This window comes from Caloenas nicobarica, chromosome Z, assembly GCF_036013445.1.
Source record: "Caloenas nicobarica isolate bCalNic1 chromosome Z, bCalNic1.hap1, whole genome shotgun sequence".
Taxonomy (NCBI): domain Eukaryota; kingdom Metazoa; phylum Chordata; class Aves; order Columbiformes; family Columbidae; genus Caloenas; species Caloenas nicobarica.
Genome location: NC_088284.1, coordinates 56,827,655 through 57,363,012, shown reverse-complemented (window position 1 = coordinate 57,363,012; position 535,358 = coordinate 56,827,655). Strand labels below are relative to the sequence as shown.

Below are 535,358 nucleotides of genomic sequence, written 5' to 3'. Positions count from 1 at the left end.
GTCACTTCCAGGGTAGCACTGGCAGCGCGGGCTGCCCCTGTAGGCAAAGGACCCTCCGGCACCGGTGGGACCCGTCTTAGAAGGGATGGGAAAGTGTGGCGTTGGTTTGGGAAGGGACATGTAGGTGTGCTCCTACGTGCCGCTTTGAAACGACCAACCGATCTCACTTCATGAAACAGCAAGCCATAAACTACGGTTCCGTTCTGCCGTTTGCTTGATGTGCTTGGACAGCAAGCCGTTCCCTCGAGAGAAAAGTGCCCTCATCCTTCTGTGCTCCCCCACCTCATAAAAGCCAGATGTGACTATCCTCCACCCTGCCTTGACTTCACTTCGCCTTAAAATTAACATCGGTGTCAGCAAGTCGTGACAAACAGAAGAACTAGGTAGCAGGAGACATGGACGGAAGGAAAAAAAAATTAAAAAAGAAAATAAGAGAGACAGAGGTGGATGAAGAGGAAATGCTTCTCTCTTCTGGCAATATCCTGTCCTATAGCAACAGCAGAACCGATCCTCTGCTGAAACCGGTGGACCTTGAGCTAAAGGCTGCAAGAGGAGGCGAAACACCAAAGAGGGAGGAGAGCTCGGCCCTATCAATCCATGCTTTGAGGTTGGCCGTCCACCGAAGACGGTTCAGCTCTGTTTCCCTCTATGATGCAGCTCTTGCCAATTTAACCCCGTGTCACCAAAGCCTTCTCTGAGGGCTAAACCAGGCAGATCGCAGCAAAACAAGAAGGAAGCTATGTCTAATGCAGCGCCAATGCTGCAAAGGTTGGAAGTCACCCTGCTCCAGGGAAGCCACGGCCATCTTCCTAGGGAGATTCTTGCCTGTGAATTAAAGGCAACCGGGGTGTTTGAGGAGAAGTAACTTCCCGATGGCAGTAGAACTTCGTAGTGACTTCTCCGATTGACAAAAGCCTGAAAAACTATGTTGGGACGTGGGGAGAAATGCAGCGACGACTGGAGTAACCCAGGGTGGCTGCCAGCAGCATATCATTTGTAAATCGTTACCCACTGAAATCTGAACTGGCCTGGTTGAAGACAGAGCGATCACTTGAGGTGTTTTTCTATGAGTAATTGTCTCAGAGGCTTCAAGAAACAGGGCTCGCTTTCACAAACACCTGACTAGACCACAGCCCTGCGGTGATGCTGCCGAATAAACGCGCGTACTGACTAGCAACTAGCCTGTGCATGCGAGTACTTTTCCGATAGCTTGGGAAGGGCTCTCGCTAATGTGGGCTCATTTCGACACCCTCTTGCCTAAGCAGAAGTCCCACCTCGGGAGCCGAGGGGAGCGCAGGGAACGGGGCTGGAGGCACCGACGCCCCGGGTTTCCCGCAGCCGTGCCCGCCGCACGATGGTGCCCAGAAAGCGGCGTGACCGCTCCGACCGGCGCTCGTCCGGGCTCCGCTCCCAGCCTCTCCCACGTCCTCCCGAGGAACAGCCAGTTACTGCTGCCTCTGAGAGAGGTCGCTTTTGGGAAGGGATCAGAGAAGGACAAATGCAAATAGCGCTTTTCGAGTCTCGCCGGACCCTTGGACTGGATCGCTTCTCGCGCGCAAAATAAAATCCGTCTGCAACGGAGATGAAGTGGGTTGATCTGCGAAAGGGACAGGCTAAACCCGCACCTGTGCCCTGCGGGGAAAAACGCCGAGTTACTAACTGGTGAGGTGAGACAGACAATGACTTTCAGATACAGGACTTAGAATTTGAGGGTATAAGCAGGGCTTTTAATCGGTTAAGGCAGTAGAAATCAGTAAAACACGAATAAAATATTTTTTGGGAAAAATGCACAGACACACCAGGAAAACTCCCGAATGTCGGCTCTCGCCGTTATGGCAATACGGGGAAAAGCTCCTCAAGATGCACGATGTAGATGTTGCTGTCACCATAAATGTCTTCTAGTTTCTCAGAAGCAAAGTAAATGCTTTGGACAGTAACCTGAAACTTTTTAAAGCACGCCCTTCCTCGGCAAACTTGGCTTTCCAAAATTTTGGCTCATCATTCTGTTTCTTCACCTTTGGTTACGCTCTTGACTTGACTGCCCTTGGTCAGCTATAGTAGTGTTAAATACACTAGAGAGGAAGGCATTTAAATCAGCTTTTTCTTTCATCCCCTTGGCAGAGATCAAAGGTAGACATTGAAAACGTTTTTCTTCCCATTCCCCATCCGCTGCTTCTGCTTGCAACGCCTGACTCTTAGAGAGTCAACTAGCTTTGATTGCCCAAATCACATACACCTCGACGGCGGGAGCGGAGCGCGATCGGCACGGCAGGTCGGATCCTGCTCGCACCCCAGCCCCAGCGCGTCTACCCCCGCCGGAACCCCGGCGGGAACAGGCACCCGCGGTGGCTGACCCACGCCACTAGCGTGGACGGCTGGGCTGAAAAGACCTCCTCTTGTTATTATTATTTTTATAATAAGGCTCTTTCAACTTATTTATTTAGCTAATAAAAGTCCGACTAATCATTTCAATGCTGAGACCTCCTGTAGCATCTCGCTAATTGAGCTCTGGTAGCTGCTTACGTTGGGCAGGATTTCTTCTAACTCTAGCGGCAGCAAAGAGAGCAGGCTTGCCTGTTTCTTGCTCAAATCTACAGTCTGCCCGCTATAGTACAGTACGTTTGGAGGATAGATATGAATTGTTGCACTGTTCATTGATTCCTACTAATGAGCCGGTCTAAATCAACACTGGCGCTAAGTAGCTAGTCTCGAAGCGCACAGAGGATGCTTTGGCTGGCTCTCTCACTGTTTTCTACGAGCCTCATGGCGGCCAGTAACAAGAGTTGACCGTAACGATTTGGAGATAAGACTGTAGAATTTTTTGCATCTCTCTTGTTTTTGTGCTAGGCTTTGAGTGGCTCTTTAAACTTAATGTAAGGGGTGTAAAGAAATTACTCCAAAGGCCCCTATTTCCTGCTTGATGATACCCGGGGCTAGGTCGACGCCCGTTTCCCTGGGATGCTTGGCACGACTCGCCTCTGGGAGGAGGAAAGCCCTCGCCCGTTTTCCACCTCCTAGTGGTGCGGTGGCCTCGGAGGCCCTTTGCGCTTGCTGCTGGGAGCCAGGCTGTGCGGGACCGAGGAGCGAAGGGGGTAGAAAGTGGATACGAGGGCTGAGAAAGGGCTAGGGGGTAGAGAGGATAGGAGGGAGCTTCCCTGCTGGAGCTGCTGTTCCCTGCCTAGTGTTTTGAAACCGGATCTCCCTCTCACATGGCGTTGCCTCAGCCCCCCCTGAATCCACCTTGCCCTGCTGAGGAGGCGTGAGTGAGAGGGGTGTCGGGGAGACGTTTCTCGCTCCTTTTCCACGACTCGCCAAGTCCCCAAGCCGCTGTCATGTGATAGCAAAAGAGCAGGAGCTGCGGGGGTCTCCCGACTCGGGCATCATTACAAAACCGCGCTGGAGCGCGCAGCCCCGCCACAGCCAAGGCGGCCGCCGCGCCGCTCGCCTTCTCTCCCCGCCGGCTCCCGGCTCTCGCCTCTGCCGTCCGCTGCAAACTTTTGAGGGGACATCGGACTGAGCGGTGAGAGGGACGTTTTTATTTCCTTCCTGCCCGTCTCTGCAGAGGTCGGGGGTAATTTCATGCTCCCGAGCCCTTGGTGCATGCGGAGTATCAGCTCCAGCAGCGTGTTCCAGGCGGCAGCGGGGAAGCCCGGGAGACTCGGCAGCCTCCAGGAAGCAAGCAGGGACACCAGCGAGAGACAGGACCTGCCTCCCCGTGCCTCCCGCGGTCCCACAGCCTCGGCGCCAGCTGACTCTCCGGCAAGCAGCGGGGTGGCGAGGCAAGCACAGCCCGCGGGGCGAGGCTACCCCAGGGAGCCTTGTGTGGAGTCCGCCGGCGGGACGCGGGGCAGTCCCTCCTGAGCCGGGCGGGTGGAGGCCAGGATGTAGGGACGGTAGCGGGGCAGGGCAGCGCCCTTTCCGGCATCCCGAGCCCTCCGTGCGCGGGACAAAGCAGAGCCCGGTGCAGCGCGGCGGGGTCGTGCGGCCGCGGGAGGGCTGCGGCGGGGCAGCGATGCCCAGGCCGGGGAAGAGCTCTTACAGCGACCAGAAGCCGCCCTACTCCTACATCTCCCTGACGGCCATGGCCATCCAGCACTCGGCCGAGAAGATGCTGCCCCTGAGCGACATCTACAAGTTCATTATGGAGCGGTTCCCCTACTACCGGGAACATACTCAGCGCTGGCAGAACTCCCTCCGCCACAACCTCTCCTTCAACGACTGCTTCATCAAGATCCCGCGCCGCCCCGACCAGCCGGGCAAGGGCAGCTTCTGGGCGCTGCACCCGGATTGCGGGGACATGTTTGAAAACGGGAGCTTCCTCCGCCGCCGCAAGCGCTTCAAGGTCCTGCGCCCCGAGCATCACCTGCCCGGCGGCGGCGGGGCGGGTGGCGGCGGCCCCGGCAAGTCCCCGGCTCCCGCCCCGCACATGGTACACTACTTTCACCCGCAGCCGCCGCCACCGCCGCCACCTCCCCCGGGCAAGGTGCCGGCGCTGGCGGGCTCCGAGGCGGCCGTGGCCGCTGCCGCGGCGGCGGCCGCCGTGGGGAGGCTGCCGCAGTTCTCGCCCTACGGGAGCAGCCAGCCCTCGGGCTTCAAGCATCCCTTCGCCATCGAGAACATCATCGGTAGAGATTACAAGGGCGTGCTGCAGGCCAGCGGGCTGCCTCTGGCCTCGGTGATGCACCACCTGGGCTACACGGTGCCCAGCCAGCTCAGCAGCGTGGTGAGCTCCATGTGGCCGCACGTGGGGGTGATGGACTCCGTGTCCGGCGTGCCCGTGTCCCCCGACTACGGACCCTTCGGAGTGCCCGTGAAGGCGCTCTGCCACCCGCCGGCACAGACCATGCCCGCCGTCCCGGTGCCCATCAAGCCGGCGCCGGCCATGCCCGCCGCCTCGGCCATCCCCACTCTGACGGTCGCCGCCTCACAGATCTGCCCCGCCGCCTCCCCGGCCGCTGCTTCGCTGCTGGAACAGACCGCGAGTAACACCCCCGAGGGCAAGGGCTCCCTCCACTCCGTCCTGGTGCACTCCTAAAGGGCAAGGGGTCGGGGAAATAAAGGGCCCCAGGCTCCCGGAGGAGAGCATGCGGGGGGCCAGGCCATGCGTGCGGCACGGAAACCCGATCGATCTCATGACTATTCCCCTGCTGGTGTCTGTGTTTATGTTGTGTACAATCAGATTATTTGAGAGCCAGGTTGCAGGTAAGAGCTTTTATCGTCGTTAAATATCGTTAGTAGCGGAGAGGTGATGTGAAAAGTCACAGCCGGGGCCAAAAGGGCTGGCTCGGAAGACAGGGCCGGCAGGGAAGGTCTCCCTGCCACCCCGACTGCCTGCGGCCGTGCAGCCCGGGTTTTCCGCCGAGCGTCCCTCCCGGGGCGGCCGACAGGCAGGTTTCTACTCGGGGCCCGGTGGAAGAGGGCTGCAGCCTGCCGGGAATCTGGGGAATCAGAAGGGTAAAACCCCTACTGGGCGCTGCTTTTCCTTCTCTCCCGAGAGACAGGAAACCTTTGCCCCGCCGTCCTGCAGATCTTGCTCCGAAAGACGTGGCCAAAGCGATTACTTTGGACCCTGGCGAGCTGTGGGACATCAGGATGTGTAATGCTGGCTGTTTAAAGAGTAAGCTTTAAACAGATAGATTAATTAGTGGGAATTTAAATGACAACGACACTGACGTCGAAGGGCTCCTTTAACTAACGATCACTTGTCCTTCCCCCTCGTATTTTACAGTCCATCGCAATATTTCATGTCGGAGGGCAGTACCGTAGGAGGGACTGAAGCGTGACCTGGCCTCTCAAGCTGTGTGTGGATGTCCGAATTCCCTAGTTTCTCATTAAAACAACACGGCCATTTGTAGATTGTGATTTTCACATCACCTTTCACCGCTCACGGATACCGCTATTTTGTATGTGTTGCTTGACGTTTCTTCCACGTGAGTGTGAACACTAAAATCGCGGGGGGGGGGGGAGGCGGGGGGAGGGAAATGTGATGGAGAAAGCCAACAAAAAATGGATAAAAAATTATTCGGGAAAAGCACTTTACTGAAAATAACCTTCCAACAGACGAGAGGTCTGTGTGAAGCAGAGGGATCAGAAGTCAGAGAGCGATGCACTGGCCGTGAGTCCCGGCTGGTTTGTGAGTGATTGCTGCCGTACCCTGTCTGCCCTGCTGTACATCAATGCTCATTAAAGCCCATCTATTCATTTGCTTCTGCTGGTGCTCCTGTTTAAAATACTCGCCTTTTATACAGGTTAAGAAATGCGTGCTCGTAGCGTAGGTTCGCCTCCCCTTACTCCCCAGTCCCCGTCCCCTCACTCTCCCCAGACGGACGTACACAAAAGTTTTCTTGCCGGCGAAGCAAGGGGAGTTACAGGGATAGAAGCCTCTTAGAGGTAAATCGCCTGCTGCTGCAGAGGTGCTTTGACTCGCTGCCACCCGCAGCTCAAGGGCGAAGCCGTCGGGTCTGAGGAGGGGGCACTGGCTCGGATCCAGATCCCACTGAAGATAACTGGAGTTTTGCCACTGGTTTCAGTGGGTGCTGGATCCCAGGCGCTGTCAGGGCTTTCCCCGCTTCAGGCTGGCCGACCTGCCAAGCCCCGAGAGGCCAGGTCGCAGTTCCAGCCCCGCGGAAAGGGTACCCTGTGTCAGGCTTGTCTTTCTTGGTGGACTTGCAGCCAGAAAAACTATCGTTAGGAAAAGCGAACCTGCTTGGCTTCGCGTGCCGGCTGCCCGAAGTTTTCACCACTCACCGTTTGACCGCTTGAAATTCAACTGGAACTGTTGAATTTCCAGTTGTTCCCTCTGCTCGAGAGCGGGGTTAGATCTTAATTTCCAAAATTAGAGCACTCCCAGCGCTGAAAAATTCTGCTAATAGTGTTGTGCTGATGAGGCACGAATCGGTATCACGGCTTGGAAATCGGACTGGAAGGGGAAGTTGCCTCGAAAGTTTTGCAGCCAGATAAATCGAGCAGGTATTCGACATCCAGAAGAAATTATATTTAGAAAAAAAAAAAGTGCTTCACATTTTATTTACTCTGCTGTCTTCCTTTTCAGGCAGGGAGGCAAGTCGATATTTCTGCTGCTAAAAACTAGTTGCTTCTAAAGAAAGGATAAATCCCGAATACCACTAGTTTTATATAGCTCGAGGTACCTAAATATCTTCCACCACTCTCAATGTGGCTGCTGTCCAGGGCTCGAAAGCATCTTTAGGAAGATGGGTTTTCCCCACACGTTGGTCCAAGGGGCAAGAGGAAGGGGAAATGTGGAGCAGGAGAACAGATAATCCTCCTGGGAATTATTCAGAGGATTCTGGAGACTTTTAAGACTCTGGATAACCTTCTGAATTTAATCACGGGAAAACTCTAGCTAGTGCCAGGAGGCCGGTCCGGGAAGCACCGCGGCGCTGGCTGCGCAGCGGGGCGTGGGCAGCGGGGCTGCCGCCGTTCGGCCCCCGGCCCTGGGCAGGGAGCGGGCGGCAGACGGGGCGGGTGTCGCGACAGAGCCCGGCTGCCAGAGCAGTGGTGTCGCAGCCGAGGTGGGGCTGAGAGTCGGAGCTTCAGCTCACAACTCGAGTAAGGCGCTCCGGGGACGATCGCTCAGGCAGCGGTTTGCGGGGTAAATACGCGCTGTTTGCAATAGGCTTTTCTCATCAGAGGCAGTTTTACAGGAGCGGGGAGCTTAGGGCCCGGGTCACTCGCCCGGAGGGTTTAGTGTAACTCCCAAGGCAGTTGCCTAGACTTCGTGTGGCCAAAGGACGGTGCTCTTTTTCGTAGCTGGTACAGTAAAAATGTATTAGGGGGCCAGAACCTGACATTTCACACTGTTAGAGGGAAAGGGAAAATTAACCAATCGAAAAATATTTTCTAAGTAGTTTATACATTTTTTCCTTATTTTTAAGAACTCCATCTCTAAACATTGCCTTTGCAATGTTACACAAATTTTGTATCAACAGCCAGTAATCCCAATACATAAACAAAACCAATCCCAATGCTGCTTAAAACAGACCATGGTATAAGATTTATAGAAATGAAATAGTACCCTTTCCTCCGAGCAGAGAAGCAGGTGTAAACTGGTGAAGGGTAAGATTTTCACTTGACAAACCAAACAGAAAAACATTCTTGTGCTAACTACAAGATTTTGTTGTCTGCTGTACCAGAATGGCTCATGCAGAAACCACTTGACTTCAGATTAAGGCACATACGTGTTCTGCACAGAAAAGGCAGCTGAGCTTTTATTGAATGGGTGCAGGCAGGATGGTTTGAAACAGAGGCACGCAGGACAAGCAAGTTTAATCTTCAAATCATTAGACCGCCAAAAGCAGCGAAGTAAACGTTTGTGTTAGAAGAATGGAGGCCTGAGAAAAGGCACTGATCCCACCCCAGTGTGCTTCTGATCTATTGTGGCTAGCTAACGTGGTGATCATTATTGCTACCTGTGGGAAACTATTCCCAACCAAGGCACTGCTTTGGGTGTTTTGAGTCCATAGGGCATGCAAGTCAAGAAAGATAAGCACATGCAGTAAGTCGTCTAGAATGAATGTGTTTTATGGTTTGAAATATGATAGCAGTGTTTCAGTGAATATATTTCGATCTCAATGACACCTACTACAATGTAACTACTGAAATTCTGGGCTCCATTGAGTCTATGCTGAAGTTTCTCTGGCCAGAAATTGATCTGGCAAATCTGCTTGGAATTTTGCTGCTGCTGTGGAATCAGATTTTCCCTTTTATTGTAAGGTTTTATTTTAAATCACTATCCATAAAGCATATTTTAAGACACAGTCATCTCTGTGAGTGCTTGGAATTCGTAGTAGTTTCAGTTTAGAAAAATAAAATTTCACCTCTGCTTCTGGAGTTTGGCTGAACACATGGTTAGATTAACAGCTTTAGTTAGATAAATTTTAGACATCTATATGCTAAATACAAACCTTGCTGCCTACAGGTCCCTATCCTGGACACATTTAACTATGTCACTAATTTGTTTAAAGAATAAGTGGTCCTCCTTCTTTGCTCATATTATGTGATCGCTGGCACTGCCCATGTAGAAAAGCCTAATGGTCAGAGCACTTGGAACCTCTGAGGGAAATCTGAGTTCAAGATCAGTTCAGCTCAAAATGATTCAAATTCGCATCTGCGTACCAAAACCAGCCAACTACAAAATGGCAGACAGAGAAAAGTCATGCTTTTTGGTGAAGTCATGCCATTACATAGCAACAGTAAATATAAGTTTCATGAAATGTGAAATAAGCCACAGGGCCCAGGTGCTTTTCTGTGAAGGCAGAGTCCAGCAGCCATGGAGAAAACACATAATGGATGAAGAGAAGGAGAGGAATAAATGGCAAATTTTCACATCACAATGTCATATGGACTGGTGTTGAGTGTCCCAGAAATTCATAATTGTGATATGTAAAAGGTGAGTTATGGACAGGGGAGTGACAAATGTTTACTAGTATTAAGACATTCAGACTAATAAAAGGGAATAGCTGACAAATTTGGAGTTGCTGAAAGACATTCACACTGAGTTATAGGATAATAAAATGGAAGCTTAAATTCATTTTTGGTATATGCAAACTGATATGCATGGGGAAAATAATCCTGATTTTATATACATAAGAACAGGTCCTGAATTTAGGATTGTTACAAAGTTATACTGGATAGCTCTATGAAAATGTTGGCTCAATCATCATTAGCTATGAAAAAAAAGCAAAATTACTAGGAGAGGACTAGAGAACACAAGAGAAAATATCATGTCCCTGTTTAAACCCTAAGTAAGCTTGCATACAACACAAAGTTCTGTGAGTGGGATACAGAGGGAATCAGATGGAATAATCAAAAATACATCTTCTGTACAAGTAGCAATTCAATAGACAAAGACTCTTCAGGAAAGCAAGGATATACAGGGCCGTATGACACACGTTTATAAAATCATGAGAGACCTGGAGAAGGCACGCTTGCTTATTCTTTCTCTTAATACCTGAACTTGGATTCATCAAAAGGATTCAAAGCAAACAGAAAGAGGGGATACTTCACACAGCTCATAATTAAATACTGCAATTTATTGTTGCAGGATGTTGAGGGTGTTAAAATTTTACATGCACTTGAAGAACAACTGGAAAATTAATGTAATATAAATCTACTGGGGATTGTTCCATAAAAAGTTGCTACCTCTTGCTCGGATTTGCTATGCTAGTAACATATTTCTGAAAGTATCATCGCATGCTTTTTCTGTCCTACTCTTTCTAGGGCACCCATAGTTTGCTTACTGTTGGAGACAGGACACTGGGCTAGATGAACATTTGGAGTGACCTACAACAATTGCTCTTAATCAGAGAGGGGATCAGGGTCTTCCGTTCCTAGCCAAGTGTCCTAAATTGAAGCAATTCTTTAAAATTATTTCAGTGTATGATACGTGAGAGAAGACATCATGGATGCATGCAGAGATGCAGAGGCAAAGAATCCAAACTCCTAATTGTGCTATTTGTGTATATTTTACATGAAAAATACTTTAAATGGTCCAGGAATATCCAAGTTCCTCTTTTCAAGGCAAGTGCCTCCCTGACTGGATTTATTTGCTAATTTTCTGGTGAATTAAATTTTAACAATTAGAAAGTTTCAGCATGAGAGACTGAGAGCCCTTTTTATATTATGCCAGCATATCTGATAGAGTAGACTGAACACAGATATAGATTTGAACCCCCTCTAAGATGGAGGAGTAACTCCAAACATCTGTGTCCTGGCACTATAATATTGGGCATGTCTATGCCATGCATGTCTGAGGCATCCATGCTGCTCCAGGCATTGACAGACATGTCAGTGTATTACTTTTGTCTCTGTCTCCTTCTCTGGTTACAGAACCAGTGAAGAGAAACTGTTTGCCTTTTGGAGGAGAAAATAATCAAGTTCTGACACACACAAAAAACTCCAGCTCTAATGCTGATCTTCACAGAGCTATAAATATATGTTTTAATGTAATTGACATCCATAATATACCACAAAATCTTGTAATATTTCTCTAAACGTCATATGGATGCTCAATCTACACTGGGAGAGGTACTCATTTTCAATGAGATAGAGAAATTTGTTTTTAAGGTGAACGACCTAGGAGAAAGGTGTAAGCCCACACTGCATGGACTGCTTTTATTATATATCACTGCTTAAAACAGTAATTGGACAATAGACATTAACAGCCCTTTGAATGAAGGGGGCCAAGGATAGTCCACTTTTTAAGTCAGAGAGTTGTCTTAAAGCAGTCATTCAAAAACGTAAGAACAATTTGGTATTCTTTATCAACTAATCACTGCCCCTTACTGTCAGAAGGTAGGTTTTTGGCTGAACAGAGTGTTACAGTGAATAAATTATTAGGGAAATGGTTCTTTTACTGGCAAAACCTGCTAATATTTATTTATTATCAATCTTCACTCTAACAAAAAAGGCTTTTAAATCTACATACTACACAACAAACTCCCAGTGTGGATCAGGTCTTCCTTTCACGATAAACTGAATAATATGAAGCTCATCAATGATTAATTCTGGATAAAAGCACAGAAAGAAAGGAGAAAAATGTGGCTTTATGTACTGTTTGCACCATAGAACTGCTACTCTAAAATCATCATTTGCTAGGAAAAATGTAATAGAACTTAGTAATGTGATTGTAGTAGCCATTTGTGTTTTATTAACTTACTGCTTTATGTAGGATATGTGATTTGGATTTATCTCCTCTTGATGCTTGAAATTAGAGTTTTCTTAATTGCCATGTGGTATGTTAACTGTGGTTGGTATGAATTTGAACCATAACAGATAATTAAATATGCAAATGATTGTGATACTTCATATACTTAATAAAATGTGTAGCTGTAACTAATAGGTGCTTACATCTTGTTTAACTGATTGTTACTGAACGCTTGTGAAAATCTTTCCTGGTACATCTGAGGTTGGAAGAAAATGCAATATAACACGGTACATTGCTGGCTGATTATCACACTACACAATTTTTAAAGTTAATAGGACTGTTGGGATGAAACCTAGAAAGGAAACCAATTTATTGCTTCTTCTTCAAGTATTTGCAACAGACATAAAGACAAAACTATAAAAGGATTAATATGATGCATCTTCAAAATTAAGTTACACCAGTGACACTGATAACAAGTGAAATCATACCCTCACTGAGCCTCTGGTATCTTTACATTAGATCTGTTCACAAGCTTTTAAAAAAACTGCAAATAGCTTAATTTACTCAACAGTGCTGAAAAAAAACCCCAAAGAAGCAAACAAATTAGTAGATTGAAAATACAGGCTTAAATTGTGGGTCAAAATGCATATTGCTCCAGATTTTACATTTCAACATATTCTCTGCTTTGAAAATGCATCTCTGTGTCATCAACACATTTCATCTGCAAAACTCCAGGCAGAAATTAAGGGAAAATATATGGAAAAACATTAGCCTATTAGGCTGATTTTATTTTGAAGGACATGGAATTGTGAAGGAAAGAACAATAAATATAAAATGCAACTTGTATGTGTCAAATGCAAGCTATGGCAGAATAGCTTGATGCTTTTTTCTTGTAACCGATTTTTAGTGAAAATAAAAGTAGTGCAATAGACTGAATGTTTAACAGCACTTTAGTAGAGTTTGATATAATGGAAAATGATCAGTGCAAGTAGAAGAGGATTAGAACCTCACACAAAGCCTGACTGTACACTGAAACAATGTGAAATTAAGTAACATGACATGTAAATTTATGCATTTGAGGTCTTATAACAAAGGTATCTGAGGAGGCTTGCCAAATACAAGCAACTCAGAGGATACTTTTTTATTTTTTTTCCAACAAATAAACAGAAAACTCACTGAATATTCAGGAATATGAATGAAGGTCAAGAAAGAAACTGAAAGTTCTCATGACGTCCTATTACCTTTAGCATACATACAGGAGTCTTTTTGTCATCCCCATTTCTTCCTTCCTTGCGTAGTACTTTATAATCTACTACTCTGAGTTTTACGAGTTTCTGATTGTGTCTCCAGCTCCATGGTACTGAACTGAAAAGTGTCTACCCTACTGTCCATATTCTCACAGTCTGACAGTGCGTTTCTCCTGAGCTTTCCTGGAGTATGCAATTTTGTGATCAATTCTCTATTCATTGTGAAGAAATACTACCTTAGCAGATGTTCTGATGTTATGTCATTTTGTCAGCTACTGACCATCTACAATTTCTTCAGTTAGGAGAATTTTTATACAGAATTTAAGCCTGCTGCCAACAGATCTAGTTTTCCTAATAATGCCTGAGAATCATCAAAAACACATATTCCTCCCAGCCAGGAGTCAGAAAACTGCTGAACTCAACCACATTCCTTTGATTAGCTGAAAATTAAAGCTGTCACCTGGAACTTCTCCCTGTTTAGATGACCATGAAGAAGAGTGGGACCACACTAGTGGCAGTGATTTGCTGCCGTCAGAGAGGTATCTTATGACTACCAGCAGTTTTCTGGAAGCCCCAGAAGTGGGGAGTGGGATTTTGTTGGAATTCATGGCAGGAGAAGGCAGGAAGGGATCTGTCACTGCTGGGTGATAATAGCTTATCTATCTAGCACAAAAATTTTGGTGTAGAGGCTAGGTGCAAGACGTGCACCAAGGTTTCACTGTCTTCTGCTGGGGTAGTTTGTCTTCTGAACACCAGGAAAGCTTTCACATACCCTTTCAGGCTGAATTTTTTCATCCTGGTGTCAACAATCCCAGCCTTGGGATTGTTGTGTGCCTTTTCTTTAATTCATAGCATTACAGCATCGTTTACTGTCACACAATTCAGTCAAGGAAAACAAAATCTCTGGCACTTTTTCATCACCTATGAAGGAAATACTAAAGTCAAGAAACCTGTACCAATGCAGCCTGAAATAAACAATTTTCATCCTACAGATGGGAACATACTAGTTGCCTATGATATAAATTTTCTTACTGATAAGCATTACCAAAAATATTACAAGGTTGGTAAACAGAATTTGGTTTAAATGATTTCACTCTTGCTTCACTTACACTTTTTTTTCCCCCCAACAATGCTATCAATGCTGTTGAAAGAAAATCACCAGCTTTAAAACACAAAAAATTACACTGAGAATCTTATGCAAGAATATAGAAAGTTTATAGTGAAAGTTCCCAAGACTGCCAATGCTTGGTGAAATGTAATACTTCAATCTCAAAATTTTGGAAGGTCATTTTGAAAGTTCTACATAATACTTACAGATGTCATGTCAAAGGAATTAGAATTGTGCATGAATCAGCTTATTAACAAAGAAAAATTCACAAGAAGTACAGACGTAAATTTTTGGCTCTTAAATACGAAAGGGATTTTCCATGGCTTTTACTCAATCAAAATTAATGAGGACACATTGAAGATGATTCTCAAAATTAGTCTTTGTTGGTGGTGATGAAGATATTTTTATTTTCCATATTTCTTTGATTTTAAAATTTCGTATTAAATATTTAGCAGGATCTTGACATCCAGATGATAATTCCTGCAGTAGTCACAGAAGGCTGAGAGGAAGGGTAGGTCCACATGGTTTCTATTCAAATCTGTCTGGTTGATATAATGAAAGGAAAGGATTCAATTTTTTTGACCCACTATGGCCAGGATGTTCCGAAACTTCTCTATGTGTTCCCAAACTCTTCAGTACCGTTCCGGTACTTACAGGAACACTTTACTTTCTAACCCACTAGGCCAAATGATGAAAACACTACAGGATCTGCTTAGTGAAAGGCACTGCCATAGCAAAAGAGTAGGTAAACAAAAATCAAAGCCATAATGTTTTCATTCACTGGGAACTTGCAAATCAGATGAGAAGTAAATATTTTCAGTCTACTCACTCAGGAAATTAGGGATCCAGTCAAGATCAAGTTTTTGTCATTCTAGATGTTTAACAGAGATAGATGTAGAAGAAAAAAAAGGCACTACTGTCTTATTCTACAGGTGAAGAACAGAAAGAAAACGTAACTTTGCTTAGGTAGCTGGTAGCAGAGTCAGAAGCTGTATCTAAGTCTCACAAATATTGGTTCAAGCCCAACTTGCAAGCTCCTCTCATATTCTCTTCCATGGGAAGAGCCTTCCATTTTGATAGTTCCCTTTTAATTCCATTCCCAGAAACACACAGATGAAAAAAAACTAAAGTCTTATGAAATAAAACATTGCATTGGTAAAACTCTGGGGTAGTTGCTGCTACCTGTCCTGCTTGGAAGAAAGCAGTAAAATCCACTTGTGCTCTCATAAAAATAAGCTTTGGGTCCCAGCACTGCCTCAGAGACAGGCTGAATTTAGACAAATTTCCTGTTTCCTTTGAGCCCTATGTGAGTCAAATATTTTCATTTTCTGACTGAGCTAAGCTTGCTAATCAGGTTTCCCTTTGAGCTTTGTGGTTTCTAATTAACATTATCCCTTTTCCAAGGGCCATAGAGTTTTGGCTTCCTGGAAGAACGGTGTCACTGTGCCTTGAAGTACTGATGCTGGCAGATGGCAGCGTCCAGCCCCACGTATGGATAGATGGGTGGATGTCAGCTTTTTGTTGTTGTGCACTTAACCAATTAGGCAACTGCTTTCAGCTCTAGCATGAATACTACCTAATTCTTTTTGGTTATGCAGGTCTCTATTTATTGTCATTTATTTTACTTATCAAACCTTTCCTGCTCCTGTATCTAGCAGAGACAAAATACTGGAAGGTGGGAGGATGAAAGCTGCCTAGAAGCAGTAAAGGATGCTGAGAGCTTGTTAAATATTCTTGCAGGCCCTTCTCCCAAGAATTTCCATGAATTGTGTTGTCATCAAAATGCTTAGGGGGACCCTAATGACCACAAAGGATTCAGCTGGACCACCCAGAACTGCAAATGCTAAAAGCGTCAAGGGCCTCTCTCAGGATTAAAGTTGCCCCCCCTTTAAATCTTGAAAATATTCTACGAGGGCCTTCCCACCATCATCAAGTAATGAAAACTTTTCTTTCTACTTACCCAATCACTTTAGCATCACTGTGCTGCCTGAAAGCTAGACCAGAAGAAAATATCCACATGTGAGACTGACTTGCCATACGTGTTATGTCACAGCAGTAATACCGTTGGAAAACTCATATTCTAATGGTTTATGTATCCTGATGAAATCTAATTAATACACTACCTGCCTATAGAATAAGCACTGATTAGTGTACCCTTCATCACGAAGAAACATTCAAAATTACCCCGTCTGTCAGGTACTAATCTAACAAAGATGCTACTGATGGCTCTTCCATGAATCTTGCACTAATAAACCTTTCAATTCAAGAGAGTATCCATTCTAAACCTTTTGCAAATGAAAAGGGCAGGATGCATTTAATGACTTAAACTCAGTAGGAGAAAGGAGAAATGACCTCACAAGTAATAGATATAGCTAGGCAGGGAGTTTGGGAATTGGCAGTTAGAAATTATGTGTACCTGGATACAACTATAAAAGCAATCAATTTAACTGCTTTATAGCTATTGAAATATGTAGCTACATGGATCATACATATAAAACCAGTATAAAATCATGTTGTTGAATAATGGTATTCAATTTACTATCGTAATTCAAATTGAATGAAACGTATTTGTTCCAATATTTCTATAAAAACATAGCTATTTGTCTGGAAGCATGTTCATAAGATAAATAAACAGTAGTAAAGCTCAGATACATTATTTTAAAGTAACTGCAAATACATCTCTGAGAGATCTTCTCCCAACACTGGAGACAAATTTAATTGAGGATATGGGAAATATCAGACATATGCTATATTAATACCATACTTTTCCCATGGGTTGTTGCATCTGATTGTCTATAGTTATGACCTGAAAGACTGCTATCTTTATATCTCCTCTGTCAGTGAATGTGCATCACAGGCTGAAAATGCAGGGCAAAGAGAGGACCATATAGCAAGATCATAGATAGTACAAATGGCAAACATTCCCACTTGTATCTGATGTTCATAAAATCTTACAGCAATTGGCCTGCATTTTAAGCTGGACAGAAGCACTTTCTTTAGCCTGTTGAGAGACTATCCAAGCCCATGATTGTCATTTCACTGTTTTAAGAGCAAGAACCTTTAAGGGCATGTGTTTTGGAGAAGCTCATGTTAGACAAAAGTCTTCTTTATGAAGCGCTGAAGCTGTTCGTCTTTACAAGGTGAAAATTAGCATTGGTCTCAGACAATTTTTGGAGACCCAGGGCAGATCATTTCAGCACATGAGAGAATATATGAATGTAAGAAGACTCCCTCATTGAAAGGAACAAGTTTCAAGGTATTAAAAGCCCATCATTTTGCCTTACATTCTAAATCCTTTTGTAATCTGTAGGCAACATATCAGACACAACAGAGATGGAACGTAACATGCACAGAAACTAACAAGGTATGATCACAGTGTACTCTTAGATTACATTGTGGTTTAGCATTTCCTGTTTCTTCCTCATGTATCATGATGTAGATTTCCCTGTAAGTAGGTGAAACAGGTTGAACTCTCATTAAAGGCCAATCAAGTCACATGTATAACAGCATTCTTCAGTTAAAAGAAAGACTACAAATTAATCAACAGAACAAAGCTTCTAAAGCCTACATAAAATCTTTTAGCACATTTAGGAAGATTACGGCTTAATGTACAACCCTTCGGCTTCTCTGAGATACCCTCCGTGCCTTGCTGAAACCTTCCCCCCCTGCACCTGGACCCTAGCTCATTGTGTTATAAGGACGGTTGTTTTGGCTTGGAGAGAAGAGGACTTTCATGACTTCAAACATGGACATTACATCAAGTTTTTATCTTCTCACATAATCCTGTCTTTGATGTCACCAGACTGATGCCTCTCAGAATAGAAAGAGAAAGCTGTGAAAAGAGGCCCAGTTAATTTATACATTTAAGTGCTGCTGTTCTAATTCGCCAGTGTAGCATCGTCATTGTTTTCTGCTTTGCATCCTAAAGGCAGGCTTACACTAGGCAATTACAAAAGGCTCCTCTGAAAAAATAACTGAAATTCACTAGTTGTGGGATATGGTTTAACAATGTCAGGATTGGAAGTGCGAGGTGAAATGTATTCCCAGTGGCACTACTGAAGTTACAGGCCACCCTTTTCACTTGCCTTGAAGGATGAGTATTTGTAATACACTCTCATTAACAGCAACTAATCAGGTAAGCTGCATGAGACCAATAGCAAACATTAACATATTTTGCATTTGTCTTCAAGCCAAAACAACAGTTTTGTAGTTAAAATAACAAACCTTCAGAAGGTGATACGGAAGACTTCTTTGCAGCATGGAGACTATTTGGTTAGAATTAAACAGGTAAAGATAAACAACATTTGCAAAATCCTCCTCTTGCAACTGCAGCAAGGACACAGCTATAAAAAAAGTGATCGACTCTATGTACAAATACTTCTGCTGAAAAATTCCACTAAGCTAATGGTGGAGCAACAGTTCTGTGATGAATTATCTTTCATTTAATGTAGCAATTGAAAAAAAAAGAAGAGTTGTTGAAACACCAAACTGAAGGATTACAAGACATAATTTCTGCATATTTTACCCTGCAAAGCCAATTATTTAGTATTTCACAAAACAACTAACCCCAAATTATCCACCGCCAAATTATCCATATTATTTTCTAGTGAATCTGTGATGTAAGAATTTTGTGCCAAAGTCCATTGAAACAGACTTTTGTGTTCCTCATACACGAAGCAAAACTCTGTGTGTGTGTGCACATGGAGAATGGAGGTTTTCTGCAGAAACACAAAACATGACATAAAATAACTTGCCAGGGTGAAGGTTAAATAGATAGGTCTTTTTGTCTCGGAATGGATTCACTGAAAGAAAATGAGCATACCCAAAAGTAAAACGTAAACACCTTCCCAGTTCAAGGATCTTTATGCTTAAGAGATCATTGTCATGAACCAAAATGAGAGCAGTTTACTCTTCCACTTTCATAAAAACACAGTATACAGGATAAACTTTCCATTTTGTTGGTTGCCTTACCAGTGCACAAAATATACTTGGTCCAAGGCAAAGTGCAATCTGATATGCATTATATTTTTAATCTTATTAACTTGAGAGAAGACTTCAAAAACTACACATTATTGAGACTTCTATAGTTTGCTCCTACTACCACCCCTCATAATTCCAGTACCAAAACTCTGTTCTTATCACATCTAAATATTATGGAGACTAAGTCTCCACACTGACAGCTAATGATTCTAAAGTAGAAAATCTAATTTTTTCATTTAAAATTTTTCTCTCCAGTGCTTGACATCTATTTTATATTACCAACACAAATAAAATTTATCCATAGGCTCTTTCAATTACACATTATTTTCCCTTTTACAGTCTTTTTTATGGCTATTAGAGTTTATTTCAAGAGACACTTTCTCTGTGTTTTTTCTGCTTTCCAGTGCAAGGTTAACATGAGTTACACCCTAATTTATGTTTATTAGTGTGTTATGGTTCTGACTGCATCCCCATGAGAAACATTACTGGCTTCTACGACTACCTTCCTGATGATCATAAAACAAATATTGAACAATGAAGGAAGCTTAAAAAAAATCTGTCTAAAATTGAGGAAAGGCTGCTTAAATACAACACAGATTCTTTGCTGTGTCACTATCTGCAGACTTATCACCACTGTGTCTTTTAGATGTAAGAAAGCTTAGATTGGAGCACTGGCCCATCTGTGCCAGTCTACACCATTGATTCCACGTCTTTTGGAACAGAAGTCTAAAAAAATTCTGTACAATAATCAAATTAAATAAAGGTCAAGGCAAGGAAATGTCATAGCTCTGCTTTGTTCCTACTGACATCAAAAGCAAAAGTACCACTGACTTTACCAAGAACTAGATCAGTCTCTTGTTTTGGTGAAAAACTGTAGATCTGACAGTTCTACATGCAAAATTACTGGTAAGTTCTGCATTTCTGGCACATAGTCACAATTGCCTATGGATCAAGCATATTAAAGGAGATTATCCGCTCAGAATAAGGAGCAGAGCTACCCCTTCTCAGTAGGTATGGGGAAACATTAACTTCAGCATTATACTAGTTCATTAGACTATCCAGCATTCTGATCTGAAAAAAAATAAATTGTTTATATAGGTAGAGTATATTTAATTGTCATTTATAGTATATGTGATTTAATGAGCAAATTTGGTCAAACAGTAAAACCAAAAATTGTGCAGGTACTGTCACCACAATACCTGTACTGCCAGTGGCTAGGGATCACTTCAAAGTAGATTAGAAGCTGATCTCTGTCACACATGAGGTGGCAGCCCAGGGAATGGGAGAGGGGATGGCAGAAAGCTATCCACCTGCTGATTTTTCTTCTGAGCAGAGCAGCATAACTAGGAACTACTAGTGCCTCCACAGGACCACCTCCTTTTCTACTTAATGAGTGAACCTATAACTTTTTTCTTGGTCTCAACCAGGTCTGACCTCTGCTGCTAAGAGACATTGTTAACAACATGACAGTTTGGGAATCTTTTGCCTAGTGGGGAAAGGAATTTGACCTCCAGTCTCTATGCACATAATGAAAAAGGAGCTAAGTCTGTAAAGATTGCAATAGCTAGGACTGAGCACTTTGTCCCTGCATCTGGCTGGTCTAATTCCTACCCAACAGAATTTTAGCCACCCAAAGAACATCTTACTGTCGAGTGTGGCATGGAACAGCTACCTAACAGCATGCTCCAGGAAAATGGGAAATTTCACTTGCCTTGCACCAAAGCCGAACCAGGTCTTATGCAGCCTGGGTGAATGCTATAACATAGAGCTCCTGGAAACCAGGACACACACCATCTCCAGTCACAGAATGAAGGAACAGAACTTAACATTCAGTCATCACTGGCTATGTTAGCTGCCTCATTGAAAGGACTTTGAGGTATCCCATTTTGAAGCAAACATTTTTTTGGGGGATGCTGGACACCTTAATCCAGGGCTCTCGATTCTGCTACCTTGTCCAGACATATACATTCTTCTGTGAAACTATTCCTACCTAGGTGTACTTAAATAATACTGAAACACTTTTACTTTCTTCTACTCAATTCTCTGCTCTTTTTCTTTCAGTTTACACAGAAACCAATAAGGAGATTCTAAAACAAGAGCAACCCAGAGATAAGTGATAATCCCAGTAAATACTGAGCAGGCAAACAGGGGTCCTATTTGAGTGAGGACTGAAAAATTAGGCTGCAGTTATCCAGCCATGTTTATCATTCTCACTTTGTGCTATTTATTTATGAGATGAAAAACCACCTATGTGAAGCATACAGGAATTGTCACTTCCAATAGTTCTGCCAATACAGTAACTCCTGCCCCTGCAGCTGTAGCTGTGGAACCTTTGTTTAGACTCTGTTATCTTTGTTCTTCTATCCAGTTACACAGAAAGAGACTTGAGAACGAAAACAGCCAATATAAGCAGATCAGTATTAGATCACTGAGAGTATTATCATAGACAGACTTTTTAGGGTGTTGATCCTTGACCTTTTAAAGCTATTTATTCTAGGACAAAATATGGTAAAAACGGTCATCAATGAAAGTGAATGCAGAATTGTGCTTAGGTCCTGGGTCAGGCTTATCTTGCACAAATATAAGTGGCTATAGTAAATGTCAGCAAGGGAGAATCTGATCCCAGGAAATTATTTCTTTCTAACTTGCAATCATCTTTAGGCCTGTACATTTTTTAAACTGTCCATGACTAACATTAGAGATGGACTTCTCTTATACAAACTGTTTTGTGCTAGAAATCTTACATTTTTTTGGTTTATCTTTTGAAAATGCCGTTTAGCATAACGTTTTTCATACTTCCATAAAAGCAGAGTGGTGATGGTGTGATTAGATAGCTCAATTACTTTGTTGTTAAAATGATTCCAGCAATAGGGTGAATAATGTCAACTGAATACCCGAAACAGCCTTGATCTGAAGAGCCTATTATCTACAGACAGAGATCAGAAGGGGAATAGTAACAGACAAATTACAAATCTTTTACACGAATAAAATAATATCTACATAATTGTTAAAAATGTAAAATAAAATTTATTCAATATCAATATAAACCAAATAGCCAAAGCGAGTTTTAGAAGTAAGCTGAATGTGGATAAGGTAAGATTCTCATGGGTTGTAACAGGGAGCTTGAATCCTGCATACAGACAGATGAATTTGTGATTAAGAAGAATTGTTATATCAAAATCTGATGAATACAAGTGCTTGTGAGCACTGAAGGAATGAAAGCAAATGGGAGTAATACATAAAAACAGTAAGCAAAGAGGTTTGGGATTTGATATACTGAATGGAAAGCAAGCATAAAGAACTTAAGATGAAGTTTTACACCTCTTCTTTAAGCAGAAGCTAGCGACAATGTTGTGCAGAAACTAAAGAAAGATAAAGTAGAAGGATAATCTTGTGATGATCGATATGAATGAGAAGAAAGAAAAAGAGACAGCTGTAGAAAGAGAGCATCTCAGAAATACCAAGGGAGAGTGACAAGACTTAGATATGACCTGGAGGTGAGTTACAAAGTCACCAATATAGCAGAGAAATCATTGCTCAAACCCGTGGTGTCCCCATGGAATTCACTGCTGTGACAGTCACAAGAGTACAATCAAACCTTCAGTAGACTTAGATTAGTACCCACTTTAAGTAAGACAACATCATAAATATGATAGAAGGTGCTTTTCAAAAGGGCAGACTCATGAAGTCAGTAGTGGAGACTGCTGAAAGACATAACTTTTAAGTACATCACATGGTCTTAAACATATGACCCCAAATACCTATGAGAAATCATAATTAAAATGTGGTCTTTCAAATCTTTCACTCACACAGACTATTTATTTTTGTTTCACAGACTTATACACTGATGAGGTACACTTGTCTGTGGTTATACTAGGGATTTGAAGTGAAAGAGATGGTCTTCAAATGGTCAGAAAAATTTAAATTCTTCATTTTTGTGGAAAAAAGTCACAAGAAAGAATGATTTGCTGGATTTCACAATATTTTGGGCTCTTCCCCTCACCCACACCCCACAAATACAGTTGGTTCAAGTTGAACTGAACTCACGATATTTTGGTATTGAAGAATAAATTATAAAAAACCATGAAGAACAGTGCAAATGGTTGTGACTGAAAAAGATTATCCTGATGTAAATGTAGGTAAGCTAGTTTTCAGTTAGATAAATTAAGTTCCTTTTCTCAAATACTGACATCAAAGGTCATTCTGATTAAGAGAATGTTGGGATAGTATGCATTTATTACTTGAATTTTGGTAACAATTTCAGAATGATAAGAAATTACAGGAAAATGAAGTTTCAGATCTCACTTCCCCTTGCAGTTAGAGTCTAGCTTCTTCATGGGGTCTACAAGACTGTATTTTATATCCAAGTTACCATTGGCTTAGGTTAATATGAATGAGAATAAGATGAAGAAATGTTATTTTCTCTCATATGTTCTCAGCTGACTCAAATTTCAACAAACTTTTCCCTAAGTATCTCAAATGTAAGGAACCCTTAGTGAATGGCCATCATTGTAGATGCTGGCTTAGTGATCTTGTCCAGTGTCCTCTCAGAGGCTCCGGAAAAGAGAACAGAATGGAACTTAGTCCTCTGCCTTGGAAGTCTCCTTTCCTCACTGTGCTGGTTTGACTGAAAAATGAGTTAGTTTTCTTCATGTAGTTAGAAACCTTTCTTTTTAATAGCTAGCACGGTCATTGTTTGGACTTAGTTTGAGAACAAGAGATAACACCCCAGAACAGAGTTAATGTTGTTATTGCTCTGGTCAGAGAGCCAAGAACATTCTGAGCTCTGCTCACAGGTGTGAGGCATTGAGGAAGGAGCGGCATAGGTGGGACAGAGCTTGACTGACATCCAGACTGATCCAGAAGAGTATTCCATCCCATTAGCATCATGTTTCATATTTAAGGAGGGTCGGGATCTTCTGGTCTCTCTCGCTTCTTGGTTTCCATCACCCTTTTTGTCAGAGCCGAGGCAGTTCTGTTCAGGATGTTCAGTTCAGCCTTTTGCCATTTTGCAGTGGCCCCTGGGCCTTTCTGCCTTTTCTTCCTTTTTTCTCTCTTAGGGATTAGCAGTTTGGGACCAGGGTGCTGCTTCCTGGGACTGGCTGCTTAGTGTGGACAGAGTCTGTGAGGAATTGTCTTGACTACCTTTTATTTTATATTCTATTTCTATTTTATATATGTATATTTACTAGTAGTGTATTAGTATTTTGTTGTTTTATTAAACTGTGTTTATCTCAATTCAAGTTTCTCCTTTCCCTTTTGATTCTCTCCCCTACTTGGGGGGTAGGGAGGGGGGTGAGTGAGCAGCTATCATGGTTGTGTTGCTAGCTTGGGTTAAACCACAACACTCACCAACCATTTCTTCTCCTTCTGAAGATATGCCTATCTCCTGTCTACCTTCTGCAGCTAATGAGAATGAGGTTTAACAAGGGCAAGCTGTTGCCGTGTAATCCTGATTCATTTATGGGAGCTATTACTAGTGCAGTGGATGAAAATAAATTATTATTTTTAAGTGTATTTTCATGTGACAACATTGACATTTTCAGAAACTTTAACCAAGAATCAACTCTGCTCCAACAAATGTTATATGAAGTCCTTAACAGAGATAAAACATCATATTTTGCCCTGGTTCCTTTCTTAACAATGGCAAAATAATTTATTTTGAAACTCTGTAAGACAAAACAAAGTTTTGCATGAGCACTGGAAACACTAAATCAGGGGCACTATAGATTTGTATCATATATTCCCTAAAGCCTGTCACTCCCATATCTTTGCTCAGCTTTTCATTCAGCAACTAGTGTTCATGAATGTTGAAGAAATTTCATACTTTTCAAACCTTTAATTGTCTAGAAAGGTGGAGACCTCCTCAAAAAAAGAGAGAAGAATTACAAATGGAGAGTCTGACCACGTAATTTTTTCAGTTATTTCATTAAGAAAACAAGAGAATAAAATATTAATGTAACTAGTACAATACAGCCAAAGACAGTGTGTGGACTATTTCAGACTGAACTATAAGTGTAGACAAGACTTAACCGATTCAATATAGGGTAAAATACTGAGAATTATTGGCCATTGATGACTGACAGGCCCTTAGAAACACAAACTGTTCAAAACATACTCCCCATACATCAATTCACGGACACATGCACACCCCCTCCCCCACTCCCCGCCATACAACTAACAGACTAAAGTTTGATTACAGCTGAAGAACAATTTGCACTGCTGCTTATGAGAGCTTTGGCTAAATAAAGTCAGTTTAAATTACACAGTCTAGTGAGTCTTACTTACAATAAATCTTAGAAACTACGATAGTCATTGTCCTTATTTAAATTGTTGTAAAATAGTTGTAACTGTTTTTGAAAAGGGGTAATAAAGCTGTTGAGATATTTCATCTTGAACATAGGATGCTGCTTCTAAGAAGAACAAGATGTTGAATAATATACCACGAATAAATGTGTTTTATTTTTTTAAACTATTGTAAGATTGACTTTAGTTCTTGTAAAAACTGATAAATATGAATGTGAAGATGAATAAAATATAAGGTCATCAGCAACTCACCCTATTTTATGAACTTTGATCATGTAATAGGGTTTGCATTTGTTTCTCAGATATGAATGGAGATGGAATTCAAGATAAGATATTAATCATAATTAAACTGACTATGACAGGTCTATGCTGACAAATTCTTAACGACCACAAAGAATGCTTAGCCATAATGAACTGCTTCATTCATTAATTTTCTCATTAAGAGGGCCTCCACTTAATAAGTTCAGTAAAAAGTTGATATAATATTGTATTTGTATTCTCCTTTTTATCAATTTCCACTTCAGCGGTATATTATTTGGAAAATGAAATAAATCATTTAAAACATATAATTGCTTGTATATATTCATATAGTAATTCCCTAAGCGATGCTGTGTTTATAAGTTGTCAGTGTGCATATTAATTTGTCATACCCACCAAGCTCATGTTCATTTATTTACTACTAGCCATTGAGAAGCAGATTAAAAAGCACATGCTGCCCCTTCTTTGAAAGTTTTATTAAGGTCAAGTAGGCCAAACGGTATATTCCAGTTGAATCCTGCTGGTTGCCAGGACTTGAAAATTACTAATTACAGTTCTAAGTGACTTAATATGTTTGTATGCATGATTATTTATGAATATGTGTTAAGTGCTGCATAAAATAACACTTTCTCAATTCAATATTAAAATGTGTTAATTGTTTGGTATGTACAGGTTCATATGAACTTGTTAAATACCGTTAATTTACTGAAATGTGTGTCATATTGATAAAAACTGGTAAAGGCCTTGAGGAAAATAAAAAAAAAAATGAACAAAAAATACATCTTTTTCCTTCTTCTTCTCCTCTTGTCTTCTTCTCACTACCAAACCAGACCCGCATAAATACCTATATCATTACTACCCAGAGAAGTTAGTAGATAAGCTTCTGTTTTTCAAAACAATAGCAGTGCACAAACTCACCGCACAAAAGTAAGGCGTATTTTTTCTGCCTTTCCCAGAAACTACTTAGAATCACAGAATCATTGAGGCAGGAAAGGACTTCTTGAGATCAGCTCATGCAACCCTGTGGTCAAGTAGGGTCACCTAGAGCAGATTGCCTAGGACTGTGTTCAGTTGCATTTTGAGTATCTCCCAGAGCAACCTCTGCCAGTGTTTGGCCACCCCCAGTGTATAAAAGTGTTTTCTTGTTCCCAGGTGAAATTTCATGGTTTTTAATTTGTATCCATTCATTGCCTCTTGACAAGTCCGTTGGCACCATGAAGAAGAGTTTGGCTCCCTCTTCATCCCCTCCCATCCGGCATTTACACACATGGATAAGATGTCCCTGAACATTCTCTTCTCCAGGCTGGACAGTTCCAGCTCTCTCAGCCTCTCCTCATACGGAAGATGTTCCAGTTCCTTCACCATCTTTGTGGTCCTGCACTGGACTCACTCCAGTACATCCATATCTTTCCTCTACTGGGGAGCCCAGCACTGCACCCAGCACACTAGGTGTATCTCACAAGTGTTGAATAGAGAGGGTTACCTCACTCATTCTTCTGGCAGCACTCTGCTTATTGCAACTCCAAAGGCTGTTGGCTCATATTCAACCTGGTGTCCACCAGCACCCTCAGGTCCTTTTCTGCAAAGTTGCTTTCTAGCCGAACAGCCCCCAGCATGTACTGGTGCCTGGGGCTGTGCCTCCCAAAGGGCAAATGTTTGCATTACCTGTTTTTGAAATTAATGAGATTATTTCCAGCTCATTTCTCCAGAATGTCAAGATCCCTTTGGTGTATCTGCCATTCTTGCCAGTTTTGTGTCATCTACAAACTTGCTGAGGATGTACTCTGTCTCAATGTCCAGGTCATGGATGACGTGTTAAACAGTACTGACCCCAGTATAATCCCCTGAGGCAAACGACTAGTGACCACAACCCTCTGTGCCTGGCTATTCATCCATCTCCCCGTCCACTTAATTAACCTGTACTTTGTCAGCTTGTGTATGAAGATGTCACTAGAGGCAGTGTCAAATGTCTTACCAAAGTTGAGGTAAAACAACATTAACTTCTCTCCCCTTGTCCACCAAGGTAGTCACTCATTGCAGAATATTCTCAGGTTTCATTAAAAGTTGAAAGGGTATCAAAGAAATCAGGTAACCCTTTGCTGCTTTTTGCACTAACAGCGGTAAAATACACAATAGCAAAAAACAGTGGTATTGTGATCCTTGCATGTGTCCTTTGTTTACAGTTCCTGTGTCTGAGCCTAGGGAAGAAGAATCCAAGATTAAATTGTGAAACTGCATAAATTAAGTGATACTGTTAAAATATATGTCTTGCAACAAATTTTCTCCATAAATGTAAAAATCCCAGAGCTAGTCCTGTATGTTCATAGAAATGTGACTGTAGCATGCAGCAAAACTTGAATAAAATTTATCTCCTGCATGTATCCAACACCTTCAAGACTAGCTCTCTTGCTGATGAACCATTAACTAGTAAAAGGCCTAACTGTTTGTGTTTGTTTGTTTGTTTTATGTTTGTTTGTTTGGGGGTTTTTTTTGCCTGTTTTTGTCTTATTCTTTTTTTTTTTTTTTCCCCCAAGAGTCTCGCGGCAGAGATGAAGCTTTCCTGGGAACTGAAGAGGAGTTCTTTGGTAAGGAATGTGGTGTACACCTAGGAGCTGTGGAGTGAGAGTGAGAAATGGAAAATGCTATAAAGCAGTGGATGTTAAGTAGCTTATGGAGTTAAAAGGAAAATATACGGAATGGATGTTTGAATATGAATGCCTTTCTGAGTATTGCTTACACTCTATGAAGACTGAAGTAAAGGAGCTTCTGTCCCAGCACAACCTCTGATGAATGAATCTTAGTGTAACTGGTGACACTAATACTTTTCAACACTCAAGCATAGCAACACCTGTTGGTTCTGTAAGAAATTCCTTATGATCTGTCTTAAGCAAACCTTTACAACTTCCTGTATTTCTTTATCAGAACAGTAACAGTGTTCATACAGTAAGGTTTTTCTATTAAACAAGAGGAGTAAGCCTCAAAAAACAACCTTTGCAGAGGTTACTGGGTTCATTGCCCTGAAGATAAACGGCCAGTCTTAACTTCTTGTCCAAGAATAGATTTGACTATGATTCCTACTCAAAATCTCTTTTAATTACTTTTACATACCTGAAAAAAGAATTTAGCAAACTGATTCTGCATCTTCAACAGACCGCCACTCACAGCTGCTCTGGATAAGTAAGAACATTGTCCTGCAGTTACAAATAAAACCACACAGATAATAAATGTTTCAGGTATTTTCTCTAAACTGGAGGTCACTGCAAAAAGTTGTTATGATAATAAATCTACCGTATAAACATATTCTCCTGGCACTCAGCAGGGGCCCACTTGGGATCATTTATCTCTAGTTCATTATCTTGTCTTCATTATTCAGCAGCCTGGTTCATGCTCAATGGGCTTCAAACAACTTTTAACAGCTGAAGGCTTCTGCAGTTTTGACTTTCTTACTTTGTAATAAAAAGTTGAAAGTTGCCAAATTGCTGTGGCGAATTATTGTCATTAATGTCAAATTTCAGTGTTTCTTGTTTATATGATACTGTGAATGTTTGGCTTGGAGTTAGCTAATATATATGGCAAGATTCCATTTAAGCATCATTAAATTCACTTTCATATATTGATTACAATTGTTAATTCAAAAGACAGGTGATTATATATATACTTGTAAAATTATAATTACTGTCTTAAATAAGTTAGAACATATATAATATTTTATTTTAGAAAGATTTATTTTGTGTACAAAGATGAACAAAACAGAATCACAGGATAGAATCATGGAATCATTTTGGTTGGAAGAAACTGTTGTGGTTTAACCTGAGCTAGCAATATAACCACGACAGCTGCTCATTCACTCCCCCACTCCCTTCCCCCCCAAATAGGGGAGAGAATTAAAAGGGAAGGGAGAAACTTGGATTGAGATAAATATAGTCAAATAAAATAACAAAATATTAAGACACTACTAGTAAATATATATATAATAGAAATAGAATATAAAATAAAAGATACTCAATGCAATTCCTCATGAACTCCATCTGCACTGAACAGCTGCTCCCAGAGAGAGGAAAGAATAAAAAGGCAGAAAGGCTGAGAGGCCTCTGCAAAACAGTAGGATGGCAAAAGGCCAAACTTACGAAAGTCCAGGACAGAACACATCCAAACAGGTCTCTGTCTCAGCTCTGAAAAACAGAATGAGAGTGAAGATGAGAGGGAAGAAAGCCAAGAAGTGAAGGAGTGAGACCAGAAGATCCCGACTCCCCTTGAATATGAAGCACGATGCTAATGGCATGGAATACTCTTCTTGATTAGTCTGGATGTCAGTCAAGTTCTGTCCTATCTATGCCCTCCTTACCAGCTGCCTTGCAACTTGTGGGCAGCATGCTCAGGGTGTCCTTGGCTCTCTGACCAGAGCAATTAAAAACACTAACTCTGTCCCAGGGTGTTACCTTCTTGTTCTCAAACAGAATTCAAACCATGACTGTGCTAGCTACGAAAAAGAAAGGTTTCTAACTGCATGAAGAAAATTAACTCATGTTCAGTCAAACCATCACAGAGACCCTTAAGATCATCAAGTCCAACCATAACCTAAATCTAGCACTAAACCATGTCTCTAAGAACCTCATCTATACGTCTTTAAAACACCTCCAGGATTGGTGACTCCACCACTTCCCTGGGCAGCCTGTTCCACTGCTTCACAAACCTTTTCATCAAGAAATGTTTCCTAATATCCAATCTGAACCTCCCCTGGTGCAACTTGAGGCCATTTCCTCTGTTCCTATCACTTGGGAGAAGAGACCAACACCCTGCAACCTTCTTTCAGGTAGTTGTAGAGGGCTAGTCAGTCTCCCCTCAGCCTCCTTTTCTCCAGCTAAACAGCCCCAGTTCCCTCAACTGCTCCTCCTAAGACTTGTGCTCCAGACCCTTCACCAGCTTCATTGCCCTTCTTTGAACTCTCTCCAGCACCTCAGTGTCTTTCCTGTAATGAGGAGCCCAAAACTGAATACAGGATTCAAGGAGAGGCCTCACCAGTGCCGATTACAGTGGGAACAGAAAACTTGATCATTTCATGATTGTTATGCCCGAGGCAATCTCCAACCAGCATATTATCCATGGGTCCTTCTCTGTTCACAAACAACAGGTCCAGTGGGGCTCCTTCCCTAGTAGGCTTACTGACTATCGGTGTCAGTAAATTGTCTTCCATACACTCCAGGAGCCTCCTAGACTGTTTAGTCTCTGCTGTGTTGTACTTCCAGCAGACATCTGGTAAGTCCCCTACAAGAACAAGGGCCAGTGATCATGAGACTTCTCCCAGCTGCTTGCAGAATATTTCATCTGTCCCTTCATCCTGGTTGGGTGGTCTGTAACAGACTCCCACCAGGTTGTCTGCCTTGTTGGGCTTCCCCTTGATTCTTTCCCATTAGCATAATTTGTCTCATGCTGTCATTCAGTAGTTTGACCACACCATGGTCCTCCTATGAAATTAGGAGTTGCACCTTCCACATCTGTTTCCTTTCTAAAAAAACATGTAAATGAACAAAATAAAATAGTCAAAATAATTTTGCTTTGTAAAACTAGAAGATTAATACTATTGTTTTTAACTGTCTCACACCTGTCTGAAGATCAGTTCCTGCAATTTGTAAGCTGTGTGCTGATATTGTATCTACCTCCCCAGAAGGAGATACCCACACTGAAGCTGCAGATAAATGAACAGACTTGCAGAGAACTCCACTCATGTTTTTGAACCCTTGAATATTTAGTAGCACACCAAGAAGAAACAGTTTCATCAAGATAAGAGAAGACAGCTGAAGAAGAGATAAAAGAGAGTGGAGCAAAAAAGCAGAAATATTGCGGATCTTGGGCAGCCTGAGGAAGGAAGGCCGTGTGTGAGGACACAAATTTTGGCACAGTAATTGTCTGCTGACTTATGACAAAGATTTGTTGAGATGTGGGCAATGGAAATGTCTTTAAAATGAAAAATATGTGTTCTCAAAGGCCTGACTAAAATAAGGCCAGGCTTTGAAACATGTTTGACCTGCAGACCTGAGATTTCCTCCTGCACTTTGAATGCTGGGAAAAACCAGAAGTTAAAAAATATGAGTGTATGTATAACAGTTCTGTTTCTTAAAGTCTACGTTCTTGCTGAGACAAATTCGGTATCAAAAAAATACAGAAGAGTTTTAATATCGGCCGAAGGGGCTCTCTAATTTTTTGACACTTTAGGCTATGTGAAGACACAAAGCTTTTATGGTCTTTTCTAATAGTGCCACTAGAGACGATCAATTTATTTCAATGGAACATCAACATCTTAAAACATTTTAAAAATTTATTTTCAAAAACATAGTTTTCTTTGAATAACAGATTAATTCAGAGCTCTGGTGCTTTGGTTTATATCATAATCCCCCTACCAATTAAGCGATTCAGCAAGAAATTGTGGTATTACAAGAATGAATCACTCTCAAGAGTTTACATTCCACTGTGTACTAAGAAATTAATTTCAATGGGATTCAGAAAGACTATATAAAAGAGTCCTAATGGTAGTGATAGATAAGGTAAACTAAAGACAGAAGAGATAAAAACTATGATATACTACTACACATGAGAATTCATCACTCATACAGTCAAGAAACCAATCCAGACGTTTTCACGCTTCACTGATTTGCACTTATTATGTGATCATTTTTTTTTCTGTTAGAGGCAATATGCCTTCAAAATCAAGGTCTAATTTTTACTTTTTAATTTATACAATTTTTCAGAGTTGCTCATTCTCAGAAACAAATACCACAGCACTAGTGTAGCTGTGCCAGAAGTTGAATAACACATATTCTTCTGTCAAAGGTTGGTAAAGAGGGAGACTATATCAGCTGTAAAGAGACAAATGCAATCACATGAAGAGTTATTAGCCTTATGAAATGAGGAGTCTTGACACTACTTGACATTCATTCTCAATTACCAATCTCTGGTTTCTGCCATTGATCGAACACCACTACGAAATACGTCAAGTAAATGAGCAGATTTTGTGAAATCATCATGGCGTAAGTAGCATGCTTTACTCTTCAAATACATTGAGGTAGCCAACGAGCACTAAATGCTAATTTATATTTGACAGTAGCCACAGGCTTTTGAAAATGTAGCTTTCTACTCTTACAGATGTTTAGTTTTGAAGAAAGCACTAACTGTTTTGCTGCAACAATGAGGACTATTGTAATTAATTTTGAAAAAAATGATATTTAACTTATGGCTATCTGCAGTAGCAAGTGACTAAAAATGTTAATTGTCCACTTTCACATTACTTCCAGTTATGACTCCACATAGACTTGTTTGGAGGTTAAGTTACACTATGTATAAAATGTTATTGAAAAACAACATGTTGTCAGACCTGCATATTCATTTGGGGTAATGGATTTATTTTAGAATCATTGTTATATCCTATTTACATTATGAAAACAGTGAAGTTTCTCATGGAATTCACCCTTTTACTCGATGAACCAGAGAATCAGTTGATTAAACCTATCAACTGACCTAGCAGATTTTTTAAAAAAAATAATTATTTTCTAAATTCTGATTTCTTTCTAACTTGCCTCTAAACCAGAAAGGTGATTAGAATCTTGTGGGATCAATTAAAAATCCTGTGGGACTTCCTGAACTAAATTTAGTTTTGGAAATAAATAATATCCAGTTTTCAGTAGTATTCAAAGACTGTTAGACAGGTAGGTATAACGATTCATTTTCTTTGCTGTTAAATCTTACAGTATTAATGGGTGATACTTTCATCTAAGACACTTAGACATTTGCAGTTTTCAAAGCACTAATTTTGTATTCTGTTCTTCTACTAGCTGGATGGCATTCAGATCCTTGAACAATATTCTCATGAACCATCCCCCAATCACCGCAATACAGAATATTGCTTACACAAAACAATCCAACAAAATTGATCTTTTTTCTTTCGATTCCTGGAAGACACGGCCACTTACTTCACCTTGGAGTTCACAAGTTTTGTCCTTTTTTGTTTTTTTTTTTTTTTTTCACTACTGTTCCTGCTGGACAGAAGGAAAAAAATAAAAAGCTTCACAGCTGTTCTATGCAGAAGGTAGTGAAGTGGATCCATGAATATGCTGTTGCAACACAAAAAAATATGATTATCAGTTCAACTGTTGTATTTTTCTGTCATTTCTTTCCCTCACTGTACAACTATTGGACTATCAGTAGCTACAGATAAGCAAGTCAAATGTCACAATTTAGTAGGAAAAGAATACAAGACATGATAATTATTTCACTGAATAAACATCAATACATTACTGTACAGAATTGATGGCTCACCTGGATCTTGAACAGACAAACTGGAAAAATGATATCAAGACAACAAGGGTAACAAAAGTTATGGGATGGTTTATCTGAGGAGAAACTAAATAAATTAAGATCCTTCAGGCTTATAAAGGTCCAAATGAACCAAAATATGCAGAAAGGTTTTAAAATAATGAGTGGCTTCCATGTCACTTTCGATGATACTTAAACCTTACGTCAAAATAACTATGCTACAATTCTTTAAATTTAAACTCTTTGAAAGATGCTGGTATCACAAATCTATTATTTAGTGATGCGTGAGGTTCATTATACTTCTCCCAGCTCCTTTCTGATTCACTGTAATTTATATTATGTAGGAAACCCTTTTCCTCTCTTTAACTTCAGCAAGATCTGTTGAACTATCTACTCAAAGCTACCTTTCCTGTGTGGCCCAGTATATGATATCCAGAAAGGATTTTAAATTATTCTAATCAGTTGCTATGGGCAAGTGTGTTATTCTAATAAAAATATGCAGAGTATTGACTGCATTTACCCCCACCTTTCCATAAATTGACATTATGTACCACACTCAGAATCCAGAAACACAGCATTAAACCTTCTGCACCTTTACTTGCTGGTTCACGGCTCAGGTCTCAAGCTGGGTTCCCATCCACCTGCCGAACTAGAAATAGGCTGATACATTGAATTACGCCTCAGTTTTAGATGTTCCCACTAACCTCCATGGAAACACTACCCTTATTCGGAACTGCCCTGGAAACAATGTATAAGGTATCTCCTGTTCCCGTTAACACTTTCAACTGTTGATACGCTTATTCGGAACTATCATCTGTCTTCCACACATGTGCTCCGAGAGCTTCAGAAATGACAGTATGCAGAAAAAACATCATTATACATGTTTTGTAGCATCATGGAAAGTATTAGACAGATCATTGCATTGTTTGTTTGGCATATGCACACTGTCAGCCTCTCACAGCATTAATCTTTTCAAATGGATAAATCTGTTTGAAATGGATTAGCCCACCTACTTCCCTGTGCAAGAATAATGGTACTGTTGCAAATGTAAATCAGCTCTTTCCTGTTACACTTCGCATTCAAAGCAAATGCTTGCATTACAAAGGGTATCTATTTGCTCTGAAGGTGTGAAGTGGTTTAGTGGTACAAAATTCTAGTCAACACTTGCTGCCATCTTCTGGTTTTATAAAAATCCACAAATGCATTTTAAAAATACTGCCCTTCAAACCAAAATACTCCTTTGTGACAGATGCAAAATGAAATACCATCCTTTAAAAGAATCTACTACCAAATTTCATAGCAATGTTCATCTCACCGATGCAAGTCTACAAAAAGCATTCAGGAAATACTGAGTCTTTACAACATTAAGAAAAGTAATTAGGGCAAAATATTCATAATGCAATTATGTTTTATGGATAGCAAAAATACAAGATTTTTATTACTGGTAAGTTACCAATGACAGACATTATGTTTTATTATATAATGTCCCATATGATACATATTCGTATTCTTACTGATGCATTATGTGCTGTATTTGTATGCTGTATAGAAATTTTACATTTAAACAAAAACCACGTGGTTAAAAAAAAATCCAGAATACTTAAATAGATTTTAGGCTTAAGCCCTTTTGACACTGAGACCACATTACCTTTTTGGACACTGAAAGACAACTTTAAGGCAGTACTACGAGAAGTGGGAGGGAAGACAGAATTCTAAAGCAATTTGCGAGGCACAAATCAACAAGAATTCAGCAGAGGTATGAAACAGGAGACAATGCCCTAAATTCTGAGGTTCGAAACAGCAAAAGACTTATCAGTACAAAACAGTGTCACAAGGGCCTGAAAGCTAACTCCCAATAAGCTAGCTCTGGAAGTGGACTTGGACCTTCATTTCTAGGAAAAGAGGTTAATTAGCCTAGACATATGACCAAGCTAATGCTTTGGTAATCCAAAATGCATGCATGATGCCACATTGCAATTTATGAACATAGAGTTTTCTTTAGCATGGTGATCACTTCAGATAGGTCCTGTTCAGTTTGAAAATGTCTGAGCTTGTTGCTCAGAGACTGTTGCTTAACCTCCTTTACATTTGTAAAAATCCAGGAAATGCCACCAAAATTCACCAAATTACTGTTATTCAGTTGTCTAAGCCTTTAAAACTCTATGATTTCACTGATGAGATGCAAGAAACTCTCTGAGGTAGGAGTGGTTTAGATGCACATCACTGGTAAGACTCTAAAACATGTGAAGCAGCCTGCCTTGCTTGCTGCGTAGAGCAAGCTACCTACCTATGGCCAAGATGCTTAAATGGCAAAACCTCACTGTGGATTTCATGCCCTGGTACTTCAGTTCAATTCCTATGCATCCCTTCCTTAATTGCTACACTTCCTCCAATGATGTATGGCTAGCTTGTGGACACGTCTTGAGAAGGAGGATTTCAACAGGCATCAAGGCACACAGATTAAGACTTACAAAGTGAAGCTGGACGACTTCAGGTACCTAAGACAAGCTAAATATTAGGCATTTTTAAAGAACTATTCTTCTAGCTACAGAGGATTGCCCAGTGGAAGTAAAACTGAGAAGTGAGACGATTTGACAAGCAGATGACAGCTTTTTAGAGTTCTGCTCCTCGTAACACACATTTTTTCCTCACTGAAAAAATTCCTTGCGTTTAGGGTTCTGTAGTATGCTGCTTTGACTGAAAACAACTTGATTTTCTTCATGCAGCCAGAAACCTTTATTGTATTTAGGTAGCTGGCACAGTCATTATTTGGATTTGGTTTGAGAACAAGAGAGAACACCCCAGGGCAGAGTTAATGTTTTTATTTGCTCTGGTTTGAGAGCCAAGGATGTTCGGAGCACTCTGCCCACAGGTGTGAGGCATCGAGGAAGGGGGCCATGAATGGGACAGACCTTGACTGCCATCCAGACTGATCAAAGAGAGCATTCCATGTCATTAGTATCATGCTTTGCGTTTAAGGAGAGTCAGGATCTTCCAGCTAGCTCTTTTTTGGAGCCAGGATGGAGACCTGTTTGGGGGAGTTGTGTTCAGGACTTTCTTTAGTTCAGCCTTTTGCCATCCTGCTGTTTTGCAGAGGCTTCCGGGCCTTTCTGCCTGTTTCTCTCTCCTCTCCCTGGGGTCGGCTGTTCAGGACCGGGTTGCTGTTTCCCGGGACTGGCAGCTTGGTGCAGACAGAGTTCATGAGGAATTGCATTGAGTATCTTTTATTTTAGATTCTATTTCCATTTTATATATAGTAGTAGTAGTAGTATATCAGTGTTACTTCGTTATTTTATTGAAACAGCGTTTATCTCAATCCACAAGTTTCTCCCTTCCCTTTCAATTCTCTCTCCTATTTGGGGGTGGCAGAAGGGGAGTGAGTGAGCGGTTGTCATTGTTATATTGCTAGCTTGGGTTAAACCACGACATGTAGATAACTAAGTTCATCTCAGTACAAGGGAAAATAAATGAAGAAATTGCTAGACAGAATTCTACGTCATAGTATCAGGGAGAAACCAAGAAGCAGCCTAGAAATGTTTGGTATGAATCATTAGTCTGTTCTTTGAACAGTTTAAACACATCTATTTGAAAACTTAAACCACAGAATAAATAGATAATAGGGTATTCCACTATTCAGACAGTCTGAATTATCTTTCAAGAGAATACTTAGGTCCCTATTTGACCATGTGATGAAATACTGTTGCAATATTAGAAAAGAGACTAAGAGATGTAAAACAGTAAAAGTAATAATTGTTCAATACATGAAAAGTTTAAAGAAGAGGTGACTCAAAGAGGTACACAGGTGTTGACGAATCTACTACTGACCAAATAAATGAAATACTACACTTACATTTGTCACAAAATCATGTGCTACAGTCAAGACTACAGAGTATTAAGACAAATTAAGACAAACTAAGAGGATCATCAACTTTTTATTCATCATAAGAAAAAGAAAATTCATCATTCTGAGTTTTCATTTTGATACCTAAAATATTCAATGGCACAAATCAAGAGGAAAAATCCTGCTAACAGTACTTAATGACTACAACGATATAGAAAATCCACTGTACATAAAGTAAACAACAGCCACCTTAAACTGGCTAACACCGATTTAGGCATTGCTTTGTGAGGGGCAAGTGGTTTCAGCTACTGTATCAAGCAAGAGGCAAATTTCAAATAATATGTACATGAAAAAATTATGCTTTGAAGGTGTGTGGGTATCTGCATTTCCCATATGGCCCAGCTATTTCTCATCAGTGGTGACTTCAGGCCTCCTCAACAGTTACCAGTCACAAGTTATCAGCTGCTTTTGCATAAGTTTGCACTCTACTCTAGTGCTTCTCTCATATAAAGATAACAGTAACTATGGCATTTAATCAGACTGCTTGGGTTAGATGCTTTGAAATTATTGAGCTCTAGTGTTATGTGGGTTTTAGCTACAGTGGTCCATGACTCCTCTAACTGGAGTACAACTGCCCATACAACTTTTTCCTATGAAAAGCTCATACAGGGGAATTGCTGGATTCAGATTTCCATTTGAGCCATGGAGTCCAAATATCTTCATTTACAACTGCAGAGAGAGTAACAGTGCAGAAAGACCAGGCAGTGAGACATCAGCAATGATGGCTGCAGCCCCTCTGGACTCAGCAGGGATGGGCAAATTGACACCCCATCACAGCAGGGATAGTCACAGTACACATCCAAATGCTCCCTTAAGGAGCTGTTTTGCCAGGGCCTTCTACAGATTACAATAACAAAGAATTTTTTAGAGGGGAGACAAATGTAGCATTCATCTCTAGGACATTTCTAAGTGATTTTTAGCATCTATATGGGTTTCTTTAACCTGTGGGCAGAGATAAAACCTGCAAGAATGTCTTTGGCAATGAACTCTATTTTAACTTCTTGGCTTTTTACCTATAGTATCTAAGGATATTAACAATATGGGAAGATCACAGTCTTGCTCTACCTAGTTCCATATAGAATTCATCCACTCAGTACTAGATGGCTGCTGTGCTGCCAAGGGTGGTTTCCCAAAGCCAATTCCACCTGAAATGCAACTATCTTTTTGTTGTGAGAATTTACATTTGCCATCTGCACTTAATTTAAAAAGGGATATAAAATAATTTTAAAATGTTCACGTTCATCATAATTAATTGTTGAATATAAACTATCAGAAGATGCATGAGCCCATCAGTCCAATACTATGTTGACAAATCTACGTATACCCACCAGATGGTACTGTCTCCATCAGGCTCTCCAACTGTAACTCTAGATGTCCTTAACATCACTAGCTGAATTGCTCATACACTCTGATTCTTGCAGTCATGTGAGGAAAAACACCAAGCGTCAACTTCAGTATCCAGAGGTTCCATTATAGTTAAGGTTTCTCACGAGAATGTGAGCTTTGCCACTCCCTCTCTCTTCCCTCCCTGCCCCCGTAATCCTGCCTTTTAAGGTACTATCATTATTAATTAATTAATTGATTTAAATACATTCCTATCAGTTGACTTGTGACACAGGAGAATTTTAAAAATACTGATACTGCAAAACAGTCGCAGAATTGCACACTTCATAAGAAGGAGTCATGTTTCTGGTTTGGCCAGCTGAGATGAAAAAATATTTAGCCACACACTGACCTTCAGATCTGATACCACATACTTGCTTTATCTCGTCTCCTTCCTTGCTTCTTCCCACAACAAAAAAAATCCTTGAGACAGACATTTAGCAGACCAAAGAGTCTTACAGCTTAAATCTAGTGTACAAACTAACGTTTGACTACTACTATTACTAACGTTCAGCGTTGCATCACTGCAGCTGCCAATAGCACAACATAATAATGTGACTGAGGTTCAGCAGCACAACAGAAGTGTGAATGCAGCATAGGAAGTGCAGGCTCCATTGAAGACTGGTGCTTAGTGTCTAATTAAAACACAAATCATCTGTTCAGCAGTTACACAGCACATATAAAGAGTAGTGAAATGCCACATGGGCAAGATACACAGCATACTGGAGGTGTTTGTCTCTGCAGCACAGTGGGAATGTCCACTGTGGCTGAAGAAATGGAGCTGTGCGTCACCAGCAGAGGCTAGGAGTAAAGAAAAATATGAGGATGGCCTATAAGTTCTGTGAAGTGATTTGTTAAAATTAACGAAGTTCTATTTAGATGTCATTTGTGTCTGGGTTATACAAAATAGCAAGTAGTGTACCCTGAGCAGTTCTGTCAATGGCATCTGTATCCTATGGCTAATTTTATTAACATTCATTCCTCTTGCAGAAATTTGTCATGTCAAATACAGATTACTTGTATTTCCAGCATTCAGAATTGCCCTACTGGGGACCTGATTCCATTTCTACCAGACTCAGCGGTAACACTTGTGTTTACTTAGGTGGTAGGAGGATCAGTTACATTGACCCTTACGCTGCTCTTCCAAAAACAGATGGTAAAAATAAATGCTACTCCAAAACTTGGCTGTTTGGGAAGCCAACTCAAGAGTGTATGTGCTGCGTGCAAATGACACTTTTTCCACCCCCCCCAGTTGGAACCATTTAGGATAATCCTTTCCTCATTTTTATATACACTGGAAAAGTAAGGGCCAGGCTAAAGCTCCAAAATTCTGTGAGTCATAGCAGAAATACAGTAGGGATAGTTTTGAAATGGGCCCTGTGAGTCAAAGGATGAAATGTCTCAATGTTCTAAGTGCTTTAATAGTGGAGCAATTGTCATTCTATGTGTGTTCAAGCTGAGTAGTCCATTCACTCCTTCCTTTTCCTCTGTCAACTCAAAATTTTAGTTCATCTGATAACATTTATCAGATAAAACGTATCAGTAACTGTACATTTCTACGGAACATTCGGCTTCTGTGAAGCTGTGTACTTGAAAGGGGCAAAAAAATGTTTTGATTTGCCCCAGCAATCAAATACCTAGAAAAGTACTAAAGCAAGAACTAAAGGTAGAGAAACAATTTCCCAAACAGTTTGAAATGAAGAAGGGATATTTTATCTGGGAACATTTTGGATGGATTAATGGTCTTTCATTATATATATTTTTAAACTGCAAATCCTTTAAACCTGTTTGTTGGAGAGAATTTTTATTGTTATTAAAAATGTGTCAAAGGTTTTTGTCTGTCTGAAATTGTAATCCATAGGTTTGGAAGTGTATATCAGTATGGTTTTTGGGGTTTTTTTAGATATATTGCTATGGGTCCTCTCCATATTGTCTCAGTCTCCTTTCAGATCTTTTTCTCTAGGCCTGCTTTCAGTCCAGCAACTTTCCATAGATTCTTAATCTACAACAAATTCTATACCACTCCCTCAAGGCAAACATTTCTCCTTCCATCACTTATGAAACCTGGCTACATGTCTGCTTTGAGAAGCACAGATAAACTACAAAAGCCATGAATACTGCTTGAACTGGACGTATTTTTTTGGGATAGTAGGGCAGGTACTACATTTAAATGAAAATATTTAAAGATTAAATAGAAGCCATTTCAACATAATAATAAAACTCATCTCAAGTGAAGAAAGGTTTTTAACTTTCTCAACATAGTAAGCATTAAGAATCAGAGAAATAAAAAACATTTTAATTTCAACAAATCCATATTGATTTTAAAAACAACACGAAGTGCCATAATGCAGGATATAAGTAATCATTAACAATCTAGCTAAGCATATAACACGTCTTCAACTGCATGTTTATCTACTTTTCATGACACTATTAATACCAATGACATGCTAGAATCATAGAATGTCCTGAGTTGGAAGGGACTCACAAGGATCATCAAGTCCAACTCCAGTCCCTGCATAGGACAACCCCAAAATTCACACCACGTGTCTGAGGGCGTTGTCCAATTGCTTCTTGAATACTGTCAGCTATACTACAAGCGTATACCTTATAAGAACCCCTGTAATTGCAGAAAATTTATGTGGGTTTAATCCTAATACTCATGTATAAAATAAAGCAGACCCTGGCCTACTAGAAATGCCAGTGATCTACTTTATTTAGTATTCTGCTCAAAGGGAAGATGGTGCTGTTTTACTAAGATTAAATTTTTCCATCAACAATAATTTCTCAGATAAGTCTATTGGTTTTTATTGAAACCAGGGCTTTATTTGTGATGCACCGTGTCACCTGACAAGGCCTTTAACGAGTCAATAAAAATACAAGGACATATAACAAAGTATGCTCAGTGTCAGATTTAAATTTATCCTGCCAGCAGTGACACATCAGTATTTCCAGATGGTAAAACAAATGCGTATTACTTTGTACATGCAAACATAGTGTTTCCAATTCCATTTTCCTTTCTATATAATGTTCCTTTTCACTGCTTATGAGTGATTTACTAAATTTAACATGAAATGCAAATTCTGAAATCTGGTGTAAATTATATTTATATATATGAAGTGTAAAGAAAGTACATGTTAAATATAGTCCTTCATCAGTTCTTTCCATCAAATATATTGGAAAAACCTATTTTGTATACTGCTATGTTAGACTACAATTATATTTAGCTTATTTTCTGCTGACTATACATTATGTGCTGGGTTTTTTTATTCATGTGATCTGCCTTAAGTATCCAAATAGATATAAAAATTAGAATGTTTAAATAGTCATTGTTTCTCCTGATTTTTCATAACCGTTTCTCTTGTTTTCCTTAGATAATTTCAAAACAGGTTCCTATCAACCCAAATAAGACTTCAAATATTTATGTTGATTAAAATAAATTATGAAAACACTGCAATAAGCCCATCTGGTGAAAATCAAAGAATTTCAACTAACAAAGATGATAGTTTGCAAGAAAGGAACTCCAAATTGCTGAGAAATGTTTTGACTCTAGAAAAGATTCCCAGATCATTATTCCTCCAAAACTATCAAGACCAATGAATGCTATAAGAACCTAGCCAATATATCTAACCTCTACAGAAATATTGTGTTCATTAAAAAAAAGAGAAATTCAAAGTCTCACTTGATTCTGAAACAAAAAGTACAATCAATAATAACAATAATGGTAACAATATTGTTCAATTATCAAACTACAAAAAATAAAAACAGAAATATGGAAAACATCAGCCTCAATGGCAAAGTTCATATTGAATCATATGGATGAAGTGCACAGCAATTGTCAAAACATGGTATTTTTTAATTCCTGGGTCATCTGCATACAGGGAAGGAATCTTTATTCCACATATACTTTACAATTACAATTACAAAACTGAAACTTCAAAGCCAATATGTATGAAACCTATTTTAAACAACCATTTGCAGACACTACCATTAAGTTAATGTGAAACATATAACAAGTAAAATACATGCTTACAAGAAAGTACTGGCCATTATGACAGAAAAGGGTCGCACAGTTCTCCCTTTATGATGAAGTCAGCTTCAAGATCCTCACTATTTCCATTTATTAGTCCCAACACGTTTCTGAGTAGTACTTCCAAAACAACCACCAAGACTTTGTGATGCAATTCTGTGCCTTCTATAGAAAATACTTGTCTTCAGACAACAATCTTGAGTATCTGATAAAATATACAGGTTCATGCCCTATCTTGCTTTCTGCTCCTGCATTATTCCTCAATTTCACTCAGTGTAATAAAGTCCTGCAAAAATAAAATACAGTGCAGCTTGACAAAAGAGGCCTGCTGAGGCTACCTACTGTGTATAATTCAGGTAATGCAAACCTTAGGATGCCATAGCTCAACCATAGTTGAGAATGTTTATGGTAAGTCATTTAAAGAAAAAAAAACAAACGTGAACTGTCATGTCCCTAGTCCCAGGGAGATTCCGAAAGTAGTCAAGTGCAGTTATTAAAACCAGCAAATTTATTGGTTTCAATTAGGATTTCTTTTTTTATGAGACAATGAAAAGTGATCTAAAATTTCTAACAAAGGAACAACCATGAAAATCAACACAATCTTAGGTACAAATAGTTGTGCTTCTCTTGGAATTAATTAAGTCTCAGTATTTTAACTGATGCATCTACTATAGCTTTTTTCTGACTGTGAAATTAGAAGACAAGGACTGCAAGTTAGCTGTAATAGAGTAATGCTGTCAGTTAGAGGAAATAATGAGTGAGAAACTTATGGACTTCAGATGTTATATTTAAAAATAACATTTGAAACAGAAATAATTACATCCCTGTATTATCAGTTCAAATACTGTACTTATATATCTGATTTAGAAATATGTTTTCATGCTGTATAAAATGTAAAAATATACATCCAGGTTTTGTTCTCAAATGTCTATGAGATTCATTCCTGATCTTAGAGGAAACAGCTGTAGGTGAAACAGAAAGCATGAGCTACTAGCTTTCTAGTACAAGTATAGAGGATCCACCCGGACAAATGCTTGTTATTACTCTTCCAGTTGGGGTGACTCTCCACCTAAAATCCTCTGCACAGGTACTCTCTTATTGTTTATGCACTTGCAGTAAAAGAAACTAAGTGTGGATGCAATATACTTTTGCTTAATTAACATCCTTGGTATCACAAAGTTATTTATTTCCCTGCTTTTGCCATATGGCACCTCTTCAATTGAAGCAGGAACCATCTACTTTGTGGTCTGTTTCTGTTTAGCATTCACATATAGGGCCAGACTTCTGTAGTTACTGAGGCAGTGAAAAATACATACTGGATGGTGTTGATGTGAGCAACTGATAATTCCTGCCAGCAGAGACCAGCAAGAGAGAGCAGTTCACATCTAGAAAGGGAAAAGCCACAGTTACACTGCTAGGGATCTGCTGAAAAAGACTCTGAGTCATCTCAGAGAATGTGTTCAGAAGCCTACTGTACTTTTAAAGTTTCTGTTTTGCCATACTGCAGAATACATTTATTTGGTGATGGCAGGAATTACTCTCTAATTACTCTCTAATTTGTTCCTAGAACTGTAAGAACTGGATTTAAAATTAAGCAAAAATGTTTCATTGGTAAACAGACCTTGGAGTTTTTATTGCATACCATGATCAGATGGAAAATTCAGGAGTGGTTTTGCCTCTGAGTTTCAAAGAGTTTAAGCAGTTTAGGCTCAGTACTACAGGCTTGCTGAGTAAGATTACTACACTTTTCAGCAATTACTGTATTGCTGCATGTATAACTGAAGTAGTTTAGAATTGACACATACTTCACCTTGTCCTGAGGAAAAGGTTGTGTAAGTAGAGCAAATGTTGTTGCACCATGATTCAGCCAATTCTGAAGGAGATTCAAAACCATGGCTCTGAAAGATTTAGAAATAAGGCATTATTGCGATGTGTGGTTTCACTGCAGTTATGAGTGCATTCTAAAATAGTTCATTAATTTTGACATCCCTGTAAGACTGATAGAATTCTGGTTTTGAGGACACATTAAGTGAGCTTCATAGTCCATCCTGTTTTATTCATCACCCTTTGTACTTCTTTGATCTAAAGCCATTCTGAAAGCATTATCTGCAACTTGGAAGAAACAAGCATAAGGAGTTTCATTTTTATAAATATGAAAATACATGGAATCATGGCAGTATACCTGATGCTATATGAATTCATTAGACCCTGGAAATTAGAAGATTTGGAGAAGCATAAAAAACTCAGAAACAACTTCTATGTTTTTTTCTATGAGCAAATTTGCTTGCCTGAGCTCTGATATGTGACTGAGATGGCTTCCAGTAGTTGTCCTGTAGCAGAGAACAGCATTGTACCCTGAAGATGACCTGCCATCCTGGCAGACCTTTGAGATGTTGAGTCACTTCAGTAGAAATTTGAGCAGTGTCAGCACAGAGGTCAGCAGTAAACTGACCCAGGATCACCCTTTGGCACAGAGAAGACTGTGGCATCCAAGCTCAGCTTGAAGAAATTGTATGAGCAGGGAGCCCAGAAATCTGGCTGGTAATACTTAGCCAGATGTTAAACAGTTTTGTTACAGATGTGAAGTGCCATAAAGGTATCAACGCCTTTGATTATAAAATTGGGAAAAGCATAGAGATTATTAATGGATCTCTATGTGGACCACAAGAACAAACAGAACACAAGTTCAAGTGGAAAAACGGCTATCCAGGTGCCTGTGGCTGCATCCTGTACATAGACAAAATTCTCAACGTTTGTGGAAATCCCAGGTTCATGTGACTGGCAGAAGCGAATCCTGGGGATGCATGCTGCCAAAGCCCGACTTCGGAAGAGTTAAGTAGACAGGAGTAGTTGTAAATGGATTTAACAACTTGCTTTTCAACAACCAGATAGGAAGATATGTCATTTAGCCAGAAAATAGGAAAAGCCCTGTGTTCATGTTTTTATCTAGAGACAGCTTATAAGAAATAAATTTGGCTTCGTATAATAAATTTATAGAAAGCCTGCTACATAAATGTTCTCATCTATGTGTAGCAGTGCTTGGCCACAGTTACATTTGATATGCATAAGTTGCTGACTGCATTTTAGTTTTTATTGGTCTAGATTATCTAATGCTGTGTTTATTTTTATGTTACCGCTGTCTCTCAAGAGGAAAAGGTGCTAAACCCAAGAGCTGCAAAAACAGAGATCACAGTTTCTTCAAACAATACACAACAACCTTCAGAGGAACTTAAGTATCAATAAGACAGTACAGGGTTTTTTGTTGCCTGTTATCCTTCTTCAGACTCTCTCTCACCGCTTCCTTGTTTTAATAAACAGAGAACAACAATGATGTCCTTGATAAAAGTGTACTTCCTACAACCCAGCTACTTCTTTGTAAATGATTAAATTCTGCACGTTAGGGGAAGGAGAGGCATTGTTGATGCGGCAGACTCTGCGTAAGTAGGCAAATACATGCCACAGTGAAAGGAAAGGTCAGGAGAAGCAGTAGGTAGCTTTCTTTTACTAGGACAGAAAGGAAGGAAACTGTATAATCTCTGCCTATTCCTGTCCCCCCAGTCAATAAGACAGTCTAATTAAAATGGTTTCATTTAGTGTCTTAGATACAAAGGTTCAGTGACAATGACAGAAGGGAATACAGCCTGCTCCTGCGTGGGCTCTGCATCAGCCGCTGCTTCCTTTGGGCATCCACCTGTGCTCTTGTGGGGTCTTCCATGAGCTGCAGGTGGGCCTCTGCTCCCCCAGGGACCTCCATGGGCTGCAGGGGACAGCCGGCCTCACCATGGTCTGCACCACGGGCTGCAGGGGAAGCTCTGCTCCAGCGCCTGGAGCACCTCCTGCCCTCCTTCTGCACTGAGCTCGGTGTCTGCGGAGCTGTTTCTCTCGCACGTTCTCACTCCTCTCTCACAGCCGCTGTTGCGCAGCAGTTTTTACCCTTTCACAAACACATTATCACGGAGGTGCCGCGAGTGTTGCTGAGGGGCCCAGCTGCGCCAGCGGGGTCTGCGCCGGAGCCAGCTGGATCTGGCAGCTGGAACTGGCAGCTGGAACTGGCTGTGCCCAGCACCGGGCAGCCCCTGGTCCCTCCTCAGAGCGGCATCCCCGTCCCCACAAGCTTGCCACGCAAACCTAATACTGCACGCTGTAAAACCTCAGGGGGGGTTGCTCAGCAATGAAATATTTAAACTAAATTTCAAGCCTAACTGTTGCAGTTCCAGGACCAGGCCGGAGGATAGTCACGTTCCTCCTGCCACCTGCGGCGGCCCGGCAGAACCGGGAGGCCCCGCGCTCGCGGCAGACGTGGCCCAGATTTTTCGGCTGGATTCGGCAGATCCCCAAGCCAGCAAACAGCACGAGAGTCAAGCTCTTCGGTGAGGCGTCTTAAATTCAACTTGCTTTACTCATGATGCTAATAATAGTTCGGCCACTTTCAAATAGCTGAGAGATGTAGTAATTCCTACGCTTGCCTACCCCGGGGAGAAAAATTCTTCAAGAAATCGTGATGGCTACCATATTTAAACGCCTAGGACGAGCTACTCGATATCTTAAAAAGAAACAAAATGGCTAGCCAGCGCGAAACCCTCCGCCTTCCCTCGGAAATAGTTCGAAGCGGCCCCGGGAGCGAGCTCAGGCACCCGCTGCGGCGCGGCCCCCGCCGGCTGCCGTACCCCGGCCAACCGCGCCCCGCCCTCCCCGCGCCCGCAGCCGGCACGGAGCTACCGCGCCTGCGCGCCTGCGCAAGCAGCGCCGCGCTTCGGCGGGCGGTGGGCGGGGCGGGGCGGGGCGGGGCGGGGCGGGGCCCGCCCCCTCGGGCCGCGGGGCGGGGCGGCGCAGCGCGCGTGGCGGGGGCGGGGCCGCGGCCGGGCTGGGCTGCGAGCGGCGGCGCTGCAGCTGCCGGGGCGGCAGGATGGTGTTCGAGTCGCTGGTCGTGGACGTCCTGAACCGGTTCCTCGGCGACTACGTGGTGAACCTGGACAGCTCGCAGCTGAAGCTGGGCATCTGGGGAGGTACGGGGCTGCCGCGCCGCGGGGGGACGCGCCGCCCGGCGCGGCCCGGCCACGCCACGGAGCCGCCCGCCCGCCCGCCGCCGCCGCCCTGGGCACTGCCGCGGCCCCTGCCTCGGTCCGGCCGGGCTCGGGGCCGTCCTGCCGCCCGCGCAAGGGAGGAGGCCGGGGCGGTGTCCCTGGGGCGTCCGGGCCGGGCGGTGCCGCGCCCGTCGCCGCGCTGCGCTGGGCTGCGCTGGGCTGGGCTGCCTGCCCGGCAGCTCTTTCGCCGCTCCACCTGCCCGGCAGCTTAAAAATAGTCGTGGGGGCGGGCGAGCGAGCTGGGGAGGAGGTGTCGGTGCGGGGCGCGGAGCAGCTGGTGGCGGTTGCGGCAGCGGGGGACGGGAGGAGCCGCAAAACCAGGGGAAAAACCGGGCGAAAACGCTTGAGGTGTACGAGCGTCCGCTTGGGCTTTATTCTTCCATGTCGAGCTGCACTTGCTGTCTCCTGGCTGGGGACGTACCTTGGCTGGGGAGCTGGCGGGTTTCGGGGTCTTCCGGCCCTTGCGGCGTCCGCGGGAAGTTTGGGGCGCAGCTGGAGCCGCCGCCCGCAGCCCGGCCCGGCCGCGGGTCCGTGCGACACCGAGCCGAGTGACTGAGACGTTCCCTGCCCCGGAATAAGAAACTGAAAATAAACACCGGGTGCTTTGATTGCGTTTTGTGTCAGTGGAATGCCAGTGGAAGTCAGTGGCCTCTCTGCAAACGGGGGTGACGTGCCATTTTTTTTTAGTGCTGTCATTTGTAGGTCTAGAATAGTTGTCACGTTTCATTTTTTTTTTAACGTTAGAGAATTAGGAACAGAGACTGGCTGAGGTGCTTGCAAAAGCTGTGACCAGCTGTGCTAGGCAGGTTAAGCAATAGTCTGTAGAAATAAATTAGCATGTCAGCTCTGACGGGAGGAAAGTATTCTCTTAGTGCTGTGTTGAGGTCCCTTTAGCAATGTATGTACAAGAAAACAGCAACAAAGGTCTGTCTTTCCAGTATGTCTGGGCAAAATAGGGTAGCATATGAAAAGACAAGTACAATTAGCAGATGCATATGCAGTGACCACTTCTAGATTGGCTTTGGATGTTCATTCCAGATGTCTGCAGCATCGGCAAAAGCAAACACACAGGTGCAGGGTTTTTTTATGTGTGTGTTTACATGTCTTTAGGTGTGAAGCATCCTTGAGGTATTCCCTACATACAATTCCATTCTTAGGTGCTGATATATATGAATCATCAGATTTTAGAGGCTTTTCTTGGAGGTTTTTGCATCCTAAACGCTTTTGTTTCGTGCTTCTGTTTTTGAGATGGCATCCTTATTGGGTTTAATCTCTGCAGTGATTTTCATTCTGGTAGTCAAGTCATTTGTAGCGTCTTTGCAAAATTCAGTCTCAATATGGAGTCTTAAGACTGCAACAGTACCTGTAACTGCTGGAGAGAAACTATAAACTACGTTAATTGGAAAGGCCAAGTCTCAGAAAATAATATAACAGAGAAGAAAATCACGCTTCTTAAGAACTCCATTAGTATGAAGCCGAATAAAAAGTTACTGTGTTAGGCAGCCATTGAGGAAGGTTATTGGATGGATGATGCTGGGAAGGACAGTTTTAAACATCTTCTTGTTTTGGTCTTCACTGAAAAATATAGTTTTAATAAGCTGCATTAACAGATGTATAAGTACTTGGCTTAGAAAAACAGTTTAGAGAAGTATTTAGACAAGTTTTTTGCGTGGTCTAGGCCTAATAAAGTTATACTTAAATACCTGAAGAAATGAAGTGATGTGAGATGTTGAGAGTTATCTTTGAGAAGAAGTGAAGTGTGGTTGAGATTTCCAGGCACTATGAGAGACCCAACAATTGTTCCACCAAGCTCCATGTTGCCACTCTTTTCTTTTGACTAGATCTGAAGAACCGTTCATTCACTGTCTTGTTTAGACCCTCTGAATGGCCTTTAAAATACTCAATTCTCTGTTGAGCTGGCGTGTGTACTTAATGTCTCAACCATGTCTTACTTAACACAACTTGTTATTTGAATAGCTAGGGTCTCTTACTGGGGCAGCTACATTAGTAGGATGATACAGGAAGATAATTGACACAAACTTGTGAGTGCACAGGCAGTTTTTACCTGCTTTTTTCTGGCTACAACTGTTATTCTAATAAAAGACTTCTTCTTTTACACACCTTTCCTTGTCTGGGTATAGCAGGTGCAATCCTCCCCTTACATACTAGTCATTTGAATTGACTGAGGAATGCAGAATATCTAGTAGTTTCTGCTGCCTTTCATGACCTATTTTACAAGAGGTGTCAATAGAGGGAGTATTTGGCAGACACTCAAATCCTCAAAGACTTACAGCTTGTCTCCAGAAGGTATGCTTAAACAGGAATAATTAGCAACACAAACACAAGTGAGAAATGACTGGCAAAGTTAGCAGTTTTTGTAAAGTGATCAAAGCTTCACAAGCTGACAATGCTGTTGCTAAAAAGCAGAAATTCTGTTAAAGTGTGCGAGCAGAAGTGTTGGATACTGGTCAGATACCAGCTGAGGTATTTTCAATTTCTGATGCCTATCATCTTTCATCTCTCTTTCTCTCATCTGTCTTCCCTGCCTCCGCCTTCTCCCTACCCCCCACTCTCGTTCTTATTTACAAGACAGCAGAGATGTGATGAACACATAGGTTAAATCTGCAGGATTTTTATGTGGATTAATATTCTTCCCCGTCTTTAACTTCTGTTGACATCCATAACAAAATTTCAGTTAGGCCTCTTTGATGAGATAGTTTACTGAGTGTTATCTTATTTTCTATATCTCTTTTTGCAAGCTAAGTCCTTGGTAGTAGATGTCGGTTCATGCACTCAAATTCCTTAAGTTGTTTTGAGTATATAAAATTAAAACTATAAACCTATTTATTCCAGAATTTTGACCAATGTTTGGTTTTGTTGAATTATTGACAATGTCCAGGGATCAGTAAAGCTAAGAATTTGCTTTATAATGTAGCCTAAATAAATCCTAGACTGTGCTATAGGTATTTATAAATGTTCTGGCTTTTATTATTGTTTTGGCTGTTAGCCTGTGTGTTTAACCCTAGATATTTATACAACTCCATCTACTTGTATATACAGTTTTCAAGGTTCCTTCACTGGGCAATTTTCAGCCCATCAAATGGGGTTTAGTCTGGATGCGTTTCTGTCATCAAAACAAAGACACATCCAGTTGCCCCCAAAGGGGAAAACAAACAAACAAAACCAAAATCAAAACCTCAACAAAACCGAACAGCCAAACCTTGACATATTTTGAAATTCTTGCCATTAAAATTCATTGGCAGTGCTCCAAGAAAGTAAAATTCGGTAGCTGTGTTATGTCTTTGTGAGGGCTTCCCTACCCCCAGTCAGGATTCAGTGCTGTTGCACTTGGAGATGCTTTCCATGGCAAGTGAAACAGCCGAGTGTGATGGAGACTAAATTTTGGCAATGAAGGAGAATACTGACGTGTCTGTGAGTGTTAAAAGTGGTTGCCAGGTGGGGTATGGTAGCTTTGGAAGTAGTTCACGTTTACTTGCAGGAATGTTTAGTTAATATCTTTCTTGCACTCAAGTGTGGGGAAAAGAAATATTGCGTAAATGTACAAAACGCAGAGCTTCAGTAGTAGCCTTTTGTGTGCTTTGGTAGTCCATTCACTGTCATCAGACCCTCAGTCAAGGTTTTTGTAAGTAAACCGTGATGTTTTAGTGAATGTATTTCAATAATTTTATACTAAAATGATTGAAGTTTTACTAATTTCTGTTTCTTCTAGGGATTTTAACTAAAACCTTTAAACTTATTAATTGTAAAAACTTAAGTATAGGAAAAATGGTGAAGAATTATTTACTGTACTTCCCAATGCCAGCATTTCACATAAAATCGTCAAAGCCATCTTGTTTGAAACAGTATTGACACCTTGTTTATTCTCTGCCGTTATGATGTGCTCAGGTAAAATGAGCTATAGTTCTCCCTCACAAAACATTGTAAGTTGTTGAGATAATAATCCTTGTTCTCTTTGCAGTACCTTGTTTTTGGAAGCATTAGGGCTGCCAAATTACTGCAGCTAAAGTTACTGTGCCTCAGCTTAAATGTGGCATGTGCCAAACTCTTGATAAAGGAGAGGTAATGTTTACTTAGCCGACAGTGAAAGTGAAAGAAAAGAAATCCAGTTAAACTACTTCATGTGTCACATGGTCTTAGAGTTTGTGAACGTTTTTACCGTGGCTCAATTGACATGCAAAAATTGCATGTCATGCATGGTAACTTGGTTACAAACATGAATCTTTGCTCTGGATAACATTAGAATTACTTGTGAATACAATTACAGTTAGTGATGTCGTCTTAGAGAAGCAAATGCCTTTTTCTAGAAAAAATTCTAATGTTGCTGTCAATGTGTGTGCGTTGTAAGGCTTAAAAGCAGAACCACCACCTCTTAAAAAACATCCTTCTGCATGTAGTATGTCTCTGGAGAAGCTGATGGTGGCACATATCAGATGTATAGAATTCAACAGGAAAGTGATAGTAGATTGTTGCAATGAATAAATTAAACAGTTAAAAACTTTACAGTATTTTGTGAGTACTACAATATGGGTGGATTAGTTTACCTGATCAGCTCTTCCACAGAAGTTCAACAACTTGAGCCAGCTGTTCTAATGAATGCATTTTTGAGATTAGGGTCCAGTTTCCCAAACTTGGTGGTGCTTTGAACAGTAGTCTAATGCCATCAGCACTATATAACTGCAAGAATATTTATTGCAGTTGGAGCTCCTGTCTCCCCATATGTTTGGCCATTTCTAACTTGCATCCCCAGAAGGAAAGCCTTATGGCATCAATCAAATCTTCATTTGCAGTCTCAAGCTGTATTTCTTTCCAGGCCTATAATCTGCTTCTGGTCTCCTGAATCTCATTTATGCACCTGCTCAGCCGTATCAGGTGTCTGTTCCATGTGCATGTGTTAACGCTAATTCAAAGATAACAATTGCAAGTGTTCCACCCTTCTTGTAGAATTTGCAGAAGACATTGTTCCACGTGCATGTTGAGTTATGGGTTTTCTAGTCCCTTCCAATATTCCTTTGTTATGACAAGTGTCTAATGTCGAGTATGTTTTAAAAACTGACCTTGCAATTAAATTTTTCTGTGCTTATAGGATACTGAATTTATTGTTATGTTAAAACATTTAAAAATTAGATTTACTGAAATACTTCCTGTGAACTTTTATACGCCTATAAATATAACTTGCAAATGTAAGATCTTTTGAGCACTAAAAATTCACTCTAAATTTAATGTTGCTAGATTACCACAAGCATAGGAAGCAGATGGTCGAGGAAAAAAGAAAGAAACTTACTTTCAAAATGGGTCCTTAGAAAATGTGACAGTATTTCCAACATTTTTACTTTGAGGAATCTCAGGTTCTTTTCAAGCTCCGTGGGAAAATCTCAGATATTATTTTGTGACATGAATGAACTATTTGTTCTTCATCATGTTTCATGGGTATTTGGAGTGTAGGTTGTGGATATCTTCCACAGCAAAGAGTTGAAGAACCACAGGTCAGGCACCACTGACTCAGACTTTGGGATGTTTGACATGCACCACTACTACTTTGCTTGTTGTAATTTTACTTATTGGCTTCTTTGCTTTTAGGAGCCGTAGCACTGAAGAATCTTGAAATAAAGGAAAATGCACTGGTAAGTTAGTGAAAATAAAACTGTTACAAAAACGATTCTTGAAAAATGTTTTGAGTTGTATGTGCTTTTTTCAGTTCTTATTTTTGGATATGCGTTCTTTTAAGTGAAAGCTTACTGATTTGTTTTCCCTGCATTTGTGCGAATTGTCTAATTAATTTGCAATTAAATTTAAAGGTGACGGTGTATGCTGGCATCATTTAGCTTTTTTATTTTTTGGTATTTGCAAAAACAAAATTCAGCAACTGCTAAAATAATGTGTTTTTGTCAAAAGAAGTACTAAAAGACCTTTTTTTCCTCTAGCTCATCAAGTTAGAAACTTGCTCTTGAGAATGTTTTTAGCCTAGCGTGGTTTAACAGTCTAAATCAGTAACTTTCAGTGGTTGAAAGGTAAATTTGTTGTTAAGGTTATCATTGTCTTTTTTCCTATACGGGAACATTTCCCAAGTTCCTGAAATAAGCTTGAATGTTTTAAACCACTTTCTTTCAGAGTCAGCTGGATGTGCCATTTAAAGTTAAAGCAGGACATATTGGTAAGTTACATTTTATCATACACCCATGCAGGAGTTACTAAACATACTACTTTTCCTTGCACATGGCTCTAGGCATCCTAAGAAAGTAATTTTCTTAGTTTCCTTGATTTGCATGCTTTGTACACTCTGAAGTTTGTCTCTTCTGAAAAAAAAAAACCTGCTTGAGGAAGCTACTTTTCTTGAGCTGAGGTGGTCAAGTTAAAATATACTGGAGTCTTGCCTAATCGCTTCAATAGTAATGTGAAAAGAACCCAACACAGCAAAGATGAGCAACTGAGCAGGACTAGATCTCATCCCTTGTCTTAGCAAGACTCCACAGCTGATCGTGCCTTCCCTTTCTATCCTTCTTCCCTGTTTTTGCAAATATTAAAAGTTTTCTCAGTGCAAGTTGATTATCATGTAAAAGTCAGTGGTTTCTTAAAGCGAACTAAATCTAAAGCCATTATATTTCCTGTAAATCTACCCTGGAAGTATATATTTTCCTGTGACTGATTTCATAGTTTATTAAAATTGGCACTTGTGTGAGCAGTGAGAGCCACTGTAATCTCAGAGTCCCCGTGTTCTTAAAACACGCACACTACTTTAAGGTTCTTTTCCACAGAAAAAGAAAGAAAAATATGTTTTTTTAAAAATTCTGTTTTGGGCAGTGTTTGACTGATTGCATGTGAGCTGCCCATGCTTTTCTCGTGTATGAGTGCTGCAGTGGATTTGCAAGGAGGGAGATGTTGCTGTTAGGAAGAAGGAATATAATTCGAAGGAGTAAGAAGAGAACCTGTAGACTTGTTAGTTCTGCTCACGGCAAAACTTGCCTCATGTTTATTTGTGTGCTGTGTAAAACAAACAACCCAAAGGACGTGTGCCTCAGGTGCACTGTTTTTTTTCTTTCCAGTGTAATAATTGTTCAGAGACTTCATTGTTGATGTTGATTAGATTTCTGACTACTTTTTTCCCATTCAGCTATTTAACTGTATGCCTCAACCTGTTTATTTTGTGTTTGTAGGTCAACTTAACCTACAGATTCCATGGCAAAACCTTTATACTCAACCCGTTGAGGCAGTTCTTGATGGAGTTTATTTGCTTATTGTGCCCACAGCCAGTAAGTTAATGTAGAGAAAAAAGTGAATATAGATTGGTGGGATTTGAGAGGTATCTGGAATAGGTTGGTATTTTTTTAATGACCTTTATTCCTAGTAGATACTCCTACCAAATACAACTAGATAAAGGGAATGGGGTGTCTTCCAGTAGTTTACATTTAGTCACCTAATTTTTTGCTGTTATGTAACTATTAACAAAATGTGAAAATGATTGCTTTTGAAAAAGCATCTTCCAAAAACGTGTAAAGTTTTTTGTATCATACCTTTTTACATTGTGTATTTAGGCATAAAATATGATGCTGAAAAAGAAGCAAGGCAGCTCTTGGAAGCAAGGCAGAGGGAGTTGCAGAGGATAGAGGAAGCAAAGCAGAAAATAGCTGACCAAGGTAAGAGTGGGAAAAGATAATGAAAGTGATGCTATTTATTTTATTTATTTTAATCCAGAAATACGCTGGATTTGTCACTTACAGTGTTTTACCTTCTTGTTTTCCTCTTGATATTTAAAAACCTATTACTTAAGTATTTTTAGATATAGCTGCCTGAAAATTAAAAAAGTTTGAACATTGATGTGATCAGATACAAATAGGGCTTTTGAAATATTCCTTGTTTATGTCCTGTATTGCCTGATGATTTCTTTCCTCTCATTTTGTAAGAGACAATGTAACATTGTTTCCAGTAGCAAAGACCTTTTATGGTTACACCTCTGTAAAGATTCTGCTTAATTTGTTCTTTGATACATGTTAAGTCTTATCATCTTAAGTTGAACTTTTGGTACTTTCAAGAAATATGTGTTGGCCATCTTGAGTATCAATGGGTACAAGTCATACTTTTGAACAACCTGATTCTTCGTGCAGCAGGTAATAAAACTGAAACTGTTTTGCCTGAGGATGTTAATGTTATAGATTGTAATCACAGGACATATTTTTGTACAACTAGAGTACAACATAATAGAAAATTTAAATGTCTGTCATATAAACATTGTCATGTTATTTTTTTCTCTAGTATAGTTTTAAAAATACTTTAATGGAAACAAAATATTAAATTATTTTCCTTTAACTTAGATAAAGTAAAAGAAGAGAAACAAGACACTTTTGTAGAAAAACTAGTCACTCAGGTCATCAAAAATCTTCAAGTGAAAATTTCCAACATCCATATTCGCTATGAAGATGATGTAAGTACTTTTGTATATCTCAGCATAAGGCATTGTGCACTGTAACAAGAAACTCGCTGATTTCTTTTCTACCTTTTCTACCATAGTCTTAAAAAAAACCCAAACAAAAACAAAACCACAAACAAACAAACACCAAACAAACAAAAACCACAATGAAACAAGATAAACAAACAAAAAACACAAAACAAAAAACCACACTACCAAAAAAAAAAAACCCAACAAAAACCATTAAAAGTGAAAACTGATAAAAAGCATAAAGATATTTATAAGCCTATAGTTGGGTACAAAGAAGATATGGTTGTCAGATCTTTATAATATGTATGTGATTTTTTTGTTTTGTTTTGTTGTTGGCTATTTACTTCCAAATCTAGAGCATAAGATAATACTTTTTTTTTTTTTTTTTTTTTGCTATTTCCCCCCACTCTATTAGATCACAAATCGGAATAACCCCTTGTCATTTGGGATTTCACTTCAGAATCTAAGTTTGCAGGTAATTTTATGTTTCATTGAAAAAGCATGTTAATATATACTGATAGGTTAAGTTACATTTTTGTGTATTATTGTGCTGTCTGGTAACATACTGTCTAATGAAATTATACCTATAATTATGAGCAATGCACTATGGTAACTACTTGGTTTATCAAGCCAGCGTAAATATTGTCATGGGAGCGCTATTAAAGGTAAAATGCTGACATTAAAACAGATCTTGGGGAGAAATTCGTATTATACTGCCTGCTGCACTTTGTGGTTGCCAAGTACCAGAATTTGGATTTGGGCTATTCAGAATCTATGAATATTTTACCGAAACAGCCATGAGCCCCAGGAAAGTTACCACTTGGTATTGAGAAGGGAAAAAAAGAGGATGGTATCTTATTTCAAACTGAAGCTCAGTTCTTTGCTCTGCAAGCTCCACTTTAAACTGCTAATAGTAGTCATCATAGACTGTATACCTATTTTTTCTGAAGGACTACCTAATAACAGCAATATGCTGATTCTGCTGAATTGCTCTGATTCAGTAGCTTTTGCTGTGTAACTGATAATCTTAAAGAAAGTGTATCTAAGTAAATGTTACTTTCTTGAATTAAATAGTTGTCTTAAGATCACTTGTTCCTAGCATGTTGAAAGCTTTTTGCTAGCTGCTCCACCTAAACAGTTTTGCATAATGAACAAAAACTTTGGTATTCTTAGTACTTCACTCTTGAAATGCATATTAGCCTTGAAGAAGTATAATAGCATATAGTGTTTCTGTTGGGCTCAAATCAAAATGCTACTTCCAGAATTATAAAAGAATTCTAGTCCCTTGCTGATCTCATCCCAAAGAGCATGCCTAAAAAGAATATTGGTGTAAAGGAAAACAGTTTGCAATAGTGAAAACAGAATTTTGATGAATCTTTTGGCTCTTGTGTGCAGCTTACCAGACATTGCATGTACATGCATGTATTTTTGGGGGCGGAAGTAACCTTATCAAGTTTGCACTTGAAACAATAGTTTAATAATCTTAAATCAGAAAATGGTGTCCCATTATTTTCAGTGGAGTTTAATTATGATGATGTTTCTCTCTCCTTTTTTCTGGTTTGTTTCAGTGATGATAAAACGTTGGTGTGTTCTAGATATTGGAATAACTTTAATTCTTATTTCAGACCTCAGATAAGAATTGGAATCCATGTTTACATGATGAAACTGCCAAGTTATTTTACAAGGTATGGTATAAACTGTATGATAAAGAAAGAATTGTTGATAAAACAAGCTAAATTAGAGTTCTTCAAGAGAAAGTAAGATCAAGAAAACACGTAACTATATAGGTAAAATTAAAAGATATGTAGTCTGCAAGGAACATTCTGAATATTTTTATTCATCTAGGATTAATGAAATCCAAATCATTAATCTAAAATTTTTAGGTATTAATACATATGTTTTGTGGTATTGTCAGCTTGTACGACTGGATAACCTTTTTGCATACTGGAATGTGAAATCAGAGATGTTCTACCATGGTGGTTGTGAGGAATCATTGGTAAGTAAAACATGAGATAATGCATCTAGTATTCTAGTTCGTGTTCTGAAGTACAGAGCATCCTTAACATTCAGTTCTGCTTCCATTTATGTCAATGTCCCAGAGAATTGTCTTGTAACTTATAACTTTTTTAGGAAAAAATGGTAAATGTTAAGGTTTTTATGTGATGGAGGTGGAACACTGATCTGAGAAAGTTAAAAAAAAAGTCCTTTGCCACTTACAAAATTGTATACAATATATGGTCATCTGTTCAGTGACTTTTATTAGCTAAACATTGAAAACTTATTCTGTTTAAAACATAGATTAATATTTTGAGTTGTACTGGGTATCACGGATTACAATGCAGACATTTGACATTTTAAAACCTTATCATGAAATAAAAACACAACATATTTTTAATTTCATTGTGTATGTAGGTTAACTTAAAACAGGGAGTTGCCAGCCACAATGTGATTCCAGAAGGTTATGATTTTGGTAAGTGGTATTTTATTTGTATTTGTAATATGCATGCATACCTTACTTAATTTTTAATGCATCTCAGAGACTGCTACTTTGGTTGTTACTCAAGTGTCTTAGGAGTGCAGTTCAGTTCTTTTGTAGGAATAACTGTCTCTCTGATGGTGAATGCTGCACCAGATATGTAGCCTTAAAAAGGCTTTGATTAAAATATGAGTCTTGAATCTTCTGTCATTCTAATGAAATGTCATACATAAATTCACATCCATTGATGTAAACAATGTGAAATTCCTTATTTTAAGAAGTTTAGCAAGAACATGCACATCGTGTAAGCTTTGTGAATCAGATTGTTTTGAATAACAGATTAATGTTTCCGAGGTCGCCTGCCTCTTATGTGAAATGTGTATTTTTCCACTAGAGGTCGAAACAGTAATCACACAACTATGAAACATCAGCATTTTTGTTTTATTTTGTTTAGTGTTGCCATATGGCAAGCTGTATTGCTTTGAGTCTTGCTTACTTTAGTCTGAAAGTTGTGTTGAGTCCACTCAAACATGGTGATTGCTTGCTTTCCATTGCGTGGAAGATACGTGGTTTTTATTTCTCATGCGCATCTGTGTGATTGTTTAGTAACTGTTGAGAAGACAGAATGGCCTTTGAAGTGGCTTGTTCTCTACCACTCACAGTTCACTCTAACTAGGGTTAATAAGGGCACTGTTATTTTTATGTTTTTTTTTTCTTTTTGCCTTTGCCTGAAAGAGGAAGCCTTTTGTGTGTCTTGATTTGACTGCCAGAGAACTATTTAGTAATTTCTTCTGATGTCTTATCTTTTTTAGTAGCTAGTTTTGACTCTTTTTACGAGAAAATAAGTTCAAACATCATCTTCTGACTGTTTACTTAGGAGTTCAAAATAGTTGTATGCAAAGTTGCAGAATTCAGAATTTACACTCTAAAAATTCAGCAGTGCCGTCAGAGATGCAGATTTTTAAAGAATGACATCATGCTGATATTCTGTGGTAAATGGCAACTCTTGCTCTTTTAGAGCAACTCTTTAGATTGAGACATTGCTAGAAAGGTAATAAGCACAAAGTCTGCTTCTATCATTTGATCTAAATGCAAACATAATACTCGCACACAGTCTATCAGTATTTCTGTTGAAATCAAAGGAATTTTATTTGTTAAAAATACAGTTTACACAAATTCAAGTAATATACAAATTCTTATTGTTGGATCAATTCCTGAAACAGATGGGAAAATGGAACTAAACACAAGGCTATATTTAATGGCTGATATTGCCAAATTGTGGAGCAGATAAAACATTTCTGCTCTGGATATTTTTCATGTGATGTGCTTCACTTTACATAGGATCCATATTGATATTTTTTTTTCCATGCTTGCTTGGGCTTGGATTTAGAAATATGTAATTTTTTGTTTTATCCACTGTTGTCAGTATAATTTATCAAACAGTGTAAAACATCAGCAACATTTTAAAAATATCCTTATGGAATAAGACTTATTATAGTGGAATAAGTGCAGTGTTTGACACTATCTTGTACTAAAATAGTTTAAATCATAGCCAAAAAACCTTAGATTTGTTGCAAATATAAACTATTAATTGAAACATCTGCCATTCAATACTGCATAGAGGAAATCTTGTGAGAAAGTTCCACAAATATTTGTTCCACTAACGTTGCCAGAATGAAACTGGAAATTGAGTATACTTTGTATTATATTTTAAGCCGTGTTGATTAATTCTTTATGTTTTGAACTCTAGCATTTTAAAATGAATAATCTGGTATAATTTGAGCTGATAGGTATTATGTATCGTTTATGGCAGTCTTAAATAATTAATTGCGCTTTTTGTATCAACTTCTGTTTTTTAGTTTTCCGCCCAATTTCAGCGAGAGCCAAACTCCTCATGAATCCTCGATCTGATGTTGACTTTTCATCACCGAAAATGGATTTAGATGTAAATTTACAGGATATAACTGTTGAATTCAATAAGCCACAGGTATAAGCTGTTTTCCTGAAGTTATATGTAATGGTGTAAAAAAGTTAGTTTGCAAGAATAATAAGAAATAATAAGAAAAGCAGTCTAAAATTTTATAATAAACATACAGAATCAATTCACTTCTTGGTCTTGTTTTTCTTTGTAAGTGATATTCTGTTTAAAGAGAAGCTTGATTTGCATTCTCAGAAAGACAATAACTTTCATTTTCTCTTTTCTTTTTTTTAGTACTTCAGTGTTATGGAGCTTCTTGAGTCTATTGATATGATGACTCGAAATCTGCCATATCGGAAGTACAGACCTGATGTTCCAGTGCACAACAATGCCAAGACATGGTATGCCACCTCAGCATTTGAAAATCATTTGTTAGTTATTCATTTGAAATAATTACTGTGGGATTGTTTCTTATTTAAGTAGGTTAGAACTCATTTCCTTCTGAAACAGTCTTCTCTTTTGATTTTGTTTGTTTTTCTTAAGCTAGGAGTATTAAAAAAAATTAAATGGTGAGGACCTTGAACCAAAGGCGAGGACACAGTGTTTGAAAGCCTGCATTTGCTGTCTTGAAGAGCATTATCAGAAACTTAAGTCTGATAGTGTTTTAATATCCTAACTCTGTTTTGATGGAGACCCCATTATATGTCTTTCACACACACTTATTTCTGGGCACTTTTTATACATGGTTACTTTTTAATTTTAGGAAATAACGATCTGTAAACCTTGTGTGGAAAAAAATAAAATCTTTAGGTTCCCCTACTGATCAGAAGTGTGATATTAGATAAGAGATTTCACTCTTTCAGAACTTGAAGCTGTATTTAGTAGGAGTCTGCATAGCCCTAGGTGTCATCAGTATACCAAAAGGAATGTAAACTGTACTTAATTTGTCTTTGCTTTTAGGTGGAAATATATTATTTATGGCATCCTTGAAGTAAATGTTCAACCTAAGCTCCAAATGTGGTCATGGGAACATATTTGGCACCATAGGAAACAAGTGAAGAACTATAAAGATATGTATAAAACAAAGATAACGTCAAAAAAACCTAATGAAGAAATCTTAAAATTGTTGGAGGTTAGCCATTTTCCATTAAAATCTTAAATATAGTTCGTCTTGCTATTTTCTTAAACTTCAATGTTTACATGTTCCTAATAAAAAATAAAATTTTCAGTGGCTGGACTTGCAGCTTCATCAGTACCTTTCTCTGTGAGTAGTATTAATAAACATATTAGATAATTTTTTATATTAGTAACTACAGTGAGGAAAAACTTAAACTCATGTTCTTTTTTTTTTTCCAGGTTTAAGTTTTCAGCTTGAGCAATTTAGCTTAGTTTGCATTGAAAGAATTGTTTACTGTCATTTCCTGTAAAACTGAGCTGTGAAATCTAACCAAATGAAATTGTAAAAAAAAATTTCTCACATCTTTTTTAGGAATTTGAAAAGGACTTGGATATTTTTAACATCACTCTAGCAAGACAACAAGCAGAAGTTGAGGTAAAATTTCATCATTTAAGTGAGTCTAGGAATAAATGCAACATGAGGTTGTGGAGATTTTAGGCAGATGAATTTTAGTTCTAGTGTTTGAATTGTGCATCATACAGTCTTTCTATTGTATTTCACATTTATTATAAGGTGTAGTTAGTTTCAGCTTGTAATTAAGCAAAAATTAAATAGCTTTATGTACTGATTCTACAGAATAACAGATCTGGGATAAATTTTTTTCCACTTTTGCTAAGGAAAACCTACTGTGGAAAACATGGTGAAAAGGGTGATGGGATGAGTCAAGTTGGAAGTGATTATATCCAAAGCTTCAGACTGTGCTTTCCCCATCTCCCCACTTCCCCTCAGCAGTCTAGACTATTTACTCCTTTTCTTCCTGATATCCTATTATGCAGGCTGAACACCTGTATATGTAGTATCTGGACCTTTAGTTACTAATTGCAAATGTTATTTGGGATACAGCAAATGGAGAATACATTTAAATAGTTGATCACAATTAGACAAGATAATGCTACTTGAGTAGTTATGCTTAATTTGTTAACTTTGTTTTTACTAGGTTAGTGTCCTGCTTAGTTTTCAATGTAGTGTCTGAGCATCATTCCAGGAGACTGATGTGAGACCTGTTTAGGTTTTCTAACATCTGTGAAGGGATGTTTCTCTATTAGTCATCACTGTGACTGAAAGTAGGCAGAATATGAATTTTAGAATCTGAAATAATGTATTGAATAATTACTCTTCAGGAACATCAATCATTTTTTATGGCAGTGCTTGAGGGACTTTTTTTTTTTTTTTTCTGTATTAAGTGTAGTATGAATACAGGGATAGATACAATGCTTCTAAACCAAAACTCTAAACAGGAATCCATAACAGATTTTTTCCTTCCAGTTGTCTGTGTATACACCCACATTCGGATGCTTGTATGATCATTATTCAGGCTTTTACAGAACCGGAAGACACACTTGCATTCCTCTCCTTCAGTTGTTTGGCTGAATTGGAGTGCTTTTCACAAGAAGGCTTTTTGTTTTAATTCTTATTTGACTTTGGCATGTTTTAATCTTGTACTGTATAGGGTTTTTTGTTTTATTTTTTTTCCTCCTCATTTCTGCAAGGTGAGGAAGACCCCAAATAATTTCCTGTTCACTTCTATTCTTCTTTTCTCCAGTATGACCATACTGCTTACCAAAGGTTATGTCCTGTTACATTCCAGACCTCTTTCCAGTCCTGAGTTTTAACACAGGTTTCTGTAGTGCTTAGAAGGAGGTTGCAAGCAAGTGGATTTTCATTTGTTTGCGCTTTAAGCTCTGCATTTGAAAAGTGTTAGAAAATAATCTTGAAAGATCTGCTAGCTAACTCTGAATTTATTTCCAAGTATTGAAAATACGTCACAGTGATTCTGAACTGTCTCCTATGTCCATCTATCTGTCAGAACCCATCTGTCTTCCTGTTATCAGGTCATACTTCTGAAAAAGTCTCAAAGGACTTGAAAGAGGCAAATCTACTTCTAGCTTGGTATCCTACAAGTTAGCCTTAAGTCTAGTAGGAATTTAAAGGAGCGCAAATCTACTTCTAGCTTGGTATCCTACAAGTTAGCCTTAAGTCTAGTAGGAATTTAAAGGAGCACCCTTTAGATGTGGGCTGAGTAAAGCCAGATGAAGAACCCTACTGTTTAAGCTTTTTTTTTTTCATAAATACCTTAGACTTGAATTGCAAGGGCTTTCTTTTCTCTAGACCTTGAAATCAAGCTCCCCAGGACTCACATTTGTGAACACAGTACCATCTGATTCTCTCGGAACTTTGTAGCAAGAGCTTTATATTCCAAACCTTCGGCCACTTTTTAGTCTTTATCACTAGTGCCTTGAATGTAAAACACCAGCTTCAGATAGCCGTATGTAATTTTGTGCTTGAGAAATTTTGTGCTTTCAATCCAGAAAAGGCTTGGTTCTCCTTTTCTTCTAGTAAAACAGTTTACCTTGCTGGGTAATCTTTCTACAGACTTGCTGGGTAATCTTTCTACAGACTATGGCTGTATTCATTACTAATCCATTGTAAATGGAGGACAGAGAAAGCTCAACAGGATTTCTTCAGGAAATTTCTTTAGTTCCTGTACTACACAAGTGTTTTCTTCATCCTTGCAGAAGTACATTTTCCCTCCCTTCTGTCTGTAGCCTTTCTTACCTTGGACTCTGGTGCCAGCTGCTGCCTCAGGCATGTTAATAATCATAGCTTTAGGCATCACTTCTTTTCGTCTATGTCAGTTATCCTTCAACACCAGCTCACTGGTGTCCTAGAAACATGGACAGCCCTTTTTTCTAGGGCTCTATCCGTTCTTTCCTTGGACTGTAACTTTGCCTTGATGACTTGGTAGCCTTTATAAAGAAGACTTTAGTGGATTTTGTGCAAACTTTTTGAGGCCTTGTGTTGTTCAGCTGACATTTTGCATCATCTGTCTGTGGTAAATCAATAGTATCAGTTTAGAAGCCTTTATGTTTTTGCGATGAGTCCTGCCTTCCATTGGCCTGTAGATGTATAGATGTGACAAGTCCCTAAAAATTTTTTTTTATAGCCAGCTGTTTTCCCTAATTGCGTTTCAGAGAGATCTTGGTTCTTTTGAATGCTTAGAAGGGATCCCCGTCTCTCTGAATTTGGGTGTCGCGTTCCCTAGAATATCTCTAAATTCAGGGCTTATCTTGAAGTCTTTATGTTGTTCCGGATCTTATTAATCATGAAGAAAAATTAGTTTGTGCAGTCCACTACAGTTTTGAGAAGTCCTCTGTTTCTTAGGTTACTTGATGGTCATTTGCTATCCCTTATTCCAAGCTTTCAGTGGTAAAGTCTGGCTATGGTTTGCCCTTTCTGTGAGGACCCAGTATTGGAATCATTACTGGCACCAGACAGGACATCCCCTAGTTGCTAAAATAATGAGTGTGGGAGAAGGAAGGGCTTCCTTACTGTTATAGTTACACGTGTCAGATCCTGGTGTAGTTTTCTATACTCCTCATAGTAAGTATTCTATTACAAGAGTAAGGTTTTTTTGCTTTTTTCTTTTTTGTTGCTTTGGACATATATCTTGAAATGAAAAGTATAAGGATTGTTCAAAATTTGGCCTGTGCTGGCTATTTCGTTGCTTACACACATTTTTTGTGACTCCTTATAATTGCATTGTTGAAACGTGGAGCGCTATATAATGTTGTGGATATTTTTTTTTGTGGTGGTAAGAGCCAGAGAGAAAATCTGCTGCATAAGAAACGTTTATTTACCTAAATTCAGCTACCTTTTGCTTGCTTTTTTGTTCATAAAGGTGGTTGATTTTTATACAAGCGAGAATTGGTCTGATGGTGCACTGCGTGCTTCAGAAAGGTACTAAAACTACTAATGTGTTGCCTTTTCAGTGGTCATGTAATGATGTTTTGATGTGTTAAAGCATACCTTGGTCTACTTTTTATAAGAAAACAAAGAAGCAAGAAGAAAAAGAATTGTTTGGGTTTTCTAAATTTCAGGCAACTAAGGCTGGATTAAAAATCTACAGACCAGGAGTAAAACAAGATGATGAGAATTCTGGTGGCTGGTTTAGCTGGATATGGAGCTGGTCAAGTGAAAAAAAGGATGAACAAAAACAAGAAGTAAAGGGTTCAAGTATGTTCATTTATTTGTATTTTTTTCTATTATTAAAAATTACTTCTGAGAATGATAGGTCCCTAACACTAGAACTTTGGATTTGTTTAATATTTGGGCTGCGGGGTTATTGACATCTACATTTTCTCTTAGCCCTTTTATGCTGATGAATTAATTGTATGTTACAGAGATATCATACAATTCCTTCTGTAGGTCTTTCTGAACTCTTTGATTTCTGTGTTCTCCAGGCACAGTTTTTGCATTTGTCTATGTGGTGTATTACCTATGGGGATTTGAAGACAGTTCTAGAGCACAGCAGCAGTTAATGGAATGTAAACAATTTTACTTTCATTCCTTTTATAATTTGGCTATTACATACAGTGTATTAGAATTTGATTAGCTTAAGTACAAGGCACCTAGTAAAGGTTGTGGAACACAGAAAGTGAATCAAAAAGGTTGCTTCTATTGTTAGCAAGCTAGGAAATACAGTAGGTTGGAATAAAAGTATAACTGCATTTTAAAGTATGCTTTAGGAGACTCAAGACTTTGCTTTAAACCTCAGAGGTTTTACTTTTACTAATTCAGGACAATGTTGACAGTGTCTACTCTATGTAATAAAGCTACCAAGCACTGGAAAGTATATAACAGTATTTGCATTTTTTGAATACCTATATTGAGTTTAACCTCTTGCAATGTGACAGGTCTTGAAGAGCTGATGACACCTGAAGAGAAGGCTAAACTTTATGCAGCAATTGGATATAGTGAAACAGCTGTGGATCCAACACTTCCAAAATCAGTAAGCCATAAATGACTGTGATACCACACAATTTGTAGCTTTATCTACAAATAAAAGTCCAAAGATGATAGGAAGTAACTTTTAAAATTACTTGTAGCTCTGTCTGTATATTTGAATACTGCTTTGACACTTTTTAATTAAGTTACTGCATGCTGGCTTCATGCGGAACAGAGCATTCTTAGATGTAGTTTCAGGAGAGTGGTTATGGAGTTTACTTTGGATATTCTGAAAAAGTTCAGAATGGAATTTTGCTTACTGAAGCTAGAATAAAGCCATGTAAGTAGTATATTGTTGTTTAAGTTATGAAATGCTTCATGTATCCTCTTACAATATTCAGAAACTTTTTTTAAAAGTGCATTAGGTGATTCACTGGAAGCTTAAATATGAGTGATAGTAGATGAGCTAGAGTAGGTGAGTATATAAGGAAAGAAGTGTTTGAAGGACTGTGGTAGGGAAGGGAAACATTTTTGAACCATTCAGAAATAGTCTGAATTCATCTTTACGTGAGATACCATGCGCAGTACAATGGACTGCTTTCCAGCTCTGTGTCACAGGCCCTTTATCACAAAATGAGGTGCGGAGACATCAAAGACGTGTTTGTAAGCGCAGTCTACTCTTACTCCAACTCTGTCTCTTTGTAATAATTATTTGGTAATTTAATTGTACGCCAGCTATGCTACAAGGTATTTATAGCACTAGAAAAATATTATCAAACTGTTATTTTTGGTTTTCATCTCTTCATGAACTGTATCAAAATGTATATTAACATATTTTATAATTCACTGTTGTTGTTTTTCCTGCATATCTAGTATGAAGCCATGAAATTCTCTGTGAAGTTATTAAGCATGTCTATATCAATAAGAGAAAACAAGCAAACTCCTAAGCTTGTAGAATTTGCATTAACTGGCTTGAGTACGGTATTTACCCAACGACCAGGTGCACAAGCAATAAGGTGAACTTTTTCTATCAAACTGTTTTTGCTCTTCATGAAATGTTGATGATGGCTAATAGGCATTTTAAGGCTCTATTGTGATGTTTAACTTCCATCTTTCAGTGTCATTTCTTGTGCAGTTTGGGCACAGAATCATCCTGCAACTGATGGACAAAGTGAATGCTCATAGTTTCCATCTTTCTCCATCTTCAGAACTTTTTGTGCCAATACAGATTTTCTCCTTTTTATTCAGTTTATTGTTGTTACATACAAGCAATCCAGTTACTAACTTTTTTCCTGCTTTGAAAAGTGACTGTTACTCCTTTTGAAATTTAACCTGAGCAAGGTGATCTCGTAATCACTTGCTTGTAAGCATTTAATATGACTGAAACTGAATATGAATATGAACTGAGTTTTCAGTTGGGCTTTTAAATTTGCAGAAGAAGGCTGTAATTGGTGATTTTGGCTTGTTTTTGTGCTCTCACAATAGACAATGAAAAACAGTGATATGTGAAATATTTTATTTTTATTCCAAATGTAATGACTTAAAAATTCTGGGGAAGGGTAGTCTTCCTGTTTTAAACCTTGTCCCTTCTACTTTGGGGTTGTATTAGTATAATCTATGTATGATAATAAGATACTGTTAGTCTTGCTGAGTTTTTTGCATAGGTGTTTGGGTTTTTTTTAAAGTTTTGCTTTCAGCTTTTCTTTTTTATTCCCCCGTGCATATAAATAACGCTAATAATGCTGTTATACTGAGAAAAGGGAAGAAAATGTTACATTTTTACAGTGAAACATTTTCCTTTGAGTGTTGGGAGATAAAGATCTTCAAGTTAGAGCTGTTAAAAAGGTGGACAGGGTATTTAAAATAAAATAAATCCAACAGCTAAGAAATACTTCTTCAGAGTAATGAGGTTATTTATCTTGTGCTCCTCTCATGGTGCTTCTTTTATTTCTCTGCACTGGAACTCTTCCCTCTTTGCTCTATCTCTGTTCACCTATATAAACTGTGCCATCTAATTCCTGCGCTTATACTACAGAATTCCCATTTGCATGTCTCTTCCCTGCCCTGACACCTGTCATCATGAAAAGTGTATGAAGTGAATAACTTGGGTGCCCTTTACGTATTTCTCAGGGGTGGCCAATTGACACAAAAGATAATTAAATGGAAAATAGTTAACATATGGATATATCTGTTATAACCTTAGACTAAGCTATTTATATTTGAGGTAGGGCAGAGATATGTTGTTGTTCTTGGTTTTCATTTTTGTTTGTTCGTTTGTTTCTTTTATTCTTTCAGCTCATTCTGTATACTTTTACCACCATATTGTACTTAGCCAGATCAATATTACATCTGAACATGCTGTTTACCTTTCTTTACAGATTTGAAACAGAAATTACCTCACTTGAAGTTACGGGCATGTCTCGAGAAAAGTGCACCCCCTGTCTCCTATCTTCTCGAACAGTCTACTCGGACAAGAGTACTTCACTGTTAAGTATAATGTTTGAGACTAATCCTTTGGATGAGAAAGCAGATCAGAGGCTTAGAATAGAATCACAACCACTGGAAATAGTGTATGATGCGGTAAGTATTTGAATTAGTTGTAAACTCTGAAAAAAACTTAATTAGTATATTTGCCATGTATTATTTTTTACTTTATTTTAACAGATGACAATAAATAGCTTAGTGGCTTTCTTCAGGCCTCCGAAAGATGTACATTTAGAGCAGCTGACATCAGCCACTCTGATGAAGCTCGAAGAGTTCCGTGAAAAAACATCCACAGGCAAGTGCTGCTTGCTCTTCTGATTGCACACTCAGGCAAATTTTAGATTCTAGGAGTATGAAAATATGATATCATTCCATATGGAGATGTGTAGATCCAAGTCATAGCTTTCTAACACAACATCTAAATAAGCTGAGTTCTTTGATCTCATTACAAAGCATTCGTTCTAGGTGTTGAATAATTTTAAGTCTGTATCTTTTTAAACTTCAACTTTCTTTGTAAAATAATCTCCATATCCTGAGGTAGTATTTCAGTTTATTGCTTCTAACTTTTCTGGTTTGTTCATCTGAGTATCTAGATGGCCTTAATTGTTTCATACTCTTTAAAAACTGGTACTGAGATATTGGTCCTCTCATGAAACCCCTTAATCCTTTCCAGAATCGTTGCTTTTCAGGACACTATCTACCTTTGTATTGGTGTTTTCCACTTTTCTTTATTCCTTGATGAATGTTGACTTTGATCTGGATTGACTCAGATCAAATAATATAAACTGTATTTATCTGTCTTCCAGTTACTCGGCATTAAAGCCATTCCTCTAGTTTTAATTTCATCCTAGCTTTTTATCTCTAGACATCTTAGATTTTGACACATAGATGAAAATAGTGAAGACTTTTAAGACTTAACATTGAGATTTGTGGAATTAATTTCTTCCAGTAAGGGTGTCTGAGGCTTTCTAGATCAGAGAGGTGTATCCAGCACAGTGTCCTGTCTCTGGCTGTGGCTGGGAGAGGATGCTAAGGGGAGACTTCATATATAAATTAATTTTAAAAGAAAACAAAAAAATTGATGAATTTTTTTTACTTCATTTAAATTGTAACCTCTTAATATTGAAATTGTACATTTAAAAAAATCTAAATACTCAATAAGTGAAAGAAATTACAGAAACCTCAAGCATAACGTATATTTGTTTGCTTTTATCAAGCTAGTATTAGGAATGAAATCAGGCATCAATTATATTTCTATTCATTATTTCTTCTAATGTCAGATTAATGAGTCAAAGTTAGGTGGATCAACTTCCTTGTCTTTTCTATCAGAAACTTCTCCAGCAATATTGAATAGATTGATACCACAGTTCATTCCTGAGAGTATTTCATGAAAACTTGCTTAGATTCAATATGCGTAGTTCTCTGCTCATTACCACTGAATACTCTGGTTTTGATCATGAATCATTTTTTCGTGGAAACATGAAATCATGCTATGTATCTATTATAATTTAAGCATATAATTACTGTAGGGGTATATTCAATGTCTCTTACCTTCACAAGAATACTGAGTTGCCCATAGTAATCTAACAGCTTGTTCCAGTCACAAATGAGAAGCTTGGTGGAAATTTCTAAAAATATGCTGTGCATTGCTTGTAAAATCTTGACTGAGACTTACAAAATTACCTGGGCAAGAAAATTAGATCTGCAGAATGTTCTGTTGCAGGGAACTTCACTCATCTCGGAGGCAGAATAAAAATAATGGAATCCTATCAATATAATTATTATAGTATGTTCAGACTTGCAATCCTTCTCAGGAGAGAATACTTAATACTTGTCTTTGAAGCAGTACAAGTTATTTGGAAGATATTGGGGAACTGTGAACTGCGGAAGTGAAGGAACTCACTACACTAAAATATTTATGATTTTCAGCATCACTAAAACATATTACAAAAGCTTAGTTTCTCAGAGTTCAATTTATGGACTCAGTGATGTTTTCTGCCAAACTAAGGAAAAAGGGAAGTATTTTATTGAACTTTGTACATCACTCAAATACAGTTAGGCATTGAAAACTGAAAAAATATGAATATTTTTTATTAATCTAAGTTATTATATCTTGGAAATCCTGAGATGTGGTTGCTATCCAGGTCTTCATTGACTGATCTAGCTCTCCTGTGGCACAACAAGCTTTGATAATGTTGGAACAGTTTTAATTGCTCTCTTGCCAATGTCGGTGTGCTACAGTGTTATGTTGTTCTTTTCAGAATTTATCTCTACTTCTGTAATTATCAGCTTGTTGCACCTGATAAACACTTAATGGGTTATGGCTGCATCCTAAGGCAGTTTTCAGTGCTATCTTGAAGCAAGGCCATTCATTCTTCTTCAGAGGAGAAAAGAAAAACCCAAACACAACCAACAACAAAAGCCAAAAACAAACAGAATTTTATCTCAAATGTTCTGACAGTCTGAATTTCCCAACTAATTGCATGATTTTTAAACAGAATATTTGTAAGACCTTATATTTACTAGTCTTCAAGATGGAAATGTTTGTCAGCAGAATCTGTGTAAGCTTCAGTATCTCAGTAGTAAAAACATTAGCACTTTGACCAGTGCAGTTGAGTACTCCCAATAATAAGAACTTCTAGAACAATTATAATTTCTGCGTCTGTTGAGCACAATGGGTTGACTCAGCAATTACCAAATTGCAGTACACATTCCACTTCTTCTCATTTCATCTCTGTTCAGGATTAAACTTTTTTGCGTTTACATGTGTCACATTGCTGTCTCTATATGCCCATTAGCATTGTTTGCCATAGTTTCATCTACTTGGTGCTTCTTTAAAGACTGCCTATAATCGTTGTTTTAGAAGAAACCTGAAGAGCATCAGTACCTGCAATTAAACTTAGTTATCTAGCCTTTCCAGCTCATTTAAAATTGGGTTTGAATTTCTTTTTATTGCTTCTTATAATTCCATAGCTTCTGTATGGATTAATTTGTTTATATTTACTAATGAAATTATTTTTCAGGTTTGCTCTATGTTATTGAAACCCAAAAAGTTCTTGACCTCAAAATTAACCTCATGGCTTCATACATCATTGTTCCACAAAAAGGGTTCTATGACCATACATCCAATTTACTACTTCTGGACCTTGGTAGTCTTAAGGTGTGTATTTACCTAATGAAGTAAATTACTGAAAATCATAGTTCAGCTTTTATGTGACTTCCAGTTTCTTAATTTGTATTTTGTGGTACTGGTCAAGTAAAAATTCCTCTTTTAGTTTCTTTATTAGGTAGTTATTTTAAAATGCTTTCCAGTCAAGGCAGAAATTATTGAACTCTTCTCAGTATATTATTTCAACTGAAAAGAATTGTTAGAAAATAATTCCCCCCTGGAATGAAATCACTGTTGATGCTTTGAACTGTTATGTTGGAAAACTTTTAAATTGCATTATTAAATTGTCGTCTTATTTTAAATATTACTATTGGTCTTGTTGTCAATTATCTTTTGGTCATTCAGTTTACTTTAAAATGAGACAAGTAAACATTGGCAATTTATAAAATAACTTGGATAAAATTAGAGATATGTTTGAGATATTTCATGCAGGGGAAAAGTAAAAAAGGTAGTTTGGTGTATTTAAAATGATAATTTAGCACTATAAAATCATAGAAGAGACAGTTCCTACGTGTTATTACTTGTTGCTGAACTTGTATTCTTTCGGGACAAATGATCTTACATGTATACAGGCAATTTAATTTTTGTTTTAATTGTACTCTGAGTAAGAATGATTCTGCTACTTACTATCTCTTTAGTTTGCCTTATCTGTTTTTTTTAAATAAGAATTTGTTTCCAAGTTTAAAATCTAGCTCAAGTAAAGTAAGTTTCCTATGTCTCTGCTACAGACTGACGTTCTGAGCATGTGGGTTTCAGTTAGAATACATGAAGTGCTTCAGAAAGTGGAATTAGTAGAAAACATTGCTGTGTAGATATTAAAAATAATTTGGATTTACAACCAGATCACTTAGTGACTAATAGTTTTACCAGCTCTTCTGAATGCTGATCCTTAGTAGGAACTTTCTAGAGTTCAGTAATCAATCCGTATATTGGTTGGGTGCTTGAGACAGCCTCCTAGATCTGACAGAGGGTGGGCAATAGAACAGTTCACCTCCAACACTCATAGGAAATTGCTCTCAGAATAATACACAGAAGAACACATTTCGACATCAGACCCCAGTAAATGTGTCTGTGAGGGTGGGTTTTGGTGGTGGTTTTTTGTTTTGTTTGGTTTTGTTTGGTTTTTGTTTTTGTTTTTTGTTTTTTTTGTTTTGGGTTTTGTTTTTTGGGTTTTGTTTTTTTCCTGAAATGGATGAGTAATTTTCATAGTGAATGTGACTTTTGGATTAGATCCCATCCTTTAAGAAAAATCAGAAAAAAAGATGAAGGAATTGGGCAAAACCAAAAGAGAAAAGTTACATACCTCTCAGGATATGATTAGTAATTCTGTATTCACTTTGAGTGACATATTCTTAAGTGAGATGTAAGTCATTTATTGAATGAGTATGTTTAATACAAAACAAATAATCTCTTTTCCTCAGTTTGGTGCTTGTTAAGTTCAAGACCCAAGTGGGAAAATGGCACATAAAATTAAAACTGTATCTCAATGCAGATATGTAAGTGGACTAATTAAGGTTGCACAGGCAATATTAATTTGGTAATTCTGAATTTTCAATCTGCAAGTTATTTTTAATGAAAAAGTAGTCATAGTTCAGTAGTGCTGCAAAAAGAAATGCTGTGTCTTGGATGCTAGAACTTGTTTTACAGTTATGAACCTTTTCTTGACTGTTATCTGGGTCTGAATAAAACAGATATGGATCTAAAATTATTAAACATTTAAGGGTGGGGACAGCCACCTTTTATCAGAGGTGAATAGCAGAAGGAGAACATACAAATGTGGAATACTAAAGAAATATGGGCATTCCAAAGCAGAGTCAAAGGGATATTGATTGATGTTAAAGGAAAGAAACTGAGCATTGGTGATGAACAGTCCAAGTCCCTTTCTCCCCTTTACTCTGACCAATATGTAACATGGTACTGCCACAACTAGATTCAACAGGATTCAAAAATAGATTTCATGTCCATGAAGCGATTAGTGCAGTAATATTTTTATGTATTAAAAACCAAAATAGTTATTGTACTGATTACAGAGGGTTTGAGACTTTATAATTTTGGGTACTATAATAATTTCCTCATAAAAGGAAACTATTCTATGCAAAATATATTAATAGATTTTAAATAATTTTTTATTTTGTTTCTTTCCTTGAAGAGATGGAGTTGAATACTCTCAGGTTTTATATTTGATGTAGGCTACTAATTTTAGGTATCTCCTCTGCTGTGATATTTGTAAGACTCTGACCACTTATAATGAGGAATTTAAATTTAGTCTTTTAATGGTAGGATCAAGTATATTTGGAACTAGTGCTCCGAATATTTTTGAAATTGATTTATGCTTTTTTTTGTGACTGTTTTTAAGATGAAAAGCAAAAGTCGTTCTGATTTGTCAGAACTCAAAGTAGGACAAAGCACGATTGAAGATATAATGTCAAGAGCTTACGACAGTTTTGATATCCAGCTTAGCAGTATACAGTTACTGTACAGCAAAAATGGTAAGTATTAATGAAAGTAATTTCTCTCTAGATGAGTAAATATAATATGGTGGTTGATGTACCATTATATTTTTAACTGAAGCAGTTCAGACCCTTTGAAACATACTTCTTTAAACTGATGGTCTGAACTCAGTCCTGTGAACATGTAACGAATTTCCAAAACATTAGGCCTTAGATTCCAACCTTAGCTTTTGCTAAATAAATGAACTTACAATAAACCCCTCATTTTTGAAGACATGTCATTTGATTTGTTACATGGTAAATGCAAGAGTGTAATTAATTTATTTATGGTATTTTCCTCCACTGCCTTTTCCTGGCCTCTCTTCAAATTTAAATCAGAATTCACAAGTTTGTTCATTGATTGTTTTGTGAGGGTAAAGAAAGGATCAGAATCTCTTACTGAAAGAAGCTTTTACTAGTAGTTTGGGAATCAACAATGTAGAAACAGTCAGAACTAGGGAATTTTAAGTATTTCATTCTTAACCCTCTGGTTCCAGAAGGGAATCCAGAGCCTAAACTCCCAGTACCATGCCTGTTAAGAACTGGGCCTTCAGAAGTCTGTGGCATGGATGGGTAAGCTCTTTAGATGTGAATGGTAGAAATTAAGTTTTCTTGTATGTCTGAAGTTTGTGTCTTGTATAATATACCTGTATTGATAGAGCTGTGAATGAGATTGTGCGGCCTGAATTTTTAGCAATATATACTAACTAATATCAGATACTTTAATTCTGTGATACGTGTAGTGAGAAGGAATCTCCTTCAATGTTTAAAGCTTAGGTTTTCTTGCTCTTCCAGATGAGAACTGGCAAGAGGCTCGGAAGCTGAAATATTCGTCTCAACATATCTTGCAGCCTTTGGACGTGAAAGTGGAATTTAGCAGGGCTATGGTTGTTACAGATGCAAGAATGCCCAAGTACGTGGTTTGTCCTCTTTTGAAATTTTGTGGTAAATGATTTTTTTTGTAGGGAGAAAAAAAAAGAAAATAAAAGATCTAATTATACTTGCTCCGTTTTACTTTGACCGTGTGTGAATCTTGCAAGTAAAATACCTTTATCAAAACAAATAGAGAATAAATCCAAGAAGCTGACAGATACTGAAGAGGTGATAGAATGTTATATTGTTATACAATAGATACAGTATATTTAATGATTTTTAGTAGAGATATTAATACCTGTTCTAGTTAGGTTTTTCTGATAGCAACATTTCAGTTCTCTTTGGAAATACCGAGTAGCAAAAATTCTGCATTTACAAATTCTCTTTTATAAACATCACACAAGTATTCTGAAAAGTAATGTGCTGTCCATATTCTCTCTCTTTCACTTGGGTTATTCATCTTGTTTGTTTACCTACCAGAGATCACTTCTCTGGGAAACAGCTCTTAAAGCATTGGGTTTGAATTTAGGCTTATTTAGGAAAAAAAAATTGATTATGGAAATTGTACTCAATCAGAATAAAATGTATGTTACTATTAATGATGAAACTTTGACATTAAAGGTCACTGAGTTAAAGTGGCAAAGATTAACTTTGCATGTATTTTGGAAAGCGCATCTGCGCTACTGTCTGATAAGGACACTACTACTTGAAAAAATGCAGTTTTAAATTACATGCAAACCAGCACATTAATGCATTAAGAGGTAATTTGATTTATTAAGTCATTAATAAGAATGATATTCTTAGGCTAAAACAAGCTAGTGTATGCTTACTTCATTCTTAAGACTGTTGGAAATTCAGGTTTTAGCTTGCCATTTCAGAAAATTAATGACATAAAAATAGACCTAGGCTGTTGCAGAAAATTTAGTACAATCAGCAAAATCAAGAGGCAGTTTATGAAATAAAATAATTAGAAAGAATCTGGGATTTGCTTTGTCAGAAGAAAGCCCTAAAAATAATGTATCTCACCAGTGCTATATATTGTGAAGGCAGATCAATGATTGCATGACATAATGGTGCCACCTTCTGGGAAGCTGGGATGCTAGATGCTGAATTCTGATGCTTTACTTTACAAATTGTTGTATTCTTTCCCTCCTTACTTTTTCTCTGTTTGATGAAGAATGGGAGATAATGAGGGAAATACAATTCACAGGAATCTGGTTTTTTATGTCAGAAAGTCGAGGAAGGGGAAGTGACATTTCCTTTCTATGGTGATCTAACAAAATGTTCTAATGTAGGTTTGTAATCAGCATCTCTCCAAGTTATGCTAGTATAACCTGGATTAAGGATTGTCTGCTCTTGATGAAAACACCCATTGCAGTATTGTAGTATTACCTCTCTGTCTTGGCTACCAGGAGCTTCTTCTTTTGGCAGTTTGTGTCTAAACTGATTATCAGAAATTTTTCCTAGTGAATATCATTTCTGTATTCCACATTCTTATACAGTTGCTTACTTGACAGTAAGTAGTTTCTGCCTGTGTCTAGAAACTGACAATTTTTTTCTTCTATTGAGACACCTGATCTCCAAGAAATATTGCTGCTGCTTTTTTGGAGTGCCTACACACTCTATAACTGTTAGGAATGCCACAGGCAGCAGTTTGGTGCTAGATACACACATACTACAGTGAGTTACTAATAATAACTAATACTTTAACATTCACCAAGAGCAAGTAACCACATCAAATCTAAAATGTTGATACTGCGACTCAACAACAACTGAACTTGTCCATTTTCTACCTGATTCAGTCTCCAAATGCTTCTAGGATGTATTCTGCAGATTGTATTATAATACTTTATAGAGTTACATACTAATCTCGAAAGACTGGTACAACAGCTTTTTACTTGATGGTGGAGATTTGACCTTTTCTTTAAGGGCTTGCTGCTCATCCTTCTTGCTTTGAGCTCTTTAAAAGTCTGAAAATCGTGAACTTCTGTTATCATATGATAAATTTTTACATTTGGTTATATGTTATCCAAATCAGTTAAAAATACAAATGTTCTATTTTCTGTTGGTCTCTAGCTTTCACTATTCAAACCTATCGACAGTATCAGTATCAATGTAGCTTCAAATACGAACTCTCTTATTGTCACTGCATAATCTCTTTTTGTTTTCAAGAATTGTCAGTTAATGAGTATTTATGTACAAATATTTAGGCCCATATGATCTTTAGATGACATGGTGCAAATAAGATAAATATTAACTGGTGTCTTTTTTGTCAGAAAAATCCCCTAAACTGTAAATTTTAGTAATTATAGTTGAATAGAGTATGATGCACCACTGTTGTTCACATCAGCTACAAATATATGAATGTATTTTTAGTATACATGTAGCTATTTCTTTATATTCCAATTTTTGTAAATGTACTTCACTTGGAACTGTCCTGTAGAACAGCATAGTTCTGTTGAGCAAAGTGAGTAGAAAAATGTTTGTTCTACAGCAAAAACCAGTAACAAAATTACTTTGTTTGCTGTAGTAGAACTTTATGAATGAGTCTCTTAGTTCTGAGGATACCTATTTTACTCCAAGATATCTGAAAAGCAGGTAATTGAGTGTCTGCTTTTTGATTCTTTGATGTTTGTACTTCCTTGGGTGACCATTGGATCCAGTTGAATTCCCTGAGGTTTTGTTGTTAAAAATCAATAATGAGATCACCAGGACTATAGTTTTCTAACCCGTGGGGTTTTTTTGGTTTTTTTGTTGTTTTTTGGGGGTTTTTTTGAATGTTCATTTTATCCTGTGGTATGGTTCCCCCATTTTCTCAAGGAGGTTTCTAGGAGTCTGTCATAAGTTTCTTGAAGGTGTGTGAAGCCAGTATGAGGATACTAATAGTAAAGGCATCCTTCCATATAATTGTATTAGTTAAAAAAATATATATATCCAGTTTGAAGGAATGTGCTCATATGCAGCTTTTAGAATGGCATCCTTAGCATTTCCTTCTATCTAAATATAACCAGTCTGAACTTGGAAGAAGTTTCTGCACAGATTTCCTTATCAGTTGAAGTAGCTCCTCCATGCTTCAGTCTCTACAAATTGGGAATAATTTTATTCCACTTGCAGATGTTTTCTGAACATTAAAAGCTTTTGTTAAAAGAATAGTGTAGTGAGCCTGGGATTATTTTCAGTTATCTGCCTTGTATCTGCCAAGTACCTGCCTTGTAAGTGCATGGGCTGTCTGCTGCACAAAAATTCATCAAAAATGTCTTAACAATATACACATACAACTTTGTGCTTGGCTTGCACAGGTATAAGGAACTTTTTTCCAGTTACTCTTGTAGTCTCAAAGTTAGCTGTGAGTCATTGAAAATGTTGGGATTTTTGTCCTCATATTTTCTCCAGTGTATTATATGTTATGTTCCTTTGAAGACTGAGCTGTGAGTTAGCACAGCAAAACTGGGAGGAAACAGCAAGTCCCATTTCTTAAACCCCATGTTAAGCATCTGCTGCTGCCCATTGCTGGAGACACTTGGTTTATTGCACAGAACTCTTTATTTGTTTTAGCTGGATGTTGTAATAAAAGCATAATAATGTTCTTGGAGCCAGTCTTCTGCTTACTTCTATTCTACTCACTCTATGAGAAACTGGGATGAGTTTTAAGTCTTTAAAAAGTCAGTGTCTACATTTGACGTGATTCTACTCTTTTTTTTGGCCAAAGCCTATTCAAACAGGCTTAAAATATGCTTTACTACTTTCATTTTTAAAGACTGTTATTTTATCTCCTTTATTAACTGTGCCATTTATTCCTTTGTTAAATACCTAGACTACTGCTGGAGTCAGTTTAAATATATGCAACTTCTAGGAAAGTTATGGTTATGTTATGGTTAGATGAGTGATTTTCTGATCAGGAGGGCTTGTGTCTTTTTCAGAATAAAATTAATGTGAAATTTGAATGAAATAGTTTTAAGACACCTTTTATCGTTTACAAAACAGGTTCAAATTGTCTGGACAGCTGCCTTTACTTTCTATCCAAATATCAGACCAGAAGCTGACAAGTATCTTGGAGCTAATTGATAGCATTCCTAAACCAGAAAGTGCTCCTGCTACCAGTTCTCCAAAAATAACTGAGGTAAGGTTTTTAAAAAATGTTTCATTAATAATTATCAGAAAAACACTTTATTGCTATTAGCATTGCAGTTATGAAAGGAGCGGAAGAAAATGGAGAGCAAGCATTTACTTAGTGCCTCTTGAAAAACTTGCCTAATTCTCTAAAACTACAGAAATTTTGCCTGTTAGTTAGTTTATTATGATATTTAGCCACTAATTATGAAATAGCTGACCAGTGGTTGAATTTAAAATAAAAAAACCTCCGAACTTTTACTACTTTGGAAATTACTTTGTAGTTCATATTAATCTGGGTTAACAAACATATTCGCTTTAGCTGAGGATAAGTTTAATTGTACCTTCAAATTTACACATGTATCAAAGGGCTGTAGAGCTGGGTCCAGCTATTTAGTATAGTGAAGAGAAGGTTGAAATCTTGACTTTTTTAAAGTTGGAAGTGTTATGTGAATCTTAGACAGGAGTTTAACTTTCAAAAACAAAACAAAAAATGTCCATTGTCTGTGGCTAATGTTGGCTAAACAGTGCCTGCCTAGCAAAAGTGGCAGCTACATTTCATCTGACTTCAAAGTTCTTCCCAGCTTTTCTTGATTGAGTTATACACCCTGTCTATGTTGGCAGCAGTTTTATTTTGCATTTCAAAGGTTTAGGAGTGTGGAGTCAGTTCTCTCCCTATCTCCCAGTCCCCTTTCCTTAGGTAAAATTATTTGGGTCAGTGTTTTATGCTTTCTTTAGGACAGAGGATTGCCATTTTCTTGTTATTATTCCTGGAAAGTATGTTTTACCTTTTGATATGAGCTGTTTTTAACAAAACTAGGTAGTGAAATCCTAATTCTTAATTTTTAACATTACTGTAGGGTGCATGATCTGGCTATGCTTTATGTATCTTTAAAGCAATCCATATTTGAACATACGCGAAATGTCAAGGTCAAAGACAAACATTTTCCTCTCATTTGTAAATATTTCTAATTATCTGTCATTTAATCTTTTGTGTACTTGATTCTAAAGGAATAATGGTCATCTTTGGCGTGGTGTTGTTGGTGTTTGTTTGTTTTTAAGATTACTTAATAATTATCTTTCCATCTTTATACAAAGTATTCTGCCTTGTTCCTGATGTCTGTTGCTGCAGTTTTGGTGGTGTTTTCTGTGTGTTTTGTTAGCATAATATTGAATAAATATAAATGCACACAACTAGATATGCATACCTATTGAAAGTCTATATAGAGTGAAGATTGCTAACTTTCAACATGTAGTTCCTGCCATTTCGTTAGTGGTGGTTAAAATTCTAGCTAGTTCTGACCTTCTCTTTCACTGTTCATATACTAATAGTATCACCAGCCAAAGACTGCCCTAGTCTCTCTTGTTTGTGCAATTAATTACAGAAAAACTTTCTTCAAGAATAAGTGATGGGAATTTAGGTTTATGTAAATAAAACATGCATATATAAGATGATTATCTGGTACTTTTTAACATTGCCTATACTTTAATTTTAGAATGCAACTAAAATATTTTAAGTGACTTTGTGCTTAGTATTACCTGTACATTACTTGCGATGTACAAGATGAGGTGAGAAGTGTTGAGCCAGTGTGAATGTATTTGCATTATATGCAGCATTGATATTAAAACTTAAGGTTAATCTGTCTGCTCAAGCTTCTGTCTACTGTAGAGCATGACAGACTCTAGCTGCTGGTATTAAATTCAGTTAATTTGAGTCAATTTGCTGCTTTCATAGTGGCAGATATACTCCCACACCTTCACGCTTGTAGCTGAAATTCTTCCAGGCTTTGTTGCCATTACATCACTGGTGAACCAAAAAGTACGTGAAATCCTTTTTCAGAGCTCCACATGTGAACTTTGTTCTTTACATTTTGAGTTAGTGGAGGAATTTTTCTTGGGCTGCAAAAACAGAAGACTCTTCAGAACAAATCCTTCTAGGTTTTTTGCACACTGCGTTTTCTTGTACTTTAGTCCACTTCACTGTGGAGAGCTTTATTTCTCATGGTTTGGTACTGTGAAGTCAAGTAGCACAGTTTCTTCTCCTTGTCTTCTTAGCATGTGAAAGTGTTACAGATGAGATGTTTTCACAGTTAAGACTCTTTAGGAGACTTGGTGTATCTGTTACTCATAGACATGGATATATTCAGTAAGGTCAAATTGTGTAGGCTGGAGACTGAGAAGAGAGACTATTGAAATGCGAAGAGCAAGATGAAGAATGGAGTCCTGGAAAAATGATCAAAGAGAATGTTTCTTTCTTGCCATAATACTTAGATTTCTGTAAGATACTGTGAGTTATTGTCTAATTGTTTAAGACTGTCTTTGAAAGTAGCAGTAATGGGGAAAAGCAAAACAAAACAACAACAAATAAACGACTATTGTGTCTGTGCAGTCCGCAGCCAAAGGCACTCAAGAAGCATGGGCACACAGACACCGCACACCTCTTCGTACTTGAGTATTCAGTGCAAGGCACATAATATATATGCACATGGAACATGCAGATGAGAATTATTTACAAACTCAGACCACTGAGAGTACTTTCTGAGGCTTAATAGGAAATCTAGCTTTGGTGAATAAACCGTTGGGTTACCTTCACTAAGAGGATTTGATTCTGTCGTATATCAGCCCACATGGTGCAAGGATTTTTGTGTCTACTCTAGTGGCAAAATGGTGACATTTCACTCACAGTTGTCACTTCTCTGGGTTGTGCATAACTACATCTCACAATTAAAGACTCTACTAGCATCTCTTTTTCTAGATACATGAAGAAATGAGGTTCAACAAAGTCAAGTCCTGGGTCCTGCACTTGGGTCACAACAACCCCAGGCAGCGTTACAGGCTCAAGGAAGAGTGGCTGGAAAGCTGCCTGGCAGAGAGGGATCTGAGGGTATTGATTGACAGCTGGCTGAACATGAGCCAGCAGTGTGCCCAGGTGGCCAAAAAGGCCAACAGCATCCTGGCTTGTATCAGGAATAGTGTGGCCAGCAGGACCGGGGCAGTGATCATCCCTCTGTACTCTGTGTTGCTGAGGCCCCACCTCAAATCCTGTGTTCAGTTTTGGGCCCCTCACTACAAGAAAGAAATTGAGGTGCTGGAGAGAGTGCAGAGAAGGGCAACAAAGCTGGTGAGGGGCCTGGAGCACAAGTCTGATGAGGAGCAGCTGAGGGAACTGGGGCTGTTTAGCCTGGAGAAAAGGGGGCTGAGGGGAGACCTTATCGCTGTCTACAACTACCTGAAAGGAGGTTGTATTAGAGGTGGGTGTCAATCTCTTTTCACAGGTAAAAAGTGATAAGACAAGAGGAAACAGCCTCAAGTTGCACCAGGGAAGGGTTAGACTGGATATTAGGAAAAAAATATCCACCAGAAGACTTGTGAAGCATTGGAACAGGCTGCCCAGGGAAGTGGTGGAGTCATCATCCCTGGAGCAGTTTAAAAGCCATGTGGATATGGCACTTCAGGACATAGTTTAGTGGTGGACTTCATAGTGTTAAATTAATGGTTGGACTTCATCTTAAGGATCCTTTCCAACCTAAAGGATTCTGTGATTCTGTGACATTTAGAAACAATTCTACCTGCTGTAATGTTTTCTCCAGATATTTTTTTTCATTTTTCCCCACCTGCCACCAGTATCATGTGATTTTTATAAACACCAGCTAATCTGTTTCTGTTCTCTGAAGTTACCATACTGTATTTCTGTGAGGGATTAGGTATTGTCTTTCCTGAGTTGTCATATGATATCCTGTTTCTGTCCATCTTCTGCTCTGTGAAGCTGGGTGTTTGGACCTCATTGCTGTCTACTGCTGTATTCTCTCTGTGGCTAGATGAATGTGCAGTACCTGCTGCTTTTATCTGATTTAGACCCCATTTCTCTCCATGCTTTTAATTTTAGTAACGTGTTTAATTGTAATGATTTGTTCTTAAAATAAGACCAATTTCTTTAAATTGTAAGACTTTTGTGCAGCATATCTGCATGTAGTAGCATGACCAATGAATTCAAGCAAAACTGTTATGGTATCTCCTGTTTCAGGCTGCAATATCCCCTGTACTGTCAGCACCACATTTATCACAAGGTGTATTTCCTGTTTTGGATCTTCATTCATTTGCTGAGTCAGGTAATACAATCTGTTTTAAAGCCTGGTTTAATGAACAGGTCAAATCAAGTTTGACTTCATTGAATTAATTTGTTTCTCTTGGAGTAAGTGACAATTTATGGCTTCGTTTCAAGTTCCTGATGGTAAGTAGTGTTATATTCTGTGAAGCTTATTATAATATCGCTCTACAAAATACTTGTGTGTTTTCTCATAGCAATAAAATTCTGTATGCTTGTTCTTGCCATTGTGTTTCTGAAGGCAAAAATGTTTGCTTGGTAGGATAGCTTTGCTTATTTTTATCTTTGCATATGTTACTACAAATCTATGTTCAGAACATCTGAAGTAGTATGTATGTCATTTTTTGCTTCAGTATGTACTTCTTCTCATCAGGGGTTTCTTCTCCTACTTAGCTGGATTTATTTGAATTACAAAATACTGAAACAATGACTATTAGAAACTACTGTGTTATAAAGAAACATAATTTTGACTTCCACAGGATCAAACAGAAGATTGGCTGTGGAGGAACCAGTCATGTTTAATACTGAGTTGCTGTTCAAACAACTTAGCTAGATTGTAATATTCTATCTAGTAGTTACACTTGACAAATAATCAAATATATCAGTTTTATTTTAGTGTCAATCACCTTTGTCGTGCCAAAACACTTAACTGGAGAAATAGAGAGCAATACTTTTTCTCCTGTGTCAAGTTAATGATACATATGGTTTGTGAACACTAATAAAATTATCAGCAAAGTGAATTTTTACGTCTACTTTATAATTCTAAATTCAGTGTATATACAGTATGTATAGAAATATGTACCTGTGCATCATCTTCTATTTTTTGTGTGAGTTCCTTCAAGTGCCCAAAGGTAGAGAGAAAGTGTCTTTCAATTCTTAAAAATTAGGGTGATATGAAAGCAAATACTGGCAACAATTAATTTGAGAAAGTAATAACTAGATTTAGATTGAATCAAGTCTGTTTTTTAATTTATACTGTACATACAGTTGTGCAATTATTTTAAATACTTTAAATGATTCATGTTACTTTTCTATCCTAGATCCCTCAGATTCAAGGGTGCTTTCAAGCCTTAGAATTTACCTCTTAATGCCATTTGTTCAGTCTTGTCAAAAGAGTGATGCTTCTTCCAAAGTTACCTTTAACTTCACTGTTTATGGTTTTTAGGTGAAGGAAAACAGCCTTAGACAGTGCAATCTGTTTGTATTGGTTATACTTCTGTAATAATGCCCAGTGCATTAAAAGCTTGGTAGTCCTTAGGGGTCTCTCCTGAAATGGGAGATCTGTAGGGCAAGATACAAAGTTGTGCCAATGATAGTGAGGCAAAGACTTGTGTACGGTCAGCAGCAGCTGGAGCAGCAGAACAGTTATTAAGCCATTAGTACACGCTGAAGGCACGATGAGGTGTGGTTTTTGCTGTCTTTTGCACAGCTAACAGTGAGAGGACGCTGCTGAAGGAGTTAGTTGATGAGAACTGGTTTATCATGATGTGATAGAGGGAGCTGTAGGTCGGTGAAAAGCTGTGGAGCCAGGAGTGGAGATAATAATAGAAACAGACTTTGGTCGCTAATTATCAGCTAGGTAATCTTCCTGTACTTGTATATTTAAGTTTTTATAGATGTAGGCATAAAAAATTATAGGTCGCAGTACTGCAACATATTGGCTGTCTAAAATGTATATATAATGTTGTGAATTAATCCCTAGAATCAGAAGAGGAATTTTACGATGCTCTAAGCAGTCCTGTGGAAGACATGCCATTTTTTGAAGCCCCATCTGGTTCCCTCAAGCGAGCTAGCAGTATAAGGCGAAAAAAACTGTGCAAACAAGAATCTCTGAAAAATATGACAGAATTCCAGCTAAGATTTGAAGTAGCTGAGGTGAGGTTTGTTGTTTTGGTTTTTTTTAAAATTATTTTTCTGAACCACATCTGAACTGTATTTTCCCTGTTTGTCGTGTTCATCAATGCATGCCTGCGGAAGTACTGATTCCCCATTTCATGTTGAAACTATTCTGTAGAGTTTAGAGTTTTTTTTCCAAGTGACAATTGTGCTTTTGCATCCTTGCTGCCACTGAAATGCTTTGATATATCCACTTTATTTCCAAACACATTTTATCACTGAATTTCCTCTGACTATCACTCAAAAATCACACTATTTATTTGTTTTGGCTTAAGATGTAGCTTTTTACTTCTTTATTTCCAAATACTGCTGCAGTCACTGAGAAAAATTCATTGATCATCTTGTATGTTAAACATTTTGTAACAAGCACCGTATTTTTCTGCACCAGTTTTTCCCAGACACTGTTGACATCACACCTAAATTTGTAACTGGTTCACTGTGAGTTGTTTTTATGTGTTACTCTTGAAGTTTCAGACTTGGGGAAAAAAAGAGTATTTTTCCCAAAGGCAAGACACTATTTCTAACCGCTTTGGCTGGTCTAGTAAAAGAGGTGGCCTCTTACCAGCATCATTACTTTTATCATTAGACTGTCATGGCTGTGACAGTATTATTGCTGCTACTCATTGTATTGCTTTACAAATAAACCATACAAATTGAGTTAACTTCACAAATTCTCTTTTAGGGTAGGGCTTACATGATGGCTCAACACATCATAACTAGGTTGCAACATATATTGTTATCTACTACACATTACAGAAAATAGATAAATAAAATTGCAGTGTACTGTTTTTTTGTGTGATAAGACTGTTTGTTTATGAACTACTTGTCTAAAGATAGATGCTGTATTTTACATGATTCTCTAGTGGAAACTATCTTAAAATCTCTAAGAAAAAAGTACAGTCGAGAATCTCTTATCACCTTCTCTCTTATTTTTGGCTTTATAGTTTAAAATAACCAGCCACATTTGGTTTTCATTTTCCCTATTTGTAGAGAGCATTTAGTGGAAAGGAAGAGCACATATCTTGGTTTTGCATTGGTTGTGAAAGACAGATAAAAACAACTCAGCTAGGTGTATATTTAACAATGTCTTAGTCATGCATAGGTGAAAAAGTAGGAAATCCTCTCACCTGATATTTAGTCTGGGAATCTAACTCTTACTAGGAGAGTTCAAAGAAATTCTAGTGAAAGGAGCAAATTCTTTATGCTGACTGAAAATCCAATTTTAACTGGGTTGGACATTACTAAATCTTTTACAGAGTTGTTTGTTTTTTGGTTTTTTTTTTTAACAAATCAGTTTAAGTGTAGCTTTGGTATTACATGGGTGAATGTTTAAAGTTTTTGTTAAAATAGCAAATAGCAGCAACCAGTACTCTAGCAATTTTGCTTGTTAAACTGTTTATTTTTTCTAGGGCATTTGCTGTATAAAGTTAAATGATCAATACACATGAAACAGTAAAAATATATGTAAATATAGGATCCTATATAATAAACTAAACCTACCTATTTTTTTTCTTTCTTTCTTCATTTCTTTCTTTTCTGTTTGTTTTGGGTTTTTTTAGGTGTTAATTAAGTTATGCCGTCTTACTGGTAATACTGAGACACCTGTGCTGCAGCTTGATATTGTAGGGTTGGGCACTGAACTTAAGTTAAGAACATTTGACATGACTGCAAATGCTTTCCTTCGTGAAGTTTGTCTGCTGTGCCCAGAGTATATGGGTAGGTATTTATAGTCTGTTCAAAAAATTATTCACAAATAGCACTGTGAATTTGTCTTCAAAAAGCCTGTAGGGCTTGCTTTTGTCAGCTGAGTAAGATTTGCTTTGTACATTAAACATCGGGCTGAGTGGGAAGGGAAAAGTAATTCAGGAGCTCATTCTCTTAGTAATGCTTTGGTAAATATGTTCTGGTCCTGATGATTTTAGTAGAGACATCTAACTATTTTAGGTCTGCAGAAGAGGTTTTGTGATTAAATAGTAATGACAGCTAGTAGCCTAGTTCGTAGTCTGTAAAGGATGAAGAGAGTTGTAGAAAACTTGTCAATTTTTTTCTTAAAAAAAAGTATTTTTTATTTTGTGTTTTTTTTAAAGATGATAATGACAAGCCAGTTTACATCATTACTACTTTGGATAATGTAGAAGATGATCTTCTCACTCTAGAGTACGTAAAGGTGAGAAAAGAGCAGACTTTGCTTTTGAATTGTAAGCCAGTCATGAAAAGTACAGTATTATCGAGCAATCGTTGAAGGTTTTTTCCTTACTTATTTGTTCTTTAACATATTGAGTGTCATGTGCAAAGTCTGTGTGCTCCCTAAACAGATTAACTTGTACATCTTAAGTTATAGTGATTTTTCTAAAAAAATTATTTCTAATGAAATTTGCAAACTTTTCCTGATTTGTTGTTTGTTTTATGTGCACTTTTGGTGGAATAGGCTGATATTAATGGACCGGAACTGAAGACTGCCTATCAGAATATTATACAGAAAATAAAGGTATAATATCTGCCTTTTTAACATAATTTTCTCATTGTGGGAAGACAAGCATATTGGATAAACATAATCTGTTCTTTTAGGTGAACTTTTCATCTCTAGATGTTCATTTGCATACTGAAGCTCTGCTGAATGCTATGAACTATCTGAATAATCTTCTACCCAAACAAGAAACTAAAGTTACAGAGGAACAGGTCCATGAAAAAATAGAGGAGAAGAAGGATGTTCTTAAGAAATTAAGTAAGTTTCTTTATTCATTGGTTTTGGTTTTATTTTTTTCCTCTTTTCATTCCTCTCTAATTATTTAAGCAAGGAATAAAACAGATGCATTTTCTATTTTTGTAAGCCTGTCAATGACTTTTCAAATGAGACATTTTGTTTAGGTTATATTTATTTATCCACTTCACAACCTTTTTTAATTTCAGTGATAATGTTAGCCATAAGAGTACTATGAGTAGCAAGGATATACTCTTGTTCCCTGGCTGGAACTGTGTAGGAGTAGCTGTATAATTAATAATGCATGGTAGATGCTGCAGCTGTTGACATTTCGTGAGGCAGAAATACTAAACATGTTATGTGTTCAGGTTCACATAGTTCTGATAATCTGCACTGTATGATAGCTTACTGGCAGTGATTATGTTCCTAATGGTGTTCTCGCGTATAATGAGAAGTATTTTTGCATTACAGCATTTGTGCAGAAAAGGTGTGTGTAAAAAGTAAAGGAAATAAAAAACTTCATGGGTTAGAAAATTTAGCATGCAGGTGAAAACCTGTGGTAAGTGTATTAAATATATCCTAGGCACTTTTGTGCTTTCCAAATAATAGCATAATTACCATTTTTCTCCAGCTCTTCAGTGGAATGACTTGGCACACTATCTTCCCATCATTAACTAATTTTGTTAGTTTAACCTTGCAACCTGCAGACAGGTACTCCGTAGGCAATTTATTGATGTGTAGAGACTGACTGTAGAGATTAGGACAAAATACACACTACTGCATTTCATAAGCTCCAGGACAGTTTTGGTTACTAGTGATCTATTGATTTGCTGAATGTCTAAATTTTTGTAGGAATAATTTGTTGGGATTGCTGCTTTAGGTTTATGGACTGGCATGTGAATTTGGATTTACCTTGAAGTGTAATAAAGAGGAAGTCCTTGCATGCTGGAAGATGACTTGAGAATTTTTAATCTTTTGTTAACAAGAAGCTGGTAATAGTATTCATTAATTTAAATTATTGTGTTTTAGGGACACATAAGTAGAATATGAATTCCTGCAATTTGAGAGAAATCTGGTGACCCTGCTCATGTTTATCAAAGGTACCTGGTACTCTGCAGGTGTCTGGCTTCTATGTGTGAATTCAGGATTTCTAGCTTTCCTTAGCCTGCAAAAGCATTAGCACTGTTGCATCCTGAAAGGGATGCAGGCCAGTCAGTTATCCAATAATTTGATCTGAAGGAATTATGCTGCTTGTATAAGGTTAATCTCATCTCTTTCCATGTGCAGTTTTCTGACATATTAGTCAAGACATACCTTTGCTGTGTATTCAAGGCACCGAGTGTATGAAAAAAAAAATTGCAAATGGTCTTTTTTTTTTTTTTTTCCCCCTGGAATGAACCGAGACTTTTGATTGCCTTACAGTTATCTCATTACCTTATATTTGAGGCATATCAGTCTCTGGTGAATAACTTGCCTGCTATGCAGTTTCATCATTGTCCGATCAAGAATTCAGCAGGTCTAATTTGTTGATAATACAGTGCAAGAGTAAACAATCACCTCCATTTTTCATCTTTTGTCTGGGAGCTACTTTGAAATGAATTATTTTATTAAATATTCAACGTTATGCCAATGAAATTCATTTCTACTCTGAGATCTTTGCAATCATTACTTGCTGTTAATTGTAAAAGACTGTGGGTCAAGCTAGCTATTAAAACACAAAAGAAAACACACACAAACTATAGTAGAGAATAATTCTCAAGGTGGTTCTAGTTGAAGTATTGTAATACTTGCTCTGCTTTACTGGTTTCAGTAGTTACCTCGTATGACTGACCTACCAACTCACTGGTACACTGATAAGATCTGAGGCTGCCTGCATTCACTGATGTTAGTTCTTACAAGCATTTCAAGTTAAACATCCATACTAGTTTGTTTTCTTTAAACCCCAAGTATCATATTTGCAACATATAGTGAGATTTTTTTGAGAATGTTAATTTTTGCTGCCTTTACAAGCGTATTTCTGTTTGGCAAAACAGAAATATATTAATATGTTTGTAAGTCTAGTGTATACTCATGCAGTGATTAATTCACAGTGTTGCTGAGGGTTGATGATTTTAGTATGGGAGGCTGGTGAACTAGTAGCCTGATTGTGCTTTTTGAACAAGAATTTGAGACGGAAATGGTACCTGTATGAGGAAAAAAAAAATCAAGCTTTTGGGTGCACAGTTCTTCTTGGGATTTGAGTATTTGTTTCCCATATGTACTTAAATGAAATCAGTTGTTTTAATTTTTAAGCATTGTGAAAGGAAAGGTTATTATTATGTCTGGAACCAAACAGGTTATTGACAAAATGAAAGAAAATAAAGTTTGTAGCCTCTTTTTTTTCAGGGAAGATGGAGGAAGATGAAAGAGAATATTTGCCCTAGGTCAAGTAGGATGAGATGTGGGAAGAGTATTAGTATGTCACAGAACCATTGTCTTTCATCTGATGATTTTTTAAATTATTCTATCAGATTGATAACAAGTTTAGTTGCTCATCTTATTCTTTGAAAGTATTTTTTAGGTCTCCATTGCATAATAGAACTGAAAAGTAAAAGGTGGAATAATTGCTCTGGGAAATAATTCTTCCATTTAACTGTATTGTTTTAAATTATATTTTCTGCGTGGGATTGTTTTCATTACAGTGTCACAGAATCACAGAATAGTTGGGGTTGGAATGAACCTCTGGAGATCATCTAGTTCAACCCACCTGCTAAAGCAGGTGCACCTAGAGTAGATTGCACAGGAATGTGCCCAGGCAGGTCTTGAATGTCTCCACGTTCAGATGGAACCTCCTGTGCTTCGGTCTGTGCCCATTGCCTTCCATCCTTTTGTTGGGCACCACTGAAAGGAGTTTGGTCCCATCTTCTTGACATCCACCCTTGAGATATTTATAAACATTGGTGAGATGCCCTCTCAGCCTTCTCTTCTCCAGGCTGAACAGACTCAGCTCTCTCAGTCTCTCCTCATAAGAGAGGTGCTCCAGGCCCCTGATCATCTTTGTATCTCTCTGCTGCACTCCCTCCAGTAGTTCCTTGTCCTTCGTAGACTGGGGAGCCCAGAACTGGATGCAGTACCCCAGATGCAGCCTCACCAGGGCAGAGTTGAGGGGGAGGAACAACCTCCCTCGACCCGCTGGTCACACTTAATACACCCCGGGATACCATTGGCCTTCTTGACCACAAGGGCACATTGTTGGCTCATGGTCAACCTGTTGTCCACCAGAACTCCCAGGTTCTTCTCTGCAGTGCTGCTTCCCAGCAGATTCGCCCCTAACCTGTGCTGGTGCCCGGGGTTATTCCTCCCCAGGTGCAGGACCCTACACTTGCCCTTGTTGAACTTCAACAGGTTCTTCCCTGCCCAGTCCTCCAGCCTGTCCAGGTCTTGCTGAATGGCAGTACAGCCTTCTGGTGTGTCAGCCCTTCCTCCCAGTTTGGTATCATCAGGAAACTTGCTGAGGGTGCACTCAGTCTCTTCATCCAGGTCATTGGTGCACAGGTTGAACAGGTCTGGACCCAGTACTGACTCCTGGGGAACCCCACTAACTACAGGCCTCCAACCAGACTTTGCACTGTTGATCACAACTCTCTGAGCTCTGCCATCCAGCCAGTTCATGATCCATCTTACCATGCATTCCTCCATTCTCACCCCTATCCATTCATGGTGGTTGTTTGATTTCAGTTATACAGGGACATGCTTTGACACTAGATGAAATACCATTTGTGTACCTATGATTGTGAACTTAGAGTTCTGTTCTGTGGCTTACAGAGAGTTGTGGACATGATTCAGCACTTCTCTAGTTTTGAACCATTTTGCTATGGAGGCAAACACTGAAGTGTTTGGTATCTTAGCATTCTTGGAAGCAAAGGATTAAATTAGTTTCTTATGTATTAACATGTGACAATTTAGACTTCACACAGCTGAAAAGCTTTCATAGGTGATTCTCGTCCCTTCTTCTCCCCCACTCCTATGCAACTGTGCAAACTAAACTTTTGACTGAGGATAATTATTGGTTAATGTACCATGGCGTGTCTTCTGTTAGCAATATACAATAAAACTGTGTGACTGAAGCTGATGTATTTATGGAACCATAGCTTGATTATGAGGGCTGAGAAAGCTTTAACATAAACACAATACTTAAAGGTAATATCTCATCTGAAAAGCTAAACTATGAAAAAATGGTTTGACTGTTTATTACTTTTAATCTTGCTGCTTTTAGCTTTGTATATAGATTACCTATAAGAATTTACCACTTAGGACTCAAAGACCCTGAATACAAGATATAATACTTCCCTTTGTCATTTGAAGTAGTGTATAGCATTACTTAAGATTTGACTTTCAGAAAAAATTGACTAAGTTACTGGTTGAGTCCCTTATCTGGTGACTTCTGTATTTAGCACTGTCCTTATGTGGCATCAGTCATGTCTACTCTAAATAAACAGAAGTTGTTTCTGTTAACATGAATACTATTTTATTCAGTTTTAGGAAAACCAAAAATAGACTAAATATTTGGACACCTCTGTTCTGAAGGGCACTCTATTTGTGCTTATATCTTTTCTGAGTCTTAAGGTGGTTGCCCATACTTATTTTGAATTGTCACGTCTCTTCAGCATCTAGTTATATGAATGGTATTTTCACATTTAAAACATAGATTTAGAAAATATAGGTTATGGAGATTTGTTAAAAAGTCACCTGCCATATGTAAACAAGACTATCGATTGTAGATGACTAACCAATAGACCAGATGTGGTGTGTTAATGAAGCTGTCACGTTACCAGTATTTGAGGTAAACTGCTTAGTCCTGAATATGGTATCTCTAATTTTGCATTGTGCTGCGTAGATGTCTATTAAATGTATTTCTTGCAGTTAATTAAATACCGATGTTGATTACCACAGTTTATGAAGCACACGAGGATTCTTATATATACGATCCTGTATATACAATTCCTTTGTGTCATACTCGCTAGTATGTGTGCAGTGCATTTTCAGTGCTGCAGGCTTGACACAAACTAGACTTTGGGGAAGGGATACTAAAATATTACATCTCCTCCTTGAAGAACTCTAATTTTTATTATCTTGTATCTCTGACAGCATCAAAAAAATCAAAGTATGAAGATGTTATCGATCTCAATATCTGTGCGGATTTGTCCGGTTTACGTATCTTTATTAGAGAGAAAAAACACAGAATAGCTGAAATTCACATTGAAGGTAGGAACAAAACTTTAATCACAAATGCACAAACTTTGCAACCAGAACAGTCTCTAGATTTTTGTATTTTTTTTTAAAGGTCTGGATAGCCAAGTGATTATGAAGAAAGCAGCAACAGAAGTGACTGCAAAATTAAAGAACATCATTATTGTGGATTCTGATGAGATGGCCTTGTATAAAAAGGTGTGCATTTGCATGTATAATTGATTTCCGAATGGAATATAGATGCTAGATTGAACTTTCTTTGTGGACTTAACTCTTTAACTGTGATTTTTATTTTTTTAATAACATTTTCTGTATTTGCTGGGAGCATTATTCTCTATAGGCAGACTGATTTTGCCCTCACAACTGGTCGTTGGTAGGCTGACATTGATTTTGTGCAACTGTGACGCCCAGCTGCTCATTACACTCCTTATTTTGTCCTTTGATGGACAGAATTATTCAACCTGAGATTCCACTGAATATTTTCTGATATTTCAAAGATTTTGTTTGTTTGTTTGTTTATCGTTGAAATATTTGAAGTAAAAATGTCTTAAAAGTGTGAGGTATTCCATTTTATTTTGGAATTCAGTTTCTCCAGCATAAGTTTTTACACTAGAGATACTATATATTTTTTTTTTCCTTCTTCTTAAGGCTCTTTACATCACAGGAAAAGAAGTCTTCAACTTCAGAATGATATCATATGTGAATGCTACAGATGGCATTGCATATACAAATATGGATGTTGTTGACAATCGTATTTACCTAACTGTTGGGTGTATTCAAGTAGTTTTTGTCAACAAGTTTGTTTCATCTATTCTGGTAAGTCAAATTTCCCAGATATTGTTCCTTAGCATTCAAATAACACTGTTACAATGAGAAAAGGATAAAGCATCCCATATGTGGTGGTGCTCGCTTGTGTAAGAAGTCTTATATCTTATTGTAAAAACTTCACTGAGATTGGTGGTTGGGCTATTTACTTTTCCTCTCTATATTTGCTATTGTGGAGTGGGTGGCTAAGCAACAATATTTGCTATTGTTGTTAGTAATTTTTTTCTTTAACCTATGGCAGCTTTCAGATATACACACTGTTTATAACATGGCAATGTAAGTAATAAACCATGAAAATGAATGCCTCTTTGGTAAGTTCTGCTGAGTAAAGTTATGTTTTACTCTCCATATGAGTCAATAAAATGTAATACATACAAGTCACGTTACAAGTTCATTGCTGTTACCATCTGATTTGCCAAATATTTAGTATGGAAATTTGTTATTATACAAATACTTACTATATATGTGCTTACTGTGTCATATTTTGGGGGGAGATTATCCTATTAAAGAATTCAGAAAAAGTGAGTAGCAAAAATAGTATCTCAAGATGGTTTGCTATTTAAAAAGCTATGATTTGTAATGCGTTTGAAGTATTGTCATTCTTAATTTTTTTCCTAGGCCTTCATAAATAACTTTCAAGCTGCCAAGGAAGCTCTTACTGAGGCAACTGTTCAAGCAGCAGAGAAAGCAGCTACAGGTGTAAAAGAGCTGGCGGAGCGTAGTTCCCGTTTGGCTCTAGATATCAATATTAAAGCACCTGTCGTGATAGTTCCACAGTCAGCAATGTCTGCAAATGTCCTGGTGGCTGATCTTGGTCTAATCACCGTGAAGAACCAATTCTTTATCGCTAAAACAAAAACACGGTATAATCTCCCACCTGTTGTTGACTCTATGACAGTGAAATTGAGTGAACTGAAGTTATACAGGTAATGTAGCGTCAAGATTTTGTTAAATTAATGTAATCTTTTTGGTATACTTCAGTTGGAGAACTTTGAGATGTTGTTATCGAAATAATTAGTTGATGTTTGGTGGTCGATGGATAGACTATCTTGAAATACAACAGCAAATGGATAAAGATTTTGTAAAATCAATTAAAATGTGTGGCTTAGGAGTAATAGCAATTTGCACATCTTTTAATAGAAGCAAATGTCTGTCTAAGGAATATTTTGTAGAATAATGGACACACATGATAGTGATACTTTGGGACAGGTTATACTGATTGTAAATGGCTGTTTTGATGGGCTTTTCAAACTATACATGACAGAAAAGATATTAAGACAGCCATAAAGAAGTGCTTGAAAATGGGCAGAGAATTGAGAGAGGGAAGGGAAGGGGATATTCAAACACAGTTGAAGAGGACTGAAGAAAGAAGGAATTGCTCTCAGTGGAGAGCAGGTAAGAGGTCTTAACTTCCAAGAAGTTAGAATGTTACATGCCTGGTATGTACCCGATGTGTCTCATCCCTGTGAAAAAAAGATGTCTAGTTGGTGGAGTAAGGCTTTAACAAGAGTAGTATGAAAACTTTTTTAGATTACTATTCCAAAGGGTGAGGAAAATACAGAAATATGTTAGAATGTGCAAGTGAAGTATGTCAAGCTGGTAGTATTTTGTTTCTGTTCACAGATCGTGCTATGAGCAGGGTTCATTGCAAACTGAAGTACAGTTGCTGCAGCCAGTCAATCTGGAAGTAGCTGTTGAACGGAATTTAGCTGCTGCATGGTATAATGAAGTTCCTGATATTGAAATATCTGGCCGACTCAAGCCCATGAATGTAAGCACTAATTTCTTAAAGCAGCTGTTAAAGTACCAGTGGAAAACTGATTCATTTTTCTGTCCATAAAAGTCCAATTTCCTTAGTTAGGGTGTTGTTTGTTTCAAGAAGTATAGGTAGAGTTGATTTTGTTTCATAGGGGAAAAGGAAGTGAGTAACTTTCTGTTCTAGTTTAAGCTCTTTATTTCATCTGTGATTCTGCAGGCAGACTTTGTACTATATATCACTGTGGCTGGTTAGAAATGTGCATGCCATTTTAGCCACCTTTTACCTGTTGGTTAGTATCTTTCAAAGAAAGATTGGAAAAATTGGGTTTTATTGGTCTGTTCATTCATTAGTAGTGCAATCACCTGCTGAATTCCTACCCCTGACAAGCTTGAGTGTTAGTGCACATGCTCATTTAAATTTAATATTAAAAAATATAAAGCTTGTCAGCTGTATGAGAGAAACTAATTTGCTAAATTTTGAAATAGAACTAGTAACCATTGATGTAAAGTACCTCGTGACTAAATGTGGATAACAATTTTGTGTGACTGTAAGTCAAACTATATGTGTATGTCTTTGAATACTCAGTTTCTAAATTGTAGCTTTGTAAAGAAAGTTTGTAGACAAAACCAAAATAATGTGTGAATGACTTCTGATTTCTAGAAGTTACTGTAAGGAGTTGTGTGGATTTGAGAAAAATACTTCGTTCTTTAGTCTCCTAAGCAGAGTCACAGGTGCGATTTATTTGGTTTATTTTTTTAGTTGTATACTTAGATTTTAGCTGCTGAAAGGTTCACGAACTGAGTTGTCCTGAGCTTAATAAAAAATCTTTTTTTAAAGCTAATTCTCAGTCAGGAAGACATTACCACAATATTGAGGACACTAAATGAAAATATAGGTGAAAGCTCTGGCTCATCAACATCTTTGCCAGAACCAAAAGATACGACTAGCCATTGTAGTGATATGCACAGCACTTCACAGCACTCTGCAGGTAATGTTTTCTAAAATTATGTGTGGTCTGCCATTTGTAGGTATTACTGTCAGTTTATTTCTGTTGGAATGACCTTTATGAAAGGATGCCAGATTCAGTTGTTTTTAACAGTATGCTTCTAATATCTTGACATTTGAGCTATACCCAATGATAATGAGAATGAATAGGAGCAACTGGGCCAATGTGGTGAGTTTTCTAGTATGATGTGTTTTAAAGTGAGGACCATCTTGTTCTTCTGGCAAAAACGCAGAGAGCACCTAAAAGTCCGTCAGCTGTATTTGGCAACATCCCAACTTTGGAAAGTCGCTATGTTAGTGTTTTGCCTGTGTATGCTGGTTCTGTTGCTGTTCAGTTTTAGAACTGTCTTGTCATAATGATGGCATCCCTAAAAGTTGTTCCTATTCAGTAGGCATCATTGCCCCTTAAGCCGTTCAGCACACACACAAAAAAAGCAAGTAAGATTAAGAAAATAATCTTTTGTTGAACTTTTCTGTTAAATGTGAAAAGTAGCAAAAATGTAGCAAGATGAACAAATGTAGATGAAAGTAAACTTGTATTCTTCTCAACATTCTTGCATACAGTACCATATAACATCAAGGGAAGTTGTACGTTTATGTCTTAAAGATGGTAAAAATTGCACACAGAATATATAAGCAGAGTATTTTATTTTCTTGAGTATCGTGTGATTTTTGCCAAAAGTAATTACAGAGAGCATGACAGACATATCTTAAGTGTAAATGGATTTAGGGAGATAGGAAAAGGGGAGTTATTGTCTTTATAGTTGTTAGTGAGGATGTTGATTTTCGATTGTGGTGTTGGTTTGTTTGGGAGGGGGAGAGGTATGGTTGATTTGGGGTTTTTTTTTTGTTTGTTTGGTCTTGTATTTATTTTCTTATTTGTAGTCAGGTAATTTTCTTTAATACCATGCTTTCCTAATTTCTGAAAGGTGTAACTGTTGTGACATCAGCTGTGGTGGAATTGCATTCACCTGTGAAAATAAAAACAACCCTAAAACTGGACTTCAGATTCGACTCTCTGACTTTAGTGTTGTATAGTCCGAATTCAAAAGAGGTAAATATAATTTGGTTACAAAGAGAAAGAAGCAACTTTAAGGTTGCCTACAGTCCTAGAAATTCTGAACAGGAATGGTTTAATTTATGAGCAGAGAAAGTGATTTCTATCAATATTAACAAACATCATGATGAACAGCTATTTTAATTAATCACGTGACAGATATTACAGAAAGGAGAATAACCAGTGGTAGCCCATAACACATGGCATCTTCTGTGGTCTGACTAAAAATTAGCTGAAAACTTATTTCAGTTTAAAATAGTTTGTGAAGAAAAAAATGCAGAGGGGTGCAATGTGTTCTTTAGTTACATATGCACGTGTGGACACACACATATATAAACAAAATTGTAGAAAGATTTTTAATTTGTATTACAGTATGAATGTGTTTTTATTCTTCTTGGGTTATACTTAGAAAACTTGTCAGCAAATTTCTGACTAAAAGTTTGGTAATGTTTTATTTTTATGTATAGTCTGTTGTTTTATATTTTGAACTATTTTCCAGTATCTGGTTAAACATTACATAGCCATAAGAGATAAAACTTAATTTCTTATTTGTCATCTTTGCATATACTATGTGTTTTTAAAGAGCAAACAAACCAAAGTTGCATATGGCAGTTCTGCTTTCTTTGAAATATTGTCTCACTCTCAGTAATGCAAGCTTGCTTTAGCAAGCTGGTAGAAGGGCAAAGCTTTGCCTTTTTTCAGTTTTCTCTCTATGTTATTGAGTTTTGATATATTATTATTTAGAAATCTTACCAGTTAGAATAAAGCTGTATATCACACCTGTGTATTGTTTTCATTACCTGCAAACAAATCTACAAACATTTTTTTTCATTTGATTTAAATAGGTTACAAATTTGGATCAGAGAGATGACCTTTTGAAGCTTGCAGAATTTAAGTTAGTTTTGATGTCAGCTGCTGTCAAAATGTTATCAGATGGTTCAATGAATGCTTCAGTCAAGCTAGCAAACTGTACATTAGATGATAAAAGACAGTCAATCCAGAAGGCTACACCAAGGTCTGTATTTTGACATAAATTACTGTTTATTGGAGTTTGACAAAGAGTTCCAAATGTTTCCATTTTAATTTTCTGTTAAAACTGCAATTGTTTTGCTGTCAGTGGTTCTTAAAGTTCATGTTTCTGTAGGCTTATATACTGTATATTACTTTAGGCTTTTTTTTCACATGTTGTTTATGAGACCAGTATACGTGCTAGAAACAAACTTTACATATTTAAGGTCTGTTATATTTCATATTGAATTAATAAATGCAAATAGAAACAAATGCAAATAGAAACACTTTCAGCTTTAGGAAGCTGTTGGCTAAGTAAGACTGAGATTTTTTTTTTTTTTCTTGAAGAGTAACAAACTTCAGTAAAGCATAATACTTTTGATATGTCAACAAAGAATTGTGATGGTTTGACTTGTTAAAATTATGAACACCTTTTGATGCCAATGTATGAGAATTCAGTTTGTTTTGAAGTTTTATAGAATGTTAATGTTTTTATCAATCATGTTTTAAAATTTTTGGTGTTAATTTTAAATTCACTCTTCTTAGTGTATTGCAGCTGGAGTGAGAATCTTGAGTGTTTTTCAGTATTTGTGGCTGCTTTTTAATTATTTCATTAAATGCTGTCTGAATGGTCTTTCAGGATGGTGGACATGAAACATGGATTTGAAAAGAAAGTTATGATGGATATAAGCTATAAGCAGGGGAGAGATGGCACTATTCTTGATGTGATTGTTCAGGAGATATACCTTTGTGCAAGCATGGAGTTTCTACTTACTGTTGCAGATATATTCCTAAAGGCTAATGCAGAAAGTGCTGCTGCACAGAGAAGTCTCAAACAGTCTTTACCTTTGAAGGACCAAGGTATATACTGGAAATATTTTAAAATTTATATTTAAATATCCATTTCATTTTGGTATTATACTACTCTTTTTAAAATGATATTACTCCTTTAATGAGATTTTTTGTGTTTGTATATGGAACAACTTCTTTTAACCATTGATGTTTCTTTCTTTGCATCAGGAAAATTGGTTTATTTCACTTGGTCTTTATTTCCAAATGAAGCTTTGTCTTACCAGACAAAGCAAGTTCCTAAAAATGTATTTCTAGAAACAAAAAAACAATTAAAATGGGAAAGGGCAACTACAGCTTGCACTCTCTGTGTTTATTTGGCTATCTTTGCAGTCTCAACAAAGTTTATAATGACAATTACCACAATCATCATTTCGTTCTTCCTGAGAATGGTGGAGCTATTCTATTCTATTCTATTCTATTCTATTCTAATTCTATTTCTAATTCTAATTCTTATTCTTATTCTAATTCTTATTCTAATTCTATTCTATTCTAATTCTATTCTATTCTATTCTATTCTATTCATTATAGTATTAATTCAGCCTGCGAGATATTGCTGCCTAGAAATGTTGATATTTCACTTGTCAGAAGTTAGACCATCAAAGCAGGAAATGGGCTGTTTATGCTTCTAGGCCTGAGGTAGTTCACATCAGGTCTGCAAAGCAAGTCCCATTTTTGTGTGTGGTGTTTGTTTGTTTGTTCTGTTTTCCTAAGTATCTTAGTTGCATCCACCTCAGCTAGGCCTGCTGTGATTATTCAGTAGATGATCAAAATCTAAACAAATTAGGAAGTCTTACATAAAATTATATTGGTACTGCAAATGGTTACATCAAGCACTAGTAAATGCTGCATTATTGTCCTGTGGAAAAATGTGTGTTTTGCTGCTCCAGAGAGCAGAAAAAGTATACAGCATTTTCATAAGACCCTGTTGTAGCTGGCGCATATTTAGTGAGGCTGATACATTTGCTACTGTCAGAGGTAATAACAGTGGTGATATTGTTATCCTTTTAATTTTGACAGAAGAGCTTTGTGTTGTATGTAAAAGTAATTAGAGCCTTAATGGTTTTGTACCTCCAGTGAAGTGCCTAGAAATAAATCAGTTGCAGGGATCTACAGGTTTTCTGACACCAGTTATGCCAGATCTTATAATTAAATCTTTAAAACGCCTCTGTAAGATACATGTAAATAATGACAATTTAATCTTTGAACAATTTATCTAACTTAATTTCTATTTTTGAAGCGCCTGTGCAGCCTGTATCTACAATGGAAATGAACATTGTTGTTAAAAATCCAGAGGTTGTGTTTGTGGCCGATTTAACAAGAAGTGATGCTCCTGCATTGGTGGTTACAACACAGTGTGAGGTCTTCATTAAAAGTAGCCCTGAAAGATATAGCATGACAGCTGCTGTTAAAGAGATACAAATGAAAGCATGTCCATTTCTTCCAGAAAAAAGGAAAGGGAACGTTACTACGGTAAGTTTGCAGACATCCAATTTGTATTTAAAAGGTGCAGTGTAACTTAAACTACTAGAATGCAAATTATTTCTGAAGCTTTCATCATTATAAAGCACATTATAGATGGATGAGTAAAATTTTGTGGCTAACTTATTTTGTTAATTTTAATCTGTTTTGTCTGATATACCAAAAAGCATCACCTTGATGTGTGGCTTTGATGTTTGCTTTGTATGACAAACTAAAATTAAGACTCTAGGGGAGTAAAATTTTAATCTCTTCCATCCCGTGTAAACCAAATAAATAGAATTTTGAGTGTACAGTGTCTCAAATGCAATGTAGTAAATTTGCAATACTTTCAGTCTGCAACTTTGCTTTAGATAGCTATGTAAGTGAATAACAAAGGATCACAGAATGGGAAGTGTGTGTTATGAAATAGATTACCTGTGGTATGCTGTTCATAAATTCCTTTTTGTTTAAGGTTCATAGATCCATTATATTAAAACTGTTTGTTTATATTTTGGCAAGAGAATCAGCCTTGTCAGTTACTGGTCAGGTGGCAATTCACTGACTCCTGGAGCTTCTTACAGCTTTTCTTCCTCTACAGCAGACTATGCCTCAGTTAATTCTGTAATTATGTTGTTGTATCAGACAAAACATTCGATTTGACAGTATATCCAACTGTTGTATGTGGTCTGAGGACACCGATGAGTTTTGAAGAATGAGTCTTTTCAGCTCTGTGTTAATGCCTGCTTACTTCATGAAGCTACATAGGACCAACCAAAGCAATAAGCACAAAGAACTTGGACTTCCACTTCACCTCGTGATCAGATGCTTTCATAGCAGCTCAGTTTACTTGTTGGGTTGACAGAGTCTTTGACTGCATTAATCAGTTAACAGTCTGGTCATTAAGGAAGTGATGCACTTGCACTAACAACCGCAACACAATGAAAAGTTGCTTGACTTCCATTTTCATAGCTGGCAAATGTGTCACAAATGTGGCTAGCTTTGTAGAAAGCAATTAAAAGGCTTCACGCCAAGCTTTCCATCTTACAGGAATATCTTTTGCTAGAATCTCTTATCTCAGACTGTAGAAACGGAGAAAAAGACCTGTATGTGATAGGATACTTGTGCTCTAAAGAGGGAAAAAAACTTCCGAGGACCTTAGTTTTGATACTTAAAACAGTACTTTATTTGAAAGATTCAGAAAGTTCTCAAGAGAGTAATAGAGATCAAAAAATAAGACATTCTCTGCTACCTGCAGAAAACATGTATTTAAGGAAATCTCTGAACCCAAGCTTTCTGTAAGCAATATGATTTCAGTCCAGGAACATAACCAGAGAAATAGAGATTCAGATGACATTCCATGGCTCCCTTTAGTCAAGAAAGAAAATGTATGATATGAGGTTATATGAAGATCACAAGATTTCTGAAGGCTGATATCGATATGAAGATTTTATATGGCCCAACCATTGTACACACTACTGATGGAGGAATTAATTCTCCTGATGAATAGGTTTCCCCGGATAGCCAGGTAACTAACCTCTGGATTTAGAGTAGCACAACTGATGAGTTTCTTTCTGTACGTTTCTCACATGTACCTTGGTCTGCAGAGGAATATGTTATTTTTCCTTCCTGGCTGTAACTCAGAAGAAGAAAAAAAAATATAGAGCAGCAGAGAATAAATAATAATAATATGGACAAAAAATAAGGTTAGATCAAACTCACTTGGGAAGAGTGTGGTAAAACTGATTCATGGTGTTTCTATACTCCCAGCATCTGATTCAGATATGGACAGAGGTGTCAGCAAAGACTGCAAAATCAATATTGTTTGACATTACCATTTTTGAAAGACTTATCTTCTCGGCTAGGGACTAGAGAGCAAATTTTCATGTCAGCACAGTGTCAGTAGAGTCTAGCTACATCTGAGTGATTTATTAATCACATATCGCTATGATTTTGTTTATAGCGTACCTTAGAGTTGGTTTTAGTAAACCTTGGCAAATGGGAGTATGCAGGAACTGATTGTAAAATAAAGCTGGAACTAAGTGATTGTGATTCAAACAGTGATGTAATTATTCAGGCAAATTGTAACTGTTGTGGCTGTGTTGCCCTTAACAGAAAAGTCTAGTTCTCCTCAAAAGTGAAAGGCTTGATGATGTGGTGTATTTGAAGGCATCTGCAGACTTTACCTAAAGAGTGGATTTACTGAAGTACAATGTATTTTAGTGTGTCTGACATTTGAATCTTTAATGATTGAGAATGGCTGACGTGATGCTTCTGATACTTTTATCTTTATGTTTGAACACGTTATTAGTGTTCAGATTACTCTTAATTTTGAAGAACCAAGTAATGGTAATTTTTTCCTTGTGATACTTTTGTTGTGTAATATTCAAAAGTATGATTTTTTTAAAAAATATTTTTTCTCTATTTAACATGTGGTTTTGCTCTTTTGTATAGGTATTACAGCCTTGTGACTTGTTCTTTGAAATGAAACAGTCAGGGACTAATCCACAGACAGCTGACCTAACGATTAAATCTCTAACAATAAAAGTAGGTAGATTTTTATTGTGTTTTTAGTTCTCTACTACTTCCTGATGAGAAGGCTTTGAAGTTGCTTGTGGGATATATGTCTTAAGATAAAAATTAGGAGTGACTGAAGTGGGGAATTGTTTCTGTTCTTCATCAGGTCACCTACCTGTTTAGCATGTGAAAACGAACAAAATGGAAAATTAACAATTGTGTCACAATGCTCTGGTTTTGGAAACTGGGTTTTATAAAATGGCCTGATGTGCAGCGATAAGTTTTCAAGTGTTCAGGTAGAGTATTGGGTGGTGTAGTTTAGAAAGAAATCTGGAAGAAATGGGCTGAAATGCAGCGTGTGGAAAGGAACAAGTTTTCAAATATAAGAGTCCTGGAGAGAATAGAAGCGTTTTGTTAGTGTAACATATTCATTAAAATTTTGTGTCTGAAAGTCACTGACCATTTCCTCTATTAGCTTCTCATTTCCAATTATTTCAACATCTTATTTGTAGGTTTCGCCAATAATCATAAACACAGTAATTACTATTACATCAGCCCTTTATCAAACTGCAGAAACAACAGAAGAAGAGACTAGTCAAATTCCTCCAGACTTGTGGAATAAGAAAGATATAAAAAATCTAAAGATGTGGTTTCTTGAAGAGTCAAACGAAAATGGAGATACAAATCCAGCCGCTGAACTGGTTCCCACAGGAGAGTCATTGAAGATGAATATAGAATCTGTGTTTCTAACGCTTGAAGCTGGGGTTGGGCATCGAACCGTACCCATGCTTTTAGCCAAGTCCTCATTTCTTGGAGAAGTCAAAAACTGGAGTAGCCTAATCAACCTACGTTCTCGTCTTGAGCTGGAGGTGAGGAATCCTACATAAGAAAGAAAAGTTTTCTTAAAATATTAATCCTGTTACACTGTTTAGACAATAAAAGAAAACTAATCCATGTATTTGATGACTAAACTCCTGCAGATACATGTTGTGGGAGCAGGGCAGCAATGAAGTGTTCTGATAGTTAAAATGAAAATCCAGTATGTTAGATGTAATGTATTAATGGGAGTAATTGGTGTTATACAATTTCACATTTATACTCTATACAGGTTCTGGCCTGTTGCATCAATATTAAATTTTGGAATAGCAACTGACTAAAACTCAATCTGAATTTAAGATTATAGTAGAATATATTCATGTGTCATTTCTATAAAATACTATGTGGTACCAGTATTGTACCTAAAATGTCCGAACTGGCTTGCATTTGGAAATCAGTGGCATAAAATTCCGTGGTTGTTGTAAGTAGTCTTCCTAATCTATAGTGCTTTAGCCTTCTAGTTCCTACGGTTTAAGCCAAAATTATATTTTAAGTGACACATGTTATACTGTTTAGTTGGAGGTGGGTCTTTGCAGTAGAGACTAACCTGCCTCATGTATTCCTCTAATGCATTTGCTTCACCTTATGGTGGGAGCTGAAAGTGCAATCTTATAATAAGTCTTTTATGTTGTGGAAGTAATTAATATACTTGTAAATCAGAATTTTGAGTCTTTTAAAATTTGTAGAGCTGTCATTGATTTAACAGTTGTATGTAGTTTCCTAATTGATTTCTGCATTTTAATAGGTACACTATTTTAATGAGATGTTTGGGGTGTGGGAACCTTTGCTCGAACCACTAGAAGTTGAGAAGACTGATTTATTCAAACCATGGATTCTTGAAATCAAGGTATATTTTCCAATACTGAACTAAACTCTTCCATTTCAATATGTTACAAAAAACAAATGATCTTCTTCTTTCATTGCTGAGACTAATTTAACAATTTTGTTCCTTCTGGTTGGTTACTGAGACTTTTTTTGCTTATTAGTCAATGAAACCATCTCTTGCACCAGTGAAAATCCAGTGTCACAGATCTTTTAAGTCATGTTGTCTTTCAGGTGGCAAGAAGATTTATTCGATTGCACTAGATAAGCTTAATGGCTTTATATCAGCTTCTCTAAAGTTAGGTTATATGCTAATGATGCATTCAGTGACTTTGGAAAGATAGAAGACCACTATCTCCTTCCACAGTAGTATCTGTAGCAGAAACTTATTAGAAAAACTGATACCTGTTATTGACTAACACAAAGTGTACTGTGGGAATAGTGCTCTTCTCGGTTCAGTTCCATCTTTCATACCGAAATAGTCTAGATTCTAGTCTCAAAGTAGATAAGCATTTGTCTGAGGAAGAGATGTACATTTTTTATTTCTTCCTTCTGTCTTAACTCTTTTATTGCATTGTTTTCTGTTTTTTCAAAACTTTTCAAGTATCTTTAGCCTGAGAGGATGCTCAGAATGGAAAACCTTCGCTTTCCTAGGGAGAAGATAGTAAGCCAAACCTCGTATCTTCTTGCACAGATCTGAAATATAACATTTGGAAATACATAATTTCCAGAAATGTTGAAGACCAGGAATATGTATTCCATTTGATTTTCATTTTTTTCTTTCAAACAGATGAAGACATACAAAATAAGTATTTGATTTGGAAACGTATTAAGACAAAATTTGACGTTACTGTTTTGAGAGTAGCAAATCAATTATGTGTAATAGTTTTTACACAGTGTTATTAGATATGTTAAGATAAATGTTTTCAGACAGCATTTATGTGTTAGTTTATAAGTGTATGTTCTTTGGTTTTGAATAATGATAAATTGAGCTACTGTTATTGGAATTTCATTGAATTCTGAAGTATCTTTTGCCTCTTGTCTTTTTGATTTTCTCTCTCTTTGTTTTTATTTGAGAATAAAAACATGAACAAAAGAGCAAAACTATGGCAGAACATAGAAGTAGGGAAAGGAGAAAAAGAAAGTCTTGAGGTGAAACTTGCTTCTACAAAAGGAGTGATGGGTTAAGAATTCTTTAAAAATCTCCTTTCAGATGAAGAAGAAGGCTAAAAAAACATTGGTTGAATCAGATGCTGAAGAAGAAAACTACAAAGTTCCAGAATATAAAACAGTAATAAATGTTTCCTCAAAAGACCAGCTCAACATTACACTATCCAAATGTGGGCTACAAATGTTGAGTAACTTGGGCACGGTAAGAAAGATTACTTAGCTATGCAGTGTGATAATTGTTAAATGAATGTTTGCACAGATTATCTTGATGAAGTTTTATTCGGTATATTTGTGGTTTGTATCTATACTTTGTTTTCTAGGCATTTGCTGAAGCAGCTAGTCAAACTTCAGACATCTTCAAAAAAGACCGAGCACCATTTGTGATAATAAATTCTTTAGGACTTCCCATCACTGTCTCACCTAGTGATTCCTTTAGTGTCCTAAATGTTGAATTTGGAGCAAAAATACTTCATTTAAGAGATGGAGAGAGTTTAAATATGGAATTTGTCAGAACTAAAAATGAGAGTGACCAGTTCACAGCAATGACAACTCTGAGTAGCAAGAAGTTTTACATTCAGATCTGTAAGTTCCAAAGTTCATACATCTTCGTTTTTGTAGATATTGCATGATGCATAATATTGTATCTTGTACAGGTCAGTAAGTATTGGAGGACTATGTAATGTGAAAGGAGTTTTCAGTTGGATTCTAGATGCATGGCAGTATTTGAAATCCTGTTTTAGTCTTCACAGCTAAAAGTTACGTGTATCATGCTTGTTAATTTTTGTAGCATTAATTTTCTACTATAATAATTTAGGTAACTAATCTTTATTTCACAGTTTTACTGTCATCAAATATTTTTGATTGTATTCATACACTAATGCAACATTAAGCTACCCATTTTTTTTAAAAAATTCTGAGACCTGTGTGCATGTGTGTTCCTAGAAGAAGTTTTTAAGTAAAGATTGTTTTAAATAATTTAAAATAAAACACAAGTAGAGCTAAGAATAAAATTTAGCTATTTTTAATAGTGTATGTGCTAACAATTTAGGTTGATTTATTTTAATAATTGACAGTTTTTCCAAACTGATTTTTCAAACTGGTCTTGACTATATGATTTATTAATTTAATTGTTTTCAATGTGTAAGGTCTGTACCTTGTTAATAAGGCATTACATCTTCTAAACACTTCTCTTCAGACACTCTGTTTGCAGTGGCAAAACTACTTAAATATTTGACTGATGGACTCATTTGCTCTTTTTCCTGTGGTGAAAAAAGAATCTTTACTGGTTTTTCAGTAACACTGCAAGCCTGGCATAATAAAACCTAGTGATTGTACTTTTTCATCTCTAATTTTTTTTAATAGATTATGTGATGCAGAAAATGTTCTTGGATGCACATTTCTGTCTTTCAAATGGTTCTTTATGCTTCTTTTGAGTCTTTCATTTCTCATCTTGTAAACTCTAGGTCCACATAATCATTCCACTGTGGAAAAGATTCCATTGACAAAAGTGAGGCGATGTATTTACAGAGTGAGACACGAGGAATCAGGTGTTGAAAGGTCCATTGTCTGCCAAATTGATACCGTTGAAGGAAGCAAGATGATAACTATACGTTCTCCTATTCAAGTAATTATATTGGCATACTTTATGATTTCGTTATTATTTTAATTTTTTAATGAATGAAAATGATCCTGTGATCTTTAAACATTTAGGAAACATATTTCAAACGCTTATCTGAACAATTCATGTAACTTTGCTGTTCTGTATTATTAAGGTAGTTTAGAAGATCTTTTCAGGAGTGAAAAGTTTGTTCAAAGTGACAAAGGCTGGAGTGGGGTGAGGTGGAAAGAGACCACATTTTAGATTGGGATAATTCATTGGTAAGGTTTTCTAATACTAGCTCTAATTTCAGTCTTCTTCAACTATTTGATTTGTGTGAAGTGATCAAACCTCTCTTAACCTTACCTTGGTTCTGCAAGATATCCTTCTATCAGTTTGTTTGTTTTCATCCTGTACCATTGATACATGAATTTCAAATTCAGTACCAAGTCAGCTGAAGAGTGAGCCCTTTGAGCGTATATCTTTTTTGATTGACATTGTATAGTTTACAAGTACAGAGATGGTCCAGATATTAGACTTCTATAGCAATTGTGTCCCTGTTACATTTCACTTGCTGCTTTTGCCCAGAGCGGTTTATGATTTAGTTATTAACCAGATTTACTTTATTCCTCCCTAAATTAGATTTTATTTTTTTTCCCAGAGCTAATAACGCCATTAAATTAACGCTGAAATTAAAAAACAAAGAACAAGAGAATTTTTGCAAAGAACAAGAGAATATGCCCCCGCAAATTATAAAGGGTGTTGGTAGTTTTAACCTTAAATAAATATTTTACTTCCCTTATATTTTCTGCCATATGGATTTTGAAACACACACACCTTTGTCTGTAATATATTTAAGGGAAAGTCCTTTGGAAACTTATTATGTAGTTCAGATTTATTTGTCTTTGGTTTTACAGGGCTTTATGTTGTCCTTGAAAATAATTTTACAGTAAATGTGTTTCATAATATTATTAATTTCATAATTAAAATATAGCATTAAATTGCACAACTAAATCATTTAAGGATATTTACTGGTATTACTGACAGTTCTTATGAAATACCTGACCTTGAATGGTAAATGGTTAAGATGAACAATGAGAGAGTTCACATTCTGTGCTCTCTTAGGCTCAAAACACTTTATCTTTTCAGTTTTCCCTAATGCATGTTTTGGATTTTTATTTCACGTAGATAAGGAATCATTTTTCAATCCCTTTAAATATTTTTGAGGAAGGAAGATGTTTAGGGACTGCTTCACCAGAGAATGAATTCAACATACCATTGTCCTCTTACAGGTACCTAATTTCATTGTTCTTCTCTTATGGAATGTGTTTGTGTGTTGTTGATTATTGTACCTATACAATACATTGAGAAAAAGCTGTTTCTTTCTGCTACCTAATAGTGTAATTAATGCTGTACTATCATTGCTGGGTAGGATCTTCTCAGAACATCTAGTTTGAGTTAAACAGAATACTATATAGTTCTTGAATTGGAAGTATTTTGAAATCCATTTTACCAAACAACTTTAATTAGCTAAGTTACTTTAAGAATCTGAGCCCACATTCTTTTGGATCACAGTGATTGTCATCAACACTGTACAAACTTTTTATCTTAGCAGGATGATGTCTAGTGATGTAGTGCAGGGTTATTTTAATTTAAAAAGAAAAAAAGTCATGTTTTGATTTTTGTGACTCCAAAGTAAAAAATTGGAACTAATACATTCCAACTCTATCACAGATGTAGAAAAAGACTCATCAACCTTAGAAAGACTTGGCTTCCAGCATAGTTATGCTATTAGCACCTTCAAGCTAACACCCACTTAAAATGGCAACGAGTTTGAAAATCTATCTGAACTTCACCAATTTTTAGGCAGAAAAGTTTGCTTTGATTGTTTTTTATGGTTACAGAGACTTTTTCCTTCTATTTTGCCCCAAACATTCTCCCTATTTTATTTAAGAGGACAACTGTGTGTCTTTTTCGTTATTTAATAAGTTACACTTTACTGTATATAATGTAAGTTCATTAGTATTTCTAACTATCTGTATTTTATTTAATAAGGCTTAGTGACATTCTGATTCATTGCACAGGTTCATGAGTGAGTTCCACTAGGCAGTCAGGAAATAACAAAAATCTTCAGTCAAGAAGCAGCTGACTTACAAAAGCAGATGCCTTACAAAAGCCACGTGTGTAAATAATCCATAAACTTGGTGCTTTATGTGACTGAAAAGAAGGGCACTTTCTGCAGATCTGTTACAGGAGTGAATTGTTTATCCAGACCTTTTGCTTGGAGCAGGAATATAGCAGCACCTGTGAGGGAATTCAGTAACCTCTTCATAAGAATTGCCAACAGTCCCTTCTTTCCAAGGGAAATATGTGGAGGTATGGAACAAAAAACCCCAACTCTTACAATTCCATGAACTTCTGGGGTCCAGACCACCTTTTTCTTCCTCCTTTAAGCAAGATGAAGGCAGGCAATGAATTACTGTCAGAAATATTTTAGAGGTCAAATAATACTAGAATGTCAGTGTTGCATAGCAAGTGTTCAAAAAATGTTTTCGTTTACAGATCCATACTGAGTTTGCAACCACTAACCAATGAAAATGGAGTGGACGGAGAGTATGATATGTGTGAAGGAATTACATTTGATGAAATTGTGAAAAATGTTGACAGTTTATTACAGCGGAAATGCCAGTCTGTGAGGTCAACTAACCACTCGCTTATCATCAATATTGTTGCTGTAAAAGACACGTTGACATCTTCATTATGTGCAGAAGATCAATGGGATTTTCCCTATGTTGTTCATTTATGGCCTTCTGTTCTTCTCCGCAATCTTCTTCCTTATCACATAACTTATTCTGTGGAGGTAATTATTTCATGTTTAAATTTCTTGTAATGTTTCCCGCCTATGATATTAAAGCTGATCAGCTGGTAGAAATATGTTTATAAATGAATATTGAAAGAATGGGCTTCTGTGAGAGCATTTGTGAGACAAGTTTACATGTAAGGGTGAGTCTGTATCTACAGAAATGGTACGAAGATGCGAAAAGTGGTGTTTTTAATCATTAGTACTAAGTCATATGTTAGATACATATGCAAACTAAAACACTGTACAAGTTTAGCCCTGTGAAGGAATCACTTTCTGTTGCTCAAGTGCAGATTGAGCCTAATTAAGCAGTGTAGTTTTTGCTGTAATTAAGAGTGCCTCAGGTGATGTATGTGGTCAGCCTGCAGCAGCGTTCTATGTGCTGTCACTGTCACTGACTTTTAGCAGTAGTATGTTTTCACAGGCCTGCCTTTTTGCCAGGTATGGCTTGAATTGCAGCTCGGTGCCGGTCTGTATATTCTTTTCAGATGAAATTAAACTATAAGGTGCACTTTGACTGTTAATAAGCGTTCATTCTAGGGCCAGATGAGAGCCGTTCTTAAGTAAAATGCCTGAAACATGTACAGTGTGGACACTGGTTCCTCAGCACTAGTTGTCTCATTCTGTGGATCTGCTGTGTATGTGTCCTGCTGCTTACTGATGCAGACTTAGGATAATAGAAATACAGATGGGAGACACTAAATTTTTTTCAGGTGGTCTTAATATTTAGTATTTGGACTCAAATAGTAGAATTTAATCATAACATATTGTCACAAATGCACAATTACTGGAGATAGGGACTATGGCCTCTACCAACTGTGTGGAAGTATCAGGATTTTTTCTGTTTGTCTCTTACAAATTTAATTATAGTGAAAGAAATACTGAGTTCAGGAAATCTATCATTTAATCATGCTTTTATATTTGAATTTGTTGACAGATTTGTGTGTGTGTGTTCATGACCATGCATAGTGGGTTTTTTTTACTATAAAATGTATTAAGATAGACTTTTAAGAATGTAACATAGTTAAATAGAATAGTAAACATTTTAAAATTTGGCCTAAATAACTTGTATCTTAATTTTCCAAGCTAACTAGAAAATAAAAGTTGATATGAGTTTTTAGTGTGACTCAAGTAAATGTACACTTTTTGGTTTTTTTTAAAGGGAGATGGGAACAAATATGACACTTTAGAAGAAGGATGTTCTGTGCAGATTCATAATGCAGTCTTGGATCAAACAAAACTAGATCTGCAGTTGCTTAACTATCTTGATCAAAATTGGAAAAGCGAGTACCATATAAAAAGCAATCTACCGGATATAACCTTCACGACATTTTACTGCATCACGGAGTTGGATAAGACCGAGCTGGATATTGCGGTCCATGTGACTTACACAACTGGGCAGATGGTTATAGCAGTTCACAGTCCATACTGGATGGTAAATAAAACCGGTCGAATGTTGCAATACAAAGCTGATGGTATTCACCGCAAGCATCCTCCGGATTACAAAAAGCCGCTCCTTTTTTCTTTCCAGCCCAAAAACTTCTTCCAAAACAACAAGGTATTATATTTTGTAAAACACGACAGCTCTGTACTCGTGTGTGTTGTTGTGTGGAAGCATTTTTACACTATGAAAGTATCTGCACTATGCTGTACTCTGTAAAGGGCGTACTATATCCCTGTCTGAAGATAAATATTTTAAGTAAGTGTTTTGTCAGATATGCTTGAGATGGGAAATTTACATTGTCAAATGTAATATTAAGAAAGAGATTCTTGTAAATAAAATTTACTGAGAAGTGTTTCATAAATAAAATAATTTCCTTCATTCCTAGTAAACCGCATCTGTAAAGGTCCTTATTCTAAAACAGACATTGAAGTTGTGTAGGAAATGTAAAGCTGTGGTACTTGAAAAATGAATACTTGCAGTGGTGGTAGGCAGATTGCGTCTGAATTGGTAGTAAGCTAATGTTAAGATGCAGTTTACCTTTTGAGCCTGCTGTGTGAGTTTTCAATGCTGAGTATCACTAACGGATGAATCATATGAGAGAGATTACAAGACTATGTCGTTTTACCTTTGATATTTTAATTCTGACAAGTTTTGGAAAGGATTCTTATGTGGTTGCTTCCTCTGGAGTATCTTACACTTAAAATACTTAGTCTACATAGCTTATAACTAAGGATGGTAGAAAATACCTTTCTGAGATGATACTGGCAATTGTTATGTCTTGACTTTTTAATAGATACGCCAGTATTTTCAGTATACACTTACATTTATGTTTATGCATACTTTATATATGATTTTAAATGTTGTCAATGTCTGTAAACTGGAAATTAATTCGGGTTGCTTCTTCACAGGTGCAGCTTATGGTAACTGACAGTGAACTGTCTGATCAGTTTTCACTGGACACTGTTGGAAGTCATGGTTCTGTGAAATGCAAGAGTCAAAAAAAGGAATATCAAGTGAGTTAAATTTATTTTTCAAATTCATTACTTTCAGGAGATATAAGTCAGGTAAGAAAACAACTGTACTTCTAACTATATCTTTCTATTCACAGGTCGGTGTCACCATACACAACAGCAGTTTTAATATTACTAGGATTGTAACTTTCACTCCATTTTTTATGATCTCAAATAGAAGCAAATACACTTTGGAAGTAGCTGAAGAAGGCCAGGAAAAATGGATTCCTATTGTTTTGCAACAGGTAAACTTATAAAGGAAGCTATTCCACATTGTTTCTCTAAGGAAAAAAAAGATGATCTGAACATTCACAGGTGGAAAATATAAGCCATGTTTTCAGTGTTCAGTGACAGTGTCTGAACACATTGTGTTTTTTCAATGAATTATCTGCGTCCCGTTACCTTTTCTCAATTTTGCTTCAGGACATATTGTAAAGCTGGTTTACTTTGTAAGTGGAATGTTTTCTCTGTTACCTGCATCATAAATAGTGTGAGAAAAACACCTGTACTGTTACTATATTATCTCTCTCTGCAATGGCACTAGAGGTCCTGTTCAGTTTTTGCAGTGGTTTGGCTGACCAGGTATGTGTCATGCCACTATCACACAGGAAGAAATCTCATGTAGATCAGTTCAGATAGCTCCAAACTGTTCTTCTGAGACTAGTCTCACTGCTGGTTTTTAGTGCTTACTGCATCCTTTCTAGAGAGGGATCACTGGTCCCTGGGCCGTGTGGTGTGGAAATCGCTTTTGGGCTTTTGACTGCTGCAGAGGTCTAGGCTGTTGCAGACTGGGCGTACAGTTTGGTTCTTTGCACTGCAGTATCCCATTAATTACATTTTGCATGTGCTTTGAGGCCATCATGCCTTCCTTGAGGACATGGAGGAAAAGCAACGCCTGTTTGGGGTAGTGGTGGAGGTCTGTGAAAGCTGAAAGTGATCCATATTGCCTTCTGGGAAGAGTGAAATCTCTCTCCACTCCTTCCAACAAGTCATGAAAAGACTATATCCAAAACAGAGACAGAGTTTAGTGTAACATATAGTATGGTTGGAGGCCCGCTCACTTTTCTTTAGCATTGTAGATACTCCAAATGGTTACCAAAAATGCTTGCAAACTTAAATACAAACATTAAAAGAATACTTTAAATCAGATTCATAACCATACCTTTTTGTTACATTAGTTACCTTAAACACGTGTCCCTTAAGCGTGCATTTTATCTTTAATGATCCTGGAAAAGAAATACCATTTAAATACCGTTGTTTCAATTTATGAAATCGATACTACTTTGCTTGCTTCTTCTTGCCATTGTTCTGTTGTGATTTTTGTTAAGCTGTACACAATGATGTTTGGATCTTCAAGTGTTTAAATCGGTTCAGATTCTTATCATGCTTATCATTATTTTCAAAAAGGTTTCTTTGCTTCTACTCAATAATATACTGTTTACCGTAAGATGACATACTTGTTCTGTTTCCTACTATTATCATCACAGAACCACAGAACAGTTGGGGTTGGAATAAACCTCTGGAGATCATCTAGTCCAACCCCTCTGCTAAAGCAGGTTCACCCAGAGATGGTTGCACAGGAACACATCCAGGCACGTTTTGAATGTCTCCAGAGAAGGAGACTCCACAACCTCTCTGGGCAGCCTGTTCCAGTGTTCTGTCACCCTCAAAGCAAAAAAGCTTCTCCTCATATTGAGAAGAAACTTCCCGTGTTGCAGTTTGTGCCCACTGCCCCTCATCCTGTCCTTGGACACCACTGAAAGGAGTCTGATCCCATCCTCTTGACACCCTCTTAAGATATTTGTAAGCATAGATAAAATCCCCTCTCAGTCTTCTCCTCTTTGGGCTGAACAGACCTAGCTCTCTCAGCCTTTCCTTGGAAAAAAGATGCTCCTGTCCGCTAATCATCTTTGGAGCTCTTAGAACTGTCGTAAGACTCTGACTCTACATAGTTTTTTGGGTTCTGAACGTGCATGATTCCTCATGTAGTTTGTTGATAAAGCTCTGAAATGACAATGGTTTATGTGTAGTGGCATGGGCCATTTCATATCTAACTTCATATTCTGAGAAAATACAGTTAGATTTTATTACTTCTTGGTGTTTTGTGGTTTATATTTGATATAGATTTATTAGGATAAATTGAATTACTTTACAGGAACTTTTGAAATTTTCTGCAAGAAGTATTCCAATGTAGTAGTTTTGAAAGTTCAAATACATTGCTACATTTATTATCTGCAGTTTTCCTGTGTTGACTGTTTCATTGATATGCTTACAGAATTTTCTAGCATGTCCCACAAATGTCATTGTTTCTCAGGTGTTCCATAGTTGTATTAATTGATCTCCTTTTCAGTTATCAAGTATCAAAGGAAGACTTGTAGATTTTAGAATCGCTCCTAATATCTTTTGAAAGATTAGATATGTCACTTTATCGAATGGAGTAATAGGGGTCAACAGAGGAATCCGTATCCCCTCCTAAATTGTTCCAAACTTCACTCTAAAAATTGTTTGCCTTTCCACATTCTGTTGATACTTTCTCTTTTGATAAGCAGTATCTAAAAATCTGAGTTGTGACAGTTAAGTCTGCCAAGGTTATTCATTTGTAACCCAGTTGCTCAATACAGTATGTTTCTTATCTCTTCTAAATCTAGGTAGAGTCCAGACACTATTGATCTATCTTTGGGCATCCAGGATAGATTTCCAGGAACAAGTTTCCATCTGATCCTGTTCTTGAGATATAGAACTCTGCTATCCAGTTTACCTAGATTTTTTTTTGTTTTTTGATTAATGCCTGTAATATTTTGGGTAGTTCTCACTTTGGTCATTTACATTAGGTAGCTCTTAAAAAATACAACAAGCTTTTTGAAATGTTAATTCATATCTCAACTTGCTCTCCTCTCTCCCATACTACTTTTGTCATTTTAACTTAAGCAGAGTCCTTCCTGCTGCTTTTTTATCTGCTCTTCTTTCTTAGTGACAGCCTGTCTTCTTGGGGGGAAAAAAGCAATCTTTGTGTGGAACCTGTCTCCTCTTGGACATGTTCTCTGTCTGGAAAACAGTCAATCTATCAGAAACATTAATTTCTGTTTTTAGAAAAAGCCATTGTTCTTCAAAGGTTGTAATGGAAATTGTTGGACAGTGTATGTATGAAATGTATGAAATGGCTTGCCAAGGACAATCCTTCAAAGTAGGTACAGCACAAGACAGTTAACCAACATATATCCTTAGAGAAAGGAAGGAAGACAACATTGCTAAAGGGTGTGCAGGAGACCACTTCTAAATATAAATTAAAGATCCTATTATGGAACAGAGATTGTTATATAAATATAATAGCTAGTGACACACTTTGCAAGTCTGTGACAAAACATCGGGAAACACCTTCATTTTTGTGACACATTCTGTGGCTAAAGACTATTGCAGAAATTTATTTTTCAGTTCTCTATTGTTGAGTCTGTTACTTCTTGTTTAGCCAATCTTTTAAAATTATTTTGGCTTTGATTTCAGACTTTCATTTACTGTTTACTGTTTCTCCTTGAATTTCCATTGAGCTCTCTTAATTTCCATGTTGAGACTTACTGTATTTTATGCTGGTTTACAACACAATTTAAATTTTCTTTGTCTGTAGGATATATGTTGATAACATCTTCAGTCTTGCTGTTTAACTATATTTTTTTCCTTTGTCTTCCTGCTTCCTGTGGTGTGAGAAACAATGGGAAAGGGAACTTAGTGGTATGGTAAGTTGGTGAACTAGTCTTTCACCATTGAAGATATTAATTCTAGGATTCAGATGCAACTAAATATAAACATCTCGTTTCTTAACCTATGTTGGAGAAAGATGCTCCTAATGTTTTGCATGTTGCAGGTGAACAGTTTTGAATACAGGAAAACTAGTCTATCTAGACAGACTTTGGCTCTTGCTGGTTAAGAATTATTGTCTATCATAGGTTTTTCCTGTGGCAGAACTATTTTAATTAGTTGGAAACTTTTCGTTAGTTACAATTAAAACTTTTGTCTTCCCTGCCTCTTGTCTTGTCTATATGGTGTGTATGCTATTGAGAGAGATTGTCTGTGGGATTTTTAAACCCAGAACGGCTATGATTTCGATTGTGGATGTGAATAGTGGAACATGCTCTCTGATTTAGTTCCCTAATGCTTCATATATTATTTATACATGTTATATACCTACAGATACGTGTGGTTATATGTATATGTGTGTGTGTATATATATATATATATCTCTAATGTATTTCAAAAGAACAACTAGTAAGCCGATGTCCTGTATACTCAAGTTACTATGGGATGTATTTATGCTGATATCCCTTTTTGTCATTGGTAGTCTCTGTCAGATTGATTTGTAATTTATACTTATTTGACAAGACGTCTGTTAATGGAAGAATGGTTTTGTCAATTTTTTCCTTCCTTTTCCCAGTCCTTCCTTTTCCCTCTCCTTTCTTTTTCTTTTGTAACAAGCTTGGCCATTTTGGTGTTGTAGCCATGCTCAGCTTTACATTCTGGATTTCTTTTACATTATCCATTTTATAGCTATTTATTTGTGTGCATATGAAGTCTTAAGGTTTTCACTTTTAGCTCCTTAACTCCTCAGTTTTCTCACTGTAGTCTGAATAATTTCTGACTTCCTTGTCATTTATTGTGGTCAGGTAAGTCATTACTTTTAGGTTTCTTAATACAGTTTCTGATCTAACTCACTATGCCTTTTGGTAGAATTTGAGTATATGAACTTTGGGCTAAAGCAAATACCATTTAACATATAGCTTGTCATCTAACTTTAAAATATCTGATTTTTTTTTCTAGTGCATTCCCTTTTGGCCTGAAAGTGATGCCAACAAACTTCTTGTTAGAGTTGAAAATTCTAATCTCCCACCAAAGAAAATAAATTTTGATAAGCAGGAAAACTGTCTGCTACTGCATTTGGACAACAAGGTAAATGGTTGCCTTCAGAAAATAGGTAGAAAAAAATAAATAACTTTGATTTCCATTCTCAAAACTTCCATCTTCCCATACAATCAAGTATTGAAAAACCTTAGCTGAGGAAAAAGATTACATATATCCAAGTGTATTATTCTCATTCTCGTTGTACACACAGAGATAAGTAGGTGTTTTAAGCGCTTCTCTGCAAAGCAGATCTATAGAAGATAAAACACAGTTCGTTTTGCTAGTGTTCTCTAGCTGAGACTGAGAAGTATTTACATTAGTTCTAAAGTAACACTAAGTTACTTTGAAAAGTAACTTTGACTCTACTACATTTACTTCTATGTTGCATATAGTCTCATCTAGCAGTAGTTTTTAAATATGAGTATTTTAATACTGGAATGTTTTGGAGGGCATTAATGAGTATGAATGTTTCAAGGAAGATTACTCTACTACCATTCTAAATTTTCACAGTACAGAACTCCATAGTTTTGATTACTAAGTGCAATGCCTGTTACCTAGTAGCTAGATCAGGAAAGTATTTTAAAATTATTTTAAAACAGGTTGCTTGTTTGACTGTTTGATGGTTTTGTCTTATGAGAGTAAAGGTTTTCCAAAATACTTAAATTACATTTTTTTTACTAGAAATTTATTCCACTGCTATTTACTTTATATTTTTTTATATTTGATAGCTTGGAGGAATTACAGTGGATGTAAACCTGACTGAACATTCTACAGTGATTACCTTTTCCAATTACCATGATGGTGCAGCTCCATTTCTGTTGATAAACCATACTAAAGAGGAAATTATTGAGTATGGACAAAGGTATGTAAGAGGAGTTTTAGTGTGAATGTCTGCATGGACACAAGTGAACTCTTATTTCATGTATTGTAAGCATGCCTATTTTGAAAAGAAGGCTATTTTTAAAGAAATGGCTCTCAAAAATCTGTTTTGTAAATTGAAGGAATTAATTGTTAACAGAACAGTTTTAGGTGATGATAGATGCCTGTTTCTACAAGTAAAAAAGCTGTTTTGTGGTCTCTCTTTATATGAATTTTGTGGACTTGCCCTCTACATTCCTTTATATTTGTGGTGGGGCAAAGGATGTGCTTGGCTTTTCTGGAACAGTACAAGTGCTGACTGTGCAGAATATTTAACAAATGACTTGTAATCAGATTTGAGACTTCTACTGTTTTATCATATTTAGTTGAGATTCAGTCAAAAGAATAGGATAAAAAGTTACATGAGAGATGAGGGAATGGACAGAAAAATGGGTAGGTAGTTACATAAATTTTTTGAAGCCAGACCAAAACTAAGATTATTTTAACAAATACAAATTATTTGCAATCAGTGAAAATTTTGTTCTGCATCTGCACGCAACTACACTGGTTCTGTTCCAAAGCCCGAGTGTCTTTGTAAGGCTTTGCTACTGTATCCAGATACTGTGCAGTGCTGAGAAGTGTAAACATAGCTACAGCATTCTTGACCTGTTTCTTTTTGAAAGCATAACAGACTTTACCATTTTTTCCTTTTAGTCAATCAGAGCAGTGTTGTTTAAAGATTTTCACTTGAAAAGTGAAAGAGCTGCTAGGCAAACTAAGCTTGCAGCTGTATGTTTGTGTTTGTCTGAAGAATGCAGTCTGTTGTTTGCTTTGGTTTTTATTTGTAAAGATTAGTGATATTTATCTTTTTAGCTGGCTTTTGGGCATGCCTAGTGTAAATTTAAGAAGTATGTATGTAACTTGTAATGAACAATGGAGAACAGAATAGAATGGAATATTTCACTTAGAAGGGACCTACAATGATCACCTAGTCCCAACTGCCTGACCAATTCAGCACTGACCAAAGTTAAAGCATTGTCCAAATGCTTTTAAACAGTGACAGGTCTCCGGCTTCACTTGTCTCTCTAGGAAGCCTGTTTCAGTGTTTGACCACCCTCTCCATAAAAAAAACCTGCCTTCTGTTGTCCTGCCTAAACCTCCCCTGGCGCAGCTTTAAACCTTTCCCATGTGTCCTGTCACTGATCACAGGGAAAAGAGATCAGAACCTCGTTTCCTACTTCCCCTCCTGAGGTAGCTCCATTCAGAGAGCTGAAGAAGACAATTATGACAGACCGTGTGTGAAGGGGTGAGACGGAATGGAGTTTAAAATCTGTTTCTCTGAAAATATCCAGTGTATCCAGATACTGCTTTTTTTCCCTTCGGGAAATCACATAGGGGAAACCTTTTCTAAACAATGGATTTTGAGCACACTTTTCTTCTCTTGGAATATTAATGTTAGGCAGCAAAATCCTGAATTTTCCTTTCAGCTTGTAAGCTCCAGTGTGGTTGTTTTTTTTTTTTCTACATAATGTTTCCATGTTAATCACAAGTGGAGAAGAAAATGAGTATTTAAAAATCTACTGTATATACTTTATTTCTCAAGTATATATATATATGTATTTTGAAGTATAAATACTGTTTTTGTTATTGTTTTGAGAATGGTTTTGTGCATGTTTTTTCATGCACAATATTGCTTTAAGCTTTCCTTTTCATTATTTGAAAAAGTTATTGAAATATTCTTGTTGAAATGCTAGAATGCAAAAGCCATTGACATAAAATATTCATTGATATATTAATTTAATGTTACTTTGTTCTAGCTCCCTCAGTGAACTGGAAGACTGTCTTCAGCCAAATAAGGCAGTACTGTATACTTGGGCAGACCCAGCAGGATCTAGAAAGTTGAAATGGAAATGTGGAAGTAGAACTGAGGAAATTACACCAAAAGAGGTATGGTTATTATCTAAATCTTCTTTTAATGATGTCTAATTTATTATCCTGATCATCAGTGTACATATGAAATTCTGTATGTAGTGAGTATGATCTGCAATCTTGTTTGAGGTTCAAACACAGAACAGTAACCACACTGTTTGCTAGAGCTTGGCTTGTGCCAATAAGCATTGTCTTCAGTTGAAAAGTGTGTGTGTGAGAGCTGCTGTAAAACTTGGTCATTAACATTTTTATTGTTTTCCTGGACCTATAAGAATGCTTTCTATTGTTGTTCATGCTGCTAAGACTTCCACATTTTCTTGTGGGGTAGAATGATGAATAGAGTTGTAACAACTTTTCCTCTCTTGTTCATAGGACAAAATGGAAATACTCAGCCTGGATTGTAGAAAAGTGGTCTATTTAGTGTCATTTTTTGAAGGTTTGCAGCGTATTGTCCTAATCACTGAAGATGAGAATGTGTTTAAATTGACATATGAAAGTGTAAAAGCAGAACTAGCAGAACAAGAAATTGTTCTATCTTTGCAAGATGTTGGAATTTCGTTGGTTAATAATTACACAAAGCAGGAGGTGTCCTACATTGGAATTACGAGGTAACATATTTTGTGTGCCAACAGTCTATAATGTTTTACCTCAGTTGTTTTCACTAACTGAATTTCATTTTGGGGTGCAATGGAAGAAGGTCGTCTTCGCCTGAGAAACTGAGCTCTGATAACTATCTAGACAGTGGAAACACTGTATTGAAAGTGGCAGCTAATTGCCTAGACTCAAAGTAGTGTTGAGATTTCACCAAATCAGTGTTTTTTGGAAGCAGTTATCCGTAGTCAGTAGTCTAACAATGCTTATAGTTGGTGTTGTTTTCTTGTTAAAATCCTGGGCGGATTTCAAACTCATGAGAGCTCTTTCTGAGAGTATGAGATGATTCCTTGGGTACAGTGAAAAAACCCCTGTTATTCAGAGTGTTCTCATTTGTGAATGCCTTGTTATAAAAAGAACAGAAAAGGCCGTTTGTATCTTACTTGATGCAGAAACAAGTTTCATCATACCAGTTCTGAGATGACAGCACAGTGGGGGAGAAAAGGCGGGGGGGTGGGGCATGGAAGGAAAGAAGGAAAGGAAAACTCACAATAACTTCAAGGTGGTACTCTATTTTATAGCAGTTGTTTTGCTCTTTAGCTTGCCTTTTTTTGGTGGTTCTGCAATTGGTGTATCTGAACACAGATGCAGGTGTATTGGATGAGGGGGCTGTGTCTGAAAAGCTATGTATTCGTGGCCTATAGAGTAACTTGTGGAAATACCCTCCCCCTGTCTGATAGTTTTGGTTTGTGCCCTATGGCATGCCTTCTGTTTGACTGTAAGGTGAAATCAGACATGTAAGCTTCTCATAGAAGTGGTGGAATTAAGCAGAAAAGAGTCTGGTGCCCGTTAAGGACGATTGATTATTTTGTTGTTTGATTAATAATAAAAATAAGAGATGAAAGAAAATAACTTATTTTGGGATACCATTAAAAAAAACATCCCCACATACACACACAAAATCCCCAAACAAAATAAACAAAACCACAAAAACCAAAAAACCACCACCAAAAACAAACCACCCCCCCCCCCAAATAAACCCCCACCATAAAATCAGTAGAGGAAACATGTAAACCAAAAATCACCATATATTGGTTTAGAAAGAAAGAGTGAAGAAACTAGCTATCAAAAGTACAGGTAATTCAGGAGGCATTTCATACTGACTTGAAGAAGTTCTCAATTTTGAGCAAATTCAGATATGCCGAAATACATGCAGGTGTATATGCAGAAAACTACATGGCGATTGTAGAATAATGGATGACAGTGCTGTTGCAGCTGAGCTTTCTGATTAAATATCATTACATACCATCTTCATCCAAGTGGGGAGTTATATAGATTTGCTGTTCACTTCTCTTTTTTGCATTATATTGAAGAGACTAGCTTTCTACTTAGTACCAAGATGGCAGTAGGTGATGTGGGCCACTCTTATTTACTACAGTGGTGCTTTATGATGTGGTTTCTCATTCTGTGAGAGCCATACTACAGTAGGAGAAACTTTTTTTGAAACAGCTAATCCTTCTTTCTTGCTCCTTTGTTTTGTTTTCAAAGTTCTGATGTGGTTTGGGAGACGAAACCCAAGAAGAAATCAAGATGGAGACCAATGAGTGTTAAGCAGACTGATAAATTAGAGCAAGAATTCAAAGAGTACAGTGAGCTAAGTCCTTCAGAAAATAAGATTGTTGAGTTGGAATCAAATGTTTTGGTAATACTGATAGTTCTCTAGTTTTGTTGTTTACATGTATATACAGAAAAAAAAATACTTTATCAATTTTGCTATCTTTGAAGAAACTTCCAGTGAAAATTTGAGATGATTGATTTGCCTAATCCATTTGAAAACACTAGCTAGAAAAGCAATCTTTGGGAAAAAAATCCATAAACGTTTGAAAGCTCGCTACAGAGTTCTTGTTATTAGCCTCTAACGTTGAAATTGAGTGTAATATTTTTTCAGGTAATGAGACTAAATGTGCATAAAACTACAGTAAAGAATCTTTGTATTTGGTTCATTTGTTATACCAGGGAGGTGGTCAGGATGTTAGTTTGGGATTTGTTTGTTTTAGTACAAAATCCTGTATTTGTCATGTGCCTTATTGTGGGATAATTCAACTGTGTCATTCAACTACATACATATGAAAAAATCTTTCTAGAAATTATTCTGAAATGTAGAAGCCTATTATGATCCAAATGCTGCTACCCTTGCTACTCATGGGAAATGTGTTGTAGATAAATGAATATGTTATAGGTAAATGAGCTTTTTTTTTTTTCTCAGTCATAGACTCTAGAAAGCCATATATTAAACACTAGTAATCTCCCAAATAATTTGTATTTTGTAGTTTTACTTCTATTGAAATTTATGACAAAAGCTGCAAAACTTTTACTGCTAAGCTATCTTTAAAATGTTAATGAACAGTGTAAATTGTATATTATAAAAAACAATCTTTTGAAACACATAGCACACCAAATTTTCTTTGATAATACAATAGGTATGTCTAACTCCTAATGGAATGAATATGAAAATTCAACAACCAAATGAGATTCCTATCAGAAGGAATTATCTGCCAGCTCTAAAAGTGGAATACAGTTCATCTGCACATCAGAAGTCTTTCAGAATTCAAATTTACAGGATACAGGTGAGTCTTGTCAAAAAAACCCCAGTGAGTTATTTGTTGAGAAAAAGTGAATTTTATGGAAACTTGGATTTATTTTTACAATTATTTGGATTTGTCATGTTTTGCATTTAAGTATACTCATTGCCTTTTTCCTCAGTGTTTCTCAGTCTCTGGAAATACTACTTAAATGCTGCTGGGGGAAAAAAAAAAGGCAAAACCAACAACAAAAAACCCAAACAAAATAAAGCATGAGACAACTATGACACGAGACAACATTTACCATTCATCTTCCATGCTTTCGCTTTTGGCTTTTCTTTACAACCAACCAAAAAAATAAGTACAATTTGTTGTCTTGCATATGTTCAAATTTTTCAAAACGAATCCTTTGCAAAAATTCTGCATAGCATTGATCACCACTAACTTAGAGCAGTTTTTATAGACTACTCAGGTTGGATTATTTCATTATGAAAATTGAGATATTTTGAACCACAACAGCAAATTTTTTTTCTGCTTTTGAATTGTTGGAATGCTACAGGTAATGTTGATAATTCCTGTGTGTGTATCCTGATTTTAAAATACTTCACTATTGAAAAGCTAATGTTCTGTGCCTTGTCCTGTCCTTACCACTACTAGATACAAAACCAGATTCCTGGAGCCATATTTCCCTTTGTGTTCTATCCCATTAAACCTCCAAAGTCCATCACCTTGGATTCAGGTTTGTTGTTCCAGTTTAACATAATCCTTACTTCTAAAATGCAAGATAACTTGTTTGTACTGAAGTTAACCATGTTACTTTCACCAGATGAAGTCTGTATAAGCTTACTGACTACTGAGAACACAAATACTAATGTTAGAGATAAGGAAGCAGTTTTCTCTACACAGAAGATAAACAGAAAGTCATTTAAACAGCTAACAGTTAGAAGAAAATATAATTTCTTTCATCCATTGATATCATACCTTTTAAGCACATCTTTTTGGCACACTAATTCAGTGCTCTTGGAGAGCATAATGTGGAAGTTACATATGGATCAAGCTTATAAAAGGCTTTTGGCTGTTGCATTCAGACGGCAACTGAAACTTAATGCTAACTAATACAGGAGAAGGATTGCCTGGTGAAAATAAGAAAAGATCAAATTGTTTCTTATCTCGATGGTAATAAATCTGTTGCACCATTTCTGTATTGCTTGCATTTGCAATTCTGGGGCAGTGAGGATTCACTTTTCATCTTTAGTCATCCTATTTTTGCCCTAGTGCCCCAAATAAATTGTTTATCTTAATCATGTTGTTTATTTTTTCTTTGCTTGCATGCAATAGATGACCTAGTGACCTATCTGAAATAATCTCAACTAATAAGGAAAGGAATGTGTGCCAAAGCTAGTCTAAACTCAAAATTGCTATGTGAGGCACCATTTATAAGCTCTGTAAATGGCAAATTATATTTTGCCTGCTTTGTATGTAGCCTTTCAACTTCTCTGTTGTTAGGAGCATAGAGCTCAATGTCAATTTACTATGTGATGAATTGCAGTATTCAATTAACTCATACTGGGAAAAGTCACTTGGAAGACCAGAGTAATCTCACCAGGGATTTTGGATTGAGACAAAAACTACTGGTTGTAATTTTGTACAGAAGCTACTATGATGTGAGGTGTTCATTCTAAATATGATGAATTTAAGGCTAGAGTGCATAAATCTGTGGAATTATTTTTTTGCTTATGTTTTCCTATCTGCTGTTAGAAAATCTTGTTTCATGACTAGGGAAATTATTAAAGTCTAATATTATATCAATATTAGTTTGCTTTTAAAAGAAAATGTTATATTTTCAGTGAAATAGAATTTTGATGTTCTATTTCATCATTGTTTTCCTGTTCCTTTCTGTTCCTGTTTTTTTCCCTGACTTGGTTGTTTGGCAGTCATATCCATTACGTAATCCTGCTTTACAGGATTGAGAAAATCCTGAACTTATATGACATTTTCATATTTAAAAAATAAGGGTATGTATGTCTTATAAAAATCTGTGCTAATCTCTTTTTATTTACAACTTCATAGCACCAAAACCATTTACTGATGTCAGCATTGTCATGAGAACTGCAGGACACTCACAAATATCTCATATTAAGTAAGTATTTTTGACATGTTCCTTCTCTTTAGCTATTGATTATGTTTAAGCAAGCCTTAAAGTTATTGAAGGGGCAAACATAATGCAGGATAATTTTACACCAGCTGATTCTTGGAAAGGTCAGAGCACTTAAAGACAGATGAAAGCTCAGCCCCCTTTATTATCCACATAATTGCAGAGTACAGCAAGGATTTTTAATTGTCTTTTTAATGCAGATTCTTAGTCTTTTGTAATTGTAAAAAAACTCTATGTATTTAACAGTGCTATATACAGTGTTAAATACTGCTACTTGATTAAAATAGGTCTTGTTAAAGAAAACATGTTTATCTCAGCCACCTTTTCACCAGTAATGGTGAATCGCTCAAAAAAAAAAAAGTGTTTGAAGTCAATACATAAGCAGACCAACCTAGATTAAATTTTATGTGTTACACATTTTCATAAAATACCTTAATAATTGTGTTTCTTATGCAGGTATTTTAAGGTCCTGATTCAAGAGATGGATCTCAGATTAGATCTTGGATTTCTGTATGCACTGGTTGAATTCTTTACACAGACTGATGTGCCAAGTGACCAAGAGGTAGAAACTTTTTGTTGTTTAAAGATTAATAGATTTTAAGTTGTAATTATTAATCTTGTATTTTTAAAAAAAGAAAAAACAAACAAACAAAACCAACAACAACAAACCACAACAATCTGGACTTCTGTGTCCATAACACTGGTTAACTGCTGTGTCTGTGACTAATCTGAAGCTGGGAGGGTTTTAAGAGTTACCGTTGCCTGAGGCAAACAGTAAACTCTTTCCTTTATCCTCATCTTGCATCCTATGCAAAGAAGGCTGCAAAACCTTCTGAAAAGAGTGACACTAATGCTGTTGTAAACTCTTTGGTCTGACTAATGCCTGATGGATCAGTTAATTAAGAACCCAAGACAGGAAGGAAGTTAAAGTAATTCTATTTGCCTTAGTGCAGCTTATTTAAAAAATTAAAATAAATTTAGGAAAATCTTGGCCAGGAAATCACTGAAACTTATCTTTCCATGAGAGCAAGAGAATCCAAAAAGTATGGAGAGAGAGGTTGATTAGAAAGTGAAAGTGGTTTTGGTAATTTTGTGCAAAAGTATAAAATTTGAAGATGATGTAGTTGACATGGTGATACTAAGTGGAGAGGAAAGGGCAGTGGGATGGAATTGAATTACTGTACAGGGAGAATGAGAGGAGTTTGTGCAAAGGAACAGTAGAAATAAAATAAAATATAGTAGTATGAAGTACAAGGTGTTCCACTTGGGAAATAATAATGAAAACTTCAGATACAACCATAAAGCAACAGAGGAGACAGAGTTTCTTGGATTTGCCAAAGAAAACAAACAAACAAACAAAAGGTGATAATCTGTATAAATACGATGCAGTTCTGATGTATATTGGGTATGCTCTTCTTGTTAAGAGCATTGAAATTTGAACGTCAGTACACAACTAACTGATAAGAAATTGTTTAGATGAAAGTTTACTGGTTTTGTCCTTATCTCAAAAATGCTGCTAGTGAAAAATGAACCAGAAATATTTGCACGAAAGATTTGCCTGGATGGGCAGAGGAAAGTGTCCTTTTTGATGATGCAGTAAAAGGTATTGTCTTACTGTGGCAAGTGAAAGCTGTGCTGGAAAGGCAACTTACTTTGCTTTTATTTCCTCATATCTACACATCAGAAATTAAAGAAGTATTACTGCTCAGGGTTTATACTAAAATAAGGAGAAAATATTTTAAAGTTGCTCCATTGTAAACATAAATTGAAAATTAGAAGGAAGTGTGGAACAAGGGAATTAATTCTTGGAATAACATTTCACACAAGATAGGGATCTTGTTAGAATTTGAGTTTAGAGCAGAATAAATTAATGTAGAACTTGTCCACTATGGTTTGTAGTTCAGTAGGTATTTTCATCTAAGTAAATTTGCTACTCTTGTGTGGTATAATGTATTAAACATACCATCAGTTTCCTACTTGTATTTCTTAATCATATGGAGCTCTTTGTTTTAAATTTGAAAAAGAAGATCCTGATTTTGGTGCATTGTTTGTAGCTTGGTTTCTGGCCTGTGATAAAGGAAAACTAAATGTACTTCCCCATTCACACAACACTTAAGTGGTTACCTTGAGTTTGGGGTTGTCAGGCATGAAGAACTAGTTGGTTCTTCCTTCCTGGGTTTCTTTCTTTCCTGTTGCTGTAATTTGAAGCCTGTAGATTCTTTGCAGAGTTCTAGTGGCACCACAGTTTTGGAAAGACTCACAAAACATATTAATTGCTTGTTGACTCAGGAACTCTTGTTTCTTGGCGGTAATGTAAATTTCAAGTAAAATTTTAACTTAAAGAATGAAATCCTCTCTGAGAGTCACCTTTTTCCAAATCAAGACCTAGGCATGTATTTCTATAATATATAGTCTTTTTATATTATAAACTCTTGAAGCAAAACTTAGTAATGCAATTATTTTTAAAGGCAGGATGAGTCCAATTTTGTTAAGGATCATCAGCTTAATTAAACATCGCTAAAAATATAAATAGTAAGAATGAGTGTATTATGGTATATTAAATATAAGGAAATTTGAAGGAATCCTTAAACAAAGCAGACATTAATAATGTTACTTTAGAATTGTTTCAGAAATGTCACTGTATTTTCATATGCAGGAATATGTAGTCTAAACTAGTCATTCCCAGCAGTGTGTTAGGGCATAGAGTCTATTACATCTGTTCATGCCAGGTGTATCTGTGAATTCTAGATAATTGTGGTAGTTTGAAGAATTATGTTAATTTTCAATATATTGTTGTGTAGTGGAAAAAATACGTTCTTGTATTTTATTATCTCTTTCCCCTCCCAGTCAAAAGATGAATGATTTGAGACCAGCATTAAGAGCTGAATCCAGAGATTAGAGGAGGCCTTCTTCTATGCTTGCATTTTTAGTGGAATTGCGGGGCATGATTTTAGGATTTGACCCCTACTTGAAATTTAGTGCCTTGACTGTTTGGCTTGTTTGATTAGCAAGGTGGTAGCTGGATTTACTGTTCTGAAAGGACTTCTCAATTATTTTCAGATACAACCTCTGTTCCTTTGGTTAGGTCTTTTTTAAATAATAACAATTCTAAAGCTATAGTCAGAAATCTTAAAATGTTTTTTGTGGTTGGCCAATTCTTCAACAACTTTTGTAAAGGAATTCTCTTTTGAAGGAGAAAAGGGCTAGGTGGAAGTTTTCTCAGAGTATGTAAAAGTGTAGTTTCTATGTAACAGAAAATAGTGTTTTGTCTAGTTTTTCATATGTAAAACCTATGCGATATATTATGTGTTCGAAAGGGTATATATATGTTGTTCAGACTTTACTTGAAAATATTCGGTATTTGAACTTATATATATGTGTGTGTATATATATATATTTTTTTTTTACTATGAAATACAGGTATGGTAGATTCTTTTTATACCTACCTTTCCTCCTCTTCATAAAAAAAGAAAGGCAGTAAATAAAATCTAGTTAAAAGTCCTCTAAAATACCAAGTTTTTAATTAAAAAAATAAGATCAGGAGAGTGTAAGTAGTATTACTCAGTGTATTGCATCTCAGTGATAAATCATGATAGTTTTACATACTTTAAATTTTAAATGAATGTTTTTTTGAAAATGCATTCACAGCTAGAACTTTTCAAAAAGGATGTTGAATCTCTTCAAGAGGAACTGATGAATGTGTCATCAATGGATACGTCACAAATCAGCTTGTATGAATACTTTCATATATCTCCAATTAAGGTATACCTTTTTCACAGTACAGCTTGTGTTTGCTCTCAAAATGAAGGATTTTTGTCTCCTGCAGGATAGTGCACGCTGGAAATGAAGAAGCATAGAGGTGATCAAAAATAGAATGAAAATGTCCTGGAAAAGTGCTTTCGCTGTTACCAGTAACTTATGGGGTTCACATAAATATTTATTGAATATTTGCATTAAAAGTTCATTATTTCATTCCTATCCATGACTTCCTTCATATACAGTAATCTCCTTTTTATTATTTAAGAGATCCTTTCAACATGCTATAGTTTGTGTGCAGCCACTGTGGTGCAGATTGGGGAATGAGGTCATTTCTAAAAAACATATACAGCCAGCATTACTGTGCGATGACATTTTCTGCTTTATTGTTACTCTCTGGAAAAGCAGGTTTTGTTTTTTTGACTCCAGTATAGAGCCCTTTGAGCAATTTTCGTGGATGTTTTTCTGGTTCGAGACTGTCACCCTAATTTCTGTGAAACAAATGCTTTGGTTAACTCAGGTCTAGAGAGGCGGAGTTTTTCTTGTATACCTTTCCAGTATTTATTTAGCACCTCTGAAACTTGTGTTAATAATTATTTGTTTTCAGGCTTTTGTTTCTCATTCTTGCTTGGACACCATGCTACATTATCATTTTCAATCTGCTTTGATTTGGAGTATTAGTTATAGAAACAAAAAGTTTGGAAACAAGCTAATAACCTAAATTATAGCTAAAATATTCTGGAGACCTTGTCTGAAAACATGCAGAAGCAATTTCAAATTCATGTTTTCTCAAAGGTAGTTCCAATTATTCTGTTTGACTTTGAATGTCACTGTTTTTTTTATTGCAGTACGTGGTGTATATATGTTCTCTGTTTTGAAGTCAGTCAGGCTTCAGTCAAGATTAGAAATGTCTTAATTTTTAAATCATCTAAAAGATTATAAAGATAGAAATATAATACTTGTAATAACCAACCATGTTATTTCCAAATCTTGTTTTTATCCTTTAGTTACACTTAAGCTTTTCTCTCAGCACGGGTGGAGAAGATAGTAACAAAGAAGAAAGAAAGAGTGAATTGATACCACTTCAGTCCTTGAATCTCCTGCTGAAGAGCATAGGGGCCACCCTCACAGATGTACAAGATGTTGTCTTTAAGTAGGTTAAAAATATGATTATAAGGATAACTTCCAGAAGTTAACCCAGTATTAGATATGTTACATTTTTATCTTTTGTAGGTTGGCATTCTTTGAACTCAGCTATCACTTCTGTACTACGCAACAGCTCCAATCAGCAGTTGTAAGGCATTATTCAAAACAGGTTAGAATAAGTAAATTTCAATATTTCAGTATATTTATATTTTGAAAGCACGACTGTGTGCCTTGGCTCTGTGAAAACAAATAAAATTACTTTCAGCCTTGTATGTTTGTACAGAGGTTAAATACATAAAGACATACAAAACAGTTATTCGTTTGTTGGATTCTATTGCCTTTATTTTAGGAGCAAGTACTGTTTTCCAAATTATGACTAGAGGAAAAGTGACATGGATAACAAACCAACTTGCTGGAAGGGAGAGTGGAAGGAAACACAATGCAGCTCTGACAGAGAAGAATTGGCATCAAACTATTGATGCTTTTTCTTGGGCATTTGCAGTACCTGAATTATGTTCCCTTTTTGGCCTTTGTGTACTGTTCAGGTCATGTCATCCAGTGGAGAGAATCCAGCAGACACACTTTTGCATAAAAGAATTAGTCCTCTTCTATCCATCCATCATTAATAAGGGATTCAGTGCTCTCTCTGTCTTTAAAGGAGAGAAAAAACAAACATGGTTTTAATTGGGGAACGAGTTATCTTTTGTGCTCTGACCCTTCCTTTTCCCAGAAGGAAAACTTGAAATCTTCTATAAGACACTCAACTTTTGTTTCAAAATCAAATTACCTTTCATATAGTTGTAGTTGTAACATTTTGCAGTGACAATGAACAAAGTTTTCTCAGCATATGCAAAGAGACCAGATTTTGTCTTGTAGTATAAATGAAATGTAGGTAATGTTCTTGCTTTGTAAAATCTCAAGACCATGTCAGTTATTTGTGAAATGCTCATAAGAAGTTACGTTTATTTGGCTGACAATATGATTTACTCACTATAAGATCCCTTCTAATACAACTACTACTTTTCCTAATAATTTTGAGGTTTTTATATTAAACTCATGTTACTTTCACTACTTTTTTTTTTCTAATCTAGTTATACTACACTGTTTGCCTTTGGTTTAGTGTAATTTCTGAAATATTTTTACCAACAACTGTTTTTATTTTAGGCTATTAAACAGATGTATGTTCTTATTCTTGGCCTTGATGTCTTGGGTAATCCATTTGGATTCATAAGAGGCTTGTCTGAAGGTGTAGAGGCGTTCTTCTATGAACCTTACCAGGTAAAAATCTTTGCTATCTCCTTGTAAAATGTAGCACAGGGAGATAGATATGAATCGTGTTGAAAATGGGGATATATTAATACCTTTTTTTGGTTTTAGCTTTCCATTTAGAATTAAAAATTAAAAGTGGAAGTGCTAGGGAAGGCAACTTGAAACCTCAAGCGAGATAAAAAGGAGAGAGTAATCCATTTAATTTAATTCGCGAGAGACTATTCTTTATGGTTCTTATTTTAAAATAAATCTGGGTTTTTTTCCATTTGCCTTTAAAATAAACAGACTTCAGGGTATGAATTATTATTTTTAAATAGTCTTAATTTCTCTCACAGGTGCTCTTGTGGGCACTTTCACACTTTCTCACTCAGTTGCATACTCTTGTTCTCTTAGATACATATAAGTTCCAATAACAACTTGAGATTTAAAAATATTTGATGCGTACTATTTGAATCTTAAAAATGCCTTTTTTTTTTTAATTAGGGAGCCATCCAGGGTCCTGAAGAATTTATAGAAGGAATGGCACTAGGACTTAAAGCACTAGTAGGGGGAGCTGTTGGTAAGTTTCAGCATCATCAAGGTGGTAAAAGTAATAGTAAGCAATATAGGTGAATATTTGTAAATTGCATTGGCATTTTACTTTGTTTTATTTTCCAATAGGTGGATTAGCTGGTGCTGCATCGAGAATCACTGGTGCTATGGCAAAAGGAGTAGCTGCAATAACTATGGATGAGGATTACCAGCAGAAAAGGAGAGAAGCCATGAATAAACAGCCCACCGGTCTGAGAGAGGGTATCACTCGTGGTGGAAAAGGATTAGTTTCTGTAAGGAGGAAAAAAAATATTCTAAGATTAATGGATTTTATGCAGGCAAGAGTAACAAATATAGATGCTGCTGTAGTCACCAGAGTTGTTACTTGTTCTTTTAATTCTGGTTTTGCAAATACATGGCCACAATTGTGTGATAATTTTAAAGAAAAATACACGAGGGTAGAAGAGGAGAAAGGAACTATGAAGTCAGTGCCCTTAATTCTGTTAACTTGTAGTGAATTTCAGAATACTTCAGCACATGTACTTTGAGGCTATTCACCAATGAAATAGTAAGAAAAATGTAAAAAAATGAAAAATATAACCTGAAAGCATATTTATAACATCTTTGTTTTTCTTTGTAGGGTTTTGTCAGTGGAATAACAGGAATAGTTACAAAACCAATAAGAGGTAAGTTTAGGTCTTCTGATTAATTTGCTGTTCATATGATGGTAATTTTTTTATATTTGATGAGACATTATAAATCTCAGTTATAAAACATTCTACTGACTTTTCGTTTAAAAGTTGTTTACATGAACTTTGTGTGGACAAGAGTATGCAGTTGCATGCCAAATTAGATTTGTAATTAAATGATAATTAAGTTTCCTAAGATTGCAAGAAAAGCTCAGTGTTTTATAATGATTTGCTGTACTTAATCCCTTTAGGAGCTCAGAAAGAAGGAGCAGCTGGTTTTTTCAAAGGTGTTGGAAAAGGCTTAGTGGGAGCAGTAGCTAGACCTACTGGAGGAATCATAGACATGGCAAGCAGCACGTTTCAGGGTATTAAAAAGTAAGTAAAATCAGTATGAAGAATGACATATGGCATGAAATAGACAATAGCTGTAGCAGAAGTATGTCGTGTCTTTGTGTCACTTCTGTGTCAATGTTTCTGGATCTCTCAACTTTGTCATTAATACAGATGAGTCAGATGAAAATCTTATCCATATTATTTATATAAAAAATAGGTGTCTCCTTGAAAAATACACAGTTGATAGCATTTGAAAAACACAACATCAAATCTCGGGTATTTCTAGCATTACCAAAGAACCTAGCCTCAGTGATCAGACTTCCTTCAGTTGCTGATTTTTTCCATTTACACCAAATATACAGGAACATAGGTGTGCAGTCTCAGCAGCATGCAAAGTTACTGTTTATATTATTACTGCTATATGAGATGAATTCCAAGACGATGAGGTCATACCAGGATCTGTCCTGATTGTTCAAACAGGGAACTGTGTTAGAACTCCATATTGAATATTGTGATAGTCTCACTTTAAGAAACCCATTGCTGTATATGATCTTGCACTGTAATGTATAAAGAAGTACGATTAAAGCATTTTGAGGGGGCATTTAGCAGCTTCTTCTGAATACAGGTGTTTACTGTCCCTATTCTTTTTAGTGAGCTGGACCACTTTTTCTGCCCTAAGATTGCCAGTCTCTTCTATTTTTCTGCTTTAAGTTCTTTAGCAGAGAAATGCAAGAAAAATATCAGAGCAGGAGTCACCTATGGCACAGATGTGTTTGATTTTTAAGTTTTGAATTGCAGTACTTATACACTGAGAATTGCAGGTATGTGCTGCCCTGTGCCATCTAATTTTCTAATAGTCATTCTCTGAAACAGATTTTTGAATAAAATCTGTTAGTGTTTCATAGAACATCTACTCACTCTGTATTCATATGCAAAAGTAAATATATAGACAACACCACTTGCTGTTCCTGTACTTGAATTTAATTTGTATTTAAAATAATTTAGAGCCTTTGCTAAATATTATAGCTGAGTAGAGATATTGACACACACCTTAAATTTGCTGCTTTATTGTCAGAGTTGCGGATTCATCGGAAGATGTGATAAGTCTGCGCCCACCTCGCTTCTTTGGTGAAGATGGAGTTATTAGACCTTACAGATTAAGGGATGGAACTGGAAGTCAAATGTTACAGGTGAAGAAAAAATAATTTGACATTCATTTTATCTCATCATACATTTAAGTAAATATTTTACAGAATTTCTCATTTCTTAAATACCCTACAACCCCTTATCTAGTAACTCAGTAGTTAAGAAATTTCATTTAATTTCTTAGGTTTATGACCACTTTGGTGTTAGTTTCTGTAATAAACCTTTTGAGAGAGACCCTATAATTTATACCAGCATATCTGTAGAAATTTGTGCAAGATATAGAGCATTTTGAAATAATAAAAAGTTTTATAAGTGTAATTAGAAAGCTTTATGTTTTTAAATTTTAGTTTTTATAAACAGTGATGATAAACCCAAAGATATTTTTTTAGTAATTTTATAATACACATTTTAAACAGTGACATTTTCATCTCAATTTGATGTAAAACAACATTTCAAACTCAAAATAACTGTATTTATGTCATACATCAGCCACTGATAGAACATAAACAGTTTTGAAGTGGAATACTGTTTGCATGAAGAGCATGCTGAGCAGCAGTTTTTCTTTAATAATTCAGCTGCCATTTAAGCAAATTTGACTCAGCTACCAAAGTGGAAATAATTTCAACTGTTATGCAGCTTACAAAGTTTCTATTTTTTCTCTGTTATTAGTAAAACTGCAATTTAGAAATATTCAAACTAAGAAATAAAGTAGTAATTAGTGATTGCATGAATGAAAACAGAATTTTAAAAATACACATTGAAGGATTCACAGTGTGCCAGGGAAATGTTGGAGAAGTCATACAGAAATAACCTTTTTGGAGAAGCAGATAAGAATGAAATAGCCTTTGGAAAGGATTCTTAGTCTGTTCTAAGAATTGCCATAGCCGTTTCTTTCATGTTGAGCTCCAATCTGGTTGTTTCTGTTTCTTCTGCATTTCATGTGTGTGTCTTTGGTTTTTTGTGGTAGAAGAGAATTGTCCTGTTTGGGACATCTCAGCTATGTTTGCTGTACCATTGTCTGGTGATGTAGTTCAGCAGACTGTAAAGGTTCTTTGATTAAAAATTAGTATGCCTCTGCCTTTCTTCTAATGAGATAGCTTTAACCTGTGCTCCCCAATTTGAAGCTAGTATTTTAAAGCAGTATTAACTAGCACATAGTTAGAAGCTACTACTGATGAACAACATAAACTTACTTGCTAATACTTCTCCTTTTTCTAGTAAGAGAATTAATCCCAAAATGTCCTGTTTTCTACTTTAAGTGTACCAATAAAACAAATGCTAGCAAACCAACAGAATCAGCTGTGATGTGCAGACTTCTCTGATGACTTTGCATCACTTTTGCTTCTTAAATTCGTACATGCTTGCATTTTTTTTCCTGAGAAACCTTTATAAAATACTGCAATGTAACAGGTAGTTGTAACTTTTCTCTTTTGTGTGGTTGACTACAGTACCACCATTATGCAACTTTAAAAGCATAAAGGCTTTGCCTTGTGTAATGCCTGTCATATTTTGTGGTGGCACCCACCATTTGAAAGTAGCTAAAGTTCAAAAATTGTATGTTCCTTGTTAGTTTTCACTACTGATGATTCCAAGGCAGAACCAGTCTTGAAGAAATGTTTTGAAAGCTCCAAACAGGGTTGTAATTCTCCCTGTAGACAGTCAAATCAGAAAGTAATTAATTGTGTAAATTTTTTTTTCAGACATTATTTACCGATGCAGTATGTTTGATGTCTTAATCTTATTTACCTTCAAGTGTACTAGTGGTTTTGGTTCTCAGTGTTTCTGGTTCTAGAGATATTTCTTTGTTTTCCATGAAACTCAGTGTATTACATATCCCCTGTCTGAAGCAGTTAGAATAGCACAATTTTTTCTTATGGGGAAAAGAGATTATTTTCCCCTCTGGTATTATTTCTGTGCATACAGGTCTGGTGACTTGCCCCACTGCAGTCACTGTCATAGGATTTTCAACAGATTACTGGATTAGGTTGGAATTAAACTTCCTTTAGTGATTTAGTGATTGTATAAGCTGATTAAAGGAAATAGGATATGGGTGATTTCATGTGCTCATGCTGTGTCCTAAGCTAGGATGTCACTTCAGAATTTCTTTGTTTTCTGGGGGTATATTTTGCTTATAGTTAACAAATTGCCAGACAAACTAATACTTCTAAACTAATACTTCTGCTTTCTTCTTCCCTTACCATGCTTTCAGAAAAGACAGGCCTACAGGGAATGGACTAAGACTCACAGTAGTAGTGATGATGATGACAGTTAGCGTAATATGGACTGTAAAAGATATACGTGGCCTTTGTCACGTTTATTTGACCTTTAAGTATTAAATGTTGCTGCTGTAACTCCCACTGAGAAATTGGGGTTGTCTGATAGTAAATTTTTACTTTTAAAACTGTGCAAAAAAAAATGTGGGGATATAAACTGTGTAATGATGAGTGGTAGGCAAAGGAGCAAAGTATATTAAAAAAAATAGTCTTATAGTTAAAACTGGATATTAGTTGAAAACAGTATTGAATAATATGAACAAATAATAATACCATGACTTAGAGTTAATTTCCAAATATGTTTCTATCAAGTGTATTTAATGTTGTAAATGTGTAAACTGCATTTACAGAAGTGTTTGACAGGCTGTATTTATAATTTGCAAGATGGAATGCTTTTAAATGTCTTTAGTAAAACTTTACTGAGTTGTACAGTCATTATTGATGTTAAATGCTGTTTGACTGTTTTATTTCATATTTCAAAAGTATTTTGTCTGCTTTTCTTTTTAACAATAAACACGTCTAAAGCATATCTAAACTGGATTCATCTGTTCTGTTCCAACATCATTTCTCCATATTTCCTGGAACTAGATCATGTAAAAATACTAAATGGCCTATAAAAGTATTTTAAAGATAAAATACATATATTTTGAAAAGAACATTTAACATAAACCTTTAATTTTTCATTTACAATTTGTTTTACCATGATTTTAAGTACTTCTTTTGTATATCCATTGGAATCCTTAGATGTGTGGAATAATGGTTTATTTAGTTATTTTTTATTGTACCCATAAATTATTTGATTCTTAAATCACTATTTTATTGCTTTCATAGCAAGAAGAAAAACTAAAAAATTCCACATCAGAACTAAACACTATGTGAAATCACAGACAAATCTCCCAGATAAAAGAGCGGACTAAGTCAAGAACCTTTTTTAGCTGAAACTACTGATGCTTAAGATTGCCACAAATCATGTATTGCTACTTATTTTAGAATACTGTCATCTCAAAAGGATGTCTTGCTGAAGTAGTTGAAAGACTCTATTGCAGTGTGTTACTGACTGAAGCAACATGGGGAGGATTTTGGATATTTTGGATACAAATAGATCTCAGGTATTTCTTTGAAGAATTAAGCTATTTTCTCTTCAGTCCTGAAAAAAAAGACACATCATGCCTAAAGTTGATGAAGTTGTTAGGAGAACTTCATGGAAAGGTTACTGCTACATTCCATTAACATTACTGGGGTTTGGGAACTTTGTGTTACCTGGCATTTTCTTTATTTCTTTTGGCTTTTCAGTGCAATTTCTTTTTCATCCTAGAAAATTTTGTTTTTCTTCTGTAATGACCTGTCATACAAGACAATGCATGTCAATTTTAAAACATATTTTTCCTCATTCTTAAACAGTTTTAGAACATAATGCAATTATTTTTTTACTGAAAAAGCATTGCTGCAAAAATAATAATTTGCTTTTTAGAAATAATATGTTTTTTCTATCAAATTGACCTAAAGTTTTAGGTTTTTTAACTTGTAGTTCTACAAATCATTACAGAATGTGGAAGTAAAATTTAGAATGAATGGTAGTACTTTTGGGTCAGGTATCACTAATTCCTAATTCAACTTCCATTGCAATATAACTAAAAAGAGTTCTTTCTTTATTCAGTAGATTGAAAGGTTGTAGAATGATAACTAAAAAAAAAAAAAAGTAAAAAATTGTGAGTACGTTTGGCAAATATAACTATATACCTTTAATTTTTTCTCTCATGGAGTATAGTTCTATTTTTCGAAGTTTTTATATTAATTAAAACTGTAGTCATTTTCTATTTTATTTGTTTCTGTCTTAAGTCTATCTTCCTGTGAACATACATTGGGCAAAGAAATAATTTGGATTTAGGATAACAAAAAAAAATATATCACTTGGGATATTAGGATTTAATTTCTCTCTAAGTCATGGAGCAAAAACCTGTGAAAAGTATAATAGCTAAGTAGCTGAAACTAGTGCACCAAAAATGCAAAAAAATAATTCTGTGATTATTTTCTTTCGGTATTTTAAGTAACATATCAAAAACCCACAAACCATCTTTTCAAATGCACTTTTTTGTTGTTCTTCAGTTTAACGTATTTTAATAGTTTAACTTTTAGCTGCACTTTCTTTTGCCACACTTTTTCACTGGTGAATTCCAAGTCCAGTGCTATGGCCGAAAAGTCCAGGACTAAGTGCCATCCTTTCAGCTCAGGTTGCCAAGTTTTCTGCTGTCAGCTACAGAACAAGTTGATGATTCGTATTTTCCCAAGTTTTTAGTTTTACTTTCTTGATGACTTGTCTAATGGTAACTTCAATTTATATGCTTCCTCCTTGGTGAGGTGAACAATTGGCTGTACTCTTTGATATCCACTACTTCCCTTTTGATCACGGTTCTTTTGCCTTTTTTGTTTTCTCAAGAGCATCTGTAGGCTTAAGTCAGTGAAGAGGGATACTATGGGCAGTTTCTGGGATGACTTATTAGACTATTTATGCCTTTGTTGTTGTTAGCCATTTACAGAAGATACAGACATGCCAGAAACTGGCCCTTGCCCTGTCAGGGAGTGAACCTGAAAGAAAGGCTAGTCTCATGCTTATGAGGATAAGTCATTAATATCCGCACCATGAAATCAGTAGAGTTCACTGTGTCACAACTCAGTGCCTACCCAAAACCAAAATTAATTCCAAAACTTTTAATTTTTTTATTTGCCTTTATAGTCTTAGGAGTTTGTGAGAGCTCTTTTACAGTGTCGTGTAAGGCTGCTGCCCAACTATGCTGCAGTGGTTGTAAGCTTGTAGAGAAGACAGTCCTTCAAAGCCATGCTTCACTTCAGTTATCCTACTGTATTGGAGGTGTTCAGCCTTCAGTTCAGTGGTCCTTTTTTAGTCATGACATAAGCTTCAGATCAGGTGACAGAATGTTGGAATGTGTTGAACGGGCCCTTTTCTTAGTACTCAAACTTCAGTCTGCCTGGAAAAACATCTGAGGAGTGGGAAAAGTTGTTCCATTCCCTCACCTGCCTTGGGCTTGGGTTCAGATCAAAACATAAACATCCATATTGTGAAGTACTCTAAAACTGAGGTCTCACTTCATACAATTATAGGGAGGAATTCTTTCCAAAGTTCAAAGTAACTTCATTTTTGTTTGACATTGTCCTGACTCTTAGCAGGCATCCATTCACGCGTGCTGTCTAGTTGCCGATCCCTTCATTGAGTCACAGCTGTCATTATCCATTCTCCTTTGGAAAACCTGTTGTGCCAAGGTTAATGGAAAGAGCACGATCCTTATCACTTAAACGTGCAACATTACGATATTATTACATAGCCATTGCCCGTCCCCAAATAGAAGACTTGGATACATTTATGGGAAGCTGGCTGAGACTATGTAACACAATCATTTCAGAAGAACATGGAAGCTTGTGTTTCATTTCAGCTTGTTTCTGATTGAAGCATGCATGCTTATGTATGGTGGAAAAGCAAGTAAAAACTGAAAATGCCTGAGGCAAAGCATACACAAGCTCATTTGCTGACAGATAATACAGAAAAGAACATTGAAATATTTTTCTGTTTGCCTTGCTCATACAGTAGTCACTGCAGATGCTACAAATCAAAAAACTTCAGTTGTATTGGCAGGTAACACAAAGAACACCTAGATGTGGTCATCATAATGAAAGTGTAGATAAATATGGTTTCTCCATTCAGCTCATCAAATGAATTCTCTTAGTACTCAGATCAAAAATCGACCAGGATAATTCTGCCAGTCAGCACAGAAAAATTATATTTCTGTTGTGAAGTAGAAACTTTGTGTTCTGAAAGAAGGCTGCTCTCCTAAGTTTTACTGTCCTACATAATGTGGCCTCAGATCAAAATGTTAATCTTGACCACAAATTTCTGTTGCTTTGAACAAAACCATGTTGATTGCAGAGTTGCAGTTCAGCATGGCTGAATGGAATCTTGAATTCAGGAGCTAACTCTGCTTTTTCTAGAATGACATGGTACATTAGGATAACTGGAATGAGGGAGTGGGCAGTAAGGGATTAACGTTAGTTCTTATTCATAAAGGATGAAAAGATAATTTTGCATGGCAGAAAAAGGAATGGTTTACACTTTTTTTTTTTAACATTTCTGTCCTCTTTTTCACACACATTCAAGCTAGATCTAACAAGTGACCAAGCTACTGCTTAGAATTATTAAGTGTTTCTGTGGGGAAGATTTGATATGTAATTATACCAGGTTAGCGTGCTTAAAGCAGCAGTTCTGCAGCTTTTGAAGAAATAAGCTTACCATTGCAGTTCAAAGATAGATTCAGTGTTGGAGCTTCTAGCAACAGCAGTTACCTTCAGAACTCACAGATATGGACAGTAATCACTTCATAAGGAAATACACTGGTAATCTAAAATCCAGTTGAAAACTTCAAGTTAAACAGAACATCAAGAGAGAAGAATAGCAGACTTATAATAATTTTTAAAGTAGTAATGGTCTTTACAGTATTTTTTACAGACCATTTCAGTTGAGTTCAAGAAGGCTATAAAACATTCTGACTTTTGCATTGGCCATACTACTAGTATTTTTGAGAACTACAACCAGAAGGATCATAGATTTTAAATTTTGTCTCCACTACCTACACTCTGGCCAACAGCATCCTGGCTTGTATCAGGAATAGTGTGGCCAGCAGGACCAGGGAAGGGATCGTCCCCCCCATATTTGGCACTGGTGAGGCCCCACCTTGAATCCTGTGTTCAGTTTTGGGCCCCTCACTACAAGAAAGGCATTGAAGTGCTGGAGGGAGTTCAGAGAAGGGCAACAAAGCTGGTGAGGGGCCTGGAGCACAAGTCTGATGAGGAGCAGCTGAGGGAACTGGGGCTGTTCAGCCTGGAGAAAAGGAGGCTGAGGGGAGACCCGATCGCTGTCTACAGCTACCTGAAAGGAGGGTGTAGCGTGGAGGGGGTTGGTCTCTTCCCCCAAGTAGCAAGTGATAGGACAAGAGGAAACGGCCTCAAGTTGTGCCAGGGGAGGTTTAGATTGGATATTACGAAAAATTTCTTCACAGAAGGGGTTGTCAGGCATTGGAACAGGCTGCCCAGGGGAGTGGTGGAGTCACCATCCCTGGAGGTGTTTAAAAGACGTATAGATGAGACTCTTAATGAGTTGGTTTAGTGCCAGAGTTAGGTTATGGTTGGACTCATTGATCCTGAGAGTCTCTTCCAACCAAAATGATTCTGCAATTCTGCTCTGTTTCATTTCTATCTTTGTCAAAGTCCTCTGTGCTTGCTCCTCAATAAATTAGGAACATGTAGTGTGATTAGGAATCTTTCCAAATGCAGAGATGCCACTTTTCAGACACTCAGCATATTTGTGTATCTATCTCTCCACAAATGATCCCATCTCCTGTTAGATTATTGCAGTGACATCTAAGCATTTGTACTACAGGTAAGGATAATTTGCAAAGGAGGGGGTTTGTGCATGGATTACTTCACATTTTACAGCTGCTGGCATGTCTTTTTTTCAATAGATTAATTCAATTTCCGTGTCTAGTCAACGAACCGTAACATATACTAAAGTAATCAGGTTATTAAACCTTTTAAAATTCGAAATTCAGAAGTTGTGTTTTAAAAATGTGTATTGGTTTTATTACAGCAGTGAAACTAGTATTGAACAAACAATGATCGATCAATATTAACTTCCATAGTTTTTCATCACCAAAGAGTCGTCTAAGTTTGTCTTTCTCCAAACAGTTAATAGCTAGGTACTGTAAAATTTCAAAAACATATTTATGCATCTGTGTTGAGGGATCAATTATATATCCTTTTATGTTTAGAGTTGTATAAGGCACTTGGGTGGGCAGAGGGCAGTAGTGATCTTGCCATAAGAATTATCAGCAGTAAACTGGTAGTTTTTGTAATGTATTTCCTCATGAATAGGTGCAAGTCTAATGCTAAAAGGGGTAGAGACTATAAATGAAGAGTAGAAAAATCTAAAGGCGGAAAATTTAGTAGTAGCTGCTCAGCATTAGCATAGATACAAGTGTTACCTTTGCAAATGGAATGTGTAGCATTTTCCTGTGTTTTATTTCCTAATTAACATATGTTGCCTGCAAAACTATAGAACACAGATAACTTGAGTTTATGATCTTTGACTCATAGCTGACTATGAAGAGTAGTTAGCTCAGCACTTACAACATACTAACAATGTTTTTGTGTTGAGCAAATCACTTGGTTTTGAATCTTAGTAGAGTGAAATACTCTGCAGAATTTAGTGGACATTTAGATAGGTTTTGTTTAGGATTCTGTGTGATAGTTAGGAATCTGTGTGATAGTTGAGTACTGTACTTCCATAATAATTTTCACAGATCTCAAGTCATTATCAGTAAACTGAGTAAGTTGCAATGGGGTGACATGACTTGTTGAAAATAACCTAGGAAGCTAATGAAAAGACAGAGGTAACCCTGCCCTCTGAAGTCTCACTCCCGCCTCATCTCAGTGCTATGCAAAGCATAAGAAAGTTGCCTTCTTTGATGCAGGAGAAAAACTAGAGATCCTTTCCATCCTAATAAGGCTAAATTGCTAAATGCTCATCCCTCATAATTGCTTCTAATAGAAGAGAGATGCTGGTCATACTTTGCAATATAATATGTTTGGTCAATAAGAGAAATTGCTGTCATTGTCACAGACTCTTGCAGATTATATGCACCAATGTGTATTTGTTACCTTTACTGAACCACCCTTGCTTTTTCCACACACATTCTCTCTGTAAGTTCTTGTCAGCCTTCTCCTCCCTTTCCCCGTTTTTCTTACTGGGCCACTAGCACTGAAAATCCATCAGGACATAGAACTGGACCTGTAGCCTGTTGTCTGGGTCAGATATCCTGTCCATGCTGTCTTCTCATACAACCTTCTTGTCTTCTAACCATTCAACATGTTGTGTCCCAGAAAGTTGTAGAGGCTGCCTCAAGAGAGGATTTTTTGGTTATTTAGTTATTTAGGTCCAAGCTCCTGCTTCATATGAGAAGCAGGGAAGACTTTAATCAGGGGCATGGCAACCCCTGGGCAAAACCTGAAGAAGGGGTTTCCAAAATTTAAAAAAAAAAATCCAAACCCTTGATTCCTCATTTCTTATGCCATTCTTCATGCTCTATTCACCCTGCTCCTGACACTAGCTCTTGCAGAAGTATTATTCAAGCAGTGACTTATGTAAGTAGGCACGTGATCAATAGCTGTGATTTTGTAGCCCAACAGAGCTGTGGAGTGAGAAATAATCTGAATGTTCTGAGAGCTTTCTGGAAAGCTCTCTTGGGAACCTGGTACTCAAATGTTCTTGCAGTTTACTCACTAAGAATCAGCATATTTGAGGAAAGGTATCATTTTAAAATGTCTGTTTGGGAAAGTGGAGTTATACATGCAGCCAAATTTGAATTTGTAGGGTATGCTTAATGAAATGTCTTTATCATTTTACAGTGGTGATGAATACTCATTAAATGGTTTTGCTATTTTCACTTCATTGAAAACTAACCAAGATGTTTTTAAATATTGGCATCCATATCAGAAGGAATATGTTTGTAGTTAAGAGTTTATTGAATCATACTGGTTTATACTAATCTGGTTTTGCTTCCAATTTGTAGCAGATGGGAAATATGCTAGCGCCCACGTTGCTATTCCCAACTAAGATGCAGCAATCTTAATTCGATGACTAATCACTCATTGCTTAGAAATCCAATGATTTCCAATTCATGTTAAAGTTACAGAGCCTCTATTTTAAAATGGATTCATCTGCTGCCATCAATGTTTTGAATTTATCACCTATTAAAGAATATTCTGCTACAATATTCACAGCAATTGTAGGAAAAGATTAAGTTGAGAGGAAAACAAAAGAATATGGAGAAATGCTAAGCATTACTTCCAGTGCATTATTAATTCCCACTCTCTACGTGGTAGTGGGTTCTTGTATACAGTTGAGTATAGATTTATTCCCAGAATTGCTTACTCCAATGTTTTGGAGGTGATGTGTCGTAAATTAGGTAATTAATCCTTATTTGTTGTGTTGTCTCAGAATTCTATTAGTCAGCAGAACTTCAGCATGTACTGAAAGTATCTAGAAGACTGAGTCTCGAAATGTTTTGAGAAATTACATTTTTCCTTGCCAGTTTTGATTATGATTGATTTATATTTGCACAGCTGCATTAACAACAACTGAATAATTCTACATAATTTTAAACATTAGCTGTCACAGATCTGTTAGTCATATTCTGACTTCATGAAAGTAGCACATAGCATGTACTTTTAAACAAAAGGCTTTGTTATAATTTATACTTTTGGGGGTTAAATGCATTTTAATCAGAAAAATAGTACATTAATTTATACTAGCATATTCAAAGCTATAAAACTTTTATCTCTTTTAGAAAATTGAAAATGGAAGATTTGCAAAACTTCGATACATTGCACATGCCATGGTAAACAGTACAGATCTGTTAATGGTAACGAAAAGGTAAACAGTTTTGAATCTGAATATTAAGTACTTAGAACTATAATCCAAATGGGCATGCCTTGATAACTGTTGATTAATGACTGTGCTTTGACATGTCCGTCATTATGTATGTTGATAAAATAATGGGGAAGGTGTGCTTAGTGTGCTGCTAATAACCTTGCTCAACAGCGGCGTTGTTCAGCACGAGACTGTGTTATTTCAAGTGCCATAGTAAGTTCTTTATTTAAGGAGAGAAAAGGAATGTTTGGTTTATTATTTCTTTAGCTGAGAAAGATTTGTGATAAATCTGGTTAGGTTGAAGTCAATGGAACTGTGAGATTTATTGATATGTTAGCATAAGGAAGGAAAAAAGGGTAAGACAGGACAAGAGTCATAATGTGTAACAGTGGAGTATCTTCTCCAGCAAAAAGTCTATACAGCTTTTTGTAGAAGTACATCTGAAAGTAGTGTTATGGTTTTGCTATGAACTGCACTATTTAAAATAAGTTCGAGGAAGGTTTGAAATTCACTCTTTTGGAAAGTATGCTGTATGGTTGTTATGTATCATTAAGTGAGAAATAGTTTGGAACAATTAATGACTTAACTAGACCTAGAGTAGCTTGGTAACTTTTAAGTATTTTTTACATTAATTTTTAAATTATTAATTTTATTTTCTGGTGTCTAGTGGTGTGCTATTTGTAACAAAAGGGACATTCGGACAGCTGACATGTGAATGGCAATACACTTATGATGAATTTACCAAAGAACCATTCATTGTTGATGGCAGAAGATTACGCATTGAAGCCAAGGTATGTTAACCTCATCTTCTTTTGTTATCTTTTTGTGTTACTGTTTATAAAATTGATCTTTCAGTTCCTGATCGCTCTTGTTTGAATTCTTGATCTCTCTTCTAGTTGGGATGCACTCAGAGAAGGGAGTGACTTGGTGTTTGCAGGTCAAATTATTCTTTGAACCCTGGGAAGTTTTTCTTGGTATGCACCAGCTCATGGTGTATTCATCGTGTGGAATATGTTGATATAACAATAGCACTCAGAAAGTCGCAGAATATTTTTATTATGCACTCTGGTGCTGTGGAAATATGCCAATATGCGGAAATCAACCTTGTTGCATTACTAAAGATTCAAATATATCAGAGCAATACATTTGCATGTGCTATGCTTCAATGATTGTTTTTCCATTTACTAGTAATCAAATTCTTCAAAGGTATAAAAAGTTGTCAGTATCTTCATAGCAGCTGTAATAAGCTATGCTTGTCCATCTCCCTCTCAATGCAAGTTGAAGAATGTTGCTCTCAGTTGCAATTTTTCCTTTAAGAAATCCCCAAACTTTCTTTGCCTGGTAAACTGGCAAAGGCCATAAGGAGACAGATGATGGCTGATGCCTCTGTAATTATACTCAGTCAAAGTTCCTTAAAAAAAAGTCATTCTCAAATGCATGTTGAGGCAGTAACTGAATTTAATTTCAAACCGTTAATTTACCTGCCAGTATTTTGTTTTGTTTCTGTTTTTAACAAGCTTCATGTATGCAATTACACATCTTGCTTGTCAGGACAGTCTTGACGGTGTACAAAGTCATTCAGTTTTTCACGCAGATTATTTGTTTCTATTGCAGAGAGTATGAAAGGCAGAGCCATATTGGTTTGGAATCCTCCAAACTGGATTTCTGACCGCAAGTGAACTTTTACGGGATGAAATAATTCTTAGAATTTCTGCCATTTCAGACAATGCTGAATAGCAAATCCATCTTTACCCCTAAACAGCAGTCATTTCAGACTCCACTCATATGTCTGCTGTATGGTCTTTATTGAAATCTATGGTTGAAAACTGTATTTTGCAAAGCACTGCTTATGTTTTGTTTCTGAAGCCTAAGTTGCTGTTTTCACTACATAGGACCACTAATTGCAAGTTAGCATTGGTGGAATGTCCACCCAAGTAATGACTTGAAGAATGAAAAATTACAACCTTAGGGAGTACTGAAGTTTGTTACCCCACCTATTCCATTATCTGCCTTCCTTTCCTAAACACTTTTATAGTCCAGTCTCCAGGGACTCCGTGGTAAAAAGGGAAGCCTGTTATTCCTGGAGTGTGCCCCACTCCACTGTGCTTTCATTCAGAAAATGAAGTTTCTCCAGGTGCGTGCATGCGATGTGAACATTCTCAGATTAATGTAATGGGTACACATTGCCATGTGAACCATATAGCTGCCTTAATGGTAAATAACTTCTTAGTCATAAAGTTTGAAGAAACTAACTTTGGTTTTGAATTACTGTGTTTTTTTAGGAACGAGTTAAGTCTGTGTTCCATGCGAAAGAATTTGGAAAAATTATTAATTTTAGAAGTCCAGAGGATGCTAAGGTAAAGTTAAAACACTATTATAATTATACTGTGCTAAATTTGGCTTAAAATGTAAACCAGAAATATTCTTAACCTGAAACTACTATGTATATTTAAAATTCAGTACTTCCACACAGCCATTCCACAGATGGAAAATGGCAATGATCTATTGGATATTGACTTTCAAAAATATTCAATTCCAACACCAAACTTTTCCTTATATAAATCTTCAGAATTACAACTGTCTGTCAAACAGCTGATTTAACAGTACTGCTAACAAAAACTAAGCAATCAAGAATGTGAATTAAAATAGTATGTTTTAATAGAAAAAAACCAATATTTGTAAATTACTCCTAGTTTTATGCAGGGCGGGGATGGGGTGTCATTCCTCTGTTCCATAAAATACAGTTTTGAAGAAAGAAGAAAATCCCTATTAAAACACAAATAATTTATTTGATGTATTACTACTATTATTATACGCATATTCTATGTGATCTCATAGTTTTGACATGACTGGTTTTCACTGCAACAGAGAACTGGAGTGGTTCAGGTCTGCTACTAGCACTATCAGGTAGCTGGATTGTGAAAGTTCTGCCTTGTTTTTATTAATGTAGCTCATTATTTTCACAAACTATAAATTAGTCTGGTATATATCCACACCAATGGGGTATGGCACACTGGGATTACTCTTTGAAATAGTCTGCGAAAGTTGCATCCTCTCATCAGGTTAAGTTGCTTTTGCATGTCCTCATCAGTTTAAGTTGCTTATGTATTCATGAGGGCAGTTTCTACCCACAGCTAATACCTTTTGACTCTTACCTCAAAAAGCATTACAAATAATGTTAAGGTGTTTGGACCCCATGCTGAATTTGACTTGTCTGTATTCTTTGGAGGTACTGAGCTCCTCTTTTGTTTTCTTTTTGGCTATGGTGGGGCAGAGGTGGCGATGAGGTCCAGTAGTCTGTAGGGGAAGGGAATCCCATCTATGCTCCAGCGAAATGATGAACAAAATCAAAAATCAAATTAGTGCATCTTATTATGTATGCCTTAATTCTTAAGCAAGGAAAACTGAAAGAGTTGTGTGTACTTTTCACAAAAATGTTGGTTTGTGTGTTTTCCTAGAAAAGTCCATGAACCTCACAAAACCAACAGGAACACAGATATGAGGGGAAAGGTCCCTTTTAGACAGGCTTGGTAAGGAATGTGGCTTTATCTGTGAAAAAGAATACTTAACAGATTCATTCACAAATTGGCATCAGGGACTTTAGGGGCTATCCTACAGAAAGTAGGTCTTTGAGAGTAGCTTCTGGGTGGTTTAGCCTACAGCTCACTTCTGCAAATGTGACACTTGTATATATAGACAGCCCACATCGAGAGAAGTGTTGTAGCAAGAGCAAAACTTACACCCTTTGTAGTAAAAAGGATATGAGGTTATTTCAGTGGTACTGCTTTGTGAACATTTTTTCCCCTTGTCAGTCTAGTGGACACTACAAGGTTGTTTCGTGTGAGAAAAGTACCATATCTGATGTGAATGGTAATTTCCTGAACAGCCAATTCTTCTTTCCAACCTTCAGCATCCTGCTGAACACAAGCTCTGGTTTTCCTTGGGGAGTGAGCTTGTGATGAGGAGCAGGGGATCCTAAAGATCTATAACATAGAACCTGATCTGGTAATAGAATCTGATTTGTAATAATCCACTCATCTTCCTTGAAAGTGTTATGCAGCTTTCTCATGGCAATCCCTTTGTGTAACTTAATCTCCTACCCTATTATTTCCATGTCACTGCTCCTATTTTCCTTTTTTTTTTTTTTGTCTTGTGAAAGTAATGTCCCTTCCATGTTCAGTAAACATATGAATTTGAAATTCCTGAAAAGAACCCAAATACAGATAAAGAAAGCTTATTTCTAAATAGTTGTGTTATTGCATTGCTGCAACCTATTCTTGTCCTCTGTCTTTTGTTATCCTTGCTTCTCTATTGTCATCTGTGATTTGTCTAGAGTTGTAGACTAATGCAGAGCATTAATAATGATGTGGGTGAAATGATGGTGTGTGTATATATATATTTTTTAATATTGTTCACTGAAATATAGACCAGGAAACTGAAATATCAAGCTAGCCAGTTTAATTAGCTGTGGTATTCAATGTCAGATGTTGGTACTTATGCCTCCATTTTCATGTGAGAAAATCAGACATTTATCTACAGTAGAATTTTGAGCACTGCATTAAAACTCAGTTAGGAAGAAAGCTTGTAGTGAGGTGTCTGGCCAACACAATCTGATTTTCAGCTGCTTTGTATGGTTTTTACCAAGCAAACATTTTTCTCATTTTCCTTCACACAGTGGATCCTTTCTAAACTGGAAGAAGTGAGGGAGAATCAGCCAAAAGTATAATGAATGGAGAAGCACCAAGATACGAAGAACACTAAACAGCTACCTTTTAATTCTTCTTTAACAAGTGAAACGATTTGAGTATCAGCAACAAAAGCAAAAACAGGAGGAAAGGAAGACTTACGAAATTGTTTATTATGGTCACAACAGCTTATGGCTATGTCACAGAAATAGATGACGTTAAGTTAAAAATAATAGTGATGAAAAAATTCTGCCGAGATTTGGCTTGTTTTTTTGCTTGTTTGTTTTTAATATAAGAATTCCAGATTTCATTTTTATAAATTACTATAAAATGAATTTACTGTTACATTTGATATTGAAATTGAACTCTGGAATAACTTATGATACTATACAGAGCAAATCTTTCAGGTTTTTTTTGATTCTGAAAATCAATACTTAGTTTCTGTCTTAGTTTTCATATGACTTGATGCTGTGTTGAAATCCAAATTTTTTTGTCAAAGGAAATGTTAACTTGATATTCACTAGTTTTACAACTGAAATTCTAAGAAGGAGACTACTGACCAGGGAAGTCTAATTTAGATGATAACAGGAGTGGCTGCTTAACTAACAACATTACCTTCTTTTTGTAAATGAATGGACCAGATCAGGAGGAATTTACAATACAGTACCACTTTTAGTGTAAACGTTTTGATAGTCTACTCAAGGAAATGTTGCAGCACCTCTATCAATATTCACAGAAAATATAACCGTTTACACAAATGTATAATGGGGAGAATTAATATATCTCTGCACTAAATATATTAATCAAAGCCTATTATTTTAAATAAATGTTATTAACAGTCTTGCAGCTCAAGGAGTTTATGGGGTTATAAGTGTGCTGTTGCATACCAAAAATAAATGCCTTGGATTACACAGTATTGTGTGCTAAGCAAGTGACTAATAAAGTCAGATTTATATCAAATAATAAATATTTCACAGTTGCTTTTATCAACTTTTCTTACCCAATGAAACTTTTTTGTTTTATACCCAGACTGCAGAACTTTAATAGCGAGATCTTGAATGTGTGCAGTTCTACTTATTTCTCAGACACAGTAGTCCTAGTATTGTTGAATGGCTGTTTACTGCAGTTGATATAAAAAATACAGGAAACAGTACAATGTTGCATGAAGGTTTCCATAAACTCCTATATCAAAGTCTTCAACATATCTGGTACATACAGTAAGTACCTGCTGCCAAAATATTTTTTCCAAACAATTGTTTGGAACATTTATAGCTACAGGAGTTAATTCTGACATTGTTGGTGGTGCTTAAGATATCCAAATTGTCATATTATTGTAAAATCTAAAATTAGTAGCATGCTAACCTAAAACTGCAGTTTTTTAATTTACTCCAAGTCTTGCCTCTGGTGTTGAGTAACCACTTAGCAAGTTACAAAATACATGTAATATTGTAATTTTCCCCATAAATTGTAAATCAAATCAAAAGATTATAAGAGAATTCCAACCTATGACAATGACTTGTTATTCCACTTGTTTGTACACCAAGCACATACCAAGAGTATTAACTCAGGTTATAACCATGCCAAACTAATACAATACTTTGCCTTAGATAAGTAGTGTTGTTAGGTGCACTGAGTACCATTCTGTATCTGTAATTTGTTTTTCATCTATCACTTTTCATCATAAGCATGATAGTTCAATTGTTTCATCATGATCTTGATTGTTGATTACTGTGTTGTCTCCTCCTCTCTGTCCCCAGTATTTACTAAATATCTGCTGCAACTTTCACTTCTAGTACCTCTTGCAAGTACTTTGTACATTCCCATTTGTGTAGCTTTTCAATTTACCTTATTCTAAATATTTTCTCTTCACAGAATCTCTATTTCAATTAATGTTATCACCAATTCTTAACTTTCATACATTTATTTTGCCAACAAATACCTGATTCTCAAATCTCAGCTGGTTCTTCAGTAATATTTGAGCAATTTAACTATTAATGTTGAAGGATTTATTTTAAATGTGCGTGTCTTTGGTTAAGCTCATGTTTTGGAAAATATAACAATTTCCATAAAATTGGATTTTTCCTATAGGGTATAAAATATTTTGTTCTTCTGTGCTAACTAAAAGCTTTAACACAAGAATTAAAACACTGGAAGTGTTCAAAAGTTGACTTGGGACCTCTCACTCACCTCTCTCCTTGTCCCTAGTTGTAATGACAACATGATTTTCTATTGTTCCCTTTTTCTACTCAGCAAATTGTATCTTTTTCCTTTTTTCCATATGATCATGAATGAATTTTGCCATTTCTTGGCAGACACCAGTTCTCTCTAACTATGAATCAACCTGGGATAAGGAGAAAGGTGTTAAGGCTTACGCCATTGTGTAGTTTTCTGGATTACTGCAAGTTTTTCAAGATGTCCACTCTGTTGTGCCTCATTCCTTATTGCAATATGTGTATTTTTGTTCAAAAAGAAGGCAGAATAGATATATTAATTTTTATTAAAAATGTATATCCAATTAGACAAGGGGATCTCAATAAAAATTAAAATGTAGGCATTTCGGTCTGCCCACTGTGGTGTTTGGAATTATACTATGGCCTAGAGAATATATATACTGGAGAATATAAAATATTGGAGAATAGTTTCTCTTCTCGATGACTGTTACCTAAACTTAATACCCTTAAGAAATGTCATTTGGGTTCTCAGTAGTAGTTTGTTAAGGGTCAGAATTACCACTAAGAAATCAATGACAAACCAAACATAGAATCAAACATGCCAGCTGCACTGCTAAAACATTTTTAAGTCTGGTTGCACCTCTTTTTGTTCAGCTACGTGGCTTCGCATGGCAGGACACTTTTGGTTTCCATGCTCCTCCCTGCCCCCCAGCCTCTTCTTCACCTTGAATAAAGTGAAACTGAACTTCATTTGACTGGAATTTGATTATTATTTGTTCTCTTTATATATGGCTTTAATTAACAGGTAATACTGTTACTCAGAATTTTGTAGGCAGAAATTGACAAAGTAAGTCCAATCCCATTTCTGAGGATGCAATGTCAGGCTTCTGTTGCAGGCATCTCACTGAAAGCAGAATACAGACCTTAGTCTTTACCTTTGGTTTATTATAAAAACAAGTTTCTAATAACTGGAGTTACATGTATAAGCTCCCTTTAAAGTATTTTTTTAATTGCTGCATTGAAAAAACATAGATGATGTTGCCAGGTAACCAGGTTCTTATGAAATGCTCTTTCCCCCCGCCCCGCCCTCCAAAATCTGTATGTATGCCATTAGCTGTTTATTATCTTTAGCACTTCAGAAAATACACTCACATACCAAACAAACCACTGAGGTATTTTGTTCCCTATGAGTTATTTTTAGCCATCTATCTGCAAATAAGAAATACCACACACTGGCGAACAAAAGATTAATATTGCTATGTAATGGTAACCAAAATTTAATACCTACAGCATATTCTTGAACTACAAAGCCTAAGTTTCTTAATTATTCTGCTGATGTAAAACAGTTGCTGTAAATACATCACATACCTTAATAGGATTGCTCAGTCTTGTGGCTTGTTTGTAAATATCTCCATATGCATATGATGTTTAAACAGGTTTTTATATATTTGATTTGTATATATTTCCTGATACTGTATTAACTTCAAGAATAAGAATATTCCACAAAGCTATTCAGAAGATTTTTTTTTTGCCCCTTCTTGAGCCTTTCACTACCTGAAGACTGCATTGCTTGTAATCATGTAAGTATTGTACCAGGCAACAGCACGCAGTGTTTCTTCAGCAGATCATACAATTCCATAGTTCCTTTTTCCAGCATTAAGCTCTCCCAGTTGATCCCTCTCCATCTGCAGTTACTAGCCTTTACTAAAGGTGTAGCAAAAACTAAAGAGGCAACCAATACCAATGAAACACCTCCCAGGAACAAAGGATATAGGTGTCTAAAGTTCTTAACAGTGAGTTGTTGTGTTTTGGTGGGGGGTGGTTTGTTTGTTTCCTGGATGTGGATCAATTTATCTGCAACTTCTGCCAAGGGAGGATCTCACGTTCTATCCTTAAATGTCTTGCTAAAACCAGACAGGGCAAAGCAATCTGTCCTCGCTATTGTGTGCAGATTACTATGGAAATTGATTCAATACTGTGGAAGGTTTGGAGGTTATTTTTCCAAATTTTTTTTTGAGAAATTGAGACCATGTATTTCAAAAGAACAGGGTTATTAAATGTGGGAACTGTTGGTGAAAAATACTGGTAATGTGCACTGTGTATTTGTAATTGTCTCAGATATGGTGCAAAGTGCTTCTGACTTAAGGTTTATTTTTCATCTGTGTCACAATACTTGTTTCATTATGCAGATCAAAATTTTACAAAGCATTTCACATTTTCATACAGAAAACATTGGTGTTTATCATAATCTTCTCTTGAAATGCAAATTGTCATAGTTTGGTTATGTGATTCTTGAATGCCTTATGCTTTTCTCTGTAAAACTGAACAAATTAGAAGACAGCTGACATATTTTTTCCTGCCTTTAATTCTACTAGTCAAGATTTGCCTGTTGTTATTCTTACTGGTGGATTAATTTGGAATTTTCTGGCCAGTACAGCTAAGTGCATATATGTATCACCTAGGAGCCTGAGCTTTGTTATTTGACCTGAGAAATGCAACCATGATCTTAGTCACAGTTTTTGATTTTGTGAGTGCAAGTGGGATCTAAGGGTCTAAAATTCCACTCACAGCAGACACAGGATTTTTATGAAGAGGTTTTGATTGTTTTCAAAGCAAATCTGCAGCAGGAATTCTAAATATTCTTGTAATACTTCAAGGCAGGAGTAAATTGGCTTTTAAGTCTCCTACTACAGGACGTAAAAGAATGTCCATGCCATTAATTTTTATTAACTCATCATCAACTCCAGATCAATACATTAAAGGCTGAAACAAATGTGACTGTTGCAACATGTGTGATGTGGTGGGGCACTAGTAGGCAAAAAGGGAGAAAGACTGAATTATCTTTTTGCTGGATGTCTCTCAGCATTTTTTATCTTTGTGAGTTTTCATTCCTTGCTGCACCAAGCAGATTGAGAACTGTGTGCAGATGTTTGTCTTGGTAACTGTCCTCATGAATGTTTTCAAATGTTGGTTTTGAAGTGTGAAAGAAAAGCATTCTTGTACTGTTGCGTCCTGTGAAATGGTAACTGTCTCGCAATCTGCAAAGCCAGGCTCCCATATTCAATGGCACCAATGTGCTGTTCAGCAAATCTTGACTCGAGATACAGAACTACTAAGAGTTTAAACATACATTTTTTCAGAAGTTCCCAGGGGGCTCAAAACTGCTTCAAGCAGTCGAAGTGTTTGGGCATTTCATATGCTTACTCCATCAAATCTGCTGCCCTAGAAAAAGTGTTTGTGGTCTTCCTTTCAGGTGACTGGAAGTTCCTAAGTTAATGTAAAACTTCGATATCTACTGATTTTATGACAAGAAATGCTTTTAAATTCTTTTTGAGCAACAGTGGTTAGTTTAGGACAGCAGGTCTCAGGACTTGTCATGATGTCAGTACTTCTGAGGGAGGGTAGTGATGACATGTCAAGGACACAGATGCCACACACACAGACATGCTGTTATATTTTGTGCTTTCTGTCACTCCGCCTTGGCCTCTTCTTGTTCAGCAAGCAGCACTGTACCCTGTACCCCATCCCAGGGTGTCCTGTACTGTTCCCTTAGTGGTGGTCACTGCCATTCACTAGTATGGGCACGACGTATAGGTCAGAGTCCTTCTCTCACAGAAAAATATTAAAGTAGGGTAAGAACAGGCTTCTACTGCTTGTTCCAACACAAAAGAAAGAACAAATGAATCAAATGTTACAGGCTTTTTTCTCCTTAGCAACCAAAACCAGATCTGGACATACTTTACTTTTTCTGTACTGCTGAAACTGTGCTGTTTAATATGTGAATCAGTAAATGTTTTTTATGGGCAATGAAAGGTCAGGACGTACTTTTCACAGGACTGAAGTACAAGAGCTATCAACCTGGCTGAATACACAGAAGCGCTACTTGAGCTGAAAAATCACCAGACTGTTCTACTAAAACACTCTCCTTGCCAGTGTTGCTGGGTTAGCTGCTCAAGTGACAGTGACTTCCATGAGTTTTGCATGGGTAAAAAAGGTTTCCAATATTTCCCTAATATCTGGGCATTTTTGATATGGTGAAGGAGAATTGCCTGAGCTATTGGTGGTGCTGGCATCTTTAGTGGAGGGGTTTGTAGTTGGGCAGGGAGTGGACAAGACGGGAAAATGGCTGGAAATATTCTAGAGGAGAGGCTTTACTGCTCTCTAATCTATGTGAAACTGCCCTTGAAGCTCAATGACTGGAAAATGCAAAGTGCAAAAAACCCAAATTATGTGGTGATGCGGAGGAATTTGTGGCTTAGTTTATTGTGGGCAGCTGTGGATGATCCCCGGGCTCCTGTGGCAGGGAATGCTGAGAACATTTGCTAAATGCCTTGCCGTTTGAGAAATGTTTTTCCCCTTCAGAAAAGAGAAAATTCCATGGACTCTGTGTCTGTCATTCTTTAACTGTGAAAGGTATCTCAGCATTGCAAGGCACTTGAACAGAAAGGCAGTGATACACAAGGGTCATCAGTAATTAATCTTTTGTAATGACTCCTAGAACATTAATGGGTTTGGCCTATCAAGGCTACTGAGAGATGCTTTTGAAAAGTGGAAGAGGTTTACCCTAGTCTTTCAACTGTATTACTCAGAACAAGAATATAAAAATGTCTATCACTCTAAAATAACATGTAACTTGTAATTTTTAAGGCATCACTGTTTGAAATGTTATAAGCGATGATTGTAAATGCTAAAAAAAAATCTTAAGAAAATATAGTAATGTAGTTATGCATGTTCTTCAAAATCTACTTAATTCCCACAGCTCTCAGAAATAACTTGCAGACAAAACTAATACGAGAAATATGAACACAATATTTTAAATGTATAGTTTAAAAAATAAACTTTGAAACTCATTCTTTACAGTTCTCTTGATCCATACTTCTTCAGTAAATATAAATCCTCCTCCCATTTCTGTAAATGATATTTAAAGAAACACCTTTTTTTCATCAACACAGGCTGTGCTATGAGTAAACCACACTTGGTAGCCACGACCACGTTTTTTCTTTAAACCAGGTTGAACTCCCTCAGGTTTAATTGCAGGATTGTGTCCTTGACAGCAGCGAAGACGAAACGAATATTTTCCGTGTCTGTGGCACAAGTGAAGTGGGAATAGATTACTTTCTCCTTGTCTGGATTCTGATCCTGATACAGCTTCAAAATGAAGTCTCTGGCAGCTCTGACATCTTGTTTAGGTCCTAGTCAAAAGCACAATTAGTGGTTTTGAACAGTTAAAAGCTATGGGTCAAGGAAGAAACATGTGGACAGTATGTTAATAAGCTAATTTCATACTTCAATGTGACATCACGCTAAAGACGTAGTCCAGTGTCGGCATTTTCTCATTCATATATTAATGGAGCTAAAGGTGTTACGACACTGCTTTCTAAAATGTGTGGATTATGCTTTTTTCAACAGTAAACTCTACAGGTCAAAGTAATGGGCTGCAAGAAGTCTCTTAAGATTCTGTATGCAATGCTCCAATAAAAAAAACAATGTTCCAGTAAAAATGAGTAACTTAACTTTGCATTTTAAAGGATAGAGTAGAAAAGCATAGATATCAAATATATTGCATAATTCCAATTTCCCTGTTTGATTCAATGAGGAAAATCTATCTGGTTTAAATATGACTTTTAGCTTTGTGAAGACAGCCTGGCATAAATGCTTACCTGTGTATTCTGGAAAGTAACTAATGAGATGGGAATACATTATTTTCTCTTCTAGAAGATCTTTTTTATTTAAAAACAAAATCACTGAAGAATTCAGAAACCAGGGATATGTAATTATAGTTTTAAATAAGGCCTTGCTTTCTTCCATTCGATTCTACGACAAAAATTAATATTAAGTTACACTCTCTAGACAGTAGCATATACAAATCACATCAGCTAGAGATCATAAAGGTTTTTTTGAAAGCTCTTTAAAAAATATTACTTTTATTAAGTGCAATTGCAATGCATTGCTTGATCATTACTCTACATGTTCTATATCCTTTTACTCACTGGGTTTTGGATCACTGCTATGAATGGGATGATGGCATGTAAAATCAAGGTAAACCTCAATAATAGAAATTATTTGAATTCTTGTCTGATTTAATGAGGGTGTATCAGGGTCAAATACCTGATATTAACGTACTGTAACATAGCTAAAAGACCAGAGTATACGTACTCATCTATACTAGTAATAATGCCTGTCCATTTCAAGAGAGATCTAATGAATGCCACATTCAGAGATTGCTGTTTGGAATTCCTGGGGACAAACTCCTGATAGCAGTCAGTTTGTTATTTATTTCCTAATGTCCAAAGTGAGAATAACAAAATGTTCAAGATGGTGAAAGGAAAAAGGAAATTACAGTAACCAAAGCTTTTCATGCATCAAAAGATGACAGAAAACTGAAAACTCTACCATCTCAATTACAATAGATGTTGTGGCACTCCAGCAAGTGAAGTAGGGTATGCTTTTCACAGTTCAAACAGATCTTGAGAAAGTGATTTGTAAAGCTTTGGGACTTCAGAGTTCAAATGGTACTAAGCATTTTTGAAGGACATTTGAAGGAATCCTCATACTGCAGGTTATAAAGCAACCACTACCAAAAGGAATGCAGTTCCACTACTGTGCTTCTCCTTCATTGCCTACTGTTTTCTTTTTGCATCCTTCTCTCCAACATCTGGCTGCTGCTGCTGCTGGCGCTCTAGAATAGATGGGAGAACTCATGTTTCCTAACCTTGGGGAGGAGGAGGTAAATTTTAAGTTATTTTAATCTTCCCTAATTAATGCACAGGTTGATTCTGAAACATCAGAGACCTGAAACGCAAAACCAAAAAAACCTAAATAGAGATGACTGAGGTAGTGTTACTTGCTTAGAGATATTGCTGATACTCAAATTCTCAAATATTTGACATGGTCTAAGTGTTTTAAACATTTTTAAATCACGTTTTGCATTTTAAGGTAGAGTTCACTTTTACAGGCAGGCTGCTAATTTAATACAACTTTGAGACTGCTTGATCAGCTTCTTAATGTAATTCTAGTATTTGCAAATGCTTTTCTGAAGACGTGAATGCTATCTTTCTTAAAAAGCACATATATTTTTCTGTACCTTATTTAGATACCCCCACTACTTACCTCATTGTCACATTCTGCCAAGACTTGATCATATTCACTTAGTGCAACTAAGAAAATTATGGAAGTAACACTTTCAAAACAATGGATCCACTTCCTTCTTTCTGACCTTTGGCCACCTACATCCACCATCCTGTTAAACAGAAAAACAGTCAACATATTATTCATTTTCAAAAGTATCCAAAGGCATTATAACAGATCTCCTACCTGGGATAGGCTTGAAATGTGAAAAGCATATTCTAACATTTTATGCTCTGTTTAATATTTAAATGATTCACTTGCTGTAGTGCTACAGTTTGCATTGTTCTTTAGTGTTGTGGGTTATGCCCAGTGGGCAGCTAAGATAACACAGCTGCTTGCTTACTATCCCCCGACACTGTGGGTGGACGGGGGAGAGGAAAGAAGAGTAAAAGCAAGAAAACTTGGGGCTTGAGTTTTAAAAAACGAAATAAACAGAAAGTTGAATAAGTGGAAGAAGAAATAAAGAAAACAAAACAAGCAATGCAAAGCACTCACTCACCACCCACTACAGGTAGACCAATCCAACCAGTTCCATAGAAAAAGGTGGCTTACCTTCCTAAAGCCCTCTTGTACAACCCAACCTAATCACTGGAGGGGCAGAGAAAAAGAGAAGTCTTTGGTGCTGTGCAAACACTGTTCAGCAAAAGCTGAAACACTGGTATGGTATCAGTACTGTATTGGTTACAAATCTAAAACACAGCACCATATCAGGTACTATGATGAAAATGAACTTTATCCTAGCCAGGTCCAGTAAAAGTGTGTAAGCCAGCTGAAGCACAACACAAAATACAATTCTGGGGTTTTTTTCTGTATTGGTAGAAGTTTTGGCAAAAGCAGATGTGAACATACTTTTTTTTTTTTTTTCCCCCTCCAAACACACTCCAAAATCCCCCTTGCCTGTATCTACCCAGAACTGCAGTGTAGTCATACCTCACTCCTCAGAATAATTAAGATGCTCACAAATGTCTTAGATCCACATAAAATTCCCATGGTTTTGCAGGCAGCTAAGTCAGTCCCTTGCATTTTATTCAGGTCAAAATGTTCCCTGGCAGATATCATTTTCCAGGAAAAACAAACAAAATTGAAGTAGGGCTGATTTGATCTTGTGTTACCAGAGAGGATTCTGGTTCTATGTTGTAACTGCAGGCAGGTGGTTTGTTGACGATGAATTGGGTGGTTTGGTGGAAGAGCTGCTATAATTATACTATTGTGAATTCTGCAATTTTGAAATAATAAAGTATCCTTTCCCTTAGAAAATCAGTAACCCCACCTATTGCAATGCCTTGTCTTGTAGCAGATAAGATAGTTTTAAGGTGCTTTTCAGACTTTTAACTTTGTGAGTACATCTGTTTCTCTCAACTCCACCGAACTTTGTGATGTTTTTTGTTTGATTGTTTTAATATTATATGGCATGAAGAAAAAAAGTATCTACTGTCACAACCCTTCAATCTTTTTTCTATCCTCCTTCTGTCAGTGTCTCCAACTCCGTTCCCTAACTTCAACTGAAAGTTGTAAATTCACTTGAGTGCTTTAATGTGTCTGTTAGGGCCCTTTCTTCTAAATAGTTATAGTCAGGAGGCAAAAGCTGTTGGCTGTTAATGGAATTAAACTTAATTCCCATATAAGCACTCATGTTACTGCAAGTACCTTAAACTAATAGTTCAGAACACACAGCAATCGGGCTGCTTGAATTGAAAAGCTTTTTTCATGTAATGTAAATTTCAAATGGAGTATTTTGAAATGTTACTGTATTAACTTTGGAGACTAAAAGGGCTGGAAACACTCAAACACAAAATCTTAACAGACCTAAGAAGTAAAGTTGCAGCAACTACTTTCATAATTGTATATGGAATCATTTGACAGGCAGTCTTACCTAAATATAATATTTTCTAAATCAAAAGGGTACTCGATAATTCCTGTAGTTGGCACTCGGACTCTAAGAATATCTTGTTGAGTTGGCACAAATGAAGGCATAGCAATACGATCAACGTCAGTAAGATAGCTGAAAAATTAAATATACAACAGAAACAGGATTAATGCACTGACACAAATTCATCACAAGATTCAAAACCAAATACTAACCAGCAATCGCAGAAGTGTTCCCACAAAAGCAGTGAAACAGTAATTCAGTTGTGCATGGCTTTAGCTCAGTTGCTGCTGGCATAAACAACAAAAGCCTTTACTTTAGCTGAGACCTGCATGCACATTTCCAATGGAATACTACTAGTCAAAAGAGACAGTGCCTGAGTGTTCTATAGACACTCAGTCCACATCCAAAATGATGAATTTTATTTGAATAATCTTTGCCGTTACTCCCAAATGAACACCAGAATTAAGATTTGAACACAAATACAAATATTAATCTTAGCCATAATGTTTACCAACAGTACTCTATCCCCTGGCACTTCATCCATGATGCTAATACTGCACAAATGTGAAAGGTTGCTGGACAGAATTCAGAAGAGTGATTAATAGAAAGTACTGCAAACACAAAGACTTCAAACTTACAAATTTTTAATACATAGGATGATGCATTTAGTTTCTGGTCTGCCCATGCAGTCATTCCTAACTTTACCTTCCTTAGTTTCACAAGGCTCTTGTGCTTTTCATGGCTGTGATTGAATTCTATGATGACATATCTGTTTCTCAATAAATGAGCAGTGTGTGAAGAACACAGAAAGAACCAATACCTGCTATTCCTCTCTGCAATCTGTCTTTCTGCCACTAGAAGGCAACATTAGATTATCCAAAATCCTGACAAGGCATACAAAAAGTATGAGGTGTATATCAGATTGTACAATATAGTTGTAGCATAAGCCTTCCTTTATTTAAGCACTAATTCCCCTTCCTTTTCCTTTGGTGGAAGAGACAGGGTGATGATGTATTCTGCCCTGGCTGCCCAAACATCCCTCACATTTGGGGTCCAAAATCAAAAAGATACACTCAATGTTATCACTTACTCAAAGATTTCTGATAAGAATCTGAAAATGATACTCCTCTCAAGCAACATAGCAAATTGTTACTGCGATTTCAATTGTAATTAAGAATAAAAAGAAGCCTTAATAAAATTTAAAATAAAAATGATTTTCAATTGTGGGTGATTTGTTTGAAAATGAGGGTATAGTAGACCAGTAAGTGGCATCTTTCTTCTCCAGTGTAAGATTATTTAAGAACAAGGCACACAAGCACCTGTCAAGAATGGTTATGCTTAACACATAGCAACAGATTACATATGTGTAACGATTCTGAGTTAAAGTTCACCGTAACTGCCTCATCTAAATGTTCCTTGCTGAAATTTAACCCTGTTACTTCTCAACCTTGGCATTAGCAGAAATGTACATTTTTTGTTCTCATGAAAAAAAATCATTTTTTCACAATTCTTTGAAAATTAGAGGAAAGGCTTATCTTCATTCTTATTTATATCCTAATCTTTTCACATAACTAAACTGCCTGACTTGACTGCATTTTGTCAATAGATTTTTTTACAGCTGTTTTTCATTATTTTCCCCAAAGGAAACTCAGTTATGTACCAGCTGTGTTTACCTCAGTACTGGGAGGGATGATGGTTCCAGTGTGTTCATCAGTCCAGCTTAAAAATCTTTTGTGTACCACAGGCCAAGAGAGACGCAGGGATAACTAATAAAATCAGAGTGAATGTATCTCCTTCCTTGAGGAAATGGCCTCAAGTTGTACCAGGGCAGGTTTAGTTTGGATATTAGGAGAAATGTCTTCACTGGAAAGGCTGTAAAGCAGTGGAACAGGCTGCCCAGGGAAATGGTTGAGCGACCATCCCTGGAGGTGTTTAAAAGACCTATGTGTGGTGTGGTGCGTAGGGTGATAGTCTAGTGGTGGACTTGGTAGTGTTAGGTTAACAGTTGGACTCAATGACCTTAACGGTCTTTTCTAACCTAAATTATTCTATTATTAACTTCATTAAGTCTGGCTTGTCCTTTTAATTACACAGTGTACTTACTACTTAGCAGAGTCCGAGAGCTGGTACTCTCTCCGTCTGTCATAGCATTCTTGAATTCCTGGGTCTTCCCAGAGCTTCTTGATTGCTTCAGCTTGTTTTCTTTCCAGCACTGTCACTTTATCCACTTCCACTTCTTTGATCATCTGAGCACTCTCCTAATCAATGAAATGATTACGCTATTGTGAGAAAAGATTGCCATTGGCATGCAGTACATGCTCTCCCCTTTCTTCCCTGTACTCTTCCGATCAATGACACCAAGCATCAGAAAGGAACCTAAGAGAAAATAAGCACTTTTAATCCTTGAATGCATTTAATTTTTGAAGTCAAATGGCTGCTACTGAACATTTTAACCAAGTTTGTCTGGCTTTCTGTAATCTAGATATGATTTTGGTTTTTAAAAGGGGACCTTGACAAAGGTCAGAAGCAGCTCTAAACCTACTATTTTTAAACTCACTAAATTTTAATACTAATTTATAACAATGGTAATGTTTCTAAAATTCTAGATACTTTCTTTAGTACAGGTACTTTTGGTTTGGTTTTTGGTTTGGTTTGTTTCAGGACAAACCAGAGGCTGATCTAGCAGAAACAATCATCAAGCAGGCAGCAAAATCCTACAAGCCTTCTTCTGTTTAATGGCTGGCTGAGTGAGATACAGCTAAGGTACTTTATGGAAAGAAATTATTTTTCTTTGTTCTCCTCTGTTAAGTGTAAGAGGTACTGCAAAGATAAACTTAAGTTTTGCTTTTAAGGGATAAAAAAGAATCTATCGTCCCACTGCAAGCAGTGCAGTTCATTTGCTTGAGGGAAGGGATGCCATCCAGAGGGGCCTTGACAGGCTTGAGGAGTGGTCTTGTGCGAACCTCATGAGGTTCAACAAGGCCATGTGCAAGGTCCTGCATCTGTGTCAGGGCACTCCCTAACATCAATACAGGCTGGTTGATGAAGAGACTGAGAGCAGCCCTGAGGAGAAGGACTCCAGGGTATTGGTTGATGAGAAGCTTGATGTGACCCAGCAATACACGCTTGCAGTCCAGAAAGCAAACTGCGTCCAGGGCTGCATCAAAAGCAGTGTGACCAGCAGGGTGAAGGGAGGTGACTCTCACCTTCTACTCCACTCTCATGAGACCTCATCTGCAGTACTGTGTCCAGCTCAAGTACTTCCAGTACAAGAAAGACAAAGACCTGTTGGAGCAGGTCCAGAGCAGAGCCACCAAGATGATCAGAGGGATGGAACACCCCTCCTATGAAAAAGACATGACAGAGTTGGAGTTGTTCAGCACGGAGAAGAAAAGGCTCTGGGGAGGCCCTATTGTGGCCTTTCAATACTTAAAGGGCCTTTCAATACTCTAAGAAATATGGAGAAAGACTTTTTTAACAGGGCATGTAAAGAATGAGGAGGAACAATGAATTTAAATTGAAAGTGGGTAGATTCATCTTGAACATAAAGGAGAAATTGCTTACAATGATGGTGGTGAGACACTGGAACAGGTTGCCCAGAGAAGCCGTGGATGCCTCATCCCTGGAAGTGGCGAAGGTCAGGTTGGATGGGGCTTTGAGCAACCTGACCCAATGAAAGATGTCCCTGCCTGTGGCAGAGGAGTTGAACTAGATGCTCTTTAAAAGCCCCTTCCAACCTAAACCACTCTATGATTGGAAGTGTCCTCTCCCGTAACTGTTCAACAGGTTATATACTGATATATAGTGACATTTGCATTTAACATTGAAAGAAATTCACTTACTTAGTATTTGGAATATAACAGATTGGTTACTTTACATTTAGTTTGCCAACAGCTACATTGTCAGTACATTGCTAGATATCATCTAGATTTTAACTTACATCCCTTTAAAAATGAAAGAAGTTTTCTTCCTTCCTCTTATTTAAGTTTTGGAGAGTCACAAATAGTAACTCTGCATACAGATCAGTGAATTCTTGGGTCTGAACTGGAAAAATCTGCCCTATTCATCTAGTCACTCAAAATGACATAAAGATCAGTCAGAAAACAGGGCTTTTGTACTTATGGGGGTGTTTAAAACTATGTAACATAGAGCCTAATGTCTCAAAAACCATTTCTTCTTGCTCAGTTCAAATTAATTTAAAATATTGTAAGTCTCAAAAATGTTGTGAATATACTAGTCTTCTGAGTTTTCATATTAAAGACTTGCAATGCAGTCATAATGCCTGGGAAAATTATCCATGATTGGAATTATCTTTGATACTACTGGTATTCTGTTACACAAAAGCAAATGCCAAGTCTTCTAACTGTTATTAAAACTGGAGTTTTTTTAGAATAGTAGCTAAACACTTCAAACATAACTCTTTTAATTACTGCTCCACCGTAAAATGTTAATCAATGTAAAAATTGTTTAAAATGCATCATGGTATAAACATTCCTGTTACAATTTCTTGTAGATGCTTTACAGATATAATGTGATCCATATTGGTTTTTTTAATTAATTTTACACAGCATAACTACATTAGAAAGACAATAATGTTGTCTATTGAATAAATTTTTCTGTTCTGTAATTATTACATAATATGTTCATGCTGATCTAGAACAATGTAGGAAGAGCTTTACCTGCATGTTATACTTTATTTAGGCACTACATACAAGGCAAAAGATTAGAGACCCTGTGTCGTGGCAGTAGCTTTTCTCCATATTTTCGATCTTATCTGGTGAAAAACGTGGAGAATGATGAGTAATTCTTCCTTCAATTCACTAAACTCACAGAACAGCTACCCTTTTCTAGAGAAAAGAATGGGCTCCGGCATGCAAATACCTGTCACAGTATTTTGACTGGGGTTGACCTGGGCTTCATTCCATGCTAAAACTTTGCATGTGTCCAAGAGGGCTTCATGTAACTGTAGCTGTAAAACCAGCTTTGATATCAGGTCCTTGTGAAAATAAATATTTTGTGTCTACATCTGCAAAGCTCAGTCTCCTTATGTGGCCAAGGGCCAAGTGACATCATGAAAAATCCTTTTTGGGAAAATAATTCAGATTAATCTTTCATTTCATAGTATATAGCAAATAGAGTTCAACACTGACAGCTAGTCTCATGCTCATAATTCAAAGAAAATACATCCTACAATTAAATGAAAAATTACTTATAGCACCAAGTGATTTTAGTATCATTCCACAGGTATGTCTTCCTCATCTGCAGTAAACAGGCACATTACTATTATATTGTTATATATTATTATATTAATACTAAGAACCACCTTCAGTACGAACATTTTTGAAGAGGAAAATTAAGGAAGGTGAAAAGAGCAGAGCAACTAAATGACTTAAGCATTTTGAGTTAGGAAAAGCCTTTAGAGTTAGGACAAGCATTCAGAGTTAGGGCATTATATTCTAAAGATAAATAGAATCATAGAATCGCTTTGATTGGAAAAGACCTTTAAGATAATTGAGTTCAACCATTAACCTAACAGTGTCAAGTGTGCCTCTAAACCATGTCCCTAAGAACCTCATCTATTCGTCTTTTAAACACCTCCAGGGATGATGACTCAACCACTTCCCTGGGCAGCCTGTTCCAACGCCTGAAAACCCCTTCTGATACGGAATTTTTCCTAATATCCAATCTAAACCTCCCCTGGCACAACTTGAGGCCATTTCCTCTTGTGCTATCACTTGCTGCTTAGAAGAAGAGACCAACACCCTCCATGCTACAACCTCCTTTCAGGTAGTTGCAGACAGCGATCAGGTCTCCCCTCAGCCTCCTTTTCTCCAGGCTAAACAGCCCAAGTTCCCTCAGCTGGTCCTCATCAGGCTTGTGCTCCAGGCTCCTCACCAGCTTTGTTGCCCTTCTCTGCACTGTCTCCAGCCCCTCAATGTCTTTCTTGTAGTGAGGGGCCCAAAACTGAACACAGGGTTCCAGGTTGGGTGTCACCAGTGCCAAGTGCAGGAGGATGATCACTGCCCCAGTCCTGATGGCCACACTATTCCTGATACAAGCCAGGATGCTGTTGGCCTTTTTGGCCACCTGGGCACACTGCTGGCTCATGCTCAGCCAACTGTCAATCAACACCCCCAGGTCCCTTTCCACCAGGCAGCTTTCCAGCTACTCGCCCCTGAGCCTGTAACGCTGCCTGGGGTTGTTGTGACCCAAGTGCAGGACCTCGCACTTGGCCTTGTTGAGCTTCATACAACTGGCCTCACACCATCAATCCTGCTAGTCCAGATCCCTCTGTATGGCCTTCCTACCCTCAAGCAGATCAACACTCCCACTCAGTTTGGTGTCATCTGCAAACTTACTGAGGGTGCACTCGATCCCCTCATCCAGATCACTGATAAACATTCAGCAGAACTGGCTCCCATACTGAGCCCTGGGGAACACCACTTCTGATTGGCCACCAACTGGATTTGACTCCATTCACCACAACTCTTCGGGCCCGGCCATCCAACCAGTTCTTTATCCTGCAAAGAGTACGCCTGTCCAAGCCAAGAGCTGCCAGTTTCTCCAGGAGAATGCTGTGGCAAACATGTCAAAGGCTTTACTGAAGTCTAGCTGCACAACATCTGCAGCCTTTACCTCACCTACAAGTGGGTCACCTTCTCATAGAAGGAGATCTGATTGGTCAAGCAGGACCTGCCTTTCATAAACCCATGCTGACTGGGCCTGTATGTGCTGCATGATGGCACTCAAGATGAGATCTCTGCTCCATAATTCTCCCTGGCACCAAGGTCAGACTGACAGCCCTGTAGTTCCCTATATCCTCCTTCTGGCCCTTCTTGTAGATGGGTGTCACATATGCAGTCTGTCATTATTCAGCTTTAATAGTGCATTGTTCTACAGCTATGAAAAGGTATCTGGTTGTAGCCTGGATAACTGGACAGAAACAGTAGATTGAGTTGAAGATTAATTTTTTTCAAATTAAAATAATTAATAGATACCATACTGTTTATGTACCCACCACTTACCATAACCTTTGATTGTATCTTTCTTACTGAGTATATTCTGTCTGCCACCCACAGGTTGCAGTAAATTTTTTGTCTAAGTTTCATTATTATTAGTCCCCACATCTATGATAACAGCAGGAATAGTAAACAGCACACCAGCTGACAGTAAGCAAAGCAAGACTAAGCAGTGCAACTGTAAAAATACCAGGCCAACCACCACCCAGATTCTAATTTGCAACACAAAAGTTTTGGCAAAGATGTGACTGAAAACAAGACCTTACATTCAGTTCTTATATAAAATTTAATGGACTGTCATTACAAAAAACATGAGAAGCACAAGATATTTGTTTTCTTCTTCACAAAAGGAAACAGGTTGCAGTTTATATATTTGCCTTTTGCCAAATTATGTGCGAGAGCACATCCATGTATATGTAGATGTTTGTCATCTTCTTCAAACACAAAGGAGTTGTTTCATTAGTATTACATACACGTGGACTAAAAGTAAGCATGTACACATATAAATACGCAAGTATACGTATAAATACAGAGGTACAAATACAAATACACAAGTACACATACATGTAATTTGTGGCGTCCAAACCTCATCTTCCAACATGTCTAGTCTACAGGGGGAAAGGAAAAACAAAAACAGTATAATATCCCCAGATACGATCAAGTGACATCTTGGTTCATTTTTCTACTCTATAGCAGACAGAGATCATTGTTTGGCACACTGCAAAAATATTTGGGTCACATACAATACCATACAATGCCATTTCACATGTGGGTACTGCACTAATACTACCCATTAATATTTCACATGAATATTTGAGATGTTTGCTCTATAGTCTTTACCCTCACAAACTTCTCTGACACCCCCCCACAAGACAGTCTACTTTCTGTTTTCCAATTACTGCCCTTCCAGTGATTTTGAGCAGAGATTATATCAAGAATTTGCCACTTAACTTGAAGAACAGGTTCTATTCAAGAAAATTTGTCTACTTGTCTGTGATGCCAAAATCTATAGTTTAACTCAATCACATATACTAGATATGATAAAAAGAATCTATTTCATATGCCTGTATCCTGTTTTTAATAGAGTTATTTAGAAATCACTATATCTTATTTTCCTTCAGTATTTGCCAGTGTAAGTATGGCTTCCAGAAAATCGGAAAAAAGACATTTTAAAAAGTGAACAAATTCTGACATTCCTCATTCTTATTTTCTTCTTTTTACACCAGACCTACTAAATTCCAGCAGTTACACAGATTTCAATCAGTGCTGTTTCAAATACTAATAAAAAAGAACAGCCTCGAACAACCATATATACTAAGTAATGCAGTAACATACCACAATTAAGTAAACTGCTATGATAAATTAATGACATCACTTTTCTATCTGTGTTTCCCAGCAGTGCCTAAAAAAAAAGAATTAAACTGAATTTTCATCCCCTTCAAATAATACACAAATATACATCCATAACAGAAGTTGTCTCTTTTCCTGAACAAATAATTTTGACTTTCTAATCCTGGAACACAGACTCATTTGGACTACATAACTTAATCCAGCTAATCTTGTATATAGCTTCTGTTTTACTCACAGTATATTATGAGAAAAGGCAACCAAGTTTAGTGTGAAGATGTGAATTAATCTCTATTATTGCTTCAAAGGTTAAATCAGAGGAATAGCTCTCAGCACACAAAAGCTAAAAAACTGTGACTCTGGGTTCTGCAGCAATGCAGCATTCATACTTCTTCAGCAGGCAATCACGAGCACACATGCCTTTTATATCCTCTTCTGTCCAATACTTCCTTGCCACCTCCTTTTCCTACATCAATATACCTGTGACAACATTGTCCTTTATCCAGCCACTTTTACCACAAAACCTGCCTGAACTGAATCACCACTGAGATTTCTCTCCTCTGTAACTCTGGCTGACACGTCAATGGGTTTAAAAAGTTAAAAGAGGTGCTGAACAGAAGCCGTGCACATCGTGTGATCAGAGAATACTTCTTGCTTAAGAAACCAGACTTAATACTTGTTAAATTTGTTCCAGTCTTGTAAAACAACAGAAAAGCCTTATGAATTAGTCACAATACACTAAAAAAAAAGCAGCTCCACAAAGAAAACCATAATGGTGATATTAACTTTATAGGTGTTAAAATTAGGGAGAAAGTTACTGGGGGATTTTGCTTTCAGCCTGATTTGTATACGTATTCCACCAGTGACGGTAATTGAGTTCTTTCAGATTTATAGCAACTCAGGAAAAGCATGAAGAAGTTCTCTGGAGGTACACTGTGTGTAGATTTCTCAAAGGAAGGAAGCAAATTCAGGGCAAAAAAAGTTGTGATTAGATAACATTTGTCTCAAATCAAAACAAAACACAAAAATGCAGCTGACTAAGAAGAGGAAATTCATCCATGCCTTGGTTTCCTTCCTTGGAATTAATAAGGTTCACAGATCCAAAAGCCTGTGCCCCTGTTCTGCACAGCCCTGCATGTAGAGCAAATCTTTCAAGTGGTAGGAGATGTGGGACTCCTGTTGATACAGACTGCTTTGAGATTTCCTAGGCTGAGGAAGAATCTCAATTAGTGAATTCAGGGTCATGAAAGAAAACAAATTAAACACAAGCATTAAGATGAAATAGAATGATCTTCTGGCAAAGCAAAAAATTCAATTATTAGGCCAAGAAAACATGTTTTGAGACAGAACTTGCATAAAGTTTCTTACTTCTGAAAGGCACAGAATTAAACTGTTGGAATTTTCACAGTGGGAACTGGCAGATGTAGGCCAAAAGTGACATAAATAGTTTTTTAAGTATGTGACTATTATATATATGTATCAGAGCTACTGAGGTCACAAAGAAATTCTCCAACCAACTGAACACGTGCATACACACACACACACACACACACACAAAGACAAGAATGCAGATGTCTAACCTCTGCAGTTTGGTGGAAATTCACTACATTTTCCTTCATCAAAACATGCACCTTTACACCTACTAAGATATCAGAGTTCTGAGGGAGTAAACACTGATACTGGAAGATTAATCTTCTCTCACTTATTTCTGCAGTTCTACTAGAAAATATCACAATCTATTGGAAACCTCCTGATTTTGCATTATAGACAATAAAAATGTTTCATGCAAAGGAAGTTATGCAGTGGATAAGTATAAACAACAATTCTGGATATTTACAATATGTCAAAATTGCAAGAATTGAGCAACTGGGTGTTCCTGCATTCCAGCTCCAACTTCTTATATTAGTGTATAGAGGTTCTGCCTCACAGGCAGCTGGAGACAAGATGCAGAGGATTTAGACTTTATGACAGAACCAGGAGCAACTCAAATGATGTCTTTCTTTCCCAGGACTTTCTCATAAAAAGATATATACACGAAAACCAAGAACTATTATCTCTTCACAAATAGCTCCAGACAAAGCAGGAGCTTGGTCTCTGCATCTGAAGTACCAAGACTGCTAATAAAGTTAGCCTCTCTTGAAAACAAATTGGAATGAGATTCTGTCAGTTGGTCTCTATATACAGTTTCCCATTCCCAGTGAACTTCACTTCTAACTTCATTATTTCTGATGCAACAAATCCTGACCTGAACAAAGTGACATCATATGCTACCAGCAGGCACCCTGAGTGAAATCACATATTGTATCATTCTTAAGACATATGATTATCAAACTTGAAAATAATAAGAAATATATGATGACCTTGGAGACTCGATGTTATAAGCATCTGGAGAAAATGAAATTTCTGCCCACCTTAAGTTTATGCAACATGCTACAGGAACAAAGAAGGCAAATATAGTACAGTTCCACTGATTCCTTTCAGGACAAAAGGCTGCATCTTCGTAATCACTCAGTACTTAATAATGACATACAATATTCACTCATCAGTCTCTAAAAGATGGTTCTGAGTTTTCAGTTTCCCCATCTCAGAGTCTAGCTTTCAGTATATTCAGAGACAAAAGGTCTTGATGGATTTGAGTTTTGTATTTTTTAACTTATTTTTTGAACTGATTTCTGACTAAGGGCATGTGTTGTCGTGGTTTAGTTTGCTCTCTCTCACCCCTGCCCCGCACTAGTGGGATAGGGAGGAGAACCAGGAAACAAAAGGTAAAACTCATGAGTTGGCATAAAAACAGTTTAACAGAGCAGCAAAGAAAGAGAAAAACAGCAACAACAATAATAACAATGAAAGAATATACAACGTGAGGGATACACAATGCAATCGCTCACCAACCCAGAAAACCGACATGCAGCCCACTCCAGATGCAGCGATCATGAACATCAGCCCCAAACAGATGATCCCAGAAGAGCGGAGACCCTGGACTGCACTTCACACTCGAAGACCATTGCATCTAACAGCCCATCCTCCAACAATGGAGACCTGTTCAGTAGTGATTCTCCAAGCAGCAAGCCCTCACCCGGCCAGGTCCCCCAGTTTTATACTGAGAATCACATCATATGGTATCAAGCGTCCCTTTGGCTAGTTTGGGTCAGCTGTCCTGGCTGTGTGCCTTCCCACCTTCCTGTGAAAATTAACTCTATCCCAGCCAAACCAGCACAGAACACCACATGAAATGCATTAAAATGAAGATATCATTTTTCAGTGGAAGCACCACATATTAAATACTCTCACTAATTTGGTATACAGGGGAATAAAAAATAATAGTTTAAGTAAAAGTGAAACTGTAAGAACATTTAGGCCTCAACCGGCAATTGTCTAAACATGCTAGATGATTCCACAAAATACACCTTAGTTGATGAGATTATCTTCAACATTTCAGCCTTTAGGATTAACATTTTAATTATGCTGCACTACATTCTAGGCTGGTTCTCCCGAACTTCTCCCATCTTCTTTTTTTGAAATAATAAATTTAACATAATTTTGAAGCATTGCAGAACTTCAATTTCTAAAAAATTTCAAACACAGGAAGCACCAGATATCTAACAATATCTAACAATTAGCTTTACCAGATTTCCACTCCGTATTTGTAGACATAATTAATTTAGATACTGTTAATATCTAAAGTAAAATGAACTCCAAGTCTTTTGATGTTCACCCATTACTGAAGATTGGTTTTAAGGTCAATGTCCTTCGAAGTGCACTTCAAAGTACACTGAGCCAAGCTGTTCAGCTGTCTGATTTCCTTGCTAAGTGAATTCCTTGGGTGTTATCTTATGTAGTATTGTAAATTGTTGTACAGCAGGTAAATGCTGTCAAATATAACATCCCTGCCTGGAGAGATTACATTCTAAAGACACTTCAGACACCTTGCAGCACAGCCCATGTGAGCTGTCTTCAGACTTACATCAGCAGGAAATGCCTTCTCCTTAACCACTTCAATGGGTGTAGGGCACCAGATGCCCTAGTCATTCCAGTACCCAGCAGAAAAGTAAGTGACGATGACTGCCAGATGCAAATGTTACTCTTATTTTTCTATATTCAGGAATATCTCTGTATTCTCAAACAGAGATATGGAGAATCTTACATTAGACTTCTTTTAATACAACTTCTCTCCTCGAACTCTGAAGATTTTGCATTCTTGGTTTCTGTTTCATTTAGTAAATCCTTGGTTTATATAATGAATAGATTCAACAAACTTTATTTAGGAAATTAATTCCATATTTTCATGAAAGCTATTTCCTGTTCATTTCTCTCCACTGAGTGTTTTAAAATCAATAGACATGACAGCCCAGTCTTTCCCCTCATCTGCTCAAATATGGTGAATCAGAGCACCCTGCATTTTGGTTTTGACTTTTTAAAGGCACAAGGAAAGAAATGAGATTCACTGTAATTTCCTTGTTAAGTAGTGAGACCCTTTCACTGAAGAGACTTCAGGTGATGGCACAACACCCAGCTGCACAATCGATTCCTCTCTGAGCTGTCTTTATCAGCAATGGCACTGGATAATGGAGTCTTGTGCTCACATTTAAATTCCTATCACAATCCTTTTTTTTTCTTTTTTAATAAAAAATAATCAAAGCATACAAGTTCTAGCAAACAGAAACCCACTTTCTTCACTAACACCTTGATGGTTTTGTATCTCTTCACTAGATATTACCAAACACTGCCAATTGAGCATCAAAGTTGATGTATTGCTTGAAAAATCTGGGCTGTTAAGAACAATATGACAAGACAGGAGATGCACCTTAAATGCCTGCCCAGTTTGTTAATGATTTACTTCGACAAGGGATGCTGGAAAATCCATTTTTCTCTATCCTGAAGAGCGTTGTTACTTTAAAAGAGATAAAATATGAAAGGAAGAACCAAAGAACCGATGTTTTATATCGTATGTTCTGAGGTACTGCTGTTGGCCATTTACTCCAAATGCGCTATATATTATACATTGGGACAGGAGATAGAGAGTGAACGAGTGCGTATTTCTCAACTAAATCAGCCTTACCAGGGGTCTTGCAAGTCGTTAAGTATGGGCTTTGATTTTGTTACAAATTAGCTCCGTGGGAGGAACAGAAGGTCTGTAGTCTGGTGTTGCAAATCTTACCAGCAAACTGTTCAGAAAACGTTTCACAGAGAACATACCTGACGAGTTTTCACAATTTCTGTGCTCTACCCTGAGTCTTACAGTTCACGTAGTAAACTTCACCGCTTAGCTTTACAGATTAACATGAATTAAATATTCCTTGTAATAGAGATAGGTCATTATTTACAAATCATTGCTTAAAAAACTATATTTACAAATATCGGACAGTATGAGCCTCTTTTTCTTTCTAAATAACTTGTTACGTATGTCAGCAAAAAGAGTGCCATGGAATTTTAAGTCAAGAAATTTTTTTACATTTATGAGAACAGGAGAAAAATACCATATCTTCACCATGTCAATCAATATTTTCAGTGTTTACAATTCTATTTTTTAATCTAAGAATACCTTATACCTAAAATATTTGATGTCTACAGTCCAGACTCTTTTCTCACCCTGCTTGGCTCTACTGCCTTAGATATAAAAACATGCTAGAAGTGAATATGCCTTACAAACTTCAAAAGAATTCTGCTGGACAAATAGCCGGGTTTCATAGCTCCTCATTTATTACTTACTGGCAACTCTATTTTGCTTTAAGAATGAGAAGATATCATCATAATACTTTCCAACTGGGAGCCATAGTAGTGATAAAATATAAAAATCCTTCTAATAAATAAAGCAGTACATAACCTGTCTCAGCAGAGATATCACACTGTTTCATCCAACAATATTCTTTGACCGAATCTCCTCTTTCCATTATGTGAACCCACCTCTTTCCTCTCCAGCAAAGCTCACACACTGATAGTCAGGTGATGGGATATTGGAGAGATGGACACTTTCCACATCTTTTGCTGAAATCACAGAATCTCTAGTGGAATAGTGCTTTAAAATGCAACTCATTAACAGCAAGTATTTTGTGGAGCCTAGGAATCTACATCTGCCTTTTCCAGGTGACAGTCTACAAAAGCACAGAAATAGTTTTTCAAAGTCTAAGTTATTTAAGCAGAAGCAAAAGAGGAAAAAGTGACATTCTTTCCACCTCCTAATTTGGAGGTTAGAGCACTCACTTGAAGAATGAAGACGTAAAGTTTAATCTTTGCTCTGATGTGTACTAAGCAGTTCTGGATGTTGCTGTTTTATGTCACTCTCTGCAAAGTGCCACATCACCACCAAGAGAGGCTCGATTGTTTATGATGCCTTGCTCACTATGATGTGTTTAAGTAACAAAGGCAGATAAACATCAAAACAGACGAGTGCTGAAATGCTTGATACAGGAATGCCTAAGTCTGCATTAATGATTTCAGCCCAAATGACAATTCTTTACATTAAAGAACAAGGACACACACACTCCTTCATGCACAAAAGGCCTACTGCATACAATAAAATTGGAAGAATTAATCTTATGATGGCTTTTCTTCATTGGCACCTGCTTCCATGACAGTTTTCCACAAGTACTTTTTCCTGTTAGATGCTAGAGTTCTCTAAAGCACAGAGAAAGTGGCTTTCATAAAAGGAGTCCTACTACACAAACCAAACCTCTTTAAGAAAGGCATCAAGTACACTAGGAAGCATGATATAGCTAATATAATACACTTGGATACACTTTCAGCAAAGCATTTGAATAAATGCTGTTAGAGACAGTAAATTGCTACAGACAAAGGATAGGAGAGTAATCATGTGGATTAAGAATCAGCTAAAAGACAAAAAAGGGACTTAGATGATCCACCCTCACAGAGGAGAGGGTTCAGCAGCAGATTTGATCAAGTATCTGTTACTCCATTCCACAAACAATCCACAAAAGATTACATCTTTATTGAAGTTACAGAGCCCAAAGATAAATCAAAATTATTAAGACAGCTAAAGCTGACAATGAGTATCACAGAAACACAGAATCACAGAATGTTAGGGATTGGAAGGGACCTCAAAAGATCATCTAGTCCAATCCCCCTGCCGGAGCAGGAACACCTAGATGAGGTTACACAGGAAGGCGTCCAGGTGGGTTTTGAATGTCTCCAGAGAAGGAGACTCCACAGCCTCCCTGGGCAGCCTGTTCCAGTCTTCTGTCACCCTCACCGTGAAGAAGTTTCTTGTCAAATTTAAATGGAACCTCTTGTGTTCCAGCTTGAACCCATTACCCCTTGTCTTACTGTTGGTTGTCACCGGGAAGAGCCTGGCTCCATCCTCGTGGCACTCACCCTTCACATATTTATAAACATTAATGAGGTCACCCCTCAGTCTCCTCTTCTCCAAGCTAAAGAGACCCAGCTCCCTCAGCCTTTCCTCATAAGGGAGATGCTCCACTCCCTTCATCATCTTTGCTGCCCTGCGCTGGACTCTCTCCAGCAGTTCCCTGTCCTTCTTGAACTGAGGGGCCCAGAACTGGACACAATATTCCAGATGAGGTCTCACCAGGGCAGAGTAGAGGGGTTAAATGCAGAAGAAAGTAAATGCAGAAGTGTTTCACAGTGCTGAGTGACTTCAAAAATAGGCTGACAGATCAAACAAAACAAACAAACACACAAAATCAAGAGGATTATTCATTAGTGGAACTACAAATGTCTGTATTCTGGTCTCTGTTTCATACTTCATCCAGGCACTGGAAAGAATAATTGTAAGGGATCACTATAATCACGCTTTCCAGAAATGCACACTAGTGGGCCCTAAGGCTCACTAGTAGGAATGGCTGGACGTTTCATTTTATTTGGCAGAACAGGATTTATGATCTTCAGTGGAATTCAGCTGGGTCTGTTTGATTGACCACTTAGTTTCTGTAGAAAACAAATTTCAAATTATTTCCACTAAAGCTACACAGTTATAATGGAAACTATTAGTTTATCCTCAGTGTTCTTAGGATTTTTTTGTCTCTGAAACAAAATCGTTTTGAAACATTAATATAAGCAAAGACTTTTATTTCCTAATGGCCACTCAATTCTTCATGACTCTTCAAAGTCAACTAGAGCATTCGTTCTCCAATGAAAACTAAATCATAGGGTTTTGATCTACTTTCCTAGACCACCCAGGAGTTTATCCATGAAGACAAAAACCAGAAACCTTTCAGGAGAAATCCTTGCAAACTAATAAGTGTAAACAAATTTTAGATGCATGCAGTTCCAAAATGACTTACTTTTGAAGTGGAACTCTCTTGAAAATTTTAAGTCATTCTGCACTTGATTGCAATCTAATTGACATGTATAACAGAATAGCAGTGTCACATTACCACAAATTATTGTAGGATTTTCCTCAGTTAAGAATTCTAGCTTATAAAATTCTTCTGCAAAATGAAGCCTCTCAAAAAAAGCTTGTGCTATTACAAAGGGGCTCTGGAACTCTGAACTTCTCTTTTTTTTTTCTTTTCTTTTTTTCTTTTTTTTTTTTTTAATTCTCTTCTTCATTTCTGAATAAGGAACTTTTCAGGTAGGAGAATGTAGTGAAAATGGGAATATATCCTGCTTGGTCTTCTCAGCTCAAAATTGTCTCAGTGAGTTTGGATTTACATTTTCTTGCTCAGAATTTGTAACTGGAGAGTGAAGTCCAACTCCAAGCTACATACAAAGCACAGCTGTAATCTAAAAGCCTATGTAGTTGATCAACATCATGAAGGGAACAATGCACAGGTAAGTTAAGAAGAAAAGCGTAAACCAGGCAAGTTAAAAAAAAAAATCCCTCTAATCGAAGAGATTGCACACAAACCTCATGCCCATGCTAGGACCTATTTGACAAAATATTGTAATCTTACTTTCTCATTTTCCTTTTCATTTATTCTTTATTATATTTTTATGTGATTGAAATTCATTACAAAGATTAGGAAAGCAACTGACAACACTTCTGATATCTTTTGTGGAAGCTGAATACAAAACACCTGCAGGAGGCAAATGTCCTCTATCACCATGTGTACTACACATCAAGGAGCCTGAAAACAAAAGCCAGCACATACAGTTATAGGATAAGGCAGGTTGGAAGGGATTGCTGGACACCACCAGCTCTGACCCCTGGTCAAAACAGGACTAATTCAAAATTAGATGAGGTTGGTCAGTGCCTTCTCCAAACACGTTTTGAGGTTTTCTTCTAGGATGGGAAATACTACAGTTTCTCCAGCCACAACATGCCTGTTCTTACCTACTTTCACTGTGAAGATTTGTCCCATATTTCCAATGAGTATCTACCTTACCACAGCTTGTAACTTTTGCCTCTTGTCCATTCACTCTACACCTCTCTGAAGAGCCTGTTTCCATCTTCTCTACAACCACCTGTATCCTTTTCGGGAGCTGAAGACTTGTGAGTAGATCCTCCTTCAGTTTCCAATTAACTCTGCTCCCTCAGTCTCCCCTCCTATGTCACCTGCTCCAGGTTCCTGAGCATCTTTGTTGCTCTTCACTGGACTTTCTCTGGTTTCTCAATCTCTAGCTCCTCCTAGGGAACCTATAACTGGATGCAGTACTCCAGGTTCAAAGTGCTGTTTCCACTGCTGCCAAGCCCAAACTTTCACAAATCAGATGTATCTAAAGCTGGGGCTGCATTTTAAATATCGGTTTTACAATTTGGTCTATTTTATCTGAGTTTGAGACATACTCCCAGGTTTTCAACACAGCTTGACAGCTTCACAACAAAACCGAAGATCTTGTAATAATTTGACTTCCAAATGGTAAAACTTTAAGAAAACAACAAAATATCACTAAAATCTCTTAAGTTATTAATATTTTGAATATTGCTTCCCACCATAAGTTATCTCACTGAAGACAATATATTCATGGAGAGGGAGTAGGACTATTAAATGGATGCTTTTGTTCCTTTCACAATTACTCTCTTCCTACTGTCAATACTGGGAGTAAAATATTTCTTCTATCCCTTCATCTAATATCTTCGTGATTTTGAGAGGCATGGAAGGAAGAGTGACTTCTGCTGATGGAGGCTGTCCAAACAGCAGTCCAAGGAATTCAAAACAGCCTCTGTGAAGACATCAGAGAAAACATCTCCACAACTTGTACAAGAGACAGAGGCAAAAGACCCAGCAACCAGTAATGAAGGAGCAACCCCACCCCTAAGAAATGTTTTCAGAAGTATTGAGAAATTTGAAAGGAATTTCATATCAGAAGCATAAGGCACATGTATATATTTACATGATCTCCTGCTTGTTACTTTCTTGTTATTATTTCCTCCCATTATTTAAAACAGATGTTTTGTAGGAGATATTAAAAGCAGAGATGATCACTGTCTTTAACACTCAGTAAAGCTTGACAGGATTTCCAAGCCTGACATCTGTGCTTGATTAGATTTAACATCTTCCTTGCGTTTTTTTGTTGGTGGTTTGGTTAGTTGGTGAGGGGGAAGTGGTATTTAGAGTGGTATAGCTAAGGGTGAATGAAAGGAATAACACAGATGAGCTGCTTCAAACAACAAAGCTGAGCAGTACAAAACAGCCAGCAATTCTAAAATACCCTTTTTGTACAGTGTCTCAAAAACAGGTTTTCCAATATTTATAAAATACTTCAATCTCAGTAAATGCTAACCTTAGGCATAAAGTCTGTTAAGAAATTCATTTCACTGTTAGGAGGGTCAGGTATATATTAAACAACTATGAGATATTTCTGGCATTTTATTCTTAATTTGAGTAATTGTAAACCTGTAATTTTCTTTCTCAGTTCATCACAGGAATGCTCTGTGATGGAAGGTTGCGAAAGAAAAGAAGTAGCTAATAGTCTACAGACAGTAGAATATAATCATACAGAGACACAAAAGGCATGCTAAGACTTACAAGATGTAGCTTGGTCTGTTTGTTCTTACTATTTTGAGTTGACTTCCTAGTTCTACTTATGTGCAATCAGTTCTAGACATTTTATTGATAATCACCTAAAAAATTATATAAAACATAACAATTTTTTTTCTTTGCATGTTATCTGTTTCTACGGAAAGGCCCTCCCTCTTTTTTAAACACTTGTGAATACAGAAGGATCTTCAGCATAAACTTACTATTGTATACAGTTTAATTCATGAAATTGTTTCCGGTATCAAAGTGAGAGATAGGCTGTAAAATATTGTTCCATGTAGAAGTAATGAATCAGCTTGTTTCCTAAACTAGTAATCTCTACATAAGAAGCAACGGATGTAAAAGGTGAGAAAGGTTTATGATTTTGCTTATTTTTAATAAATCATGATGTAAACTCTACCAAGATCACAAAGCTGCACTTCCCAGTGTGGATTCCAAACATATGCAACTGTAGAGTCAAAAGCCTCACAAATGTAGTGTTGTAAGCTCTTCTGCATTAGGAAGGACTAAAACCAAATCTACCGAATTACAACCATAACTTACAGATCTACAAACTTACCATGTCCTCAGAAGTCGTCTTTAGATAATTAAAGTAGCTGCAACAGCAACTACGACCATCGCAGAAAACAGACCTTTTCCCCAGCAGAGTATTTCTTGGCCTACCTATGTACAATTGCATAAGAAATAATAAGCTGTTCACTCCTGAAATAAGAGCAGCTGCTGTTAGTCAAGTTCCAGCTCTCTTCTCTGAAATAAATTCTGGGTGTCTGAATTTCTTCAGCTTAGGAATAGACTTCTGATGTGTACACCAACACTAACAACCCACATTAGAATCAGCCAGTTCTCTCTGACACTTCAACCAGTGTGATGCATTAATGATGCAGTCATTCTTTCCCAGTGAATTAGACTTGTCTTCCCTGGACTGAGGATGGAAACCGTCCAAAAGTATTAGGTCTGCTATACTTTAGTCAGTGTTCGTGTTTACATTTCTGCCAGGCTATCCTGGAGTTGAGCAGCCCATGTGGAAGGCATCACCACAAAGCAGACTCGGGGTTTTGTGTGTGTCTGCCCTAGAAACATAGTTTGTTTGCCAGCAGAAGCCAAGGTAACTACTAGCAAGGAAGTCCAGAGTAGCTGTTTTCTGAAGACATCTCACCAACCACCTGATTTACTATCTTACTGCAATGTGAACAATATCTAGCCAAGGTACACTTCTCAACTTTCTCATTCTCTTCCCTCCTTCAACAAGCTGTGCCACACAATTTCCTCCCTTAGCAGACTGCAGTGACATAATTCAAACTGACTAAAGACAAGTGAAAATTAGTGAAACAGATAAAAGTAAGGTATCTCACATTAAATAAATGAGAGGCCAACCGGTGTTTTGCCTGTGTCTAGCTCATGAATTGCCATTTCTACTCCTTGTAACTTCAGCTTGCTCCTAAGGCAGGTGATTGTTACTTCTATAAAGCATCGGGTGTCTTGTTTGCAAGCAGCCATCTTATGCAATTCAGAAGAGTTTTATTTTTCTGTTGTTACACTCAGAAAATAGCAAATGCAGGCATGTGTTCACTGTTGCTTTTGGCATAAATTTCATGTTTCTGTCCCAAGAGTATGGAGACAAGCCCAGATGAACTATCCCACTGAGTCTCATCAATGCATTTCACTTGAGTAAGGAACAGACCTGTATCCTCATAATTCAGGTTCTCTTTTAATCAACTGAAAACGTGCATTAAATATTGGCAATAATCTGACATTTCTGAATGTCATTGCCCAACGATATGCTTCAAATTTTTTCAAAATAGTACTTTCTTTCCTTTGCCTTATGTTTTTGCTTTGTCAAGTATTTTTTTCTGATTCTCCAAGCAGAGGACAAGTTCATTTGCTTTTGATTCAGCAGAATCTTTTCTGCAGGGAAACGGCATGTTTGCAGCACTCATTTAACAAAGATTACTTTGATGACTTCAGCAACTCTGCCAACAGAAGAGAAAACTGCACATTGAAGAGTTTACCAAATATTTGAACGGTTTAACAGAGATCCCAGAAGGCCAGAACACACAGTTCACTACTGCGTGCCGTCACATCTGATGCTACAATTCGCCTCAAGACAAGAAACTAGCACTATCCTGGAGTTATTTTCATCTTCTATGCCAGACACTGATACATATCAAATCTGTCCATGTTTAACAGTGACTCCCTTCTATACCCATCTTGCTCTCTCCTGTGCCCATACACCATCCTGTTCCAATCCCTTCATATTTTTCTCCCAAGAAGTCCTTTGCAAGTTTAGAAAGATCTTCATCTAAGCCTTCGGAAATCCGCTTCATTCTTTTATTTCCAATTTGTTGAGAATATATTTCTTTATCATGAAGTATGTCTAAGGAAACTTCACAAAGCTAGGATGTCAGTATGGATTTAGGGACACTGTTACTCATGCTAATCACAACTCTCTATTGTCTGTGTTACATCTTTTATCTTGCCAATTTTAAACTTCCTGGGAATCACCCACACTTCTAAACTAGCTTTCTCATAAGGCTCAGTATAACAGGATGCTGGTTCATGAACAATAATGCTGAATGCTAGCACCATTCACTATTCATGTTATTGTTAACAACCAACATCATCAACATTTGAACTTATTCTGCACCATCCAATACATAACAAGAAACTGAATAGGAGGAGATCTTATTAGTAGACAACATAAATGAATCAATACTATATAATGATGCTACCATAAACTCATTAAAATTAGATTAACCAGTGAGAATAGTCTGAGAATTTGAATGCAAAACAATCTCTGTGCAATACTAAAGGTGCACACAACTACTAGCTAAATCTCGGAAACCTGGTAAAGTATTTGTGCTAAAAACGAGGATGTAGCTTTGACATGTGTCTGAGTCAACTAATATAGGTAAGAAAGAAATATCAATTCTTGAGCAATCTTACATATCAATTGAGAACATTCCTGTGAGATCCTCATTATTCTGTTTTCTCAGCAACCTCGGGAGTCAAAAATAGAGGTATGCTACTTTAAATGTACCCAGACTGTCCAGCATCTTCTAGCCTTACAGTCATTGGGAACCAATGGTGCACAGTATCAAGCTTAAACTTATTCTCTGACAAATTTTTGTTCCCCTCTCTGAAGCTGCTATGAGTACTCCTGAAATGTGTCCTTACAGTCACGTTCAGTCAATATACTTCTGTAACTGAGAGGACTCTACAGATTTCTTTTTTGTGAGATTGCAGCATGAGACTGAACACAGTCAACATGCTATTCTTACCACCTCTGCAATGAAAAAAGCATCCTCTGCTTCACTGTTTATCAGCTAGGGTTTTTTCTGATGTTCTATAATACATTATGTAAGCAAACATCCAAACCAAAGAACAGCAACTGGTGATGCTAAAGCATGCTCTTCATCCAAAGTAAAACACTAGTCAATACATGCTTCAGGTATTCCATGAAAGCTCTATGATAACTAGGTAATAAAACTAATTCTCTTGAGAAACAAAATACTGCCCAGAACTTTCATCAATCTCTGTTCTTTATGAGGAGTTAACAACCTAAACTTGCTTTAGCACAGCAAAACTACTCCAAATTGTCTGTAGAGAATACAAGGTAAACAAAGTCCTGTGATCTTGAATCAAATGTTTGCCTATTACGGTTTGGATTAATTTTCTTCTATATTTTCTTAGATACTACAGGCAAATACCCATGCCTGTAATTATAGTGTTCAAAAAATCACTCCACAATCAGTAATGGAAACTGAAGTCATGCATAGCTTGAATGTGACAAGAATTCTTATGGAAAAATACCTGTTTATTTAATGAAGTGCTTCATTTTGCTGCAATTCATATGAGATGAAATTAGGTTTGTACGCATACTTCTACTGCAGATGTACTACAGAAGTTTCATACACTCTTTCAACAAAAATGGACAAAATTTCATACTATACATACCTTTGATGGAAAAAAATAACTCCTACAAGTCAGTATACATAGTAAATGATAGTCTTCTTAAACCACATTTTACTCTAGTTTTAATATTTATGCACAAAGAATGACCACATTTAAATAGATGATGTATTTTTCAGCATTTCTGCTTTTTTGCTTCTTTTCACAATTCCATTCTGTTTGGACAACTAATCAAGTTTACACATGATACAAAACCTAAGAAAGCAATAAAACAAACAGTATTTTACCAGCAGCAATTTAGATTATTTGTCTACGGTATGCAAGCAAACAGTGTACACTTCAGTATAAACAAATGAAAATTCAACGATCTGGGAGGTGGGGCAAAGAGACAGAACTCTATTCTAGGGAGAAACAATTCAAACAGACTTAGAAATCAGATTATGTAGACAGCTGAGTATCAGTTTCCAATGCCACACTGAAGTTAGAAAGGGTAATGTGACTCTTGGTAGTAAAATCAAAAAGCACAACAACAGCAGCAGCAGACAACTTCATCTCAATTTTTGACATTGATGCCACCACTACAGGAATTCCAAATATATTCTGGAGTTCTAAAGCAATGGAAAATGCTGGTTTCTGAAGAAATGCTGGATTCTGAAGAATCAAAGGTTCTTCTATTGTGGTCTTCAGCTGTAGCCAAATGGGACATCTAAGGAAGATGACAAGCACACGCTGTATTTCCCTCAATGTGTATCTTCCAGCAGGCAGTCACTTCCAGTTCAGTAAGGCTGTGATCTATATGTGGTTTCTACATATTTAATAACCCTCAAGAGAGTTCCTTTCCACGAACTTGACCATGACTGCTTGAACTCTCGAACCTACACAAGGAGGTTCTTATGCTGCCTGCAAACCTACAGCAAGGAATTCTAAAGCTTGACAAATTTACCGTGAAGAACCACCTCGTTTTGCTTTCAGGCTTCATTTGATGCTCTACAGTTCTTGATGTTGAAGAAACAGACTAGCTTGACCTCTTCTAACTCTCTCTGTGCTGCTCCAGCCGTCACCTGTCTCTTTTCTAGTCCTTAGCGACTTGTCTTCATGGTAACTATTTCGTACCTTGTTCATCCTTTTCCAGACCTACTATATGGTTTTAGCAACACAGAACCAGAACTGCACCCAATCATCAGTGCTTCGGCAAGCGGAGGATTACAGAGTGGCACAAGGATCTCAGTTTCTTTCTTAACTTTCTTTTTGGTTGCTACTGAGTACTGAATTGACATTGTCACTGAATGATCAAAAAGATCCCCAAATATCACTCTTGAGCAGTAACAGAATGAATCATTTCATGAGAAATTTTTGTTTCTTTTCCCTATATGCACCACGTAAACTCTCTTTACACAAAATTTCGTCTGACATTGTATTTATTATTTACTTCATGCAATTCTTTATTGTTGACCCTCATCTTTACTACCCAAACACCCAGGAGAGTTCTCACAGGAAAGCTGTGAAAAGGGTGAAAGGCATTCTTTTACCATTCAAGACAACTTGCACCTACGCAAGGGCAACTGCTGCCTAGGACACTGGGCTGACAGGAGCAGCAGAAATCACTGGCCTGCACTCCACTGTGGCTGTATTTATTTTAATGTAGAACTTCCAGCCAAAGCAGAGAGCAAGGTTTCCCAGCTGCCTTGTGCCCCTCCAAGCCAGGCATCATGTCACACTTGAGACTTGGGGAAAAGTTGGCTTAGCTACCCTGCCTCTTGTTTTTTGGCCTACACCATGAAGAACATTGGAACTGATCCTGATTAAAGGACTGGAGCCATGCCTAATATGTGCCTTCATGAGAAAGCTGGAACTGTTAAGGGATCAAAGAGAATAAGCACAAGTAACTCAGTCACTTGAAGTATAGAACAGCAAGTAACAGATGACTTTTCAAGATAACCAGCAAATATGTAACAATATTCACATGCCAAAAGTGGAAGTTTAGCACAGCACAGAACAAGGCGCCTTTTCCATCCACTCCTATGAGAGTAACCTATCATTGGAGCACTTTACCAAGACTTGAAGTGAATTTACTATTACAGTGATTTTTATTTTATTTTGAAATGGAGCATAACTTTTAGAAAAACAGCCAAGCTGGAATGCAAGAAACTCCTACAGTCTGTGCTGTACAGGAAATCAGACCAGATAATCACAATACCATCGCTCTAGTCCATTATGTTATTCTATAATGCATCTTTGTGCCAAGCACTTTTGGGCATATTTGCATGGCATAACGAAAAACAGCAGTCAGCTTTTGACATATTTTTGAGAAATTTTATCTCTTGGAATTCAGCAAAATGTGTGTTATGTTCCACGTATATAATTTAATTTGTTCCTAGCAGGAACACACTGCAGAAGCCAGTAAAGCAGGGGAATTACAAGCACATACCTAGCATCAAAAGGAAAAAGAGACACTCAGGAGTTTAACAAAGGACAACTAGGAATAAAATATTAACTTATAAAATATTAAGCTTGCTTTATTTTCAGAATTCCTACTCCTCTTTCTAATTCATTCTTCATCCCCTGTTCTCTTTGCGTTTCCTATATCTTCATCTTAAGCTTCCCCAACTGCCTCCTGATCCCTTAGCCCAACCATTTATTTCTGTACCAGAATACTTTAAAATTTCTTGTCGTCACAGGGGTTATCCTTGAAAAATCCCTTAGTTTTTGTACTTTTCTTGACATGGGACAAGAGGAAATAACAAACTCTCATCAGTCTGGTCTTTCTACTAATAATTAAATTTTTCTACTACCAAAGCGGAAACAGGTTTTTACCTTGCACAATTTTCTTTTTGTGACACTTGCAGTGTCTCTAGCCCTGTATAATTACCTTCTTGCTTCTGCTCATCAAACAATTGCTCCTTAAAGTAGAAGCAAAAGAAACAAAATAAAAAGCAAGGAGAAAAGCCTACTATTTCAGTAAATATCTTGACAAGTCTCTTTAACAAACTCAATGCTAGATATTCCTGGCTTTGCCATAGATTTAATTAACACAGGACACACAATTTTGTGCTTCATGGCTATGGAAGTCAGGTCTGCAAATAACCAAAAGGACCCCTGAGGTACCTGCTGACAAAACTCACAAAGCTGCAGATCCCCTCTGGACCTCTGTTTCACCACCTGCCTTCCAGAGTACCCCTTCCTACACGGCACCAAGAGCCATGTGTCTCCCCAGACCATCCATCACCATCCCACTGGAGTTCATGGAAACACAGAATGCCCGAGGTTGGAAGAGACCTCTAGAGGTCATCCAGAGTTAAGAAATCTTCCTCTTTTTCTGACTATTGTCTCTTTTTCCATTAGCCACCAGCTGCCCATCCCACCCAACTTTTTCCCAGACACCAGCTTTAGCTCATGGTAGCACATATGGTTTGAGCACGTAACTGAAGTGCTGAAATACCTGAGACACTGGTGTGCAAGTGCAAGTGTTTATGTGGAATTCTGCCAGGGTAGCTGACATCTAGCACCTGTGGCAGAAGGCTTGCAAGATGGTCAGAGTCTTTTCATTGCAATGATGTAGACAAGTAAGCACAATATTAGTACTGTTCCATTAATAATGCCATTAATGGCTTATGTTACTGGAGCTCCTCTCTCAGGAGATTTTTGGCAATGCACAAAGTTTTTAGGCATCCTTTCAAAAGTGGTGGCCATTAGTCATTAGTTCGTGAAATCAATTTGTTATTCTTTATCTAAGTGAACAATCCATATTACTTATACTGTCTTCTCAGTTTTCTTGGACACATACACTCAGATCTCTGTTTTAAAAGAGTACTTGCCAATTTCTAAGAAATTTCACAATATACTTTAGCCAACATTTTCAGAAACTATTGCAAATTACAAAAATTCTTTAAAATGTTAGAAATTTCTGACTTGTCTAGAAAGATAAGATTGATTGTTGTTAATGACTATGAGGTAAGAGGAAAAAAGAAGAAATACCAGCAGCACAAACACATACAACAACAGGAAACTGGAAAGAAACAAACAAGCAAAAAAGTATGCAACTGCTCTGTGTTTTCTATTGTACTGTCTACCATGCAGTCTCAGCTTCAGATAATCCTGGGTAAATTATTACTGACCTCATTTGGAATAGCACATGTGCCCATTTAGATTAATGTATGTTCTGAAATGGAGAACAAAATCTAGAGAGGGATTCAGAGGAACAGACCTGTAGATTTAAGAAGTCAAATAACCAAGTGGAAAAAGGGACAATTCTATTCCCAAATAAGAATGAATTTTCTTCCGAATTTCTCATGTAAGTTTCTGTTCTACCAAACCTGTTCAAAGGAGTGTATTAGAGAGAAGAGAATGAATCTGAAGTCAGTTCCTTAAAGCCCATAAGTAGTTGCATATGTTATCACAGATTTTTACATCCTCATTTTTCCCTCTTTAATGTGAATTGCCTATAGTCAAGTTATTCTGTTGCTGCTTTGAAATTTGTTGTACACTCTAGCTTAAGGGCTCAGTTTTTAAGTAGTAATCTATAAATACCTCAGAACACATGAGATATACTCTTCAATGTCACACTAATTTAGTTAGTGAGTAGATATGTGTATAAAATACACTACTTTTTTCTTCTAAGAAATAGGATTTTTCACTGTACAGCAAGAATTAAAAAAAAAATTCAGGATTTCTGCTCTGTGTCTTGCATCCAAATATGATGTATTCTACAGTACCACAGATTTTCAATAAAGGTGGTAAGAATCAAGTGACATAAAGAAAGCTCTTTCAAGAGGCACATCTGTTCCAGGCTTCCCTTTCCTGTGACGAGCTGCTGATCTGTGCACACCCACCTTTTTTCCCCCCACTGTTACCTCACTTTCTCTGCTTCTCAGGAAAGGTAAACTCACAGTGAGCACTACCATCACAATTTGATGAAGCAAAGTGAACAAGGTTTGCACACAAAAATCCATCTGGCCTTAATTTACTGTATTCTTCTTGCTCTCTGGATGGGTAAATAAGTACCGGTTTACATGTCAAACCCATCGAAATCTCTATTTTACACAAGCAAACAGGACCTTTCTAGACTCTGCTTGACAGCTGCTGAGCACAACACCTCTTCAGAGTTGTCTAGCCCTTGCAAATAGGTTACACCGACAAACCCACTAGACTAGGGAAGCGCCCTTGCTGTGTTGGCAGTGTGGCCTCCAGGCAGCAGCCAGCATTTCTCCATGCCTCTGAATTAATCTCCTAGTCAAACATGGAGATGTGGAAGTGGCTTGCAAGATAAAAACAACTGACAGCATGCAAAGAGACATCCGCTAACAGAATAATTTATTCTGCCCCTGAAAATGCTCTGCATCCTTCTAAGGAGGAGGGCCAGATGCACAGGTTTGCTGACCAGCATCCACATAATGGTCCTTAGAACCACTTCATACAGTGCAAGAATATATGCTAATTTCATGAAAAGAACCATACACATCGTGTTTCAATGTGCTTAAGGGAAAAAACAACAACAACAAAAAGTACAAAAATGGCACCATGGTGTTTGCTAGGAAACAGACTAACACTAAAACCACTTCTTCATTGTGGCAAATTAATTCCAAAGAATAATTTTGTCGACAGACCATAAATCCATAAAATGTGCCACAGACTTTAGCACTGAGGAAAAAGCAGGCCTAGAGGAATTTCTAACCACTTCTCTTTCTGAAGTGGATTTTTCATTTTTAACATGACAGCAGATGCTGATTTGAGTGATTTTGGCTGGGTTGCTACTAACTGGTCTTTTCCGCTGCTATTAATTTATTTGTCTTCTTGTTCATTAAGAGATTTAATTGCAGCAACACAGAAATTTGCCAGTTTTCCTTTAGAAAAATACCCATTAACCTTTCCATTAAAAAAAAAAAAACAGGTTTCCCATTGCAAGGAATTAGTTATTACAGTAAATAGTTCTATAAAATGGTATGTCTTCCTTCTAAGATTTAGAAGTTTTCAACTATGTGCATTCACTCATTTCTATCTCAATAAAAAGCAAAGTATGCAAGGAAGTCTGCACAAGAAAACTTCATGAACTGGAAAAAGTTGTCAGCAAAAACAGTCACACAGTCTTTCACACAGAGAACATGTCTTTTACACAGCCAGTTGTGTGCAGATATCAAAAGCCTCCAGCTGTGACACACATTTTCATGTATCTTCCTCTCAGGATTGATTCAACCTCTGGCTCTTCATACCAAATCTGAAAATGCAGACTTTATGCTGTTTTAAATGTTATCTTCTTAGAGCTTTTCACAAATCTATCATTAAAAAATGACAATTTATTGTTACTTTCTGACTGAGAATCATTTTTTCCTCATTGTGCTGACCAAGGTCTCTGAGAGATGAACTCTGGCTAATTTTGTTGTGGCAAATACAGATGTGAACTTACCAGACTGAACTCAGGAAAGAGAGCCAGACGCATGCACTTCCATCCTGAGTCTGATGAAGCAGCCAGTTCTGACAGAGAAGCCGAGTGAGAAAACGTATTCAGCCACAGCAGCGTTTGTACCGTGACCTTGTTCCAGCCTCTATAGCAAAGTTTTGCCACTTTTTTCTCTCTCGAACGCACAGCACAGAGAATAACTGGACTCTGCTCCATCTTCTGCACCATTAGCAGAGTTGTTTACCAAGCTTCCCTTGGCTTCAGTTGCCAATAAATAATGCTTTTGCAGCCACAAAGGCAGCCATGGAATTATTCAGTTGTTACAAAGGAGAGAGTATGGGGGGACAGAGAGGATATTTGGTCTGCAGAACATTAAAGTCTGCGCTGAAAAGCCGAAAATATCTTAACCACTTGTATATACACTTCTAGTATTTGCCCTTATATGAAATCCTTCACTTCAAAGCACAAAACAAAGTCTGGAGTCTTCACTTACGAGCTCTACATCATTAATTTTTTTTTCCCTATCACCACTGTCCTTCCTTTTTGTTATCAGATCACTTCTTATCTACATGTAACTGTAGATATGTAACTACTGACACTGTCAGTAAGATTTATAACATTGTAAAGCAAGAGGAGAAGTAGGCACAATGAATTCACTGCTGGCTGAAGGGCTTCTGCCCAATCATTCATAATGCACTAAAATCAAGCCCGATGCTTTGTGCCTGTGTACTTGTTTGCTACATTAAATGCTGCAGAGAAAGAGTAACAATGAAGTTAGAACATTTTAGATAAAAGGGCATGTCAAGAGTAAAAGCCTCAATGAATTCCATAAAATACAGATATGACATTTTCTGGAAAAAGTCTAAGTAAGTATTAACTCTGAGAAGCACCTCATTTTGGTAGATATACTAGCAGGCCTCTAGCCAAACTTTCATATTTATGAAAATATAGGCCCTATTATTGGTAAGAAAACGTAACTTTTTCTCACCATGAACCCCACTAGTATTTACTTCTCTTAAAAACAACAGAATTCGAAGTGCAGGTGCACTTCCTAGTATTTTAAGATAAATATATGTTACTTCTAAAGAACAAGTTACTTGCCTGCCTCAAAGATCACAAGACCTAAAAAATTAAAAATCACTGCTATCAAAAATGCAACTCAGTTTAGAGACTCAGGTAAATCAGTTCAGCCCAAACTTCCTTAAAAATCCAATATATGTGCTTGCTCTTCCTCCCATCCTTCACTTCTCTGCCAGAAGCCTCAAACGTATATGATTTTTAAGACATACTTTTTTTCCTTTTCTGCTCTTCTGCTTGTGATATTGCTTCACTAACAGTTTTTTACATGTTTTTTCCTAAAACATCCAAAAGGCTGTTAGAACTAGTAGAAAAAATTGGAAAGGTTAGGTCTGTTTCTGGTAAGCTAAACCAACTCTCCTAGTACAAAAGACCAAAAGCAAAACCCACCTTGAACTAAATAACAAGAAGATGAGACAAAACTTGGAACAAAATAATGAACAAGTTTGAAGGAAAACACTGTTAGATTTCTGGCAGCTCTGAGAATTTAAAAGGTAAAGAAATACATGAAGATTTCTAACCAATTGCCAATTATTTTGAAGAACAAATGCAGCAATTTCGCTAGAAAACAGGGAAGTGGGTAGCTGGAGCTTGCACACTAAGAAAAAAGCAAAGTGTGTCAATATTGATTTTGCATCTACGTCTGTCTAGAATCTATTTAGGAAGGAAGTCTGCCAGCAGCCCATGTTTCTGAATTTACCAAAGAAGAGGAAAAAACCAAAACCAACTCTAAACCTAGCCAGTCACATTTATTTATGTGCTGGTTTGACTGAAAATGAGTTAATTTTCTTTGTGCAGTTAGAAACCTTTCTTTTTCATAGCTAGAACAGTCATTATTTGGACTTAGCTTGAGAACAAGAGATAACACCCCAGAACAGAGTCCATGTTTTTAATTGCTCTGGTCTGAGAGCCAAGGACATTCTGAGCGCTCTGCCCACAGGTGTGAGGCATCGAGGAAGGGGGACATGGATGGAACAGACCTGACTGACATCCAGATTGATCAATGAGAGCATTCCATCCCACTAGTGTCACACTTCATATTTAAGGAGAATTGAGATCTTCCAGTTTCTCTCTCTCTCTCAGGTGTTCTTACTCTTGGGCATTTTTCTCTCTCATGCATGGAGCCCAGGGAGTTCTGTTTGGGATGTTTAATTTGGCTTTTTGCCATTTTGCAGAGGCCTCTGGGCTTTTCTGCCTTTTCCTCTTTTTTCTCTCTTTGGGATCAGCTGTTAGGGACCAGGGTGCTGCTTCCTGGGACTGGCTGCTTAGTGTGGATGGAATTCGTGAGGAATTGCCTTGAGAATCTTTTATTTCTATTTTATATATATATATATATATATATATATATATATATATATATATATATTTACTAGTAGTGTATTAGTATTTTGTTATTTCATTAAACTGTGTTCATATCAATCCAAGTTTCTCCCTTCCCTTTCGATTCTCTCCCTGTTTGGGGGAGAGAGGGCGCAGAAGGTGAGCAAGCGGCTATCGTGGTTGTATTGTTAGCTCGGGTTAAACCACGACAATTTAACTTCAATGGAGCAACACAAACCATGACACAAACAACCTCTCTAGTTTTGGCAGGAATAAATAAATGAAATACATCCCAGTATTAACCCCATCAACAAAATGGCATGGTAGAGAAACTCTGAAGTTTTCAAAGTAAAAGGAAGCCATGGTCCCTATATTTACAGGAGTGTACAGCACTCCTGTAGGTGTCTTAATAATAATTAGTAACTAGCATTATTGTTTATAAGCATACACTTTTGCTATGACATACCAGAATAAGAAGTCCACCATTCAAGGCAGCGGTATTACTGGAAACAGTCCCATTAGGAGATTAGGAGTCTGGTCATTTTTAAATACAATTAGGCATTCTGATGAATGTGGCTGGGAAAACAAACAAAAAACCACCACCAACACAAAACAAGCAAAGAAAAACTCCCCATACAACCTCAATAACTCCCACATATTCCAATGTCAACAAACATGCACACATTCCCAGCTGACCACATACACAACCCATGCATGGCAGGGAAGGCAGTCATCTAAGAACTGGAAAACTTCCTTTCTGACTTCCACATGGAGAGCAGTTAATTCAGTATTAACATGTTTTATATTTGATCATGTAAAGCGGCACACAACTTTAAGCCCCCCAAAGTGAGTACTTAACCTCCTTGCTCTAGAATGAAGTCATGTTCTCACTCAAAAAATAACAAGAAAAACGTATGTCCTTCCAGGGAGGAAGCAGAAGGTCTGATGTTGTGTGCCCCAGTGTCTAAGTGTATGGTGCCAGATGCTCATGCATGGGCAGTTAAATCCCATGTGGTGACTGAGTGAACCTTGAAAGGAGCCTCTCCTCGCTGACTCTTTGCTTTTACTTCAATTGGGTTATTTGCAGAAGCTTTCTCCTTTCTCTATTTTTAACTGTCTAGCATCACTAAACTCGCTGAAGACAAGAATTTTAGCTTTTTAACCTCAACCTCTTCATGGAATTCAACTGAAATCAGACAGAAGGTCCAAAGACAGATACAATTAGTCTGGTCACACAAGTCTCATTTCCTTGGAAAATCAAATTGAAACCTATGTTTAGGAGTGCTAGACCCAGTCTTTGTGCATTGGGCCACAATTAAACATGTTTGTTATGAAGAAGGATGCAATACGTTTTGGAATGTTTTGAATTAGTGTCTCTATAAAATAAGATGCTAAAAATATATATCTAGACTGCTACAAATTCTAGCCCTTTATAACCTGTATAGATGCTAGCACAATGAAAATCAGTTACCATCTTTGAAGTTAACTGTGACTGTAACAAAAAAGTACTTTTTCAAAGCATGAAGTAATGGTAGTGCCATCGGATTACTCCTAAAATAAAGCGCCTGCTATAAGCAATGGTATCTCTGCAAAGGTTTAAAAAAATTAAGAGGAGAAAGAACTGTTATGTCATTTTCCACATCTTCAAATGCAAACAAGCAATGAAACCGTTCTCTGATAACTCTTCGCTGTCTTTTCCACTTGTTCCAGCTACACGGCTTCCTTCAGTAATTCCAAAATCTCATTTTAGTGTACTTGTCTTTTTGCATTCACCTTTTCTGACATAAGTTAATTACCTGTTCCGTAAAATTCATTTGGCATTGTAGTACTTCTTTTGTTCAGAAAAACATTAGTTTTGCTGACATAGACTCATGTTGGGGCAACTTTGTAAGACAGAAGGACGTTAGATTATTACTTATTGAAAGCAAAAAATGTGTTGGAGATGCAACATGAAATCTTTTTCTGAAATGCATTTTTACACAGTATTCTGTTTTTCTCCTTAGGGAAAAAGTAATTGTTCATACTACTATAAAGATCTGTTGTTAACTGCAAACATATGCACTGTCATCATACCAGGGTATTTTAAAAAACAAACCAAGCCACAATGACAGGAATTAATTCCTATTCTATGATACTCATCCTGAACAGCTATACAAAACGTCTTCCCAGTGGGCTGGGTGCATACTTTTGTTGTTGTTGTTGTTAATGCAAGTAAATTGAAATTTCTAATGTTGCCTTAAGTGGAAAACTAATATTTCAAAATCTCTGTTGCATTTCCAGTTCAGATAGGCTTAAACAACTTGTTTCTTCTGCATATTTGTAACACAGAAAAAACTAAAGCAATCCAGCAAGATGTGACTGATTGGCACAGTCAAGCACCCAATAAATATTCTAAATCTGCCTTTTAAGATTGATGTATACTCACAAATGGAATGCTATATTTTCCATTCCTCCAACATCACCTGAATTCTTCCTCCTTCTGAGGTATTCTTTTCCTACACCTTGACTTTAAGTTGATTTAAAAAAATTTGGACAGTGAAAAAGAGGTTTCACTGCTTCTCAGCTATCAGCTGATTTTTCATTTCTCTGTGCCTCACATGTACATTCCTTCTTTCATTTACTTATCTTAATATTCACATGAACTCAATCACAATTTTGCAAAGAAGCCAAGAGACAGGCTGCCATTAACTTTCATCTTGCTTTTTGGCAGTCTATATTATCATATGGAAGGAAGAAGTATTTATACAAGTAGCTGATTCAAGCCCTCACACAAAAAGACTATCCTCAGAGATTGTGAATCATGTTGTACTGCAACTAGCTACTTAACCAACTCTCAATTTACCAATTTCCACTCTACAACACTGAAAAATGTGACATTTAGATGATAAATATTACTTCTTCCACCCTAGCCTGCAGCATACCAGCTAGTTCACCTCTAGCAGCAAATTTTTGAGAGTTGTTATGAAAGGAATAAAAGGAGAAGAATAATAAACATTCCATGTTCCAGTATTTAAAGGGTGGCTACAAAGACGATGGGAGACTCCCTTTTTCGAGGAGTCACATGGAAAAGATGAGGGGTAGTGGCTACAGGTTACTCCTGGGGAGATTCCAATTGGACACAAGAGGGAAATTTTTCACGGTGAGAACAACCAGCCATTAGAATAATCTTCCCAGGGAAGTGGTGGATTCCCCAACATTGGACAGTTTTAAGATTTGGCTGGACAGGGTACTGGACCATCTTGTCTCGACTGTGCTTTTGCCAAGAAAGGTTGGACCAGATGATCCTTGAGGTCCCTTCCAACCTGGTATTCTATGAGTATATGATATGGTTCTATGAAAATCAAACAATCCATTCCAAAACAGTGAGGTTTAGACAGTATTATAAGTCTTTGAATTATTAGGTTCCTAAACATCTGCAGGATTTATGCTTAAAATATACCCAGAACAAGCTATGGTACTTTCCAACTTCAAATTGAAGATGAGACAGAGTATCCCAAAGAATGTATCACCTGAAATTAGGATAAAAATTGCTCGCTCAGTTAAAGGTCAAGCACAACTATATGCATAAGTGCTCCATCCAAACAACTTCGAACCAATACAAAACAAAAACCACTTCCCATCTCAATGCAGCACTTATAGAAAGTCAGACCATTTAATACTTGCAGTTGACAAAAGCAATAAGAAACCTCTTTAAACACCTTCTATAAAACTTGCTTTTATTTGCAAACGATAAAAGGATTAAGAGGCCTTTTTGGGCACTCTGTCTGAGTTATGGATTTTCACACACGTTACACTTACAGCGAAGAGACATTCAGCACAGAACAATCTGTTCTGTGCTACAAAATCACTAAATGAAGATATTCAGCAGCCAGAGAATTCCACGGTCCATAGAGAGAAAACATAACCTGGTCAAAGCACAAGCTGGATACAAGAAAAACAAACTAAAACTAACAAAATTGCCAGAGGGAAACAAATTTTTCAGGGAAAAAAAGGCATGCCATGGAGGAGATGGACACGCTGAAAGGTGGAGGAGCAGGCTGGACAACTTCTGTAGAGTCACCAGACACACCTTTGCAATACAATTATGACAGCAGAATCGTAACTTCTCTGTTTATCACTGTTGTTTTCCACTGTTTTTCATTACGGACTTAAGATCCTTGAATGAAAGGCAATTACAAGACTTATAGAAATTCACGTTATATTCATCACATAAACAAAAGATTAAAATGCTTTTGTCTCCTGCAAAGTGACTGGGGCATAGTGTGGTTTTTTTCATGCTGTCTCCCAAGAGTTTCTTGGTGCATAAACAAAAATTACTTTGCTTTCTAAGTGCCACTGAAGCTGTTTGCCAAACTGTGTTCTTACCACTTAGCACTTTGTTACCTTTAATAAAGAAGCAAAAGACCAAATTCTGCCTCTCTCCAACAACTGTAAAACAGCATTATAATCTTCTGAATTTGAAGACACTGGCAGCACAGCTATCATCAAGAACACAATTTAGCCAGAATAGTGTGTTACGGGAACGTATCCAGCTCAGCTCTCAGAGCCCAGAATGAGAAAAACTTTGATTTTTATTAAGTCTTCGTATTTTGTTCTTAATGAGAAGAAAAGAAAAAAACCCACGAAACTCAGTAAGAGGCAGTGCAAATCTATTTCCAACATTTTGTATCAAAACATACACATCTGAATCAGGATGAAGTATATTCAAAATAATAATTGCTGTTTCTGTAACTGCTGCCTTCTTAAGCATCTAAAGGTGATTGACAAACAACCTATTAACCCTCAGAATATTTATCGTATGTAGGAAAGAATTACACTAATACCTCAACTCCCTGAAGTTCAATATTTGCTTCTGCTGATACCATCTGTTCTTTTATGATTTAAAAAGAAAGTGATTTCCTAGTGCTTTATTTTAAACATTTTTCTATCCCTCACCTCTATAACCTTAAGGAGAATAAATAACAAAATCAACTTAAATAATAAAAAAACCTGATCATAATTTTTTTTGTAGTGTTCATATGCAATCACATTTTCTGAATGAAAAGTAGGCTATCAACTGTATGTTCTTCATATAGTACTTCAGTTAAAAAAAACATAAATTCTACAAATTATTTCTGCCTTGATACTTCCTACACAGTACTCCCTGTCTTAACACTAAAATTTAGCCAACTGGAAATCCTTCTTACTTTAAGCAAATATCACCCAATAATTTGCTCACGTATTCTTTGTGATACTCAAGCAGCTGACGCAACAGATGGATTTAACTGAAGCAGGTTTTTTTATACATAGTTTGTCACCGTTTACTGCAGGGCGACAATAAACAGTGGCAGATGCTCTCTGTAACAAAACCAGGACACAGTTCTATAGTCCTAAGCACTGAAACCAAAAAATGCAATTGCATAACATACATTGTAACTAAAAACATGTTTTGAGAGGACATTCTGTATTTTAAAGTTATTTATGTACATAAAGGTTGGTACGAAATCCATTAAAGGACTCCAGGTGACATGTTTCAAAGCATACCAGCATCAAGTAGATCTGATGCTTTCCTGTGGTAGACCCAAAATTCCTCGTTCTGGAGCTCTGCTGACAAATCAGGCCTTATCTGCATGTTCCTGTCGTGCACAGTCTCACTCTACAACTTACATTCAAAAAAACTTTTTTTTTGGTACTTATTACTAGCTTGCAACTTTGAAAATTCTTCCTTCCTAGCCACCTCTGTCCCATCCCTACCCACCCTGACTCTGTTTCCACTAGAACTTCCCATTGTTCTGTAGAACCAGACGGTGGAGCACCCAGGTCCCCACAAGACACATGGATTGTTAAGCTTCTGCCTGTAGAAGGTTATGACTCAAATAATTTGTGTATAAACTGAAATTTCATGGGCTGAAACTAGAATTTTCTTTGTACTGGCTTACCTCATTTTCTTTGGATGTGTACTGTATCTTGAGAGTATCCATGGCTCTGATCATCGCTTGCATGGCAGTAAACACGTTTTGGTAAACCAGTTTCGTGAAGCCTTTCCTGTCTTCTTCTGAGTAACCTGATCCATGAATAATCCTCATTTGTTTAATGAACGTACTCTTGCCACTTTCTCCTGTGCCTAGCGGAGGGGAATAGAGGAGAGAGAAAAAAAGTATTGTATTTGCAAATCCTGGCAATTGAGAATATTTATAAATACACATTCATGGATGTGTACCTTATCTGAGCGTACGTAAGAGTCACCATTAGTATAATTACTATCACCTGTAGTATCATTTCTGAATTTTCCATTCTCCATAATCTATATTGTTTTAGCCGAAATATTTGCATTTCTGGGTTTCAGACAGGTTTTTAGGTAAAAGATATATCTAAGTATCTTATAATAATACATCCCACAATGCTTAATCTAAGCATCTTGTAGGTAGAAGTCAAGAACAAGCAACGTACATGACTACGAAAGAAAGAAATTTGGCTTGTGTAAGTATCAAAACCCTCAACATTAAGAACTTTGTACAAAGTTTATGTACCATTTACACCTTAAAAATAAAGCCTTCACGAATCCTGAACTTGGGAAAGAATTTAATCATTAGGCCACATTACCTAGTTTCACATTTCTACTGATTCTTATATAAATACTGACTGAAAACATGCTAACTGAAATCACAAAAAATGCATTCATTACTGTCAGCTACTCTGGGAAATATTGATTCTATTTTAAAAAAGCATAACAGACATTAAAAAGTCATTTATGAACTGAAATAATTTCTATAATATTTTGCATGTACATATCGCTTTAAGCTCATTTACAGGATATAACAATGTATTTCCTAACATTTTTCAGGATGTAAACCCTGTTCATCTGTTCATTCCTGTTAGTCTTACAACATAAAAATGTCTGCACTGACTCATACCAAGGGCCCATCCAGGCAGTGTCCTGTCTCTAACCAAGTTTGTAAATGGTGGTGAAGGGAGGAGTAAAAAGAGAGGCCAGAATATAAGATACTTCTTCCACAAAACCCTCTCTGCATCTTAAAAGTTGAGACTTAGCTTAGAAGTTTATTAGCTGAATGCTATTTGGTAGCCCTCCTGTATCTCTCAAGTACGTGGCCAGGCCTTTCTATAAAGCCATGGAAAGCTTTTGCATCCTCAACACATTTCAGTAAGAAGTTTCAGAGTTTTATCACCCATGATAAATCTGAGCCCAGATCCACCAGCTTCATTTCTGTTTCTTGTATTAAATAAATCTTTGCCCTTGCCTTCTCCACACAGTCTTCATTTTAGACACCTTTATCATATTGTATTTGGTTTATATGGCAAGGTTTTGGTAGCAGAGGGGCTGCAGGGGTGGCTTCTATGAGAAGATGCCAGAAGCTTTCCCCACATCCCTCAAAGTCAGTTTCACTAGCTCCAAGATGGACCTGTCGCCAGGCAAATCTGAGCCTATCAGTGATGATGGTAGTATCTCTGTGATAACATATTTAAGAAAGGGTAAGAAAAGCTGTGCAACAGTTTTGTGAAAGAGGAGTGAGAAAATGTGAAAGAAACAGCCCTGCAGACACAAAGGTTGGTGCAGAAGGAGGGCAGGAGGTGCTCCAGGCGCTGGAGCAGAGCTTCCCCTGCAGCCCGCGGTGCAGACCATGGTGAGGCCGGCTGTCCCCTGCAGCCCGTGGAGGTCCATGGGGGAGCAGAGACCCACCTGCAGCCCATGGAAGACCCCACAACAGCACAGGTGGGATGTGCCCTGATGGAAACTTCAGCCTGTAGACAGCCCGTGCAGAAGCAGGCTCCTGGCAGGAGCTGTAGCCTGTGAGGGAGGCACACTGGAGCAGGCTGTTCCTGAAGCACTGTACACCATGGAAGGAAACCACGCTGGAGCAGTTTTTGAAGAACTGCGGCCCATGGAAAGGACCCCTGTCGGAGAAGTTTGTGAAGGACTACCCTGTGGGAGGGACCCCAGGGTGAAGCACGGGAAGAGCAGAAGGAGTAAGGAGCAGCAGAGACCAAGTGTCACAATCTGACCACAAGACCCACGCCCCCATGTCCCTGTGCTGGCTGGGAGTACGAGGTAGAAGAGTCTGGAATGAAGTTGAGCCTGGGAAGAAACGAGGGGTGGGAGGAAGGTGATTAAATATTTGTTCTTACTTCTCACTGTCCCATTATTAACTGTCAATAAATTCAATTAATTTCCCTAAGCTGAGTCTGTTTTGCCTGTGATGGTAATAGGTAAGTGATTTCTCTGTCCTTATCTTGGCCCATGAACTTTTTCATCATTTTTTCTCTGTCCTGTTGCAAAAGCGGAGTGATAGAGCAGCTTGGTGGGTACCTGGAAGTCAGCCAAGGTCAAGGCCCCCACATATTCACCTTCAGCTGTACTTTTTCTAGGTTGAAGAGTCCTAAGCAGGTCAGTTCAGTTCTCAGGTGGAAGATACTCTGTATGGGAATGCAGCGGAACATTTGGCGAGGAGGTTAGTTAAATGTAAATACGCTCAAAGTGACTTGCACCTGTCTGTAGAAAAAGCACATACATCACACTAATTGTTTTACTGACCTTGTGTGCTTGATGAGTAGAACCTCTGTGTTAGATAACATAGGCCTGTGAGAAACTCTAGGCACCTTATCACTATGTCTGAGATTCCTGCTTTGTTGTGAGAAAGAGTGGGAGGCTGCGCCGGCCTGAAGCCTTGAAATGCAGGCGAGCTCAGCAGGCCCAGCGATCTTCCAGCAGGGCTGAACTCACCAGCGCCTGCGTCCCCCTTGTGTCACCTCTGCCTGGGAGCTCAGGTGCGACTTCGGAGATCCCCCAGTAGAGAGGTAACTAAAATAAAACTTGCTCTTTGCAAATGCATTCGTGGCCTCTGGCTCTTCTTGCGATGTGCCTGCGTATGTGTACACATACCCCATAGCTTGATCATCCGCTTCACCCTTGTTGAAGCTTTCTCAGTTCTTTAGGTCTGAGATATACCTAGAATATCAAAACTTGAAATACTAAGGTACTGTCAAAACTTAGATTTATGAAGTAGCACCATTGGGTTATCTCTACGGTAAGTAATTAGAGAGAGGAGGCATGTGCTAGGTAATTGTTCTCCATCTGCATTACTTTATACTGATCTACAATTAGCATCACCTGCCATTTCACTGCCTACTCTCACAATATCCTTCTGCATTTTTAAATCATCCTTACAAACTCAATTAACACTGCGCAGAAAAAATTATCATGTAATTGCTCAACCCCCTTCCCACCACATCTTCCATTTTCTCTATATTTCCTGTTATTCAGTATCAGTGGGATGTAACTGAACAAATCCATTCCTATCCCACAGAGCTTTTATATGAGAGGGTCATGGACAGCCTTTTCCTGTTCTTGATGGTACAGGAGCAAAAAATACAAGTTACACTTGCTTCTTAAAACCTTTACTGTTATTTTTCATAAGTTTAACAATTAACTCACTTCTGGCTGAGCTATAGGATTTGGTTCACTTCTCCACTAAGAATTTACTGCTGGTAAAATAGTCTTTCCATAAACAAACTTTCAGTAATTTGCACTTAGTACCACAAGGTGTCAAAAATATACCAGCACAAAGAGTTCCTCTGAACATTAAGTCTTCAGGTATAAGAAAGCAGGAAAACACTGCGTGTGCCCACTTCATCATACTGCATCTCAGTACCATAGCAGATGATAGTATCTCTTTAATGAAAATCATGCAACTGCAGGGTTCCAACCATTAACAGTAATAACAAGCAAAACTCAGGAAACACAGGAAAGTGTAAATGTTATCATGTATTACTTGTGTATCACAGCCATTTTTCTGAAAAATTTATAACTGCCATAAAATCTTACTCTATGAAGTTCTTTTGTACTTTGCATCATTCATTGTGGACTTCCTTTCAAAGCTGTAGCTTGTCCCTTATTCAAGCCCGTGTTGTTCAACAGTCCTCTCTAGGACACTGCTAGCTCAGGTCTGTTCTCCAGGTAACAGGACCAATGGCACTCGCCAGAAGAAGAGTGAAACAAGTTTTTAATCAAGCAATAAGAAATATTTAACATTTTTGTCTGTAAAAAGAAGATTAATATAGCTGTTCTTTCAACAAGTGTCCAGGATTTCTTTGATTTTGGCATTGTATTGGTTTACTTGAGAGAGATAGAACATAGAGAAATGCTGGAAACATATGCAAAACATATGGAAACATACGAAACAAATTCCTGGAGGAATTTGTTTTAGTAAAATGCTGATGTTACATTATATATCATAGCCCTCAGAAAGAGTCCTGGCATAACAGGTTTAAGAAGTCAACATAAATACAAAAAACCTCCACCATCAACTTTTTTCCCTGCCAGTGGAACACTCATATTTTAGAGGAAAACACTCTGATTAATCCAGGTTGAACTGCTGGCCTAAATTTTTATATAACTCAGAATAAACAGTCCTATCGCATTACAGCAGCACCCTCTATTAACATTTGAGTTGAAGAAGAAACATTGTGCAACTGTTAACTTCACTGTCACGGACATGTAATAACACTGTGAAGCTTAAAAAAAAAAAAAAAAAAAAAAAAGAAAATCAAAGCACCATGTATCTAATTTCAGCTTTCAAATAAAGATGCTTTTTTCCAAGCCCCACAAACTCCTAGATGGAGCCAGGTTTAAAAAGATCATCACCTGTAAACCAAGCTAGAGAGCTTCCCTGGCTAGAGTTCTTCCCTGTATGTATCCAATTTAATATTTTAAGAAATTTAAGGTTAATATTTTATCATCACCTGATTTGATCTTGTCTGTATCAACCTACAGAAAATGAAAATTGCCTATTTGAGTTATTTATAAAGTGGTATGAAACACAGGTAATAAAGCCATAAAAGCTTTACCCCTTGACCTCTCATAATCCCGATCACAAGTTGATTTAAAAGCTTTTTACTCCCCACCATGACCTTAAGTAGAGTGCACAGTCTTCTTTCTGTGTTCTGCCTTCCAGCAACTCCTTACATTTCTAGCTGTGCCTCTTATCATAAACCCAGAATACAGGGCCTCTGTGCAAATCCAACAATACATGCTCTTTGTTTCTCCCTTCCCATAAACTATCTAAAAAATCTTCAGGGCTCATTAGCTTAAAATGAAACAAGGCTTTTGAAGCACATCTTGACAGAGCGACATTTTACAGCACATTAAAAAGCGGCAGAGCTTTCTAGAAGAGTTTTAAAATGGAGTAGTCGTGCCAATATGCATACTTGTGAGATATCAAGCCAAAGATAACTGAATTTCAGGATGGAACTGCAGACACAATCAGATTTGGATTGAGTATCTTTTAAATTAAAATAGTTGGAAAAGAAATGTAGACAAACAAATTGGAACTTGTGTTTTAAGACATCAGGTGGTGGGGCTTAAAAAAATGGAATACAGTTTTTCCATCAATAATATTAAAAATGGAAGTGGGGTAATAAAAAGCAGATAGCATAGAAGGTGTAGATAATAGAACAATAAAATATTGACGTATTATATTCCTTGGAGGTATATATCGCATTTTAATGCCGCTCCTCCTAGAATAATTAGAGAATGGGGCCCTTTAAAACATGGCTATACACTTCCAAGGCGTTAGAATTCTGTTATTAGTATGAGCAAGTTTAAAAGGGCTACTATGGGGCGGAGCAGGGGCGAACATAAAGTGTGTTTTACTCTTCAGTGACCCTTGTGGTAAGCACATGGCCTTTATACCTTTAGTGCATTTAACTTCAGAAAACAATCTGTTGAATCATTACTGCCAAAATACAGAGTACCCTTTCTATTGACTAGGTCAACAGACAGAATATTCTCAAAAGGTGAGATGTAAATACATTAGTTAATGTCACATATTTATTCTCCTTCCAGTCACCTCAAGCATCCATATTTTTTCCTCCACTTTCAACTACTGACTGCCACATAGGTGTTACCTACCCAAATCCACTTTCTCAATTAAACAAAATGTTGGAATTTTGCCAGTTAATTCAAGGAGTAAAGCATCATGTCTGTTTTGGCCACTCTCTCTTTTGTCCTTACTTTCTCCTTTGCCTGTCAGCTTTATTTTCCAAGTCTAATATCTCAATTCTTTATGGAGAAAACAAGTTATGAAAACAATAAAACAAAAATAACAATCCCAAACCCCCAAACGACGTAACTCTATGCTTTCTTCTCCTAAGGACTTCTTGTTTGCAACTTAATTACACCGATGGGCAGACTGTGAATACAGCCACCATAAAACTAGAAGGCTGTGATTGCCAAGGACAGGGCAAAGCTAACTAACCAGTTTTGCTAACCCTACCACCATTAAGAACAACACAACAGCACATTTAGCACAGATTATAAAGCCTACTGTAAATCCTGGATCCACACTTGAGCGCTCACATGACTGAGTTCGGGGCTGCTCTTGACCATTATTAGCTCTGAAACGGCAACGATACCTTCACCTACAGTATAGACCTGTCCATGCATTCACTTCCACTTGCCATACATGAACAGACGTAGGTCAGTTAGTAAGCAAATATATCTCATCTGTTGCTGCATGAAAACAGGTTTAACTCTTGTCCTGACAGCTGTGTCTCACTCAACAGCTCTGGTGCTGGTAAGGGCCAAGTCACTGGATATTTGCATGTACAAGCCCCCTGGTCCCACAGAAGCAAGGGAAGTCTGTTATTACCTTCCAAATTGTCTCTGTTGCCTAGCATGATAAACATGATGAAGTCCCAAGTGCCACAAGTAAAACCAGAAAGGTAAGGTACAGGGTCATAAAAGTAATGTTTGATGCCATCTTTAGACTACAATCTAGTATTAAAAGCCTTCTCCAGTTACGAGTGGCCACTACAAAAGGCTCACAGACAGAATCATGTTTATAGCTATAGCTGACTTACCAGCTCTGCAAAACTCAGTAGCCTTAAGCCTTGATGGCAGACCACATTTCTGACTCTCTTTACAGAAAAATAACTTTTTATTTCATGGGCAGAAATAATTATGAGACTAAAGATACCAACATTTAGTGATTACATTATGAGATTTGCTGCTTACATTAAAAACTAAACTATATTTAAACAGCATCTGCAATATTTTCTATCGCAGTTGCTAGACTTATTCAACTGACAGACGGAAATACCTTTCTGTAACTGTAGGACTAATAGTTTGATATACAGAACTAAAGGTGCTGGTGCACAAATGTGGATGTAACAAAAATGTCTTTCAAGTAAATAAACCTAACTTAGTGAAAATATACAAGGTTAGAACAACAAAAAAATGTTTTTAAAACAACAGATGCAGAAAAATTATACAGAATGAAATTGTGGTTATTTCAAGGAGGAGACCTGAAGCCAGAGAAAGGAAATTTTTGAGGTTTATCAGAAAGGAAAATCTTTAGAGTTATTCAGCAATCTTGGAGGATCATTCTGCATATTCTGTTAAACTCTTTCATGGAGGTACCATATTAAATACTGAAATTATCTTCACAATGTAATGCTCATAGTTACATGAAAACATAATCACAAATGTTTCCGCTACTCTAAGGAAGAGACGAGACAATGTTTTCTTGATTTGGGGAAAAGCCCAAGCAGATTTCATCTCTAAAACACATACATAGTTAATTCTTGCTTTCCAATAGAAATGTAACCCAAAAATAAAATGTGTTTTCACTTCTCTTGTTTGTTTACCAATAACCATTCCTGATATCTGTGCCAGGCAATATTTTGAATTATAACCTGTTGCTTTTTTCTAACCAACAATATCAAAAAACCCCTCCATAAACATATAAAGAAACAAATTTGATGGGGTGTGAGGAACAACCAAAAAAACAACCCCAAAGAACAAGCAGCTATTTCAGGTACTCCATTCATATTCTGTAGGATTCAGAATCATCTTCCAAACCTGTTACCAGGGAAACAGCTCTCATTCATTCTAAAATCCCACATGTTAAACACACACTCTGGTGCCTTTTCGCCTGCTGATGACAGGGAACATGATTAAGAGTTTTGCAATTTCTGAACTTAAATTAACAGAGGGAGAGGCTCCAAACATATTTAATAATCACCACGAAAAGCTCTGTACAGAAAAAAAATGTACTTTAAAAAAATTTAGAAGCCCATATGGATTAGTGCTATGCATATAGCTGAATGCCTGCTTCTGCACTGGCACCACTTATTTGACACCTACATAACTCACTATTTCAATGTTATTTCTGCTACTAAATATAAAGGTGGAAGTCACAATATATCTGCAAATAAGCCATTCAATTACAGGATTCGTAGAAAAACAAAGAAAGCTTAAATACATAAATTTTTAGTGAGGAGCAATTATATAAAGCAAAAGTTCCATAGCTCATTCTAGTCTTTTGTCCTTTAAAATCGCAGGGTCAAGTTAGTCATGATTCCATTGTTCTAAGTCATTCCAAATACCTTGAAGGAAAGAGTAAAATCAGTGTTGGATCCAAAAGTTACAACATTTAGTCAAATTCTCCAAGGTTTTGCACATGGGATATGAGGCTTTGTAAAAAAGTTCATATGCTTAGAATACGAAAGCTACCATTCCCCTAAAAAAATCACCTGCTACAGTTGAAAATATTAATACTAAGAGCATTTTAAAAATAAATTTATTTAAAAAATAGAAAAGGAGATCACAGAAAATGCAGGCACACGTATGCATGCATGCACGTGTGCATGTGTGTCCTGCAAAACTGATAGTAGCACCTGGACAGGTTTCAAATAGGAAACAAAAGAACTTTTCAGGAACGACTTCCCTTGATGATTCTGTGATTCTTCCTTTCTTGCACTGGGAATCCCAGAACTGGACCCAGGACTCCAGGTGTGGCCTCACCAGTGCTCAGGGGAGGGGACAGGAAGGCTCACCTCCCTCCACCTGCAGGTAATGTTCCTCCCAGGGTAGCTGAGGTACCATTAGCCTTTGTTGCTGCAGCAGCATATTGCTGCCTGATGTTCAACCTGGTGTTCTTTCTGCAAAGCTGCCTTTTCTGCCAGTCAGCCCACAGCAACTGGTGCCTAGGGTTGTTCCTCCCCGGGTGCAGGACTTTTGTACTTCCCTTTGTTAAATTGCATGAGGTTCCTGTCAACTCATTCTTCCAGCTTGTTGAGGTCCTGGGAATCTGGCAGCAAGACTCTCTGGTTTATCAGCCACTCTTCAGAGTTTGGTGTGATCAGCAGCCTTGCTGAGGGTACACTCTGCCCCATCATCCAGATTGTTAATGAAGATGTTAAACAGGACTGGATCCACTATTGACCCCTGGGGTACACTGCTAGTTACTGGCCTCCAGCTACACTTTGTGCCACATATCACCACCCTCTGGGCCTGGCCATTCAGTCAGTTTTCAGTGCGCCTCACTGCCTGCTCATCCAGTCCATATTTTATCAGCTTCTCTGTGAGGATCTTATGGCAGACAGTGTCAAAAACCTTAATGAAGTCTAGGTAGACAATTTCCACTGTTCACCCTTTATCTACCAAGACAGTCATTTCATTATAGGAGGTTCTCACATTAGTTGAGCATGACTTCATCTTGGTTGATTTTCGTGTCCCTAACGTGCAAATGTTTTCCAGGATTAGCTGCACCATCACCTTCCCAGGGATCAAGGGGAGGCTGACTGTCCTGTAGTTCTCTGGGTCCTTGCCCTTCTTGAAGATGGGGGTGACATTTGCTTTCCTCCAGTCCTCAGGCACTTTTCCCAGTCACTATGACTGGTCAAGGATTATTCAGAGTGGCCTCACAAAAACATTATCCAGCTCTCTCAGTATTCCTGGGTGCCCCACCAGGGCCCATATGTATGCACAGTTGGATTAATTATTCTCTAACCTGATCTTCTTCCACAGAGAGGTCTTTCTTATTCCACACTTTCTGCCTGGTCTCCGAATCCTTATATTTCTGAAGACTTCTCTGATGTCTTTACTAGTAAAGAGTGAGGCAAAGAAGGCATTCAGTACCTCAGCCCCTTCCATGTCCTGTGTCACCTGGGCCCCTACTCCATTCGACAATGGGCCCACATTTTTCCTAGTCTCCCTTTTGCTACTTACGTACTTACAGAAACCCTTACTGTTCCCTTTGACATCCATCGTTAGATTTAACTCCACACAGGCTTTGGCTTTCCTAACTTTATCCATGTGTCCTTAGCCAGCATCTCTACATACCTCTCCAATTACCTGTCCCTGCTTCCACCTTATATATAGTCTCTTTTTACATTTTAGTTTTGCCAGAAGCTCCTTGTGCATCCAAGCAGGCCTTCTAGCTTGTTGCTTGTCTTCCTGCTTGTAGGAATGGACCACTCTTGGGCTTGAAGGAGGTGATCCTTGAGTATCAACTAGTTTTCTTGCATCCCTCTTCCCTTCAGGGCCTTATTCCATGTTGCTCTTTCAAGCAGATCTGTGAAGAGGTCTAAGTCTGCTCTCCTGATATCCAAGGTCGTGCCCTTGTTTTTTGCCTTGCACCTCCACTCAGGGTTCTGAGCTCTGTTCCATGGTCACTGAAGGCAAAGCTGCATTCCACCTCCACATAATGTCCTTCGTTGTTTGTGAACAGGAGGTCCAGCAAAGCACTTCTCTTCGTTGGTTCCTCTATCACTTGGGCCAGGAAGTTGTCATCAACGCTCTCCAGGAACCTCCTAGCTTGCTTATGCCATGCCATGTTGTCCCTCAGCTGATATGAGGATGCCTGAGGTTCCCTTTGAGGGCCATGGCATGCAAACATGAGGCTATTTCTATTTGTCCAGCTGTCACTTAATCATACTTTCTTTGGATAATGTTTTCATATCAGTAAGATCATTCAAGTTATGAACTTATGACAAATCAAACTTAGGGTATACGCTTACGTAAGGAGATGCTACACAAAGCATACAACTCATTTATACAGAATAAAACATAAAGGTTAAAAAAAAACCCAAACCTTTTCAGTGATAGAAAACTGAAAGCAAGACTCTAGAAAATTTCTGTAGCTGTGAAAAAGAAAAGTTACGTATCCAACAAACGCAAAGCATAGTCTAAAACCGTAACAGCTGAAACCTTCCAGCGAGACAAACATGTAAAGCTTCTTATCCTACAAGGACATAACTGAAAACCTTTCAGCTTAGTTCTTTGTCCTGCACCAATGTTATCCAATTGTAACTCACTAAAGTCAGTGGAATTAATTCTCTGAAAAATACCATCATACCAAAGCTGTATGTGCACAACTTACCTTAGTCCTAACAGATTTCTATAGGAATGAAGGTTCCTAAACATTTGCCTAGGCTAAGCTCCTTTCCAAGACAGAATAATCTGTACCTTTCCTTACTCATCATGCTGAATTTAATAACTCCATTAAGACCCAAATTCACTGGTTTGGCTAGTTCTCAAGATTCAAACTTATGCCCTGGCATAAGGTGTACAAGCCATGTCTGTTCGTCCATATCATAACCCAGCTTTTGGCAACTTCATTTATGAAGGATGAGGCAAATGTACACTGAATTTGCACCAAAAAGACACTACAGTTGAGGCAAAATTTGTCTGCAAAATATGACTGTCAGTAATCCTACTTTGTCACTTACTGTGAGTCAGCTGAGAAAGGCAATGACTAATCTATTATTCTTCAATCTTTCCCTGCATCAAAATTTCCTGTTTCAGATCAATACCTTACTTTAAAATCTTAATGTTTTAGTTCATGTACCTTTTCCAGATTGATCCATAAAACAGTAAATGCTGCAGTTAGTGAGCAGTAACATGTCATTAATAGACAAGCAGTAATTTGAGGCTGCAGCCTAGTTTGATGTTATAAAATAGGAAATAAACTATACATACGCACACAATTATACAAAGCTCTTCCATCAGGAGCAGCAGTAGCTGTTTCAGATAACATTCATATGCTCCAACCACTGACTTCAAACTGAGTGCAACATACACACAGACCAAAGACAGACTTCCCATAACACCCCTGCAGTGCTTATTGCCAAGTACTTTTTCTGTTGTGGCTACAGTTCCCGAACACATTGCAGGTAACTGATTTCAGCAAAGGCAACCTTACAACATTAATGTATGAGCCTGGGGACATGCTCATTTACAAATGGCACACACCCGGGGGCGGGGTGGGGGGGAAGTATTTGAGAGTCTTAGGTCATTAGAAAAAGATACCAAATAGGCTATTACCTCCTTAAAAATGTGCCCACTCTATGACCAAATTTAGAATTCCATTATAATTCCCAGTAAACACATTACTGGAAGCCACTACATGGACTCATTCCAAGCTGTGATGGACAACAAAACATGCTTAGGCATGAGATATTCTTTCATAACAAACCCTGGGATGTGCATGTTCCATTAGAGCAACCTCACTCCATGCAAGGCCACAAGGCCACATCCTGCCTTTGACATACATGGGTGGCTCCTACTCACTTCAAAGGGAGTTTAGTCTATCCAGTGATGGACAGGATATAGACTTAAATGTTTGTAAATATTTAAGAAAGTGGTAGCCTGAAAACTCATCTTTGACTGAGAAACACTGTCCTAAACAGGGGATATATGAGAATTTAGAGTTTGCCTGAGCCGCATCCCAGATTATTCCTGCAGATACTGGTAAACAGTTGACAGGAAGTTTCCACTTAAAGCATGCTATTAACTGGTGTGACTAGAGTATCATAAACAGATGCAAAATGGGGCAAATAATTATTAAAAAGGTAATACACACATGGTGGTGTTATATATTTATTTTATTATAATTACAATTAACGTTGAATAGGAAGGTTCCTTTATATCACATAAAGTGGCTGATACTGCAGTTAATTAACTTACCATCAGATCACCAAAAGCAAATGTAATGAAATGGCAAAACCCCCCAAAGTTCTTCTGCTTCTGAAGTTCATGTGGCAGTGATCTGAAAATAACTGATACAAGTATTCAGAGAGATTTCTTATAATGTTGACAAAGAAGCTTTGTTTTAGAACCACGTATCAAATGAAATCAAGAACCTGAAAAACTACCAGCAAGGCTCTACCATACAGTGATGTGATTTGAAAGAGAGAGATCTGTGTCTCTAAAAGTAAAGGAAAAAAGAGAAGAAAGTAAATAGCATACAGTGACTGACACAGTGCTGTTCCTGACCCCACTTTCTCCCTGCCTCCCTTTGCAGTCTCTCAGATCCTCTTTCTCTCCATCCACCCTCCATCCCTTCCCAGCCTTACCTATCTCTCACACCTTCCTGGCCTCCATCTAGCATCCTCGACACCTCTCTTCCTTTTTCCTCCATTTAGCTAGCACTTTTGGAAACACAGTCTTCACCAAAATCCAGGCAGGCAACAAATAACTAGCAAAGATCCAACGGATATATTTCCATGTTAGATTATTTCCTTCCCACTCTTCGTCTTTCTTCTTTATAGAGACCGTATAGTTTTTGGATCTGTAGGTTTACAGCTACATTTCTGTGCAATCCTTCCAACAAAGACACATTACAAGCTTCTACGAATCCCAAAATATAGAATTGTAATGTAAAAAAATACACCAAATAAAACCACTATAATGAAAACACATTGAAAATCAAGGTATGCCAATGTATGTGATGAAGGCCAACTCCTTTAACCTATCTAGATCACAACATATCTGAACATCTAACAGGACAGCCTTGATATTGCTTTGTCTTCTGACAGGTCTAGTACTCAGTAGATAATTTCCTTTGATCAGTTCTAATGTTGCAATTTGGCCAGCAGCATCAGGCAAAATTAGATTCTCATTGCTAGTAAATGTCTTGATGTATCTTGATGCAGTCCCAAAAACCCTGTTTCAACAGTGTTCTGTAGAATAAATATGAAGGGGCAGTTTCCTTTCCCATAATTTTCTAAGCAATCACCCTCTGCCTCTTCATAGTGTATTGAATTTTTTCTGGCTACCAAAAAACCCAAAAGTAATCTGGGCTCCGCTATTCTTAATGTTAGTGAAAAACTACAAATTAAAAGTTCTGGCACATGACTGAAGACCAGACACCATCTTTCAAAGCTCAGCACTCACTCTTGTGCTGATCCCCCTTCCTTTGATTCCTTCCTCCACGCTTGGGATTCTCTGCACTTCTTGCAAAGCTCAGATGTTCTCCTGCTCCACAGTGAAGGACATTGTAACACCATCTCTCATGCAAGAATGGAATCTGTGAGAATGAAACTGCCAATGTACTGAAGATGCACTGCAATAGGTTCAATATGAAAATGCTTCTAAAATATACTAGCTCTTCAGATAGGATACCGGTGTTCAGAATTAAAGCTGTCTTGTTTCAGTCTAGCTTTATCCTCTCAAATTAATCCTGTTGCGCTCACTGAGGCAGTAGAAGAACTCTGCTGAGACAGTGATCCTCAAACCTTCGAAACTTTCTCTGCCACTGGGTTAGGGCCACCCGCTTCCATTCTTTTTGGCACCAAGCGATCTCTGTGCTGAAAAGCCTAAGACATTTATCCATAGCAGGTTCAAACGTACACGCAAAAAAAGATCAGGGGACATTTCTTTTCTCATTTCTGTATGTTTATGTATCTCCTTCTCTCTCCCAGAAACTAAATGAGAAAATGGACAGAAGAAAACCACCCAGCCAAAAACATAAAGTCTCACCACTTCTGTGAGAGGCAAAAAATATGGTGGGGCTGTGGAAATAGTCTGTGTTGAGCCCCTGAACAGAACTGGAAAAACTCTCTCACTCTTTTCTGGATGGACTACAGCTGGCTGTAGTCACAAGAAAAACAAAACAAACAAAACCTGCCAAACCACTCTCCTTCGCCTGTAATGCTGGCAGTTACACTACTGCAGTATAATTTCCTATACAATGCAGAAAAGCTAGTCAAAAAGTGAAAAAACAGTAGTAAACTAAGAAGAATAGCAATGCCGACCAGGAGTTTCTAATTTTTAAATATTCTTCATATTCTTTAAAAAAATTGAAAATTACTGTGTGAACAAGAGAATCTAAGTGCCACATTACTGAATAGCTTAATGAAAATGAAAATAAAGCTGACATAGTTTAGAATTAAAAGTTTTACACAGGAAGATTGAGACAAGCAGGCAGAGGATAGGCCTGAGCAAACTGCATACAGTGGCGCAGCAACGCTCCTCTACTTGCCTATAGGCTTGCTTATTTCAAAATTATCCTTCATGATTAAATTATTATTGAATATTAAGAATCAAGAGAAATAACAGTAAGGAATTCATTTGAGCTACACTTACTGAAGCTTCTGGGATTTTTTTCTCACTTTTCCTCTTTCTTCCAAACTCATCCGATGACTGTTAACTTGCACTTTTCACCTACGAGCCAATAAAAATAATTCTTGGAAAAGCTAAATCTGCTAGTTACTTTTATCTGCAATATTCACACTAAATTGAATGTCCCTTGAAAAGTCAACAAACTCTGTCTTTTGACTGTAGCAAACTGAAGTTTATTCCTTTTAATTGTCATAACACCAACACAGACTACAAGAAATCATCTAGCATTCCTGCACTGCTATGTGGTTTCCTAATCCTGCCCCACCTTCCTCTCAGACACCCTTCTCTTTCTTCCCTTTCTTCAGGGAAGCAGGCTGCGCCAGACAGCCTGCAACCTGTGTTTTCCGTGGGTGCCGTCTGTTCCATTTCTCTCAGCTGGCAATGAAGAAGTAGCTGTGCACTAGTAAGCAAATCTCTGTGGGCTACAAGAGCTTCAGAGATAATCCAGGCTTCACATTGCATTACGCTACACTGGAACTATGTATCTGACAGAACAAATGCGTGTTTAAGGAAGAAGAACAACAGGTACACTCTAATATTTTCTTTGAATGATTTCCTTATTTCCCCGGATTTCTAAATCCTCACAACAGATAACAACCAGCTTGAAGCATGGAAATGCATTCTCTTACTTTAAACTTTATACATTCTTTCTAATTTAATTTAAAACTTCCTTTTTGTACTAAATACAAGGAAACAGTGAAACAGCTTCCTAATGGAAAATCTTTTGCTGTTGCAGGATGTCCCAGATGATGCCAGGAACAGTTTATATTCTTGGTGTTGTATGTGTAATAGGAAGTACCGTAACAAGCAGGAACAAAAATTAAACAAAAGAAAAAGCTTGTTTAAAATGGACAAAAACCCATCATATAGTAAGAACTCCAAATACATGTTCTCATCTTGCTGGATTACACTCAGTTGTTAGCGAAAGGAACTGGTCCAGTGCAAACGTAAGTGCCAAAACAAACCAGTTAAGTGCCTCATCTACCATAAACAAGCAAATGCCAGCAAGAGTCATCCTCTGAGTTTCACCTCTTCTACGATCTGTACAGAGTTAGCCTTAATAACTGCAAGAAAGACAATCATTTCTTATACTTAGTGGTGGGACAAACTTTTTCCTCACAAACATTCACCCCAACACTTTGAAACTGGTTACAAATTAATCATAAAATCCCTATAATGCTGAATAACCACACTCTCAATAACAGCAGGAAAAAAAAATCCTAACCACAGTTATTAACGTAGTTCCTGAAATCCACACCTGACTTCTAGAGGCAGAAGCCTCCAAAACCCAATAAAACCGATGCACGGCTTTGCTTAGAGAAACAGAACTCTTTCCCTGCATTGTCACAGCCGACATGTCAAAACTGAGTGCCAGTGCTCAAGGAGTCACTGACATGGGGTATGGAAAGACACGGGCAGAAGGGACAGCTCCTGTGCTGCTAATTCATATGCTTGTACTCGTTAAGGACAGCATATGACTTTTTACATTACACAGCAGCTACTTAGCAACTTCTAAATATTTTAAAAACATTTAGAACTAAGAAGTTATTAAAGCTGGCAAACACACGACTGCATTTCACAACACCACTTTTCAGTTTGCTTAACACAACGCGACATCCCCCCCACTTTTTTTTCTTCCCCAGAAAGCTGTATTCTCCACACTTCCCTTCCCCTTTCTACAGGTTCAGTGACAGCAACACCCACCTTCTTGCATTGTATTGAAATATGGCAAGTAAAGCTGACCAGCGAAACTTCGCCACTTGGCAAGGCAAGCCACCACCCCTGCGCCTGCAAGAGCCAAGAAAAACATAAGCTCCGCTGTGCCTAGTGTAGCAGTGTGGCAGTAGCTCCCTGCTCCTAGGGCATTTGGAAGCTACCACCATTAGAATGTTACGTGCATCTCTGTCCTCCCCTATCCACATCACAGAGCGATTTTGAATATGTGTTCAATCTTTCATCTCCTTGTTTCTTGCTTTACCTACTCTGCCAGACTGTTTTAAAACTAAAGACAGAGAGAAAATCCTAGAAGGAATCTAATATTATCAGGAAACAGAACCTTGCACTGAAGAATTATAAGGAACATGATAATGTGCTCTCTTTAGCTACACGTAAAGATTGCAAGAAGGCATCAATAATTTTTTCAAGATGGCAGGAGAGAAAGTTGTACTTTACACAGCCACAGCTACAGATGCCATTGATACAGAGGCAAAACAGGAGTGGCAGCATATGAGAACTATTTTCCATTTCACCTGCTGATGACAACTACACTGTTGTAAAAAAGATGCTTACAAATAAAACTGTTTTAAGAAATCCAACCAAACAAAAACCAAAACAATTTTTTTAAACAAAAACAAAACAAAGCAAAACCAACAAACAACACAAACCAAACCAAAACAAAACCACAGAATGGTTGGTGTTGGAAGGGACCTCTGGAGATCATCTAGTCCAACCCAGCTACTAAAGCAGGTTCACCTAGAGCAGGTTGCACAGGAATGTGTTCAGGCCAGGAAGTCTAGCTAGCGCCTGAAAGAAACTTTGTAGGCAGCAGCTATACACTTTGCATCCATCAGCAGGGTTAGATTTGCCAAAAGAGCTCCTCCATGTCCTTCCAGCAGTGCTGGGAGCAGATCTTTCCAAAACCCAGGCGAAAAGCAATCGAGACACTTAAATGTCATGCTCACTGCTTACATTCTCCACAATAATGAAATCAGCTATGAAGACAGGGGAGAATTTGGAAACCAGATTTGAAGTCAGAAGCCATAATGTACTTCTGCCTCACTATGTAAGGAAAGCAAAAACTTCACACAGAGCAGGCATCCTTATTCTCTTAGAATAAAAGTTTGACCAGCTCTGACTTTAAGAAGTAATTCACAGGGTCTCAGCTCTGGTACGCACACAGCTAGTGAAATATAAACTACTTCAGCGACATGAAAATGGCAACCGCAGAGCTGAACATCAGCCTTTTGCATGTGTATTTGGCAGAAAACCAAGAGAAGGGGTGGGGGTATCTGAACAAGTCCTGTGATACACAGGCCCAAACCAAAACCTCAAGTTACTCATCAGACAAAAAGCCAAAGTGGGAGATCAGCTGCACTCAACATTCACACATTGAACTTCATCAAAAGATCAGTTTGAGGCATAGTCCTAACACAAATCTATCAACACTTCCTCAGAACTACACAAAAGTTTCACCAGGTCATTGTATAAACACACATAGGTTGATACAGTAGGCACTCAGTTAAAATAGCACTTGCTTCCCACCAAAATTTAACAGTTTACCAGGATCACTGTCTTCTTTTTCCCTATGGAGGATGGAGCCTAAGTGCTTCTTAAGGATCTGAGCAATTTAGCACCCAAAGTTCTCTTGTCTAAAGTTACTTTCCAAAAAAACAAAACAAAAAAGCCCAACCAAACAAAACAAACAAAAAAAACCCCAACAAACCAACCAACGAACCAACCAACCTACCATAAATTACTCATTACTCTCCCACCCTGTATAATCCAATAATATATTGCTCAAATACAGAAAAAGAAAATTTTTTCTCTAAAATATTTTCTGATGTTATCCTTCATTAGTTGGACCTTATACTATCAATTTGTGCCACTGAACATAAGAAGGCCAGTTTGCTGTTGCCATAGTTACATTTTCTTTCACTCCCAAAAAGAGAGAACACCAATTCCAGCTGCCATCATGGGCCCATACCAGGAATGCAGGACTCCGTTTTGAACAGTTACATATAACTCTGAGAAAATATACAAATTCCTATTTCAAAAGGAGAGTACCTAAGTATTTACAAAAGCCAAAGAACTTTTATTAGATTGCTTATCAAATTGCTGATAAACAATGAATCAAATTTTATTATTCTCCTACAAATTTTTTTTATTAGTCATATCATTTAGTTACTACTTGCCAAAAAACTCAAAAAGTACTGACTTTATATCAAAAAAGATAGCAGGTAGGCATTTTGGAGTCTGCCAGTAGGATTATGGATTATCAGAAACAAACTTTGTGGCTAGTCAAAAAACAACCAAACAAAAAACAACCAACCCAAACCCCAACATATTAATCTTAACTGGCAATTATAAAGACTGTCCTCATCCTTCACTCTTTTGTTCTCCCTGAATCAGCACCTCCACAGATTTATTTTTTAAATACTATTGGGCAAGAGGTGAATGGTGAATGGGGATAAATCTGTACTCACACCACATTAACATAGACAGAAGCAAACTCTGAGGATTACCTTATGTAGCTTCAAACTTTAATATCACAGAATGACAGCCATTATTTAGAACAGTGAGCTTCGTACACCCTGACAATTTAGCACTGCAAGAACAAGCCGGCGAGCATGGTCTTTGCATTATGTACATACATTATGTAGTGTACAAAACACTACTCCACATGCACAAGTAACAGATAAATAGCCAAGCAGCAATTTAAGAGACAAGATAAATTTGGTAAACATTACTTCTGCAGTCATTTACCAGGGAGGCAGAAATGGTTTAATGGGTGGCCCATCAATAAACATCATAAAGGAGAAGCCTTCAAAAAGGCAGTCAAGCAAAATTGTTCTGAGATAAAATCATACTAATACTGAAGTCTAAGGCAGAGGTTTTCTGTAGCTTCTAAGTAACCCAAGTTACAGTTATTTCATCTAATCAAAGTAGCTTTCATAGGAGTTTCTGCAAATATTTCTACTGTTACCAAAGGTCTTCTTGACACTTAAGAACAGTTTTTGAATTAAATATTTGCAATACACGAGCATGATAAAATATCTCCACACATCTCCCTGGATTGCTTAGGTAAACACAGATAACTCTCAGACAGATGAGTTTTACGAAGCAAAGAGTGATGAAATATGTACTTTATTCCAACATATGGCCACACAATTACTCCTGGCAATGGTAAACTACTAGGCAAAACAGATACTAGCTAGGGATTGCACCCCAATTCCAAAGCATACTCACCATAGTGGGAGCCATTCAACTGCTTTAACAGATGCTAGATATAGACTCACACAGATCATACAGTTAGGATAAAATGTACTTACTGATCTCCTTGAGACTGGCCCTGATGAAAATTGTCAAATGATCAAAACCACAGCCCAATTACAGCAAATGTTACTGTGCCAAGCTCCAAAAATCCAATTAGCTCTTCCAGAAAATAAAAAATAGGCTCACACAACAGTATATGGGGTCATACACACCGCATTTTCCTGAGAAGGTAATAGATATTATGGTGTCCTAATCTGTTCCAAAGCAGCAAAATATTAGACCTCTATGATTAGACTACGCAATCTTTATGCTAGATGCTAAAATCTCCCTCTCTTATCTGGTTTCATAGCTCATAATTAAAACACATCTGAATTAAGGTTTGAAACATGCCAGTGAAATACTGTACCACCAGTCTCTTGCCAGTATCATCATACTTCTATCAATCCTCTAAACACGAGAAATACTGTCTTGTATTTCATGTACCCCTACCTCAGATACAAGCTCAGAAGTGTGAAATACTTTACATACATAATTAGGAATAAAAAATCTGCAAGTACTAAGCAGGCTACTCAGTTTAGTCTGCATGTTACAGAGCAACAGCTGTTTCTCCACATAGCCAAATAAAAACATTGAGTAACATGCAATCCCCAAAAGATCCATTGTTTATCATTCCCAGCTCTTAAACTTGGATTTTCAAACATCTAGGTACTAAAAACAATTAGCTGATAAGACTTGCAGGATTTAAAGTGTGAGGGATTAAGAAACTAAACATTGTTGAAGACTGCATTGATAAAAGGCAAGAATAAAAATCAAGACAGAATAGTGCAAAACAAAATATCTTCAAATCTAAAACTACATTTTTATATTTTTACAGACATAAGTACATCTCATGAAATTTCTGCTGCATTAAGTTTAAAAGTACTAAACATCATACTTTGTACTGAGTACAATAACAGACTATGATATGTTAAAATGAACAACAATTTTCTAAGAAATTGCTGCCTTTTAAAAACATACCTATTAAATTATTCCTTTTGTTTTAAAAAATGCACCCTGAAGTAAAAAGAGCTCTTGTGTCAGCTGAATAATATCTAAATTCCCGTAAGTTTCACTACACCTACTGGTATTACATAGAACACGTATTCATAAATCTGTTAGAACTGGCTTTAACTCACCTACCTGGAGTTTCAGTATGTGAACAATTTCAAGAAAAGAACAGAGGTTTGAAACCTCTGCCTCATGCAGTAGCAGGATAATCAGAGTGACAACCTTGAAGCACTCCCCCCATCCCAATTAAGGCAAAGAATGATGTTATGCCTTAAACATCTCGTTTTTGATACTTTGGGCAGAAAAGATAGATGGCTGTGGAGGCAGATACCTTGTCTTTTGTTTCCCAAGGTTTTGTGAAATGAAACATAGATCTTTAAGACAGAGGCAATTAACGGCACTGCTGTGAAGGCCTCATGGTCTAATTGGGATGATAAGAGATGAACCTTCTGTTGGACAACCGATTACCCGAAGAAACCATGAACTGACAGCTACTCCTGACGGGCAAAACAACTCAGTTCTGGTCAGTACTGTGAATTTTCCCTTAGTTTGAAGACCCCAGACCTATTTCCAGAAGAGTCTTCCTAATTAGCATGAAGAGCAAACAGGGGGAGGAGATGAACCGCCCTCTCATATCTCACACGTAAACAAACTGGGTTATAAAACTACCTCATGCATAACATGAGGTGGCGGTGTGTGAAGTGAAATCTTCAACACATCCACCCACCGTCAGAGGACGTCGTGGGACTGATTGACCTGTGGAACGGTGATATCTTACCCTCTCTCTCTCTCTCTTTATCTCTGATACCTTAGTTTTCCTTCTCTCTCTCTCTTTTCCTTCTTCATGAACATATAAAGGTAACATCATAACTGCTGCTAAAGTCTTGTTAAGTTTTGTGATATAATAACATACTTTTGTCAAATCACTAATCACCGTAATTTGTATTCCACTAAGTGCTTTTAGTAAAATCATAATTGAATTGGACCTCTCCAGTGATTGTCTGTCATTCACTTCGCGTTACCGTGCAGAAATACCCAGAGTTAACTCACACCTGATCTCACCTGGTGAGACATGGCACATGTCACGTTCAGAATTAACTCATCCCTAAACCCACCTGGTGGGAGGGGACAGCAGGCAGCTCTGCCCTAAATGAACCGGTAACTTGAGATTTTATAGGGCCTCAATTCTTTCACATGGGAAATTATGACCAATTTAATCTCAGAGACAGGCTGACAGTGCTCAGGTCAGCTCATAACTCTAAGCAGCACATTCACTCCCCTTCTTCTTTCTCTTAGCAATAAGAATTTGACTATTCAGGTGCCATTTTAGAGCAACCTGCTGATACATCCGTGCGGGGGGATAACTGTGCACATGCAGATGGCAAGAATGAAAAACCTATAGTACATTGACACACATGAAGAGTAAAGGTCTGGCATCTCTGCACTGTGCAACTGGGAGGAACTCCTCCCAAACATAGGTTTGCAAACTCATTGACATCCATTATACTGTCATTTAAGAATTTCAACTGGAAATGAGGACCCCTGTGTGTCTGTCAAGTAAAAGATACCAGCTCCTGCTCGGAGGTTACATAGCACGGTGTTACCGAAGGTGCTACCTCAGAAAAAATGCAGCCTGACACATGGCTTTCCAATTGTGAAGTAACAATAAAACAAAGCTAAGTATAAAAGCTTCCTGCTTGGGTAATGAATGCCAAGTTTTTATACAAAACACATTTTCATTTCAAACACAAAGCTAGCAATTGTGAAATGGATATGTCCTAAGGGCTAAAATGAATTGTTCAGCCTCTCCTGCCAAAGAAAATACATCAGGTTGGGAACTAATTTGTTTTTTAAATTATATATTCTGATTATGGATAAGCACTTGGCACAATTACCTTGGAAAGACTCAGGTCTAAAATGTATTTACTTTTAAGTTGTGGCTTCGTTTTTTGGTTTTGGTTTTGTTTTGTTACGTTTTTTAAAGGCTTGTTTTGTGACCTATATTTTTATTTATTTAGTGTTTTGCTTTTCAGTTACTGTTCCATGCAATTCCCAAACAGTGGCTAACTACAGAGATTTCCAGGATGCTCTACAGAAAGTTCTAATGCTTTTTTTTGTAAAAGATGAGGATAAGAACAAGCCCTAGGAAAAGTAATCACATATATAGGAAATTAACTACAGGAGACTGGGAACTAGCAGTGTACCCACAAAACATGACACATATATAATAAATATAGAATCTCATTCCTTCTGTTTATTTAAACATTATATTACAAAAAAAATTTCTTCCATAGAATACCTTCAGTTTGAAGACAGCAAATGAAAGTATTTCAAATAAGCTACTAATATTTCAGCTCTAGCTCAACATTGAGAAAGAAAAAGTGTCATCATTAAACTAATACTTTCATAGTAGAAGTGGTTATTTCAGTACTGATAAGCATTATTACTGAGGAGCCCAAAAGAACTTCAGTGATGAAATATCTCAATGTATTAACTCATATTTAGTATTCATGACAAGAACACTCAATTTTCTCTTAGAAAGTTGGAATATTGTTTCATAAAAAAATTCTGTAAGCTAAATCCAACTTCCTAACACAATCACATTGAAATTCCATAATGATGAGAGAAGATAATCATAAAGAACAGTAGCACTGCTGGGCGCAAAGGGTTTTGCAAAGATCTGCTTATCTGTGCCACTGTTGTAGAAAACAGCCTATAATCCTAATCGTATGGAAAGGATATTTTTCAAGAAAAAATCCTGCATTACCTGCCAAGAGCTCTGCCCGCAGAATGAGCATCAGTGCTTGAAAGCCTGAAAGTGAATATGCAATATGACAGACTGCATTATCTCCCACGTTATCGTTCACACAATTTCTGCCTCTAGTGAAATGAAAAACACAGAATGTGCTTTCACATTGGAAGAACTGATTCTTACCAAAGATGCACAACTTCATTCTTATTACAATATTTCTCATAACTACAGGCTTGGGCCAGTAAAAATGCAGGTTACATAGAAGCAGTGTAAATATATTTTGAAGAAATGAATTTGAGTTTAATTTAAAGTACACATGAAGTCACCAAAACTACCAGCAAAAGAAACTGTGTTCAGACAGCAAAGCCTATGCTTCCCAGCCACTAAGAAAAAAAGAAAAAAAGAGTCGCAATTAATTTTCAGGCACGGGTTATTTTCCTGTTTACAGTTCAGAACGCTATTAAAAGAGATGTACAAAACAGCAACTATGCAATCAATTGGAAAAGAACACCTTTTTAAAAGGAAATCTGTGAACAGCTAAATCACAGCTAATTAAGATGGTCTTTATGTTTTTATTTTTGTTTAGGGGCACGTATACTTAATTTGTGCTACTTGAGTTAGAGGCATCAAATTTAATTCTCCTAAAACAAAACCTAAAAGAAATCAGATACTAAACACATTATCGCATCTTGTTCCTTTTTCTTGGGGTGTTTTTGGACAAAACCCCATAGCTTTAACATATCTGGAACATGTGCTAAGTAGAGACTGAGAAAATACTTCATAATTATATTTTTTACCATTTAACTTTTTTTTCACACTATTTTTAATAATACATGCTTTAAGTATGTATGTTTTAAGTGGACGGTGCTCCCTCTCTGTGCTGTTTTCAACCCAGGTATCAGTGAAAAATTTTCAAAACAAAGTGAACGAAAATAATTCCAAAGTTTCGTATGCTGCAATTATCATTCTACACAGCAGTGGAAACTGGAACATCCAAGAAACTGTAACACAATTGTATGATTATGATATAAATAAACTTTTACAGCTTTTTCATAACAGGCTGCCGTATGTTGGCACATTCATCTTTTAACTGTATCTTACAGTACTTTTAGCGCTGACATTGCAAACTACATTCCCTAAGAACTGATGGAAGTCTTCATAAGACACAACAGTTGAGATAAGTAAAAGCAGATTACTGTCCCTGTTTAAGAAAGAAACAAAGAGATGCAGTCAACAGTCAAACATCAAGCAATGTATCTGAGAAGTGGAAAAGGGTAAGGGTAGAAAACCACACACTGCTAGTCATACTGAAAAGTTAGTTTACACTTTCAAGAAATACTGCAAATAAATTTATATGTACAGAATCTTCATCTAAATTTACACAAAATTTTATACATGCAACAGATGTGAGGGAAAGCATAGAATCTATAGAAAAGCATTAAGATACAAGACAGCTCAAAGGCCACTTAACACAAACTTTAAAATATATTAAAAATGTTTGTGAGTTACTGCTATTATACTATCATAATAATATCATATTATTAAATATGATAGAGAATGGAAAGAATGGAAACTTAGTGATAAATGTTATCAATGCCACATAATTTTTCACTTTTTTCTTTTTGGTAATCTGCTAAACAAAGAAACCAAAATCTTTTTTTCAGAGCCTTTTAAATCACAGGCTAGATCAATTTGCTGACTGAAAACAGGAAAGTACTTGGGTAAAATGGATTAGTAGTTACCTGTTATTTACCAGCAATTTCTTTCCTATGCATTTTATTATAATCTGATTTTAATTTTAGAATGAGATTTTATTTACTTGAATCAATTTTTAACTTTGTTTTTAGCATATTGAAAGTGGCACACTGCACAACATTACATACTGTCAGCTATGAGTGAATCCTTCTGAGCAGAAACTCAAAAGCATGTTTCAAGCAAGCCTTCTCAGTGTTCAGTTTTATTAACAATTGGGCTACCAAGAGCCTTCAGGACACATCAGCAAGTTGATCGCTTCCTCCAAAAGAAGCCTAAAAGGAACTCTTAATACCACTGAGGTAGAAAATATTCACATACATTTGTAAAGTACTATAATTAGAAATATTTGGTGTCTGATCCAAAACAGTTTAAAAAAATTTTCCAGAATTTTCTCCTTCAACAATGTGGACCCAAAATCTTAACTTTGCAAAGGCAGCTACATAGCTACATGTAACAGATTTTAAATGAGGTTCAAATGAGTTAAATTATTTTTTAAAAAATACATTAAAACTAGTTGAAGCCAGAAAAAAAGTAACATAGTCAAGGTAAACTTCCAACATGCTAGATAATACAACCTGCATTCTTCATGCAAAAAAAAGATGTATCTACATCTATTGGAAAACAAATTCCAAATGAGTTTTTATCCCTTTTTGATGTTTGCAAATGAAGCTGCATGCTTAGGTGACTATCCGAATTAAAGATATTAAATTAAACACAGTACATTTACAATGCTAGGAAGTGGTAAAGTCAACCTCAAGGGCTTTGAAGGCACATTTTAAACAAAAAGTTCTTGAGGCATCAGTTTCTATACTACTCCTCATAAAAAATCTCGCTTTAATTGGTGGAGGAAATCACTAGACCTGGAACTGATACACGGAAAGCTAAAAGTAAAAGGAAAACATAATAACTAAAGCTTGTATTTAACATTTCACTGCATAACCTAGAACTAAACTATTTCCCAGGACAATATTTTAGTTTTTATGGTTTATTCCTTCCAATAGAAGCACCCATTCAGAAGGAATTGTTTGTTCAAATTGACCATCTGCTCTTACAAATCAAAAAGCAATAAAATTAGTAGTGGCTTTATATGATTGTCATACTCAAGTGGAAACTAAGCACTAATCTGTCATGCATCAGCACTTGCTAGACATAAAATCAACATCTATTACTTGGAGAGGTTTTCTGCTTAGGTAGTGGGGTAAAAAAGTGACTTGGTGACACATGTGAGACTTCGCGAATTATTTTTCTGGAGAAAAAAGTGTGCTTAATAGTAACAATGAATCAGTAAAGATGTGGTACAGCCACCCTTAAGCTCTGAAAAGAAAGTAAAGGAGTAGCATACAGTAGTCCTTGCCTTCTTTGGGTGCTTTTCCTTGTACAAAGTTATTCTGGAGGTAAATGGGAAGCTAGCCAGCTAGATAGAATTATTAATACTATAGTAATTTTATAGTATTTATATAATATTGTAAGATCATTAAAAACCAGAAGGTCACCATTTTATCAGATCTAGTTAAACTGCATGAGTGAAACATGACTGTGATATTACAGGATGATTTATTAATATACTTGAACAGTCAAACAGGTCACTCATTTGAAAAGGGTTAATACTGAAGCCATAGCAAAGTTTGTATGAATCACAGCCAAATAAATAAAAGGAATGTATGCACTATTGGGTTTGCTTTGTGCAAACAAAACCATTTATTGCTGAGTTCCACCAGCCACTGCTGCTCAGAGAGAAATCCAACCAAGCCTTAGGTTTTAAGCTGTAGTTCCTCAGTACTTCAAAATCAAAGCTTGCAATGTATAAGCTCCCAACAGTGGTTTATGTCAGCTCAGTGCCCAGTACTTCACACACAGTGTTCCCATGTAACAGGGAAGCTGTGGAATCCTGAGCACCTTTTATAATCTAGACTTCGTATTTCGGTTTCAAAGCAGGAAGATATACTACTCGATTTACTTCTTTCCACTAATATTAGGCAAACAAAGTAACTTATACAAAGAACAACGAAGCAAATACAGCAACAGAAAGTAATCCAAAGGCAACCCTAACAAGAATCACTTAACAGTTAACAGAATATTTACTAGCATTATCATAAAAATATAATTGTTCATTTCTTCATTCTTTCTCTTTCAGAAAGGTAAAGATGATTACATTATACTACTCATTAACCTCCCTTTTAAGTAAAACAATCATTTCAGAAAATTCTAATTTGCCTTACTTATCATGCTATTAATTCGTTTGGAAACAAGGCCAGATAGGACTAAATTAAAAAAAAAAAACAAACACAATTATCTTCCTTTGTGATAGCAGTCACGGATGAAAAAAAAAAAAAAGGCTTTTTCTCCCTCTTTTCTCCCTTATTCTGTTCCATTGTTTTCTTCAGGGAACTTGAAGTATGAACATTAGCTTTCTCAGAAAACAACAGTGTACCAAAAAGCCAAAACGGTCAACTTTATAGACAAATTGCAGGGATGCCACTTTATTCCTTTCTGTGGATTACCTTTTTAGGACCTTACAGGTAGCAAAACATTCTCAACAGATCATATCCTCGTTTCTTCACTATTAATCTCTCCCCTCCCAAAGTAATGCTTCATGGGTTTTGTATACCAGATAATACAAAACTAAAGGCAACAAAGCCATGTGATCCTTTTCCTCCTCCAAACAATGTGCTTGTTTTATCTTACAACTCCTACTAGTTGCCTAGTACATGCTATCCTTTTGAACATTATAAAAAAAAAAAAAAAGTTTTGATGATACTGGCATCGACCAGAAACAACGACAGTTAAATTCTCCCACAACGAAGCACAGAGCATACTAGAGTGGGAAAATAACTGGCATTTTCAACTAATACTCAGTGAAGACCAAAAAAATGCTTTTGGCACAAAGCACTGGCATTTAATGATCATTTTGCTAAACTTCCAAACAAAGGAATATTATCTTAATACAATCCTTAAAACATTTAAAATTGCATAATGATAATGTCAAGAGAAAAATTTAAACTGTTCTATTCGAAGAGAAGAAAGGCTGTTTTAATTCAAAGGTACACGGGGAAAATTCACAAATTATCATTTGATAGCTTCAACATACCTTTCTCAGAAACTTAACCAGTTTAGCTAAAGTTACTGTCTTGACACACATACTGATGGAGTAAAAATCTGAGAAAAGTTTTGAGTTACTTGTAAATTATGATGGGTTTTGCCACTCAGCATGTTTATCGAGGGATCAGTCTACCTTCAGCCCTGCAAAATCAAGTGCTCGGTATTAAAGCACATTTTTTTCTAATTTATAAAAGGATGCTACCTTGATCCAACTATCTGTAATGTGATTCGGAAATAATTAAGAATGAAGATGTATTTGTACATTGATAGAGCTGTTCTCACACATGCTTACATTATCTCTGGACTTCGTGATGCCTGTCAGCCATGCACAATCCAAACAGTTTATAAATATTATACAACTGCCTACCATGATGAAGCCTGTAGCTACTGAAATTGATTTGTATCAACTATTTGCTTATAAAGACATGGATTATCTCATTTACTCTTAGAAACCATAGTAAACAATCAGAATCGCAACAACCAACCAGCACTTTTCATTGCATCAATTTTCTCTAGAGTCAATTTTGGGAATCCTGTGTTGGCAAATTACTAAAACAAAATGAAAAAGAATTAACCATGTTCATGTCAAAATACTATTCTTCAAACTAAGACAGCCTTCTCTGTTTGCATCTATTCAAGTTAGATCAGTTTTACACTATTTCTTCTTGGTATTAATTTCCAAACAGATAAGAAACAAAAAGAAAAAATTTACCAGGTAGACAGCAGAGGGATTCCTTTGTTTTCTATAGAATCTCTTCACAGAAGCCAACACAGATATACTAAGCATGTCTGACAAATGCAGACAGACAGCTTGGAGGAGGAAGACTGCACAAAAGCAAGGAATCACTATCAGACACCCTCATGATTCAGGATATAAGCACTCCGCTAGTGCATGTATCCCCAAAAGTTAATCCAAGAGCCATTTAACAGTGATGAGCTGAGGGACAGCAGCAGGTCACCTCACGTCTGTATTTGCAAAGCTTTATGGAGTTGCACAGGCTAAGATGCCTTGACTGTGCCCTCCAACACCCACATGGGTTCAGGTACAGTCACACTGATTAACTCGGCTCTGTCTCAGCCCTTAAGGCTTTCATCAGCCTTTCATTCACCACTGATGGATCTGGGTACTGAGAGTAATAAAAATGATGCATGAAAACCACATTCAAAATGGCAGAGTAAAACATTTCTGGCAGTTATAACCCAGCTAGAGCTACAGCAGAAAACCGACAAACCAAGATGTAAAGCTGTTAGTGCACTGAGAAAAAATCCTATTCACTCTAGAGGCTCAGTCTTGCCTCTTTGAGCTTATATTAAATCTAAAGGTATTTATTTTGGATCAATTTATACAGTCTGCTCATTTAGACTAACACAGACTTATCTAGTAAAGACTTTGGTAAGATGGACTCTACCATCACTAGACTGATATGGATATATTTCCTTTCTCCATATCTTTCTGACTTGTGCAAAACCAAATCGGTTTTGTCATAGACAGGTTTCTTACTCCTATGCCACTACTCAAAATAATAAGTTGTATTTTACCACATCCATGAATGCCAGCCTGCCCAGTGCCATCAAAAAATTAACAGTGCTGATACATCTAGAACTTTCCTGTTCTCAGAGAGATTTATTTTTGGTTCCTGGAGAAATGTAATGACTTCTTTCAAGGAAACAACAGGTCCAAAGATAAGTCTTGCTACTGCAACGAATGCCACTAAGTGCTTCATCTACCTGTATGGAAGTTCCTGGTCCAATACAATGCTTCTGTCCACACACCCAACTATAAGTGATTATGTAAAACTGGACTGTTTCACACTAGATTGTGGCTGAGTATGTTTAGAAACTCATTCTTTTTTGCAATAACTGGGAAGACAGATCACAGAACCATAGAATACCAGGTTGGAAGAGGCCACAGGGATCATTTGGTCCAAACTTTTTCGGCAAAAGCACAGTCCAGACAAGATGGTCCAGCACACTGTCCAGCTGGATCTTCAATGTGTCCAATGTTGGGGAATCTACCGCTTCCCTGGGGAGCTTATTTCAATGACTGGTTGTTCTTATCAGGAAAAAATTCCCACAGAGGGACTCCATCACATATTTCAGACCATTGTCCAATCCTCAGAATCAGATGAGCCTCCACAAGACTTCCTGATACAAACAAGCCAGTCAGAAACTGCACACTTGTGCTCACTTTCTCATCTAAATGTGTTATAGGACAAAGGCAAAAAGCAGTGCTGGTTGGTTCCTTTACTATCTTAGAAACTCTGAAGCAAATGATCGTGTCACATGGTTCGGTCTTACAGCTTCATGATTTCTTTTGTTAACCTTATGTGTTAAATGGGAAAATTATTAAGCAACTACAGTATCCTATGCATGACAGCAAAGCTTTCAGTAAAGCCTGGTTTTATTTTATGCTCCTTCTCCTTGCCAAAACATGGCCTAAAATTAGAGAGAAAGGAAAATAAAACATGGTTCATAGACAACCCACATGTGATATGATCAACGTAAACTTTTCCAGGTGCTTAAAAGAAAATGGAGGCATACAACAGCATGTCTATCAAAAGTGAACTCTTATTCCACTGAATTCTGTCGTAGTCTTGTCTGGTTGGAGATTTTCATACTTCCGATCAGGACTCAATGTACTGCCAGTCTACCATCTTCATATCATTTCTTAAAATGCATCTCTCTCCATTATACAACCCATAGGAAGAGTAGCTGTTCTGTCTTAACATGGTTTATACCAAGCAGAATTGCAACCCTGGACTTCAGCAGGGCAAACTTTGGCATTTTCAAACAGTTGCTGGGGGAAATCCCATGGGCAAGGCTGCTTGAAGGTAAAGGGGCCCAAGATAGTTGGTTGACATTCAGGGACTGCTTCTACCGAGCTCAAGATCAGAGCATCCCGACACGTAGGAAGTCAAGGAGGGGAGCCAGGAGACCTGCGTGGTTAAACAGGGAACTGCTGGGCAAGCTCAAGTGGAAGAGGAGAGTTTACAGATCATGGAAGGAGGGGCTGGCCACTTGGGAAGAATATAAGGCTGTTGTCAGAGGATGTAGGGAGGCAACTAGGAAAGCTAAGGCCTCCTTAGAGTTAAACCTGGCGAGAGGGGTCAAGGACAACAGGAAGAGGTTCTTCAAATACATGGCAGATAAAACTAACACCAGAGGCAATGCAGGCCCACTGATGAATGCGGTGGGTGCCCTGGTGACAGAAGATACAGAGAAGGCAGAGTTACTGAATGCCTTCTTTGTCTCTGTCTACTCTGCCAGAGGCTGTCCTGAGGAGCCCCGTACCCCTGAGGCCCCAGAGGAAGGCAGGACAACAGAGGAGTTTGTCTTGGTTGATGAGGACTGAGTTAGGGACCAGTTAAGCAATCTGGACATCCATAAATCCATGGGTCCAGATGGGATGCATCTGCGGGTGCTGAGGGAGGTTGCTGAAGTCATTGCTGGACCACTTTCCATCATCTTTGCTAAGTTATGGGAAATGGGAGAGGTGCCTGAGGACTGGAGGAAAGCAAATGTCACTCCAGTCTTGAAAAAGGGCAAGAAAGAGGACCCAGGTATCTATAGACCGGTCAGCCTCACCTCCATCCCAGGGAAAGTGATGGAACAACTTATCCTTGGTGCCATCTCAAGGCATATTGAGGATAGGAGGGTCATTAGGGGCAGTCAACAGGGCTTCACCAAGGGGAAGTCGTGCTTGACCAACCTCATAGCCTTTTATGAGGACATAACGAAGTGGATTGATGATGGCAGAGCGGTGGATGTGGTCTACCTTGACTTCAGTAAAGCATTTGACACAATCTCCCACAGCATCCTCACAGCTAAACTGAGGAAGCGTGGTCTGGACGATCGGGTAGTGAGGTGGACCGCAAACTGGCTGAAGGAAAGAAGCCAGAGAGTCGTGGTCAATGGGGCGGAGTCTGGTTGGAGGCCTATATCTAATGGAGTCCCTCAAGGGTCAGTTCTGGGACCAGTATTATGCAATATATTCATCAATGATTCGGATGAGGGAATAGAGTGCACTGTCAGCAAGTTTGCTGGTGACACCAAACTGGGAGGAGTGGCTGACACACCAGAGGGCTGTGCTGCCATCCAGCGAGACCTGGACAGGCTGGAGAGCTGGGCAGGGAAAAGTTTAATGAAATATAACAAGGGCAAGTGTGGAGTCTTACATCTGGGCAAGAACAACCCCAGGTTCCAGTATAGGTTGGGGAATGACCTGTTGGAGAGCAGTGTAGGGGAAAGGGACCTGGGGGTCCTGGTGGACAGCAGGATGACCATGAGCCAGCACTGTGCCCTTGCGGCCAAGAAGGCCAATGGCATCCTGGAATGCATTAGAAGGGGGGTGGTTAGTAGGTCGAGAGAGGTCCTCCTTCCCCTCTACTCTGCCCTGGTGAGACCTCATCTGGAATATTGTGTCCAGTTCTGGGCCCCTCAGTTCAAGAAGGACAGGGAACTGCTGGAGAGAGTCCAGCGCAGGGCCACAAAGATGATTAAGGGAGTGGAGCATCCCCCTTATGAGGAAAGGCTGAGGGAGCTGGGTCTCTTTAGCTTGGAGAAGAGGAGACTGAGGGGTGACCTCATTAATGTTTATAAATATATAAAGGGTGAGTGTCACGAGGATGGAGCCAGGCCCTTCTCGGTGACAACCAATGGTAAGACAAGGGGTAATGGGTTCAAACTGGAACATGAGAGGTTCAACTTAAATATGAGAAGAAGCTTCTTCTCAGTGAGGGTGCCAGAGCACTGGAACAGGCTGCCCAGGGAGGCTGTGGAGTCTCCTTCTCTGGAGACATTCAAACCTGCCTGGACACCTTCCTGTGTAACCTCACCTAGGTGTTCCTGCTCCAGCGGGGGGATTGGACTGGATGATCTTTTGAGGTCCCTTCCAATCCCTAACATTCTGTGATTCTGTGATCACTGAGAACTGAACCTGCCTGTCAAACATGACTCGCTCCACATCCAGCCATTACAATGCTGCAAGCCAGAAGAAACTCTGCTTGAGATGGCCTCATAAGGCCTTCAGCAGGACCACCTGAGCTTACCCACACAGTTCACAGTCTGATGTTAATGTGTTCATAAGAAGCATTATCTCCTCCATGCTTAGAGGTTTTACACTGAAGTTTTATTCACAATCATAATTTAAGTATTTATTTACAAACTATTATGTTTTCTAGTAAGCAATCAGGAAAAGAATACCTCTTAGCCATTAAGTTGTTTGTTTGTTTGTTCTGTTTTTAAAAAATGCCCACTTCATCCAGTAACAAATCCATTTTAATTAGGGGGTTTTCATGGGGTCTTTATTTAGGAACCCATAATGCCTGCAATGGGGTCCATTCTGCAAAACATCTCAGTATTAAGGAACAATCGGAACTCTAAGTCTGCAACCACTGTTGAGAGGGCAACCTTGATGCATTTGATGGGGTGGGAGGGAAGAGAAAAAAAGAAAAGAAAATGAAAGAAAAAAGAAAGGAGAAAAAGAAAGAAGAGGAGAGGAGAGGAGAGGAGAGGAGAGGAGAGGAGAGGAGAGGAGAGGGGAATAGGGAACACATATTCAAGGGTAACAATGAAAATCAATGTTTTAAAGAAAAAACAAAAACACGCAGTTCAAAGTATATTTTTCAAGAAGAATCAAGATTTCAAAACATGTTATACACCCCTTAGCACACTACTGCCATGCATGTGCATGGACACAGTGAAGAAAAAAAAAATCGCTTATTTGTTTTTACTTGGAAGACATATGGCTGAAGAGGGATAAAACAGGTCTGTAAAACCAGTAGAGTCATGGGGGTGAGTGAACAGGCACTGACAGTCTGCTGTCCCTTTCAAATCAAATATTAAGAGGTTTTAAATAAGAGGAATAGGCCAATCGAAAACAAAAGGACATGGTTTTTGACACAGAACACAGGTAAGCAGACCATCTCCTGCCACAAAATGCTGTGGGTGGTAGAAGGATGCTGGAAAAATGCACAGAAAAGGAATTCACTAAGACTTGCTGAAAACTCAGAATCCCCATGTGGCTCAGGCAGCTCCTGAGACAGGAGCAGCTGGAAGCTGAGAGTACAGCCTGGGAAAAGGAGAGAAGTCATGTCTATGCCACTCTTGCATCATTCCTTGAAGATCTGGTTTTTGAGGACAAAACATTGCTGGATGGATTGTAATCCAGAATAACCACCTTTTTTTCCTATCATGTGAAAGACTAAAGGAATTGCTAAATTCACCAGGAAAAGAAGAGATATTTTTACTTTCCACTGAACAGAAATACATGCTTGATATTGTACTTTCTAAAGTGTAATTGCAATATCTAGTCATACACGTCTACATCCATATTCAGTAAAACATCTTAATTACCAGCATAACCAGGTTACCCTTCTTAGAGTATTACATATACCGGTAATGTTTGACCTACGTCAGAATGAAGATTGACTGTATTTATTGGAACAGCTAGTTTCAAAAAAGGCTTGTTATTCCGCCAAGACCCATGAGGACTGCCACAGATGAGTGCTTTCGAAAGGTCTCCTCTCTGAAAGCATACTGCTTCTTCAAGAGGTTTACAGTCTTTTTGCACAAGTGATTAATATTATTGTTCCACCTGAGGTTTTCCTTGATGGTTTGGCATTTCAACAAGCCAATAAAGAGATTTTTAAAGAAAGAAAAGCTGACTACGGTGCAACAAGAACCAGCAGATGAACAAAGACACTAGTCAAACTTAGCTTTGCCCTTTAAAGTTGTAACTTTACAGTTGCTTTACAACTTTAAACTTGGCGTCAAATATTCTAATGGACTGGTTTGCCCTCAAAACAAACCAATAGCCTCATTTGACTTTATGGCTAATACAGACATGGGATTTCACTCTAATTTCTGCATCAAACCTAAGTCTCATGCTAGTCAAAAGCTTTTCTTTGAGATAGCTATGAAAAATGTTTCCATCTAAATAACTCAAGCCTCTCAGGGCTGGTCATCCGTGGACTCTCCCCACCATGACTGAACAATGTTGACCCAGCTGTTCACAGGAATGTAGCCAAGAATTACCTAACGACACCGTCCTCAGTTGAAAGTTTCATCTCATCTCTGATACAGAGATAAACACACTCAATTTCTAGATGCAGCAGCTCATGATCTGCCTACTATGTTCTATCTTTCCATTTACTTTCCTGTATCCTTTATTAAAATCACACTAAAAATCTGCTATTTCTTGTTCAAAAACCTATAAAATTATGCTTGACCACAAACCATAAATATTTGTATGTTCTGCTTTACGTTAAAACAGCCAACTTGTCCAATGATTCTTTCAAGTGTTGTGCACAACGTACAATAATCACAGCTCTACACTGCTGCATATAGCTGGAGATAGTGTGTTTTACAATTACTTCAATAAGAAAAAATACGGAGTGGTAATGTAAGTTTCTTTGTTGGGGGGCATAGTTCATCCTATGTTTTTCAAAACAAACTGCACTGTTCTTATGTTCACCTGTTTTCCTTGTAAAACCAGTAAATGAATATAGAAAAAAAACACACAGTGTTTTCAGTTAAAGCAGAGCAACATTACACAGTATGTGATACCCCAAAAGCAAACTGAAGCAAAAGTGTGAAAACAGTAAACACTGTAATATTTAAATTGCTTAAAGGTAGAGTATTATACTGAAGAAAAGTAAATTGGCATAAAAGTTCCTTTCCGGTCTTTCAAGACATTGGCAGCACAGATAAAACATTGCACTAGTGGAGTTTTTAAACAGACAATTCTTATTTCTTATAAATACTCACTGCAAAATCCAACAGACATCACTTTAGACTATTGCACCAGTCAACCACAGATTTTTACACAGGTAGCAAGTGAAGGCAATAGCAAACCATACACCTGACACTGAGTGTGAATCAGTATTTTGGGGTTTGATTTTTTTAAAATCAGTTTCATGTTAAAATAATTCTGTAATTCAGTGTTGAGAGCACCCTGTTTAAATTTGGTTTCTGATCTACAGTTTTGTTCAGTCTTCCTAAAAACTTACTGTTGGAGGCCTGGTTGGTTATTTGGTGAGGTACCTTATGCAAGCTGCTGTATCGTGACCTGTCTGCAGCAGAGAGGAAGGCAAAGCCTCTAGCAAGCGAGTGTTCACACTAGTACATGCCAGCGCTAGCTCACCGACTCAGGGCACTACAGACACAGTCTTCTCTGGCCCTGGTTACAGCAAGAGAAGCTGTTCCCACACGGGGAGCATGGACGCCTGAGAGTTTCTGCATCAAGCTGTTCCGGCACAAGCAGCTGTCACAGAAAAGTAAATCCTCCCCAGACTGAGGCTGCTTCACCTTAGTTTAAGATTTTGTATCGGATGGTTTCAAGTTTCTTGTTTTCTTTCAGCCACTTCTGTGAGCTTAAGTTTCTCTCCAGCCAGTATCAGAGCAGCAGGAACACTATCGTAGGCATGTTCGGCATGTGAGCGGAGCAGCAACCGCTAGAAAGACTTAAAGCTGTCACCTTCAGCTGCAGCAGAGCCCTCACCGCCAAGCTGAATTATAATACCACCAGTGAAGCGGCATTCATTGAAGAAGTGGTTGACGAAGGAAACGATGCCCCAGGAGCAACACCCCGAACCGAGGTACGCGGGCAGGGCCGGGCAGGCTGGTACTGCCTCTCCCGGCTCCTCACCAGGAGCCCTTCAACACGGTGCTGGGGACAGCAGTGACAAGAACCACCGTGCTGCCCCTGACGTGGGACAGGCCACACGTCAGCGTAAGGCATTTAAACACCGCTTCCTGAGCTTACAGTTATCTTTCACTGCCCACGCCTTGCCGCAGCATCACCGTACGTAACACCGCGGCCACCGCACGGTGCCTGGGCACGTTTGGGTCTGCTTTGCTTTCTCTCGAAATAACCCCCCCCCCGGGCAGCAACCCTACGCACACAGGACATGAAAATCTGCCGCTCGTCCCCAGCCCTGCCGCACACAGGCAGCGCCGGCTGAAACTTTACACGAGCCGCTGCCTGCGCCGGCAGGAGCCGTCCCGACCGGCAGCAGACCCCCGCCGGGACGAGGGGTCGGCCGGGCGGCGGCAGCCCCGCACTCACCCAGCAGCAGCAGCTTCAGCTCCCGGCGGGCGTCCCGCTTGTCCCGGCGCAGCTGCCGCTCGATCTCCGCGCTGATGCGCTGCGACTCCTTCTCCTCGGCGGAGAGGCAGCAGCCGGCCATGGCCCCCGGACCCCCACCGCGGCAACGGGCTGTCGCCTGTCCTGCTGCCGCCGGAGGGGCCGCGGGGCCGGGGCGGGCAGGTGCCGCCTCCTCCCGCCGGTTAATGATTGCAGGGGCAGCCGGGCCGCCGCTGCGGCGGGGCGGGAACGCAGCTCCTCCCGCAGCGCTGGGAGCCTGGGGGGGCGGCGAGGGACACCGCGTAGGCTGCGACGCCCCGGGGCTCTGGGGAGGGCGAGACGGGAGAGGAGACGGTTACTTGAAATAAAAACCCCCATACACACACAAAAGCCCCAAGAATATCTAAAAAAACCCAAAACTAAAAACAGAAAAAAACCAAACACTCTCCCCCCCCAAAAAAAAAAAACCCCGCAACCAACCCAAAAAACCTAATAACAAAACTAGCATATACCCAAAGTTAGGAAGGGCATGTTTGCCAAGGGGGTGTCTGCCTGCGGGGCGTCAACCCGTGGTCACTCCGTTCGCACCTTCGAGGCCGCCGGAGGGCAGAGGGGCGACCTCAGAGATTAGTATTGTCGAATGCCGTATCTAGGGCTTTCTTTCCCTCTTCCCACCTAACACCCCTGCCTCTCAACACGTTATGGACACTGGGAAAGGGAGGGGGACATGCCTGCCTTTGGTGTCGGCTGCTTTTCATTCCGGAGTTTTTTTGGACTTAGCTGTATTTCACCTAGTTGAATCTAGCATTTAACTCAGTGGCTTTTATTTTGTAAGGAAGACAAGCTTGGAAAATATCTTCCCCAGCTACATCATGCCTGCATTAGTAAAACCGCTATCTTTCAGAGCAGCTACAAAGCATGAACCCGGTGCCCTGTCGATGCCCTGGGAGCCTGCCGTGTCTCATGCAAGGCAACAGTTGCTTCACTTCTGCCTCCTACAAGTAGTTCAAGGTCTTTGGTAATACAGGTACATTGCAAGTAGCAGCAAAAGACATGTTTACTATTCCTTTATACAGAAAACACTGACTTACTACTGAACAATTATCACTGCCTGCTTTGAGGACATGGAACTGAAGCAAGCTGCTTGTCTACTGAACGCCAAAGAGACATGTATTCACTTGTGCTAACATTACAAATATTACTCTATGCTGAGGGTGCTCGAGGTGGAAACTCCTTCGGACTAGAGATCCCAGGCCTTCATGACTTTTTTTCGGTTCAGCTGCTTCTTTTCTCCGGACGGAATCATCTCCACAGCTGTTTTAGGACACACCTGCTAAGGTAACATTGCATCATACTCCACGTCCCAATGCTTGTGACTCATTTGCAAGTTTGCAAACACTGGAGAATATAATATTTATGATGTTCTAACTCTACTGAAGGTCTGCAAAATCAAGACATGATCATCAACGTTATTTCAGGTGTAAAAAGCATTTTTCCTGTTTGGTTGGGGCTTGGGAGTGGAAAGAAATGTTTGCTGCACAGGGGCTAGATCCCCAGGTTTATAACAACTCCACCTATGCATTAATTTTTTTTTCTTGGCTTTGCTTTCTCTGTGCATGTGTTCAAAGTTTCCTTAGAGTTTGATTCTTTACTTTGTCATCCTCCTGTAATTTTTTTTTCTACTGGTTTATTCTAAAGAAAACAATCCTCATAATGATACTTGAACTTTTGAACTTGCAGAGCTTTAAATGCATTTAATAACAAGCAATAAGCTTTTGACTCAAAGGTTACGCAACAGGGATAGGTGAAAACACTAGAAAATATAAAGATATGCAAATATTTATTTAAACAAACGTAAGTGATTGATTTGTTGGTTTCTTCCCCACAAGCATTTGCCTGTATTTATATTGTGAATGTAAAATATTTTTTTAAATCAAAGCTTAGTATTTCTAGGTCCATGGAAAACAATTGTCTCCACCTTTGCCAATTAAAATATATAAGAGTAAGTAATTATAAAGCAGTTGCTTCATAATTTGAAAGATGAATATTTTTGTACTTCTTAGTGCAAGTAACTTTTTCAAACACCTTCTTGGCATAAGGTAAAAATGCAGGCAGGTTTTAAAGGAGTCAGGATCCTCTGAGTTTGCTGATCCTGGAGTTTCATACAAATGTGGCTATTTTCTGAATAATGTTATTCATTGCTAGTGCAAGTAAATATTTGCCTTGTCTAATAGTATTTGAGGACCAGTACATACAGTTTGAGATAAGTGTCGGAATCAGGGTTTTTTTGTGAACTGCAGAAAGGTGTACACAGCAGCACAATTCCCACTAAGCTAATAACTTTCAAAATTCACATCATATCCCTGTTCCCACACAAGGGTTGGTTCTCCAAGGGAAAGAAGTCAAAATCCAAATTTATTCTTACTATATATCTCTTACCTTTATTAGCATTATTCAAAAGCAAAAGTAAGTTTCTACAGAAGAGTTTTCGGGATTGCACTACATGAGTTTTTCCTCCATGGCTCCACCAAAGTACATCAGTGTAGGAGGATACCAATTCCACCATCCATGCTTCTTTAACAACAACAGCATCATAATGCAGCAGCCAAAGGAAGGGAGGGGAAAAGTAAAGCTGCACAAATTCCTGTCTCTTAAGGGCAGCAGGGTTAGGCTTCTAGATGGGAGGGCTTTTTTGTGCCATAGTGCAGCCAAGTTCTAAATAACTTCTCAGTGACTGTGGAGTTCCCTACCCGTAAACTTTCTAACAGGCTGAAGAACTCTTCCCAGTGTATTACAATTTATTTCACCTATTTCTTCATCTAAGAACAAGTTAGTATAATGTGTGAAATCCTTTGAACAATTTATTCCTGGAACTAACATTTCTGATATGCTTATGCTTTTTTCCAATCACCAGTGCTATTTTTCCCAGCTCACTTTTTACTTTCTTGAATAAACTTGCACTGCTTATGGTTTGATTATCCTGTAGATAAGTAATAGAACTGTGCAGATTACAAGGCTATCGATATTTTCTGCTGAGCTCCTAAGGGCATTGTTTATCCAAAATGCTGCTACATCTCTCTTGGTGCAGCTGAAGAGAAACACAACCACCCGGAGTACCTGGCAGCCACTTTTGTCTGTAGCAGCCTCTAGGCTGGGGATGTCCATCTCATTTTCACCCAGGGCCACATCAGCTTCGTGGTTGCCTTCAAAGGGCCGAATGTAATTTTAGGACTGTATAAATGTGACTATTCTGACATTTATACAGTCCTAAAATTACATTCGGCCCTTTGAAGGCAACTGTGAGGTTGATGTGGTCCCGGGTCAAAATGAGTTGGGCGCCGCTGCTCTAGATTTTATTAAGAGTTATATTCCAAGAGGCTGTGCAGAACATTAAGACTTGGTAGTATTTTCTAGATCAGTTAATAGCACCCAGCATATTTCCCTTCAACTCCCTTGGCTGATCCACCATTAGTCAGACGTATCCACTCCCACAGATACAGGCATACGAACTCCTAACAGTTTTGAGAAGGCTACTAAAAACTGAAGGGTGTGTAAAAAGTTGGCGTCAGTACAGTTGCTCTTGAGAGCAGGTGAGATTTCAGAAGTAGGATTCAGTTCTGAGCTGGTTACGATATAAATAACCATCAGTGGTGAAAATTCTGCCCTCATCTAAACAAAGGGTATGTTTTGCTGGAGGTAGGTTTGAGATTTTTAAAAACCTGGTGTTATTTAAAAATGCATAGAACTCAAACATCCGATTATCTGACATGGGCATGTTGCTGAAAAGTAGTGGGAAAAGCTGTGCTCATGTGCAGCTGGGAAAAGTCTTAAATCACTCTTTTCTTAAGTGGGGTGGTAGTTATGTGTGACCTCATGGAGGACTGTCTGAAGTAATTTTCAGTGAATATCTTGTAACAAAATCATGAAACACCTACAGATACTTCCCTCTTTCTTCTGGTTGCACGTTGTTATTCTTTGAGAGCAAAGCTGTGCAAAATCATATACTGCTGTTTCCTGCTGATCAGGTTTTCATTGTTGTGATGCTTCCTTAAGGGTGAAGGTCATCCTCAAATCAGGAGGGTGCCAACTAAAATGATCAAGAAACGGTGCTCTGTAACAACTGGGAAGACAGTGGATATTGTGGTTTTGGGTAGAGGTGAGTACCTGGAGAACAACTAAAGCAGAAGGAACTTTTGGATGTTTCATAAGCTCATATTTTATTAAGTGCTTTACATGGAAGTATTTGGTTGAATAAAAAAGGTAACGAGTGTAGGAGTGGGACAGATCATGCTTTAGAAAAAACACAAGCAAAAATGTGTCAATGCAGGTTCAATGAGGGAAGTAACTTCAGTTTTGCTGTTTTTAAAAGTGTAGGTTTTTTCAATGGCTTTTTGGGTATTGTTGATATGGAGAGAGAACTTCAAGGCAGAATATCTGGTATCAGTACTATTTCAGTTTTACTCCTAAATTACATATACATTTCTTAACTATTTCAAGCTAAGAATCTGGTCTTATCTACTATGTCTGAGAGAAGAGGTAGAAGAGCATTGAAAATTCTGCTGTTGTTCACTCAAGAAGCACTGAAAAAAAATGAGAAATCTGGGTTTTTTTCTGGCCATTCATAGAACGTGGTAATTTTAACCTGTGAAAAATGGGTATAGGATTTTTATTTGATAGCAGTTTATATCCAGTTTTCTTAGGAGTAAACAGCTATGTAAGATACAGAGATTCAAAGATAAACAGACCCCAAATGTTACGCGTATTTCAAAACTGGGATATTAAAATAAACTCAGTTTTGCACCAACAATCATGTGTGGCTTTCTCTTTGGGCTGGGTGGTTTAGTTTCTATTTGTTTTGTTATTTTACACAGTGATAAAGTTTCACTCCAGCTGACTTGTTTATTTTCTTTGGCACTCTGTGTACTTTGTGCATGTCATTGCCCAGTAACTCACAGTAGCTGCGCTCCTTAAAAGGAATGGACTCAGAGAAACTTTCTTACTGGCCCAAACAAATCTGACAGGTTTTATGACCCCAAATACTGGTGCAGTGGAAAATATCCTAGATTCAACCACCTTCCCAGTACACGTTATTTAATATACTCTTACCCTTCAACAGAAATGCCTGGATTAAAGGATACCAATTAAAGTAACACTTAGGAAGTGAAGAATTAATTGGATAAAAATCACAAACCAGTCTAATTCTCAAAAAGCAAAACTGGTCCTTGCAGTGGGAATACTTTGAAAACAACCAGCTGCAGCAGCTCAAGTTTCTTTCTAACAGATGAGTGAGACTTATCATAGCCAAATTTTGCAAATTTAGTTGCATGGTAGGCTAATCTCATCTTTGCAATGTGAAGTTATTGACTATACTAGCACTGCAAACAAACAAAAAATGACGAGAGTAAAATAAAACTGCTGGTGTACCTTATGTCATGAGAGAAATAAAAAAGACATTTAAAAATACGATTAAATGAGGAAGCAAAGGAATTTTCAGATTATCGTTCTTGTAACTGAAAGGATAAGAGAAAGACTCCTCTTTTAAATCCAAAAGGTTTTCCCACAGAGGAAAAATTTCCTGAGTAACTCCACATGTGTGTGCTGCTGTTAAGATTTACTAATATTGTGTTTTGTAAAGGCTTATGGTGTGCATGAATAAAGGAGTTAATGCACATTTACCTATAAGTCTGCGATCCTGCTGTATGAAGAAAGATATCCCGTATTTCTCATATTAAAACCACTAATTAGAATTAATGTTACATAAATGTTTCAGTATATATGGAGGAATTAAACCTACCATCTCCTGTTACAGCAATGATTCCTAATAGTAGTCTTCAGATTCTGTCGCATTCAAGTATTTTACAGTGCTTATAAAACACATTAAATAAATGCAGGTTCAAAAAGGGACTTAGAAATATATTGGATTAAAAGATGTTTTGGAAAAAAACACAAGTTTCTATTGCTGGCAAATACAATAAGGTTTTCCAATTTTTAATTATTTTTTTATCGTGTAGTCTAAACTTCATTAAAATTAATGCATTACCTCCCACAAAAGCCTGCTTGGATGGACTGGATTTACTCCCTGTGCTCTCCACCACCCCGATCTGAAAGGTGAGCGTGTGGTGAATCCATTTCCACTGGATGACACCACGACTGCGGCAGAGCTGGAACAGGAAGCCTGACCATAACCCTTCTCATCCTGTTCTTCAGTTTATCATAGAGCATCCAGCAACATGCAGGCAAATGTTTTGAACATTTATCAGAGTGTTTACTTGTGCTGACTAATTAATTGTGCGTGTAATTAATTAAACTACAGCTGATAGTAGCACAACAGCGGCACTGTTCCAGTCTTCTGGTATTTCTCTTGGAGTTCATGATCTATTAAAATTTCACATCAAACAGAACAAGACCTCCTCAGAATTTTTGGCTGCAAGTTATCTGGGCCTGTTTTAATTCCTGCTCAGTATTATTCACAATTATCCCTAGTTGCTAATGGATTAGAAAGTATTTAATCACACTCACGTGACAGCACCTCGCTATGTTCCCTTCAGACATATACCAGATACCAGTATCTGGTGTGCCTGCTTCATAATTTCTTCATCCTCAAGTTTTACCATTTGTTAAAACCAAGTAGGACCTATAGCATTGTTAATATATTCTAATGTACTTTAAAATATCTGCCTTTTCAGTGTCACCTTATCCTTAAGAGCTGTTGGTATTTAAATTTCCTTCTAACATTTTCTGTACTCCCTAGCTTTGAATTCCTGTGGTTAATAACTAGCTTTTAAACTTTTTCTCTATGTTGCATTTCCGTTCCCTTCTCTTTGCTACTGAGTCAAGATGAACTTTTAGCCAAATCTGTCCTGTTACTGAATCTTTTATTTTCTTGTTCTAGTACATTTCTTAAAAATTGTGGTTTTTCTTTGCAATACTCGATGCTTATTTTTATCCCATATGTCACTCATCATTTTTCCTAGCTTAGGTAAATTGGCACTTTTGAAGTATCAGGTACATAACTTACTTCCAGAAATTCTCCTTTCTTGCCTGTAATAAATGCAGGGAACTGGGGCTGTTCAGCCTGGAGAAAAGGAGGCTGAGGGGAGACCACCTCACTCTCTACAACTACCTGAAAGGAGGTTGTAGCATGGAGGGGGTTGGTCTCTTCTCCCAAGTAACACATGATAGGACGAGGCCCATCATGATAGGGCTCAAGTTGCACCAGGGGAGGTTTAGATTGGATATTAGGAAAAAATTATTCACGGAAACGGTTGTTAGGCATTGGAACAGGCTGCCCAGGGAAGTGGTGGAGTCACCATCCCTGGAGGGGTTTAAAAGCCTGTAGATGTGGCACTCAAGGATGTGGTTTAGTGGTGGACTTGGCAGTGTTAGGTTAATGGTTGGACTCAATGATCTTAAAGGTCTTTTCCAACCTAAATGATTCTATGATTCTAGTCAGATTTTTATTACAAGTTTCTTTGCAGTAACTGGCTTCTGGTCTCATCTTCATTATAATTCAGTTCTTAAAAAGGCTACTTTAGATTGTATGCAAAGATTTTGTGTTTTAAAAGTTCCTGCACATAATTTTTAGAAAAAAAAATACGGTTTCTTACAGGCTAGGTTCACATTCCCCTGAACACAATCTTGTAACAAATTACTGCCAGGAGCTTTAGCAGTAATTGCTTGTATTCTTGTTTAATTCAATGATTTATAATATCCTTCCTCTCTCCCTTTCTAATTCTGCCAGCTTTGGTGTTTGTTGTTGTTTTAGTTAATGCATTGGTTTAAGATCCCCAAAGCTTTGCATTATCAGGTGCTAAAGACAGAGAAAAGGTGTGTTCAACTAAGAATGCCGAGCAGCCTGCTTTAATGCACTCTTTTAGAGCAGAGGTTGTAATCAGGTGTATCTACTCTGTTCCTGTAAACCCCTCCATCACATGTATGGCAAGCTACAAGTATCCATGTATGTAAGTTGTAAACCGTGTTAAATTAAGAGCTCTGAAAGCTACCGTTAGTATATAAAATCGGTTTTGTGGATAAGGGTAAAGAAGAGCATTTAAAAGAATCACATAGGGATAACTGAAATAAATAGAGTCTGAATTGTTGAGAGACTGAATTTTTGGCAAAATCTAAGCTGCAACTGGAGTCAAAGGAAATCCTGACATTTTATACCATAGCAGGATTTAAATTCTATCCCAATAGTATCTTCAGAGACTCAGAAGGAACATTTTAGTAACACAACAAAATAATGCCTATGCCCACTAAACAAAATCCCCATAAAATATTGGGAAAAGAATTGAAATCCTGTCTTTAGCACATGAGTTATGTGGAAATTAATAAGCACGAAAAAATATCAAGATGAAAGGAAAAGGCCTAGAGCTTATAATGTCATTCAACAGTTGTAAACAGATTTTTTGCTAAAAAGAATGCTGCCTTTTATGAATCTACAGCTTGTAAAAGACCATTGATGTATTTAAGATCAACCCTTCAATATATGAAGTTCTGCAAACCAGGCAGTAGAAATAGAGCAGATAATTGCCTACCCATTTTAGTTATCACAAGACTGCAAGCATTAATGAAGACAGGCTTATGGATTTCTTCAGCTGAAACAAGTAAAGAAAACAAATAATCTGGGAAATTAGAAACAAAGTTTCTGAAAATTTTTGAAGTAAATATTCAACAAGAATTAGACATGATACGTGAAAGAAAGTTTGACTTTAAAAAAAGTAGATAAAAGTGATGAAAATACACATTGATTATTTTGTACTATGGAAAACATTAGAACTGCTGATAATGTCAGCAGTAATGCTGAGTCCTGTCTATGTTGGTTTATTTCAGGAGAAAAAAGGATAACTTACCTCAAGTTTAAAAAAAATGTATTCAGCTGGGAGGAAAGTCGATTTTAAAAAATGGCAGCCAAAGCTGGAAAAACATATGTGCTATCAGACTAAGTGATGACTAGTAAAGAAACAGCAATGCCAAGTGATTCTAAGTTCCCTCCATAACATTTTGAAATAGCTAAATATTATGCCTAATAAGATCATAAATGAAATAAACATCAGTCATATATATGCTGTGTTCCCTCAAACGTAAATCAGATTTAAACAGCATCTACTTGTGACCAGCATAAGTTTAATAAAACAATAGAATAATATGCACAATGTTCTTGGCTCTTCCCTCACACTTTTTTACCCTGATGACAAAAAAGCCAGTGTTACAAATTACCATTTCGTGTGGGAAGTGACTCAAAGAAGATCTGGCAGTTACCAGAATACTTCTTTGAGGTTCACAGGCCAATTATGGACAGGTATTTTTGATAATCATGTATATATATTTATATGTATTGAGGGAAACAACTCTTTCTATGCATAGACTTATACTAAGCCATGTTATAGACAAAGCATAATACATTTAAAGAAATGCATAATCAAAATAAAATTAGGAGAACATGCTAGTGTCTTCTTAATGTCTTTGTGTCATTCGGCTTGGGTGTCCCTCCAGACAGAAGTTAAATGTTTTCTATATTACAAAAAGAGCTGTTCATTACAGAAAACATCAACTGCGTACTTATCAAAGATAATCTCATGTCTAGCCATGAGAATGTTCTGCCTATTTTGCCTGTGTCTCCAGCCAAGAGCTCAAAGAGCTCATTAGACTTTATCAAGTTCCCACTAATGAACTCCACAGTCCAGTTTGTAGGTCTGCTACCATGAGTATCATGAACACAGTTTTGGTCCTATCTTGGGTTTGACTAAAAGGGACCTGAGACAGCAAGACCAAGTAATGCAGAAGCATGGAGGGAAGCATGGAGGAAAGACACCTTTCTCCTATAATGCCGTATGTAAAGTATTTGAACCATGCCATTTCAGAATAATTGGTACTGGGTTTTTTTTCTCTTGAGTTGACCTTCCACTTCTGAAATTGCACCTATTCCTACTATTCAATTATCAGAGAATCATAATCATAGAATCACAGAATCATAAAATGGTTTGGGTTAGAAGGGACCTTTAAAGATCACCTAGTTCCAAACCCCTAATGTTGCAAGGGACATCTTTCACTGGACCAGGTTGCTCAAAGCCCCATCCAACCTGGCTTTTAGCGTTTCCAGGGATGAGGCACCCACAACTTGTCTGGACAACCTGTTCCTGTACCTCACCACCCTCACAATAAAGAATTTCTTCCTAATATCTGATCTAAATCTACCCTATTTCAGTTTAAAATTGTCACCTCTTGTCCTATCACTACACTCACTGATAAAGATGCCCTCCTCATCTTTCTTATAGGCCCCTTTAGGTACCAGAAGGCTGCTATAAGGTCTCCCCAGGCACTTCTCTCCTCCAGGCTGAACAAGCCCAGCTCTCTCAGCCTGTTCTCACAGCAGAGCTGTTCCAGCCCTCTCATAATTTCTGTGGCCTCCTCTAGACCCTCTCTAGCAGGTCCATGTCTTTCCTGCACTGAGGGCTCCAGAGCTGGACACAGGACTCCAGGTGGGGTCTCACCAGAGCAGAGCAGAGGGGCAGAATCACCTCGCTCAACCTGCTGGCCATGCTCCTTTTGATGCAGCCCAGGATGCTATTGGCTTTCTTAAGTTATTCATACTGTAACCTAAACAGAACTTCTAAAAATTATAGTCTTGTATCTAAAAGTGATTTTTTAATATTCTTTGGAAGGAAAACATTAAGTTGAGCTGTAATGAAGTCTGCCACTTTTTCTATTCAGAATTGTAGGCTTTGAGTTTCTGTACATTTTTAAGTCCAGTATGCCTTTCACTAACTCTCTGCCCAACAGCCATTTTAATATCTATAAAGTCAACAAATCAAACCAATGTGAATGCAGTTTGTGGCATTCTCCCAGGGTCTGTGTCCATGCTCCTGCCTCATTCTAATTCTGCAACAACTGCTTTCTGCTAGTGTCAGTAGGCAAAATATATTGACATGGTGTCATATAGAAACTTGGTATTTGTTTTCAGAGGGTTGGAAGAATCGAGACAGACAGATATTCAAAAGACATATCCAGATCTGACAGAGGACCCATTAGTGGTGGAGGAACAAGTCAAAATGAGACACAGATGTGTGTGAAGTCTGAAGTGGTAAAGCATTTTATCACAGTATTTATTACCGCTACACAAAGGCTTGGGGTATAAATCAATGTAGCACATCAGTGCTAGAACTAGGACACCACTAGCACTCTGCCCATATTTTACATAATGAACTTTCCTGTGGGACTCATTTATTCCCACACCTCTTTCCCTTATCATTTTCTGACATTTTTTACTGTAAGTGTGACTTTTCAAGTACTACAGGTAAACTAAATACACTCGTGACATCAGGTACTTCACTGAATAAAGACCTATAGTAGAGTTGTAGGTCCTGATCTATAATGGACGAGAAACCCTTCTATTAACCTGTAGAATTCACTTCCATTTCACACAAACAGTGATGATAGAACAAAAAACTTGATGCTGTTTTTCCTTATGCCTTCTGCTTGCAAACTCTAAACATTCATTTAAAAGCTCTGAATCCAAGTAGAAATCGGTACTGCATAAACCTGAAACATATACAGTTTTATTATATCAAGTTACCTAAAATGTAAAAAATGAGTTCAGTGACCTAAGTCTTGGCAAGCAATGAAATTATAGTTTGTGATGTGTTCTCCGCAAACACATGGGTAGAAAAATTTTGGTTGCAGTAATGCTTACAGGCCATGCACACATCCCACCCCACCTAATTTGCCATCTGGTTTATACAGAGGATGGCACACATATTAATGGAGGGAGGGATGAGCATGTGTGTATGTTCTTCATAACTTGATTGTCTCTGATTACTGGGAAAGTGCTGTTTTTCTTGCAGAGCAGTCACACATAGAATCACATTGAGCAACTCCAAGAAATCGCCTCTCTTATGTTGATAATAACCTGAATATATGTTTTCAGTGTCCCTCAGACTGCATGTCAACCAGAGACTCTGTTGTTGGATCCAACAGACAGAACCTCCCCAACACTGCAGCACCTGTTATATGTGAGAGGAGTGTTAGAGGTAGATGATGCACAGGTGTTAAAAATTAAGATATTTTTTAGTTGGGTTACTGATGTACTTACCTGAAGCTCTGTAGACTGTATACTCTAATTACTGTCAGAAAATGACATTAACAGCCTGGTTATTGCAATACCAATCATCAACACATTCTACTTTTGGAAATATCTTCATCTTTAAAAGTTTATTGAATTGACAGGAACAACCATAGAGACTACCTGATTGTCTTAGCCATATGCGAGGCAGAAAAAAAATGCAATGGGATTTAAAACTTTTGATGTGTGGTTATTGATGGAGTGCAAGGCTTACAGGGGAAGGAAAAAGAGAAATCCACTGAAAAATGGAGTCTTTCTTCAGGAAAGAAACTTAACATTGTGCAACTTAGAATACTACTTCTTGGCTGCCCAACGTGCCTTAGTTAGGTAATTGCTCTTTTAATGGCACCAAATGTCCTAAACTCACTGAAGTTGGGACTTCTAGAAGGGATGGTAATGAAGAAACAGGCTTAGTTGAAAAAATACGTCCATTTGCCCAGGTTGGTCTGCCTGGCAGCACCCTGTTCTGGGAGCTGAAGCCCTTCTCACTGGACAAATCAAATAGAGTGACTCATTGAGCTACCAGATGCAGAGGATGAAAAGCATAATCTTACTAAGTCAAGTGGCAGCAGCTTAGCATCATCAAGAGCATTAACTTAGGGGCGGGTGGTAAAGCAATGCTTTGTATGGCATTCACTGGCTTGTATTTGCCATGTGTCAGAATAGCGGGAATGCTGCTCTCACTTTGAATGCAGAAACATCAGACACTAAGACTTTCTGGGAAAGGTGCAAACCCTTTGCCAATGGCAAGTCATGCATAAGAATGATCCAACTTCTAGAATCTGCTAAGTGCTTGTTTTTATAGTATTCACTGTGAGTCTTTGCTGTGCGATATAAATGCTGTGAGGTTTAAATGTAACTACTTCTATGTTTATACACTCCTAAAATTACATTCGGCCCTTTGAAGGCAACTGTGAGGCCGATGTGGCCCCCAGTGAAAATGAGTTTGACAGCCCTGGACTAGATGATCTCCAGAGGTCCCTTCCAACCCTAGCCATTCTGTGATTCTGTGAGTCAGCCTGCTCAAGCCAGACTGCTGTCAGTGATGGAGGTCCATGCTTTCTTTACACTAACGCTTCAACCTCTGTTACTTATAGAACTTAAAACTAGAAAGTAAATGTTGAGAAATTTCAGGTGATCAGCTCTAACAGAAGCCTCCTCTGAGAAGGAGCTTTGTTTTTCATAGTGGAGTAAAATTTTTACTCAACAGAGCTCCATGCAGAGAAGCAAATTATTTTCCTTCGACTAAAATGTATTGGGCATAGACTTATTGAAAGCAAAGACTAAAAAAGTATGAATTGATTGCAGGAGATGAAATCTGCGGCAGCTAAACTTGCCTGCCATTTCATTAATTTCTGGTGGCAGAGACCTGTCCTTTTGCTTGGCGTGCAATAGAAAACTAAATAAAGGTCATATTCATGGCTCTCTAAGACAGCAAATCAGGACATTAAGTGCTGGAGAGTTGGGGAAAGGAATTCACCTTCTGTTTTCGTAGCCTGATGTAAGACAAATGGTCTTTCATATTACCATTAGAATGACTGAAGAGTGAAGAATTACAAAGACTATCTGCTGGGCTACTGAAGTGTCAATAATATTTCTAATTCCAAGACATGCCAAAGAATTGAATTATGCATATTGTGCAGGTCAAACAGTGAAATCAATTTCAGTTGCATGACTGGGGAGGTAAGGTTAGCCTTCCAAGCCTTGCAGCATTATGCTGTTCCCCTCTGCTGCAGTTTGGAGGTGTCATTCATCTTGAGCCCTCTGCAGTGGTATGTATCACTCAACTTCTGAACACCAGAGTAAGGCAGAGGCAACTCGTGACCTGCACTACCTTGTAATTTTTGTGACCAATGTTTAAAGAAGTCTGGTAGAGACATATTAGCCAAGTATCTCATACCCAGTTTTTATTTTCCTGTTAATCTTGAAGAAGTGAACACTCACCTAAATGATTCAAAAATAGTTTCTCTAGTATATTTAAGCTTATGAAATTATTTTATCTGCTTATGAAATTTGTTGTGCTCATTTACACTGTAACACTGTAATCTAGGTTGAGGCATATATTCACCTTCTAGAGTTATACACTGTTTTCTGGTTTTAAATCAAGAATTCCATTTCGCTGTTTTCAGTGGAGTTGCATTTGTTTCATATCAGCAGAAATCAGCATGTATGAAATGAATATATATAAAAAAACTCCTGTTTAATCCATAACCACAGAAATCTTCTTCTTGTCCCACAATTCCTAAGCTTTCCTACAAGAGATGCAAACAATTTCTGGAACATACTAAATAATACTGAAAATCAATTAAGCTGTTTTTACAAATATTAGTCATATCATTTGAACACTTCTGATGTCTGGTAAGGAATCTGAATATTATGATTAGGTATATAAGATGAGGAAAAGTGATTTATTCTGTCTTACTACCACAAAGGCCTGTTGCAATTCTAGAGGAACATCTCCATCAGCTAAACTATATTGATATTATTGATTTATGTGTTAAAAGATATTATTATGCAAGGAAAGTATTTGATTATGTTTATATCTGGCCGTTTACCTCTCAATTACACTCAGGTTCCTTAGCTTAGGCAAAGTCAGATAAAACAGTGAAGTTCTAAAGTAGTTGAAGAAAAACCTTAATAATGGATTTTATATGGCAGTCAATTTTTTGAGCTGAAATAAATCAGGTCCTATCAGTAACTGTGAAGGTTCTGCTGTGACATTCTGAGAGAAGTAGCAATCAAGATATTGATACAAATCAGCATTTAGAATAAATAAAATATTCTACAGCATGTGATAAAAGATTGATTAAACTCTAGTATACAATAATCACACTTGTGTGCACAGTTAAATGACAGTTTTTAAGAGACTCCAGATACTTCATCTTGAGATAAATTGACTTTTATTTTTAGGGAGAGAGTGATTCCTCTTTATAATAAATGTATAAAAGTGCAATATCTTAAATATTTACTGCATGCAAGTCTTTTTTTGTTAGCATCATATAAAGTAATCTTATGTAATAACTTATCTCTGCAAGAATACATTTGAACTTATTGGCCAATTAATGCATCTCCAGTTGACTGCCAGTCTGATCATTGCATTAACCACCTCATACAGGACTGTAGGAAAAAACCCAAATTTTCAGTAACATCTTGGCAAATACAGTTCTCTATTGACAATGCAAAATGACATATTAAAATGGGTATTTTGGCCCAGTTTGGCCCACGTTACCCTACTATATCCTCCAGTTGCCTGTACTACGGCTACAGTGTTATAGTTTTGTTTTCCAAAACACCTGTCCACAAGGCTAATTGGATCTGCCCCTGATGACAGGAACTTTCTGAAGCTATTCTTTTTCACAATTTGTCTTTAATTTAGCCAGTATAAGCAATTCTTGAATCATTACCAGAACTAAATCTGATACGTCAAGCAACCTTCTCTTTATGGCAAACAGGACAAAGGAAATATACAGAAAATTAATCAGAACAAGATGGCAGAAGGAACATGAAATACGACTAAGCAAAAAGTGCGGTCTTCTTCAGCTGCATTACACTTCATCAATTGTTCAGTTTTAGCAGACCAATTCACATTTAATTCACAAGGATCAGAAAGTTTTCCAGAGTGTACGCGCATAAAGCAGTGCTGTGAAAATATTCTGTTTCGATGGCAGGAAGCAATTAAGGGGTGTAATAGATGAGTATGAATGGAGAAGGAAGGACTGCCTTGGACAGGAACACAGCAGACCTTGAATGTCATGCATGGTGACAACACATTTTAAATACCTTAAGATGGATTTTTTTTTTTTTAAGCTCTTACAGGAAACGGATAATTTTTTTTTTTCGTGTGAGACAAAAGAAAGCCCAGTTATTATATTTCTTCATCCCCAACACCAAGCGTGACTTGCTGGCTTCAGTCTGACTACAGTTGGGTTTAGTCCATATATACAGACACTTGTTAAAGGGGAAGAGAAAAGAATTTTCCTTGTCCTATCATTCCCTCATTATATATTTTTTTCAGGATAAAAATGCAATCAGGACCTTTCAAAGTGAAAAGAGCAATCCTTCCAAGCCGGAATAGCTAAAAAATAGCCCATGAAGTGCATAAAATGAAGGTTTTATTAATAGATACTACATGTTTCTTAGGACTAGATTTTAAAGGGAGGGGAATGGTACTCCTTTTTTTTCCTAGCTTCTAAGGCTTTTGGCCACACAATTCTACCTCTTCCTTTCAGTCAGCTCAGCACTTGTCTCATCCATTGATTAGCCAAATTGCCCAGAACCCCTGAAAACTTGACTACTAAAGCAGCCGAGCAGAGTGTGGTTTCTCACCCAGGCTACTGGCTGGCCAAGTGGAGGGGGAGGGAAAACCACAAGTGGCTGCGAGCCAGGAACCGAGGAGGTCCGGGAGCTCTTTTCGGTAGCTGCGAGAGGGGTCAGCTGCCTCGATACCAAATGCTGGTACCAGATGCGTTCCTGAGGAGCTGGCAACTGTGTATTTTGTGGTGGTCTACAAATACGCTGCAAGTCCGAGGTGCGTGGGACAGGATCCTACAAAGTGGTTGGCAATTGGGTGATACAATCATAGTATTTGACGTAGGGTTTTATCACAACTATGCACAAATTTACCACATAGTTTCTACATCTATTTCACGTATCTAAATATCACCACTTGCACTGTATTTTTTTTGACGTTATCTTCACTGAGACATAAAAAATAAATCCTTCCCCACTGATTCTGCAACAGGAAAGAAAAATCAGGAACCATTCACTCAAATCCTTGCTTAGGCAAACTGTTTGGACTCCAAGAATCTTCCTTAAACTGTTGCAATCACACAATAGAGAACAAAATAATTTTTGCAATTGGCCTGAAATTCTGTTTCTTCAGTAATGAAGGTTTGAGATGCACTGACTGTTGACCAGATATGAGCCAGACTCCTGAAAAGCAACATGTGGGCATCTCTCTGTTATTTCTACCATCACAGACGCGAACAAAAAGATCAAAGAAAATGGTTTGCTCTTGCAGTACTACTGCAATCAGCCAAAATGCTTAAGAAATTCACCTCGCCGTCTACACATTCTGAGTTTTCTATTAGTGAGATATAGACTATTATTTATTTTCCCCCATGCTTTCGAGTTTCTGTTGTACACCAGCCAAAAAACCCCTTTAATAATACTGTCAAATGTCTGTTTCCACTGTAACAAACCTTAATGTTCTGAATGTTCTGGCTGTAATAAAGATATTCTAGAAATTTTAATATTTAGACTATGAGAAGAGAGCACATATAATTAAAAAGTAATAATGGAATGATACATCTAGCCAACATTTATCATGTTAAGAAGCATTTTGGGAGAACAATAAGCTCAAATAATATTTCAGAAAAGCTGAAGTTCAAGGAATGAAGATACTATGGTACGAAGTTATGGCCAAAAATATTGTATTTTTAACCAGCAACATTTTTGAGGGGCAGCAACTATACAATATTAGTTTTTTCTCCAAAGAACCTATTTCTGTCCCTCAAACAACACACAATACATGCATTTAAATGACACTTTAAGAACAGCAAATATGATCTTTATTTTTAAATACTGCAAATTTAAAAACGTATCTGACAACCCCCCACCGCAAAAAAAAAGGAAAGAAAAAAAAAAAAAAAAAGGAAGTTTGGTCAAAAAAGGATTTCTGCAGCATGGTAAATGAGGAATCCAGCAACAGACTTCAGCTTAGACTGTATTTTGAGAGGAAAAAACCCAAATGAACAGATTTACAGTGATGGATCTGGCTGACTGTATTTTTCACATTATCCACAAAATCTCCCTCTATTCCCTTCTTTCCTGCAGCATGGCTACTGTGAAAAAGCTTGAGTGAAGCTTACAGCAAAATCCCTTTAACTAGCTAAATAGTGACCCTCAATGTGGTGTTGACTACACGGGACTGTTTCTGGTTTGACTGATAAAACTCAAAATGTTACCGGTAACCAAAAGCCAAAAAAGAGGAAGTATTGGTAGCTCCTTTTCTCAAACTAAACGTATGGTTTTGCAAGATCTCTACTGAACTAACAAACTGGACAGGGACAGATGGTTTTACTTGTTTAATATGTACTAAATTCTAGAATTTACGGTTTATGTTAAAACAGGGGTCATATTTACAAAAGTGTTAATTTCTAAAATACTGTAGTTAATTACCTACACCAGGAGATTTTAACTTCCTAACTTAGGACAGTCTCTCCAAAACTTATTTACTTCACTGGTCTCTCAGCTAGAGGTAGGTCATTTGGAGGCCTTGTCAATATGCTCTGCATATTAACATTAGTTCACTAACATATTTAATAATCTGCAGGATAATCATGTACAGAGCTCCAAGAACAGCAGCACATATAATAAATTAATTGGGTAAATTTTATTTTTTCATGTCGGTTAACATGTCTCTGCTTTCCCCTAATATTTCATTCTTTTGTGAAGAATGTGTAACAAGGAAAGGGTTATGAGGTTGAGTAATCTGAAAGTCTTCTGCACCTTACCACCAAAGGCTGGGAGTCTAGCAATGTCTTTATATGCAGCCCTTTTCCCCCCATTTAGAGTTTTTGCAAATCATGCAGTCAATTCTGACTGATATCCAGCATAAAAAGTCTCTTCTCCACTTTCAAACTTAAAAAAGTGATTCACAATCATGTGGCAGTATGATTAAAAATTACAGTCCATACACCTTGACAATCAAGAGTCTGAATTATAAAAAGTAAACTGCCCTTATAGCTGCATCATTCTATATATGTAAGGACAGCGCCAGTTAATTGTTGAAAAAGGCGTTTAAGGTTTCCGTAAAACACGTATTACAGCTTTCTTGTGCTAGTGAACATATAGAATACACAGGTTCCCAAGACGTTCTCCTTCCCTCCTCCCCCATTTGTGACATTCAGTGAAATCGCATAATTTTGGCAAAGTTAAAAGGGTTTCTGTCTTGATGTTTTTTGCCTTCAGCATCATGTTAGAGGCACAAACTTCTGGACTCAAGCACTATAAGGCATAGTAGAAACCACTAATTAAAACAACAGCAACACCACCACCACAACGGAATATACTGCAAGTGGGAACAGCTGTGTCATTTAAAAAGGAAATGTTTTTGTAAACTGTCACACTGCAATGCTGTGTTAGGTGATTCATGTAAAGCTTGCCTTGGCATGCCGAATATTTTTTTTTTCCAGAACATGCTCAAATGATCTAAACATTGCCACAGGCTCAACTTACCTAAAATATACCAGAAGTAGCCCAGTGGCACACACTCTTGAAAACTTTTGCAATCACAATATAACTATAAAGCATGAGTAAACTTTTGTTTTGTTTTATACAAAATTCAGAACCACATTTCCTTCTCCCTCACCCGATATCCCATAACAAAACAAATTAAACAAACAAATCAACCCAAACCTTTGTTAGACACCACTGTCTTATTTTTTTCTTTTTTTTTTTTGTTTTGCTACAGTTCCATTTATAGCACTGAATCCAGTGTGGGCAATGTATTCCCAGGCTAAAAGAAGAGATATTATCAACAGTGGAACTGTGAAAACAGAAGCTCTGTTGCATTTATAGCAAGATCAGGACCTATTTTGTAATGCTGTAAGTAAGAGCCACTGCTCTGATCCCCTATTCAGAATGTCAGTGTCACTTTTTATAACCTAGATCTACCTGCTTTAGCTTTATTAAATAAAATGCTTTAACTTCTTAAAATCATTAAAAATAGTGACTTTTTGGTTGTTGTTGTTATATCTAAGGTTTCTGCAGTTTCTGAAAGACTGATTGATCTGATGTTCTGTATTTATTCATGGTACTTTCAGGGCAACAGCATGTAACCATTAGTACCTATGTACAATGGTTTGAAATATCATTAAATTTCCTTTTCTAATAAAGCCTACCAGAAAAGTAAAAGTAACGTAACATGAATCTGCCAAATATAAATTAAATTTATATTTAAAAGCTTATGTTCCAATCCTGGACATAATGGCGTAAATACTTCTAATAAGACTGGTTTCTACACCTGTTTAAAGCCCTGACAAGATTTAAGCATTATTTTGAATGTGAATGGCCTCTGCCTAGGTGTCTCCAATTTACTTCTATTCAGGAATGTGCAAATGATTTTATACAGCACAATGCTAGTACCGCTCTGTACTAATTTTTTTGTTTTGTAAATAAAAAACAACAACAAATCCCTAGTCAGAAATAAACTGACAAAATTTACATTCTTCTCTCTTAAAAAAGTAAATAAAATAACATTATTTAAAATGTGAATTAGCTATAAGACATACAATACAATTACATAGATACATATCAATACAGCACATTCAATTTGCCAAAAATTAATGATTACAAAGCCAATATGGATGCTGCCATATATATATATAGATGTATGTACAATGATTATAGCATTCAAAATTGCACTATACCTACAACCAGTTTTAAATTACAAGGTGTTTTAAGAGGGAGCAAAAAATAGTGACTGTTATTGTTTTGGAGTTGGGAGGGTTAAGGATGAAAAATATCTCATTAGTATTTATTGTTAACTTTGGTAATCAACTAATAAGTCATTATTTTTTCCACCTCCCATCTGCTGCTATGAGGCAGCAATTTCTGTGTTAAGTGCACTCTAGTGCTACTTGTCTTTGCAGATAATCAATCCAATTATGTGTCTGAACTCTGAGTTTTCTGTAGCTTGCTAGCAATCATGCACCTGGTCAAAAAACACCTTTCAACCTAAGCTGCAGAATAAAGGCTCATCAATGTGTGCTGCATTTTTGTTGTTAAAAAATTGCACATTTAAATTTCAAGAATGATTTTCTGTTTCATTTACATTAATAAATCTTTTCTTAAGAAGATTGAGAGAGGCTATTTTGCATGAAAGCCTATCAAATGTCTGTGAATCAGTTAACAAGCAACCTTATCAAGAAAGGTTCCTGAACATGGTCTCTCATCAATAGTTTCTTGTTGTACAACTAAAGGTGCCTTGATATTGTTACAGAAAACAATCTCATGCCATGTCTGACATAAGGAGAGATTTAAACTGTCTTTAGATTAGTAGACCACATGCGTGTGCATGGTGCACCTTGTAGCATATTCTCTCACACTGTTGGTTTTGACATTAGAAAATGGAACACTTTCTAAAAAAGGGAACATATGAGCTGAAACTGTTTGTTTATCATTTGGCAGTTGACTCAATCAGGTCAGTTCCCAGTCCATCAGTTTGGCATTTCAATTGGTATCTTACGTTTCAAGAGCGTTGGTTTTATAAAAAGCCAGATTTGGCAATATTAATTTTATACAATAAAAATAATTTTTCTACTGTGGAAAAAGAACACTTAAAAAAGCTCTAACTTAAGAAAAAAACCCCACACAACTGAAAAAAACCCACTGTTTCAGGCTGTAGCCACTGGGGAAAATGTAGTGTCTGTGACATTTCTATTTGGCATTTGTGAATAAAAGAAGAGAGAAAAAAATGGCACACAGCAATTGAAAAGAGATTCTAACAAATTCCGTGTACATCCCAAGTTGTGTCTTAATTATTTCATTACTGTCTTCTATGCACCTTTCCGAACTGTGAAAATATGGTTAAATTTAACATCCCTAGACATCTATAATTCTATTTTGCAATCCCAATATTCTAGTCCCAAAAGTGAAGACAGAATGAAGACACTCATGTCACGAATTTAAAAATCACAGTATCAATACTTTTGATCCTTCAGAGAAAGAACATACCGTAAAATTAGAATTATTGATTATTTAAATTCTGATGATAGCGTTTTCCTGACCAAATCACTCAACAGAAAATATTTCACCCAGGAACACGACTGGAAATAAAAGGCCATTGTACCTTGTAAAAGATAAGGGGGCAAAGGAAGGAGGGAGAGAGAAACGGTCAGGGAAAGAGGAAACCAGCTTGATTTTGCTTCAATAGCAAAAAACTGCTATCTTTTGAAAATGTATGACTGAGAATTTAAAACACATTGAGTCACAAGGTTTTGCCTAAAAAATGAGGAAATGTGCTGTGAATGTACTTCAGCATCTTTTGGTTTTCCTCCATATAGTTTAAATAAAATCATAATATTAACTACAAACTCTGTGGACATTCACAGAGTCCAGGCCGGCAATAAATTAGTATTATGCAAATTGTTTTCACAGATAATACAGTCCCTCTTGTATATCTTTAATCATGCCAGGTTGGTTTTGGAGGGCCTCCTAGGCATAGTTAGACCAGGTTGTACTCCTTCAGGTTTAACTGTAGGATTGTGTCCTTGACAGCAGCAAAGACGAAGCGGATATTCTCTGTGTCTGTAGCGCACGTGAAGTGGGAGTAGATAATTTTGTCACTGTCTGGATTCAGGTCTACAAACATCTTCAGGATGAACTCTCGTGCTGCTTGTGCATCCCGTTGTGGTCCTGATAATTAAGAAGATAAAGTCAGTTTTCTTAGAGTTGATTCAATATTTGAACTTCTTCAACAGAAAACAAGAGTCAGTCCGTGCTCCTCATGTAAGAGAAGACAGAGAACTTTTTACTAATCAGTAGTACCATATAGTGGCTACTTTCTTCCTGGTATGAACTATGAAAAATAAAGATAGAAGGAAATTTCAGAAGTTCATAAAATCAGAGCTATCATGTCAAAGCTGCTCCTTTCCTGTTGACTATACTCTTTCTTCAGTAAGATAGTGTGTATAACAGGTGATTTATAACCGCAAGGAATGAAAAATGAAGAACTAGCAATAATAATAGATCTTTAAAAATGTTAATAGCATTGGTGAATGTTCAGTCTACACTTACTATACCTAAATTATACTTAAGTTCTTTAAGCACTGCAACACTTACTAGTTTTAGGAGAATTTTAATAGGTAGCATAGTGAAGTTATATCCTGAGCTGGTCTGACACAGTCACCGATAGAACTTTATTTACTGTAGCGATAATAAAATACACATGCTCTGCAGCTGAAGCTGTTTGATTGCAAAAGGCTCATGTTCTAACAAATCTCTTATTATCTAAATTACGTTTGATAATGATCCTCTCAGATCTGAATTAAGGTTGCAGAGTCTACGTAACCAAACCACGTGTTCAGCTTTACGGAAGACAGAAGGTAAAGTAATGACTTCCAGCCTGGAACAGTGAGGATTAATTCACGTTCACAGCCAAAAGAGCAGTGCAGGAGCAAGAACATTAGCAACAAGCTGCTGAATTCCATTCCACTATTCCACTGCCACTTCCAAAAGCCATTATTGCCTTGTTCTCCACTTTCTGGAATGTGGGTTTCTACAGAACACGCATGTTTTCTGTGCTGCCTCATTCTTTTAGTCCTGGTGCTGTTACATGGCAATATAAATACCAGCGTCAAGCTGTTACATGCAGCTCTGTCCCTCAGCAGTTATGAAATCTGTACTTTGGAGGACATCCCATGCCCATATATTTTTCAACAATCGGATAATAAACCTCATTTTTTAATACTTCAAGCTTACTATTGCTAACATTTCCAATTTGGATTACTCCATAAAACTTTACGTAGGGAATGCATGGAGGAGAAATCACATACTTTCTGGTGTGCTGCAAATCCATGTGGAAGGGGACTAAGAGTCTGCAATATACGGATGTATGCACATGAACATATATGTACATACATACGCATACACAGATTACACATTTCCTGAGATTTAGATATGTAAACAGATCATAAGCACTCTGAAGCAGGACAGAGGACTGTTCAACACTTCCACAGCTTCTAAAACAACAGGGTCTAGCCTTTGGCCTGGTCACTGCGACTCTACACAAACAGCAGCAACAGTAAGTCTCACACTACCACAAATAAATTTCCAATATTTTTGAAGAAAACTCCGAGACTTTCAAAGACAACCATTTCTTCAAAATAAACCACTTACTGTTATAAACAACTTCCCAGAATTTTGTTAAACAGTTTCATAGTAGATAGACAGAGCACTCTCTCAAAATCTACTGCACTCTTCAAAGCCTGTATCCAAAATTGCTTATCTAACCACATGTCTACTGACCATCATGTAATTTAAATTTTCATTTGACAGAAGTTCGAGTATAGAAAACTGAGGTGAGAAAGACTGTTTATGATCTCAGAAAATTAGAAAAAAAATTGAATGAGTCAATGTAAAGTAAATTTAGACTGCAAAGTAGTTGTGATCAAAGCAATTTGGAGACTTGGAAAAGAGCTGCCACACAAACCAGCTGATTTCCTGTCTGCTGCTCCCTAATCAGCAGTTTTCGAAGACTGCGTCTACATGATACATTTAAGATCAATGTAAGAAGTACTACATTGATATTTTTCTCTTCTTTCCCTCCCAGCTATGGTCACTTTTTGTCTTTGTCCTCTCCCCCTCTCCCAGCTCTTCATTTCAGTCTGTGAGTCAGTCTTTTATTACCAGCCAGGCAAGGACGTCTTCGTGCGATGCACTGACCCCTCCGCATGCCTCAGTGCTCCTTCCAATGTTGTCACAATACACGTGTTGCAGAACTGCTTAGCTTAATTTAATCAGTCCAATTTACCATCTTGGCTATCAGGTCTCACGCCTATGCTACTTTCTTCCTTATGCAGGAAAATGGATGGGAAAAGTGATCCTAATGAAAAATACCAGATTCTGATCCCACCCTCCTCCAATCTTCCCACCTTCCACATGCCCAGTGTGCTGGGACAGAAGAGGGGACTGCATGGTGACCCCTGCAAGCCACGGACCCCACCCTGCCCCCAGAAGAAATAAAATCAAACCATAACCTTTTCTATGGAGTTAAGTCCAGCAAGATTTGCAGAATTAAGAGACAAAGACTCTTGAGGACATCCAGGTCTTGGCTCCAAGAGCCCTACCAGTCTATATAATTTTTTTTTTTTTTTTTTGCTCCCCTCACCAATGGCAAAGGATATGAGAAACAAGGTTTCTTTGAGCTGAGTGGTTGAGTTCTGTCTGCTTTTTTCTGGACAAGTGTTTAACACAGGCTTTATCGTCACTTGAGTGATGATACCAGAGCAGACTGTAGAGTCTTCTCACCTTCAGGATGTCATCTAGTCAAACTGTCACATGAAGTAAACTCAAAAGAATGAGCATATATCTGTTCAACTGCCAGTTCTCTTCTGTATAGCACTATGAAACTACACTTACACTGACTCATAAATAATGTGGTCTGATACTGCAGGCTGTTTGCTGTTTCCTTCCCTCTTAAACAGGAAACAAAATGTGAATTTTGCCTATTATTACTCTCCACACTTGTGCAAGAGAGATTTAAGCTTTTATTCAGCTTTCAAATCTGCCATTCCCTCCCTGATGGGACAAAACAGATTTTCATTTTTTTAAAAACTGGAGCATTTAGTTCTCCTGATCTCTTATTGTATGAGTTTGATTTTTCTCTGTTACCAAGGCCTCCTCTCAGTTACCTGAAAACATTTAGCTTTTTACCTCAGGAGAACTTTCTGAAAGTATAGTTTTAGTAGGAACAGCTGTACAATCCACATAATTCTTTCATGGACAAGCACATTCAACTTCACATAAACAATGTAAAATTAAAATAGAAGGAAAAAAAAAAAAGAGGTACAATAAAAGGGTGAAAGGAGTGGTACTGATTTCTCTGAGCACCACAGAGAGCTTATGAGACTTCCCCTCAGATATTCAGCCTTACACAAAACCAAAACTCAAGAAAAAAAAAGGAGACTGTGTAAAAATGAGGAATGTGTTTTTCTTTCATTTTTGCTTTTATACTTCAGCTTAAACCCTCACCCCAACTTATGAAAAAGGACAGAATGTGGTTCACTGCTAATATGACAATACTCATCTAAAAGTCAACAATTTCCCATCAAAGGTTCTGCCATTCTACCCATAATTAATGTATAAAATGAAATCCTAACAGTCTAAAAAAATCCCACAAGAGTTCAATCATATTTTAAAAATCTAGAGGATTAAAAATTACTGCAGTATAAATACAGCATGAGCTCTGATGTCATTATACTTACCATCATACTCTGGAAAATAATCAACTAGATGGGAGTACATAATTTTCTCCTCTAAGAGATCTTTTTTATTTAAGAACAGAATGACTGAAGAGTTCTGGAACCATGGATATGTGATAATTGTCCTAAAGAGTGCTTTGCTTTCTTCCATTCGATTCTGCAATTAAAAAAAGAGCAGAATTTTTGTGGTAATGAAAATATTTTTTAAAACTTTTTTGAAAGAAATTAATGCAATTTCACTTTTTTTGGCAAACAGATTCATTTCATGGTTTGCCCCTTCCTAACAATATGTAAGGTACCAGTAATTAAACTAAAAAGTAAGCAGTTAATTAAATATGCAAGCATTTTCCCTTTGCAAATTCAACCACTCAAGCGTAGCTATTCTTTAAAACACAGGTCATGAACATGGAAGCTGCAACAGGTACGTTTGTGAAGTCCAAGTACACACAGTTATGACCAGACAACAAACCCGTGGGTATTGAAATGCATGCGATTCACGGTGGAGAGAAATATACCACAACAAGACGCAATAACCAATTCAAGGTTTAAGAACATTATTTATTTTATAGGCCTTCCCTGAACTTTAAATGCAGAGTTAGATAATTCTTAGAAAGAGATCAGCTTTAAAATAGTCGCAAGCAAATTTCAAAGCTGAGAAATTTCCTCAACACCAAAGGCTTATGACATAAAATCTTAAAAATCTATAAATTGCCAGATTTGTCTCTAACATCATTGGGTCATCCTTAACTTTCATTGCTTAACTGCTCCTGAAAACCACTTTGCGTTATAGCTGAGATATAAGTGAAGCCTACAGTTCTCTTTGTAAAACCTTTTTGTCACTGTAAAATTGTTATGATTTGATACAGTTCTGAGAACTGTTAGGCTGACATAATGCCGTTACTTCAGACTCAGAACATACTGAGTTCAAAACAAGGGAATTAACTTACTCTTTTTATTATTATTATTTAAAGCTGCAGCACCCTGAAACAACATGTTTCACCATCAAATGGGGATCCAGAGAACAACAGCAAGGTGAATGCTGCAGATTCTGCTGTTCTGAGCCATGCAAGAAGCTATCAGGTAACTCAGTCTTACAACAAGTGTCTCTTTACATTTTAAAGAGATGAACATAAGCATGACGAATATGAACTTTAAAAAAACCCCAAACAAACAACAAAAAAACCCCCAAAACAAACCCTAAAAAAATTCCATTTTGTAGCAGTTGATGGTTTGGTCTCTTATGTCACCACAGAATCTTGAAGCAATTTATAAAACGTTACTGCATGCTGCAGCAGTAGGTGAACACAAATAGCCGAATCCATAGACTGAGAAACTAAGGCAGAGAAGTAAAACCTTCACTGTCTTGCGGTCAGTTCTTATGAATCACATTTCAATGGTGCCAGGATTTCATTCAGAAAGGAGAAAAACTGAAATGTCAACAGAGCTGAGCCTGAGGCCTATGTCCTTGGACAAGCTGTTAATGAGATCGTGTTTTCTTCTCAACATTCTATATACACTTGTTCTCTACACAACGCCTTACAGACTTTCACCTTCAGTGTTGATGAAATGAGAAGCAATGTCATCTTACAAACTACTGCTTAAATGACAAATATTTGCCTAAACTCATTAACACTTGGTATTTTCTAATGTGACAATCAGAAGGTGAAACAGTTCCATGACTCAATTAGCAGTCTTCTTCCACAGTACATTTATATGCTTTTGAAAACTTCTCCATAAGAAAAGTGCAGAGAAAACACAAAGAAATTACTTATGTATTGTGTGTTCCTTTTCACAAAAACCCTTCAAGAGGGCTGCAGTGTTTCCATCTATACTGTTGATTTTTTTCCCATATACATAACACAGAATTGCAAATACAAAAATCAGTAAATCAGTTTGGATAAATTTATGACCATTCCTCCAGGAAAGCACAGGAAAACTGTGTTTTGCAAACACTGCTATTAGACCCAGAGTACATTTTCATTTTCTGTTTGAAAGGGATGTCAAACAAGATGAAGCTAAAGATGAGGCTAAAGCTACATTGATATTATGCCTAAAACAATTTCTGGCATCCTATCAGCTAAGATATTAACTCTGTGAGTGCTGCATATCATAAAAACACCAGGAAACATACACAATAAAGAATATTGTGTCTTCAATGTAAGAAGAGTATGTCTTGTATTACATATTAATTATTAGTTCTGTATAATATGAATTGCATTCCACAGACTTACTTTTTCCTATTATAAATGTCTCTCAAGTCCTTTCAGATTTGATTTCAGGCATATGATTTTAAACCTCTCCTTCACAAGATATCTCCTAAGTATTCCACTCAACAGGCAGATGAGAGATGAAGCAGGTTTCCATGATTTCAGAGATAGTTCAATTAATTCAAAACCAATCTGCCAAAAAAGCACCCTACTAAGAAAGCAGTGTAAAAGAGCTGTTTGGAAAAAATGTTATATCAAAGGAAAAAATTACAGCCTTGAGAAATTTACAGAAGTGGTCAATATGTGCAGTTTAACACAACTGAAAAAAATGCTCAACTGCTTTAGAGAAAATACATAGTTCAGGACTTCAGTAACTGGTGGCAATAAAACACTACCAGATTATCCCAGCCTCGTGCACTTCAGTGTATTCATTAGTATAGTTGAAGCTTCATTTCATCCAGAAGCCACTTGCCTCCAAAAGTCATCCAGTCAGCTGTATTTCCAGGAAGAGCCATGATAAATCTGAATCTGTCTCTGATTCTGGGAGAACAGGCTTTAAAGACGCAACAGCTGTAGACTGTTGCCCTTGTTATTTTGCATTAAATTACCCCATCCTAAACAAAATTAACTGGAAGTCAGAAAATTGTGGGAAATGATAAAAAAATGCACATTATATTGCCAGAGCCCATTGAAGTAGAATTATTTCTTACAGTACAAGGATCTTGCCCTGTACCAGCTGAGGATATTGGGAAGACAAGACATTAAAGTCTTGTACACCAAATGGCAGGGCTAAGGAACAGTAACTATCTCGGTATAGGGATTATTTCAGAGTGTACATCACTACAGAATGGCCCTTACTGCACCTCCATCTGCAGAATGAAGCAAACAGCAGACAATTAAGACATCAGGGAGGCTGCAGACACATTTTCTAAGGAGTTGCCAAAGGATGACAAGCTGTCTGAATCAGTTAAGAAAAGGTCACTCTCCTGAAGATTCAAAATTGACAAGTCTATGAACTTCTGTGATGCTTCTCAAGGTAAAAAACCACACAATGTTATGTTCTGGCGTTACATCAGAAGTGTGGAAAAAAGACTTTGGATATTACTGGTTATCTTCTCTGAATGTATGTCACATTGCAATGCTCCACAGACAAATATGCCTTTACAAATTACATATGTAATAAGACAGTACTGCTAGAACTTTAAAACGACAGATCAGCCAGTTCCAGGGATTCAATGCAGGTTTCGTATCATTTTTATATTTAACAAGCATCTTGCAAAGCCTAGTAAAGATATTAATTAAGAAAATTGCTCTTCAGTTCATTGCATGACATACCTAACATTATGTTTATATTACTAAATGACTCCTATGGTCAATGCTATGTCACTGGAAGAAAATCTTAATCGTAGATGCAACAGTGTCATGAAGGAATTGTCCATGAGGTTACCTGCTTCCTCTGATCGTATCTAATAAAATTATTGCCTCTTCCTACAGATATGGCTTATTTTAGCATTTGCAGTGGGCATGGGGATTCTCTGAATGAGAAACGGCAGTCATATTTGACAGCGTAATAAATTACAGGGCTCTTATTGCACTCATATGCCACATTAACATCATAGTTTTGACATTGAAGGATCAAACCAAGGAAATCCAAAATCCACAACTGAACATTAACTGTGTGTTCTATTGGTTTTTTTCCAGTTCTTTTATAATTTTATTATGTGTAGACCTAATAATAATATCACAGTTGGAAACTCAAGAGGACCCAGAGGAGGAGAAAAAAACTACTAAATAGACAACCTAACTTCACACTCAGGTTGTGGGTTTTCACTGTTTGTTTCTGCATCTTCTGAGTGCCATGAACTGCACTTATAGTATGCACAGTACTACTGAAGTGTAAGAAAATGAAGTACTTAACATGCCCTGAAGAGAAGACGGATACTCACTGCATATTGACCATAGCTATATCTTCTCTTGGTGTGTGGTCGTAACATAATAAAACCTAAAGGGTTTATCTCTTCTGTTCCCTCCCTACAACTCCCACCTTCAGGTGAGTGGGTCATAACTGAGCCATTCCTTAGAAAGTAAATAAAAATGCTTACCATTGCCTGAATTACAGGAAGTCTCACTGGCTTCCTCCCTTTCCCTGTCCTTAAGAGGAAGGTTGACAGCTTCTCGTTAAATACATACTAAATTCTCAGCACTTTTAAAAAAACTGACCCAAAAGCCAGCACTGTAAACTTGAAATTAATATGTATCATTATGAAAAACAATTAGCATCTGGCTTCTCCTTTTGAAACTATCCCACATATTGAATCAAGCCATTTGCTTTTCATAGTTTCTGTTTTAATAGAGAAGGGTCAGAAAGTTTAAAAGAAGCCACAGGCACAACAAAAGAAGCGCAAAGATGAAATGTTATGTGGAAAGCGATGGACATTCTAGGAACACACTGCAATCTGTATTTCGAATTTAAGGACCGGTTTTGTTAAACTTGTCACCGAAGAACTCAGCATAGTTATAATGAAGAGCAAGTGCATTCGACTTTTGTGGGGGCAGCTGATAAATATCCAACAAAAGCTCTGAAGATGAACATCAAGAGAATTAATTTTTTATGTTATTAACACGTAAAGAAACTGGATTCAGCAGTTCTAACTACAAATATGCCTGCACTCCTGCAAAGCTACTCATTTGCTTATGATCGGGCTCAAGTCAAGATCTTGCTGTCAGATGCTCTGTTAGGAAAGGAGTAGGAAAGTATTATCATATGCTCTTCCATTTCCAAGTAGCTCTTCTCAAGAGGCAATCTTCTACATACTCTGCACTAAGACATTGGGATGCTTATATTTGGACAAGAAATTTGCCTTTATTTCACCAGCAACTACTCATTATAAAATTAGAAACAGTAATTTACAGTTTAGTGCCAAAATCAGACTATTCCTAATATCATAATACTGCTCCTACCCAATACACATTCTAGGTCTGGTTATCTGTATGGCTTCTGAGTAACGGCTACATCTACCAGTAGTAAAAACTACAATTAGATGACAACAGTTACTATTATAATGTAAGAGAACATACAGAGCATGATTACGCACATACAGTTTTTCTGCCACTGAAACACCACTGAAATGGCAGCCGAGTATTGACTCTTAGATGTTGGCTGGAAGGCATCTCTAGAGCTCATCTTGCTTAGTCTTTAATTCAAGTGGAGCTACTGACAACATGGGAGCAGGTCAGTCATGGCTTTGTCTTGGCAAAACCTGGAGATCTCAATACCTCTCTGCTTTCCCTGTCCCACTGCAACACTAACACCCTAGGGAAAAATACATTCCTAAAATACAACCTGAACCTCCCAAGCCATAATTCATTACGTTGGCTCTGTGGCACACTTGCAACACTTGAAATATTTGTTGGCAAGTATTAGCATCCCCTTCACTAGACTAAACAAGCTCACCCTGTCTTCAAATCTTATTCCAGCTTCAATGGAAAAGGCTGCAGAGAGAAACCTGTGAATAACTAATGTATAGAAATGTGCGGCTGGAGCTGGCTCAAGGCTCTCCCAGCAGCAATGCCGACTTCCACAGCAACCAACCCCCCACAGCCACAGCTCGTCGGGGCCTCCCTGGCTTTGCAGGCAGCTGGCACGGGCAAAACGAGCAGCGGGGTCACTGTTTTCACCATCTCCCAGGATCTGCTGGCCAGGCAAATTCCCTGCTTGGCTTATGTCTGCAGTCAGTCCCAAAATGCATAAAGGCATACTGAGATCACCAGGCATTACTCCAGTTTTTCTCCTTATGATATACAGATGCCAGCATAAAATTCTGCCATCCTCCACACAACCTGACACAGTCAGCCCTACAATGTAAAACTACCATCCTGAAACACTGTTTAAAATACACCAGACGAACTCCACAAGTGAATAGAAATTTGTTAACTATAAAAAGATCACATCATCTTGGACAAGATTATTCCAATTTCTTATTTAACATCAAGAAAAAATGCTGTACGTACTCACAAATCATGGGACTGTCCAGTTTCATGACTAGAAACATGCTTGTATGAAACATTAAAAAAAAAAAAAAAAATTCTTTCTTCCATGTACCTCTTACTATACAAAAGACTTTATGCTGACAAGTTTTTGTATGATGGTTGAATCTTCACACAAATGTAACTAGACATACAAACCATATTTACTCACATTTTTAGCTAAATGCAAACTCTTACTCCTCCCCATTTTTAAAAGATTTAGAAAGGAGTATAGTTCCTTTTTTTTTTTTAAGCCTATATTTTCAGTTTTCATATTAAAATGATGAATTGCTAGTTTGGATTTAGGTATTGAAATTCTCTTTTCTATCTGTTGCTCTGGACAAAATATGCAATTACTCCTACAACTACAGAAACAATAGAACTGGTATAATTTGTATAATTTTAAAGTATTTGACTCTAAGAATTCAAATCCTGAGAAATACCTGAAGAACACTAAAATATTAATAGCATTCAAAAGCTGTATCAGCTGGTACCCAGTGAAGAGAAAGCAGCATTTCCCAGCTAATAAACATAGTACTTTGACACTAAAAAAATCAAGTACAATATTAATCCAAAACAATACAGAAACTGTAGCGTGGAGTTTCACCCATTATTGTCTTTAAGACTTTCTAGAGTGTCATCTAGTGGGCATACTGTAACTTACATATTGAGTGAAAATGCAGTAATTAATTTTTGTCTTAAAAGTTGTTATTTAAATAGTGTCTGTTAACAAAATAATGATTTCACAAATTTTGAGAGAATGAATTTTGTTGAAACGATGAGAGAGAAATTGGTGAGGGGATAAACAAGATGCATTTTTCAGTCAACGGCTTACACTGTATATATAACTACATTTATGCCAGTAATAGATGTTTATTTGAGTTAAAGGGCATTCAGAGATAATAATTATAGAAGAGGAGGTACTGATGCAACAGTGCTTCAGAAAAAAAAGTAGTGGTTAATATTTCAGAAGTTTTTTAGTATCACAGTAACGGACTCTATTATTTTACATGACAAAATCTTCTGCATGTGAATGGTTTTTGTGTGAAAGTCTATATTAATTAGGAATGTCTTCAGTCTCCAAATAAGATTTCCAGCAATTATTTAAGTAGAACCACTGCGTGGCTGCACAGAAAGATCTACAGTGTATTCTTTGGCTAGAAATGTAATAGAGCTGCTACATCAAAGTTGGGAAATAATAGAGGAAATCAGGAAGTGGGAGCTAAGTGCAGAGTCCTCCATCACATAAAAAAGTATATACAGTACCAGAACTGTAGGCACTTCAGATTTTTGCCACCAGTATGAAGTCTAATCTTGCAGCAATACTGCTCTAAGTAGCCATCCAAGAAAAAAACTGCAATGTTTGCACAAAGGTTTTGAGGAATAACTCAAATGTAGTTAAGAAAAAACTTCAAACGCAGAGCTCAGGAACAATTCCTTTATTTTCTTCACTGGTCTTGAATCTTTCTGCAAACGAGGCTGACAAAAAAAGCTGCTGGTAGAGGACTGGGAAGACGTCTTTGTAGATGAGAACTATATTTTTAAATCACCTGGGAGAAGAACTCTCACCTCTCAAATAACTGAAATCTGCAGCACTGCACTTGCAAATATATGGCAATTTTATCTACCCACCAGAGGGACACATGAACCAAATAACAGCTGAAATCTATCAAATCAACATGCTCAACAATGATCAAAGCACAAAAATAATGTAAAAAAAAAAAAGTGGTCCAAAAAGTGGTCAAAAACCACAGTCCAAACATTGCTGCAAATATAAATAAATGCCAAAATTAAACTAATTTCGATGAACTAACATAAATACCAGAATAATCAGTTTTTCATGAATGCTGACATGTTTTTGAGAAAAATGGGTGAAAATAGTTTAGAATTATCATTGAAAAAGACCCTTCTCTGGTCAGTTTTGACACTGGTTATTGAAAACATAAGCGGCAGTTGTCTTTGCCGGCAACTGCTGCCAACAGCAATATTTCCCAGCAGCATTTCTGGCAGCATCTGCAAGCAGGTTCGCAATCATTCAACCTCCCATGTTCATTAAGAACCACCCACTTCAACAAAAGAACGAGACGCTCTGGCTCTTCCTCATGCAAATGCTTCCCAGTACTGATTCTTCACATTCGAAAGGTTCTTTATCCACAAACCAAAAAAAATACATATGCATATGTGTGAACAGGTATGAACAGATACAAAACACAGAGCAGCAAGGTCTGGCAGAGGTGGTTATTTTGTGTTATAAATGTGTTATTTTCTCTAGTTTCAAAATAATTAATGAGTTCTGGAGATTTTATTTCCCACGGAAATAATATTGTTACATAATTATGAAGACCATTTGAGGATTTTAATTCTATCTGAGAGTTCATATTATCCCTCTGCTCTATGCTCAATTGTTCTGGATTGCTGAATGTTGATGAAAAAGACAGACAACTAATATTTATTCACGATGCAGAAAAAGAGAAGTGCTCTGATCTTAACATTGTTTTCTTTCAGACTTCATGCTAAGCCATGTAGGACTAACCTGTGAATAAGGAACACAAAGTGCTGGAAGAGAAGTGGAAGCATGGCCAGATGCGAACAGTAAGATAGCTCTGATAGTTCTGAAAAAATGAAATATGCGCTTCAGATAACTGTTTCCATAAAGACTGAAAGTATTCTGAACTCTGTGGCCTCACGTTCTTTCTTATTTTTGTCCCACATAAGAAGCAAGTGCGACTGGAACACTGTACCAATTAGTCACCCATTAACAGATAACACTGATGAACACTATTCTAAGTTCCATCTAGGCTTTGGATACTTATCTATTTCACAGATGTATTTTGCCCAGATTCAAAACATGAGCATGTATGCCTGCATCTACATACCACATACACAAATAAATGAGTTCACACTAAAAATACTTATCCTAGGTTTCATCTCATTATTTTAATGCAATTTTAATATATTCAACTTTAACTGGATTCTTTTTTCAACAAACCAAACACTGTTCATCTTTTCTACTTGGGACAACCTAAGAATAATAAAATTTTCCATCAATCAAAAAACCAACATGCTTGCACAGTGCCTTTATTCTGTACCTAAAGCACAGAAAACCACCCTACGAAGTTCCTTCAGTTTCAATTTGCAGTTGTGTCTGAGGTACTGAAGCCTTAATTTTCCAAATATCCTGTTTTGCCTTCATACAAGCATTACTTCTGATAAAACGGCAAGGCTGTTCTTCAGTATAAATTAAGTACTGGGAAGGTAACTACATTAATTCAGATATCTACCACCAAACAAAGTAGGGTTCTTCAGGGTTTTAAAGAATGGCATGAGCACAAAGATGCTCTCCAAAGGAACAAACAAACAAACAAATTTATTTTCGCTTGTCAAAGTATCGTTTTTCTGCTTGGAATCACAGAAGAATTCATATTGGAAGGGACCTGCGGAAGTCATCAGGTCCAACTCCTTGCTCCCAGCAGGACTAACTTTGTCATTAGATCATGTTGCTCATAGCCGTGTCCAGCCAAGATCATCTCTCTCTAGGACGGAGATCCTACTTCTCCTCTAAGCAACCATTTCTACTTCACTCGCTCATATGTAGTCATCATCTTTCAGCCCTCGTGATCTGTGAACACCAAGTTTAACAGTTTCACTGAGAGCCACTGTATTTACAAACTATTAAGTCACTAGACACTTTTAATGATCCCCTGGTGGTAATGTTTTGGACAAATCACTTTAAAGAGCAACTTTCTTCCCAGATTCTTTAGCTCTACACTGCTTCCAAAAGGGACTCCAGCAGTCTCATGTTCCTTCTTCTCTCTTCTGTTCCACTTGTCTGAGTAACCTCTTGAATTGGTGCAAGGCTTGTGCAATGGTTTTTGGAAACACTGCTCGAGTCACTTCCAGATCTACTGGTTCTGTTCACATCTCAACATAAAAATGTTATGCATTCCTACTGCTAGCACCATGCAAACATCTGCTACTGGTAAATGAGCCTGCTATTCTACATTTCAGAAACCTAGAAGACTTGATGGGTGGATCACAGCTGCACTTTGCTCCTAAGTAACAGCCACTGCTTTAAAAGACAACGGGATGCTGAACATAAAATGAGAGAGCATCAATTTACAGCAGCAGAACTCTCAACAGTGCCGGCAGCAGTCTGCACAGTGCTGCTACACTACTGCACACTACACAGCAGCAATCAAACAGGTTGAGGCAAGTGCCTGGGGAACTCCTTCTGTCCAGAATAAGGAGAATGGTAACACATGCAAAAGTATTTGTTGGAATATTTGAAAGACGACTGGTGGAAAAAAGATTCAAACTGGTTATCCTATCAGGTTAGATGATGCAGGTCCCTATAGCGGACAAACCATATGGTTCCATGTTGTAAAGAAGTGAAAGCCAGCGGACAGATGAACACAAGGCAAAAGAAGGATGCTGGGAAAATTACCTTTATGGCATTATTTTTGTGGATGTCTGTTGAGGAATATGGCACTTGTCAAGCTCACAGAAAAGACACCCTAGGTTATGGTTTAACGTGTTAAAGGAGGACACACAGGAAGTCACGGCTTGAGGGCATGTGTTTAGGACTTCGTAAGCCAAAGTATCAGTTTTGCTATTGTTTTAAAAATTTGAAATACTTAAGCCATTCCAGCCTGCTTCATACATTACAAACATTTTCAGCAAGAACTGACATCTGGGATCAAACCTGTAAATAAATTAATTATAAGGAGGTGGTACTTTCTATAAAGCTTTAATGCACATTGCATGACAACCCTGATGATTAAAGGGAAGGGAAGGAAATATTGGTTTAAGAGAAATTCAGTTACATGTTGTTATGTTAAAACAAACAATTTTGGCTGCAGCTAAATCAAATAATTTATTGAGACATAGCACAAGCTTTTTTTTTTTAAGCTTTAAGAAACAAAGCTTAAAAAAAAGCTTTAAAACAAAAGCTTTTTTAAAAAAGAATAAGAATCTCCTTTCCTGATTAAAAAGAACCAATAAGAGTTCCTAAAAACATCTTAAAAGGGGTGCAAATTACCTGTCTGGATAGAATATAGAAGTGAATTAGACCTTAACAATAAAGTTGGTTCTATTTGCTTTGCTATTCAAGGTCAGTGAAAACCCAGCAAATAAACCACCTATGATATAGGAGTTTTTAAAGTTACATTAATGTCACTATTTTAACAAAGGAAGAGACACCTCAATGATCCTTTAATATGTGGTTTCATTCATCAATGAAAAGAAATTGCTTTACCAGTAAAATAATGAAAAAAACCCATTGTTTTCCTAAGGCATACAGATGCATATAAACGATATTTGTACATATACAGGATACACAGTATGTATTTATAATGCTGGGCATCAGTGAAATTCCTTACTCAGATGTGCAAGTGGAAGGAATATTGGTGGTAAATATTAGCCACATTTATCTCAATCCTGTTAAAACTTCAGATTTTATAATTACATTTCTCTTTTTTTTCAAAGCAAAATATATCAGCTCTGACCAAAATAATCTAAAGTGGCATCTCCCCCCGCATTTGTCTTGTGCAATGGATGTTCAGAATACATATACTGATTTACTTCTAAAAATTATATTTTATCAATGAATACTTTATGCTGTCCAATGCCTCTATAGCTTTGCAGCCTCTGGTGATGCCTCAGGAAAGACAGTATTTGCTTTTTGATAGTTTAGAAAACGTCAAAATTTCACTTAGTCTGTTAATCCAGTAATTTAGCTGAACAGAGTAAATTGTATCCTGTCTTTTCTGTTTTTTTCTCTGGGAACACAGAAAACCAAAAGACTTCTACCTATAAAAAGCCCACACTTTCATAACCACCATAGACCTATACAAGCTATATGAAATCATATACGCCTTAAAACTTTTAGTGCAATAATGCAGAGGTAAAATATGTACAAGCATCAATAAATACTGTCCTTCATTTTGGTACTTCCAAGTATTTAACAAGCTCTGCAAATACAACGAAAATCTCTTTATTATGAAACCAGATTTTACAGGTGTATTGTGATGTCTCTGGTCCTTCCATAACAACAAGTGGTTACTGGTTCTCTTACAAAGCTGGAACTTGTTTTCATATTTATTATACTGAGACCCTGACATTTTTTACGTTTAAAAGAGCTTAAATGTAGTATATCCTGGAATATGGATTAATACACTTTATCCAGAAAAAAAATCCTTTATTTAAGAAAAGAAATTGATCTTAAAACCATAAGAGTTCTAAACGGTGCTTTTTGATAGAACTGCAAATTTCTCCAGATCTACCGGTATAATTCAGAGAAAAGGCTGACCTAGAGGACTTAATACATCATAAATTAATTTACCAGAGAGATTATTCCTTTATTTTTTATCTCATCCCTGATTGTTGGATTTTCTTAAAAAGTGAAAAGGTCAAACATCTGATAATTCAACTTATAGCATGTTGTCCTTCATCACATCATATCAGACAGAGGGACAATTACTTAATTTACAGCACTATTAATGTAGTTACTATATTGGGTCCTCTGGATCAAATTTTTTCTTCATTTCCACCGATGAATCTAAACAGACTTTTATTAAGGGCAGAATATGGAACAGTTTGTTACATGTATTTAACAAGAGAAAGGCAGCTCAAAACTGAGTATCATCTGAAATTTTTGAAAGATATGTTTAAATATACTGTCCTTGCCAACTCTCATTTTGTATTTCTGCACCAAAATCACATGCTTAGTTATGTAAAAGCTAAACACATACTTCAGAAAGGAGAGACGATGTTGTTTCTAAGTATTGCCTGTTAGAGGAATCATAGCTAAAATATAGTTGGGCAGCCATGCGTGCTTTTCTTCGAGACTGAAGCCCCCAACTCTTTAGCTGCAGATCTTTGCCATGGGATTGCAATTTCATGGATGTATCATTTAAGAGTCATCCTACACAGGACTCTGAATAACACGCAGTCTGAACACTTGTCTTATTTCCTATGTATCATGTCCCCTTACAGAGCAGTTTTAATGTATTCCTCGGAACTTCTAATACTTAACTCCTCCAAGGGCATGAAGACAGAAACAGTTTCCAGCTCAATCCCATGTGCAGCCAGTGAGTAAAAGCCCTTGAGAGGCACTAGAAAGGCCTCTGAACTCAGTCTCATCTGATTTATAATCCAAATGTATTTATCTTGAATAAGCTATACAAGGGAAGAAATGGATTTACAACTGAGATTCTATCAGATACTACATTTTGAAATACAAATCGAGACTCTTACAGGGCTCTAAACCACTTTCATAATGAAGAAGGGTCATATAAACACACATACACTGACAGACAAATAATAATTCTCACAGATTTATGTTCACTCATGAAAATGACATCAATGAAATGAATGTATTAAGTGAAAAGAATGCCATGGATGATTTAAAAGTACAGTTATCTTTGTAAAAACATACAAGGAAAAAGACTTCAGGCAATAACATGCAGTGGACTAATTAGAAAAAGAAAGTAAGCCATCTAACAAAAATCATACTGTTTAATCAGGCCATGAAAGCAATTGAAAGGCAACAGCAGAGCACCGCAAATTGTCGAGTTAGATCTCTTAATTTCAGTAAGAGGCACAGAGATGAAAGAAGGATTAGATTCTATCATAGTATCACACTAGTGGCATATATATGAAGAAAGTAGGGCATTTAAACACCCTCACTTTGGTGCTAAAATTTTAGCACTGTTTCACAATTTAAAGGCAAGTGCAGAAAAGTATCTCTTGGCTGATCACCAAAGTCTCCAAGTTAAATTACTGTATTCTCTACAGAGTTTGTCACACCCCAGTAAATAATAAAAAATTTTTTTAGGGGTGGATAAATTTCTTAATTCATGCTGTCAGTTAACACATTTAAAACCTTTTCCTGTATTTATGGCATATCCGTATTCAGACAAACCACTCTGCTTTATGTGGAATAAATAAACCCGTTCTTCTCCCATGCATTCTGGGGCTGCAATGTTTAGAGATACAGGGGAGGGAAAAGGAAGAGGAGAAAGCAGTACTATGGCATACCAGCAAAACCTAGACGGACAGGTTACTGCTTGCAGAAAGCCAAAACTAAGCTGCCCAGATGGGTGCTTAGCTCTAAGACAGTCTGGATCCATCCCAGACCTAGAGTAACACAGGCCTAAGGCTGCTGGAAAGCACTACTAGGGTATGTATGTACGACTTGAAAACAAAAACTGGTTTGAATTAAAGTTATGAACATAGTTTAAACTGAAAGACAAAAAGGTTCAGAAGTTTTCCACGGTTGTTACTAAGAAACATAGTTTAGCAGTGAGGTGGAAGAACATCTGCAAGACAATGAGTTTTACAGCTTTTGCCTCCACGATGTGTTTCAAAAGTGAAAACTTGAAAAATCAAACCAGCCTTGTAAGTAAAGTGATCTCTCTCATAATAGTTGAAAAGTAATTATAGAAAAGGTATCATAACTTTGGGCATCACTTCAGTCACTGGAAAGCTCAAAACATAAAGGAAATCTTCAGTCAGATGTTCTACTCAGTTCAGAACATGTGAACTCTTTCAGCTTGCAAAAACACAGAGCAAGATTGTATGCTTCCAATGATTCAGCCTAAGTGAGATATTGCTTCATCTTCTACGGCAGGGATGGTCTAAGTCATAATCTGCACACTGAAGTTACCTGACAAATCAGAGCAAGGGTCTGAGCAAGCTACCTAAACTAGAACAGGATACACTTGATAGGGAACCAGTATGGTAAACCTCTCCCTGTGAGACAGCTCCAATCAGAACTTCTCCCTTTGAGAAAGACAGTATGAAATACAGTGACAAAGAGCTAACAGCAGGAAGTTTGGCAGTTTATTTTGGATAGTTAGAATAGTACTCGAAAATTATCATAATTTTTCTTTAAGTGAATTCCAATATATTTGGTTTTGACTTGTAAAATTAAAATGTTTAATACTTCTGTGTTTACTTTGTGGTTACAGAAGAATAAGGCAAACAGAAAAAGACAGAATCAGGCATTTCTAGCTTGGCTTAAAATAAACCAAGTCTGACTGAGTTCTCTGCTTATCTACACATGTAAGTTGGTGTAAATTAAATCATCACTTTCGTAAATTCAGCTTTGAATTATATAGCTGATTACGTAACTAATGTAACAAAATTTTTCTTTTATGGGAAGACTATAAATGTAAAAGCTTTATTAAAAAATGAATCTTGAAGAAAGTTCGCCATGAAAACATTAACATTCAGGGACACCTGTTTTACTTTGTTATGTCAACCATTCTCTTAAACAATGAAATTGACATTGTATGCTGTCATGAAGAATATTCAAGTGTTTTTCTTTTTTCACCTAACTTTTGTAAGTATGTGTTAAACGACTTGCACAGGACAGTGCCAGTGAGTAACACATAAAAGTTTGATGAATAACTTAAAATAGTCCTCAGGAAAGAGAAAGAAATCTAACCATTAAATAATCTCCCTACTCTGTCAAACTGCATTAAAAAGACTAGATACTAGTGTGCTTTACCTCCTCAGCTCATCCACTTTCTCACTTCTGTTATTTTTTGAAATAAGATACAATACAAGAATGAAGTTTACTACTTTAGGGTTTGTTCTAGCAAAGAACCTATAAATTTTGTCTTAATTTCCACCACCTATTTCTGTAGCTCTGCTGTATAACACTAACTGTACAAATAGCTACACTAAGAACATTCTTCTATATTCAACTGTATTCCACTTCAACAAAAAATAGGTGGGTTTCCTTGAATCCTCCATGGAGTGGATCAGCTTTGCCACATTTGAAGACTGATCCCCTCCTTTCTTCTTGATCCCTGTAGTGCTTCTACTCCATTGGGTGAAGTTGTGTATGACTGTTGGTAAATGCACTTGGAAAACACAGGACTGGACAAATGAAGTTATTTTTTTCTTTAAAACCAGTGCTTTTTGCTGATGCTTGCTTACCTCATTGTCTGACTCCACAAGCACTTGATCATATTCACTAAGAGCTACTAGGAACATGATAGATGTGACGTTTTCAAAGCAATGTATCCATTTTCTTCTTTCTGATCGTTGGCCTCCTACATCCACCATTCTGCAAAATTAACACCCACATCAACTCTATGAATACCTTAACAGATAAACACACAAGCACACACACAATGACAAATTTCAAGAATTCAGTTCAGCACAGTTTGGTTTGTTTGTCTTAATGACTTTTTTTCCATTGATATTTAATGGAATCTCTTCTAAGTAGATAGTAAATCATATTTGCTTTCAAGTCTGATGCGTTTTCTGTATTTAAATTATTGTAGGTCTCAAAACCCTCAGATTTCTGAGATACATGACTTGGTAATATATGGCCTGTGTATTCAGCCGAAACAGATGTGAACAGAACAGACTGGGTGGTCTGCCTTCTTCCCCCCAAATTACCAAAGTCAACATTCCCAACTTGTTAAAGCTGCCCCATCTTAAGAGGACAAATAGAATATAATATGTATCAACTAAAACTTTTAATAGCAAAAATTAAATCTCAAATTTGCTTGCAGTATATTCCCACTTCATCCTATGTCTCAGAGTAACTATACACCGGTGTCTAACTTGGAATTAAATCATTATTTTTTAAACAACTGTACTTGCACGCAAGTAGTGTGATTTCTCTCTAAAGGAGACCAATTTCTCTCTAAAAATCACAACTGGTAACTTTGTATTCCATAATTTACATGAATTACGTGGCCATATGATTGTATTTTCAGATTATTATTCATAGTGAAACTTTACTATATATGACTGAAAAGATGAATTGCAGGTTTTCTATCAGTAATAATTACCTTCACAAAAAGACCAACCTAATTATCTTTCATCCTTTCGACATCTTTAACATCAGCTCCTTATTATATGTGGGCAATTAGATGAAAATATGACCACGATCAAATTTTAAAAAGACAGAATAAGTGCCTTTTATGCAATCTTAACCAATATCTTATACATGGTACCACTAATGTAAAAGGAAAAGAAAAGAAATAAAACAAGAGGGTGTTAAAACTTTCTTCTACCTGAAAATGACACTTTGTAAGTCGAATGGATATTCAATGATCCCCGTGGTTGGGACTCGAACTCTGAGCACATCTTGCTGAGTTGGCAGATAGGTGGAATCTGCTATGCGGTCCAAGTCGTTAAGATAGCTACAGACAGGGAGAAACAACAGGAATGCAAGACAGTGACACCATCACCCCACTGAGGAAAAGAGAAAGGAAGACTTGGGAACGGGAATGGGCTGTGGGGTAAGAAGAAGTACAACAGAAAAAAGAGCATTATCGGCACAAAAGCGGGGACAAGGTATAAAAGTGTACTTCATCCTCCCTTCCTGTACAGTTTCATGACTTCAAGTAAATTCTAAAGAAGGTTTTGTTTGTTCATTTTGGGTTTTTTGTTGTTTTGGTTTTGTGTTTGTTTAAGTTCGGTTTTTGTTCCTACAAGTTTGCTTGGCTCTCACATGTAAATTCACCAAAGATTGAAAGTTTTCAATTACGTAATTCTAGGCAACTTACAGACAAGTAATATTTTAAAATGTGTGAGAAATACAAAACTGCACATTTTTATTCCAACATGTAATATACTTCTTGACACTCATTCTGCAGTGTCTACACATATACATGGATAGAGAAACATGAATCTCCCAAGGAACAGTGAACTGCTATAGAATACATCATTCCCAGTTATAAAATGATAGGAGGATAAATGTACTGTTTGCAGATTAAAAAAAAAAAAAAAAAAGGAAAAACCCACCCACTGACTACTTAAAAAACCTATCCAGATCTTGTTATCAGAAGGCATCACTCATTGTTTAGTGGGATATCTGGCACCCTAAAATCCTGCATTCCCACTGAAACTTCTAATTAATTTAACAAGCCTACAGTACATGAAATATATCCCAGAAATCACTATGAAATTGCTTGTAAGGTTTCATTAACTACAACACAAAACTCTTCTGCTACTGCTTGATGGTGGGTTTTAACCACAAAGCGCCAGTGTAGTGGAGATTTAATTCTCATAAAAGAGATGCTTCAAAAAATAAGTGTACCAATGCATGTGTGACAGCCTGTTTGGGCCCAGGAGCTGAATATCTCATGAAATCCGTTCACCAGGCAGCTTGGACTCTCCCCATGGCAGACATCTGGGAGAAAAACAGCTGCAGAAAATGAAGGTCTTAGGCATATGGTTACTTCCCATCAAATGAATGACCTACAGTTAGCTGCTGAGAAGAGAAATTAACCTACAGATGCCCATATTCACTCTAGAGGTGAAGAGCAATGGTCTTATAATTTATCGAACGATGATGAAGTACCATTAAGCTCTGAACATGTCCTTTTCCTTGTAGTCATTAGTGAATGTAGTCTTTTAAAATAAGCCCACGCAAGAAGTAGACTTCTTATAGATGCTCTGAATTTCTTAATGAAATAGTGAGAGCAAGTTATCCCAAACAAGGACAGAAACAAAGCACTTTGACTTCTGCCTTAGAGCAAAAATAGAGAAGAAAGAATTTGTTAGGTCTGGGAGGGAGCCAAAAACATCACCAAATCTCTCTCACTATGATTTTATTAATGAATGATTATTCCAATAGTAAACACTGAATACAAGAATGTTACACAGTTAGAAAGATGTATTGAACCATATATCTCAGATAATTCAGAAGCTACTACTCTGCAAATACTTTCTGAAAACACTGATTAGTTTCTGCCAATAAGAAAAAGGCCTGAGGATCTGAGCACTCATCTGCCTTCAGGTGTTTTACATGAAAAGTAGAATGGAGAAGCACATCATAAATCCATAAACATCGCAATAAGAAACTACCGGTGACCCTGAACTAGCTTCTTTTCCCTCTCCCATCCACTCAAAAAATTGGTTTTGTTTTTGTTTTGTGACTGAACTTTGGAAGGGTACAAAAAAGCATTACATGGTACAGTGGTATTCACAAGAGCAGGAGAATTTTAACTGAATAATTTGGTAGGTGACCCATTTACACAATCATCCTGTTGAATTCCTTTGGCAAGCTTCAGCTGTGGTCTCCAACATGAGCCTGGTTACCACATCTCTGCACCATCAGCACAGTGCACGTTTCTGTAAAGATGCGCTGTAATGCACATCTGGCTGATTTTAGAAAGGCAATATCACAAAGGGATATCATCAAACAGTTAAACAGGCAGATTAGTACTTTTCTTTTCCCCTAGCACAAATCACTGATGTAATTAAGTTCCAGAAGCATTAATTTATCCTTAAAAATACTTATCTTTTCCTCTTCCTCATTCAGTTCTGCTCAATTTCTGCTCAGTTACTAAACAGCAACCTTCTCACTCATTTCACCTGTAGCACCTTACAGAGCCTAAGCAGTCCAGAGAAGAGTCCTTATGCATCCTTACGGAGTAATACTGATTTCCCTAGACTTCTTCACTTAGCAGATCAGAGTTGGGGTTCTCTGAGAAGTGTCCTATTTATATATTCAAACCCAGAATCAAGGACGCAGTGTCAAAACCAGTGAGAGTACCTCACAGAACAAAACAAAACAAAAAAATCATATAGCATGCACAAAATCCTTTAAAAAGAAAACCTTTGTGATACTGAGAAATCATAACCAGAGTTTACAGTCCAAGAAAAGCAATTTAGAATACATCCTGTATTTTTGATTTTCAAATAATGACATTGAGCCCCTACCACTTCTCCTTCTAACTTCATAAGAAAGCATATTATTGTATCCATTTATTAAAATGAAAATGTCCTAGTTCTTTGTTGCATCACCTTAATTCTATATCTTTTATTATTGCCGTTTTCATGTTGTGAGCATATAGCAGATAGTCAATAAAATTATTTTTAAGTAGAAAAAAAATATTTTCCATTTAAGTTTTGGGTTTTTTTAACAGAAACATTTCTGCTGAAGAATTACTTGCGCTGGAATTCAGACTTTAACAAAGTTTGTGTATTGTTAATCTGAGGTAAAGGAGTAAATACTCTCTGCTACTGACTCTTAACAGTTCTGCAGATCAGTTACACTTACTGTTGCTATATGAGTATATGTAACTTTACATTCTGCTATCAGCTTCAAGGGGATTAAACATGTTTCTGCAAAATTAGGCTGAAAGCTTTACCTGCAGCAGCAACATAAAGTTCCCTTCTCTAAAATAACTAAAAGTCTCTGTTAAAATATATGTAACCTCTAAAACAAAGTAACAATTGATTTTAAAAAATCCATTCTTTGGGTAAGAACATGTATCATTAGGATTGACACCAGCATCCTTTTCCATTGTACCCACTGCTTTGTATCACATCTGAAGACTTTTGATATATTGCAGAAATGAACAGTCCCTCTTCAGCCAGGTGCAATCTTCTTAACACGCCAGTGTGAGCATAATGCTATACTTCTATGTCCATAGTACCAAACAGACAAAAATCAAGGCATATTCTTTTTTCAAAGCACAAGAACAGATTTTTGCATTGCATTGGGAAGGGTGGGGTGATAAGTCTAATTTTTCTGAACAACTGCTTTGTTGCGTTGAGTCACTATTTCAAAATGCTGAGAGGGATTATGCACGTGAATACACAGGACTATTTACATTTAAAACAAACAAACAAACAAACAACTGGAATACTATTAATATTTAAAGACATACTAACAGCATACACAATTTTCTCATATTACTATTACAACTGTTCCCATAACATTGAAAATTTAGAATGTCATTTATTTGGTTTATCATAGTCAAATTCACTGCCACAAGAAATATTTACATTTTCAAATCTTCCCCATACCAAAAGGGTTGGAAATTTAACTTTTTTTCCCCCATAAGAAAGCTGGGGTTTAAAGAAATTCTCTGACCATCAGGGGAATGCAGCACTGCATACACAGGCTCTAAGCATCCAATATACTATTAAACTAACAATTTATTTATTTTCAAATTAATTTAGCAACCAGCAACTTTAAATAAAAACATCAAGACATGCCAGCTAATGTCAATTCTTTTCCACCGTGCTGGCTCAAGGCCCTCTCTAGCTGCACCTCTGCCTGCCCCCAGTTGCCAGCTCTTTTGCTTGTGCAATGGCTTGATAACACATTTCTGTCAAAATTACTCGTAATAGTGAAGAAACACTATTGAAGTTGTTCAAATTAAGCTAGTTTATTTGATGGAAACAGCCTGGAGTGTGGGAAGTCCTTATGCTCCAGCAGGAAAGCAGGGTGGAGTGACTTCCTCCACTGGCTTATCTGCAACCAGAAAAGGACTTATGAAGCCAGGGCTGTGGCTCAAGTCTCTGAATTCAGATGAGCCAGAAGTTAATGAACATTTTAATTGACTTTTTTTGTATATTGGCTTATTAAAAAAAAGATTCACCATGGCTTTAAAACACTTCTCTGATGCAGCCCTGAATAAAGTACTGACAAATATATTGCTCACTTGGGCAAACAAATGCTGTGCATGTACAAAAACATTAAGCACATAAGAGGTAAGCACAGGGTATTTTAGAATAAGTGCCTAACTCAAAATGTATGCACAAATACTGCAATCGGTCTTTACAACGTAACTAACTCTTCAGCATAACCCAGAAAGGGGTAGCCCTTACTAATAAATATAATACACATGCACTCTTGCGAACAAAACGTAAAACTTGTCATAGACATGAACTTCCACAAAAAGAATGTTGCCAACAATTGCCCAAATCAGATGTTTCCTCAGTTTATTAACTTCAAAATTTTAAATCATAATAACTATATGGGTATTGGAAATACTCTGGCAGCTGTCCTGAGGGCTAGTCCAAAAGTGAGTAACCACCAGCATCACCGCAGAGAATTCAGTTGCATGGGTAGCAGCAACCGTGCAAGCCATCTAGGTCTCAACTACATGGCACTCTGAGTTTATTTTTACCACCTGCTAAGAAATGTCTCGCTTTGATGAGACACTTACTAGCTATATATATCTACAGTATCTACTCAGTATCTACTCAGCTAGGCATTATACAAAGGAATAAAAAAAGGAAAATTGCATGAAATGACTTAAAAGGAAAAAAAAGGCCAAACCACATAGCTCTGAGTAAACTTATAGTACAGACCAAGTTTATAAAGTTAATTATACATGTAATTAGTTTTGTAAAAACTAATTCTAGTGGCTGTGGAGGTAATTTTCCAGGAGGTTGCTACAGTGACAGGCAGAAGGTACATTACCAAGGCGATGCGTGTATAATGAGCTGTTGGCAGTGGCTCTCCCTTGACATCAGGACAAACGGCCACCGTCTTGCAGCACACTTGTGATCTGCACGCTGACCAGACATGGAGGAAGCCTTTTGTCTCCCAGCCAGTGCTGAGAGAGTACTTGTTTTTAATGCACTTTACACCACCTATGACAAGGTCCAAGCCTGCCACCAGCTTCATGGAAGCTGTCAGGCTATGGAGGTGCTAACAGTGCCCTTGAAAGAGACCACGTTTCAGAGGTCTGTTTGTCCATATTTCAAAACAAACAGGAGTGAGATCACAGGGGCAGAGCAACTGGCTTTGTATTTTCCTACATGCCCTTCCCATATAGAAATCAGGCAAAGAAGTGAGACTCCTACCCTTAATAAAAAGACCGGATTCATTTTAACCAATAAACTTCTTCAAGAACTTACTAATAAATATAATACACATCACCATGAAGAGGTAGCTCAACATTCAGCCTTAATTAGTTTCACAGAATCACAGAATGTTAGGGATGGGAAAGGACCTCAAAAGATCATCTAGTAGGGCTACAGAGCCTAGTGAAGACAGACAAACAAAATTTGAGTTTATCTTTGGTGAACGAGGTTTTGAAGCACCTTCAACATGAAAAACATGGGGCTGACACTTCAAACAAACACCCTCCTTCAGTCATGAGCTACTATTTTCCAGCATCTTTGAGGCCAGACTTTCGTTGCAAGTAATCGGGTGCTAAAGTAGCATTTTCTCAGGAGTAATTCCATAAGATGAATTTCTGTAACTTTAATTTAAGCTTACTGTATAGCCTAATTAATCAAAAGAAGGCATTAAGGCATAGTTAGACAAAGGCAGAAAAGCTACATGCTGCATTCACCTATGACACTTGTTTCCTTTTCCAAGGTTAAAAATAAGATTAATCTATTCATCTGCCTAATGACTCTGCCCAAATTCAGCAGTCAAAACTGATGTAGCAAGATACAATCATAGAATCATAGAATCATTTTGGTTGGAAGAGACCCTCAAGATCATTGAGTTCAACCAGAACCTAACTCTGGCACTAAACCATATCCCTAAGAACTTAATCTATGCATCTTTTAAACACCTCCAGGGACGGCCGCTCCACCACTTCCCTGGGCAGCCTGTTCCAATGCCTGACAACCCTTTCCGTGAAAGAATTTTCCTAATATCCAATCTAAACCGGCCCTGGCACAACATGAGGCCACTTCCCCTTGTCCTATCACTTGCTACTTGGGAGAAGAGACCAACACCCTCCATGCTACAACCTCCTTTCAGGTAGCTGTAGACAGCGATCAGGTCTCCCCTCAGCCTCCTTTTCTCCAGGCTGAACAGCCCCAGTTCCCTCAGCTGCTCCTCATCAGACTTGTGCTCCAGGGCCCTCACCAGCTTTGTTGCCCTTCTCTGCACTGTCTCCAGCCCCTCAATGTTCTTCTTGTCGTGAGGGGCCCAAAACTGAACACAGGATTCAAGGTGGGGCCTCACCAGTGCCAAGTATGGGGGGATGATCACTGCCCAGTCCTGCTGGCCACACTATTCCTGATACAAGCTACAGGATACAGGATGTCAATCAACACCTCCAGGCACTTTCCAGCCACTCTTCCCCAAGCCTGTAGCGCTGCCTGGGGCCCTCCATCCCCCACCTCCACTGCTGAATTAATATCCACTAGCACCCTAATAAACCCTGTGCTTAAAAGGAGTCTATCTGCGAGACCTTGTGAGCAAAGGAGAAGTCTGGGGAGCAGCGTGCCTCTGAATGCACTGCTGTGGGGAAGGGATCGGCCTGGCACTGCACTAGAAACACTCCAAGAGAAATCTCTAAAACAAAACCAAACACTTTGAGATTGAGGTAATTACTGGCACTGATAAAAAGGTCAGTATAAAACCAGTGAAACTTACTTGTTACCACCTAGCCAGCAAAAAAAGTGATTGTTTCTTAACCTATATCAGAGTACAGGGCAAGAGGGAAAGGACAAACCCCAGTAAATGGTTTGTTAATAGAAACTTTGTCAGGTGATTTCAGTGTAACCACAGCTATAAAAGCAAGGCTCACCATCAATATCTCATATGCAAATGCTTTCACTGTGTTCAACCACATCTAAGACACATACCACATGGCTTTTTCCAGGTATGACAGCACCCACAAATATTTCCATCTTTTCAACCCTAAAGATCTCAGGTTTCACACAGAAAGAGTTTTCCTTGCAGTTAGGATAGCTCATAAGTATGACCCTCTACAAAATGCACTCTCTCATACATGTATAGTGGTGGTGGAAGTGAAAATAAAACTCTAACTGAAGTCTATGACTAAGGCTAATTAGGCAATCTATTTAATAAGTTTTGATATATCTCTGTCTTTTGTAGCCTGGATACTCTGGGATTGGGTAGAGCTGCTCTCCATACTACTACTGGGGTTTGGTGTGGTTTTGGGGGGGTTGGAGGATTGTTGGTTTGTATTGCAAAACTCTGAACTGGCTGATAAGACAATCCCAAACTAGCACTAATTTTGACCATGGGCTGGAAAACAAGCTTTGAAAGGGAGGAGCCTTTTTCTGCTCTTTTGAGGAACACACAACTTGCTTGTCTTTCAAATCCACAAACACAAAACGTTAGAGTAGCTGTAGGAGGACTTTTCCTACCTCACAAAGCTTCCAGAATGACACAAGTGTCCTCTTTGCTAACATGCAGCACCACAGTAAATGGAATTAATTTCCAGTGTACAGACACGCGCTGTGAACACAACTAAGTGTAAATAAGTATTGTCATTTCTGAGCCTCTACACCACCAGTGAAAAGTTAAAGTACGTTTACAAGTTTCTAGAACTATTTAATCTTAATGTAAACACAGTAAACCTAATATCTTTGCAGTGAGTTAGGAAGAAGTCTGCACTGTGTTCTTTTTATCCTTATCCCACCCAAATCCTACCTAGCTGTCTCTCTCGATTTCCTGCATGGCTAAAAGCCAATCTTAGCAAAGGCTAAAAAAAGCAAGCGATCGAATAAAAAAAAATGCTTGTGCTAACTTTTCTTAATAGGAAATGTGGTTTAAATATTAAACAGAGATTAAAAACATGTTCAGTACTGCATGAAAAAAGGATCTTGAAAGAAATACGTGATGTATACTGCTTTATATAACCCCATTTCCCCTTCTGAATTTCCCTATCTGTTGCATAATCTTCAGTTTTTCTATAGGATGCAGTGCCTTGGTACGCAGCAGATTTCACGTCCCATCTTTCCTCAGACCTTCCTTTTATATTTGGTTAGCATGGTGCTGCTGCTAGTACTTGATCTTAATCTTCAAGACTTTCATTTTCATGTGGTGTTTTATCTTACTTGCAAACCCTACACAAATAAGGCTGTGCAAATTGTAAATACACAAAAGCAGAATCTACCATTCTGCAACACAAATTGTTCCCATATATAGCTTTAGAACCTTCACATACGTTTTTATAAATGAAGGGAAGAAAGAACCAACGAACAGTTTTAAAACATTTTTAAATTAGGATGTGCTTATGTATCTTATAAATTATGAGTATACAGTTTCCTCACCACCAACAAATGAAATGTTACAAAGATGTCACAGAGACAGTTGCTCATAATTTGCTATGCCAGTGTCAGCCACATAGCAGGTCTCAATTTAGGACAGTATTATCCTTCTGAAAGGCTCACAAAGACCCATGATGCCCTAAGAATTCCGTACAACTTCATGAAAAAAAAAATGAATGTTCTGATTGCTAGAGACAATACCAACCAATGGAGTAAACTGCTGTAGTAAAACTTAGATTCATACACTGATCTTTCTCCTTGTGTGCACCTAAGCACATCCTATGTAGCGCACAGCAATTCCACTGAAATGCACGTGTTTCAGAAATGGAATGTGGAAGCAAAATGTTATTTTTAATGGACAGGTATGAAGGAATTAATTGTTCAGTTGCTGAAGTTACAAAAAGCTTCAAACTCAGATGGAATACTGTCATTCAAAAATTACTAGTCAAAGCACTACAATTCATGCAATAGTCTCCCTAAAGGTGAAACATGAGTTTTAATGAATAGACATCATTAGGATTCATTTGGGCTGCCACATTGTGGCAAGATATCACTGCCCGGCTAGAGAACCTGACTGTAAAAGTACGTCATGTAGATGCTCACGTACCCAAGAGAAGAGCCACTGAGGAACATCAAAACAACCAGCAGGTGGATCAGGCTACCAAGATTGAAGTGGCCCAGGCGCCTTTAGACTGGCAGGATAAAGGTGAATTATTTCTAGCTTGGTGGGCCCATGATACCTCAGGCCACCAAGGAAGAGATGCAACACATGGATGGGCCCACAACTGAAAGGTGGACTTAACTATAGACACTATCACACAGGTGATTAATCAATGTGAGACATGCACTGCAGTCAAGCAAGCCAAGTGGTTAATGCCTCTGTGGTAGGGAGGACAACGGCTAAAATATAAATAGGGAGAGGCCTGGCAGATGGAGTATATTGGAACACACTCTCACAAAGCTGACAAGCCAAGTGTCATGTGCCTACAATAGCGGAAGCAACCACTGCATAGCAGGAAACATATCCTGTGCCCCATGCCACCACCTGGAATACTGTCCTGAGCCTTGAAAAGCAAGTCCTATGGCAACACTCAGAGAGAACTGAGTCGGACAATGGGACTCATTTCCGAAACAAACTCCTAAACACTTGGGCCAAAGAGCATGGCATTGAGCGGGTGTATCACATCCCCTATCATGCACCAGCCTCCAGGAAAATCGAACAGTACAATGGACTGTTAAAAACTACACTGAGAGCAATTCGTTTTGGAAACTTCAGCAATTGGGATTCACATTTAGCAAAGGCCACTGGTTAGTTAACACTTGGGGATCTATCAATTGAGCTGGCCCTGCCCAATTGAAGCTTCTATGCGCTGTAGAAGGGGATAAAGTCCCCATAGTGAATACGAAGAATACGTTAGGGAAGGCAGTCTGGGTTACTCCTGCCTCAGGCAAAGACAAACCCATCCATGGGGTTGCTTTTGCTCAAGGACCTAGGTGCACTTTGTGGGTAACGCTGGAGGATAGAAAAGTCCGATGTGTACCTCAGGGGGACTTGAATCTGTTTAAGAAGACTCCATGATTTGAACTGTACGATGTTAATTGCTACTGGTAATTGCCACATAATACTGTATGTCATTCTAACAGTACTCAGTAAGTACCTTTCAGACGAAGAGTGAACTTTGATACAATCAAACCAAGTTCAGTGGTGATGGAACCAGGGCTGGCTTCAACAACTGGCATCCAGCAACTTCCTCGAGGTTGACATCTTTAATCTACAGACTGTGGGCACGAACTGCACCAGATAAACCAGCTACGTGTTCCGGATCCAGCATGCAACAATCCAACACTACATACCACCTTCACTGCCCTGAGAGACTGTTAAGACAGATGGAACCCAAATTCATGGACTAAATGAATAGCATAAACATTTGAGAGGGATTAAATGATACCATGGACTAAGGGAATAATATCTGTGTGTGTATATATATACACACACACACACATACATATATATGAAAAGTAGTAGTAATTAATTGGAATGTATTGGTAAGTATGAGACCTAAGCATGACATAAATGCTATGGAACAAGTGGTGGAATATCCTGGTTCAGCTGAGATAGCGTTAAGTTTCACAGGAAGCTGCTAATGTCCTGGGTTTGGCTGAGACAGAGTTAATTTTCACAGGAAGCTGGGAGGGGACACAGCCAGGACAGCTGACCCAAACTAGCCAAAGGGATATTCAATACCGTATAACTTCATGCTCAGTATAAAGTGAGGCAGCTGACCAGGGAAGGCTCACTGCACCGGGAGCTTCTGGGATGCAGAGTGCTCTTTATTTCCCTCGGGACAAGTGGTTTGGCATGATCATGTTTTGACCGCAAAGTGGGGTCCTGAGTTTTGCTCTTCCAGGATGAGTGGTACAGGACCAGTGTTTGCGATCGCTGCCATGGGGGTGGCTGCTCAGGAGGAGGCTGTACATTGGTGTTGCCATGTGGTGAGCAGTTGAATTGTGTATCTCCTGCTTTGTGTATTGTTTCATTGTTACTTTTGTTATTTACGTCTCCCTTTTGCTATTCTGTTAAACTGCTTTTACCCCAACACACTAGTTTTGCCTTTTGTTTCCTGATTCTCTTCCCCATCTCACTGGGGGCAGGGAGGGATAAGCAGCAGCATGTGGTTCAAGTTGCCGGCTGGGGTTAAACTATAAGGACGGTGGGGCATTAAATACCCACTGGCACAGCTAACACAGTGGAGTAGGAACTTGAGTGAAAATTATATATAATTATCTGAAGTGTTACAAAACACAACCATGGAAAGTAAACAGATATCCTCAGTGCTTTTGTAGCAACTAGAAAGCCCTTGGTTGGAGGTACACAATACTTCCAATTCATGGGGTCAGAGAAAGATGAAGTTTTTCAGCAAGGCTCTGGAACACTTTCCAATTCACAGAATCACAGAATGTCAGGGATTGGAAGGGACCTCGGAAGATCATCTAGTCCAATCCCCATGCCAGAGCAGGAACACCCAGATGAGGTTACACAGGAAGGCGTCCAGGCAGGTTTGAATGTCTCCAGAGCAGGAGACTCCACAACCTCCCTGGGCAGCCTGTTCCAGTGCTCTGTCACCCTCACTGAGAAGAAGTTTCTTCTCAAATTTAAGTGGAACCTCTTGTGTTCCAGTTTGCACCCACTGCCCCTTGTCCTATCATTGGTTGTCACTGAGAAGTGCCCGGCTCCATCCTCGTGCTGGGCACAGTGGCACAGCAAGGGCGCAGTGCTGGGTCATGGTCATCTTGCTGTCCACCAGGAACCCCAGGTCCCTTTCCCCTACACTGCTCTCCAACAGGTCATTTCCCAACTTATACTGGAACTTGGGGTTGTTCTTGCCCAGATGCAAGACTCTACACCCGCCCTTGTTATATTTCATTAAATTTTTCCCCGCCCAACTCTCCAGCCTGTCCAGGTCTCGCTGGATGGCAGCACAGCCTTCTGGCGTGTCAGTCACTCCTCCCAGCTTGGTGTCTGTCATCAGCAAACTTGCTGACAGTGCACTCTATTCCCTTATCCAAGTCGTTGATGAATATATTGAATAGTACTTAACATTTCCTACTTTTTCTTCATGAAGGGAAAGCCTTTAGTGTCATACTGAGGCAAAATGGTGATGAATCTCCACAAATTCTAGTTGCAACCCAAATTCTGCAAGTTGTCACATAAATGTGAAATGAAACTTACGACAGCTCTCTCTCTTACTGACAACAGTTAACACTGCTGCCTCTCCTTTCTTCACGGTTTGAAAAGCCATGGTAGAATCAGACTTTTGACTGGTAACCTGTTTATATTTGGTTTAAGGTCTTGACATCCTGTAGAGTACATATTGAATGTTTGTATCTCACACAGCTATTACTTAAGGCAATCCACAGTGTGGTGTTGGTTTGTATCTGTCTCACACTATGAGGAGTATCTTAAAGGGAAGTGGTTTAGTGGTAAGCAAGTGGCTAAGTCACCCTATAATGTATATGTGAAGTGACTAACCTCTATTTACCTGATGTGCTCTTGACTTTACCACAAAGAAGTCTAGAAATTGATTTTAAAAACAACATGAACTCCCAGCCTCTGGAGCATCCAGTGGCAAGAGAAGAGAATGGAATGTATTTGCTGAGCCTCCAAGAGGTTCAAATCAACTCTCAGGATGCAGGAAATTTTCCTTCTTAGATCCTACCTTCGCCTCTTCTGGTAAACAAACATCTGACGTATTCTTCCAGGGTACAGCAGTGTAAAACATAAAAAAACATAAGAAGTGTAGCTAACAATGACAAAGCAGGTCAAAAGATGATAGAAAGTTAAGGTATAGAAACAAACAGGATATATTAGAAACTACAAACAGAATTTAGAAACAATAAAAGAAACAGAAAATACAGAAGAAAAGCAACCTCTGAGGAAAAAGGAGAAAACCTGGGAAAACAAGAGCTCTGGGGCATTATAACTCTTACGAACTGCAGGGAGGTCTATCTACCATATGATTGCACCTCACAGTATTTACTACTGTCATACTATAAGAAAGTATTTTTGTCCAGCTTGCATTTGGGACTGTATGTCAAAGGAGATTATGGGCTTGAACAGGTATAAGAAAACGAAAACATCAGTGATTAACCACCCCTAGTTAGAATCTTTAAGACTTCAGATTATTACCAACTGTCATTCTGCGAAACAAATATAGATATAATCCTAAACTAGATGTACTCCGCTCCTTAAAGCATCCTCTGAATTCAATTTACTAAGTGTATAATCAAGCATGTTTGTGCTGCATACGCATACAAACATGTAGACACACGTACAGTAGAAGAAGCTAAAAAGTAAAAATTACTTTGCTAGTAACAGAAAATGATACATAGTTGTTTGTAGCCGTCATGTACTTACTATTTAGTTGAATCTGATAACTGATATTCCCGTCGTCTATCATAGCACTCCTGAATTCCAGGGTCATTCCATAAGCTTCTTATTGCATCTACATATGGGTTCTCAAAAGTTGACACCTTCTCTACATCGACTTCTCGAACTAACTGTGCATGAGCCTAATTCAAAACAAACAAAACAGTAAAATTTACTCCATGTTCTATGCTTGCAGATAGCTCATATACCATGAACATGATAAACAGGAATAATTTTTCATATTGGCCATATCGTCAACATGCCTGTGCAATTTGAAAAATCAAGTACCATGAAGAAGGTTATGAAGATGGAAAACCGGAGACAACTGTTAGAGGGAGTTCCAGAAATGAGGAAGAACAGAAAAAAACTTCACATTTTTATTGATAGCATAAAGATCTCAACACAGACTAGCATATAATTTATCTTTCATGCTAAAATAGACAGTTAAACAGAATACCTACCATCCATTCTACCAACCAAACCACTCATTAGCAACTGAACTCAAGACACTTGGACAACGCATAGAAGAGACAGTAAAACCCCGAAATATTCAGAGTTGGATATTTTACCCGAATGTATATTCATGTGAACAAACTCAGTGATGGTGCAGGAAGGAAACAGTACTGCTGTTTTACTGGGGAAGACCTTAAAGTAAAGTGTGAATGAATGAACATAAATAAGAGTACTGAATAAATTACAAATGTGTGATGATGTGGTGTGTTCAAATAAAGACAAATAGTGCTAAATACGATATTAGACAGAAAGTGAATTAATAAACATACATATGGGCCCTTATTTCAGACTATGCTTACTCCAATCCAGTATTATTTAGAGGAAATGAAGTATTCACACTAAAATTTGTATTTAATTAAGTCCCTTTAAAAGAAAGATTTCATTTTATATTTTTCAAGTAGGATCTTAGAGTATATAAAAATGGTTTTTAAATGATGGCTAGTGAACCAGCTTGACAGATTTAGACCCTGATGGTGGCTGGGAAAATGGAAATTAGGAAATTTGCCTTTCAGAGATTGATAAAAGAAGTTCTTAAGGTTACAACAAATGTAACAGAAGTTACTACCAAAAAAGAAAAGCAGGAGTATTAGAAATTGTCTTTAGTTTCCATTTGTACTTTAAATTACAGGGATTCTTAAAAAGTAGTATCTAAAATTGGGAGCTGCTAATAAGAAATAATCCTACTCATCACCCTACTAAATACTTAAAATTTAGTTAAAGCCTGTGGAGTCACAGTTACCAAAGAAATATAGTAGAAAGATTTCTAATTCGTCCTGGAAGTATTATGTACACATTTTCGTAAAAAATACATGAATGTATGTACCTGTGTAGAGATATATACACATGCAAACATACACACACACAGAGAAGAAAACAGATGAAAACTCAGTCAAGCAAAAAGCCTGAGAGATTCAACTCTCATATCTAATTTGCATTTGAGGTGAGGACACAAACCTCTTTCCACTTTAAAATTAGGTAAAGGTATACTGAACGGAGTTTTCTTGTTATGTTTTAATAAATTTATCCTCTGTATACACACATACAATCCCCACTCCCCTTTTTAGACAGTCCTGGAGAATGATGCTACTGCTCATTACTTAACAAAATATTATACCTGCAACTGTTGTTTGCTCAAGAGGAAATGAAAACCTCCATGTTTAATGTGAAAAATGTGTGTCTTAAGAGACAGGGAGAACATATGTTCTCTGTTATCTGAACCTGAATCTCCAAAACTCTAACAAAGGGTCTTTTCTTCCAGATCATGCCCACACATCCCAAAATGTCTGGACAAATCGTGAAGGGACACTACCTTCTCACAGCTAGTAACAAGAAACGGAACTCGACATAAGCTGACGTTCTTGTGTAACAGGGTAATTTTTTAAAAACTATCTTATATTTTGTCAGGCTCGGTTTTGTATTCTATTGCCCTTACGTACTTCCAAAATAATGACACCCTGAATATTTTCTTATAGCTTGTGACAAACTAATAAAAGTGTATATTCAGATACTAATTTTCTTTTTTTTTTGTACATGAGCTCTGAATTTGTGGCCGACTGACGTCAAAATGGTAGAAGAGCTAAAAGACGGACTTCCTATTCAAAAGCTTTCATTTGAAAACCATCATAACTGAACTACTTCTGCAACAGTTCCCAAAACATTCTCTAACAGGTGCTCAAGTATTCTACATTGGTAGAAGATATAATCTTAAAAGGTAATTACTTTATTCAGTTACCTACCTAGACTTATTACTACGAAATTGTCCTAGATCTTGCATTATTTTATTTATTGGCTCTGTATGTTCTGCCATACAACTAATATGATGCTGCACCATGTGACAAAACTTACAATAAACTATTATATATGCCAAGAAGTTGCATCCATCGAAAAGTTGATTCAACTTTTGAAAAAGAAACAGCATTTCCTCAGTGAACATTAGGCCCGCTTGTACTTTTGTGGAGACAATTTTTCTTTCTTTAAGAGTCTATGTCAGGTAACACCTTATGCTGGCTTCTAATTTCTGGTGGCAGAGCCAGAGATGAAAATACAGGATCTCATCTATTGGCCTGATTTTTCTCATATTTGCTCTGGTACAAGTAAAAAGTAATTTTAGTGAAACCTTGTGAGATGGAGAAGCATAAATTTAATGCCAGGAATCAAATACACATCATGTGTGACGTCACTACTGCTCAAGTACTGGTTTTAGTCTCCTTCTACTAACATAAATACCAAATCTGGAACATAACTTTTGATGTTAGTACTCAAACATGAAAAACTCTAAGGATTCATCATTAGTCCAGTTTATACCACTATAAATCTTATCGAGGACCTCTTACTCTTTCCTAAACCTTTCACTTTACCCAAAAATCAACATTATGGGGGGGGACAAAACAGAAAAGGTCAAGCTTTTTGCCCTGAGAAAATTGTAGCTTCTAAGAGTTCTCTCTTGTGGGACACTAGTAACTGTTACCAAAGCATCAAAACAAACAAAAAATCCCTAACAGCAGACAAAACCGAGGGTTCTGCAAGTACCACCAAATTCAACCTGGTCACTAAGGTGTAACTACTACTCCAGCTGTAATGTTCCACAAACAAAATCTAGATGGTGTAGGTGACTTTTCAGTCCAAACAACTTTTGACACCAGCAGTCAACATTTTTCATGGCCTTCTGGGAATATAAGAATACTTTGTAACCATTTCCACATTATTTGCCAGAAATCTTACAAATAGTCATTTAATTCTTTTTGGCAAATTACATTTCTCCTACACTTAAGTGCTTCTTCACTGATTTCTACAAGTATTTTAAAAATTACCCCAGAATAAAAAAAACTTGAATTTTTGGGAATAGTATTGGATTCTGAAACCAGGAAAGCTGAGCCTGAGGACATACCAAAATAGCTATAGTTTCTCCTTCATTCTCCTCAGAAAACTATTGACAGTGCTAAAAACTAATTTTGAACTTGAATAGCATTATAATTTTATGCTGGTCTTTCTGGCAATACTCTTTTGGCCACAATCCAGTAATAGTAAGCATATTTTTTTTTAATCTCTAGGCTTCATCTGTCCATTTTCTAGTTATCATCTTTGTAATTTTTTGAAAGCGCTGATGCTTCTTAGGGACTAATTGGGCCAGTCAATGGATCTGGTCTCATATTCTCTCTGTATGCACATCAACTCAGTGGGCTTGATAATCTTATAGGTCTTTTCCAATCAAAATGATTCTATGATTCTAACCATTTGGAGCCTTACAAGAGTGGCTACAATCAATGTAGCAGGCATGGAAAAAGGTCCATATTTTTATATTCCTTTTGATATATTCTCTGTAATTTTCCCAAATTAGCACTCTAACCTACCAGAATGATATATATGAGGGAGATCAGGCAGAAAAGCCTTGTCTGTTCCAAAAGAAATACCTCTGGGATTTTAAATCCACAGGAGAAAGCAATATGCTTGAGGAGCAGCACAGTTGCTTTGTATCAGTGGTCTCTGTAGACTAGGTGATTTTAAGTTGCCAATTCAAAGAATTCTCTTAACATGTGAGCGAACATCTTCTGTTTTGTAAAAGAACTTCCCAAAACAATCAGAAAAAGCCTATGGCTGTAGTGCTTGGATATCAGTAACTAAAGGATCAAGCACACCGGTATTAGTTAAGTCTGGATAATATAATTTACACTGATTGCAAAACTGAGAGCAGTGGCGTGTGATCAGATCCTGGCAGTCCAGGAGCTGAACAGAATTCAGATTCAGACCACAGTGACTTGTAATCTATGAGCGTGGCTCACACAAACACTTTGCTTTACAGGGCTGTATGGCAAGATATGCTGCTTTGGAGACTCCTGCAAACCTGCAGATATTTGAAGCAAGTATAACATTCAAGGAGAGTAATACTAGTCTATTTCACTGTCTTGTAAACTAGACAGTTGGGGTTTGTGTTCCTTAACAAGTCTGAAAGCAGCAACTTCTGACTGATAATCAGTCCAAGGTAAGAAAGCATTACATAGCAGCCCACAAAAAGTAGTTTGTAAGAGAGCCGGAAGGAGGATGTTGCTTGCTTTGAGCAACTTAGAGCATAGAATGAACTAGGGTAAACAGGGAGGAGGTTTCATGGTCTGCTACAGCAAATAGCTGTATTTAAATTAATAAAGTGTGCTACAAATTGCTGAAACAAGGCTTGGTGCAGTGCTAATCATCCTTCAGTTGCTGACAGAGGTTAATAGGGTATCAAACTACATAAATCAGATGTCACGTTTTCCTGTTTCACATTCTAACCTTCATACAGAAAAAACAGCATAAGCTATTTGAAACGCTATTCCACAGACACATAAGAAAATCTAAAAAACCAAGTTTGTATAAAGAAATTTCTTTTTGTTACTGCTCATTGTCTTTACTGTAAAAAGCCTAGGATAATGGGCCCTAATCTATGGCTTATAGACCGTACAATGAAATGATATAGATTCAAACAAGTAATTTTGTGACTTATGCTGGAAATTTAATCAATTTAAAATGCATCATTAAATGCTAGTTGTAATACTTTTACACATTTAAATACTGGAATAACAAATGTCTACACACATGAGGTTTGGTTTTTCCATTTATTTTAGTAGAGCTCAGAGAAATCTTAGGAATTAGCTGAAAAAAAAACCCAAAAAACTTTATTTGTACACTGCAATCAGAGCCCTGAATTTTATTGCTGTCTTATTTAGATTTAAGCTGCACCAGATATGGAAGACAAACACCAAGTCACCACTACTGTGCTGCAACCAAAACACTCAAGCAAGCTTTTATCGAAGGTTATATTAATATCAAAATTTCTATACAGATAATAGAAAAGGCTTCTGAAACTTACATTTCAAAGGCTGTATTATCTCTCTAGTCCTTCTTGAAAAAAACCTGGTTTAATAACCCAGCAAGAGAAACATGATGAAACAACTTCTTGTCACACTAGCAGATTCTTTTGCAAGTGGTAGAGACAGTGAGTGTTACAGACACATGAGTAATGCCAAAGGAGATGACACAGGAGGTTAGGTGTACAATTTAAATATAGAATCCAGACCTTCATATATGTACTTTGTTACAGTTATCCTACTATTCTATTCTCAAGTTTCTGATCCTCTTTTTATAAACATAAGGTTTTGATAGCAGTAAAATAAGATTCTTCTGATGTCACGCAGAAGAGTAAAAATTTATCTTCCTCTGTGATAACTAATTCATCCAGTGTGAACAACTGTTAGAAAGTTAGCTGAGCTAGAAAATTCAGTATATAAAAATACAGCTTTCCTTCATGAAACATGAGATGTCCTCCTATGAGATGGATATACACATTATTTATTTAGGGAAAGGAAAGCTATGTGATGGTGCAATTAACAGCAGCACAGTGTAGATACTGTTTAGAAATAAATAGATCTAAAGAGCCCAAAGCTAACACAGACTCGTTCTGCTATGGCAAATCATAGTATGGGGCAACAAAAGAGTGTAATCATTTTTCTCCTTACTGTCCAACCCTCCCATTTTCCATATATAAACTTCAGGTTGCCTGGCTATCGCTGTCAAGCTGTTGCCTAACAAATAAAAGTAACATAAATATATAAATATTAACATTACTGTTACTTTGATATAATACCTAATTCCATGTAATGCCCTGAATTACCACTTTTATTCACCGTTCACCTATTTTAACACTTCCATCAACTGAAACAACTTATGCAGCAAACGCTTCTAGCAGTCAACCTCTACAGAACAAACCAAGTTTTCAAAACAAAGGAGAAAATACAAAAACACTGAGCAAAAGAGAAATTAATCATCCATAAGCCGTTCTTTCTCTACCAAAACGACAAAGAGGAAGAGGAAGTAAAGTGTATCAGCCTTGCAGTGATCTTAGATAACTTTGGATGTTGAAGTCTTCACCATCTTGTCCTCTGTGAACACGGCTAGGTTTATGGCATTCATCCTAATTTAGTTTGGAGTAATTCTAAGCAAAGCAATTTACAAGAAAACTCTGGTAGAACAGTTGACAACTTTACATCTAATATGATAAAAATCTTCCTGAATTCATATATCTAAAAAACAAATATTGATGTTGGGATTTTTGGAGTATGTAACATAGTATTTTAATCTAAAGATCTCAAAACACACAAAGTTCCTAAGTACTACCAAGTGCTGTTCATAAAATTGTCACAACACACAGATCGATCATTTCCAATGGAGAAAGTGTGATCATATTATTGTTCAATTAACAGCAAGTACCGCTAGATTATCATCACATTTCAAACTAAGATTCAGTCCTGTACGAGAAAGTAATTGTTACCTTCAAATGGTGACACCACGTCTGTAAGTCTTTCTAACGAGGTTACTGACAGGGTACAGAATCTGATGTGTCTACATCACAAGTCACAGGAGCGTTAGGTGGCGTAACATATGATGTTACCCAGACGCCCATACACAAAACCACACTCACACGTCTTACACATCCCTGAGTAAAAAAGTACCCTTTGTCTAAACTATTACTTCAATTCAGTGAAATAACTCTATCACAGTTTGAATAAATTTTTCCTTCAAGTAACAGGTTTCACAGATATAGCATAGCTTTCTACCGTGAAATTCTGAAGGAAAAGTAAAAATTTATTTTGTTTCAAGAGCCAAGAAGTTCTCCCTGTGAAACTAAAGACATTACTTTTGATCTTGCTAATACTATTTTTTTTCCCTTCTGTCTGTTTGTCGGTTTTGGTTCTTCTCTGCTCTAAGGAGCTTTTTAACTTGGCTATAATGTGCTATTCAAGTATACTATTTGTAAGAGAATTGTTTTAGAACAGTATGTCTCCAGAATGGGAAACAGAGTAATTCTGAGACAGAATCATATATTCTTATCACTCCCTTTAAGTGGAACACAGTAGACTTAGATATCTTCCAGCAGATAAGGTGAAGATATGACATTGATCCCACTAAACACACCATATATGAAAAATGTGGATTGCCATATGTTTCTAAAACCTACACTGGTCACATGAGAAAACTCAACGAAGCCACATGACTTTCACATCCAGTATTTCCAGGGTAAGGAAGGAATGGATTTAAGACTTAAGGAAAAGTATTTCTTCAAATTATTTTTGCAGTAATAGAAAAATGCTGATATCTGGTCCTACACAATCTGCTTCAAGAGGGAAACATAATGGCTGAAAAAGTTCTTGTAATTAAGCACTATAATTAAGAAAAAGGTTCACACTTTCAAGACTGCTCTCTGGCACTTTAGGACTACACTGATGGTAGTTTGGATTTGCACTGGAGTTCCTTTCTGTCAGTAAGTTGACGTTACAGTAGTAAAAAGTACTCGCTTTCCTTAGCTATTTTTTACATTTAAAACAAGCTGGATTTTACTAACTTACTGAAAGTAATATTTTACTGAATTACCACAGTGGTTAACTATGGGAACAACAGCAGTTAGCCAAATAAACTCAAGATAAAAAAACCTCACTTGATGCCAAATATCTATTTCATCTTTCCAGTTACATGAGGAACTAAATCAGTTATCTTTTTTCTCAAAATAAAGGAGCATCAGTCTTCAGAATGAAACATTAGCCAGATCTCTGAGGAGAAGCGTCATCAACCAAAAAGGCATAAAATAGTAATGTTGCTTTCTATCTTCTGTAAACCTTTGCACTGAGCAAGAATGCCCACAGAGCATCCCAAAATCTTGCAAGTCAGAAGACTGGCCTGTCATCTTCTGGACAATTCATGACCCCATAGAAAATGGAAAGATAAAACAGTCAAAAAGTATAGCTTGTTTTTCAATTGCCTGATCCATGACAAACATGGGGAGCAAGGGAAGCCACTCCCAACTGTGGATACATAAGGATGTTACAGGAAAAGACACAGATCGTCTTTCCTCTTTGTTTCGTTAGCTTATTTATTTACATGTTCCTCTCCTGTTAAGAGCAGGTACCAAGTACGGAATGGAGTAGAGGGGATTAACACCCCGAAAGTTTCATGTTGCCACAGGCTACTCTTGTCCCACTACTCAAATGAATTACAAGTCAGAACTGCTATCAAGTCTGGAATTCCTCTCATAAAAACTCTGCAACAGCATTTCAGACCCAGCTGACAGTCAGATAATGAAAAACCAGATTAAACAGCAGAAACTTTTTGAAATAAGTAATCTGCTTGCTGCCAAATGCCTGCCAACAGTGGCTCTTTCCATGAAGCCTCAGAAAGACGGAACTCATTTTAATGGAGCGATGGATAATGAAGGCTAAGTACATTGAAGTACTACCTTATTGTTCTGTTACACTGTTATTTACTTTTATTACTAAAAAAACCACCGCCTAGCTGTTTGATATCAGGTAACAAGACAAAGTAGGAAAAAGAGAACTCTATCAACACACTAAGAATGGAAAAAGATACTAAAATAGATCTAATAATAACCCTTTCCTTAAGCAACGTCTTTAGCTTCTGGATCATACCATATGAACGAAAAGTATGAGTGAAAGCTAAATTTTCAATCTCATGCATGAAATAGGTTCAATTTTTCCATAACAGCTATTTTTAAAAGCTGGGACCTACATAGCCAGCATATTTAATAAGTTCATTTCCAAGAATGTACACACAAACATCCAGAATTATAACATCCAAAAAATTATGGAAAATCTCAGAACAGAGATTTGAAGTGGTCCCTGATCAAAATGTTTATAATTTAACGGATAGCTAAATGGCTCCCTGCCCATTCTACCATGCAATTTTCTTGCATTTATATTAAAATGCAAATGCAACTACAAGTGTTCATAAACAGAAGCCTTTTATGTTTCTGCCTGAAAATTATACCACAATTTACATTCATCATCTCTAACTCAGAATGTTTTACATTTTATTAAAACATACTAAGACATTTATTTAACATACATACTCAGAAGTCTCAACTACAGAAGGACAAAGCCACAGCAAGTATCAATAATCCTAATGGTTTCTGGGAGGTTGAACTTACATGCATAAACTGAAGATGTGTATTGTAACACTTAAAGAGCGAGAATGCTGTAGCTATAAGTCAGTATGTGCTATAGTCATCTACACAAAAGGCAGCCAGAGCCTCACAAAACCTGTTAGAGCAGCACATTCCTCACAACGGCTTCTCTTCCAATCTGAAGATATACACAACTATGCAGGCACAAAGGGAGAAATAAGGGTGTACAACACCTTCTTCATTCTCTCACAGTGAGAGGGTGAAATCTCAGTTGAGTGAACTGAAATCCATTAGAATTTCAGACTCATTTACACAGAGCCATTTCCCTGCAAATACGCATGCACACAGTTCTAGTCCATCATATGACGAGATACCATTAATATGGTGCCAATATACTGTATGCTATCAGTAAGTTTTACTATACTCTCGACATAATATATTCCAACAATCTTGGCATCTCGCTGTCCAAATGGGATACTTGTGGACTCTGTAACCACCTCAGCAATGCTCTCACGGGGCTGATTAAACATATGTAACACAACACAAACCCTCCAGTTAAAACACTGCAAACATGTTACAGACTACGATTATATTAGACAATTTTCACTGACTTCTTATCACTAAACTGTCCTTTAACGATTCACAACAAATCTGTTAAGAAGCAATAAATCACCAAGAACTGAGATACAGAATAAGCAAAAGGTAGCTCTGCAGGCAAACCTTTCCATGAAGATGGGAAATTGCACACAATTTCTGAGGAACCACTCAAAATTCTTAAGAGCTCTACGTTGCCTAGAATGGGACACTTGATCCTAGCATGCTGAAGCATTTGTTCTCTGTCACAAAAGTCTTAATTACCAAAGCATCTCCTACACATCACCCAAGTCTGGTATATCAGGCAATTTACGAGGCAGGTAGTGCCATTTCAGACAGAGCAGCATTTCTGAGACTTCGGACTTGATGAAAATTTCAGGTATAAATTTGTTTTTCAAAAGCAAAATGAAATTGAAATATGTCCTAATCTTTGAAATTATTTGATTATATTTAACTACAAACATTACAGTGATTTCTAAGCATCTTTTATTCTCTGTGCTCCTGGTCAGAGAAGGAAGAACAGCCAAATCCTAAAATGTCTGTCATTGGAAGGGACAGAAGGAACTTCTCACTCCCTCTCTTGGCTACCCAAGATCTTAGCTCCATGGGAGATAACTCCGTGTCTTCTCCATCACCTTACGTTGTCTCTGATGACAAAGGTAAAAGAGAGAAACAGAAATTTCCACTTTGGATTTTAGTTATTCAGTCTCGCCTTATCTTTTCCACTAGATCTAGTTGCTTCATTTTTAGATACAAAATAAAATATGCTCTATGTAATGTCAGATCTGCTAAACAAACAAACAGGCTCTTTTATCCCTTTTAAATAAGCTTCATACCCCTAACTCTTCAGGGAGATTCTCAAGACTTCTAGGGGACTTTCGGCTGCTTTCTTTGCTTTCTTTCTTAGGTGACACTTTTCTGAAGTAAAATAAAGCATTACCACTTTGCTTGTTAATGACTGCATAGGTTGTTATACTCTTCAAATATTACCATAGCTATGAAAATTGAGCTCGAAGATGACATTGATGTCCAAAAACTGAACTGCAGGTTGTGAAGACCTATTCCAAAACTCATCACACTTAATATTCACTTGAGCGTGTGGCATGTTACGTTTGCAAGAGATTACAAATTAGTCACTTTCACATTGCTGGTAATAAATGTAGCACCCTAGCAGGAATTTTTACATACTAGTCCTGAAATTGCGTAGCTAGTGAATACTTTATGACACGTACTGTAAAAATCTCATTTTTGCTGTTGAGGATCCCAGAAACAGAAACTGCTTTACTCTCTTGGACAACACTTGTATTTCGCAGAGTGGGGCAAATTCCGCTGCTGACTTTCAGAAACCTCTTGATGGATCAGCCAACCACCATGTCCTTTCCAACTGCTTTAGCAAGTCACCTCCAAGTAATTGTTTTTGCCTTGTTGGAAGGCCCTGAAATTGTTCAAGATAATCTGCCTGAACACCCTACTTGACTACATTCACTTCTGCCAAAATACTTTTTAAAAAATGTACATGCAATTATATCTTAATTGCGAACAACAGCTTCCACTTCTTTATTACATAATTCATTTGTATACATTTAACTGTTTGATTAGGACTGTATTAAATTAATTCAGCACGTTCAGTTTGTTTTCCAGGTTTTGCCTAACTTTGCTTTGAAGAAAACGGAGCAACAAGTAAAATATAGACCATGTAAGTTAAGAGAGATCCAGAGAATTAGACTGCAAAGTTGCCTTACTACTAGGTTTAAAAAGGATATAGTACCAGAACGTCATGTTTAGACTTTATTTCCAAATGTTACTTTTACTGACAAATTTTCAAAGGTTTTCAGTGGTTGTCAAAATTCTGGGATTCACACCTTGGATTCCCAAGGAAGTAGTGGAAGATATCTACTGCAGTTTTGAAATAGTTCAAATACATAGTTCAAAACAAATGGTAGCATTTGAATTCTAACATAAAACTAAATCCAAACTTTGTTAGACTTAGTCGCTAGCAACAACTTACACCCTTATGAAGTTCTCACAATTAATAATTGATGAGCCCAAGTGGGTAAAATATTTTCTAGTGATAAAACCTATTTTCAAATTTAACTCAAACCTGCAATGAGAGAAACTAACATTTCAGATTTGAACCAGCATATGCAAGAATTGGCAACAACATTTCCCCTCACAACAGTTTTTGTAGCTAACATGAATGATCCGAATTATTGCTCTATATGAAGACAGTATTATCCACAAGTGTTTTAAAAACTATATTCAAGCATGTATATACAATCACGTTTTCAGAACAATATCCATATCATAGCTCTTTTTTTTTTTCCGAGGACCACTTTTAATTTGAGATCTTCAAATATTGTGTACTACTCCTACGAATAATTATTGTACACACATAAGAAAATACACCATTGTTTCATGAGCTAGCTAAACCAGTTCACATACACACATACAGTAAAAATGCAAACTACTGGACTGTTTCTTAGTGTTACTCCGGTTCAAACTCCAGGTAAATGTTATCAAAACTACAGCATCGAGCTTACATGCAGTAAATACAAAGGCAGGAGGGAGTGTACTTGCATCTGGGAAACTCAAAGACCACTCTCTCTATACGCAGCTGGTATTAACTGGGGCAGACTTAGACCTGTCTTTAACAGCTATGAGCCTCTAGAGAACACTGCCAACCCCAGAGTTAGGGATGCATTTTCCACTTCACCACAGCTCCTCATCATTCATATGGTTCAATCGCATGTGCCTGACAAGCTTGTCATCAGGAAACAGTATTCAGGGTATTGGACCACATGGCAACAAAGAAAACTGACTCCTCACGATCATTCCTGAAAAGCACCTTCCACCTGCTTTGCCTACAGAAGAATATTTTTTTTTAAACGACAGGGAAACCAGAAAGGGTTAAAAAAATCCCAGAAGAAAATTCAACCACCCATCTCTCTACAGTGACTTCCCAATAAGCCAGGATAAATCACTGACATTTTTAACTACTCTTTCTCCTACTTCACATTCACCACAGGCTTGAAGAGCTTTATAGCAGGTTTTATGTCCTAGCACCTGTTCTTGAAGAATGGTGCTCAATAATGGTATTGCAAATGATAGCAAATTTTCCCACAATAATATTTTTCTGCAGGTACAGTTGAATTTATAGAAGAGAATGTTATGTAAACATGGACATGCTAAAACCGTCATTCGATTTTCAAGCAAAATAACTGGCTGTACTTCACAGTCCCACAAGAATCCACTACTTCAGTCAACAACTGCAATACAACACTAAGTGCACTAAAAGAAAGAAAATGAAAGGACAATGTTTCAGTACATTAATTCTGACTTAAGAAGTATACAGATGCACAGAACTCCTGCTGAGCCTCAGTCCTGTACAGAGCGTGAATGAGTCTTGCACTGCAGATGTTTCTAAGGACCAGAGAATAGCAGATTTGGATTAAAATAGCTAGAATTAAAAAGCCTCGTCACAGAGGAGAGGTTACGGCCAGCTGATTCAGGCAGTTCAGAAATTTTGCCACCTCATCCACTTGCCTACACATGGAACTACAAGAGTTTCACTGCATTTAAGAGTCGGAGAACCACCTATGGTGAACGCAGGATGGGCACAGGGAAACAAACAGCAGAGTCTTTTTAAAGGAATCATGTCATCATATCTCCATTTCAGTTTAGAAGCAGAAGTATTACATTAACTATAATCCTGTACAGAATTCTGTCATATCAAGTTTTACATTTTTTCTTTAAGCACTGAAAAACTTCTCACCGGTATTTTTAAGCTACACTTTCTCCTATTTTCAAAGGAGAAGACTGCCCTCTGCTGACTAACACAGAACAGCAGAGGCAGTTACTTCAAACCGCTATTTCTAGAAGTATCAGAGGACTGGGAGGGTCTCTTTCAAAATAATGAAATGATTCCAGCAGGAATTTTCCTCTGCAAAAATTGCAACTAACTTAAATGGCTGCATTTGTGTGTTGTCCAATCAAGAAAATTGTCCTTCTAAACAATTGCCTCATTTCTTGGAAATAAACTCTGAAAATGAGCTTCAGACCTACCCCAGGCGTGCAAAGTTTTGTGATACCCTATCATCTACTTCTTTCGGGTGCTTTTGCTAATCCCTTTATATCTAGAGTAATAATTGGGAGGACTGAAGTAAGGGGGTAAAATGGTATCTCAGATGAAAAGCTGTTGTTTAGAATGGGGTCACACAAGAATGAATTTAGCCCCAAGATGTTAAAGATAGCAACCCAACATTATTTTCTCTAGAGAAACCACAGACATATTATACCACGGTGATGAGTAACTATTTGAAACATGCCTTGAGGGAGAATTAAAAAAAAGTTTTATGCCATGTGTGACCTAAAAATGTGCCAGGTTCTTTATAGATTAGGTACAATCTTCTCATTCCTAGAAATGTACTGTATTTCTGCTGGCTCAAAAGAGATGCCAAGAAGAACTTATTTAAAGCAGGACAGCAAAGTACTGCTGATTCCTCTTTCAAGGCTTCAGGCAAAATACCAGCCTCCTGAAATACGCTGCCAACTTCTGTCATTAGGAAGGAGGAAGAACAACCAATAAAACACAACATCTCCCCTATACGGGAATCATAGAATCAAGTTCTACACAAATAAGAGCTTAAAAAGCTTCGTCCTTTGCTGCCTGGTGTGTGTAGAATTGATTCATAGTCTCACAATCTAATTAATATGTATCTTTAAATTATTAACTTTGTTTACTAACTATTCAGTATTTACAAGGAGAGATCACAGTAGGCTTTTTTCACAACCATTTGGGAAGCCTTATTTATATGCCAAAACACAAATGGATTATTCTCCCAAAACATTAGCCAAAATAAGACATGATCCTTATAAGTGTACCATTAGTCATCAAATGTGAGGAAACAGGTTTTTGGAGGGTTTTGCCTGTTTACTTGCTTGTAGTATGTTTTTAGTGATCTAAATGGTTTATAAAAGACTAGGTTTTCAGTAAGAGTAACATCTATGTAAAAGAAAACAAAACTGAGGGCTTTTTGCATTAATTTTGATTAAATTGTGTCTGGAAGAAGCTTCTGGGAACTCAATAACAGAGGTAGGAAAGTGACAACACTGTCTATTGAGAAGAACTGTGGAACCTCATTGTTAGTATAGCAACTCATTCTCAATATGAAAATGATCCTAATTCCTCTTTGTATAGGGTAGATAAGTATTTTAATTCAGACTTCTGGCCTAAAATGAACCACAAAATGAACTACATGTGACTAATATTTAGCTTCACTGGATAATTATAGTACTTTGATTTCATGTAGTCACCCCACCTACGGAACACAGACCAGGAACACTTCTGCATGTTTGTAGGTAGGCCAGGACATTATTAATCAAGTTAAAGAGAGCACAGCTGGAGGCGAAGAATTAGAAGAAGTTATAGCATATATATATATATATATACACACACACACACACACATACATACACACACACACTTCTCTCATGTAACAAGCGACAGGGCAAGAGAAAATGGACTCAAGTTGTGTCAGGGGAGGTTTAGATTGGTTATTAGGAAAAAGTTCTTCACTGAGAAGGTTGTGAAGCATTGGAACAGGCTGCCCAGGGAAGCAGTTGAGTAACCATCCCTGGAGGGGTTTAAAAGACACATAGATGAAGTTCTTAGGGACTTGGTTTAGAGGTGGACTTCGCAGGGTTAGGTTAACAGTTGGACTTGTTCTTAAAAGTCTTTTCCAACCTAAATGGTTCTATGATTCTATCAATACCTATTTTCAAATGACTGATTTAAATGACAGATTTAGTTAAGAAGTTCAACTCTGAGCAGATAAAGGGGACCCTTAATGATATATGCTAACTATGTAGTTATGGGATTTAGCATGGAATATCCCTTATAATGAAGCGTGAATTATATGATCAAAATATTATCATATATTGGTACAAACACAAACATAACAATGTTGGAGCCCCTCCTATTCTACAGAAGTACTCTCAGTTGCAAACTCTGAGATTCTGTCAAAATGGTTGTTCAGTATATTATAACTGATTTACAGAAGCTGAATAATTCCCTGCACTGGTGGCACACTCATGAATTGCTTTTATTTGCATGAAAAAATAATAAAAATCACTTAATGGAAAGCTAGGAAATTCACAGTACAGTTCAAAGAAAATACTAAACTTTCTCTGTGGCACAGGCCAAAGGAACCTCAGAACCCAGGATTACCAGAAGATTTTGGTGCTGTTTCCCCTGTATCTTCTTCCTTTCTGTAATTTCCTTTCATAAGACACTAGTTGCTGTAACTGTTAAACTGCTCCATACTGAACTGTTTTAAATTCTAGAATATGACTTTAACTAAAAAAAAAAAAAAAAAAAAAAAAAAAAAAAAAAAAAAAGTAAATAGGATATCAAATCCTGCTATAAGATTTTTCCCTGAAGTAACCAGTTCTTTTCTTCTTTGATCACAAATTGCAAATAGTCTTCCTCATTATTTTTCAAAATTCAGCTTTTCACAATACAGAAAATTCTTCCTTAGTTACGGGCTCTATGACAGAGAAAGCTACCAGCACATCCAGAGGCCCCAGTAATTCACCACCACCACAAGTATTTATATAAAGGCAAATTTGGATTAGCAATCACATTTACATTTCACAAACCGCTAATCACAGACCAGTAAAATAATGTCATTCTATAAGGGAAGAAAGTAAGATACCAGTTTGAGGTCAACAAGTCTTTTGCTCTTTGTAGGTCACTCTCTTTTCAATTTGAGCAGCAAAAAGCCAGAAATGTTTGCAGTGTTTCCCCCTGAGAGTCAGCACATGACTCAAATATAATGGAGGAAAAAAACCCCACAAAGAATTAAACAGTCTGGATACGATCATGAAGCTCTGCCTGCGTACAGTTATGCGGCTGCTGCTCTGCAGACGCCACCTCACCCTCCTGCACCAGGGTCATTGTTTGTTCTTCTCCCATATAATTTATTATTTTAATAGGAATACACAAATTCTGTCTGTAAGTTTTGATACATCATACACACTGTATCTCCCTGCAACTCCACTGCTGTAATTGTAAGCAAAGTCTGCGACCAAGGAGAAAATAAAAAAAAAAGTGATGGTAACAAGGAGGAGATGGGAAAGAAAATGACATCTTTGAGGACAATATACTGCGGACAGCACCATGTTATACTGTCCCAGGATTACAATTATAAAAGCAAGGCTGTATACGCTGAAGCCAAAGGAAGTAGAAATATTCCTAGAACACTAATTTTAAAGCATATTTAAATTGATGTTGCTATACTGGTCTCCCCACTTTTATCCAGAGATTCAGTAGGTGAAGCAAAGAATTCATTGGGGAAGAGTGGCTGGAAAGCTGCCTGGCAGAAAAGGACCTGGGGGTGTTGACTGACAGCTGGCTGAACATGAGCCAGCAGTGTGCCCAGGTGGCCAAAAAGGCCAACAGCATCCTGGCTTGTATCAGGAATAGTGTGGCCAGCAGGACTGGGGCAGTGATCATCCCCCTGTACTCGGTGCTGCTGAGGCCCCACCTGAAACCCTGTTTTCAGTTTTGGGCCCCTCACGACAAGAAGGACATTGAGGGGCTGGAGACAGTGCAGAGAAGGGCAACAAAGCTGGTGAGGGGCCTGGAGCACAAGTCTGATGAGGAGCGGCTGAGGGAACTGGGGCTGTTTAGCCCAGAGAGAAGGAGCCTGAGGGGAGACCTTATTGCTGTCTACAGCTACCTGAAAGGAGGTTGTAGCGTGGAGGGGGTTGGTCTCTTCTCCCAAGTAGCAAGTGGTAGGACAAGAGGAAACGGCCTCAAGTGGTGGCTGGGGAGGTTTAAATTGGATATTAGGAAAAAATTCTTAACGGAAAAGGTTGTGAAGCACTGGAACAGGCTGCCCAGGGAAGTGGTTGTGTCACTATCCCTGGATGTATTTAAAAGTTGCTTAGATGGGGTTCTTAGAAACATGGTTTAGTGCCAGAGTTAGGTTCTGGTTGGACTCAATGATCTTAAGGGTCTCTTCCAACTAAAATGATTCTATGATTATTTAATAAAAATAACTGAGAAACACAGCTCTAACCATATGGTTATAAATTTTTTATTATTACTTTTCATAGTAAAGGCACCACCATATTAACTGTTTTCATGTACAATCCTCCCAGCACCACATTACAGCTAAGTCCAGTTTCAGTATTAAATATTCAAGTGATATACCAACAGTACCCATACCAACACGGAAACTTGACTGCTGAACCTTAAAGACTGCTAGGGGTTCATACCCCCGAAAAAAATGAAAACAGATGGTGTAAGCAGCCCTTTTATCTTCATCAAGAGGCCTTGCTCAGATTAATGCTGTCTTCCAACATGAGTAAATAAAGACATTGGAACAAGCAACAAGCAGAACAAGTACTCTAGCAGAAACCAAATTACTCATCCAAGTGTCATAGTGGCAGCTTGCCATGAGGTTGTCAGCCACACACAAATGGCATCAAATGAAGCAGGAGACAGCTGCCCCTCATAATCTGCATGACGGAGGAGATGCTTACCAGTTTCTAGACAACAGAAGCTGGGCATGCCTATACATTCTACACTTTTGTAATTAGATTGTGAATTGCTTTTGCAGAATACAGGGGACTGACTTTGACTATCCACTATATTTGGTAATCCCTGAAGTATGTCGTCTGAGTCAGGCTGCAAAAAAATAATGCTGGAACTGAAGAACCTGGTGAGGTTAACAACCTAGGAAAAGAAATCAGGAAGCAGGCTGACAGATGAAAAGATAATCTTCCTTTTCCCATTCCTGCTTTCATTGCTTTTAGATCACCTTTCTAACAAGGCTGAAACCAACTCTAAACCAAAACCAACATCACCATTACAGTTCCCATCTTAACACTTACTTAGAACTTTGACAACGATACGGCACCCATTAGATCTTTACTTTTTATACTAAACAAACAGGTTTCCTTTGTTCTAAATAAAAACCACATAGCTGCTTGCCCAAGAGATTATAAATATCCTGTTGAGCTGATCCTCAAGACATAAGCACCACCAGTTTGCTTACACAGTCATGTGTTCACGTCACACAGTGAAATACAAATAAGTGAGAAACAAGTACCTCAGTATGACCTAGAAGTCATTTCAGAAACATTTAAAATAAAATTACTATAGCAATATATTTTACTGAAATGTAATTCAGATTGACACCAATTTTAACAAGTCACTGTGTTAGGTATACTACAGGTAACAAAACAGTTCAAGCTACACTATTGTGGATTGTTCTCAAAATTTAAAAACAGGCTGATTTTTCTGCATTTGTACAAATCTTAATTTTTCATTTTCAGAAGTCACACATCATGAGTATCACTTGCTCTAGACATTATTTATCTGAATAAGGCTCACGAGTTTTTTTGGATCATCAGCTAAGTCAATACTGCACCAGTGACTCTGGAAGAGAAAACAAGCCTTCAGGAAGTGCTGAACATAGAGGAAAAGCAGAAGAGCAAGAAGACGCAACCCTGAGAATAAATGCTAGATACAGATGTGCTTCAATACTTTAAAATGGTGTAGCTGGAAGTACCTCACAACTCTTAGTGCAAATGAAAACACGGAGCTATGTTAGAAAACATCCAGTAGAGGAAATGATGTGGAAAAGGACCTAAGACACTTAAAAAGTATTATACATCACATTTCAACACGTGCACTAGAGTATCTCCAAAAGACCAAAAGGAAGAGACAAAGCAGCTCCAGTGACTTGAAGAAGGGCCTTAAAGTAAACTCTATTTATTCATTGATCAGAAATAATCACTTTTATGGTCTAAACAGGTCAAATAGAAAAAATAATGAAAGATAAAAAAAGAGCAAAGCAAAAACCTTTGCAATAAAAATTGTTTTCCTTAATATCATGCGAAATGGGTGAAAGACCATTCTCCATCTTGTAACTAGAGTCTATGATTCCACTAGTCTATACAGAAAAAAAAATCATGTCTTTAACTGAAATTTGAAATTAGTGATCATGCATTCAGAATAGATCACCTTGCCTGTACTACAGTTACTCTGGAGATTAATGTCTAAGCTATCATTAATACTACTCAGCTGGCAAAAAGACGACTTGGCCATGAAAAATTACCAAGAAAACATACGTAGTTCTGTTAATGCACTGGTAGGCTGCTGGAGGAAGAGCCTCCTTGCTACTTTAGAACCAGACAGAAATCTTCTGACATCAGAACTATTAAATACATAAACCACCAAAACCAAAAGTTGTAGAGAAAACAACAGCAACAACCATGAACTCATAATTCATGTACCTTTCACCACTGAATTCTTATTGGTACTGTTCATATATTTTACCCACATCATGCTCCTATTATTTTTTTCCTCAGGACACCCTTCTACTAGCCATTACTTCTTTATTTTTATTCCACATTAAGCACTTAAAACTTATCAAAATATACAGAAGTAATTGTATACAGATAGCTCTGATTAACATTGTAATTAACTGTTTTGTCTGCTGAAGGCTTTATTGCTAGTTTGATAAACACGCCCCTCTTTCAGAAAAAGCAAAACCAAAAAAAGCCGCAAAACCTAAACCAACCAAACAAAACCAACAAATAAACAAAAAACCTTCACTTATTACTGCACTGAAAAATTAACACACTTTCACTTTCTCTTGGAACAGAGTTTAAGAACCAGACATTTCGACCTTCCTTCCCTTTCAAGATGTTGAGCTGTTCTGGATTCTTTCAGAAAGCCTGGAAGTCAGCTTTTATGGCCCTGAACGTAGGTTTATCACATTAAAAAGAGAAAATAATTTTAAAAAGAGACTTATATGGGAATAGCCACTTTCTTTTCTGGGTATAAGAAACAGAGATTTGAACTGAGCTCATTCTTTGGCAGTATGAGAGCTTTTACTGACTCACAAGCTTTGCTGGATTCCAAAGCCGCAAGCATTTATCATGCAGTTCTTGAGGAACTGGGTTTGAGATAATTGCTTTTGACTTTGTCTCTGATACATTACACAGGCTGTTTTATACCACAGCTATAGCTTCAGTTAAGTGCTATGCTTTTCACAATTATAGTTACTGATTATTTTAATACGAATTTAGGCTACTGCTTATGGAACTTATTTTAGTTTTCTATTTTTTTTTTTTTTTTTTTTTTTTTAATTTCTGTACATGCTTTTGTGAACAGTGAGAAGTACCATACTGGACCAAAATTTTTAATAAACCTATAAATTCAAAGTGGTTCCTATGGGGTTTTTTCCCACTTAAAAAAAAAAAGTCTCTTTCAGTAATAGAGCACATTGTAGGTGCCCCCCACTACCAAAGCCAATGGCTTCTCCTTATGTAAACACCTAAACATTCAGAAAAACTAACTGAAGTGTAGACATACTCACTGAGTAAATAGTTCTCCATTCAGATCAGCCTAATCCCTCTGGAAACTAGGTCTGCTCTTAAAAGTTAATCCCCCCCAAAAAGGCTATGGGGGGAAAAAAAAAAAAAAGTCAGTATTAGAATGGAGACTTGGCTTCTATCTGGACCTCCTGTTCCAGAGCTCATCTGTGAGCTTTGCCCTAGTCTGAACCCTAACTGTGGGGCATTTGAGATGTTCTCAGATTACATATGTTAATGGCAACTGGTATTATAGTCATCGTTTTCTGAATTGCTTGGCCCCGGAATGAGGGATTGGAAAAGCCTTCCGGGTGATTTTTGGCCCCTTGAGAGTAAGGCAGACTACTGCAATTTTGAAGGTGCTAGATTTATTTCTCTGGAGAAGCACATTACAACAAATCACAGAATCACAGAATGTTAGGGATTGGAAGGGACCTCAAAAGATCATCTAGTCCAATCCCCATGCCAGAGCAGGAACACCTAGGTGAGGTTACACAGGAAGGTGTCCAGGCAGGTTTTGAATGTCTCCAGAGAAGGAGACTCCACAACCTCCCTGGGCAGCCTGTTCCAGTGTTCTGTTACCCTCACTGAGAAGAAGTTTCTTCTCAAATTCAAGTGGAACCTCTTGTGTTCCAGCTTGAACCCATTACCCCTTGTCTTACTGTTGGTTGTCACCGAGAAGAGCCTGGCTCCATCCTCGTGACACCCACCCTTTATATATTTATAAACATTGATGAGGTCACCCCTCAGTCTCCTCTTCTCCAAGCTAAAGAGACCCAGCTCCCTCAGCCTTTCCTCATAAGGGAGATGCTCCACTCCCTTCATCATCTTTGTGGCCCTGCGCTGGACTCTCTCCAGCAGTTCCCTGTCCTTCTTGAACTGAGGGGCCCAGAACTGGACACAATATTCCAGATGAGGTCTCACCAGGGTAGAGTAGAGGGGAAGGAGAACCTCTCTCGACCTACTAACCACCCCCCTTCTAATACACCCCAGGATGCCATTGGCCTTCTTGGCCACAAGGGCACAGTGCTGGCTCATGGTCATCCTGCTGTCCACCAGGGCACCCAGGTCCCTTTCCCCTACACTGCTCTCTAACAGGTCATTCCCCAACCTGTACTGGAACCTGGGGTTGTTCCTGCCCAGATGTAAGACTTTACACTTTACTTTGTTATATTTCATTAATTTTTTCCCCGCCCAACTCTCTAGCCTGTCCAGGTCTCCCTGGATGGCAGCACAGCCCTCTGGCGTGTCAGCCACTCCTCCCAGTTTGGTGTCATCAGCAAACTTGCTGACAGTGCACTCTGTTCCCTCATCCAAGTCGTTGATGAATATATTGAATAGTATTGGTCCCAGAACTGACCCAAGGCACTCCACTAGATACAGGCCTCCAACCAGACTCCGTCCCATTGACCACGACTCTCTGGCTTCTCTCTCGAGCTTGGTAGAAGCAGTCCCTGAATGTTAACCAACTATCTTGGGCCTCTTTACCTTCAAGCAGCCTTGCCCACAGGATTTCGTCCAGCAATTGTTTGAACAGGCCAAAGTTGGCCCTGCTGAAGTCCAGGGTTGCAATTCTGCTCGGTATTCTGCTCCCACCACAGGAGATCCTGAACTCCGCCATCTCATGGTCGCTGCAACCAAGGCAGCCCTCCACCTTTACTGCTTCATGAGTTCATGAGTTTGTAGCTAAATTAGGTCATTTAGATTTATCACTCACAGGACTATACATACCGCTGAGTTGGATTCTCTGCAAGGAGAATCAACCAGACAGAAGGCCACAGGTAGACTGTTTGCAAGTAGAGGGGGCCAATAGCACAAAGCAAACTCTGTGGAAAGTCTTGGGAGGAGCAGGTAATCAGGAATATTCGCTGTACTCTGAGTCCCCACGGCCACCTCCACTGCAGCAATCCTTGCCCACCCAATGACAGAGAAAGAAAGATGCAAAAAGTGACTGTAGGAACATTACTGAGCCAAACACTAAGAAACTTCTGTGGTGTCCATCTCCTGTATTTGGTTTTGCTCATGAGGTATCTACTAGAAATGCTGCCTTTAAATAGCAATAGAAAAAATCCACAGATTACTTCTAGAAATTGGGCTGCTTACATTGTAAAATATTTTACGGTATTTTAGTACAGACTGAAATGTAGCCAAATTTCATTGGTGTTCTGATTTCCAATATCTAAACTACACTGATGTCTGAATGAAAAGATTTACCACACATCTGTTTTTGTCTAAATCTGATCAAGGCTGAAGACCTACTGTGTAAATCAGTCTCAGCTATTGTGCTTGCGATTTTTAAAGTAAGATCCGTTGTTATGCCAATATTGTTCCTACTTCACTAAACAAAGAATAACAATTATATATTTATTCCACTAATAAAATCTGACCTTTTTTGAAAAACTGAAATATTTAAGTGGAGATTTATTGTGTTTGTTGTATTAGAAGATTACAGTTCAACAGAATGATTTTGATTAGAAGCAAAATATAATTATTTAAAACAAACTTTCTTTTTTTTTTTTTTTTAATCACTATGAGTCTTAAGAATTCTACACCTCTCTTCCAGACATTATTTATTGAAGGAAATAAGGCAGAGGTGTTCATAGTGGTTAGCGGGATTTCTAAAAAAATTCAACAACTGAAATAGATCCTGCCCCTACATATGCCACGAACATCTCTTACGGTACATCATACAATAGAGAAAGAGGGAGAGTAAGTGACTTGTGGCTTTCTGCAACCATCCAGAAGTCTTTAGATTTGACCACATTTGTGTATCTTACTGAAATACAGTTGCAAAACATCTCCAAAATGTAGACACTGCTGGATGAATTGAGGATTCTCTCTCACCCTAGTCTCATTTTTCTGACACTGTTTCTTTCCTTATCCGATAGTTCCATTTTGTGATTTCTGGATCCATTGTGGGGTTTTAAAATTATTATTGCTAATAATAATAATGATGATAAATGTTATTAATATTTTCAAGACAAGGCATACTAGCCCCATAATAAAACCGCAAAATAGAAATTTAAAATTAACTCCGGAACTACCCTCCTAGAAAGCAAGCCTTTGGTGTCAACAGTGATTTCTTTCATCACATTACATGAGGCACTTAAGTCGCTGATGCCTAGTCTGCCTTGAAGAAATAGTGCTACCCTGTTTAAATGCATTACAATGCCTGTTATGTAGGAAACATCATTCGTGCAACAGATATCTTGACAATGAAAGTAAAATGCTAAGTATTATAGAAAAATACACTTTAAAATGAAAAGGTTTATTTTCATCGAGAAGTCACAATTCTATTTAAATTTATTCGGGTAATTACAGAAAAATATTCTAACTTGTGTTGAAGTACAGTATTTTAGGAAATAAAAAACACACCTCATTCCTTCCAAAATTTGCTAAAGTACCAAGTTATCTTACGAACAGTAACCTGTAATTGTTGAACGCACAGTCCAACCAATATGAATCAGTGCAGATCCACTGAAACTAGTCTCACATTCACCTCCCCCTGGCTGAGGGAGCTGGGGGGTGGCAACCTCAGTTAATAGGCAGGGTCCTCAGACAAGGAGGTGCCCAGGCTCAGAGATGCTTCTGGACCATATTGTAATGCCCACAGCCAGATCTGACCAGGCTATAAAACGGGGTCCCTGCCAAAGCCCCCTTTGGAGTGGTCTTCTTGGAGCAGTGGGTCTGTGAACTAGAGCCCTCCCCTTAGGCTGGGACACCATCTAAGGAGACTTCCTGGGATTGAGAGTACCTCAACTCTTCCTGTGGTGAGTGGTTTTTTCTCTGCTGGATATATCCCTGAATGAGTCCTCACCTAACCCCAGCAAGTGATTATTTCTTCTGGGCACCCTTCAGTAAAAGAGGCCCATTGTTTTTGTGAGTGTGTAAATGCAGTGGATCCTCTTTATTCTTATGTGGTCATATGGTAACACCTCCAACTGCAGATTACTAAACACTGCTGGAGTGCCAACTGATTTTGGTTCCACCTCCCCACTTGCATTGGTTTCAGTTTCGGTTCTGAATTAAAGTTGCTTTAGGCTTATTATTTGCTTAGAGTCGCTTTGGAGTGCCTCCGTGACAACTGCAATCCACAAAATGGATTCTGGAGAACTGTAACTTTACATCTCACCCTAATTTAATTATTTCATATAGTGGAAAACAAATTTTCAGCCTCGTCTTGGATGGAATACTAAGAAAAACAAACACTACGAAAATACAAAAAGGGTGTATTCTTTCAACATAACATCGGCACAATAATGCATCACAGAGGCAAAACAATTTAAGTATGTAAAAAGGATTTTTTTTCCCTGTGGAAAACACGAAATATACAGAAAAGATTAAAATATATTAAACTAATTTATTGTTAAAACAGTTGTATTAACTTCTTAAAGAGTAACAAAAGTGTTAGTAAACAGATAAAAACATATCTGCTTTGTTATAAAATATGGCATTTATTTTTAGAGCTAGAAGACAATAAGCATAGTGTCATGTGAGTTTTGCTTTTCACCATATATCTAAAGCAAGAGAAAATAAAAATGTTGACAACAGAAATCACGACTACTGTTGGATCCACAAATTAAAAAGACAACAGCCACTAGGCTCAGAAATAGCAAATCAGCAGAGATCAAATGTTATACGCAAATAAGGAGAAAATCATATTGCTAGGAAAAAATCTGGGAAACAAACATGCCATGTCCATATGTTGACTGCTATGCACTTAGTAAAGCTATGAGGACTAGATGTAAATTTAGCTTCCAGCTTACTGGAACTGTAAGTGCTGAACACTGTTTCAAAACAAAGTAAATTCGTTCAAAATACTCATCAGTTAGATTTTGCAGGACTGCGATATGGCAGTAAGAATTTAAAAATCACTAAAGAAAAAAAACTATGGCATCATCCTAAGAGAATTCTGATATGTTTTTAACATATTTCAAGGTCTCCCATATAGATTTTCTTTAAACATCATTTGTCGGCAAGTTTGTGGACAAGAGTTATTTCTACAACCTCACATATTTAGCTATACGCAGTTTTAAATCATTGGTAGAGGACATATTCAGTACTCTGAGATAATTATATCTAAGCTTCAGTTTTCAGTATCATTAACAGCTGAATTTAAATTAAAATAATGAATTAAGTGATCTATTCGTTTTACTACATATTTTAAGTTATTTGACTAAGAGAAGAATAAGAAGCAGCATGCATAAGGAGTTTTCTTCATTCTGGTCTGTTTCAATTATATTTTTTCCCCTCAAAAAAAGGCAGATGTCCAAAGGCTAATAACTCCCAGAGCTACACATAATTTTCTGGTTTAATGGAAACTGAAAATGAAATAACTTGGAATAATTGTACAGTCACTAGTACAGTAAACCTTTACAATACTCTTTATCAGTGCATTTAGAGAAATATTAAATATAGGCAGAAAGAAAGAAACAGGAAGGTGCTTCACTACTTCAGAAGACAAAAGTGCAACTGGATAATGAAAAATGTACAGAACAAAGTTTTCAAATAGCCACAACTTCTTCATACATAGTAAGCAAGGACACATATTCTCAGAGGGACACTAAAGGAAATAACATGAATTTGGAGTTCCTTATATAACTCCTTGCACACTTCACAGTTTATTCTACCACTAGTTTTGTGCTCCTCCATAACCCATCTGCACACTTAGAAGAACTCTTTACAAAGTAGATGCAATTAAAATGAGAAATGTAAAGAAAGCAAAGCAGTTTTGCTGTCCTAGGCTACTTACAACATCACGGAGAAGCTCCATTAAAAAGTCCCATTCAAGGTGCTGAACTCCTCCCTACTTCTCTGCAACCCAATAAGAAAAATGCTCCCCATCAACTATTTTCTGATTCCAAACTAGATAATCAGTAAGATTGTCAGTGGAGAAAAAGAATTTTTAGAAACAAGGTGTATTTCATCTTCTGAGTTCGACTGTTCTTGCACGTATGTCAAGCCTCGACTTTACACTGATAACACTTTAACACGAGGACAAAACAAGTTTGACAGAAGGCTTATGTTTTAAGGAAAGAGAAATCAAAGGGGAAACGAAGGCAGGAAAGAGATGGCTTGAGAAGAGCTGCTTGAGAATATGAAGCACAAAAAGGTGCCAGTTCAGGCTAGCATTACATATAATTAGGTGCATCTCCATCTGAGTTCCTTCTAGATTAATCTGTGACCGACAAAGGTTTTTACCCCCACCTGCCCTCCAAACATATTTACAATTAACACGAAATAAACTTGCCAGCCTGGACAAGAGGCAAAAAACCCCCCCTCAAACCACAAAACCCAACCAAAACTACCAGGAAAGGTGCGTAATAGAATTAAATAAAGAACCAGCCAAAGGCAGTAATTTCATTATAATTAAGACTGAAACAAGCTTTCCACCAGCTTCATCAAAACATATGAAAAGTCACACAAAATTTCGTTTTAAATTTTTTTTTCATTGTCATCTGATAGATGGTTCTTTGGGAAATACTGAAGGCTTCAGAAAAAATAATCTAATTTTATCAACATTTCTTGTAAACATGCAGTAAACAGTTGATACTACTTAAAGAATTAATGAGTCGTCTTTTGTTCTCCTTTGTTAAAAACGTACTCAGCTAGTTTATGCAGCAAAAATATAAAACTTCATATGAAAGACAGGAAAACAAATAACTAAAATTTCCTAGGATTCTCATGGGTTGCCTTTTTGCTTTTGCTCACTGAGAAAAACAAAACCATGTCAACTCCTCCATTCCCTCCTGTCTAAAAGAGTTAAGGACAATCCATTCAGGAATGCACACCCCAAGAACTTCCACGCATAAAACTCAAATGCATTGCATAAGATTAGGAACAGAATATTTATTTTTCTAAAATAAAGAGTTCACATATAAATTATGATTCTCATAATGTTCTCAGCGGGGTACGGAGGGTCCTATAGCCGGCATTATATTGCCTGAACAGCCCCATAGAGGACCCTCTGAATTCCACCCAGGCCCAGCAGGAAGGCTCTGATGGACAAATTGCAATCACATGTGAACAGAAAAAAAGGGAAAACAAAGCAAAGTATAACCATGAAGCAGTAGAGAGCTTCAGGAATGTAGGCAACCAGGAAGACACTTGGGGCAGGAGGGTAAATGGGGCTGTTCTGAGAATTACCAGATGAGAGTCTTAAATTGGCCTCATGATCCACAGGGCTTATTAAAGAATATTTCCTAATAAATTAGGAGAGAGAGGCTTTGCAGCATGCAGAGGCATGGAGATTTTTAAAAATCTGATTTTTTTCCAATAGCTGTGAATTATCTAAAGGAAGAAATACCTAGGATGTAAGTTATATTTCCTGAACAACAGAGAACTTGTGAATTCAAATCTGTTCTTCTATTTGTTAAAAACATACCTTTTAAAAGAATCGTTGAAAATATGCTCCAGAAATAGAATGATAATGAAATATGACACAGTGGTACCACTGCCCCAAGTAAAGGCAGCGAACACAAAGCTATCTTTATCCCATCAAGATTCTGAGATTAAACAGATGACCTGAGCAAAATTAAGTTTGTTAATGGTCTGTAACACATTAACATTACATCAAAGTAATCTAATCCTACAGCAAATCACTCCGAACAGACCACCCAACCAGGAAAAACAAGGGTATCTAAACGTTTTCACCAAGCAGTTATCAAAACAGCCAACAGACCCATTTCCCCCAAACCTACGAAGCTGCAGAAGTATTGCTCACCCACTGCACATGTTCAAAACCAGAAGTAACTAGAACTAAAAGTACTTGAGAACATGTACGGTACAATTATAAAAACATGTTCAGCATAATGTTGTCATTTAATAGGTACTGCTACAGAATTAGCTCACTTGCAGGAAAAATGGTGTAAATTTTAAACTATGCTAGTGATGTTAACTTGTTCAAATGGAAGGGGAAAAAAGGTCCATCATGTAATATCCTGGCCAATAGTTCTGCTTAATGACAAAGTAACAACAAAACCAGCATGCAGTTTCTCTATTTACAGCTTTTCCTTGAAGTACATAAAACTTAAAGCTCTGCAAAAGAAATGTGTGTGCATATGTACAGAAGTCATACAAATGGGATAGGATTCACTGGCACAAATATTGCTACTTCTGGTTTCCTGCATTACATTCCTTGGCTGAACATGCTTTGTTTTTGAAACTGGAAGTGCTTGTTGTTTCTTTACTATTGAATTTAGATTACCCAGAAGAGATAAAAAGTTTTTGTTTCTTCTCCAAGAAATGACCATTTAAAGCAATGTTTTATTTCAAATCCTCTTCATAAGATGTGATTCAAACACTTCTCTGTTTTCAGATTCATAATAAAAATTGCAGCATTTTGCACTTGGCAATACATAGCCATTATTAAGGAGTAACTGAAATTAAGTTAAATTTAAATTAAGTGAAAAAAACAGAGGATGCATAACAGAATATCACTCCTCTCACGTTTGTTGCATTATATCACAATTTCAGAAACCAGAAAAAAATGCTGTGCATCTTAGTTGCTAAACGTTAGTAACAAATATATTAGTCTTTCTGTACAGTAAGCATTTAGGCAAATCTCCCGATTGGACAAATAAAACTATGAAGAAATTTTTTTACAGTTCCAGTTCTTTATTACTTGTTAATCCTACTGAAGGCAGAACCTGCACAGCTAAATATAATAACATAAATGTAATCTTATTTAGCATATTAGGTATGATCTAAGCAACTTCTGAATACAACATTAAAAAACTGCAACAGTTTTACAATTCTAAATTAAATTGTCTGAAATGCTGTGGGTCTTCTTCCTGAGATGTAATTTTCTGAAACATCAGTGGAAGAATAAAACCACGTATAAATTCCTCATTAGAATGAAATCCCTCATGGAAAGGCGGAAGGGATAGACTGAACCCATGGTTTTGACGGGGAGAAGGAGTTGGGGGTAGGGAAATTAAAAAAAAGAAAAAAAGAAAACCTAAAGCAATTCTTACGTGACTTTTGGTAATTCAGCAGATGGAATAGCACAGAGGAACCTGTTAGAACAACGCAGTTTGTCATCAACTAATTCTGTAGGCAGGTGTAAAATTATTTTCTGAGCAGAATCTTTCCTTACTATGAAAAGGTATCTCCTGGTAGCATGAGAAAAATGAGAGAAGTGTTCTGATTCCTAAGCTATGTGCAGGCTAACTGTTGTTACTTTAAAGTCTCCAGAGACACATGAAGTCTGCTGTCGACAAAAAAGAAACAAGCAATTGCAACGCCTTGACAGGTGGAAAACAGATAAATAAGGTCATGCAGAAAAACCAGGAGACCCTGAATGTTAAATTTAAAAAAAAAAAAAAAAAAAAAAGACTGAAATAAAACTGAGAACTATATCCTGTATCTTATAATATTTCATTGTTTTTTTATTATCCTTTTGAGAACACTATTAGGAATAAAGGGCAATCAAACTCTACAACAACTCTGCAACTGATGTAAATGAACGCTACATAAATAGTGATGAAGCTAGAGTGATCACCTTTTAAATCTATTTACAAAAAGATCCCACTTCTAATACAAAAGTGGTTTTAAAATCAGTGAAGAAAAAAACCTAAGTAGCGCTATATACTGGATCACATGCTGATGTAACACAAATTGCAATTATCGTATTTTTGCAACCTTTACTTTTCCCCTCTATCTTCCCTTTATATTGTTTCACATATTTTTCATTGCTCCAAGTATTTAGTGTTGCATTCTCACTCTGCTTCTGTAGCCTCCCAGGTTCTTGTAAGGTATTGCTCAAACTTGTTGAACAGTTTGTTAGTCCCCATACTGCCTATAAACACCTGAGCTTTCAAAGGTGTGTGCAGCTTAAGAACAGGGAAAATGGAAATCTGCATGGTAAATGCATGTGTAACTGTACTACTACAGCATAAAACCTTACCCTTTATTTATCACCAAAGTTGAAAGAGAAAATTAGGAAGCATACAGAATTTATCTACATCTGTGTTGAAGACTGTTGTTTGTATTATGTTTTCCAACTTTTCATACATTTGAACCTTAGAAATGAGGGCCTCCCAGCACTTCCCTGGGAGATTATAATCTCCTCAAACAAAGCCTAATAAAAACATGTATTTCAAAGCCATGAAAAAAAAAATCATTATGATCTTCACATATATGCTAAGCCATCTATAGTCCAATTTTATCTAAAATTTGAGTATATACTTTACCAGAAAAAGCCTACATAGTTGGAACTATGTCTTTTTGTTTCAGGAGGTTTATTAAGGTAGTTTATGCACTCAGCAAGATCCTGTTTAGGCAGGCTGACTGTAAATGTGAGGTTTTATGAATACATTAAATACCTTTCTTATAGTTACCAAATCCAAGTTATCTGAGGGTAATTCTGAATATATTGGAGATTAATGAAATATAGTTCAATAAATCTGTGGTTTAAATCTGCTGAGTGGTTATTAATGTTTGGTACCAGGGTAAGGCCAAGGTACAGGAACATGAAGCTTCTTTTCCTTTCAGAGCAGCAGATCACCCACAGAAGCTTCAAATCTCAGCAGACCAGGAGATGACAACAGAGCCCCAGGCTCCGGCAGCGACATTTCTGAGTGGGACAGAGCACTGAATGTGTTTGTTGTTACTGGTTTTATAAAATGATTTAGTGAAAAGGTGCAAGGACAACACCTGATGCATTTTTCCAAGAGTTCTTCCCCAGACAAGCAGGAAGCATACTTCCACCTGATTAAACACAAGACCAACAATAAAGTCAAATGGAAACATCGTAAATGTTGTTAAGCTGTATGTTTTCTTTGACCTGTATACATAGTTTGGATCAGTTTACACTATGTTATTTAAATAACAACTGAAGTCCATTTGTAAAAAAAAAAAAGTTTGTTTTTCCCCTTTCTCACTCCTACTCCTCTTATTTTTGGTATTATGGATAATCACCGATAAAATTCATTTTTGCTTTAAGTATATAGACTCCGCTGTTTGGCTGCAAATCAGTGTGAGGATAAGATCATCCCTACTAACCATGCACATACTGAACAACATGAGCAAAAGGACATGATGAATAGATTACTCTGTGTATTTCTACTCCACTATGGGGCAGGGATCAGGGACACATGACATGGGGATGTTACGACTGCACAAAGTTACAGTATTGTACAGTACAAGCCCACAAACTCCTATGAGACTTCTAATTATACTCTTCACCCTCTTTTTTCCTCTTTTTGATTAGCATTTCAAAACATGCAATAATACATACTACACTTATTTTCACAAGGATCTGAACTAAAGGAGTTTAGTGCGTGTGGCTGCTGAATTGTGTAAAAGTTAAAGAAATTTGAAATTTTATGTCTTACTTCACATGAACTAATTATTTTTTTCTCCTACTTCCTGAACATTTACTCAAAAATACTCCAAGCACTACTACAAACCATGCATGCTTTAATATTTGGAGATTTCAGTACAAAATTTTCCTGAGTAGCCCAACATACAGTTTTTTACATGAACTGGAATTTGGTCCTAACTTTATTCTCATTATTGTCTTTCTCACACAGCAAATGGTGCTGAAAGTTTTATCTATGCTTTTAACCAATACCATCCAAGATGTTGATTTTATTGTAATAGTGACACATTTAGAAACAAGTTAACATAAAATTATTTTAGCACAGATAATTTAGGTTTGGCATGGTTTTATCCAGTCTGCTCCAAAATTACTTTAATGACAAATATTTAAAGTAGCGTGGGGGAAAAAAAAATAGAAAAAAATCCCATAAAAATGTTTATATGGAGATTCACAATCATCGATATATACTTTCAAAGAGCTTTTCAAAATAGCTTTTACCTTTTTATGCAAGAACTGCAAACACTGCAGTACCACAACATCTTTTCAAAATGCATATGAATGTCTGTACTCATAAAGCCAAACATTATAAAACTTCCCAAGATCACTATTAATCAGTGTTAGCAAAACAGGATAATCAAGGAACAGTGTAGTCCTCCAGATCCACTGACACAGACCTTACCCTAATAGGTGACCATTATAATCCACCTCAGTCATGAAAACAACTATGTCATTATAGCCTAATGACCGCTTGGCCACCTGTGTGGGGTTTTCTGACCCCTGCCTAACTGTTGGCAATGGTTTACTACACTGTTATTGCCAAGCCAAGAAATAAAAAAAAAATCACGGACCTCTGCAGTGAAGCCCTTCAGAGCTGCACCACACCTAATGCTCACACAGCTCGCTGCCTTCTCCTACGCATTGCTGCCTCTGATCAGCATCAACAATGTCAGAGCCCAGATTCAAAACACGCTGCTTCCCATGTCTGTAGGGCTCCTCACTCCTCACTGAAATGAGGAGAGCCTAGCATCTAAAGGCTTCTTTAAGTCTAAACCAGAGTGCAAGCAGAGCTCATAGTTCACAAACACTATCTGCCTTTTTAAGGACGTAATTGATGAAGGATCTTCTGCCTACTGCATTTACAGTGAGCAGAAAGAAGAGCACCAGTTTCATTGACGCTAGCAATATATTAGGCAGGGACAGTTGCACTGATTTGTTCTATTCTAAAAGCAATCGAATCAGAGGAACAATGAAAAGCCCCCCACCCCCAACCCCTGCATGACTGTATGTCACAATTTATGTAAGTGCTCATGTATCATGGTGAAAACCTGCTTCATTTATAACAAGGATAGGCCACTTGAGCTTCTGGTTTTGGTTCCATTTTCAAGGCTATTTCATTAATAACTTGAGCTTCAAGTGAAGTACTATCACTTTGCTTGCCTTCTCCTTTTGTATTTACAAAGATAACAAGCATGAATCACATGCCTATTAAAACAGTGCTGTATGCCTGAATTAATGGTCAGAAAGCTGAATTGCTTGAGCTGCTGTTCATAGCTCTGTCAAACACCAACAGAAGGAATTAACAAGTTTATGATCAGCATCACCATTATTTTTTTCAGCAGCAGTCATGCAATCAAAACACCGTGGTAACTGTGTTCTGCTGCTAATGCTTAAGGGAAGTTATGAAATGCAGAACTGTTGTTCTTCTAGACTTGAGTTCTTAAGGAGGAGGAAAACCTAAAACACAGCCTGAGACAGCCACCAAGAGACACATACACTCAGAGGCTTTCTGAAATAAATGCTCATTCTTCTCTTCATACACTGAGCAGGACTGAAGAGAACCTCATTTAACAATCGGCTTAACATAAAGGGGAGTCCCAGAAATTCCAGTCTAGCACCTTGAGGATATGTAACAAATAACTAAGAGAATACCACCTTTCCTTCTCCAGAAGCTACTCACTGGGTGTTGCCAAGACTTTAAGACAAAAAGTATTGCTCATTGTCAATTTTTTTCCCCCCTCATATTACTTTTGTTTAATTCTGGCTCATTAGGCTTAGTCTCCCTGCTAAGTGGAATAAAGAGTCTCCAAAGCCGAGAGTCAAAATCAAATGGTAGACTAATGACTGTGACATGGAAGTTATATCAACCGCCAGGAAGTGCATGACTTTGCCAGGTAACTAAAAAAATCCATCCCACTTCAGCTACTGGCTTGCACGGATTAACCATGTATTTTGAGCCTCAGGAGCAACAACAGAAACAACAACAAAAATATATCAATGTATCAAAATTAGATGATTTACTTATTGTTATAAGATTTAATTCAATCAAGGTCTACCGTAAGTTTTCATTTCACAGTTAGGAGATGGAAAAGCAATGAATGAAATAATAGCAATAGAACACAATTGCATAGACAGTGACTCATCAACAACACAACTACTCATTAAGTAGCATTACTTATTCCTAGTTTGCTTGCTATTAAGTATCCAAATCTAAACCCAAGGATATGAGTATTGTTCTTGATGCAATGTTTCTGGTGAAGGATCTCCATAAAGAGTTGCTGTCTATATAGACCTTTAAAAAAATTATCGTAGTAAACAACTACTTTATTTTTTTTTTTTTTACACCTTAATTAAAAGGAAAATAGTATTTCAGCATCTACATCCTTGGAAGAAGGCTAAAATTAAGCAGTTCAGGCAACATGATTTGGGATGCTAATGTTTTTTCCTCTCCCTCACAGGTAACAGAAACAAGGGAAAAGAGGGAGTAAGGCAGTACAAGCATAAGGACCATGCCATGGATTTATATGATTAACGAATAAAAGCATTAAATATACTAAATAAAACAAAGGCCACAGAATATTCCACTGTCAAAGGTAACACTAACTGAACTTCAGTTACTTACTGTTGGTAGTCTCTCTGAATATTGGTTTCCCCCACATTTTTCATTTCAGTAAGACACCCAATAATATTAACACTTCTTGTTCCTCACAGGCTTAACAAAGAAAAGCCTCAGAAAATCTGCAAACTGTGTCTTACAAAAACTGTCTTCATGCGGCTCAAAAAATTATTTGCTGAAGCACAGTCTGAGACCTAATTTTAATTGGCGTTTATATAATCAACACAAACTATAAACAAATCCACAGGGGTATTTTGTTTGGTTGGTTGGTTTTTTATGGAGAGCACTCTGCATATCATGGATTGAGACTCAGCCTTAACATCAAGCATAGGAAAGATGCATTAGTCCCCTAAGGAGGGCTTTAATCAGTCCAGTGCTTTGGGAGAGGAAGACAATGAGCTAGAGAGCCACCTTTTAAACATTTGAAATATCCTAAGTCCAACTATGCAACCTTTGTTCATGATCATGAAATCTTATATGAATAATTCCGTATTAGTTTGAACAAGTGCTTATAACATGACTACAAGGACAACCATTGGATTCATCATAATTAATAATGACTCATAAGTGCCCTTAGGGTAGAAATAGAAAAATAATTATGGGCCAGATCTAGTTCAATTTATACTACAAAGTTCGAAGATTTCTTCAAATACATGTTTAATGTAGTTTTTCCAAAAATGTTTTAATATGAGGACTTCCACTAGACTTGTAAAGCATGTTTGGAAACATGCTTGATGTGAAGAGGGAGATGTCTGTGGAGTGAATAAATGGAAAGAGCACTTACATTTTTGGTTACAGTTTCAACTACATCTTTCATCTTTATTACTTTGTTGAGGAAAATCAGAAGGAAAGCCTTTTAGCATTTGTGTCTAATCTGAAATGCAGGTACTGCGGGTCTTGGATGAGTAGCTAAATACTGTCTAACTGCCACAAATAACTCCTACCGCAGATAATCTGTATAGCATCAAAGGCAAAGGGGGTTCCACGAGAGAAAGAGTTCTGGGGTAAACCACCCGTTCTTGTTAACTGCGTGCAAATCACACAGCAGCTGAACCACAGGCTTCTGTTCTGGGGTGGCAGCAGGGTGTTGATTAAAAAGACTCATGAATGACGAGTAGGTAACTGCAGACTAAAGATGTAAAAAAAAATGGATGTTTCTTGAGCAACGCTTTTTGCCGGCTAGAAGCAGCTTAGTCTGCTTGCCTCGTGCACCCCACTCTGTCAGTTCACCCAACTTAGCTGGCCTATAGACTTCAGATGAGGTTTGTGCGAGTGTGCTATCTGTATGGAAGTCACATGCCCCAAGAATACATACTGCTTACCAACATAGGTGACCTGAGCCAGACTGTTTCTGCAGCTAGGCTGGCAGTGCAATTAAAAAGAAGTATCTTCCCAGAATTTTCATTGAGCTTTCACTGTCCACCTACCAGGCACAAATCCACTTGTGTTAACAGCATTCAATTAGAGGAGCTGGAATATGAGGCAAATAAGCTTTGCCTTCTTAATTGTTATGTCTGACTTCTATTCAGTTGCAAAACCCTATCCTTCTGCTTCCTTATAATTGAAACAGTGGTAGTGGAAGGTTAAAAACCAAGTAAATGCATTAAAATGAGGAGAAGAGGTGGTAAAGCAGGAAAAAATAGGACAATGATGGAAAGTATTAGCATGTATTTATTATAAATTGACTATGCACAATCCTGCAAATTCCAGAATTAGCACTCATTTGTTACAACTTCTCATGGAATACAGATTTGTAACACTAAGGAAAAAAAAGAGGAAAAGAGTCACTGAAAGCAGAATTAGCATCTCAGTTTTGTGTCGTCTTGTTGAATCCAGATTTAGGAATAAAAACATTGACACCAAAAGCCCTTCTCTGTGTCTATAAACTGCTAGTACAATTATCAACAGATAAAAAAAGAAAAAAGCCTTTAAAATGCCATTAGACATGTTTTAGCAAAGAGCAGAGATTTTCCTTTTAAATATTTAAAAGAACTGATGCCAGAAGAGGAAGCATTAATTTCACCAGATTAGAGGAAATTTACTGTATCTTGTCTTTTGATTCTTCAGAGAAAAACTGTATTTGTTGAAGCTAGCAACTCTTTTTCTGCTTTTTATATAGCCGATATTAAATTAAAAGTATTTTTGAAGCAAAGGTCTTTATAAATTACCTTACTTACAAGTTGAATTGTAGTTAAATCACTGCTGTTTCATATCCAGATTAAGGAGTTTCACTTCTTAAAAGTAACTTTGCCAACATAAATAAACAAAAAACCCCACACCAACAACCCCCCCACCCCGATAACGTGTGAAATTCCTATTCACTGTCTAGTGAACATGGAAAATTTCTGGACAGGCACCAGTTTATACCTTCAATCCCATAACAAAGATTAAAACGTACATGACTTTTTACCAGGGCGGGGGAAGGAAGGGTTTTTCTGTCTTTCTGTCCTGGTTTTGGTGATAAATGAGCAATATCTACCTCTATATATTAAAAAGAAAAGAAGACTTCAACAAACAAATAAGGTCTTAAAGAAATGAAACCTGGTAGCAAAACTTCAGTTGCTTACTTTAGCTTCAGGTAGATCACTTTCTGATTTAGCTTAGGGAAATAGTTTGTTCTTTTTTTTAAACCAGTGGAAGGCATATCTAATTACCTACAATATCCGAAAAACCAGTGAATAAATGTACATTAAAAATTACCCCTAAAAAGGGCCTGGCATTGACTGGCTGACATTTTCTAGAAAGTTTTATTGTTGTATGTGAGGTCTGAGGTCAAACTCAAGAAAGCTAGCCAAGCAATATATGCGCAACACACCTAATAAAGCAAGCTGTGGGGGGAGTGAGGCGGGAGAAGAAAAGAAAGAGTTAAGCATAAGGTAGTGATATATCATCTTCATATGCTCCTGACTGTTGAAGCTTTTAGCTTTGGGCACTACTCCAAGCTAGAACATCCTCTGGGCTGACCTGAGTCTCAGCTGCTAATGGATCTGGCAGGAACCAGTCTGCTTTCCCTCCTCCATCAAAGCCCGTGGCGGTCTGATCACATCTCTGTACACTCACAATACTGTACAGGACTGGAGGCAACTGGGGAGAACCTGAGGTTGGGCATGGGTAGCATACATCCAAAAACCCCACAGATGGTTATCTGAACCAGCTCCCGCATACGCAGAGCACGTCTCTGTTTGGCTGCACAGCGGCACAAGGCACCGAGCCACAAACACATGATTCCGGTACTCGCTTCTGCAGTCACACAGGTTTTGAAGCAGCTCCAAACGGCTATGATTAACACTCTGGTACAGTGATGTCATAAAGGGTGGAAACAGTTTTGTTTCGTACAGAGGTCAAAAAGAGGAAAAAGAGACAATCGCCACACTCAAATTAGTTTGCTTCAAGTTTTCTATCTTTAAATACCATTAATGTTAATTTAAATGCTGTGGGACCCTATCCAAGATCCATATTTAGGTTCTTAGATGTGCTGCTCCAATATACTTATTGGCAGCTATGCTAGCTACTAAAATTAAGTAAATTAAGCAAGTAAAACAAATTAGAGCATTACTATAGGATGCCTAGATGAAATAACCTAGATTTAGGAAATGTATTCAACACTTCTGGTTAAAACTGACTTTCCAGCGGCTGCATGAGCCAGTGGAAGCGAGCAGGACAGAAGACGGGATCCTTTAGCCCACGCAGCCGGGCGGGAGAGCCCAGCGCACAGACCGCGTGGGTCCATGCACAGCGGCACAAGCTGGGCTCGCTGGCTTGCTCCCACCTCCGCGCTGCAGCGCTCCCCTCTGTTCTAAGGTCTGGTTATTAATATTTCAGACCCACTCATTGGTCTCTAACAGCACAGGTGTCTGCATAGCAAGATGCTCTAAGAAGACGAAAAGACAGTACAAGCTAACACTCAGAGTGGCAGGATTCGCTCGAAACAGAAGAAGCGCTCTAAAGGGCGCAAGCCATTCCCTTCTTCTGTAATTGGTTGTGCTGAGGAAAAAAAATCTCCACAAATGCAGAGGAAAATGCTTTGCTCAGTTACTGATTTTATAAATAAACTGTAACAGTGCTGGCACCCTTAACTTATCATAACAGTGAAGATTTATCGTTGCTACTTTCATTACATTCATCTGCTGATTCAGTAAGGCACAATTAGGAGATGGAGATGAATACAGATGTCTGGATTTTGGGTGCGGTAGGGTTCTGGTGAAGCACATTTTTATTCAGCCTTTCAAAGTATCTATGAACTCTGGTTTCTAAGACAAAATGACTTAATAGTTAAAGCATGCATTACATTTTTGCTTATTGTAAGGAAGAGATAGTTACTGTCCTTTCTTTTCATGTAGCTTATAGAAGAGATGTTTTGTATTCTGTGCAAAGCCGCCAATTGCAGACCCAAAATTATGGCATTGTTTTCTGTTCAATTCCTCAGTCACTTAGAATTACTTACTTTTAACAAGTGCTACAGTAAAATTCCCTGGAACTCTGCACCTGATATAACCCTGCCTCTGCAAATTGGGTGCTGGAAAATGCAATTAACTCAGGAAGTCTGTACTCCATAGCCATATCAAGCTACGTCAGGTAGTGATCCCATCAAAAAGTCTAGAAGTCCAGAAGGAATCTGAGAACCACATAAAAAAACCAGCAGTGTAACAGTTCTTGTTTATTATCCTCTGACACTCTTCAGCAGAATACAATTGCACAAGATCTGATAGGGAGAATACCCAAGGTGAAAAAACACCAAACAAAGAAAACCCAACCAACCGAAAAACACCCACCACAAAAACAAAACAGAAACACAATCCTTAACACAAGGAAAGAGATCTAATTGCCAAATCCAGAATGAGAGAAAAAATGGTGTTGAGGGAAAAAGCTTATTTAGTACCTTGCTGAGAAGTAACTATGTCATGTTCAAAGAACAATGACTTAATGAGACCATTTGAACACCACAGAAGCATTACTAAAGAAAACTATCTTCAGGGATTAACTCTAATTTAAAATAGGTTCTTGATAACTCAGTCTTCATATCAGCTATATCACCCTATATCACTCCCTTCACGTAAGTTTATACCAAGCCCCTTCCAAGGCATATTTATTTAAATTTCCTCTCACTGTGGTAGCTTCATATGAGAAATCTAATTTTAATTCCTTTCCCAAGAGAAAAGAATTTATAGAATCTAATTCTCATGTAGTTTGGACCAATAATGCAGGGCACAACGAAAAATTGCATTAAAACAGCCAGATTTTGATTGCATTTTATGTTGGCAAGGTTTCTGTAGATGGTGTCTGTTTCGGTACACTTAGACGGTTATAATATCCGCTTAGGATGCACTCATAAAACATTGCTTTCTACTGCATATCCTAGTCAGTAGACAACAAATTGAAAAAGACCTACCAAATCACAGAAATGCATCCCAATGTGAATTAACAACCTAACTCTATGAATAGTACTGACTTCAACGAAGAAAAATTAAAAATATTCTTGTTGCAGTTTTCTTATTTGTCGGATGGGCAAAACACCACCCACATTGCTGATTCATATGTTATCATCAGACAGCAGCGCACAGGAAGCTCTACAGGAAGACCACAAAAGAGGATAAGTGTCTAAAAAGGGACAGATAGGCAGAAACATACCAGTAAAAGCATACAAACACCGCTGGAATCGGGAAACAACAGAGCTAGCAAGCAAGCAAGTCATAGCTTCTCTCAGTCATTAATACTAGATCCTCAAAAATCTACCTCTTTGAAACATACATCTATTTTCTGAAACAGAGATGAGGAAAAGCTATGTCATTTTTCATAGAAGGGAGTTGCTGTTTAAAACATTTTGCAATGCAGTAAATGAGTACTCCGACTCCACTACAGAAAGGGCGGCCAGTGCAAGTCATTGTTTATCACACAAGGAGGACGTGAGCTACAAGGCTGCACTGCCATGCCTCTCTCTGATTAGGATGGTTTTATTTATAAATTTGCTGTGCAGAAGAACTTTTTGTTTGAAATGAAGTCTTTCACAACGAGTCTAACAATGAAGTCGCACAATCTGTTTTCCTGGCCAGGGGCGCTAAAACTACCCGCAGGTAGAAATTTAAAAAAGAAATACCAAGACTCAGCTTGAAAAAATGTCAACAGGTGTTTAGATTCATTCACCTCTAAGAGCAGGAAGACTTGGCTTGCAAGCAGCAAATGAACTATATACAACACATTCATTACATGAATACTAAAAGAACATGCTTCTACAAAATAACATGCCTACACAAATAAGCATAACCCCTCTAGATTGCGAAAGGGTCCTTAGAAACTGCCTGACTTTAGAAACCACCTGCACGGCCTATGTTCTCCCTTGCAGAAATACCTCACTCATTCCCAGTATGCAGGCTCCTTTGCAGCCTCTGAGAAGATCTGTCCATCCATGCATTCCTCAATTTCCTGATACATATCCTCAAACATCTTCCCTTATGAGCAAGTCTGAATCAGGCAACTCCAGCTTTCTTTAATAAAAATCTATTTTAAACTGCATACACCTCAGTACATCTCTGCACTAGTCAAACATTCTTCATGTCTCTTAGTGATGTCTCAGTCCGACACTGATGGCTTCTCCATCAAAGAACCAGTTAACTTCTTTTACCGCAGAAGAGTTTTCAACAGCTGCTTACAAAGTGGCAAGTGGTTGAAAAAACTCCAGGTTTTTTTCAAAAAAGAGAATAAATATTGAACTTATTTCTTCCCCAAATTGTTGCTGCGTATCTAAATTTAAAAAATCCATAAAATATTTTTGAAAAATGTCACCACATTTCATTCTGTCCTGTGCCCTTCCTTTTATTTGCAGACTGCTGGCTACAAGAGAATTCATAATATCTGGTATGTTTCTGCACTGTTTTGAATGGCTTTATTTTCAATCCTTCGTTTTTACTCTTTCAACTCTTCAAAGGTCAAGGCAGTATGTAAAAGTTCGAGTGACAAGAAAGTAAAAGAAATAAAAGAAGGAAAACTAACTAAAGGAAACCCAAGAGGTCTTATGTTTATGAGAAAAAGTAATTAAAGCTTTACTGAAAAGGATTTCAGCTTTCAAGAAGTCCTTTTTCAGTCGAGTTTGAATGAAAGCAGCTTTAAAAAAAAAAGGCATAGGGTCAAAAGAATCATATAAAAACACACAGTAGAAGTTTTTAAAAAATCTTCTCTCCCAGAAATCATAGGTTTTTGTGATTACATGCGTTTATGAGTGAGGGGAGAAAAACAAAAAAAAGAGAGAGAGAAAAAAGGCAAAGCCTACCCTCCAAGAGCTTAGAATTGCACAAGATTCTTCCCATTTGACTGTGATGCGTGCCTTTAAGAAGTTTAGCTTTCAGATGCTGGTACAATGAATTAGTCAGGCATTAGTTTTATTCTCAAAAGTTATTTGTACATATGCTGTTATGGCTTAAGACACAGAAATGTACTTTTTCATGGAATACAATCTTGATTGGTGCCTTTAATAAAAATAAACAAGCAGTTAAAAAGCAACAAAACACCCCTCTTCCAATCCGAACTATACATTATAATATTCTGTTACTGAAAAAGTGAACTGCTAACTGACACTACCTTTCATCTACAGTCAGCTGAGAAGCAGTATTTTTGTAAACTGCAGAAAATTGCTATTATACCAGAAGAACTCTCAAAATTCTTACATGGGGCACAAATCCTGTTTCTGGACAAGAACAAATCGCCAGTGGAGTCTGAGAGGATACTTAATGAATCCTATAAGTATAAAAATAACTGCATGTCTGTTTCATACTCAGCAGATTTTTCATTTAGTGAACCATGAGCAATAGGTACTACCATTTTTCTCCACTTCCAAGCAACAAGTTGAACAGAACCAGCAGTAAAGAAGAAACCACTGGGCTACCTCAAAAATAATCATAATTGACTAAACAGGTACTAATACAAGGGCATACATAAAAATCCAATTCCGCTTCATTCTAAAGCTCTTCACAAATGCAATATGACATAGGGTGGCCCTACAAATGGTACAGTTAGAAAACAAGTCTGCAGACAGACTTTCCAAAGCCAAGATGAAGCTTTTCTTCTACAACATACAGCGTAAAATCCCTGTAGATTATAAACAGACACAGACAGGATAATGAGTCAACATTAAATCCCATTCCTGTGTTTTTCTCTTCTTTGGATAAACAGAAACAAACATCAAAATAGCCATGTAGTGGTGCAATCAACCCCAAACACCATGATAAGATTTATGAAGCTTACATGATGACTGTGGCAATAGCTCTTCCTCTGCGGCACATCCCCACTGCTCCTCCACCTGGGACATGGCAGCGCTGGAGTCCCAGCAAGGAGGACGGTGTGCCCAAGGCTTCCTTATGACCTAGTGACAGGCAGTTACCTTTTCATCGAACCTGTATAACTGGCACCATTTTGTTCATGGCTGAAGGAAGTAGCTGGTTAAAGACTGGAGACCAGACGCAAAGAATGTCTTCACATGTCAAGGGCACTCATCTACCTGCTTGTACAGCCAACAATACATACAGAGAGCTTAAGTTCTCAAACTAGCAGTCACAGTTTACCAAACAAAAAGATACCTAAAAAGAGAGAGCATCTCCAAATACACGACTCAGGACACAATTTTCATTTTGGAAATTTTCAAGTAACACTCCAAACTAGCAAAACATGTACATGCAACCCATTACTACACCATATCTACAAACTGGGTTGGAAGGTTAACAACTAAACAATAAGCCAAATTTTACCTCTGGCTGATAGGTCACATTAAGAAAAAAGGAAAGTCATCATCAAGAAACAACCTTAATTAACAAGTAACAGCTTTTCTGCAGTATCACTTGTCCCAGCCACATGCCCACAAACTCTTATATAAGATAGGGACATGAGAGTTAGAGAAACGCTAGGAAGGATTAAAAGTAACTTTTTGTAGTTACTACCCCTCCAACACAATATTAAGCACTCTTTTATCATGCTTGAGACTGTTCACAGAAGTGACTTGTTCATAACAAATGGTTTTCCTACCTATCCACTGTCTTAGGTACACCATAACATTAAACAATCTATAGTCAAGATCTGTACACTTTTTGCCGAAGCTGAAGCATGCAACCGAAGCCTTGTGTTTGATTGTTATGAAGGCTATTAGAAAAAAATTAGAACATGACACAACTAACGTCATGCTTAGATTTCCCTTTGCCAGCCTCCTCTTCCAGAAGCAAAGGACTGACCTCTTGCCTCTCACCTCTATACAATCACCCGAAGTGATGACAAAGTCTAAGAGTGCAGCTACATGGACCCATAGTCTGAAAATAGGCAGAGGCAGGCATGTGGTTGGGCTGATGAAGCACGAATATGTGATCAGTTCTTCATGTGCATATACCTACTTTAACTGGAGAGAAAAAAAAAAAAATAAAATAATCTTTCAGAAAAAGTAGAGAATCAAAGGAATTATGTGAATACCTCTACTGGGCAATATATTCCACAATACAAAATAAATTATATTTCAGGAAAAAAACAGGGGGGGACGGTGTTTTGTTTTCGTTTTAAAACAACCTCTTTGCTTAACATTAGTCTATTTTCTACACCAAAGCTGAATTTTATTGTAAGACAAAGCCTTCTTGCATCTCAGACATTGTAACTTCTACCATATAGGAAGTGCAAACTGCACAACAGACTGACAAAGCCTTCAGAAAAGTATGGTCCATTTTAGCTGAAGATTCCTTAATCCATCGAAGTTAACCTTATTTCAAGAAACGTTTGTGTTTTACTAGAAGTGAATAACGAAGACATGAGATTTCAAGAATTTTTAGTCATTCTACGTAACTTAACCAGAACATAACTGGATCCAACTTCTCCAGAAAAGTTTACAGCAGGAAGGAAATAATTTCATAATGTTTCAGAGGAAAATATGACAAAAACATTTCAATATGAAATTACTTCAGAAATAAAAGCTGGATAACCTTAGCATGTCTTCTGTACAAATGAACAAAATAATCAGGAAGCTGTTTCTTGAAAATACTTATACATGGTTCTGTTTATATGTTTTCTGTTTAAAATTTTATTATATCAATACTTATATTTACACAACTGTTGCTAATTATGAAGAAAGTCAGAACCATCCCAAGAGTATAAAAGCTCATTCGCTTAAAATAAACACCAAACTCCTATCACACAGAAAAGTGGCCCTGAGCATATTTCACATTTTAATTTTTATCACTTATTCATTCTCCACACTAGCAGAAAGAGCAAAATGGTGAAATTGGAAAGAATAAGCACAGACATCACATGCCACATGAGTGTTTTTCTACATGACTTATCACTTCTCATTAGCAAAAGGCAGTTAATCACTTAAAATGTTGTATTTAAAAAAGAGCTTTACTTAAAATGAAATATAAAAGGAGGAAGGAAGAAATCTTATTGCTCTGCAAAAAGAGTAGCTAAAATTTAGTTTTCAAATTTACGTTGAACTGCAGGCACAGACAGTTCCTCATTTTGTATCAGTGAAATTATTTTACTGAGGAAAGTGTTTGTTTATCTGTATGGGATTTTTTTAAAGAAATATATTCTCAGATCTTCATGGGAATGTTCAATCCTGCTTGGAAAAACATCTAAAACTCACACTTCTGCTGGCACAAAGTACGAAACACTTAGAATATAACAGAGGAAACAACCAACTGATAAATGCATTGGAGCAATACAGACAAATGCCAAGAGACCTCTGCTCTAAACAGAGAGCAAGCAAATGAGTGAACTGGCAGAAAGAGGATAGAGTGCAAGTTACTATACGTATAGGGTTTTCAAAAAATGTAGGAAAAAATAAATGAGAAAGAAAACAGCAGAGAGTAGAATAAAATGGTAAAGCCACAGGTATGTAGCTAAAGACCTGCTGAGGTCAAATGTATGTAAGACTGGAGAGGTGCCAGAGAAAAAGGCAGGGCATGAGAGGAGTAAATGACTGACAGAAGGAGGCTGATAAAAAGCTGAGAAAGACAGCTGGGAGAGGCTGGGATCTAGTCAGGATTGTCAAAGTCCTCATGAAGGACTCTCTACAAATTGCTGAAGAGGAAATGGTTCATGGTTTTACTGGAGCTCCTAAAGCTCCCTGAATCAATGTCTGCACGGAGGAAAATGCTATTAGGGAGATGAGTTTTACCTCGCATTATGGTTCCTGGGGGGAAAAAAAAAAGCTGTCTTCAGTTCTTGTATCTGAACTCAGGCTGTTAAAGGACCATGATACTTTAAATGTAACTATACTCTCTTCCATGTTGGCCAGTGCTGCAGCAACCTATTTCTTGCCAAAATAATGCATCTGAAGCTTCCCAGTGTTAGAAACATTTAACTCTTCCACAAGGCTCCTATTTATCACGTAACTTTTCTTCGGTTTTGAGTGCCTGGAGAAGAACACCCGAGAATACTTAAATAGTGAGCACTATGACACATTAAATACTAACTAACACTATTAGTATCAATCTCCTTTTCATGCAACCTGCGTTAAGCCTTCTGCTCCAGGTTCAAGATGCTGCAGAATACTGTTTGTGTGGAGGGCGCCATTCAGGCTTCTCCATCTGCTTGAAGAGCCACTTGATTATCTCTCTTCCAAACCAATTTCATTTCAGCATCCCAAGAATATCATTCTTGCTTTTAACAAACAACTAAAACCCACAAAACATCCCCCACACCCATAAAAGGTGACAAATCCCACATCATCTGACAGTCAAAAACCTTCCCAGTGTTTGCACAGTCCTGCTCTGGATTCAGTCCCTCACACTCTTTGCGTATCAAGTGAGGTGTCTGCAGGAGGACCTTTCCTCCAGCCTAGGGTTGTTCAGCATCAAATTTCACCCAAGACATCTAGAACACTTAACACTCCCACTGTTTACCAGAGATAAAAATTTATGCAGTCTGACTCCATGGCCACTCCTGTTGTCCTACTTCTGTCTGTATTTTTATTTGTTTGCTCCAGTGGATTTGTCTTAGAAGAAATGAGTTAACAAGGTAAATGTGGACTTGAAAATAATGCCAGTAAGATTTTGGACTTTGAAAGCATTTCCCTTATCTGTTTACTTTTACTGTAAAACTTTCCTCAAACTGAACAGGGAAAAATACATAAAGCTTCACCAGAAAACACTATTAGAAACTTAACAGCAAATGTCTATGCGTACAATAAAAGTTATGTTTTCAGCTTATTTACAAACTTTCTTGTAGCCTGTTCTGTTACTGTTACTCACATCAGTTACCTTGTTATGAATATTTACAAAGTCTCACAGGAAATTATGGGCATGGGATTTGAGTAAGATTTCCTGCCTGTTAATCACCACAGAGTGACACCTTCCTGATACTGTCTGCTAGAGCAGAGACACAACTAGTCTTTTGGAATTTACATTGAAAGGGAATAGTATGGGGTAACAGTGGTAGTTGGTGTTCAGTACAGCAATACATTTGTTTAGTATAGTAATAGACTTGGTAGAACTTCTTAATGACGAGGAAAAAAAAAAGCCACCCATGTATACTGCCTACCTTCAGCAATATTAGACAGGTTAAAAAAAAAAAAAAGACAAGGAGAAACAGACAAAGGAAAGGCTTCTAAGCCATTACGAAGAATAATGAAGACATAAGAATTTAGAAGATTAATATGAATGGACTTATTTCAGTATTGGGAAGGAACTACAGAAGCATTGAAACATGGTTCGGCTTTCTAAAAAGACAAATTGTAAAAAAATAAACCTGTATTTTAGTTTTTAAAATGTGCATTTGAATACCTGCAATTGCATGAGTTAGTCCTGCACACTCACAACATTTTGTAAAGACAGGCAATTTTGAGTATTGTCTAGGAACATTTCTATAAAAATACTAAGGTTTTCCCATATTTCATAAAATACTCTAAAATTCAAGAGCCACATGAGAACTGCACAACTCCCAGTTAAAAAATAAGTAACGGAAGAACAATAACACCCAAAAGGAAACTAAAAACCACCCCATAAGCCACCATTTCCTATGACAGACAAATTCCTAAGAGATCACCCTCACCCACCATCTTAAACCTCAGTAGAGCTCATATTCTGAAGTTTAACACAAAAAAGAAATGTCTTTCATGTTATAAGGTTGTACAATCAGTTCTGAGATATTACACTCTAAATACTAATAGTTATATTTATCAATTGACTTTCACTACTCTGATGACAAACCTTTAAACACAGCCTAGATTATTATAAAACAGGAGATTTCACTCTCTGCCTCTTTAGCTATATTGGTGACTATGAAGCCAACATAACTCCACAAGAACTAACTTGCTAAACTTAAAACTTGCCTCTTGTTACATCTATTATATTAAAGTAATCCAACCTAAATGATGTTGTGATGTTGTGTACCACACAAAAATTGCAACTGCCTACTTAACTAACTGTCTGATACAGGAGCATTTCACATTTCAGCAGCATTCAAAGATTAAAAAAACTCCATTTTTAATAATTCCCATTTAAAGGTAAGAAAATTGGTACAGGAAGAGAAAAGCATTTCTACTCTAGTCCCAAAGTCTACTGCAGAATATGAAGAAATTGACAAAAAAGGGTCCTTTTCTTTAGGCCTAAACATATCAATATCAGCTTGAACTGCAGTTTGCTAAACTATTGTGCAGAACAACTACTGTGCTAAAAATATGTTGTTACTCAAACTTTGAGATATTCTCTCCAGAGATAGGACTTCCTGATAGGAGATTCAAATTAATGGGGAGCGCTCTTCCTGTGTTTTCCAGACTGCTAGGCTAATGAGTTTGTTTTCAATGGCCTTGAAAAAAAAAAAAGGCAGATTAACCAACTGATTGGCTTTCAGAGCTCTAAAGTGAAGTGACCTTGTATACCAAGCCTCAAATGCAGCAGACTGCAATCTTCTCTACTCTGGCACAATGCTGTAGCAAGTTTGGTTTCCCCTGTATTTCCAAAAGAATTCGTACAGGAATTACCTTGAGACCCTGTCAGTTGGTGACTTCTATTTTACTCGGCATGTAGCCGTATTAGAAACTGATGGGAATGCTTGTGAAGGACCTGAGCACAAAGATAGATTTCGACTTTTGGGGAAGTTGTTTTTATACAGAGCAAGTGAAGAGCTCTGGACATGTGTATACAGCTATGCCAAACCAAACCAACTCACTCCAATGATATAAAAACACTGTAAATTCAGCACTCTTAACTTAAACAATAACTACAGAAAATACACTCTGTAGTATAATACAAGGAAAAAAAAAATCCTGATTTACAATTAGGACTTCCAGATGCTATGGCAAAGTGACAATCAATATCAACTTTGATGAAAAAATTATTGCGCTTTACAACCAACTAACTTTTCAGGCCAGTATGCTGCATGCTTTGTGCACAGCACAAACATGGAGTGAAAAGGCTGGATGACACATACAAACGCAGTTTCCTTTTTAATACTAATTACACACATTTGATTTTGATTTGTGAGGGATGAGGAGAAACTAGAAAGCTCCAGCATGCAGTTAGATTAGAAGTCCAGCAGTTTCTTTTACCAACTAGGACCAATTTTTCAAACTTTTTCACATGCACAAAAAACCCCACCCAACAGTCAAGAAGGTTAACAATACGGATTTTGACAGACAGGATCCTTTTGACTTCCCACTGCACAAAGCCAGGCTCCTGCAAGACTCTGGTTATTGCAACATCACGCCACCAACAAAGTGATGACCATCTGCAATGACTTTGGCAGAAGCAAATGGAGAAACAAAGCTTCTCTAACCTAGTAATAAGCTTTACCTTTCCTACTTCTCAATTAGATACCTTAAGACATACACAGGAGTTCATAATTAAACTTCATATATGTAGACACAAAAGATTTTCATCTTAAAAGAAGTTTATTTCATCCTGTCTTCCCCTTCTTAACTTACTTCTTTATTGTTAATGTCCCTGCTCTTTGATAGTTTCTGATATTTAAAAAATTATTAGAATAAAAGAACTTTGGAGTAATTCATCACAGGAATTATTATTTCAATCCAGGATTGCTAAATTATAATACTCCTTCAAAAGACTGAAAGAAAGGTGAACCCTCCACTTGTGTGACATCTTAAATTCTCCACCTGACAAAGCTGATGATAATGGCTCAACACAGTAAAAATCAGGAGAAGTTCTCAAGATCTGTTATCAAATTTGTACTGCTTCTGTGAACAAGAAGTGGGAGATATAGCCATGTAATCCTGTGCCTTACCATGTATTCAAATAAACATTATGCATTTCACTCTCCTTCATAGAATAGTTTGGGTTGGAAGGGACCTTCAAAGGTCATCTAGTCCAACCCCCCTGCAATGAGCAGCAACATCTTTCACTAGATGAGGAAAGAAGTCAGACTGGTCAGAGATGAACCATCCAAATATTTCAAATCTATTTTGTTGTTTTAAATTTCAGTAACGGCAATCTCAAAAGAATCTGATTATTTTAAGGTCTTGTGTTGAAAATTTTATTTCACAATATGTTCACACACAAACAGAAATCCTCACCTACTTTTCTAATAATTCAATTTTTTTTCAACTTGTAATGCTAATGGCAAACCTTAAGCAGTAAAGTTCTGCTACAGATCAGAAGAATGGTTTAACTGTGCTCTGGCCAGAGCATGGCTTGCCTGGGAGGAAAAGACAAGGGGTAACTGAAGTCACAGTCAAAGAGCAGCCTGCCATTAAACAACCTCTGTCCTGTGACAAACCCCCCAGGCATCTTAAGACCAGCTCTTGTTAAAAGTAGCACCTTTGTGTTGCCAAAACAGCAAAAAGAGCAGAGAACTGAAGGCAGGACTGGAATATGTCCTTTTTTTTCTGAACTTTTAGTATAGTTTGTGTGATATAATTTTTTGAGACCTTCAGTATATTTCCCAAAATAAAAAGAGGAAAAGCTTCAACTACAGAAATAAACAAAAGTCTCACCTTGTTATGTTCGTACTTGTATGGGATTTTGAGGGTGTCCATGGCTCTGATCATGGCCTGCATTGCTGTAAATATATTCTGGTACACCAGTTTTGTAAAACCCCGTTTGTCTTCATCAGAGTAACCTGATCCATGAATGATTCTCATCTGCTTGATAAATGTGCTTTTGCCACTCTCTCCTGTGCCTGCAAGACAAGTAAGAAAGATATGCTTTAGCCACTGGACACAAACATAACTTTTTCTGCATTATGCTGACAGCTTGATTAGTGCAGGGCTGAACAGTGTTAAGTGGTGCGTGCAAGGTAACTACAAGGACCAGTTCAGTGTCAAACAGCAGCATCAGTAGCAACTGAAGTACCACTGGATTTAAACTTGCATTTAACAACTAAACTAATGAGTAAAACAAAACTCCAAAATGTACATGTCATATATGACTGCATATTTTTAAATCTTCCATTCTTGAAGACATAACTGTCTGAAATATCTAACTTTAGGTAATTACTATGCAACATTTTATCTCAAAATTTCAGGAAATAAGAAAAAAAAATTATCTTCCTTGGACAACTTTCAGGACATTATGGTAGGCAGTGTGTAACCGATAGATGCTTTAGAAAGAAAAACAAGCAAGTAGTGTAATAATTACAGCCCTGCAAACTTTAACCTCAGAAACATGTGGTATCAGTATTAATTAAAATTTGGCTCATATTCATTAATGGGCAGTCATTCCTTCCTCCAAATTTCTTTGCATCTCTGTACTTTGTATTAAAAGTAGTTTGTTAATGAACATTTCTGACTATTTGTCAATTTAAAGTTAAGATCTGCTTGTTGGAAATTTCACACAGCACACAACACACATTTCTCCTTTGGTCCAATTCAATGAGCTCATCCTCTGTGACTAGAAGAGCTTATCTATATTATTCCTGTGTTTGCTTAAAAGGAGTTGTTGAAATTTAGAATGAGCAGTTGCACAGCCACATAAATCCTGCGGTGCACCCAGCTACTCAGCCCTGCAGGAAACAAAATGCATGCAGCAGCGTGCATTGCTCAGTGCGGTGCTCTTCAGCCTTTCAGCCTGGGTTTTATTTTAGTAATTTCTGTAAAGCTTTCATGCCTCATACCAATAATACTTGTGCCCCAGGACAAAGGCAGCCTTATGTCCCTTACATAATGCTTTAGGTGTCTTGTCAGAGAAGTGTGTTTCACAGCAGTGCAGTGCAAGGTTGAAGGAAAATGCTTAAGCATTTCTGAGATGGCGCACTCTGCAAAAACCTAAGCTGGAAGCCTCTAAAAGCTTTTGCCTTTACCATGACCATCATTTTGAAACCTTCAGTCCCATTTCCCACACACAGAGTACTAACACGTCTTTCTTACACACACACATTCCCAGAAAATCAAGCACGATGCTCCATATCGACCAATTTTATCTTCTCTGGGGAAAAAGCGGTTATTCACAGAATCACAGAATGTTAGGGATTGGAAAGGACCTCAAAAGATCACCTAGTCCAATCCCCCTGCCGGAGCAGGAACACCCAGATGAGGTTACACAGGAAGGCGTCCAGGCGGGTTTTGAATGTCTCCAGAAAAGGAGACTCCACAACCTCCCTGGGCAGCCTGTTCCAGTGCTCTGGCACCTTCACCGTGAAGAAGTTTCTTCTCAAATTTAAATGACACCTCCTGTGTTCCAGATGATACTCATTGCCCCTTGTCTTATCATTGGTTGTCACAGAGCCCGGCTCCATCATCCTGACACTCACTCTTTACATACTTAAAAATATTAATGAGGTCATCCCTCAGTCTCCTCTTCTCCAAGCTAAAGAGACCCAGCTCCCTCAGCCTTTCCTCATAAGGGAGATGCTCCACTCCCTTCTTCATCTTTGTTGCCCTGCACTGGACTCTCTCCAGCAGTTCCCTGTCCTTCTGGAACTGAGGGGTGCAGAACTGGACACAATATTCCAGATGAGGTCTCAACAGGGCAGAGTAGAGGAGGAGGAGAACCTCTCTCGACCTACTAACCACCCCCCTTCTAATACACTCCAGGTACCATTGGCCTTCTTGGCCACAAGGGCACAGTGCTGGCTCATGGTCATCCTGCTGTCCACCATTATCGTAATGAAGTAGAATGTGCTCTGACGCTGAAAAGTGAGACCAAGCCTACCCCACCCTCGGCCTTCACGGGGACCCTGGGTCTGCACTAGGGCGAGGAGGGCAGCATGATGTGCACAGGGCACTGCCCAGCTGCCAGGCGGCACCGGCCCCTGCGGGACAGCCGCCCTGGGTCAGTGACACCTGCCCGTCTTCCAGTTCTGAGTCAGAGGCGCGATCTTTACGCTTCGGCCACCTATGGGTGGAGAGAAAACACCACTTTCCTTATGATTGTACAAAATTACAGACCTAGACACTACAGAACTATTAGATAGTAAAAAACACCTTGGGCTACCCTTAAGACCACCACAGCTTTTCTCTTTTTCTGAAACGTATGAAACAGAGTCAACTCCTTACACGTAAAATGAAATAAAATGCCATAGCACATTTTTTAGAATTCTGTAACACTGTCCAGCTTTTCTGCAAGATATGTCACACATTTAGTACAAAAAATTGTTCAACATGAACCTATAAAGCACAGAATTAGATGCCTTTTTGATATGATTAACTCTTCTACTAAAGACTCTGCTTTAACTAATGCATAAAGAAATAATTTCCAGGAAACACCTCTGAATCAGTGGAATACAAAGTGGCTTTCAGTTTTGTGCCTGATGCTGCCCCACATAGGAATCCAGATTCTTTCAAAATCCCCAAACACAAATTTAGCACAGAGATATGAAGAACATGCTTGTGTTATTTACTCTGTTTTAAAACCTGAAGCTTCTAATTCTTTTAATTCTTTACGGGGAGCATAGGTAGCAATTGATATCACACGTGATAATCACACTCAAGAAAACACAGTGGTAGAGCAATTTGCATCATCTTAGAGAAGACAGTATTTCACACTATTTACACCAGAAAGGGAGTCTACAAAATCTGCAATATGTAGTAAAAACAAACTGAAATCCAAAGAAGAATCTAAAACTAAAGTCTGCATCTTACTGAGCTTTGTGGTTTTGTAATTGGGTGTCACTGTACTAAGACTTCATCAGCCAAAGACCAGTAACAAATTATACTCAGAGATCTAAAGATATATAGATAGACACACTATATATATATATATATATATATATATATATATATATATATATATATATATGTATGTATGTATGTATTTATATAATTTTCTTCGTATACATGAGTACCTGAAAATATATATCGTATACACATGTAAAATACGTATAACTACTCTTTTTGAAGGCCCTCTCAAAGTTTCCTGAAGTCTGTCCCTCCTCAGGTCAATGCTTAAAACCACTTTCTTGTGCCTGCTCACAGACTCATCTTCTGGTTAAGCCAGCAGCAAAGATGAGAACATTTCTAGTTCTCCTTGACTGCATGTAGTGTCACATGCACAGGGGCAGTGTGAAAAGCGTCCTGGTGAAAATGGAAATCATGGAAAGTTTCCAGTACAGAATGCATGAAAATAGGGTAAAAGAATATGAATGACAGATATTAATAAAATTCACAGGACTCCCCCAAAATTACTAAGAAGTGAAAATGTTTGGTTTCAGCACAATATACAGGAACTCACAAAAACTGCACATTGATAGTTCCTCTTAGATTGTTATGACCAAGGGCAGAAAGTAAATATTTTTTATATTGCTGCTGAAAAGAAAAGCATACAAAGAGAATTTCAAGTATGGCCTTTTTTAAAAAATAAACCCCAAAACAGTGGGATCAAATCTTTCTGTAAAAAAAAAAAAAAGTCCTGTTTACGTGAAAACTGCTTAAGAGTGATGGAACACCATTTAAAAGCATGTCACTAGAGATCTGCTTAGATACTTCTCCCCCAACTAAAACAATTGGAAAGAAAACAAGCAATATTATTTACTATCAGATAAACAGGGAAAAGTCTGGCACAATGAATTACCAGTGTTAGTTAAGCAGGGCTGCAATCATTACAGCATTTTTCCTGGTGGGGAGTGGAATTTTAAACTACCACTGTTAAAGCACTGAGTCAAACCTAGATTCGATTTTTTGAATATATTTTCTGGCTTTTAAAATCCCATGACTGGCAATATAGGACCATTAAGACTCTGACTGATACAACACCAACTGTGCTCTCTACAGCCTTATCCATTACAGAGCAAGTTAAGAAATGCAACTTGTCAATATGTGCCTAAAATCTTACCTATCACAATAATAAACAAAACCAACACTGGATAACAACCTGAACGGGACTCTTGAGTGGGCCCGTTTCACCTGGTGTAAAGTAGAAAACTTGAAAGTAGATAAAAAATACCTACATGTCCTGAGAGGATCTGAATACGCTACAGCTTCTGCTAACTGCAGCTTCTATTACCACCATCCCAGGAATATCTCTAGCTGATACAAGGAGAGAAGAAAGGCGAAATGGCAATGAAGCAGATCAGCAGAATGGACCAGGGTGGGGTAAAACTACACTGAGATCAGTTTTCTGCTGGCTGTTGTTGTACATTTAAATTAGTCAAGACTTGGATCAGTTCTCTGAAGCCAGGTGAGTAATATCTTCTTGTCAGTAAGAAGACAGTTGAAGGCCACAAAACATACCAGATTCTCAATGAATAATAATATCACCACTCTCCCTCCCCATCTTTTAAAAAGAGTGACTTTCCAAAAAACCCATGATCCTAATATAACCCTTGGGTGGTACTGTGAAGAGAAGTTGATGGTGTGACTGAAAAAAACCCACCCAAACCAAAACAAAACCAAAACCCAAACTTCCTGATTCAAGCACACAGCATGGTTGGTCATTTGACTTCTAAAAAAATTTCTTTCCAGATAAAAAAAACAACCCAACTGATGAATGAAAATAATTAACTGTCTTCTAAAAGCAGTAAAGAAATGCCTCAAATAGTGATGAATGGCATAGAGGATTATCAAAATTTGTAAGAGTTTAGCACAGCCTGGCAAATCTCTGAAGACCTCCCCAAATTTCTTTTTCTTCAAATGGTAATAGCAAAAAAATATTACTGTATCATCAAGAATATTACAACTAGAGATCCGAAAGTCCCCCCCAGCAGTATTACCTCCAAAAAGAAACCAGAAATCAGGTTGCTTAAATTCAGAAGTAATCCCTTACGTGTGTGCTTACACACACATACATAGATACCATGCACTATTTTTTGTATTATTACTATCACTCCTGGAGCACATCCTGCAAAAAAGAAACTACAAAATGTTGATATACAACTTTCTTTGCCCTGTGAAACTTACGGAAAAACTTAAAACATGGTTAATTTTAAATAGGTGACAATGCAGCTATTGGCAGAGTGGCTCTGAAGCTCATGTGGTGGCTGACAAGGAAGACGTAGGAGACTAATTTAAAAGTAATTCAGGACTAGAAGCCTATGCTGACAATCTTCTCTTTCATATGGGTGCACAGCATATACCTGTACTTGTTCTCTCTCCATTGTAACTTCAGTAAATCTGAAGTATAAGGTAGAGTGATCAATTACAAGGCTGAAGACTCTTTTTAAACAAAAAATATGCCATTATCTAAGCAAAATCCACACTGGCAGCTGATAAGAAAAGATGTGCTGCTAAACTATGCGTGACTCTGTTTATTCCTAAGTTTGACCTATGAAAAGGTTAAGAAAAAAAAAAGGCTGTATTTTATTGTTTGAAATTCCATATTTAAGTTAGATAGAAAAGGACCTTCTCAATATGTAAGATATAAAAAAAAGCCATTCGAATCCACTACCCTGTTAGCCACTATCTACATACGTTGATAAAGAACCATTAAATCAACTGGGTGTATATTCACAAATGACTGGCTTTTAGCTTGGGACTTGGCGGCAGAAAGAGGCCCAGAGCTACCAGGAAAGTGAAGATTCATCGGTCAGAGTGGAGTCAACATCCCACACAGAGTAGGTACAGCTTGACACTTCTATCTGCTGACCATTTTTCTGCTTGCATTATTATTATACCTATACTCTTTCATCAAACTTTACCCAGAAAACAGCCGTCAGTTGTGCACTGCCTCATTGATTTAAAGAAAAGTGCAGAAATCAACCTCATCAGGTATTAAGTAGTAGAGTAATTCCTATGAGGAGTAAGAGCTACACCAGTAATAGAGAGAAGAAAAATATTTGATTTCAACTATAAAGTTGTATTTCACTTGGAAGCAAGTTTTATGTCCCCTCTGCTACCACTAATTCAGCTACAGAGAAAACAAAAAATATGGTTTATTTTGTTGCTATTCCAGCGGTGGAATGCAGCAGGATCACATTTCTGCTGAAACTGAGTATGGCCCTATATGAAAACACAAAAACTGTGCAGAATTCAGGCCTTGGACTGGCCTGGCTTTGTAGGTGCCAAAAAATCCAAAATGCATTACAGAATGCATGAGATCATCCCGGGAGCTGAAGCAAAGGAGCCAGTCTGTCCCACCACTTGGAAGAGCAGCTTTTGGGCTCATTGCTGAAGGCCACCATCCAGAGGGATGTCAGGCTGGTGGCGCCTGCAGTGAAACTCCCAGAGGTCAAGGCAAAGCTCCCCAGGTCACCTTCTAATACCTCTGTGCAAGTTCTGGAGCAGAACTAGAGTATCTCTTCTCCATCAAAAAAAGTTGTTGAGGCTAGTGAAACAACTATGTTCCTAAACAAATAGCTCTGTCCATCTGATGTGGCCAAGCACCTACACAGACATCCTGATGCCTTATGAATGGATCCTTATCTCTACAGCCTTGGCCATCACCTCTGTCAACAGCTGGCACTACTAGAGTTGTCCATCAGCTTCAAGCTGGTAGAGATATCACCTAGCACTCCTTTCTGAGGACTCTTAGTACTCTATGCAACTTTTTCTCCATTGCTTAAACATACTATCTCCATCTCTGTACCACACCTCTTGAAAGATACTTAAGTACCAATCTATACCTCCAACCATTTTATACAATTATAAATTAATTTTTGGAATTGCTCGTTTTCATCTTGGTCATAAAAACTAAGGTCTGACACCGAAGTATTTAAATGACAACTCATCCAGAGACATGAGCAGAGTTTCTATGAGGAAATATTATGAGCCTCCATAGTGAATACAGTAGGCATATTTATATTTTCCATAAAATGAACAGTAGTACTGTACTATCCTCCTTCTCTGATTATCAAACTCCTTAATTAACATTAACAGATTACACCTCATGCTTGATCCACCTGATGATAGGAAACATTTTTGATGGCGTTTCAGTCAGACTAATGGAAAATACTATGGGACAGGAAAACATTGAAGTTTCAAGCAAAGCAACAAAACAAACCAGATAGAGAGCTAAAGTCTCCTGACGTGTGTTCCCACACCAACAGCACATGGTTTTGTATTTATTTTAAAAACTGAATGGAATAACTACAAAAAGCTAAGTTAGGAGAGAACTCAAGTGCTGGCTTTTGAGATTTAACAAAGCACGGGTTTAAAACAAGAGCCATTAACAAAAAAATCTGGGAGATATGTACATACTGTTCTATTGCCAAGTGTTTGCTCCACTGACAGAATCTCTTTAATTTAAAATTACTACATAATCTTCTTCTTAATTATTTTGTTCACAATCCACATCTGCACATTCCACTTGCTTTCAAAAAAGGAAGCATAAAATAATTTTGCCATTCACTAAATTACCTCCCCTGTATCATTTTAGTAATTTATAAACATTTAGTTAAGATGACTATCAATATTCTATGAAAGAAAACAAAATACCATTTCATGAATGACTCAGGTAACAACAAAAAATGAGTCTGGCAAAATAAGTAAAGATTCCTTCCAAAGAAAGGATGGGTAGATTTTTATGAATATAGGTCAGGAAATGGAGAATTACATCAAATAAGTAACGTAAAACATCTACATCAGTGAATTGTTTCAAGTCTCATATGTCTGAAATGTTTATGAAAAACTAAGCAAACATTATCCATTGTAAAATATTACTAAAGCTGCTGCATCTTTTCCTTACCTAAACAAAGGCTATAAAAACTGTGTCTACCATCTTTATCTAAGTTTTTTTTTCCTCTCATTGATTATTATATGCATAAATATCACATTGTACTAATAAACTTCTCCACAGGAGACTATGGGAGCTAAATTCTCTCACCTCCTTAAAAAAGGGAAAGAAATAGTCCCATTCTGTAGACAGTATAAATGCTTTCTAAAGCAGAGAAATCCTCTTACAAATTTAATCTGGTTGTGTTCGAGCAGATAATAAACTTTGTCACTCTCGTGCAGCAACTAAACTCGAAGAAAGAAAACGAATATTATCCTCATTGTACCAGTGACAAAATCAGAAGTCTAAGTGACTACTACAAAAGCCTAAGACACTGAAATGATAACTGATTCAAAAAAACCAAAAAACCAAAAAACAAAAACCCCCAAAAAACTAACAAAAACCACAAAAACCCCAAACACACAACAAAAAACCACCAAACCACACTCTACAAACAACCCTCCTCCCAAAAACCCCGCACACAACGAAGTAGAAGAACCTCCTTATCTTGTCAAGCTATAACCAGATAATTTTCACGATTCTAGAGCTATCTCCTTATGGTTTGGGTATTATTCAGAGGCAAGAAAGCAAGAGAACAGAAACTGTCTGCCTTCACAGAGGAAAAGCAACTACTCAAGATTTCACAGAGCTTTGTCATGGGTTCAGAGGAGGACAGGACCACACCCTGCATGACCTCCTCCTCCTCCTCTTGAAAGGATCCTTCTGAAAAACTAGGTACTCTCTGAAGACAAGCAACTCTTCACAGTGTGTGCATAGCTTTCTATTCTGTATGGTTTGGAGCAACCTCAACAAATTCTGCCTTAAGAGCTCATCCGTGCAGAAAAAGTGCTACAAGTGAAGTTTCACCCTCAAAAATATTTTCTTTGTGCTACTCACAACTCTAACTGACAGCAAACGGTTGAAAAATCAGACCACTGCATGCTGTTCTTCCATGGAAAAACTATGAACAAAACCAGAAGCAAACATTAACATTAGTGAAAGACTGTATAATGCAAATTCTTACCTTCCTTTCACAGGGGAAATGCCAAATCTGTCTTTCAAAACTTGTGTGTAATGAATTTCAAATGAGTTTTTATGCTTACATCTGAGGGTAGGATAAGAATATAGCATTGGAAAGTAGACTGACTTGTAGACTCAAAGACACAAATATGTCGAAGTTGATCACTCTTTCCAAGGGTGCTTCATTTTCACCCAAGTTACAAGTTTGACATAAAAATCCAGGTAAATAAACCAATAACCTCTTCACACAATCTTTTATTTTCTCTTATTCTTTTAATATATATATCTTGTTTGAGGAGATCAGTATCATATACAACTACCTATAAGACAACATGTACGGTTTTTTAAGCTGTTTATTAATAGAAAATGGTAGTAACATGCTGACCATCATCTGATTTCCTCTTACAACTATTTCACTACTGTTTGGAGAAAGACTGGGACTGGAGTTAAACCTCTTAACTTTATTTTATATTCCACCTCTGGTCCTTCACCTGCACACAGAAATTGGACTGAAAATGCTGGGAGCTGCAATGGACCACGTAACTCTACATGTCCGGCAGGCCTCCAGGAGCCGAATTTCAGTATGAGACCTTAGTTTCCTCACATTGCAGGATAAGGCTTGAGTTAGTTCTAGGCTTTATTAAGGATGACAATTATATAAAACGTAGGCAAAAAGGAAATACTCTTGCCATTAAGTAAGTCTATCTAATAAAATAATAAAAGGTTTTACAACAAAATTAGAAAAAAATTCAACCATGTTTAAGAAAAAAGTTTACAAATTCATTAATACTCAATATCTCAAAACGTTCTTACGGGGGGGCAGAGAAAGAAATGGCCATGTGATTAAGGCTTACTATAAAGTAGTGTTATCAAAAGCAGTAAGATGGTTTGACAGTAAATAATTTACATATTATCAATACATTATAAAAATTTGTAATAACGTATTGTATTACATTTTATATTGTCACATACATTTGTAAAATGAAATAATAGCATCTGCTCTTCAAATTGATCTTCCAGAAGGCTCTGAGTACTTCACATGAAGTTCATTGTTTAAACTCCTTTCAAGTCTCTTCCATTTCTGTTACTCAGTGGGATTATGAACGGACTGACATAATTCCTATTCCTAGCAACTCTGAGAGACACCATTTCAGGGACACTATAAACCACTATTCTGTGATTAATCAAAAGCAAGGACAAATACTGTTAGCATTCAAAATCACAATATTTTCCCTTTATTTTTACCATGGGAGAGAATAAGATAGCTTTACTACTTTAAAAAAACACCTACACCTTTAGAGAAAATGATCTTCATGTCTAAGATACAGAAACAGAGTTTACTGTTGGGTTTTCCCCAACCCCTTCTACAGGCTAACACTCTTCTACCCAAATAAGACTGCCACCATTATAACTGGAAAAGGGGAATCTGGATCTCTTGACATGTTCTATTATCAAACACAACTACCATGTACAAGAACATATGTACAAAACAACAGCTGTATTTACCTTGCACACAAAGCCTTATACTTCGCATGTTCTGCTTTCATGAGGAGTAGTTAGGATTTCTGCAGTCAATTTTCTAATTTATGTTTTAAAGAAGTACTGTAATACCCAGAGAGTGTACCTGATGTGCACTTGGGTCCATCAGAAATGCTGATAAAAAACAGTATGTTATGCAATTTGTTAATGTTTAACAATGTTAACAACTAAATGCAAAAGCATGAAAACTCACTTTCCAATTTTTAAAAAATAGTATTTAGTGTATTTTATGTTTTTAGCTCTATATTGAGAGACCAACATGAAACTCTCGACCTACCACTCATACAAAAGGGCTCCATCCAGGAGCTGAAAGGACACAGCAGAGCATTTTGTTTCTTAGAATATGAAAATACTTCAAAATTAATTGTTTTGCTACACCAAAACTAGTATAAATGTATCTTTACTGAAAACAAAAACGTCAGGAATAGTAGCAATAATGATGCAATAATTATGTCAAGCAGCATTTCTGATATTACTGAATATCACTATCTTACATTAAAGACTAAGAACAGCAAGTGCTTCTTAGCATTTTGGTCATTTTTTTCCTCAAAAATGCTTGGCCGCTGCTTCTAGAAAAGATATTTATTCAAATACTGGGCTTCAGTCTAGATATCATGGAACGTTCCCTCCATGGGGGGAAAAACAAACAAACACACCACCACACAACATGAACAAACAAAAAACCCCTTTGGTTTTCAACCTTTCTATATGTCTTTCATATATATGTCTTTCATTCATGCCAAAGAAGAACATTTTCAAACGGATTTTGATGATTAAAAAATAAAGAAAAGAATAAAAAAACCCCCAGATTGTGCTGGTTCTTCTAACAGATGAAGAGTTAAGAATTCTTTTTCCACAAAGCTATTTGAGGTCTCATTGTTTTAGGTTATGTACTCTCAAGAAGACACTCAAGCTGTCCCCCTGGCCTCTCGTGTTTTTTTGTTGGTCATGTTTCTGAGCACTCTATGTCCTCTGTACCAGTAAGATAACATAGCTGTTTCTGAACACGTAATTAGACAAGAGTGGACTTGCTGGTATCATTATCAAGCTTACATTAGAGACATAAAGGATCAAGTGTAGGTATGCAGATACCTGTCGGACAGTTTCCCTGGTCCATTCACCCGGCCAGCACTAGACCAGGGACAGAAGGATGCTTTCACATCTCAAATATACCCTTAGCACTAAAATGATAAGGTAATTTTTGCTTCAGTCCAACTTCAAACAAATAAGCCCAACCCAAGTACAGGGTCTTGAAAGCAGAGCCTTGCGCTGACCGCAGTGAGGAACCTGCCAGGCAAATAATACACATTAAAATGTTTACTACACATTGTGTATCTTCCCTGGTGTCCAAAGAAAACCCATCTTGAGAAAACCATAAAGGCAATACTGCCTTAATGGTGTAAGCTAAACACGAAGACTTATGGTAAGCATTTTTGCCTCATATTTAACCCTTTTCCCTCACGCCAGTGTGAAGGGGATGGATGCTTCCACACTCCTCCTCCTTCCCTGGGGAGACTGAACAGGTGGTGGCAATCCAAACCCACATCCACCTGGTTTCAGTCCCACTCATACCCACTCCTTGAAGGAGCATCCATCTCACTCCTATCACCACCCCGGCCACTCCCTCTGGGGCTGGTCTCCATGTCACCGCAGCTGATCACAGCGCCGAACATGGGGCGAGGAGGGAGGTGAGGGTGCTTCAGGCGTTTTACAAGGAACAAAGAAATTACATCCTTCCAGCAAAATGAACGGGAGGGTGGGAGCTTCAGTGGACATAACTACTGCTGGGAGGGCAAAACCGGGGTGATTTGGGGGTGGGAGGGCAAGGCCAAGGCAGATTGCACTTTCCATTTCCCACCCAGCAGCCATGAGAAGGCCTGGGATGGGCTTTCCCCATCCCGCACAGGGGCTGAGCCCCTCCTGCCCAGCCTTTGACCCACAGCCATGCAGGGCTGTGCCAAGCCCAGGGCTGTTCTCCCCACAGCCGCCTTCAACAGGAAGGTTTCTCAGAGGACAGTAAGCAACATAGAGAGGCTCTGACCCTGAAAGACCTGCCCCTTAGAACAAGCTGTGTGTCTTTAACCCTCCTCCCGCAGGACACAGGAAGAGCCCAGCAGAGCTGACAGCCCGTGATAAGGAGCCCTGGCATGGCAGCAATACAACAAAAACGCATTCCTCCATTTGTGGTTTCATCCCTCAAATACTCTGAAAGGTTTGAGTATCGGATCTGTGCTCCCCTTGTTCCTGCGTTCACAGCCGTACGCGTGTCTCCGTGCACACAGGGCCATGGGTGTGTGCACGCACACAGGCTGAAACCCAGGCTGGCTCCAAGGCCGATCGGTCATAAATCCACCCCGAGGGAAGCACAGTTCCAGATATTGTGGCACATTTCCTGCAGCTTATGGCAGATCGTCCTTAACTCCAGAGAGTGCTTTTTAACTGCTACTTCCCCTGGAGAGAGTCACTAGCTATTTATTTTTTGTCATCCTCTTGCACTTTATGTCTTCTCAGCCATCACAAGAGCCGTACGCTAATTAAGCAGCTTCCACAAAATTAAGCTAGCCCTTCTGCACACCTCTTTCCCATGCAAGGACAGGGGTCAAGAGCTGGCCAGCTCATTAGCTGGACAGGAGCAACACAACTGCTATATTATCATACCTCAGGAAAAACAGCCCATGTCTAATTTCAACCATTACAAACCTAACAAGAGTTGGATAGTATCAACAAAAGAAAGACTGAACAAATTCAGGTTTTTATCATGTTCTTTGCTTATTTTAATGTAATTATACATGCACATGCATGCACAGAGTGATGAAGACTCTATAGACACAAATACACCACTGGCACTCTCTGAGTTTAAGAAACCAGGTCAAGGGTAGCATTATCAAAGAACAACTTTATAATTAAAAAAATTATAATTAGATCCTCCACCAAAAAAAAAAAAAATCCCTGTTTTTTATTAAGAAAAAATAGAAAGTAAATTGAATAGCTAAGTTCTGAGAGGTCATCCTTGCTAGACTTACACACTACACCCTATAGGTATTTTCATGCTAAGTACATGATTACAAGAATGCAACTTTCTTTTCAGATGGAGCATTTGCTCATGAAAACATCTGAAAAGCTGAAAAAATTTACACTTGGGGTAAGTGAAGGCTGAAAGCTACTGGTAGGTGACTAAGAACCCGACATGAGGAGATATCTGGGCCAAGCGGGCAGATTTTACTGGTCAAAACATCCAGTCCCACTATTTTGCATCAGCATTTATAACAGCACAGTGTACCAGCACGCTGGAAAGAGTCACATTTCCAGGCTCTGCCTCTCTGGCAGTGCAGCTGTGGACAGAGAAGCACCCGGAGCCCGGCCCCGCTCACCCGCACAGCTCAGTCGCTTCAGCAGCTCGGGTGAAAATGAGTTTCCAGCCGCACCTCGGACAAGATGAAACTGAGGGAGGGCTCCAGGACTTTCGCCTTCTCTTCAAGAGAAATTGCTGATCCTCTGTATAATTAACTTGTTGTATGCTGAAGGTACACATTGATTTAGACCTGATTTTGTAACCTCGTATATACCAGATTATTACCTCCACACACAAACTACCAACCAAGAATGGCTAGACTAACAGATAAGTGCTTTATATTTATGAAGGTAATAAAAACCATAAAATAGTATCAATTGGAATACAGTGGGAATTGTGGATAAGCAATGTGCCTTGCTGCCTTTCAGAACAAACATCCATCTGCCAGATACTTTTACAGTATTAGAAGAAATCTTAAGAAATGCATGAACTAGATGCGTTTTGAGTTAACAGCTACTGTTCTACCCAAACATCAACTCTAGCCAAAACCACATACTACTGAGGTGCGGCTATGTACCTTAGTAAAAGCCACCTGCTTTCTCTCCTGAAGTCTCTTCACAGCTCTGTCCTCTCCTGAAATGACATGTGGCTTCCTGTTTAATGGAAGTCCACATGCTGTTCATTGGCATGTAAGTTATTTGCCTTATAAATCCTGGTTTACCTCTGCATCTGAGAGAAAGTTCTAAATTCACTTAAGTCCCTCAGTAATTAAGTTTGCTGTGGTACTGGGGTTTTGGTTTAGGGCTTTCACATAATTCCGCTTTTCACTAGTTATATTTGTGTCTAGTTTCACAGAGATTACTCTGAATATATTTCTAACCATTTTCAATGCTATGAGCAAGACACTCAAGAACATGCTTATGCTGAGATTCTGTTCCTGTTCTGATTTTGTACACCAAATTAACTAGAAAATTAACTGTCAGGGCAAAGAACCATAATGCAATTGCAGCTCACATGGGGGCAAGGTGGTAGGGGGAAGGACTTCTAGCTTCTGTTAGCCATTTTTTTGTTGTTCTAGAGGAAACTTTTACTTCCAGGACGTAAACATTTATTTTACATGTCATTCCTTTCCACAATAGTCAAATCAAAAGTGTTCCAGTCCAAATTGTTAGTTTATGTTTTAGGCTATTAAAATGCTATCTACACAAGTCAACATTCTTTATAATTTTTTTTGTATTATAATTTCAGTTCAGCTAAAAAAAACCCAAAACAAAACAAAAAACAAAACGAAACAACCAAGCGCGCATCCAGCTGTCAGCAGAAACCACAGAGTTAAACCATCCAAAGCTAAACAAGGATTTACTTCCAACAACCACAATGGCACAATGTTGAAAGGTGATTCTATTCTGCACCTCCGTATTTACTTCTACTTCTGCATTCCTCTTTTTATACCTTTGCAGTAAAAACACAGTACCAAACTAAAAACGTAGCTTATTTAGAGTTATACCAGGCCTTCAACTCTAAGGAGGCCCCTGTGCGCGAACATGTGGAGGAAACATCTGATCCGAAACTCCACCAATTTTCAAGTTAAAAATAAAAGACTTCTGTCTTTATAAACTGTAGTCTCTAATTCCCTTTTATATAGGATGGGACTGTCTGAAAACGTATAATGAAAAACCTTGGAAAATGCAACAGAAGTTATTAAAAATGTTTTCTTCATTCTCAGGCTTGCTCTAGGACAAAGGAAGGAAGAAAAAAAATTATAGATAATAGGTTACAATGACTGAAAATAAAACCTAGACCTTTTAGATGTATAAAAGACCAGCATAATGCTACTATTGCCCTAAACGCCTTCAATTTTGTATAACAACAGCTCACTTTATGGAGAGTACAAATGTTGAAAATGCTAACACTTTCAACGCAAGGAGAAGTATTGAGGCAAACGCTGTTTACTCCACTAACTTCACCAGTTCTGACCAACAGACCCCTCCGTGTGGCTTCTGATTTTCTGCAGAATTTGCAAAACCACCACCAAAGACAGACGTGTTGCTGTCAGTGACTGCACCCACCCTTTGGACAGGACTTTGCTCGTGAGCCCAGCAGTAGCTGTCCACCCTCCCTCTGCAGGTCTCGACACCATGCAAGCCCGGAGAAGAGAGCTGCACGTGGACGAAACCACCTCTGTCCGCGACAGCCCAGTGCGAGCAGCCAGTCAGCTACCCATGTCGCAGGCACAGCTTGGCCCTTGGCCAGGGGGTACGAGGAAGGAGCCCCTCTTCCAGAAACAGACCAGAAGCAGGCAAGGCAGTTCCCTAGGAAAATCATGGTGCGGAATTAATTTCTGGAGCCTTCAACCACAAGCAACACAGAGCCGTTTGGCTGCCATCACGCTGGTGACTGAGAGGTGTCTGGAAAGGGATGAGGATGCCGCTCTCATCAGCAGTGGTGGCCAACCCTATTCCATACTTAGCAACATTTTTGTTTTCAAGAGGGATGGGGAGCAGAAGATGATGCGATAGTCAGGTAGTTCTGAAATATCCTCTTCCTTCCTCTGGTCAGCTGCCAAATTTTGGGACACTTTGCTGACTCCATCTGTCTCATCTGTCATACAAGAACTGGAAGAAAAAGCCCAGCTGTGCCAACACTACTGCCTTACAGACCCAAACAGCACTGGAAGCCTTTGCACAGCAGTAAAAAATTAACCACTGCACCCTCTGAGGTAAGTACACAGAAGCTGCTGAATCATTCATGCACAATCAACACTTCACGCTAATTAGCAGTTACCTCAAAAATGTTTGCCATGAAGAAACTACAGTTCATTTTTAACATTTACAAAAACGTGTAAGCTTTCTGACATTTACAGACAAAAGACAAAAGATGGTCCTCTAATGTGCATGGGAACAGTCCCATAAAATACAACTGAAGTTTGGTCTTCAGTTTGGAGCTGTTCAGGAAAAATGTTACCTAGCAAACAACAGTAGGTTTGTCAACTTTGGTAAAGCAACTTAGTTGACCAAAATATGCAGTTAAAGACTACTTTCTCACTGTGGAAGACAAACAATAAAACTACAGAAGTGTGTTAAGACAACAGATGACTGAATCCCAGATGCCCTGTGTTATCCCCTGATACAAAACTTAAGATCGATGTTTCTATTCAAATAAATATCAATCCTTTTTGACTGTCATCTGAGATCAGCTTTTAAATCTGATAATAAAGTCTTCTTGTGCCATCTCCACAGCTTTCTATACTTCACAGTTTCACTCGTTTTCTACAGATGAAGAAAAAACACATTTTAAAGGCTTCTGCACAAGTTTTCAGAGACTAACACTTCTATCAGGTATCATATAGCTTTACTTCATCCTGCCCGTTACTTCCCTCCTGCCAACAAGATAACTTAGAAAGTAAAAAAATGACAGTTGGTTTCCTACACTCTAGTAAGTGTCGCGGTTTAACCCCAGCTAATAACAAAAACCATGATAGCCACTCGCTCACTCCCACCTCTAAATAGGGGAGAGAATTGAAAGCGAAAGGAGAAACTCATAGATTGAGATAAAAAACAGTTTAATAAAACAACAATATAATAGAAATATACTACTAGTAATAATATATATTAAAAATGGAAAATAGAATCTAGAACCAAAGAAACTCAATGCAATTCCTCACAAACTCTATCTGACCCGAACTGCCAGTTCCAGGAAGAGACAGAGCACCCTGGTCCCAAACAGCTGATCCCAAGGACAGAGAGAGAGGAGACCAAAAAGACAGAAAGGCCCAGAGGCCTCTGCAAAAAGGCAGAAAGGCAAAAAGCCGAACTAAAGGAACTCCTGAATAGAACTCAGCCGAAATGGAGCTGAACCATAACGGGTCTCCTCAGCTGGAAAACACGACTCTCACTAAATACGAAGCATGACGCTCATGTCATGGAATATTCTCATTGATCAGCCTGGATGTCAGTCAAGGTCTGTCCCATCCATGCCCCCCATTCCGAGCTGCCTCGCACCTGCAGACATAGAGCCCAGAAAGACCTTGGCTCCTGGACAGCAACTAAGGTATAATTAAGTTCTTACATTCTCTTCATTCAAACTCAAAACCACTGGAAAGTTACTTGAAGAAAAATATTAATTCTGTTTCAAGGTGTTACCTTCTGGTTCTCAAACTAAATCTAGCAACAACCATGCTGGCTACCAAAAAAAAGTTTCTAACTGCATGAAGAAAATTACCTCAATTTCACTCAAACCAGCACAATAAGATACTTCCAAAACGTGAACATTCAGAAAAGATAAATTTCTGAGTCTTGAGTGCAAAATTATTTCTGCAATCTGAGTTTGCAAGAGAAAACTCACACCGTATTTACATCAAAATATGGATTTTTACACTATGCAGCTTAGAGTCACAATACTAAAGTTCCACTACCAGAACTACAAGAAATTACAAACCCTGTTGCAGCTAAGCAAACCAAGGTATGTTCAGACTTTTTTTTTTTTTTTTGGGGGGGGGGAGGGAGGGGTGCATGGAAAATTAAAAAAACTCCCCACAGGTTTGTAACTGTTAGCTCCTCTTATACAGATTCCACTGATACCAGTAGTAAGGAAAAGATACAATTACACTTAAAAAAAAAATTAAGTTACAGAACAGCTTGGAAAAAGAAATTAAAGAAAGTGATAATGACCTCAGGAAAGGTTAATCATAAAACCTTTTTTTTTTCTGTGATCCTTATTAAGGATTTTATTCTGCCATCCTTACTCTTTAAGTAGTCCCAACAGATTAGTACAAAGTATGGCCTTATTAATATGCATGAGGGCAAAAACCTGAGAGTAGACATAAAGACTGCAATGTGTATTTTAATCATTTTAGAGCCATTCTTGAAAAATAAGGAATACGGAACATTAGATGCTTTCAAAAATTCTCTGCTACTCACTTAGTAACCTAAGTACGTAAATAGTTTTTAACATGGGAGAGAGGAGTCTAAAAACAGAGTTACCATGGTGTGAGCAGTTACCACACATGAGCTGCTCTGCAGTGTTGGGGTTTTTTTTGCCTGGGTAGCTTCAGTTACGTGTAAATGTCAAGCTTTATAAAACTAATTTATTAGTCCTCTTATTTCAGGCAATCTTGCTGGACTCCATAGTTAATGAGAAGATTAAACATGTTAAAACACTGTACTAATAAATAACTTCATCTATGTTATAGCATACTAACAATTGAAGATACATTTAAAGAGCCCACTCTATAATTTTCTACTAACCACTGTATTTTTAAACAAAACTATCAAATGAAAGCAGCAGAACACTTAATTTTCTGCTAATTACCTACATTTACTCTAGTGCAACTCTATTGTTACAAGTTTATTGTTAACCTGTTCTAATGCTTTTAAACTTCTATTTGAGAAACAATTCTCTGCAAGGTGTTTTATTACATCACAAAACTAGGTGTACAGGTCATGATCCCATTCCTTCTTAACACAGAGGTGAAACATACATTTGCCTGAACAAGAACACATTTGAGCCCAGTGTGGTTACACCTGTTCTATGTGGTTTACCAGTCCTCAGAACAGTTCCTCACAAAGCTGTTTATGTTATTGTTGTTAATTTTCATTACAGAAAACTGTTTGCTTATTTTTAAACAATCAAAAAGAACAGGTATCAATGACATTTTCCTGCATTACTTTTAAGGCTATTGGTACTTAACCAACTAGTACCAATTTTTTTCTACAAATCTCAGCTGCATGCTAGATTTTACTGAGATTAAAGAAAAAAATTAACTCCACACAACATTTTTCTACATGAGCTATCTGTTTCAAATCAGAGTTAATAAGATGTTACCTACATTGTTGCTTTGCATATCCATGATTTTTTAAAAATAGAAGCCAGTATCAAGAATAGTCTCCAGGTGGACAAGCTACTTCATCCAAACTACATCTTCACACAGTGACATTTGGACTTATGTAGAACTGTGCCTACTGGTGCTCCACAACCATACAGACTCCCTTTTGATCACATACCCTCCACTGGAAGGTGCATTAGCTGTCTCTGGTAAAATACAGATGCTTTGGTAACAATCTGGAGAAAAAAAAAAGTGGAGATGTAGTGATTTGTACTCTGTACTGTATGCCAGCTTCCAGTTACTCAAAACATGTTGCCTCTTAAACAACAGATAACTGCAGGAAATCCAGTATTTGATTAACTCTGGAAAGTATGTGAAATTTGCAAAAAGTCCTACATTTTTATAGCTCCTACTTAGCCTGAGCTAAGTGTCTTAGATTCTTCTCTTCCCTTGCACAGTTATTTCCTGAATTAGCAAGACTGAAATGCAACCATCCCTATTTCTGCAGATGAACAGAAAACAAACTTCATGTTGGAAGGCCATCTAATATCTCTTGGCACACGGTTGCCAGCCTTGACGTTTCCCTGCTGCAGGGAAGGACCTATGGCAAATAAGCAGTAAAAGCAGAAGTTTCCAGAGGCTGTCATTTACCGGGTCTGCATACAGCCCACACGCCTGACACATTAATGGAATCAATGAGCTTCTTCCACAGACACCACAGAACTGCACTGCTGGCATGTGTGTGGTGAGCCTGGTGCTCGCAGAAAGCACTGGCTTTACTAAGCGTGTGCACAGTGACTGCAGTATGTGTATACACTACTTTTACTCTGAGCATGTGAGTGGGCTTTCTAAGAACATTCACAGGCTGCAGCCACTTGCACAGCAAGTAAGTGGCGCACTGATTATTCCTGAGCTGCCTTTGCAAGAGTCCAGACTAATATGCCCTAGCATGTTTAAGTACCTACACTTTGAAAAGGACAAAATTATATTCAGCACACTCTGAACTGTCCTAAGGTATGTTTGCTGTGGGCTATTTCAGGCAGAACTAGTATGAATTACCAATGAGAAAATACGAGGTTTCTTTGTGGTGCTGGCCTTCACTCAAGGGCCTTTTACAGACATAATCCTGGGCTGAATCACACCACTGCTGAAATGTGCTCGTATTCTGAAGAAGCAGACCAGACGAGTACAAACACCAGCCACTACTGAAGCTCTTCAGGTTAAAGCAAGCAGAAGGGACAGTGGCTTCCTAAGTTTTTGCTCGTGGACAACTCACACAGTAACGTGTCTCTCCGGCTGTGAAATATCATCTAGATCAAAAGCATGTAGGGAAGGAGATGCCCTGGAGCTTTGCTGTAGCCATGGATTGTGCAGATAGGATGAAGCACCATGCCTGCAATTCACTAACTAGCCATAAATTATTTTCTTTGATTTGTGAACCACAAAGGCTTACTGGAAAAGGAACTGTACAGGGATCCAGGTAATATGCTCTACTTCTGGCACCTTTTTTACTTCATAAGTAGGTTTTCACAAATATAATCTTTGTTTCCATTTCCTGCCGTTACTTATTGTGCTATTTTATGCAATAAACAACTTTGTGTAAAGTATTTGAAATCATACTAACCCACTGCTCTGCAGAAGAGCAAATGGTTTAACCATTCCAGCTGGGATCTCATTAGAACATCAGTATCAATGAATCTAACACACCGATACACTGTAAAGAGCTGATTTTTGTGTCAAATCACAGGAATCGTCTCTGAAGCACACATAGTAAGGGATATTTTCATACTGCAACAGCAGTTCATTACTGACAGCTACTAAGTCACCAACATGACCTCTTTGGGCAAAGAAAGAATTCCTTTATGTCAACTACAGGTGTGGGGCAGTTGGTTTACATCCATCCTACCAGCAACGCTGTACACATAATTTGACTTCAAACTGTACAGTCACAAACCAAACTGTTATTAACAAAAACGTTGTCTTGGTTTTTGCAAGGAAGGATTGCTAACATAATGCTACATGGATATGTCTTTTTATGTTATTTACCAGCAATCTTAGTTAGAAGCTAATGAATCATATAATTACACTATTATTTGTTCACTTGAACTGATCATCTTTCTAATCAAATTTATGAGATATTTATTAATTTTCTGCAAGGCCATGAGAGACAGTCTGTAATTCTCTTTGCCTGTGAAGCTGGACAATGAAGTTATTTTTCATATTTCCATGTCCTGTGAATTCAGCTAGCAGGCTATTTAGCTCCAAAGCCAACCCCACCTCAAGAGTTTTTACATGTTTTACTTCCTCATCTTCATATTACTTAATAAACAACTCTTTTTCTTCTTACCAAGAATAATACAAGATCCATGGAGGTGAGCTATAGCATAGATAAGGTTAGGAGCTTTTTACTTTCAGTATCACATAAGATCACAATTAGGAGAGTATTTCACCCCTGTAAACATTAAAGTGTAATATAAGAGCTCACTCCCTTACAAACTCAACTGATGGACTAAGATTCCTTCTAGTTAGTGTAGGATAGTTTCTAAAACATGCTTCTCCAACACTTTAAATGTACTCTATCAACCACCTGATCAAAAGCTTCCCATCTCTCTCTTGAATTAAAATTTTCTTTTCCACTTTTATTGGTGGCCAAAAGCCTTCTGAGAAACATGCAAAAACGGTAATTGCACATCAAGTTAAAGGCAACCTGCTCACTTTAAGCATGAAAAAATTCAAATCAGGGTCATTTTACTAGACAAAAAACTGCCATGGGAAAGCCAACATCAAACCTCTCATCCTAACAACACTGTTTTGCAGCTACCCATACGGCATAGGTTAAAGTTATTTTAAAGGCTACATGAATGTACTTGCACATGCAGAGACAGGCAGAAGGAGAGCTATCTTTCATTTCTTCCTGACAAAAGGACAGTCTGAAAGTTTGTTTGTGTTTTTCCCAGCTCAATTCCTTATATTTAAGATCAGAAATATTTACTATGATTATCTTGTTTTTCTCATGCTTCTGTTGAAGAATATTGCTTTGAATTGACAGTAGCTATAACCCATTCACTGAAGGGAAAGGACAAACAATTTAGAAGTTATTTAATTGGTAATTTAGATGCTAACAAAGACAAATAATAACCAAAGAGTTCTGACAATGCCTGATCAAAGAATAAAAACTCCTCTAATCAATTAATTATATTGTAATATAAACTTTCTGTCGGGTCCAACATGGAAAGTACTGGACAAGTGAAATATCATTAATGGTTCAGAAAATTTAAAAAAATATATATACCTTGAAGAGCCTGATATGTTCAAAGTTTTTTCATGTAACGGACTAATGACTTTAAACTACTACTGGCACTGATATACAGAAAGAGAGTAAGTAGCTCATGTTCTTCATGAAAATTGGACATAATTAGAAGATGTTTCTAAACCTAAATCGACCTATTTCAAATTATTAATATTTCACTATCTCTCAGTACTAACAGGGAGGGAAAATTCCTGAGGTGGAAATGTCAATTCCACCACTCTTTGGAAAGCAGTTGTGAAGCAACAAGGCCAAGTTTTTGTTCCATGTATATAAAATGCTGTTTGGAGATGTCTGCAAACATATGCCTTTTTCCAGTTTAGCTGTGCTTTGCAGCTCTGAAAATAATACAATCATCTAGGCTGGAAAAGGCCTTTAAGATCATCAAGTCCAATAATTAAGCTGACACTGTCAAGTCTACCACTAAACCATGTCCCTAAGTGCCACATCTACACGTCTTTTAAACACCTCCAGGGATGGTGACTCCACCACTTCCCTGGGCAGCCTGTTCCGGTGCTTCACAACCCCTTCAGTGAGGAAATTTTTCCTGATATCCAATCTAAATATCTTCTGGTGCAACTTGAGGCCATTTCCTCTTGTCCTATCACTTGTTTCTTGGGAGAAGAGACCAACCCCCTCCACGCTACAACCTCATTTCAGGTAGTTGTGGAGAGTGATAAGGTCTCCCTCAGCCTCCTTTTCTCCAACTAAACAACTAACCTGTAGGCATGGCAAAACTCCCACCTGAAACCACTGGGGTAGACATACACTAGTCTTTAAGATAGGTTGAGGTGAACATTTTCAAAACAAACTCTCTCATCTTCCTTGTTCACTGTGCTCTCCTTCATTATCATCAAAATGTCTCCAAGTGAGAAGCTGGATTCCTTTAGAATAAAACTAGTAAAAATGTAGGTGAAGGACCACACCTAAAGCATTCTAGCCACAACCAGCCAATCAGTCCCTGGGATCAGACTAGACTTGGTTCAAAGCAAAGCAAAACAAACCAACCAAAACCAAATCAAACAAAACCAAACAAACCAAAACCTGGAACACAGACATCAGGTTCTCAGCACCTACTGTTTTGCCCCAGAGACCCACTCTCCAGTTCACACTATTTGCTAACTTAGCCTTCGTCTCCACTCCCCCACCTACGATCACAGGGATAATAATAATTAACTACTTCCTCCCTCACAAAGGCAACAGAGTGACTGATTAGCTAGTGGGTGTGATACAAAACGGTCATACAAAACTACTCCCTCTTATTACAAATACTCTCGCGCTGCTATCAACCAAAAAGAGCAGCACGGAAACAAGAATCAATCCAGAACATCCTTAGGTTTCTCTACAGTAAAACTGCTCCAGTTGATCAAGTCACTCTGATCATAGCAGGTTTATTTCACAAAAGCTAATAACAATCTGACAAATTAACTGAACCCTCAATGTCATTGCTATACATAATAGAAGGAACAAGTACCTGCCACTGTTTTTGTGCATGTCCTATTTATTTACTTTTGCTTAATGGAATCAAAGATAATGTAAGGAATGTACAGATATTTACTTTTGAGACAGCAATGCTGTTAATTATTATCTTTAATGAATCTTTTTGGCATTGTATTTAAGGTTCCAGAGTTCCTTACCTGTCAGGCTTGGCAGTACAGCAATAGTCTATTGTGAATTTGAATTTGTGGACTCCTGAAGCTGACACAGAAGATGACAGGGCAAGGCACATGCTATTACAAAAGCACATTGGTTAGGCATGTGATGAGAACATACTTCCTACCTGGAAACTACAGCTCTGAACTACTGCTTTGACTCAGGCTACCGACAGGTACTCCACTGCTCTTTGTGGGAATTTCACTGATTGTCCTCAGCAGGGCTTTTGTGGATGGCTGTGAGACAAGTTACCCTCACATCAACAAGAGAAGAAAGAATGACTTGGAATTTAGGTCCAACTCCACGATTGCAAAGATTTTTACATCTGTGCTCTGCTGCTCTATATTTCCACTTAGCAAAATCTATACTTCCCCAGTTTTTGACATTTAAGTTCCCCAGCTGTTTAGGATTTTGCCTCTGACTTACTCAAAAGCACCCTGCTGTTGGCAAAACCAAGGAGTGGTTGCCATGCTAAGTGCCAAGAGAGTCTGTAAACTAAACATCTCCCTGCTTCCAAGACAGGCTCATCTGACAAGGTGAGCAAAGCAAGCCTGGCATGAAGTGTGAGGACATTTTGTCTGCTTCAAAACACAACCACAGGAAGAAATAACCCCTTCTACTTAAAAGAGCTTACTGTTTAGCAAAGTCATGCAGGACATGGAAGAACTTTAATTAATTTCTCTTGTTTGACCAATTCAGTTCAAACTTGCAACTTCAGCCTCTCAAGAAAGATAACTCACTGTCAGCCTACGCTGTCATCTATCTTCCATCCTTGAGCTAAAAAGCAGGAACAAAAATGATTATATTCTCACCCTCAATCAAAAGGGAGTCTCTCTCAGCATCCAATCCTGCCAGTTCTGCCTATTCGCACATGTGCTTACTCACTCACGCCATTCTTCCTGGGCTTCTAAATCAGGTCAATGGGCAAGTAAGTTAGGCACTGAAGTGCTTGCTGGCAGAGGACCCAGTTCTCTCTGGGAATCCTGCAATCTCTCCAAACAGATTCTTCACCTACACGGTGTGTCAGGATGATAAACGCATGCAGCAAGGTGTGCAAGCCCACTGAGAGCTGCAGTGTGAGAAGCCAAAAACTGAAGAACCTAGATGTACTGCAAATCTAACATTAGTCCAAAAATATTAGTCCAAATTACTTCCCAATACCAGTGTGACTGCATAGTTTAGACCAAATAAAACAGCACATTCAAATACATCTCACAATAAGGTTTTTCAGAACAAATGAACTATTGGTGCCACCAAGAACACCAGTACCTGACTGTACGTGATAGAAATGAGAATGAAATTCTACAAATAGTCGCTTTCTATGGAACTGTAACAAGAAGATGTTCCCAAGATATTTAAATGTGAAGCTTAGTTCACATATCTAGTGAAGCATTGGATAAGACATGAAAGTCTTACTACTCCTAGGGAAGCATTCCAAGTCCAAACTAAAATCTGCCTCTTTTGTAGTTTTGGCTCCTCAGCCTCTTTTCTATCTGAGCCTATAAACTGGGTGACATGCAAGGGGAGAAACAGCGTCATCTGTGAGAGCAACATCTCCTGCCTCTACTCCTTCCTCTACTTGAAAATTTTGTTTCAGTGTGACACTTTTCCAAATAGAAAAGCTATTGTGTGAAGGTGAGATAATGATCCACAAAGTCCACAGTTGACAGCAAACTCCTTATCATTTAGAAACAAAATCATGCAGCAGGATCCAAACTGCAATGATTATTTTAAGTGGATCACAGAAAAACAGCAAAGTTGCCAAGATGCAGTCACTCCCTCGTAATTCATGGCATCAAAAGCACTACAAAGCAAATGAAAAAACCAAACAAACAAAAAAAAGCAACCAACCAAAATCTAGATCAGTCTGAATCAGCATTGTTTGAGAAATTATGGTGAGTGTGGCTTCATTAATTGATCCAGGAATAAAGCCTGGTGCCACTTTGAGCATTCCTCTGAAATGTAACTCATAGAACTGTAATTACAATGACACTACTGGTAAGAAAAGGTGGCTCATGATACTCATTGTTTCGGAGATACCATTAGCTTAGGAAAAAGAGGAAATACTCCTAGGTGACATTTATTTCACAATATAGAATTGCAATAATTTGCACTATCACAAAAACAATCCACCTTGCTTGCTAATGGACTTAAATGTGCTGCCTGAAATTCAGAACAAGATTATTGTGAAGGCAATAAACTTTGTAATTTGCATTATCAATTGGTCAAGAAGGAGGTTTGCTTCAAAAAGACTTGGGCAGAAAATAATTTTCTCCCTTCATGAAAAAGGATTCCTTAGTAAGACAACTGCATGAGAACAGAGAATGGCAGGAAGGTAAAAGCTTCATTTACAACTGAAAAGCTAAATATAAAAAATACATTGCTAGACATCCTCATTACAGTCTCCTCAGTTATGGAAACCTGAGATATTCCAAGGTACTTAATCACGGAGCAAGATACACTGGAAAACTAACAAGGTCACCATACTTGGCCACACAAAAAGTGCACACCAAAATCTCTAAGGCTTTTTCCACTTCTATTCCATAACATGGAAGAAGGTTTGTTTGTTTTGTTTTCTGGGGTTTGGTTGTTTTTTGTTGTGGTTTTTTGTTTGGTTGGGGTTTTGATTTTTAAACATACCTTATTCTGCAGGCAGCGGGCTAAGACCGAAAAACAAGTCTTTGTAGGAAGCAAATGCCTTAGCGTATTTAAAGCAGGCTAAGAAAGGACAGACAAGAAGATAATCCAGTGTTCAAATGACTTTTGCCTTCCATTCGTTTACTCATTTTCACAAAAAAAGGAAAGAAAATAGTATAACCCCAAACAGGTAACTCGACTAATAGCCATTACTGGAATAATCATCTAAGGAGAGCTTGGGAAACAACTTCCCATCATTTGCTTATTCAGGTCAAGATGCAAAGAAATTCTACAGGTTGAGGGCTCTGACAACCACTTTGAACAAACAAACATACACAGACAAACAAAAAACCCACAACACAAGACACAAAACCCCCCACACAGGGTTATGACAAAAGGATAAACACAAGTCTATTTTTGGAAAATAAGAGCTACAAGCCAAGCGCAACTCCCTAATGGCTCTCACTTGTGGAGGGGTGCTACCCTCTTCAAGGATTTCACTGCCTACTTACCACAGCAGCACTGAGCGGCTGTTTTACGTTAAAGGACAGACCTATTCATGGGCCAAGGTTGCAAATCCAGCACAGCCTGACAAATGCCCCACCTCTCCCAAACTACATGAGATGTTATACCATCAGACACCACCAATACCTTCATTCTTCCCCGCAGCAGACAGAGCTAATCTGTGTGTCAAGGCCTCACACTTCACTCTTCCAGACATCAGAGCCACCTGTAGACACCAAGGCAGCAGATGCTTTAGTGTACTGAAGATGTGACACTGGAGACATGGTGTACCACACTAGTCAGCTATAGGGTACAGGCTTCCCTTCAAACACTAGCTAGGAGCGGGGGTTCCTAAAGAAAGCAATAAAACACTGGGAGTTGCTTTGGAAGTGGGTGCCTGTCTGCACCTGAGCCTGGGTCCTTCTTCACCATTCCCACCAAGCGCCCTAAGAGAAGCCACCAGTTCCTCTAGCAGGCACCTGCTTCCTCCAGAGCAGCGTCCTGCCAGCTTTGGTCTCTCCCAGAAGCCAAGGCAGGAGCTGGCTGCTCTGCCACTCCAGCCCCGCCATGCTCTGCCAAGGGCTACAGAGCAGCGCCCTGCACACTTCTTCCTCACTTGCCACTGTTTTCACCTGACCTCAGAGTAACCTTGACTAGACAGATCATCAGTTTCAAAAAGTTAGTTGTATTCGTTTTAGAATACAGGCATATCAGTCTTTTACATCTCTTTTTTTTTCCATGGATGTACACACTGAGTATCAACCCTTATCTTTGCAAATAATCTCCTGACTTTGCAGCACACCTCTGTTAGTCATGACTGCTGATACGAGAAAAGAAGAGGGCAATTTTTCCTTCTGTTACTTTTCATCTATAAATAATTTGTCTCGTGCAGAAGGAATTCACTGGCACTAGACATGGCATCTCTGAGCACTGGGCAAAAAACTGAATTTGTGACCACACCCAAGTGTCACTTACCAGCACGTTTTGGTACCGGTCTGGGTTTACATGCAGAGCCAGCATCACACACACACTTCACGCATGGTGTTAGGGCACTGACAGAGCATGTGTACCCTAGTTGGAGGGTTTCAGTCCTCCTGTGTCTACTCCATCTGCCAACCCCCTGAAACTACAACTCCCCTAGGCTGCATAATAATGCTGACATGGCTGGGGGTGCTGACGCTGGATCAGGTGTGGAGAACCCTTAGCTTGCAGTCAACTGCTTGAAGCTACAGCCTGCCTCAGTCCTGTACATGTTCAGGGACCAGCTGGAAGACTGTCCTGTACTACCCACCACAGCCCAGAACCCAGGGTAACAAGTTACCCTGCTGTTTTCCCCACCAGACAGACTAAGCAGCAGAGCTGGCTACTCCCCAAGAAGCATGCTGGCATACTGCTACTGGAAGACTTCTGAACAGCAGAACTACGGTTTTCACTGATTTCCCCTCAGGTACCTGGCCACAGTGGCCCAGGAGTGCCTACAAAACAATTCTTTGTATACCTGTAAAGGACTGGTAAGTGAGTGGCAGCATAGTGAAACGTGAATCCCATGGGATTCCCCCCATGCTAATTAAAGGCCTGAGTAAACTGGAGACACAGCAAATCTGGATCTGCAAGATGCTGCTGCAGCACAATCGCTGTATTTTACAGAATCACAGACTGGCTGAGGTTCTAAGGGATCCCTGGAGGTCATCTGCTCCAACCCCCTGCAATAAGCTGCCCAGGACTTAATATCTATTACGGAGGGAGATTCCACAACCCCGCTGGGCAACCTGTACCAGTGCTCAGCCACTGTCACAGTGAAAGCGTTTCCTGATGTTCAGAGGGAACCTCCTGTGTTTCAGTTTGTGCCCATTGCCTCTCACCCTGCCACTGGACACCACTGGAAACACCCTGGCACTGTCCTCTTCACACTCTCCTTTCAGGTACATTTATACATCAATAAGGTCCTCCCTGAACCTTCTTTTCTCCAGGCTGAACAGTCCCAGCTCTCTTGGTCTCTCCTACTATGAGAGATGCTCGAGTCCCTTCATCACCTCTGGACTCTCTGCAGAAGCTCCGTGCTTCCCTCTCTTGTACGGGAAGCCTAACCTCAAACTCCTTGTGCACCAGGCAGAATGAGAAGAGGTATAAATGCAGTAAAAGATGAAGAAACTTTTTTTTCCCAAAGCATACAGGAACTCAGGCTGCATTTGTGTCAGTGCAGTGTTAAGTACCAACCATGCTTCAGCTGCATGTCTGAAAACTAAGCAAAAACATGCCGGGCTGCACAGTTAGAGAAGACAATGCAGTCCCATAAGTAAGAAGCAGTCCCAGGGGCCTCAGATCCTCATCCTGCTAAGATTCAGTCTATCCACAAAAGTCTGAAAGCTGGATGATGGTAAGTGGGAGAAGTCATCCTGTAAGCATCCCCGACTCTTCCAACTGCAGTTAAGTCCTGGAACATCCACTTCCTCCTTGATAACAAGGAGCACTCAGCTTGTAGAGATAGACCCAGTTCCTCTGCACTAGACGCAGCACTCCTTACAGCAGGCCACTAAAGCCTAGAGGTGGACTCCTGGACAGGTAAAGAGCATATGACAGAGAGCTTTGCTCTGGGGACTAGTCACTGGATTTCTGTGGAAGGCAGAGTTGCAGAGTTTATAGAGTCTTCATTGTCAGAGAAGTTGGAAAAACATTCAGAAAGGCAGACTGGCCAAAGAGATCAGAGTGTCTTTGCACTACTGAAAGTGAAAGGGGAGAGGGTGCACTCATTTAGCAGAAAAAAAATCAAAGGAAGATTAAAATTAAATTAGTAATCACTTTTAATGGATAAATTAAGCTCTTTGTACAAACGTTCTAGATGCCTAGGTGATAAACCCAAAGAATTGCTAATATACAGATGTAGACTTAAAAAGGGACATACAACTGAAGCAAAGACTCACACAAGTGAAAGTTCAGCGATTAGCTGCTTCTTTTACACTTCAGAATTGCCTTGCAGCCAGGGATCTTTAATATTTCTGGTTTAAGTTTTAACAGAGAAAAATCGACACAAAGGCTGGTGCTGTGGCAGATGACTATGTCACAGCTAATGTGAGAGACAACTCAGCGGGCTCCTTAAATACATTTATGAAAAGGGATGAAGAGATCATCTCCCAGTGCCATGTAACTGACATTAGAGGCCTCGAGTAAATTACCTTTGTATTTCTCTAAGTTCACAAATAGTAATTTCTAAAACAGAAAAGCACCACACAGAAATACTTCTTAAGAAAAAGAACATGTGGCAAAACTACAGCCAGAAGTAACTGCAGAAGCATGTGATTACGACTCAATCCTGTTTGCTATGTGTAAACAAGTCTAGCACCAATAGTAGAGGTATGTTGCAGGTATACTGTGTTTCATGAGAGCTACTTTAGCAAAAGCTGACAGAATTATCAGTGTAAATAACCGGATTTAGATTTAACAGAAGAGCAACTGGGAGTAATTTCAGAACATTTTATCAAATAGCCTAGACAGCCTCGATTCTAGGAAACAAGAAAAAAAGAAAATATCAAAATCAGCCTGGATAGGAGGGGAGGTAAAAGGCAGAAATCAGAATAGGCAAGTCAAAATTTGGGGAAATTTCACAATTTATTAATAGAAAGAGTCAAATGAAGGGCTCTATGTGAGACTTTTTTTTTTTTTAAATCACAAAACTCTTAAAACCACAATGGTCCTTCACTAAACTGCTGTAGTAGAACACTTAATATTTATCAGCATGGGAAAACCATACATAATTTGCAAACATTTTTGTTTTGTTTTTAGGGAAACACAGACCACGTTTGCAATGACAGAGTTTCCACTGTCGTGCTCACTGAAGATAAATGCTAGGGAGGATTTACTAGTTAGATCATTGTCACTCAGCAGGACCAGGCATCCCTTTTCAAAGAGTTTTAGAAGGACTAGCTAGGAAGTCATCTTGCCTTGTAACTCCTGAAATGTCACTCCAAAAAATCCAAAGGATGGGAAAGGAGTAGAGGAAAGAGAGTGCATACCAAGAGGTTTGCTGTACAAAGTCAGTGGTTTTGAGGAACTAGGCATCTGCTAAGCAACAGATCTAGTGTCATACAACAAACCAACTTAGCATGCATTAAATAACAGTTGTTTAAACAGTAAGTATTCAATTACACAGGCAGAAGTCCTCAACAGACAGCTGTCTTCCAAACAGGATCCTAGTGATATTAAGATTGTGGTAAGAAACTTAAATATCTTCACATATGAGATAGAATAAAAAAATAAAATTATTACTGACTACTTATAGGTGACACAAAAGCTGTGGACTGGTAAGTTAGGAAGAGGATAGGATGCTGAAAAGTGGTTAAAATAACCTGTAAACCAGAAACAGGCAAAAACTGTGCATCTGAATCCTGTTAAATGTAAGCTTGTCAAACAATGAATGAAACAATCCTGAAAAGCAGTTATTTAGAAGAGTATTTTAGTTACAGCAGATAGTTGTCTAGACATGAATAGTTTAATGTCATGGCTGCTGCGCTGCTTCAACACACCTCAACAGTGGTATCCCAACGAGCAGGAGAGAAATTTTACTCCTGTACTTGTACTATAATGTAATAAAATCAGTGTTCAATTCTCACATCTGTACTTCAGAAATAATGTTGAAGACTTAGAAAGGAGTCAAAAGACAGCTACAAGAATGATTAAAGGCTTAGAAAATCCACCTTACAGTTACAGTTAGGACTGAACTACAAACCATCCAGACTGAGCCACGAACAGGGGATACTGGAATATTTTCTTTTTGTCCTTGAAGGCGTTAATAAATGTGATGTTCAAGAGGATGGTGAATTTAAACCATACATAGTAGAGGGGGTTTATTTCTTATACTTCATCTAATGTCAGAAAATAAATTCCACGATAAATTAACAGGTTATCAGACAGGTTGCTGGTGTTTTGTGGAACACCCATGTATTTTGGTTCAAAAAACACCTTGACAAAACAAACAAAACCACTAAACCACACCAAACACAATACCACCGCACACAAAACCAATACCAAAAAACCCAACCAACCAAAACCACACAAGCACAGGGATATATACAATTAATGTCACTACACCCAACCTACAGTCAAGATTGTTAGGTTGAAATATGGTGTTGAAGAAAACAGATTTACTAAATCAACAAATACATATTTGTCTTGCTTATGGCTCTGTTCTGACAACTCCCAAGAGTTCTGGCTCTCTGTGCACATTAAAAAATCTTGCAAATAAATTGGAAGGTATTAGAGAAATGCACGTCACAATACTGAAGTAGCTTGGTATCACGTACACAAGACAGATAAAACACACAGGCATGTAAGGTGATGACCTGTTTCAGCAGCTAAGGATTATTCCAGAAAATATCATCACTCCTTGGAGATACGACCAACTGAAATACAGAGATAAGTTATTTCAAAGCACTGTCACGGTGGTATTTTTTCCTTTTTTGAAGCTATTCTAACATAAGAATGTCCTCTCAAGGCTTGACAAGTCATATATACAGTAATGCTGCAAAACTGCTAATAAAAGAAACACCTCCTTTTGTGTTTCGAAACAACAAAAGCCATGTATCTCCTCTTGTTTCACAGGTTTTATATTACTTAATGGGAAAACTCCAAAGACAAAAAAACGCAGTATAAAAATTTAAATACTATGCTCTTTACTTTAGTACATGAAATTGTAGACCAAAAAAGTCTGTAAACCAAAAAGATTCGGCCAAATTATTTTCTGAGAATAACCAAATGAAAACTCCACTAACAAAACTAACATGGTTGTAAATTTAAAAAAACCCAAACAAACAGCACAAGAATACCATTACCCACAGAATGCTTGTGTCGGAAATTTCTTCAAGGCAAACAGCTTAAAGCCATACATATTAACTGCACTGTTCAGTGTCACAGGTTTGCATGTCATTGGGAGTACAGCCACAATCAAGCTATTAGCAAATTTAGTTCATGTTGTTTATCTGGTTTTGGTTCAAAGGCTAAAATCTTTAGAGATTATCATGAGTCTAGTTCAGAAGCCTAACTAGATGTAATAATTAATAGTAGCGTATTACTCTGTTGTACAGCCAAAAACAGAACAAAACCACAGTGAATCAGAATTCATTATTATCATGTCTTGCAGACAAGAACCAAGAATGAATGGAATTAAGCAAATAAACCCCAAGAGAACAAAAATTACCCTGGACAAAAAATGTTTCGAGATTCCAATGATCAAAGATGGTATTAAACCCCAAGCTTAAATGATCACAAGCCAAGCCACCTTTAAAAGTAAAATATTACTGATGTTAACATCAGAATTAGATAAAAAAATGCTATTAGTCGATTTACTAAAATTCAGTAACTCAAATGAACCTCTTTGTCCTGTTCAGAGAAAATACTCAATTTTAGATTTTGACGAAAGCAAATTTACTCTTGAATAGTCTGTTCTGCCTTTCTATGAAATCAGCTGCTAAATCAGGACAGTCATCTAAGCAAAATCCACCTTTTCATGGATCAGAGTAAATGTTTATTATCTCCTTCAGTTTATTTACCATTTCACTGCTGAGCTAAACAGAGACCATGAGGAAACTGAACACAGCACAAAAAAAATCTCACACTATTTCTTCTCAGCATTCTCTTCTCATCAAGAAAAAAGAAAGTTATGTTTAGATGCATTTTCAGAGAAAAATGAATAAATAAATAAATTAAAATAAAGCATTGTTCCATCCAGCAATCAGGTTGGGAAGAAGTATAACATCTTTAATTCCAGGAAATTACTTATTAACAAAGCACTCTAATCACAGAATCGTTTGCGTTGGAAGGGATCTTCAAAGACCATCTAGTCCAACCCCCCTGGCATGGGCAGAGACATCTTTCACTACATCAGGTTGCTCAGAGCCCTGTCCAACCTGGCCTTCAACACTTCCAGTGATGGGTTATCCACAGCTCCTCTGGGCAATCTGTTCCAGTGTCTCACCACTCTCATCATGAAAAAGTTCTCCCTTACACCCAATCTAAACCTACCTTCTTTTCAGTTTAAAACAGCTGCCCCTTTGTCCTGTCACTACAAGTGGTAGAAAGTCTCTTTTTTTATAAACCCTCTTTGTATATTGAAAGTCTACTCCAAGGTCTCCCTGGAGCCTTCTCTTCTCCAGGCTGAACAGCCCCAGCTCTCTCAGCCTGTCCTCACAGCAGAGCTGTTCCAGCCCTCTGATCATTTCTGTGGCCTCCTCTGGCCTGTCTCCAACAGGTCCATGTCTTTCCTGTGTTGAGGGCTCCAGAGCTGGACACAGGACTCCAGGTGGGGTCTCACCAGAGCAGAGCAGAGGGACAGAATCACCTCGCTCAACCTGCTGGCCACGCTCCTTTTGATGCAGCCCAAGATATGATTGGCCTTCTGGGCTGCAAGCGCACATTGCGAGCTCATGTGCAAATTTTCATCCATCAGTATCCTCAAGTCCTTCTCCGCAGGGCTGCTCTCAGTCCCTTCATCCCCCAGTCTGTAGTAATTTTGAGGGTTGCCCCAACCCACGGGCAATACACTCAGACCTTACACTTGGCCTTGTTGAACTTCATGAGGCTTGCATAAGCCCATTCCTCAAGTCTGTGAAGGTCCTTCTGGATGGCATCCCTTCTCTCAAGTGAATTAACTGCACCACTCAGCTTGGTGTCATCTGGAAATCTGCTGAGGGTGCAACTCAATCTCACTCTGTCATAATGAAAATATTAAACAGAACAATCCCTTGAGGGAAACCAGTCATTAATCATTTCCACTTGGATACTGAGCTACTGACCGTAACTCTTTGGATGGAGTCATCAAGCCAATTCTTTATCCATCTAACAGTCTATCTATCTATCTATCTAACAGAGTATCTATCGAACCCGTATCTCCTCAATTTAGCAGTAAGAATGCTGTGAGAGACCACATCTGAGGCCTAGACAGATGATATCCATAGCTCTTCCTTTGTCCACTGATGCAGCTACTCCATTGTAGACGGCCGCTAGATTAGTCAGGCACAACTGGTCCTTTGTGAAGCCATGCTGGCTGTCTCTAATCACCTCTCTGTCTTCCACATGTTTCAATGTATCTTCCAAGAGGATCTGTTCCATGATCTTAAGGTTAAGACTAAGTTATAGCCTGAGTTTTAGCATTGTCAAAGATGTTTCCCCATCGCAGGGAATGAAAAAAAAGTTTCACATGAGAAGTGTTTCTCATGGGAGGTTTACATTAAATCATTTTGGCGTGACATCCAACACCTATAACTTCCAAGATGAACCTTTCCCCCCACAAAAAATAAACCTTAAAAGGATACTTGATGCGTTAGGGTTATGGTAATGAAATAAAGGGACTTTGATCTTTAAATCTCTCTTTCAATAATGTGCCAGCTCAGCAGTGTTCAAAAGTCAGTCAGACAGCTGCTGGGTGGCCTGCGCTCTGAGATAAGCTACTGATCTCATCATTGTTAATGATGACCAGGTACATACACCATAAACACCCCTCATAAAAACTGGCAGCCCTAGGATAGGAGAGAATAAATTGGCATGAGGATTGTCACCCTTTTTGAAAACACTTCTAAGTGTCAGGTTCTATCGACGCACAAAATTGAAATGAAAAAGAGCAAAAAAGAACTTGACCTGACCTATTTACCTATATGTGTAAGACCCTGCATTTTATTCTTTGGGCTTTTTTTCCCCCCAGCACAACTACACAGTGTCTCAATTTCTAGGCTACCATTATATCATTTTTACAAACAAACAGAAAAGATGTAAAAGTATTGTAAGAATCCTTATTTTCTCTCCTAAAAGATCAACAGATTTAAAGCAAATTATGCTTGTAACAAAGGAGTGGTTTGGGGTTGTGTTCAATTTTTTTTTAAGTTGTTCCTTTTTGAACACCACCTTTGAAACATTTTCACTATCAACATAAATGTTGACTTCAACACCATCTACACAACACACTCCAAAAGGGCAAACATCAAATAATCCAACTACTTGGACAGCTATTTAAGAAACTGTTGAAGACGCATGAATGATGCCTTCAGTTTTCAGCATTAATTTCCATTGCCTTTACTGATATAGCTATGCGATGAAATGGTACCCACAGTGCTTAGTAAATCTAGTATCAGAGCAAAATAAATGTTCCATACCTGATCCTCAGTTTCCCAAACCTGACCAGCTCCTAAAAGCACAGGGAATAATGGCATCTTTCCCAACTGTTATGCATTTTAGGGTTTTTTTCTGGCCTTATTAGTTAGCAGTTGCTGCTACAGAAACCTTCTGTTTTACTTTCTGGTTGACTCTATTCACCAAGAAACATAAGCTGGGATAGCTTTAGGCATTCTTTTCCAACATTCTCTAATAAAAAGAAAGATAATTAACATCAACATTGAAGAGTTAAAAATTCTCCAGTGATGGGTTTATAGCACCAGGAAAGACAAGCAACTTTCCTTAACTTATAATAAGTTCTCATTCAGTAGAGCATAAACTGTCCAAGGACCAAGACGCGGTATGCTAGCAGCCAGTGAGCATATAGCTCAGATATAGTGACATAATAACGAGACTAGGCAGTAGTGTATAGTTTGTGCCATAAGAGCAAATACTGTGAAATCTAAAATATTTTTGCTTAATGGAGAATTTCAAAACATACAAGACATGTTTATTACATAATATCTCAGTTTATAAAATGAAGATCAAGAAGGGGGTTTATTTTGCTTGACTTCATGGCTATATCATAACTAAACCAGTGATTTCTAAACTTTCAATTCCTGTTTACTGAAAGAATCTGTAACAGGTTGGGTTTCCATCACATGCAATTTCACCAAATTCCCACAGAACAGTAAACCTGATCTCATCTTAGATTTAACTCCAAGGTGGCTAACTCCATCTGGAAAAACAAAACAAAACACCAAAACTTCTGATCCACATTTGGTGATACTTATCAAGATTAGAATTGTATATTCAGTTAACTTCAAAAGAGCTCAGGACCTAACTGCACTGATCTCTTCAGAAGAGAGATTTTAGGAAGACAAAAAAAAAAAAAAGAAGAAAAAAGAAAAAAAAAAAGAATATAACATATTTCAAATGCTGCCTGCCCTTGTCACAATCTCCCTTGGGGAAAAACAAATCCTCTTTCAAAAGACTTTTGATAGCTAAGGCTGAGTCCTCAAGCATTTCGACAAGGACCGCTATGGCACTGTCCTAGGTACAAAACAAAATGCACAAATTACCAATGAGGACAGGGCCTTGAGTAGACATTTTACCCATGTATCTGCTCTGAGATGAAACCAGACCCAGACCCAAGCACTAGACAAAACTGCCTGGTCCCATTCCTAACAGATGCTGCTTCTTGCAGAATCCCTCTGATGTTCTGTTGCTTTATTCAAGCTACGCACATATTGCCCACCAGCTCCTCTTCAGAGAAAGACAAACTCAACCACCATGGTGGGGCTCACCTAAACTGCACCATTCACATCGGCCGTCTGCTGGATGATTCTGCCTGAATGGACCAACTGACAAAGGAGAAATCTTGTTTGGTGGGTTTTGTTTCTGGAATAGCCACACCACCTTCTCAAATGCAGAATGAAATCAACAATAGCACTTTTCTGTTGGCAACTGCATCTGCATAGGGAGTCTAGAATAAAACTCTACAGTCCTGTTAAACACTAAGTATAGTGTGCAATTTAAGTAGTGTGACTACTCCATGTCATTTGTCCTTTGAAAAGCCACAAAAGACACAAATCTGTAGACAATCACCGTTCGGTTTAGTCTCTGTATCAATGTTACTTATTGGAGGAACAATATGCTTTCAGAACATTTAAGATTTAATCTGTAATTCAGCTTGAAAAAAAAAAAAAAAAATTTGTGCTGTTCCTGGAACTCCCCCAGTAACTTTCAAAACTCAACTACTAAAACTGTGATATCTCTTAGACTCATGCCCTCCCGTGTTACTGCATCTAACTTTTTTGCACAGAATTAGCAATACTAAGGCCAGCTGTATGCTTCCTTCTTTGATGCTAGGAACACCACATACATGGCCTCCTGGTATTTCCTACACTCTAACTCTTCCTTGGTTTTGTGCCGCTTTCCTGCTCTTTGTTCCTGCCAGTCAGAGGTTTTATAATTAGAGCAAATAAAAGGTGAACGCTGAAAAATTTCCATAATTTTATTAATAACAGCTGTTCATACATGGTAGCATTCAAGTGCAAGAACAGATTTTTCCTGAGTCTTATCCCATTCAGCAGGGCAAGAAAAAATACTCTGTGTTTAAAGTATTCTGTTACGGCAACAAAGCTAACTACCATTAATCACACATCTATCTTATAATGTTATTTCACACCTTCTTGGGATCAATTTTGCAGAGATTGTAATATTACTTCAAAAGAAATGCTTTCTGCTGTGAAATTGTGATTGCCATTATATACCAACAAGAATTATTTGAAGCAGCTAAAAAAGCAGAATTATTATTTCTTAACTTTGCAGCATACACTCAAATGTCCATTCTCAAGAGATTCTTCTGCTCAAGATAAACTTTTGCCTCCTGCACTAATTCAATATTGTTCACCAATGTAAAATAACACTTGGGGTCACTTGGCTCTTTGATGTATGAGTAAAATTAAATTAATCAGGACTCTGACTATTCAGGCCTTCAGACAGTTCCTACTGACTTCAGTGGGGGGAGATCACTTCTTAAGAAGTAAAACCAAACCAGCAACAAACCCTTTTTAATGGCTGCAAATAAAATACCTCTTCGTGATGCACTAAAAATAAATAAGTATGTTCTTAAATACGTTCTAAATATACGTTCTTCATATGTTATCACACTGGTAGTCAGATGTTGATTTTTGTTTTCCTCAAGAGAAAAATAATACACATATGTCTATCTAAGAATATGTAAAAGTGGTTTACAGGAGGAATGAAATTATATTTCCTTACAAACAGCTTCTGCTAAATGAGAGATATCTACCAGTCTAGTTACAACACATATCAAGACGTATGTTAACTATTCGTTCATTTTACAGTAGTAAATATGTACTGTGGTAACGACCTAAAACTACTGGAAAGTGTGAGTAGGACAGAATGATACAAATACAAGTTACAGGAAAAATAAGAAAGCTTGCTTGTTTCTCTAGCTGAATAAAAAGTTATATAAACCCAGAATCCTCCATTGTTGGCTTAATGGATCCACTTCCTCTTCAATTTATCTACAGAAAGTCTAAGTCTGCTAATTCACCAAGTTCTGCATGTAAATCTTTAATTCACCTGACACAGGTATAAGAAAATAAATGCATATATATTCTGTGTGCTTGCTGAATATTCACCTTATGTTCAAAAGTATCTTTCCATGTAAGACTGGTTGTCATTCAGTCTAATTCAAATGGCCTATATTCCACCTTTTTCCTTTGGTAACACATAGCGAATGAAAAGACACTCCTATCAGGCAACTCCCTTCACTGACACATTTGCTATCTCAAACATAAGAAACACCTACCACTTAAAAATAAAAAAAACAAACGTGTTTTGCACATGACACAATACCAATAAATATGCCGCAAAACATCAAACAGTGTCACACACCTCCAGTACTTCATTTGGACAAGGCTTATAGATATGTAGGTGTAGCTAGCCATCTAGCATGATACTGCCAGACTACTTCCTTAGATACTCAAGGCACTTCCCACTGAGAAAATAGTATATAACATGAATATAGAGTGTGGAGGCATGGGATGTCTAGGATTGAAGGTTTATGGCTACAGTCTATCATGTGGACACAAATGCTGCTGAGACCATGCAAAATTTCCACGCGCAACAGGCAAAATGATGTATGTAAGAACTAGAGCACATGGCTCCTACTACTTAACAACAAATATGTACATACAGGCTTAAAATACAAGCATACAGAATAACATACATTTTTGTTTGGCATATACCAACATAAAACATTGAAACACCTCTTTTTTTCCCCAATTATAAAAACAATGTGTTTTTATACTACCAGCAAACGAGGGATTTATATTAACAACTGCAAACTCTGGAGAACAATCATACAGTTTTACAAAGTGTTCAGCAGTAATGAAATCCAGAAGAATTTGAAAAATACATGAGACTAAAACCAAATCCAGTCTTCCACTGAATTTGTTCCAAAGTGCCTTAAACATTACAGCCAAGTTGTGCTAGCCATACTACTACGCCTTTGTAATATGCTTCAGTGCTTATTTCTGAATTCTGGCTTTTCAGAATTACAATAGCAAATAAATACTTTGGCCTGTTCTAATCTGCTCCAAAATTAAGCAATGATGTACAATAAAGTACCTAGAAGTGGTATTTTAATGTTTAATCACACAGAGAGTTTGTTTTTAAACGAATACTTAAAAATAATCTTAGCATGCAGTTAAGTAACATTTTAAACTCTTTGATCGTGAAAAATAAGAAGATATCATCATTAATACACAAAAAGGGTGAGCCAAGCACTGTGTGTGCATGTCACACAGTAACAGGAAGAAATTAACTCACTGCAAGGAAGCACCGTATCTTCCACAAGTTAAGAGAGAAAAACACTTCTCATCCAATTTTTTCATTCTTTAGATTTGCTACTTAAGTGCATTTGCACGTACATACGTCTAATTTTTAAACAAGTATAACAAAAACTATCTGGAACAGATACGCTTATTTGTGCTTTAAAACCCTTTGAGTTAATAATACCTTTCACTCTGCAGTTGCAACAAGTCTGAAGAACATGCATGGTCAATTAACATGGCTCATCTTAAACTGTGCTAGTACTCTCCTTATGAGCCAAAGGATATGGCTCAGTCCCATGTTCAAAATCCTTTAACCCACTTAGGCTTTATGTCCCATAAAACTTTACAAAGCGGGACTGAGAAGTTGGCACTTCTGAAAAAAAGAATAAAATAAAACCACGCTTGCCTATGTTTACATAAAATAAAATTAAACAACACTAGTTGTTTAAGATTTTGAGGGGGAAAGACATGTAATGGAACAGCAAAGGTCTATTCAATTAAAAAAAAAACAAAAACAAACTGAAAACCCACTAAAAACCAACAACAACATCATTTTTTTTTTCAGATGATTTTTGTACTACCAGTCTCACTGTTTTTAATGACTGCTTTTCTATCCTAAAATGGTTTTGTCTGTCTCAAAACCTTGTGAATGACCCACACAAACAACACAAACATAACAAATGAGCAACTGCCCATGCTGAGGAAGCAGTGAGTGACTTGAAAAAAAAAAAAGTGCTGTCAGATATCTAAAGTAAACCCACCAATAAAAAAAGTTTTCCTCAAAATCAGTTTGTAAATTCAAACCTGAATCTCTACACAATCCCATGACTCTGACTGTGGTTCACCACTATGCTGCATTTTACAAGATTGTTAATCTTTAAGTGTTAAATTTAATCCAAACAGCTACTTATGCACAGGAACTTTCAGTCAAACATACGACGGAGGTTGACAAGGCAAATGACCAAAAATGTGTTCACAGTAACAATTTCTGTACTGGTTTCATCACACAAGTATACAAATAACTCTTAAGTATGAGCAGCTGAACATTCACCTCTCTTGGTCTCTAGTACATCATGCTTATGCCTTCACAAATGTGTCAGAACTCTTGATTTTGCACTAATGCTGATGAAACGCAAAAACCTTTCACACACACAGACTTAAGAGGGTTTTCCCCAACACCTTCCACGGGTTGGCTTCTCCTCTGTTCTCCCTCAACCCACAGCATCCCGTCTGGCCCCAACTGATGCCACAACCGGACCCCAATCTATCGCCACCTACCCCTACGCTTCACATTACCAGCGGGAGGGCACTGCAAAGCAGTATGAGGTCTGCATCAGCGCCTGCAGAAGCGGATGTCTGAATGCCTTCCCTGGGCTCATTCAGTAAATTTCATATATTTTTGAAAACGTGGGAGAAGCCTCTAGCACTACTTCGAAAAGAATCACGAAAATACAGATACAATTTGTACCTGAGTATCAAGTCAAATATGTCAACTGCCTCTGCTGAAGCGAATGTATATCATCAAGTAATTAAACATCGATAAAATTAAGCAAAGGCAAGCTATCTATCCCCTATTTTATCTTCTGTTTGAATCCTGAAGCAGTCACAACATGCACTTCCGTGAACCAGAACAAGGCCAAAACGAGACAGACCGTTATAAGTGGGAGTGCTGCATCTGAATCCACCACTCCTTTCCCATGCCAGCTAAGGATCCCAACACCTTTCTCCATATCCAGAAGACAAGCTGCAGGAAACAGTACATTAACACGGAAGCCCTAAAATGTATTCTGACTTTTCCTTTCAACTCTCCTTACCTCACTGAAACGGCAGTTTTCTCCCCCAGTATAAATCACTACTTTCATATACATAATCCAAGACAAAAATCTTCAGCATAAACATCCCACGTCCACTTGGAACACCCTCACTCATGCACACACCAGACAGCGGTGCAGACATGTTCCGAGGCCTGCGAGTCCCAGGCAGACGCCGTATAACCACAGGAGCTACACAACATAGTACAGCGCACTGGATACGGACAGACGTATTTTAATTCAAAAGGCTTATTTTGACACAAGCCAAATTTCTATTAGATAAATGCTGTCTCTGCATGCTTGCGGCTCCAAAGTAACAACCTGTTTTAACCAAAGATAAATGATACAGTAGATTTTATTTCCTGACCAGTGGGTGGATTCCAAAGGTATTAAAGATCCTGTCATCCTCCTGCATACTTGAGGTTAGTCCTCGGCTTCACGTGTGCATCTGGGGCTTTACAGTTCTCTTTTCTTTCTAAAAACCAGCCTATAACATGAGCATAAGACCCTTATCCCAGTTTACCTCATTAAATAAAAATCACAACAAAAAATGCAACCGGCGAGCCCACAACCTTCCCGAGGAACAATGCAGATATTAAACCTGCCACCATCGATCTGCACAGCAACTCCCCCGGCGAGTCCCTTCGTTAACCCGCTTTCTTGCCATCGCTCTCCCACACACGCCGCCCCCGACATCTGCCCCCCCTTGCCCGCCCCGCACCCCCTCGCTCACCCGCCATCCTTCCCCTCTCCATTTTGGAAGGCCGTTCGCCCTCCGCACCGAGCCCGCCCGCAGAAGCCGCAGCCCTCGCCCCGCCGGCGGCGATGCCCGCGGGCGGGCGCACACGGCACTCCGCAGCGCGGGCACGGCCGGCGGCTCCCCGCGGGCAGCCCCGCCGGCCCCGCCGCCGCTCGCCTCGGCCCCGCCATGTAACGCGCCGGCCGGAGGGAGCCCGGGGCGGCGGCGGCGATGCCCGGGCTGCTGCCTCGGCGGCACCGGGGGCGTGCGTGCCGTTGGCGGCCCGGCCGAGCCGGGCGGCGGCAGCCCCGCACTCACCCAGCAGCAGCAGCTTCAGCTCCCGGCGGGCGTCCCGCTTGTCCCGGCGCAGCTGCCGCTCGATCTCGTCGTTGATCCGCCGGGCTTCCTTGGCTTCTTCGCTCAGGCAGCACGCCATGATGGACTCCAGAGTCATTCTTCCTAACTGGTTCAGACACAACCCCCACCCCCCCTAAAATCGCACGCACACACACACGCCGCACTCACACACACGCACCCCGCCGCCGCCGCACCGGCCCCGGGGGGCACAGGCGCTCTCAGCCCGGGAGCCCCCGCCGGGCGCCGCAGGGGAAGCGCAGGCAGCTGCCTCGATGCCACGGAGGGGCGAGGAGAAAGAGGCAGGGCCGCTGGCGGCGCGGATCCCCGCTCCCTGCCGCTAACACCCGCCGCTGCCAACTCCTCCTCTCCACTAAATCATGCACCAAACAACATGGAAACATCCACCGCGGCGGCAGCAGCGCTACCCAGCCGAGCCGCTCGCCGCCGCCGCCCCTCGCCCTCCTCGCTCCCCGTCCCTCAGCGCCGCTCGCAGCCAACGCGGCCCCCGACTGTCCCTGGCGGACGACACCCCCACCGCCCTCCGACGCGACCACCCCACCCCCTGTGGAAATGCTAATGTCCGCTAATCCCTCCCCCGCTCCGCACACACATTTCCCGGCCGCTGCCCGTGCTCTGGAGCGGAAGCCCAGCTGCTGCGGGGCGGGCGAGCCCGCCGCTGACCGGCGGGAACAGCGTCCTCCCGGCCGACCCCCTTTCCCGGCGGGGCGGCCGCTCGCCCCTCTGGCGGGAGAGCCGCTGCCGGAGAGCTGCCGCGGCCCGGCCCGGCCCGGCCCGGCCCAGCCCGCAACGACGAGAGAAGGGGCGGGCGGCGGGGACCCGCCGGGGAGGAAGAGCAGGCAAGCAAGCAGGCAGGGGCCGGGCTCGCCCGGCTTTTCAATGGCTCAGCTCCGCGGGCGTGGTGAGGCAGAAATATGGCGGACCGTGTCTCCCGCCGCCTCTCCCGCTCTCCCCCCGCGCCGTCGCACGCCGGGAGCCAGCGGCCGGGGGAGCCGGACTCCCTCGGGATGCCGCCCCCAGCCGGGCCCAGCGCCCCAAGGCCGCCCCCGCCCGCCGTGCGGCCGTGGCGAAGGGCAGGGGAGCTGCGGAGAGAGGCCGGCGCGGTTTCTCACACCAAATGGCCGCGGGGGACGCGGCCGGCTCCCGTTCGTCCTGCAGGGCAGCGCTTTCCCTAGCGCCAGGCGCTGCGTTTGCTGTCGCTTCTTTTGTTTTTAGTCGGGGACTCACATTTTTATGCCGTGCCCGTCCTAGAAGAGCTGGCTTGGGTTGGCAGGGACGGGGTGGAAAATGTGAGAGCTGACAGGAGCGAAGGGAAAGGGAGGGGGGAAGCACCTTCTCCACCTTCAGCCGGAATGGCAATGCGAGGCGGGACGCGGAGCGCACGCCACCGGGCTCGGGAAGTTTTTACGCCCGCAGCCCTGACACCCGGCCCGGGCGGCTCTGCCGTACCGGGGGACAGCAAAGGCGTTTGCCACCGGCGCGGTGGGGCACGTCCCGGCCTCACCCGAGGGAGCGGGTGCGCTCGCTGGGCTTTGTGTTCCGCCGTTGTCACCTCTGCTCGGCCATCGCCGCCAACTGCCGCCCCCCGCCCCAGCGCGGCCTCGCTCCCCAGAGCCCCTGTCCCAGCCGAGCCCTTCCCAGGTAGCCCCAGCCCGATGGGCACTCAACTGGACGGTTCACACAGCTTTTCGGTTTCTTGTGGATTCATAAACTCCTTGCGAAATTCCCACACCTGCCCTTCGTCTGCCGACCTCCATATTAAACTATTTATATCTGGGAGTGTTGCGAAATCTGCTGGGAAACTCGTACTAACCTATGAAGCAGGTAGAGGGGGCACGACGCTCTCTGTCTTCTAGTTTGGGTGTGATGTCCTTTCCAGCACCTCTTGACATCCGTTTGAGGTTCCCGTGCTCTTTCTTAAAGCTCTTCATATGTACTCACTATATGAATTAAGTAGGGTCCACCGTAAGGTGTAAGACTAGGAGGGAAATAAAAATTAGAATAATCAGGAAAATAGTACAGTCAGTCAGTTTTTAGAGCATGAAAAATTTTTCCATTACTTTAAAAAATGCATGATTTCCACATAGACCTACGTAGTGGTTTTATGTATTATGTAGAAAAAGAGTTAATAGAACTTCGAATCCTTTTTATATTTTTTTATTCCCGTGAATTAATACATGAGTTTTAGTCAAAATTGTGGAATCCTAGTTTTAGTAATAAAAAATTAAATTTTGTTCAAACTATCTTCTCTATTTTAAAACCTCTAAGTATATAGGTATTTCTGTGTATTTATCTATCTTTTGTCACAGATTAATGTATTAAATCCAATAAAGATTTCTAAGGATTGAATTACAGAGACGGTTTAGGTAAAAATGCGAATAAGTAATGAAAGGAAGGGAAAAAATTTCTTCATGAAATTAATTCTCAACATACCAGAGTTTTCTTCTAAAAGCTGTGCCCCAAAAGGGTGAAGATAGGTGAACGGTACAGGTCAGTACTCAATGCACGTGCAACTGTTTTGTGCCTAGAACACGGGTACATGGAGTTCAAGTCTGCAGCGATCATCTTCTGGCATCATGTTTAAATAAAGGGTATGAATGGGTTGATGTATTCGCGACCTTTGGGTGAACTGTATCAAAATCCTCCCCCTAATTGTGGGCACGGCGGTTCTATTGAAAACTGCATACCTCAGACAATATTCTACCATTCCCCAGTAGATGAAGTCTGGCTCAACTTTCTTAACCAAGTATTTTACATGCTTAGTGTATTATAGAAGGCAGGAACACAGTGCGTACCTCAAATGCAGAACTGTCATTTAATTTTGCATTTTCAACAAGACACCCCAGAGACCATAAATTTCATCTGTATGCGCTGCTCCCATTGACATCCTTGGATTTTAAATCTCCATTGAATAAATATCTCCAGATTTTTAATGGATGAGCCATCTAGTCTTGAATCTGGCATCAGCAGGTGACGGTTACATGCTGTTTTACCCATTGGCTTTGTGTCTTAGTGGCTAAGTCAGAAGAACCCCTATTATAGACAATTACATGATAATAAACCTACGAGGAAATTTCTTTCCAGCCCTCATCTCCATAATGGTTGGATTTTGTTTTGAAACACAAAATATCCTTTATAAGTATTTCATCCTAATAAGAACTATCAGTAAATGACAGACGCCGTTATTGCTCATACAGATAATTATTATCCATAGACACTATCCATACTGTTGCCTAATCCTGGACAGGTACTTCCTGATAAGCATCCTGTCACATTAATAATCTCGTATTCCTCTGTCCAAGTAGTCTCCAGTGCATGGCTCATAGCAACCCCATTGCCTGTGAGACATTTTACTGTCGCTTACTGCCACAGGAAATTAAAGTGAGGCTGACAGAAGGAGCGAGTGATGATATTAAACACCCTCCATCTTCAATATTCTTCCTTAGAAAGCAGCAAAGATTGGGAAACCACCAGCCTGTTAATCTTCTTTGTATTTCTTTGCACTAATCTATACCACTTTTTAATTTCTTCCTTCCATATGCCTGAAGATATTTATTGTCACTATCCTCTGTCTCTTCTGCTTGCGACACTTTTCTGTGATGTTTTGACAGATTTTGAACAGCATCTGAACTTGGTGCTCACATGACTGTGAAACAGCAGATCATGTACAGCAATATCGCAGGATTTTCATAGGTAGTCAGCATCTCACCTTAAGCAATGGAATATCTTGCAAGTGCTGTTTGCCATTGCACATTAGGAAGATGTTTTCACAGTGCCATGCACAAGCACATCTCAGTCTTGTTTGTAAGTACTCACAGTTAATGTAGAGGCCATCAATATGTCTGAGTAGAGCAAATTATTCTTCTGGTATGCTTCTCTAATCAGGTTTTTGGATTTGTTTGTGTTTGGTGTTTTGTTGGGTTTTGTTGTTGGTTTAGGGTTTTTTGTTTGTTTTGTTGTTCTTTTTTTAAAAAATTGTATCTGCTGGTTCTCTACTGTTAAATGAGTAACATCCAGTATTTGCAATTTCCTTCAACTGATATGATCAGGATGTCCCACTATGTGGTGTTTTGTCAAATCACCTTCTGAAAGTTTCCCAGCGTTATTTATTTCAATATTTATTTGAGCTGCCTGCCAAGGCCCTAAGGTACAGACTAATGCTTTGGGAAGGGTTAAAAAAACCCTATTTGTTCGTTTGATTTATGTGAAATTTAAAAAAAAATATATTTCCCTTTAACCTATTTGCATATCAAGGTTCTTATTGATCACTTTTTTTTGAAAAAGTACAAGAATGGTCTCTTGATCCTGCTAGTTTTTTCTATCAACATCAGCGGAGGGATGTTCTGCAGAGAAGTATGGTATGTGTATCATTATTGCTGTACACACCATATGTTATAGCATAATATAGCACGCTATCAAAAGCCTCAGGATTATCTCATGTTTTCCTTTGCAGTCTTAACTACCAGAAACTCCTTTTTGTGTGTGACTTTTATTAATAAAGAGTTAGTTTCAGGTGTTTGCCAAAACCTACAAAATTCCAGTGGAAACCCTTTAACTACAGCCCCTGCCGCAGACTCAGTGGGTGCTGGTACAGCATCCTAGGGGTGGGACGCAAACCGAGGCCAGCGGGAAGGCGCCGTGTGTGCGTGTGTCTGCGTGTCTGCGTGTGCGGGGCTGGGCTGGGCGCCGCTCCGCGCCTCTGTGGCTCCGGCGAGCATTCAGAAGAAGACGGGTCGGTGTCTGCGTGGGGACGCGCAGCCGGCTGCGCACGACCAGCGGGAGAGCTCCCTCCTCCAGCAGCGCCCGTCCCGCACCACAGCCCCGGCCACCGCGGCCGCCCCCAGCCCCGCCGCCCCCACCCGCCCCGCGCCGCCGCGCAGCGCCAGCGCCCCCTGCCGGCCGGGGGGGACGCGGAGGGCCGGGGGGACGCGGAGGGCCGGGGGCGAGCGGCGCTGCCCGTTTCCTGCTGTTCCGCGCTACGCAGCGGAAATGGTAACTCTTCCCTCCGTCCCTCGCTCCGAGAGCGTTTCGGCCCGCTGCTCCCCGCCGTTGCGCGGGGTTTGGCGCCTCCCGAGCTGCCCGGCCGCGCCGCCAATGGGCCGCCGCCAGAAACCCGCTTCGGGAGGAGAGAACGTTCCCCGTGGAATAACACGTCGTGGCCCGCTGCCCTCTCGGGGCGGCGGTGCTGAGGAGCGGCGGGTTGAGCTCGGGGCTGGGGGAAGTGTTGTCCGCAGCTTGTTGTTCCTGTGGCGGGAGGGCGCGGGCGGAGGCGGAGGGGAAGGGAAGGGAAGGGAAGGGAAGGGAAGGTGCCATGGCAACTGCAGGGACGGGAGAGGCGCCGTGGGGGGACGGCTCCCGTCTGCAGCGCGGTTTGTCGGTGCGGTCGCTGCTGCGGGCAGCAGGCCCTGGTGCTCGGTGCGGGCAAGGCGGACAGGAGGGGCTGAGGGAGACTCCCGCCCTCCATCACCCCGCGTTTGCCTCCCCTGCACTGCACCGTCTCACTCTCAGTCCTCTCTCCTGCCAGCCGTGGCCCCCACTGGCTGATTCAACTCCTTAACTCTGTATGGAACTGCTCTTTTTTTTTTTTTTTTTCTTTCCCTGAGTCAGTTTGCTTTTATTTTAAATAAGCATTGGCTTCCCAAAGGTTCAAACGACCCTTTGAGCCCGCTCAAGGGAAATGACCCAGACCATGCTTTCCATGGCAATAAGCTGCTGGATCGGCTGCAGTCAGCCAGCTGTTCACATGTGGTGTCCACGGGTCTGAGGGAACAGGATCATGAATTCCAGCCCTGGAAAAAAAAAAAAAACACTTGACATAGCCCTATGACACAAATTACATCATTACATTGGTAGAGAATGAGTTGATGTGACAGTACTACAGGAGCTCAGTAAAAAGAGAAGTGTTCAGTATTGGCACCTGCTGTCTTTGTGATGACTTTTGTCCTATTGTTTATCTACTGCTTTTATCATTAACCGAAGGCTAACTATGTATCCAGGCTACTATATTGTGCTCATTTGACTGAAAATGGATTAATTTTCTTCATGCAGTTATAAACCTTTCTTTTTCATAGCTAGCACGCTCATTATTTGGACGTAGTTTGAGAACAAGAAGATAACACCCCAGACACAGAGTTCGTGTTTTTAATTGCTCTGGTCTGAGAGCCAAGGACATTCTGAGCGCTCTGCCCACAGGTGTGAGGCAGCGAGGAAGCGGAGCATGGATGGGGCAGAGCTTGACTGACATCCAGACTGATCAATGACAGTATTCCATCCCATTTGCGTCGTGCTTTAGATATTTAAGGAGAGTGGGGAGCCTCCGTTCTCTCGCTCTTTTGGGAGTCCTCGCTCTTGCTTGCTCTGGGGAGCTTTCTCTCTTGAGCCAGAGAAGTTCAGTTCAGGATGTTTGGTTCAGCTTGTTGCTGTTTTGCAGGGGCCTCTGAGTCTTTCTGCCTTTTTCCTCTTTCTTCTCTCTTTGGGACCAGGTGCTGTTTCCTGGGACTGGCTGCTCTGCATGTTTGTGATGAATTGCCCTGAGTACCTTTTATTTATATTTTATATATATATTTACTGCTAGTGTATTAGTATTTTGTTATTTTATTAAACTGTTTATCTGAATCCAAGTTTCTGCTTTCCCTTTTGATTTTCTTCCCTATTTAGAGGGAAGTGTATATGCTGCCTAGTTCTGATTTCATTTGAGTTTCACAGTATTGTAACTCCCATCATCTTCAATGCAGTTACACTGTTTTTCACCATCATGTTCAGTATTATCAGACCCTGCACTCCCTTTAAGATGTTCAACATACACACTGTGATGGTGTGAATCCTCCAGTTTGTTCAGCGGATATTTCATCATACATCCTCAGCAAAAGAATAATCTAGTAGGCCATCATTCCCACTTTCTTTCTTTCTGTGTCACAAGACAAGGAGACAAAGCTACACAGAACTGAGATAGAGGTAGTTCTTCAAATATTTCATTGGAAAGTATTATTCATAATTCCTGCCATCATCCAAAGTGTGTATCAGCTGAGGTTATTTTTTTTGCAGTCCAAGGTATGTCATGACAACCATGGATAATTATCTCATTAGCCATATTTTTGTAAAGGAAGACATGCAAAATCAAAGCACATCACAATACTTTTCACAACCTTACACTAAAGTTTAGTACGCAAAGTGAAAAATTATCATCTTGCATTATAGCGTGTCCTCAGTTAAATTACCTGAGCAATGCCTACTCACAAATATGCAGTAAGATTTAGGTTTTTCAAAAATATATTTCAGTGCAAGCAAAATGTTCTAGCTGGGATCACAGAATCACGGAATGGTTAGGGTTGGAAGTGACCTCTGGAGATCATCTAGTCCAACCCACCTGCTAAAGTAGGTTCACCTAGAGTAGATGGCATAGGAACGTGTCCAAGTGGGTACGAATGTCTCTAGAGAAGGAGATTCTACAACCTCTCTAGGCAGCCTGTTCCAGTGTTCTGTTATCCCCAAAGCAAAGAATTTTTTCCTCATATTTAGATGGAACTTCCTGTGTTTCAGTCTGTGCCCATTGCCCCTCATCCTGTCGTTGGACACCACTGAAAGGAGTTTGGTCCCATTCTCTTGACACCCACCCTTGAGATATTTATAAACATTGATAAGATCTCCTCTCAGCCTTCTCTTCTCCAGGCTGAACAGACCCAGCTCTCTTGGTCTTTCCTCATAAGAAAGGTGCTCTAGGCCCTTAATCATATTTGTAGCTCTCTGCTGGACTCCCTCCAGTAATTCCTTTTCCTTCTTAAACTGCGGAGCCCAGAACTGGACACAGTACCCCAGATGCGGCCTCACCAGGGCAGAGAGAAGGGGAGGAACAACCTCCCTTGACCTGCTGGTCACACTCTTCCTAATGCACCCCAGAATACCATTGGCCTTCTCGGCCGCAAGGGCACATTGTTGACTCACGGTCAACCTGTTGTCCACCAGAATGCCCAGGTCCTTCACTGCAGTGCTGCAGTCCGCCCCTAAGCTGTACTGGTGCCTGGGGTTGTTCCGCCCTAGGTGCAGGACCCTATACTTGCCCTTGTTGAATTTCATCACATTCTTCTCTGCCCAGTCCTCCAGCCTGTCCAGGTCTTGCTGAATGGCAGCACAGCCTTCTGGTGTGTCAGCCCTTCCTCCCAGTTTGGTATCATCAGCAAACTTGCTGAGGGTGCACTCGGTCTCTTCATCCAGGTCATTGATGAACAGGACTGGACCCAGTACTGACCCCTGGAAACACCGCTAACTACAGGCCTCCAACCAGACTTTGCACTGTTGGTCACAACCCTCTGAGCTCTGCCGTCCAGCCAGTTCATGATCCATCTCACCATGCACTCACCCAGCCCACACTTCCCGAGTTTGCCTATGAGGAGGTTGTGAGAGACTGTGTCAAGAACCTTGCTGAAGTCAAGGTAGACAATGCCCACCGCTTTTCCCTCGTCTACCCAGCCATTCACACCATCATAGAAGGCTATCGGGTTGGTCAAACATGATTTCCCTTTGGTGAACTCATGCTGACTACTGCTGAGAACCACCTTTTTCTCCATATGCTTGGAGATGACGTCCAGAACGAGCTGTTCCATCACCTTTCAAGGGATGGAGGTGAGGCTGACTGGCCTGTAGTTTCTTGGGTTGTCCTTCTTGTCCTTTTTGAAGACTGGAGTGACGTTGGCTTTCTTCCAGTCCTCAGGAACCTCTCCTGTTCTCCAAGACCTTTCAAAGATGATGGAGAGTGGCTTTGCAACAACATCTACCAGCTCTCTCAGCACTCGTGGTTACATCCCATTGGGGCCCATGGATTTGTGGATGTCTAGATTGTGTAACCAATCTCTAACCTGATCTTCCTCAACCAAGGGAAACTCTTCTTTCACCAGACTTTCTCTTCTGTTTCTAGGGTCTGGGATACCTGAGATCAAGTACTTCTAGCACAGAATGCACTTTATGTAACTGTAAATATGAAGTGATCACCACTACAGCGACACCAGAAGTAAAAACTGTTTTTATATTGTTCTGCCTGCCTGAATAATTCCATAGCAGAGTAAATAATAATTGGATACTCTTGATGCAATTCCAGTAGACACCACACACTATCATTACAGATCACATATGTTTCAACATCTTCAATCAAAGAGAGTCTGCCATTTGAAAAAATTTAAAGAGACAATGCATTTTAGTTCTCTCATGTTGGTCTTAAAAGATAGCAAACATAGAAGCAAACAAATGTAAGTGGAGAAAATTCAGTGTAAAATCAATTTATCTGTGAAGGCAGACTGACAATTCACAATTAGGAAACTGTGAATACCTCTCTCCAATCACATATATAGAGCATGTAAAATCATGAGTCGATGTGATGTTTTTTCCAGTGAATATGAACAGAAAATAAATACCTCCTTTTGTGTAATAGCACTTCTTAAAATTGCCTTTTCAATATGCAATTCAGACACAGATTCACTGCATGAATTTGGAAGCTTCAATGAATCCTGTACTTTGTATATGCTTTATAACTTAATAGGGGCATCAGCATCTTTTGCACGTTACTACCAGATCTCTTAGTCAAAAACAAAAGGAAATATCTAAATGATAAGTGACATAAAGATAAAAATTATGACTTGGTCAATTGCATTTTTGGATGGGCAGTTAAATGATTTTTATTGCTACAGAGAATTTTATAAAATTATAACGGAAGTCCACCAGGACACCATTTCCAGTCTTTATAGTTATGAAGTGAGTACAGAGAAGGATCTTAAAATGACGACTAATCAACGTCTTCGTTTAAGTGGAAGTACGGTAACAATGGATGTATCTTTCTATCTTCATGTGAGAATCCATTAGAAAAGCTTTCAGTACTAAGAAAAAATGGCGCTTTTAAAGTCTTATGTAAAGCCATCACAAATACTTGAGGAAAGTAGGGTTCCTGCAAATGTATTTAAAATAGTGGAGAAAATGGAATTAGAAGGTAGCAAATAATTCGCTTTCATTTGATACTTCTGCCGGAATTGAGGCACTCAGTTACACACTGAAGGGAAAATGTGGGTTGTATTGTAAGCCTCTGCTTATAACTATAGTTATTATTTAGTTATACGACTCCAGTTATAAACATAAGATAGCCAGATACTGGGTTGCCTAGGCCAGTATGGGGTGATTTGCGAGCCTGAACTTAGGCAGAAAGGGAAAAAATTCTTATGCTTGACATGCACAGCTAATGGTAGTAGTACAGTGATTGCTATGTATTAGCCAAATTCCACTGAACTTACCACTGAGTTTAGATAAAGCTCTATTTTCTTAAGAAAGATTGGTGAATCTGTAATAATATTTGAGGGAATTGTGGAGTAATCAGTAGGAAAAATAATAACATGACTGTTTTCATTTGTCTGAAGAGACAGAGAAAAGAGACTTTTCAACATGCACAAAATGCTGCTTTGGGTGTATATAGAGAGTTGTATAGAGCACTAAGATGGTTTAGATCCATATTTGGATAGAAACCTTTTATTACCCTGGTGTGGGTCTAATAATGAAGCAGGCTGTCAGGGTCCTGTGTTTCCGTTAGCCATCTTCCTAACACAGTTATATTTTGAATTGTGGCTTTGCATTACCTTACATATAATCTAAATTAAAATTTTGTTTTTGATTTGGTGGTTATGTATTTAAAGAAATTGCAGGAAGTTAATTTTTTGCTCCAACCTAAAGAATGTTTAATCGATCTACAACTTTGAAGATACTGGTAAATTTTCAGAAGAGTCAGTGGTTAAATTTTAGGTTGGATACTGAGAAAAAATCTGGCTATATTTTGAATTACATTACATATTCAAACCTTTTGTTTTTATGAGGGAAACCTTCTTCCATTAATATCTGCTTATGCTAAGAAAGGAGGCATGATTCTGTGAGATTTATCAGGAAAAGAACGTTGAGCTCCCCCTACTGTTTCACTGCAGACAGATAAATGAAAAACCTAGATTTTGTTCTGATGAGTAAAATGTTAGTCAGGTAAAAGAAAAAAATTAACAATAAAGAAGTACCATTTGTCAGTTTCTGGTAATGTGCTACTAACAGTAGAGAGGACTAGAGTATTTAATTTGTTTTCTGAGTGTTTAGTATTCCCAAGTTTTTTTGCATTTATAGCATAATGTGCATGAGCATGTATATACTTTGCCACTTAACAGTTTACTAATTTTCCTGTGCAAAGCTATGATCTAATGTTTCTGCATGCATACAGTTAATCTTGTTCTGTTTACATGTCCATGTAGAGACTCCTAGATGCCAAATAAAAAAGGCATATCTTATGATTATTTCTTTTTGCTATAAAGAATTATTCTAAGAATTAATCACATGTTGATAATAATGGTAAATTTGGAAGCCTATGATAACATGTTTTGCAATAATAATGTGACAACATGTATGTGCACATGGATGCCTGAATGACACTGATTACTTTATAAGCCAGTAATGCTGTTCTCTCTACAGATGCTTTTTGAATTTTTGAATGTCTCCAGAGAAGGAGACTCCACAACCTCTCTAGGCAGCCTGTTCCAGTGCTCTGGCACCCTCAAAGTAAAGAAGTTTCTCCTTATTTTTAGATGCAACCTCCTATGCTTCAGTCTGTGCCCATTGCCCCTCATCCTGTCGTTGGACACCAATAAAAGGCTCTGGTCCCATCCTCTTGACATCCACCCTTGAGATATTTATAAACATTGATATCCCCTCTCAGCCTTCTCTTCTCCAGGCTGAACAGACCCAGCTCTCTTGGTCTTTCCTCATAAGAAAGGTGCTCTAGGCCCCTAATCATCTTTGTAGCTCTGCTGGACTCCCTCCAGTAATTCCTTTTCCTTCTTAAACTGCGGAGCCCAGAACTGGACACAGTACCCCAGATGCGGCCTCACCAGGGCAGAGAGAAGGGGAGGAACAACCTCCCTTGACCTGCTGGTCGCACTCTTCCTAATGCACCCCAGGATACCATTGGCCTTCTTGGCCGCGAGGGCACATTGTTGACTCACGGTCAACCTGTTGTCCACCAGAACGCCCAGGTCCTTCACTGCAGTGCTGCTTTCCAGCAGGTTTGCCCCTAAGCTGTACTGGTGCCTGGGGTTGTTCCTCCCTAGGTGCAGGACCCTATACTTGCCCTTGTTGAATTTCATCACATTCTTCTCTGCCCAGTCCTCCAGCCTGTCCAGGTCTTGCTGAATGGCAGCACAACCTTCTGGTGTGTCAGCCCTTCCTCCCAGTTTGGTATCATCAGCAAACTTGCTGAGGGTGCACTCGGTCTCTTCATCCAGGTCATTGATGAACAGGACTGGACCCAGTACTGACCCCTGGGAACACTGCTAACTACAGGCCTCCAACCAGACTTTGCACCATTGATCGCAACCCTCTGAGCTCTGCCATCCAGCCAGTTCATGATCCATCTCACCATGCACTCACCCAGCCCACACTTCCCGAGTTTGCCTATGAGGAGGTTGTGGGAATAAGCGTTGTTATTATACGCATCCTCATAAAGTTTCTGCTAGACTCTTCATAGGCAAGCTTAAGGTGGTAGTGTTGTACACACACTCTCACACAAATCTTTTATATCACCTTCCTTTTTTACCACTTTGACTTCCAAGAAGTGCTGCATAACACTAAATACCATCTGTTCTGCACTGGGCTAGGGGTGAGGTGGGAGCAAGCTGGTGTGGGGATCTTTTTGAATCTCTGTAAGAAAGGCCCAACAACAACTGACTTAATAAGATAACTGCTTCAAAAAGACAAAGGAGTACAGATAGTGAGCAACATCTTACATCCTTTCAGATGCTGGGCAGCCTGTCTTCATGCAGGCTCCAGGAGAGCCCCAGTGGATGTCACCATAGCATGCTGTGCAGAGCAGATCCTGTCCGTACAGAGAAACTCTTCTTTCAGTTATTTGAGGTAATGTATAATTTCCTGACAAGAAGACAATTCTATGCCTAAAAGATGTTCTCATGACAATTTATGCACTGTTAGATGAGGGCAAGGGCCACACAGGAGATATAATTGAGGGTGCTGAGGAGGAGCTGCCCGCAGGCTCCCCTGTCACCATGCATGGGCTGGGTCTGTCCCGTGGCTGAGGGAGGCATGTGGCACGGCACAGCACAGTATGGCATGGCCCAGCATGGCATGGTATGGCATGGCACGGCACAGCCCAGCCTGAAGGCCACACTGGCATGCCGTGCCTGCCCAGGTTAGCTGTGGTGTAGAGTGGTCTCCCAGTCAGGATCAATACATTCCACCCCTTGATCCACAGATGGTGTACCTTTCCCAAATGTGTATTAGAATTTACAGATTATATTGATAATATATGGGCTTCTCAAGTACAAGTCCCAATAGACCAGGCATGACCTGTTCAAGATCACTGACTTTTCAAGTACAGTGCCTTCTGCAGGGCTTCCAATACAGCATCTTGCGCTCTTCAAAGCAATCGTGTTGCTCATTCAGTCTTTTGTGCTACTCAATGAAAAAATAAACCAGCTAAACAGAAATGGTTTATTTTTGCTCCCACTTTGTGGTCTCATTAGAGGGAGAGCTTTCCAAGATTCATGAAGACGTTTGTTTTTAACCTCAGATCATTCATAATTTTTCTGTCCCCTATATCACGTAAAGTAAAATTTAATTGCAGTTTTAATTCCATTTTCCTGCTGCTTAAGTACACACTTAATCTTTTTGTTTTACGAATGCTATCCCTCACTCTCTTCCATTTAATTGGAAAAAACCAGCTTCACAGTCTCCAGAAAAGCTTTATCAAGTCCTTCCTTGAGGCTTACATCTGATATACTACTTAAACAGCTGACTATGCTGAGAACAGCCTGTTCTAGCAATGAGCTGAGTCCTATTTGTTATTATACTCATAACAGATATTTTATATATATACATTTATATTTTTATATATAATATAGAATATATGTATATTCTATATATAGTATTTATTATTATATATTTGTTTATATTCTGTGTTATAAACTGTAGACCCTAGTTGATACAGTTTGCTTAATCTCTGCTACATTCCATTTTTGTCTTCATTGTCCTATGTGGCCACTTTGTTCATGTTGCATCACTTCATGCATTAGTACCAGATTGGCTTAGTAAAGCATGTGGATAGACACCAGTCAACAGTTTAGGAGTGCATTTCCATTCTTCTGTAATTCTAGTTAGTGTCTAGTACATTTGGATTCCAGTCCTAATTGATAGTAGTTGCAAAAGAAATACATATGACAAGCCCTGTGTGCTAATATAGGTATTTTAATGATACAATGTCTCTCAAAAGGTACATTTTATTCTCTCTGCCATGGCAAAGCCCTCTCTATATTCATGTATACCACCTCGAGAGGAGTACAAACTGAATTCAGAGAAAACTTCATCCATGCTGCAAATAAGACCAGAGTTATTATTTTAGCAATTAGAAATGCATCACTATTACTGAAACATCACCATCAATTAGCAGCTCCCTTATTACTATGCAAATACAAATTGTTTGATTTAGGACATTGTTTCCTTGGTCAGCAGTTAGGATCTGTTTTGCTTCTGGCTGTCCATTTTTTAATTTCCTTTTAGTACATGCTGCCCTCAAAACCTCTGACAAGCTCTCTCCTTTGAAGGAGCATACTCAGTAGATGCGTTCTGTGTAATACTCTCCACGATCATTTTCTAAAAACACTTCCACAGGTTCAATTTGAGTTTGTTATTCGAGAATTACAGTAAAAATAATAGAGATGAGTTTAGTTTTACACAGACTTCTGTGGCCACATGCCACCAGATAATTTTTATGACCTTTGACTAGTCAGTATGGTACTTATATGTAAAATTCAGCAAAATTACGAAGGCATTCAAGTGTGCTGAATTACCTTCTGATAAAGCTTCTCAGAGACTCGCAGAGGTTTTGTTTCATGAGTCATGGGAAATCCAGGTTTACCTTTGCAATAAAAACATTATTTTGAAGACTGGGAAAACAGGTTGCTCAACCAACAGTGTCTTCCTATGTTAGCATGAACAGTTTAATATTTCAGAGTTTCAGAAATGTTCAGGACATGCTCCCCAGCCCCCAAAACCTGAGCCTTTAACTGATAAACCGCGTAAACTGAATGGTTTTTTTCTTCCACTAAGAGCAAAATCTAATCAATGTGTCTGTTTAGAAATCCTGACTAGCTACTCCTTAAATAGCAATAAATAATGAATAGCAGTACAAACTTATTTTTAAATATTAATATGTAAATGTGTGTGATGAGTTCACTATAAAAAAAAAGTATTTTATTGCATATGATACAGCAACATGCTGCTATTCTTAATCTCATTCCACTTTTTGTGTCTCTTCTTCATAAAAGTAAGAACTATCAGCTACAGTGTGAAAATTGCAAAGAACTTAGCTGTAGACTCCACTTGGCTCAAACACATCTACACACATGCATAGAAGTGAAATTATTTTTTAACTGTTTTGCTAAATAAGTAAAGGCTGCAAAGCTAAAAGCAGAAGCAAAAGGGCTTCTCTTGTCTTCCTAACAGTTCATCTCATGTCTAGATATTGGAGAATTGAAATACCAGACTGAGGGTCTTAAAGCTAGCTGTACTGTGAAAAAAAAAAAGTCTATGTCTAGAAAATGCCAGTTGGGTAGTTTCAAAAGCAGACAGTAAAGCTTCATCTGAAAATATCTTTCTTTCCTTAGGATAATTCTGAATATAAAGAAACAGAGATAGCAATGTAGATTTGGGTTAGTTCTTGGGATCGTAACTCACTGGATCACAACGTAGGCTCCTGTTGCTGTTGGGGATTCAGTGTAACCCCTTTCCTAAATACATGAATCTCCAATTCCTAAGAAATAATCTCCAGTGCTGGAAGCAGATTCCAGTATCTGACTGCTTGAATGTCTGGGGGCTTTGTCGTGGTTTAACCCGAGCTAGCAATACAACCATGATAGCCGCTCACTCACCCCCTCTCCCACCCCCCATAGGGGAGAGAATCAAAAGGGAAAGGAGAAACTTGGATTGAGATAAACACAGTTTAGTAAAATAACAAAATACTAATACACTAGCAGTAAATATATATATAAAATAGAAATAAAAGATACTCAGGGCAATTCATCACAAACATGCGGAGCAGCCAGTCCCAGGAAACAGCACCTGGTCCCAAAGAGAGAAGAAAGAGGAAAAAGGCAGAAAGACTCAGAAGCCTCTGCAAAACAGCAAAAGGCAGAACTAGAACTCCTGATCCAAACTCCCACAGCTGTTCCCCAGAGCAAGCAAGAGTGAGAAAGAGCAGAAGAGTGGAAGGCCCAACTCTCCTTATATCTAAAACATGATGCTAATGGGATGGAATACTGTCATTGATCAGCCTGGATATCAGTCAAGCTCTGCCCCATCCATGCCCCCTTTCCTCGATGCCTCACACCTGTGGGCAGAGTGTTCAGAATGTCCTTGGCTCTCTGACCAGAGCAATTAAAAACATTAATTCTGTGCTGCGGTGTTATCTTCTTGTTCTCAAACTAAGTCCAAATAATGAGTGTGCTAGCTATGAAAAAGAAAGGTTTCTAACTGCATGAAGAAAATTAACCTATTTTCAGTCAAACCAGCACAGGGCTTCCTTTGAGGTTCCAGACTAAATGTGTTTGTTCATGAGCTGCTTATTCACCACATAGGGAATATGGGGAGTCATTGAGACTCTCTGCTTCAGGTCCCTGTCCAGAAGCTTCTTTTAGATCCCTTTCTAAGGTACTATCCTATGACTTGTTATTTCTATTTGTTTTCTTCTAATGTATTTCTTTCAACTGAAAGATAGTTTTATGGATCAATAGAATTAGCTGTCGGATATTGGACAAATACTGGGTAAATCCCCAATTCTGCAGCTTTCCACTGTTCAGGAAAATGTGAACACAGTGAACACACTGATTTCAATAGCGTTTGCCTTCTTTTTTGGTGGTACAGGAAGGCATTCTTTTTTATAGTAAATCACACTAGCAGCATTGTAGTGAATAATAATGTTGATCAATTTAAGTCAAAAAAGGAATATCTCTCATTACCGGACCTCAAGAAAAAAAGAAGTTAAACAGTTGTTGTCACCTGTATGATAAATAAGCATCATCTGCATGTTAAAGCTGTTGATTTGCCACAAAATTAAATGCTAGTCTCTCAATTAACTAGATTAGTCAAGGCTAAAGTTAGAAAAAAAACCTAACAGTTAAGAAAGACTGAAATATGCTGGAAGACCATTATTGAGGAAATACAGCTCCAAATAGGCCTGCCTTGTTTTGGGTTTCCTCAGCAGTTTCTGAAACATTCAGTTAGAGTAGATCCTGGGTCAGTGAGCATCACAAGTGATCTTCACAAGAAGTCCTGCTGTGACCGTGGAAGAGGCCATGTTAGCTACATATTCAGGACAAGAACCATCTCACTCGAATAACTTTTCAGGTGCTTTGATTCATTTCTATTCTCTCACTCTTCTCAGAATTGCATGCTGTTTGTACAGCAGTTTCCCAGCTTTGCTTTTTTTTTTTTTTTAATGAAACCATCCCTTGAAAAACATCTATCCTCTATTTAGTACTTGGTGCAGGATATTCTCCTTGTCTAGTACTCTTCTGGGTATGCACTCACTGAGTCATTAGCAGTACTATCTCTTAGAATGAACTGTGATGGCAACTGTACATACTTTGTTGTCAAGATCATTTTATATTAAAAAAATCAGGCTGTTACTGCTATTTACCTTAAGTATTTTTAATTCATTATATTTCTAAGTTTACTTTGCTCTTCTGACCTGGCTAGAAGTACAGTGGGCAGTAGCTGCTTTCTCAATTAGCCTGTTCCTTTCAGAGAGAGAATTACATTATTATTATTACCAGCTGCTGTATATTGTCTCTGGGAACACTGTTCCTGTAGGTATCCATTTGCCTCTGTTATTCAGATAATAACAGTTATCTTTAAGAACATATAGCCAGAAAAAAAAAAAGTTCAGTTTTCAGAATAAAACATTTCAAGATTGAGAAGCACATGTGCCTTACATTGTCCTGATAATCATACATACAAATTTTCTTTTCTGTGTGCCACTTCATCTCTTGAGGCAGGGGTTCTGTTCTGGTGTATGGGGTGTCCAGGCGCTGGAGCAGAGACTCCCCTGCAGCCCGCGGTGCAGACCATGGTGAGGCCGGCTGTCCCCTGCAGCCCGTGGAGGTCCATGGGGGAGCAGAGACCCACCTGCAGCCCAGGGAGGACCCCACACCAGAGCAGGTGGATATGCCCTGAGGGCAGCGGCTGCTGCAGAGCCTGTACAGGAGCAGGCTGCTGGCAGCAGCTGTGGCCGCTGGGGGACCCACGCTGGAGCAGGCTGCTCTGACAGACTGAACCACAGAGAAGGACCCGCGCTGGAGCAGCTCCTGGAGGACTGTGTCCTGTAGGAGGGACCCCGTGCCAGAGCAGGGGAACAGCACCTGGAGGGAGCCGCATCAGAGGAGCTGTGATGGACTGACCACAACCCCCATTCCTCAACCTCCTGCACCGCTTGGGGTAGAGGAGTTAGAAGAGTGGGGAGTGAAGGAGTGAAGTTGAGCCTAGGAAGAAAGGGGAACGGTAGGAAAGTGGTTTTAGTTTTTGCCTTTGATTCTCACCATCATATTATCATTTTAATTGCAGCCAATTAATCTTCCCCAACTTGAGTCTTGTTTTGACCATGCTGGTAATTGGTGAGTGATCACTCTGTCTCAACCTATGAGCTTTTCCTTCTTGCTTTGTCTCCCCTGTCCCTGTTCAGGAGAGAAAAGAGCTGGGTGGGTGTCTGGCAGCCAGCCGAGGTCAACCCACCACATACAGTGTAATGAATTAGGCCACATGCCACAGTAAAACATACTGGACTTTTCAGGTTATAATGCAAAATGAGCAGGCACTATATACAACTAAATAATTAAAATGACAGCTAAGAATTCCTGCATCACTACATCATTATACCTTCAAACTGGATCAGAAACAGTGTCAGCACGGTTTATATGTACAGTGTTCCTTGTGGGTAGGAAGTCTGAATTTGCAGGCTACTGGTTGCTGCTCAATAACATAAAGAAAGTGATCTGTTAATCAAGTAACATAAAAGACCCTAAAGGTATATATTTGTATAGTGATTTTATATTTAGCAGTTAACGTATGACCATGAGCCAGCACTGTGCCCTTGCGGCCAAGAAGGCCAATGGCATCCTGGGGTGTATCAGAAGTGGGGTGGTTAGTAGGTCAAGAGAGGTTCTCCTTCCCCTCTACTCTGCCCTGGTGAGACCTCATCTGGAATATTGTGTCCAGTTCTGGGCCCCTCAGTTCAAGAAGGACAGGGAACTGCTGGAGAGAGTCCAGCGCAGGGCCACAAAGATGATGAAGGGAGTGGAGCATCTCCCTTATGAGGAAAGGCTGAGGGAGCTGGGTCTCTTTAGCTTGGAGAAGAGGAGACTGAGGGGTGACCTCATTAATGTTTATAAATATATAAAAGGTGAGTGTCACGAGGATGGAGCCAGGCTCTTCTCGGTGACAACCAACAGTAAGACAAGGGGTAATGGGTTCAAGCTGGAACACAAGAGGTTCCACTTAAATTTGAGAAGAAACTTCTTCTCAGTGAGGGTGACGGAGCACTGGAACAGGCTGCCCAGGGGGGTTGTGGAGTCTCCTTCTCTGGAGACATTCAAAACCCGCCTGGACGCCTTCCTGTGTAACCTCATCTAGGTGTTCCTGCTCTGGCAGGGGGATTGGACTAGATGATCTTTTGAGGTCCCTTCAAATCTCTAACATTCTGTGATTCTGTGATCCTGTGTATGTGGGAGAACACACAGAAGCACCATTCCTGTTAGATTCTTTCCTCTGCCAGTACAGTGATTTATTTATGACTTCTATAGAGAAAATTGAAATAAGGCATTGGAGCTGCAAGCAGGAGTAAAAGGTCATGCAATGGTGTTCAGGAGAACAGTGAAAAAATCTGTGACAAAAGAACAATCTGCTTCTAGACTTAGACATTACTGGCAGTGAAACCCAGGGAAAAGATTATTTACTTGTTGATAAAAATATTTATATAAGCAGTTCTTAGGTACCATCAACTAAATACCATCTCAGAACTGGGACAGCATATTCTACACTCCTACTCCTATACTTCTCTACTCCTAGACTCATGTTTCTATACTCTCACTCCTTCATTCCACCCCTCTCCAGCTTCCACATGCACTGGTTGCGATGCTGGATTTTGTACTGTAACATTTTTCAAACAATGAGCCTAAGATTGACTGTCTGCCAGACTACTTTTTTTTTTCTTTCCCCTGAGCCAAGCAAATGTTACTGTGTCTTTATATGTCACTGTTGTGAAAATGTCTTTGTCCTTGTCTACAATTCTTAAAAATATTACTGTTTGAGGAAAATGGGATGTTTCTCTTAGTGTTTTCTAAGTGCCATCAACCATATATACAGTGCAGTTAATTGCTGAAGTCCCAGTCTTCCAATTTCCTATACAACTATCATTTTGAGAAAGTTCAAGCTGGATTGCAGGACTCTTTATTGAGTCATGTGAGTTTTCTTACTGTAAACAGATGAAGGCTCTTTATCTATTTTGTGTTCAGTTTTTCAATTTGGATTGTATTAAATACATGTAAAGTACTAATTATACCAGCTTTTGTTTCTGAAAAGTCACTCCTCTGAGGCTCTTGAACAATAACAATATTAAAATTCTTCCTTAATTTTCTACTTCATCCTAACTGCTTCATCTAGCCAAGAGAATCCAAAACTGTGTTGTTTCAGGCTCTTTTAAATAGTTACACATATTGGATGGATGTCCTAAGTAGTGCTGCCTGACCTCTGAGGCAGCTTCCACCTTAATGTCAAGGATTCAGGGTAAATAACAAGAAGGTAAATCTCTCCTGGAGGAGAAGTAAATAACAGGAAAAATAATTTTTATATGAAGAAAACTGATTCTACATTATATTAAGCTTTTCTGCTATTATTTTTTTCCTTCTGCAAAACCAGTAGGGCTGAACTCGAATGGCTCTCCACAAAGTAAGCCAAGGATGCAGACCACCACAGAAAAGGTATTTCCTATTCTGTGCTCTGCTTTAAAAGTAGTACTCATGGGCTTTTATTTTTGACTCACGAAGCAGGGGAAATTCAGTACTGAAAATATGATTCTAGTCAGAATTAGAGATACATTAAGCATGCAATTAAAGGCTTTCGTAATGCTTAACTCAAACTTACAGGTCAGGAGGGAGTTCTGGGAGTCACCACTGACACCTCTTTGAAATCATTTGCCCAGTGCGCATTTGCAGCTGAAAATACAGCAGTGTGTTGGCAATCACCAAAAGGGTTGTGAAAACAGGTCAGAGGTATCTCCTTGTGGTCAAAACCTTGGTGAGCCTGTGGGTTGTGGGTACCGTGTCCAGTTCTGTTTTCTGCATCTAAGAAGGATGCAGAGGAGTTAAGAGGAAGCTCAGAGAAGGGCAACTGTAACACTGATGTTGTGGAACAGCTTCTTTGCAAGAAAAAATTAGAAGGACCAGGACTTCAGTTTGGAGAAGATAAGCCTCATCGGAGATGTGATTACAGTTTAAAAAATCCTGATGGTGGTTGCCCAAGTGCATGCAGAACTATTATGTACTAAATACCACATCTGCAGAACTTTCTTTCCTCAAAATACTCTCTTGCACAGTACAATCACTCTTGAGGTCTACTTTTCTCAAAGACAGGTGCTAAAAAATTGTTCCTCCTGTGGTATCTTTCTCTCATGAAGTGAAATTAATTTTTCATTCTGAAGAACAGAGCATTCTCTGAGAAACGTATTTGGAAGTAATACTGTCCTTGTCATTATAATATAGTCTGTAATTTATTAAGTTTGGGTTAAAAGTAGGCAAGTTCATTCTTTTATTGCTTGTATGTCTTATAAAAGTTGAACTACTTTTATATTGATAAATAAAACTGGCTTTGTAAAACCCAAAAGATTCTTTGGTATACTTAATTTTTTCTTTTTGGTGTTATAAAATTATCAAACTTTCCTTTTCTTTTTATATTTTTATAACTTTTAGGAAGTTAGCAGTTTCTTTTTTGCATTTTAGTAAACTCAGTGCCTGATTCATTGCATTGGGAAAGATATTTATGAGGTTGAATGAATTTCTGTGGTTTCGGTACTTAGTCCTTGTGTATTCTGGGAGCCATTAATGTGTATAATGAACTAGCAAAGCATTTTTCTCAGATGACAGGTGCAAAAGGTGTTTTAGGAAGACCCTGAAAAGAATATTCAAATGTGTAATTTAGAAGCCTAGTAAAACCAGTGCAAGTAGATATCTTTAATTTAAAAGAGTAATTTACTTTGAGAATTTACTTTCTTGTAGAAGTTGGTAAGCTTCACCTGAAAGAACAGTTTAAAAGAAATTTCTAACTTAGGGCAATTTTAATGCTTTTGAGAAAGAGTAGAATTTGATTTAAACAAGAAAAACGTGTTCCTTCCCTTTCACTGAATTTTATAAAAAATTTTCAAAAAATGACCTCCAATGCAGCTGAATTATTTAAGACAATATAAATTGTAGTGTAATGGGATTATGTGATGGAATACTGTTGTGAAAATAGATCATAACCCAGATTTTGTAGTGTGTTGTCTCCCCAAAAGATCCCGATCTAAAGCTTTACATACACATTTCTCTGAACTTGAACATTTAGATGCAAATCTAGACTGGTATCTAGAAAACCATGAAAAAAAACTTACTAAGATTAAATTTTAGTTCATCCTTGGGAAATTATAAATTATCTAGCAAAATATGTAGATAATATTACCTCGGTACAAAATAATAAAGACTTTCTAATTGTTTTCATGAAGTTGCAGAACACTAGGCAATATTGCCAAATAGGTTCTGAATTTCTATGGTTTTTGTTACAAACTTTTAATAAAGGCCTTCTACATTCTAATAAAATACACATTCAAACTTTACTTCAGGTGAAAAACAAGGTTGATCTTTTAGTTCTCTCATTTTAAAAAGAACTTGTATCTAGAAATACAAAATGGTCTGCGAAATACCCTGATAGAAAATCTCTCAAAGACACAATAACAACTATACAGATATGCAAAAATTCTGAGTCTGAGCAAGCTTCATTTAATGTCACATGAGGACTCACCATTAACAGAAAATAAGAAGTCGTTATAGATTGAGTAAAATGTCAGGAGTGATTAAACTACTAATGATGGAAAGATGAACAGAAGAAATACATCTATTATCGCTGATTATGCACTACATATTTGATGAATTAATCTGATTTCATTGACTTTCAATCCAAGATTTAGGTCTCTTTCAGAGGCAGTGGAAGCAGGGACAGATGTCCTGGGAAGAGTAGTGACACTGCCCAGTTGTGCAGAGTTGGGGTCAAGAAGGCCAAGGTGCAGCCAGAGCTGAAGTTGGCAAGGGATACAAAAAATAACAGGAAGGGCCTCTACAGGCATGTCAACCAGAAAAGGAAGGTCAAAGGAAGTGTGCCCCCCTGATGAGCAAGAGTGGCAAACTGGTAACAACGGACAAGAAGGCTGAGGTACTCAACAACCTCTTTGCCTCAGTCTTCACTGGCAAGCTCTCCTCCCACACCTCTCAAGTGGATGAACTGCAAGGGACTGGGGGATCAAAGTCCCACCCACTGTGAGGATCTAGTTCGTGACCACTCAAGGAGCCTGAATAGGTCTATGGGACCTGATGAAGTGCATCCCAGAGTCCTGAGGGAACTGGCTGATGTCTTTGCCAAGCCACTCTCCATGATATTTCACAAGTCATGTCAGTCAGGTGATGTCCTTGGTGACTGGAAAAAGGGAAACATTGCACCCATTTTTAAAAAGGGTAGAAAGGAGGACCTCGGGAACTAGCAGCCTGTGAGCCTCACCTCTGTGCCTCGGAAGATCCTCCTAGAAGCTCTGCCAAGGCACATGGAGGAAAGAGAGGTGATTCGAAACAGCCAGCATGGCTTCACCAAGGGCAAGTCCTGCCTGACCAACCTAGTGGCCTTCTGTGATGGAGTAATTACATCAGTGGACAAAGGAAGGGCTATGAACATCATCTATCTGGACTTCTGTAAAGACTTTGACATGGTCCCCCACAACATCCTTCTCTCTAAATTGGAGAAATATGGGTTTGATTGCTGCATGTGTTCAGTGGATGAGGAACTGGCTGGATGGTCACACCCAGAGGGTAGTGGTCAATGGCACAATGTCTGGATGGACACCAGTGAAAAGTGGTGTCCCTCAGGGGTCTGTATTGGGACTGGTACTGTTTAGTATCTCACTAATTACACAGACATGGGATTGAGTGTGCTCTCAGCAATCTGCGGATGACACTAAGCTGAGTGGTGCAGTTGACATGCCTGAGGGACAGGATGCTATCCAGAGGGACCTGAACAAGCTTCAGAAGCGGCTCATGTGAACCTCATGACATTGAACAAGGCCAAGTGCAAGGTCATGCACCCGGATCAGGATAACCCATGGTATCAATACAGGCTGGGGGACGAAGGGATTGAGAGCAGCCCTGCAGAGGAGGACTTGGGGATACTGGTGGATTAAAGATTGGACATGAGCCAGCAATGTGCGCTTGCAGCCCAGAAGGCCAGTCATGTCTTGGGCTGCATCAAAAGGAGTGTGGCCAGCAGGTTGAGCGAGGTGATTCTGTCCCTCTGCTCTGCTCTGGTGAGACCCCACCTGGAGTCCTGTGTCCATCTCTGGAGCCCTCAGTGCAGGAAAGACATGGACCTGCTAGAGAGGGTCTAGAGGAGGCCACAGAAATGATCAGAGGGCTGGAACAGCTCTGCTGTGAGGACAGGATGAGAGAGTTGGGCTTGTTCAGCCTGGAGGAGAGAAGGCTCCGGGGTGACCTTCTTGCAGCCTTTCAGTAATTAAAAGGGGCCTATAAGAAAGATGGGGACAGACTTTTTAGCAGGGCCTGTTGTGATAGGACAAGGGGTGATGGTTTTAAACTAAAGGAGGGGAGATTCAGGCTAGACATGGGGAAGAATTTTTTTACGATGAGGGTGGTAAGACGCTGGCACAGGTTGCCCAGAGAGATGGTAGATGCCCCATCCCTGGAGACATTCAAGGCCAGGCTGGACAGGGCTCTGAGCAACCTGATCTAGTTGAAGATGTCCCTGCTCATTGCAGGGGGGTTGGACTAGCTGAACTTTGAAGGTCCCTTCCAACCCAAACTATTCTATGATTCTGTGATTCTCTTACCCTGTATAGCTAAGCACAGGTTTGGAAATGAAAGCTGTGTAAGGACCATATTCTGCTTCATCCTGTGCAGCAGCTGCCATTGCCTCCTCTTCCTCAGGCCAAGGTGCACTGGCATTCAGCAGGAATACCTGGCTGCTCAGCAGCTGTGCCAAGTACAGTAGCCACCTGGCGATCCTGGTTCCTATCTATGCCTGTTGGGAGATGCTCTATCTGGAAAATTCTGTGTTGTTAAGGCATTAGGATACCCTTGCAATACCATCCTGTGCATTAATATTCCAAAGCTGGCCTGCAGACAGTCAATATTCCTCCTTTCAACCATTTAATTCTGTGATGAGTCTGCTGTAATGCATATGATTCATCAGCAGATAGAAAGCATATCTGAAAGATACCCTAATGAAGAACCACGTTTCCTGTCTTTCTTCAGCATTGGTATTCAGAATTAATATGTATTTCAAAATTAGCACATAGTAATTACTACAGTTACTATAACTTACTCTGGCAGCTCAGGCTGTGCAGGTCTGTGGAGTGCATCAAAACAGTTGTGACTAACTCTGTGCAATGAGGCCTAGGAAGCAGTTCCCAAGCTAGGAGAGAAATTAAGGTCGAGGACAATTAGCTAAAGGTGCATTTTTTTTCTTATGTATTCATTTAAATCATAAATTTTACATATTTAATTATCTGTTTCAGCAGAAAAAAAAGATGCTATTACACTTATTTTATATATTTAATTTATAATCTTATATGTACAATTGTATATAATTCTACATATACATGTTATATATTTTATCCCATATAGAATATGATGTATGTAATATATATATATTTCTATCTTATTTAGTATATCATATGTATCAACACACAGTAAATGATGTTGCTATTTTTGTTCATACTTTCTATAACCTCCACACTCATTATTTAGTCATTTCCTAACTTTGGGGCATTTAATTTTCTGGGTGATTTTTTTCATTATGGCTTTCTGTTAAATTTATAACAATCCATGACTTTCAGAATTGATCTTAGATAGTTTTCAGTACAACTTTGGGGGGAATAAGGATTTATTTTCTAAAACTCATGTACCTAGATGGTTGGTTTTGTTAAACAGCATTTTTGAAAACTAGAAAATTTTTTTAAAAAAGGGAGATGAGGAGAGACAAAAATACAGAAATGGTTTTCTGTACATATCTGACAGTGAGGCTGAAAGAAATAACAAAATTATACTGCAGGCTAGAAACCTAGCTTTGAGAACAAAAAGCAAGCCAGTGGTGGACAAAAGGAAAAAAATCCTATTTCTGCTGAACAACTGCTTTGCATTCAGGCTTCATCCAATGGACTTGGAGCTCCCAGTCTACTAAAATGAGTGCTAATCCATGGAATGCATGGCATGGCTGGCTATTGCAGAGAGGAAAGACCTGAATCTATTAGACCTATATCCAACTCAAGATTTCTAAAACAAAGAATATTTACCATTGTGCTCTTTTTTTTTTTCCTCCCTCCCTTCTCCATAAATATTTCATTCTTCCATCTTGGCCAAATTTTTCTTTCTCCTTTCCTTTCAGGCTGTCCAAAGCGTATCTCCTTACCACTGCTTCAGTCTCCAGTGCCCACTCCATGTTTCAAGAGTTTTTGTGCAATTGCTTATTATCAGCAGAACTTCTTTCTTGGTACGAAGTTTCCTGCCTCTTTGGATCTCTCAGTGTGCCTTACTGTGGAAATTCACAAACAATGACTCATTTTTTTTAACTTGACATGCCTTTGGTCTGCGCTGTTAGACATTGAGATGATGTGGTTTGTTTTACACGTTTTGTGTGTGTTAAAGGACCATGTCCTGTTGCAGTATAATGTCAATAATAAATAACACTGTGCACTTGTCATTATGCAATCATGAGCTTCCAATAAAAGTATGATAAAGCTGTCTAATGATGACACAACAAAATAATCACTTCCTCCTTGCTTTGAGCAAAACATTTACATGCTCTACCAATACGTCGTTTGCTTGAGGAATGTTGCCACCTAGCAACAAAGGATCCTCTCAGGCTTCTGCACAAAAGCTATAAAGAACTGCCCTAGCAGCAGGTCTTAAAACTTTTTGAAATAGTTTTGGAAATTTTGGTTTTGTCCATTTGCCACTTAGCATTCAGTGCCAGCTGGTATTCTGCACAACAGGAAAATTGCTAGCTGTTGTAGAAGTAGACTTTAAAAGGCTAGATACAGGAGTTGTGTTTTGGTTTTGTTGTGGCTTTTTTTTTTTTTTTACTGTTAATTTGTTCCTTAACACATACTATGCAATAAGCAATAATGTAGAAAAACACCAGCCAAGTAGGATACCTGCCAGACGTCCTCATAAAGCCAAGAGGAAACTTCTGCTGCCCACCCACAGTCAGCGTAGAGTGCACAGTCGTTTTTTTCTCCCTGATGCCTCTAAGAAAGCTAACACTGGCTATGGCATGGGAGTGACAAATGTTTGTAGTGTTAAATGAGATTAAAAATTATAATTAGTGTACATTAAACAAACAAACAAAACCTGAAGAACATATGGCCTAGAAAGACACAGGAAGAAAACAGTGAGAACAAGAATTAGTTCAACGGCTTCAGCAAAATGATGACTGGTGAAGAAGACATCATTTGCCAAAGTGACAGAATTGGGTCTGTTTTGGGGCTGTTCTCTAGAGCACAGACATCTGGTATCTCACCAAATCGTTTCATATTTTTTTTAAGATCTAAACAGTAATGGGAGCCGTCTCTGACTGGGAAAGCAAGTAATGGCTATGGTCACAATTACAAAATATAAGACATCGAATATACATTCATCATTACACATATTATAGCTGCCTACTGCATAAAGCCTGAATTTAGAATGTAAACAATGATTCATATACACAGAGCACTTCTGACACTTGCTCAGTGTCCAGCCCTTTTGGCAGATGTGTTATGTGTACCAAAATTTTATTTAGAAAAATAAGACATTAAAAATAAAAACCACCTTAAACTTTAGAGGACTAAATAGAATGCAAAGCAAAATCAATGAACCAAACGCTGAGGTAAGGGATGCTTGGCATTATTTTCTAAAGAAAACAAAGCTTGGTAGGGAACAACTTGCAGCAGGTCCTCTGCAATATAATAAATTTCAGCTTTGGAGATGCTTATTTACTGAAAAATTCCCTTTTAATTATAACTTAATTATGATCTATGCAGCCCACAGTTTTAGAAATCTACTGTGGTTGTTTCAAGGCTGTATCCGATAGAGAACATGGATAATAATTTTGGCATGCCACAAAATAGCAAAAGCTACATTAACAGTCTAATCAGTCTTCATCTCATGTTTATTTCAGGCTTATTCTTGGTGCACAGCAAATGACTAATCAATTGCATACAGATAAGCTTCTTGCTTCATTCACATGGCAGTGACAGAACTGCTGTGATTCGAAATTCTTCTTGAAATCACAGTCCCTACAGTCAACAGCATAATTGACATTGAAATTGATAACAAAATGCAAGGCTGGAGAGTCTCCAATATGTAATGTCTGCAAATGCCAGGTCTGTCCATGCTGGAATCTTCACAGATGCTTTCTATTTTTCGCAGTGTGCTGGTTTACATGAAATTGAGTTAATGTTCTTCACACAGTTAGAAACTTTCCTGCTCTGCTGCTAGCATGGTTGTTTTTTGGATTAGTTTGAGAACAAGAAGGTAACACCCTGAGACAGAATTAATGTTTTTCTCCAAGTAACTTTCCAGTATCTTTGAGTTGGAACAAAGAGAATGTGAAAACTTGCTGTTATATTAGTTGTTGTCCAGGAGCCAAGATCTTTCTGGGCTCTATGTCTGGAGGTGTGAGGCAGCTTGGAAGGAGGGCATGGATGGGACAGACCTTGACTGACATCCAGGCTGATCAATGAGAATATTCCACGACATGAGCGTCATGCTTCGTATTTAGTAAGAGTTGTGTTTTCCAGCTGAGGAGACCCGTTATGGTTCAGCTCCATTTCGGCTGAGTTCCATTCAGGAGTTCCCTTTAGTTTGGCTTTTTGCCTTTCTGCCTTTTTGGTCTTTTCTCTCTCTTCCCCGGGATCAACTGTTTGGGACCAGGGTGCTCTGTCTCTTCCTGGGACTGGTGGCTCAGTGCAGATGGAGTTTGTGAGGAATTGCATTGAATATCTTTTAGTTTATATCCTATTTTCATTTTACACATTGTAGCAGTAGTAGTAGTAAACTGTTTTTATCTCAATCTACGAGTTTCTCCCCTTTCAATTCTCTTCCTTACTTGGGGGTGTGGGGGGAGTGAGTAAGCAGCTATCATGGTTTTGATTGCTAGTTGGGGTTAAACCACAACACATAGTTTTACATGCATAGAATTTCAAGTTACTAGTTCTGAAATATCATATCAATCATATTACATTCATTTTCCAAAGTAAATAGGGACATGCCTAAAAATTCCACCCCTATGTGATTTTAGAAGATGTGGTTATCATTGTACACCTTTGATTTGTAGATAAAAGATGGTTTGTAGATGTTACCCTATACAAGAGCAAAATTCTGACTGAAAGACTGTCCAGAGAAATCAGATGAGTAAAGGAATTTAAAAAAAAAAAGCACAAAAATGATTATGGACATACTAATCAAAGAGAAAATTTCAAATGCATGCGGACTGTCAGTGAAATAGTCCCCACTTGTTAAGTCCCTACTCGTTGAAACTATGTAACACAAACAGCAAATCTTTAAAAGTGAAGATACTTGAGAATATTTGTATTTTATTTTGCTTGTGTCTGTGAAACTCAGAGTTATAACAAGCACTGGAAATATTTTGTCATGCAGTCAGGAAATGAAAACTTGCTGTTGCCATTGGGCTGATTACAGTGCTGTGTCCCTTGTCTTTTATGTTGGATTCACAAAATGTCATAGTGAGACAACTTGTACAGATGGCGATCTCAAACTTGATGAAATAATACTTGTTCTGGCGCACTTGGTTATAGCACTCAGGCTACTTCAGTTGCTTCTGATGTTAAAGACAGTGCGTAATATTACATCTATGTGAACATACAATGTTCTTACAATGTTCTAGGGGCTTTTACCTGTTTTAATTTCTCTGGAGTTTGCCCAGCTTTAGAGTTTAAATCCTGCTGCCTACAAGCAGACTAGAAGTATAACTTTTTAAATAATCAAATCGTTCTTAGTCATCAATTTACGGTAATTACTTTCTTAAATAGTTGTGGTCCCTGTCTGTGAACGAACCACATGGACCACATTTCAGTCACTTTGCCTGAAATGGCCCATCTTGTAACGTTCTCCACTAAATGTTAGACGGAACTTCCCGATCTGAATTAAAGTCGTCTATGTAACCTAGCAAAGTAATGACAAATGTAGGGGTGAAAGAGGAATTTGTTTACTCTCCCTCAGACTCCCAAGACCAGCTGACTGCAGCTTCTGCCGTAATTCAACGTTTCAGTATCTATACAACTCCTTATGCGTACTCTGCTGGCAGTAAAGCTACGCAGTGAAAAACACACTGAAGGACAGTGTGTCTGCATTCCTCTTGATATCAAAAAGTTGGCAAAATGACTCCTTAACACGGTTTTGAAAGTTTTAAAAAGCAGGCACTTTCATTGCAGTGTGCCAGACGCTCGGAGGATTGTTCTTCTAATTGAGTGTGCACATAACTCACACTTCTTGGCATTTATTACACACACCAATTGCTTATTAATTTGTTTCTACCTCTCAGTTCATGCATTAAACATAGATAATTTACATAATCAGGCCCTTTGCCCGCGGTCCATCTTTGGTATTCCAGTCTCTTCATCAATGGTCTCTAGTGGCCCCGGGGGGTCTTCGCAGCCTGGTGCCCCCCCAGTGTCAGCTTCTTGACCTAATTTCTTAAGCAAGCGTGTTGCCGTTTGGTGCTACTACTCAGCAAAAGTCACGTAGCTCTTTCTTCATCTAGTGGAACATTCTGCTTTCCCAGCTTGCAAACCAAGGACATCCCGCTGTGCCTCATGTCCGGTCTCTGCAGAGCTGTTGTTTCACTATTAAGTTCCTGTTACATTATACCTAGTCTTGTTACATTAGGCCTAGGGGTTTCTAACGGACTTTTGTTCTTCTTATCACTCGAGCACCACATTTAAAGCATTTAAGGAAAAGGAAGCGGTAGTTTCTGTTTAGCCATGAAATTTCTGCGTAAAACCTCTGCTGTTTTCAGATCCCTCCTGCCTAGGTCTGGTCTAAGGACACACTACGCTTATGTGGGGACGAGGGAGAAAGGCGCGTTTTACACTTTCCCCGCCCTCAGCAGGGGCATTTCTGCGGCAGTAATGACTAGAACACCCGGCATGGCGGGAGGAGGAGAAGGGGAAAGGGGCGCGGCCATTTTGAATGTGCGAGGGCAGGAGGCCCGAGGGGCGGCAGCCAATCGGGATGCCAGCCTGGCGCGCCACGTGGCAGCAGGCGGGCCAGCGGCCGTTGGGATCCCAGGGAGACGGCGGCGCGCGGCAGCGGTGAGCGCCGTGCGGGGGCGGCGGCGGCGGCGGCGGCGGGCCCGGGGGGAGCTGCGGGGTCACCGCTGAGGGCCGGCTGCGCGCTTCCGCGGCGGCTTGCAGGCTTCGGCGTCGGGCCGGGGCCGGGGCCGGGGCCGGGGCACGGGGGGAGGGGGCGGGTAACTCCTGCGCAGTCGTGTCCGTGCCGCGGCGGAGGAGTGAGCGGCGGCTGGGGGCCCAGCTGGGAGTCCGCGGGGGCTGGATGAGGCGCCGTGCGGGAAGGTGGGGGGTGCGTACGGGGCCGCTCCCCCTTCATCTCGGGCGCATCTCTCGTGTCCTGTGGCTGATGGCGAGCCGCACGGTCCGCGGGTCCTGCCGGGGTTATGGAGTACTTCTTTGGGGCAGCGGAGTGCTGAAGGAGTTCCCTGAGAATGTGGCAATATTGGGTGAAAAAACCCGGAAAAGTCCGTTTTACTCTAGTTCTAACCAGGATTATGTATTTGGTTCAATGGTTTCTCTATTATACACTTAAATACAGTGGTCCAACAGGTCAAATAAAACGTTTAGCTCAAGCAGAGCACCAGGCCGTGCTTAGTAAAGTGTAAGCAGAGAGTGAGCGCTTAGTGAAGCTCCCTGTGTGTGTCTTGCCATTCCAGATGCAGGGCATGGCCATTGTTTCTGTGGTGATTGGTCTTGTATGGAATTATTTTGTCCCCCTTTAATTTGCCCAGCTGTTTTTTGAATCTCTAGAAACTTACAGCTTTCTAAAAACTCTTAGCATGGAGTGGGATTTCTCAGTTTAGCTATGTGCTTTGTTAATTTTTTTTCTCTCTCACCAGCTGGTATGTTCCGATGTCTTCTTGCTTCTGTATTGAAAGAGATTGTAAATAGTTGTCCCCTGTGTATGTTCTCAGAGCCAGTCAAGATATTCTAGGATTGTGTCAGATGCACTAACTTCCATGCAGGACAGTCCTAGTTTACATAGTTGTTTCTTAATTGGAAGTTGTGGCTCTGGTAGTTTGGCCCTTTTCCTTTCTACCTGCAAGTAGGCTGAACTTCAGTGCTAGGGCCAGGAACTCCTTTCTTTACTTCAGTTAGAGGTGCGATGTTCAGGTGTTGCAATGAAAGCCACTGTGAAAGAATATTGCTTGGGCTTGGGAGGTAAAAGGCGAATATGTTGCACATTGATACATAACCTGAAGTCAGTGGTGCTTTACGATTGACAGTCACTTTCTGAAGCTGAAGTGTTGGATTATAATGTAGTAATTTCTGTTCCAATGGCCATGGTGTGGTCATTAGCTAATGCTAGTAAATCAGCTAAAATAAATAAAAGGGTGTAGAGGAGCTATTATTAGAGTTTCTACTCCTATTATTATTTTCAGTCATCCAAGTACTAGTAATAGTAATGTGGGGTTTTTTTTTTCCTAAATTATATACTTACAAATGGGTGTCTTCACATGTTTGTACATATCCAGTAATTCTTGTCCCATGGTGATATACAGAGTGTTTCAGAAGATTGGCTGAAGCTTTCTAATCTTTAACAATATGAAAAAATGTTTGCAATGCGAACAATGTTTGATATCTGTGTGGGATACTTAACGATGTCTTGTGTAATAAATAGATAAATAAATGGATCCTTTAAATACATTGACAAATATTCCAATTGAAACCATGGAATGAGTTACTTTTAACAGCTGTGTGACAGCAGTATTTAGAGATTCTACATGGGAGTTAGTAGTGTTTTGCTACATGGGTACTAATGTGCAACAAAAACTTATGCCTGAAAAGTGCATTCCTGAATTTACTGAATAAGTATATAATGTATGCAATAGCAAAAGTATTCATGAAAACACAGATTTTATTCTGTATTATGAGAATTTAGACTTTTGATTGAAGTAGCAGAGAAGCTCACAACTAGTTCTCTATGGAATAGTCATTTTGTATCCCTTGATGTTGAGTCAGGGAGTTTCCAAGGCCTTCAGGAGTCTGCAGACCCTGACACTACAGAATTAAATTTTAAGAGGGAAACAAGGACTTTACAGAAGTTAGTACTTGAACATTAGACCTTTTGTGTTTCGGGTATACCTGTCTGTGTGGGAGAATAAAAAATGTAGGGTTGTTCTTTGTTTTTTTTTCACCCCTTTATTCATTCAGCTGTACTTACACAGGTAGTGAGCATCACAAGACATCAATGTTTCAGCTGGCACATTGAAGACATATAAATGCTATACAATATGCATGAACATATTCATGTTTTGGGTATGCATGTTAAATTGAGACTGTTGCAAAATCAGTTATGCATTGGGAAAAGTTTATATTTTTTTTTTCCTCACTTATTTTAGAGAGACACCACGTAAAAGAAATGTTTGAGTCAGTCAAGATGAGAAGACAGTGCATGCTGGATTTCTACTCGCATTATGAACATCTTTGTGCTCTTCAAAACTCTGTCCCACTGAAAGCTGTGAAGGCGAACCTGACTCAGGGTGCTCTTGATCTAATTGTAGATCGCATCAAAGCTGCTGATTGGGCACCACTTCTGAATGCTATCAGGCATAATAAGACTCTGACTTCTATCGGAATAAGAAGTTTGCATCAACAGGGTATTGGAGAATCAGGTCTGTGGTGATGGCTATGAAAGTTAAATATGTTAATTTATGCACGTTAGAGTTTATTGCATAACTTTTTTGTGTGATTTGTGTGATGTAGGGGGAGGAATTGTGATACCTAAATAATTATTTCTTTTTAAGAAAGGCAGAAAAAAACCAAGCTGTGATTATGATTGCTCTTAAGTCAACAGAGACTGGATTTACTGATGTGTAATTTTTATTGTTTACTAGGTGTTGAAAGATATAAAACTTACTTTAGAAGGAGAATTCCAGCAATTCGATCAAAAGACTTGGCTGGCCAACTATGCAAAGCTGTCAAAGGCTGTCTCAGTATATCTGATGTATTAAAAAATTTAGAACTGCAGGGTTTGCTTCTGAGGGAGAGAGATCTAATACTTTTAACAAAGGTGAGAATATATTAGTATACAAATAAATGGAAAATATGCTTAGAACGTAGAGAAGTAGCAACTAAATTTTATAACTATTTGCCACAGATGAGGATGTTCCTTTTTTAAGATATCTTAGTGTTATCTATCATATAAATAATTCTGCTGAGACATTTAGTACAACCTGATTTTGCCGAATCAGTCAGAATCAGATAACCTGCCCTTGCTCTGATTCATCAAGGCTTACTAGAAAGTTCTTAGCAACATCTCTGGTGTGTTTGGGGTGTGTAACTTATGACTGAAACTACTCTGCATATACATGAGAGAAGGAAGGTGTGGGACACTGAGGAAATAAAAGCAGGTCTTCAAGATGTGTTACTGGAACACTCTCCAGTTTGCTAGTGAGTGACTTCTAGGAAAGGAGGTTCCTGCTTTTTGCCCATAGGCTACTGCTCCTCCTGTGCTAAATAAATTAACTTACTCACTTGTTTTGAGCTTCTCCTTAACCCCCTAGAGAGTTTCTTATAGGGAGCACAAAGAGTTCTGAGCAGTTTGGGTGACTTGGTCTTTTGTCTGTTTGTATTTTTGCTCTTCAAGCCAGTTAATAAACATTGTTTTTATTCTGAAGGGCTTGGCCACAGCTTCATCTCTGGAGAGTATCTCTTTAGCCCACTGTCCAATTGGAGATGGAGGATTAGAAAGTAAGTTCGGAGTGAAAAACATGTAAATAATCTTGTCTCTTTTGTAGTCTTTTAAACAGGTCAGTAAGTTTTTCATTATTTCCATTCCTGTTTTAAATTTGTCTATAGTGATTGAAATAACAATGTTCACTTTATTCTACATGACTTAACAGCACTTAGAGACTTGAATTTCTTCCCTTGATGCTAGTAAATAGCCATACTACTTTGTAATAATTTTTATACTTTTTACCTATAACATCAGTGGTAGTATTTGTTTGAGGTTAACTCTTTCTTGATTTGTTCCTGTTTACATAAGTGAACTGAAATAAAATATGTTGTAGCTTGTTCAAATAGTCTTTGCTAAACACTTGTGCTTGAAATACATAATCTTAAGACACTTAAAATGTATTTAAAATACACTTTGTATTTCAACACTAGTTCTTTGTCAAGGCTTTTGCTTATTAAAGCTGATTCAATTTCTTAATATGGCAGTGAAAAAGTGTGTTCTGATAATCTGGCTGTGGTGTGTGCAGATAATGTGCATGCTTTTGTTTTCTTCAGCAATCTGTCAGAGTGTAAAGAATTCAGCTACTATCAAATATGTAAACTTCACAGGATGTAGCCTCACATGGCGAGGGGCAGAACATATAGCAAATGTGTTAAAGGTAATTTAATCACCTTTCTTAGAACCAAATGTTCACAAGAACTTAGATACATTTAATTTTTTAGTTTTACTTGCAAGTTCTAAGTCCATCAAAGCTCTTTGTGAGCAGCAATTGTGAATAGTCCTTCTGAAATTTCTGACTTTGTATGCGCAAAGTAGCTTAGTCTACTAGTGTGGGATTTAAATATGGTATTTCTTAGTAAACATCAGTTAAACAAAGAACAGTTCAGACTAATGTATTTTATTAAATAAGGATTAGGGCTGTAAATGTATGACACCTGTTTTGGGGAGTGCTTCTTTTCATTGTCACAGATTTTGGAAAATGTCTTAAGTATTCTTAAGCATTGGGTAAGAATGATCAAGTTTACAGTTTAGAAGCTAGTAATTAACTGATTAGTAAGCTTGTGACTAGTATAATATTCTAATTAATGTTTACATTGGTTTGCATGAAAGCACATAATTTCCTAGTATGTATTTCCAATTCAAGATTCGTTGAAACTGTCTGCCAAAAGAAGATAATAAGAAGTTTTGTAGCCATATTTAATAATTTGCATTGCAAATTGGATGATCAGAACAAGCATGACTTAACTGTAATGTTTAAAAATGTCTTGTGTTTCTTGAACTCAGAAATGGTATAACTGTGTTTCTTATATCAGCACTCAAGCCATTAAACATCAGTTACAAACAAAGGTAACTTTGGATCTTGTCATCAATAATGGCTTTGCCTTTGCAATTGCTAACAGCTCATTTGTTTGCAAAGCACCAGGCAATGAAAAGACACAGTGAAGCCTGGGCTGAAAGCCTACGTTATAGGAGACCTGACCTTGACTATATGACCGGCTTGAGGCGGATTACTTTCAACTGCAACATACTTGTTGGAGATAGAGGAGCAAGCGCCTTTGCAGACTGTCTAGGAGAGGACCTTTGGCTAAAAGGTACTGTGAAATATTGACTCTTAAAATACAGTAGTGGCAGGCAGAAGACTTAAAATTGTCAGTTATAGCAAATGTAGCCAGAAGAGTAACTCACTATTTAGGATAGGAAAGAGTAATCTTTTTTCAAAAGAAATTTCTCTTCCTCTTTTGAATTGCCAAAGTGTTCAAATACTACTGTGTCATCTAGTATTGTCCTCTAGTATTTTGGAGAGGTAATTTGTTCTCCAGTGTAGCTGTACAATATGACTAATGTTGATGGTGTAAGTCATAGCATTCTGTACATGGAGTCAAATACTTACCTATTGAAATTGTTTTATAGTTTGAGGCAGATGTCCAAAAAACTTGCGTAGTGATGGAAGAGGATCAGATTAGAGAATACTTGAGCAAACTGGACATAGAGAAGTCCATAGGACCTGACTGGATGCATCCACAAGTGCTGAGGGAGCTGGCTGATGTCATTTTGAGGCCACTCTCAATAATCTTTGAAGGATCATGGTGATTGGGAGGGGTGTGTGAGGACTGGAGGACACCAAATGTTACTCCTATCTTCAAGAAGGCTGGGAAGAAGGACCCAGGGAGCTACAGGCCAGTCAGCCTTACTTGGATCCCTGGGAAGGTGTGGGGATGTGCTGCCATACAGAGAGACCCCAGCAGGCAGGAGAAATGGGATGGGAATGTCATGAAGTTTAACAAAAAGAAGTGCAAAGTCCTGCACCTGGACAGGAATAATTCCATGCACCAGAACATGCTGTGGTCTTTGTGGCTGGAAGGCAGCTCTGCAGAAAGGGTCCTGGAGATCCTGGTGGACAAGCTGACTGTGAGCCAAGAAAGTGCCTTTGTGGCAAAGAAGGCCAATGGTATCCTGGGCTTTTTTAGGCAGAGACTTGTGAGCAGGTTGAGGGAGGAGACCTTCCCCTCTGCCCGGCATTGGTGAGGCCAGACCTGGGCTCCTCTGTACAGGATAGAGCTGGAGCTACTGGAGAGAGTCCAGTGAAGAGCCACTAAGATAATGAAGGGACTACAGCAACTCTCATTTCAGGACAGGCTAAAGGAGCTGGGACTGTATAGCCTGGAAAAGGCTCATGGCAAGTTTCATCAAGGCGTACAAATATCTGAAGGGCGGCTGTAGAAAAAATGGAGCCAGGCTCTTCCCGGTGGTGCCGGGTGACAGAGCAAGATGAAGTGGGTACATACTGGAACACTGGAGGTTCCCTCCTGAACATCAGAAAACATTTTCTTACTTTGAGGGTGACCGAACGCTGGTGCAGGTTGCCACGCGTTGTAGAGTCTTTATCCTTGGACGTCTTTAAGAGCTGTTTGGACATGGTATGGATGAAGTGGCTTGAAGTTAGCCTGCTTGAGCAGGTGGATTTGGCAAGATGACCTCCAGAGGTTCCTTCCAAGCTAAACCGTTCTGTGAGACTATGCATGCATGACATTAAGTAAATGCCAGAGCCATTATAGTACTATTTCATGGTGACCATGTAATTTACTGATGTGTGCAAGCAATGAAATTCTAGAAGCATTGACTCAGACTTCTTAGATGTAAGTTGTGTGTTTGCACATATGATGCTGCCTTGGGTATTTGCATTAATTTGTCCCTGGGAATTTTATGTCTGCTAGGAATTGTCAAGAACAGTGACTTAACTGTGATTTTTATATTCCTTCCTTTGCAGTTGTTTAGTAGTTATTTCTTAATGTTGATTCTATAGTACTGATTTAAATTTCTAGTTTTCTTCTCTGAAAATAGTATTCTTGGTTTTGCACTTGGCTGTTATCATCATGTGCTCTCCTCTCATGCTTCATGTTCTATGAAATGGAGGTTTTCAGCAGGTGTGGATTAATTGTATTAGGTATTGACTACAGGTTACACCACTGAATATTTTTTTTTTACCTCCTTAAACATTTTAGCACTTGATTTGCAGCAATGTGGAATATCCAATGAAGGAGCAAGGTCATTATTAGCTGCTCTTCAAACTAATACAACATTAGTGGTACTTGACATAAGAAGGAATCCATTAGTTGGTATGTATCTGTATCTACCTTTGACCTCTTTGTGGTTGGTTTGTTCATTTTTCAGTAACGCTGGGGGGAAAATGAGCCACTTTTAAGAAAAAAACCTGCAACAGTATTTTGCTAAACATTTTTGTAGTGGGGGAAGGGAGCAGGATTAGTAATGTGTACTGCTTATTCAGTTACCTGGTTGCATAAATACTTGTCTCATACAGGAAATTCTTAAGAAGATATCTTAATTCATTCTAGATCACGTTATGATGAAAAACATTATTGAAAGAGTTCTTATGAATGGAAATAGTTCTAATTCAGAGGTATGTCTTAGTCATTTTAGATTGAGTTTGGAGTTTTCAATGTAGCTGCCATTGCATTTTTTTAAAAACCGTTCAGAATGAATCTGAAACAGCTATTCTAGTTATAAACAGAAGTCTGACTCTTAAGCAGTTTAAAAAACCGAACAAAACACTATGAAAGGAAAAACTAGAAATACTAGCAGCAACGTGATATTGTAATGGGCATTTTGCATGATTTCTTATCTAATTTAAGATTTAACATGTAATAAAACTAGGATATCCATTTGATGAGAGAAATCCACTTGTTTACCAAGTTGAGCACAAACATTTAATGAGGTTGATGTTCTTTTGAAACTGAAACATTTACTACCGCAGTCCAGGATTCAGTTTGTTTTCAGCCCGGTTACAGAAGCCTGGATATTATGAAGAGAAAAACAGTTTAGTTTCATTGAGGCAATGACTTGATGTGCTCTATATTGAAAGCCAGCCATGCAGAGTTTTGTTTTGTTGTGTGTGGGTGTTGGTGGTGTGTTGTTTTGTGTGTTGTTTTGGTTTTGTTTTTCTTTCTTTTTTTAAATAAGGAGTCAAAACTCAGGGAATAAATTTATACATAGAGGTATTAATGAAGACAAACAATTGGTCATTAAGCTCTGTTGCAGAAAGAACTGCAAGGACTTGTCTTCATTCTGTCAGTAGTAAAAATTCAGCCATATGATTTAAAAGCAACAGCATACAAGTAAAAACAATCTAAGAGTGTATGTAGAAGAATCCTAATGACATTCTGAATTCTGGATGTAAGTAACACTCTGTTTCTTTCTATTTTTAACAAGTTTTAGCATAACAGAAAAATTTCAGGTATTTTTCAGATTTTTCATGTTTTGGTTTTTTTTATGGAGGATCCATTACAGACTAAGTTTACAAATTTAAAGAAGTGGTGTTTGTTTCTTGTAGCTTAAGCTTGTCAAACAGAATACAGTAAGTTAACATCTACGTTGCTTCCTTTTGTCATCTGTTTACTGCCTCCAAACCTGTCAGGTTTTAAAAGGGTGTGCTGGTCCCTTTTTTGTAGTGAAGAAAACATGGATATCTATCTCTGAAATTATTTAATTTAGTAGGGAATTTTTTTCTTTTACGTATTCTAGTTGCTAGAGATCTGGATTTCATATTGACAGAAAATGAAGAATCAATTGGACTAAATTTAGCCTATGTGCAGAGACTTCTTGAATGCAAGGTGTAAGATATAATTTCCTGAGTGAAACTAATCTGTCACTTATTTTTGCAGCAGGTGACGTAACTCATACCATATCTCAACCACACATAACTGAAGAGTTGCATGGATGATCATCCCTAGTACTGCCTCCAGTTTAATCTTCCTTTAGTTTCAGCTTTTTATCCTGTCAAAGGCTGTCATAATTCTCATGAGTAAAACTCAGTATAAGTGTTGAATTTGTTTATATCTGAGGAGTGGCAGAGCTGCATTCTCTACCATCTCATCATGACACCTGTTGTGTTAACTCCATGGTTTTGCTTATGCAGGAAGTATATTAAGGTGCTGCTGTGCTGCTCTAGAAAGAGAAGTTTTGTGGGCTTTTGAATGGCCTCGTAATAATAAGCTATCGTGACTACAAAAGATCATGTCTTGTCTGCCACAAACGGCCTGTAATATATTGTCACCACTTGCTTACTGGACACCAGTCACAGCAGTCCCTCTGTCCTGTTCTGCGTAAAAACTGGTTGTTTCTCTTTGCTTTTCAATAGCATGTAGGTTCTTCCCTTCTGAGTTGAGTTTTCAAGTTTGCAAGAAGAGCTGCCTACTGCTGATTGATACCTTCAAATTTGATGGGCAGCTAAAACAAAGGAAAGTTGTATTATCCCAGCAGCAGTCTGTAGCTTGTATAGTGGATTGTAATTGTAGATATGATTGGGTGTAACAAGTGGTGAAAGTTTGTGTAGATTCTGAGAGAGACAGAATGACTTAAAGGGAAAGTGCACTGAAGATGTCTGTAGAACAAATTGCTTTCATAGTCTCAGCTCAAGCACTTAGTCATTTTTCAACACCGTTAATGTGTTTGCTATCTTTATACTTAGATGTCATACAACAGCAGCAGGCACCTAGACAAAAGATGGGCTACTGGGCTATATGAATTTTAGGTTAACATAGTATAGGTGCTCTTTTATGTGTGTAGAAGAAAATTAAGATACTCTTGCTCTTAGAAGTTTACAATTTAATTTTACTCTTTTTTAGTTTAAAAAGAGCAATTCAGTTGTCTCAGGAACTAGATTCAACTGTAGAACCAGCAAAACTTATAAAAGGATTATTTGTGTCCAAAGTTAAAAAAAAAAAAAGTTTTCATTGCAAATGATAAACTTGGTTAGCTAGAGCACGGTAATGTGGTTTTAATCTTTGTTGTGCATTAGGTGGGAATAACTTCGACGTACTGTTCTTAGTACTCTTATGTGAGGTTTAGGGCTGCCTGAGAAAAGCTTTGTGTGAATATCATCTGCATTTCCTTTGTTTCAGCACTAGACTTTGTACTAACTAGAGCTTGATGCACACTGAAAAATAAGTGACAGCCTAACTTAAGAATATCTACTTGCAATAATAAAACTTTTACTAGGCAAAGGGGAACCTTTAAGTATAGAGCTGTTGCTATAAGGAAATGAAGTTTGAAGTACAGCAATTACTTTGGATTATCGCTATGTCTTAATTTTAGTTTACAGTCTTTTACGGTGTAAGGATGAATTTTCATTATAGGCAGTGAAAATTAATCTCTGTATTTTTTTGAATACTAACTTGATAATACAAAATCATGTTCGGGAAGCTTTTATTACTCTGGAGAACTTTGGCATGAGCCAGTCATTCCTAGCAAGCCAGGTTTCTGAGAATGAAAAGCAAAAGACAAGAGTTTTCACTTTATAGGGTTGATGCCTTTTTTTTTTTTTTTTGACTATAAATGGGAAGTGTTTTGCACCGAAGTAAGAATGGGATATTATCATGGTGTTCTTAGAATGCTTTCTGATAATGTAGCACTTAGACTCACATTGAATCTACATTTGAATTGGGGCTTTGTGGGATTTTTGTTTTACCTTAATTTTACATTTTGTTATTAAGTTTTCTGTAACTAGCAGTGTTCTCCATATATCTGACGAACTCCCCTCTAATCCTAAATGAGCACCTGTTTAAATATCAGTTATTAAAACAATTTATTTGTCTCTAAAAAAAAAAAAAATATTTACAGTATGAGTGGCTGACATCTCCATCTTCCAAGGATGCTTTGAAAACTAGACCAAAGAAAAGAACTATTGTCCTAGGAAGTGGTCGAAAAGGAAAAGCTACTATTCGTATTGGTAATACTGTCTTTATTTCCTCTGGCCATAGTAAATTTTGTCTACAAAATGATCTTTCAATGTTTAAGAGCTTTAATTATAAAATATGTGATGTGTCTAAATGGCAGTATTTTGCAGAATACTTGTCTTTTAACAAATTTCCATTTATTCTTGAGTCAATAATGTGTCTTGTCTTTTAACAAATTTCCATTTATTCTTAAGTCAATAATGTGTCTTCTACCATCAGTGGTTTATGTAGGAAACTTGCTCTTTTTCTCAGTGCTGCTAGATATGTGGCTAGAAAAGTGGTAGGATATGCTGACTTAAATATGTGGAAGCATTGCACATATTTATTCTGAATGCATCCTCTCCACAGGCTTTTACTTCTAGGAAGCTTGGTGGCAGTACGTAGCCTAGTTCTTCTGATGTTGTAACGTTTCTGTAGCAGACTGTCCTCTGCCAGAACAAACAAGCATTTTTATTGATGCACAAAGTGCTCTAAGATTTTTTTTTTAACTTCATGTAAACCTGTTACAAATATCGTGTTTAAAATAACATAGGTATCATGAATATTTATAGCTAAGTACTGATAGCTGTGATACACTAAATATTTTTCAATAAGTACTAAAAATTTCACTGTAATACATTTGGCTGTCTTTCATCTTTGCTTTAGTTATCTGGAAGCAGAGAGGTAAGCATAAATTAAAATGACATCTTTGTACAAATAAACTGTGGTGATCAGGGTGATGGAAGAAGAAAATGCCTGACTTAACATTGTTGTGGTTTTTGCTGTTGTGGGTGTGTTTCGTGGTTTTACTTTTTTTTTTTTTTTTTTAAAAGGGAGGGAGTCAGGAGGTGAAAACTATCGTGTTTACTTGTTGAGAATGAACTGAAATTTGGAATCCTTTTATGACAGTTATGCATTTCTCTATTTGCCCAGAGAGGTGGTAGATTCCCCATCCCTGGAGATATTCAAGGCCAGGCTGGATGGGGCTCTGAGCAACCTGATCTAGTTGAAGATGTCCCTGCTCATTGCAGGGGGGGTTGGACCACATGACCTTTGAAGGTCCCTTCCAATCCAAACTGCGCTATGATTCTACACCATTACAAAATGGCTTGTTTTATTGATCTCAGAGAAACAATAACCTGAGTTCTCACTAGTTTAACTGGATAAAATACTAGGTGAACAGTTTTCTGGGCTTGTTAGTTTCTGGTTTATATAGGACCTGGGGTAGTCTGATCATCCACACTAGGTATTTATTCTGAATCTACTTTGAGTGTTAGTAAACAAGAAGAAAAGGCTGGAATAGTGAACATGGCTTTTCATTATTATTCCTCTTAAGGGAAGATGTTGCTTTTCTATAGAAGTGATCAACTAAAGTCCCAGCTTTAGGTTAAAGCATTTTGCCCGTTATAAAACCAACGTTCTTCACACAAAAGCCACTAGAGGGCAATCTGAAGCACATAGATAGCTTTATGTGGACTGCCAAAGCTCCCACTTGAGACAATGGAGTTAGGTGTCTGAAATTAGTAATGTGAATAAACCTCTTAAGCTACAAGAATTCACTTCCTTTTTTTGAATAACAGCATGTCTTACTTGGATCAACCTAACAGTTAAATATACCAGCTTATAATTGCAAGCAGATCAGCTGCCCGCTGCTCTTTTTGAGAAGCAAAACAAAAGTTTTTGAACACTTCAGCAAAATTAAACTGAAAGATAGATTTCCTACAGTCCCTTTTATTACTTAGGCGATTTTACTTTTGAACAGTAAGTTGTGAATTTATGTGTAAGTAACTAGGTATAATAATACATGTAATATATATAATATATCTATTATATATATATATTTTATATATATATATATATATATATATAAAGTTTTCTCCTATTCTTGCTGTTCAATACAGGATTAACATCTAAAAAGTCTGTAAGTCCTGGGAAAAAAAATATGCCTGTGAAAGACAGTTACTCACCAAAACCATTACCACCAGGCACAAAAGGCTTCCTTCCTTGGCGGACTGCAGAACGTGCAAAGAGATGCAGGTGATGTTTTCATAGTACCGGGAAAATATTAAAGCATTATAAATGTACCAGGGAGCAGTGTTAGTTTTTTAAAATACATGTTTGAAAGTTATACACAGAATTTCATACTGCACCCATTTTTTTTCTGTTTATATAAATTTCGAGGATGTTACATAAATTCTATTTCAGTAAGTTTCTAAAATACGCAGAAAGATGTAATTTGGTGGCCACAGGAATATCCAGGAGTAACAATAAAACCCCAAACCAAAACAACTAAACATCACAACCAAACCCATCTTGCTTGTTTGTTCACTTGTAATTAATAATTTATCAGACTTGTCATGGCTGCAGATGAAATTTAGTTTTCTAAACTTGTAGTATAGTTGATTTGGCATGCAGTTTGAGATACCTAGGTATTTTTCCATCTCTTCTTTCTGCTCCATCTACCCCAATTACAACATGATTATTGTGATTATCTAAGCCCTGTGAAGCAAAATTTTAAAAACCTCTTTTTACCCATGGAAGCTGTAATATTATTATTGTGCTTGCTTTTGAAACAGTGTGGTTATTTTTTTAGTGTATTCCCTAGACCTTGACCTCTCAAAATAGAGGCTGTATACATACTTAAGCAAAAAATTACTTAATGCTCTATCATAACTATTTTTATTGGCCTCTCTTTTCAATATGCTGAATGCCAAATTCTCCTGTTGACTTTAGTTCATAATAATTAAGCAAGTTGCCTATTGAAGATATTAACATCAGCATCCAGTAATGTTGCTCTAATTCATGGTTAAGTAGGAGTACTAATAGAACAACATGAGGATGTAATGGGTTTCAAAGTGATACAGTGCATTGTCTGATGCTGTTACTCTTACTGCTTTACCTGTCCTAGAATTCTGTGTTTGGAAATTGAAGTAGCAATGGTGACATTATAAACTTACTTTTCTCAAACGTGTTTGTTTTCTGACTTCAGAGGGGGGCCAGCAGATAGTACTGAAGAATTACCAGTGAAGATTCAGGTACTCTGTCTTTCATATGATGGTTTATTTAGTAGATGAATGCCTGAAAAATGATGGAAGTGTTTTCAACAGAATCGTATTGTCTGAAAGTTAAGACTGGAACATAGGCTTAAAGCTTCTCTCTCATAGAAGTGTAAAATAATAGCTTATGTCAGCATCTGGTTTGAACTCCTTTGATACTTAGTTTATTCACCTTTTGGTTTCTCAGCCTTACGAGCAAGCTGGGTTTCAGTATGGGCACAATCCTTCTAGAGGCACTAAGGAGAATTAGCAGCATTTTTCCCTGAAAGGTTCTGCTCCCCCTTCCTCTCTTTCCTCCTTTTGCCTTTGGACTATACACTTTGTTTGAACCCATCTGTGAACTGCTGTAGTAAACATACCAATGGGGGAAAAAAAAATCCCCTCTTTCTTCCTTCTGTTTTGCATCTCATTTCCATCTCTTCCCCACTCCACCCACCAGAGAAAAGCAGGAGAAGTGTGTTAGCATGTACTAATTAATTAAACTGACTCACAGAAATGTCTAATGGTGGCTGAAGCCAGCACACTTAACTCCTGCTCTGGCGTAGGCTTCCGATGGGTTGTGGTCCTTCAGGACAACCTGCTCCAGCACAGGCTGACATGGACTGCAGCTCCTTCCCTCTGCTCTGGTCTGGGGTCTCCCCTGGGCTGGAGTGTGAGTGTCAGCTCCACCATGGAGCACCTCCTTCTCCTCCGAGCCTGCAGCTCCCTCTGCTCTTCCTCTTTTTGTTTCCTCCTCTTCTGCTTGTCTGCCATTTTTTTTAATTCTTTCTTTCACAGGTTTTCCCAGAGGTGCCACTGTCTTGGCTGTAGGGCTCAGCTGTGCCCTTCGGGGGGTCCGTTTGGCACAGGGCAGCCCTGGCCACTCCTCACAGGGGCCACCCCTGCAGGCCCCTGCTACTAATTCTTTGCCACGTACACCCAATATATGCTCACATACGATTTTTTAAATATATATTGTTTTATGCCAATGTATTTCCAAATCACATAGCTGGACAATACATATGCATTGTAAGGGACTCTGGGAAATGATTGCTTTTTTATTAAGCTTTTGGTACTATTTAATCTTTGATTTTTTTTTTTTTATTGCACAGTGTAATGCTTTGAGTGTGTGTTTCTTTTCTGATGTAATCAGACAGGTATTCCTGTGAAAGTTACAGTAGAAAGCGCTTCTACATCTGAAACTGAAGACATAGAAGATTTAGATGATGTTATCCATCATCCTGATTTGTCAGAATCATTAGATAAGATTAATGTAACAAAGTATCAACAATTACAGGTAAGAATCCTATTATGTGCCTTAAGCTCCATAAAGGCAAATCGTATTAATCATGTTTTCTGCATAAAATTATGGTTAAACAAATAAGCCAGTCATGGAGCAGGACTTCCAAATAATTTTTGATTGTCCTGCATTATGTCACACAGGCTTCAGTTTTGACAGATGTGTCAAATATGCACTGGATTTCCAATCTCTGAATAGTTCTAACGAAGATGTATATGCTATAAGTATATTGTCAAATCAGGGCCATAATAAGGAAGAACTTCACTTAATACACGTGGCTGCAATTTGCGTAATTTCTCTGTTCCAGTCCTGAATCATGGTTTCCAAGTCTTTTGGTCAGTGTTATTGCCTGTAGTATTTCCTTCCAAGTATTTCCTTTATAAATGTAATTTAATGTTATTTCTAAGAGTTAAAATACTGTAGTCATTCCTGTGTAAGAAAAAAAAAAAAGAAAAAATAACTAAAAGTGTGTTAAACCTCCATTTTATAATTGAGCTTGGTAACAAACATTTTCATTTGCTTTTTATTATTCCCTCTACTTCTTAGACAATTCTAAAAAAAATAGCGGTAGCCAGACTGACTATTGCTGCAAATGTCTTGAGAGGGAATGTTCTTATAAAAGGAAGGGAAAACAAAGGGTCTGTTTCAGTGGCTCAGTAACACTGCTGAGGTAATTATCACTATTATAAAGTAACACCCTCAGGCAGAATAACTGGGTTGTTTCTGAAGTGTTAGGATTTGAGTTATGTTTGGAGAATCTGCACTGCCTCCAAATGAAGACCTATAGTAAGTCACGCCACACTGTGTGAATGAACTGTTCATGTGTATGAATACCAAAACCATATAGCTGTCTTTGTGTTAGCGAAGTTGAAACTTAACTTGTTGCAAATCTATATGTAACGGGAGAGTTAGGGTGGCTCAGAGTTACTGTGGAAGACAAAAGGATTGTACAAATACTGCATAAATAACTATCTGCCTTTTTTACAGCTGATGTATACATTTTCTTTAAGCCTACCCTTGTTCTCTCCAGAACTTTCATTTGGGAAGATTTTCAAGGTTTTCACATGTTGCTGGGACTTAAAGTTGTAGAGCAGCTTTCTTCATTGTGGGTGATTTCATATTCCTGTTTGTGTGTAATATGTTGACATTATGCTGTGCCATGACTTCAACACTCTCATCCAGAGCATTGGGTCTGCAGTCATGGAGTTCCATGTCACGTGCATATTGTGCCAAAAACTTCTATGCGGCAAGTATGGTGCTTTCAGGAGACACTTGATGTATTTATTCTTGTTGTTTGGAGAAGGAGGAATATTACTTTCATGACACACGGCAGAGACAGACAGTGTTTTGTGCTTTGGGGAAGGGTTGTCATATCTACCTATGTTGTCAGTGTTAGCTGTAATATTATGTATAGAACAACTGTAAGGAAGGGATAATTTGTGATTAATTCGAGCTTCCTGGGAGATAAAACTACAGATTTTAGGAACCTACCCCAAAGCTGGTTCTAAGTTTCCTGTGCTTGTAAAGGTCCAGATTTTCCTGATTTTCTGAATTTGAAAACCAAAATACTTTTTTAGGTCATGGTTGTGTATCTGAGAGCACTGTTTAAGCAGTCTTGAACTGTTTCTGTGCCTCACACATTCCTTTTGTTATGTTTATGCAAAGCACAGTTTCACATTATGGCAGAACTGAACTAGCAACTTGTGAGGTCTGTTTCCCCTCAGTCTCTTAGTACTTTTCCATTTCTTGAATCAGTCTCTTTCTCTCTTTTGTCTTTTTAATGTTTATCTGATCGTAAGGCAAGTTGATTCAACTTGCTGATGTGGAGAAAACTCATGTAGTTCAGCAAGAAGTACAAAGTCCTGCACCTGAGGAAGAATAACCCCATGCACCAATATAGGTTGAGGGCAGATCATCTGGAAAGCAGTGTTGCAGAAAAAGCCCAGGGGGTCATGGTGGACACTAAGTTGAACACAAGCCAGCCCTTGAGCAAAGAAGGTGAATGGCATCCTGGACTGCATTAAGAGGAATGTTACCTCCAGGCTGAGGGAAGTGAGCCTTCCCTGGTACTCAGCACTGGTGAGGCCACACCTGGAGTACTGTGTCCAGTTCTGGGCTCCCCCGTACAAGAGAGACATCGGCATACTGGAGGGAGTCCAGTGAAGAGCCACTAAGATGATGAAAGGATGGGAGCATCTCTCCTATGAAGAAAGGCTGAGAGAGCTGGAACTGTTCAGCCTGGAGAAAAGAAGTTTCAGGGAGGATCTTATTAATGTATATCAATACCTGAAGGGAGAGTGTGAAGGGGACAGTGCTAGGGTCTTTCCAGTGGTACCCAGTGGCAAGGTGAGAGGCAATGGGCACAAATTTAAACACAGAAGGTCCCCTCTGAACTTCATCCCTCTGAACATCAGGAAACACTTTCACTGTGAGAGTTACCAAGCACTGGCACAGGTTGCTCAGGGAGGTTGTGGAATCTCCCTCCTTAAGAGGTATTAAAAAACCATCTAGACAGGGCCCTGGGCAGCTTGTTGCAGGTGGCCTGCTTGAGCAGTGGGTTGGAGCAGATGACCTCCAGAGGCCCCTTCCAACATCAACCATCCTGTGATTCTGTGATATTTTTCCAGATTAGTTTTCAGCCATCTTAATGACTCACATTGGCTTACATGATTGGGTGATTTCCACAACTGGAACACAGAAAGTGGCAGAAGTCTGTGGCTGATAATATGAGAGGGGAAGTGGAGGACCCTTTTTATCTGCATTGGTTGGGTGTAGGTACTGTCATTAAACAGCTCTTACTGCAGTGCTGCTTGAGTGGGTGTTCTGGTTTCAGCTGATACAGAGTTAATTTTCTTCCTAGTAGCTGATATATCACTGTTCTGGATCTAGTATGAGAATAATGATAACGCACTTATGTTTTAGTTGCTCAGCAGTCAAAAACTTTTCTGCTTCATATATTGGCCTGCCAACAGGAAAGTGGGGGGTGCACAAGAAGTTGGGAGGAGACAGTTGGGACAGCTGACTCCAACTGGCCAAAGGGATATTCCAGACCATATGACATCATGCTCAGTATATAAAGCTGGGGGAAGAAGAAGGAAGGGAGGGACATTTGGAGTGATGGCGTATATCTTCCCAAGTCACTGTTATGCGTGATGGAGCCCTGCTGTCCCGGAGGTGGCTGAACACGGGCCTGCCAATGGGAAGTAGTGAATGAATTCCTTGTTTTGCTTTGCTTGCGTGAGTGGCTTTTGCTTTACTTATTAAACTGTCTTTATCTCAACCCAGGAGTTTTCTCACTTTTACTCTTCTGATTCTCTCCCCTGTCGCACCAGCAGGAAGTGAGTGAGTGGCTGTGTGGTGTTTAGCTGCCAACTGAAGCTTAACTATTATGGTGAGGAGCTGACTTGAGAAACTGAACTAGCTGGAAAGTAATCCAATGCCTTTGGCTCTAGTAGGCAGGTCTTGGCACAACCTTGCAGTAAAGTGGGACAACCAGCTGTGCTAGAACAATGATAGAATTGCAGAGTGGGAATAAACATTAAGAGGTGGGAATTCCATAAATCGCCACTGTGTCAAAAAAGCTCTCCAAACATACCTAAATGTGACTGAATGACCAAACTTCCACTTTAGTATGCAAGTCCTTGAGAACTGTGCATTGTTCTGCTCAAAAAGGGGCTTTAAGCATACTACTTATTGAAACAATATTAGTTGTTTTCATTTTTTTAAAAACATCTGTTGGCTAACAAAAAACTTCATTTCTGCATACACGAAAAATAAGAACTGTTAACTGTTCTTTCCTTCTACTAGAGGCAATGTGAAATGTCAGAATTGCCTCTGATGAGGAATACAGTTGAGGAGATTTCCAGATTTTGAAATTTTAACTAAGGATGTAAATGGTGAACTTTGCCATTAATATAGTTAGAGGGGTAACTCCTTCTGCACATTAATACTATGTGAATTATACAGAAGTAGAGATTGCACTGTAACCCTTTCCTAGAAAGAAGGACAACAATGTAATCAAGTACAAAAACATGGCTAAATAGTTACTGAATGGTTTTTTATAGTTTTAAGTTTTAAACTGTGGTTTTGTATCTCTGTCCAGTGTCGAGTAGTCATATTGCGTACAGCAATTCTGAGGGCTACAGATATATTTGCTATTCAGCTTCATCTTAAAGGCTGTCAGTGCTGTCTTTCTGGACTACACTACTAGATGGCTCAGTCTTTTAGCTCGGATGTACATTTAGCTCTCTCTGATGTGTTTCAATATTTTTTTCTGCATAAAGACAAAAGGGTGGTGTAAGCTAGTGAATTTCTCAATAGCAAATCAAAGAACAAAGCATACATATAACTTTAATGGTGACAAACATGTTTACACAGGTGCAAGGCATCTGCCTTTGAGTATAAGTATCTGATACTGCTTTTGAGGAGATGAGTCTTTCTCATGTGTTCAGGTGATAAAGATATGACTGACTTTCTAGTTCTAGGGTTAGCTTGGTTGATGCTGGTCTAAGGATCTTAAGAATGGGCTTCACTGGACGGTAGTGACTGACCCATAATCTTTACTCTGGGCAGTTGTCACTGGGAGGGCTGTATCTAGGATATTTTAGAGTGTGCATCGTTGAATCAGATGCAAAAGTCCCTCACATCCTGCAAGACCTGTGAAGACCTCTTTGTAGAAGGATTATTTTTACTATGCATTGTGCTGCACACCAGTCTTCTCAGTTGATTACTCATATGAAGTGCAGTAGTATGCTCTTGAATAAGGTTTTGATAGTAAACAAAGGATTTCAGTACTATTCAGACCTTTGCTCCTCTGTAAAACTGATTGGTAAGGTGCGTAAAAAGCTGGTATCCTATGATACGTATGTGCGCCTGCATACAAGGTGTACAGAGAAATGAAGAAGCTTTGTCTACTGCTAATTCTCTGAAAGATAGAGCAGCTTGATAATTGTAACAGTTTTCACCTTTGGAACCAGAAGACTGTGTTAAGGCATGCAAGAACAAAAATTCCTATTTGTTCTTCCACTTCAGATGTTGTAATTAAAGATGATAATGCTCTGCTGTGGTATGAGAAAACGTGGTGATTGCTTATCAAATCCTGATGGAGAGATTCACAAATTAGAACTAAAAGTTAAAATGTAAGTGTAGGTATTTCATGAGCAAGACTGGAATGTATTTGTTAGATGTTTGGGTTTGTTTTTCTTGTTCTTAATTCAACACTAAGCTGTTTCACTCAAACAATTTGGGATTGTGAAAAACGGACCTTTTCTGCTGACTAAGTGAAACCAGTTGGAAGGAGAACAGTTCTTACAGTTCCGAATTTTGTATTCCTACTGCTGTAATAAGGAATAAAATCCTGGGTGAAGAATACATTCAGAAAATTAAGCTATGGCTAGTAAGGATTTTTTTAGACCCCCATTTGAACTTTTGATGAGGTAAACATATTTAGTTAAAATGAAGTTTGAAAAGGCTAAGGACAAGAAGAGGAAGTAGAGAAGAACATGCTTTCCTAACGGTAATGTCATAGGTCCAAGAGACTTGTGTTATAAGCTTATGTTATCTGTTGCTATATTGCAAATCCATTAAGTGAATCACAATTATTTCCACTTTCCTGCCTTAATTTTTTGCATCCTAGGCTTATGTGCTGGTAGACCTCTGTGATGTATTTTTGCAGAAGGTACATCATTGCTTAGAGTGCTCTGTGCTGGTTTTTAATTGGACATGTTGAATTTTTATATAATATTTTGCATTGGTCTGACATTTTGAGATAAATTTCATTATAGTTTATCTGTGTTATGACAGTTGGAGCTGCAGGAACACATGGAAAAATTAAAGGAAGAACAAAGAGCCAGAGTAAAGGCTGAGGAACGGATAACAGAGGTAATGATACCTAACTGTTAATCATCTTTACTTCTAACGGAGGCACCAATTGAACTATCATCTTGCTTAATTAGGAGTAACTATCAATGACTTCTAATGTGGTGGCTTCCAGAGTTTCAGTTCAAAGTCACATGGATCATTTACTAGCCTAAGGACAATGATGAAATTTGTGTTTAGTAATGTATGTTTGTTCTCCTGATCCTGTTCCAGAGCCTTGAACTCTGGGCCAAGCTACTTTTCAATGCGTTTCATTCATTTGGTGTATTACTTATGATCTGGAGCATCCTAATGTTTGATTTTCTTGAGAAAGCGAGTAAATCTGTTTGCAATTTGCAGCAGATGGGTAGTTCTTTGAGGTCTCCCACCTTCTTTATCATGACTTGTGCTGAAAAGCTGTTCGCTGCAAATGTTGTTTATTTTGGCTTATTTGGTCCCTTTGAGGTTTAAGTTTTGCTTCTGCAGGCATTAAAAATGTTTTATGGTTTTCTGCATAGTATGTTGGTCATAGTCATCAGTTGTTGCGAAGCAGAGCTTCACATTGTGACAGAACCAAACTAAGAACTTGTCACAGTTAAATCGTGAGGTCTATTTTCCCTCTGTCCATTGTTGCTGACCTATAAAGATCCTTTTGTATCAATAGGCAGAACTTCTTGTAATATAGTGTAAGAGGGTGTAAATGCATGGATTTTGTGATATGGAGTGGAATGAAAGTGGTGGTACCCTTCGGAACTGGAGCAACAAGTGGTACCCCACAGTACAGGGAGCAGATAGCCACAACAGACACTGCAAGGTTCATTGTAGTCTGCTGGTGTTGCCATCCTCATCCTCCTGTAATGTGAAGTGAACCAGTGAGCTCTGCTGGGTATCTGTTGTTTTAATGCTTAAATGCTCTTTGCCCTAGATACCCACTGTAAGAAATCTTTCTCTGTAATGCTAGACTGCTTGGACCTAGCACTTTGTCTCAGGAGAAGGAATAAAGTAGGTAGCAGTAATCTCTAAAATAGTTCATTTTGATGCTAGTTCAATAGCGACAGTACACTACACAGTTCTATGATTTTTTGTGTCCTTCTCTCATAGAAGATATAGGAAAGCCTATGGAAGCAGTGATCTTAAATAAGTGTCTGAGTTAATGTTTCTCTCAGACACAAACCCCTGTATATCCTACAGTTTTTCACCTTTCAGCTTGTCATTGATTTGATTAATATTCAATGTTGAGAAAAATCAGATAATCTTGAACTTCCAATTTTGTGATGCACAGTGCAGGTGAGAGATACAGTAGTATGTGTTCCCTCTGATACAGAGGGGTGAATAGAAGGAGGGCACTGGCCTTCATTAAAGTTTTTTACTAGTAAAATAAGTTATTTGGTGTTAATGTGTCATATAATACATGCAAAATAATATGAGATGAAAGCTAATTTTTTTGCTTGCACTTGCTCTGCAACATTCTACATACTGAAAACAGTTCTGAGCCAGCAGTTTTGAGTGCCTGCAGCAGTTTCACTATAGTAACAAAGAATTGCAGCTGTGGATAAACAAACCTTCACAGAGCTCAGTGTAACTATGCCCTCAATATTTCTGGTACAGGAAGCTCTGTATCAGTTATGGCAGTTACTTTAGGTATTTTGATTTGTGGTATTTCTGCTCTATAGGTTTGCAAAGGTGATGGGTTTTTTTGGTTTGATTTGGTTTTTAATCTGACAATGATAGAAATTACTTTACTTTTTTCCTTTTCCCCCCCGCTCCATAGCTGGAAATTGAAAATGCAAGATTAAGGAATCTAAATATCTCCTTATCTGAGGTTCTTCATGCACAGTCAGTAACCAACACAATTTTGGAAGATGAAAGTGTTCTAGGCAGCATTGAGAACTCCTTCCAAAAGTTTCATGCTTTTTTAGACCTCCTTAAAGATGCTGGGTAGGTTGTCACTTTAAGTCTTACTGTTTCTGCTGAGATCTGTTTCCAAAATTATCCTTCCAATGATGTAAGCTGCTGTCTCCCCCCAAGATCTCTAGGACCATACTTGCAAACAGCAAAGGAAGAAAAATTAACTATGTACACACTGTGTAGTCTTTCCTCAGTGGGAAGACCATGATCCAAGCACCGTCCAGCTGAATTAATGTACCTGTCCTTGGGAAAGACTTTCAAGAAGACCATTCCAAAAGAGAAGGTGGCCTCCGTAATATTAAAGCATGTTTCGGAGTCTTTATTGGACCACTTGTGGCTCTTAGCATTCCCATGATATGAAAGGCTCAAAATGCAGTTGAACTGGCTTCAGAAAATGTCTTGTTGCCTTAGGCCTCCTTTTACTAATTGAAGTACAGAAATCTACATGGATGAATCTGGCCTCTGTACTTAAATTCTAGATTATTTATTATTACTTGAAATATTTTAGAGTGTATTGAATCAAGTTTGTCTTAAGGCTCTACCACTGTACCTGCAGTTTCTCAGAGGATGGTTCATCCTTCCCAGTTGTCAAAGAATTTCAGCTTAAGTTCTCGAAGCTCATTTGTAAAGCTTATATAGCCAGGCATGGCATTCTCATCCAGGAGAGTGAAAAAATGATATAAAGACCTATTGTAGTCTATTCTGCATGTTCAGAGAAGACCACAAAATATTTTATTTGCCCTCCATGCCAACCTGCTTCCATCTGCCCTCAAATTGTAACAATGGAACTTAATGTAAAGTTCACCCTGAGACTGTATTCTAATTTTGTGTCAATCAACTGGTAGAGCTGCCATTACTTTAAGAATGAAATTCAAACTTTGGAGGAAAGGAAAAATGCTTTTTCAGTACTTAAAAACTATGTTTTTCAGATGGGCCCTACACCTATTCATGATAATAGGGAACCACTGAAAGTTACAGAATCCAATCACTCTTCTCAATAAGCTTCTATATATAAATGCTGTGCTATCAGTTGACGGCTCCAATTTCTTACTTCTTATTGAGACTTAAGACACCTAAGTGCTAGGTTTGGCCAAATTGTAAGCTGGCAGGTGGAACAGCATGACTGTATTTGTGAAGCATGTAATTGGACTTTGCTGTTAAGAGTTTATGCTAGTTTGGAAGATGTACACTAATCTTCTGCTGGAATGACAGTTTTAACCTTTGTTCTGTCTGACAGGGAATCTGCTTGCCAGCATCTTTCTCTGAGATCAATGCTAACTGGGAGAACTTCATTCTTAGCCTCATAACACTGAGTCATGACTGACAGTTTTGAACCTGCCGGCTAATTTATGCAAAGATAGGAAAATGACTTTATCTACTCGTTTCATCTTTATTAAGCTATTTTGGATTTCTCAGAAAATAATGGGAAAACTGTCTTCAAAGCTTTAAACTTATTCTGTTTTTTCTTCTGGTTTTGAATGTTTAGGTCTTTCACAGGGTAAGATTTTTTTGTGTCATTAAACTTTATTTTACAGACTTGGACAACTTGCTGTATTAGCTGGGATCGACCAGTCAGATTTTGGTCATTTGGGGCATGCACAAATGAATTCCACTCTCAGTACGCCTGCTAACATGCTAAAGGAGAAGTCTTTTGAAGAAGAAAGACAAGAACATACCCAGAATAGCAAAGTAAGTCTATAGAGGGAATGCTAGTGGCAATGTACTTGATGCTATTCAATGTACTTTTCAGCTGTTATCCCACTCTGACTGAAAGTAATTATTATAAAAAGATCCATTAAGTAATTATAGCAATCTTTTGCTGTAGATGTATTTATACAGATCATAATAATTCAATGATTAATGTAAGCTTTTAAAGTGATTACTGTTTGGAACAGAAACCATAGTATTTTGTAATGTACTAAAGAAAGCGTTGGTGGCAATTTTGTTGTTTCTTATTCTGAAATATGAAGTTCCAATGGTGGTATGCATCCATTAAAAATGGAAAATACCATGACTATTTTTTTTAGAAACATTTAATAATGATGTATAGTGGTTTTAAAAAGCTAGTCTTCTAGTAGAGGGTAGTACCATATGGCTGTTGAAGAGCACAAATTTTCTTTTAAGTAATTGCAGTGTGTATGTCCAGTCCTGTTAGATTTCTACCTGGGCCATGTCATGAATTTCAGGCAACTACAGATCTGCAATACTAACAACACAAGGTTTTAGTATTTACTCTGAAGTCAATAAACAGAAAACGTTCCAGATATTTCAAGGGAGATAATAAGGTTCCCATGAAAAAAAAAAAAAGACCAGGCTTAAATTTTTAGGGCAGTTAAAAATTAAGATACTGGCAGCCTACAACATTGTCTAAGTTGGATAAAACGGTCACGCTAACAATCATTCTGCATTCCAGTATGGTTCTTACACCCAATGTCTTCCCTATTAAGTATTCTAAATTCCTCAAAAACACCATAAGCTTCTAAAACATGATGGTAAAAGGCGTTGTTTGCTTTTTAATGGTCTGGAAAGCAATTCCCAGTTTTAGAGTTTGAATCTGCTAAAATGATTTGTTAATAGTTTGGCTTGCCACAGTGTTTTCAGACTGTTGTGCACTATGAAATGAACTTGTTCAGGCAGTTTGTTTGAATCATTGTTTTTCTAATTCAGCTACATTTAGAAGCCTGAGCTTAAAGTGTTTGGTACGTAAATGTGACAAAGGATAATTACAAAAAGCTTCAACTAATGCACTACTCTTATACTTACCTTCTAGTATTGGCTAGTTTGGATTCTTGTTGCAGCTCTCTATTGTGGGATAGACTATTGGGACCACTCTACTGGGAGGAAATGTGATGAATTGCACGTATTTCAAAATGATGGACATAATTAGGCTTTGGCTGCTTCAGTATTACTGACACGTTTCTGTAGTATAAAGTTCAAGCTAGATGTGAAGCTGTAATGTGCCTACTTTGTATCGTTATCACCCTAGCAATCTTCTGAAATTTGCTTACTTTGAAAGGTAATAAAGGTTGAGTGATGGCTATTATCTCTGCATCTTTTTGTATTATGTAAAGACTTTATTTTCCTGTGCAGATTTTAGTATATGGCAGTTGCAGTACTGGATTTTTTTTTCTCTAGTTGCATCAGTATCTTAATTTGAATCTCTTATTTCAGAACAGAGCTGGGGACACCCAAGTTTCTCTTCCTGACACATTTCAATCCCAGATGGTTGTGAATGATGCCTTCTCTGCTCTTAGAGAAATACAAGAACTTGAGAGTGCTGGGCAACAGTACCAGCCAGGCTCACAGAACGAAAATGAAGCTCAGACAATTAACCAAAATAAAGAGGATAAGCCTCGAAATAGTACTCCAACATTCTCTGAGAAGAGAATCAAACAAAATGAACAAGCAAAAGGACATCACTCTGCAAGGCACTTGGTTACCAGTCCACATATTTTTTCTGATTCCAGTGTACATGCTAAAAGTAATGGTAGCAGAATATCCAGTGGTGCTTCTGGTGAAAGAAACAAAAATTGTTTCTCAAAGAAATACATCCCTAGAGCAAATGAAATGGCAATTCCAAATGATGGAGCAAGAGGAGACCAAAGTACCCTGCAGAAAGTAAACCACTCTGGAACTAATACTGTAGGATCTGGCTCTGAAATACAAGAAAGTATCCAAAGTGTTACCAGCATTTGAAATAGTTCTAAAATGTTTGGACTGTTCTTTACACTTGCGAGATTAAAAATATATGTTGGATGCCTCAATATACTTTGTGAATTTTTTGTAAAGTAATGTAGACTGTGACTTTTAAAGCATTGCTTGCTGTTTGGTATTCCTGTTTCATGTTTGCATCACTTGTAACTAGATTTTTATTTTTGGAAACGTGATGAACTGGTAGAATGGTACCCTTCAGTTTGTACTACATACAAAGGATTCCCGAGGTATGGATTTTATTTTGTATCACAGATCTCATTATACACGGCAAACTGTTTTGAGCTAATAAAATCAGTTTGCATACTTTTTTTTTTTTTTCAGCGTGTTGCAATGGAAGCGGAAAAAGTGGCTTTAGGGCAAACATCAATTCATGCCTAACAGGTGGTGGGTATGACATTCCCAAAGGTAGTGGAAGTTTCAGATTCAAAAACAAGCCCAGAAACATCTCTAAAAGAAAAATTTAAATAATACATGTTGGAAAGGACCTCCAGGGATGTCTAGTCCAACTCAATTAGGTTGCTCTCAGGACTTAGAGAAACGTGAGAGCATAAAACTGAAAGAATATAATTGTTTTAAAACTCCTTGGGTTTGCTCCTCAGCTTCTTGTTCCTGTCCTTTTGCACAGACAGCTGAATTGCAGCTTCTGAACTATGACATGGGGTAACATAGATTTTGATTTGCCTCATGTGGCACAGAAAATTATTTTGGTTTGCACCAGGAGTAATAAGATGCAGTTCAGTATGGCCCTGAAAAATAAAGCAACATCTTTCTTGATACTTATACACTTGCCTGAGTGCCATAAGAAGACAATCAGTGGAAAGCCTAATACAAGAGTTATGTTTCCTTCACTAATTACTGTTTTGTAATATAAATGTGAATTCTGTAAAATTGAACTTACTAGGAAGGGTCGTAGAGGTGAGGAAGATGTTCAACATTAAACAAATTTAGGAAAGGTGGTTTTAAGCAACATAAAATTTGTATTTGGAAGAATGGAACAACTTAAACTCTTCTAGTTTAGCCTAGCTGGCCAACAGTGGGAGTGATATTTGCTTTTGAATAAACCAGTCAATTTTAATTCCTTAAAATAACTTATTTCTTTTACTTTTTTTTCACATACATGTGCTTGAGTCAGTCCTGATTTAGAAGAAATTTCTTAAATTGCAGTAGCGAACTCCGGGAGATTGAGTAGTAGAATCTGACATACACTGCTTATCGTTATGAGAAGTCCAAATGCTGAAAACTCCTCACATTGTGCAATGGTCATGAAGAGCTGCCTTTTTAAAAAAACATGTGAAATGTCAATATATTTCACTATTTACAGTGTTATCTGAGATTTTGAATTATCATAATATTTTAACCTGTTTGATATGGACTTTTTTTTTTTCTTGGCAATGTGTATTCCATTTGCAGAGTGAAGCGGACAGATGATGATGGAGCAACAGAAGATATTTTTCACATACAGGAATTGAGCAAGATGATTTGGGCTGAACTAGGGGGGTGGAAAAGAACCTGTGTAACTTTCTTTTTACTCCATCATTTGTCATGAGAGTTCTAGAACACAGATGATCTGTAGAAATTCCTGACTCCACTTGCTTGACAATTATGAAGAAACTCATGCATCCTCAAATGGGAATTTTTTACTGAGCAAATAGCACGAGACTACCTTAGCTATTGCAATATTGCATAAGTAATTGCACAATGAAAGTACATTATGTAGACTTTGTCACTGCAGAATAATAGCAGGTAATATATTAATCTATGCAACTTTTTAGATATTCTCCCAAACATTTGAGATCTATTGCTTCAGTTATTATTCTTTGCTTGTGATTTTGGTTTGATTGAATAATTACATGCAATCGGTTTCTTCAGCATTAAAATGCTACGTGTTTCCTTTTTACTGAAATGTTAAAGCTAGTCACTGGGAAATGGTGTATAAAATTATAAATTCAGAAGTGTTCAGATTTGTGAGGTTAGGAATTACAAAACTATTATTTGTCCCTAAAAATACCAGAAGGAACTTCAAACAGTTTATGTATTGCATGCCTATAAGCATGTGGCATAAATACATTTTGTGTTAAACACTACTAGTATTTGCTTTTAAAGTATGACTTATAGCAAAAATAATCATTTAAAGCAAAATTGACCTGGCACTATGTAACTCAGATGGGCATATTTTTTTCAATGAAATTGGTACTTTTTTTTTTTTAAAATCAGAAACATGAAGGATCTTGTCACTGGTGCTGTGGTGTAGCACTCTTACTGTGAGAATCTGGAGTCCATACTTTACACACAGTTGAATGTCGAATCTGACGTCTGTAGAGATAATGGATATAAGTTACCTGAGGGAGAAATATTTTTTAGGCTATTGTGAATATTTCTGAAATTTCAAGGTTTTTACTAACTTTTTAAAAATGCTTTTCCAAAAAAAACTTGTGTATATAAATAAACATTTTAAAGAATAAAGTACTTTAGTAAAAAGTAAATATATGTATTTATGTAAAAAATTACATATTTTTTTAAATTATTACAAAACCATTTTACCCTGAGTGTGGATATAACCTGTTTCAATCTCTTGTTATTAGTTAATGTTCTATGTATTTGTCTGTGTTCTTGTTTGACATAAAAGCCTAAAATCAATATGCCTGCTATTTGCTAGAGAACAGGTTACTGTTTACTTACAAAACTCAAACATTTTTTCTCTGTTTATTTGGGCTTCCTGAGAATTGCTTTGCACGGTTTGTAATTGCAATATTTGGAGCCAGACCTCTGAAAAACAAAATAACCCCAAACCCTTGTCTGAACTACTTGCATCTTGCTTTAAGTTCCACCAAAATTTGCTAGTCTCGCTGCTTTGCTGGACCAGACATCCCGGCTGCCTCCTGAAGCAGCTGCCAGGTTGCTGTGCAGTCAGCATTATTTGTCTTTTAATGATGACGTCAGTTTGTCTGTTATCGTATGAGAGAGAATTCACGTGCACTTGCTCTCCTTGAGTGAGCTGATTCTTTTCCAGCAGTAGTTGATGCAGGTTTTTCTGTCCACCGTAACATGAAGTCATGATGAACCCAGTAAAAGTTCAAATAAACTTCCAGAGTTTTCAGTGAATATTATACTTTCTCTGATTTCCCCCCCCCCCCCCCAGTTATGCATCATAGTAAATACGGCTTTCTCTGATTTTGTGTTAATTATGCAAATTCACATTTGTCTGCAGGCATTTGTCGCACTTGTAGGGTTAGGTTCTCTGTCAAATGCTGGAAGCCAGAAGCATTCCTGGAAGTCATGGTTTTGAAAGCTTGTATTTTACACTGGATGACTATGAATACTGATATAATGAATTTATGGGTTTAGATGTAATAAAAAAAGAGATCATAATTGCTGGTAGTGAAATACTAAAATAGGAGAAATCTCAATACAAAACTCTGATGTGATCTTTGCTATTCGTCTTCATTCTCTCCATCTGCAAAAGCACAATAATCCCTTGCATGTAGCAAAAATGGACTACTCTGTGTTCAGGAAACTTTCTGGTTTATAGATCCTTGTACATTCTATTTACTCCCGATCAATGGACAATGTGACGTGGATTTTCTAAAGCTCTGGGTGGCAAGGCTTCCAGCACAGTTGTGCTCTGATCTCACGGGAGCTGCTATTTTTGACCCTTCTGGTCAGGATAGCACTTGCCTGAACTGAAATACTACAGTACCTGATGTTTATCCCCTTTGCTCTGAGCCGATACCAGCACCAGCTTGTCTTGTTTCTGTCTTTGTGTTCTTTGTGCCGGAGGTTTGAATTACACTTTTAATTCCAAATTTTTAATTTACGTTGTGGTTTGTGCCACACAGTTAGGATTCAAGGCTGACCCTGCTCGGGTGTTGAAGCACTTCCATAGCAGAGGCCAGGCTTCCTGACCTGAACCACCAGCCCAAACTACTTCTGGTTCTGCTACCCCTTTCTATGTAGGACACCTTTTCCCTGACAGGTTGGAGTTCAAAGCTGCCTCTCTGGGCAGACATAAGTAGTCTGGGTTTAATACTCGGTAAAGCCCAATATGTATTAAGCCTGCTTTTGTCTGAGACTTCAATAAAAATAATTATAGTATAGTCACATCTATGTTCTTACTGAGCATTTCAGTAGAGGCTTCTATTAAAGCAGAACTAATCTGAATAATTAGAAGTAATGTAGTTCTGGGTGTTGTGGTCTGAGACAGACTTTGAAAACACCTTGTTGTTTTGAAGATAATGTATCCAGCCTGCAATGTCTGTGAAGTCTGCTATTATCTCTTCAGTACTGGGAAAGGTTCTAGTGTCTGTTTTTCTTAAGCTATAGCCATTATTGAAATGAAAGTTATCTTTGTTCTAAAGCCACTGTCTCTGTTTACAATCTTTTAAACAAAATAACTTGCCTCAGGTGAAAATCTGTTAACTAAATATCAGGTCAAGCTGTAATCTGTAAATTCTTTTTACAGTTCTCAGTATGACCTAGCTTGACAGGAAAAGGAATAAATTCATGTAGTCAGTATTTCTTCAGTTACATAATTTGTAATGAAAAATGACCTTTTATATAAGTCTCAGCACACAATAATGGACATCAACACTTGCATTTCTGAAAATGTGCAATTTGGTAAACAGATGACTAATGTTGATGATAAATTTGGTAAACATGCCCGGGACTAAAGCAGGGCTAGCATTATGGGTAACACTGGGCAGAGTAAGGTGTTCAAGAGCTGTGCTTTATGCAACTACATATGACAATCATGAGTCTCATCCAAGATATTTGAAAATTATGGGACTCCATAAAGCCCATCTGTTTTCAGTCATAATTAATGGCTTGTTTTGTTAAAACTGGTTCGCTCCTACTGCCTTTAAAAACACTTCTGAAACTGATTGTAAGGCAGAAAGTCCCACTAAAACAATTAGAAGAAATTGGATGAGCTAGTCTTCTTTCAGTTAAAACCGTTGAATCGTATTTACTACGTTTCAAATGAACTTAACACTAAGGTATCTGTGGAAAGAAGAACTTAGTATTCAGGGATATTCGGCTAGGATTTGGCAGACCTCAAGGCAAGTCCCAGCTCTGCTGTCTATTCCGTGAAATAATTAAGCTTCGCAGCTTTCCTGGTTTTATTCCCTTTCCTCTGAAATCCAAAAAGCAATTTGCCTGCAATGGGGTGTTTGGGGAATCAGTGCACAACACACAGATACTTTTTGTGTTGGAGAAGGTAGAGTTCCTGCTCTTCTTTTGTGCAAAACATGGAGACATTTGGCTGTTGTGAAACCACCTCCTCCATGATGAAATATCACCTGAAATTCATCGTGACTATAGACTGGTATTTTCAATTTCTCTTGCGTGCATTCAGACTGCTTTTGGAACAACTGTCCCTGTTGAAGAGGTCCCTGCTCATTGCAGCAGCGTTGGACTAGAAGACCTGTGAAGGTCCCTTCCAACCCAAACTATCTATGATTCTACAGAGTTACAAAATTGCTTGTTTTATTGATCTCAGAGGTCCACAGCAGCAGCTGCATGCAGAAAAACCTCTGCAAAGTTACTGCTGGACATGCATTCCATCTATCTATCTATCTATCTATCTATCTATCTATCTATCTATCTATCTATCTATCTATCTATCTATCTCTCCAATCTATCTCTCATCTCTCTCTAATCTATCATGTATCTACCTGTCTCTATCTTATGTATCTATGTATCTATTTATGTATGTATCTATGTATCTATTTATGTATGTATCTATCTATCCATCTCTCTGTCTCTCTATCATCTATGTCTCTAATCTATCTCTCTCTCTCTCCTCTCTCTAATCTATCATCTATCTATTATCTATCTACCTGTCTGTCTCTATCTCTCTATCTTATCTAATCCGTGTATTTCTGTATCTATCTATCCATCCACCTAGGGCTGTAGGTGCAGTGGACCCCGGCCAGGTGCACTGAGGTTTCCAAGGCCAGGCACGTTTAAATCCCGTCCCCGGCCCGGGGTCCTGCCCCCGCACCCCCCACTTTCGGCCGTGACCGCGGCCCGCTCGGCAGCGCGCGCACAGGACGGCGCGCCCCGGGGCGGCGGCGGCGCCGCGGGGGCGGGGGCGTGGCCCGCTCGCGCTCTCCAATCCGCTCGCGGCGCCCCGCGTGCCGCGCCCCGCCCCGCCTCCAGCCTGGTCACACCGCCTCCTCGAGGCCGCGCTGCCAATAGGCGGCCGGGACGCTGCCGTGAGGGGCCAATGGGCGGGGCGGGCCGGCTGCAGCCCCGCCCCTGAGGTGTGTGTGTGACAGCAGCCAATCGGCGGGCCGGCGGCGGGGGGTTTATATGGGGCGGGGGCGGCCGGCGCGGCGGGCGGGCAGCGGCGGCGGCAGGAGCGGCGGCGGCGGCATGGAGCGCGGGCGGCAGGTGGCGAACTTCGGGGCCGGGCCGGCGAAGCTGCCGCGTTCCGTGAGTAGGGGCCGGAGGCCCGCGCTGGCGCGTTGCGGCGGGCGGGCGCGGGTGCTCTGGTTCTCCCGGCGCTGCGCAGGGCGCCGGGCTGGCGGGGTCGGGGCGCTCGGCCGGGCTGAGGCGGCGGCAGCGGTTCTGCCTCCCCGCCCAGCGCCCCGCGGGGGCCGGGGGAGCTCGAGTAGTGAAAAGAACCACCCGCATAGCAACGAATCCTCCTTCCCCCCGCTCCCTCCACACCCAGATAAGTGTCCTGGTGAGTTCGGTGTTTGGAAACGCACCTAATGCGATTTTAGGCTTGCTCTGCCAGGGTTTTATCTGAGTTTGGTCATAAGGTCGTTCATCAAGTGCTGTCACAGTTTTGGGATGGGAAGTCCTCAGATGCACAAGTGTGGCTGTGTTGAGCGTGTTCTTTGTCGGCTGATAAATAACATGATAATTCCCTGAGAAGTCTTTATTTAAAAAATTGTTATGAGCATAGTGCAGACTCAACCTTCTGCAAAGTTGCATCAGCAGCCATAGGTGATCTACTTGCATATGGAGAGGGAGTGGTTTCTGCCAAATTCTGTGTATCTGACTTTCAAATTAAGAGTTATGTATCGTGGGAAGTTTTTATTCTTAGTTTCCTTCGTTGTTTTGTTCTTTGTTTTCTGTGTTACTTATGTAGCAATTTTTTTTAGGTAAAAAAGTTTGTCTTTTTTTTCATTCTTCTCATCGAAATGTCTTTTGTAGACTATGCTGCGAAGAAGTTTGTTGTTCTGTCTTGAACCTTTGGCTTAGAAAGGGGCTCTTATTAGAGGTGCTGCAGTATCCAATTTCAACAGAGCACTGAGAACTAGGTTTAGGGTTTGAGGAGGGCATAGCTGTACTCCGTATTATTAATCTGTTTTCCCCTCCTAAAGATGCAGTACTCTTAATTGGACTGCTGTGTCACCTCGATTGTTTCGCTTTGATTGTGGGTTGATGTCTCATATGAAGCACTTGGACTCAGTGAAGGTGGACAGAGCTCGTCATGGCCATTACAAGGTGTATCATAAATGTCTGTTGTAAGGCATGTGTAGGTTGTCAGAGAAACAACGTTACTAACAGAATTGGATTTTATCAAGCGGTTTAACAAGCACTTTCTAATAGTCTGTGTGCTCCCTTTGACTTTTTCCCCCCTGCATCTGGCATGGGTAAATTTGCATGTGAAACACAGTGGTTACAACTTCACAATCTCTAACATCAAGAGCAGCACAGTTGTTTCTGGTTGACCTTTTGGTGACCAGCTGTTACAGTTGACAGGCCACACAGACACCCTGTCAGCAAGGCAGATTTCGTGTTCCTGCAACTGTCCAGGCCGGGTGGTCGCTTGGCAGATCCTGGGGTGCGTGCATACAGCATTTGTTTTCGTGGATTTTCTGCTGGGGCTCCCTCTCCTCCTGCTTCCTTTAGGAGGAACTAAGAATGTTCTGGCTCTCGCACAAGAACTTACTGAAATTGGAGGCCGTGGACCCAATGGTTTGAATATAATTCCACTTTGTTGGCATTCGAGAGCTACGGAAGAAGAAAGAGAAATGCAAGGCTGAAGCAGCAGACTACCTGGCTAGGGCTCCTAGGAGTGATGTGTGGGTTTTGGTAGCCTCAAATTTTACTTCATTTTTTTCTTAAATTTCAATGGCATAGAGAAGGCTCATCTTCAGAAAATGCAGGACTTCATTCCTTGAAACCAGGCCTTGTCCTGTTGGCTCAATTGGAGGTATCCAGTTCCCCAAGCTGATTTTTTTTGTGTTTTCTTCCATACCTTAGTTGTCCTATTTGCAGAAATCAAGTGAAAGAACACAGGGCAGAGGGATGTGAGTGGTGATTTAAGATGCTTGATTAGAAAGAGTACATATTAAGCATTCTGTAAAAGGCTGGGAGTTCTATCCAGCTCCTAGAAACCATTCTGAAATCTGGAAATATAACTGTTGAAATAATAACTTAAAACCTGGTCTCCACAAGAAGCATGTTATTTAGTTACATCATCTCATTAAAAGCCTTCAGCTACGACATACAACAAAATTATACAAGTGACTATACTTCTGTTAACTTGACACTTATTAAGGGAGGTTATTACTGCATGGAGCAGCTGGTATATGCATGATGCATCAGTGACTCCAGATAGTGGAAAATTCTCTTAATTTGTGTGGATTTTTTCTTTTATTAGGTATTATTAGAAGCACAGAAAGAATTGGTGGACTACAAAGGACTTGGTATAAGTGTTCTTGGTAAGACATCAAAAATTAAATATTTTGCAGAATGTAGATGTTTAACCAAATTCTTTAATAAGAGTTTTTGATCTTGCTGTTTCAGCTCCTTTTCTAATACCTTATTTTGCTACTTTTTCATGAGACTTTTCTACCATTCATCAGGTGACCATAAAACTATACATAGCCAGATGTTTAGAGATCCAAAACAGAGGACTTGAGACAGTAAAAGATAACTAACATGTAAACCAGCAGTACTTTTGGATCCTTGGGCAGGGATGTGTATTTATATATATATATATGTGTGTGTGTGTGTATATATATATATGTGTGTATATATATATGTATATGTATATATATGTAGGCTATATATACACAAGACTTTATTTATATCCATAAAATACTCCATAGTATACATATACTATACACATATAGACACATACTGTATGTGTGTATATATATATATGGATACCATAGTATGTGGCAAAACGCTTCAGATGTGTTTGATGTACAGCGCCCTTCCCATTAGGAGGCCAACGCTGTCTTGTCATAAGAAGCAGGTGTCTTCTGTGCCTTATGGGTCACTAACTGGCTTCTCAGCCCAGTTGCACAAAACCTTTATGCAAGAAGATGGTCGGCCTTTTACTGGTCCTGTGAAATTGTTTAGTTGCTAAAACTAGAATTTACAGCAACTTCTGCAGGGTAGGGATTCATGTTTAAATTGTACGCTCTTACAGATGGAAGAAAGAATATGGATTTAGTAAAAGGAATTACTATTAAGTGTCTTTGTTTAATTAGGATTACTGCATGAAGAAGCCTTGTTAAAAATAAAAACAGAACAAACCTCTGTACCTTATTCTATACTTGCTACAGCACTGGTATCAGAGAAGATACTTAGAGTGAGGAATACTTACACCTTTCTAGGGAATATTTTTTTCACACAAATGTAGTTGTTCCTGGGGGCAGTAAGGTCATGTGGATGCCAAATGTGAATGGACTGGATTTGCCTGGATCTGGGCAAGACTGGAGGTATAAATCTTGTGTGGGTATTTAGGAAGGCTCAGCAAAAAGCAGGGAGTGGAACTGGGAGTGGGAGGCTTCAGGCATTTTGACTCTGTAGTGTAAAAGGTTTAAAGCTTAACAGAACCTTAAAATCCCATTGATGTATTACCATTTTGTTTCATATTATTTCTTCTTTCCTTTCCACCGAAGAAATGAGCCATCGGACCACAGATTTCACAAAAATTTTAAATACAGCTGAAAATCTCCTGCGTGAATTGCTGTAAGTGAATTACTTCCTGCTTACTTTTATTTTATGCTTGTGCTAGTTGCACCAATAATGAGTAATGTGGAGACCTTTCCTTGAAAGTACTTGCTTCTGTGTTTGCTTTTTTTTCTTTTGTTTAGATACTATGTCTGATAGAGTAATAATCTTGGAGAGGACATTGGTCTTCTGTTTGTTGGATGCTGATTTATCTGAATGTGACAAACTGCTTTCATTAGATTAGAATGCTTTTTATATGCCTACTGTGCACTTTCTTCTGAAATCTTAATTTTTGTCACCTTCATGGAATTCATGAAGAGCATCCACTTTCTTCAAGAAACAAATGGAAATGATAGAAATCAGTTCTTGTGGCGTAGCGGTGACCTGTACATTACTCATCAGTCTTATTTTACTAAAATAAGCTCTACAGATGTGGCACATTTTTAAAAGTTTGAAATAAATATAATGTATTAGACTTAATGTTCTTGTAGTAGTTAATAATGGTAGTCATTTCTTATAAAAACTTGACTCTTGGTCACAGCTGGAATTATTGACAGAGGGGTTTTGATGAATAATTTGAACAAGTAATTTTTGTGATTGTATGAAGAACTACTTATGGCACTTGCTCTGCATGCACAATTTACACTACAGTTGAACTGCAGAGTATACAGTTGAAGGGCCTCAAAGCTGAATTCTGCTGTAAGGACTTTGGTATGAAGTTCTTAGCCTGACAGAAAAGCCATGAAACTGGCAATAGACAAAATTGCAAGGGAGAATTAATTTTACTGGGATATCTTTCAAGTTTGTGTATACTCTGATGGAAGAGCTACTCAGAAGTGAATTTGGTTTAATGCTATCCCAGGGAAAAAAGGCTTTTTAAAGTGAATTTCTATCTGTAAAATGTATAACATTACTCGTATTACTCAAGTTGTTACTCAAGACCAGTGCTGAGGTAGGTTAATGGGATTTGGTCTAATCTCTTGGCAAAGAGTCTTCTGAAATGACAGTGTTCTTCCTCAGTTGCTGTTAAGTGCATAATGTTAAGTAGTATGGATCCTGTGTCTTCTGGGAATAATACAAACTGATATTTCTTGCATGCAGAAATATACCAGAAAACTACAAAGTTATTTTTCTCCAAGGAGGTGGATCTGCTCAGTTCAGTGCAGTCCCACTTAATCTTATTGGTTTAAAGGAGGGAAGACATGCAGATTATGTGGTTACTGGAGCCTGGTCAGCAAAAGCAGCTAAAGAAGCAGAGAAGTATGCCAACGTGAACATCGTTCATCCAAAACTAGGAGCCTATACGTGTAAGTCGATGTTTACTTCCATCCATGTGAATGCTCAGCTTTTTTAATTGCTCTAAAGATTGGTCCAAGTCAACCTTTGGGTCATTAGAATGTTAACTAGTTACAGAGTTGACTGCTCAGCATTCAAAATATTGCCTGACAAATCTCTCCATGTTCATTATTGGGACATCTCTTAGATGGCTTGACAATCTTCACCAGAAAAGAACTGTGAAACCAGACTGAGTGGATTGTGTACCAGTAGGGAAATGGTCTGGGCTGTTTGATGTGGTTGTGTTTTGGGTTTTTTGGGGTTTTTTTTTTGTGTCTGTGTTGTGCTGTGTTTTTGGTTTTGGTTTTTTTTCCCGTTATTTAACTGAGTTCTTAAGGTAATTCAGTTTCAGGTATTCTCAATAATGAGATTGCTGTGAAATTTAGAAGCATGCCTGAGATCTTAACTTTGGCCCAGGAGATGGGAGATGTGCATTCTGTCACCTTCTTTTTAGGGTTCCCAAATATTTATCTTCCCTACCTATGTGCCACAACAGACACTTCGCTCTGGAAGAGAAGGGGTGTGTTCAGCTCCTCCTCTGGAATACAGGATATAACATAATCTAAATGACCACAGTGTAGAAGGAAAAAAAAAAAAGGTTAACTGTAATTGAGAGGTTGGGGATTTTACAGGAGTCTTGTTTCAAGAACATTTTAAGTGTATAACTTGTCACTGGGTATACATAAATAGTAATTGAAGCAGGGACACCTGAGTTCTGGTTTCTAGTCATGCTCTCTTCTCTTCCCTCTGGTCTGAATTACAGCATTTGGACTAGGAAGAGTGGCACAAGGAAGGACAAAGAATATTCCCATGTGAGTTAGTATACTAACTGGTGATGAAGGCGCTAACTTGGAAGATAAGTTTATATCCTCTGGGGCACAGGAAGGAATTGAACTACAACTTCCCAGTCTAGGGGAGCGCATTCACCATTTGGCAGCTGTAGACAAGGGGAGAGGCACTAAATAATGATGGAGGCAATAGCAGCTCTTCTTCCTTATGTTTTGGAGCAGACGAAAGGGAGAGCAACCATTTGTTCTATGCAAAACATGTTCTGTGCTGTCAGGGCATGCCTGTGTATTGCCTGTTGACAGAGGAAATCTTTGTTTTCTAAATGGATTGTAAAGCTTAAATGGAAGGTAGGTTGGTAACCCTGTGTTCAGCTTGAGCAAGACTGAAATGTTTCTGGAGATGCACTGAAACACAGCTTTAGAGAGAATTTAGGTGCTTCAGTAGCTCCAAAGGCATCAGGAGGATTCTTGGACTGAATTCCTCTGAAATGCTGTTTTGGACCCCTAGGCCAGTAGTTTGTAGTCTGAGACTGCAAACCTGATGAAAATCCCTTGAGGAAAAAGGGCTGGAAACCAGAAGGGTATTTGTAAGCTTAGTGTTGGCTCACCACAGACATTTGGGAACACACCGGTGAATTGCCTTTGCAGATAAATTGTATGTTCCTGGTAACAAGATAATTAATGCTTTATACTGTAAAATCCTTCCAGATTAAGTCCTGTGTTCAAGTAAAATTTCATGCCATGAAAATTATTTATCTCCAATGACCTTTGGATTTCTTTTTGTCTTTCTCAGACATTCCTGATCCAAGCACTTGGAATCTTAATCCAAATGCATCTTATGTCTATTACTGTGCTAATGAGACTGTTCATGGTGTGGAGTTTGACTTTGTACCTGATGTCAAAGGAGCAGTCTTGGTTTGTGATATGTCATCCAACTTCCTGTCCAAACCTGTGGATGTTTCCAAGGTACAGTATTGGACACAGTGGTTGCACAGAGCATTTTCAAAATGAATTGCATATAATCAGGGACTTTGAAATGTCTGGGTGGCCAGACATGCTGAGCACTGAAATTGAGGAAATGATATTTCTTAATGGGGTATCTAATGATGGGTACAAATGTTGAAATTTGAAGTTTGTTATTTCATTGTTTATCTGCCCTTTTTTCAGTAAAAACATATTAAGCTACATTGAAATTCTTCATGTTAAGAGCTGTCCAAGAATGTCTACTGTGTGGCCTTCACTGATGCAGTAGCTGAAAAAGAAATCTTCTGAATCATATTTAGTCTGTAGGTAGTGTATATGGCTATAGCAGAGTACTGTGAATCAGAATTTCTGATCCTGACTCTTAGGAGGAAAATCTGTAATCCCTTTTAAGCTGCTAAAGCTTCCTGTGCCTCACAATTACTGTGTCTGTTTCACAGATAGTATGGATGCAAAACATAGTACTTGCTTTTGTAAAGTGTGTTAGGAGTGGGAAGTGTTACTGACTGGTGAAGTAATGTGTTTGACCTTTCTCATCTGTGTGTAGCAAAAAGAAGGGGCAATTGTTAGTGCATTCATCTTGGCCTTTCCTGATCTGCCTCTTCGAACACATGGATTATATGATTCCTGTTCTGAAACACCAGATTAGTTGAAAATACTGTGATCTAGATACAAATTTATTTTTAGTAAATTTGCTTGGAGTTGTGTGAAATGGAGAAGGGCTGCCTTGAAGTATTTGTGGCTAGTAAGTAAATATTTAGCAAATCATCGGGAAATTTGCTGTGATGATCTTCTGCAGTCGAATGAAGACGTGGTTCTGATAAGACATACATGGTTCAACAACTGTAGCTGTAACTGCACTTTGAAGTCAGAACTTCTCCTAATTTATCTTTGACCTGCAACTTCATAATTTTCAACACATTCTCCTCACTGTTCAGCCAAGTTGTCTGCCTGTTGTATAATGATACTGGTGTATGACTCAGTTTTAAGATCTACTAGTAAATGCATGTAGCAAGTCCTTCTTTTCTTCTTTCTGTTAAAGTTTGGCGTGATTTTTGCTGGTGCTCAGAAGAATGTTGGCTGTGCTGGAGTTACTGTTGTAATAGTACGTGAGGACTTGCTGGGATTTGCACTGAAAGAATGCCCTGTCATATTGGATTACAAAACACAAGCAGCAAATGGCTCTTTGTATAACACTCCACCGTGCTACAGGTAATTTACCCTGCTATTTAATATATCTTATTCAGAAAGCTGCTGCACTGCCATCTGCTGCTCTTACCAAGAAAAGTTTCAGAGGTTGAGTATTTGCCTGATACATTGGAATGTTTCACGTGATTCATGTGAAAACATGGGAAGTGTCCAGCCACGTGCCCATGGTAGGCTTTGATGTTGCCTACTGGGACCCAGCCATGAAGGATATAGTATTTTTAGAAGTAAATATTATATGTCATAATTCCACTGTAGAAGTTTCACAATTGAATTCTGACTTACATGAATGTAACTGCTCAATTCAGTGGTGATGCTTCTATCATTGCAAGTAGATAATTTGGCACTTAAGTCTTGCTTCTTGAACAGTCAGTACAGATTTGACTTCGTTTCTTCCTGAGGTTGTTCTCAGCATTTGAACCTCTAAATCCCTATCTCTGTAGCATAATTCTTTTTTAAAAGAGGCGTTTTAGTCATTACTCTGCTTTATTCTCTACTTCATGTTTCCATATTTCTTTAACTACTGCCTCAGTGTTTGCCTTGGCATCCAAAAATAAAATTGGTCTAGCTTTTCATAATCATTGCTAGCAATCAAGATCAAGATCATGAAATGCGCATGTACCTGTTCACTTCATGTATGCAAGAAGCAGACTACAGCTTGCTCTTTTAAGATTACTGTCTTCTAGTTTCTGCTAGCTAGTGAAATGGTACTTTACTACTGGAATATTTAGGTGTTGAGCCAATAGTATCTACCCATTCTTAATTTGGAGCGTTTTCATACCATTGTCCACTAAAATGGTTATTTTTAAAAAGTCTTCAAACCAGGTATCCTTTTTTTCCCCTAAGTTGAGTGTGGGGGTTTTTTTTGAAAATAATTTCTACTTTTAAAGATAAGATTTCTTTTTGATTTAGATAATTCGACAAGGCAGTCTTGTACTTTCGGTATTTAATTGCAGCTCTTATAGCTTTTTCATACATGCCAGAATTTGTAAACTTAAGTTGCCTGATGCTGTCCAACACGTATCAAATGCACTGTATAGGCATGAAGTACAGTGATTCCTGCATGCAAAGCCTACCTTAATGCCAAAGCGTACTTAAATTTAGCAGAATTTTAAGTGATACTTATTGTATCTCTGAATCTGCTGGTTCTCACTATGGGGTGTACTATTGCAAGGATATAGAGGCAGTTATCTTAATTTATAAAAAGAATGGTAGATCTTGTGAGTATGTGTTTATTCCAGACTTTACAAAGCACATCTAGTTTCCCCAAGGAATATGCATACTGTAGAGTATGTAGTGCTGTAATGATGTGCTCTTGCTGTCAGCTTGCCTGCCCTGTTTGCTGGGTACACAAAATATCCTTAGGGCTGGTGTCTAAGGTGAGCATCAACATTGCAACGTTTTCGGATTTGTCTTTTTTTTCTGAATGTAGCTTTTTAACATGGACTGTATGTGTGTCTTTTTTCCCAGTGATTTATAAAACCTCTGTTTTTAATGATCGCTTATTTTCCTGACTGCCAAGTCACACATACTGTTTTGGACACTGTGTACTGGCATATGCCAGGTTTTAAATCCAGCCATTCATGTTTTCCAAGTACAAAGTGATTTCCATTTGAAAAAATGAAGTTCTGCTTAATCTCAGCACTTGAACACCATGGTGTTCCTGTGGTTTGAAAAGCAAAAGAAATTAAATTCTGGAGCTTTATTTTGGCCACTGCACAGAACTCCTGAAAAGAAAGTGCTGCTTTAGCTGTAACTCAGTATCTGTCAGTAACATTAACGGGGTAGTGGGAGATTAAGTGAGCTGTAAATAATGTTGAACTAACAGTCTTTCTCCTTTCTGACCGCTGCCTTGCCAGATTTCACTTCATGCTACAGACCCACATTGGAGTATGCTCCAGAATGCAGAATGTAACACAGACTGACAGCGTGCACATCTGTTTGGCTTGGCTCTGAATGCCTGTTCCACTTTTTGCAAGGAACTGGCAAAGCTGCATAGTTCTTTCTCTACTCTTTTTCTTGCACTCTCTAATGGTTTGCTGGCAAACAGGCAGGAAATATTAGCTGAATTTGCAACAGCTACTTCAGCAGGATGTTAAATTAAATTAAAGTGATGCTAATGCCTTTAACCTTTTGGCGCTACAGAACTTGTCTCTTTGACCCTAATCTGCTTTGCTAAAATTAACAATGAATTTGCTATAAAAATATCATTTCAAAGTTCCAAGGGTTTATTTTGCATTTAAAATTGCTCCAAAACCATTATTTTTAGTGATATTAAAGGATAAATGATTTCATCTAGCTGGATTTTGTGCATGGCTCTAAGGCTGACTTCTTTAAAACTTGCTTGTCCACGAAGTTTCACTCAAGGGAGTGAGGCCAAGAGGTGAATGTGGCCCTGTATATTTGGCAAGGGCCTAGGCTATACTTCGCTTAAATCCTTTACACTGTCATGAGTGTGGCAAGATTGTGCTCTCGAAGCCATAGGGTGCCTTGTGTAAAAGGCGAACTGTAACCTCAGGTATTCTGCAGTCTTTCTGCAGTGTTCAAAGATCTGATGCTGGCATCCACTTAAAAATTAAGAGCAGCAAAGTCTAAAAAAGGCTCCTGCTAGATTTGTGTTAAAGAAACTTGTAGAGTAACGTTCTCTGAGCACTCCCTTGGAATCTGTGATGAAGGGATTAATAAAAGCAAACTCGTTGGAAATATGCCGTAAACACTTGTGAACAGTTTATTATGTAAAGTGCTGTAGTCATGGGAAATGCCTGAACTTGAACAAGCTGAGTTTTGTAGCACAAGCACAAAGGCAAAAGGCCTGGGGGATTTTTTTAGGTTGCACTTAGTAACTAGCATTGAAATACTTGGTCCCAAGCCATGTGATGCCCGTAGGCTTCCAGATCTCTACTTAGAGCTTGAATGGTAGTGAATAATTAAGTGTAATGCATCATTATTTGTTTTGCCAAACTTCACTGTCCATGTGGGAAAAAGGTCTTTTTAGACAGAAATGAGATTATAGCTTTTAACACTTGTGAAAATGAGATTAGATTTCTGGCATTATTAATTTACATACATTTGAGATTCATCCCTGCATCTTTGCTAGAGCAGCTGCACAGGGTGGATGCTACTAACTTCTGTGCGAACTCTGTCTCTTTCTAGGATTTGACAGGCAGTTGTGTGGTCGATGAGCTGGCAGTAATCCGTGCAGTGTGTCTGGGACAGTCCTTGTGAGCCCTGCAGGGCTGCAGGAAACCTGCAGGACTTGTCCTTCTGTGGTACAAAGGATTGAGCTTTGTCCAAAGGATTTGCATAGCATGTGAATTTCAGAATACTTCATTTGTGTCCAAAAAACATTGCCTGCTTAGAATTGTCGTAATTTGTAAAATAGTCCAGATTCTGAGTTGTTCATCTTAAGCACCCTAAAACCAAACATAACATTTTGTTGCTGAAATATTTTGTGAAGCGTTAAACAGGACTGTGGTTTTTTTCTGTTTTTTAAAAAATAATCTGATTGAAAAATGTTCTTTTCTGTTGCAGTATTTATATCATGGGATTGGTACTGGAATGGATAAAGAATAATGGTGGAGCTGCAGCTATGGATAAACTTAGCTTAATCAAATCACAAATGATTTATGATATTATAGACAAATCCAATGGATTCTATGTGTAAGTTGCTATGCTTTTCCCCTTGGTTTCAATGTTTGTTGCAGAGATAAACATATTCATAACTTCTAAGTCTTATTGCAGCATATTTTTGAAGTTACCTTTTGAGGAATCCTACAGGAATTATTTGTGCAAACCATTTACTTAATAACTATCCAAAGATAAGTCTTATTCCAGTAGGAAGTTATTTGAAGTTATCCTGTGTAATGTATTGTGAAGCACATTAATAACTTACGTTCTAAATGTAATAAAACGCAGGAGCTTAGGAGAGGAGCATACAAAAAAGAGATACGCAGTTTCTGGTTTGTACACTTACTGAATCTCATGGGGGACATATAGGCCAAAACAGAGAAAGTGGCTTCTGAGAAGTTGTAGGGACCATGTTTGCATCATTTGTCCTACCATCTCTTTCAGGAGTCAAAGACTCTACTATTGGTCTGTCAAGCAGGACGTTTTTATTAGCTAAATGTGCCAAGTTCTGAAAGCCTTTCTGAAATAGAATGAGGAAGATCAAACCTAGATGTAGGCAAAATGCAATGCATTTTCTTACGGTTTATTTTCTTCAGTTATTGTTGATGCTTTTCCAAAGCAGATTGGACCCTCTGATTTTAAGATCTTGAGCTCACAGGACAATACATATACATATGTATATGTATATATGTATATACAATACAAAATACATATCGTTAAAAGTTGATAATTCAGAATAATTCTAATACTCACCAAGCTCAAAAACTAGTAATTGACTATGAAACTGTGAAATATTTTCCTTCACCCTCAGTTCACACTCAACAGTTTTGGGACCTAATTAGCTTTCAAGTTGAAGTTAGGATAGGGCAAATTAAATTTGGATTTCAAATTAAAGCTGGCTCCAACCTTAATTGGCAGTGATATATTTTAATAATAATATTTAACACATTCTGCTTATCCGTTTAGTTAATGAGAACAGCTTTGCCTTTAGCATTGTCATGATCAGGATTGTCATCCTACTCTACTGAAATCCTGAGGGCTTTTCATAAACCTCAGTAAGCAAATGAAGCCTTGGAAAAAAAAAAAAAAACAACATTTTGTAACAAATATAAATGTGTTTCTGGCAAGCAGGTCTGTAATGCTGTGGGTGTGAAATGCAATGCAGATGGCATGGTAAACAGTCAATCGGGAAGGCAAAGCAAGCTTTGCTAAGTGAGCTGTATGCATCTTACTAAGCAATACAGTTAGGACTGTGGATTTTTATATTGTATCTGTGACTAAAAGGGAGACTTATCTGAAGCTGTAATGTGCCACCTAATCTGTGGCACGTTTCACCGGGTAAGCAGCATGATGAGCCATTTGGTGAATGGAGACTTCTTCTGCAGAGTGCTCTGTACCATTTGCAGTTTGCTTTCTGAAGTCTATGCACTGACCGACTTATGTCAGACTGCCTAATAGCAACTGGATCTTCTAAAAACTATAGTGTAGCTACGTTTATTCAAATATGGGAATGCTTACAAGCACAGGCCTTCTTGGAGAGTGTTTTCCTGGTTGCATCTGAAGCAGAAAATTTGCATAGGCAGATATTATGATTGATCTTTTGCATTCTTCTCATAATGGCGACATCTGTACAAAAGAGCAAGGGAGAAACTTAAAAAGAATGATACCCATTCTTTGTCAAATAAAATAATAATAGGTACAAAATTTACATACAGTTAATGAGAACTTATTCATGATGAACCCCTGCAAGAATCTACTTCACAGCTTTACGAAATAATAGATCTGGAGAATTCATATCTACTTTGGAACTAGAAGCACTAAAGAATTTTTTTCCCCCCTCTGTTCTTACCTTCACAAAGTAATTGAAGAAAAATTTTCCTTTAAATGTATCTTGGATTTTCTACTTTATATTAAAGGGAATTTTAAGAGATTAAAGAGCTGTTATGCACCTCATATGTTGTGGCCTTGTATGCAATGCAAAATTCGTTCTAGAGATACCTCTTCTTTACCTGAGATGTTAATGATTCTGAGTAATGCTAAAGTAGAAGGTAGACTGAAACCACTTACAGAAGTCTCTAATATCCATGGAAATTTCCTTGTGCCATGTTCTTATACTTTCTTTAGCTCTGCTTACCTGAGTCAAGCTCAATTCTGGTAGCACTTCGTGACCAGCTGAGTAAAAATAAGTGTCAGTCTTTGAAGATAAAGAGAAGAAACTGCTTGAGATTTAGTCGAAGTTCACTGTAACTAACCTCACCCTAGGGAATGTAACCGAGACTGTTGTGGGTGGGGTGGTGGTTTTTACTGTGTTTTTAAAATTAGATCTGTTTGTAAGCCTCCCGTGCATTCCTCTGGGGTAATTTTGAGTATGTCAGGAAAGTCTAATAAGCCTTCCACTTACTGTTCCCATTATTATACTAGGTTAAAATAAAGGAAGGTTGTATTTTTTCACAGAAAGTAATTACTTTGGTGTCAACAGATGCAATTATTCACTTTCTGAAATGGTATATAGCTGAAAATGTAAATTTAGCACAAAATGAGTTAATCATGACATCCTGCAACTTCTCTAGATGTCCAGTGGAGAAAAAGAACCGAAGCAGAATGAATGTCCCTTTCCGTATTGGCAGTGTCAAGGGTGATGAAGCGCTGGAAAAGGAATTTCTTGAGAAAGCTGTGGAACTTAACATGATATCTCTGAAAGGGCATCGGTAAGTATTAGAGTCAGATGAATCCCTTTCTTGTGCAAAATAAACTGTAACTGCAGTGATACCGCAGCAGGCGTTGTGCATGGACTTACCAGCCTTTCTCACTTACAAGCTGTTCCTCATGTTTGTTTGGCATTGCTTGGGAGTAGCAGTCCAGAGACTGCTGGTGGCTCAACTACTGCTCAGGTGTGATGGGGCTCAGCTTTCTCCTTAATTCTGCTTTCTTCTCCAATTTAATAAATCTAGCTTTGTGCAAATTCCAAAGACTGTGACTCTTGAGGTCAGATTCTGTCATTGTGTGAAGCCTTTAATTACACGGCATGTCTACCTGGTTGCAAGAGTTCCTTCCCAGTGGTGTTTGTGGGGTTAAAAAAGATAGCTTTTTCATATCACAGGTCTACAGCATTGGAGCTGTAAATAACTAATAAATACTAAGTTTCTCTAGATGGCAAGCTTGTATTGAAGAGTTAAATGTTGCTTCTCTTTCCAATAAAATGTAAATCTTACCTCTTTGGGGTAGGGGTAGGTTTAAATGTCTGTGAATGTTATTGTATTTTTTTAGAGTTACACAAACCCTTTTTTTTCCTCACCTCCTCTTTTCAATTCAGATCTGTGGGAGGAATCCGTGCCTCTTTATATAATGCGGTGACTGTAGAAGATGTTCAGAAGCTTGCAACATTCATGAGAAGCTTCATGCAGATGCATCATTCATAAATGCCTATGGGTTAAAGCCATGCTGCACACCCATGATATAAAAGCTAAAGCATTTGAAAGTTACTGTGGTACTGCTATAGTGCACAAGTCATATTCTCTTTTAGTTCCTGTATCTATTTTAGTTAACTGCATGGGATTGAGGCACAGTCTTGCAATGACTTGGTAGTGTTGGTTTCACTGAAGGTGAGGATCCCCAGACTGATCAAGATTGGTTCAAAAATTTGCAAAACAGTATTCTTAATTTCTAGTTAAAACATGAGTAGCATTTAAATATGCCATGGATCTGAGTCTGCTTCTTGCCTTTAGTCACGAATGACTACTTCAGCAATGGCTTGTTTTCAGTAAATTTCAGGAGGCAAGATTTGTCATAAACCTTCTGTAATGCTTTACATGTGTGACTGCACTGTGAAGCTGGAACTAATGTTAAATGTTCTCTAAGGATATCTAGTTAGTTTATCAGTTATATCCCAAGAGTATACAACCAGCAGTATTTAGGAGTTAATATCTGTGTTCCTAACTTGAGGACCTTGCCTTCAGACATCTGCTCCCATGCTTGAAGTGGTCATAACACCTCCATGCAGCAACACCCCTTGTGGTTAAAGTCTGCAGGACTGGGCCTGTTTTCATATTATCACTTACTGGTTTAAAGCTAAGATGCATGAGTCTGTAAGTCAATTTACAAGATGTTGTTTATTTCTCTATGCATTTTGTATATTAAATTTCTCTAGGCTATTAATTTTATATTCTTATTTTGGAGTGTGCATATTTGCTCCTGCCAAAAGCTTGTTTTAAATTTGTTAACTTTGTGGCAAACCAGATTACTGTATTCCACTCAATGAATCTGTAACTTTCTCTGCACTGACTTCCAAGCCCAAAGTGCAGCAGGCTTTATTGTCTGGTGCTTCTTAAATGTCTTCCCCCTCTAATTGCTCCAGTATTTTGTCTGCCTTTTCGTGGCTTCAGTTCTGTAGCCTTTTTTATGTGGGGATATGCCCAGCTGCAGTAAATACAAGTCTTGACTTCTCTGTGTTTTCCTGACACTGCATCACACTTCTGGCCCAACTTTCTCACTTGATCCTTCTGACTTATTCCAGGCTTCTATACTCTGGGCTAGAGAAGGAACTGTGGTTATGCAAAGATCTTAAGAAGATCTTCTGTTATAGTAACCTTGTGTTACTTCTCAGCTTGTGAATTTACTGCCAATGGCCATATATTGACACTAGCATCCTGTTTTAACTTATGTAGAAGCTTTCTGCTAGTATCATAGTGTTTAGTATTACTGCAGCTGGTTTCAAACTGTAAACTCTTTGGTACAGGTTTGGAATTCTTTATTTTTTTTAATGTAACACCAGTACAGTGGTAACAATTTAATAATGATAATGATGGACCAGCCATTTCTTTGTGGAACTTCACAGCAAATCAGTGGAGTTGTGCTGGGGTTGACTTATGTTCCCATCTGCAAAGTTGTAATTGTATGACTACTGTTTTGAGATTTTTTTTAAATCAAATTAGTGTACTTCAAAGTAATTAAATAAAGTGGGTGAAAAAAATAAAAATCACAGCATGCTGTGAAGTACTACTGTGTCTGACGCTTTTGTTTTTTTTCACTTTCAGAAGGATGAGAAGTCATGTGTATTGTGTTAGAATTTTAGATTCCAGTATGATCCTTTTCCCTAAAAAGCAAGCTTCCCCCATTTATGTTTTTATTTCCTTCTGAAAATAGCTTTTGCTACAACTAACACAGAAACAAGAGTATTACTATGAGAAGGCTTTCAGAATCATTTCTGCGCTGCCAGTTACAAAGATCTAATTCAGGTTCCTTATTAAGCTTTTCAACTTTCTAAAGTCGTACTTCCTCTGAATTTTGTCATCTTGTTTTCCACAGTAGCTGTGACTTATCCCTGTTTCTGGAAGTTAGTAAACCTCTCTGTTTTGTAGTAGTTTTGCATTCCCCTTAGAAGGCACACTTTTATGTGTGATTACAAAAAAAGCACTGGTGTTTGTGCAGCTGATTCATGAACCCAACAAGGAACCTCTTTGCTGCTTCTGAATTGTGCCTGACATGTTGTCAAAGTTGTTTGTTTTTTGGTTTTTGTGTGGTGTGTGTTTGTGTTTTTTTTCTGTTTAAACCAGAAAGGCAAAAATTGTGTAAAAGCAAAATGCAGAGTGAAGATACATTGGCAGGCAGTGATTGTCTGAATATTGTGTGAGGGGGATGCAGGAATGCTGGGAAGGCTGGAGCATGTGCTGAATCAATTAGTTACTTGAGATTTGTTTCAGACACATTCATGCAACACTTCTACCCTTCCAAGCTGCATCCCTGAAAGATGTAATCAGAGTATTGAGCCGAAGTGGATGGAGAAGTCCCCCTTTCCCTCATGGAACTAGCAGGAGGAATTTCAGCAAGGGGTTGCCAAGAGTCCTGGTCTGTTTCACCTACATCAGGACTTCCAAGCTGGCTCAATAAATGCAGTGTTTGGAAGCAGAGATTTTGTTGGTGTGATAAGAACACTCCTGAGGCATTCAAAGGTGTTGAAAAATAGAAGCAAAATACTGGTCTCATCTGAGTTTGTGCAGGTAGAGAGGGAGCTGTAAGGTGAGCTCTTGAACAGCGCTTTCAGTTCCTCTTCTAGTGAGTTGTCTCTATTATACCTCCTAGCTTTTGTGTTTGATTTTTCACAAAAACTAGCAGTAGCGAGTGTTCTCTTTAGTTTGTGGCATAAAAGTCCCCGGCCACCGTCTTTCCTAGGCCTGGCCTAAAATAGAGAAAGCTGCTGAGGAATTTGTGCACTCTGTCCGCTCCCGCTCTGCACAGCGGGGAGGGCTTCAGCCGGGGTGAGAAGAGCTGTGGGTCAGGAAGATGCCCTGTCCCAGGGCACTCCTGTCAGCTGCCAAGGGCAGGGTCCTTCCCTGGCAGCTGTGGTACCATCTCTAAGCCTGGCACAAAATAATTAAATAAGAACTAGAAGTCTGGGTTATTTAACTGGCAATTCCAGTGCATAGAAATTATTAATATTGATAGCAGTATAGGCCTGTCCTGCCCTCGCGTAACCTGACACTGTATTTTCAATTTTTTTCCCCTGTTTCTGTTTAAATAGAATCCTGTTTTTCTTTTCAACTTGTATCTGGCTTAATTTTTTTAGATGTAGCCAGGGATGTTTGGATGATAAAAGTTTAAGCCTATTCTTGACTTTCAAGTAGATGTTTGGAATGAAACAGTAATAAAGGACGTCATACACTCATGGATTAGAAGTTGTCAAAGAGTGCTGAAAGCATTATTAGGTCTGGCACTATATTGTTGTGTGATTAATGTTAGCTGTATTTCATTTTCTGGATAGAAGATAAAATGAGGGTGAACCTCTTCATATTTGAAAAGAATGTACCTAATTAAAAAGTGAAATGTTACAAGGTTTTACATGAAATCAGTCACTTTAATTGGAAAGAGGTATTCCCATTCCTGTTGGTAATTGGTCTCGTGATAATTTAAAACCAGGATTCGTGACAGTCTGTGATAAATTGGTCCCTTTTAGGCTAAAGAAGCTAAGAAGTTATAATTACCAATGGATTACTGAATGGTTGGAGGAGCATGATCAAAGAGATGCAAGGAGATATATAGAAGAGCTAGCAGCTTGTGAAGACGTATTTATTTTTTAAGTAGCTAAGGCATAAATGTGTATTTGATCTGACAAAACCAGAAGCGGTACAGTTTCTGAAATCCCAGAAAATTTGAGTTCAATCTCCTACCTTCACAATATGCATAACAAAAAAAAGAGTATTTTGGTAAATTAATTAATTACAGAAAAGATATGAAGAAATCATGTGAGAAAGGTTGAAATTTGCTGTGCTATTATAAGATAAATTACAATTAAACTGCTTAGAATTAATAATGTAATGAACAAATCTGAATATGATCCTTTCTTTTAGTTCTGTGATGTAAACGGAAGACTTTTGAGAGGAATATTGCTAAAACTAGGCATGGTAGCAACAAACAATTGCTTTGTGACTGAATAAATTTTTTTTCGTAGTATAAACAGTAGTTTTTGGGCTTGAAACAAACTGTATGAAAATTTTGAGCTCTGCTGCTAGGTTTTCTAGCTGGGCAAGCCAGAACTAAAGAATTATAAAAGTTGGAGAACTTAGTTCTGAGCTGGCACTGCCCTGTCAGTGTAGAGTCACACTGGCTTCTGGCTTTTCTTCCCTACCAGGGCGGCCCGAGTCGTGCTGCTCTTGGGCACATTTTTATTCTGAAAACAGACCTCCTGCCTTAGCGCTAGGCAGGTGTTAATGCTTGTCTCAGTTGTGATTGTGTTTCACCTGATGTCTCAGTACTCTGAGTTGTATGTCGGATCAGGACTGAGATGGTGGGTTTTGGCTGTGGAGGTATTTCAGTCAGCAGCCCGAAGAGTAACTTGTTGGTGTGGCATGGGAGCTTGTCTTCAGTTCCCTAAATCTGACTGGTGATGTGAAGTAGTTTGAGGTAAGACAGGACATTGCTCTGGTGGTATTAGGGGTCCTACGGTGTTGGAGGAGAAAGGGTGATAGACATTGTCAGCAGAGCCATGTGCTCTGTAACTTCTGTAGCAAGCATTGGACTGAGTTAGTGGTGAAGTATGTGCAAGGTAAGTGCTGCGTGACAGTGGGTGAATAGAAGGATATGTTGCCAGGCTTTGAAATTAAGTTGTGTAAAACTAAAGGAGAGGAATAAAACCAGAAGAAAAATATTAAGAGGGTAATACAAGATAAGGTTGTTATTCTGGAGTAGCCATTTTAGCTATTGGTATATGAGAGGTAGCCCTTTGCCTTGCTTCCCTGCCCTCCTCATGCAGTAGAAGTACCGCTTATTCTGTGGCTTCATGACTACCAGCTGCACCATAAGGGATGTAGCAAAAATGCAGCTAGATAAGGAAGAGTAGCAGAACATACCTATGCATGCCAGTTAAATGTGAGGGTAGAGCTTCACTCTCACTTTGCATGAACAGCCACACAATGTACCCCCAATGTAGGTTGGTGTGAAAGTAGTTGAGGTTTTGGACCATAAATTTTAAATCATTATAATTAGGCTCAAACACATCTTTATTAATTAAGACAGAAACCATTACAATTGACACGTTTGCCAATGAGAAATAAGTTTGTTTATTCCTGTAGCGTAAAAATCCGTGCTTCGGGATTTGACAAACTCTTGAAAAGCATTTTCTGCATCCTGCTGGTTGTGGAAGCATTTTCCCTGCAAGAAGTCATGGAGATGCTTGAAGAAGTGATAGTTAGTTGGCAAGAGGTCAGATGAATATCACAGACGAGGCAAAACTTCATAGCCCAATTTGTTCAACTATTGAAGCGTTGCTTGTGTGACATGTGGTGAGGCGTTGTCGTGAAGAAGAATTGGGCCCTTTCTGTTGGCTGATGCCGGCTGCAGGCATTGCAGTTTTCAGTGCATCTCATCGATTTGCTGAGCCGACTTCTCAGATGGAATGGCTCCGCTGGGATTCAGAAAGCTGTAGCTGATCAGACTGGCAGCAGACCACACAACCTTCACCGTGACCTTTTTCTTGGTGCAAGTTTGACTTCGGGAAGTGCTTTGGAGGTTCTTCTTGGTCCAGCCATTGAGCTGGTCACTGCCAGATAAAATCCACTTTTCATCAAATGTCACAATCTGATCGAGAAACTGTTTGCTGTTGTTGCATAGAAGAAGATGACAGTCCAAAACAACATTTTAAAAAAATTTTCTGCCAGCTCATGAAGCACCCACTCATTGAGCTTTTTCACGTTCCCAATTTGCTTCAAATGCCAAATAACCGTAGAATGGTTGATGTTGGATTCTTTGGCAGCTTCTCTTGTAGTTGTAAGAGGATCAGCTTTGATGATTGCACTGTATGTTCCTTTGCAGTTCCTGGGCCAAATGTATTGTTGATGTTGCAAGTTGACTCCACTGCTTTATGACCCATTTTGAACCTGAATAAGAAAATTGCTTGAATTTGCTTTTTGTCTAACATAATTTCCATAGTCTAAAATAAATATAAAATAAAGAACAAGTAATAAGTCAGCTACAAAAAAAATAAAGTGAGAAAAGTGCATTAAAAAGATGTATAGCATAACCACATTTAAGAATGTATTCCAATATCAAATGGCAAATTTCAACAATGCAAGAACCCCAATTACTTTTGCCACCAACCTAATAATTTATTTGATCCATATTGTAATGATAACTGCAGATGAACAAAATTCTCCATTCAATCACTTCTTTACGTCTGTTATGATCATAGAAGCAGTCCCGTTGTGCTCCTAATGCCCTCTGGCACTAGTTTTATTTACAGCATTACTTGGAAAGGAAATTGCTTGCTTGACAGTGCTAGCCAGAATCTTTAACTGGCAGTTGAGTGTTCATTTCAGTCAGTGAAAAATAATCCACTGTATTACCAGCAAGCCTTTTTTTGCAAAATACACAAATTTATGTGTGTACAGTAAGCCAGAATAGTTCTATACCTACCACATTTGGCACAGGGATGGCAACCACATATCTGGGATTCTGACACTAGCTCTCCAGCAAGTTTCGTTTGGTTCGATCTCTCACTACTGATTGGTAGATGCTTTGAATGACGCCAGGATGAAAAAAAACCCAACTATTTTCTACACATTTGAGGAAATGCACCCCAAAATCAGCCACAGATCCTAGAGGTTTTAAAAGATATATATAGGCGAATATTTGATACCCTTGTTTTTGTGATGTTTTGTGTTCTGATCATGTTGATTCCCATGATTTTACATATACACTGAAATGTAACTTAGTGATCCAACATAGAAACTGTTCTGCAGTTCTTCCATGGGCATGCCTTTCAAGATGTTAAACTGTAGCAAAACAAATAAAATCTCTGTATTGGTTGTATATGAAATGATGTTCTGGTGAGATCCCAGGTGGAGTACTGCATCCTGCTTGGGTTCCTTAGCACAAGATGTGGAGCTGTTGGAGCAGGTCCAGAGGAGGCCACCAAGATGATCAGAGGGCTGGAACACCTTTCCCATGAGGACGGGCCGAGAGAGTTGGGGTTATTCAGCCTGGAGAAGATAAGGCTCCAGGGAGCCCTTATTGCATTCTTTCAATATACAAAGGTGGTTTATAAGAAAGACGGAAAGAGGACTTTTTTTATTGGGACCTGTAGTGACAGGACAAAGGACAATGATTTAAAACTGAAAAGGGTAGGTTTAGCTTGGACATAAGGAAGAAATTTTTTTACAATGAGAGTGATGAGACATGAACAGTTTGCCCAGAGAAGTGGATGCCCCATCCCTGATAGTGTTCAAGGTCAGGTTGGATAGGACTTTGAGCAACCTGATCTACTGAAAGATGTCCCTGCCCATGGCAGAGGGTGTGGAACTAGATGATCTTTAAAGGTTCCTTCCAACCCAAACCATTATGTGATGAAACAAATACTTTTTTTTTTTCAGTAAGGCTAGCTTAAATCATAGTTCAATATTTGTACCACCAGTGAATCTGTTCTGTACGTTGCAAAATGATAGGAGTTCAGCATGATTGACAATCCATGCTGAGCAGAGGATAAATGAATAACAGGTGCAGTTCACAGGTTAGAATAGCATTGGCTCAATACTCATGAAATAACACCTGCAAATATTGAGCCAAAATGCTGCTGAGCATTGCTATATCCTAACTGAAGCAAAATGAATAGCATCAGAAGACTGTTTGGCCCAGTATATGTGCTTCCAGTTCTCACTTTCATAAAAACTGTGTTTATTTAGACGATTTATTAAAACTAAGATGCTGATTCCTGACTAGAAAATGTGGAACTTAGTTTATTAAGAATGCTCATGCACAATGAAATACATTGAAGAATTCACTTAAAGGATCGGTTGTCTGGGGATGCTATACAAAGCACCACATGCTTTGTGTGGCTGTCTGTGAAAGGGAGTACATTTTGCACAAAGGTATCTTTTTAAGCGATTTAGTTCTGGAATAAGTCTGAGTCAGAAGCAGACAGGAAGTATATGCCTTTGCAGAGTAATAAAACAATATTCACAGAGGAAGATGCTCCAAAGAGACCATAAACAATCTGGAGTGCTGATACCCATTGTCGTCGGTGTTAGTCCCCAGAGAACATGAAAGGCTCTTTGTTTTGTCTTTTACACAGAAAGAATAACCTTGTATTTCAGTCAGACATCTTTTATTTCAGATTAAGCTAAAAAACCCAGGCTAGCTATTTAGAAAATGTGAAAGGCTGGGGACTCAGGAGATACAGATGGGAAGGATCCCCAAGGGTGCAAGAGGATCAGCAGTTCACAGTCATGTGCCCCCTCACGCTCTGCTGAAGTGCTTGCCAGCACTCTCTGTGCCTGTGTGTGCAACAGGCACTGGGTCGGGGTCCTCTTCAGTGTAAAAGACAATGATCAATGCCTAAGTGTGAATAAATATGGAAAGTTCAGCTCCAGGCAAAGATCATAGAAGATCAGCAAATTCATTATCATGTTACAAGGGTTGACAAACTTTCACTTCACAGGGTAAATTGTAGTTCAGGCCAGGAAGAAATATATTCTGTGGACTATTAATAGCTTAGCACGACCCAGGTCTAGACATGAGGTCCAAGAATGCAAAACAGGAACAGCTTGTAAGTTGCACAAGAGTGAAAAGCCAGATGAGCGCTATTTTACTTGAGACAGTGCATCATCAGAGATGGCCACAGCTCTGATGTGGCTTGCAAGGACTAAATCTCCTGCCTCAGTTAACCATTCTGGCTCACAAAAAGGAAAGTTTCCAGTCCCCACAAGCAAGTGGTGACAAGTTGCAGTATATCTCTGAGAAACCATTAATTCCTGATACTGCAGCACAGAACCATGGAATTGATTTCATTTAAGGATTTAAAGAGCGGTGAATAGGCTGTTACATGTCTGACTATGTTCAGAGTATCTCTCTAGACTGTTTTACAGATTATATACATCATGCACCTCACCCGAAACACCTAGGATCTAAGGGACTTCATAGGATGAATTGTCTCAGGCTCCTGAATGTGGGGGTTGCTTCAAGTTTATTCTTAAAGTGATGCTTACCTTATATTTTCTTTTTATCTATAAGGACTATTCTGTTGTCTAAAATGAAGTCTCAAAAATTCCAGTCCCTAGATTACAATCTTGCAATATTATTAAAAACTCATTTCTAAAAAGTAGTGATTGTTCTCTTAAAAGAATATAATTACTGTTAAAATGCAGGGTAAAAGGGGATTTTATGACCCTCATTCCATTACTGCTGCTCATTTAAATGATTGGGATTGCTTCTGTTTTACGGAAATGATGTCAGATTGGTGGTTGTAGCAACAAGATCTAAAGTTATAGTAGTTAAGACCTCACTGACAGTGTGCCTCAGTATGCACTACTCCAGTATTTTGAGCTGTGATACTTCTTGAATCTCTTTCTCATTCAAACCTTCAGTCAGCTGGGTTAACTGATTGAAGGTGATACTCCGTCAGTCACAGTATATTGCAGGATATTCTACAGTTCGTCACAGAGACGAAAATGCTCCTGGAAATTCTGCAGCCACTCTAAACGCTGCTGATGCCACTGTTTTGTCTACCGAGTAGGACACATGAGGATTAATGGAGAGCAACTAAATCAGAACTTTGACTGGTCACCTGATTTGTGTCCCATGCTAGCCTAAAGGAGAAGGGAAAGTAATTTCCGTTAGTTGAGGGACAATTAAGAGGAAACATCCTAAAAATTCCAGCTGTTCTTCTTATAAAAAAATATGGTGCTCCGGTTTATCATCCTATTACAAAAATACTCTTCAATAAGAGTTACTGAAAAGAGAGGTAGTTTGGATTCACATCGAGATAATATTCTGGGCAAGGGAAGTTCAGAGAGTCAAGAGGCAGCTGGGAATAGTAGCAGATATAAGGGGAATACAAGAACAAAAGTGTCTTTTCAGTCATCGCATTTTAATTGGCCAAGGTTGAGCATGTTACAAAACGTGGACGCTCAGGCCTCACAGGGGGGCACCCTGCATCATGTAGCAGATGTCATACTTTGTTTGCAGTGTTGTTTAGTGGCCTCAAAAATGCCCTTTTCTATGCAGAGAACAGGCAAACTGCTGATCCCAACAGTGGGTGTCTGCTTTTGTAACCCACTCAGAAAGTGATGCTTGTAGAGAAAATGTCCCATGGATGGGATTGTTCTGCTTTCCATGGATCTGTCCACGGCTATGTAAGAAAACAGTTTACAGGGAAACACATTTTAAAGCTCCTCTGAAGCCGTTTCCACCACCCCATAGAACAGTAGTGATTACAGCAGAAGTGGTTACAGCACCAGTACCAAGCTTTTCTGAAACTTCCTATTTTAAGAGCCCGTGTTCACTAGCTTGTACTTGTGCTGAAATTTGTAGGCAGACGTTGTCCTCCCTTAACAACTGCGTCCGTCAGCGATGAGCGAGGGAGGAGCACAGCAGCAGTTACGGTAAGTTCTGCTGCAGAGCATGGATCAAGGAGGGGCAGACCCAAGCAAATCCGTGGACAGGCAGAGGGACTGCCCAGAAACCAGCTGATCTCGTGACAGGGGCTGATGCGGTGAGGGCATTGCCAAGAGATTTAAATGGTCCCTAGGGAGCGCAGTGAACAGGGCCGGCGAACAGGGGTGAGACAGTTAGAGCGGCAGTTCGTGCGGAAGGGCAAGTGGCAACATCGAGCAGGGAGGGCCCTGCCACTTCGAACAGAGACACCTGCTAGCAGGGAGCTAAGTACAGCAGGAGGCATGGTATCCATCCAGAGAAGAGCAGTGCCTTCAGCATCCCTCACGATCCCTCCGGCTGCACGAACTGATGCAGCCACCCAAACTGAGCTTGGGAGGGAAGATGCAGCTGCCCAGGTCCCAGGCTGCAGAGCGTGCCCGAGTTTCTGCTCTGGGACTGACAGCAGCAGCGAGCTCGCCTGTGAGCCATGTGCCCAAGTGAAGGAGCTGCTCAGCCTGGTCACAGAGCTTAGAGAGGAGGTGTCCAGGCTGAGGGGTATCAGGGAGTCAGAAAAGGAAAATGACTGGTGGACTCACAGTCTACCATCCTTGATGCAGGAGGAGAAACCAACCATGGCACCAGATACAAAGGACCTCCTACCCTCTCACCACCAGGCTGTAAGGGGTGACCCAGAAGATGGGGGAGGATGGAAATGGGTTACTACTCAGGACAGCAGCTGAACACACCCTCAGCCTGCCCCACCTGCCCAGGTGCCTGTGTACAACAGGTATGAGGCCCTGGAACTGGATGGGCACACAGCTGATGCTGCTGCTGAAGATCCTTCTGGGAAGGAGGTGTCCTCTAAACAACACACGCCCCACGTGAAACCCAGCAAACCCTTTAAAACCTCACATGTAAAGAGAAGAAGAAGGGTAATTGTCATAGGCGATTCCCTTCTGAAGAGAACAGAGGGCCCAATATCCCAAACCAACCCACAGGGCACTTTGCTGCCTCCCTGGGGCCAGAGTAAGAGTTGTGGTTCAACAACTCCCCAGGCTGGTAAGGCCCTCTGACTTACCTGCTGTTGGTTTTCAATGCTGGCAGGGAAGAGACAGGACAAAGTAGTATTAAGCAAATCAAAAGGGATTTCAGAGCTTTGGGGTCGTTGATCAATGGCTCAGGTACTCAAGTGTTGTGGGTTTTTTTTATTTTTTAATGCTTTCTTCACCTCAGTCTTCAACACCAATGATGGATCTGAGGGCTCCCATAGCCCTGGACTAGAAAACCATGGCTGCGAGAACAATAAACTCCCAATCTATCTGGAACTTGTACAGGATTTGCTACTCCAGCTAGAACCCTACAAGATGATGGGGCATGACGGGGTTCACCCAAGAGCACTTAAAGAGCTGGCCAGCATCGTAGCGAGACCTCTTTCTGTGATTTTTCAATACTCTTGGGAATCTGGAGGGCTCCTGGAAGACTGGAAGCTGGCAAACGTTGTCCCAATCTACAAGAAGGGCAACAGGGATGACCCTGGCAACTACAGGCCTGTCAGCCTCACTTCTGTGCCTGGCAAAATCATGGAGAAGATCGTTCTAGAAGTTATTGAAAAACATCTGAACGACAACGCAGTCCCAGCCAGCACAGGTTCATGACGGGAAAGTCTTGTCTGACCAACTTAATTTCTTTCTACGACATGGTTACCCAACTAGTTGACAAAGGGAAGCCTATCAATGTGATCTGTTTGGATTTCAGTAAGGCCTTTGATACTGTTTCTCACAGTATTCTCCTGGACAAGATGTCCATCACACAACTGGACAAACACGCAATGCAGTGGGTGAGCAATTGGCTGATGGGCCGGGCTCAAAGGGTTCTAGCAAATGAGGTTATGTCAGGCTGGTAAACAGTCACTAGCAGAGTTCTGCAGGGATCCATCTTAGGGCCAGCACTCTTTGATGTCCTTATAAATGACTTAAACTCAGGACTTGAGGTTACTTAGTAAGTTTGTTGATGACACAAAACTGAGGGGAGCCGTCAACACTCTCAAGGGCAGAGAGGCCCTGCAGAGGGATCTGGACAAAGTGGAGAACTGGGCAATCACCCACTCTGTGAATTTCAAAAAGGGCAAGTGTCGGAGACACAGCAACCCTGGCTGTACATACAGACTGGGGGATGAGATGCTGGAGAGCAGCTCTGCGGAGAGGGATCTGGGGGTTCTGGTTGGTGACAATTTGAACATGAGCCAACAGTGCCCTGGCAGCCAGGAGGGCCACCCGTGTCCTGGGTGCATCCAGCCCAGCATTGCCAGCCGGGCAGGGAGGTGACTGTCCCGCTCTGCTCTGCACTGGTGCGGCCTCACCTGCAGCACCGTGTGCAGTTCTGGGCACCACAGGATAAAAAGGAGATAAAGCTGCTGGAGAGTGTCCAGAAGAGGGTTACGAAGTTGGTGAAGGGTTTGGAGAGGAAGCCGTATGAGGAGCAGCTAAAGTCACTTCATTTGTTCAGCCTAGAGAAGAGGAGACTGAGGGGAGACCTCATAACAGTCTACAGCTTCCTCACAAGGAGAGGAAGAGGGGCAGGTGCCAAATTCTTCTCTTTGGCGACCAATAACAGAACTTGAAGGAATAGCAGGAAGATGTCCTGGGGAGGTTTAGGCTGGACATTAGGAAAAGGTTCTTCACCCAGAGGGTGGTGGAGCACTGGAAAGGCTCCCCAGGGAGGTGTCACGGCCCCAAGCCTGACGGTGTTCAAGGAGAGACTGGACAAGGTCCTCAGACACATGGTGTGAGCTGTGGGGTTGTCATATGCAGGGACAGGAGCTGGACTCGATGATTCTTGTGACTCCCTTCCAGCTCGGGACATTCTATGATTGTATAAGATGATCTTCCAGGAAAAAAGAAATCCATGGGAATAGTTCAGCCATTTCTGAGTTCCAGAAAGAAGCTAGATCTGTTGGCAATGAGGAAGAAGAGATGACGAGAGTTACTTAGCTGGTGAGTTCCCATATTCTGAAGCCAGAGCTTGAAGAGTCCTTGCAATGAAGTGCTCAAGCTCCCTACCTAAAGTTGGCCATGCTACATATCTTTCAGAAATCACACCTGCACATGTTGAGTAGGCAGTTGGTTTTAGTGGCTTAGGTCCCCAGAGAGTCTGCCCTTTGCAGAGAGGTAGATCAGAATGGTGTGGGACATCGAATGTGAGGTGCCTGTGGTGTGGGAACACACAGACTGATGGAGAAGGGCCAGGTGGGGTGGGTCAGGGCTTGGACACCAATGTCTACAAATGCTGTTGCTGCTGCCCGGTGTTCACAAGCTGAATGCAGATGAGCAGGCTGAGAGGGCAAGGCTCTGTATTAAACGATGAAAACCTAAGTATCTTTCTTCACAGAGCTGCATTAAGACAGCAGGTGTCTCCCGTCGGTCAAGAGGTCACTGAGAACAAGACAGGCTACAGCTGGGGTGCTTCCCCTTGTCCTCCCCAGGTCTCACATGGCAGTAGGCTGAGGACCCTCTGGTAAGAAACCTGGTCTGCAGACCTGCAGCCTTAGTGGTGGGACTTTTGGCAAGAGGTGTGGGGCAAATGAGCTGATTATTCTTTTACTTTTAAAAGAGACTGAGGAATACATTTTTCTTTTGCTCTCCTCTTTCTTTCTTGGTCTGTGACAATTAGGGGTAGGCTACTCAGGGCCAAAGGGCAGGTAGCTCAGCTTGCCAGATGAGGGCCTTTAATGGCTCAGGCTGCCATTGTTTTGTGGAGAGGTGGAGGAGTCTCTATGTCCTGCATCTAAACTGTGATGCACATGGGCAATAATTTACAACATACCCTGAAATCATCCATATTGTTGAGACTAAGCATGTGGGCATTGGGGTGATATCCATCATCATTTTGGTGAAGCAAGGCTTTGGAAAAGGCAGTGTCTTTTAGTGCACTCACTGAAAGTTATTTCAGTCCCTTCCTTATAAGAGATATTCCCCTCCCTGCCAGCCTGCACTGTGGTCATTACCCACAGCTGCACTACTTCTGTAATTTGTGTTAAGGGGGGTGTTTAATTCTCCAGATCTGATTTTCCTGAGGTGATGATGAGTACTGTTTGAAGTGTAATTGAGTGAATGGCTGTGGACTTTACTATCTTGTTATTACTATTGGCATAGATTTTTCTGCTGCACAGTATTCTCCAATATTCTGCAAGATAACAACTCAGTTTTCTAAAATATGGTTTTAAAGCTTAACGCTACCAGAAAATGAGCTAGTTCTGGGGATTATTTAATTGGTCATTAATGCAGTGTTTAGTGATAGAAAGTAAAGGCTGTCTGCCACACAGTTATACTATGTCTCTGTTAATAGCCCATTAAAGCATACTTTGTAATATCTTATTTTTCAAACTGTACACCACCTTTTGATTTGGGAATAAAAGGATATAAATGGAATTTATTTGGCTCTTGGAACTCAAAACCAGTTATCTCCTCATCCAACACGTGGTACCTATGAGTCTGAGGGATCAGATTAATCTGTTTTGAACTGGTTTCACTTAAACAATAAAGGTCGTATTAACAAGTATATGTAAAGTGACTGTAAAAAGTAGGACTTTTGGCATATAATCTGCCTTTCTAAAACCTATGGACAGAGCTGCAGGCTACTGAGTTTACCATAATGGCAGCCTGTTGAGTCCCAGACCAGAGTAGGGAGCTCAGGTGTCAGAGCAGGTAGAAAGGCACTGGGTTGCTCCAGGGGATGTCTCCCCTTAAACAGGCAAGCCACCCAGCCTCAGGTGATCCTCCTGTTTCACAGGCTTGTGCCATTAGAGAATTATCAGATGCCTGCATTGCAGGTACATAGAGTGCCAGTATATTTTTTGGGGGAGCGGGGGAAGCGTAAGATGGGGCTCAATGAGTGAGTGTTCTGCTCAGTGTGTGATGAATTGGGTTGCAGTTTTATCTGAAGGGGCGCTCTGCAGGTGCCCACTTTGTACCATGCTTCTTCTCATGTTAGGCTCTGATTGTCAAGTCATCCTATCATCTACCTGTAATCCAAATACAAGAGTTTCATTGCTCGTGATGTTTAATATACATGTATTAAACACAGAATAACTAATAATTCACCAAAGAGCAGGATGAAGTTAGGAAATTTACTTGTTGGCACTGGGCTTAGTGCTGGGAGAACCTGCAAAGGTGAACTGAGGTGGAGCTCAGGTTGACAGGGAGCATCTGGTGCGAGGTCAGAGTCATCTTCAAAGCCGTGACTTGTACATATAATCAGCAAAAGGAGCACAACCTTGCCATTTTAGCCCAGAGCAGGGGTGTCAAACCCATTTTCACCAGAGGCCACATCAGCCTCGCAGTTGCTTTCAAAAGGCTGAATGTAATTTTAGGACTGTATAAATGTAACTACTCCTACCTTGAGGCTGATGTGGCTCCTGGTGAAAATGAATTTTTTGACACCCCTGGCCTTGAGTCTATTCTATGAATGGATCCCTTGTTTTACTTCTCAGTTATGTTTCTCTTTCCATGTAAACTTTGTAGGACATAGGGACTCATTTTTTGTTTGCTTATACGATGGCTAGTATTCCTTGGCTTTTGGACAAATTACAGCAGCTCCTAGCAGGACTATGGCTTTCTCTGTCACTTGGAGAAGGAACTCAGGCTTTAGTCAGGTTGAAATAAAGATTGAAGGTCTTAAGATGACATGTTACAGTAGGAATGCTGAAGCAGCTGCTCTGTTGCTGTTATAAGACTCTGGTTTGGGATTAGAGTCCCTTTTTTCTTTCCTACTGCTGGAACTGTTGGAATAAGAAACTGCAGCAGACAACAACCCAACCCTCAATTTTACTTTCACATGCTACTTAAGGGTTGTCTGTTTGATTTTCTTTAAAGAGGCTACTAATCCCTTTCACCGTTGTCAACGTGAAATTATGGCACTTGATTGCTGAAGACACAGAGCCACAAATTTAATGTCTGATGTCTTTTATTAGCAGTAGAGTTCCCTTGAAAGTGGTGCTGCGCAGCAGGGCTAATTTAGAGTGCTTTTTCTCTCACAGATTGATGAAACTGTTACAGGGTGTTTGAGGTGCAGCTGTTGCTGATGTTGTAGAAGAGCCTCCGATTCCCAGTCAGAAATTGGGGAATGGGGTGGCTCTTCTGGAGAATTTGTATGTGTACTATGGTCCCTAAACAGTGCGGTACTTCACTCAGGAAATAGCCTGTTGTTTATCACAGTAATAACATGGAATAAAATTGTTAAGGGATTTGTCATCAGCTGCAGTCTTTTGCGTTATTATTCTGTATCTCATCCTTTAAGAAATGAGTTTCTAAGCTGAGGAGAATACTGACACAGTAAGGAAAGAATAAAGCAAGGCTGAAACTGGACTTAAACAAAATTCTGTACTTCAGAGCACTCTTTTTAACATCTCTACTCATCATAATAACTAAAAGTAAGCAACCACTGGAAGACTCATCTTTCATCCCCCATCTTTCATACTGTCCTCTGTCACTTGTTACTGTCAATTTCCAATTCATTCCTGCAGCAAGCTGTAACCAAGGATTTTGAAGTGCTCTATAAATATTAATTAAAAATTCCAATAAATCATCCTGATGGTTCACAATGTTTTTATAATGTCTGTTGCAACACCTCCTATAAAGACATGGATACTTGTGTATATGTACACTTTTGTGTGAATCCTTAACCATAACCAGACTAGAAGTTAAAGAGCAATTAAAGACACAATATAGCCCTATCTATTTATATGTAGAGTATAAACATATCAACATGAACTGTAAAAATCTTAATGCAGCAATGGAAAATGATTTCAGAATGACAATACTCATGCTTATACAATACTTTTAAATTTAAAAGGTCATTAGTCTGAATTATTGCGTACAGCATCAGGGAAGTGGCCTGACAGAACTGGACATATTTGAATCCTACAGAGGCTTAGAGAGTGGGTGGTACATTTAACAAGAATCACTGTTTTCTCTCATTTCCAATGAGTTTGATATAATTTTCTGTATATCTTGTCGTTTTAAAATGATGCAAAATTTTGGAGGCTTATTGAATACAAAGGCAATAATGGCATTTGTAATTCTTGGTGAGACCTCATCACATTTCAAGCCTGTGATCTTGGTAGAATTTTGTTACATCTATGACAATATAACTTACTGGTTGAGTTTATTCAGTGTTTGTAGTGATTTCCATGTCCTGGTAAGATTTTGGCTTTTACATTTCTTGCTGGTGTATTTAATTCTTGTTATTGTCTGCTTCATATGTATCTGTTTAGAAAATCTGGAACCTAACTATGAAACATAATAGCAAATAACTTATCAAATTTTTTGTTCTCCACATCTTCCTTCCTGAAATCCCGCCTTCAAAGAAACTACATTTAAAATTTTTGTTCTGTATAACACTTCTCTTATTCCTAAAGTGATAAATAATTAGAGAATATCTATCTTAACACTTCTCTAAGTTTCTCTGTTCCGTGGCATATTCCAACCATAGTATCAGCTACATCTGGTCATTACATTAGAATTCTTTGTTAGCATTATAAGGCAGGTATGTTAGTTTCTTTACAGCAAATCTCTATGTGCATTTTTGATGTCATAGTAAGAACTGTATTTATTTTTTTACCCTTTTTTTTTTTTACATATGCCTTAATAATAGCACTTACATCTTACAGTGAGAGGAACAGCATGAGGGCAGGGAAATGTGAACATAGGTTTTGCTGCGCACTGAAGAATCACATTTGCTGAGAAGCATTTTGACTGATGTCATGAAGGTAATAAATACAAAATGCACTTAAAAATCTGCAGCAATATACTGTGAATACCATAAAAAAAGAACATTAAATCTTTAAATATTGGAGAACTGTGTTTCTGAACCAGAAAATAAGTCAGAAAATCACCAAAATGCCAGGAGGGCAATCTGAACAGAGAAGGCTGGTTAGGAACTGGATTGTAATTTGGGCAATAAACCCTGTTTATGATAGTCTACCAGTCATTAACTGTCTCTGCTGCCAGAAGAAACTGGGACTATTAACTTCCTCTGACTGAATGAGAGGGGGAAAGCAATAATTCCTTTCACAAGCAGAAGGAAAGGTTCTGCTCAATAAAGAGCAATTAAACATTTCCTATAAAAAAGAATGCTCAGAAGCCCCTGCCACTCTCAATATATGTGTGGCGATCAAAACCTCTCCTTTGGCTCTTTGAAGGATATTCCATGCTGTCTGTGTATTTAATACATCTGTGCAGTCACAAACTTGACAGAAGCCAAATTTTGTTATGGTGAATGGTTCCACTGGATGCCTAATGGTCTGATGAATTTCCTTCTCATCCCAAGCAAGTAATCTTTGATGTGTTTTCAGAGATGAGGGCTAAAGATGTGCTCTTGTATGCTAATCTTGCTTCATATAACTAAGCATAGTTTTTAATTATTCAGATATGTCTCTACCTCTTTAATTTAGATGTTTCTTTTCTGTAAGATTTTTGTTGTGTCACTTGGTGACCTGTTTGCGAAATTATACTGTATCATTATATGCTGTATAAATAAATGTTTTCTTTCGATCCCCCTAGGTTACAAAAATGTGTTGGTGCTATTATTTCTGTTGGAATATTTAAATCTTGCAGTCTTTGTCTGGATCATAGGATTCTGTGTGCCACAAAAAGAAGAGAAAGAGCAGTCTTCTTTGCATGGAGTTCAGAATTGGACAGCAATGAAAGATGCAAAAATAGCAGACATGGCTTCTAGCCCTAAGAAGAATGTCCTGGGAAGAGAATGACTTCATTTTCATGATATACTGGTAGCATTTAGCCATATGAGTCATTTTCTTTCAAGGAAAAGGATAATAAATTATTGCCAGTTACTTCTTCAATTTATCATTATCAGCATATAACAGTCATATCACTTTAGCAGTTTGTAAAAATGTGTTATTTCACAGGGGTTTATTAGTATCTGGATTGCTGTATAAAACGGCTTTCAGAAGAGGGAGGCTGCACATTCCATTGCTTCCCATCCATCACCAGCTGGCTATCAAAGGATACAGAAGTAAAACAAACAATGAAAATTACTGCCCACATGTTGGTCCTCTTTCCACTATGGTGTCTGCAGTGATTGAAAGCTTGGCTTGTCTGACTGCAGCTGAATTTGTGCAGCACCTAATGCCAAAAAAAGCACCAATATTACTGCCATTTCAAAACTCATTTTCAGTAATGTTCCCACTGGAGAGTATTGAGTTGTGGGATAAGTACCCGAACATTTAAGCAAAATCTACACTGAAGGTCAAAGAGAATTTGACTTGACTCTATATTTTGGCCCAAGATAATTCTAGCATATTGATTAGGAAGGGTGTATGATAGAAGTGTGGGACGTCTTCCTCATCCTGCAGGCAAATCACCCCATCAGTGTCTGTCTTCTTGTGACCTGCCCATTGTTTAACCCCCTCAGTATGGGTTGAAAATCCTACTTACATCTCATTGCGGTTGCATTTGCTGTCTGAATAAAAGAAGGTGGAGAAAGAGGAAATCAAAGAGTTAGGGAGACAGAAAATATTCAAATGTAGGTATGGCAAAGAGGATAACTGCTGAAGAAGCTGTGTGAAGCAACTTATTTCTAGATATGCTATGCTGCTGTTCTCTTTAGCCAGGTAAGAAAAGATTATTATGAGAAATATTTCTATGTTCTCCTTATCCCCCTGTTGAAGGGATTTTCAAAGCCATAAAACTAACAACACTGTTTAATTTCTCCTTTAAATAGCGACAATGAGAACATAACAGGGTGATGGGTTTGAGAGGGCTGTGTGTCATCCTGCTGAAGTCAATGGTGGTAGAAGTGTATGGAAAATCAGATCCCACACTGCTGAGTAAGAGAGAATTCCTGTAATTAAAGCATAGAAGGGGTTAAGAACTAGTATTTTCTGTTAGAGCAACTGAGAGTTATAAAAAGAAGATTGTGACCCTTCCATTGGGTCAAAAAAATAAGCAACAGGTATCATTTTAGGGTACAGTCCTCAATAAGTTTATAATGACTTGATGTCCTCCAAGTCACTCACAATCATAGTAAGAGTGTGTAAATTTTTTAGAAAATTATTGGCTATGTAATATCAAATTATTTGCAGACTGATGACTAAATTAAAATATTATTTGCCTAAAGATCTCATTGTTCAATTCCTACTTATTTTACCAAACCACAAGAATTAGCTGGAAGATTCTTGTGACCTTTTGAGGAGGCAGGAAATCAGAAAAGAAATGATAGCAAATATAATATATCCAAGCTCTACAAAAGGGCTACAGAAGAGATTATTTTCATTAAAAAGGTGTATTTTTTTGTGCTTTAAATACTGCCGGGATTGGATTGCCTAACTCAGTTTATTGAAAGGAATCTGCCAGGTCTGACTTTGAAGTGTATATGGCTAAAGCATATATGAGAAAAGGATTTGGCCTAAGGTCCTCATTCTCCTTTGGGAAAGGTACAGATAGCTAGCAGCAAAAAAAAAAAAAAAAAAGGAAGATGATTAGAAGACGTTGGTGATGGAATGAGCTTATAGCAAGTAAGAGATATGTAACTCAACAGCTGGGTTTATTCCAGACTCCCATTTGATTAAAATGATGGCTCTTGCTTTTTTTTTTTTTTTTCCTTTCTTCCCCCGCCCAGTGAATGCATAGTAGTTGTCCATGTGTCTTATTTTCTGTTGGAAATATTTGGAACATTCTTCTACAAATTTCTAAGAGTTCATACAAAAAGGCACATACTCTTCGAAACAAGAGTAGATTTCACATGATGTGTTTGAGGATCTTTCCCATGTACTAACATCTTTCTTTTAAAGGAGTCTCACACTGCTTAATGAGTTGAGGCATAGATGTGTATGTGCATCAAAAATGCATGATATATCCACCTTAACTCCATATATTCCCTTTGGAAATAAAACAAGGCAACTTTACTTAGATATTGCAGAATTTAATAATTGATTAGTTTAAGATTTAATGGTATGTTTCATCTGTGCATTAATTGTTTCTCTGCTTTCTGAGGTTAAGGCTTTTGAAAGTCATTGCTTGATGAGATCATGTAAATTCAGCAGTCTGGCAGTTAAAAGAAAGGTTTAGTGGTCTTGGATAAGATTTTGCAAAATATTATATTGCAGGTTACCAAGAAATGTTAGATGCAGTATTTTAGCAGGGGGAAAATAATCAATAATGAGTCACAAAGGGACTGCATTGATTTTGTTCAGGAGAGTTTGCAATTTTTTTCTGACCTGCTTTTATGAAATGGGAACTACTGAAGTGTTTACTAGTTTAGCTTTATGACGTATTTACATCATCTGAGAAATATTCGTGTTGCTTTGCATGACTTAAAAGAAAGAGTTTAAAGCAGTGCCTGAGGATGTTTGAAAGAGATCTTCATTCACGTTTCTCTCAAATTCATGTTAACTGTTGGCTGTGACCACAGGAGGGAGACAAAGACTTGGTTAATATAACTGCGACAGAGCTCAGATGTCTTTTTCCTTATCCCTCTAGAACAGTTTAAAAACTAAGCCTTAGAGAAGAAATACGTAGAATGAATACAGCTGGTGATTTACAAGTATTACATATGATTAAAAATAATATTTTTATCACATGCTGTGTTGCTTTCTAAATTGCCACCTAACATTACTCAGTGAGAAACCGTTCCACCTTTTCCTTTTTCCTTTACAAATTGCCGCTAGTGCAATAATTTCTTAGCATATTTCTGGAAGTGGTATCACAGATCTGCTGTCTGGGCCCAGAGCTGACATTGAGGTATTTTTGCCAGTAGAATAATTACATTCAATCACACTAAAGTTATGTTGTCTCTTATCGCAGATTGCACCACTGATGTTTGGAGTAAGAAACACTTATTTTTAATTCTCTTGTTTTTTAAATACTACACTATTTGGCACATTGCAGTGCTTTCTCTCCTTTGAGGACTCTTAGCAAACAGACATGATAGAGATTGATTTTTAAAACCATTTTCTTCAAAAATTTTTTGGCATAAAAATTCATCAGACCATGACTTCACCATCTTTACAGTGTTTTGTAGTTTGCAGCAAAAGCAGAGCTGAGAAAACCTGCTGGCTGGTTGACAGCTGAGAGACTGAAGCCCTCTTTCTCTACAGCAGAAGTACAACAATGTGCTTGGCCTTGCCAATGTGAGTCAACCATAGCTATGAAGAAGTCTCTCTAGAATTCATTTTCATTGTACACTTGGTGTCTGTCTGCTCAAATTGAAAATCTGCTCATTTTTCTGATTGCTGATTTGATTTTCTGCTTGCTGAGAGGTGAACTAAGGCTGTTTACACTGGCCATCAAAGAGCCAGAGGATGGACTTCACATTGCAACCATGTAGTAAAGAAAATAAAACAATCTGAAAATGCATGCTATCATCTCGCTTAAATATGGTGGAAAAGAGATGGATATGATAAGGCGACAAAGTGATAATGTGGAGAAACTTCTGAGCAGTAGTAGTAGTAGCTAAGGCACGTGGGATTACCAAGTTGGCTACCCTGTCATTGTAACACTGCTTTTGTGTTTTACACCTGCTTACAACATTTTAAAATGAAAACGCCGATTAATCCTTCGGTTTTGGTAGGCTGAAAATGTACAAAGGTAATTCCATGTGATTAGGAATTAATAATTCAAAGTGCAATTAAGTTCAGGAGATGATGAGTTCAGTAAATCGGTCAGTACTACTCCATAATTATGGGTGGATATCTGGAAGTGGATGGTTTCTTATCCTTCTCTCAGATCCAGAATCACTCAGCCTTCTTCATGTCATTATGAATTATAACTAGGTAAACAGCACTTCCAAACTGCATCAAAGAGCTATCTTACTTCCACATGTAATTCACAGGAACAAGAAATATATGGAAGTAAAATAAAGGAGCATTGCACTGGACACTTAAACCTCATGAAACATGGCTGACTTCCATTAAAAAGAATATGCAAACCAGATGTTTAATTGAAGTTTAGACTACATGGATGCAGCATCCGTGTGACTTTTAGATCGGCCAAAAAACCTCTACTACAGTAATTTCTTTCAGTGTAGAGAAACTCATTCTATTATAGTAGCAGCAGGAAAGGAATTGTTCCTCAAATAAGAGCAGTTTTGATTGTAAATTGATAGACACAAACCAAGTGAGTCTGTTGAGCTATTTAATAACTGTTGCTGGAACAGTGCATAGCCAGAGCTTTAAAACAGGTACCAAAAGGAGCTCTGGGGCAGTCTGGGAAGAGCCACCTGAGCTGTGTGGCAGGGGCAGTGCTCTCCCTGCTGCTGTCCCTTTCTGAAGTGATGTGACCATCATGCCAGCTCTGCAATAGATCTTTGCTGGTAGTAGTGATTGGCACAGCACAAACCTCTGGAGTTTTAGCAGTTCTGAGATGCTCAGAAAACCTAGGCACTGAGAAGCAGGCAGAACTGCAAGACGACCATTTCACCAGTGGAAAATGTTAAGAAAACACAATTGTAGACACAGTTAGTGGATGTTGGTAGGTTCTTCACCGCACCTCTCCTAACTGTAATGACATAGCCTTCCTTTCTAGCTCTGTGCTTCTGTGGCCACTAATCCCATAGCCCTGAGTGGAAAAGAAGGTTTTACTGAAACAGGCTAAATTTGCTTCAGGACCATGAATTTCTCAGAAAATGGAAGAGAAATGCACTGAGGTTCATTTTTAGGTTCTGTGTTCTGGATGTATGACGTGCCTTAGAGGTCTGCAGAGTGAAAGATGATCCTTCTTTCAGATGGCAAAAGAGAATTCTGCCTGTAAACTCATTTCAATTTGTTCGAAAACTCGGTTAAGTACATGCATTTGTAATTCATTTTTTGAACAGGGAGACTGGGAATGGAGTGCAGCAGCTTATTCACTGGCAGTAACTTTGAAACATAGCTTAAAAACTTGGCATCAAAATGATATTTGCGCTCTCAGGCTGAGACAGTCTTCTTCAGACATGAGGCTACTAGCCTGATTTATTGTAACTTCTTGTGCAGGAACTGTGTGTATGGCACCGTTCATCATCTTTGGAAGCTGGCAAGGAAAGCCTCAGACTCTTTCTGTTTGTTCTTTAGGCAGTTGTCAAGACGGTCGTGGGGATTCCAGCTGCATAAGTCTCTTAAGAATTTCATCCTATTTCCACACCCAAGGAATTGAATAGTATTCAAAGGCTGAGATGGCAGAAGTGAAGGTATTAAAAGAAGACTGGTGCTGTTGGAGGAGGTGGTGGGACCAGATGGCTCAGAAGACTGATAAGAGGATACAGAGCCCATTACTTTGTGCTGTTAGTCCAGCACCTGTCTCTCCTCTCCTGGTTAGAATCCACTGCCTTCTCATGCCCTTTCCTGGGTAGGAGGGCTGTGTCACAGGGGCTAGGATCAGAACCTCTCCCAAAAGACAACTGATCTGCTCCCAGAGGATCTGGCCTGAGGCAGGAGGACCTTTCTCTCCCTAGATGCAACAGCTCTGAGCTGTACCTGAGACACAGCACCTGAGAAGTGTTGAGAAAACTCACTTCGGATAATACTAGCACTTCAGTTTATGGTATTCCCTCCTTTTGCTGATCCTCAGATCTCTGTTTCTCACCCTTACCAGTATCCCCTGGTGCCTCAAGGAGACAAGCTCACTCTGCTGCTAGGGTTAGGTATCCCGGCTGCCTGCGCTTCATCTGGGCGACAGACGGTTCAAGTGTGTGCTGGAGGTATCCACCTGGACCAGATTATTGCTTCATAAAAATGGGAATGAAAGGAAAAGTCTGTGAACAAATTTCACACTGAGGATGAGTGTTAATGATTGTCAAGATCACTGTCACTATTCAGAGTGAATTAAGGTTTTGTTCTAGGGCAGCACAACTAATCATGTAGAGTGAAGAGGGGATCAAGAGTACTGCTTTCTGCATCATAGCAGACATACTTCATAATAATAAGCAGACAGACATCAAGGCTGTCACATCAATATCAATGATTCCGTCACGCAAACCCTGTCAGCAATATTGCATTATTTAAAAAATATAATACTCTACACAGAGACTGCAACACTAAACATGCTCAAGAAAATAATAAAAACAAATGGGCAGAGAGATAAAGAAGAAGAGCAGATCACACGGGCTAGCATTGATTCAGTAGTTTTCAGGTTTCAGCTCCCTGAGAAATGAACAGAAATTTACTGGTGTAGAACTTCAAACAAATAGAGACTTAAAGTAAAGAGACATGTGAGGACCACATCTTTTGAGAAGAAATGAAAATGGGCACTGTTCTGGAAAAATGGCAGGAAAACCTGAGGCTCATTTATGGTCTCCAGCTGGCAAAGCTGTGTGGCGACAGGTCTGCTTGTTCATTTGAGGCTGATGTCCTTCTCAGTCGTGAAAAAGGCTGAACTGCGGACTGTGGCGGAGCTGCTCATACCCTCGATTCTGGAATATTTGGTGGGCAAAACAACAAATGATGACAGAAAGATCATGTCTCTTAGAAGGACAGGAATATCAGAGTCATAGTTCTTCTCCCCGTGGTTTAAGTGCTGAGGGGGAAATGTTATTAATTTACCTAATTTTGTTACTACGCTGCTCATGTGTTCTTTCTATCAGCTTCTGCATATATTTTCCTGTTCAGTGTCCCTAGAAGAAGTGAGGCAAAACTCAATAAAGACAGGAAAGCTAAGCAGCTACTTTTTAAAAAGGAGGTTTGCATGTTTGTGCACAAAGAAACAATTTTGCAAGTACTGGATGTTACCTGGTATCCTCAGAAGCACTCCCTTTCCTGTGCATGTCGCAGAGTTGCACTGTGAGCCCTTTTTAAAAGATTGACATATCTTTAAAACACAACAGTGGGAACTTATTTAAAACTTCAAGTCATTTATTAGTGATGTGTTAGGCTGCTGTGTTATACAGATAATTCTATCCACTATTATGTAAGTGGATGACTTTTATTACACTTCCACAGATACGACGTTTACAATATTTATAATTAAAATATTTTGAAATACTAATTAAGTTTCTGTACGAATTACTATTATTATTTTATAAACTTTTCTAGCCATTTTTAAATTTCAACCTTTTATACCACAGATTTCTGTTAGACTAAAAATGGCTGAAGCAAAGAGATAGAATGCAAGTAAAAGATAGACGCAGTAGAACTGGTCTGAACAAGACAAAAAGGGGAAAAGAAGCTCTGCAATTACAATTGACAAGTTGGTTTAATATCCAGTGAAAGAGGAATGCAATTCTAGAGCAGCTGGATTAATTAAGTAATATGGCAAAACAAACCATGGGTTATTATCATTTTCAGTATGCCTCATGACTTAGGGAGGCCTGAGGGCTTAGAGTTCAACTTCTCTGCACAAAAAAAGTGCTGTTATCTATAAATGTGTTGGGTATCAAGATATAAAATGTATCTTATATACATACTATAAGTTAATATATGACACATTCATCCAAAATATAAATACGATACATTTTATCTCATATGTATAATGTATCTTCTTATATGAATATCATGTATCTGTGTATATATATAATACATAGACAAATAGACATACAGATTGCTGTGATTACAGAATGCAGGCTAAAAACAAAAGGGAGGGGGAAAATCCCAACCTCTAATATGATCAGAAATAAAATAATCTGAGGAAGAAAACCAGTAACTGGTCTTGAGGGAATGAAACAAATGATGTGACCCAGTTTGCTTTTACTGGAAATCTGCTGTTGCCTGGAGCATTATAAAAATCAATCAGACAGGTGAAAATAGAAAGTGAATGACCACTGAATGGTTTAGCAAATTTGTAAAAGTTTCATAGAAAACCTGGAGACCCTGGAAATGGTTCAGAATAAGTTCACAGGCCAACTGCAAAAAGACACACAGATCATATCCTAGAAAACGACATGTGTGTAAGTTATCCTTACATACACGAGTAGATCAATAGACTGTTTTAAAAATCCCCTGCAGCCCTGGGTGTACAGGGTAAGAGTTCTCACTGCAGCATGAGGAGTAGTACAAAAGACACAAAGCAGTGACTTTTTGTAGAAGATGTGAAGAACTCACTTGCCATTGTGGAACTTATGTATGGTGAAGCTTTGTTAATTTCAAGGCCAAATTTCTTCCCTGATAGAGGTAGAAAAAAAGGTGGTTGGTCTTGTTTGGTCTGTTGGGTGTGATCTGAACAACTGATGAGAGATTGCCAATATGTAGAAGACTAGTGGATTTGCATTAATTTCTGTTCACAGATGAGTGGGGAAAACAGAAGGATCAGAAACAGCATGATGCAAGTTTGAGGAGGATGCGGCTGTTGATGTGATGGGAATTCTGCTGCTGAATGTCCAGGAAGCACTCATACTGCAAAAGTTTTGAGGCAAACCTCTAGGGAATGTATGAATGCTTGTGTACACAGACCTAGGCACAAGTGACAGTTATGTTGTTCCTGTCTGAACCGAGAACTGTCCAATATCGTCTTGTGTTGGACAATGAACTGTGGATCTGCTTGGATTTTGGATGCATTTGGGAGCTGGTGGGTCAAAAGAACTTAGGTGAGGGCTGAGTCCCAAAAGAAAGTGAACAGAAGAAGAAGGCCAGCCCCTACCTCTTTGGAAATATGCTCCTTGACAGAAGGTGTAAAGGTGAAGACAGATTGGACCTGTGGCAAGGTAAATTCAGGTAAACTGATAAAAGACAGTGAGAAAGCCTTTCATCGAAATGTAGACAAAAGTGTTCAGGGACCAGGATTTCAACCACTGACTTTTTTAAAGACCGAAATAAACAGGCCTGAAAAGAAAATACAGTATCTGGGCAGCATGAAATAACCTTTGATAGCAGCCACAGACAGGTGATGTGAGCAAAACTGGCAAAAACATGTATTTCCTTTCAGAACAGTAAAAACAAATACACCAGTAATTACTAAAAGAGATAGGAACCTGTATGAAATGTTGACATTTATAAAATATTCTGCAATAGAAAATGAGTTTATCTTGACAAGTGTCATGTTCAAGGCCTGAAAGCATATGAAATGAGTAGAGACACACAGACAGTTTTTATATTTTGAGAAAAAAAATTGTACTGAACAGTGAAGAAGGTAATCAGTCAAAGCCATCAAGGAACGAACCAGAGAAAGCAGTATCAGTTCGGGCTTAGGAGCCTGTAAGTAAAAACCAGGTAGAATCAGAAATAAGGTTATAATGGAAGACTAAAATAGTATTCTGCTGATATATATGACATAAATTACGAAGCAAACTTTAGTTGCTCATGTTTGTGACTCTCTCTTATCATATGGTAGTGAAAGAAGTTATTTACTGCCTTAGTAGGCTAAACAAATGTAATTTTCTTGTAAATTACTACACTGGATCTAGTCCTGGTGTCATAAAAATTAGTGGCAAAGCTGTGAGAAAAGGTTAGTTAGATGTAAGTTTGAATTTCTGAAAGGAAGCACTAAATCCCAGAAAACCACCCCAACATGGACTGTGTCATAGGCAATAAATAAGAAAAAAAATGTGTCCCAAAAAGAGGCAAATATAAACAACCTTCCAGTCATGACACTGTAACAGGGAAACACAAACAGTATATCTGTACTGCATAGTAGGAATTGTTTTCTCTATAATGAAGTTATATTCAACAAGTAATCTACATATTCAGTCCTATCTTGATACACATCATCACTCAGCATATATATAAAAACTTGCAAATTCAAGGCAAAAAACATACTGCAAACTCTGTTTTCAAAATTAGAAGCTCAGTATGGAACTATATGCACTTGTACATTTTAAGCATTTTATGCTTTTAATTCTTCTTAAAATAAATCTGCCTCCATATGTGGTGTGAAACACATACAAAGATGGCAGTACAGCATTCTTTTGGATATGAAATACTAAAAATGCCAAATGTTCACAGATGTTGGCAGAATACTTTATTATACTGGTGCTTATCAACAGAAAACAATTTAAAACAATTTTCGAGAGCAAGATTTCTTGAACAAGAGTGGGATAGCTGCTCCACAAATCAAGTCAACAATTTCAGTGTTACTCTCTTCACTGTCTAGTTTCACTTAAGGAAGTCTTGCTGAACACATACTCTTCCCTAAGAGAGCCTGTAAAGATAACACTATCGCACTCCTTTCTAGAGCAGTCTGAGAGCACTGCATGGTTACAACTCTGTCAGGGATGAATGAACACCAAAGTAAAAATGTCTGTCCTTGGCTACTGCAACCTTCACTGCTTTTTAATGTTTTATATTATTTAAAATTGATAATTACCATTATGAGAAGTAACAACAATAATAATGTGCATGCGCTTTCTTATTTAAAACAGATGTATGCTGTGATCTCTAGCTTCTGTATGGTGCCAGTGCGTATGAAATGTTATTTGCTTCGTGAAATATTTCATGTCTTGATCTGCTTAATACTCTGCTAATAGAATCCAATATATATGAGATTTTGTGCAGTTTATCTTCTACATGGAGCTCACCCAGGAAATTATTTCCCAATATATTGGTCAAAATATTAAGTAACATATAACCAGTGACCAGAAAAAGAGAACACCTTATTATAGGTTTGTGGTTTATATATCATGTCATACTGTAAGTACCACAGGCCGAGGTTACTTTAGACAAATTTCTCAATGGTTGTAATTGCTCTCTACATATGCCTTATTTAGGCGTTTTATAGAGGTATTTAATTACAGTGCCAAGTGTATCCTGTTCTATCCCAGAACAAGTGCCCATATTGGTTGTATTCCTCTATTTATCTTTTTCTGAAAAATACAACTGAAAAATGGATGAAGGGTTATAAAAGCCTAGTATGCATTGGCATGGAGGAGCTTGACAAATAAATGCATTTACTGCTAATGGATGGCTGCTTCAAAGTCAGTACAATTTCAGAATTGGCACTAGAAAGCAGTCAAATGTCACAAAGCATACAATATGAAACAAACAGGGGGTTTCATTATCTGTGTCTGTCCCATCCTCTCCAGTACAGGTTTCAGGAATTTATGCAATTTACACACAGAATTTATTGCTGATTTTCCACAATACCTCTAGACTTACAGAAAAGCTAAGATGTTAGTCAGATATCCCTTGTTTTTGAAGTAAGCCACAACGGTGAAGTTTTGTTGACCCAAATCAGAAACCATCCAGTAGCTCAACAATGAAGGAAGTGGTATCTAGCTTACATATGATGTTTGGTGTTGGGAAGTTTTTGGAAGAACTTCATTTTCCACAGCTCTAGGAGCATATTGGAAACAGGAGAAATTATAGCTGTGTCAATATGGTCATTGGGAACTAACACATCACCAAATCCATGCAGTTAAAATTGTGTCTGAAACACCATGTTTGTCAAAAATTAAAATTGGGGAAGATTTGTAGGTGTTATGTTACGCCTGGCTTCCATTTTTCTGCCTTGAAGTCTGTTGGACCAACAGAAAAAGTTGTCCTCTGCCTGAGAAGCGGGGATATGGATGAAGTATACCCATTGGGCCAAATTCCCATTGCACCTGAGATAACATGAACAGAGAAAGGCAAAATGAACTGACAGTCACTAGAAAACCTACATCATTACTTTTATACTGATTATGATCTACAGTCTTAAGGTCTTGGATCTCCAGCTGCCTGTTGCAGGCACAGTCACAGAAATAACAGAAGCAGCTTGTATCATTCCTGCTTCCTCTAAATGTGGAAATGTGGCAGCTGTGAGCACCTAGGATGTTTGTTCTAGCACTTTTTTTTTTTTTTTTTTCAGTGCAGACCTAGTATTTCGGGGCTCTGGAATTTGTTCTCCTCCACTAGGGACTGGCTTCCAGTTCTGCTTACCTGTAGTTGACAGTTAAGCTCAGCTTTCAGTGATGAAAGAAGTGGCAACTATTTTGTGTGTGGGGTTAGAGATCAATTTTAAAGATTCAACCAATATATTTAGATAACAGTTTGGACTGTGAAACCTTCTGAAGGAGTTTTGATCCAGTAGCTGCACAAAAAAAGATCTGTACTACTGACTGCATGTAGCACATATTTGGTTCATTTGAGTAGCAGTATACAAACCAATGTATGCTCACTAATCTGTTCCACTACTATATTTTCATCTTAACACAAGGCTCAGGAAAAAAGTCACTGCTTTCCAAAAATCAAATTGGATATCAGATGAGATTGATTTTCTTTGCTTTTATTAAATAAGTTAATGCATCATCTGAATTAAAAGCCCAGCCTCTCTATAGGAAAATACCTATATTGAAGATTTTGTCTACAGGATTTAATTAAGTCATTTTAGTAGGTATTCTTTCAGGGAGAAGGGGAACGTTTATCATAGGTGAAAGAAGAACTTTGTGATAAGAAAATTCTACCAGATACTTTATGAATTAATGAACGTTTTAATAAATTTCAGCAGAGGACATGAGATCTGTCTGTTCAGGAAAAAGTTTCTTTTCCAATACAGTACCTCATGTTTGCATACTTACCTCAGCTTAATATCTTTTCTCCATCTTGCATCACCACCCAAATTTCGAACAACAAGGATTTTTAAAGCCAATATTGAAGTAAGCTGCATTAAATTATTCAGACTTTCTAAACCTATTTTGGAAATTCGCGGGACATCTGGAATTTCTGGCCACGCCCCGCAACCCTCCATTAATGCAGAGAAGCTATTAGAGGGGAGAAATGTACTAAAAGTGACAGGAGAGAAGAGTCTGCATGCAAACACTTGTCTTCAATAATTAGCAAGTAATAGGAAAGAAATCATCACATGTACAAATGGCAAACTGACTCATGCCTCAGCAATATGCTTCTTCGCTATGATTGATCATACAAGTTCATTTTTAAAGCAGTAATTCGAATGGTGTAAAGGGAGATCTGTTTGTTTGCTTCCTCCTCTCTCTCCAAAGACAGAGCATTAGTTAAAAAAACAAATGAAGGAAAATTCCCTGAAGAACCTTAGCAGGGAACAAGAAAAACATCCATTGTAAACAGCGGGTGGGTCTTCTGACAGGCTTTGTTTGCAAATGATAACAATTACAGGTAATTTTTCATTTCAATTGGAAGAACAGGTATTAAAAAAAAAGGAGAGAGAGAAAAACAGAGAGCAAGTGAGATTTCCCAAGTGTCTTATTCCCTCACAGGTCTACAACCTAACAGGAGTGTAGAGAGCTCTGTAGTTTCTTCTCATTCCATTAAGTGAGATCTAATTGTGTCTCTTCTGTCTGTTGGCAGATGCGGTTTCTACATAACAACAGCCCAGAGACAGAGCTGCCTGATTAATGCCTCCAGCTGTCATATGCCCCATTATCTGTGCATTTGCATAACTTAATGGTTTAGGACAGGGGAGAGAGGATGCTTAATTTAATGTTTAGCAGGCCCTTGATAGCTGAATAATTTAAGAACTGTCAAGGGAGGTCAGTCCTACAGCGATTCAGGAAGACAGCTATGATTTCTGAATATCATTAAAATCCTTACTTAGGATAATTTGAAAAAAAAAAAGGGAGGGGGTGTGGAAGAACAACAATGCCTGTAAGGAGGCCCTGCTTTTCTGTTAACCATTCCTTCCCTGAGGACTAGGGGAAAGACATGGGGGAAAAAAAAATCAATTCATGACATGGCCAAGAGAGAAAGGGTTAACTGTTTGCTTTCTCTCCCCCATCCCCCAGTCTTCTTCTCATAGCTAAAGGGTGAAAACACAGAATTTGCTTAAATTCAGCTAACAGCCCAACATGCTTTGAACAGGAAACGCTCTCAGTTTCATTAGATGCTAATGAATATTATTAAGCTAATCTGCCATTTGTTTTCTAATTATGTGTCAGAAAGCACCACAGTGGCAGCTGAGGCAACTGCCAGGGTGCATTTATTTATCTTCCAATCCTGTGTTTACTGACCAACTATAGCACAGAGCAATTAGGTTCAAATAAAAAGGGATTTTTTTTTTTTCGGGTTGATTACTACTGTTCTTTTCCAAGTACATCAACTTCTGCATGACATTTGACAGTGTTTTAAGAACTGATAAAATGGAGTTATTTAGGTCTCCCTCTGAGGCATTCTGTCATAATATGAAAATGGATGAAAGAAGTATTTTATGGCTGGACTGACCCTACCTATTTGGTAGCCAAATCAAGGACTTGCTCAATGAGTCATGGAGCCGTGCTCTGCTGTTTCTGTTGAGTTCACTGCACTCATCTGGCCCGGTCCTCCACTTTCCCAAAACAGAGCTCTGTGCTTCCTGAGATCTGGCACTTTGAACACCATATGGTTGAGATTTAAACAACTTCAAAACACAACTGATTAATGTTTCTGCTAAGAGCATTAGTTGGTAAGTTCAGTGTTACTCAGTGTAATGAAATTATTTACACAGAAGGCATATGAAGTTATTTCACTGGATGAGGCATGTCTACTTCTTTGCTTGTGGTAAGGAGGCTGATTTTCTAGCCAGTGCTTTGCCCCTAAGCACTTCTTCTTGCATATGTTCCTGCATGACCAGTTCTTTTCTGACTTTATCCTCCGCTTTGATTGCTGTCAGTTTTGCTTTGCCCAGCTTCAGTTCACCTGGTTCTGACAGAAACCTCCACAATTTTCCTTGGGTTCATTGTGTGGGTCCTCCTTGCAGTTGGCTTTTAGGCAAGGACTTCTGTTGCTTTAGCTATCCAATTCTATAAAAGATGTGAACAGCTCATTTAATTTCTGATTTAATTTTCATTGTGTACAGGCAATCACAAAATGTGCTGATGATAAAGAAGTAGCCTGTGAAACTACCAGTGCCTTATATATATGTCAGCATGTGTGTACACACAGTTCATACACACCTGTGCACAAAAATGTATGTACATACAACTAGGTGAGTTGCTTCAATTCTTTTTTCAATGTTCTAGATCAACAGCTTAGAAAACCATCTGACATTGGAGCACCTAGTTTCCCTTTGAGATTCAGAAAAAAGTGTAGGGAAAACTGAGTCAGAAGATTACACTGAGCTGAAGGAGACTAATTGTTATGGCTGGTGGGCAGTTGCCCAATCTTTCGTAAAGGACTGAGTGCCTCCTGTACTTGTGCTATTGAAATCTCTTTCTAAGCCATTTTTTTCTTTACGTTTGATAAATATAGAAACTCAACAATTGTCAGCTGAATTAATTGTTCAGCTGGTTTAGTCTGTAAATAATGACGTGCATCCTCACCTTGTAGTTCTTACACTTGACAAAGACATTTGGTGGGGTGGGGTAGTAGAGCTGTAACAGCATGGAAAGGAAAATAAATCTGCTCCTCTCTTACTGGGTTGCTTTGTCTTTTTTATGATCTTTCCCTGAATTACGCAGTACTCACTGGAACAGGATGTAGGGCTCAATGGTATGTTTGTAGGGTGTTATGTGGCCATTTTTATACACAGAACTGACCCATCACAGCAAAGTCATGGATAGCTTTGGTTTGTACTCCTGAAGAAACGAGAGAAGATGCTGGCTTTTTTGTTTAGCTACATTACTGTTTCTTCCTTGCAAAAACCAAGATTTTTCACTCACTGATATAATTTTTAATGTTTGGTTTAATTTTCAGGTTTTTTGTTTTAAAAGGTGAAACTGAGAAACAAACATGTATCGTGAAGCTCAGTTTCTAAGAGGTAGATTTCCATCAGGTTAATTTTTGGCCATTGCCTTTTTCTTGCTTCCTAACAGGGAATTGATTATAAGCAGTGTGGAGCCAAAGTAGAAACTGGGATCTTTTATTTAGTGGAAACATGTAGTTCCAGTTTAGAGATCTCACTTTAAAACATGTACTCCTGCACTGTCAGCTTTAGAATCATTTAGCTCAGTTTTTTTTTTCAGAGACAAATTCAATATTAATGCTGGAAACTCGTAATGATAAGGCCATCCATTCTTAGACTTCCACTAACAGAATGAGAATAAGAAACAAAACGGGAAGGGAAAAAAATCCATACATGTGCTAACATAAATCATCACAGTTGTTCCAATCAGCACATATGGTACGGTAGCATTGCCCACTGCTCTGAGACCCTCTAATGGAAGACCATATGGGCTACTGCTGCATCAAAACACAATAGACCTGTGTTTAGGACTCCGCAGTGACCTGGATTCAGAACTTCCTTGCTTTTATTGGTTTGTGTGCCTGTATCAACATTTTTTTTCTTCCAATATGGCTTTTTTTTTTTTTTTTTTTTTTTTCCTCTGATTCCTTTGTTCAGTGACAGATTCCTATGGGTAGAGTAAGACAAATGTGTGTCTGGGGTTTTTGTATTTCATGTCATTGCCTTTGCATATTTTGGGACATTTCCAGATTTCAGAAATAGTAAGACAACTGGAACACTTTGTCAGAATAAATTCATAGAGAGAAAAAGTATTTTCCATTCTCTGATGCATATTATTTGAATCACAAAACCAATTCATTTGGAATCATAGAAATTAAGGTGCCATCCTGAGAGTCTCCAGTGATTCAGGGTCAGTGCCTTGTGAAAGTCACTCTGTCCTGTGGCTACACAGAAAGCTGCAATGTAAAATGTTGTTAAAACTGTGGTACTAGGGTGTTAAATATTTTATTTACCTAAAGGCTTATATGCCATTACTGAAGTGGGCACGAGGAATACCTCTGGATCTAAACACTCCAGCATGCTTGTACTTGGTTCTAAGGATATTTGCTATAGGTAGAACATATTTCCTTGCTTTTTCCACCATCACTGATCCCTAAAAATAATCAGTCACAACCTATTTTTGGGGGGAAAACCTGCAAATCCTCCATGGATTCCACACTTTTCCTTCAAAAGATTCTCTTTGTCTTCAATTGTGTTTTGGCCAGCATTTCTGTTGCAGATGCACTCCCCCCCAATCTGAAAGCACCAGAAACTTCTAGACTAATGGACCACTACGGTTATGCACATGCCCCTTGGTTGACAGACAGGGCCCTTGACCAATGAAATCCCTTGGTTGAGAGAAGTTTCTGGACCACTACCATAAATTACCACAGCTCAGATTCAACTAGGATATAAATGGAACTCTCGTTGAGTTGGCCTTCCTTGGAGCAGTGGTTCTGGAAGGTTCTCCTCCTCAGACTGGCCATCTAAGGGAAGTTCCTCGAGCATTAAGAAATCTTGGTAAGTGATCTTCTGGTTGCCCTTGAGAATCCTCACTTTTTATGAGTGGGAAGATGTGCATTTTGAATCATCACTCTAGAGTTTTGGGATCCCTTGAGTCTGAACTTCTAACTGGTATCTGTGTTTTGTGATGTTATCAGAGTACTGAATAATTTTGGGCAAACCCTATTTCTAGTGGATCATCTGCTAAACAGTTCTGGTTAGAATAAAACCTGTTTAGAGCTTATTGCCTGCCTAAATTGATTTTGGGGGTGCCTCCGTGACATCTTCATACCATTTTACTGTATCCCTTAGATGACTTTAGGGCCCCTGAAATCCATTGGATTTACAGCCCTCCAGTGAGTTAGGGCTCTTTAGCCTGGCCCTCAGCTGAAGGAAAATGGGTGAGATCCTCCCTTCCTGCTCACTCCTCAAAACAGAATGACAGCAGATAGGTATTGGCCTCCCTGGATCGTACTGTGGCATGCAGGTGACCAGCGTCCATGGCTTTGTATAATGATACTCCTTCTCCTCCTCCTAAATTGAGCTGTGCACGGATCAAGGGTAATGATCCACTCAGCTTTTTTAAAGCATAACAAAAGTATAGTCACCAAGGGCTATACAGTCATCAAGGATCTTCCAAGCCTAGTGTAAGACAGAAGACAGCAGATGGATATGGAGGACAGATGGGGACATGGTTATTAACACGATGACAGAGAGTGGTTGGCTGGAGAATGGTTTCCCTTTCTGTTACCAAAGTAGACAGGTTTCCTCTTGCAGCTGGGGCTTGCTGGTGGGAATAAGTACAGGCAGAGGAGGGCAGATGTCTTCACATCACTGAGCAAGAAAACAGGGCATAAAGCTCCCTTCAAATGATAGATCTTCTGCATCCAGGATGGGTTTAAATTGATTTTTCCCTTACAGACAGGGGTTTTGAGAAGTACCAGGCTCAAATGGCACTGCATGTATGTGGAAGCATAGGGGGCTTAAATGGATTGTCAAAGGGCTCAGGCCATGGCAGACGGATGCATGGGTGCAGCGAGGCAGAAAAGTCAGGTGTAACTTACTAACTGTATGAGCATATTTCTGTCAGTTTTTTATAACCAGTATCACTGAGCAAGGGTACAAGTTTAGAATCCAGCTATGCAATAAAATCAGTATCATTCCAGCATCAGGTAACTGTTTATTTCGTACCTGCTTCTTCTCTTGGTACTGTTGCTTTGATGCTCATGCAGCGTGGATTTGAAATGAATTGTACTACCTGATATGACTTTACAGTACAATAAGTAGCGTGTTAAGTAGCCAACACAATCCCGAGTTCTTGGTTGTTTTTAGGTAGAGAAAAGGCAGGGATGAGTGTTTTTGCTAAATACCTTTAATTGCTCCAGGTATCTCCCCTATTCAATATTTTTTTAAACTGTCCTTTTGAGACTTCTTTCTTCAGTGTTTTGTCACATATATTAAGTTTCCCTACCCTTATCTGCTTTTTAAGCTTTGAACCAATTCAGATAAGCCACATACCTATGTGAAATTATTGATTCTGAAACATGGGCCTGGAATTTCTGTGAAAGCTGGCAAAATGGGACATAATTGCTAATATATACCAAATCAGGAGCAGAAAGGAACAGGGAATCTTCTTATTTCTTCTCTACCCTTCCAAAGTAGGTGAGACTCTTCCAAATCTCAAAATTAGGTTTGGTTTTAGGGAGAGGTTGTAGTCAGCACTTGTTCTTCTAAATCAATTTCAAAACATAAGTCCTGCGATAAATGCCTGATCTCTTGCATACAGATTCAAACCCCGCTTTTCTCATTCTGTCTTTTTCTGTCACATAGAAAACACTGAGAAGTCTCACATTTATATTCTCCCACTCACACATTTAGTGGAAAACAATGCAAATGTTCTTCTGCTGCACTAGATGTCACCTAGATGAAAATTTAAAAATAAAATACCCTCTTCTCTCTGTTTCCAGAGGCGATTAGGATGACAAGTTAATCAAGACTTCATCTGAGCCCTGCATTTTTCTATTCATCATATCACAGCTCTTCTAATGTAGCTGTGCAGTCCACTCAAAGCAGGCTTTTTAAAAGGACTGTATATGTTGCAGATTTACTTTGCTGAATAATCCCTTAGCCTTTTCCTTTAACTAGCCACATATGAAGCAAAACCCAGAAAGACTGCAGGTGTCCCAGAGAGGTGGCTATTAGGAGGATAGCTGGAGTGACCTCAGTGCCCTGAACTGAAACCTAAGGAGACCCAGAGAGAGTTCTTGGCAGAGTGTCACGCTTCTGTGTGACCTGGGGAAATCACTTATGCTCCTTTCTGCTCAAGGATCCTCATTTGCAAAAGAAGAAGAATTTCTCTTTGCATTAAGGGTGCTGCACCACTAATGACAATGAGTGTTCAGCTTCTGAACTGATGAAAGGTGGTCAGATATATGCTGGTTGCCTTTAACCTGCTTTGTGCCTTTTGGGGTCCAATGTGTAAATAATACAGTTTTCCTATACCACCTACGATGCTACACTTACAGGATCTAAGTAAGTAACTGGAGAGTCGTATCATGTGATGGGGCTGACAGTCATGAAGAACAGAGGTGCTTAAATATAATCTTTCAACAGAGAGAACAATTGGGTTCAGAGCCTTGGGTATTTGAAAGCTACCCAGGAGTTCAGAAGACAGGGCAGTTGCAATCTTCTTGTGCCTTAGCTATATCCTGGGCTGCTCTGCAGTCTGAATGTGGGAAGGGAATGGTATTTTGTATATATTCAACTGTTGTTTTTCTTTTGTTACCATTTTCTGTAGCTGGTATATAATGAAAGGACATCTATTTGAAAGCGTGATGTTTCTCTTCTGAGGTTTTCACGAGAAATGCACAGATTACAGCAAATTTCCTACTCTCTGTAATATGACATTTTACTTTTAAATGGACTCTAACATTAATAATGTCTTTATAAACCCTAGGAGTATAACAACAGTGATAGAGCTTGTCTTTTTGTTCAGCCATCAAAATAAAGAAAATGTGTCCAGAATCATTTTTTCGAAAAAGGTCTAGCAAAAATCTCTTACAAATGTTAAATGAAAGGGATGCTGTGAAAACTGGGCTAAATAAGTTCTCCTCATCTCAGCCTGAGGTGGAAGTTTCTCTGGTCAAGTCACTGTTTCTCTGTTTCTTTGTGGCTTAAAGCCCATCAGGAATACAATTATGTCTTAAATCTTCTGATCTGTGTCATGAGTAATAGATTTTCAGTTCCTAGAGATCAGAATAATTGAATATACTCAAATTTAACTCAACTTTTGATACCTATTTTCGTTATTGACTTCAGAGTTTCTTTTGAGTGGCACATGTGGGAATGTGGGAATTTGAGAGAATGGAAATGGAAACCAAGAAAATCGATGTGTGGACTAAAGGTTCAGCCTGTGAAGTGACTCAATGTCTGTTCTAGTCAAGCATCTACGAGAAGAGGTCTTAAAAAATTCTGAGGTTTCATCTTTACACAAATATGTATTGTGATGAAAACTCCATGAGCTGTGAAGTGTCCAAATACTTATTTTTACTGACCATGTACAAAGCTAGGTATGTGTGTACATCCCTGTGCTGGCAGGTTCTGATAACTTTTAATAAAGGTGCAAATTATTTCTTCAGCAGTATCTACTTGAACTCTATTTCATTTGATGTCTATGGGAAATGAGCTAGCAGACATGAGGCAGTTCTGCTCCCCACAAAAATGATACTAATCAGAAAAGGGAATAGTTTGCAACATGATCATGGGATCAACAGGACAGGCAAACTGTGAATAAGCATGGAGACTGAATATTAGTTTGTCCCTAGAGATGGTCTCACTTTACCAAACTGATGCAGAGGGGACAGTACAGAGTTTGGGGAAGGCTTTATTTTTGTTTTGCTTTGTCTCTTGTCCAATCAGTTGTTAAAAAAATACTGTAGACTCTTGACCTATGTCAAGCCAGTAATTTTCAGCAGCACTAGTAGACACTAAACTAGTGCTGAATGTCACCTGTAATATTTCAGTTGTCTCCTAAGAAGAATGTGTTAGGTGCTAATTGTTCAGGAAACCTGGTGATCTATTGTTTCACTATGAATGTTTGTTTATCGTTTGTGCCCTTGCTGAATTTTTGAGACACAGTTCAATAGAAAATGAAATTGTTGCCCTGTCACCTGTGTCAACTATTGAAGTTCAGCCTAGGATCTCACTGTGAAGACATTAAAAAGTACTACTGCGGGCAGAGCTCTTTTGCTCAGTCGAACAAAGTATCAGTCCATTCACCTGCCATCAAAATTGGAACTATGAACACACTTCTGGTAGGAGGTGCAAAAATTCTTGGCTTATGCTAATAAGTCTGAATGAAAAGTGCTGGGGTTAAGAAATCCCGTGTGCAGAAATGAAGGACCCACAAGTAATTGTACAGTACAAAATCAAGGCCAAGAGTGAAGCCAAATTCTTTCATTGTGGGAATGCTTTACAGCTTCTCTCTACTATGTAGCTTTCCAGAGCACATGAGATGAAATAGCATTGCAATTTTGCTTCATCTGCAGAGTAAGAGGGTCTTAAATGATCGACATGTAGGTGTAACTACAATAAAAGGGCCAGACTTAAAGATGCATCTGGCTCAAGGGAGAGTACTGCTTTGCACTTTCCTATACTGCGCTGCTTATTCCTATTTGTATTTGGCCAGCAGATTAAAAAACTATTTGATGTGAGGATGTGTAGTGACCAGCAAATACACGGTAGAGCAGGACATATGGATGTACTTGTTCTCGTCTTAGTCCTCTGTGACTGTGCTTACAGTCACCACTGGAAACAGGACACTAGGACAGATAGACCCCTCGTTTAAACAAGTAGTCACTTCCCCTCTACAGGCATGTGTACGTACTGAAAGGGTGAAAAAACACTGAAGCTAGTGAATATATTCAGTGTTTCATTTAAATTTTTCTGTGGCATTCATGCCAACTACTAATTAACACTGATTAGTGTCAACTCTCCTCAACCTCCTTCTAACAAGACACTGTGCATGCGTCAGCTCCGCTTTTTGTTTGTAAATAATTTGTCTGAAACAAAGCAACTTAAAATCTCCTCTTTATGAATAGAAAAGATATGTGCTCTTAGTCACTTTATCAGCCGGTCAAACATTGCTGTTTCAGAGCCTGATCCAAAGTCCATGGAAAGATTCCTGCTGAGTTAAACGTGTTTTAGATCAAGCTGTTAGTAAAGGCAGCACTTTAATAAATTGTAGCCTTGCAACCTCTTTGACAGGCTGCATACCTTTGTGGTTCTCTATGACCTGCTAGTTTTAGGGTTTTCTTTGTCTTTTTTTAAAGATTTTATTCTACCCAAGCAACCCTGACTTATATTCTGCACAGCCCCACTGAACATAAATGGAGTTTTACAGACTGTAAGTCAGAACTGACTCTGATTCTCTGATGTTGTCTTTTTCTGATCCAAGGTTCACTGCCATGCTAGCTTGCCTCTCTCCCTGCTCCCCTCCCCCTTTCAAAATTTCATTTCTCTCTTATTTCTGTGTTTCCAGAGCTCTGGCCCCATCACTCAGCTGCTAAATCTCTGTCTCTCTCTATTGGGCTGCCTTCTTCCTCTCAACTGCCAGATCTTTTTTTGCTCCCAGCAATTTTCTTTCCCTCCTCAAGTGCCATAGTGTATTTGCTGCTATTTAATGAGATGCCCAAGATGGGTGAACTGACACTCTCATTCTGTCTCCCAGCATTCTTAAATGGATAGCATGATAAATACAAGCCAAAACTCAGTATTTTCTGAAACTCCTGATAGACATGCCTTCCCAGTTCTCCAAAATAAATAGGGCCGTGTCCTCTGACAGTAACTTGACAAGACTCCATTGACTTCAGCAAAGTTACTTTAACGTATGGTGACTGAAGATTTACCCCACAGTATAAATGAAGCATGTGTTTCACATAAATCACAAGAAAGTAGTTAGATATATGGCAAATTAAATTAAATATCTGATGTCAAATTACTGCAAGCTCCTGAATTAGTGCTGCTTAATATCAAATCTTAAATTTGCATTTGAGGTCAAATTAAAATTACCATTATGTAATGGAAATAGCTCTGTATTGTATCTTCAGTGACAGTCATGAGTTGAATAATCTAACAAACCACTGGATGTCTCTACTGTGTCATACAAGCCCAGCGAAAATACATATATATCTGGCACAAAAGCCTACTTCAAAAAGAATGCAATTTGAACATGATGATATTTGAAATGATGGGACAGAGATTTGAGGTGGATCTCTCACTGGATATGCTACAAAATGCAGATGTTACATACATGATATAGTAAAATTCAATTATTTCTTTCAAATAAGGGAGTTCACTTTTTAATTATTTAGGGGATACCTGCTCTTCATAGGTGTCAGAAACTAGAAATCTCTAGTAAAGTGAATTTTGTTTGCCTTTATTTCTCTAACTCAACCAAATGACATTCAGATTTAAATTTTAGTTTTCCTGCTTCAAACACCTGTTCCTTTGCCGTCCCTCTCTGTGGGCCAAAGATGGTGGGTATGCTTCTCTGGAAACTCTAAATGTTAATTAAATAACAAAAAGCTACATGGGGACTAAGGTGATTTAGAAAGGGAAGGATAAAATCATAAGGACAGGAATACCTCGGGGTGTCCAATGTATTACACAGACTGTGCACCTGTACGTGTAGGGGAAAGGAGATGAGCCCTTCAATAGATACCAACTGAATTTAGTCACCGTGGCTATACATGATTTGTTCTGGCTGTCCCTTCAAGCTGTTTTTCCAGCAAGAAGAACTTCAGGGCTGTGAGGTTTCTCTGGGGTGGGCATCACATGGCTCCTGAGACACGTTGGCAGCAGCGCATCCAGGCACCTGATGAAGAAGCTACAGGCATTTCCTTGTTCAGACATCTCACTGGGTACAGGAAAGGCTGTTCTTGCAAATAAGGCTGTTCTTGTTTGATTGGCATCTTGTGCTACCACCCTCTCTTTTGGGGGGCTGTTTGTATTCCGTATCAGGGGGCATTAGTTTGTTGAAGGATTCTGACAGTGCTTTGTGACTTGCATTGTGCAGAGGGGGTAATCTGTACGTTTCCTGGATTAAATGTAAACTGTATGACGCAAATTGTTCCTTCCATTCCTATTTTGATTTGAAGAAAAAAAATGAAGAAACAAAATTAATAATAAACACCACCACCATACAATTTTCGATTTATCACAAAGCTACCCATCCGTCAGAGTAGTTACATGTCATTACCAGTATGGATGCTTTTGCTTGATTGCAGTCCCTCGCACAGTCACTTCCACTTCTGAAGAGGAATCAGAATGTGGAAAATGGGTGCCTGGTTTGAGAACAGGGAGTTATGACTCAGCCAAACGCTTCGTTGTCATGCCAGTAATGACAATTCACTGGCACCTCTAGTATGACTGCTGGATATTCATGCAGAAGACATGCCATGTGTGATGCTAGAAGGTGGCAATAGCAAATTGTTCTGTTAGGCTAGCAAAGTGGGAATTTAAAGAGTGTTGTCTAACGCTCACAAATTACACTAATCTGGGAAAAGGTAATAAATGGGGACTAGATACTCTTACCTCAGTCTTAATGACTTGAACTGTAGTTGGTACATTTTTTTTTTAAATCCATAAAAGTCTTGAAATGGAAAAAGCTAGTGTCTATAATGACAGTGGATTCAATTTTACTTCATCCCAGAACTTTGGTCTGAGTAGAACAGTTGAGTTTTAAAAAGACTGCTCTATTCTCTATCTATAATAAATTCCTGCCTAGCAAAGTTTAAATATGTAGCTTCAGGGAACAAAGGAAGCCACTAAAAGGTAGATAAATCATCAGCTTTTATTCAAAGGAACCTTTTCACCTATTCAGTAGCATGAATCTTGCAAGACAAAAACAATATTTTGAATTTTATAGTGTCTTTCATCCAAAGCGCTTTGCAAAAAATAAATTAGTTTCCCCTCATGGTACAGTGTTTGCAAATGTTGATATTTCAGTTTCAAGGTGGTCAAGAAAAATGAGGAACAGTCATTTCCCCAAAGTCTGACAGAGGTATCCTGCACTGTCAGGAATAGTACCTGGATTATCAGAAGAGAAATGTCATGTTTACTGGATTTGGGAAATGAAATAATGCAGACGACAAATCTGTGAAGAACTCAGTCTACTGGTCATAGCAGAGGATGAAAAATCACCAGCTGACTGCAGGTTTTTCTGCATTGAGAGCAGAATAAATGTAAACAGATGTTAAATTTATTGGTAAGCATACTTCTCTGCTCATGGCTTGAGCTAGGTCAGGTTTGTTACTACGAGCATGGCAATGTCAGGTCTAATTGAGGATTTAGGTTGCAGTCTCCATGTCAGTTTGAGACCCATAGAATGGGAATAAATGTATCCTCTTACTTTGCAGAGTCCCTGCAAAGATGAATATACGGATATTAATGGATTTCAGGTATTTAGTTGAATCTGCAGCAATAAGCACTACATGTGGTTTGCCAGAGTATCTTGCCTACTTTGTTCAGGTTCCCATGTACCTTGACTCACATTGTGCATTTCAGACACAAAGATTTACTCCTTTCTCCCACCTGTGGTGTTTCCCTAAGGTACATTTCTTAGTCCTGCATCTATACAATTTTCTGCACATGTTCTTGATTTTATTTCCACACACATGTATCTTAAGTATTGCTCCAAATAACTCCTTTTATTGCCATTGGTTTTATACCTTTCAAATGTATGACTTCTCCTATTACATCTTGCCACCATGCACTGAGTTGTCACTTAGCCAAGCTATCATGCAGAATTAGCTCCTGTAATCTCACCTCATTATTCACCTGTGGACTTCTTAACTTTTTTTTTTTGTGCTGTATTGTAAACTCCTCCTGTTTGTCAATCTCTTTTGGGCTGTGGATTGCATGCAGCACACCAAATGTGCAGATATGAGAGCTGTACAAGGGAAGGGCAAGTCCATTCCAGTTTCCTCATGTGACACCCAAATCCAAATGCTTTGATCCTTTTCGCTGCTTGGTAGCATCACAAACTCTGCATTGACATCTCCTATCCCTTCTCCTTCCTGCTCAATAAACTCAGAGCATTTCTGCCTGCAGAGTCTATCTCCCACCAGCCTAATGAATGCTTATTTCTGTTTATCAGCATTCCCCAAACCCACTGACCTATCCTTAGCAAATCACTAAAGAAACCTTTCTCACCACCCTCTGGTCGCTGAGTTGTTGCTTTAAACAGCTGTTTCAGACCATCTATCTGACACTTTTCTCATTTGCGCATGTTGTGCTCAGATTGTAACAATTCATCCTGCTGTTCTTCTCATGGAAGTGTCTCCTATATATGCGCATAGACTCTTAATCCATCAGGCATGGCCTGTCTGTCTTGGAGAAACCCATGCTCACCTTACCAGGCTCATCAGCTGTGGTGAGATGATTTGCTTGTTGCCCTCGGATGCCTGCCATTAATCCACAGCATGACTAAAGTCAAAGCACAGGGTGAAGAGGAGCCTGGACCTCTTCCCTCTGCACCAAGGGATGTTCCGTGTTGAGACATGGTGGTCCTCATGTCTCCTGAGCCAGCAGGCCTTCAGCATGGCCCCCGTGTGCGGTGCAATTCCCCTGAACAGACCAGAGGGCAGGATGCCTGAGTTCAGGTTTGTCACAGGCACTAACGATCTTGAGAGTCTGTCTGGAGTCGAATTGGACTAATAATATTGCCCCTGCCTTTAAAGGGGGAGGTGGAGAAGGAGCGGAGCTGCCTGTGAGATAAGAAGCTGCAGGAAGATGGTGATTCCTAAAACTCTTCTGAAAGGCTTTTAATGGTCTTCTTCATGGGCTCATTAAGTGAACAATGGCAGAGCTTTAAAAAGAGCCCTCCGTGATTCTGGCACTGGGCTAGTTATATATGTCACAACCGATATATACAGAAAAGTGAAGGAGTACAGAAACGTGTCATATGGCTGGACCTCAAAGGAAAGAGCTAGAACATTTCTTCTTTCACTCTCTGAATCCTTGCAATAATTAGCCAAAGTAAAATGAATATTAGCTTATGCTTAACTGCCTTTCCAGCATGTTACCCTGCATTGACCCAGTAGTGCTAAACCAATTATTTTTTGAACTTTATGGCTTTAAATAATCCTCTGCTCTAAAACTCCCTCTACCCCTCAGCTACTTAACCACAGGCCCGACTGCCCTAAATCCTTTTCTTATACTTTGTAGCTTTTTAAGCAAGCCCCCTCTTTAAGTAGACATAATCCCTTCTCTGTAGAAAACATGAAAGACCTTGAACAAATCAAGATTTCTCCATGGAGAATTCAGCTAATCCTGTGCTTAGCTCCTAACAAGGAAATCCATCTCGCCACCAAGCACCCCATTACTAGAACTAATGCCTGACTTGAATAACAAGCAAATTATTGTGCTTTAATTGTGGCACTGCTCTGTCACATGGAGATGTTGGAGAGGAACGTGACTCGGCTCTTCCAGGAAAGACAGGTCACGCCTTTTTATTGTTTTTCAGGTTGCTGTGATTTAAAAGCAGACTGAATTAACTATTAATATGGACCGCACATGCTTCAGATTAGATGAAACAGCTGCACTGTAGCTCTGTAGTGCACTTTATTATAAAACAAGTGCTGTTGTACTGGATTACCATTCTCCTTTACATTGTCTTTTGACTGTCATGCAATTCATATGCTGGGCCGTGAAGGGGTATAATCCTGCCCTTGGGGGGAGGGAAGCATCAGCCATTTGGTCACAGAAAATTATGTTAGTGTTAAATCACAGTAAAAGCAAACTAACCCACAACATGGATGCGTCATCAGCACTTTTTCCCAGAAGCGTTCCCCACAGCATGAGCCGGTTACCGCTGTGGTGGTAGATGGGAGAAAAAAATATTTTGTGGGAAAATAACTGCACACATCAAAGATAAACAGAAGGTGCCGTTCTGGCTTTGAGGTAGTGGTATTAGGACTGATGTAAGTTGTGCCTGGAGTACCAACACCAAATGGAAGCCAGAAGAGAACAACTGGTACAGATCCCGGGTATGAGAGGGTACGCTGACCTCACAGGCCACTGTTGTCGGGGGAAACATTCCAATTACTCCTTGGGTCCATGGGTGGTCCAACAGCCACATCTAAATTGGAAATGAGCGGTACTGTGGGAAGCAGGCTGCGTGCTTCTCATTGCGTGCACTGAATGAGTGTCCTTGCGGGCGGTTGCGTGGCTTTTTCCCCAGCTTGCGTGGTTTTGGTGAGAAGTGTCCATTGCATCAACCAGCAGCTGCAGAGGCAGATATGGAGCCAGGAGCCAGTGTGTGAGCAGTGAGCCCTGAATAGGAAATGCTCCTGCTGACTGTTGTGCTCCTGTAAAGCCATGCTGCCTCTGATTTAGTTTTTTAATCAGCTCTATAACATGGAAGTACTGTGTGCTCCTTCTGCTGATTCAGAGAGTTTTGTGAAGCTCCTCTGGATGCAGTGTGGGACTACAGGTGATTTCCCAGCTTTTTTTGGATTAAGAAGAACAAATTCATTTGGAAGATGTCTGGAGGGACTCCTGGATTACACAAGGGAAGGTGTTTGATGCTGCTTGCCTGAGCGGAGAGAATTAACTGTGAGAACTGTAACTCATTTCAATGCCTGATAAAAGCATACATGTATTACTAGACAAGAGTGTTTGTAACAAGACAAGAGGAAATGCTGTCTATTCCACTGTGATGAGAAATTAGGATGAAATACCTTTTTTATTCAGGCATGGTTTATCATTCTATGTGGAGAGCATAGGATACATGTTTATTCTCTTGATTTATAATGTGCTTTTCTAAGTAAGATTTTTTTCCTCTCTGAATAATACTTCACTGTGGCTGCTGCTGCAGTCATGTCTCTAGATCCTGAAAAATAACACCGAGGGATGGGTAGGATGGGGGAGACAAGCAGCAGCATTATATGGATTTAATGTGACATTAGGCAAATATTAAGCAAGATTTTAATTACAGCGGTTATGGCAAATTTTCGTGCTCTGGGAGATGTCAAAAATCCTCCTATATTTAGTAACCTGAACACAAGAAGCCCACTACCTACTCTCTCAACTCAGGCTGCATGTAAAGTGCAGACGAGGAGAGTTAATGGGTTGTAGTTTAAGGGGAGTCCACTAGATGATGGTATAAATCTTCATAATGAGCAAGACCAGAGCGGGCAGCTTAAACTGGAGAAGCAAAATGCCACACAGCCAGAGGCAGTGACAGGCCCTAATCTTCCCCTTGCTGCATTAGAATGAGGTTGCTGACAAGTCCACGTGCCACATGAATACTGGCAACATCCAGCAGCATTGCAGTTGGCTGTGGCACCATGCAGACAAACTGAATGGAGGGGCTGATGTACTTGATTTAAAATCAAGTAACAATTTGCTTAATTTATTTTGCGAATTAAACTGGGCTAACATCAATTCACTTTTAAATGATACTATAAATGAGAGTAATTGTGTAATTAGCAGCAAATTAGTTACAGGGCAAAAGATCCATTTACATGAATCTGAAATAAAAAATTAAAGCTGCGTCTTATGTTCCCCCAGCTGACAGATGTCATGAAGTTGTTGGGGCACAAGTCTCAGTCTGTCTGACCCAGGAGGGTAAAAGAAACAGCTTTTTGTGTAGCTAGGTAGCATCTTCTGTAGTTCACTAAGACTGGCACTGGAGGCCTCAAATTAGAGTTTCGTGGAGATGTTCTCAGGAAGGATGAATATTCCCTGATGAGATAACAATTAGAAAGGGCATTTGGGTAAGACAATGTCATCAAGAAAATATGCTGGGGAGAACCACCTTTGAAATATGTCAGCAATGGAGAAATGCTTGCTTTAGTCTCTGGGGGGAGTATAAAAGAATATGCCACTTCTGGATGCCAGTGAGAAGAACAATACTGCCAAAGTTCTCCACTTTTGCTTGGAGCCCGATTCATCTGTCCCAGAACATGACTGCACCATTCAGCAAGAGGAATGTAAAATTCAGGTTTCATTTTAATTCCCGTTTCATTGTACTGGCTCTGGCTGGGATGGAGTTTGTTTTCTTCAGAGCAGACCGTAAAGTTTTGCAGTTGTGCCGAGAACAGTCCTGATAATGCACCAATGTTTTGGCTGTTGGTGAATGGCCATCGCACAGTGCCAAGGGTTTCTCTGTTTCTTACGCTGCCCTGGCCCCCCAAGTGAGAAGACTGAGGGTGTGTAAGAGGCAGGGACGGGACACAGCTGACCCTTGTGACAGCTGACCCCAGCTGGAGAAGGAGATATCCCATGTCGTATGACATCACGCTCAGCAATAAAAGCTCAAGGACAGGAGGAGGAAGAAATGACATTTGGAGTTAACGGTGTTTGTCTTCCCAAATCAGTGTTAGGCATGGTGTGGCCCTGCTTTCCAGGGGGCGGCTGGACATCTGCCTTCCCATGGGAAGCCGTGAATGAATTCCTTGCTTTGCTTTGCCTGCAAGTGCAGCTTTTGCTTCCCTTATTAAACGATGTCTTCATTCATGAGTCTTCTTGCCTTCCTTGTATTTTGTCCCCAGGAGAGGGGACTGAGGGAGGAGCACTGAGGTCCTTGGCTGCCGGCTGGAGTCAACCTACCAAACACATGTAGTGGATTTATTATCTCATAATTAATTAACTGCTAATTGCATGGGTGCTTGTATTTACAGTATGAATAAAACCCATAAAACCGAAACCACAAATATGTCAAAGAGTAAGTAATGAAAAAGGAAACAGCTCAAGTATAATGTTCCACAGTGTCCTGGTCTAACCAGTGTGAGGGTGATACTCTGTGTTCCTGTAGTAGTTCTGCTCTGTAGATCAGCATATTTCAAAAAGAAATGGGAAATGCAGAATTTTAAATGCTAGGACTTGAAGTACTTGCTGCCATACAAATTTTACGTATCTATAAGCGCTTACCTGTTCAAAGGTAGAATTATATGCTCATAAGAAGGTTGCTGAAAACATCACAGTACTAATAGATATCAGTTTAATCGTCTTAAGAGAAAATATTGAAAATTAGAGCTGAGTTTATGTGGACAACTCTCACATATGCTTTTGTCAGTGGAGCTGGGAAAAAAGAACCATAGGCAGGAAAGGTTTGACTCTGTGTCACACACCATCTGCTTAGCCTTTCATTTCAACTCTAGGTGCTTTCGAAAATGGTGACCTTGATGATTCTTTTTACCTGCACAGCTTTATAAAACTGTCTTGTTACATCCTGCGGGGATGTAACTTCCAAGAGCTGAGAGCCAGCCAGAATCAGCTGTTATTGTACGTGGAGCTGCTTGTTGTACAGGGCTGATTGGTTATAAATTGGACATTGAGTGGCACAGGCCTCTGTAAGGCATCTGAGTAATTACGGAGCAATTTGCATCATTTCACAGCTCTGCTCAGGAAAGCCATGAATCTGTAAGCCCAGCTCGATGTGCAGAGGTGTGTGCAGAGGTGTGCACAGAGGCTGTGAAGGGGCATGAGCAAAATTAAGTGCTAAATTTGGGCTCCTTCTCTCTGGTAGCAGCGATTCAAAGCCTGTAAGATGTCATGGCCCTCCTTTGCTTTGTGCATACAAAACCAGCTGTGATTTCCAGAGGGAGCTGGGCTGAATTGTAGCAGTTACTATACTAATACTGAATTGGACCTTGGCTACCAGGCAGGAGCAACCTGGTTGCTTGTGCGGCAAGCGTGTACTTGTGAGAACCATGTGAAGGAGTCATGGCTTGGCCCCTTCCCCTCCTTCCCCCTGCATAACAAATTATGACCATTCACTGCTGCCATAATTCACCTTTGAAAGGGTCACCATGACCATGGAGCCCTGGGCAACCACTCTGGCTGCTTCCCTTAAAAATCAGCTGTCTCACAACTGCTTTGTTCTCATTAATGCAAGGCTGCATTTCTTTTATACACTGACCTGCTGATTGCTTCTTACTTTGGTTCATTGAACTTAGCAGTCGCAGACTCTGTGCTTTATGTAATTAAGCAGCAAACCAGCGAGGGAAGTGGTAGCTACCCTGTGTCTAATACTGGAACCATGTGCTGCCAGACCGCTACCAGATCAAGCCATGTCACAAGGCAGAGGAGGGCACTTGTTGGCATTTCAGGGCACTTGTTGGCATTTCAGTCCAAGTCAGAGCGCATGGAATGGAATGTTTGCTGGCTGTAGGAAGATGGGCAGCGGTGGGTCTGTCGTAAAGCTGCATGTGCAGTATTAACCCATCAGAAAACTTTGGACAAATGTGAAGCAGTGGTGTGTGCTCATACTGGTTGGCTACTTTGCACCATGTGGCTGAGACACTTGTGATGCGGTGCTATCAGACTTCCTCTATCGTCAAACCATGACTTGTTCAGAGAGAAGATCATTAGTTCGACCTCAGTGGCATAAAAACAGAACTAGAAGCTTTTTACACATCTTTTGCCAAATAACGGGTCTTTATTTCCCCATCCCCCAGCAACAATAATCCTTCTGATATTTCCACAGAGGATGCACGATGGTAATTTCCGTGGTTTTCCCTTCCTCCATTTATTGTCCGATTGCAAAATCAGTGCCAGGAGTTCTCTGTGTATGGAGTTTTAATGCTTAGTAGTTCATAGATTTTTACAAGCAAAGGCAGCAGTCTGAAAAAGAGAAGAAATCTCACAACTTGACATCTGAAATATTCGCAGACTTCAAAGAAGATTCAGCTGGCCAAGCAGCCTCATTTCAATAACTCAGAAGGAAGGTGTTAGGATACCTGGGAGTGGATGAGTTCCCACCAGGGACAGAGCAACGGAGAGCATGAAAGAAAATAAATCCCTCCTGATGGAACTGGGGTTGAAGTGTCAAGGAGCTGGAGTCCTGAAGGGGCCAGTGTGAACCTTAGACTGAAGTGTATACAGGATGTATTTGGCCTCAGCCAACTCTGAAATAATAAAGCAACACTCAGGATTGGGAGATAAGACAGAATAACCTTTGAGGATGCTATGGATGTTGCTGATGTCATGCTGGTTTTTTCTTTTTTTTTTTTTTTTTGGAGAGTGTGAGTAGAGTCCTTTATCAGTTGCAAATCATGCAAGAGAAGAAGTTTCATTGTCTCTCCTTCATGAAAAGCCAGCATCTGCCTTGTGGACAGAAACAAAGTGTGAATGCCTGGTCCTGTAAGGAATCCAATAACTCATCAGTAGCCAGGAGTGGGCTGGGTTTGGCAGAAATGCTGGTGGCAGTGCAACATCCCGCATCCTCCTGGGAGTGGCTGCCTTTCAGAGCACACACAGGAGGGCAAAGGGTAATGCAGAAGAGTGGCAAATGACAGCTTTTCCTTGTGGTTGGAGGGCAGTGGAGGTGTGTTTCTGTGTAGTGGAGAGAGGTGTAGCCGAATGCACTCTTTCAAACTCTTCCGCATTACGGCTGCACACTATGAAATCCGACAGCGATGCTGCTTACTCTTTCCTGCCACAGATACTCTCTCAATTACTGTGTGGAGCCTCTTAAGTGAACTGTTCTCAGTTCATGCTATACAACAGGTTAACTGCACACCATTACACATTTTCCCTGGGGAGGGACTCCACAGAAAACCTCATTGCAGGGTTCTTCCATAAAAATGAGTAATTGTCTGAAATGAGTGATTGCAGAAGGCTCCTGGTGGTGGCTCTGGTAGTGGTCATGATAAGGGAGAAAAAGCTGGTTAAACCATTTTCCAGGAGTGTGAAAAACTCAAGTCTGTCAAGGAAATTGGAAGTAAGCAGGGACAGCCACAGCTTCATTGTTTTATAGTGCAACAGAAATGACAGTAACTTGTGAGAGCCTGAGAGCAGTAGATTATCTTGCTGTTCCAATTTACTCTCAGGCTTGGGTTTTCTGAACATGTGCCTTTCGCTGGTGCTGATACAGTTAATCCCTGTATACCATCCCGATTAGAGCTACAACTGCCTTTCCACCCACCTGCTCAGTAGCTTGAGGTCATCTAGAAATCAGGGGTTCTAGATTTATAAGTATCTTTGGTAAAGCAGCACATTGTTGCAGTAGGAAGTTAAGACATCAAACCTCAGGAGGGATTGAGTCCTTTGAAATGACATGTAGCTTCTAGATCTGCTTGAATTTCTCTCCGGTAACAACTGGTGGATTTATCTACAGTATATTTTATAGCATTTTGTACAGCTACAGATTGCTTTATTTCTTTACATAAATAACAAAGATGTCTTGTAAATTTCTTTCTTCTTTTAATCTGCAAGAACTACAGGAGATTAAAAATTTCTAGGGTAGACATACTTGCTATAAAGGTGTATTGTAGATTGGGAATAATAAGGACTAACGTTTTATAGATGTCTTATTAAAAGTCACCTTCAGAAAACACTGATGTACCTCACTTATAACCAAATGACATCTTACAACCACCTAACCATTTTTAATATCCCCTAGACTCTATTGTATTATGCCAAGGCTCAGACACTGTCTAGCTAGTCAAGAAAAAGAGTATACCATCATATTTAAAAGCAGTTATTGGGACAGGTTTTACAGGCAGTGGGCTAAGACAATTCAGAAACAATTGCTTATGTGATAGTTTGAGGATTTGTCCCTGTCAAACAGTTAATATTGCTTTAATACATGAAGTAGGCTGTATAAGACAGCAATAATGAAAAATGTCAGGAAAGACAATATCAATTGTTATTCAACATCCACATCAAAGATTACTTTTTTGTCAGTAGCTTTCAGAAAATGTATTTTCCATCAGATCTGATTGCGTTCCTCTTTGAAGTGCTCCATCCTCCCGGTAGATTTAATGTGACATCTAGGCACTTTTTAGTCCCTGGGCCTCTGAGGCGATTCAAAGAGGCACAACAAGCCATCACAGGTTTATCCTCAAAGGCCGACACTGTCTGTCTGATTTATTGTAACTTTAAGAATCATCTCCAGCAAAGCATGAGCCTTTCTACCCATCCGCAGCCTCAGACTTTTATCAATTCATTTGTATGCAGCCTGTACATTCTGAAACTGAGAGCCCTATAGCCACTCATGGAAAATGCATTACCTGCTACTAATCCTTTTTATCTTTAAAGTCTGTATTTTTTATGTATAAGTCATTTTGGGTTATCATAAAATATACATAATTCTCGCCCCAAAAAAGACAAAATGAAAAGAGAATATATAATAAGTTATGAGCTTGCCATGTCCTTATCACCAAGGATTCTAAATAAACACCTCTCTCTATGTAAATACTGAGGGATATAAAACTGTGATTACTTTCAATGGGGAATAGGAATGCTTCCATTTTTGTTCCTCGTTTCAAAGCGAAACAGTGAGATGAATCATTTTAAACGTGTTTGGGAGCACTTTTATTTTCTACTTCATTGCTTTGGGGCCCTGACAGTTGTAGGGGTTGACTGTCAAACTTACCCTGTCATATACTACAGACATCCAAAAACACCTTATAGTTTCAACATTTTGCTTCAAATTCATGGTCAACCATAAGTTAATGACTGGGTTTTTTTGTTGGTGTTGGTTAACGCAAGATGTATTCAAAGCACCCGCCGTATCTCATGGCATACTGTGAAAAATGGTGGTATGGCTGGGAGGATGATACAGTTCTGGGAGCAGGGCTTTCTCTGCAAGCTTGGAGTCAGCTCACTGCAAGTTGTCTGCATTATTTTCTTAAAATACGCTGCTCTGTGAATAGTCCTGCCAATAACTTTACTAAATAAATGAACCATTCAAACTTTTATTATTTTGGATGCAGTATTAATCATGAATGAACTTTTAAAAAATTAAACCTTACTTTCATCTGTTCAAGTCAGTCTTGTGCCTCAAATGCATACTGCCTATCATAGACCAAGATTATGAAAAGTAATAGTATATGGTAGGCACATCAATCCATATTTAGACACTTCTGTGTATGTATATATCTATACACACACGCACGCATATATGTTTATACACACACGCAAAAGTCTTTGCATGTGTGCAAGTATGTCTGTGTACAAAGTTTGTTTCATCATGTGTACTTAAAAGCGTTTGTTGGGAAAGGTCAGTGGGCTAAGAGCTTAATTGACGGTAGTGAATATTTGCATATTCTTGCAGCTGATGTGGCCCTAAACCAGGAAAATGCTTAAATGGGCAACTTTAACTGGCACCATTGGGATTTAGGGACCTAGCAGGAACTAGAAGTCTGTACATTTTTGCAGGTAGGGTCCTATATGTCCCTAGGAGCTTACTGTCTCAGTGTGTCTGGCCTCTTGTCTAAACTCATTCTGTACCTCTGAGGGAAAATTGATGTTTAGCATTATACACATACTAACAGATATTACATTAACTGATTAAATTAGCTAAGTTACACCAAGATAAAATATAATGGAGAATTGAGCTAGATCTATTTGTTAGATGATATGCAAGAAACAAACACACAGGGAATGTAAATTCAGACCTCTTTTTCACACTTGGTTATCATACTTGTAGAAATTTTAATGAATATTTTCCCAATCTAACAGGCAACATACTAAATTATTAAAGCAGTGAATAAGGACAGTTGTACAATACTGACAAAACACTGCTGCCAGCTAAATGACTGTGTATATAACCAGAAATGACTTTTAGTGACGAACTACCTGTTTTTCTTATAAACTTACATGGCTAATGCCCATAAAACTCAAGGCATATGATGAAAAGTAGATGATACTATGTAAAGTATGAGTGTGAGAGACTTAATGATGTATATCTTTGTGTGTTTTTATTGGTTCCAGTGACTTAATGGGACTAGCCATAGCCCGCAGGACGAAGCTTGTCCCTTTACATTTCTAGGATTGAATTTTTCTGGAAAGACATTGGACGTGTGTGATTGAATTCAGCAAAAGAAAGCCAACCTTTCTGGAACTCACTGATTTACTGGCAAGTGCATAATAGGAAATGTTGGGTCAAGTCCTTCATTTTTTTCTTGAGAAGTGCCTGAAGAACAGCATTGCCCTTTAAACAGTTATTCTTTGCCAGACGTTCCCTCCATCAGGACTTGATTTCTAAACTTTTATCACAATGTGATATCTAGTGAGAAAGGATTATCTTGGAGGGCTCCTTTTTTGTCTTTAAAGCATGCTGCAGAATAGAAATTTATGACTAGGAAAAGGATATTGTTGCTTTTTTCCAGAAGACGTGCTTCTTTTTAAACATGATAAATACTACGTACTGTCACAGCCCATTTATTTCTCTGAGTCTGGTTGTTCTCTGAGTTTCATTTTGCTCTTTGATAAATGAATCACCCATTTTTTCCTGCCCAGACTGAGAAGTGCAACTTTTGTGCAAATTAACCATATCCTCTTGTTACCAAAATGATGAATTATAAATAACTATTCCTCTAAAATAAGCATATTTATCACTGAAATCTGGGCTTACAGATTGTATCACACCCCTCTTAATGGGATAATTTGCTGGCCTATTTTTTCTTATCTGTAGTACAGTTTTAATAATGTCCTTACCTCTGGGTTGTGTCCAGACCCTTAAGGTGCATAGTGGCACCAAGCAAAGAAACCTACTTTGCTATGCAGTTTTACTGTGGGGGAACACAAATGGTGATGATTTACTATAGCGGGTGTTCTAGGACATGCAGAAGTAGGAGATATCCCTATTACTCACTAGCCCCAAGTGCTTTCTTTGCCATAGAGAGATAATTAAAATTCTGGTCTGCATACCACTGAGGTAAATGGAAAGACTATTATCTTCACTTGAAACCGGATCAAGCCATAAGAGGGCAAATATGTGTTAAGCTAGAGAGAGCATATCTAACCAGAAGCTACTTCTGTTTTTTAAACAACTCCCAGATACAGAAGCACCAGTGTGTTTGTACTCATGACATTGAAGGAGCTTCTAGAAGCACACTAGGTGGGAGCAGCAGATTGATAACTGCAAATTAGCACAGCCAAAGCCAAACTCTGTTCCCTGTGCAAGTTAATTCTGGCAAAGTAACTTGTCATAGCAAGTTTCCTCCACTGCCTTATTAATGAACCTTGGCATTCCCTTAGAGGGATCTCCTACAAGGGTGAGAGAATAGTTCAGGTTTTATATCTTGCTTTGGCTCAGATTTTATGTCTTGTCATCTGTGCTTTGGCTTTTCTCCATTCACATTACTGCAAACAGATCTGAATTATTGTTAGCAATAAGAAGAAATTAATTTCATAAAGGTATAATTTGTTTAGGAAGTGCTATCATCCATCTTGTAACAAGACAGACCTGATTTTTCTTATACCAGGCACTGGCTACCCATTTGTCTGAAAGAGGACGCAGACAAATGGGCAAAATAATAATCTTAGGATTGGGAATTAGGATGGGATGGTGGAAACCCTTGGGCTCTGGTAGAGGGAGGATTTCCTAGGCATACGCACACTGATAGTTAATTTAGGAAGTGTGCACAGGCTGGGATGGCTGTGCAACTTAATGGCTGCTGAATTACCCTGAGGTTGATCTGGCTTTTGGGGCAGGGTCAGCAGGGCACAAATATGCCTCAGAAACAAAAAAATTCCCTGGCACATTTGGTGTGAAATTTCTGTGCTAACTACTGAAAAGCAAGATGCAGGAAGTCATCCATCAGACCTAGCAGGGAGAAAGTGGTTTTGTTCCCAAAAGTCCATTCTCTTTCAGTTCCTCTGCTAAGACTGTCTTTAAGGAAGTCAGCACCTAAGGTTGATTTTGTGTAACATGAACACTGTACATCCCTTCTCCACACCCTCTTAAATGAAATGATTTCAGAAAATGTAATTCCTTGTAATAACAAAAAATAATTATTAACTGTCCTGGAACACAGTAAGTGATTAAGGTATTAAGGTGATAAAGGTGGGGGTTTTTTGTTGTTCGGGTTTTTTTTTTTTGGTGTGTATGTTTTATTCTTGATGTTTTATCACAAAACCAGAAAATGCCAAGATAAAATAAAAAACAACCAGAAAGAAAAGCCCATAACATGTTTAGAGATTTTTGTGCATGTTCTCCTGGCCTACTATATTGTTTAGTTTATGTGATAGGTATTTCTTTAAATTATATCAAAGAAGCGAATCAAAAGAAAAATATACCAGCAGGTGTCAGGGTTATTATTTAAGAGAGTGTGATGTTCTAATGGGATTTTCTGACATTTTTGGGATCTAACATATAACCTTTGTGTGACTAGAACTGATCTTCCATGATCTACATTCACTTCTTATCAATGCTGCCTAGTTGCTAAGTTGCCACTAAGCAGAGACTGCAACATTTTGCACAATTTGGACTCTTATCTGCGAGACAGATTGCAGCAGGATCCACAGTACCATCAAGAATCAACATTCATCTGCAGGTAGCTGCTTCTGCTTGCAATAGTGAACCCGTATCACCTGCAAATTCTGTCTGCAAGATTTGGGAGCCAACAAAGCCTATTCCAGCTTGGGAAAGCAAATGCCCTCTCTGAAGAAGGCCACATTTGATCAGATCTAGGGAAAGAAACATACTAAAAAGATGGAAAATCTTGGTATAGCAAGAAAGACAAAACAATTTCACAGCCCTATATAACACAATCAGCTTTAAGGTGTTGATTCAAAGGAAATTCCCTGGTACCATGTTTTTACCAGTACGAACTCACATATTTCCGAGTTGCCCAAATCTAGAGTGACACAGGCAAAGAGACCCAGGCTGCCTGTGCTGGCAGGACTATTTGTGGAAAACGGAGTTCAGTTCTTAGATTCCAAAGAGATCAGAATGTAAAAATACAAAAAAAGGAAACTTTTGAAAACCTAATATAAAAAGTGACCATCTCAGTGATTACTTAGATTACTATACAAGTGATGTAATAAAAAGGTATGTTTGTTGTTGGAATTTGTTAAAATCTTCTCCAAACATGTTGGAATAATTTACAGCAGTTTGTACACTTGTACACAGTATTTCTGGACAGAGCTCTGAGTGAGGGACAATGAAAAATCTCAAGAGAATTAAGCAGGCTAGGAAGCCCTGTGCCTCACGTGGTCCATTGTGGGCAGCTGTGGGAGTTGTCTTTTCAGAGGTGCAGAACTGCCCTTTGACATTTGGCCAGGGTTGGACTTTCAGGCTAAACCCTGTTCTCAGAGATTGGTGCCTTATAGCTGTATTGTTCTATTTGCCACGTGGGGTTTGTATACCCTTAGTGAGAAGAAACCTTCAGGGAGCTGATAAAGGTGTGCCTCTAGTGATTTTGCATTCCTGGAAAGGCGCAACTCTGAACCTGACTCTAACATATGCTGCATGGCAGTGGCAGTACCGGGACTGCTAAATTCAGCTGTTGATTTTCATTTCATGCATGTGGCAGGCAGCTAATAACATATTCCTACACAAACAAAAGCCTGTACAAAACTATTTGGTATTTGGATGGAGAAGCTCTGTTGACTATCAAGTTAGGCAAGAAAATGCAGGGTGAGAGGAGAGGGCTGGGCTGTCAGAGCCCAAAGATTCTTCAGAAGAGCGAACAAGGATGGGGCTGTTGGCTTGAGAGAAATATTTGGCTAGAAGAACCATGGGAATGTGAGGAAAAAAGCTACGTTGCTTAATTTCTCCTGAACCAGAAAAGAAGGACTTTTTACTTGTAAATGCACTGCCTTCTATCAAATTATGAACCACTTCCTTAAGATAAAATCAAGACTACAAGGCTTTGTTTTCACTTGCTCCTTCAGCAAAAAGGTTTGAAAATAATAGCCAAACAGTGACAGAGTAACTGTCTATGATTCTAGTCAACAGCAGAAATACCCAGGTAAGAAAAAAAGAAGTATTGCATGGAGGCAGCATGAGAAATACACCGCAGGCTGACTTGGCAGTCCTGGCCTGGGTTTGTATGTACTGTGAATGGAAAACTCTTGTAGAGTGTAAGAAATGCTATCATCAGCTTGTGTATTTAATACTCAGTGGCCTTTGCAGAATTGCTGTGAAATGCCTGACCTGAGCTGGAAGCTGATGATTTCCTGCATGTTCTCTCTACTCTGTTTTTCCTATTTACATTTTTGTCTAATGGCTTTTTTTGAGAAAGCAATTTTGAACTAGAGAAAAGAATTCTCCCCTTGGAGACACTCAGAAGGTGACAGCTTAGGTAAACATAGTACCTTTTATTCTTCAAAATGAAAACTGTTAGTGAATTTCTTTTTCCCAAGATGAAATGTGGATTTCTTCCTTGAGCATTTTGATTTTATGAACTAGGATTGAATACTTTGAATTTCTTCTTACATTTTTAACATCAGCTGGTTATATTTTACCAAACATGCTTATAATTTTAAAGATATTGGCTTCTGACAAGTGAAGCTTTAATAAAGTGCTATTTTTAAAAAATATCCCAAGTCAGATTTATCATAGGATGTTGTAATAAAGACAAATACTCAACCAGTAATGAAAGGCTGAGTAAATGGGAATGTTTAAGCTCTGTTGTATGCGGGGAAGTACATTAAGGCAGATCTAAGAGACACTTTAGTGGATTTAACATTAACAATCAGACCTGGACTTAGTATAAATCAAATACCACTGCATTTCAGCATAATGTACACCCACTCATTCACTACCGCTGTTCAATGCAGATTATAAATATTAGTGAGGAAACCTCCAGCTCTTGAAGAATCTTTCCACAGACCCAACAATAATTGAACATTAATGATGACAGTCTTATTTTTATGAATCACTATAACTTACTGATTTGTACTTGGGACTTGAGAGACCTGTCTCAGCCAGTATGCAACAGGAAATTGTTAGAATTGGCTAAAAAATAAAGGAGAGAGAGAGACAGGAAGAGGAAGAGAGGGGGAGAGAGGGGAGGGGAGGGAAGGAGAAGAGGAGCAGAGAGAAGAGGAGAGAAGAGGAGAGGAGAGACGAGACGAGAAGAGAGAAGCAGTGGGAAAGTGATGGAAGTAACGTTTGATATCAGATGATTGCAGACATAATTAAGATGTAATGAGAGGGTGCCCTAACTTACCAATAAGGTGATACAAGCTAAATTAATTACCCCACCTCACATATACGTTCGTGCATACGCATGCCTTTGAGAAGAAAAGAAGTTATGATATATCTTTATTTTCCTTTCCAAAACAAAAAGAGAGGAAACACATCTAAATATTTTATGAATTGCAGAGCAGAAGAGTATAAACACAGGAGGAAGGTGGACTTTGCCATTGTCTATGATATGCAGCTTTGAAATAACAGAGGCAGTGTAAGGTTTTGGAAATATGTGATTTATTACTATGGAACAGAGCAGAACTCTCATATCTTCTTTTTGTAAAAGATGTACTGGCATCTGTTAGGGAGCTTTTTCCTATCTTGTATCTCAAAGTGGTAGGAAATTGAATACCCTGTACAGGTATGAAGGTAATACTGGCATATATCTCTGTTTTGAAGTAGGAGCTGTATGTGTATGTGTGTGATTTTTTTCTTTCTTATTTTTTGAAGACAGAAAAGCTCTGATTTCACAAGCAGAAAAGACAAACTAGAATTGTTTAACCATTTATTTTTACTATTGTAAGATTGGCTAGGATGCTGCCAAATGCTAAGTTCACTTGGACACTGTGGTATTTTTCTATAACCGTTTATTTTAAAAGTAAATTTACATAGTTCTTGCTAGAAATTCTTTATGTTAGCATTTAATGAAGTAACAATTACTTACTTTCGCAAGACTCTACCTCCCTTTAATGATCTAAAATTTGAATAGCTTATCTCAGCCTAATTTACTGAAATGAGTTTCATCAAGAGCAGGTTCTGAATGAGATTCAGCTGTGTGAGTTTTGACATTCAGAATTTCACCATAAAGCTCCAGGCTGATAGAAGTCTAGAGAATTTCGTTAATAGGAATAATTAAATTACAGCAATTTTTTGGATTCAGATGTCCTGCTGGGAACCTTGAAGTATTTAATCTTGTAACATAATCCAAGGAATCATAGATGTTTAGGAGTCTTTAGCTACGAGTAAAAATGAAAGAAGTTTTTTTTTTATGTTTTTAATTTTTTATAGTATATGAGCATAAATCCACATGTTTTAAAGTGCAGTTAAAAAATGAACTTGAATGTGAATTACAGCCATATTGATTAGGTTAATGCAGATTGCAACACAGTTGTTATATATTACCATACAAATTGTTCATGCTGTAAATATACTGAAAAAGAATGATGATCAAGATACCACAGCTGTGGGCACTCTGTCAGCGGTTTTCAGGCTACCCCTCTGTGAGATAACATGGAGAATTAACCCCAGGTGAGCTCTCCCTCCCCCAAATGAAATCAAACACCTGGTGAAAACGGAGCAGCAGAAATCTTGTGAAGTTCTTTTAATAGGCCACCTGGGAAGCACCCTCTCAGGTCAGAAGATCTGAAGGACTAAAAAGTTAATAGGGTGAAGTATCACAGAATCACAGAATCACAGAATGTTAGGGATTGGAAGGGACCTCAAAAGATCATCTAGTCCAATCCCCCTGCCAGAGCAGGAAAACAGTAACCCGGAAGATGGCAACAGCTAAGCAGGTACAGCAACTACTGGTCTCATTTGCCCTCATTTAGTAGATCTAGGACTTTTGCTGGCCAAATCCTCAGGCAATGTCCCATAACAGCAAGAAAAGGAACTTTGTTCCGTATCAAGTGTCCTTCTAACCTTTCTGAAACTGTCATGGATCACGGAGAGATCTCCATGCCGAGCACCTGAGGCACGGCAGCACGCCCTTGCTGTGCAGTAACTATTAGTGTAGAGATGCCCCCACTTGCACCGGTTGAGAGCAATATCTCAAATCTCATTTAAAGCATCTGCATTGTATTGTTTACAGTCCTAACAGTTTAATTTTAGTTAAATACGATTACTTGGATGAGGTGAATCTGACAGTAACAAACAAAACTATTTTAGGTCAGATTTGTTTGCAAAGTGAACATGGTTGGATGCAGAAGCTGTCTTGCAAAATATGTTCACAGGAGCAATGCAAAGCCTGCAGACTTTGTGGACTTAGGACTAGAATAGTAGCACTTTTGATAAGTTTCTCCTGTAGGATGTGTGGGATGCCTTCTCTTATGCTAGAAATTGTGATTAACCAGATAATTAACCATGGTAATTTTGCCTCATTTCATGTGAGCTGTTCCATGGCATGGATAGAAAGATGAAATGTGGGAAAATTTCCCAGCCTTTCCTTTTTCTGTGTCCAGTACCAATAACTTAATTTGTCTTATTAATGACTTTTCTCAGCAATTTTGTTATTCAGATATTTGAATAGAAAAAGAAGTATTAAGAAACAAGGGTCCAGTTAAACAGTCTGCAAGAAATATTTTTGAATGTGAGCAAGAGATGTGTGTTCACAGTTCCACTACATAAAGAGGGGCATTAAAAGAGATGCAAAATAATATATTTGAACCATAATGATTGTCTTTGATTCCTTCTGGGTGATTTCTATAGTTATCAGGAATCTCCATGGAAAAGGAACTGTACATGTGTTTGGTAGGTTGACTCCAGCCAGCAGCCAAGGACCTCAGTGCTCCTCCCTCAGTCCCCTCTCCTGGGGACAAAATACAAGGAAGGCAAGAAGACTCATGAATGAAGACATAGTTTAATAAGGGAAGCAAAAGCTGCACTTGCAGGCAAAGCAAAGCAAGGAATTCATTCACGGCTTCCCATGGGAAGGCAGATGTCCAGCCGCACCCTGGAAAGCAGGGCCACACCATGCCTAACACTGATTTGGGAAGACAAACACCGTTAACTCCAAATGTCA

General features: G+C 38.5%; 6 protein-coding genes across 11 annotated transcripts; 4 read left to right on the top strand and 2 right to left on the bottom strand.

Moving 5' to 3' along the window:
- The first annotated feature begins 4,012 nt into the window (after positions 1–4,012).
- On the top strand, positions 4,013–5,035 carry FOXB2 (forkhead box B2). 2 transcript variants are annotated; one of them, XM_065657308.1, is made up of 2 exons: positions 4,013–4,370; positions 4,470–5,035. In XM_065657308.1, the coding sequence occupies exons 1-2, from the start codon at positions 4,013–4,015 to the stop codon at positions 5,033–5,035; spliced, it is 924 nt and encodes a 307-aa protein (XP_065513380.1). The 2 variants fall into 2 exon arrangements, with proteins under 2 accessions (XP_065513380.1, XP_065513379.1); XM_065657307.1 differs by having other exon boundaries at positions 4,013–5,035.
- A 42,971-nt stretch (positions 5,036–48,006) lies between these two features.
- VPS13A (vacuolar protein sorting 13 homolog A) lies at positions 48,007–154,493 on the top strand. Of its 2 annotated transcripts, XM_065655749.1 has the most exons (72): positions 48,007–48,188; positions 53,865–53,908; positions 54,396–54,438; positions 55,439–55,534; positions 55,817–55,918; positions 56,594–56,703; positions 57,134–57,193; positions 58,344–58,403; positions 58,634–58,714; positions 59,131–59,188; positions 61,054–61,181; positions 61,407–61,513; positions 62,073–62,244; positions 62,602–62,664; positions 66,168–66,303; positions 66,984–67,078; positions 67,888–68,030; positions 69,393–69,594; positions 69,679–69,793; positions 72,522–72,658; positions 75,024–75,156; positions 75,952–76,069; positions 80,014–80,149; positions 84,164–84,248; positions 85,947–86,119; positions 87,700–87,856; positions 88,228–88,307; positions 88,569–88,628; positions 88,709–88,865; positions 93,969–94,085; positions 94,165–94,268; positions 94,719–94,886; positions 95,514–95,821; positions 96,519–96,666; positions 97,492–97,642; positions 98,589–98,713; positions 99,562–99,731; positions 100,365–100,585; positions 101,814–102,046; positions 104,486–104,578; positions 105,061–105,417; positions 106,170–106,271; positions 107,460–107,618; positions 107,737–107,998; positions 108,880–109,040; positions 110,202–110,305; positions 111,576–111,873; positions 113,036–113,431; positions 114,226–114,330; positions 114,426–114,572; positions 119,137–119,265; positions 119,946–120,079; positions 121,893–122,022; positions 122,377–122,612; positions 124,144–124,297; positions 125,076–125,222; positions 125,835–125,916; positions 127,248–127,317; positions 127,789–127,894; positions 130,981–131,094; positions 132,096–132,241; positions 132,322–132,403; positions 133,399–133,512; positions 133,987–134,062; positions 134,164–134,327; positions 134,675–134,720; positions 134,975–135,098; positions 136,132–136,246; positions 146,887–146,972; positions 147,637–147,760; positions 149,252–149,326; positions 151,645–154,493. In XM_065655749.1, exons 1-72 carry the CDS (start codon positions 48,089–48,091, stop codon positions 151,693–151,695), a joined length of 9,585 nt encoding a protein of 3,194 aa, XP_065511821.1. In that variant the 5' UTR covers positions 48,007–48,088; the 3' UTR covers positions 151,696–154,493. The 2 variants fall into 2 exon arrangements, with proteins under 2 accessions (XP_065511821.1, XP_065511822.1); XM_065655750.1 differs by lacking the exons at positions 146,887–146,972; positions 147,637–147,760; positions 149,252–149,326; positions 151,645–154,493 and adding an exon at positions 138,412–138,860.
- Positions 154,494–154,537: 44 nt separating this feature from the next.
- Positions 154,538–238,888, bottom strand: LOC136001433 (guanine nucleotide-binding protein subunit alpha-14). Of its 2 annotated transcripts, XM_065655751.1 has the most exons (7): positions 238,681–238,888; positions 200,706–200,890; positions 164,927–165,081; positions 162,827–162,955; positions 160,936–161,065; positions 159,486–159,639; positions 154,538–159,017 (listed from the first exon to the last, which is right to left on the bottom strand). In XM_065655751.1, exons 1-7 carry the CDS (start codon positions 238,799–238,801, stop codon positions 158,827–158,829), a joined length of 1,065 nt encoding a protein of 354 aa, XP_065511823.1. In that variant the 5' UTR covers positions 238,802–238,888; the 3' UTR covers positions 154,538–158,826. The 2 variants fall into 2 exon arrangements, with proteins under 2 accessions (XP_065511823.1, XP_065511824.1); XM_065655752.1 differs by lacking the exon at positions 159,486–159,639 and having other exon boundaries at positions 158,897–159,017.
- A 14,926-nt stretch (positions 238,889–253,814) lies between these two features.
- LOC136001328 (guanine nucleotide-binding protein G(q) subunit alpha) lies at positions 253,815–393,140 on the bottom strand. 2 transcript variants are annotated; one of them, XM_065655500.1, is made up of 8 exons: positions 392,804–393,140; positions 391,520–391,664; positions 347,285–347,469; positions 295,708–295,862; positions 282,074–282,202; positions 280,983–281,112; positions 264,808–264,961; positions 253,815–261,238 (listed from the first exon to the last, which is right to left on the bottom strand). In XM_065655500.1, exons 2-8 carry the CDS (start codon positions 391,653–391,655, stop codon positions 261,048–261,050), a joined length of 1,080 nt encoding a protein of 359 aa, XP_065511572.1. In that variant the 5' UTR covers positions 391,656–391,664; positions 392,804–393,140; the 3' UTR covers positions 253,815–261,047. The 2 variants fall into 2 exon arrangements, with proteins under 2 accessions (XP_065511572.1, XP_065511573.1); XM_065655501.1 differs by lacking the exon at positions 391,520–391,664.
- A 30,082-nt stretch (positions 393,141–423,222) lies between these two features.
- On the top strand, positions 423,223–451,737 carry CEP78 (centrosomal protein 78). Its single transcript, XM_065657412.1, has 16 exons — positions 423,223–423,260; positions 425,582–425,854; positions 426,077–426,252; positions 426,860–426,932; positions 427,473–427,576; positions 428,336–428,510; positions 430,422–430,535; positions 430,773–430,837; positions 434,056–434,164; positions 436,052–436,187; positions 437,140–437,185; positions 438,339–438,482; positions 444,288–444,365; positions 446,113–446,279; positions 447,785–447,938; positions 449,421–451,737. The coding sequence occupies exons 2-16, from the start codon at positions 425,602–425,604 to the stop codon at positions 449,943–449,945; spliced, it is 2,319 nt and encodes a 772-aa protein (XP_065513484.1). The 5' UTR covers positions 423,223–423,260; positions 425,582–425,601; the 3' UTR covers positions 449,946–451,737.
- Positions 451,738–456,308: 4,571 nt separating this feature from the next.
- PSAT1 (phosphoserine aminotransferase 1) lies at positions 456,309–472,777 on the top strand. 2 transcript variants are annotated; one of them, XM_065656454.1, is made up of 10 exons: positions 456,309–456,395; positions 457,295–457,418; positions 458,581–458,641; positions 459,833–459,902; positions 460,986–461,191; positions 462,801–462,973; positions 464,031–464,200; positions 467,726–467,854; positions 470,392–470,529; positions 471,135–472,777. In XM_065656454.1, the coding sequence occupies exons 2-10, from the start codon at positions 457,356–457,358 to the stop codon at positions 471,238–471,240; spliced, it is 1,116 nt and encodes a 371-aa protein (XP_065512526.1). In that variant the 5' UTR covers positions 456,309–456,395; positions 457,295–457,355; the 3' UTR covers positions 471,241–472,777. The 2 variants fall into 2 exon arrangements, with proteins under 2 accessions (XP_065512526.1, XP_065512527.1); XM_065656455.1 differs by lacking the exon at positions 457,295–457,418 and having other exon boundaries at positions 456,310–456,395.
- The last annotated feature ends 62,581 nt before the right edge of the window (positions 472,778–535,358 follow it).

Excerpts from the sequence above, each read along its gene's own strand:
- PSAT1 (XM_065656454.1), top strand. The coding sequence starts at position 457,356 with ATGTCTCATATGAAGCACTTGGACTCAGTGAAGGTGGACAGAGCTCGT. Across the intron at positions 459,903-460,985 it reads AATCTCCTGCGTGAATTGCT|AAATATACCAGAAAACTACA; the intron begins GTAAGTGAATTA and ends TCTTGCATGCAG. Across the intron at positions 462,974-464,030 it reads AACCTGTGGATGTTTCCAAG|TTTGGCGTGATTTTTGCTGG; the intron begins GTACAGTATTGG and ends TTTCTGTTAAAG.
- CEP78 (XM_065657412.1), top strand. The coding sequence starts at position 425,602 with ATGTTTGAGTCAGTCAAGATGAGAAGACAGTGCATGCTGGATTTCTAC. Across the intron at positions 427,577-428,335 it reads ATATAGCAAATGTGTTAAAG|CACCAGGCAATGAAAAGACA; the intron begins GTAATTTAATCA and ends TTGTTTGCAAAG. Across the intron at positions 446,280-447,784 it reads GACCTCCTTAAAGATGCTGG|ACTTGGACAACTTGCTGTAT; the intron begins GTAGGTTGTCAC and ends TTTATTTTACAG.
- VPS13A (XM_065655749.1), top strand. The coding sequence starts at position 48,089 with ATGGTGTTCGAGTCGCTGGTCGTGGACGTCCTGAACCGGTTCCTCGGC. Across the intron at positions 55,535-55,816 it reads GCTTATTGTGCCCACAGCCA|GCATAAAATATGATGCTGAA; the intron begins GTAAGTTAATGT and ends TTGTGTATTTAG. Across the intron at positions 76,070-80,013 it reads ACAGATGCAAGAATGCCCAA|GTTCAAATTGTCTGGACAGC; the intron begins GTACGTGGTTTG and ends TTTACAAAACAG.
- LOC136001433 (XM_065655751.1), bottom strand. The coding sequence starts at position 238,801 with ATGGCCGGCTGCTGCCTCTCCGCCGAGGAGAAGGAGTCGCAGCGCATC. Across the intron at positions 162,956-164,926 it reads CTCTCGGACTCTGCTAAGTA|CTATCTTACTGACGTTGATC; the intron begins GTAAGTACACTG and ends TTAATTTTTCAG. Across the intron at positions 161,066-162,826 it reads TTAGAAAATATTATATTTAG|GATGGTGGATGTAGGTGGCC; the intron begins GTAAGACTGCCT and ends TCTGTTTAACAG.
- LOC136001328 (XM_065655500.1), bottom strand. The coding sequence starts at position 391,655 with ATGACTCTGGAGTCCATCATGGCGTGCTGCCTGAGCGAAGAAGCCAAG. Across the intron at positions 264,962-280,982 it reads TTGTGGAGTCAGACAATGAG|AATCGAATGGAAGAAAGCAA; the intron begins GTAAGCAAGCAT and ends TTTTAATTGCAG. Across the intron at positions 261,239-264,807 it reads TTATTTTCCAGAGTATGATG|GACCACAACGGGATGCACAA; the intron begins GTAAGTATAATG and ends CTTAATTATCAG.
- FOXB2 (XM_065657307.1), top strand. The coding sequence starts at position 4,013 with ATGCCCAGGCCGGGGAAGAGCTCTTACAGCGACCAGAAGCCGCCCTAC.